Below are 508,409 nucleotides of genomic sequence, written 5' to 3' on the forward strand. Positions count from 1 at the left end.
TACCCCGACACTCAAGGCTCTAGTTTTCTACTCTATAACTCTTTAGATAATATTCCATCAAGCACCATATGCCAAGCATTTTGTTTAATGCTGGGGATGGAGTAACACAAACACTGTCCACACCCTCACAGAACTTCCACTTGAGATGGAACACAGGTGGTGAACATGCTAAGCCATTCTTTCCCTCTCCAGGCCAACACACCAAATTGGCACTTGAACATTTAGAGGCTTGAACCCTTTTTCCTCTTCATTCCAATCTTGCCAATGCCTCCCCCTCCCCATCTGCACCTCATTCAGGTTAGACTCCACCTCTGAGGTTCACAGGAAGCTCCGATTACTAATGAACCTTCCCAATCTCATTCTCCCCTCCTTTGATTTTATTGCGCAGGCTTCCCTGTGGGTGCTCTCTATTGCATACATCAGGATAGGTGGATAGGTTAGTAGCCTGTGGGCCTCAGAGGAATCAGGAGCCTTTCCCACTCCACAGAGGTGGATCCCCTAGAGCCTGATACAATGCCTTACAAATGAACATTTGTTGAAAGAATTGATGAGGATATGTATGAATATATGTGTGCATTTGGTGTTGCTGTTAGTTAGTTTATATGGATCAGTGTTGGCAAACTGTTTTCATAAAGGGCCAGACAGTAAATATGTTAGGCTTTGCATGCCAGATGGAAAAATAGGCCACAGTTATTCAACGCTACCTCTTGGTGCAAGAGAAGCCATTGGTAATATGTGCTTAAAAAATAGCATAGCCATTCAAATCAAACTTTTTAAAAAAATCAGCAGGAGGGTCACATTTGAGAATATACATATTAAACTTCTGTGTCTGTTTTCTGTCCTTCTTTTTTTCCACTCTAAGTACTCACTATATGTTTCTTGGTTGATTAATTTTATTCTCACACTAAAGCAAAATACAGTATTCACATTTTGTCCAGGAGAGAAGTTTGATGTATGTTCTTTTAAGAATTGAGACTCGGTATTAATGTTTTTGCTGTTTATACAGGGTTAGGTGTTAAGGGATGGAGAGGTCATGATGAAGTTCCAAACACAAGTGACCAGGCTAGAGTGAGAAAAACATGGAGGAGCAACTGAGGAAGGGAGCCTGCACTGTGGAAGGGGAAGGGCAGCAGATTTTGTAACAAATCAAAGATTCAATGCAACAGAATCACTTTTTCAAGTCCTAGGCCTGCCTTTGTGAAAACTAGCCAAACCACTGGGAGAAGTACTTGGTTCTAATGCAAGAAATGATGATCGAGTGATATGACACCAGATATGGTCACATTTTACTGCTTAGTAGTAAATTTTCTAGGTACTCATGACCTTTAAAAGTTCTGACTTTTGCACCAGTAGTTCTGAATTAGAGTTGCTCATTGATGTTCTGGGGACCTTTGAATTTCCTTAATGTTTGGGCTTCACCAAACATCACTGAACATCATCTGATTAAATCTGAACCCCAAGTGATTCCAGTGTATTGCCCAAGATGAAAATTGTTTTGCATCCTTAATATTCATCTGAAAAGTCAATTTATTTATACCAGTATATTAAAGGCTAGTTAGGACAATGAACAGGGTTTTGTGCAAATGCCTTTTAAAGATTAGAAATTAGTTGTTAGTTGTAATATTAATCTCAAAATTTCCTGCCAATATCAATATATCATAAATCACTAGATTAGCTCATAATCCAAAGAAAAGCACATTTAAAAAAAATCTTCTTGTGCTTAGACTTTGGGGTCATTAAATCTGAGCTCTTAGATATTTGAAAGCTCCTGTGTGTTTGTTTCTCAAAAACTTTTTGGAGTTTAACCAATCTAATCTACAGTTCTACTTTGAGGCTCTGTGGCTGTATTTATCCACCTTTGGCACTTTCTTTTGACCTGGTGGGGCCCCTTCCCCCTCATCCCTTCACTGTCCTCCTCTCACCATTGTGGAAAAGAGGCTTCAGTGCAGCTGTTGTAACCTTTACGTGGCCACAGGTCAAGGGTGCTTGGCAGGAAGGAGAAATGGATAGCCAAGACGACACTCAAAGGGAGAGAAACGTCAATCATAATATTAGGATCTGTACCGTAGCTTGAAAAGGAGTTTTTTTTTTTTATTGAAAAGATGTGGGATTTGAGAGGAAAATGCAAATAGATGTTTTCAACCTCATACTGAAAGCAGGTGGCACCACTGTGTGTATAAATAGGGAATTGTGGTCTCTTATGAATACAATTTAAAGAAAGGTAGCAAAACAACAGATAAAAATCTGTCCAGGAACCCACACCTAGAAAGAGAGGCTCCTTTCCGCAGCAAGGAGGCCCCTTTTGAAGGTCACAGTCATGTTCCGTTGTGCTGAAAGAGCACAGATTACAAGTGAGGTGAGAGTGGCAGAGCTCAGCCACTGCCTCGGCCAGTAGGGCAAAGCAGCCCCAATGGTGGGCTGGCAACTCAGCCTGGCATTGGCTGGGCTGGTGAAGGCCCTGCTGAGTACTGACTGGTTGGGGACAAAGACCAGATAATGGCAGCCCCCTCAAGCCAATCTTCTTGTGGAGTGTATGGGGCTGGAGAGTATCCCCACCAAGTCCAAATCTACCTGGAACCTCAGAATGTGACTTATTTGGAAGAAGGATCTTTGCAGGTGTAATTAGTTAAATTGAATTCATACTGGAGCAGAGTAACCTCTAATCCAGTGAGTTATGTCCTTAGATAAAGAGAAAACAGAGACATAGAGATAGACACAAAGGGAAAGTGAGGACAGACAGGCAGAGATTGGGGTGATGGAGCTCTCAGCTAAGAAATGCCAAAGATTGCAAGCAACGACCAGGAGCTAAACCAGGAAAGATTCTCCTTTAGAACTTTGATGACACCTTGACTTTGCACTTCTAGTCTCCAGATCCATGAAAAAATAAAGCTCTGTTGTTACAGACCACCCAATCTGTGGTAGTTTGTTACAACGGCTCTGGGAAATGAACATGTGTATCTGAGCAGTTGAATAAGAAAAAGTGCTGCCCTTTGCCTACCTTAACATAAAGGTTGGTGATGTCATCTGGCAGTGTAGAGGTGTCTTCAAATACTCCAGCTGAGCTCATCAGGCCATCTGGAGGTCTACAGGTCAAAGGGCATACATTTTCCTATTCTGTCCCCAATTGGGTATTGTGTTAGCTTTATATCACTATCTGAGATAATGAACTTATAGAGAGAATGTTAATTTTGGCTCACAGTTTTGGAGGTTGTAGTCCATGACTGGTTGGCCCCTTTGCTTCTGAGCCATCATGGTGGGAGTACATGGTGGACCAATTTATTCATACTATGGCCAGAAAGTAAGAGGGACTGAGAAAGAGGCTGGCCTCTCACAATTCCCTTCAAGGGAATACCTTCAAAAGACCGAGACCTCCATAGAGCTCCACTTCTTAAAGGCTCTATCATGTCCTAGTGGTGGCCATAGGCTGAGAACCAAACCTTTCTCACATGGACCTTTGGAGACCCTATTCAAACCACAGCAGGCATTGGTTATTAAAGATTTCAAAGGAGAAATCAAAAAGATTTCCTGGGTCGCTTATATTTTTGGCCTCAGGTAACACTTGGAGATATCTGGAAACATTTTTGATAGTCACAACTGGAGAGAGTAGGGGTGCTACTAGTATCAAGTGGGTAGAGGGCATGGATGCTGCTAAACCTTGCACAATGCACAGAGCAGCCCCCGACGATAAAGAATTATCCAATCTAAAAGGTTAAAAGTTGAAGAACTAACAAAGAACCACAAAACCGAGGGTCTTAAATGACCAGTGGGTTATTTTTCCTGACTCCGAGGTCCTTAAATGACCAGTGGGTTATTTTTCCTGACTCTGTGGGCTGGTTTTGCTTGGCTTACCATGCTCATTCATGCCATCGTGTTGATTTGAAGATTGGTTGGACTTGAAGGTCCAAAATGGCTTGAATGCCATGTCTGGCAGTCGATGCTGCTGTTGGCTAGGTCATCCCAGTTCTCACCGTGGGCTCTCCTCATGCAGGAGCAGGGAGCTGGCTTCCATACATGGCAGTCTTGGGCAGTGTTCCAATATAATGGAGCCCACCCCAACACCAATCCCCGCAACAGTCTCTTGGCCAAAGTAAGCCACTGGGCTAGTCCAGATTGAAGAGGTAGGAAAATAGACTCCAGCTCTTAAGAGTGGAATGGCAGAGTCACTTTGCAGCAAGGTATAACCTTTTCTATCACTATCACCTAGTTAATCTTTTAAATCACCTATCTGTAAATGTCTTTGTTCTGTTTAAACAAAACATACAAAAACCCACCATCTGTGGCTACCCCTTGCCTGTCGACTAATTTTCTTCATTTTTAATCCATTTGTTTATTAAATGAGTATTAAGAGCACTTAATGTGTTCTATCCACAATGCCATATAAAGGAATGCAAAGTCTCCAATGATCTCACAGTGCAATGGAGGAAACAGGAATGTAAAAAGAGGTGGATATTTACTAGGAACACTGTCCCCCAGACATAAGAGTTTAAGCTGGTTTTGTTATACATGGTGATATTTGTGACCGTGCTTGGATGGTGTTTACAAAGTGAAATCTGTGATTGTGGTAACATCTTGGGCTTGCTCAGTTATTCACAGCTGAGTGGGCTGACAGACCCCAGGAGCTGCGGGACATGGTGTTACATTCCTAAGACTGGTCTGGTTTGATTTGGTTGTAAGTGCTTGTCGTGTATGTGAAAGACTTTCTCCAGACTCTGGGAGAACAATTAGCCTCTTTCTATCCATGGTCACTCAAAGAAAACTAAACCTTTTGCCAGACACTGGACCAGCACAAATGGTTAGCTGTGACTGAGACCTGGGTGGGTAAGGATCAGAAATTTAGTTAAAGATGTCCCCATTTCTGGAAGAAAGGTCTCAAAACAAACATCCTCTAATGGTAGAATTGTCACCATGAACCTCTCTTACAATGGACAGGATATTATTTCCCCCATTGAGAGAAGAATCTGAAGCCAAATTGTGTGGACTTAAGTCCTAGATCTGCAAGATGCATCTTACCTGGCAAGTTATTTAACCTCTCTATGCCTGAGTTCCTCATGTGTAAAACAGGGATATTAATAGTGTCCACTTTATTGAGTTGTTGTGGAGATTAAATCAACCTAGGCAAAAAGTTTAGAATACTTAATAAATATTATTTCATGTGCTTTAAACATGTCCTCTACACAGAACTATAATTTTGGAATGGATTAAAATAGGGCAGTTTGGAGATAAGAGAGTTAGCTTAGATTGGCAGAATTTTTCCTCTCTGCTATTTTCTTCTCAGAGATAAAATGTAATTAACATTCTTGATCAGGGAATCATTGGGTAGAAATAAAGATGACTAAATCTCGCCATGTCTTGGCTAAGAGAGCAATGTCTTTCATCCAAGTCTGGAAGGCATTTTGTGAACTTTGTGTTCTGTGAGCTTAAGTAGGTGCAACAAGTCTTAAGGATGACTGATAGAATTTTCCAGCACCTGGGAGACCTCTGTGTTCCCAGCACAGGGCTGAGGGGGCTCCCATGGCATTCTTCTTGAATGAATGAAGCAGGTGTGCATCATGGTCATTGCTCACACCATGCCTAGAGCCTTGCTTGAATGATTCTGAGAGTCTGACGAGAAACTCCCATTTAGTCCCTGGGGTAATAGGTCTGTTCCAAGAATCTTCTGTCCATCATCACATTCCAATTGTGTCTTAAGTAAGTGAGTGTCTCAGAGGAGAATGTCATAGACCAGGCCATGGGGCACTTGCTCACCTTTGCCTGGAGTCAGAGATTTGGTGACTGTTCCCATCTAGAGATGGGACACATGCTGCATGACCCTCGAAATGTCCCTTCATCTACTCATTCTGAAGATGGAGTCATCCTCCCCTTAGGGAAGTTCTTGGTGCTGCTTTATAGTTAGAGTCATGGTTTGATGCTTCTGAAAACTGAAAAGATGTTTGACTTGTCCCATCTGTCCCCTGCTTTAGCTCTAGCACCTAGCACAGCACCTGTCTCCTAGTCTACATTCAGTTAAGATTTCTGGAATGAGTTAACAGTGCATCTGGTGGTTTTGCTCTGTTCTTCAGAGCCTGGGGAAGGAAGCATTCCATGCACAGCCACTTGCGCCTGGGCACATGTTTTGACTTCCTGTGGCTTTTTGATGGTGGGCCTACTAGTTTAAGGGCATTGGGAAGACATAATGATTTTTAAAAGGCCTCTTGCAGTAGCTGTAGGAGGTCACTGTGTTGCTTGCTCTTGTTATCATTTGAGCTGTAGGGCATCAAGCTTCTGTTTGTTCTGTGCTGCCCTTTTCTGTCCTTGTCACCCACCAATCCCTGGGCTGCTGCTCCAGCATGTAGAGGTTCTTCTTCCAGTTAGAGTGACTTCCTGGCCTCCTTAACCAGCCTTCTCCAATGAGGGGCTGCATCCCCCAGGCTCCGGGCAGCTTTCCCCTTTGCCTGCCAGTTGCCATTTAACCCACTCTTGCCCAGGGGGCACCAGAGCTGGTGGGAGAGGCAGAGACAGGATGCGATGGTTGCATAAGAAGACAAAAAAGGTCACAGCAGGCATTGAGGCCCTGACAAAGAACAGCAGGCAAAGAAAAGCAATTAAATGGCAGTGAGTTTCCTGCAGGCTGAAGGTCTCTGAGCCTGGTGCATGCTTATGAGCCAGCTTTTGAGAGAGAAAAATTTTCTGCTCTGGTTTTGCTCATTCCCCTGTCTGTGCCCAGAGCAACTTTTGAGAGTCACAGAGTTGCATGGGGCTGACGGAGGGCGGGGAAGACAACTTGACAGGCAATGAATAGGGAACTCAGCCCAAATGGAGCAATGAGTCAAGTAACAGCTGGTGTTTTTCTGAGAATTTAATAAATAAATAGACTTTTGTCCTTTGTAGGACTTTGGCATCACAGAGCTGGAAGTGACTCTAAGACCTTGCAGCTTGAGTTTGGACCATCAGCATCAGCATCTTCTGGGAGCTTGTTACACAGAAATCCACCTCCAACTCCAGACCTAGCCAATTGGACATTGTACTTTACCAAGATCTCCAGGGACTTATGTACATGATGAAGGAATGAGAAGCCCTGCTCTAAGGGTTATCCCTGTCCTGGTCATATATGACACCTGGGGAACTCAAGAAAATACCACATCTAGATTCCCTCTCTTGAGGAATTCTGCTGTAGTTGGTCAAATCTAGTTGGTCTAGTCCACTCTTTGGACTTCATAGGTCACTGAAGGCCCAGAGGGATAATGGAACCCACCCAAAGGAACATGGTTGATTAGAAACAGAGCTCGGCTTGGAACCCAAAGAATTCCATTAGCTGGTTCACAGCCTACCCGCACCATCCTCCACACAAAACTTACTGCTGGTCTATAGCTCAAAAGCACTTATCATAAGGACTTCCTTTAAAATGAGGATTAGTTGAGGGTCTGTCGTATTCCAGCGACCATTCTAGACCCTGCAGATACAACAGTAAACGTGAGAGTCCCTCACCTCTTCAGAGATCACACGAGAAGTCAGACTTTTAACAAACCAGCAGCTATGCCATGTGTCAGGTGACAAAGAATAAAGGAGGGTGAAGGAGGAGAAGAGTCTTAGGGAAGGAGATCTCTCTGAAGGTATCCTCTGAGCAGAAGGGGAAGGTCAGGGTGGGAGGGTGATGAGGTCATTGCCTGGAGAAAGAATGATGTCAGAGGGTAAGAACAAGGATAGAAGCCAGAGGCTGGGAACATGCCAGGCCACTGGGACTGAGTTTGTAATGCAAAGGAGGGATAGGAGGGTCAATGTGGATCTGATCATGTGTGACTTGAAGGTTATTTTGAATGAGATGAGACATGTTGTAGGGATTCTAAACAAAGAAATGATATTTTCTGGTTTAGTTTTTCTTTTTAATTAATTTGTTAGTTGTAGATGAACATAATACCTTTATTTTGTTTATTTAATTTGTTTATGCGGTGCTGGGGATCAAACCCAGTGCCTCACACATGCTAGGCAAGCACTCTACTGTTGAGCCATAATCTCAACCCCTTCTGGTTTAGTTTTAAAATACTGACTCTGGTTGCCAGGCCATGAATGTTTACAGAGGACTCAGGGGACAGCTGGGCCCCACTCCCACAAGCAGCCATTGCAGGAATTGAGATGGTGGCTCAAGCCAGGAGGGTCCTAGGAAAGGTGGCAGGAAGCAGCCAGGTTCTGATAGGAGTTGCTGGTGGACTGGATGCAGGAGGGGAGTGAAAGATGGATTCGGGGTTGTCATTTTGTCTGAGCAGTTGGTAGAATGGAATGGTAGGGGTTTTGAGACCAGAAGCAGATTTGGGCTAGATCAGGCAAAGGCTGGTTTCGAGTGTGCTGGGCTTTTGATGAATTAGCAATAATGCTTCTTCAGAATTCTATGCTATCTGGCTGTTCTAAAGCATGCTGGACCCTCTGGCAAGTGACACTTATGAAATGGGGCCCTGTGACCACCTTCTGTGGTCTAATGGTACATTCTCCTCTTGTACCCATAATGCTGGGCTTTAAATCAAACTGATTAACAATTGAATTTAGGATTTTAAAAAACTGTCACAATGGCTTAGAGATTTCTGGTACATTGTGCTAGCTAGGCCGGTGATCTGTTAAGTGCTGAAAGTGAGGGTATTTCTGGTTGCTTTTCTTTTGGAAGGGTGGGTATTGGGGATTAAACTCAGGAGCACTCGACCACTGAGTCACATCCCCAGCCCTATTTTGTATTTTATTTAGAGACAGGGTGTCACTGAGTTTTTTAGCACCTTGCAATTGCTGAGGCTGACTTTGTACTCGTGGTCCTCCTTCCTCAGCCTCTCCAGTGGCTGGGATTACAGGCATGTGCCACTGCACCCAGCCTAAATTCTCTTTTGATAAGAAGAGTCAGTCCTCTGTTAACTAAGCGTGGTGGTAGTAGTTATGCCACAGGATTGTCTTTCTTTCTAAATTCACTTTGCTCGTTTTGTGTTCAAAGTATCTGTGGTGTCTCAGCAATGCTCCCAGGAGCCCAGAGAGCTGTCAAAATGAAGTGCTTTTTGTGCCCAAGGAAAGCCAAGAAGCCACTCCCCAAACAGCCCCCAGGAAAAGATCTGATTCCCTGAGCTCAGACTTTAAGGCACAAGATCTGATATTCATTTAGCTCAGTGCCTCTGAGGTATGTGTGTGTGTGTGTGTGTGTGTGTATTTGGGAAGGGCTTGGCACTGGTATTATTAAGTAGATTTTATTTTTTAGAGCAGTTTTAGGTTCACCTCCTCTAAAACTGGACAGTAGGTCCAGAGATGATCTATATATTGCCTTTCCTCACACAGGCACAGCCTCCCTCATAAGCTGCATCAACTATCATAGTGGTACCTTTGCTAAAATTCTCAGACCTTACCTTACGACACATGTCTACCATGACAATAATGGGTAGAGTGATTTCACTACCCTGAAACTCCTTTGGTACTGGTATTTTTAAAAAGTGCGCCCCCAAATTCTAACATTCAGCCAGGGTTGAGAACTGCTGATTTCATGCTTACTGTGTGCCAGCCCCTGCTTTAAGAACTTTATAGGAATCAACTCTCTTAATCCTTATGTCATTTCCCATTGGTGTAGGTACAGCTACTGTCCAGAGCTGTTAAGTAGCTTGTCCAAGGTCACACAGTGTATGGGCTGGTGTGTATTCCCAGGCTTGCTTGTTGCTAAGTCTGTCCCTTAAACACGACACCTTACTGATTTTATGATCTGTTCAGACTTGCACTTGAGCAAGAGGAAACGGAAATCTGTCCTGCAGATTTCTCCCTCAGCCTTTCTCTGTGCCTTCTGTTCAGAAGCTTCTTCCAACACGACTCCTGTCCTCGGGGCCCTCTCCCCCTCCAGCTCTTCCTTCTGTCACTGCCATGCCAGCTCATTGCTTTGCTGACCCCCACGATGACCTGCTCATATGAGCTCTGGTACATCTGCCCGGAATGCCCTCCCCTCTTGGCCACCAGGCCAAAGTTTAATCCCTACCCACTGGGTTCAAGTTCCATGTGCTGGCTCTGTTCCCTGGAGATCCAGGCCACCCTGACCTCTCCCCTTCTAACCACCAGAAGCAGTTGCTGCCTCAACTGTGCCTTTGGAATTCAATGACACTAGGGTTTGCAAATCACGTAGTGCTCCCTGTTTGGCACCCAAAGCCTTCCATCTCAGCAACGTTGACAGCTTGCCCAGGGAAGGAGCCAAGACAGACCAATTTTGGTCCCATGGGGTGTGCCAGGCATATAGAGCTGGACATATGGGAGAATGGGGTGTTCCTGCTCAATCAGGGCCATAGGCCATATCAGATGTGGAGAGCAAGTGTTCTCTCCTCACTTGGCTCTGCACGCAGAACACAGTGAGGATCTTATAGAATCACCTTTCATCTTTCCCTGAATGGTTATTTGATCTGCTTCCCAGTGAACTGGAGCCTGAGTTCCAAAGCCCTTAGGATGGGTTAAAAAACCTTCTCCTGTCCGGGCTCTGCTGCTTCTCCTGATTCACCTGGATCACCCTCAGTTTCCCCGGCATGGCCCCAGTCTCTGCCTGTTGTTTTGGTAAAGTAAGAGTATCTCTTTTCACTGTTTCAAGTTCCTGTTTAAATAGTAAATAGCTCTACCTGTCTGCCTATTTTGCCCTCACTTTCCAAATAAAAACTGGTTATTTCCTGTAGGGCCTGGAGATTTCCTACTTTCTCTCACCTATAGGCTGTTCCTTCTGCCCGGGATGACTAGCTCCCTCCCCAACACAGGGCATAAGCCATCTTTCCTGCCACTATCACGCCATGTTTCTTAGACCTGCCTGAGCTGCTAAGTTCCCCAGGAAACCTTCCCCCACTCTCTTGCCCTCTGCCCTGAGTCCCTATAATTGGCATGATTTTCAATGGCACTTAGCTCACACTGTCCTGTATTAGAGCTATTTGTATGGACACTTCATTTCCTTATTAGATGGGAAGCTCCCGAGGAAAGGATCTAGGAACTAAGCACCTTTGTCTTCTATAGAGTGGTTAACGCAAGGTATTATACATGGTAGATATTTCCTATCATTTTTTTTTTAAGCTGGGAAACTTAAGACAAATCACATCTCTGGCCTCAGGTTCAAATCTATTTCTGTATCTGTTAGGGTCAACCAGGAAGACAAAAACAAACAACACCCGGCACATTCAAGCAGGGTTATGTAGTCGCCAAGCAAAGAACAGTGAGGTCACCCTGAGATGGGCATCAGCAGGAAGCCATCGCCCTCTGAGATAAGAGACCAAGGGAGGAGCAAGACTAGAAGTTTGGGTCACAGACCGTGAGCCAGAAGCTAGACCCCAGGTGGGCTGTTCTGTGGGACCTGGAGCCACCACGGAGGTGCAGCCGCATGTGGGAATGCTGCCTGAAGCTCACTTCTCCCTTCTTTCCACCCCACAATCTCCTGTCTCTCCTGCTTCAAGCACCATAGGACGCTGGAGGCCATGGCAGCCTGGGAGTGGTGGTCACTCAAGTGACCACCTCAAGGGGTCAGCTCTAGAGCAGAATAGTGAAGGACCCAAGTGGGTGAGAGAAAAACAGGTCCAAGCACAGCTCAGAGGTCCCTTTTAGGTGGGTCCAACTCATCTGTTGGATAAATTGCTGGATAAATGGGTCAATGATTGAGGAATCTCCTCATTTATTTCAAGAGATATCTACGAGATGGTAGAAAATATGATCCAGAAATTCTGTGTGTTTCGAGATTATAATTCCTCCATGTCTATGATAGAACTTTGGGGCTTGGGAAAAAAACAACATCAAAGTCTTGGGCTGTGGGTGTTGTTCAGTGGTATAGCTCATGTTTAGCATGGAGGATGCCCAGGACAAACCAAAACAAAGCAAAATGGATAAATACCAACAAAAAAAACTCCACCAAAGCCTTCTTATTTCTTCAGTTATCTGAATAATTTAAGATCATTGACAACATCAGTTAGGCAAGTAATAAAACAGAGTAACATCGCCTAAGAAAACATTATGACCTTAACATGGTGCTGTGACCAACCAAAGGACACAGATGTCATCGTGCAAGCGTTTCTCAACTAAGACCTCTTTCCCTTCCCTGTGGCATGGGTGTGCAAGGCTTATACAGTGGACAGCCAGATGGGAAGCTTCAGCTGCCTCTCTACCCCCATAGACCTGGCTGGTTAGGTGAAGACCCTGCAGATGTGTCTCTCTCAGATCTTGTTTTCTTTCACAGGAAAGTGGGATGCATGATAAAATGGAATGCTGGTGGCTGTGTAATACCTACAATCCAGAGGGGATTCCAAATCTTACCTCTAGCCCATAGTTCCAGCTTCTCCCATGAACCCCATCTTCGGGACACCTGGTCAAGTGGTAGTTTGAACTTGAGCAATTTTAGGATTGCTGGTAGTGGGGTTTGGGAGTGGGAAGATGGCCTTGGGGCAGACAAAAGGCAAGGCGGCAGCAGCGATAGCCAGGATAACCCCCAGTTCAAATGGGAAAACTGGTCCTGATTTTATTTTTGTTTGTGCCAGTGCAGTCACCCACCTTAATGGCCAATGAGATGTGTGAATAACGCAAGGAAAACACAGAACCTTAGGGCTGTGTGGTGATGACCACTGAAATGCAAGGATTTAAAGATATCAGTTTTGAGAAGCACATTTCTCTTTCTTACCAGAGAAAATAAAATCCTACTCTGGTTTTCCTTTTGTATTCATTACATCTATTTCCCAGCTCATTGTTTTTATATTTTTACTTGACTAGACTTGTGGATTCTTGTCCCTTTTAGTTTGTACATTTTTACCCCTTATTCCCAAAGCACAAAAATCCTGCTTAGTTGGTTGTGTCCTGAGGAACTTCCAGGATTACCTCTTCTAGAATGGATGGAAGCAGCCTCCTCTGCCCCCAATAAATCACATAGACCCATGCATTAAGCGCTGAGTCAGAATCTCTAGAGGGGGAGCCCAGACATATGTCTTCTTTCCCCTTGGCAAATAAGGAAAAACAGAGATTAAGACATCTGCCCAAGAGGACCCATCAATGGTCATACCAAATAAAACAGCCAACCCTCCAAGTGAAGGTCCATCTTCCGGGTTCCACCATTGGGTGTTATCCCATGAGAGGACTATGCATGACAGCTTCCCTTCAGAATAGCTCTTTCCAGTAAAGTTTCTCAAAGTGTGTTCCATGGACCTCTGGTGGTTCCTAAAAATCTTGGTGGGTATTCATGAGGTCCAAAACTACTATCACAAAACACTCAGGCAGTATTTGCATGATTTGCCTTTTTCACTGTGTTGACCTGTGCACTGATGATAGAAAAGCAGTGGAAGGTAAGTAGGTTGGTGCCTTTGCGCTGAATCAAGCCACACCCCCAGATGGCATTAGTGGTTATAGGTTCCTTTACCACCAGATGGCTATAGTTAAAAACAGCAAAATGTTTTACTTAATAACGTCCTTGATGCATCAGTAAAATTGGCTATTAAATCTTGAAAACAAAAGCCCTTCTAATGCGCATGTGACCAATTGGGTAGCATGCAGAGGTGCCTCTGCTGGACACAGCTGATGAGGCAGAGCGCCCGGGTCGATGCTTAAACTGCAAGCTGAACTAGCCACTTTCCTCATGGATAACAAGTCTTTCCCTGAAAGAACAATGGACAAATGATGGTTATTCAAACGTGGCTGATGTTCCCCCAAATGAACAAAGTGAGCTTAGCACTTCAAAGAAAACCAAAAATATCATCCAGTCCCTTCTCTGAACTAGTGATTTGCAGATTCCTCAAATATTCTTTCTTCCTCTTTCTCTATTTCCTCTTTCTGACATTCTTGTAACAGTGGTCCACTTCATGCTTTGAATATAGCCCTTGCTGCTCTGCCGCTCTGACTTATTTTTAAAATGGACATATTTCTTTTTCTTCTTCTCTTCCACACCCCTTCTCTAATCTCAGGGAAATTAGGATTACCTTTCTTCCCCATTTTATCCAGATTTTTCTGTCTCTTCGCACACACCCTCCACAAGAACAAAGTAAGTCACACTGCAGACTTCAGGGATGGTGCCAGAAGATCTAAGAAATGACTCTCTCTCCAATTAGCAAGTGAATTACAACTCTGGACAGGGAACACCTGGACTATAGCCTTTGAATCATCTTTTTAAAAACTCACTGTTTCCTCTGACGGGAAAATTATAGACTCTGGGACAGGAGTCCCCTGTGTTTCTCCTTTGCTAGCAAAGCAATAAATTTCTTTTTCCGTTTTCTCAAAACCTTAATCTTTATTATTGGATTGTCATGGGGCGAAGGACCAAGATTTTGGTAACATTCTCATTAATGTATGGGCCAGATATTCTTCATATTCTTCAACCCAAACACTGTATTTTGTCACATTGAATGCATGAAAAGATTTTGAAAAATACAGCTACCTTTGATTAAGCCTCATATTAAAAATATATGAAAAAATTAAAACAATGCTCCTTTAATAAAATTTTGGAAAAAATAGTTTTCAAAAGATTATTATTTATGCTGGTGTGTAATGCATTTATTTTTATTTTAATTGATTAATAAATAGTTAAAATTTTTTAAATTTTAATCTTTGATAAGATGTTGATAGATAAAAGCCACACAAACTGAGGTTCTTTAGAGTCCTCAGTTATTTTGAAGGGTACAAAAGAGACTTGATACCAAAATGCTTTCAGAACTTCTAGTTCAGACTGATTCTGGGGGTTCTGCTCATAAGAAGCCCCACCCAATACAGTAACATGAATGTCTTTTGTTTTACCAGGAAATGATTAATTTGGAGAGAACCTAGAGAACTTGAGGCAGGCTTTCTGAACATGGTGGAGAAATGATATTACATCCTTTAACCAAAAGAAAAGATAGACAAAGAGGGGACTCACTGGTTGAGGGAATTTCTTCCGGGGTGGCTTTGCATTCCTGTGAAATCACTGTGGGGCACACAGGTCTCTCTGCCAGCATCTTGCAAAGATTCTATACTCCCCCTTATCCCCTATCGTCTTAGCCATTCCCACTGAAGTCTCTTCTGTGAGTATCTTCTCCTTCCAGTGTGGACTGTACAGCTGAGCACAGAAGTGACCCACAATGCTCTCTGAGAATTTCTCACACACCTCCTTGGCTTCTCCTTAGTAATTAACAGTGATCGGCATTAGCACATCCCCTGCTCATGTTGGCCAATCGATCAAGGCAAAGCCTTGAGACAGAGACTCTTCCTTTGCACAGTGACCTCTGCATCCCACCGTTTCCTTCTCTGAACGTAGTTGTCTAACAGCACACACGACGCCAGGCATTGGAATCCGAAGTCTGCTTTTTTATTCCAGTTTTACCACTCCCCAGCTTTGTCATTTGGGGGAAGTTGCTTCACTCTTTTGAGCCTCTGTTTTGCCCACAGGGAGTAGCTCGACACTGTGTCACGGTTTAAATATGAGGTATCCCCCAAAAGCTTGTGTGTGAGACAATGCAAGAATTTTCAGAGGTGGAAAGATTAGATTGAGAGTCCTAACTCAGTCAGTGGATTAATCCACTGATATGGATTAAGTAGGTGGTGGTTATAGGCAGGTGGGGTGTAGTTGGAGGAGGTAGGTCACTGGGGATGTGTCTTTGGGATTTATATCTCCAGTAGAGCAGAGCTCTCTCTCTCTCTGCTTCCTGTGGACATGTCCTGAGCTGCTCCCCCATCCCACCCACCATGCTCTTTGCCATGATGTACTGCTTCAACTCAGACCTAGAGCTATGGCGTTGGCCGTCTGAAACCATGAGACAAAATAAACTTTTCCTCCTCTATGTTGTTCTGGTCAGGTCTTTTGGCCACAGTGACAAAAGCTGAGTAAAACCCATAGAAGTTTAACATAGAAGGCGCTCAGTAGACACTGGGATCCTTTCCCAATTTTCTCCTCCTCTTTTGTAAGCTACTTAGCGATAATTATCAAGGACGTGTCAACTGCAAAGCATAACTCAAAGGCCTTCATTTACCAGCAAGATGTTAATTATGCTTAATCGAGTTCCTTTTCCTCTTTACTTAGTATACTTAGGAGGGATTGTAAATCCCATGTCAACTAAAACACATGGGTCATAAAATTATTAATGACTAAGTCATGATAACCTCTTGTTAGTCATTAAGTTTAATATACTTAACTATTTTCTCCACATTTTTCTAAAACTCTTTTTATTGTCTCTCCTTAAGTCTCGGGAATGAATCATCTCTCTTCCTCTTGTTTCTTAATTGGCCCTTTGAGCCTCTCAGTCTTATTTTCTTTTTTTCCTTTTCTTTCCACCCAAGTCATGGGTAGGTAGCCTCGGTGTGGGTGGTTTCTGTGGCAGAGGTTGCATGGGCTAAAAGGGTCAGGAAATCTGAATTGTTTGGGATTTTCCTGTAGTCCATCTGTTCTTTTATGCTCCCTATAAACTCTTAATTAAGGGCTAAAACCCCAAGAATTAATTGACAAAGTTCCTGAAGGGAGTGACATTTGTAATATGAAACTGCAGCAAAAGTCCCTCTTCTTCATCTAATCATTTGGCTTTAACCAGGAGACCCAAGCCCAGTCAAGGAGGATGAGGATGCGGACAGCTCTGAGCACGGCCCTGGACCATGTGATCTAGAACGGCTCCAGATCTTTAAAAACGTGTGCTCAGTTCCTCGACCAGGGATTCTGATCTAAGAATCTCCAGTAGAGTGTTGGGGTGATTCTTCCGTATGTTTCTGAAGAGCCAGGGGTCGCCGGGTCCTGGCACTTCCATATTTTTGGAGAACACATTTGGTGTGAAGTTTTAGCTTTATGAAGCTCCTTCACCCTGATTTTCCCATTCAAACCTGAAGAAGATTGCAAAATGGACAGGAATAGGTACTGTTGCCTTCAGAAAGTTGTCTTAAATTTCAGAATTCTTGAGCTGTTGGCCAGGGCAGAGCCAGATATCAGCTCTGGGTCATGGCCAAGCCTGACCCACAGTGGCGTGTCTTGTTCACTCCTTTGAGCATTATTGACATTGGAACTGATCTCTGATTTCTCAAAACAAGGCCCATGTGAATAGGTACCTGGTGAATTAAAGCTTATGCGCGTGTGTGGGTCTGAGAAGGCCGAGGGCTCCCTCCGGTGAAGAACAGAAAGTATGTGGCTGAAAGAGTTTCTGTGTCTAACATTGACCCGCCCCCCCATCCTCTGAGTTAGACATCTGTGCCTGTTGTACACAGGGAATCATCAATGAAGATCTAAACATTGCTCTGAGTCCAAGTGAGACCTACAGCTCCTGCCTTCTGAAAACGCTTGTTGACTTCTGAGCCCAAATGACACATAGAGGGAAGTCAGCAATATCACAATGATGTCAAATGCAAGAGAAGCAAGAATGCAACTCACACTGATATAATGATGATGATGAGATTTCTTGGGACTGCGAAGCCTGTGAAAAGATCCTGGCAGGAAATGAGGCAGTAAAGCATGCTAGTCTCCAACTCATTGTGGCCCTATTCAATAGAGGAGCCACAGGAGCACTGTTCCTTTTGGAACAGGGAGAGCAGGCTCAGTCTGATTCAGGATTCTTTTCTTCCCTGCTGGGCCAAAGCCAAGCACCTGGCTTGATCTATGTTAGTTGGGATGACATGTGGATATAGGTTTCCAGCCAATCGGTGTCAGGCTGTGATTTAGATCTTTTAGTCATGTTAAGTTAAGGAGGAAATGGCATACACAATCCTGTTGTGGTGCTGTCTTTACACTCCTTCGGCGTGGTCTTAAAAGCAGTTACTGTTGACTATGTTCCACCACATGAGGATACTTCAGTTACTTGTGTACAATGTCTCCCTCCAGAAAGAAATATTGCTCTTTCTAATTTCTACAACACAAAACTGACTTAAAGGGGGAGAAGGAGAAACTAAATAAAACATTTCCTCTATTGATCCAAGTAATGATTGGCATTTTCAATTTAGGGTGAGATTGTGGAAAGCCGTCAGGGGAAATGCTGAACTTCCCAGGATTTCAGCACTAGGGGCAGCTGACCACAATCCCCTTCTCCAGGGATACCACAGATTTCTCTCTGAGCATGCAGTCAAAGGACAGCTATTTCCTTGCGCACCATGACGTGAAAAACATTGGCGTGCGTGTCCACACTTACCTGTGTGTTCTCTTCATCCTAGCTGTACCAAAAGCGATGCTGCCGTTTACCAAATCTCAGCTAAAAGCTCTGCGGGGATGATCTGCTGCTCTGCTACCATTGAGGTCGAGTGTCCATCAGAGAACCCACGACCCCCTCCTGACCTGGGAGATGACAAGGACACAGGGTGGAAATGTGACATACAAGAGACAAATGAGGAGAAAAGCACAAACCAAACTGATGAGAGCAAACACCTTTGTAAAGAAGGAGGAAACATCTCTGCAGGGTCTCCCACACCAGCCGATTCTTCCTCCTTCAAATTCGACCACTTATGCTCACCCCAGTTATTGGCCAATAATGATATTAGTGCATCCAGCTCTGAAAATGCTCCGGAGATTAAAGGAACAAGGCAACCTGCAGAGGCTGATGATCCAAAGAGCACAGGAGAAATTTTCCTCAATTCAAATAATACTCCTCAAAAACAAGATGTAGGTTGCCACAGAACAGAGCATTCCTTGATCTCCCAGCCAACGCATGGAGGTTTACACGGGGATGGCCCTAATGATGAGATCTTAACCTCTACTCAAAAAAACCCCAAAGCACAGAAGTACATCAGCTTCAGCCTTCCGCTCTCAGAGGCGACAGCATGCATTTACCCAGGGGACAGCGCCCCGGTCAACAAGCAACCCAGTCCCCAGGTTTCCAGCGAAGACTCCGACAGTGACTATGAACTTTGCCCAGAGATAACCCTAACCTGCACGGAGGAGTTTTCAGATGATGACCTGGAGTATCTGGAATGTTCCGATGTTATGACGGATTACACTAATGCAGTTTGGCAAAGGAGCCTGCAGGGGACTGAGCATGTTTTTTTATTAGAAAGCGATGACGAAGAGACGGAATTCAGTGAGTGTGGCCTGGGTGGGCGTGAGCATTTCCTCAGTGAAATGGGTTGTGGGCCTCGGGTGTCGGGTAACACAGGGCCTATGGATGCCACCACTGGCTTCTGTGGTGATCACTCACAACTCCAAGAAGTGGAGATTAAGAGCAGCAGAGCCTCCAGGCACGGTCCCTCATCCCTGCGAACAGGGAGAACTCTTGCTTTGGGACCTCACCAGGCTAGGACAGCTTTAGGGAGTGAACAGGGGAGATGTCCAGTCCCCACCCTGCCTGAGGCTGCTGAAAATGATTATCCAGGAATTCAAGGAGAAACCAGAGATAGCCACCAAGCAGGAGAGGAATCTGCCAGTGACAATCTGCTAACCATGGATGAAGCGGTGACAGAGACAGAGGTGAAGCCCTCATCTGGGGGGTTGGAAAAGTCAGGGATGAAACAGGGTTTGGAGATTGCGGTCGAAGAAAGAGGAGAGGAGAGGGACTTAGGCAGCAGGAAGGGCATCCGGACACCTGCCAGGGTGCAGCGACCAGGGGCGAAGGGTAAAGCCAAGAAGCTGACCCCCAAAGAAAGTGCAGCAGGAGGCACCCTCGCTTCCCCTCCCAAGGAACCCACCAGGCACCCACCAGTGTGGAGCCGTCACAGAGAGACTCCCAAAGCAGCAGCTCCTGGCGGGGATTCCCACCTCCACACAGGAGAATGTGCATTTTCACCAGAGGCAGCGCAAGACGCGAGAGCCCTTCCACCTTCAGCAGACTCTCTCCCCAAGGAAGGGGCTACAAACGTGGAAGGAGAAGGGATGCCGGAGAATAACCTGTTCACAACAAGCCAGGTTCCAGACCTGAGTGATCACCCTCAGGTAAGACCCCTCTTTTAAAAATCTACAAGGTCAACAGCGTTGTGTGTGTGTGTGTGTGTGTGTGTGTGTGTGTGTGCGCGCGCGCTTTCCTTTACTTTACAGTCACGATTGCTGTACCATAATGTAAATCAACGTAAGTCTCCCAGGACCATCGGGGTACTTGTGAATGACAGCTGCTGCTGCTAGGAAGGAAATCTGGTTTTGAAAAAGGCCCAGATAAACCCTGAGCCATCCTAATTATAGCAAAAGACTGATAGAAGTGAGAGGCACTAATGGGATTCTGGACAGCTGGAAAAAGAAATCTGATATTTTGTCTACTGCATGTGTTTTACTAGGCAATGTTCGCTATTCAAAAGTTTCTCAAGCAATGATTTGGGGCATAGGCTTTATAGGGGGAAAACCACTTCTTTGGGGAGATCTATTTTGAAATTGGTAGGTTTTGATTTTAATCAGAATTCATAGTACAAATGTAAGGATTTCATGTGTCTGATAGACTTGCAGGGTTTATTTGGTGATGCTGGAGAAAGGAGTCAAAAGTTGATTTTGCCTTTCTGGTGGGATGGTTTTGATCGGATGTTTGTATTATTTTATTAATCCACAAAGTATAAAAGATGCCAAGAAAACACACTGCCAGGAAGAAAATTCATTCTCCCCCTAATTTGGATTTAGGATGATTTTAATCTTCATTTTTAAAGAGACAAAATTACATTCATAAGAATAATTAATGTACAAAGAATGCTGTGCTGGATAGCCACTCGTATTTTACATATTAAAGACTTCCAAGTGGACTTTAGACTGGTGCTGCACGGCGGCCAAAATTTGACTTTTGTAAATAAATACCTTTAAAAAGTAATTTATCAATGATTTTGGCTATTCTTCATGTTTCCTCTCCCCCCGCCCCAGACTTGTAGTAGGAATCTGGTCTTATATTTGTAGAAGACAAAATATTACCTAATGCAAATTACTGAACTCTCTGAGAAACAACAAAAATTTATACACAGCTTTCTAAAGATCCTGTATTAAAACAGCCAGTCTACAAATCTCCAGTTCCAAGGTAGCTTTGACTGAGCCAATCTTTCTGTCTGCTGGTCAAATTAGCCAGATAAAAGCCACATTTCTACTTTTTTTTTTTCTTTTCATGCAAGCCAGCTTGATCCTATTTAGTTCTTTAAGCATGCCACTTAGCAGCACACACCAGTGACCCCAGATTCATGCCCCAGATAAGTTTACGGAGGTGGCTGGTCAAATACTAATACAAAATAAAGCAGCAGCGTTAACCTTTTCATGTCACACAGCACTCCCATTTCTGTTGATAAATTCTCTTCCTTGCTCAGCTAAGTTGCCAGTTTGCGATTGCTTGTCCATTTATAGTGTGCTTCATTGGACAAATCAGTTTTATTACTATAGGTTGGGGGAAAGATAAAGAGGCTCAAAAGGGGAAAACAGAAGAGAAAGGGCAGTTTTAGACTCATTGCTAAGGGAGGCAATATCTCTCTCCTCCAACTGTGGAAGATTTTAAGGAGCAGCAGGAAAGAACCTCCGCTATTATTCTCAGGTTGTGACTTAAACTGAATTCTGGGGTGAAGAGCACCTTTGACTAGCAGGCTTCTTTACTGGCAATACAGCTAAATAAAATGGGCCATGTATCTATGGAAGTTCTTATGGAACTCTTGCTTACACTCACACACACACTCACACACACATTCATGACTTCACATCCACCCTACTTGACCTGTGCTTTGTGGTATGACTAAAGGCAATTATCTCCAAACTGAGGACATTGCTAGTCAGAAAGCCAATCAAAGAGTTTTGCATTTTCTGCAGGCAATGAGACTGAGTCTCACCTTGTAGTGGTCAGTAGCAGGCTGACCTCTCACTCAAGGGACAGCCAGAAACTTGAATGGAAGCTGGACATTCAAGAGCAGTCCTGCACAGCCTCAAGCTAAAAAGGGATCTTGTGCCTGAAGCATTATTTTGCCTGGACCGAAGCAGGAAAATTTTGCCAGAGGACTGGCATATTTGAAAATGCAGATTCCTTTACCCATGCAAAAATGTTGAGTATTTAATTATAGGAGATGTCTGTATTTCTTTCACACTACAAAATGTGGCTAAAGTGATAGAACATGGCTAATTATCATTTCAAATGTGACACAGAAATGTGGGGTTCACTGGGAACTAAATGAAACTTTTTAGAATACTGTTCAGGAAAAAAAATATATTGGTGAATCTTCTGTAACTAAATCCAAAGACATTTTATATACTTATTCTCAAGACATTTGAGGCTTGTGAGCACCTAAAAACTTTAAATGATTAAAAATTCTGGGTTAGGGATAATATTAATAAATCTTCCCACTCTTGAGTCTTGCCTGATTCACTTACCTTGAGTTGTCTTTTTGTAGAAAGTGACCAGCAGCTTAGGTTTTTGTATCTTCATCTGCATATTGCTTTTAGCTTTCTGAGGAAAATTCCGCGTCTCTAGTTTTCTGTTTTATGAACAAGGCTATCTTGCAGAATATCTCCTGTCTAAACATTGTCTCTAGGTATCTCTTTATGTTCCCCTCTCTTTCTTTCTCTCTTTTACAACACAAGGCCATCTTGTTATGATTAATCTTGAAATAGTACTTACCCAAGCTAGGATTGGAAAGCCCCCAGTTTTTCTACATTTATGGAAGATTCCAAAGTTAATCCTAGTTTGGGAGTGGAAAACAGAGAGGGTACCCCAGGCTAACTTGAATTCTCTTCAAGGGTCACACTGCCAACTTTTCACCTTGGTTTTGAGCTCACTTTCCTGATTCAACTCAGAGGCAAGGTCTGCCAATCTGCCCATCTTAAGTTTCCTTCTCCAGTCACCCTGGGGTAAGATCATTCTCACTCTTAAATCAGAAGTGCTGTGTCTGTCCTTCTTCCCAGCTTCACCCCAGAGAGCTTTGCTTTTCTGTTTGTGGTCATGACATGGCAAACGTACAGTGTGGAAATGTTAAGAATCTCTCTGACCAGGAATCAGCCCTAAGTATAGAAGGTGAACCCCATCTGGGAGGTAATTTGCTCAGTGTAGTTTGCCATCAATAAATTCCAACCCCCTGGAATAGTGACTGCCACATAATGGCTTCTCAATCATTGAAGCCATGTAATACAAGATTAAATGCCTAGTTACTGCAATTCTAATCATCACTGATCTGAACCACCAGATAGCCTTTATTTTCCTGAACACATTCTTTGATGGCCCTCACATACAAATGCTGCTGCCAACCTCTTACTAATAGATGTACTTCCCTTGGCTCTGGGAAAGAATTGGTTTGTTCTAAACCATCCACGCTTTGAATTTCCCTTCTGGTGATTCACTTGGCATTAGTCCTGCTTTATTATCTCACAAATTGCTAATTGGACCCGGAAAGGTCTTATCACATTCATCCAGCACGCAAGACCTTCTACCATTTTCATTTTGTCTATTTCTGGGAAGCAAAGCAAGCATACAAGCTGGTACATGTAGTACATTTTCTGGTCTGGAATACCTGCCCGCCTATTTTTAGCTCAGCCCTCCTGGTCCATCGAGGCCCAAGCCCTTGAAGTTGCTTTCCTCATCCCTAACTGTGATTTCTTCCTTCAGAGAAACTCATGGCATTCTTGTTTTCATTCTTCATACAATAATCTTCCATCTCTTCTTTACAGTTTTGCTTCCTGTGGTTTTGGAAATAAGCAATTCATAAATTTTAAATTTTGCACCATTGTGAGCAATGTCATGAAATCTTGTACCATCCAGTTTTGTTGTACGTGACTCATGAATCATCCCTTTATCCACAGCATCCACATTGTATGTGCTACCCACCCAATAGTCACTTGTAGGCATCTTGGTTGTCAGATTGACTGTCACAGTATTGCAATGCTTATGTTCAAGTAACCATTATTTTACTTGAAGTACAATGGTGATACTGGAAATTGAGATAGGTTAAAGAAACGCTGTAAATTCTTCCTTTAACTGAAAATGTGAAAGTTCTCAATAATGAAAGAAAAAAACAAATCCACATGCTGAGGTTGCTTAAACCTATGGTAAGAATGAATATTCTATCTGTTAAATTGTGAAGGAGAAAGAAATTCTGTACTAGTTTTGCTATTGCACATCACGTTGCAAAAGTTATAGCTACAGTGCATGATAAATATTTAGTTATGATAGAAAAGGTATTAGATGATAAGGTTTGGTGCTACCTATGCCTTTAGGCATCCATAAAAGTCCTTGAATGTATCCCCCATGGATAAGGTGGGAGCACTGTACAGGATAGTGGCTTGAGACCTAAGTTTGTTTATTACTTACCTTCTTAACACCTGTCCTTTTTCCTCATATTAAAGATTTCTGGAGGGCTGGCTGGCTGCAAATGGTTTTAAACCTGTTTTTAATTGAAAATTTTATTGAGATAACTGTACATTTATGTGCAGTTGTAAGGAATAATTCTGAGATGGCCCAGTTTCCTCCAAGTTTGCTCAGTTTCCTCCAATGATAAAATTTTCCAGAACTGTAGTATAACATCATAACCTGGAAATGGATATTGATACAGCCTACTGATCTTATTCAGATTTCTCCAGTTTACTTGTGTGTGTGTGTGTGTGTGTGTGTGTGTGTGTTTGTGTGTGTATTAAAATCTATAGACATAGGGGCTTAGGGTGTAGCTCAGAGGTCAAGTGTGTGCTGAGCATGTACAGGCCTTAGGTTCAATCCTCAGCATGCACACACAAAATTGGTAGTATTTATCACATATAGGTTCCCATATCTACTACCAGAGGTGAGATACAGCCTCAACACCATAAAGATCTCTTGTGTTACCCTTAATAATCACATACACTTCCCTCCTACCCACCCTCTTCCCCGGCAGCCACTAATTTGTCCTCAAAATTCTAAAACTTTATCATTTCAAAAATATGATGTAAATAGAATCAGAAAGTATCTAAGCTTTGGAGAACCTTTTCCCCCCTCTACTCAGCACAATTCCCAGAAATTCATCCAAGTTATGTGTCTCCCAAGTTCATTCCTTTTATTGCTGATGTGTGTCCTGAGGCTCGTCTAATTATTCACCACATGAAGAATATTTGGGCTGATTCCAGTGTTCGCTGTTATGAATAAAACATGTGTGTACAGATTTTGTATAAACATAGGTCTTCATTTCTCTGGGACCAATACCCAGGACTGCACCCTCTGTGTTAGATGGTGGCAGCGTGTTTAGTTTTTAGAGAAATTGCTCACTCTTTTACAAGGGTGACTGTGGCCCTTCACACAGCAGCAAGGGTCAATGGTCCAATCTCTTCCATACTTGCTGGCAATTGGTATTAAGCATTATTTTTTTTTTTCCTGTAGCCATTCTGATATGTGTGTTGTAATATCTTAATGTGGTTTAATTTGCATTTCCCTAATTGCTAGTGATGTTCAACATTTTTTAATGTGCTTCTTTGTTAACTATACATATTCTTTTTTGGTTGCATTCATTTTGTAATTGAACTGTTTCTTCTTCATGGTTGAGTTTTGAGAGTTCTCTATATATTCTAGATACTAGATAAGGTCCAATTTATCAGTTTTCTGGCTTGTGCTTTAGTGTCACTAATGGCCTCCTTGGCCCTAGATCCTAATAATATTCTGTTTTTCCTATAAGTTTCTAAGCTTTATGTTCTAACAATGAGTTCTATAATTCATTTCGAGCTGGGTTTTGTAGAAGGCATGAGGTTTAGATTGAGGTTCTCCTTATGCCTCTGGATATTCAATCTTCCAATACCATTTATTGGTAAAGCTTTTACCTATTTTTAAAAAAGAACACTTAGCACATCTCCACTCACCTAGTAAGTGCTCAATAAATATGTTAAAGTCTCATTCCCTCTTTTGGTTCAGACAAAAGCTATTGACTGCTTTTCTGCCAGAGATTTTTTTTCCCAGTGGCTAGGACAACAGCAGCTCAGAGTCAAGCACTGGGATTCTAATTAGAAAAGAGGGGCCCAGATGGACCTATCAGACCAAATAGATACCCAAGCTAAATTGAACTAGGGGTCAAAGAAACCAACCAAAGAAATTTTCATTTTTAAGGGACCACGGGTGTGATTAGGAACGAAGGGACAAATCTAGGTGGGCTATTGTTCCTAGATTGCTCACATTCTGAGCATTGAAGAATTTAAACAGAAATCCAGAGGTAAAAGAAACAAAGATTCTTTGAAGTCCAAGTCTAGCAGTTCTTAAGGATACGTTTATGCCTTGAGGGTAAACATGGCTCCTAAGGTGGCCGACTGCCACCCTCGGCCAGTTCCACTAGTGACTAGTTTGCAGCTGCTTTAAGAAACAACAGAGGATTTACCTCTTTGGGGCTAATCAGGTTTGACCTGATGGGGGTACACTTTCTGTTAATCTAATTTCAACCTAGATGCTATGTAGGCAAGAAAGAATAATGACACAGCAACTTGAAAAGTGTGTGGCCATCCAGCAACAGGCAGGGGGCATAGCAGGTCTCTAGCGAATATATTTTGGGGGTGTAGGAAAATAAAAGCAGATAATTAAAACCTTCTTGCAATGCAGTTTTCATATCTGGGACAGAATAACTCAAGATTACAAATTTGTTTACATAACAAAACGTGTGGTAACCTCCTCCAAATAGCAACTATTAATCCAATGAATGTTCCAGAGAGGCCCAGTAGCCAGACCTCACTGATGATGGGAAGAGCAGAGGTCACACTGGCTCATCTCTCAGCACATGGCAGTGGAGCCTCTTGTCAGCACCACTCCAGAGCTGACAGAGGGAGTAACACAAACATTTGTTTTGTTTTTAATCACAAAGCCTGCTGCACCACTTCTGCCAAATACCAGTAACCACTCTGGGTGGACAAGATGCTTTAGTGTCCAGGCTGTCTGCGGCCACTTTACTCAGTCCATGTAAGTAATCAAAAATGAAAGTCGTTATTAATATTTGTAGATCTGCAACTCACTGTGTGTCTGGATCAGCTGGTTAGAAATGCAGACTCTAGAGTCTCGGTCCAGTTCTACTGAATCTGCATCTTAACCAAATTCTAGGAGATTCCTGTGTACACTGAAGTTCCGGAAACCATGGTCTACTGAGTATAAAATCTTTCTCAGATTGGAAAAGCCCAAGACAGTGGTCTTGTCCTTCACTGTACATGGGATCACCTGGGAGCTGCCTGAACATGCCACTCCCTCACCCCCTGCCACCACAATGCAGGGATTCCGATGTGATTAGGTCTGCACTGTGGCTTGCACGTCAAGAATTTTAAAAGCTGCTAGGTGACTCTTTATCCCTTTAAGGTGGAGGACCTTTCTGAACCAAGCTTGATAACTTCTAAACACACAAATGCCCAAGCCCTGTCCGGGAGGTCCTGATTCTGATACAGAAGTTCTAGGGTAGGGCTAGGGCATGTGCTTTTGGAAATCTCTGCATAACTCCATGTAAATTGAAACACAATCTGGACAGAGTCCAGGAGCCCAGCAGTGGAATGCAAGGGTTGTCCTGGGGGCTCTGGGCTACCCCTGCTGAGTAGGACTTCAGAGATGTAAAGGCTGTGCCTATCTTAAAAAGCTTTCTCAGGGATTCTGGAGCCCTTCCCCTGACTTCCCACAATTTTAGCCAAGGAACAAAGCATCCAATTAGTCAACACTAAACTTTTCTAACAGTGGCAAATGGTATTCTTTCCACTTAAAATGTTTCTGCCCTGTATATATTCCTGAAAGATCTCACGTTCTACAAAATCTCACACTTAACATACTAGGGCTTCTGGGGAAAATCCAAGTCTTTGCAGGTTATTTAGGAAACAGAATATTTTAAAACAAAACATCTGAGGAGCTCACTTGAGTTGCCAGGGAGGTAGCTCAGAGGGGGTAGTGGTTGCCAAGGCAGGTATTGAAAATATACAACAGAGCAAAACTGCTGCACACCCACTAGTCAGAACAAGCTGGAGGTTCTGAGGCCTTGAAAGCAGAAGTGTTTCTCTGGGCTGTCCTCGCTGCTGTTGAGGTGGGCCTGGGAGGCAGTGCAGCCTGCCCTTTGGCACCCAGGCCAGGAGTGAGCTGCTTAGGCAACGGATCCCTGGGGCAGGCTCTATTTTAAATTTTGCTGAAGTTTACACCTTGAAAGAGGCCTTGCTGCAGAGACAAAAGCTGAGTTGAAGGCTTTGTCCTTTCCTTCTCAAGATTCTAGAATGCATTCCAGCTATTTAGGCTCTCTCTGCTCAGGAGATGCTGCACACAGACCAGGGCAGCAACATGACTGCATTAGCATGTTACAGGGACCCTGTGGCAGCAAGGGGGACTGCTTTGAGGAACCACGGTTGCCTTCTGCTCAGGTGACCCAGGTTTGCTTTGAGTCCTTAGGGCAGTTTCTCAAAGTCAAGGCCTGGATTATTGGCATGGAATAACCTAAGGAGACGAAGACCTCTAAATTCACCCCAGATTTTCTGAACTTGCATTTTTCATAAGCTATCTGGGTAACAAAGCTTGGAAACCATAGGTTTAATCATGCAGACATGGAATGACTACTATAATTGGAGGCATTTATCTACAGAATCACAGGAGTATAGAACCAAGGAAGGTTAGGGCTTGACCAGCATAACTCCTTATCCTAAGAGGAAAAAACAAAAACAGGAAACAAACAAACAAACAGAAACCCCTCATGATTTGTATTCTTTGCTTTCTACTTGGCCCGCTATAAACTCAGCTTGTTCTTCACCTGTCCGCACGACTGAAATAAACACAGGCCCTGATTTATTGTAACTAATCCAAAACAGGTGTGCCATTTGCAGCTGAGTTTTATTTTGAGGAGTAGTGTAGTGACAGGAATTTGGGTGGCAGCAGGGGAAGCTGGTGGAAGGAGGGTCACTTGGCTGCAAGGGTGGGTTTTTGTGCCTGTAGCAAATCTCTTACCATGGTCTTTGGTTGAAGCAGAGTGCCAGAGATGTGCTTTTGGGGTCACTTTTTTTTTTCCATGAGTGATGATGATCTTGCATCTTTGAAATAAGCTGGAAAAATATTAAACTAACCAACTAAATGATAACGCTGGGGTAATCCAAACAGTGTGGTAGGACCCCCCCAGTATATGAATAAATAAACTGAGTAGAGAGTACAGAATCAACTCCAATATTGGAATTTGGTTTATGACAAGGGTAACCTTTCAATTTTTAGGGAAAAAACAACATCTCCAATGCTGCCACAATTAGCTATCATGTAGAGAAAATACCAGTAAATCCCAATAGACCCCAAATAACTTTAGGTGAATTTCTGGGTTAAACATAAAAAACAAAATTATAAACTCCTGGCCAAACTAATAATATTTTTATGATCTTTAACTCTAGAGAGAATGCCTTCTTGGAAATTTTTTAAAATGAAGAAAAAGGGCTGGGGATGTGGCTCAAGCGATAGCACGCTCGCCTGGCATGTGCCGGGCACTGGGTCCGATGCTCAGCACCACATAAAAATAAAAATGTTGTGTCCACTGAAAACTAAAAAATAAATATTAAAAAATTCTCTCTCTCTCTCTCTCTCTTTAAAAAAGAGAAGAAAAAAAATGCATGATTTTGATATCTAATTAAATTTTTTATATAAAAAGGAATATCAAATCAAGAGAAAGTTACACAATGGGAGAAATATGTGACAGTAACAAATGTAACAAAATTAATTTCCAAAGTATTTTGTAAGCAGATAAGAAAATACCCTAGAAAAAAATTTAAAGGTAAATAAATATGAAGTTCACAGAAGAAACAAATGGCCAGTAAACACAGAAGATGCTCAAGTTCATGAATAATTAGGAAAATGCAAATTTAAAAAATATGATAGAAAAAAATATTAAGAAATATAATAGAAAAAAGAAGGGTGATAATATCAAGTTGAGCTTTTGGGGAAATGGGGACAATGCCAGCGGGAGTGTAATTTAGCAATATCTTTTAAAAATAAGACCAGTATCACCCATGACAAAATAGTTTCATTTTTTGTACTAGGTATTGAACCCAGGGGTGCTTAACCACTGAGCACATCTCCAGCCCTTTTTTATATTTTATTTAGAGACAGAGTTTCATTACGTTGCTTAGGGCCTCGCTAAATTGCTGAGTCTGGCTTTGAAGCTCCTGCCTCAGCCTCTTGAGCCACTGAGATTACAGATGTGTGCCACTGTGCCCTGCTATTCTCAGCGTCTATTTTTAAGAGATATTCCTTTCCTCAAAGGAAGATTGTTTTAGTCAGCTTTTTCACTGCTGTGACTGGAAGATCTGACCAGGACAATTGTAGAGGAGAAGAGTTATTTGAGGGCTCACAGTTTCAGAGGTCTTAGTTCATAGAAGGCCAGCTGCATTTCTCCAGGCTCAAGGCAAGGCTGAACATCATGGCGGGAGAGTGTGGCAGAGGGCAGCAGCTCACAACGTGAACAGGGAGCAGGAAGAGAGACTCCGATGGCCAGATATAAAATATGTACCCTATAGCCACACCCCCAAAGAACCACTTCCTCCAGTCACACCTCACTTGCCTTCAGTTACCACTCAGTTAATCCCATCAGGGAAAAATTAATGGTTTAGGTTAAGGCTATAGCCCAATCATTTCTCCTCCGAACCATCTTGCATTGTGTCACACGTGAGCTTTTGGGGGACACTTTATACCCAAACCATAACAAAGAGGTCAAACACAAAGATCTCCAAGGCCTGTGAATCCTGAATTTTGTATCAGCTGTCAAAGTGAATATCAATATTAAGTGGAAGAAAATATGGCTCTCAAGACAAGGAAAGACTTTCTAAGCATAAAAGGGGAAAACGGACAAATTTGAGATGTAAGAATTTGCATAAGCCCCACCATAAGCAGAATTGAAAAACTGAAAACCAGGAAAGTGTTTGTGGTGTACAGGCAAAGAAAATGATGTAAGAAAAGGTGGTTCCCTTAACCAAAAGTGTGCAAAGGGATCAAAAGGCAATTCTCAAAAGGATGTATAGATACACTTTATCAATTCCCATCATCCTTCCTTTCATCCTTTCCTCTCTTTCTCAATTTTCTGATATTGTTTTGAAAATATTAATACAACTGATAAGACTGTGAAGAAACAGGTTTTCTCCTACACTGTTGATAGAAGTGCAAATTGCTACAACCTTTCTGGATGGCAATTGACACTGTTTACTAATATCTTCATAATGTAAATTTCAGCCCAGTTATTAACCTAGTGAGATGATCAGAGGTATAAATAGATTCATCTGAATAATGATATTCTTTTGGGGGGTGGTCCTGGGGATTGAACTCAGGGGCACTTGACAACTAAGCCGCATCCTGAACCCTATTTTGTATTTTATTTAGAGACAGAGTCTCACTGAAGCAAATCACATGTATATAAATTGTCTCTTCCTTTAAGAAAGTTCCATGGTTTTGTGGCAGAAAAATTAAGATATTTGCCTGTGGTCACACCATTTTGTCATTGGCAGTCCCTGGGTCAAATTCCTGTTCATGTTTATCAATTTAATGCCTTTACAACTAATTGTGATTCTAGAATAAGTCAATCAGTCTTGAGGTCGTTTCTTTTGTTCTTATTTAGAACAACTGACAAATATTTATAATATTAAGCAAAAAATAGTTTCTACTTTCCTCTAGTAGCTACTTTGCAATCTTCACTCTATTTTACTGAAAAAGATAGTTTATATATTACAACACTATAGCTTTTCTAAATCCTTTAAGGGACTACCCAAAAGCTAGCAAGGGGATGTTTTTTTTGTTGTTGTTGTTTGTTTGTTTGTTTTCCTATCTGAGAGGATGGCATGAACATGAACACAGAGTGTAGAGTTAGATGCTGGTTAGAGGCTCCCTGGGATCCCAAGGGCTCTAAATATGAGTTAATATTACACAGAACAGAACCAATCAATATGGGTAAAATCTCCTTTATTATCATTTTTCTAGATTTATATTCCATGAGACTATAGTATATGAGGTACCCAATCCTCACAGGTGGAAAGCAACTTAATCATGGTAAGTAAAGTGGGATGTTTGTGTCCCCTAAAAACTCATGTTGAAGCCCTAACCTCCAAGGTGTTGGTAGTAGGAGGAAGTGCCTTTGGGAGGTGATTATGGGTAGATGAGATTATGAGCACAGGGTCCCTGTAATGCAATTAGTGCCCTTATAAGAAGAGGCACCGAGAACTTAATTCCTCTTTCTTGCTTTGCCATGTGAGGACATGGTGAGAAGGTGGATGTCTGAGAGCCAAGAAGAGGATCCTCACTAAGAACTGATTAATCTAGCAACTTGATCTTGTGTTGCTCAGTCTCCAGAACTGAGAAATCAGTGTCTTTTGCTTAATTAAGCCTCTTTGTCTATGGCATTTTGTGATAGTGGCCTGAACTAAGATGTAAGGTCACACTCAGAATCCTAAGTAATTATATTCAGAATCCCAAGTCATTTGGGATTCAGTACACAAATGTAATAAACTATGAAAAGGTCCCCTTGTGGTCTCAAATATCTTTCCCATGTGCTTCTATGAACCAGAGGTTCGTGTGTTCACTGCACTTGGATGACATTTTAGTGAGGCATTTTTTCTGAAATAGAATTATTGTTTACCAAAACCAAGTAATAAGTCACAAATCCACTCAGTCCATTGTATGTATAGTCAGATCCCAAAGATGGAACCATTCTGGGAGGGCCATTTTCAGATCACCATTTCAACTTCCATACCTGGTCAGAAGTTTGCACTGATGGTGGGGAAATAAGACTTGTTATCATCTACCAAGAAATAATCATTCATTGAGTGTTTGTTCCCAGTGCTATATTAAAGCATGACATTGGCTATTTCCTGCAATTCATAGAACACAATTGTGAGCTGGTAATAGGGCTCTAAGAGGCAAAATAACTTGCCCAGGGCACATCTATTTTAAGTTGCAAAACTGGGATTCAAATTCCATAAGGAATTCAGACCACCACTGAACAAATGAAAGTTGGTAGAGATTATGACACCACTGAATTTTGACTGAGAGTAGAGTCAGAATCATTCAGGCAAAAAATTCCCATTGACTAGCTTCAACATCTGGACTATTTTTGAATTTACCTTATTGTTTCTGAGGCAGATGCTAATGATTCCCTATCCCATAGCAACGTGGTCCACCTGAGAGTTTCCAGCACCTGACAATTCCCCAATGCCTGAGAAGCTTCTTCATGTCCTGGGAGGTCACTTGGCCACACTGGACAGTGCATCTGGAAGTCAGGGAAATTCTTAAGTGTGTGTGTGTGTGTGTGTGTGTGTGTGTGTATTGGGGATGGGGCAGTTGATAGATAATATCTCAGCATGTCCTGCTCATGGAATGATTCTCATGTAAGTGCCACACAACATATAGGGTCCCCATGTGATCAGACCCCTGTTGTCCTTATAAGCAACATATTCATTCATGCAGAAAACTTGCTATTTTATCTTTCTCTATCTCACATTCCCCCTCTTTCTCCATGCTTCCCGGGATCACCTCCCAAACAAACTGAGTTCTAGTCTTGGGTTGCTTTTTTGGTGGAAACTCAGATCAAGACAACTTCCTAAGGCTTCCCATGAAGGTTGAATCTCCAAGGCTCCAGAACACTGAGGGTAATTCCTATATAAGTTTGACCTTAAAGGATTCTGGCCTAATCATGAAAGATCTCATAGCACTTTTAAGACTTAATCTCCTGCATGATCACCCTGTCCTGATTCATGCTTTCCTCTGTAGTTCTGATAAGTAGTAGTCCTCACTAAGAACCGATTAATCTAGCAACTCTTTATTTAACTGAATTTAGAAGCTTTGCTGTAAGTCACCCTGGATTGGATTGACAGTATACTGGTTTGTTCCCCTGCTAGACTATAAATTCTTTGTGGATCAACTTTTAGCTTTATTGAGCACACCTAGTACCTGACAGTGAGAAAAACTCAATAAATGTTGAGTTGAAAATCATCACGGAATCCAGTGGGTTCACATTGTAAAAGGGATTTAAACTCAGCAGTTGTGACACCAATTTTGGAAACACCATAAACAACAAACCACCAAAATAAATATCTAACTGTGTTAATTTATTTTAAACTATATAAAGGTATAAATATGGAACAGTAGTTTATAAAAGTCTTAGTGACCATTCTAGGGCATAGGTCCACAAGAATTAGGATCTGGAAAGTTAGCATATAACTAGCTCAAAAGATTGAATAAAACCCCCAACTCTAGAAAAGCAAAAATGCTAAATTCCTTTTCCTTGTGGAATTTAGGCTGCAAATCTCAACAGATTTTCCATGCCCACTTAACTGTATCCTAGGCAGAATAATGCCCCCCAAAGACATTCTCATCCTGATCTTCAGAACCTGTGAATATGTTATCACACTGAGCAAAAGAAATGGGATTAAGTTATTGACCTTGAGATGGGGAAGAGTTTGGATTATGTAGATGGGTCTGTGTAATCACAAGGGTGAAATAGGTGAAAGAGGAAGATAGAAATATTTGAAGGACTACTCTGTTGACTTTGAAATGGAGGATGAGACTATGAGACAAGGAATGCTGTCCCTCTCTAGATGAGCTGGAAAAAGAAAGGGATTCTTTTCCAAAAAGTCTCCAGAAGGAACACAGCCCTGCTCACACCTTTATTTTAGCCCAGGGAGATCAAGTTGGACTTCTGACCTCCAGAATTGTAAGGTAATAAATTCATGCACTTTTAAGCCATTAAGTTAGTGGTAATTGTTATAGCAACCATCAAGAAACTCATACGAACAGAATGGGTAGTTTGAAAACAAAGTAGACCAAAGTAGGATATCCTTCTTCAGCATCATTTCTTCAGAGCCTGTTTGTGACACAGACTTTGCAAATTTCAGTGATCTTTGGCTTGGAAAAACTGAGGTGGAAGAGAAAACACAAGAAAAATGGGAATCTACCTGAAACAGGCCAGCTTAAATAAGTTCAACATTTTGGAACCCAGGAAGACTCAGAGTAAGGCCAGAATCAAGGTCTCTAGTCAGTCCCTGTTGTCTAGGCCACTATTTAAACTGTTCCGTGTCTATAGAGTCACTTTACTGTTGTCTCAAGGAGCTCAGGGCCTGAAGATGCCTATTTGTGGGTTCCAGGAGAAAGCCACACCTGGAATCTGACCCTGGGGGAAATGGGAGGAGAAGGAGATGGTGCAAAGGAAGCAGTGATGGGAGAAGGGGACATCAGAGCAGCCTTCCACACGGGTTCCCAACCTCCACACCACTGACCTCCTGGGAGGGAATTCTTGGTTATGGACAGCTGTCCTGTGCTTTGTAGGATGCTTGGCACCACTCCCAACCAGTAGAGATCTTTTCCCTCACCCCACCCCAGTGGTGACTATCAAAAATATCTCCAAACATTGCCAAATGTCCCCTGGAGGGGAAAGAAAGTGAAAATCAACCTTTATTGATTAGCTCTGGCTAATTGGGAAAGAAAATAGCTTTTTCATTAAAATCAACTTTGTCCAACAGAAATTAATACAAGTTACATATGAAAGTTACATATTAATACAAGTTACATATGCAAGTACATCTACAAATTGTGCAACCAACACCATAATTTCATTCCAGAACATTTTCATCATTTCCCAAAGGAGCCCATACCTGTTAGGAGGTACTCCCTACTAATTAGAAGTCACCTCCAGCTCTTGGCAAACCCTGATCTACTTTCTCTGTGGATCTGCTTATTCTGGACATTTCCTATAAATGGAAACATACAGTATGTGACTTTTGTGTGTCTTATTTTTTTTTATTCTGCATTATGTCACCAAGGGTCATCATGGAGGAGCATCTAGCAATACTTGATTACTTTTTATGGATGAATAATACTATGATGTATGGATAGATCACATGTGTTTTTAGCCATGCATAAGTTGAGGGACATTTGGATTGTTTTCACTTTGTGGCTCTTAGGTATGGACTTATGTTTTCAGTTTTCTTGGGTAAATACCCAGGAACAAAATTTCTGGGTGATACTTGTGTCACCTTTGGAGGAACCATCATGTTGGTTTTCAAAGTAATTGTACCACTTTGCATTCCCATCAACAGTATATGAGGCTACATATATAATTTTACACTTTTTGGAAGCTATATTTTTGAAAAGTACCAAAATACAGGTTAAGTAAATTTTACTAATATATTGGATTAACCCGACTTAACTAAAGTATTATTTCTTTTTTTTTTTTTAAAGAGAGAGTGAGAGAGGAGAGAGAGAGAGAGAGAATTTTTAATATTTATTTTTTAGTTCTCGGCGGACACAACATCTTTGTTGGTATGTGGTGCTGAGGATCGAACCCGGGCCGCACGCATGCCAGGCAAGCGCGCTACCGCTTGAGCCACATCCCCAGCCCCCTAAAGTATTATTTCAACATGTAAACAATATATGATCATTAATAAGATACTTACATTGTTATTGTGCCTTCAAGTCTGGTGCTTGTTTTACTCTTGTGACATATCTCAGTTTGTGAGCCAACTACTCATTGGGAACATCTGATCTGTATTTAGAATTCACAAAATTAACAGTTGAAAGGGTAGATTCATATGCCCAGGTTGTTCCGAACTGATTTAAAATTTTCCCTAACAGAATTACACATTTTAAAGTTTACTGTGCATTGATTAAAATTAAATAAAATTTAAAGTTTAGTTCCTTTGTAGGCACATTTCAGTTGCTTGCTAACCACACTTAACCAGGGGCTCCTAGGTTGGCTAGGCCAGCTCTTAGTCATTTTGGTTTTCATTCTGAGTTTTTTTTTTTTTTTTATTAAAGGGGGAGGGTACTGGATTGAACTCAAGGGCACTCAACCACTGAGTCATATCCCCAGCCCTATTTTGTATTTTTTGTTTATACACAGGGTCTCACTGAGTTGCTTAGTGCCTCACTTTTGCTGGCTTTGAACTTGCGATCCTCCTGCCTCAGCCTCCTGCGCCGCTGGGATGACATGTGTGCGCTATCACACTTGGCTTCATTCTGATTTTTTTAAAAGTCCGCTGCTTTTCTCTCATGCAGCTTATCCAGTGATGAGCTGAAATTCTCTCTCTTTTTAAAAGTAGACACTATTTTTCAGAACATATTTTAGCAAAACTGAACAGGAAGTACAGAAAGTTCCTCTGCACCTCTTGCCCCCACATAGGTACAGGTACCCCCATTGTCACAATCAATCACCTTATATGACATCGCCATCACACAAAGTCCATAGTTTACATCAGGCCTTACTCTTAATGTTGTGCATGCTACGGGTCCCCACAAATGTGTTATGAGTGTATCCACCACTAGAGTCTGTAATTCTGTTCTAAACGGCTCTTTCCTATGTGCCATAGATTCCCAGCCAAGGTCTGCTGGTTTGGAACAAGTGGCAAACAGCAGAAATGATCACCTGGGAGCCCCTCTGTCCTCTCCACCCCTGCAGACCTTATTTCTAATGACCAGCTCTGGCTGAGGCAGCCCCTGCTGCCAGGGCTTAGGTGTCCCAGTTGGCATCCTGGCAGCCCTGCTGCTTGTTGGGCAGGCTCCACTGTGTCTCTTGTATCACTTTAAAAACAACATGCCACTCTGCCCCAGGGTCATCTATCAGGTTACCCTCGAGCTACAGGACAAAAGAGGACACATTCCAGTCATCTTTGAGGTCACAGGTTATTGGGCTTGGGAAATCAGATACGGAATAGCCGTGGATGAATGTGGTGGCGAAGGATGTGGTGGGGAGGGATGTGCGTGTTCTCATGGGTTTTCATCACAAGTCCAAGGGCTCATGCCTGCAGGTGAAGAAAGAGCAGAGATCTACAGCCCCGGCCCCTCAGGCTTTGGGGGATCAGATGCCTGTCCTCCTGGGAGCTTGCCTTTGTGAGGATTTGGACTCAATAGCACTCGGTGGTGGGAAGCCTGAGATCCTGAGTTTCTAACAAACACCAGGGATTTCCAGAGACTACACTTTGGGTAACAAGGGCTTAGGGCTTTCCCCCAGTGTTCAGCGTGCCCCATCCTCCCCGACCTTCCTCTGCCACACTCCGTTGCCCAGTCGCTGATCAGAGCTGACACATTCTGAGTGGAAATGTGTGCCAGGGACTGTGCTAAGCCCTCTGCTTGGGTTAACCCATTTCATTATCTCAGCCACCCTGTGAGATAAACCCTGTTCTTATCCAGGCTCTTCAGCGGGAAGCAGTGACGCCTCGCTTTGAGCAGAGTTCAACCGGCTGGAGGCCCTTGTCTCTGTCCACAATGTGGAACAGCTTTCCTAATGCCATTTTAGGCCTGTTCTGTAACTTCTTTTGGAACTAAAATAAACTCACGGATAAGTGGGCTTGCCTCTGGTGAAGGGGATGGAGTAACTGGGTGGCTGGGGTGGGAGGGACATATATTTGTCACTGTATACTATTATGCCGGATACCTTGTGGATTTTGTACTCTGTGTGTATAAATTAATGAATAGTTTTGAAAGACAGTTTGTCAAAAAGAAAAAAAAATTAGCCCGTAGCCTTCATAGTTAAAACTTAACACCAATAGCTGGGCCTTTCTCAGGCCTCCATGTTGGGCATTCAGAATGAATCACTGTGGAGATGCAGGGGAGGGGGGGCTCTTTTGGACCCTGGTGGTGCACTTTGCATCCTCTGGGAATATGCAAAACAAGGATGGCCTGCAACCTCCCACCAGATGATAAATGGTGCAGTTGCTACTTGGTTGACTAGGACTTTTCTGCAGTAGGTAGATTATAGGAGCAGTTTGCTAAGTGGATAACAATAGTAAAAATGATGGTATTCAAAAGCAGATATGAGAATTCCTTCTTTCAGACAGCTTGGCAGGAGTCTGATTGCCCAGTGTTTCTCTTCTGTGATATTCCACATTAAAAAAGAGGAGAAAATTGTATTAACCAAAAAATGGTTGGCCTTAGCCATTGTGGGCACCCAGATGTGATTCAAACTTTAGTGCCATCTTACTGATTGAAGCTAATTGCTGTGATCATAAAAATGTGAATTTTAACATGAATTCTAAAGCAATGAAGGTTAATTAATTCCAAATCCATCTAGCAAGCAGCGAATGTAATTGTGAAGAAAAGTTTACAAAAAGAGGTTCTGGCCTAACCGGTTTTTACTGAATAGATAAGCTTCCAATTTAATGAGTCATAGTTAAGAATGCCCTTATTGGAGTATAAATTGGCTTAGGGGAAGGCCAGGGCCAGTGTGACTGGAACATGGTTACATAGATGATTCTAGGAAGCTGGTAGGGCCTATGGAGTGGGGAGAAAAGCCAGCAAAGGCCAAACAAATAACGTGTTTCTGCCATATTTGAAATAGCTTTGGATATCTCTACCCAGCCCCCAGAGGAACCACTAGTCCAAATGTCTTAATTTGCTTCACACATATGGTGAAGCACGTATAACCACAGAGTCCTGTTCCTCTGATCACGCTTGTCATTCACAGAAATAGTATAGGCACATGTGCACAGTGTGTCACACAGAAGTCACTGGAATAAAACCCAGTCCTGCTCTCAGGGGCAAGTATGGCTGCAGCTCTGCCTGAGGGCCATTTTGAGTCCCATACTGCAGACTGCAGGAAACACACAGGGTATTTTTGTAGATTCTCTTCTCTTGTTCCACAGGGTATGGCAACACTGTCCTTATGCTACTCGTCTACTGAGGTCACTGCTAGGAGATGGCCATCACCCTGACCCAGGTGACCTCAGGTCTTCTGGCTCCCTGCCTTTTGCACCAGGGGCCTGATGTCCCATCTTGCAGGACACCATGCAGCCAGGCCTTCCCTTGGCTCTTGCTGCCTCCCCAGCACAAGCTTCCAGGAAGCTGGAAGGAAAGGCAACCCAGAGTTTTCCTTCTCCTTCATCCCCAGACCAGTAATCTCGTTCTTATTGGGAGAAGTCAGACTCCCTTTGTCTCTGGTAGAAACACTCCTTCCATGTCCTCTGATCATCCAACAAGCACTCATTGAACACACATTGAGCATTACGCTCCTTTCTATGCCAGGGACGCAACAATGAGCAATGCCGAATCCCAGCCCTGAGGGTGCTGGCCTTCTCGCGGAGGAGGAAGGCTGCCATGGGCACACAGGCATGTGCTGTGGCCTCAGCTAGTGATGAGCGACAGAAAGACAAAGCAGGAGGGGAAACAGTGAGGGATGCTACTCCAGGAAGAATAGCGAGCCTCTTTGAATCTCCTAACTGTTCTGAAAAGCCTCTAAGTTCCCCTCAGTTTGACCAGGAACCTGACAGTTTGGAGAGCTGCTGATTCTCCTCCAAACCCTTCCCAAGAAGAGAGGGATAACCTTCTGCTTAATAGTGACAGGGCAAGGAGAGTCAATGGGAAAAGCAACCAGAGTGTAACATCCTTCAACTACAAGGGAATGGGAAGATGGGTGGGCAGGGTCATGTCTGCAGCGGGGTCTCCCGTCTCTCTGATTCCACCAGTTCAAATGGTGGTTCCACAGGAGCCATCTTGCCCTCAAGAGGACTCACAGGAATGGCAATGGGCAGCACAAAGATTTATGGAAAGCAAGAACGTTCAGAGCTGCTGGACATAGTAATTCCACTTCTGAACCTGGCCTTTATCATTGTTTCTGAGCTCCATCTTTCACAGGACCCAAAAACTCAGGTATTGGCTTGCAAAAGCGTGAGCAAATTTGAACCTAGAGAAAGTCAAGGTTCAGAGCAGCAGGTGTGGCCTCAAACCTAAGCAAACTGCAGTCAACCCCTCAGCTGCTCCCTGGTGCACCGATTTCTTCTCTCAGTTACCTTCATCTAGAGGGGCAAGGGCTGGGGGAAACTGAGAACAAGAACAGGGAAGATGACATCTGGCTCCCATCTGACATGTGGCTCCTCCTGTGACGTCGTCTTGCCTAGATTTTTTTTCAGATCTCCTTGGACCTCAGGTTTCTGTGATGCTTTACGTTCCCAACCTCTTGGTGTGTCACTTAATAGGACTGCACCAGCGGACTCTGCCACATGCAGGCTGAGCTGGTTCCAGCAAGTCAGTGTGGCCACATCCTTCAAGTCTCTGAGCCTCTGAGAAGGGGGAGCTCAGAAAATCCTGCAGATCTGTGACTCATCCAAAGGACCAATGGAGGCTGCAGAGACACTCATCCTGGCGATCTCAGGCAGGATCCTCAAGAGAAGCAGAGGCTAGGGAGACACAGCAGGCTGCTGAGGAGAAAGCATTGCCTGTCCAGTGGTCATTGCCCACTGAGAGATGTCACTATCCCAGGGATCATGGCAGGAGGAGCAAAGTTCAGAATATGGCCTGAGGTGACAGAGTATAAAATGAACTCTGAACAGCAATGGGTGCCTAATGTCTTCCTCAGGCCCCTGCCAGCTGAGACTTGGGAGAGCAGATTTTTCTACTGTTAGGTTCTGAATTTACTTGGTACTTCCCAGCAGCACTGGCAACTGCCTTCCCCTTCTCCTGATCCTGGAACTTCGATACAAATGACTAAGTTGTACAGGGGTTCCCAAACGGCTCCAGAGATGACCACTGAGCTAATACGTTTACGACACACCTTACTACTTACTTTGTGCATCAGTCCGTCAAAGAGCTGTTTCCAGTAAACCTCTAAGAGGACTCCCTGATGTACTCCTAGTCTTCCTGGGTCTGACCAGTTGCCAAATCCTGTCATCCTAATCCTAGGAGATCTCTCGAATTAGAAATCTCCCCTCTATATGAGGTTCCGGTGGTTGCCATAAAATTACCATAAACTGGGGGACTTCAAACAAAAGAAACTTTTTGGAATCAAATTGTGGGCAGGGACTGTTCCTCTGAGAGCTCGGAAGGAGAAACCATTCCATGCTCTTAGCTTCTGGGGGTTGCTGGCGGTTCTTGGCGTGCCCTGGCGAGTAGCTGCATCGCTCCAATCTCTGCCACCAACATCCCATGGCCTTCTCCCCTCTATGCCTCTGGATTCAGATTTCCCTCTTCTTACAAAGACATCAGTCATTGAATCAGGGCCTAGTTTCATCTAGGATGACCTCATCCTAACTGGATGGTACTGCAAAACCCCCTTTCCAAATAAGGTCACATTCACACATTCACAGGTACCAGGGGTTGTCACTTGAAAAGGTCTTTTTAGAGGACACACTTCAACCCACCCTTCATTTCTTGAGCTACCACCGTAGCCCAGCCTTCATCAGTTTATCTGGACCATTGCGATAGCTTCCCTTCTAGACCACTCATAACTTTCTCTCCTCGGAGAACATCTGCTGGCTCTAAGTCTTGACCACTTCCCTGTACAGAATGTAAGTTCCAAGAAGACAGAGCCTTTGGCTGGTAATGTTCTTTCCCCAGAAGCTAGGACAAGACCTGGAACATAGAGGGCTTTTAACAAGTACTTGTCGAATAAAGGAATGGAGTAATTGATAAATGGAAATGTATAGACAGCACTTTTTTTGGGGGGCATACTTACCCCTTCTCTTCTCCCCAAATTAGAATGATTTCTCCATTGTCATGGTATTTCTATGCCAAACTTTACTGTGTAATAGAGTCCATTTGTTTACCCATCTGGGGTGTTACTCTGTGCGGTACCTGGAAACAGATGCTGGGTCTGGTTCATCTTTGAAGGCCCAGAACAAACACAGTGCCTATCAATATTTGTTGAACTAAATCTAGTTTAAGGGGCAAGACAGAAACATGAAAAGCCATATTCCCCCACCCCCTCCAATTTACTGCCACCAACGCACTTGCAGACCTGGAGAGGGGGTGAGAGGTGGGGCAGGAGGTAAACTTGCAAATTCTGTAAGTTCCCCTTTTTGCTGATGCTTGAAAAATTATCTTTCTGAGTCAGCACAGGTATTTTGATACTGCCTTGAGATTTGGGACATTTTTTTTTTTTTAAACCGATGGTTTGAAAACAAGTGCTTTCACATTTACCATTAAACTGATGGGGTTGAGTGGGAGAATAACCATTGCAAGAACCATTTACCCCTTCATCCTTTAGAGTTCTGGTTCCGGGTCTAAATCTGACAACAAGCATAAGGAACTCCCCAGTCATTGCCTCTCCAAAGCAGATGGGGACCATCCAGCTCAGGCAGGGATTGGTCTTCATAAAAACACTCTGAAGTGGCCAGCACTGATTACAGTGTCTGGAGGGCCGTGTTAGTGACAGGATGGTGACAAGAGGTAGACTCTTGCTCGTCTGAATTCTACTCTCAGGACGGGCTTTGCTTACATACAAGCAGACCTAACCTCCAGAGGAGAGCCAGGCTCCCTGTAATTGCTTTGTAGTTAGAATACCATTCTAGACCTTTCTCTTCTCAATTCCATACCACCCAATCAAGTAAGAAATCTTCACTACAGAGTGTGGCTGCCAACATGGAGAATGGTGGGGGTGGGTGGGTGGTCAGGGTATGGTAGGAAGGCTAGGAAAAGAGAGGTAGTGGGCTGAAGAGTGTCCCCTCAAAACTGATGTCCACCTAGAACCTTAAAATGTGACCTCATTTAATAATACAGTCTCAGCCTACAGTTAGCCAAGATGAGGTTATGATGGATTAGTATGGGCCCTAAAGCCAGTGAGTGGTGTCCTTATAAAAAATGGAGGGGGGGCCCACAAAGAGACCTATGGAAGGGAAATGGCCACATGAAGATGGGGACAGAGTTTGGAGTGAGACATCTACAGGTCAAGGAGTAGCCAACATTTCTGGGAGCTGCCGGAAGCTGGAAGGGGCAAGGGAAGATTTTCCCCTAGCACCTCCAGAGGGAGCAAGGCCTTGGGGACACCTTCATTGTAGACGACTAGCCTCCAAACTGAGAATAAACACGTGGCATTTTAAGTCAACCCACATCTGCAGTTATTAGTCACTGAGTGAAGTCTGAGAGAATATCAACAGTTGACCATACAGAGGGAATTATCAGAAAAAAAAAATCATTTCTGCTTCCAGGGCCCTCTTTCACTGAGATAACTTCGGGGGTGAGATGGAGGTGGTGATCGGGATGGTATAGGGAGGGAGATGATGCTGGGGTTATACTGAAAAGAAAACAGAAGAAAAGAGTTTTTTTTGTTTTTGTTTTTGTTTAAGCAGGGCAATGGTATTTAAAATTGGACTTTGTTGAGAGGGAAGTTTTCTAGATTTCCTTCCTTTTCTTCATTCCGAGAACCTTACCTCTGCATGATCATAAAAGAAGCGTGAAAGAGTGTGGGCAAGTGGGCTGTCTCTGACCCCCCAGAGATGTGCGGAGAGGAAGGAGCTGATGGACAGAGTCAGAGCCAGAGGGGCACTTGGGTCCTGACTTCATTTACCCGACAGTAAATGGTATTAGAGCAAGCTCAAGGGAGCCGTGATTCAGGAGTTTGTTTTAGGACATAGGAGCCCACCGCTACTTGGCTTACCCATGTGGGGCGGCTCAGACATCAGCTTCCAGGAGAGCAGAACAAGAGGAACTATAACCATGAAGTATTCCCTAAGGATCCCCAAGGATTGGATCAAAAGCAGTTTCATCAGAGAGAAAATTGGGTTATTCTCTGCTCATCCCCAAAATCTCCACATGTGGTGGACTGTTGAGGCATGAGGGAGGAAAAAAAATCAATTCCAGAGACAAAATAAAGGAATTGCATTTACGCACACCTCTGGGAAATAATGTGTGTGCGTGCGTGTTCAAGGCACCAGGTGCAAATATCAACTCAGTACCTTCTGTCCTTCCCAGCTTGAGCTGCCAAACTGAATCCCAGACATTTTTTTCCTCCTCTTTTCAAAGCATTTCCCCACCAACATTAGCTTCCCAGAAACTTCTTTGTGAATCACTTTTGTTTGCATTTTCAAGGGGAAATTTCCTTTTGATGGATCTCTCCAAAGGGATGCCTGAGTTTTTAATTTCATCTCCTCCGTGGTTATCTCCATATCTCATGACTCGTCTTGAAAGAATTAAAGGTGTCTTAAACTGAACCCTTCAGGTGCACATTGTAGTTTTACAACTCTGTGTCCAGGTAAATAGGACACTGCCACCTTGGTGCCCAGTGCCCTGTGAGCGTTGGTGCAGTTGTGCTAATGGGTGGGATAGGTTGGATACATTGAGACCTCAATTGTTCATGGGACTTCAGAAGTTAAGAAAGATGCTTCTGTCTACTCAAGATTTTGGCTTAGACCTACAAAAACCAGGACAACCAGACACCAAGCTATCTGTGAAAAAGAGCATTAGTTCTGTAGAAATGATATTTTTTTTTAGAGAGAGAGACACACAGAGAGACAGAGAGAGAGAGAGAGAGAGGAGAGAGAGAGAGAGAGGGAGAGAGAGAGAGAGAGAGAGAGAGAGAGAGAGAGAGAGAGAATTTTTTTAATATTTATTTTTTAGTTTTCGGCGGACACAACATCTTTGTTTGTATGTGGTGCTGAGGATCAAACCCAGGCCGCACGCATGCCAGGTGAGAGTGCTACCGCTTGAGCCACATCCCCAGCCCAAGAAATGATATATTAACCAAAGCACAGGACCCTGGGGCATTTTATCCAGGTAGAAAAACAATGTCTCAACAGAGAGAAAGACCAAGAGAAGAGCCTGCCTAAAGAGGCCAAGCCTTCCTATCTATTTGGGGTGGGGGGACATTGGACCATCATCAGTTTGGATGGATACTCACTTAATTTGACAAAATTTTGACGCACCTACTATGTGTTTGGCATCAAGTTGAACAAGACTAACCCTGTCCTTCCTCTCGTGGTTGTCAATAGGCAGGGGATTTTGTCTCCTGTTGCAGGAAGCTGCCTCTGAATTCAATCAGGTAACATTCCTGCCTGCTGGGTCCCCTGCCCTTCTGTAACCTACTGTCCAAAGGGATATTTCCTGTTGATAAAAACATCAAACCCATAGCTTTCCTCTAGACCTTCTGTAGGAGATCTGTAGGATATATCAGGCCCCCCAAACTGTGTGCTCTCCTTATCCCTTGGTAACAAACATCTGTGGCTGGCAATCTCCCTGGTATTTATGTTTACAATTCAGATTTTCCAAGTACCGAAAGCCACCATTACTGTATGCTTTGAAGCCCACGCTGAATAGGCAAAGCACTCGTGTAGTAACCGTGACAAATATTTCCTGTTTCTAAAGTTTACAAGAACTTGCTTTGTACAAGATATTATTGTCAGTGTGGTACAGTAATTGCTACTACTTTGGTTTTGATTTTGCTCACAAATCTAGAAACTGTAAAGAGAGATATTGATTTGGTAACATTCTCCTAGAACCTGAGTAAGATTTAATTTTTTCCCCTTATTATCCAGACTGAAATCTGCAGTGAGGTTTCAGTCTGTGGGAAGTAAACAATCTCTCTCATGCTCCCTCCATGTCTGCAGTTGACAGCAGGGTTCATTCTGAGGCTCAATGGGCCCCAAGGAGAGAATCTATGGGCCTACGGGGGTCTGAAGTCCCCTGAAACTCTATGCAACATACTGTGTGTAAAAGGAGAACTTCTGAGAAGAAACCATACTTTTCCTCAGCTCTTCAAAGTGATCTGCACCTCACAAAGGATTAGCAAAGTTGGGGTGCCATGGCTACTGGTCTTCCATTCTGTGGCTATGATGGTTTCCATTGATCCAGACCAGGTCTGTGAACCCCTGGAGTGCGGCAGGATCTCTTTCAGGATCCACATGCCCACAGCACTTACTACCAGCCATGAGGCTCCTAATGTGTATGGCAGGGAGAAGCAAAGAGACCAGGCAGGTGAAGGACCACGAATCCAGAGGAAGGCCCTTCCCCCACCCACGTGGCAACTCCCTTCTCCAGCCCAGGGTTTCTCCCTGGGGCCCTCAGTGGCCCTATCTTGGATCAGACACAGCTTGCTATATATCCTTTCCCTGAACGACTCTCACAGTTACTAGACGAGATTAGATCTAGAAACCTTTGCAGTCAAAGGAAAATCTGGTTCCAAATGAAGGGCGAGGCTTAAACCCCATTTCAATGTTTGTATGGTTTACATGACAGCAGGTCATGGAACACCAAAGCTGTGGAAGGCCAAGAGGTCCCCTCCAACCCTCTTAATTTACTGTGGAGGAAATATACTCAGAGATCTCATGACTTCTCCAAAGCCACTTTCCGCATAGCAGCAGATTCAAGACCAAACCCAGGTTTTCCGAGTCTCAATCCTTTTTCCATCACCTTGGTCCACTTTCACCTTGGCATACAAGTCCTGGACTCAAGATGGAGTAACACCAAATAAAACAAAGCCACAACAACAACCCAAACCACCTCAGACTCTACAGAAAGGCCAAGGTTTTCCTCTGTTTGCAAGTCTCCCAATTGTACTTGATGGAAATAAGAACTCTCTCTTTCATCTCCCAATTCACGAAAACCCAGATGCATGCAGGAAAGGGAGGGAACGACTTTTCTGATCCATTTTGCTTGAGAGTTTGCCACTAACTGAGCATCTCCTCTGTTGGAATCGGTGGTGTATGACTCTCCAACGATTCACAGGGCCCACCAGGTGTTGAGGGCTTCATATGGCTGAGCAGTCAAAACGTTAGCTCCTGCTCATGTGAGATGCACAGTGAACACAGGAAGCTCCTGGCCAAGAAGAATGCTGGGGCCCTTCCACTAGAACCACATTACAGGTGACCCACTGCACACGCGGAGCCCCTTAGCCCTCGGGAGGTTGGAATTCCGGAAACGTGTCCTGGCCCAACACATCTAATGGTATTTCCCAAACCCTAAGGCTTTCCCTGGAATTCAAGACAGGATTGTAACAACCAGTTGATGGGAGATTTCTTATCTCCCTGAACAGAATGGAATGAAGACGTGCTGTTCAAATGGCAGGAGTGCTGGGAGCCAGTGTGACCACTGGGGACTTGAGATGACTATCAAACCAGACGCAGCGCTCCACTTCATGATGTGTTATTTTAACAAAGTCTTTAAGTGAAGTTTCTTTCTGGGCAATCAGGCAACTTCTAAAAATAAACTCAAGTTCTTGAAATATTCTCGTTTGCCTTTAAGCTCTCTTTGGCGGGGGACCTGGCTGTCTATTTTTGGTTTCGCAGCCCCAGGTGGTATGGATTTGATCTATCGAATGACGGATGACCAAGTGACGCTCAGCCATGAGGGCTCAGCAGATACTTAGGAAAGGTTATCTGTGGGCGAGGCCACAGCCGCCCAGGATGACGGGGGGGACAGGGGAGGTGCTCATTTAAGGACTCCTGGAACCACAGGAGGAAATTCGTGATGTGTAGACAGAGGTGAAAAATACTGCTTTTTGGACCTTGTCCAGGAAAAGACCACTAAGAAAAGGGAGCTGGAGGAAAAACATATCCCATAGAAGGGCAGGTTGACATAGGAGGCACTGCCCAGCGGAAGCTAAGCTCCGAGTGGCTCCACAGCCCTGGCCCTGGGTGGTTGTATTTGGCCTTTAGGACCAAGGCCCTGTCCTTTGGTGATCCATCTTCTCATATTTCCTGGTTCCCCTGCCCTGACTCTACTTCAAGTTCACCTTGCCTCAGGCCCTTTTGATCCCTTGGCACCTTCACCAGGCCCCAGAGCTCCCTTCCCAGGAGCCACACCCCTTGCCCGTTATGACACTGTCCTTCCATCTAATTCCTATCAAGGGCTGCCCAGTCCCTCGGGAGGCTCCAGGATGGATCTCGCATGCCACCTTCTTCAACCCTCAGCGATGTAGTTTGTTTTCTCCATTGGGAGGATATTAGCTGTGCTTAACAAAATGACTAAATCACAGTGGACTAAAACACGGAGCCTTCGCTGCTCACAAGGAGTTTGGGCTAGGAGAGCTTGTGTTAGTCCGGCACCTGATGCTGCCCACGAAACCCCAACTTCCTTCTCTCTGCCCTGCCAGGAAGTATGTCAGCTTTTCCTTTCTTGTGCTTGTTCCCCAGGGCTGGAATAAGCCAGTTGAAGTATCAGGCATTGATTGCACTTTAAATAAAGGAAAAAGGAGGTGTTAGACAAGGCACCTATAATATCTGCATCGGTTACGGTTTTGAATGTTTCTTCCCAAATTTCATGTGTTGCAAACATAATCCCCAGATTTATTTGTTAGTGACATCTGGTGGTGGGGGTGACCCATTGGGAGGTAATTAGGCTAATGTGAGATCATGAGGGTGGGGACCCCTGATGGCATCGATGTCTTTATAAAGGAGGGAGACAGACCTGTGCCATCACATCTTGCCGTGTGATGCGCTCTGCTATGTCATGATGTGGCAGTGTCCTATTTATCTGGACACAGAGTTGTAAAACTACAATGTGCACCTGAAGGGTTCAGTTTAAGACACCTTTAATTCTTTCAAGACGAAGGATGAGATATAGAGACAACCATGGAGGAGATGAAACTAAAAACTCAGGCATCCCTTTGGATGGTGGAATCATGTTCTTGGACTCCCTAGACTCCAGAACCGTGCACCAAATAAACTTCTATCTTTATAAATTATCTGGTCTCAGATATTTCATTATAGCAACAGAAAACAGTTTACCATTTCCTCCCCTTGTATTAATTCCTCAGTTTATTCACTAAGTGATTTGATTCCCTTCTATGAACTAAGTTTGGACACTTTGAAATGAATAACAAGTGTCCCTGGCCTTAGAAATTTGAGGCCGCAGACAAATCAACTGATGACGATGTTATATGCAAGGAGGAGCATTGGAATCTTATACCCAAAGTACCTTGGAGCTCATAAATTCTGGACATACGTTCAGGGGATTCCCAGCCTTTGGTGGGTTGGGGATTGTTCTAACTTCTCTGATTAGAAAAGCTGGGTTTGGGGTTAGGGGTTTAGTTCATTGTTAGAGCACTTGCTTAGCTTGTGTAAGGCTTTGAGTTTGATCCCCAAAATTACAAAAGAGTAAAGGAAAGGAGAGGGGAGGCGGGGTTGGAAATGTCTTTGTAGCCAGCCAGATGTAGATGTGGCTCTGCTGTTGCCTGTGGGACTCCAGGGAGATTTCGAATCCCTGATCATTGGTGACTTCCAGTAACACTTCTCAACTCTATATCCATCCTTTAATATGGGTTTCATGGTAAAAGAACTCCCCTTTTCTCTTTTAAAGTGCTGAAAGGACATTGCAGGAGAAAGAGGATTCCTGTCATTTCAGCGTTACGGATGTTGATGAGAGGGATGTGGGGTCATCCCTAGAGTCTGCTCCATCCTCCAAGCCCAGAATGTGCTCCATGCATAACCTTGTAGCCTTAGCTTAGTGACAACCTTTCTGCAACCCTCTTTATTTGGAGGTTAGTGCCTGGCATGACCCTCCCACCCTGACAGCCTCCTTCCTGTACCAGCACCTGGACTCCCTCCACAGGCCCTCATGTGGACCACATGCGGCCACCAGAGGCGCTGGCCCACATGGAACTCTTGTGCCCTCCACAAATTCCACCCCCATCACACATGGTCTGAGGACTCAGCCTCTTCCTCCTCGGTGCTCAGATTTCACTGAATGCCATGCCACTGGATGGAACCACTCGGTCCCTGCCTGCATTTGGAAGGATCCTCTGTTGATGGCCCAGCAACTCCAGACAAACTCTGTCTGGATAAACCAGTGAACTTCTCTGCTATCTGGTGACCTAACCATACCTTCTCCAACTAGGACCTAACCATACCTTCTCCAACTGGGACCTAACCATATTTTCTCCAACCCATTCGAGTCTGTCCTCTATGACTCTCCCTCATGGAAGGGTACCAGAGAGTATCCTTATATTTTATAGTGCTCTTCCATCACGGTTACCACTTCTTTAGATTTTATTTCCCTTGTCATACCTCCTGTATTCCTCCATCCTGACTGGAACCAGGCTCTTCACCTTCTCAGTAAAGAGGCATTCAGCATCTTTATTTAAATTTATTTTTCAGAACCAATGAGAAAATCCTCCTAAAGCCCACAGCTCAGGGTTGTACTCATCGGGGCTGCTCAATTTCCTCTTTGCCTTAGCTGCTACTTCCTTTTCACAGAGAACAAGGAAACCAATGTCAGTGCGTACCTTCCGGGCACCAGGCAATATACCAGGCACTTGACAGGATGATGCTGACGTGCATGTGGTTAGCCTTACAGGAGGAGACAATGGGTCAGGGAGGTTAATGAGATTACCTGGGGTCCTCCATGCCATAGTGGATTAACCTGGGCTATAAACCCAGGTTGCCAGTCCTATACACCACATGTGACAGTACACCTTCCCTAGAGCCCCCAACTCTCCTTTCTACCTAAGTGAGAACAATTTTCCTATATAACAAGCCTTCCTGAGTCTCACTGGGTCTCTGCTCACTTTGTGGTGAGAGTAGCTGAGCAGGAGTGCCATTTGCTGGAGCACGTCTATCCGTCATGATTTGACTAAGAGGCCTACTCCTGTAAGAAAGGTCTGACTCACTGGAAAGGTGTGAGCCTGAGGTTTCTCTCTATGAGCTGGCTTCTGAATAAGGTGAGGCGCCTGCTCTCGGAACTGCTGCCGTAAGTCTCAGGGAGTAGGAACTGGGCTGCTAAAGGCTCCACTTTGGAAAAAATCTCATTGGTTGAAGTCAGATTTATAGGATTTCACATCAACTGTGGACTCGTCCCATGGTTTGTTGGTTGAACCTACCTCCCAAAGGCCAGCCATCTTTGTCAAGTTCACCAATGCTCCCAAGGGCTTAAAACAGTGCCCGGTGTGTTGTAGACACTCAATGTTTGTCGAATGTCTGAATTTAGACTGTCAAGGGCTCATCCTGTGTCTGGACCTGTGGGGCTTCACTAGGGTATTTTCAGGTAGGATTTTACTTTAAAAGCAAGAGTAGGAAAGAGTGAATATACCACAAGAGGAATATGACTTTTCTCAATCAAGGTTTGATATTATGATACTGTAGTGCCGTCACCAAATTTATCCTAATCAGAACTTACTCACCCTGTGTTTCTCTCTGGATGTTAGCCTCTTTTATGAATCAGCCTATTTCTCTGTTAATATACTAATCATTGATAATGAGTAGGTAAGAATAAAGGTATAATCCCAGAAAGTAGTTTTTTAAACAGAGCCCTTTGAAAAAACAATTGCCTGGTGCCTGGCAGAGAATTCTCTACCTGGCAGTGACTCTATGAATGTCTATTGGCACTGATGATACTGTGACGATAGCAAGACCCTAAAATAAAGGACTGATATAGGTGGGGCAGATTCAGGCAGAGTAAAAAGGCCTGAGAGGAGCAGCAGGGTTTTTGACTGGGTGGTCTCTGTACTCATTTCAATCCTAGGAAGCTTCCCACACTTCACTGCTTAAAATAAAAATCTACACCAAAATAGCAAAGGGAAAGAGCACTCTCTCCATGTGTTATAGGTGATCAGGTATGGAGAGGACCGTTTTGAGGACAAAGGTTGTTCATTGCTACTTTGCAAGTACTATATGTATGTCATTTGTCATTAAGCTCTTTGATACTTTAGAAAGGCCTTGTTTCTTATATCCCCCAAATTATCTTTCTTGTTTTTCCTTTTTCATGTTAATGTTGTGAGGAAGAAAAAAGGATTTAGAAATAAAATACATGCAATTTTTTTCTTTTTAGAAACACCATAATTTGAACCAGTGGTGCTTCTGGTTAGAAGTCTCTTTAAAATAGGGCTGTCACAAAGTTAGGAGCAAATGAAAGTTAAAACCTTTTCCAACATAGAGGTTTAATGGGTGACCTGGTACATGCTTTGTTCATTTATTGATTCTTTCAGCAAATACTTATTAAGCACCTACTGTGTGCTAGTCCGTGAAACGGGCCTTCGATGCTACATAAAACGGGATCCTTGTGGAGTTCATAATGAACTTCTTCTTGTTCCATTAGCAATTTTATGCCAACAAAATCTGGAGTTAAGTGAATCTCAGTGTAGCTTAAGAAGAGAAGAGGAAGGATGACCTACTGGCAGGTGGCAAGCAGCGTGGGGAGAGAGTGCTTCCTGTTGGTGGTAGGTGCAGGGATTGCTGGCCAGGCAGGAAGACCCCTGGTGTGGGAGTTATGGAAATAAGCCTCCACTCTGGGACTCCCTGCACACATAGCCTCTCAGTTCTGTCTTATCAGAGGCTGGGAGGGCATCTCCATTCTTGCCCTCTGCACATTTGCATGGGGCTCTTCAAAGCAGGAGATCTGGGGGTGGTGCAAAGATGGAGTCACTTTAATGCCAAGAATTAGCATTAATTCCCTTCTCCATGACTGGACGTAATTTTGTTTTGTTTTGAATTAGTCAATGGGCTGAATGTTTCAAGAGACAAGAATGTAGTCAGAGTTTGCAGCTTCCTTGAACAGTATCCAAAATCTACAACATTCAGATGGTACCAAGATGAGTTCAGTCCTCAGACTGGGAGAGTTCTGTCTCCTGCCCACTTCCTCTTTTCCTCCATTCCCTCCTTTCAACCCTTCCCTTTTCTCAACAAACTAGGCAGTCCTGAATCCCCTGGTTTACCAAAGGCCACAGGGCCTCTGTTTTAAGTCTGGGAGGCACGTCAGGATTTTTATAACCTTTTCAGGGGCAAAAGCTGATTGGCAGGGCTGATAGCCTATTATAACTCCATTACTTCATTAGAGGTGGGCTCAAAGGACAGGCCTCTCTCTGTTCCTTAGTAACATTATTAACTAGAAAACTGTCATATTTGGGGGACAAAGATTGGTCATTGCTATTTTACAAGTACTGTGTATTTCCTTTGTAATGGTCAAGTGAAATTCAGCTTTCTTGAAAGCAGCACACACACAGATCATGTTGTGACTTATTAGAGCAAAATCATTAACATTCAATTTATTCCCATCTCTTTTTCTCAGAGAGAGAAAGAAAAATTATTCAGTAAATGACGACTGTCAGGTAGCTTTTTGCCTCTGATGGTCAATTTGGGAAAGGGTCCTGTGGAACACAGAATTGCTTAGATTTGTATTTTGCCAGGAAGTCTCTAACAGCTAGGGCGATTTGAGGGATTACTGTTCAGATTTCAGTCACTCCAGCTCTTCTTGTCCATTATGACCATCATTGAGGATTAACACTCAGGACCGCTGTTGTGTCCTGCTGAGGCCTCTCCCAGGAACAATTCTATTAATACCACTTTTCATCTTCCCAGGGGCAAATTCAGGAAACAGCCAGGGAGAGAAGTTCTCTCCGCCAGAAGCCAGCTTTCCCAGAGTTTGCTGGGAAGGAGTCTCCATTCACCGGGACCACAACGGATTCCTTCTCCAACTTATGGGGGATCCACAAGAAAAATGCATCTTGGACCCAATACCTAGAGGAAGGGGGTCATGCTGAAGGCCCACAGCAGGAGGAAGAACCAGGCAGAGAAGGCCACCCACCTGGAGGTTCTGGGGCAGATGGAGAACATGAACAGAACACCCAAGAAGCCAAGGCTGGAAAGATGTCCCTGGCTGGGCCCTCAACACATCTCCCCTGGGATGCTGGTGCTGACTGCAAGGAGCCCGAGGGGCCGGAGCCTCTGTCTGCTGCCTCCCCGGGCTCTGCAGACACCAGCCTCCCCTTGGAGAAGGTGTGCAAGGGCTCAAGGAGCAGAGAAGCAGCATGGGTGACAGAGTGTTTTGGAGTCAGTGACCAAGGAATGTGTTGTGATACCATGGATTCTCCTGTTGGGGCACCAGCTGATAAATATTTGCCTCAAGAAATCTGCTGCATGGACTATGAGCTCCCAGAAGGTCAAAGCAAAGGATGTGATTTATGTCCTTCTGATGACAAGACACTGGCAGTTCTTCTACAAACACGAGGTTCTGAGCCTTCACAGTCTACGTGTGCAAACAGCAAGGACAGAAACACAGCTGTGTCCTCTCTTTTCATTAGTCCTCTCACCTGGAACACGTCACAGGAGGCCAGTGCAGGGGGACATCAGACTGAGGTAGAGAATTCCTCCTGCATCTTGCCCTCCGCAGCACAGGATGGCCAGGAGAGCCCAACCCCCCTCAGCTTGGGAGGGCGTGGGGAGACACATCTTCCTTCCTCGGAGGATAACCCTTTCCTGAACTTTAAGGAAGGAGGTGACCAGAGTCCCAGTGTCCAAGTCACCGCCGGCTCACCAGCCAATCATGGCTCAATCTTGAAGCTTTGGCAGGAGAAGCCAGCAGCACTGACTGCTCAAGTCGAGGGTCTTCAGGTGGCCAGGGAGACCGAGGACACATCAATGAGTGCGGTTGCCACCAAAATCCTCCCAGCCAAGTGCCGAGTTGCTTCAGTTTCTGATACCAGCCTTGCAGATGGTGCCGAGGACAGCTCACCTGAGGCAGCGGACAAAAATGTGGTTCTATTACCTTCCAACGTACAGTTGGGTCATATTTTTGGTGGTTCCACAACCGAATCTACAAAAGATTCCCCTTGCCTGGCCCTCAGTGTTCTGGAAGTTCCTGGTCATGTTCCCCCGCCTCTTGAGGGAGAGGATTTCTGTGACATTTCCCCTCTTCAGATCGATAATCAGTCTAGAGATGTGAGTCGATCCACAGACAGAGCCGACATGAGGAGCCTTGAACAGGATTTCCAAGAAAGAGGAAGTGAAACAAAGCAGAGAATCCAACTGGACAGCTCATTCTGCCAGGGTTCTCTTGCTGTAGACGATTTCCAAGAAAGTTTGCCCCCGGCTTCGGCTGCTCAAGAGGAAGCCAGCAAGGTGCTCTTGGAGGCCTGTCCAGCAAAGACCAGGGCAGAAAGAAGGTACAGCTCAGGCCCAGAGACCAGTGTCTTCATGATGGCAGAAGCGGCTGCGGAAGAAGATAGTCAGGCTCCGAGTGGTGTTCCACCTGTCTCTGAAACACCCCAGGAGCACTCTGGACTAGGGAGTTGGGAAGCAGGAGCCAAGCTGAAGATTATAACCCTAGAGGCTTCTGTTTCTGAAATTTGGCCACCTGAATACAGGGAGGCAGAAGCTGGTTCCATAGCCCCCGACAAGGCCTGGGCTCTACCTGATGCTGCTGTGTCTGAGGCAGATCTGCTGGAAACAGCCTGGGCTCATGGTCCTCAGGCTGAGGCAGGTCCAGCTCTGGTCAGCAACAAGGAAACCTGTGAAGGTAAAGCACCAGTTAGCAGGACACATGGGAGCACTCCTCCTTCCCAGGGTTTGAGCCAATCTAGACTCCTGGAGTCGTCTGTGGACCCTGTTGATGAAAAGGAATTACATCTCGCAGATGCACTATCAGAGGCCTCAGAGTCTGGCCGGAAGGAAGACGTTAACCAGGAGGAAACCCAGCTCCAGGTGGACCCTCCTGTCTTCTTCAAACAGTTTCTGACCTCCCTTAACATCCTAGAGTCCTCTGTAGATCCTCTTGAGGATGAGGCAGGCGTGGTGGAGCGCCCCAGGGCTGAGCAACCGGAACCTTCTGAATCCACACTAGGGGCCATCAGAGAGGGGAATGCATCCGCTGATGGAAACTTGGGCCAGGGAGTGGACATCTGTCCTGCCATTCTGCAAGTTCCATGTCCCCAGGACAGTGGGGAAACCATTCCAAGCAAAACCAGAATCAACCAAGACCAAGTAGACAGAGAGAGAGAAGAGGCTGAACGAAGTCAGTATAACCAGGCAGAGGTGCAAGACCAACCTGCCAGGTGGCCAGCGGAAGAAGGTGGGCAAAGAATTCCAAGTGCATGCAGGATAAGCCAAGTGCAAGAGGGCAGGGGCAGAACTTCAGGGGAGACAGAACAAGGTCAAAAGGACACAGCCAAATTTATTTCCCCCACTTCACCTCTTTCTGGTTGTCTTTCAATAACACATGCACCTGTTGGGGTTGATGCTCACAACTCCACAGTTTATGACGGACCTGAAAATGATGTTTTTGAACCCAGAAACCATCAATACGTATTTTCTGACTCAAAGGAAAGGGGAACTATGGAGAACGAGTGTGGGAAATGTGTGCCCTTCTCCAGTGATCTTACGCTGTCACCTTGCGCTTCGTCTCCCAAAGGAACCATCTCTCACTCTTCACTCAGCTCTCGGATTGAGGAACTGAAAACAGAAGAGCCTCAAATTGGGGAAACCAAACCCTCAGGCTCATCTGGCTCCCCCCAGATGACTTTGGCTTTCATTTCTGGAGAATGTGAGTCAGAGAACTCCTCTGGGTTCCTGCAGGACCTGTGGCAGAAGGGCTTCCACTTGGGCAGGGAGGACAAGGCGGGGGTGAAGAAGCCCAGCCGCGTGGCTGCCCAGGCTGGCAAATTACCAGGGACCCATCCAGCAGTGGTCACGTCGGAGGAGGTCAGGAAGCAGCAGGAGACCTCGAGCAGTGGACATTTAGCTGAGGGAGTAAAGAAGAAAATTCTGTCCAGGGTGGCAGCCCTGAGACTGAGATTGGAAGAGAAGGAAAGAAAGAACTTGAGTCTTCTTAAAAAGATCCCCAAGCTCGAAAAATCCTTATCATGCACAGACGAGAAAAAAGACCCCAAAAAGGTAGCTTGCAAAAGAGAAGGAAAAGGTGAGGCTCTGGAGCTTTTTTTTTTTTTTTCATTGTTGAAGTTTGGGTTTGTAAGATGAGGTGTGAAGTTCCTGTGTCCTCTTGAGCCCTTAGCAATTCAGGTAAGCATCCGGCAGGTGGCCATTGATGCCATGGTGTGGACAAGTGGCTTGGGATGCAGGCCTGTGGATCTCAAACTCGAAAAGGCATCAGGATCCCTGGAGGGCTTGTTACAACCCAGATTTCCTGGTTCCACACCAGAGTTCTGATGCAGTGTTCATGGGGAGGTGGGTTCAAGAATCTGTACTCCTACCAAGTTCCCAGGTGATGGGGGACGGGGCGGCACACCTGAGAAGGGCTGAGAAAGGCTGCTCTAGGTGTGTTTGATTGAGGGAGCATGATTACAATCCCTTTCTATTTAGTTATCCTTTAAAAATTATCTAAAAAGATAAACAATGTGGATAATTAGTATAATTAAAAAGAACACAGCAGGATATATAGAAAGAAGTATTCCCGTAGCATCTTGGGGACTCTCCTCTTTAATCACTGAGGTTCATTCAAAATGGCTTAACTTAACCTTGGTTTTCTTCCAAATATGAGTATAAAATTTCTTTCCAACTCACCCTCCCGCTCTCTGAACTTAACCTCCTCTAACCTCTGGTGGCTGAGTTCCAGATTCCAAGCCACTTGAACCTCAAAAGCCCTTGTAATTGCAGTTATAGAATCACTTTAGCCCCCAATTCCATTCCAGAGCCTGAAGCAGGCCTCTTTTATTTCATTTCTTCCCTTCCACACAACAGTGCAGAAGTCTGGGGGGAAAACAGTGCGGAGAGCTGGAGCACAAGTGCCCGGGAGCAGAGCTCTGGCCCGGGTGACCTGGAGGAGAAATTTGGTCCTCACTACACCTGGGTCCTCTGACCCCGAGGCCCGAGCTTTTCTTTTCTCAGATCTCATCAGACATGGTTCTGAAAAGATGGCAGAAGAAACTGCCTTCTGAAGAGAGGGGGTCTCCAACAGGTTCTTAGTGCACAGTTTGAAACATATGAAAGGGAAAGAAGCAATGCTTTAAAAAAAAAATCTCAGAAGTGGTTTCAGCCCAGAGGAAAAAAATTTATTTGGGATTCTTGTCCACAATGACTCAAGTTGCCTGTGGAAGGGAGGGTGATGCCGAGAGCCGTGCTGTGGGAGAGTTTGATCCCAGCACCGCCACCCCAAGCACCGAGGGCTGCTGACAGGGCAGGCCACATTCTCAAAGGCACAGTGCTAGCCAAGCTGGGACTAAGGGCAGTGGGCCACAGGCTCAGGGGCCTGAAGAGACCTTGGGATAGACACCAACGCTTTTCCAGGCCAGACCAACCCAATGTGGCAGTGAAGGGCCATTACCAATGCCCCCGGGGGTGATGAGGACCATGAAGAGGCAAGGGATGAGGGAGGGAGCTGTGACGCAGTGGTGGAGGGCCAGATTAGGAGCTGGGTTGCTTGGGTTCAAGTCTGGCTTTTCCCAGGAACTGGGCAGCCTGGGACAAATGCCTCAGCCTCTGGAAACCTCGCCTTCCTCACCTATCAAATGGGGGTGCTGATAATAGGACTCATCCCCACATAAAAGTGCAAAAGAACATGAAGGAAATGCCCAAGAAATAAATCCAGAACTTGGTTCAGACACAGGGTCATTGTGTCTGAGTTGATACCAACTGAGTATCAGAAGAAAGAGCGCTTCCTAAGGCACAGCCTGTCTTCTCTGAGGAACACCAGGCCTCACGGAAAGGGGAGCCATTGGGTGAGGGAGCATTCAGGGCACCCTCCCCTGAATTCTTCTTGAGTCCCAGGAGGGCTTTGCTCACTCCCAGGGCTTTGCTCACACCAGGCCCTGATCCTATGTCCCTCCCCAGCGGTGGGGGAGATGCCCGTTGGGTGGGTCTCTCCTTCTCAGGGAAAGGTAGGACAGTGCCCCCGTCCTTCCAGCTTCTGGCCCTAACTACAAACAAGCATGAGGCCATTTCTCTGAAAGAGCCCCGACCTGGCTTGGTCGACAACTGCCTGACCATTCATTTATTAAGGACATACTGTTTTATACAGTGACCCCCAATTACTTGTGATGGTTAGTGCGTGCGGCGAGTACTTATTCAATAAGAATCTTCCGTGTGCCCTGAGCCATACGAAGCAAGAAAGCCAAGGACAAGTGACGACAGGAGAGATGATTCTCTTCTGGCACTTACCACTTGGCATGGCAGATTGTATAGGCTCCCCTTCGACAACGGTCCGCCTCTTCCTTGTAACTTATTACCTTCGAGTTGTCTGTCCATCACGGATTCTGTATATGCCCAGCTTCTTTAAGAATCTACTCCACCAACACATGCTCAAAAGATTTTTAGTTTTGTCTTTCCAGGGTAAGACACAGCAATTTCCTGTTTTTTTTTTTTTTTTCTTTTTTTAATGTCACCACTAGGAAGACACCAGGCTAAGAAGTTCCCACTCTGCCTGGTGCAGAGTCTTCATCTCTGCTCAGTCTTGCCCTTCAGACCTGTGGTGACACTTTGCCCGTGTACCCACAGTCTGAAGCTCATCCTGCCCTCCCCTGGAGCAACCCAGATTCAGTGCCCCCCATCAGTGACCTGGTGGGCTAGGAGTTGGAAGTGTGCATGTGGCAGGGGGTGGGGAGGGACTTGGATGATTCTGAAAGAAAACAAAGTCTGAGTGACCTTTTCCAAGCATCCTCAGGACAGCGGAAGCCTCGGGTCCACCAGAGGACTTGTATGTGGTGTTTGCTCAACACTTGATAAACAGCCCCGCTCCTGGGCCTCCTCGGCACTCGTTTGGCTGCAGTGCTCTTCTCTCACACACAGATGATCCTTCCTGAGGACCCCAGGCTCCTTGCAGAGCCAGTTTCCTGTCTCCCAGAGCCCACCCTTCAGTTCTCTACCCACTTAAGGCCCTTCTCTCCACCCTCCCACTTTTTTCGTCTTCAACACTTATAACAGCCTTCAGAACATGTAGGTGTCCCCAGATGGCCAGGAAGATTGCCACCACGTGGAAGGGACTTCAGGAAATAGCACAGGAGGAGGTGAGTTGGTCAAGACCTGGGTCTAGCATCTGAGGCTGTGCCCTGGAACAGCCTCCGCTTGGGCAGGAGCTGCAGAGCCCAAAGAACCAAATGAGACTTGCCATCAGTAAGGACATGGTGTGTTTTCTCTCTGGATGATGACGCACTTGGCTCCAGCAATGTTGTCAGTAGTCTCAGCTACTCTCTGGTTGAGGGATTTGTTACCAACCAGCCCGTTGCCGCTTCCTGGGCACATAGTTAGCTTTAAAATATGTGTTCTTATAGCCAAGTGTCTGCGGGGGGCCTAGGAAAAATGGGAAGCTCGTTTAACACAACACTGATTCACTGGAGTGGAACAGGAGTAAACAAAGCCTCCCGAGGGATACTTTTGGCTTGCCTGTGGATCCATATAATGTTTGTAACATTTGTTCCTGAAGCTGCAGAGCACGTTTCCAATCATCTCGCACATCTGACTCTGTCCTCAGGGTGTTCTGCCGTCTATGCTGCCACCCAGTGGCTTCCCTGACTAACTACACATTTGCAGGTCAGGCTCTGCGCTCCTCACCAATAAAAACAAAAGGTGATATTTAAAGGTCTCATTCCAGCCCCTGAAATCATTTCCTTTTGGTTCCTGTTTCATTCAAGTAGACACCTCTTTTGAGAGTGAGAGAAATGTCCACATCACTCCAGTCCACAGGCCATCTTTAGCAAAGACAGCTTTGAGGAACGAGCATTTTTCAACAAATAATTTATTCTTGAATTGTCTTTTACATTTGGAGACTTAACTGCAGTTACTTGAGTAGTCCGTATTTTATTCTACTTCCTAATCTCTGGATCTAATTTTGGCCTGGATCACCTGGTAATTATTTAAAAGCATCTTTATTTAGCCCAGGTCCTATAGACTAGGTTGCTCCACCCTAAAAAAAAAATAAAAGTAAAAAAATTTTTTAAAAAAGTCTTTCAAGTTCTGTCTCACAGAGGGCACTATAGACCTCACCCAAGGAGTTTTAAGTAATGAAAAACAGGAGTTTTCCATCAGAGTGGTTTGCTCACTTTCCAACTGGCCAAACAAGCACATCACCTCTCACTCATTTTCCTCATTCATAGGTTGGGAGTGTTATTCCTGTCTCTTGGAATTGTGAGAATTAAACAAGACGCCATGGGAAAGTCTTCTGCCTGCACTGACCTACACGTCTCTCTTGTTTCTAGCTCCAGTAGTGTTGAAAAAGATCCAAGCCGAGATGTTCCCTGACCACCCTGAAAATGTGAACTTAAGCTGCCAGTTTGCAGAAGTTCACGAAGATTCTACCATCTGGTGGACAAAAGACTCAGAGTCGATAGCTCAAGTCCAGAGAAGGTGGGATATTTGATCCTGGTTGCTTTCCACAGTTGATGCACACTTATTTCCTAGTGTAGTTGTAAAAGAAAATCATAAATCATAGGAAGTGAAAAGGCAAACGGAAGATGCCCTGCCCACAGCTCCAAGAAGAGTGGGAATGGCATACAGATGCTGAACAGGGGACGTGGTGGACGATTCTCACCTGGGCTCTCACCTGGGCTCTGCCGCCCGAGAGCTCTGTGTTCTTAGGAAGTCACAGGACCTTGCCTTACAGTTTAAACTCAGGAAACATGTTAGTATTCTTGACCGAGGATCTGTGGTCTTGAGGCTAAAGAACTCTCTTCTGTGTGTCTGTGAATTTCATTAATGGGTGTTTTCTGCTTCATAAACTCTTGTTAATCTGACAAAGGTGAATAAAAAGAAGAAAAGTTCCATGAGTTTACCAAAAAGTAATAGCTACTCAGGATGACAGGCAGCCGTCTCTGAGGTGGGGAGACCAGTTAGTTTCTGGGTCCCTAGGACAGCGCAGGAGGGAAGCCCGAGGAAGAGATGAGTGAGGATTCTTGCCGTGGACACTGGTGTGAGCTGAACTTGACTCTTGGCAATTAATGCTTGTTCAGCTGAACTGATGAAATGCACGCAGCCTTCCTCTGGTGCATTCTAGACACAAATCACCTGCCTCCATGAAACCAGCATAACTCAAACAGCCTGCAGGCACCCACTGCTGCTCCAGGGGGCCCCAGGTCAGCCCTTGGGCCACCAGAGGTGTTCACAGGCCCTTCAGCTGGTTGTGTATAGATTGAAAATGGAAGAAAATCGGACGGTTTCTGTGCAGTTAAATCAGATTTGTCTTCTTGGGAACATACGTCTGGAAATTCTTTCCCAAATGCAGCTACGGAAGACGAGAGCTATGGTTTCCTTTCTATCAACATCACCTCAGAAAACCTAATTAGACTGTGATTGATCCAGTAATCACTTGGCCTAAAAGGTCACCATGACCCTGTCTGTCCTATGTATGGCTTTAAAAGATTATTATAATGGAGAAGAAGTAGACTGACTTTTAAGTCAAGGAGGTCCCCTAGAACTTTATTTAAAAAGTACTAAGCATTCATTTTAATCTTTTTTTTCCTGAAGCTGTCAGCCAAGAACAATTAACTAACACTTTCAGTGTTTTTCAATTAAACAGGCTTGCTTGGTGCTTGAATTTTCCAGATTCCTTTTCCATTTGAGGCATATTTACAAAAACCTCACCTCCCTCTAGGGAGCATATGTCAATAGTAAGGACTGAAGTCTTTTAAATTCTTAGTAGTATTTGCTTCATTTCATGTTTGCAATAGCTTAGTTGAACCCATCTGCTCTACACTAACACTTGAGAATGTTCGGAAATCATAATTCCTTTGTATATTGAGAGATCATTTACATTATCGCAGGTGGGTTTTCAAATATTAGGTAATCTCTCTCACCCCTACTTTTAGTTGAGCGTTTTCTTTTAAAAGTCCCTCCGTGAAATATCTCACTGCCTTTTTGTGTTATTCAGCTTTCCATCACTATGACAGAGCACCTGAGATAATTAACTTATGAAGAAAAAAGGTTCATGTTAGTGCACAGTTTTTGAGGTTTCAGTCCAATATTTGGCAGACCTTGTTGCTTTTGGCTTCTGGTGGGGATGCTGGGTGGCAATGTCAGAGAGCATTTGGTGGAGTAAACTGCTCACCTCATGTCTAGGAAGCAAAAGCAAAGTAGACGTGGAGGAAACCAAGAAGAAAATGGTAGCATGCTCTGCCTGTGCATGTAACAGCGAGATGTTTTGGCTGTGTGGAGGCCCTTGGCTTGAATTTCTCAATGTCTCAGGTCCTCATCTGTGAAATGAGAAGAGTAACCATCTTCCCTACGGGGTCGTTCTGAGCATGGACCTCTAAGTGCTTTAGCACAATGCCCGATACTTACCGAGCACTCAGTGTGCACTCGCTGCCACCACCTGCCACCACTCTGTTTTGTATTCAGAGCACGATGCCTGGAACTTAATGATATTGGGTAGGTGGGTGGTATTCGCTAGGAGAAGACACTATTTATAAGGACTCCCCCAAATCCAGGCATGGTGGCACACAGCTGTAGTCCCTGCTGCAAGGGAGGATTTGGCAGGACGATCACTGAAGGAGTTCAAGACCAGCCTGGGCCACACAGCAAGACTCTGTCTTTTAAGACATCACCAAAGGGAGGCGGGCCTCAGTGGTGATGTTTTATGTAAAACAAAGGACCCCTGTTGTCTGGGTTTCGGTTAGGGTATGGAGTCACCAGATTTTCCTCAAGTGCATAATTGAGGTGAATTCTGAGCAGATATGTTGTTGACAACTCCCAGTTGACAATTGTGACTCTGGGCTCTGCAGCTGAGCCTGGAAGTTGAGCCTCAGGCTGGTTTCTGTGGACTCCTCCTGCCAGTTAGCGTGAGGGGTTAAACCTAAGGGTCACGGTCCTCCACCGATAAATGGATGCTCAGATAGCCCGTCGTCGGGGTCTAGTCTAGTCCTTTCGCTGGACCGCGGCGGGGAGGGGGGGAACACAAGGGGGGATCATTACCTTGTCTCTCCTTTAGGGCACTAGGAGAAGGTGACTTGGGAATGACTAGGTCTGTGAATGTTCATGTCCCCCTTTACAGCGCAGGGGACAACTCCGCTGTTTCCTTGACCATCGTTCAAGCCAGTCAGAAGGACCAGGGTCTCTACTGCTGCTGCATCCAGAACAGCTATGGGAAAGTGGCTTCCGAGTTCCACCTCACCGCCCAAGGTAACCCGGCTCCTCAGTCTCAGGTGCAAGCCCTGGCCCCGCCTGCTCCCAAATGGACACCTGGACTGAAGCCAGTCTCTTCTTTGTCTTCTTCTAGTTCTCAAACAGCTCTCCAGTCACGGGGATATCAAAGGTAAGCCGACGTGAGCTCCCCATGACAGCTCCCAGCGAGCGTGTCCCCACAGACCCTTCCAACCCAGTGGGGGGCTCAGGAATGGCCAGAGAAACAAGGGGCGATCCAGGAGCCATTTCCATGAGATTGTAAGGGCTGTCCTCCTGTGTCCTGCTGCTGGGCTGCAAACACCCTCAGGCGCATCGTTGATGAAAGAGGGTGACCGGTAGTGATGCGGAGGCTGGGAACACCTGTTGGGGGAGTTTGCATCGGACCTTTCTCTGTCAGCGTCCACACTGGCTGGTGCTCAGCCCTGCTGGGTGGGGTTCTCCAGCCTATGACACTTACACAGCATGTTTTGTTTCTTCGATTTCCTTTTTAGACTAACTAGCTGAGCAGAGAGAGCCGAGGGCTGGAGTATCTTAATGAAAATGAAAGATGGGTTTTTGTGCCTCCTATCTGGCATCGCCACAGCCTTACAGCTGCTGCTCCTGGACACTTCTGCCACCAGAGGGCCATTCATTGAGTCTCCCACAGTTTGGTGGAATCCACATTTGTCGTGTATTCCCTCTTAGGGGAAATCACCCATCTGCCTAGGTCGACCCATTCCCACCTCTACCAGTTTCCATGGTGCAGGCGCCCTCTGCATGGCTGATTTTACTCTATCCATGTGGTCACAAATTGTGAAGCTGGTGGAGATGCCCACAATCAGCTCTTGGGAGCCAGAGCAAGGTGGCTCCGAATACCCCTCAGTGCCCCGCCCCACCACCGTGTTAATAACTCTTAGCACAGCATAGGACCCTTGATCGGCTTTAGGGAGGATATGGGTAAAACTTGGATGATTAAATTGGGTTAGCGTCTTAAAGTTGTATTGTTAGTGCTGAGTTTTAAAGCAACCAAAACACCTGAGATCTCTGTAAAAATAGGACAATTGAAGTGATCCAGGTGCACTAAGATCCAGGATCAGGATGCCCAAAGCAAGAAACTGGATCAAGGCTGGGAATGGTCTAGCAAATATTGTGATATTTATCCAAAACAATATATTTAAATGCAAGCTCTTCATAACGCCCCCCCATGCTAAATCCCTGTCTTCAGTGTGTAGTGTACTTGTGTTTTAATTTAAAATCCTTCCCTCATTTCTGCTTCACATCCCCAAAAGTCAAAATATGCAAAAGAATCCATTCCCTTCCTCCTTCTGCTCTAGAAAACAAACCGACTTTGATGAGGGCTTTGCTGTTGCAGTCAGCTTCTTAGCACTGATTGGCATTCGAATCTGACACTTGCTAGGACATCCTTGATTTTGGTTTGCATAAACTCATGTCACAAGGCTTTTACCAGTCAAGAATGAGACCCTAATGGGGACATGTCACAGACCACCAGATGGAAGTGGTGCCACTGGTAGGGCCTGTTGACTCCAGCCAGAGTCCTTGAAGACATCCCCTGCTCCCAGCTTCTGCCCCTCTGTGACAGGGTGTCCATTTTCAGTGACTCACCAGACTGGGGAGGCCATACCTGGCCTCACTTGATACTGTACCTTTATTTGGATCAGCTGAAATTTGCTTTTAATCACCTTTTTAAAAATTATTATTTAGAGAAATCTTTCACTAAATATTCATTGAATTCTCTCTGGGAGAAACAAATAACATAACATTTTGTAAGTCAGTCTCTAATTAAAAAACTAATAAAGCTAAACTCATGGGAAAGCCGGAAATGAATGATGGACCAAATTAAACACAAGAACCCAACTTAATGATGTCATTACTTTTTATTAATATATCCCTGATTTGCTCTTCCCTCCCTCTTAGCAGTCTTTGCCACAGGGGCTGCAGGTAGCCACATGGTTTCTCTGTGTGTTTAGAATTTGGATTTTGCAACTTATGGGTGTAGCGGAGAACCTCGGGGAGTTGTCTGGGTCTCCTGACACTCACAGGCACCTTCCAGCCTTTCCTGGTTCTCTCAGGGACTGCTCCCGCAGGCGCCGGAGGCAGCTGTATGGGCAGGTGAGCAGGGCAGTGGAGGGCTCTGTCTAGCCTGAGACATGAACTGCCACACTCTGGTCTTTTCTGAGACCCCCTCAGGTGCTCTGTGTTCCTGTTATCTGAGTCACCCTTCCCAGAGAAGAAACTGGTCTAAATAAGGCATGCTTCCTGCCATCTCCTGCCGCAGAAGAGGTCTGAGCTCTGAGGTGACGCCCTCAGGAACAGGGACATTTCAGGCACGGCTACAGCAGACATCCTTGGACAGGACATTGTCTCACAGTTTCTGCCAAGTTGCAGGTGCAAACCTGCTTTTTCTGCAAAGGGAGTCACATTACAGCTAAAACTCCAGCTCTTTCTCCATGGGGCTTTCCAGAGACAGAGAACAGTACTAAAAAAAAATTTTTTTTTTCTTTCATGGTTTATCCTTGTTAAGTTTCTGTTGGAACTGACAGGATTGTTAACTATACCCCATATAATACTGTACCAAAATTTATTTTTCTTCCTATTTCTAAGTATATTGTCTGGAACAACTTTTATTTTTAAATTAAATTTAATGTTTTTTTTTAATTTAATTTTTTTTTGGGGGGGGTTGTTTTAATGGAAGGAGGTTTGCAACACTGGCATCCAAGCCAGGCCTCAAGCTAGACCAGGGCTCCACCACCGAGCTGCACTCCCAGCCCAGATTTGATTCGTTCAAAAGCATAAACCTAAACTTTTTAACCTTTGAATTTTATATCTGAATTTTAGAAATCTGGGGATTTTTGAAGGAAAACAGGATGTGGCAGATATGACTCATGTTTATTGGGTTCTGGCATTAAAACACTTTCCATATTCTTTAAGTGGTCTTTGAAGCAAATTGTTAAACTGAAATTCATCATGTAACTAGAATTGAGAAGGTTTGGGTTGTATAAAAAGCAGTTCCTATCCATTTTTCACCTATAAAATGAAACTACACTCTTCACTGTAAATTAAAAGTTTTCTTCTGGTTCTGTCTCGTAAGATGCAACCTGTTACAATCTCGCCTAAGAGCTCACCTGAGAAAACACCCCACTGGAGCCCAGGACAGGTTACTCAGGAGTTGTAGGGGAAGAAAAATATTTTTATTCAACCCTCCTGAGGTCTTAGTTGGAACAGGCCCCAAAAGACAGGTCTCAGGAGAAAAACAAGGTGAAGTGTACGCTATCAGGCATGTTTTATGTCTACCTTGGAGACACCCAGGAACTGAGTCATTCCCTGAAAGGTGATTTTGAATTCCAGTTTACAGAGCATCTTCAAACAAGAAGCAGTAAATTGTTGGAGAATTGACGAGACGGAGAGAGTTCCTAGAAGTGGCTTCTTGCAGAAGGCAAATATAAATGGTGGATACAGCTAGCAAGTGAAGCTGATCAATGTAGATTGCCTGGGGCTGCTATCTCCAGACCCTCAGGGGTCCAAGGCTGTCCACAGTGCATACTCTTTATTCTCCCTGGTAGAGAAGGGTAGGTGGGATATCTTTTGTCTTTGTAAATGTATGTTTTAATTTGGGCAAATAGAGGAAGGCCAAAGGCTTTCCTGCATCTGCTTCTTAATTATCTGCAGTTCACAGTCCTTTTGCTCAAGAGGTGCATTTAAGGGTGGCCCAATCTGGTTCCCCAGCCTTCAGATGGCCTCTTTGAAATCATTTACAGCAGTTTTCTCAAGACCCTCTTCCTTCTGGCAGCCTCCAGCAATTCACCCATGTTTTCTATCTGAAAATCCCCTACCTTCCTCTTTCTTTCTGACAATAACTAGGCCTAGATATTAACCGATATTCCTTAAGCGTAGGCTCGGTTTCCTTCCAGTTTTAATAGCTAGTACCCCTCACAGGCTACTCTCGAAGCACATGATTTGAAAACATTTTGTAAAGAAGAGAAAAACATTTCTCTAAACATGCCGTGTAAAAACAAAGTGGGATTTTCACACCACCCCTGATTACTTTTATCTTTTAAAAGTATAGAAAGCTATCAGCTCTGAGAAATAGGTGTTTTTAAAAATCAAAACAATCTTGTTTCATTGAAAGCCATCTTATTTCCTCTATCAGCAAGTTAGAAGTCTGATTTGGTCATCTCTAGTTTAAAATGGAGCATCCTGATTGAATCCATTATCATCTGACGCATGTATAGAATCAACTCCAAAAAAACAGCTGCTTGGAAACTCAGGAAACAATTTGACTTTTCTTTTTACAAATAAATCCAAAATAAGTCTACTTTTTTTTCAGCTTGTCTTCAAAGAATATTCTTTTCATATTTTGTCCTATATTTTTGCCTATTTAATATATATCTCATGTGCTTTCTCAAGTGAGGCAGTATCACTCTTAAGGGGGCAAAAAATCTTCCTTTTTTGTGTATAGTACAGATATACACACGGTACATGAGTGAGTGTGTGTATGTGTGTGTGATTTGTAGTGTTAAGATTTTTGCAGGGGAATTCTTAGAAAAAATGCCCAAAAAAAGGCACCAGTCATGATAAAAGATTGATACAACACTATCGGATCTGGTCATTTGTCCTTCCTCTCTCTTCTACACTGGCACCTGACCCATCTTTTTGACTTGCTTTTAGTTATTCTGCATGGTTCTGCTTTTAATTTCCAGATCTGTCTACAGTTCTTTTTCTGGTCTCCCCAGTTTCACTCCAATTGGTCTCCTCTTGCATGTGTCCTACGGGGGTCTCCCAGGGATCCTCCTTCAGCGACACTTCCTCTCCCACAACCCTACCATCTCTCCCTTTAGCTGTGTCTCTGTGAGCAGTTAAGTGTGGTTCCTCCCTCTTGGCTCAACAGGTCAAACCTGTCCTCACCCTTACGTGGAGACACTCGTTCTCCAAGGATCAGGACTGGGAGATAATCTGTCCAACCAAACTGTGCTGTGTTTTAGGGTGCGAAGAGATTGAATTTAGCCAGCTCATCTTCAAAGAGGACTTCCTCAATGACCACTACTTTGGGGACCGCCTGCGTGGTCAGATTGCCACCGAGGAGCTGCACTTCGGGGAGGGGGTGCACCGCAAAGCCTTCCGCAGCACCGTGATGCAGGGCCTCACGCCCGTCTTCCAGCCGGGTCACGCCTGCGTGCTCAAGGTACACAACGCAGTCGCCTATGGGACCAGAAACAACGACGAGCTCATCCAAAGGAACTACAAACTGGCTGCCCAGGTGGGTCTGTCTGCCCAGAGGTGTCCCTTCAGGCAGGAGAGTGACCAAGGTAACCTGAGATGAAAATCAGACTCAGAATGAATGAGGGGGTCTCCCAAAGGCGTTTCTCTTTGGGGGGTGTAGAAAAAGCTGAATGCTGGGGGTTGCTCGGTTTGGGATGTGGATCGAGGCTGAATGCTGGGGGCCTTTTAGTCTTGGAGTAGAGATCAAAGTCCAGTGGTGGGGGGTCACTTAGTTCTTGGAAGTAATTTCTTGGTCTCTTACCAGATATTTGGGACTTCACCAATGCCTGGAAACGCCTCTCCAGTTCTGATTTGAACTATGGTCATTTCTGTCCCTAGAAGGCCCCAGGGGATTTGAATCTACTTGGGCGTGGATGATAGGGGAGGTGGAGGTTGGAAGCAATAGGATTCCCAAGGATCTCAGTGACAGATTAAATCAGCACTAAACTCTTGAGTGTTTTGTGTTATAGAGCAGGTGGGTGGGGGTGGGGGGGATGGGGGTGGGGGGGTTGTATTCAAAAGGGTCAGCATTTGTCTTATGTCCTGCTTTTCTGAGTTTGGTTCCAAATCAGCCTATAAACTATATGGAGAGATTGGCCCAAGTCTCCAGCTAAGTTCCCATCTCTCTCTGTCACCGAGCTGCAGAACTTGAGGCCAGAGGGGAGGAGAGGGGAGGGCAGGGGAGGAGTAGCTTTGACTTCTCCCCTCCCCAGCTCACCTGACCCCTGTGGTTCACTATCCACACCAGCACTGGTAAGCTGTCAGGAGGGTTGGGTCTAGCTCTTTCACAGACTGAGTGCCCTTTCAACATTTTTACCCAAAACCTAGTGGATTGAGCTTCGATGACTCTCCCGGGTCCTGTCATTCATTGAGCTTTCCATCTTGAGTATGGCCACTCATAGAAAATCCCCCAGCACACAGACTCCCACTCAGAAAAGAGGGGGAAGCGGAATGCACTTTGGTTTTCCTGAGCCAGAAGTTCTTGTCAAAGTGTCCTTATTTACTATGCAAATTACAGCTTAGAAAAGGAATTGCAGGGGGAGATCTCACAGCAAAACCAGGAGCCCCCAACCCCAGCGTTGTCTGTCATCATGACAAGGGGCCAGCCCGAGTAGTTCAGGGGTGAACTTCAGCTGGTTTAGAAGTGTGATAGTTTGGGATACCCTTGACCTTGGCCTGGGTAGTCCCTTCTTGTCTCAGAGCTCCTCTGTATGTGACCAACTCTAGGTTATGATAATTACTGCTTCAGGGACTGGAGATGTAGCTCAGGTGAAGTGTTTGACCCCCAGCATGAACAACAACAACAATAAAATTAATAAACATGTTCTTTTGATGAGTTCAGGAATCCATTGGTGTGACCTACACTGGGAAAATTGCCGGAATGGTATTACTGGGTGATACTCTGATTTCTTTAATCACTTGGATTTCCCATGTGTTTGGTGATATAGGAATGCTATGTTCAAAATACTGCCAGACACTATGCCAAGATCTACGCTGCTGAAGCACAGCCCCTGGAAGGCTTTGGAGAAGTGCCGGAGTAAGTGACTCTACCCTGCCTTGGTTGTTACCACCTTGATTTGCTGGGGACTCGGAGGGCTGGAGGGGTGAGGGTGAGAGTTATGTCAAGTGATAAGGTTGGTCTCTGTCTGTAAATCCCATGAGGATGTCTGGACTCCAGGGACACACAGAAAGAGACCTAATAAATATCCTTTAAAAATGTATGCATGGGCAGGGTGCTGTGGCACATTCCTAGAACCCCAGCAGTTGGGGGGCTGAGGCAGTAGGATCAGGAGTTCAAGGCCAGCCTCAGCAAAAGCGAGGCACTAAGCAACTCAGTGAGACCCTATCTCTAAATAAAAATACAAAATAGAGCTGGTGATGTGGCTCAGTGGTTGAGGTTGAGTGTCCCTGAGTTCAATCCCTGGTACCCTACCTCTACCTCATCCCCCCCGCCCCCCCCTCCAAATATGCATGGGTAAATAAATGACTGGCTAGATTGATTCATTCAATAAATATATCTACCACATTAAAAAGAAAATAAAAGGTATCTATTCTCATGGGTATAACATTGTCTAAATAATGAGCAAACCCAGGACACTGTCCAAATGTAATTAATCCTATGATGAAAATAAGATACGGTGATGTGACAGGGAAGAGTGGACCAGTGATCAGGCTACTGGTAACACAGTAGCCACTTCCTGGAATCCTACAGAGATAAATGACACTGATTGCTTTTATCCAGTCATTGAAGCAATATTTTTTGGCCTCAGCAAATTTGGAGGCGTCTGGAGCTTGTGTTTACTGGCCTGTGTGTCTGGGTGTGATCATATTTGCATGCTAAGTGGAAGGAGGAAGATGCAGGAAATCCTGGCTGAGCAGCCATTTATACAGCTGGCCTGGGAGGGGAAAGGAGGAGGGAGCTTGTCCAAGTGCCCCTGTTGGCACACAAACTGGTAACAATACTTTCCCTTAGGTGGTCTGTTGTTGAGCAGAACCAGTAGTGTCTCTAATGCTTTCCGCTCGTTGCCAAAAAGAAAATTTAACATACTTATTTACTACATAAGTATTTGTCAGCAAATGAAAAAATAATAATGTAATGCAAAGAAAAAAAACACAATTGCTTTTCAAAGTACATGAAAGAGAATACAAAAAGAAAAAGGAAATGGAGGCAGACCTTAATGGACCAGCCATTCTTTAATAAGCATCAGAGGGGCACGTTTTCGAGGGGAGAACGGGGGTGGGCTGCAACAAGGGCCTGGATTTTGTAGGGTTTTAGCAGGGCCAGGTCATGGGAGGAGTTTTGGTGACTCATTTGGGTAAGGCAGGGTGACAGTTAGGGAAAGTCCCCAGGGCCTACTGTCCTTATCCTTCAGCTTCTCTGTTAAATATACGGAGACAGCGATCTGGGATGAGTTCAGTTCTGTGTCACAAATCTCGCCCTGTCATCCTTCTTGTTTGTTGCCCCTCTTCCCAGTCTCTGTGTCAGGTTCCTCTTTTAGGAAGGGAGGATTGAAGCCACTAATCCTCCCCTGCAGGGGTAGACCCAGGTTTTGTGCAGCTTGCCTCTTCCCATATTCGGAGCCCTCTGGGAGAAAAGAACACAAAATTATTAAGATCAGATTGGTATAGGGACTTGGAAAGGGCCGTTGCCGGGCGTGGTGGTGGGGGCAGGGGAGGTAGGAGCTTAATGGGCTTCATCAGCAATCAGCACTGCAGTAAACTAGCCAAGACCCCAAGATAGAATATAAGTGAGGACATTTTTCTGTGAAAAACTGCTTTCCCTTCTTGCAATGGGAGGATTTGTGACCACATGAATGATGACAATATAAAGAGGAATAAGGGTCCTCAGAAGGACATCTGGGAGAGATTTCACGCTCATGGAACCTAAATCAGAGGATTTTAGAGGAAGAACACACACACACACACACACACACACACACACACACACACACACACACACACCACTCACACACAGAGCCAACATTCTTGCTTTCTCTCAAATCCCCCATGCTTAACCACAGTTGCAGCCTAGAGAGAGGCTCTGGACCCTTGGGGTGACCCCTGTGTTTAATTCCAGACAATGGAGCTTGGTCCTGGAGAAGTTCTCTTTTAGAAGCACATGGGATCTTGAAGAAAAAAAAAACAAAACAAAACGCTCCACAGTGGAGCAGCTTGCTTTTGAATTCATGAATATCAATGGCATCACATTGTCTATGCAAATGGCTCCCACTGGGCAGAGACCAGGCTAATAAAGAACCCGAATAATGCCCAACCTTTGTTTCTGTCCCTGTCCCCCCACCCTGCCAGGGCTGCATGATTAATAAGAACCCAGACAAACCCTGAACCTTTGTGCTGGGTACAGGGTCATTGGCCAGAGGGGTTCCTCAGAGCGTCCCTTGAATCCTGCAAAATTGACAAGCACAGCTGAGGAAGCCTGGGCAGCCAGGCTGATTGCAGTGAGAGGGGGCAGGGATACTGCCCCAAATGTGCCCGCTTCCATCTGGCCATTCTGTCCTCACCTGGAACACCTGAAATTTCTTTAACAAGACACACAGAACTTTCATCTTAAAATTAGAACTATTTTTTTCCTTCCCCTGGAATGATCTTGCCTTAGAATTCCTTATGGTTCTCCACTCACTTCCCACAGGTCTCTCCTCAAATGCTCTTTATTCATCAACAAGGACTTCTCTGACCCCCCTTAAATAAAATGTCACCCATTCCCACCCGCATGTCTCCTCCCCGCCGCTTTCTATTTCCACCCAACACTCAGCTGTGAGCTTTTACTTGTTTCTTGTCTGTCTCTCTCATTCAATGTAAGATCCACGAGAGCAGAACCTCTGTTTCCTTTACTGCTGCTTGTGGAAGTGTCTGGAAGAGTGTCTGACACAGAAGCTCCTGAATGAACATTTGTGGACTGAGTGGAAGGAAAGGAGGATGAACAGATGGGTGGGTGGAGGGGAGGTGGGATGGGTGGGGAGGTGGTGGATGGATAGACGGATTATAGTCCTTGACTAACACAACATTAAGGTATTAACATATGAAGACATTCATTTCTACATGAGCAATTGAAATAAAACCTAAGGAGGAATTTCTAATTCTAGAAATAAATAAAAACAGAAATGCATCTTCTTTCTCATTATGTAATAATTGGGGGATTTTTTTCTTTTTTAGTCTAAATCTAATGGATAGGGCTGGGGTGTAGCTCAGTGGTAGAGCCTTTGCCTAGTATGTGCAAGGTCCAGTTTCCATCCCCAGTACGAGAACAACCAAATCTAATGGAACCCAGAACCCGGGGGTTGATTCTGCAGCTCCTACTGCTCCACGTGGGCATAGAATGGCCCAGCAGTTTTTCTTTCCATCTGAAACTGGATGTGTGTCCATGTTCTGCTGCCTTGCAGGATCATTCCTATTTTTCTCATCCATCGGCCTGAGAACAACATCCCTTATGCAACAGTGGAAGAGGAGCTGATTGGAGAATTTGTGAAGTATTCCATCAGAGATGGAAAGGAAATAAACTTCTTGAGAAGAGAAACGGAGGCTGGTCAGAAGTGTTGTACCTTCCAGCACTGGGTGTACCAGAAAACCAGCGGCTGCCTCCTGGTCACGGACATGCAGGGTGAGGACAGTAGCTTGCCTGGCTGCAGGGACCCTGCGGGTCTGGGATGCTCCTAAGGGGGAGGAGTGAGGAAAGGAGGAAAGGGAAGGGGAAAGAGGGTCTGCTGCACACCCTGAGGCACCTTTACCCAAAGAAGGTGTTCCTAATATCTCATCAGAAACACGGTTTGACCCAGGAGCCCGAAATGGCCTGCTGAATGCGATAATAAAATTCTCTTTAATACTCATGCCAATAATGCTTTCCCACCTCAGAAGAGATTGGCTTCATTGTTATATCCTCAATAGGTGCAAACTCAGAAGTACCTATGAAAATCCAGATGCAGGAAAAGATAAATTGAGATGTGAGATTCCATTCTTAATATGTGAAAGGGCCTTACAATGCTTCAGATCTTATGTCCCCGCTGGTGAATTTAAGGCAGGCTTTCAATGTATACACACATTTTTAGGAATACCATTTCTTTAAGAAAAGGGGTTGTCATAATTAGGGTTCACCAGGAACAGAGCAAGGCAAGTACTGTCATCCCTTGGTAATACAGGGGATTGGTTCTGGGACCCCTAATGGATACCCAAGTCTGGGGATGCTTAAGCCCCTGACTTAAAATGGCATAGTGTTTGCACGTAAGCTACACATATTCTCCTGCATGTTTGAAACCATCTTTACAGTATAGTACCTGATACAATGTAAATGCTATGTAAACAGTAATTCTGTATTGTTTAGGGAATAATGACCAAACAAACAAACCCCCTTTGTACATATTCAATAGAGGTTCAGTTTTGGAGGAATATTTTCTGTTGAATTTGAAGATGAGGAAGCTACAGATGCAGAGGAAGGACCTGAAGGCCACTGTATTTGAGTACAAATAGCCTTTGAGTGGGGGGGGGCATGTCCCTGGAAACAACACAGAGGAGTGAGGAAGTGAGACTAAAGAGGGATGGACAGCTGACAGGGCACATGGATACACAGCCAGTTACTGCCGTGGGTAAGGAGCCTATGCAGAGTGCACTTCCCAGAACCACCCAGTGTTTATCCTCCAGCTCCCACTGCACCAGCTGAAGGCTGCCCTTGGTGCGGACCTAACTGTTTACACTCCTGCCTGACATTTGGGCAAGCCAAGCTGGGAAGAGTGGGCAGAGATAGTTCTTGGGCAAAGAAATGCTGGTGGTGGCACTGCCTATGGAGCCCATGGTGTTCAGAAGTGGCTAGAGTGAGAACAGGACTGTCTACGCATGTCCTTCCTGCCACTTCCTAGCTGTCAGCCTTTGGTCAAATGACTCACCTCTCTGTTTCAGTACTTTCCAGGTGAGGTTGTTGTGAGGACTGAGTGAGATACTGAAATGTTTATTGAGGCATGGCCACATAGCCAAATATTCCCTATTTTTGAAATAATTATAGATTCACAAAAATTTGCAATATATATAGATCCCCATGTACCTTTCATCTGGCTTTGTCTAATGACAACATCTAACATGACTACAGCACATTGTCTGTAGAATCAGGAGACTGCCTTTGGCACAGCATAATTAACTAGACTATAGACTTGTATGATTTCTACATATACTTAATCTTTATAATAATCTTACAAAGAAGATACCATGATCCCAATTTTGTAGATGAGAAAACTGAGGCTGGGTAGCAGTGATTTAATTGCTGCCACTCCGATAGTAAGTTGGTCCAAGATTCCAACCCATATTCTCTGACTCTGAATTGCAAGCTTTCCCATTATACCACAAATGAACAAATTTGCAAAAGATTTACTTCCCAATCTTTCCAAATGTCCTCTGATGTTAGAAGGTAGCAGCATGTACACTGTCCTTTCTCCCCCTAAGCCCACTTGGAGACTCCTTGCAGACCAACTGTGACTGCAACATTACTGTCCTGCAGATGGGCAGATATGCAAATTTATGGTGAGCCATAACGATTCAGTCTTTGAAGAGCGTTGGCTGCCACACACTCACACACCAGAAACATTGTCTTAACGGTTATTCATGCTAGTTAGACTCTGTTGGTATAGTTGTTGCCTCCCCAACCCCCCCACGAACTTTCCTCCTTCAGAGTTTATTTTGCATTAAATAGAGTTTGTCTACTGAAAAACAATGCCCTGGAGCTTCATGCACAGTTAGTTTTGCTTCTAGGCACTAGTAAACAACTATAGTGGAATATTACATCTCTCTGTAAATGATGTGTGCAGTTAAATGTGCTGGCATGGAATTTCATAATGGTGTCTACTTACTTTGCTGCTGGGAAAAAATGTTTTTATTGTCACTACCAATGTGGCATGAAATAAAACATCCATTCTCTAAGTAATATCTCCCCCTTCTTATAATTTTACTGGGACATTGGAACTAGAATTAAAGCAAACCCCAAAATCAATCATCCTCTTCTTGAACTCTTAAAAGTTATTCCATCCCTTGGTGCATTGAGTTGTTTATAGGATTGTGCTGGGGCCTGCAGGTTTGTGGGGTTAAAGTGGGTCTGTGATTTGGAACCAAGACCTGGCTCTCTGGTAAGATCATTAGGCCTTCTAAGGAGCCAGAAAGACCCAAGAACTCAAATTCTGGATAATAGACTCCTGGTGCTGCCAATTTCCTTCCTTCCAACAGAAACAACCTGTAGGTCACTATTATCCACAGCTCAGTTTAATAGCTGCACACTGGAATTTAATTCATTGTTCTCTAGTGATTGTTAATAACCTTGGTTGAATTGCTGACAAATTATTAAACCCAGAGAGAGAAGTTTCTTTTTAAAGATTATATTCTATTTTTCTAAACTGAAAATGACAGTTGGTAATTATGAGAAGCAAGGGAGAACAATTCTCCAAGTTCAAGGACCTTTTGCCAAATGACTTTAAAAATTAGACTTTTGTGCAACTTAGAGCTGTGATTTTTAAGTATACTTTCCATGAAACAAGATGGCCAAAGAGGGCTTTTGCAATTTGATATCTTAAAAAAAACCAACAGTCCCCATAATACAAGCATGTTGAGTATTCTTACATATGTTTAAGTGGTTAGCAGCTTTCAGAGAATGAGATGAATTAGTTACCAACTGTGAAAGAGGCTTTTAAAATGCTCGCTGGCACCCCCAAAGTGCCATGTCTAATTTAGCTCACAGGTGCACTCCAGAAAAGCCCGGCTCATTGCTTCTGTCTGACTAACCATTCTGAAAAGCAGCATGTCCCATGGTTTGACGTGCTTCAAGCAGACACTGCCGAATCAGAGCGTTAACCCTTCAAACTTTCCTTTCCTGGGCCTCTGGGATGGAGAACCCTAGAACTAGATTGTCATCAGATACGATCCTCAGGGTTGGCTTGGTGGGAGACGCTCGTTCCTTCTTGCACAGTCCAGGCTGGTTTCTAGGCTGCCTGGCCTTCTTGTGGCCAGGTCATCAGCTGGTGGTGGGGAGACTGGTCCTTAGAGCCTGGCCCATATAGAACCAGAGTCAGAAATGAGAGAGGAGAGGAGAAGACCCCCACCTGTCTGTCATCCAGCAAGTCAGATGCTGATAGGGTGGCATTTTGGATGCTATGCCCTGTGATAAAACTAGCTCACCTAGGTGGGGTCCATTGGGTTGGGGCAGGAGCCACCCTGGAAAGACAGGAAAAGAATGGGCACTTGGTTAGGGGGGAAATATGTTAGAAAGGCCCCGGTGCTTCTACACTCTGAGCATCAGAGAGATGTTCTCTCTTCCTGCTAGAACAGGGAGAGGTAACAGATGCAGGATGAGGTGGGGCAGAGTGAGCAAGGGGGGTGCTTCAGTCAGATATTGAGAGTCGGTGACCAAAAGGCCTGACAGAGCAACATGGAGGAGGAAAAGTCTCTTTTGGCCCAGTTTCTAAGGTTCAGTCCAGGGTCTGCTGACTCCACAGCTCTGGGCCCTGAGGGGAGGCAGAATATCCTAGCAGAAGGGCCTGGCAGAGAAAAGCAGCTCAGGACCGAACAACCAGGAGGCAGAGAGAGAGAAGCTCGGCTCAAAATATAAACCCCAGAGACATGCCCTCTATGACCTACTTCCTCCAGCCACACCCAGTTCATCTATATCAGTGGATTAATCCACTGATTAGATCTCATAATCTAATTATTTCACTTCTGAAAATTCTTGCATTGTCTCACAAACCTCGTACCTAAACCATAACAGGTGATTCTTCTGCTGCAGAAAGTCCGGCTCTTGCCCTCCTCACAGTGGAAGGCAATAGACTGTCCATTCTCCTTGCATCACTGGCTACTCTTCCAGCTGCCCCTGTTGTGTGTTTGGGATTCTACCATAAACACCTATGGCTCTCTGCTGAGCTGGTAGCTCAGGTAGCTGTTTAATAGTTTGGGGTTTGGTACCCTCCCTGCCAACCAACCACAGTTCAATGGACAGAGGTTAGGGCAAGTGCCAAAGGGGCAGACCACGGATCCCAAATGTCAGCATGCCCAGGCCACTATTTAAAAGACTGGAACCCTGGGCCTAAAGCCAATCCAGACAATCTTCAGCTGTGGATGGGAAACCATGTTCTTGGAAATGGGAACATGGTTTGGCTTTGAGCTGAGCACATGTCGCCTTGAACTTTCTCACTGTTGACTTTGACACAGCCACAGCCCACGACTGTTCCTCCTTCCATTGTGTAAGGGTTTCCACTTTCAGTGAGGAATTAGGAACCAGAAGGAAGCCCAAGTTAGAATGTTTCTGGGGAGGAGGCTCACGGAAGGACACAGACTTCAGATGCATCAGAGAGCAGCTGAGCCTCCTCCATCCCAGGGGCGAGACGAGCCAGGCAAAACTTGAGTCACAGGCACTGATGCATCAGGGGTCTGCCTTCCCCACTGCACCCCTGAGGTAGGGTGCATGTCGAAAGGCTGCCAGTCTCTGGGCCTCTGGGGGTGGAAACCAGGAGGAATTGGGTATATTTCTGCAGGAAGGGAGGTGACATAGGAGCTCTCTACCCCTTCCCTGAGTGGATCCCTGATCCTTTCTGAGTATCCCTGAGTAACTCAAACTGTCCTTGCTCTCTCTCCCCATAGGTGTAGGAATGAAGTTAACTGACGTTGGCATAGCAACACTGGCTAAAGGGTGAGTAAGATATAAAATGGAGAGCATGTCATTAACACGAGGCCTCCAAACACCTTACGGGCAAACGCTGTGAGGCTGATGTGGGCAGAGTGGATTTCTGGGCCTCACTGTGGGTGACAAATGTTCTTGGGATGAATTCAATTCACTTCCCTCACTTACATAAAATATTTATGGACTTTGTTCTCGCAGGGAAACACATTTGTTTCCTAACTTTGAAACAAACAAGAACTTTTGCAAACACATTTCTAGATTAATCACTCACAGGGATGTCATGGAGGGATATGTGCCAGTATTGTTTTGGGGGGATGTCTTTTAACTATGAGTATTCCATTTTTATACATCTAATATCTTCACTTTTAAAAGCTCCTTGAAGGAATATATACATATATAATATGTATATATGTGTGTGTATGTATGTATATATATTTTTTTGCAGTTGAGCATAGTAAATTCAATTTGTATATTTTTAATCAAGTTATTTCTCCAAAACTACTGTAGTAGTAGACACTAGGATGATTATTGCAGGAGCCAATGGCTGCCAAAGAGCTGTTGTTGATTGTGGTTTTGTTTCCCTAATTTATTTATTCATGTATTTTCTTTTTATTGGTGCATTACAATCATTCATAATAGTGAAATACAGCATTATATATTTGTACATGCACACAATATAACATTATAATTTGGTCAATTTCATTCTCTAGTATCTCTCCTTTCCTTCCTCCCCCTGTCCCCAAACCTGATCCTTTTTCTCTACTGGTTTCTCTTCTATTTTTCATGAGATTCCTTAACATTTTCCCCCTTTTTTTCTCTAGCTTCCATATGAGAGAAAACATGACCTTTGACCTTTTGAGTTTGGCTTTTTTTCACTTAACATAATGCTTTCAAGTTCCATCCATTTTCCTGCAAATGACATAATTTCATTCTTCTTTATGGCTGAGTAGAACTCCATTGAGTATATATAGTGTGTTTTCTTTATCCATATGCCACATTATCTATTTATCTATTGACAGATACCTAGGCTGGTTCCATAATGTGACTATTGTGAATTGTGTTGCTGTAAACATGGATAAGCATGTAATGCTGTAGCATAATGACTTTAATTGTTTAGGACAAATACCAAGGACTGCTATAGCTACGTTATTTGGTGATTTCATTCCTAGTTTTGGAGGAACTTCCATAGTGGTTGTACTAATTTGCAATCCCACCAACAGTGTAAACATGTTCCTTTCTAACACATCTCCTCCAGCATTTGTTATTGTTTGTGTTTTTGATGGCTGCCATTCTAACTGGAGTGAGATGAAGTTTTAGTGTAGTTTTGATTTTTAAGTCCCCAATGGCTAGATGTTGAACATCTTTTCATGTATTTGTTGGCCATTTGTATTTCTTCTTTGGAGAAGTGTCTGTTTAGTTCATTTGCCCATTTAATTTAGTGTAGTGTTGCTTTGCTCAGTTGCCGGCACAGATGATACTGCAAGAACTTTCTGCCAGTGAATCATCTAAACAACTGTCCCTTCCCTCTGCTTCACTTGACCCTTACTGAGGACCAAGCTGGCTGTTTGTGGTTCTTGGTGAGAATGAAATTCTGTTGGAGTGGCCAGTGCCTTTGACTGCTCTTTAAGACCCTCTGCAAGAAGAAGAAGAGACAAATGGGTTTTGGAGGGTCTGACCTCTGTTTTAAACATGCAGGTTTATTATTGATTAGGAATGGTGAGGCCAATGGGTAGGATGCAACTGTGGTCGAAAACTAGTTTGTTGCTCACAGTTTCCAGGAGAAGGGTGCATACTACACCATGGAGGGCCACATGTAGAAGCACAGGGGCAGTAAGGACGCAGAGGAAGTAAGGGGAGACATGGGTAAGAATCTTATTATTTTTTTTTAGATTGGACAAAGTTGGCTAAGCAGAGCTAGCTACTTTGAAAGTTTTCAATGGGCTAGGGGGCACAGGTGTTGTCCCTCATTATCTGGTACCTGTCTTGCAGTGATAAAGGCAGGTGGATGGTGCTCTGAGTGTTAAAGCTGATGGAGCAGGTGGTGGGCTTGGGCTCTGGATCAGTTGGTTTGTATATGAAAGTGCTCTGGAAAAGAGTCACTTACTATCTTCAGGGAGTGGCTAGCCCTAACAGGGGCTGTCTTTCTAGAGCTAGTAAGCATCATAAATACAAAACAATAAGATGGTGTGATGAATACACCTTGACTATGGGTACTCCCCTGGTTGGGGATGACAAGACTTTCTGCATGTTTCAGACCATCAACATCAGCAATGTGCTAACCACTATGTTAATTTTCAGCTTTCATGAAGGATGGAGAAAAGCAGAGGGATTCAAAGAAGTGGAAAGGGACCCTTCTTTCTTTTAACCTCTAGATCAGTAGGTCTGATTCATGAGTGCACAGAGCTTCTGGTTTGGCCTCAGAACCAAGATGCAGTTTGGATATTTTTCCCTGGTGAGGTTCCTTCTGAAAACCTGCTCAGTGAGGTTTTATGTTAGATTTATGTCCTGCACTCCCCCAACCCTGGCAGAGCAGACCAGAGTCCTGGCTGCCATACCCTTCAGAGAGTGTGGCCATGGCCTTGGGCTTGTAAATGGAACAAGTCTGGAGGGTTATGATGTGAAGTAGTTCCACTCTGGGCTTGGCCACCTACCTCCATTTCTCCTGGGTAACCTTGCTCTTGGCATGGAAGGTGTTTGTCTCTCCTGCTGGATGAAGAGGAATCCCAGTGTCCCCAGAACAGAATCTTGTATCTGATGTCCTTGCTTTCCATCCACTTTAGCATTGTCCTGAAATTGTTCACATTTTAAAGGCAAATTCAGTGGTACCCTATTTATGAAAGTCCCTGGTCCCCAGGGGAATTTCCCCAAAGGAGCTTTTCTTTAAATCTCCATGTTCTCTGCAGGACACGGTAGAGAACCTCATTGGCCAGACCTGGTTTGAGCCCTGGCTTCCCATCATTCCAGCTGTGTGGAATGTGACATTACTTTCTGGAAGGCACTCGTCTGCAGAATGGGGACATTCGGGCTTGCCCTCAGGGTTCTCCAGCTAATCGACATCTAGACCCTGAAGCTCAGTGTAATCTAGATAAATACTAATTTTCTGTCCCCTCTAATTCCTCAGCCTGACACCAGTGCAGGCAAATGAATACCACTATTTACAACAACTTCCTACCAAAACAAAGCAGAAAACTGTCCCAGAGTTCCCCCAACGAGGATGAACCTAAGAGCGTGATGATTTAAGACATCTTTCCAAAGCACATCAGCAGTTTCCAGGAACCCAGACCATTTGAGAGCTTCAAGTGGCACATTTTCCCCCGCTCCTAATTTAAAAAGAAACCCAAGCCTTTGGTTTTGTTCTCAGCTTTAATGTGACTTATCTGGCCTGGGACAGCTGCCCGAGACCCATTAGAAGCAGGATGACTGGAGCCCAGGGAGAAATACTGCCTGTAAAGTGTTCCTTACTGTCTTCCCACCCACGGAGAGGTCTGAGGCACCGGCAGAGATGGGGGAGGAGGGACTGCTGAAGTGTTTGAGAGCTTTGAAAGGAATATTAGATCATCTTGTCTGTTTTTCAAAAAACTTTTTAAACGTTTCAAGAAAAGTTACAATTTTTTTTTAATGCCACAGATTTCTTACTCCCCACAAAACTATCTTAGAAGCCTGTTTTTTTAAACTGATAAAAGCAGGGTACTCCTCTAGGATTGGTTGAGAGGCCCCTTGACAAGTTCCTCAGAGCTCCTGTGCTTGCAATGAAATCCGGTGGCCATGCCCATTGGCAGCACTTCCCTGGTGAAGAGGGGTAGGGCAGGTGCCCCTTATAGGGAAGAGGTAAGCAAGGAGCATCTGAGGTGAAGGGGCAGATTCCCAGTGCTGGGAGGTGAGACTTGAAGCAATTCTCCAAAGAAAGCCAAATCCATGAAATGGTCCAAAAACAGTGTCTACAGATTTGGAAAGGGTTTAAGTTCAAAGGCACTTTGAAGACAGGATGAGAAATGTCCCAGTGGGATGCCAGTGCACAGGGGAAAGACAGAGAAGAGAATGGCAGACTGCAAAGGGCTTCCAGAGAGTGCAGGAGAGGAGATGGGTGAATAAGGACCTGGCAAGCATGTCCTCGTGAGCTTAGTTTAGAAAGGGGGAGCTGCTAGTTCTGTGGAGTTCTATGGAAGGTTGGTGTGTGGCCTCTGCTGCGTGGACCCGTCACAAGTAGCAGAGTCTGTGTCAAAGAAAATATTCCCTATGTATCTGTACCACGTCTCTAGCGGACCCCCCAATAAATGCAACCTGCCTTGTTCTCTTGTTTAATGAAGTCCAAGGTTGTGATGCTATTTGGGGAGTACATAAGCTACTTATCATCTCAAAAAGAAAACAGGGACCTGCCATGACTTACTCATTTTAATTCAACTTTACTAGGTAGTATGATCCTTAAGACAGACACAGGTCGTATTTCTCCTGGGAGTGGGAGATAATGTTTGTGTCCAGAGGCACATCACCTCTATCTGACACCCTTCATCTTTTGGCAGTGTTGAGTACAAGAGTTTCAAGTGACAGAGTGTGACTGTTTTGACACCCAGCAATCCATTTTCCACCTACACCTATGATACTGACTGGACCTTTTAATGTGCTTCTGATTTGAAATTGCTCAGCCGCCTACAGTTCTTTAAGGGAAACAAGGGGAAGTTCCTGGTAACTTGAAAACCTACCCTAACCAGCCCCACACCATTTTAAAGCAACGAGGAGGCGAGCAAACACACACAGGTCAGAGGGGATTTTGCAAAACCCAGTGCTTGAGATCTGGGGAGAAGGTGGGAGAGGGACTCAGCCACCAGAGGGCAGCAGAGCCAATATTTTGTCCTCCATAGTCTCTAAACAAAACAATAACAAACAAAAACAAAAAGTGAAAAAACCCATCCAGTTTCATATTGCTGGGTTGAGTAAAACAAAGAGCACCACTCTAAGCAGAATTCTTCCCAGTCAGTAAGCAATGACCAAAAGAAGATGGACATGAATAGTCACCAAGGACGCCCCTCTGTGTGGCCACCAGCCAGCGCTTGGGACTTTCTAGCCTTGGAAGAAAAAATGGATGAAGCTTAAGGATGTGTGGCGAGTGTCAGGCGTCCCTGACATGGAAAGCACATTCAGGAGGCCTGGACAGAATCGTGAAAGACACAGGGGAGGTGACAGAGGCCCACATATCAAGGCAGGCACACCTGGGGGACAGTTGTTTTGAGAAGGCAGGCTCTACTGGCCTCTGCTTGCCCCGTTCTGGTCCTCCCAGTGATGAAAGGGAGGGAAGGTTCCGACAGAGGTTCACATTCACAGGCCAGAGTTCCACCCAGGGCCAGGCAGCCTGCTGTGAGTCCTTGAGCAGGGACTGCAAATGGTGGGGATAAAAGCCCCCCAGCTGCTTCACCCAGTCCAAGTCACCGGCATATGGGAGAGGAAGGGCCTACACTGACTTGGAGAGGGGAAGACAAGGAGTGTCATTTTCAAGGTCACACCCTTACAAAGGCTCTGGTGAGAGGGGGTGGTGCTGGGCAGACTAGTGAAAGCACTGCATGAAGGTGCCAGTTGAGGTTGCAAGAGACTCACAGATGGCTTCTTGTCATTTGACATATGGTTTCAGAGACAAAGCTGAACAGAAAGAAAGAGGGAAGACTGAGGTCTGCCCCTTGCAAACAGGCTGGGAGACAGTAGGAGGGAGCTGAGAGGAGGGCACAGGGGCAGCTGAGCAGACAGGACTGGGTGAAGACCAGAGATGTTAAAAAACAAAACAAAACATTAGAGTGCCTTTGGAACAGTCAAAGCCAAGTGCAGTGGGGCAGGGTGGGGGAGCCAGGTGACAGGGATCAAAGAGGAAGGTGCTTCTAGGAGGGGTGGACTCAATACATCTGTCACTAGAAGAAAGGGCTGGAAAAGGAGGTGGTGTGTGTGTGTGTGTGTGTGTGTAAGGGAGTCAGACACTTGCTGGAAGCAAAAGGGCAGGAGCTGTGGAGGAAAGAAGGGGACTAATGGAGTGGTCAGGGAGACTGGAGTGGTCAGTCTCCCTGAGGACTTTGGAACTTGTCAGTAAGGAAGGCTGGGCATCAGCACTGTCCAGCCAGCCACACCCTGGAAATGTGGCCTTGTCCCCCACCCTTACCCTGTCCAGGCATCAGCCAGGTGCTCTCCTGAGGGGTGCCATCTCCAGCAGTCTGTGTCTGAGGGGCTCCAGCACCCTCCTCCCTGGCCCTCCCTGGCCCTCCCTGGCCCTCGCTGTCTGTGGCCCTAGAGGCTCCCTGCTGCAGGTGGAAGGAGGGTGACCTTGGGAACCAGCACCCTGGGCTTGGAACAATGGATGACCCTCCGACTGCTTATTTGAGGGTTGTCTTCCCTCCATTGTCCCCTCCTTGGCTCTTTGCCCTCAGTTCCAGTCTCAGCTTCAGACAAGGAGTGGACTCTCTGCTTCTTGCGTATTCACAGGGACAGAACACGTGCCACCTCAAGAGTGGGCTGATGGCTGCCTTCCCCCTCCGGGGCCCTCTCTGCTCTTCTTCCTCAAGGCTCCCATCATAGAGCTCCCCTTGGGCTGGGGGTGCTTCAGCAGCAACAAGAACAGGAGCCCTGCTGTGTGCTGGGATATTCTAGGATGTTCTCGCCAGCGGGCAGGGTGCCCCTTCCTCCTTTCTCTCATGTTTCTGCAAAAGGAGGAAACTCACAGTGTTCTGCTTTTTTTCCAGCTGGGTAGCTGAGGGAAGAAAGGACCAGCGATGGTTTCCATGGAGGCAGCCCAGGCTGTGGCTTAGACTGAGGCTGAGGGAGGAGCCGTGGATGATGAGGGCAGAGAGTGGGCAGGAGCTAGCGACAGGGAGCTGTGAGCCCAGGTTTTGAGGAAGATGGAACATTCCAGCACTTGCTTGCCCTTGATCTGATTCACACTCTGGGTGACCATGGGAGAACCCACTGTCCGGATGAGGCAGGAAGCCAGGGCCAAACACTAAGAGCCTACTTGGACAGGCCAGGGAGGGATGGTGGGGCCGGAACTGGTATCTGTCTTAGTCAGCTTTTTTCACCACTGTGATTAAAACACTGAAAGAACAACATAAAGAGGCAAAGTTTATCTTGGCTCATGTTTTCAGAAGTTCAGTCTAACCAGGTGTGGCGGTGCACATCTTATACACCCAGAAGTTCAGGAAGCTAAGGCAGGAGGATGACAAGTTCAAAGCCAGCCTCAGCCACTTAGCAACTTGGTGAGACCCTGTCTCAAAATAAAAAAATAAAAAGGGCTGGGGATGTGGCTCAGTGGTTAAGTACCCCTGGGTTCAATAACTGATACAAAAAAAAAAAAAAAAAGAGAGTTCAGTCTACAGTCGACTGACCCTACAGCTCTAGGCTGGAGGTGGTGAGGCAGAACATCATGGTAGAAGGGTGTGGCAGAGGAAGGCAGCTCAAGACACAGCAATCAGGAAGCAAAGAACTCCACTCACCAGGGACAAAATATCAACTAAAAGGCAAACCCCCATGGACCTGCTTCCCCCAGCCAGACTTTTCCTGTCTACCATTACTACCCAGTTAATCCACATCAGTGGATTAATCCACTAATTAGGTCAAGGCACTTATTACTGAATCTTTTATCTATAAAAATTCTTGCATTATCTCATACATGAGCTTTTGGGGACACTTCAGATCTAAATTGTTAAAGTCCACATGGAGTTTGTGGAGATTAGTAGCTGAAGGTCACCCGTCCAAAGAGACTCTTATAACACAACTTCTCTAAAAAACACAGATGTGGTTACATTACAATGCATTTCTCACAGAATTTACATCACAGAATTTTTTTTTCAAAGCATCTGGTGGGATTCTTGCTTCTTACAACATATTTTTAGGAAGAACCAATTCACAGGGGGAAAAAAATGGCTGATTCACAAGGGTCCTCCAACCTTATCCCCCCTCAGAACGGCTGCTCCTACTGAGGGCATGCTGTGAACTGATGGTGCTGAGCCAGATGAACCCCGAATCATGGTTCTGCTGTGAAATTTTCTCAGAATCCACGAGGAAGTGTGAAAATTTGTATCTTCTTCTAGGGTCCTATAGCAGTTCATCACAGAATACTGTCATTACCAGTTGGTGTGTCTGTCTGCCTTGCAAGATGGCAGTGTCTGGGAAAGAGCCACATGGCTCAATGATCCCCTCTAGTTCCCCTATAGTGTCTGACATATAGTTAGTGCCTGTTTAATGAAGGAGTGAATCAATATACATGAAGAAATGAAAGGTATTGATGGAATTTCTGGAATTACTAGATGTTTTCAGAGTGGGAGACCTCTCTCATCTTTCTCCTTATATAAGTGACAATCTGTCCTACAATGCACAAATCCAGCTCTGGCTTTATCCTACACACACACACACACACACACACACACACACACACACACACACAATGTTAGTTAACTTTCTGTTACTATAACAAAATACCTGAGATAATCAACTCAAACAGAGGAAAACTCATTTTGGCTCAGTTTTGTAGATTTCAGGCCATGGTTGATGGCCTCTGGGCCTGTGGTGAGGCAGAATATTATGGTGGGAGTGTGTGGCAGAGAAGATGCTCACCCCCTAACAGCTGGGGAGCAAAGAGAGACAGGAAGGGATGAGGTTCCAACACCTACTTCCAGGGCTGTCCCCAATGACCTAATATCTTTCCATTAGGCCCCACCTCTTAATGGTTACACAACCTCCCAACAGTACCATGGACTAGGGGCCAAACCTATAACACATGGGATTTAGAGGGACATTCTAGACCCAAAGTATATTGTGTATGTACACACACACACACACACACACACACACACACAGATACCAAAGTTGGGCTTTGTTTTACCTAACCTGCTCCCTCAAATGGAATTCCTTGCCCTTGTAGCCATTTCCTATATATTCATTTTTTTTTCCAGAAAGGATATGAACTAAAACTGTTTTAAACAGCTTCCAGCTTGCTTCTAAAAGGGTTATTGACTTATGGGGGCCTTCTATATAGATTTTTCTTGCCTTATTTAATTTTCTGAAAGTGAGCCCTTTATGAATCCATTCAGGAACGTTGCTTTCCTTGCCATGGCCAGAATCGAGCAGCTCTGCAGCCGGCTCTCGCCCCTCCCACTCTGGCTGTGTGTGAAGGCAATCCCTTGCAGAGGGAAGCCTGGAGCAAACCAACTGGGGGAAAGCCAGCTGCACGGTCCAGTGGTGCTGTTTGTGAGTGTGCAAGTCTGAGCCATCCTTTATCAGGGTGAGAAGAGAGAAAAATCACTTTCCAGCAAGAAATGGTCTCACACAGCGTCTAACACAAAGCAAGTGTCAACACTTGGTTGAGTGAGCACAGGACTGTGGAAACAGGCACCTACCTACCTCTTCCTCAAGTGGAACATCAGTGTGACTTGATTATGTTGTCTGATGCCGGCTGCAAGTTGTGCCTGTGTCCTGCTTTAAATGTAAAGACCTTTTTCCAAGGTCAAATGGGAATGATTTGAGATCCCTCAAGACTTTGAGTAGTTTCTGTCCTTGTGACTCAAAGTGAGGCCCTGGGCCACTCTGAGCTTGTTAGCAATGCAAAACTTCAATCCGCACCCAGATGTACTGGATTCAGACCAGCATTTTAACAAGATCTCTGGGTAATCTGCACCACTCTCAGCTGGGAATACATGTATTGTTCGACTGCAGGGGTTCTGAGAGGATGGCTAGTTAAACAAGCAAACAGAGGTGGGTTAGGAAACGATGCTAATCAGAGGTTGAAGATAGTTAAACTTAGTCCAATTCAGCAGAGCTCAGGTTTCTAAAAATGGCAATATATGGGGAAAAAATTTCAAAATCCACACTCTTCAATTCATTGTATTAGATTCTTAAGTTTAAAGGCTTCACTTATTAGGAATTTATGGTCTTGCGGTTCTGGAGGGTACAAGTCTGAGAGCAAGGTGTTGGCGGGCTGGTTCCTTCTGGAGGGGTGAGGAAGAGCTGTTCCTTCCTGTTCCCAGCCTCTGATGGGTGCCCAGTCCTCAGTGCTCCTTGGCTTGTAGGCGCATCACCCCAATCTCTGCCGCACACGTCATGTGGCCTTCTCATGTGCCTCTATCCTTCCTGGTACAGACGCCAGTCTTACTGGATTGAGGGCCCTGCCTATTCCAGGATGACTTCATATGAAGCAATGACATCTGCAGCATTATTTCTAGATAAGAGCACACTCTGAGCTTCTGGGAAGTACGTGACTTTGGGGGATGCCGTTCAACCCCGTGATCTCTCCAGCAAGAAAAACAGTGTGCCTTTGAGCAGTGATGGCCTTGTAACAGAGCTGTCATGAATGTCCAGATCGGTGGTCACCTCCAGTCCCGAGGGCAGCAGATGGCATGTGTGGCGTGCAAAGTGGGCCCCAGGCAGGAGGACTGTGTTTCCCATGGCTTGGGTAGATGAGAGCTTGCCGAACTTGAACTTTGAATAAATCCGGGGTTAACTGGCCTAGAAACATGAGAACCTCACTCTGTTTTTCTCCCAGGGAAGCATGGCAATGGCTGCTGCTTTGAGAGAACAACAGGTCAAAGCAGAGGCCCAACCTCTTGGCTGAGGCAGAGATGAAGTGAAGGAGAAAGAGTCTCAATTCTGTAGAGGCTGGGAAGCAAACACCAAAACCCCAAACAAACAAATCCACAAAAGCTGTGAGACAGAAGTTTGCTGTTACCCGAGAGGCCAAATGGAAAGTCCAACATTACAAGGGGAACATACTGGCTTGGATGTAGTTTGGGTGTGTCCCCCAAAGGTTCACCTTTTTGAAAAGTGGTCTCTAGTGTGGTGGTGTTGAGAAGGTGGGATCCTTAAGAGACAGGGCCTAGGGAAGGTGATTAGGTTGTGGACGCATGGCCCTATTAATGCTGGTCTCATGGAATAAGTTAGTTCTCATGAGAGTGGGTTGTTATATAGGAAGGCCACCCCACATACTCGGCCCCTTCAAAACCCAACCATTTCTCCTTCAACTTCCCTATATTAAAATATAATGCAGCCAGGAGATCCTTAACAGGATGCCAATGCCATGTATGAATCCTCTGGCCACCAGAATCATCAACCAAATCAATCTCTTTTCTTTATAAAGTATCCAGCCTCAGGTTTTTGTTATAGCAACAGAAAACAGACTACTATAGAGAAAGAAAGAAATGTACTGAAATGGATATAAAAACCCACCCTGGGCAAAACTAAGTATCTGAGAATGAAGCTGGGATCCATTCATTTGTGTCTTGAATATTAATAGAAAAATCCTGCCCTGGACAGGAGTCCTGGGCATATAACACAATGTCCCGGGAAAGGTAATGGTCTGTGGAGGCACCACTAATTCCATGGAAAATCTAGGAAGATGCAGGGACAAGATTGGAGGAATTCCTTTTTGTCGCATGGAGCCCAGAGGGCTCCAGAGAGATTATACTCCATCTGGGACTCACAGTGAATTAGATGCTGGGAGAGGGAAGGGCTGCCTTGGCCCTTGGGCCTTACTGTACCCATATATAGTCATCTACAGTCAACCCTGAGTTGAATCTCTGCTGTCTACTATTAGCATTCTCTGAAGATCTAAGGCAAAAGTTTAAGCAGAGGAAAAGGAAGGAGCTGGATTCCTGGAAGAGATCTGTGCTTCTCTGGGCTACCCAGAAGTCATGCTCCTCTGAGCAAACTCTGCTCTTTCCAGTCCAGAGCTGGAACCATTAGATAAGGGCTCGCTTGTTACCCAGCATTAGCACCTAGTCACAAGGCAGTGCTTAAGGAGGAAGCCGTGACCTTTCTGGAAGGCCACAGCATAAAGTAGTTGCTTTGCTTTTTTGCAGAGATGAGATGTTTGAAGGTTTAAAAGCCCCAAGCAGTCCTGACATGAATGACCAGGACTTATTTTTGATGTGCTTGAACCGGGAGGCTGTCGCTGTCCATAACATTCCCAGCTTGTCTAAGATGTTTGGGAATTGGTGAGAAGCAATTAGGCCTCTGCAGAAGGGAAGAGGCTACCATGGTGTCTGACAAGCAGGCTCAGCTGGCCTCGTGTGTCCCCAGGGCGTGCTCAGGAAGAGCAGAAGGGCTGGCATTTCGACCTTTTCTGGGAATCTCCTACAGAGAAAGATAGAGATGTAAAAATGACATGCTTAGCAGGAGAATTTTCCCTACTCTGCTAGATTCAACTCCTGTCTTTGTTTGACTTTTTTTCCCCCAACAAATGAACTTGACTTATAGAGGCCACGTCATTTTTCAGAAAGAAATGGACTATGGGCTCCCCAGGGCAGAGCACGCCCTAGCAGGCAGGATTCATAGCAAGCACGTCAGGATGGAGCTGTAGCTCTAGAAAGGAAAGAGCTTTCACATATAAAGGGCAGCTTGGATGGTAGGAGAAGAGCACAGTTCCACCCCGCTTCATTCCAGCTGTGCGGACACCGACTTCTTCATACCAGCCATCGCATCTACATCGTGCCAGGGTTGCAGACTGCTTCTTACCAATTGGTGTCTGGTTCTGGTAGTTAGAAATGGCCTGAACTCTCACCCCAGCAGAGCTAGCCTTATGGTTCTGCCAGCCATGTGCTGGCACGAGGCCCCCCATGCAGAAGGGTTCTGGGTTTGGATTAATGCTCTGTTATTTTTCTCCTGGAATTTTTCATAAGTTTTGAACAGGAAATTCATCTTTTCATTTTTCCCTGGGCCCTGAAAATTATGTCAATGGCCCTGTACAAATGTTGTCAATGGCCAGGCACACCCTGTTTCTCTCCTTTCCTCTGAAAATCCCTCATTCTCCAGTCTCAACTTCAACATCCCTTCACAGGGAGATCCCAGCAGCTGCATCGCTTATAACAGTGATGATTATAAGAAGGCCAATAGCAACTGAATCTTCTCTATGTGTCATGTACTTAGCTAGGTGGATTTTTTTGTGCATTATAATTATATGTAATAGTGGGATTTATGGTTACATATTTATACATGCACACAATATAACAACACAATTTGGGTCAATATTGTTCCTCAGTATTTCCCCTCACCCTCCCTTTTCCTCTTCCCTTGGTTGTTCCTCCTCTTCCTGCTCACCCTCCTCCTCCTCTTCCTCCTCCCCCTCCCCCTCCTCCTCTCATAAGATTCCCCCACCTTTTTTTTAATTTTATTTTTTCTCTCTAGCTTCCACATAGAAGAGAAAACATATGACTTTCATTAATAACATTCAGCTTATTTAGCTTAACATAATACTCTCAAATTCCATCCATATTCCTGCAAGTGACACAATTGCATTCTTCTATATGGCTGAATAAAACTCCATTGTACATACATATTTCTTTATCTGTTCCACCACCTAGGCTGGTTCCATAGTTTGGCTCTGTGAATTGTGCTGCTAGAAACATGGGAATGTATATATCACTACAGTTTGATGACTTTATTCTTCAGGATAAATACAAGGAGTGGTGTAGATGGGTCATACGGTGGTTTCATTCTTAGTCTTTGGAGAAGTCTCTTTATTGATTTCCACAGAGGTTGTACTAATTTTCAATCCCACCAACAGTGTAAAGGTGTTCCTTTTTCTCTACATCCTCTCCAGCATTTATTATTGTCTGTGTTCTTGATGGCTGCCCTTCTAAATGGAGTGAGATGAAATCTCAGTGTAGGTTTGACTTTCATTTCCCTAATTGTTGAACATTTTTTCATATATCTGTTGGCCATTTGGATGTCTTCTTTTGAGAAGTGCCTGTTGAGTTCCCATTTAATTGCTTATTTGCCTTTTTGGTGTTAAGTTTTTTGAGATCTTTATATATTCTTGATATTAATTACCTATCAGAAGAGTAGCTAGCAAAGATTTTTCTCCCATTCTATAGGCTCCCTCTTCACATTCTTAATTGTTTCCTCTGCTGTGTAGAAGCCTTTTAATTTGATGCCCTCCCATTTGTTCATTCCCTGAGCTTTGGGGTCTTGTTGAGGCAGGCGTTGAGCTGGGTGGTTTGTATGGATTCTCTCACTTCATCCTCTCGACAACCCTACGGGCTAGGTGTTACTATTTTTTCCATTTTAAAGATGAGAGACAAGACAGCAGGAGAACATTGGAAAAACTCTTTGAACAGCCACCCTGGAGTTTGTTTTTAGACCATCCTCTGTGTGTGGAGTTGCCCTGGATCGGGTGTTGGTGGCATACCAGGGAGGAGAGGGGGCTGGCCTCTGTTCTGCCCTCGTGGGTTTGCAGTGTGGGGAGGGAGAGACATCAAGCAACTCCTCCTCTGACAAGGTCAGATTGTGCATGTCAGTGTGCTGTGAGGTGGAGGTGCTCCCTTTGGAGATCCTGCAGCTGGGAATGTGACTTGGTTTTGAGGTCAGGAAGGCTTGCTAGAGGAAGCAGAATAAGTGGAGGACTGAAGACAGGAAGGAAAGAGAAGGGAGCAGGGCCATCCCTTGCAGAGGCAATGGTCTGGGCAGAGACTCTTGGGAGATACCAGCGTGGTTACTTCCAAGACTGAGAGGAGGTCAGGGGTGGGGAGAAGTGGCCAGCCAGGGGCACTGCAGGCAGGGTTGGAGCTTTGACTTCATCTTAACAGAAGTGGAGTTTTAAGCAGGGTAACGGCATGACTCACGTGTTGTAGAGGTCACTCTGGTGGCCGTGTGCAGAATGTATCAATGGACAGGGGCCAAGTGAATGCAAGATGGGCCATGCAGGTGTATGAACAGACTTCTTCTAAGTGTTTATTTATGGGTGATGCACAATGAAGTACCAATTCCTTTGGCATTCAAGGGAGCTCATCTGTGGTGAGAGGGAAGACCATTTCAGGAAGGTGCCAGTCTTGGGCGAGGGTATGGCTGGTGTGCACATTCACTCTGGTTCAGCCATGTTCTGCTCTAAGGGAGTGTTCCTGGAGTCAGTGCATGTGGAACACAGGGATTTTCTGGTGGCTGGCAGGGAGACATGCATGGTCACTTTCCAGCTACAAAACAAGCAGCGATACTCTGCTACCCTTAGAAATTCTGTCAAGAGCCCTGGAGGTCTAAGCTTTCAACCAGCTTTCCTGATGGATCTTGTGAATCTGCAGGTGGAGAGGGAGACTTGGGGACCTGGGAACTTGTCCAAAATTTCCTTTCTAAACTGGTGAAGTGCCCTGTTTTAAAATCCATTTCCTTTCCCCACAAATTTACAGGTACAAAGGATTTAAAGGCAACTGTTCCATGACCTTCATCGATCAGTTTAAAGCACTACACCAGTGTAACAAGTACTGCAAAATGCTGGGGTTGAAATCCCTTCAAAACAACACCCAGAAACCCAAGAGGCCAAGCATCGGGAAAAGCAAAGTTCAGACAGCGGTGAAGAAGCCAGAGCCCGGGACCCCAGCAGAAAAGAAAACCTAGCACTCCTCAGTAGCAGGGGCCTCCAGCCAGCAGCACACGGGCTTGGGAGTGAAAATCACCCACACAGGAGACTCCTTGCAGAGTGTGTGGCCGTTCTTACTCCCACCAGACTCTGCCCCAAGATGCTTCTATACTGGTCAACTGCTGTCTGCCGAAATGATTTAGGGACAGATTTGTGACCAGACTCGTGGAGAGACTACATCAGTCGTCAGCGTCAAAGGCAGTCCGCTCTCTGCACACACAGCGTTGGCACCAACTTGGTGTCACGTACCTCTTTGTCTATTTGCACGTGGTTTTGTTGTCAAAGACTTGGTGCTGAGCAGGGTCCGTTCCTAGCCCCAATGCCTCCCGTCCCTGCCCTAATCGGGGTTTCCAGACATATCTAGCTGTGATGGGAACAGAATCATGAATGTCAAGTTGCTGCACCAGTGTCTACCATGCTGCTGCTGCTGCTGTGGGTGGTGGCTTCTGGAACACAAGGCCACTTCCCACCCTTGTTCACACAGCCCCAGTGACAATTTTCTGTTTTGACAAATTCATGTTTAAACAAAAAGCGTAAGCTGCATATGTCATCCTAGACACTTGTTCTTTGGAATTTGTGCCGTATTTCACATTCCCCCAGGACTTAGTCATTTAGTCATTTCCGAATAGATTTGCTGGAGCACAAAATATTCGTGTCTGTGTTTTCCCTTGTTCTTACATTGCAATTTAGGTTCCGTCACTTTCTACTCGGCTCCTTAACTGTGGTCTCCCTAAACCCGGACTGACCCACAGCGTGTTGCAGGGGAATGCAGGTGCTGATGCTGGCCTGAGCTCACAGGGATCCTGCCCTCCCTGACTGCACGGGTCTCCTTCCCTATGTATCCCTATATAACATTCTGGGAAAAGCAAAAACTGGAGGGGAACATGTGTGCAGTCCACTTACAGGGGCAGTTGGCCTTTACTAGAGAACTCTCGACTTCTTTAGCTTTAAAATACTTTCCTCAAGCTAGGGATTTTGTTAAAAAAGACAGCATAGTTGATATTTTTGTTTAAAGAGGAATTTGAGCCAGCTCAGTGGTGCATGCTTGTAATCCCAGTGGCTGGGAAGGCTGAGACAGGAGGATCATGAGTTCAAAGCCAGCCTCAGCAAAAGCGAGGCACTTAGCAACTCAGCGAGACCTTATCTCTAAATAAAATATAAAATAGAGCTGAGGATGTGGCTCAGTGGTTGAGTGCCACTGAGTTTAATCCCTAGTACCAAAAAAAGGAATTTAAAGAAGAAACACTTGTCAGTTATAGTTCATATTTTTTTCAGAAAATTTACTCATTTCCAGCTTTTCTATGAAGTGACCTTTTGCCTGCTATGCCCATAAAAATCGTATGGATGCATTTAACAGTAGAGTTCTAGAAAATTCCTTAATAGTAAACAAAAATAGCATGTTTCAGTTCTCTATCCATCCATCCATTTATCCCCTGCCTATCATCTACCAATTATCTATCTATATATGTATAACTAGAGCCTTCTTGACAGACCAGACAGTTTTTGGTAATAATTTGTAGTTCTATGTTTAAAAAATAAAATCAGCACAAGTGTCTTTTAAAAGTATGGGAAGGTATTAAATGAAGAGCAAAGTCACCCTGGCACCCTCCTCCCCCAGCTGGCTTTGAATCCTGACTTGGAGGGGACAGTTGGGGGGAAAGGATTTTCTGCTTCCAGATTTTGAGCATTTGCAGTCAGTGCACGGTGTGCTTCTCCTGGATCTGGATGTCCCTGCTCCTTTCACAGATGCATAGATTTTTTTTTCAAAGTGCCTGTATTGTTGACCATAATCTGATTTCATCTGTTTACAGACATTTGGAGGCCCAGAGACAGAAGGGGCTCTGCAGTGGGATTCGTCCCAGCCAAAGCTCTTGGGGATGGTCCTGGGTAGCTGTGTGACCATCTGTCTGCCACCCAAGCCCTTATGTCCTGAAACAAAGTTCTGTTTCCTTACACAGTGAACAGGGTGAGCATGGAATGGGCTCTCCTACACTAAAGATGGGGTTCCAGGGCCTCGTGAATGTCCATCTCCCACTGTGGTGGTTTTGGTTCAGTTTGCAACCCATCTGGTTTTAGTGGATTCTCCCACTGGTCTCCAAAAGTGTGCAGCGTTAGAAAGACTCCAAATACAATGCCTCCTCAGCCCAGCCCTGAGCTAGGAGGGCACAGTGAGTCCAGCTGGGGATTTTGTACCTTCTGATGCCTGCAGGGTGGTCACATACGTACATGTCTCAGTTTCCTGATGGGCCTGACAATGCAGCTCTGTGATGGGCAGATCACAAAAAGGAATGAAAGATTCATGAAAATGGGCCTGTGTTTTCAATGGCAGGTTTGTCACTAATTAGAATGGCAGGCACACGATGACTTCTTGCCAGTAGGCATGGTGTTCTGGAGAGGTCTAGCATTGGATGTGTGCAGGGCTGGCTTGTATTAATATTTCATGGTATCTCATTGTCCCAGCCCTTCCCAGCCGTGCTTCTGACAAGCCTCATAAAAGCAAAGGGTTTCTACAGAGTCGTATTAAAAAGAATGCCCAAATAAGTAACCATTATTTTCTAATTACAAAGCACTCTCCTTTCTAAATATACATCCTGCTTTGTGTGTGTTGGGCTTGTGTTCAACTGGAGGCAGATGGGAGGGGCTTGCACCAGCCCGGTGCCCGCTTGTTTTCTCTGTGTACGTTCTGCTCTGCTGGACCATGTGTGCCAAATGGAACAGAGCAGCCTTTCTCTGCCATTTAGATCTGCAGATGCCACTTGGGCTTAACTAGTTTAAAAAAAAAATTTAAAGAGACATAAAACCCTTTTCTGTATCCCAATACATGATTTAGTTTCCACCTCTTTGCCAAAATCCAGGCAGATCTGAAATCACTGAGAGTCTCCTTGTTCCGAGGTGATTTTTAAAAAATGAAAACCAAGACAGAAGCCAATTTCATCCATAGGATTTTGTGGGCCCAGACTTCAATTTTATGATGTGATAAGCAAATATTTATAGGTATTAATTGTGTCAATTGGTCAAATTTTTTAAATTTTGCTTTTCATGAGAGGCCCAAATAGTCTTGGGTAGATTAAATCATCTCAGAGACTTTTTTTTCCCACATCAAGAAAAGCCAGTGTTTTGGGGCTGGGGTTGTGGCTCATTGGTGGAGTGCTTGCCTCGCATGTGTAAGACACTGGGTTCAATTCTCAGCACCACATATAAATAAATGAATAAAGGTTCATTAACAACTAAAAAAATTATTTAAAAAAAAGAAAAGCCAGTGTTTCAACTTTTTATTTTTATTTTTGGTACTGTGTATTGAACCCAGGGGCACTTATCTCTGAGCCACATCCCCAGCCCTTTTTTATATTTTATTTAGAGACAGGGTCTTGCTGAGTTGCTTAAGGCCTTGCTAAGTTGCTGAGGCTGACCTTGAACTCACAGACTCCTGCCTTGGCCTCCCAAGCTACTGGGATTACAGGCATGCACCACCACACCCAGCAGTCTTTTGGCTTTCTGTTTCATGGCCCAGAAGTATCAGAAGCAATTCTGCTAGGGAGATCCCTCCTCCATCCCCCTCCATCCCTTTATCTCCCCTCTGATGATACCTGCATGGAATGGCAGGTAGTGGCTTGTGGTTTTGCTGTTGTGCGCCATCTCCAGGACTGTTTCTACTGCAGGAACAAAGTGCCACCACTCTTAGGAGACTTAGCAACTGAAATTTATGGTCTCAGTTGGGGGCTGAAGTCCTGGATAGAGGTGTGAGGGGACTCTTCTCTAGGCCTGTCTCCTGGTCTCTGTAGTCTTGTGGCCAGTGGTAGCTTAACTTGTCCTCACATGTGTTCTCCCTGCATCTGTCCCAATTTCCCATTCTATGTGGACCCCAGCCATATTGGATTAGGGTCCACCTTAACGACCTCAGCCTAACGTGGCAAAAGAGCATCTCTTCAAATAATGTTGTATTCTGAGGTACTCGGGGGGAGGCAATTCAATCCTCATCTTTTGCCTCTACATGCACTTCCAGCCAGTCTGTTCAGGCTCAGGTGTAGGTGGGAGTAAGTAGAGATGGTGTCTGCCAATCCCTTCATTGACCCTCTTTCCTGGCCTCGTGGTGGTCCTGAAGTTCCTGTTGTAGAGTTTTGGGGAAATCTCTCTTCTCTCTGCATTGCTGTAGCACACCTGCCCCACAGGCCAGCGCCTGGGCCAACACCCAGGCTGCCTTCTCCCTGTCCAGCCCTCCTGCAGAGTGACCTCAAGGGTCTCATGGAAAAATCTGTCCCGAGAGCTCTCTGCCAATAAAACTGTACCACCATCTTGCAGTCAATTCCCTGTCAGTAATAAGAGGCTGCTTTCGTTCTTAGAGTCTCCAGTGGCTTTCTGTCTCCCTCAGAGAGAAAGCCTAGCTTCCGACACAGGTCAAGGGGACCCTCCACGATCTCCCAGATACCTCCCACCTCGTCTCACTGATGCTTCGCTCAGCGCCAGCAACACTGGCCTTCACGCTCTCTTTTGAGCTTCCCAGCCTCGGCCGTGGGAGGTCTTTGCGTTTTCTGTTCCCTCTGGAATGTGCCTCTCAAATGTCTGCTCATAGGTCACTTTCTCAGCCAGTTCTTCCTGACCATCCTATTTAAGATTGCAAGCCCCTCCCCCGACTCCTCTTCTTTGTTTTGTGCCCTGTCATCGCCATGGGACATAACAAGCTTTTTTTTTTTTTTTAATTGTCTATCTCCTCCATACCACAACGGCATTTCTCTGCAAGCAAGATTTTTTTTTCTTCTTGTTTTATTCACTACTGCATCTCAATATTTAGAAGATGCCCGGCACATAGAAGACCCTTTGATATCCATTTTTCACCCATCTGTGCATGTTACCCCACCCATGCTGGTGTTCTCAGATGGAGAAGTTTGGCCTCCTCCCTTAGGAAAATGCGATGAAAATCTAGCTTCCCTGGATCCTTGGCACAGGATTATTAGACCGAAAACCTTCCTAAAGCAGGAGGGCAGCCTGAGCAATGAGACTCCAGGCCCTTCTAACACTAAACTGCTACGTGAGTTTAGAGAGTAACAATCTCTCTGAATCCCAATTGCCCCATCTGAAAAATGGGTATGTCATGATACCTATCTTGTAGGAATGTGAAAATTAATTCATGTACAGAAGAAAACTGACTTAGGGTGGCATTCCATAAATATGAATCATTATTATAACTACAAAACTTTGTATTTTTAAAATGTTTTAAAAATATTTTTTAGTTATAAATGGACACAATACCTTTATTTTATTGATTTATTTTTAAATCAAACCCAGGGCCTCGTGCATGTAAGGCAAGTGCTTTACCACTGAGCTACAACCCCCAGACCTTGTGTTTTTTAGAGAAGACCTACATGTAGAAATATCTATACTTCATTCATAATAGAGAAATGAGTTTCATAAATCATTTTACTATTCACTGGAGGAAACAGTACAATAAAACATCACTGAAAAATGATTTACAACTGTAAATTAACTGTATTTTTCACTATTGTTGTTATTTAAGAAAGTGAGAAGAAATTATGCAATGTATGGTTTATGTAATAATTTTTGTTTAAGGTTCAGTTTTCAAAAGTCCTCAGCCCACCCTGTAGAGGCCCTCTGTCAGCCCACCCCAGGGTTCTGGGCAATTGAGGTTTTGACTGTTATGCCACCGTCTTTCAAAAACTTACTTTGAAGCATCAAGTCTCTTGTTGCCTAAAACTGGTCCAGGAATTGCTGGTTGCAGACAGGTGCTGCTCTGATCCATAGGCTTTCCCGCTTCCTGTTCCTCTGTCATCTTCCATCTTTCTGAAAGTGATGAATTTTGAATAGAGCATCAGCAGAGGTGAGGGACCAGCAGAGAGAAGAAAGAAAGGGGGCCCATTAGGGGAGCTTCTCAGGTGATCCCTCAGGAAGGAATTCTCAAAAGCAAGGACACAGAGGTGTTCCACCAGGAAGGAAGGAGGAGTAGGCTAGGGTTGGCTCCAGGTAGCCTTTGCTGGCTGGCCAGGGATCTTGGCCCCTTTATGTGGGCTTCATGGGTGCTGGGGCCTGAGCTGTGGACATGGGCTGAGCTGCTGGAACCTGGAGGTGCTTGCCTTGTGGCAATCGGAGGGAGGAGCAGAGACTGGGGCCCCTTATCACCTGAGGCATCTCTGAGCCAGCAAGGCACCATCTCCAGGGGGGCTCAGAAGCACATCAGGGGAGCTAGAGCGACCCAATGCCATGGACTGAAGTTTGGATTTACCCAAGTTCATTTGCTGAGATCCTAACCCCCACGATCATGGTATTAGGAGGTGGAGCCTTTGGGAGATGATTAGGACCTAAGGGTGGAGCCCTCGTGCATGGGATTAGGGCCTCATAAAAGAGGCTCCAGAGAGACCCCTTGTATTTTCCACCACGTGAGCTTACATTGAGAAGACACCATCTACAAATCAGGACATTGCTGCCTCCATCTTGGACTTCCAGCCATAGACTTGTGTTTATAAGCCACCTAGTCCAGGATGTTTTGTTATAGCAGCCTGAGTGAACTGAGACACCCAGAGACAGAGGGAAGAAGAACAATGTGGAAAGCAAACTAGGCAGATCCATTTCAGCATCTAGAAACTTCTTTTTTGAGGCAGTTCCTACATTGACTGAGGGTGCAATGCGGGGGAAGTGGGGTGGCTGGTGGTAGGAAAGCCTTTGCAGTTCCGGTCAGGCAGATGGATTTTCAAGAGTAGGAACCAAATGTTTGCAAGTAGCCCCAGATATTTCTCAGAATCAACAGACATCAGAAAATTTGTCCCTCAGTAATTAGTTCACTTGGTACTGCCATGGCTTCCCCAGAGATGGTCTTGATTTATCACAGTTTATGTATTTATATGTCCTTCTAAAGGTGCCTCATGATATGGTCTTGAAGATCAATACAACTTTTACTGTTGTCTCCATGTCTGAGTTACAGGAAACCAATAAATCAAACCAATCCTTCACTGCCCCAGATGGAGGATTTAAATTAGATGTGGTCCTGGGCCCATAAATCATCTCCTCCCCCTCTGCCTCCCAGGGACAGGATCGAGATGAGGGAGAAGCATTCTCTGGGCCCCTTGCCCACATAGGAAGATACAGATGATCCCACTTAGCCCTGTCTTCCTGTCCCCTGTCTTGGCTGCCCCACCTCCTAGAGTCCAAATTCCCCGTACACTCATTTATGTAGCAGAGGGAGCCCCCAAAGCCTGATGGAGCAAAAGCCTCTGCTGTCAAGTCCTGTTTTAAATATCCTGGGGGAAGCAGAGGGCTGCCTGCCTAGAAAGATCCTCCCGGTGGGTGAGAATTTTGAGGTTCCACTTGCCCTCCTATCTGGGGACTCTGGGCATTATCTTTGATTCTTAGGTCAGTATTTCCTGGAGAACAATTTTTAAAAGGCAAATAGGACATTTTCCTTTGAATACTGGACAAATCCCCTTAGTTTTTGCCATTTATTTATCTATTTCTAGAAATGCCTTCTCTGGGCTCTCTCTAGATCTCTACTTGATTCCTCAGCCCATTAAGCCAGACTTCTTCAATCTTGGCTGGGCACTGGAATACTGGGGGCTTCAGAAAATACTCCTGTGAGGTCGCACCCCAGGGCTTCGGACTGAAGTGGTGGTGGGGGGGGGAACTTGAGCATTTGGGGTTTTGAGCTGACTTTTCCTCGCTTTGGTGATAGGACATGATGCAGCAGCAACTAGGGGACTGGCCCAGGTAGAGGGCTGGCTTATGTCTGAGTGGCATGTGGCTATGGACAAAGCACACAGGAGTACCATCCCAATTGCCATCAGCCTTTTACTGAGGTATGGTGGCATAAGTGGCCAGTATCACACACCCAAGGACATCTCTGAATGCTTATCTTTGGCCACGTCACCAAAGAAGCACACCACACCCTGAATCCTGGGAGAAAAAAAAACAAGCATGTATTTGCAAAATGTTCCAGGGCAGAAGCCCATACTCAAGCTTATTTTCCTTTTCAGATTCCAAGGGTGAAGCAGACCACTGGGCTTTTTTCCCACCCAGGAGGAGGGCAGGGTGGCCAGGATGGGCCTGTGAACAGGTGTCTCACTGGTGAACTTCTCTTTGATTTTGAAGACCTAAGCTTCAGCCACAACTCAGACTCCCTTGCTGCTAAGAGTAGTCAGATATCACAGTTCTCTACAGTGATATCAAACCGGAGGGTTTGGGTAGGGCCTCCCGAGGAAGAGGATAGGGCTAGGCAGGGCCATCCTTTTGTTTACTTTTTTGGTTTTCCTTTAAGTGTTTCCTTTTGGGGAGATGAGTGTGTTGTGGCCACCAGGAGCAGATTAGATGGACATCCGGAAGGAAACCTCATTGCTGAGGACACTGTATCTGCTGTCTAAGGCTCTCTACCTCCATTATTTTTTTTTTAAATCATAGCGGGGGGGAGGGGAGGGAGAGGGGGGAGCAGGGGGGGCGGGGCGGGAAGAAAGATCCATTTTTCCAGGCACCATAGAGCAGGCCTGTAATACCAGCGGCTCGGGAGGCTGAGGCAGGAGGAGTGCAAATTCAAAACCAGCCTCAACAACTTAGCAAACCTCTAAGTAACTTAGTGAGACCCTGCGCCGCAGAAATCAATCCCTGATACCAAGGGGGAAAAAGATCCTTTTATCTAAATCACTTGTCACTTGGTACGCACCTTTACCTCTGATGTACATGTTTAAGACCAAAGTTCTCCAAGCCATTCAAAGCACAGCACCTCACCTCCTTTTACTGCAGTGCTCCACCCTTGCACCAGCTTCGGGGCGTTCTTAGTGTGCTGTAGCGCTCACGTCTGGGTCCCTCGCAGGGTCTTAGGGGGCGTGGCCGGGGCGTGGCCTTTCTAGCTCCAGGCGAGTTCTAAGCATGCGGCCAGCGCTGAGGACACGCACACTTTTCCCTTCCAAAGCGGAGTAATTGGTGGATTGATCGGCTCAGTCACTCTCAATAAACACTAAAGAGAACCACAGTAAACCAGGTTTCAAATCTGAGCCTGCAGCCGAATCCCGGAAGGTTGTTCAAACGCAGGGTGCTGCCCTGGCAGAGTTTCTGATTTCAGGGGTCTGTGGTTTGCCAGATGATTTGCACTTCTACCGAGCTCCCAGGTGATGCTGGTACTGCTGGTCAGGAGCGCAGCGGTTGCGGGTGAAGTGTGTTTTCTTTAGTCCCCAGCCTCCTTCTCTGTGCCTGTTGCCTGCCCTCCCCACCGCTGGCGCCCCAGTAGGTCTTGGATTTGCTTTACTCTTCCCCTCTATGGAAAGGCGAACACAAAGATTGTTACAGCTAAGGGAATTTCAGGCAGTGGCACCCAGAAGCTCATGCGGGGCTTTCCCCTCCTCTTCCATCTGAATACCTCCCCCTGGTCTTCCAAGCCTGCACTCAGATGCCACCTCTCCAGGAGTCCTCCTTTGAGTCCCCAAGTGTATGTCCTTAAAGAGCCCCCTCTTTGCATTTGGGTACAATCTTCTAGTTTCCTGAAGACAGGGATAGATTTTATCTCTGTGTGTCTATCATGAGCACTCAGTAGGAATTTTCCTGCATGAAGGAAAGAAGGTGGCTTCAGGCAGGTTGGGCCTCTGCTCAAGGCAGGGTGAACCTGAGCCGGTCCAGCTGAAGTCAGTGCAGGCAGAGTGCCTGGTGTGTCGCTTCTTTGCTAGGTTGCCTTGGGACCTAATGACTTCCCTGCCAAGGTCAAACTGCCTGCCGCCTGTTACCCCTCTTCCTGAAGACCCTTCCTGTCACATGCTTAGGTCTCCTCCCTTTTTATATTCACCAACTTGAATCCACGGTTTCAGAAATTGACAGAAAGGAGGCACCAATGAGAGTAGGAAGAACGCAGGCAAGGCAAGGCACAGAGAGCAGAAAGCACCCCACAGACTAGACCCTGTGGACACAGGACTGTTGTCGCTTAAATTCAGAACTCCTTGGCCTTCTGAGGTTTGAGGACTCTTATGGATTAGCTGACAGCTCTGGATCCTCACCCCAGAAAAATGCATCTATGCATAAAATGTCATTGCCAGTTTCAGGGGGTTGAAGAAATCACCCTGAGTCCACCTCTGGATGGACTGCATCCCTAGGAAGAGAGAAGGGGCAGCATTTCGGGCTGGTATCTGGTATGGGATACACAGGGTAGATTTCAGAGGATCAAAGACTAGATGTTTGATAGGAAACAAGGCCAGTAGGTGACCGAGACAGCCAGTTCCATAATTGTAACAGGATGAACATTGGTAAAATGAAATACTGATTAGCAATAATACAAGCCATTGAGTAGGTACATAATCCTGGAGACATAAAAAAATTATTGACTTCACCAGCCATTCATTTATTCAGTAAATATTTGCTGCCAACCCATCACACGATTATCTCTGTTCTCTGAACTGGAAATACAGTCAGGTCCCTGTCCTCATAGGTCTGATCTGTTAGCATGGACACAGAATATAAACATACTAACAAGCGATAGGAGGTACAGGGTGCTATGATGATGGGGAAGCCTCTAAAAAGGCCACTTGGAGCCCCTAGGCATAGTGGCATATACCTGTAATCCCAGCAGCTCGAGAGGCTGAGGCAGGAGGATTGCAAGTTCAAAGCCAGCCTCAGCAACTTATTGAGGTTCTAAGCAACTTAGTGAGATCCTGTCTCAAAATAAAAAAGTAAAAAAGAGGGGATGGTTCAGTGGTTGAATGTCCCTGAGTTCAATCGCTGGTCCAGGAAAAAAAAAAAAGATAACTTTGAATTGATACATAAATGAAGAAGTATAGCATATATTTATCTAGGGTCAATTGTCCAGATAAAAGGAACAGCAATTGTAAAGGTCCTGAGGCAAGAGGGCACTTAGCATGGGTGGCAACAAGAAGATGGGTGTGGTGGAAAGTAAGGTGCAGATGAAAGGAGGGGAGGTCTTGGATCTTATTTCCAATGGGATGGGAAGCCATAGAAGGATTTTGAGCAGCAGAGTGACACAATCTTGTTTAAGTTTTAAAATGAATCAACTTACAACGGGGAAAATAAAGAAGCTCCATCCACATGCTCCTGAAGTTGTATTGTATAGTTGTGTTGTCTTGCCTTATCTGATGCCCTGTCTATTATTATATATCACTTGTCAGTATGTTTATATAGATATCTAAAACCTTCTTGGTTTTCTTTTTCCATTTTTTTTTTTAGTTGTAGAGGAACACACAATATCTTTGTTTATTAACTTGTTTTTTATGTGGTGCTGAGGATCGAACCAGTGCCTCACACATGCTAGGCAAGCGCTCTGCTACTGAGCCACAACCCCAGCCCCTTCTTGGTCTTCTTGATCAAGTATCAGCAACCTTTTTCTGTCAAGGACCAGAGAACAAATGTTTTAAACTTCACTGGACTATGTGGTCTTTGTCATAACTACTCAACCACCCAGATGACAAATCTTCCTAGTCTGCCTGAGACTGATAAGTTTTCCAAGACCTGAGACTATCAGTGCTAAACTTAAATAATCTGGGCAGACAGGGACCACTGGTAACTTCCAATAAAACATTATTTATTGACCTTCCAGTTGCAGCTGCATACAAAGACTTGGAGATTATCTCCCACTTACGTGAATGTACCAGCTACTGTATTTCCAGTCCCTCTCACTGAGCACTAACTGTGCCTGAGATTTTTCACATAAAATCTGGTGGAATGAGATTTCATATTCGACTTATAAAATATTCTTGAATTTTCACACACATCTCCCTTGCAATTGAATTTCATACAAATTTCGCATATCATGAAGTATTCTTTTATTATTTTTCAACTTTTAAAAAGTGTAATGACAATGCTTAGTTCATACAAAAGCAGATAGCAGGCCAGATTAGGCCTGCAGGCTCTCAGTCCCCAGTCCCCAGTCTCAGTGATCCCATCAGAGAAGGCATGACCACTAGAGATGATGTTCACCATGCCTGTCCTCCTTGTGCGTTCTTTCTCTGTCCTGACGCCAGGAACTTGCAGCAGTCTCTGTCCATTCTCCATCTTTCCCTCGCCTGTCATGTTCCTGCCACACCAATGTGCTTCCAGTTCCTTGGCTGGTCAAAGTCCATCCCATTCAAAAACTCCCATGTGCTATTTCCTTTGCCTGAGACGTCTTCCCCTGCCTTTCTTTCCACCTGGAGAAATACAGTGCCTTGCACATAATAGATCCTTAAAAATACTGCCCTAAGAATGAGTTACTTGAGATAACCAAAGGAAAAAGAATTGCTTCTTGCAAATAAAATATCTTACACTTTGGGGTGGTGATGTGGTGTGTCCTAAAGGACACATAGCTGTCCTTTTCTGTCTCTCCCAATCCAGCATTCTAATTGCTGAGCAAGAGACCTACTCTGAGATATATAGTTGGCTCCTGCAGAGACATGGGAGAGACTAGAAAAATCTCAGACACAGTTGTCAGTGAGAGAGACTAGAAATACAGTAGCTGGCGCCTCCAAGTATGTGGGAGACAATCTCTGACGTCTTCGTACCCAGCTGCAATGTGAAGCCAAGCAGAGAAGCAGGGCAAGATGTGCTACAGGGAAGACAAGCAACCCTAAGAAATGGGAAGGACTTTAATTAGCTCTTTACTGGGCTAAATGTGCCAGGAAAATGAAAAGGAAGAAACTAGTCATGTAGGTAGAACAAAATTAGTTCTTGTCTGTTGTATTTAATGGGTCAACAGATATTCAATAGAACAGTCACTTCCACTCTCTTCCCTCTCTGCCCCAAGCCTTTGAAAATGTACTTTACAAAAATTAAAGCCGGATTTCGTGGTCAGGGGAAGGCCTAATGCAATCCCTGTGGAATACTTAAGAGCAAACCTGAAATCCTTTAGACCCACAGCTGCTGTGACGGGCAGAGGCATAGCCTACCACTAGGGGGCAGTGTCCCAAGCAAAGTGCGGCCTAGGCTAGGCCCATGTCAGAGCTCTAGCCCTGGTTTTCCTGGTTCAAAAGAAGTTCTAGTTGAATAAGACTTTAAAGGCATTTTACCTAGGTCTTTTTAGAAATTGAAATTCTCCACGTGCAATAACACACACACATTTGCTAAGTAGAGCAATGTGCTTCTTTTAATTAAAGCTGATCTCTTTTTGTGGGTGTTTGGCTGCATTTTGAGAGGGGAAAATCCCCTTCAAATAAATTTCAGGTTCACAGTTCAATTGTTCTCTGGAGAGAAATGGCGGGCAATGCTTTGGGAACTTGAAGGTAACCCGGCCTCTTGCCAAGGTGGAAACCTCTCTTTCCTGACTTGCCGAGATCACAATGTTGACTTTCACTCGGTGGCTGCCAGAAGTACCAGAAGCATTGGAGCACTTGGCTCTTTTGCTCATTCACACCTTGGTCACCTACTACAGGGTTTCCTTCCTTAAGCCCGGAGACGCCCCTGCCTATTTTAGAGCCCCTACAGCTCCACGAAGCCATTACTCATGGCCTGTCTGAGTCCTTTGCTAGATTGGGTGATCATCTCATCTTTGAATTCTCAGTGACCAGTGACTCTGTAAGGTCTGGCACCTTGTGGGAACCTGTGGTTGAACTTGGTTGAATGAATGAGTGCGTCAGTCAGCGCCAGAGTTTGTGTCCTTGTCCTTGCCTCCTGTGCACTGTGGTTAAATACTCTAAGTGCATAAATTTGTGTCACATAAATCTTTTTTCAGATCACATGTGATACTGTTTTCTAAATTAAGATGTCATGTGCCCAGGTCCTTCAGAATCTCCAGGGGAAGCTATATTTCTGTGAGCTTTTTTTTTTGTGTGTGTACTATGGACCCTTTCCTTTTCCTTTGGAAAGCTTGGAAAGAAATTTGGATATTAAAGAGAGGACGGTGGATACCCCATCCCTCCACTCCCACACAGGCCCTGAGAGCACTCTCGTGGCCCTGGACCAGCAGCTTCATTGAGCCTGTCCTGAGGGAGAAGCAGCTGAGGGGCAGTGCAGTGTTCATTGGGATCTTGGAGTAGGCATTTTGTGACTATGGACGAGGCAGCACTGGGAGGGAACAGCCCGGGGACCTGGCTTGGTTCCTACATTATCAGCCCCGTCCCCAATATGAACAGCCAGCTCACATCCTCGCCAGCTCCTGTGGGAAATTAAAGTTCTTCACACACATAACTGAAAAGCATCCGGAGCCACCCTCTAACCTCCAGCAGATCCTGGGCTCCTCATTAGGTTGTCAAGGGGCAGAATAAAAGCAGCAAGACCACGTTACAGCATTGCCACCCCAAATAAAGGCATGCCCTTCCCTGTGACCTGGTGGCATTGAATCCACCAAAATAAACAATAGTAACAAAAGAGATCATGACATTCAAGGATCAGGGTTTCCTCATCCGGAGGGAAATGAAGGGCCTAATCCAAGTGTCTCAGCCTTCTGTGTCTCTGTGCTGGCACCTTGGGACCAGTGAAGCACAGGTGTGTTCAGGCATTTATTCAACTCCCAGATGGAGAGCAGCTCAGGTAAAGGACCCAGTCCCATTCCTTTTTGCACCCTGAAGCCCTGCACAATACCAGGCTCAGAGCAGCCACCCAACAGGTCTACTTAGTGAATGGATTATGATGCCAGAGACAGAGATCATAAACATGGACCCAGTCAGTGAATTCTAGAATATCCTAGTTTCAATTTCCTCATTAGAACAAAAAGTAAACTGGTTTCCAGTTCTAGAATACTATTATCTTCTCTGAGAATTGGAATCATGCTAAGCAAAATGAGCCAATCCCCCAAACCAAAGGCTGAATGTTCTCTCTGGTATGCAGATGCTGACTCACAATGGGCGGGTTGAGGGGAGTAGAAGTTCACCAGATTGGACAGGAGGGAGTGGTGGGGGGAAGGCAAGAGGTTGGGAATGGGAAAGACTATAACTTTCCTGTGTTCATATATGAATACACGACCAGTATAACTCCACATCACGTACAACCACAAGAATGGGACGTTCTACTCCATGTCCTGTATAACTAAAAAGAACAACAATATAAAAAAAGATAAAACTCCATTTTTTTTTTCCATTCTATCAAGTTACGAATACTGCAAACTACTGAAACCATTTTTTTAAACTGGGTTCATTTTTTAAAACTGAAAATATTTCTGATACTTAAATAAAGATAATACTGTGAAAAAAAATTATGCAAGTGGAGAATTTTATAGGTTTAAAAAAAAAAAGAGTTCAGAAGTATGTGTGGATGAACCACTGACATATGGTAACTGCCACGTAATTTCACAGAACCTCCCCTGGCGCTGGATGAAAAGTAGGGCAGGCCCTAAGTGGAAATTGTCATGTTCAAGGAACACATTGTGCTAAGATGAAATGACTCTTAGGGCCTTACCAGCATGATCCACAAAGCAAAGGCAGACTCAAGTGGTCTGTCTCCTGGAGAGGAAAACAAGTCACCGAGGCTGCCTATGCTCTGCCGCCCCCTTTCCGGTGTGAATGTAAGGCGTGCCCAAGTACGTGGACTTTTTCATCTGACAAATTTGGAGTCAATAAGTGACCCCAGGAATACTTTATTGGAAATGACTGGCTGGAAATCTCTGGGGCAGGGGAGAAGATGAAAGCTGGTCTGGACAGGATGCTCTATCGTCACAGATTTGGAGCAGCAGGATTTTTGTAAAATGTGTCTTTAAAGTGTGGATGTGGAACTTTGGCTTTCTATGTATGTTCCTTAGAGATCTACAGAAAGAACAGGCCTCCAAAGGTGAATGCAGAACTAACCCAGGCAGCCACTGTAATAAGACAGCAAAGGAGCCAAGCTAGTAGAAAAGAAAGTTTGTCCTTCTCTTCTTCCCAGTTCATATCCATCAGAGCAAAGTCTCAGGATGAGTGGAGGGAAGAGGAGTCAATAGGGCCAAGTGCTCACATTGTCCTCAAACCTGGGAACAATTTGGAGACTGAAAAGTCAGAAGCCTTCAGGGGTGTCTCAGTTGGCCAAGTCACTGAGATGTCTCTGCTCCTTCCTGACCTCAAACCACCGCATAGATGTTCCTTCTCTTTCCTCACGTTTTTCCATGACAGTGTTGGGCTTTCCCTGAATTAGGAACCCTCGAAAGGAAAGACTGTCACATGACACATCCCTCTCTTATTTAGGGTTTTCCCTCAGAGTCTGTTGACCAAGCAGGTGGGGGGTGGAGGATATCGATCCAACAGTGGTGTGATTGACCTGGTTTCTACACAGACTCAGCCATGAAGCTTGAGGTTTTGTGGAATAACCAGGTCAAGGAAGGCTACACATAAAGCTCCTAACTTTAGATGTAAGAGCCCCATGTTGAGTTGTGGTTGCATGACCAGATGGTTCCGGAGCATCCGGAGTCTCTGCCCTCTGTGGGAGGGAACCACAACTTGCCTTCTTTTCCCAGTGTTGTATAGATCAAATCAAACAGTGTGCATGAGAGTAACTTTCCTGCAATAGTAAAGCCCTCTAACAATGCTCAGTCAATTCGTAGTCTCTCCAGAAAACACACTCATACAAAGGAAAGTGTGTTAATTATTTCATGGGGGCGAGGGTCTGGGTCTCTTTTTGACAGTGTGGGCTGCATTTTTGTGGTGCTTTCTAGCAGGGAACTTGGAATCAACTTGCTCATTGGGTTTCATAGTAAATGCAATTGGAATCATTAGAAGATCCCAAACAGAATGTGAGCCAGTGAATGTCTATCATCTCTGGAAATAATGTCAGGCATATTTAATTCAAAAGTTTCTCCCGGGTCTAGGAAAGTGCTGGGCATGTGGAAGTCACTCTATACATATTTATTTGATAAATAAATGGTTGATTGAGTGAATGAATTTGTTTCTGATGGTTGATCCAATCCTGAAAATTTGATTAAACAGACTAGTTCATGTAGCCAAGTCACAGGAGGGAGGCCTTAGCCACATAGAGAAACTGCTCCTTACTCCGGATGCTTCTCAGAAAGAGAATGTGTTCCCAACCAGACCACCCAGTTGGGCCAACTCTTTCAGAAGCTGCAGGGCTTTAACATGTTCAGGTTTTCCGTGGCCACTAACATTACTGTTTATATGTAATTTTCTGATGGTAATTCATCAAAACTTAAAGAAGGACCCTGCGTACAATTTGCAATCAGCCTGGTAATTGGTTAAAATCAGTAGAAATCAAATATATTCTAGAATTTCTGAAAGGTTATTTAAGCCACGTACAAATTTATTATAAGGGTTTTTTAATGATGAAAAGGAGTCATTTACTTTAACACCCCTGTGCCTGTGGTTTGCATAACCAGATTTAACACAATTTCAGTTTTGTGCACCTCACACTTCCCAAACTATTCACTCAACTCAACAAGCATGGGTTGAATGATTACCAGGTACCTAACTTGGTGCTGGGTACACTGGGGGACTCTAATCTTTTCATTAACCCAGGAAAATAAGAAAATTCATCACTATGGTGATATTATGATATTTTGGGGTTTTGCCCTCAGTTCCTGGCTCATAATTTTGACCTACCTTGTCTCATGGCAAGTCATTAAAACCTCTTCATTCCAGGGCGTCCTGCTCCATGCTCACAGGAGGAGTTCTGCACACAGAGGCCAAGAAGAATTGGAACAGACAACCTTGCTAGGTTTCCCACCCAGTCTTGGCAAAAGAGCATCCCCTTTTTATCCAGTCACATTTTGACACGTTTGCCCATGCTTCACTCATACCTATGCAATAAAGTCTCTATAAAAACTCCAAAAGGCCAGGCCAGTGGTGCACACCTGTAATCCCAGCAACTTGAGAAGCTGAGGCAGGAGGATTGGGAGTTCAAACCCAGCCTCAGCAACTTAGTGAGGCCCTAAGCAACTTACTGAGACCCTGTCTCTGAAAAAACAAAAGGGGTCAGGGGATGAAGCTTGGTGTTTAAGTGCCCCTGGATTCAATCCTTAGTACCAAAATGAACAAATACAAAATAGTGTTTGGAGAGTTTCCAGGTAGCTGAGCACGAGGAGGTTCCTGGAGGATGACACTCTTTGGAGAGGGCACAGAGGCTCACTCATTCATACCTTGCGTTGTGCATCTTTCCCTCTATGTCCTTTATAGTCCCCTTTATGACAACTTAACAAATGTAAGTAAGCATTTCCCTGAGTCTGTGAGCCACTCAAGCAAATTAGTCGAACCCAAGGAGACTGTTGTTGGGACCTCTAATTTAAGCCCGTAGCTCAGAAGCACAAGGGAAAATGACCTAGGGCTTGCGATTGGCATCTGAAGTGGAGGGAAGGGGCTGTCTTGGGGACTGAGCCCCCGCTCTGTGGATTCTGGTGCTGTCTCCAGGTAGTCAGTGTCAGAACTGCAGTGGATTAGAGGACACCCAGTTGGTGTCACCTGCAGAATTAATTGCTTACTTGCTAGTGGGAAGAAATCCCCACACATCTGGTGCCAGAAGCCATCTGTACTGTGAGAAGACAGAGGAGAAACCAAGTCTGAGCTGGTTTTTCTTCCTCCATCATCAGAATCACCATCTATTTAACAAGGGCGGGGGAGAGGCAGCGTTCAGACACACACATGAGCCCAAGAGCACCAGACTTTATTCAGAAATTGGGAGCCCTGCTATACGACAAACCTTCTTTCCCAGACTGAACAGATGCCCAGACACTTATGGAGCGGAAGGATTGCCTAACAGTAGCTATTTAGTGTGATAATGGCGTTTGATAGTTTGGACACAAACACCATTGTCACACTCCACAGCTCTGCTAAGGAGAATCTGTCGCTTCGTCCCCACCTTCCACCACGGTCACTGCCGGCCATCAGGAATCCTCGCCAGCTCCATACAGGTGACCTGAGCAGAGGAAAGAGGCATCGTGGGTGTCCGTCAAGTTCAGCCACAGGGAGAGAGAAGGACTCGCGGAGGGAAGGGTTGTGTTCTGTGAGAGGAGAGGTAATAAAGGGTTCCTCTGCCGGTGTGCGTTCCTACCACCCAGAAAAGGCCTCCCACAGACAGGAGCAAAGACCCCCCCTTTGGAAGTGGATGGCAAATCTATTTTCATCAGTTTTCTAAGAGGACTGAGAGAAAGAATCCCCAGAGGGAGCAGATTTTAGAACACAAATACTTAGCAGAAGACCACATTATAAATGGGAATAACACTGGATGAATGGGTCCTCCCCAAAGCTCATCTGACCATATCTCCCAGTCCATCATCCGTAAATGGGATCAAAGCTGCCATCTAAGAAAATTAGGATGGCTTTTTTTGGATGGCGATATAGCACTTCGCCGTGAGCTCCTCTCCGTGGCTTCTGTTGGCTGGGGAGGCAGCCTGCTGGGCTCAGACTTTAAACCTTATTCACCACCATCATTTTCCACGACGGTGGTGGGTGGCAGCTGGGGGCCGCTAAACAAGGGGAAAAGACGGAGGAAGAGGGAAAGAGTCAAGTTTTGGTTAATAATACTCATTTTGTAGCAAGGGAGCTCTGTGAATAAATCCCTTCTGGATTCACTCAGATTTTCTGTTAAAAATGGTTTCCAACTATTATGTGAACCCCTGCCCACACTAGAGAATGAAAGGAAATAAACACATTTTACCTAATCTTTCATTTTCCCCAAATGCTGGGAGAAGGGACAGCTGAGGGTGGGCTATTTCCCCCCTCCCCCAGGATAACTGAGTGGTTAACATTTGACCAGAGCCTTGCTTTAACCATGAAACTGGCCTGGACTGAGCAATGGAAAAATGAACTTTTCTGTGTTTTTCGGTAAAAATGCCCCTGATCCCCAGGCAGACTGTGAAATCACCCTCTTCAAGCACACCGTGATTGCCACCCAGCTTCCATGGGGCTGGAGTGCTGATCCCCACCTATTTTTTCTGTTTTCCTCTCTCCTTTTTGAAGATTTACTTATGTTCCACTACATGATTGACTTCCTTCCGTTCCGGTCTGTGGCCCCAGCTTGACTTCCCAGGACACTGTCACTTGCGAGGTGGCAGGAAAGTGCCAGCTGACCCACCTCTCTTGCACCTCTCTTCCCCATGCGGTCGGCTCCACTTGACTCAGACAATGGATGCAAACCCTGGAGTTCTAACTGGCCCCGTCCCTGCCACAGGCCTTAGCACTTCATGTGATGGACTGAGTGTCCTTCCCTTTCCTTGCTACTCTTCCTAACAAGTCCACCAGCTCATTCTACTCTGTCAGCTGGAGGAATTTAGAACAGAAATCTCCACCTCCAGGTCACACCGGGGATGTTGCTGCCCTCACAACGCAGCTCTAGGAATCTCAGCTCAATTGGGAAGAGGCGAGGAGAAGCCAAGCGTTCATTAGTGGAAAGGGTCCTGCCAGGACATCCCCAGAGAAGGCCACACTGGATCAGGGCTCGGCCACTCCTCACGCCATTGGTGCATTGCCTGAGCTCACTGCTCCATGAGAGTTCTGTTTGCTCCAGGCTTTGGATAATCTGCAAATGGAAAAGAAAGGAAAAATAAACAAGGGAGGAAGAGAAAAGAAGAGGAAGTTAATGTATTGCAGTTAAAGCCTCAGCCAAATTCCTCCACTCTATTTCTCTGGTCCATAAATCCATGTCATGGAAAAAGTAAAAAATTTGTAGAAAAAATTTACCCCCAAAGTTGTCCATAGTGACTTTGTTTATAGCAGTAAAAACAACCTAAATGACTAACTAACTATAGGAGAAGGGCTATGTATTTCTGATACATCATGGTTATTTAATTGATGTTGTAGAAAAATGGTTGTTGACTTGGAAAGAAACTCAAGATTTGTTATTGAATAAAGAAGTAATTTACAAAGCAACATACACGGCATGAGCCCCTTGCTGTGAAAAGTGTATATACCCTGAAGCAAAAACATCAAATGTTAATCGCAGCTACCTTCGGGTAGAAGAATTATGGTTACACGTCTCTGCATTTATTAATTTTTGCAATTTATGTACTACTTTTGTAATGAGAAAAATAATTATAATTTTAAATTTGTTCTGGGAGAAGAATTGAACCCAGGGGTGCTCTACCACTGGCTACATCCCCAGCCCCTTTTATTTTTCATTTTGAGTCAGAGTCTTGCTACGGTGCCTAGGCTGGCCTAGCACTTTCTACCCTCCTGCCTCAGCCTCCCAAGTATCTGGGATTATAGATGTGTTCCACGGGACCTGCTTAGATTTTTTAAAACGTTAAGTCTTTTTTTTTTTTCCCCCTTCTGGATTCCCTAATAAAAATTTCTTCTTGCCAAATTCTTTTCTGGTATTTAGAAGCTGTGATCCTCCTTACTTAAATACCCTAGTCTGCCACAAACATGAAATGTTGGTGCTGCTGAGAGAGGGTCCTCAGGTTAATGCCAGGGGCTACTCTTGTTCATATATATGTATATGCATATATATGCACATATATACATATATATATTCACACAGTCTCTTATTCTGCAGATTAAATAGTTATATTTCAAATTTAACAATTGAACTTAAAGTATACTGGGTAATATCCAATAGAGGGGCTAGGAAATAGCTCAGTGGCAGAATGCTTGCCTAACATTGCACAAAGCCTTGGGCTCAAGTCCCAACACACACACACACACACACACACACACACACACACACACACACTCACACACAGTTCATAAGATGGTTGGGAAATAATAACACCTGTTTTTTCCTGTGGGGAAATATAATGCTTACGGAAAAGATGTTGTATATCAACCAGGGTGACTTATTCAAATGCCAACAGAGTTGTCCACAGCTTAGCTAAGGTCCTGCTGGATCTCAGTGTCTCAAGGCCTCTGATCTCATCCTATGAATCGCCCACTGTCTCTCTGAGTGCCTTACTTCCTGAGATCTCCTTCAGGGGGGTGGAGTGTGAGGCTATTGAAACTAAAGCTGTTCCTAATGGCTGTCTAGGAAACTAAGTGAGACTGAATCTGTAGGCATTTCTAGCTGCTGTGGTCAATTCTCAACGCAGTTTTCCCTTTGAACTGTGAGTATGAGAAACAAGCAAGACTTGGTTTCAGCAAAATTGTCACCTGTAAGTATCTGTGCACACCAAACCTCCCAGCAAGACACATTAGACTCACAAGTGCCAGAAATGCTGCAGAGCTTCTATTCTTTCTCAGGTCAGATTTCCGCTTATCTGTGCTTCAGTATTTTATTCCTGGGAGCTAAGACTATTCAAAGGCCAACCCCACAGGGACAAGAAGAGAGTGCTTTAGGGGCTGTGAATTGCCTCCTTCCTGCAAAACTTATTAGTATCACCAAAAAAAAAAAAAAGACTTCTTTAAAAAAAAATACATGGAGATGCACTTTTATTCCAAACCCACATTTACTGTCATATGAAATAGATGTGTTAAATGCATTGATCTGATTTTTTTTTAGGCTGTTATAGTCTAGGTGAAGACAAAGGAAGTCAGTATCATATTTCTGAGTCATGTCATTTTAAAAGCACGTGGAACTTTTAAAATAGAAGGTTCTTGACAACAGGGGGCAAAGCAGCATCTTCTCTTAGAAACCCAGGTAGAAGAAAAAAAAAAAAACAGGAAAATCTGGAAAGTTCCTTCTTCATGCATCTATTATGTGTTTACCACCAACCAAGGCTGGAGAGCAAATCGCTAGGTAAATTCTCCACCAAGTTGTGGACTCTTTTAAAAACAGTGGCTGAGGCTTGGGGACCAGTTTTATTTCTGTACAGGTGGCCAGCTATTTCTAGAGCCATTGAGGAAACAGTACAAGTTAGACAGACACAAAAGAAGCAGCTCCAATACCCGTACTTTAGATGTACAAGAACAATGCACAGTGGTTTTTGCCTGTGTGCTTGCCCTAAAGCACAGGAAAGGAAAGGATTCCTGGTCAAATAAACCCAAGTCACTCACACAGGTGGAATTCTGATTGAAGCCCTTGGTGTTATCGATAAATCAGATTCTTGTAATGTGGGAATTACCTGAGTGCTGTCACTCCAGGGCAGAAATGGAAGTTCACATTGCCTCTGGCCCTCCACTTATCCCTAGCCTCACCCTTCCTCTCCACAGAACTGAGAAGAATCTTCCATAAAGTCTCCAGTTTCCCCCAGGTTTTCTGAAGAAAGTGAAGAAGAGTCATGCAGAAAGTTCAAACATCGTGTGTTCGACACTTGGGGAGGCTCAGGTGATGTGTGGGTCTTTAAACACCTGAGTTAGCAGCTCACTGTCATTCCACTAAGCCCCTGGAGGGAGGCACTTACCTCATTTTGTGCTGGTCTTCTCAACCCCGGGGCCACTCCTCTGGCCAGCAGGATGGTTGGGTCCATGTTCCCTATATCTGCCGGCTGCGCAGGAGGCAGCTGTGGGCGAGAGCCCTGAGCTTCTGTGGCTTTTAGGCCTTTCCCCTCTCCCTTTATGGGATTCAGGGCTTAAAAGTAAACAGTTCTTTCTCTTTCTGATAAGTCACATTAAATGATCGATTGTGGGGGAAGGGAGGGCATGACCTTAGTCCACTAAGTCAGCATCACCTTTGGTCAAACACTGCCAGCAGGCAGGCAGGCATGGAGGCCCAAGGGGTAGAGTAGGCAGCTGCACCGGCACAGCTCATGTCCCCCTTAGAAACCTTCCCTAACTTTGTTTAGTTCTCTCCTCCCAGGACGACCCCAGTGCACTACCCTGTCTTCCCCTCAGGCTTCTAGAAGCAGAAAAGCCACCCAGGCGTATGAACCCATTAAATTAACTCTATCCTCGGCACATCCTAACTTAGAGCTCTTGACCAATATTTGGAAACCAATCTCAAGCTCCTCTCGAGCTGGCCGTTCCTGGCGGACTTGTGATCTGTTCACTGGTTCACACCAGCCATTATTTAGGAAGCTCCTCCTACTATCTCTAAGCTTGGGGCCACAAGGAGAGCGAGGCCAACTGAGCTCACAACCTGGAGTCAGGAGGGACACAAAGCGACAGCCACCGCCTGTGCAGGCTGCCTTGGTCCCAAATGAATCCTCTTGCCAGCTCTGACTTTTGACATCCCACCATTTCTTTTCCTCTTCAGGCCATGTAGGCAGTTTGCTTTCTGAAGCTTTAAAAGGAAACAGTTCCATTCCTCTTTCTAAAGAGAATAACTAAAGAGAGCGACTCCATCTGAAGCAGGTCTGGCTTTTCTGGTGAAAGCTGGTGCTGAGCGAGGAGACAGCAGCCTTGAGCAGCCGGTACCATCCCCCCACACACACTTCCTCTTAGTTGCCCTATTTCTTTCCAGGTAAAATATGCTCTGGCCCTTTCTTGCTCCTGCCTGAGAGACCATCTCAAGAAGTGAGCCCAAGGAGTTATTCTGCCTGTCAGGCCTGGTCCTGCTCCTGCTCCTGACCCTCCCTTGGGGGACCGAGTTCCTTCCCTGGGGTCATCTGACCAACTGACGTGGTGCTGCCCCCCAGCCCTAGAAAAGACAGGAGCCCACCAGTGCTGAGGGCTTGTGTGGCACATCTTGGTAAAACTCCAAAGTCCATGGTGAAATGCAGGTACCACCCTAAGGCCCTCTGGACTTCCCCAAGCCCTAGGCTCTCCAGCTTTGTCCAGTGGAGATGGCGTCTCCATGGTCTTTTTAAAGGCCACATGCCTGGCACTGCAGTGGCGAAGCTGCCTTGTATTTTCTTGCTTCTCTTGGTCACAGCAATCATATGCCTTTCAGAGTCACTGTAGGATTTTCTCCTTTAAAGTGAAACAGATTCCTGAGGGATGCCCACATGGACATGTTCTCCAAGGGCAGGACAACCTCCCCTCCTCACCAGGCTTCACCCCGAAGCTCATCTGAGGTCACTGTCCTTCACTCCTCTTGGTCTGTGATGTCTGTTGGCTGAAAGTTTCCCCTTCGTTTTGAAAACCAGGATGAAGCACATGTTCAACTCTCAGATGATTCTGTTTGAATTCCCAGCCGTGGTGCTTGCAAGGATTTTGAATTTGAGAGACAGGATAAATCTTTTCCAAACTTCTTCTGGCAAACCATACAAATCCTTCCTCGGCCATTTTTAAAAACTTTTTGTTTTTATTTTTTTTAAGAAATAAAATGGAAGATCTTCATCTGAGAGAAGATAGCTTTGAATCCCACAAGGTTGCATGCAGATCAGCTGGAAAAAATCTAAATCACTAATGTTTGTGCTCAGGTACCGGCTGCAAAAGTGGGCTTCACCAAGGGGGGCAAAACGAAACCAGGACACTTTCTACAGGCTGCAGCTGGAAGCAGGCTCCACCCTGGTAGGTGACAGACTCCTCATCTTCCCACCACGAGCTGCAGGCGTTTTGAAATTGGGTGGGTGGGTGGAGGTGATCAGGTTGAGTGAAGAATGCTACATTTTTGCCAGGAGGGGTGCTGAGGTTTGGGAAGTGGGAATCCTGAAACTCATTCAGGATTCTTTGCCATTTGGGTTTTTGCCTTTGGACAAGACACTTTATATTTCTGAGACTGGTTTCCCGTCTGTGCAGCAAAACCGAGAATACTTGCTCGTCATTTGCTCTGAAACCTCAGGTGAAACAGAGGTGGATTAGTCTTTAGTAATGAGTAGAGAAAAACAAAGATGGAAGTAGAGAAATTACAAAGGTCATGGGCTGTATTGACCAATCGGTTATGTATTCCCCTAGTAAAGAAAGAGACTGGAGGAGTCCAACCTGGTATGTGCAGGAAAAGGGCAGAGCACAGCGGGACTGGAGGATCCTCTGATATGTGACTAAGGGAACCAGAATCACTTTCAAATCAATGTCACAGTCCAGGACCCAAGTGAACAAATGTTGACAGAAACCCGTGGTTTCCTCATTGTTGTCGTACAGATCACCGCCCACTACAGGTCTTCCTCTTATGGGTGGAAACAGGCCCAGAACGCTGGTGGTATCTTGGTGGGGACAGGGGCCTGGTTGTGGGGACAAAGTGGGAGTCGTCATATGAGTGAACAGTACCCACTCTCAGGAGTCACTTGAAAATTAATTGCAGACATTATGATTTTTCTCCTCTAAACACTTTGGTACATATCCCCCAAGAATATTTTACTTAGAACCTGAGAACCATTATCAGAGCTAAGTTGATAGTGATTCCCTAGAGCAGCATCTAATATTCAGCTCATTTTCAAATTTCTCAACCATCCCCCAAATCAATACTCCTCTCTCTCTCTCTCTCTCTCTCTCTCTCTCTCTCTCTCTCTCTCTCTCTCTCTCATACATATACCACACACACATACACACTTTTAAACCTAAGATGCAGTCAAGATTCTAGATTACATTTTGTCTTTTTTTCTTCATATGCTAAATAACAAAATTAATCAGATATTCTCCACATTCTGTCAAAGGTTTGTTGCTGCCCCAGTTTCTCCAGAGATTGGCTCCTCTTCTTGGATTTCTGAGAAGAGAGGCCCAGAACGCAGGCTCTCTGACCCTTCACCTGGCCCCCCTCTCTTCAAGGCCTCCCCGGCTGGGGACGAGCAAACACTCTCAGAGGGATCTTCCATCAACACCAACAGGAACCTCCAGGGTGTCTGCACTAATTTATTCACTTAAGAGTCACTTGTTGAAGTCCAGCCTGATGTGAGCTCAAGGCAGCAACACAAACAAGCAAGCAAACATAACCACAGGAAGAGGCCTTCCTTCTTCCTTCTGGAAGCTTCCACTCAGGAAACAGACAATATACAAAATAAGGAAAAGCCTGGGCGGGGCGGGGCGGGGGGGCAGTGAGTTTTAGGGACAGACTCAATTTGAGTAGAGTGTGTGAGTAGGCAGGGCCCCACTGTGGTGAGGTTTGATCAGAGAGCAGATGAGGTAGGTTCAAGAGTAAAACATGAGGGTTGCGTGTGGCAAAGCAGTTGCCTAGCATGCCTGAGGCCCTGGGAGCCACCTCTTGTATCAGGATAAACTAAAGGTAAACCACAAGGATATGGGAGGAAAGAATCTTCCCTGGCGGATGGACCTACATGCAGACATATCCCAGAACAGTTAGGCCAGGAATGTGAGAGAGGGTCCGGGTTGTGGGGCCTTCCAGGTGTCACAGGGACTTGTACTCATGTGGCATTTCCACTTCAAAGACACTCTGACTGCACCTGCCCGCTCATCATCAGAGACCTCATCTGGAAAAAGCCAAGGCATTTCATAAGATGCCACATGAAGAAATGCTGAATTCATTCATTGCTGCACACTAGACAGCTGCTCCTGGGGTTTGGGCTAGAATTATCTCTGTTCCTAGCCTGCTCCCCGGGAGCTCATGAGTCTTCTAGGTATAATCCCAAGGTAATATAGATTTTTTTTTTTTTTTAACCAGGGGCACTTTACCACTGAGTCACGTGCCCAATCCTTTTTCATTTTTTATTTGAGATGTTTGTTTAGGGCCTCACTAAGATGCTGAGGCTGGTTTTGAACTTGTGATCTTTCTGCCTCAGTCTCCCAAGCCGCTGGGAAGTGTGCACCACCATGCCCAGCAGTAATGTAGATTTTTTAAGAGTTAAAGGAACAGAGTGACCCCCACATGCTTGACAGTCTGAAATGTACCCATCTTGGTGGTCTCTGCTATAATTTTCTGGAAAGCTGTGGCCAGCTATATGGAACAGTTCACAAGGCAACATATATTTTTTTCTTGGAGTCCTTGAAAAGGGGACTTGGTCAGAAATTTTGAGCCACTTGATCACTGTGATAATGTTCCCTCTGCCTCTCTCTTGGTCCAGTTGTTAGACTGAGAAGTTCAGGTGCCAATTCCAGGCCTGGGTTTCTCTTATGCTGTGGGGCTTGTGCATCCTTCCCTCCAAGTACCTCTCCCGGTCCTCGGCTGGATGGAGAGTTCACTAAGGAAACTGCCCATCTCTTGGTGTAGGTCACCTTCTTCCCCTTCTTCTCTTCTTGCCCTTGTCCCCATTTCCTTTACCCATTGTCTGGCACAGGGAGGCACCTATAAGCATTCGCCTCGGACCCCAGGTCCCTCTGCTTCCCTGCCCACTGACACCTTCCAACACAACTGTCCCTACTGTCTTATTTCTTCTTCACTGTCCCTTGCCCAACCCACTGAGCTACTGACTCAACCCAAGATTTGCCCTGAATTAAAACAGTATCCAGTAAAAGGATGTTTTAAACGTGAAGTTAATGTACCCGCTTTTTGTCCTCGTGGCAGCCACCTTCTGTTTCACGTCTGTTTTAGATGTGGGCAGGGATGGGGATCGGCATGTAGTTTTTTTTCTATTTTACAAACTCACAGATTCCTCCAGAATTCCTGGAGCCAAGCGCCAAACTGTTTGATCAGTGGCCTTAATATCTCACTGACTTCTTAGGCTGTGCCTTTCCTGCTTCCTCTACCCTTGTCCCAACTAGATTTCCCCCATTACCTCCTGAGCTCCAAATGTCGGGCAGCGGATTAGTGGGGTTAGGACACAATCCCAGCACAGGGGTGTTTACCCCGAGCATGGAGGCTGCTGACTGCTCACATCAGACGAGGGGCCAGGAGCCAGGGTCAGAGCGAGGAGACAGGACTTTAGAACTGCTTACTCACACTGTTTGTGGAAATAAGCACACGAATACCTCAGTGAACGGAGAGATGGGTTCCTGACAGAGCAGGGGGGTCAGAGAGAAACCCAGGGAGCACCCTGCAAAAGACCTGGTTCTGAGCTTTTCCAGGTCCTATGATGATCACTAGTATGGGACCAAGTGTTCTCAGTGAGCATGCTCAAGAGAAGAGCTTAATTCAGTCAGCCATGGAGAACCAGTGGACCCCAGCTGGTCCCTAGGGGTCAATATCAGCTAATTGTGAGCACAGGAGATTATAGGAAGCACAAGGGATTGTGGGAAGCAGAGGGGATCATGGGAGTCACAACAGATCACGTGAGGCACATGCATCAGCTCCTTGATGGTTTACTTGGTCTAGAGGAAAGGGAAGGAGGAGGCAGGCCCAAGGAGTGGGAGTAAAACCTACTGACGTAGGATGGAAATGGAGGCCAGATGGTAGTCATTTCTTCAGAGAAATGCACTGGGAGTAATGGTTAAGGTCAGGGGCACCTGGAGTTTGAATTCTGTTTCTAATGCTTCCTTGCTGTGGAGTTTGAGCCTAAATTTTCTAATCTGTAAAGTTTGGATAGTAGCACTTACCTTCCAAGACTATAGCAAGTATTAAATTATATATGTTAGGCATTACTTAATATAGCACCTGGACATGGTGGGAATACTATTCTTAGGCAGGTATCACAGAGGAAGCATTGAGAAGAGAGGCGCTCACTTGGTTGACAGAGGGACATGAAATGGTCTACCATCACAGAGACCACAGGCTGATTTCTTCAATTGCCCCAGTTCCCTCTGCAGCCAGGATGTGGGCAACTTAAATTGCAGCAAATTCCCTTCCTTCCTTTGCTTGGGGCCAATCCAGAGGGCAAATATGGGCATTGGCCTGACCCCCAAGGATTCCCCTCTGCCAGTCTCATAAGTGACCAGAGTAAGTTTCAGAGAGTAGATAAAATGCTAGTTAAGTGGTGGCACCATAGCTGCCCATTTGTACCCTTTGCTCCCACTATTCATTCCTCCTCCGGTCACTCAGAGCTGCTTTGAGCCTGAGAGGGGCAGCTGGAGAGTCCCAGGCATGTGGAGCCTTCACAGTCTCTCCCTAGCCTTTGGTTTGGCAGAATGGGAGTGGATCAGGAGCCTCACACCGTGTGTGATAATTGTGGTCTTTGGAGTTGGGCTGGACCCTCCTCCCTAGCTCTGTCCCCAGCTTTCCCTGTTCTTGCTTAAATAGCCCAGGAACAAATAAATTCACCATGTCTCAGTTAACAAAATACAATACCCCTACATCCACTTGTGAGTACGTCTTGCTTCTTGGGTTCTAGAAAGCACTTGGTTGTTGGTTTGCAAGAAAATATAAAACTGATCATTTTTCCAAGACAGAAAGAAAATTTGTTTCACTAAAATCAAATTTAGTTCTTTCTACTTCATTTTCATGACTCCCTGCATCCGAAATAACTTTTCATTTCAATGCTGAGCCACAATATAATTTTTTGAAGAATTTTTAAATAGTAAATTCAAAATGTGTTGTACCAAAATGCAGACAGAACAATCGAAGTCAACTGTGACCAGCAGTGACCGAGGGCTCTCATGTGCAAAAGTGATAGTCATGTCATGCCTGCTGCCTGGAAAAGAGCAACTGAAGATGCCATTAAACTTTAAAAGCATCCTAATTTCAGAGATATTAAAACAGGGGGAGGGAGTTTGCATTAACAGATAAAATGAAATTGTTTTATAAAAATAAGATAACTTTTGGCAACTTGTATTTTCATTCAATAGTCTTCCTCAACTATTTTTTGTCAAGCAATATCTATAGCAACATTCTTAAAAGCAATTTTAGATTCTACTTTATTTCACCAAGTTCCATTGACTGAATGTATTATTCAGCAAATCAATTATTTTTTCAGAATAATAAACAGTGAAGCAAAGATCATCTTTATGCATGAATGATTGTGCATATCTTTAGTTACTTTTGAAACAAATCAATTACATATTGCATTATTAATTTTTTAATTTGATACCAAGAGAAGTGGATAAAAGTACTCCATACTTATGAGACCTTAAGTAATCTGTTAAATTTAATTTCTGTTAAAAAATCACTGCTACAAGCTGGCTAACACCTTCTCAGACCAGGAATGTCACAAGTCTTATTGTATCAACTGAGCAACTATCTTTCCTCAACAAAAATTGCCAGATTTAGCAAATAGGAACACAGAACACTCAGTTAAATTTTAGTTTCTAATAAACAATAACAAAAATTTTAATATGCCTCATGAAATATTTGTAATATTCAAGCATATTTATACTAAAAATTATTTTTTTCTACTTAAAAAATGTTTTGCAGTAGCAGGGATTGAACCCAGAACCTCACAAATGCTAGGCAACTTACTCTACCCAGTCCATTTTTTACATTTTATTTTGAGACAGGATCTTAATAAATTGCCCCAGCTAGCCTTGAACTTGTGTTCCTCCTAACCCAGCCTCCTGAGCAGCTGGGATCACAGACGTGCTTTATTTATTCATATAAACCAGCATTGATGCTACTGAAGGTGTTTGGAGGTTCAAGATCTGCTTCCTTAAAATAATTTCCTTCCTTGTACACGCGATAATTTTAATAAAACTGTTGCATTCATCCTTAACTCACACACACACACTCTCTCTCTCTCTCTCTCTCTCTCTCTCTCTCTCTCTCTCTCTCTCTTTTTACAAGAAAGGTGATGTCAACAAGTAGGGCAGTGAGACTGGGGAAGGAACAGGAGACTCAGAGCCAGAAGACAGAGATTGGCCACCCAGCTCAGCCCTCCTGTTATCTCGGACAGAGTCTTTTATCCCCTCAACCTCTATTTTTTCTACATAAAACACTGGGAGTGATATTGTCTGACTCCCCACAGTTTGCTTTAGGTTGATTTATGTGAAAGATTTTATAAACTGCAAACCCCCAATATTATTTCTTAAAAATATGGGGGGAAGTGCCCATAATGCTGGAGCTTTCAACATGGAACTTCCCTCCCCTTACACCCCTGCTGTCTCCTCCACAGGCATCTCTGCGGTTTACCTGCTCCCTCTTCACTGCACACTCTTCACTGCACAGGTGGAGGCTGTTTCGTAGATCATCAGAGAAATCCCAGCTCTTTGGAATGGTTCAGCTGAAGGTGCTTTGCTCCAGAGGCTAAAGACATCAAGGAAGTAAATTTTCTCCAAATTTGAAAGGCAAAGACATTCTTGTTTCAAGAGCAAGATTTTAATTAGACCTGGGTGTCGGGATTTATAGGAAGTTTTCTTCAATGCAGGGTGTGGAAAGGACACTAAACAACCCAGTAGTCAATAACCCAGACAAGAATTTGGAACCAGGAAAAAAATCAATTGAATTAACCTCAAGGAAAGTAGTTTTATTCACTGAATTTGTAAACAAGAGAAAAATCCCAGTTAGATCTGTCAAGAAGATCAACTGCTGGCATTTTGTTAAACTGTGATTTCTCAAAGAGGCTGAAGGGCTGTAGATAGACACCAGACTGAGTCTTTAAGAGCCTGTAACAATTGTCTAGCCCTTTAAAAATGCACTTAAAAACATGCATACGTGTGTGTATATCTATGTATGTATGTGTGCACACACATATATTGAGGGTCACAAAAATGTATTCTTAAGCAATGCACCTGACTAAAATCAAGAATTTCAAGTCATTAGATGATGAAAATAAAATCATCGCATACAAATGGAAAAACATTAGCAACATGGAACACAATCACATTTCCTTGGTTTTCAGAACATTCATATAAACCAAGATTGAATAGTTAAAGATAAAATCCAGGAAAGGATATGAACATGGAGTTTACAGAAAAGCAAACACACAGAAACACGGTTAACGTCACTCAGAATCGAAGGAATGCTGATGAGATTTTAATTCTCAAAAAGTGAAAATTTAAAAGCTGGTCAGTATTTAGAATTGACTATGTGCGCATCCTGCCACTCTCAAATACTGCCAGAAGTGGTAATGGAATACTTTTTAAAAGACAGTTTGATAATATCTATCAAAATTAGAAAATTTGACCCAGAAATTCCATTACTGTGAATCTACTCTATGGATATAGTCGCAAAAGTATACTAAGACAGGTGCATAAGAATATTCAGTATAGCATTATTTGTAAAAGCAAAATATTGAAACCAACTAATCTGCATGTTAAATTGGTTAAATAAATAACATAAAATATAATACTGTGCAGAAAAAGTTAAAATCAACCAGGAACTGAGATAAGGATGATTTTTTTAGTGCTGGGGATTGAACCCAGGCCCATGCTCAAGAATGATTATTAATCCTGTACCTTCCAACTTCAATATTTATCAGAACACTTGGTATAAATAAAAAGAAACATGAGTACATACTTACATGCATGCATTTGTTTGCATATGTATATATTTGGTGATAAGAGCAAACTTTTTCTTTTTTCCCCTTGAAAGTACAAAGAACATAATTGGTAACAGTTCTTTGGGGGAGGGGCCAGGTTTGGAGGTGGGATGGGAGGCTTTTGCATTTGGGGTTTTACCTTTTTGTTCTGAAGTGTTTGGGAGCATGATCAGAAGCAGAGCTCCAGATCCTCAGATCCTAGCAACAGATGTGGGCAAACTTTGTCTCTCATCCCAAAGTGGGGGGCCACTGTGCAGAGAGACATCAAAGGACTAACACTTCCATACAGGCTTGTCAGAGGCTTCAGTAAAGCTGTTAAGCGCCTACAGGTGTGATCTTCACTTGGAGGTGGAGACACTCAGCAGTCCAGGGCCCAAACAGGGAGGGCATGATCCAGGAAGGGAGCTGGACAGCTCAGAGAGCTACACTGTGGACCACTGGGTGGTGGCAGAGATGATGAGGAGGCCTGACCTTGTGGTGGAGTCAGGAAAATTTCTTCCAATGGGCCTCATGTGTTCCTGGGCTTCCCTCCACTCCCAGGACTTGGGGTACACAAAGACCATGACTAATCCCATACATGGCATTAGTCTTTATCATTGACCAGCCTCTAGAATAAAACTACTGTGTTCTGAGGGAATGGATTCACCTTCCAGACACTGGTTCCATTGCTATCTCCCCTTCCCAGTATGATTCTTAGTTTTCATTAATCCTCATGGACAGATCTATCTCTAACCAAAATTGTCAATTTGGAGAACCTAAGACCCTGGACCCCTTAAAGATTCATCATCCTCTTAAGGACCTCATTGCCTGCAGGCTAACACAAGCACCTCAGAGGAGCTGCAAAGGCCTGAAAATCCTGCATGCACCAAATTTTTGAATATATGTGGATATTGTTGGGTTTGATGAAGTATATTTCAATGTTCTACTGAAGGCAATATAACTTTTGGTCACCATAAATTTCCTTAATCAATGGACCTTAAAAGTAAAACTTGCTATTAAGTGAGGACTCTGTAGACTTTTTCTTTGGACAAGGGGTCATTGTAGTCTGGGGCAAAGAGTCTGGTCTAGTGGGCTGCTGGTGTGTCATCCCGTCAACCGTTACTGTGTGCCTGCTGTGGTCAAGGCATAGTGACCTGGATAAATACTGTGGGAGACATAAGCAGGGCACTTAAAGGTTCAAGAAGACTTCCTGGAGGAAGTGGTGTCTGAGACAGGACAGGAGAGCATGAGGGAGCTAGCTGGCATGGGGAATGGGGCACACTGTGTCCTGGGAGGAGACCACGGGATGCCAGGCTGTGGCTACAGTGCGGCTGGTAGTGCTGGAGAGCAGGCCTGAGGGAGGTGGTGCACCACGTGGGGCTGCAGAGGGAAGCCAGGAGAACTCACACCCGGGCAGTGGAGCACCACTCTTGCATCTATGCGTCAGGAGGCTTGTCCTGCCTGCCACAAGCTGTGGTCAGCAGAAGGGGTTGTGGTCAAGGCAAGCTACAAAGGGCAATGGGTGCACTTCAGGCTTAATTGCAGAGGATAAAGAAGGTGTGGCAGAATCCAGGATTGGTGGTTCACACCTGTAATCCCAGTGACATGGGAGGCAGAGGCAAGAGGACCGCAAGTTCAAGATCGACACTTAACTACTTAGTGAGACCCTGACTCAAAAAAAAAAAAAAAAAAAAAAGGATGTGGGGAGCTGAGGATGTAGCTCAATGGGAGAGTGACCGGGGAAAAAAGGACAAAGACAAGGCCCAGCTTGGGAACTGGGCTGCTAGATGTGTAGCGGAGAAAAGCTGATCTTAGGTGGGAGAGAGATGGCTGAGACAAGTTGAGTTTCAGGACTTAGGGACATAATGCCAGTCCTTTTTCAGAGGTACATTTGGAAAGAGGAGCCTCAGAAGAACAGAAAGGACTGAACTTCTACAGGTGGAATTTCAGGAAAGATTTTGGTAAAATGTAGAAAGCCATTTAGAAAGCATGATTAGGAGACAAACTATAACTTGAAAAATAATAAAATACTATTCAAAGAACCATATGTTAATACTCAACACTACCAGTATATCAACCACTTAATGCCTGACATTGATTTATAAGTTATATCAGTGTAGAGGACTTTGATTTCATATACTTAAAAATATATGTCTGATAAGGACATCCCTAATATCATTAAGATGTCAAAATAATGTTACTGGGTCTGGAAAGAAGCTACTGTTGGATGGCTATTAGCCAGTTGTTGGAATTCAAGCCAAAAAGACATGCACAGCCAGAAAGTCTGATGACAACATTGCCAAGGTTATTATGAAAAATAACAGCACAGACACAACAGGGAGTTGAGGCCTGGGAAACTGTTAAATTCAGAGAACAAACTTCCTGTGAGTCAATGATTTTCAGTGGGTACACGGATTCACGCTTCAAAAATTGCTTTTCAGATTTTTGAAACATCTCTATAGGGTTCAGGCTTATGTAAAGCCATAGTGAAGATCTGGAGGAGAAAATGAACACATCCAGAAGACAGCGATAAAACTTGCGTGTCTGCTGGTAGGTTAGGTTGACACCACCAACTGAGCCTGCTTTCTACCCACAACCTCTTGATCATAGCTGTATCTACTGTGCAATTATTAATTATGTGCCTGGCATTGTGTTAGGTACCGAAGATAACATTTTCCTACTAATGTACATAATACTACAAAACAGGCTTAGTTTATATTCCCATTTTATCAGTGATTAAGTAGAAACTTGGAGAAGAGAAACTAAGTAATTTGCTCTAGGCCATAAAGAGTTGAACCTACCCTAAACTGAATTCTTTGACTCCAAGCTTATTCTGAGTTACTGCATGAGACCGCTCACTTCCTGAGATGCCTGCCATTACCCAGAGGAAAGGTTCATAAGCGGTGGTCCCCATCCGAGGCCCAACCACACTCTGACGTACGTGCTGGTGAGCTCATCATCTCCCCCGTCCCTGCTGAGGGAAATCCTCTTGGCCAGAGGCTTTGAGAAGGAGCAGAGCATCCCCAATAGACTTGCTGGGTTTCTGTAGCCCTTGGGTGCTGGCTAATGTTTGTGTTGGACTGTGGTCTAGTAGTTTGGATGATGATGAACCAGTAACGCTGCTTCTCTCTCCCAGACCCAGAGACTTGCTGTGCCAGATGCTGGGCAGTCAGTCGGTAGCACGTGTTGTTATTTTATGGTGAAAGAAAAGGCATTGAACCCAGGAGTGAACTCTGTGGCTGAAACTTCAACTGGACGGTTGGTTGCTGCAGGGGCATTGGGTCTTTCATGACCCCAGTGCTCCCTTGGGCATTCCAGGCCTGGGCCTTCCCTGGGTTTTCTTAAGACCAGACCCCGGGATAGAGAACTCCACATAAGATTTCTTAGAGTAAATCCCCTTCCTTCCAGTTCCTGGAGTTAAGTCCTCTTAACCCAGAGGAGCTTAATTTATATCAAAGGTTCCCACCCTTGCGGGGAATTCTCTAGATGTTTCTAGAAAAGGAAGTGGGATGAGGATGAGATGGGGAGTAACTGCTAATGGTAAAGGTGGGGTGGGGGTGAGATGGGGAGTAACTGCGAATGGTACAGGGTTTATTATGAGGGTGATAAGTTTTGTTGGAATTAGGTAGTGTAATGGCTGTACAAGTTTGTAAATTCACTAACATCCTCTGGATTGTGCTCTTTAAAAGAGGATATTTTATGGCACGTGAATTATAGCGAACCAAAAATTTAAAAACTAATACATCTAAAACAAAAGAAAAACAAAAATCCTGTGAGTAGTTCCTTTCATCATCATTGATCTACCTTTTCCCTCAAAAACAGAGCTATGAGAAGGTAGTTCTCTTGTGTTTCTAAGTGGAAATAGCAGCCAGTCCAAAATAATGGCTCTTGTGTACATCAAAACTCACTGTTTTGAAGAAGGAAGGAAGGAAGAAGGGAGGGGAGGAAGTGAGGGAAGGAGGGAGGGAGGCAGGGAGAGAGGAAGAAGAGGGAGGGAGAAGGAAGGGGGAGTGGGGAAGAAAGGGAAACAGGGAAGGAGAGGAGGAGGGAGGGATACGTGTAGCCACCATAGGTTGATCTTACAAATAATTGGGCCCTCTTTCAAGAACAACTGAAAAACACAAGAAATACCTTCTTTTTTTCCCCTCTCTTGCTTCAACGTTGATGTATGAAATTCCATCATTAGAAATTCATTCTTTGGAAAGGAAGCAGGTGGGAATATATGATTTTCTCTCCTATACCCATTTCTAAAATATTTAGGAACTTCTGTATTAAAACCATATCCTCCCCAATAATAATAAAAAAAATAACTAAGCAGGATTCAAGTATGTGAAATGCCACTTATCATTATTATCACTGAAGAAGTTGGACCATCTACCCAAAAAATGCAATTCTAGAAAAACAGAAGCATGCATGTTTATGTTTATATAATAATTTGGGACTGGATGGCTACAGTGGATGGTAGTGGAAATCAACTACCTCTAGGAGTAGTTACAGGCAGAAAATGGGGGGAAAGAGGAGAAATGAGAAACGACCAGTAGAGTTGACACCAAATAATCATTTCTCTATCTTTTTAGATTATTGATAGCATTAAAAAAAAAATTAAGCTGGGTGCAGTGTCATACACCTGCAATCCCAGCTGCTCAGGAGGCTGAGGCAGGAGGGTTGTGAGCTCAAAGCCAGCCTCAGCAAAAAGTGAGATGCTAAGCAACTCAGTGAGACCCTGTCTCTAAAGAAAACACAAAAGAGGGCTGGGGAGGTGGCTCAGAGTACCCCAAGTTCAATCCCCAGTACAAAAAAAAAAAATTAAGGTCAAACTGAAGAGCATTCTTCTGAACTGATCTGACTGAAGTGAATTTTGTAAATAATTATCTGCTTGGAGACCCATCTGCCCAGGGGCCTGTTGCAGAAGGCAGGGAAGAGCCTCAGTTCATCTGGGTGCGGTCAAGTTTGATATATTGGGAAATGAGAGAAGCCTTCCAGTCCCCGCCCCCCACCATAAACTGTGGTGCCCAGACTCATCAGCGGAGCTGGCGTTTGAGCTTTAAGGTGAACAAGAAACCTTTCAACCATTTGCTATAGGTAGAAGGGTCCAGATCTGAGAAATTCACCCAACCTCCTGGCGAAGTACCCTGCCCGTCAGTGGAGACTGGCCCTGGATGGCGGAGGCTGCTTTGTGAGGGCTCTTCCACCTGGTTAGCGTGGGTTTCTTGCTGGTGAAATTCAGAAACCAGCTGACACCGTCACCTCGGAGCCCTGAACTTGGGGGCTTTCTGATTCGTTACTCCGAGACGAATGTATTTAACGTCCTGTCCTCTGCCTCATTGTTTTCTTCCCCTCCCGTGACATGCCACACTGTGGGGGTACTGTCACAGCGACGAGGATGCACTGGGGAATCTCACATTTGCTAACAACTATTTCTGTCATTTCCTGCCAGGAAAACAGGCCATATCTGTCTGTCCCTCTGGGAAGGCCAACAGCACGCATGACGCAGGTCTGACACATCACGCTGCTCTCTAAGCCCCAAAGAAGTGTAGTGAACTTTGGTTAAAAAAATTGCCTGGCACTGAGCAAGATGACCAGTTTTGTTCCCAGAAAAGCTAAAAAAAAGAGTCCATCTTTTTATTGACTAGAACACTAATGGACAAAGGTCAAAGGCCATTACCTGAAGTCCCAGTCAATCAGACCACCTGTGCAGGGGATAGTGAGAGGAAGGGGCAGGCAAAGATGGAGCCCTACTTTTTCAGACCTCTTACTCTGTTTGGAGAAGCCAGTTTTCCTGCCAGGAGAGAGTGAACTAATTACTACTGGTGCCACCTGTGCCCTCTACTAGACCATCGAGAGGCCACCACTGAGCAGGACTCAGTAAACTTGGGCAGTGAACTGCCTGTGAGCATATGAGAGTCAGCCACACGTACAGCTTTGCCTTCCTGGGATGAGATGCAGAGATATTTTGGCACCAGCCCCAATGCCATCATAGATTTTTGATTCTTTCTGGTAGCTCCACCCTGGCAGGGGTGAGAAGTTGGTGAACCTGGTTTCATAGTTTCTCATACTCCTTGCATGAGAGGCCTGGCTTCCTCTTCAGAATAACCTCCAGTGCATGGCTGCACAAGTTTGTGAATTCACTAACATCCCCTGGATTGTTCTTTAAAAGGGGATATTTTATGGCATGTGAATTATAGCTCAGTAATTTAATCTTCAGTGCTTTAATCTTCTCTTCAGGGCTCAGAAGCCCCCACAGGACACCAAGCAGGGTCTGACCATCCTCTACCAGGGACCCACCTGCTTTTGCCCATTTTCAACTCTTACTAGAGCTTGAAATTGCCAGCACTATGTAAAGCTTACTAAGCTTTACATAGTGCTGGCAAGAGCATGAGGGACAGGCCTGCTCATATACTGCTGGCAGAGAGAACTTTTATAGATATTACAAGACAACTTAGTAATATCTATTAAAATTACAAATGTCCATATTTCTGGCACATAATTCCAGTTTTAGGAATTCATCCTACAAATGTGTGCAAAATTACAGTGTTTCTTATATAATAAAAGGCTGTAAACACATCAAATACCTACTAAAAAATCCTAGCCTAATAGCATAAGGTGTATTGGTAGGTTATATGTTTTGGAGACATTGAAAGAAATGTTAAATGTGTGTGGCTTTTAAGCAAATCAATTAAAATCTTAAAAGCTCTTAGAACATTCTTAAAGTTTTATTACATATAAAAAGCAGTATACTCAGGAACATGTATAATGTTCTTTCATTTCAGTAAAAACAGGAAGGAGAGTAAACTATGTCTGTATTTGCTGGAAGGACATCTGAGAAGTGCCCAGGGCAGTTGCTATGAGGAGAGAATGGGTAATCTGGGGCTTGGGAGTGGTTGGGATGCGTCTTGCTTTATGCCCTGTATATTTTTTGGTACTAGGTATTGAACCCAGGGGCACTCAAGCACTGAGCCACATCCTAGGCCCTTTTTAAAATTTTAATTAGAGACTGTGCTTTGCAGAGTTTCTTACGGTCTCACTAAGTTGCTGAGACTGGCTTTGAACTCTCGATCTTCCTGCCCCAGCCTCCCTAGCCACTGGTATTACACTGTGCCCAGCTTCACTTGACTCCCTTTTATCATTTGAACCTTGAACCATATTGGTACAATCCCAACTTAAAAAATAAAGTGAAAGAAAGCTTACCCGACTTTCTGTGGGTCCTTTTCCGTTCTGTTTTAATGCTTGGCACTGTGATAAATTAATTCCTATTCAAGGGCTAATGGGTTAGTGGGTGACACTGTCAGAGGCCTTAATCAGGGGCCTCGGGAGGTGCAGTCTCTGCACAGGGGCCCTCCCACAGACATCCCTGGATGCACACTCCACCAGCTTGCACGTGGTCAGCTGTCCTGGTTAGGGCCACTCTGTCCTGCATCGGATCTTCAGACCTTCAGACACACACCAGCCCCCCTGGCAGGGTTTAAAGCTGTGATGGAGTGAGGAGGGTCTGCCCAGCCCCTGACTGGGTCCTGGGAGGACGACTGAGCATGCACACGGAAGATAAAGTCTGACTCCTCTGCAACCCCTAAGTCAGGTTCTGGGGCCACAAGCATCAGCCATCATCGCTGACATTGCCCCAGGGAACTGCTTCTTCAGTCTTTAGTAAGAGCAAGAATCAAGCTTGGGCTTCCCTCTGGGAACATCACACTCTCCAGGACCTAGCTTCTAGGAGAGGAATGAAGAATGAAGGAAGGACGGGGATATCATGCCCACCAAAGGACTGTCCCCGTGAAGGACAGTAGGTGGTCATAGCTGATCAGCCCTAGAGAAAAGAGTCCTAGAACCTGATGAAACTTTGGACCCTGGCGCAGTGGGTGACAGTGATGATCAATGATTGGAGCCAGAAAGAGCCCAGAGCAGCCAGGGCCGAGCAGAGAGGCCTCCCCGTCCCTTGCTCTTGCATGCGGTGGCTCATATGCTAAATGGTAGATGGATTTTATAGATGGAGAAGGCTAGAAGTTAAGATGCCATTGTAGAGGATTATGAAATACATATTATGTGACTTTCATTTGAATGAGGATAATTGGCATAAAAGGCTTAACCCAGTGCCTGGCCCATAATAAATATTTAACAAACAGCAACTACATGTAGTGCTGTTTTTATTGTTATCATTTTCGTCACCTTTCATGGGCACAAGGGACTCATAGACAAAAGAACCAAGTGAGTGGTGCTCCTGGCACTCTTGGGTGCTGGTCTCCTGTTGTATCCTAGCTCTCCTGGGGAAGAACAGGCAGATCTTCTGAGGGGCTGAAAGAAATGGTTAAGTTAGTATTTATTTCATCCCCCTTAATGTTTCTATCTTATATGTGATTTTAAGTTGCACAACGTATACATAAATTTATATAACTTGTAAGTTAGTGTGTGTATATATATATATATATATATATATATTCATATGTTGGTATCTGTAGTTGGAAGAGAGACTTGAGTTCACTCAATAAATATTTATTGGGTATCTTCTATGTTTGAATCACTCTATTACATGCTGAAGACACAACAGTAAGCCAAACAGTGTCATGAATTAGAGGGTCTTTAACAATTAGCCTGCGTAATCTCTCTTTACTGTCCTTTAATGACAATTTGGGCAGATTCTGCTACTTTCTGTTATTGGAATATGTCCAGTGTTCCTAAAACTCCAGCCTCTTAGTGAATCTGAATGAGGGTCTTAAAGGGTTACTTTTAAGAATAAGAAAAGCAGGAGGAATTTAGCTTAAGCTTTTTGTAATTAGATTTGTAAAAACCTGGCATTTTCCTGATGGCATACTAGAGGGCAAAATATAAGTTTTTTTTCCAATGGGTGAAGGTATCCAGAAAGTTCAGGGGATTAGACACCATTTTCCAAGGGATTTATATAGAAGTGGGCTTGAAGGAGATATTCATTCCATCACTCATTCATCTCTCCACCCATTTACCCATCCATCAATCCAGGTATCCACCATATATCTGTCCATGCGTCCATCCATCCATCCATCTGTCCAACATTTTTGAGACCCTTGTTTGCCAGGCCCTTGCTGGGCCCTACAGAAATGTAGATGAAGAGTATAGACCGTGGTCTCAAGAGGTCCAGAGCAAGTCCCAGACTTACCCAATCTGTGCAATAAGACCTGTGATTGGAAAGAAATCTAGGAGAGTCCTGCAATACACTGAGCTCTTGAAGAGAAATATTCCATTATTTGGTGCAACTTTCAGGGAACCTGCTCCTTTCTTATGGTACAACTTCAGGAGTTCATATTTCCCTTAGAAGTAAATTCCATAACTGAAGGCTTTATCAGAAATATTTTGTTCTAAATGTAAATTATCCCTTTCAAATTCCAGCTTGTAGCATTAGAAGTCAGCACCTTCAGAGAGAAGAGGCTGACTGACCACCATGGTACCTGTCATGGGGCAGAATTCCTCTGTGAGCAAGTGGTGGTACTGCCCACCCTGGGGGTAGTGAGGTGGAACCGTTAAACCGAGGACTAAATCCTTGCGCTACCGCTCTCAAACTCAGTGATCCTGCCCAATTCACCCAACATCTCCACACCTATTTCCCCTTTTGTAGAATGGGGATGCTAATAGTACTGGGAGCAATCGGCGAGAGGATGGGTGCAGACAATGCCTTGTGGGGCTCCTTATGAGCACCTGGCATCCAGTGGCATGGATAAATTCCAGATGTCGACAGTACTGTTACTATTCATGCATTCGATTTCTGGGAATGTGGACAGGAGAAAGAATCATACCGGAGATCAGAAAACAATTGCATCAGGTGGCCCCATGCCCTCTGTACTGGCTGTGTGACATGAATGACTAAGGCAGATTTCTAAGTGAAGTTTCTTCATCTGCAAGTGGGCTGTGCTGCTGAAATACGATCGAGGTGTCTGGCAAGAGCCTTGTGCTCTAGTGCAGGAGCGGAGCCTGTGCCCGAGGCCTAGCTATGAAGGCTCTTTACCTTGCCACTTGGCCATGGCGCTATTCTTTTCTCTCTATCATTAGGCTGATAAGCCACTAGCACCCTTTATTCTAAGCTGCCTCTCATCCTCTTTAGAAGCAGGTCGCTCCTGACTAATATGCTTAATTTTGTGAAAGTATCATGCCTTTTGTCCTGTTGCTGGCCACAAGGCCCCTCTCTTTGTATGGACCAGGGCACCGGGGGGACCAGTCTTCTCTCTATTGTTGTACCCACTTTTGCTAAGTGGCTGTCAAGGCACCTCTAACTGGTTCTTTTTCTCTCCCTTCTGAGGTCATTTGGTGCCTGCTCTGGCCTATCTGGAAAGGCCTACAGTGGGAAGAAGGACCATCCTACATAGAAACTAACTACAGTTTCCTGTATGCTTTAAATTAATCTCTCAATTGTGTGTAGTACCTAATACAATGTAAATAGTTGTTATACTCTATTGATTAGGGAATAATGACCCAAAAGTCTGTACATATTTAGTACAGATGTGATACTTTAAAAAATATTTTTGAACCTGTAGATACGAATACCGAGTATATATTGTTCAGGTCGTCTTGTATCAATATGCAGAGTCTCTGTCCTCTTTTCTTGGCTGAGTAATAGGATATGATGCCAGGTGTTTCCCATCATTCTGGACTTTCAGCCAAGGGTCAAAGCTATAAACAACAGTTGTTCAGTGTTCCTATATTCTAGAGAGCTCTGACAGGCCTCCTGCACTGCCTCTGAGGACGTCAGAAGAGACCTTGGGAAACTCTTAACACATCAGTCTAGTTTCTAGCTAAACCTCCCCAATGGATCATCCCCTCCCCAGCTAAACCTCCCGAACACATCACCTGTCCCCAGCTAAACCTCCGGTGTATCATCCCTGCCCTTTGGATATATGTGGGGAGAACCCTGTGCTGGCGGAAGGCCAAGAGTCAGCTTGTTGGAGCCCAGTATGGCTGGGGAGATGTGATTCCTTTCCTCCCCAATGGCTTTCCTCCACATAGACGGATAGGAAAGACCCCAGAGGGTCCCTCCTGGGGGGCACACTAGAAGAGGTGGTGGTTTCCAGTAGGATGCTTGCTGGTCCACAGAATCGGAGAGCCCACGTGAGGACATGCCATGGGTTAGGAAGTGAGAGAGCTCTGAGACAGCTGGAGACACTTCCGGCATCCTATGTGACTAGAGAGGCTGGGTGCCCACGGGGTGCCTGGGTCAGGAGGGCAGAAGGTCTGAGAAGACAAGACAGCCTGGCCAACCCAGTTCTCTAGGACCCCAGTGGTACCAAGAGACCCACTTGAGCATCTCCCGATCTCCATGGAACGACACAGAGGGGTGAGGATGGGCAGGGCCTTGGAGTGCCTAGAGAGGGAAACGGGGACTTGTTTGCTCCATTCTGGACAAAAAGGAGACAGGATCCTTTTCTGGCAGAGATGGGGAGCTGGGTGGAGCTGAACACGACCTGACGAGAGCAACACTGCCGTCTACTCAGAGATCAGGAGGACCCCCAGACTTTCCTCGTAGGAGTAGAGACCCTGCCTCTGTCACAACCTCAGCAAATGAGAGAGGTCAGCCATCTGGCCTACGTCCCTGCCCCAAATATCAGAAGAGGGAGGAGAGACGACCAAGCCACACCATTCCTCTGCAGCTACTGGGAAGAGAAGGTTTCACTCAGTTCACTAAGAGGCTGGAGCTTTAGGAGCACTGGACATATTCCTGACAGAAAGTAGCAGAATCTGTCCAAGTTGTCATTAAAGGACAGTAAAGGGAGATTATGCAGGCTAATTGAAAGCAGTAATTTGGGAAGGAAAAAGACATTTTATGTCACATGCATGGATTGAGACTTTTCAATCAATGCTGTCCAGCTGTCACTACTCTCCATTGTAAGAAAGGACCATAATTTGTTCAAACTGCTCCTCAGATTTGTCCAGGCCTTTGCTGTTCAAAGATATTGCTACTATGCAACTTCTCATGTGGATCTGGAGCCTTATATCTGAGTTGAATCAATTTGGGGTAAACGCTTTAGGGTAGATCTGCAGAATTTTCACAGAATAAACACAGCCTCTGCCTGTTGAAAACTGTTGTCCTATCTTAAACCCAAACTGTTTCGTCAGCCAGAAGCTGTATTTCCGGTAGCAGATTGCTCTTTGTCATCAGTGATCTGGCTATCGCCACACAGGCCACAGGTAATAGCTGCCATACCCACCCTACCCTTGGCCCTGCCCAGGAAGCAGGGAAGGCAGTCCTCCCGACAAGACATTACTTCCAACCATCTCTTTCTTGTGCTTTTCATGCCTTCCTCCTCCCTCCCACTCTTTGGGGGTAGAATCCTGCGGTTGGTTGCCCTTGCAGTCAACTTCTGGCTTCTCTGACATGTTTTTTAGTAGCTCTCACCACAGAGGGATGATGATCTGTCATGGCCCAACCTGTGCTGGTGAAATAGACTAGGGGAAGAAATCCTCTGGCTTTGATATGGAACAAGGGTTTCTTAATTCACTAATTTGTCCTGGGTGACATGAATCCAAAAGTCACTGCAAAACCTGCTGCAGTTAAGCTCCTGGAAGCAAACCCCAACACATCAGTTGCTTTCCAAAGCTTGGACTAGAGCAGATAGACCCAGACTCAGCTTGGAGGGTACCTGGATGTCCTGTACCCATCACCTTCCCTGGAATGTGAAGGAGGCAGGCAACCCACCGGATGCTTCATTCTATCATCAAAACAGTTGAATCTTATTGCTGCTCCTAATAAATGAATTGATGACTTGCATCATCTGGGGCCCACTTAGTCTATCTGAACATCCAGCATGCTTGAGCTTATTGCGAAGCCACAAATATCCAGCAGCAGAGGCAGACAATTCCTGGTAACCTTTCCAAAAATCCAATTTCCAGCCATGTGTGACAAAGTGACTATTTAATAGATGCAAGTGTCGTGCTTAATATTTTTAGTCTTCCTTGTCTGTGCGTGAGTCATGGGGAATGACAGATTGCATTTTAAGGGGGAGCAAGGATCTTACCAGATCCTCTCATTTGTTCTGTGCTGGTGGTGCTCAGGGACCCTGGGGTTTTGCAGGAAGCTGTCCCATGTTTCCTGACAGCACATCTTACAGGTTTGGATCACCCCTGTCAGCAGAACTGCTGCTGGGCCCATGGTGAGTCCCTGTCTTTTTGAGGGAAAAATATTTCTCACTGAACTGGCCCCTGCCCTCTCTACTCATATCTCTCCCTGCTGTAAATTCTAGAATATTCCCAACCCATTTGTTTCTTTTGCAGATGGTGGAAGCTATTTATTTATTTGATTTTAATTTTAGTGGCTTCAGGCCTTAGAGCCTTTGCTGGGAGGCTTATGGGGGCCTCCTTTTTGCACAGGTGACAGCTGAGGATGTGTGGCAGTCATGATAGGACTCAGATACCTCTGGTCCCTTCCCTCTGCAGTCAGGAAAGCAGCTCTGAAAGCAGGAGACCACAGAGTGCTCATAGGAGCTCTTGCCATCAGTTCATCCTAGGGTCTGGCCCGTGCCTTGGCTCCTCGAAGATACTCCAAAATGGGTGAATAAAGATGGAATGGGTGATTAGGAAGATGAACAGGAAAGATGTCATCCATGTGAGGACAGATGAAAAGAAACCGAGGAGTTTGCTGGGAATAATCCAACCAAAATGGCACTGTGGGTTGGTTGGGTGAGTAGGCTCAGATTTGTACCCATATTTGCAGTGTGGGCCATTCGGAAAAGAAACCTACCCTTCTGAGTCTTAGTTTCTCATCAGTAAAGCTAGGGGTTTGGAGCAAATGATCTCCCATGTTCCCTCTCTATTTTTAAAATTCTCCAAGTAGATGGTTGCCATGCCTACCCTGGCACCTGGCCATTTTTGTCACCAAAGGCATGGTTCCAGTTCTCTCCGAATTGGCTTACACTGGAGAGCAGTTGTCTCGGAGCAAGAACTATGGGGCCATCGAAAGAAGTTGCTTGGTGACAGTTTGCCTACACCCATGGTACATTCAGTGTGAGAGGAAAAAAAAAACAACAGAATGTTCCAGAACATTTTCTGATGTTCATGATAATTCCATGTTAGGTAGACTGAGGATGGGATACACAGAAACCTGTAGCATTTTCTTTTTGAAGTGAGCTATAAGCAAACGGATGGAAACTACAGCCAAATGAGAGCCTGTAAAGTCATCACGGTTGACTTTTCCCCTGGTCCAGCTCAGGCCGGCATTGCCCAATTCTCTCCAAACACTGCAGAATGGCTGTTTATGTGGAGATAAAGAAAAGCTCTCTGTTGACTTTATTTCCAAACCCTACCTTTTGGAATTGACACAAGAAGAGGGCAGACTGCTGGCCAGGCCTGATTCCCTGGTCAGCAAGCAAACTCCAACCCCCTACCGCTGCTAGCTGGTCGTCTCCTCAAACAGAAGCTACTGAAACAGATATCAACAACTCAGATAAAACTGGAGCAACATGGGCTTTGAACCCAGGGCTAACAGGCTTATTGCAAACTGGTCATCTCTCTGTCACTTCTACCTCTGGGGGTGAAAGGCCAAAGTTTTCTCCTTCCCCTGTGAGCTGCTTGGCATAGGGTCTTGGGATGGGAAGGTTGATCCATGTGGGAGGGAACACAGGGCATAACCTGCACCTTCAGGGTGCAGCAGGACTCAGGATACAAGGCCCAGGCTTGTGGCAGTTCTTGCTTGGGCCTGATGCCTAAATCAATGCAGATGCAGCGTTTGGGTTAAAAGCCGATCTCTAAAATCAGACCCTCTGGTCTATCTCTTCCCAGCTCTGTGACCTTGGAGAAGGTTTTTATCCTCTTGGTACCTTGATTTCCTAATTTGAAAGAGGGAATAAGAATGGACCTACATAATAAAAGTTATTCTGGGGGTTAAATATGTTCATATTTCTAAAACTTAAAATATAATGCCTGGCACGTATGATTTTTCAAATAAATCAGTGTTTCTCAAACTTGAGCCTGATGATGAGAATCTTCTGGAGAACTTGTCTCTACACAGCCTGCAGGTTTCCACTCCTGGCATACTCTTGGTGAGGATCAGTGTCTATGATTCTGATGCAGATGGCCAGAACCTCCCTCCTACTGGGCAGTGGGATCCTGCTTCCCTTTTGATTGACACTCCTTGAATCCAGGGCTGCTACCTGGAAAGCTCTTCTGCTTCTTGCCCAGTTGATCTTTCAAGATTCAACTCAAATGTGTCTCCTCCATATCTTCACCAGGACCTGGATCTCTGCACAGGGGCACATGGCCTTGTCTGAGATTCCAAAATGTTTTTTTTTTTTTTTTTGTAATTGTGAAGCAGTTTCATTTAGGGCCAGAAGCTCATTTTGATGAGAAGGACCTGGCCTCAAATGACATGATGCTACTTATAATTATTATTCCACTTAGTGCACATATTCATGTGTTTGTTGTAGAAATACTAAAGGGTTTGTGGACAGGGTGCTTGCCCCAGTTTGTTGTGGATGCTACATAATGTATGGTATGTACAACATATCACTTTCCAACAATGAAATGCATTCAATCAATCAATCAATCAGCATTCCATCATTCATCTGGACCCAAGATTTTTGGATTGTGCATCTGTGGCATATTTTGTTCTGATTACTGGCTGCCTCCTCTTTGTTGCCATTAAATGAAAATCCCAAGAGCAAAGACCATTATCTAGCACAACCCTTGGCTCAAATAATGATCAGTTACTGTTTTCTGAATGAATGCTTCCTTGCAGAGGAAATGGCATCTGTCTTTCTTCCTCTCTGTCACATTCCCTATCCATGCTCCATGAACATTCGTGGCAGGATCTGTAAAATGAATTTCACATGGCTCTTTAGATCCTCTTCCTTGGAACCAGGACTGAAACTGGGATGAGCTTTCCCCAAATTTGGACAAGTTATCCAGAAGATGCTTACCAGGCTGAAGTTAGAGAAACACTGATTTATTCAACATTGTATGTGAGCAGGACCTGGGAAGAAGATGTTTCAAACAGCTATTGCACTTAAGTAGGATTTTGATAAAGAGGAAACATTTAGATAGCACTGACTTTAATAAAAGAATTTACCAAGACTGGGGAAATGAGGGGAAGATTTCACTAGGAAATCCTCTTTTTCTTCTCCTTCCCTGAGGTCAAGCTCTACTGGTACAATCATAAAAGAGGAAAGTGCTCTGCCAGATCCACCCCTGCCAGGATTGAAAAAGGCGGGAGACCACGGTGAAGACTCTAGGGCAGGAGACCATGGTGGAGGACGCGTAGGCAGCACCTACTGAGGATACGCTGAGCTTTGAGAAGAGGGAAATGGGGAGACTTAGAGTAAGAGATTAAGCTCCCATTGTATATGAGTTGCTAGACCCCAGGTCCTTGGCATGCATTATGACATGGAGCGAACAGCCACATCCTATGAAAAGAGCACTGGTTGATTATTTAGATCATCTGAGTCCAAATTTCACATGGGTGGGCATTGCTCATGTCCAGGTGCAGAGGCTGCAAACTCCAATGCCTACACAGGCCAGGCCGATAATGAGTGAAGTGGGGTGGAGTGGGGTTGCAGAGTAGTGTGGCCAGCTGGAAGCCTCGTGCCTCACTAAAGACAGAAGCCCCTAGTCAGCTCTGGGTGATGGATGTCTGGTCTTCTAATTTTAAAAGAGAAATGGGAAAACATGAAATTTAGGTGGAATTTTCCTATTTAAAAGCCCAAAGATGGCCAAATAGGTTGCAAATAATTTTGCAACCTTTGTCTGCATACATGCTGGATGCTCTTCTCTTGTGCGCTCTTTGGGAAGTCCTTTTGTGAGTTCTTAAAATGTTACCTTCCTTCTGAGCTGTGAGGACCCCAAGTGGGAGGTTGTCATTCTCAGGTGCAGCAGGGCAGGCTCACCTTGTCTTATTCACATCCTCAGTCAGCACCTGGGGTGGGAGGTGGCTAAGTCCCACCAGAAATCATTTGCCAGGTGAGCTTGCTTAGACAACCATGTGGCTCAGACGCTGGTGGCTTCTGGTGAGAGACTCTCATCTCTCAAGACCTAAACTGTTGCTGACACAAGGAACCTCAAACACTGTGTTTGAAAGGAGTGAGGCAGCATGAGAAAGGAATAGTCATTTGCTACTTTTCACGGAAAAAGGAGCATCAGCAGGAGCTGAATCTCTCCGGCCTGGTGGTGTGACTCTCAGCAGACCATTGTCTGCAGTTTCAGGGTCTTTCTCTGACTCTGCCTTGTGTCCTCGCTTGTTCTCTTACCAGAGACCCCAAATGACTTTCTTACAATCAATCAGGCCCATGTGTCAGGGTCACGAGGCACAAGAGCCTTGTTAGCCTGGCCCACGAGAGAGCACACAGGCAGGAAATAGCCAGCTGCTCAAACCACCAATCCACAGACACCGCGACCTCCCCATCCCCACCCGCCCCTCATTCCATCCACTGAAATTCAGTTTTATTGAGCATCAGAGGTCCTGAGACAGTGGCCAATCTCAGGCTGCTGTCAGTAACGAATAGGAAGGAGACAGAGACAAAAGATGGAAAGGGACCACGTGCTGAGCATCCAGAGAGGATGAAACTTTGTCTAGTGGGGAAATCAGGGACGTCCTCAAGGATGAGGTGACATTTGAGATGGACTCTGAAGCATGACTCAATTTGGAAGTGTGGGAAGCTCACTCCTTACAGAGAGAGCAAAATAAAAAGGACCGCAAGGGCTAGTTTGGGCTGCATGGGGAGACAGTTACACTTGGATGACTGTAGGAATACCCTACAGTTAGGACCTGGGAGCCTCTGAGGGATTTCTGCAGGGGAATGTGGATACTGGAGTTGGGCTAGCCTTGGAGCTGTGTGCAAACCAGACTGGAGATCAGGAGAGAGAAAGTGAGAGAGATGCACGGTCAGGGGGTCCTTGTCCTAATTTGGGCAGAAGTTGCAGAGGCATATAAGGAGGAGGAGGTACGGAAATGTAGATGAGAATACAGATGCCTGCCCCGTTACGCATGTCCCTGCTGTCCTCTATGCCCTCTCCCTTGAGTGCGTTCATCAGGCGTTTGCACCCATTATCCCACTGAACCCTCTCCTAAGGAGGTCACCAATGCTATCTGCATTGCTGGTTCCAGCGGTCACTTCTCTAGCTTTGTCTTACTGACCCACCAGGAGAGCTGACATCTCCTCGGTCGCTGGTGAACTCTCCCCACTCTCCTGGTTTTCATCCCACCTCTCCAGCCCCCCTCCTATCCTGGCTCCATCTTGTCTTCCAGGCCTTGGACCCCTCCTTCCATTTCAAAGCTTTTAATACCACCTCCGTACTTACGATGCTTTAGTCACTGCTGCCTGGACCTGTCTGTGGCCCAGGATTCCACTTTCTATTTGACTTCTTCCCACAGCTAAAAGGTGACTCCTGCCTAAAGTCTTTTTCTGCTATATTTTGTCCTTCAGCATCATCAATATTTAACATGACACACATTGGACTTATTTAGATGTTTATTATTTATCTGTCTGCACTAGAAATTATATTTCATGATGGAAGAGACCTTTGTTTTGCTTTGTTTCACATGCTATATTCCTGGCCCCTAGAAGTAAGTGCAGAGTTTGTGCTGGACGCTCAGTACATAGTTGTTGAATGAATAAAGGAGTGCATGAAGAGAAAACGCACCTTGTCGCTCTTGGAAGTTGGGAAGCAAGGCTGTGTGAAGGGTCACAGATGGAGTTCAAGTGCAGATGTCCAGAAGACACAGGGTGTGACTCCCAGAGACACAGAAATGTGGAGGAGGAGTGGTAGGAAAGGAGTGTGTATTCCAATGGGGACATTTTGAGTTTGAGTGATTTGAGGAACATCCTGTGATGGTGTCCATCAGGCTTTTGGAGATGAGAATTTGGAAGAGAGGCTGGGGCTAGAGAAAGATTTGGTCATTGTACACATGGGGGTAATACCTTAAGCCAGGAGAGGAGGGAGGGAGGGAAGAAGAGAGACAGAAAACGAGCTCATTAAGCACAACATTTTGGGAACATCTACATTTAGGGAGGAGAAAATCTGGTGGGAGTTTCATGGGGGGGTGAGAGAATAACTGGGAGAGCCATGGAAACCAAAGGCTGAGTTTCAATAAGACATGGCTGCTGATGTCTCACACCTGCGGGATGAGGAGGAGGATGAGGACCAGGGAAGGGCTGTTAAACAGATACGGAATGCGATATCTGGGAAGGGTAGAAATAAACTCCCTCTAGGGGGACATTGCACTAGTCAGACCAAGGAAGTTCTGGGAATGTACCGAAGATCTGGTGTTCTCAATGTTCAACTTGTAGGGTAGGACATCGGGCCCAAGGTCATGGGGGCCCAGAGGGTTCTTCGACCCCTGGTGGGGTGTGACCATTGCTCTCTTGGTATCGCCAACAGCAGGTATTTCCTAATGCTCTCTCAACCTCCAAAGCTAATATTTGTCCCCTACTGATCCAGTATCCAGCCTGTTATTTTTTAACTGGAGCCGGGGTTCAAAGGCCTGACTGTTGTTTAAACACTCATTACGTGGGGATGGCATGTCCCCTGATAATCCCCACTGATGAACAGGCAAGGATCCTCTACGGAAATACTGACCGTGGAGAGGGCAGGGGGCGTGAGGGGAGGGAGGGACCCAGGGGCAGAGGTCTTAGCACTGATGAGAGCCCTGACAAAAATTCAGAGGCAGCTTCCAAACTCACACTTCCTGCCATGATGATATTAAATATAAGTTAACCTATTAACAGGTCCTCTTGATAAATAGACAACATCCTGGGGCCCCAGGGCAGAATTCCTGAGAATGGAAAATTTTCAGTCTCTGGTCCCTCGAGCCCTTTAGCTCTCCTAGATGAGAAATGTTTGTGCTGACCTGGGACTATGGGCCACTTGCTTGGTGGAGGAGGCAGGGCTGGAGGGGGGAGGGCACTGTCCTGTGGGAGTCGGAGGCTGTACAGGAGCCTGCCAAGGGCTGAGGCCAGCTGTTTTTCACCTTGTGCAGTCACCCTGTGTTCACAATGGATTCAGTGAAGCTGTGCACCCCTGCCCACCCTCAAAACCTTCCCTACTCAATGTGCTGAAGCCTAAATGCCATATATTTGATCTTTATTCTTTTTGATAAGACATTCATTTTGCATTTGTTAAAATGAAAATATTTCTGGGGTCATGTGTTCAGCTTATCAGTCATTTACATCTTAGAATAAATGAGTTTTTTGGGCTCTTCCCTTGGATAGGAGGTTTGATGGAAGGGACGGTGGCTGGGCAGTGGAGTCAGTGGTTAAATGGTGCTTTTGAGCCAGACACTCTGGGTTCAGAGCACCAACCCAGGAGCCCCATAACCTCCAGAACTATATTGGTGCTAATGATGTCTACCTCATTAGGCTAATGTGAAGACTGATGAAAAGTGGTAGTGGCACCATAAGACAGTACACTCAGAAGCCCTGAAGTTTACCAAATGTCAGCAAGGTCACGATCCCAAGGGGGGAATACTACAAAGAGAGACTGAAGGCTGAAGACAAATTCATAATGGCAGAGTTTGGCTTGTTGGTCCCAATCTCCTTCCCCTTTCCTCTGGGAGCCACTAGGTATTCCCCTGCTTCCTCTGCAGTTAGGTGTGGCCAGGGGAAGGTGGGCAGGGGCTTGCCCTCCAGGCCTGGTCCTCCTACACAATCTTCTCCAGGCTCTCTTCCCTCCTCTGCTTGTGGGTTACAGAGGATCCTGTCCCAGGGAATTGTGGGGCCATCAAAGGAGGGTGCTGAGTCCCTAGATGACTGCATGGCACAGGGCATCTGTTCTGACCTACATGGGACTTTGACTAAGACACCATGATTGGGCACTGCTTGTTACAGTGTTAGCCTGCCCTCATGAACACTGGCCTTCTTCCTTGTAAAATGAGCCTGGATTTCCACCCGGAAGTCCAAGATGACCATTGTATGTAAACGATTTGAGGCTCGAACATCCTAAAAGATGACTGAGTGTATTCGAAAAATAGAGACTGTTGTGTGGCTTATGAAGCGGGATACTGTTTGAATATTAAACTGACTTTTCTCATTCCTCGTGCCCCGGGGCTTCCTGTCAATTGACTTAACAAGCGATTATTGCTTCCAGGTAGCAGAGGTGCCAACTATAATTTTAAAATTCCTTGTAATAAGTTGTGTAGCTCGGTATGAAATTCTAGAACAGGCAAATTAATATATAGGGGGAAATTTCAGAACTCCTCTGAGTGGCTGGGGTGGGGTTGACTTGGATGAGGCATGAAACAACTTCTGTGGTGATGGCAATTTGGGGTACACAGGTATGAAATTACACCTAAGATTTTGAATTTTTTTGTGAATTAAAGTGCAAGTGAAAAGTGTAGTTAATGATTTGCTTGCTGGAGTGTTGGGGAAAGTAATGATGTCTGCAATTTACTCTGCAATGCTTCAATAATTAGGAGGGGTTTAATGGTGGACTCCTGATAGCTTTGAGGAAAGGCCAGCAGAGGGGAAGGGAAGGGCGGAATCTGGGGGGTGGCACAGGAGCGCTCACTGTGCAATTCTTTCAAACTTTTCTGTTTGCAAAATTTTTAATAAAACATTGGGGGTGGGGAGCTGCTGTTGTGTTTCAAGCTGAAGGCTGACTCTCTTTAATGCCGAGGGGGAAAATGGCCTTGTATACCAGTTTTTGCTAAGGGACAAGCAATTTCTGTCCCCTCTAAAATATTCTCTTTCCACATCAAAAACAAATTTAGGTGATTCCATTACAGACTTTCTGTAAAGGCCTCAGGTTCCTGGGGAGCTCTCAGCAAAGGGAAAGGACTGGTGTGGGGAAGGGTCTGAGACCCCAAGAGTCAGCACCCTGGGCCACGGCAAGCCAAAAAATGTCTTCTACAGAATAGCCTCTGGGTGGGGTGGGAGCAGCTGCAAGCAGCAAAGACTGTGTCCCACATCCTGGTGGGAACTCTCAAAGGTGCAGGTAAGAGGCGCAGAGCAGCAGGGTCTCAGGAGACACAGAAGTGGCTGAGGAGCTTGGTGGGAGTGCTGTGGGGCCTTTCCAGGGTGCGGCTGGAGCGAGCATCCTAGACCGGACAGGGCAGTGAGGCAGCAGGAGATCCCAAGAGGACTTGCAAACCCATGCAGGAGACAGAGAGGACATTGCCCAAGGGCCTGAGGAAGAAGAAGGCAGGGATCTGTGCCAGGAGGACCCTGTGCCGGAAAGCACCTCAAAAGGAGCTTGAGCAATAAATGCCCTGAGTACTTATTTCCCAAAGGTGATTTTAAGCCTACAGAGTCAATGGCTCACTGAAAGAGAAAACTATTAGTTTTTTGTCCTCTGCCTGCATGGGAACAGGGCCCATGCATGAGGAGGCTGGCCTAGGGCTGCCATCTCAGGGCAGGCTGGTCTCAGCCTCGGGTGCAGTGCCTGCAGCCCCACATCCTGTAAGTAGCTGTCTGGGTGACTGGAAGAGCAGCACAGCAGGGCCTGGACTAGAGGACCCCCTTCTCCCCTCCCCAGCAGCTCTGTGTGCCGGCTCAGGGCCTTCTGTAAGAGGAAAGAGAAGGCTAGAGGGAGCGAGGTGGGGCTATCAGGGGGCCGAGCCTCTGATGAGACAATGTCCTGCAGACGTTTGCTGAGATCCGCCCCTGGCTGGGATGATGTGTTTCTGGAGGCTGGTTGAGGTCCTTCAAATTGTCCTGGTGCCAAGCATTGTGCCCTCTTCTCCTTCAGGAGGCTGAGGGAGGCTGCCGGGGTTGGTAAAGCCCAGGTTGCCTTGGCACCTCCTGCGGGCTCCTCGACCTTCCTTCTTCTGACAGTGCCAACTGTCAGGGGGACCCTCTCCTTCCCTGTACTTGGGTTTGGAGAAGTGCCTTCATGGTGTCTGGATGTGCATGGGGGGAGGGCAGGCTGCCCACAGTCCCCAGGACACAAATGAGAGCAAATACTAGTTTCTGGACTCAAACTGAAAACCTGGCCCTGGTCCTCTAGGACAGTCCTGGTCACATGGAGTGTTTGGGGGCAAGAGCCCTGAGGTTCAGATGGAAAATGAGGGTGTTGGAAAGGCAAAGCCGAGGCCCTCTGGGATGCTCACTCCATGAGCTCGGGACCCTGCAGCAGAGAATCTTCAACCTTTGGCTTGTTTTGGCATTTGCTCTGACCAAGCCAAGTAGGGTTGGAAAGTTAACCTCCTGGGTCTGGCAACTCTATCTAAAACTGCCAAGGAAGGGTATTGCTTAGAAATTGCCCAAACTTGCCTTCTCATCAGTTTGGCAGAGGAGCCTGGCTGGGGCACTGCCAGGGGTCCCTCGGCCAGGTCATCCGAGGCCCAGCGGCTCCAGCCACAGATCTGCCTCTCTTGCCTATGGCTCTTCATGGTATTTAGGTCCAGTCTGGTCCTTTTGGTGGTGTGCCAACTCTGGTACTGAGCGCACCTTCCAAACTTAACTTGCAAATTAAGACTTCTCCAGGAGGAAAAAAAAATCCCCCCACATTAGGGTTTGGTGAGTGAACAGAAAATCTGGGGTGCATACATGGGCACCTACTACCACCCCCAACACTGCCCCTCCATTCCACAATTCCAGCAGGGAGCTTGCAGCCAGTGCAGAGCTACAAGGGACAGGCCAGCACAACTGAAATTGGCAAGTCTAGGTTATTCCCAGTGGACCACAGGGAGTAAGTGCCATCTTGCTGGAGGCAGGGAGAATCCCTCCACTACCCTGTCACCCCTTCACCACCCTGTCACCCCTTCACCCTCCCTTACCTGTGACTTGCAGCCCACTGGGAATGTAGTCAGGGACAACTTGGGACTTGGAGGGGAAGGAGGTACTAGCAGCATGGGGAACTGGCCGGGGAAGGGGCCCTGAAAGGCACTGGGCAGGAAGTGACGGTCTGCTAGGGGCAAACTGACCTTCCCCAGTTGGGCTACAGGTCAGCCTTACAAAGTCCCCAACAGGGAAAATCTCTATTCTCACACTCCTCAGCCTGCGACCCAGTTATGGAGTCTATGATTAGTCTTCAGTAAACCCAGGCTCAATTGTCCCCTCTGCCCAATTCAAGCCCTTTAATGACTCCCCAGCTCCAGTGTTCTGGAAACCCACTGAAATGGTCTCAGAGGCAGGCAGCAGCAGCAAACAAACCACAAAGTAGCTTTTCTATTCTTACCCCAGGGACTCTTCAAACCTGGCTCTTTTGAGCCAAAAGCCTGGAGAGCTAGTTGTAGAATTTGGGGACACTCATGCTCACTGCTGACACTCACCAGGGGCTTTAACATTTTGGAAGAGCCTATATCAGAGCAGGTTAAGAGCTGCCAGCCAGGCACTGTGTCATTGAGGTAATTTATTCATTGTACTTTTTAAATTTTTAGTTGTTGATAGACTTTTATTTATTTAGAGGTGGTGCTGAGAATTGGACCCAGGGCCTCACACGTGCCAGGCAAGTGCTCCACCGCTGAGCCACAAGCCCTTATTTTACTCTTTACATTTTGCTTTAACACAGAACTGAGTTCAGAGTGCTTCTGGCCCCACACATCTCTCAGGTGTGTCTGTGTAAGCCCAGGTGGGGAGTCAGGAGCTCTGGGTACTGTTGACGGCTTTCCAGCAAGTTCCTCTGCTAAAGGAAAAGACGAGAAATCAAGGGCTCACTCCATCACATCCTGCCCAGAGTCACAGCAGGCAGTCCCCAAGGGAATGGCCAAAGGGCAGAGAGATGAGACTCAGTACTGACAAAAAGAGGAAAAATTCCCCCCAAAGAGATGATTTGAGCAGAATGACATGGTGTATGGAAACATGCCAGAGAGTTTTAAAAGGGAACTGACACAGGTATGGCTATCGCAACTTCCTGAGCACCACCGTAGCTTCGTCATTGGGTCCTATAACCCTTTTATGAGCAGAGGGTCACTTGAATAACTAGAGGGGAAACCTGGCTTTTCAGGAATGGATTCATATATGGGATATATGCTGTTATATAAAATTAGTAATGTGCCAGTTTAAAAAGATGAAATGGCAGATGGATGAGAACAATTGGGCATCCTCATTGTGCTGAAGCAGTGTGTTCTGTGCAGACTATTTCTAAAGGCGTGGAACTTTCAGTGGAGATTAAGGAAGTGAACATACCACAAGCCTGCAGGCACTTAAACCCCTCTGACACAATCAGGATGACACATTCACTAAGAAACTTGAAACCAGACAACCCATAATATTTGCTGTAGAAAATGCTCCAGCTTCCATAATTCTTTATTAAATATTTGACAAGTCTCATCACTTTTTACAATGACTTCATTTTGCCACATTACTCTTTTTGCTGTCAGGAAAACAAGCGACGGTTTCTCTTTAGCTCTCAAGAAAGAAAAGCAAAAAGGACTTGTTCTTGAACAAAACTTTTCCTGTATCAAATTCAACCTTATTTTAAAGCTACTCTGATTGTGAAAATGAGCATTATCCATAAGTTGTCTTAAAAAAAAAATCAAGGTAGTTGGTTTTGTTTGACCAAATAGTACTTGGCTTCATTTTAGGAGGTGGGTTTATAATAAAAAGTTATGAAACATTGAGAATTCATTTGGAATGCTTGAAACACTTTTCACCTTAAAAGTCAGTTTTTTTTTCCAGGTTTCATTTGATAACAGATCCTGAATTAATAAATAACAGCGAATTAACATCTTCTTCCTAGGGTTCTCTCGGCTCTGAGTTCTCAGCACACAGCTTGGAGAAAACTGCAGAAGGGACTGAGCTCTCCCTTTTGAAACCGGATTACTCGTAGAGGTGTAAAAATGCTATACAAATATATACACATATATTTGGACAGCATATGTAGGTATACAGTTATGTTACATACAGAGTAGTAAGAACAACAAAGTCACACAAAATTAACATGAAGGGAACCATGACAATCTAGGTGAAATCAGTCCGGGTACGAGGGGCAGACTGGCTTATACGGGAACACAGGCTTCTGTCGATGCAGGTGATGGTCCTGAGAAAGGCTTTCGATGCACTGGTGCCAGGTCGAGAATGCAGTACACGAAGTGATGTCATTACTCCTTACAAACATAAAACCAGCAAAGAGACATGCGCTTCAAACATGCATTGCTTTGAGGGCAACAACTTTAATACAGGAGAGATGTCAAAAGGAGTGGTTTTCCTGGAAAACTCTGTACCAACAGAAAGCTACCCCTTTTCTTAGGAATCATTACACAGGCTCACATACTAAAGCTACAGCATTTTCTCACACACTGAAAACACTCTGGGGTGGAGTGTGCGTACGCAAGTGTATATACACCATTCATTAAGGCTTATATAAATTAAAAAAAAAGTGGTCCAAAGTATATCACATTTTCTTCCCAGTTTTAAAAGCTAAAGTACTAAGTGGATTCTTTTTTAAGTTTTTGTTTTTGAACACATCTCAGTCCTGAAATTGGCAGTTTTGACGTGACTTGGGTATCCCAATGCCTGAAGGAGACAGAGGTAGTACAAGATCTGGGGGGTCAGTGGGGAGCAGGGCAGGCAGTCACCCTGCACAGCAGCACCCCTACTGGCACATCAGAAAATGACTCCAGGCAGCATCTCGCCTCCCCACAGGGCAGCACAGGGGTGCTTAGTCTGGGCGAGGAAGGGAGAGGACAGGAAGCAGACAGTACAATGGGAAGGGACTGGAGAGCTGATGAACCCAAGCTCTTTGCAGACTTCAACATTTCCGAGATGAGATACACAACAATCAGGAATATACAAGAGTCAATGATAAACAACTCCTCACTGTTAGAACAATTAGAAAGTTGCTGCACGTGACCCTGGCTTCTGAGAGTCAACTGGGATCCTGCAAGGTCAAAGAACAGGGGTACGAGTTGCCTACACCACATCGAGAGATGTAGAAAGTGGTTCAAATATTTTGCACACCACTGGGTCCTCACATGGGAAGAATAATTCATGTCAAGTTGCTTTCTCTCATCCAACATCTGAATTTAGGGACTGTTCTAAAGGGCTTTGGAAACAAAAACAAATAAGTTTGTCCCTTCCTGGTGATCTGTTAGAGGACTGGGCTGCAGAAAAGTAAAGGACAGTCCATGTTTCAGAAAAACAAGGAAAGTGCACTGAGGTCAGACACATTGAGACAAATGCCTTCCGTTGTCTGTTCCAGGGGCAGTGAGCGGAGAAGCAACACTCTCCGAAGCTAACGCTGTTTGTGGACTTCCCAAATTCATCCAAAGGCCAACCAGGGGCAGGAACAGTAACACCCAGGATCCACAGGCAGCCAAGTGACACTCAGAGCCTTCCCGAACTCTAGCACTCACTTCTCAGCCCCGACAACCACCTTCTGCAGGGAGCCAGAGAAAGGGGTTCTGGTGGTCACTGTGGCCTGGGAGCAAATGGGCAACAGAGACCGTGAAGTGCAGAGCAGTGTGGCTGGTGGGAGGAGGAGGACAGGCAGCACCAACCTCCTCCCCCAGGACAGCTGTTGAAGCAGGGAGGTCAGAGAATGACCCAGAAACCTGCTCTTCCTGCAGTGCATTCTCCACTGCTGCCTGGAGTAGGCAACAGCAGACAACAAGATCTAGGAGAGATTCGGGGCCTTTAGGCAGAGAGAAACTTCACGAATAGCTGAGGACTAGTGACTGCATTTTCATTTAACAAAAAAAATCAAACCCCAAATCCAGCAATGCTTAATTGTTAAAAATCGGAGGAGTATCAAGGGGGTAGATAAACTAAAGTGCCATTCACAATTACCATCGTTCAAATATTCTCAGGGGCATATTTCAATACTCCTTCTGTTCCTGGCTTAAAAATGACGAGAATAGTTTCTATTTTCCTATTTTCAATGCCTGGGCTAGTTTTTAAAAAATCAAAATATTCACGAAATGCACACAGTTTATGAAATGACTGAAGAATCCCAGTTTTCACAGTAGAATCAGATTTCTCCTATAATGACACGATCATTTTCAAAATTCATCCAAGGACCCTGCTCAACTCAAATGGCATTTTTTAAATTTTATTTTATTTTAATTTTTTTTAAGATTACTATAACTTTGAACTAGGAGGGCAACAAAAAAGGGACCTTTACCACTGAGACATTTGTCATGTTGGTTTTATGGGAAAATTTCCCATCAAAAGGCAAAAAAAAAAAAAAGCAACATCATTTTTTATAATTACTTAGCATGTAAGTTTTCTGGTCACTCCTAGGTATTTTAAGCCACTCTGAACAGGAGCCAGCACTGAGCTCCACAGCAATCCACCTTCTATAACTTGAGGCCTCGGTGCTTCTTCACAGCCACAGCCGCCCAGGGCATCTCACGTGCCATTCAGAGCTGCATCATTTGCATATGAGCAAATTCTTACACCAGAGCTCTTTCTTCTATTACAGAGACTTCAAAATCACATTTTGTCTTAAATATGCCTGCCAAGAGATCAAACCTCCAGTGCTCCCCCAACAAACACAAGTTAAAAGGGATGGTAGGACGACTGCACTCCCACGCCGTCTCAGACATAGTCTCTAAACATGACAGAATTCTGCAACGAGACTTAAAAGTGGAAAAGCAGCAAACTGTGCACACACCCTCAATCCTCCGCCACCCCCAGTTTAGCAGCTTGACCTCAGTGGAGCAAACTGAGTCTCTGTTAATCTAGTGTACAACAGACACGACTTGGGCGGGACACGGTACTGAAGCATGCACCAGGTGGTAGGGAACAGAACTCGGTTCCATTAAGTGTATATTAAATAAATCCTTGTAGTCGAGTAGAAGTCACAAAACAATTGGAGAGGACAGGTCGGTAGGCTCAGCTTTTCATCCGGGTTTCTATACACCAGCAGCCAGATTCACAACTGATAGACATCGCACAGGAAAGATGTGTGCAGGGAGAAGAAATCATCGTCACACTTAATGTGTATGTTAAAAAACAAAAATGGAACCAGATATGACCTCCTCGTAGTACATAAAGTGCCTTCAGAAGTGGCGCAGTTAGAGCAGGAACCGGTTACTTTGCCGCTGTTGGCAAATGCACACCCGGAGGAGACAGAACGGATCTGGCTTCCGCAGTTTCGAATCAAGCAATGCCAAGTTTCATTCAAAATGTCTCTATGACAGACAGCAAAGGGGAAAATATAATAAAATGATGACTGTACAGCAAGGAAGGGTTAAGTAATTTCTCCAATGAGAAATGATAGTCCAACCCTGCCTCAAATGTGTTATAGCACACACAATTACTTCTAAGGAATAATGGTGTGATTCCTTTCAAGTTAACACAAATGTCATGCTATGTTACAATTCTCTCAGCCTGTAGCTATTACCTAAATTTGTACAAAAGAAAGTAATATCCAGTTTATTTTCATTCTGAGTATGGAAAAATTATCATTATGCCTAATGCTATATTTGAAATTCTTTCAAAAGTACTTGTCTGTGGAAGGCTTTTGGACAAAAGTGAGCCTTCCAGTTCTAATAAAGTAGAGGGTGGGGGGTGTCAAAGTACTTCAAAAATAAAAATGTCATTAACATTAAGCTTGGTATGAAATTCAAATACAAAAAAAATATGCTCACTTTCCAAGTGCATGAGACATCTTTAATTGTAATGAAATAAAATCTGAAAATCGGTCTAAATCATTTTAAAAAGTAAACATGAGTTGTAATACTATACCTGTGGAGTGATTAATTCCATTCATTGTCATTAGAAAGTATGCAAAATATTTATTAAGGGCTTTGCCTGCAGAGGCACAACATAAATAGAACAAGTCCTCCTGAAATGTAATTAGTGTACACATCAACCAGTTGAGGATTTGTGGTGGAAGAGGTGGGAACTCAAGCTGGGACTGGGTTCCCGCATCTGAACTCGGGCAGGGCCCGGGTGGAGGCCGGGCTCAGACAGCACGTGCAGTGGTCTCTCCCCCCTGCTCTGCAAAGTCTGTTAGGCAAATGCAAAAGTGCAAGGGGAACTTGCTTGATGGACAGCCGAGTCAGAAGGCCTTAATCCACCCCTTCAAATCCCTGTGCGTTTTCCACGGCCATGAGAAGCTTCTCTCGTAAATCTTCAAAGGTTTCATATGGAGGTAAGTCAAGGCGATTAAAGCTGCAAAACGAACAAACAGTGTAGGTAGAAGGCCACCATTATCACCCTGTAGTTCCAACAGCACTTCCTAGATTTGGCTAACGGGGCAATTGGTGTTTGCACAAGGGAATGAAAAGGTTTTAGGCCCAATTCTGAGTACGAAATAAATAAATTCCAGCTATCAAACTGCCCAAACCAAACAAGCTATGTAATTACCAAGGAGAAAAACACTTTTCTAGTAGTCCATGCTCCAGGGCTGCGGATGCAGCTAGGCTGTGCCCATTTCCAATGCTATCACTTATTCTCCACTAGGCCTGAGCCAAGTGCAGGTCTATGTACAGACTCCTTGACTTTCATCACAAGCCTTCAAGGTGGGCAGAGTGACCTCCAATCTGCAGATGTGTCCTGAAGCAGTGAGGCACAGCCAAGGTGCTGTGGGTCCTACTCCTAGGAAAGCTGGGAACCCCAAAGCAGAGGCCAGGCTACTTGGGCTCCAGAACGCCAATGACAGGCTACCTCTGCTAACCAAAGGCAGACAAGCCAGTGAGGTTTGGAGAAAAGAGCTGTACTCTTTAGGACAGCCCCTACACATCAGGTGGCTTCAGTTGGGGGCGCTGCAAACCACCCTGGTGAGAATGAAGTCTTCAGACATGTGGATGGCCCCTGCAGGCATTACTGTCTACTTGTTTACAGAACTGAGTTCAAATTCTGGCTTGACCACTTGCTAGCCATGTGACCTCTGGCAAATCACCTTACTTCTTTGGATCTGTCTGCTCATCTGTGAAAAGGGGAAATGGCTCACTGGGTGTTGAGAGGGTCAGATCTGAACACACTTCAGGTGGGCCTGGAGGGCAGCAAGTGTGACCAGTGTCATGGTTCACTCAGTAGATGGTGATCCGTGTTGCTATTCATTCAATATTTACTGAATGTCTGCAGAATCAGTGTCTGTCGGGACTGCCGATGTGAATCTGTCCTGAACGTGGCCACACACCCTGGCAGCGGCTCATGATCTTTCGAGGAGGGCTAACATTCGTGGAGTCAGCCTGTTTCAGTGCTGTGCACTGAGCCCTGGCACCTCCCCCCCCCTCCCCCGTTAAGGAAGGTGGTGCTTCTCCCCTGCTTTACAGAGGAGGAACTTGAGGCACAGGGAGGTGAGGTAACCTGCCGCAGGCTGGCTCTGAAGCGCAGCCCTTGACCCACACATGGCTGCCTCTACTGTGAGGGTCCACACCGTCTGTGCTTAAAGCTGCCCCCACCCCATGCTGACCTGACTCCAAATATGAACAGAGCCGCTTTGCATGTTTTAAAAGCTAACCACTGTGTATAAATGACACATTTTTTTTTTATCCATTCATCTATTGAAGGGCATCTAGGTTGGTTCCACAATCTTGCTATCGTGAATTGTGCTGCTATGAACATCGATGTAGCAGTGTCCCTGTAGCATGCTCTTATTAGGTCTTTGGGGAATAGACCGAGAAGGGGAATAGCTGGGTCAAATGGTGGTTCCATTCCCAGCTTTCCAAGAAATCTCCATACTGCTTTCCAAATTGGCTGCACCAATTTGCAGTCCCACCAACAATGAACCAGTGTACCCTTTTCCCCACATCCTCGCCAACACTTGTTGTGTATAAATGTGTATAATGTGGCATTTATACACAATGGAGTATTACTCTGCATTAAGAAACGACAAAATCATAGAATTCGGAGGGAAATGGATGGCATTAGAGCAGATTATGCTAAGTGAAGCTAGCCAATCCTTAAAAAACAAATGCCAAATGACTTCTTTGATATAAGGGGAGTAACTAAGGACAGAGTAGGGACGAAGAGCAGGAGAAGAAGATCAACATTAATAGGGATGAGAGGGGGGAGGGAAAGGGAGAGAGAAGGGAAACTGCATGGAAAGGGATGGTGATCCTCAGGGTTATACAAAATTACATACAAGAGGAAGTGAGGGGTAAGGAAAGAATAATACAAGTGAAAGAAGTGTTTTACAGTAGAGGGGGTTGAGAGAGAAGAGGAGGGGAGGGGAGGGGGGATAGTAGAGAATAGGATAGAGAGCAGAATTCATCAGACACTAGAATGGCAATATGTAAATCAATGGAAATGTAATTGATGTAACTGATGTGATTCAGCAATCTGTATACGGGGTAAAAATGGGAGTTCATAACCCTTTTGAATCAAACTGTAAAATATATCAAATTAGATGTAATGTTTTGAACAACCAACAATAAAAAAAAAAGCTAACCACTGATCATCAGCAGCAGAAACAAACGCACCTCCATGCTGGGCTCCACTAACCCTAAGATGTTTACGAGCCCCACTCAGATTTCACAGCAGCTGGTAAACATCGAGAGTGCAACTCTGTACTTCCTAAATGGCACTTCTCAAAGGCACCAGAAAGTGCTTTCCACAGAACGTGGCTCTTTCACACCGGAGGCTCGTGGTCCAGGGTCTGCCATTCCCATAGGGTCTGAAGACCCACTCTCGAGAATCCGTGAAGATTTTTTCCTTTTAAAAGAGGCCTATATGGGATTCGAGTTTAAGAAATACTGATATATGGAGAGAGGAGGATTAAGAGCTGAGGTCTATCATGCTGCTGAGGTCTAAGCCTCAGTTTTCTTCTCTGTAAGAATGGGTCCCCATGACCCAAGTCTTTGAACTGTGACAGTTATGAGGGTCAGTCAGATCCGGTGTCTGGGACAATGCCTGGAAGGTGCTAGGTGCCAGTTACTGTTGAAGACTTGGCTTGGTCTGCCACGAGGGAGCTGGGTGACAGGAGTCAGTCCCTGTCCTCAGCAGGCTGTAGCAGGCAAGGGTGTGTGAACCAATGAGATCACGGATAGAGCAGGGGTGTCTGTGATTCCTATTAAAGAGTCATTTTAAACCTCTGAGGAGCGACTCGCACAGAACAATGAACTGAAGCCCCACGAATGTCAGACACCTGAGAGGGGCACCCGAGGACCCTTCAGAGGGCCAGCTCTGTCAGCTCTGCTCACTCTGCTGAATCAGATTTTCTGTTTGCAGTCTGTGCATTTTATGTTCTCATGGAACATGGAAGAAATGAAACATGTTCATGGCGAATGTCACAGCGGAACCACTAAGAAGTGGCCATTGAGTTCCATTCCCACCACCGGGGCCTGGCCGGAGGGAAGCCATTCAGACAGAGTACCGCAGTCCTACCTGGAGCCAGCCCCTCGTCCTCCCTGGCCTGGTGAGGGCCAGCAGGAAGAGCTGTTTGCTGGCTTTACTTTCATGACAGAGACCAGAAAAATCAGCTTTGGGAAGAGGCAGTTGGGCTCTCTTCCTCCTAGGTAACCTTTGCCCTTCCTAAGTCTACCTTTAAAAATATTTTTTCCTTAAAGTCCCATTGCCTAGGCCACATGCCACACCAACCAGGTCCTATTCTCTGCAAGCAGAAGCTTGGCATCGGTGTTTATCCTTCTTTGTGGTTCCACTGCACAGCTAAGGTCAGCGGGTTGAATCGTGGCTCCGAAATTGAAAAGAAGTTCGACAGTCAGGTACCTGACCACGGGGTCACGAGGGGCAGGGACTGAACAGGACAAGGGCTGTAACCACAGCAGTGGATATGGTGTAGTGAAGGGAGCTGGCTATTTGTAGCAGACCTGAGTTCAAATCCTGTGATTTGGGCATCTATGGACTGTGTATTCCTAACACCTTGGGGAATGATCACAGTGTATCATGAGGTTGTCATCAAGAGGAAAATTGCCTGATCCATGGACGATGTTTCTGCCCAGTAATTTACTAATTTATAATATTCACCCTTACTGGTGCTTTAGACTGGGAGTTCTGCAGTTCCTGAGGATTGGCTCTGTAGGGCTGCCTTCCAAACCAAGGCTGTCAGAATCCAGAGTGCTACCCTGGACTCTGATACTGTTAGGAATAAAAACTCTAGACTATCAAAACATGTTTCCCCAGAACAAAGGCTGAGAACCAGAACAATGACTGTTCTGGATATTCACCACTTTTAGGCTGGACTCGGCTTGCTTCAAAAAGGCCTGACAGGCAGTGACCACACTCACTTCATTCAGAGTCATATGAATGCTATGAACGGAAAAACCATTCTTTTCCATACAGAAGGAAAATACCTTTCACAGCCAATGTTTTACAGGTTCACTTACAGACCTCTTAATACTCTTCCAGCCATGATCTCAGTCAATTCTGGGGGGTCATGGGCTACTAACATAAACAGAAGGCCTTTTGAAATCAAGGCTTCTTTAGGAAATTTTAACCTAAGTTCCGAATGACCTATTTAAGGTAGAAGCAAAACCCAGCCCTGTTGACAGGCTCACAGCTGCCACACACCTAAATGGTGAAAAGTGAAATCTCTGATCCCTGGAATAGTCAGGGAGGTGGGGTCTGGAGGGGGTCCTAAGAACCTGGAGGCCTTGGCCCTTTATGTGCACACACTCTGGGCGGAATCCGACCCTGCCTTCCTGTTCTGTCGGTGTTTACTGCAGTTTATGTACTCATCATGACACTGACATTTCGCTCTGAGCTCTTTCTGGGTAGGAGGTGCAGCACTCTTCCTCTAGGCTGGCGTCACGCAGCCGAGTGTGCAGCACACTGTGGGCTGACACTCCAGCACTGGGTCACTTACCATGTGTGAGCTCTGGGCAGCTTTTCAGGACTGCCCCATTGCTCTATTGTAAACAGCTGAGGACCATTGGAACCTGGACAGGAAAGAACAAGACATGTCAGCAGGGCCTGTGGCAGCAGGACAGAGCCGCAGGGACACTCAGAGAAGAGGGAAGGCGGGAGGACAGTGGCCACTGCTGGGGCAGGGCTTGGGGTGACTCCTGTGAGACCACCTTTTGCAGGGGCACAGTACTAAATGCTGGGAGCATTGGGAGTGGCACAAGTTCATGGCACAGACTCAGCTGCACCTGCCAGATGGAACTGCCCCAGGTGCAAGTGGCATAGCAGCCCCTGCACTGGGCCCAGCAGGTAGATCTACAGCTGCTTTTGGGGAAATGAATGAATGTGAGCTTCAACATGCAGTAGGAAGAGTGATTTCTTTAAAGTGAGCACTGAGGAATTTTGCCCCCTGGAGGCGAGGCGTCCTTGAGAGGATCACCTGGTGATTCCGGAACCACATGGGTGGGTAGGGGAAACTTTGTTTTTAAAGATATACTAAAAAAACTAAAGTAGAAAAAAAGAAAAAAAAGGAAAAGAGAAAACTATGGTTCTCTTCGCAAACTGTCCCTTTCCTGAGGTAGAAGCACCTGTCTGTGTCTACGAAGGACCCTATGAAACCCTTATGAGCATGCAGACCTGACAGGGCTTCCTAGCCTTGGCAGAGGCCTCGGGGGGTGGGGGGCAGAGTGTCCTGGCCCACAGGAGACTCGGGGCTAGAACCCCACAGGAGAACTGGATCTGTGCATGGTGCTCACCATAAAGTTCGGCAAATCCATTCATGGGTACTCGGGATGTCCCTGTGACAAACTGCAGTAACCGGATCCGCTTCTCTGCATCCATCAGAAGCACAGCCTATGAACAGAGGCAGAAGGTCATCATGTCCCCATGTGACATGCAGCACATGCTGCTGGAATGCGGGCAGGCAAATTTAATCTTATTTATATTGCCATGGAAGAAGACCTAGACAGTTGACCCTGAAAACAGAGTCGGTATTTTTATTTTATTTTTATTTTTTAAATGGCTGCCACAATTCCAGCCTCTCTAATCTTAGTGACTGATCACCAGGCCTTTCTTCTTCTGCCAAGAGGCCAAAATAAATGATATAAAAAGCAAACTCTTTGATGGCATCCAGCTCAGGTTTCTGAGTTTGAGGCTTGCCAGCTCCCTCAAGGCCAATTATAAATATATAGTGTTCCAGAATGGTCCACACAAGGGGAACCCAGGTGAGGAGATAGGATTGCAGACTGCAAATTCCCCAAAGATAACATTTTATGAAAAGAAGGAAAAACAGAGGCCAAAATAGGCCTCTAAAGCCATCTGTGTGATGTTACATATCTGGATGTTGCTTGAACTGCTATTAAAAAAACATATGAGGGCTGGGTGGTGGCTCAGTGGCAGAGCGCTTGCCTTGCACATGTGAGGCACTAGGTTCGATCCTCAGCACCACATAAAAAACAAACAAAATAAAGATACCATATCCATGTATAACTAAAAAAACAGAAGTCATAGGTGACTGAGACAATCTAGGATTGGAAGATTGTTTTATCTTCTCCCCATACTTCTGCTGGTACTTGAAAAATAATAAAATAATTTCTAATGAATAACAGAAATAACTACTGATAGAAATAATGACAAATCATTTCTAATTTTTTTAAACTTTAGAAATTATAATCTCTTTAAATTTAATCAGTCTTTTTTTTGGTGGGGGGGTGGGTTTTTTTTTTTAAAGTTAGTTTTCCATCTGTCTGAACAAACCCATTTCTATTTCACTTCCTTCTTGAGCCGAACAGGTTGCAAACGTTGGCCCTAAGATAGTAAATCAATTTTCATTTGCATTTTTGGTTGAGAGATGTAAAGATCCAAATTGGAACTAGTTTAAAAAAAAAACAAAACTGAGAAAACGGTTTCTTCACAGAAAAATGGCATCTTGGACAAGTCAGCCCTGACATTGAGTTTATACCCTGAGAAAGCTCATTCGGGTTTCCACTTCTGAGGCCTAGTTTCACAGTACTCTGGAGACCACTGAACTCCTTTTCAGAATCATCTTACTCAATGGATTCCTCAAGGTTGCTTTAACAGGTGGTCAAGGAAGGACAGTGGCCTTTCATGAGGATTCAAATCTCATGCTGTGCATTACAGAAATTCTAGACAGGGCTCTTCCCTCCCTAATGGTCCAAGTCCAAGCAGACCCTAGCCTCCAGCACCAGTCGTAAAGTCAGGCCAGATGAGAGAGCCCACTGGTGAGCCCTCTGCCCCAACTCGGTGGAGCAGGGCCTGGGCCCACTGGGCTTACCTTCCAGAACCACTGAATGACAGGGTGGTTTGGGCAGTAGCCATTCTTGTAAATAGAATGCTGTCTCCAGTCGTTCACATCGACGTCACCGAGGCCGCACATGAGCAACTGTTAAGGAAATTGACCCGATGTAAGGAAGGCAGGACATGAAAGCTGAACACATCTTACACTAGAAAATTACCCTTTTGTCGCTGTAAAAAGCGAGTATGTTAGTGATTCATGAAAACCAATGAATGCAGATTCGTGTTCCAAACTTTCCCTACCACGCTGGGTCACAGAGACAGCACAGATAATGAGGGTGATTTGATTCCAACCCTCACACAAGGCCATGGCATTTCACGCAGGAATTAAGGACACCACATCAGTCACCTTCCTCCTCCCCCACACTCAAGCACAAGGATGTTTAACCACCCTGTTAGCATAGGCACATTTCCTGGCTGTCTCCTGGAGAGGTTATTCGTCTGAATACGTGAAACTCTCCTTACCCACCCCCAAATTAGTATGGATGACAGCAAGAACTCATCTTCCTCGGATTGATTAAATCAGGTGAGGTCGATTGGCCTCACCCATCCAGAGGCCCATGGAGCACAGACGTGTAATGAGGCAGGCTGTCTAAGGTTTGCTTTGCTTATCATGTATCTCTCCAGGAAAGGTTTATCAGAGACTAATGAATATGATTCTTCCTGCAGAAGGACTAGAATAAAACAGAGATCTTCACCCAAAGCCTGAAAACTGAGTTCCTAGGCCTGACTGGGCTCACACCTTGCTGGGTCCACCTGTGAGGTGACTCACTTCTCCCTGCCTCAGAGACTCCACCTGCACAATTCCAGGCTCACAGGGCATGGTGTCTATGACACCATTAATCTTGAGGTCTTCACTTTTAAGGTAGAAGTACAGAAAGCCAGTCCATTGATACGTCCTGGACAATGGCCCAGTGCCATCACCCGCTTGGCAACAGACACAACCGCCTTCCCTCCTCCCGTTTCTCTCAACAACAAAGGGCAAGATATTCCTCGGGTTTTCAAGTTGCCCTCTTTCACCTACACCAACAGCAAGAAGCTAAGAGGGACACTCATCAAAATACCATTGCCGTTTTTCCTTAGTCCACATAAATTATGTCAAGTTCAAGGAGATTTCTGTTCTACAATCTCCAGGAGATGCTCACAGCCCAGTCTGTGCTCAAGTTCCCCATTTATTACCATGGTGGAGATGGGGAGGCAGGCGGGATGCCGGACCAGCCTGGCCTTGAAAGCAGGGTGCTGCTATAAACCAGTTTCTCTCTCCTGGTGCCACGAACCCAAGCCAGCTCAGTGGGGACGTTCCACAACTGCCCGCTCATGGGCATGGGCGCTATGGTTGATGACTTTTTCTATCCATTAGTCCCGCATCAGATAATGAAGCGCAAAATAGAATTCATCTCAACTTCCTCGGTAGGTCATGACAGATTAGAGAATAGCAAAATATCATTTGTAATGAGAGATGATATTTAAAAATTATTTTACATAGAATGTTTGTAATACAAACCTCCAGCTCATTTTCATCAAAAATTTTAATCAAATCGATGGGAAGCAATTCTGTGAAACCCTGAAAGGAAAAAAAGAAAAGAAAATCACCCTAAACACCTTTTTTTTTCCTCGAAAAAGACCCGTTTTACAGAAAACATAAGCTCTTTTTGGTTGCTTAAGTAAAACTCATTCCTTATTGATGTTTCTTACGTCAGTGACAGTATCTAGTTAACCATAGTTCCCATACAAACTGCAAAGTCACAACACAAAATTTTTTCCCCAAGTCACGGAGTCTAGAAGGTTCTGGTAGTTAATATTTAAAACCCTATGATGGCATGGGACACTGCAGGCAGGTGAACTGCAAAAGCCATTTATGACACAGCCATTGTGAGCCAGGGAGTACAAGCCATGGACACACAAGAAACACATTTAAAAATAACGTGAAGGCATAGAGACTAAGCACACCCCCACCTCTGAGCAGTGGCGTGAGGCAACACCAGCCTCTCTGCTGGGAGGAAGTTGGGCTCCCAGAGGGTAGACCATGTGGTGGGGCCTGGGAATCTGTGTCCTGGGGTTTCTTATTTAAATAAAGTCTGAAATGTGCCCCTGTCAAGACTGTCCTCACATTTTATGTCCCTTGAGACCTGAAGTTTTGTGTCCTGCCCCGTGAGGACTTCCTTACTCCTGAGCAGGTACTGAGCTAGGGTTGGCTGAAGAGCTCTGCCACCAAGAGAGCCGCATCTGTTCCTGGAAATTATGTGCGGCTGGAGCTTTCTTCTATTGTCTTTTTACTAAAAAAAAATATCTTTTAGTTTTGCATGGATACAATACTTTATTTTGTTTATTTATTTTCATGTGGTGCTGAGGATTGAGCCCACATGTGTGAGGCAAGTGCTCTGCCACTGAGCCACAACCTCAGCCCTCTTCTACTGTCTTTTAAACAACTAACACTCAGATTTAAAAAAGGATTTCACTTTTGGTCAACATGAAACATCTCTTACAGACAGGAACCCCTCGGCCTCTGCTAGGGGATCTTCAGAAGGGGCCTGGTGACAACCCCAGCATTGAGCACTGGGATCTGGCAGGTGCCTGCTTCCTTCCTTCCCAGGGTAGAAGTGGGCACAGGTACCAGGTAAGACCCCACTGACAAAAATGTGCCATCCGTGTCCCTGAACAGGAGGGCATCCCCGAGGAATTTTAAGACGGGCATAAAGAAGGGCACAGCCAACGAAGGGGAACACAATGTCCCAGGAAGGAATGGCTTGATGGGGAAACCGCCCTGCACATGTTCAGCCCAAGTCCTCAAGCTACTTAGACTATGGCATCACAGTAGTAGGTAGACTCCTTGTGGGTGCCGCCTGACACTTCTAGATGATGGCTCTAGCTCAAGGGTGTAAAAAGTCTTCTTGAATCCGTTAAAGCAAATTGGAAAATCAGAGAAGCAAAGCAAGAGAACACTTAAAAAAAAAATGGCGCCACACTACTGAAGACCCTCATCCTGGAGACTGGGCAAGGTGTGGGGTGGGCAGGGTGGTCTTCCTTGGGGTGTCCCCACCCTCCCAGTGACTCAGCGCATGGTCAGCTCCAGCACACCTGCAGGAGCCCCGCCAACCTCCCTCAATCAGGACGTGAGGAGCACTCACCTCCAAGAAGGCGTTCATTTGCTTCTGGACCCTGTTCACAAATCTCCACTGGATGACTAAGCTGCAGAAGAAAAGGGCACACGCTCAGCCACCTCCCTCATGGCCAGGGCTCGCTGCTGTTTTACAATGGGGACTGTTGCTCCTTAGGCAGGGAAAGGGACAGAAACCCCTCTAACAGTGGGGCAAAAGGGGTCTGCTGTTGTGCACCCACTGTTGATTCAGGAATCTGTTCAAGAAGCACTGAGACACTCATGAGGAATATAAGATCCCACTGAGGATTTCCAAAGCATAGCCGCCCCCGCCCCCACCCCCACCCAACCTTACTTGATCAAATCAAATGTCACCGATATGTGAAGAAGGGAGAAAAGATCATGAGGGACAAGCACATAGGTATGTGTGTACCATACACACACATCCACACACCCACGTGCATACATATAGATGTGCTTTTTGTAGAGGGAGTACATTATCATGTGCACCAATCCTCTAATGCCAAAATTTGGAGGACGAACTGGAAGACTTAAAGTAACTGAAATTTATTTAAACCATTTTCCCTGTGACAGTGGTCTGGGCAGAACTGATCACAAAGCAAATCCACTCTGGATTTCATTAAAGACATTTTGTCCTCACACAGGGCTGGTAACACACAGCAATGGCCGCTGAGGAGCAGCCTGCATATCCCATGCTCAGTCACTGCTTATAAAACTGGGCTGCAGCCAGTCATCAGCCCAGAGAGCAGGGCCAGGGAGCAGTTACAGATTTCCATCGTACTTTTTTTTTTTTTTTTTTCCCAGTGAAGCTAGCTGAAACCCTGGCCGAGCCCTGGCTCTCACCACATTTGAACCCCAGGATAATTATCTGCAAAGAGTGATGCACTACACACACACACACACACACACACACACACACACACACACACACACACACACACACACACGTCACTCCCCTCAAACTTCAGGTCTTAGTGTCCTGGGCTGGAGCATTTTTAAAAAACTATTCACCATCTGTACTTTCCCAAGAAAGACAATGGTGTTACCCGCTAAAACTGTCTAAGATCAGAACAAGTATGCCAATTAATGGGGACAGGGAAGAGCTGTGGCATCTAGTTTATTAAGCAGAACAAGGTTTCAACTTGAGAGTAGAGAAGCCTGTTGTGGGATGGCTCTCTTCTCTGGGTTTCCTAGTAGAGACTGCAGCACTATTTCTTCCTAATCAGGAAGCACAGGTTTTCTTTGCAGATCATAGTTAAAGATGCTGAGACCCTCAGACCATGGTTTCAATGCAAGCCCCTTGATCAACTTCAGGTGAGAAGAATGAAGGGCACCGGCTTGTTGAAACACAGGAGTGCTATACACAAAACAAACTCAGGCCACTGCTGTGACCCACAGATGGTGGAAACTAGGGCCCCAGAACCAAATGCTGCTGCACTGACCTCATCCCTGCACCTGGCAGCCTGGAGATCCTTGGAAAAACCCAGAATGGTGTGTTTGAACCACACAGCGATACCCAAAATGACAATGTAACATACCCAACCAAAAGACCTTCTGCCTCGTACAAATGACCTAGGACTGCTTAAGAGCTGGACTTCCAAGAGAATTTAACATTATTCTACCAAATCAGAGAGACTAGGTTAAGAATATTACAAATATTAGAAGCATTTCATTATGCTTATGCATGTGAAATTCTTCCTAATCCATTCTAATTATTTTCCTAAGTTTTCATTTTAAAAAAGAAACCAAGAGAGAAAATATTTTATCTCTGGTAGTTGCTTATTTTACCTAATTAGTTCCTGCCACTGGGTTCCACTGTTGCAATTCTAAATTTTAGATGATACCCATATACTCCAAAAAAAAAAAAAAAAGATATTTGTCGTATCTCTCAACAATTACACCCTTTCTCCCTGCTCTCTCCTTGATAGCAGAGCTCACTGAAGTCACAAGACAAAAATCTCCTTTCCATATTCAACATCCCACATTCAACCCGCCCAGGTCAAAAGGAGCTCATATCGTGCAAAGTGACTAAAGACCAATTGAACACACATGAGCTGCTTTGGCAGGGGATGTCAACCAACTATGTTCTTCAATTTATTACCAGAAATATTTGTAAATATATGTATACGTACTCAATATATTCCCTTTTGTTTTCATTTGTTACCATTATCTCGGACCCATTGGGCTTCAAATCCACTTGGTATGTCTGTAATCAAAGAAAGAATGATCACCATAATGAAGTTATTTTGTGTATTAAATAATATTTTGCTATAAAAGAAAAAAATTAAAAAATATTTCCCCAAAAATGGGCTCTGTGTGTATGAGAATGTCTAATGAGGCTTTGAAACTGCTGAGACGTTACACAATTAAAGACGTTATCATTGATGGCAAATTATTTTATGGTTTTAATTATCTTTCATACATTAGCAACAATGGAGAAGAGCAACATTGTTCATCTGCTATTCATTGAGAAATTAATTATGTTGAAAAGAAAAAAGGACAGAGCGCATGTATCAAAACCAGAGATCCAAATTCTAATGCATTCCGTGTCTAGAAATTAAATTTTATAAGAAAAAAGGATGCATGGAATTTATTGCATAAAAAAAAAGGATGCATGGAATTTATTGCAAAGAGGCAAAAGACAGGGACTTTAAAATAAGAACACAGGGAAGAAAGCAGCTTGAAAAGCCAGGCTGCAGACAGTTATTTGCACTAGGACACTTCTTGCTCTCTGCCCTACGGTGCTCTCCCTCAGAGCAACCCTGGATGAGGGAACAAAGCTGTTGACATCAAGCCATCCCGTTTCTAATCGGTGTTGACCCAGCCCTGGCTTTATCTCAGTACATATGATGCAAGACCTAGCACAAGAGAGGAGAGGGAGACGCCTTTCATTTAAAAATAAAATGTTCATTCTCACTGGAGGAATTTTCAAACAAAGGAGGTGGGAAAAAACTTACCCCCACCAACTCTCCTGCTAAAAGACAGCCACAAGGATATTTCCGGGGGATCTCTTGGAGTCTCCTCCTCCACCCACCCAGCTGTATTACAGAGTCATCAAGCCTGCAGGAAGCTTTCCACAGCAGGTATCCGAGTTCTAGCCATAAGAGGGACAGGACTCCGGTGTGTACATGGACCTTTGCTCCAGCCGTCTTCCCACCCTGCCCTGCACACCCAGTCTTGTGTCCCAGTCTTTTGTCTCAATTTTCACTCCTGTTCACACGGGGGTGGCATCATCAATCGCATCCATCATTGTATTTTTTTCCTTTCCCTCTTCCTCTGGGAAGGGATCTCACTTTTCCATCACATGACTGAATTCCATTTTCTATAGTGAATTCAACTTTTGGCCTGATGCAGATTCTAACTCTGTTCATTTTCCTCAAACCCTTCCAATGGCTCCACCTCCCTTTCCTGCTGCCTTCCTCCAGCTCCTGCCCTGTGGAGGACACCATTTCTCACCTGGACAATGGTGTAGGCGTATTTCCTGGAAAACATTTCCAGATTTTTTTTTTTTTTTGAGATCTGTGGACAGTGTTCATTTATACCTTCTGTACTCGTTTTTAGTGTCATTGATTTTTCTTTTTCCTCCATTTAGTCCTCTTCTAAGGTTGCCTGCTGTTCCCTTCAGGAACGGAGGTTTTCTACCTGACCTACACCACTAACAGGTTAATAATCCAAGCCCACCACTTGATACAGGGCAGGCCTTCAGGGCAGCTCAGCTCTCCCGAGACAGACTCTTCCCCAGCTCTGGAACAGTCTAGGCAGGGAGCGTAAATAACACCCACAATCCCTGGGCTAACACTCCTTCCAGGACTCAACCTTCCCTTGCTCTGCTTACAGGGGCCCCCAGGGGGCCTCTGGAGTTGTGAATTCCAGGGTGCCACCGAATGAGAGGGTCAGCCACAGACATGGGGCACCTCTCTGCTGCCTCCTGCATGACTCAGGAACGTGCACCTCTTCTCCCAGCTCACTGCAGGCAACTCACTGAGGTCAAACCCTTTGTCTCACATTTGACTGCCCCTTAGCCCAAGCCAAAAAGGAACTCACATGCTGAAAACTGACCAACGAAGTTACATCCCTAGGAGGAGCCTGAGCTACCGAGTGTGGGGACACGGTTCTCCCTAAATGCTGGCAAAGTCCAATTGGTCCAATTCTTTTGTGAGGTAATTTGGCAGTAGGCATCAAGATTTATGTGTGTGTATGTATTTATGTAATTTTTTTTCCTAATGTGTGTTTTTTGGAATTTATATCAAAGGAGAAATTAATCAAGAATATAAATGTACATTTCAAGATTACATAGCTTGCATGATTATCCCAGGATTATATGTTCATATAGTAAATACTGATGAAGGCTAAATGCCTTCCAACAGGACATGGTTAAAAATGTATGGTACATCTAAAAAAAAAAAAAAAAAAAAAGGAAAGTGTAGCCCTTAACATGACATAGATTAATATTTACTGACATGGAAAGTTATCTGTGATACACTATGTTAAACACTATGGGCACGATACAATTTCACTTCCATAAAAATGAACAGAAACAAAACTCATCTGTGTGCTTACAGAGAATAACTTTAGAAGATACAAATCAAAATTTTCACCATGATTTTTCTTGAGATATTGGAGATAATTTATATAAATTTTAGATATTTTTATTATACAGACTTTATTTTTATAAGCTTTTTTTTTGATCAAACTAATAAAATTGTGAAAGAAAAAAGAAAACCAAGACTATTGATGCTAAATAACGTGGCAATAGTCGGTGGTGCCCATTCAGTGGCAGAGCCGATTCTGCTGGTGGCGAAGGGTGTTCACGGGTGGGCCTGGGAAGGGTGGTTTGCTGGTCTGCACCCTAAGGCACTATCCTGGAGCGAGGCCCCCAGGTCCCTGTGCAGGCTTCTCAGTTCAAATCATCAGTGGTGCCGACTCCCGACCCTTCCTGGGTCTTCATTCCTTCCCCTGTGGGGCCAATTCCTGCTGACCTCGTCCATTTCCCCACTCTCTTAAATACACACTTCCACCCTGACACTAGCGTTCTGGGCCAGCATTGTCAGTCTCTTGGATCTGAAGTCCTGAAGAACATAAGACAAAGGACACTAACACGATGCCTGGCATGTAGGAGGCGCTCAATAAGTGCTTGTAGAAAAACTCCTATTTTTTTTTTTTTTTTTTAAGTTTAGTGGCCTGATCATAAATTTCTCTCTTCCTCATAAAGACTAGAAGAACCAAGCCTGATGGTGCACACCTATAACCCCAGCTACCTGGCTGGCGGAGGCAGAAGGGTCACAAGTTTGAGGCCAGCCTAGGCAACTTGGTGAGTCTATGTTTCAAAATAAAAGTAAAAATAAAAAAATATATATAAAAAGGGTTGGGGATGTATGGTAGAGTACTTGCCTAGCAGATGCAAGCCTGAATTTGATCCCCAGCACCACAAAAAATATAAAAGATCAGAGGAAACAACAAGATGACGTGTGACCCTCATAGAAGTAGACACCCCCTTAGCTGACAGTTTGGATCCTATTGAGCTTGTTGGACTTGGGCAGAGTGAAGTCTGAGTGCTTCTAAGATTCCATCCCTGGGTGCTGAGTGCTAGACTTGGCTCCCTGCTTCTGTGTACAGCCCCGCAGGTTGCAGCCTCGGGGGCAGTCAGAGCCCACAGCCCTGCCCTGCCATCCCTGGCCAGGCCTACCTCACCCTCCCTATGCTCCCCCAGCTGACAGACACTGAGGTCTCTGTGTCACCTCCTGACTGACTTCAAATTTCCTCAGCTGCATCCGTCTGTCCCTTGACTGACCTGATATTAAGAGACCACTCCAGACTCCTGCTCTGGGTCTTCCTGGCTCTGCCGTCCCCTTCCTCCACCTCACAGTCCTCATTTTGATCTTTTCACTCGCTCCCTTTCCCCAACCCAGTGTTCTCAACATTTACTTCATCACAATCCCCACCTGGATGACTTACCTATGTCCGTGACATCCGAATACGTGGATCTAAGGCACACCTGTGCTACATGCTACAGACCCTGGGGTGGCCATGAGCCCTTGCAGCATCTGAGATGACCAATTTTCTTCCTTTTCCGATCCCCCCCACCTCGTGTGTGTGTGTGTGTGTGTGTGTGTGTGTGTGTGTGTGTGTGTGTGTTGCTGGGGACTGAGCCCAGGGCCTTGTACCTGCTAGGCTATGCAAGAACTCCACCATACATCCCCAGCCCTTTTAAAATTTTATTTTGAGACAGGGTCTTGCCTTGAACTTGCAATCCTTCTGCCTCGGTCTCCAAGGAGCAGTTGGGGCAATCACCCTGTTTAGAGAATATGCCTTCACCTAACAGGCTGGGGAGAAATTGCTGCCCCCTGCCTCCTGCCTCCTGCCCAGCTCCTTGAAGACCCATGCCCCAGAGCCTCTCCAAAGCACCACATGGATCTGCTTTGCCAGTGCACAACAAAGCATGATAACGTGTGCACGTGTGCATGTCTGAGTCCTGGGTGCATGGTTGATCTTCTTGCTTAGTGTCTGACAACCACTCAGATACCGAAAGTTCTCCAGTGGAAACACAATAGGCCCCAGAAATGAGCAGCTCCAGATTCTCATCAGCCAGAAAGAAACCTGTACAACAATGACAAACAGCTGCAGCTCTGTTACTCGGATCAACAGCTACCAGACTTCATGGTCTGACACTTCTGATTATGAAATGAGAAAGGGAACAGCTCAGAACCCGGTGGAAGGCTGACTGTGTCTCTGTTTCACCATGGCAACTGCATTCCCTCCACTCCATGGAGAACATGACTTTTCTTTTGGTATCTGCAAGGAATGGACCTCTTCATGTTAGATCAACTGCAGTGCCTGGCCACCAGTTCTGCAGAGGGTGGAAAGAGGCATGAGGCTTGGACAGATGTCTTGCCAGTGCCTGCAGTTTTGCTTCAACAACTGACGTGTGAGTGTCTACCATGTGCCAGGCACCAAGCTAATGGCAAGTGTGCCAGAGAGGCAGCACTCAGCTGCCGTCACCAAGAGGAAGTCTGGCAGAGACAGATGTCACATACATACTCAAAGAAATGCAAAGTTCACTGTGGTTCGCACCGTTAGGATGACACGAAGATCCTCTGACGTACATGGCCTGTGGTCAAGAGCTAGCTTTCCAGAGAAGGGATGTCTGCTCCGAGAGTGGGAAGGAGCATGTTCCCAGCCGAAGGAAGAGCATGAGCAAGTCCTGAGGCAGGAAGCAGCTGAGTGGGCTCCAGGCTGCCAGTGGGGCTGACCCAGAAAGTGAGAGCAGCAGGTCTGCGGTACTCCTCTGGGGGAGGAGCAGGCCACCCACGCAGGGCCTCACGGGACAAAGGGCAGACCTGGAGCTTTACCTCGAGGCACTGGGAAAGCCCTGAAGGTTTCTGGCAGGGAAACAGCAGAACGGTTTTACATTCTGGAAAGACCACTGCACCATTATGAGAAGCCAAAGTAGAGAGAGACTGGCAAAGAGTCTCTGGGAAGACAGACGCTTGGACTTGGGGGTTAGTGGTGTAGAGACAGGGAACAGATGGGAGGCATCTCTGGGAGGAGCCATGAACAGGGCTCTGTGTGGGCTGAATAGGGAAAGAGAGACCAATATCTGGCAGCTTAATTCACTCTAAATTCCTGCCCAGAATGGAAAGTAGGTACATGAACCCCTTTTCATCAGGTTAGCTCTCTGAAAGGGGAAGGCAATAATTTGACAAACTGAGCACCTGATCATCTCCTGGGTCTGTGCTGACTGCGTCTCTCTACCCTGATTCTACCCAAAGTCAAAAGACCCCACGGCATTAAAGGAGGTGGTTCAATTGTTTATAGTGAACAATTAGCATCAAGTATAATGATAAACAGAATCTCTATCTGAAGTCTACTTAAAAATACAACATCCTCTGTCTAGTTTTCACTTATTAAGTAGAAATAGTTACATCCAACTACAACTGAAGAAAGATTCCCAGCTTGTTTACTTCAACCACGGACACGGCTAACAGTTTTCTGAACTACTCTGCGTACGCGGGTTTATGTGTTTTCTCTGGAGAATACACAAAGAGGCACTCGCATGCACGTGACACACAAGATTCATTTTGTCTTTGGTGCCATCCTTTCCTTCATTTGTTAAAAACGAAGATATACAGTGATCTAGGAAAACCATCTATGTGCTACTCTTTTGCGGGACGGGTACTGGGGATTGAATCCAGGGGTGCTTGACCACTGAGTAATACCCCCAGCCCTTTTTGAGACAGGGTCTCACCAAGTTGCTGAGGCTGGTCTTGAAAACGGGCAGTTAAGACTCTTAAATAGGGACAGCTTAAACAAGAAGTGTCGTGGAGTTAGTTCACTTTCAATAATCTCCCAGGCAAAAAAAAAAATAAATCTATTTTGTTTTCCATATGGCAACCCTGAAAATGGGCTCCATGACCTAATTAATTTCAAGGCCAAAATCTCCAGTTTTGGTCCTGGAGATGGGAAATCTCTCTGGGCTTTGGTCAGGAGCAGATGACACCCGAAGTCCCTCACCCCGATCTCATTACTGGACAACAACCAAGTCCCAAGTTGACACTTTCAGGTTTCAGACAAACACACCCTCCAGGCCCCAGGACGGTGACGAAGACCCCAAGCAGGCAGCTGTGTCTTTGAAAGTGACTTTTATGATGAATCCAGCCTGATGGCCACATGGGAGCACAGCAAGAAGAACAGAAGACAAACCCAAGCCCACAAATTCCAGCAGGATAACAGAACTGCAGAGAAAAAACCCTGTGCCCTCAGCAGGTGTTTACCTCGCAGTAAAACGATCACAGGATCACTGAACACCTCAATGCTAAGACCAAGGATTGGCTTTGGAGCACAGAGAGGCTGATGCATGCCCTGGAGGCCTCTTGAATGTCTAACTTTGTAGGGAAGAGAAGGGGCCGTAACCAGGACTTGGCTTCCTGGGACAACAGGCAGGTGCTGCCACAGTGAGGTGATAATGAGCACCTGAGCTCTGGGTGGCCCTTCTTAACTGTCCAGGAAAGCAGCGATAGAGCCCATGAAAGAGAATGTTCTTTGAAAGCCAAAGGGCTCCTGGTGTTTCCCCCACGTACCTGCCCAAAGTTCTCTTCATCGATGCAGAACATGAGGTCCAGTTCAGTAGGATCATTTTCTAAGATCCACTTCAAAGAGTTGTAGTATTCACTATCCTACAGCAACGACACAGAAAGTATAGAATTAAAAACACAAACTCATCTGACTCCATTCAAGTCCTTTAAATATAACTCCATGCTCAAGAATTTACACTGTTCACTAATATGATGGTGCCTGCCCCATTCCAACCCACCCTCCCCCCTTTAATTAATTAATTATTTTCATTTTTTTAAATTGGTTGTTCACAACATTACAAAGTTCTTGACATATCATATTTCATACATTAGATTGAAGTGGGTTATGAACTCCCAATTTTACCCCAAATGTAGATTGCAGAATCACGTCGGTTACACATCCACAATTTTACATAATGCCCTATTAGTAATTATTGTATTCTTTGAGGGTTAACAGGGGTTTGTAGTTGACTCCTGTCCTCTGTGAAATGGGTAGAGGATGCCCACTGCAGAGGGCGTCAGAGCAGCTGGACGGTCCAGGTCTACAGAACTCAACATGCACAGAGCAATACACTCCCCAGCTTTTAAGTGTAAAAACAGAGGAAAATGGGCAGGACAGAGATGGTTCTAACTGAACACTGATTTTACAGATTCCATCCCTTCCTATGCTTTCATGAATCTCTGCAAGTTAATTAAAGCAAAAAGGGAGGCGACTCTGATTTCAGAAATGAGTAGGAGCGCCACGGGCCACCAGCTCTACTCTGCTCAGGCCCAGGGTCTCTACTGCTGGGGACAACCAGGCTCTGAAAAGGCCAAGATAATATGCACACTGCATCTAAAACACTGTCACCACAGAGTTCAAAATTAGACTTTAAGAGCAATTTCTATGTCCCTTGCTTCTTTTTAATACAGCAATAACACGAGGTGAGATCATAAGCAAAGGCAAAGACCACAAGGAGAAGTGAGATGGCACCTAAGGCTGTGTCCCCAGCCCAGTCTTGACAGCATGCAGCAGGGGCCAAGGCCTTCTCTCCTTTCCTACGGTGAGAGAAGCAGCAGCTGCTCAGTCCTGGTCAGCATCAAGGACATGCTCATGTACCAAGGAGTAGAGGGGACAGTCACTACACCCACCAGCAAGACTGAGGGAGGTCCATGATGTAAAAAATAAAAAAGGGGCTGGTGTTGTGGCTCAGTGGTAGAGCACATGCCTAGCATGCCAGAGGCACTGGGTTCAAGTGTCAGCATCACATATGAAAAAATATATAAAATAAAGGTCCATCGACAAGTAAAATAAATAATTGAAAGAAAAAAAAAGACTGAAGAAGGTAGAATTTCTAACTTGGGCAAAGTTTCAAATACCCCATGTGAATAAAAGATGCATCCTGATGGCCCCGTGCCTGTATTGGCACATGGACAAACACCCAGACACTCCAGAGGTAGAAAGTGGGTACAGGTAAATTGAGAGAAAAACACAAGCATGGGTATACTATGAAAACAAAGTTGGCTTTGGCTTTTGTAGAAAATCCTATCTATTCTAACATGGCCAGTTCCAGCAAGATTAGTGAGTTCAGTGCAAAGTGAAAACCCAGACCACCCTAGGGAGGCCCTCACCCTGACTCCCCCATTCTGCGTGGGCACTCATCCTCCACAGCTAGCACAACTGCATACTCTTCCTGTAGTCGCGGCCTTACACTGCCATGTTTCTGAGGTCAAGGAACAGAGGACAGGGAGGAATCTCTAGGCACTCTGCACTCGCAGGATGGAAGACAGGCTACAGTGAGGTCTCCAGATACCTCTTAAATGTAATTTGTTTGCACAAGTCCTGTGCTGGGTAAATGGGAGTAACTGGACTTTGGTGTATCTATCCTAAGTACCATGATCCCAGGAAAACTGAACAGTGATTCGCTTCTTACAAAAATCAGGGAGATTAATTAATTAATTTTGCTCCCTGTTGCTCACACTGAACAACACCCACAGCAATCACTGAGTTTAAACATGGTCTCCAACACTCATCCATAGGGCTCCATGATGGTGTGTCTACTCACCACAGATTCCATGTCATTCAGAGTTATCTGCTTTCCCAACATCATCTTGTAAAATGGTCGAATGAAGAAACCTAAAATATGGCAAAAACCGCGTTTATTTTCAAGTCCTTGAGGCTGTTGTACAACAGAGCATGAAGTAAAAGATTAACCCGTTTTCCAGTTGAATGAAACCAGGACAGAATGATCAGGAACCTTCTAGAGTAACCAAGAACCAGTAGAGGAGGACCTGGAAAGGGGGGTCCAGGGGGAAGAAGGTGGCTGTCCCAACAGGCATGGTGTAAGAGAGGGCTGAAATGGCTTCCGGAGGCCACCCACCGGTGAGCCCCAGGTCAAGCAGGAGTGTGCATGCAAATGAGGCACCTGACAGAGGAACCAACTGGGGACACGTTGGCTATTGGTCAGGGTGGAAACGCACGGTGTCCCAGGCCAGAGAAGGGGCTGGGCGGGTAGAGCTTGTGTGGGGCTGGAGGGAAGGGCTGATCCCGAGAGCAGTGAAAAGTCACTGAAGATCCAGGCAAACCCCAGGCCTTTCAGTGTGATTGCTCGGGCAGCGACCGGAGGAAACCCAAGAGGAGAGGGAGGCTGGGTCTGCACACCATTCCCTACAGTGTCGAGGACAGGGGCTTCAGGGAGGTCATGGCAGAGAGGGTGACTCTTCCACCATGTGGACATCCCCCAGCAGGAACCTCCACAAAGGAGGGAGCATCACACGCCTCCTCCAGTGGCCCTGGCCCCTTCTTGCTTCACCTGCACCCCAGTGCCTGCAGCACGGGCCCATGTGCCTCTGGCTTGGCACGGACTTAGGGCTGCAGACTCCGGGATACTTTGGTCAGGTGAAAGGACAAAGCCCAGGGCAGGGGCAGTAGACACATGTGCAGAGGATGCTCTGCTGACAGGCATTTGCCTTTTTAAGAAACTGAAGACCTGATGATCATGCACAGCTGTGGGCTCTGTGGCTGTAACTCATGTAAGCTGTGACCCACTGGCAGGGACCACTCAGCAGTGGCTCAGCTCCCTGCCTGTATGGCCTCCCTCCATTATCCCGCCACAGAGCTTTGCTCCTGGCCAACCCAAGCTCTTCTGACACAACCCCAGTGTTTGATGTTCACATGTGACAAAGCCCCAAGGTAAAGTACTCCCAGCTGGTTCGTTTCTCCTCTGAGCACTCAGTGTGCCCCACGCACCCTTGCCCTGCGCCCCTTTTGCCTACATGCTATCATTGAGATTCTTCTGCTTCTGATTTTTTTTCCTCGTTAAAATAGGAATTCACTGAAGTCAAGATCAAAATCAGTTAGCAATTAACAGTAAAAACATCATAAAATAGATCAATTATTTATTGGAATGCAATTAACATAATTCCCCTGGAAATAGCTCTCTCGACAGTAACTGAAATGTCAATCTCTAATCTTAATGTCTTTCATTTTCAAACATTTCACACTCACGTTCTTAAAAAAAATATTTCTGATGTCTCCTCACTGACGATTTCTACAGTGGCCTCTTAGGAGCACTTTTGAAATGACTTTTGAAATCTGTATAAGCCATAGCCAGGCAGGGGGTCTGACCTGTAACTTCTCTAAGGTCTTTTGAAATTCTCCTGTGGTTTACATCTCTAAATAGGATGAAGTGATTTTGTGTCATCTGTCTCAGCAGGGACTCTGGAGTTATAATATTACCTTGGAATTATTTAGTCTTTTCACGTTAAAAAAATAATTCTGGGGACAAATGGAACAATGGCAGGATATTGATGGATTAGATCATTTTAATTAACTTTTCAATTAGTTTTTCCATCTGTCACAGGATCTAGCTCTCACTAAAGAAAACTTATTCTGGCAAACATACAAAATGCATGAATACAGAATGTTCTGTGCTTCACAATTAAATTAAAAAATATTTTTTAAAGCTGTCCAGAGACACTCTGTCTTCAGTACCCAAGATGACACCAGGAAAAAGATCCCCATTATGGGTGAAATGTAAAAATTATTCACTGCATTAACGAGAAACAGCGAAGCTTTTACTTATAATCTGTGATGTGAAAGAACCTAAGAAGAAGCATCGACAGCAACGGTCCTGTTCTTACGGCTTCGAGATTTCTAAATCACTTACCATCTAAGAGTTTCCCATGAAATACCGCCAGACCAGCCACTCTTCCAATAAAAGTGAAGTAGGACAAATGATCTTCGTTACAGAGGCCCGAATTGGGATTGATCTGCAGTGTGTAGTTGTCCCTTTGGGAGAAAAAAAGAGAAGTAAGGCCCAGTCATAATTTTAAACAAGAAACCCAGGAAGCTGAATTTTTCTTTGCCATTTGTCATTCGGCTCCTGCGGTGCTCTGGCAAATGTCCCGCACCTGGTGGGAAAAGGTGTGATAGGAAGCTGGGACTCAGCATCCAGGCAGCCTCCTCTGGGCCCAGCTGCTGAGGCCTGCTCCCGTAGACACTCAAGCCAGGCACAGTGAGAGATCTTCAGAAGCTGCTGTTTGCCTACGTGGGGTCCATAATGATGTCAGCAAGCATCTGGGGAACATGAGATGGGCTGCGTGATGAAGGGGCTGAGCAGGGGCTCCTACAGCACCTGCCCTTCAGATCCTCTCCATGACAGAGGCCAACTTATTCCAGAGGCTAAGATTTTTTTCCCTGCAGGACCCAAACTTGGTTAATACAACCATCACTCTGTCCTGAAAAGCCCTCAAGAGCACCAGGCAGGACCCAAGCAACTCAACAAGGCAAGCCTCAAGATGCCTGTATGCACCCAAGGGTCCTGCTTTGATCTAATGATGAGGAGGATCAGTGTTTTTCAAACTGGACTTCATGGACAGGTTCCTCCAGGGTGCATCTTAGAGCATATGGGTGAGAGGTGAGGATCTTGCCTCCTATCCTGCCCTCCACTTCAGTGGTTTCCATCAATTACACAATGGGCTTTTTCAAGGACTCAGTAACAACCACCATCACCACTGGGCAATTCTTGGCTAGATCCACCAAGAAGGATGTACTGAGGTTGTCTTCTAAATGAGCTCCTAAGAGACAGGTGGCCTGGGAAGCATCAGCAGAAACACATGTCCTCCTAAAAGCCCAGGACCAATGCTCAATGCCTCTTGGAAAGGGCCACAACCATTCTCCTGGTAGCTGAGGTCAGCCTTCGACTTTCAAGGTTCCTCAGCCTGGAGAGAAATGGTTGGCCTTGCTAGTCGCCAACATGAGTTGAGAAAGCAATTCAATCTGTCTCAGTTTTCCATGCCTGGTAGAGACGAAATCCTAATGCAAGGGGCAGCCTGGTTCTTCCCTTTCAGGACCAGGGTAGGGTCCTTTCGCGTCCCAAGCACGAGTTCTCAGAGTCTTCATAATTTGCCTTTATAAGTGCGACTTCAGAGACTGTTCTCGTTCATGTAATGATGCTTTCTGAATTCTGACTCTGATGAATTCTCCTCTTGAAATAAAGGAACATTACAAATGAAAATTGCCTCTTGTTCCTTACCATAATTACCCAACACGTTTTCAATTTCAATTCCAGGAACCCAACAGACAAGAGAAGAATCCAACTTTAGGTGTTTATGGAGTACATTATTTCACCAGGTAGAGTGAGAGCCTGATCCAGACTTACAGGAGATGGCGGGATGAGGAGGGATGGAATTGGGCATCGATTCATTTCAAATGAGTGATTAATTGATTGTCCCAATGAGTTTAAATTCATTAAGGATAAAACCATCTCTGTGGGACCCAATTCTGAATGTACTCCATACTTACGTTGCAGAGTACTCGAAGAGACCATAGTAGGGGTTGAACATCTCCTTGGACAGCAAGAAGAACCATTCTCTGGCCACGCCCCCATAGTCTAGACCTTTCTCAGATTCAAATTCAATCCACAGTCTAGCTTTTAGGACATCGGGTCTTTTTACAGACATGATTCTCCGGTAGGACTCTTCAAATATGTTATTTCTGTGTAGTTTCATTTCAAACCTGTTTGGAATATCAGCCTACACAAAAGAAAAAAGAAGCAGCTCAGGATGATATAGTAAATATGTACCTTGCTTTCTCAGGGGGAAAAACAAAAAAAGGTCGAGTGATGGCAGGCTTCAAATAAACGTGCAGGGACAAGTGGTTCCAACTGAGATTCTCTCCTTTATGGATTCCCCCTCCCACAGACAGAATCCTCACTGTGTCAACATGGGGCACACAGGGCATCTACGTGCAGCTGAGTCAGCCATGACGCTGTAGAAGAAAACCTGCTGAGCACAAGGAAATCATCCTTGTACCCTGGACAAACAGTGTGGGCACTTCTCCAATACTAGCAAGTGAATGGCCAGCTCCATGTATGGTTTCAATCAAGGACAGGTCACCAGAACCTACAAATAATCCCCACCTGGCCAGGCTCGGACCATTTGCATATCTGATAGGGACCACAGGTGGTAAATATGATCCACGAGGCCTCCGAGTTCATTTGTCATGGGGAGTGCGACCCTGATTCTGCTTAAGTTTGGGCTGAGAGAACCACCTCCTAGAAGAATGAGGTCCAGGGCTGGCCTTGCCCTAAGAATGGGGCTGAGCAGAGCACAGCCGTGCAAATGTGAGACTGAGCCAAAGCCACCAAGTCATTTCTGATACTGGAGGACACGTGTTCTCATGTGAGCCCTGAAGAACAGAGAGTCATTTGGAAAGTAGTTATAGTGAGGCACTTGAACCACAGATGGAGTGATCCGGGACACAGTGAGGACAAGGCCTTCTGTGCTTCATCCCAGCGGATGCCCAGAACTCCAGGCATCACCTGGGAGCATGCCCAGGGAGAGGAGGACAGACCTTTCAAACCGTGTGAGCTGGGCAATCAGTGGACTCTCCTTTCCCAGTGATGTCACAACTGAAAGACTGAAACTGGAGTAGTCCCATCAGAACTAGCACAAGAGGCACAAGTGGAAGGACTTGGGGGTGATGGGTCAGTGGTAAGTAACACTGTAATTTGCAGCACCGCTGGTAAAAACCTTACAGGGTTTCTGGGTTGTGAACTGCCACTGAGAATTGCAATAAAAAAACAATTACGCTAAGCCTGCCAAGTATTATAATTATTTGTTACATAATTTATAAATGTTAGTAGTTAAAACTATACTTCTGAATTTAAAGCGAAGGACTTGAACACTTTTAAAACCTGGATGTAGATTGTCTAAAATACGACAACCATATGCAACCGTATGGGCTTCCCCAGATTTTGTGACTGCAGTCATGAATTATTTTATATCCCACAAAAGTAATTTCTATCTTTTTAGGTATTCCATAAGAAATTACCCATCAGGTGATTTGATATGTAATACTGAGTCAATTTCCACTTACCATTTCTGTTAAAAAGAAAATTCAGATTGAAGATCCAGGTGGATCAAAGTGCAGTCGAAAAGGGAAGGTAATACTTTTAGTATCCACGTAAAAGCAACAAATGGGGTGTTCTGAGTAACTCTGGCAGCTCACAGACGACCCAAACACAGCATTTTGAGAAGAGAAGATTACTCACGGGTTTCTTTAATTTCTTCCTAAAGTAGTCATATTTCTGCTTAAATTCTCTGGAGTATGGAACAGCCTGGAAGATAAATTTATAAATATAGACAATGCAAACAATTTGCTTGAAATTTATGTACACCGAGCCAACATTCAGGGAGTTTCATGAATCATAAACCTTAAATACTTACTTCCCATATTTTTCATAGCACATTTACATAATGTCGACGCAGCACATGGGAAAGTCTTAGGACTAATCGGCACAGAATGGGGCTTTCAGCCCCGAAAACATTTGTCTTTGCACTGAAGAAATCACTTCGGATGTGCTGCACAAACTAAATATGCTTTCTATGTGATTTTCATCAGACTCTAAAATATAGACATACAAATATATGTGCATATATATATTTGGGGGGTATGGGGGATTGAACTCTGGGGCACTCAACCACTGAGCCACTTCCCTAGCCCTATTTTGTATTTTATTTAGAGACAGGGTCTCACTGAGTTGCTTGGCACCTCACTTTTTCTGAGGCTGGCTTTGAACTTTCCATCCTCTTGCCTCAGCCTCTCAAGCCACTGGGATAGAAATATATTTTTCCCCTGTTAAGAGTTATTGTTCTTGATGTTTTAACATACAACTCAAAAAGACCTGTACCGGGCATTTTGAAAAAGTCTATTCATGCTTTTAAAGCCTCTGGGGGAAATACCACGGGTAGAAAGAAAAGTGAATTAACACCCTTGGTGAGGAACGCGGTGGGCAGATGGCGCTCTGGGAAGACCTCCACAGAGGAGTCACCAGCGGTGCCCCCTACTCAGGGTTCCTGGATGAGGATTTCTGAAAACCTCAAATGCCTTCTCTATGAAGCACAGGGATGGCGCCACAGGGTGGGCTAACCTCCGAGTCAGCTGAAACTATTCAAAAGTTCTGGTGTCTCTTCAGGCAGAGTAATAACATTTTTATGTACAATTTACATAGCCCTTATTTGCTCTCTGGAAAGCAGCTTAGAGGCAGAGCCTGACTAGGCTATTGAATAGGCTCCTAGTTTTTTTTAAATGAAGCAGAACGGACTGTCTTCTGCATATACACAGAGACACTAGCACCCACCTCACAAGAGGAAACTCACTGCTTTTTAACGAACAGTATAACTCTAGGAAGCAAATACTTATGCTGGTATCATTGAAGGCTAAATTAATAAAATATGCCAATTCTCAGGAAAATGTCTCCAGACTACACCCCTGAACCTTTTGTCATGCTTATTCTTGACCATAAAGAGAGAAAACAAAGAGCAAATGCTTCTGTCCTTCACCCTCCATTTCATAAGATTAAACAAATAATTCATGAAACAAAAACAAATGATCATTCCCTATGGAAAATGTTCAGGTCATTTGTTTTGAATTCAAGAGCAATGAAGACATCATACATATATACCTTAAGAACATTCTACAGAAGAGTCATACTGCCTAGGGCCTGTCCTAAGTTTTCAGGCCCATCCACTTCATTTGAGTTTTCCACTGATCAGGACAGCCGACCATACATCCCATGTGTTCTGGCAATGTTTAATCTGAGGAAATCATGTGTTTTCTCCTCGTGTGTGGATGAGGGTGGTGGTGCTGGGACTAAATGCAGGGCTTCACGCAGGTTAGGCGAGTGTCTATGCTGAGCCACGTCCTCAGCCTTCAGGTATGAATCCTGACTCTTGTCAATTACGTGGACAACCATCCATGTACAGATGAGGATACAACGTTCTTATGCTAACAAAGACATGGTTTTCTCTGCTCTACCAATACCACACTCCATCACCAATTAAAATCCATGTATCACTTTTTGGTGGTTCACTTGTTCATTTGTTCAACAGACATTTCCTGAGCCCGACTCTGTGCAAGGTGTGCAAGGCATTTTAAGTGTGAAGGGAATAATGGTACATAATGAAAAAGGTCCTTTTCCAGTTCCCAGTTAACTGGAGGCTAACAAGCTGTTGGGGCCGACAGGCAGCGAGAAATATCAGGATCAACAAATGCAGGTATCACGAGGGAGAAAAACAACCATCCATCCAAGGCAGAGTTCAGTTCTGTGTGAGGTGGTCAGGAAGGGCAGCTCTGGGGGACCTCTGAGCAAAGGGAACAGGCCAGTGACAGCGAGTACCAAATCCTGAGGAGGGAAAGCCTTTGGTTGATGCCTTCAGCTAGGACTGTGACTGAGGGGAATTAAATTGAAGATGTGACTTTCTTCCGTTCTCTAAGGACAGGCATAGACCACCTGAATTTTAGGAAGATGCTGCCACCAGCCAGTTCTGTGACATGTCCTCTCTGCTAAGGAACGTCTTCTTGGTTGAGCAGCTTCGGGCTCTTTCATTTCTAAATGTCTGATTCCCAGCAATTATTATTATTTTTTGCCCCCTTCCCAAATGTTGAAAAAAAGCTTTAATATTCATCACTGGTTACAGAAAAGCTCAATGGCATTTAAAAGGTGACAAATTTCCCAAGGAACAGATTTCAAAATGTTGGCCCCCACCGTGACATCCATTCTTGTGCTTGCCTTGTAACCAGCAGGTGCTGACTAGGTGTGGGTGGAAATAGGAAGCTGAGATATTTCTGGTCTTTGGTCTTTCTTCTTCTGGGGGATGGTGCAAGAAAGTTGAACAAACATCATTCTCCTCCAGTGCTAACTGTCCTTCCTCTCAAAGGTATTTCTCAAGATGGAAAAATCTCCTGCAAAGATTCCAACTGCATACCAGGACAGAGATGGCCATACGCAGCAGCTTCTGAAGAGAATTACGTGTATGTTTCTTGCATCAGACACACCAAATGATTTGTTCTCTCATGAAAACCTGGCATCTCATTTTCTTGCATACAATTTAACTTGTAAAACACACCTATGTGAAAAATTAACATACCTGTGAATTTAGCCCTTTGGCTCTGCTTTGAAAATGTTCTCTTCTTGGTAGTGTGAAACCTAGCCGACTGTGTAGGTCCGTTCTAAATATTTTGTGTCATTCTATTCTGGGCGATCCTGGACCAAAAAGGCTTGTGGAGGTAGATACTGGTGATGCCAGAACACCGGGGCTCTAGGCTTTGTTCTGACATTGTGGGAATTGGCAACAACACGATTAGCTTTCTGAGCTTCTAGTGAGCTGGTGATAACACCTGCCCCGAGGACATTGCTGGGGGTTCCCAATCAGCTGACAGTCCTTGAGATGGCCTTCCTTCTAGCAGCATGCATGGACAGCACTTAACGGCGCTACCGACGCATCCGTCAGAGAGAGCACATCCTAACTTCTGAGAACTGCTGTACACTGAGCCACCACAGAAAGGGTCTCTCCTCATCTGACAAATGTGTGTGAATGCTGGATCAATTCAGAGCTAAGATTCTGAAAACTTGGGGAAAAAGAGAGGGTATGGGCATCCCATAAGCAGTAGGGCTCAGAGGAACAAGGGGGCACTGGACCCAGATACACAGGTGTGTTTAGTTGTTCATCTTTTTCCCACAGGGACACACAATTTTGTCAACAGTCTATATGTTCCAGGTGCCAGAGCAGAGTTGTCTGTTTAGACCCTAACATCTTAGTGGGGAAAAGAAAAGTATCTATTGGCCAAGAGACACTGAAAGAGGCTAACCTATCTGGGACCACAAATGGGAGAAAAACCAAAAGAAACAGGCCTGTAATAAACCCATACTCCAAACCTGTTATGAGGTTCAGTTATCCTAACTGAGTGGCATGAACCCAGGCTAACACGTTGACTTTATAAAGACAGGTCAGGATTCACAAAAGCCACCTAGAAAGAAATTGAAGATGAAAACACTCCCCCCCCCATACACAAAATAAACTACCGTTAAGGAGAATATAGACAATGAGTAGGAGATTTAATGCCTCAGGACCAGATATAAGAAAATAGCCCCAAAAGACATACTAAATACGTGTTTTTAAAATGGTAAAGGAGATGAATGAATTAAAAAAGCAAAATTTAAAAGACCATTAAATAGAACTTGGAGCAAGTAAACAGTCACTGAAATAATAGATACGATGAACAGATAAAGAATAGATTCTATAAAAACTTTAAAAAAGAATTCACTGGTAGAACTAAGTCGTAATTCACAGTATGGCAGTGATAGTGCTCGCAAGAGAGAATGTGAAAGTTAAGAGACAAGAAGGACAATATGCGAGAAAACCAAAGGCCCAGTCAGCAGTTACAAAAACAGACTCGGAGCTTGGTGCGGTGGCACACACTTGGGAAGCTGAGGCAGGAGCCTCGCAAGTATAAGGTCAGCCTCAGCAACTTAGCAAGATCCCGATTCCCAGTACTGCCCCAAACAACAGATCTACCGAGGATGAAAACATACAGTATGTGAAGAAACAACAGCTGAGAATTTTCTGGAAGAGAGCAGATATGATTCCCTGTGTTGAAAAATCTTGAGCCCAAAGCAGGATAAACAGAGAGAAATCCACACATATATACATCATAGTGAAATTCAAGGACACCAAAGGCAAAGAGAAAAAATTTAAAGTCACCAGAGAACAGAGCTATTTACCCACACAGAAATGACAGGTTGACAGACTTCTTGCCATCAGTATGGAAGCCAGAAGACAAGCGAGAATGTCTCCAAAGTACTGAAGGAAACTAAATGACAATTCTTTCACCAGCTGAACTTCACCTTGAAAGAGGTCCAACCAGACATTGAGAGTGGAAGACCAAGAGGTCCCCACTCCAGCTCACTGGTGGTGCTGCTGGGCAGAGGCTCTCACCTTGAGAGCTCCATAAAACAGAGACTGCTGTCCACCCCAAGCTGTTGAGTCAATGGATCTGGAGTGGGACCTGAAAACATGCATTTCAAAAAAAGTTCCCAGAAGAGGCCTGTGCCCTGCAGACCACACACTCAGAACCACAAGTGCACTGTGCACTTCCGTGAAAACTTTGGGAAACAATGGAGACAAGAGCCAATGGCGGGCCAAGAAATTTGTTTATACTCATCACTTGGCAAGAAAGGAGGAGAAAAACTGCAACAGATAGAAAACATACACCATGCAAACACCAAGGAAGAGAGAATGTGAGTGTAATTACACAAACCAACAAAACTCACATAGCATCAATCACTGTGGAGATTTTGATACAAACCTTGAGTGGATCAGACAATCAGGAAAAAGGTAGTAAGGATCTGGATAATTTAAACATCACAACCTGGACCTAATGCACACATCAAGAACTCTACATCCAGAAAGACACTACATATTTCTTAAAAACACAAAAAGAACACTCACACAAAAACCCCCAGACCTCCATTATGTCTCAAATACCTAACAATATTCCCTTAACAATGCAAAAATACAACTGGAAATAAGAGGTGCATAGGCAAAACCCCTTTTAATCCATGCTGAAAAGGAGATGCTAAATATTTACAAAATCAAGGAGAAAAATCATACGTAAACTGCCCAATATTTAGAACTGAATAGTAGAGCCAAACATCTACCCCAAGTTGGCAAATACCTAAATACACATATACCTACTGAAAGCAGTATCACTAATAACAATAAAAAAAAAAAGCAAGCAAGTCTCCTTTATTAACAGAAAACAGAAAAAATAGATATCTTGCTTGGGAGCAAACGCACCTGAATTTATAATGCTAAATAATTTTCACTGATAATTAATAAATAAAAAGGAGTAGTGTTCTGAGTGAAGGTGGGTGACTGATAAGTGGTAAAAAAAAATAGTGAAAACTTCAACATTATCATGTGAACCATCTTCTTTCAATTGCAGACAACATTGTTTCTTGAATTTGCCTTGTTTTTAATAATGGAGAAGGGAAATACCATTCTAATAATCAATTTTAGTGTGAATATGAAAAAAGAAGCTATCAAAGCACGGCAGTGTTTTTTAGACTATAGAGAGAAAAAAGTATTTGTATTGGGGGCATTTTATAGAGGGAATAGTATCAAAATAGCTGAACAAATTCAATGAAATAATTAAAAAAAAAAAAGGTCAGAGGAGTCAGATCCAGTGGCTCATACCTGTAAATCCCAGTGACTCAGGAGGCTGAGGCAGGAGGATTGCCAGCTAGAGGTCACCCACAGCAACTAGTGAGGCTGTATTCAATTCAGAGAGACACTGTCTCAAAAAATAAAAAGGGCTGGGGGTGTGGCTTGATGTTAAAGCACCCCTGGGTTCAATCCCCAGTACCAAAACCAAAACCAAACGGCCAGAGGATGTCAGTCCTCAATGCACATTGGCCCTGCAGCATCTCTGAAGTTTTCAGATAGACATATCTTCATTTAAAATATAATTTGAACTGAATCAGATTAAAGCCACAAAGTTCGTATTCAGGCACAGCTGTGAGAAAGTGAGTGGGTCAGCAGAGTTAAAGATCCTTAACTGTCAGTTCCCCCAAGGTAGCAACCACCTCATCCAAACGCCTACAGATGTTTAAAGTTGGAAGAGATGTAAATTTATTAGTGCATATTTACTAACTGTGGCTTAAAGAAATGACAACGCTCTACAAAAGAGAGGCCTGGCTTTGCATCAGAGAAGGAGAAAGGGAGAAAATTTTAGTTATACTTTTAAACCACCCTTTTACAAAGGAGAATGAAAAACACTTCATTCTGTTACCATGAATCAAACCATATTCTTTTCCTTCACAATGAACATCCCATGAAAAGGCACACTGAGCTGGACCCCACCTGGAAACTTTGGTGAGGAAGAGGAATGTTAAACAACTCATTCACTCCTGTCCCTGGCATCACGGTAATCGGTCACGCACAAGAGATGCATATGTAGATGAAATCAAAAGCTTATACTGAAGGGTCAGAGTTCGAGAATACTGACCGGGCCAGTGATGGCTGGGTTCTGCAGTCTTGGGTCTTCCCATTGAGTAATTTTGCTATCTGAAAATGTTTAAAAAAAAAAAAATCAGCATATTAGTTCAAGTCTATTTTATGCAAAGGATGTTTTAGCAAGAACGATTTCTGGATTCTTCAAAATTTGTCCAGTGCCTTACATGGTGTCCCCCCCAAGGGTAATGACTTATTATTTTAGGGTTAGAAGGTAACTATGTGGAAATTCCTCACATACTGTTTAGTTAAAAATACTCAATTGAAAAGGCACAACTAAAATGAAACCATCTTTCTGCATTGTTTTTGGCAAGCAATCTGCCGAAATTTCAATTATAAACCCCTGTTCTTTCAAGGATTTATAACTTGATCTTGATTTTCATTTAATTAAAAAAAGGCATAAAAAGTTTTAGTTCCCCGGAAGGTTAACACACACACACACGATTTTTTTTTTCCTCATTTCAAATAGTGTTTTATTTGCTTATGGTATTGAAAAACTGCTTTCAATTAGGAATCCTGCATTGAACAAATATAATCCATTACATGCGTCACTCACACGCACACAAAAACCAAAGCAGCTAAGGCAGTCCAAAAAATGAGTATTAGATGCAGCCCAGGAAGATTCCAGAGGAAGGTTCCCTTTTGGCCACATTGACAGAGTGGTTTTCTTTTTTCCAAACAAATCTACATTACCTTCAGCACTGCTTTTCTAGGGGACTGAACACAGCAGCTGGGATTTGTTACTGTGCCTAATTAAAGACTTGAGGAATTCCTGGTGTATGCTGCAGGGAAGGGGAGGATTGAGGAAGATGGGTCCTATAAGTTGGTCAAAGGTGGGTGGCAGTGATGTGGAACCCTGTGTGCACCTACCCTGAGGCAGGACTACTCCCAATGCACTCAGTTGTAACAAGTGTACCAGGAATTTCTAAAAGTCTGATGTTATTTTAATAAAAGCAGAGGTAAAGTTTTTTTTTTTTTTTTTTTTTTTTTAAAGAAAAGCTCCCAGAGCTCACGACTATTTTAGAATCCTTATTTTGCTTTCACGCTGGCATAAAATTTGCATGAAGAGTCTAAATGGTTTTAGAAGAAAAAGGCATTTTTGTGTCCCCTGCCTTGAAAACAGAAGACTTTGGAAAGTAAAAGTTGCTATTGTGATGGAAAACAAAAGAAAACCAAATACAGCATACAGCAGAGTTGGTGCTTTAAAACATCAAGTTGGATTTTAACTGTTTCGACTAGACTATCATAAAATCAAAAATAAATTGGCTATTGCCAATATAGGAGGATTACCAGAACCGCCTGCCATACCTGAGCGGCAAGCTCCATCCTCGGCATTACACCCAACCTCCCCCCGGGGGGCCTCTGCTCCACTCTGCCCAAACAGAACAGATCAGCACTCCTCACCCCAAACTGCCACATAACCCTATACTCCTGAAGAGCAGGTTTGCAGTCCCGTCTGTGGTTCAAACCAGGAACCTGGCCACATCCCCACCCCTACCTCCTGTCTCTTTAAGAATTCCTGCTGGGGTGTTCCTCCTCCTCCTCCTCCCCCACCCCTTCTATTCTCTTGGCTCCCCTGAGCATGGTCTTACTTTCCCAGTTCAAGTCTTCCTCTACTGCTCTGCCAAAAGAGCTTTCCAAAGAACATATCTGACCACTGTCACCTCTGGAAAAGCCCTCTGAAACTCCCCATCACCTGCAGAATGAGCCTCAGTCCACACACCTGGCAGACTTGAGCTGGGTGTCACACTGGTCTCCTCTGTGCACAGCAGGTGGGAGAAGCTGCACTTCTCTGAACACAGCACACCTGCCCATAGCCACACCCCCAGAACTGCTGCTCTTCCCCAAGCCTGCCAGGCTCAGTCCCATGCCAAGGGAGGAAGCAGTCTGAAAGGGAACTGTTCCCTCTGGCCCTCTCCAGCTCTCTCCACCTGCACTCAAACAGCAACTGCTCTAGACCCTCATCAGTACACCTAAGACATGCCCTGGACATGCACCCCTGGAGGGCAGGGGCTAGGTTATTCATCTCTGAGGCCCCCTCTCCACCACTGAACAGAGGTCCAGCATGTAAGAGGGGATTCATGTGTGATCTCTGTAATGACTGAACGAAGCTGGTGGTGAAAACAAACCAAGTTCCCATGTGGTTATGATAAATACCAATTTGCGGCTAAGTGTGGTCAATATAGGAACAAAGGGTTCAGTTCTCCAAGCTTTTGTTTAAAAGAACTTTTGAGTCTAAACTTGCTTTTTACCTTTGAGACATTAAATTCCAAATGAAAGGATAGAAAGGAAACAGAACGGTGAAAAACGCAGCCAATTTAGCTACTTACTAACTGGTTTGGTAAGACTATTGGCAAGTGAGAACAAAACAGGAATCACTGGAATTTTCTTTTCTAACTTTTGCATTTAAGATACCTTGGCCAATTCTTCTGGTCCTGAGAATATCCTCCCAAGAGGGCTAGAGGTTCCATTCCAGATGTTAGGAACTATTTATTTGATAAGTTATCAATCAAATGAACCAAGGGGTCTAAACTGAAGACCAGTACTGAGCATTCATTGCTTCTGAAATTTAGTCCTTTGTTGAATATTGTGAATCTGGAAAATGTCTAAGTTCAAGAAAAGTTTATAAAGCAGAAAAAAAATTTAAATGACCTAATTATTTAAAGGACAAGTGCATTCATGTTCTACTCAATCCAGCTCTGCAGGAAGACAGGATGTCTCTGAACAACTTCTAAGACGACTGCTTTCACTGTAAAACAACTTATGTAAGGACCTTATTTCTGTCCTGCAGGCATTATACCACTAACCAAATTTTGTTAGAAAACTGGAAAGAGAGGCTTCATTATGAGGGTAAAGAAATTCCTAAATGTTAACTAAACCCAGCTTGGGAGAATTCCTACCAACTGGATAAGGCCTCTGAAAAAAGCAGGGGTTCTGTATTCTCACAGGCTAGATTTTGGTAGAAAAGCAAATGACACCGAACTGTTTTAACGTCATGTTCCTCCCTTGAATCATGTTCCATTAAGTGAATCTTAGCAAATTATGGAGCATTGTCAGAAATGTGGCATGAAAAGTTAACAGGATTCTTTTAAACTCATCTTTTTCTTAAATGGTTTTTGGTCACCTAAGTTTAGCTCTAAGAGCAACTTTTAGTATATTGTGCAGAGGCAAAATACATTTTAATATCCAAGTCCCTGAACACAAGTATGTTAGGATAGCTCAGATCCACCAGGCTCTGAGCAGGGTCTGAACCACATCACTCAATTCCCAGAAGTGAAGTGGAGCCTCTCTTGGAGTGACAAGGAACACCCGAGAGGAGCACTGGAGGAAGTAGCAGATAGGTCACCAGTAAGGAGCAGCCAGGCAGGTGCGGCCAGCCACACGCATGCCCATGGATGGCAACTTCCTGAGACCTTCACCTTGAACCTTCCACAAACCTGACTTCAAGTCACCACTGATTAAGCACCTGAATATACAAGGCCCAAGTATGCCACTGGGAAAATAGGCTGTGGTTTTGTTTCTAAGGTACATGAGCATGGCCCTTTGTGGTAGTGCTATTCCTGCTTCCAACTCCTGGGGGTGCTTAGGAACATTCTCTTAAGCTCTTTCCAGGTCACCTAAGCCAGGACATTTCTTAATGTGTGAAATGCTCTCTGTGGGTCACAGAGCAAGGCTGTTACCACTTTAGTCCTAGTTTTAATAAAATGTTCAATATTTCTTTGAAAATTGAAATTATAATGCATAAAAAACTTAAAAGGTAACTGCTTTTTGTTTTTAATAGGAGAGATGTGACCACTTCCCTGCTTTAGCGAATTCTTAGAATTATAAATAAATGTTGTGTCGAGGGGAAAATTGGGGTATGCACATACATTTTAAAACATTTCTTGTAGTAAATTTATGATCCCTGTGAAAATCTGCAAAGTATGCAATTCAGTATGTTTTTCCTGATCAAAGACTGAAGAACTAACCTATGTGTGTGCTGAAATATGATTTAAACCCAAAGGTAGCTTACCCCTCTAAATACAGGTAAGACGACTTTCTAAATTGAGGGGCCCTTTCTTAATTCAATTTCTAACCCCTCAAACCCTCGTCCCTGAAAACAAAGTCCTGCATGTAATGCACTCAGTGCCCTAGTAACATCTGCGAGAGGTACGAGGCTAGTCAGAGTGTGACAGGTCCTACATGTATGAGGATTCCTCATGACCACACTTCTCAGCAAGTAGCTCAACCATGCACCTTTGCTTTCTGATGAAAACCTGGCACAGCAGATGGGGTTGCAGCTCAGTGGTGGAGCGCTTGCCTAACACATGTGAAGCACTGGGTTTGATCCTTAGCACCACACACAGAAAGTTAATGAAGTGTTTTGTCTATTTACAACTAAAGGAAAAACCAAACCTGCCACAGACTTCCTGTTTACGAGTTACATGAAATCAGAACCCTCACATACTCCTAAATTGCATACATGACTTGAACCTGAGATCTATTTGAAGTCCTTTTTTAAAATACCTTTTTTCAGAAAGTATAAGGGCTTTATCAATATGATCTCAAGAAAAACATGTCACCTCAAAATAAATAAGTACCCCACTGGCGAAAAGCAAACATTTATTAGTGTAACTTTTAGTTGAAATGAGAAACCACACACTTATCCATAAGTGCTGAAGCAAGTGTCTTCAGCCAATCTACAATTTCGAGAAGACAGCTGCACATGTATTAGTGTGGTGGGAGCGGGGGAAACATGCCGCGAATAGAAAATAAGGTCAGAAAAGGCATCTTGCCATGGGCCTCTGAAGGCAGGGTTTAGAGAACTTAGATGCAGCTAAAAGCACTGTTCATACACACATTTGTTTTGACTAAATCAGCTTCTAATCTTATTTTCTATTTCCAGAGTGTATTTATTAAAAGCGCAAATGTCAAGGGATCATCAACCAAAAAGAAAATTTTTTAATTAAAAAAAAAAGTTAATGGGGACAAGATCAATTTGGGTGAAAGCTTGAGGAGCTACTTTGAAGCAAACTTGGGGTGAAGGCACAGTACCGTACGAGGGCACTGAGTCTCGGGGGTCATTCTCTCCACATAACACCTGGCTGTCTGGACAAAGCAAAACGACAAAGCTTTCACTATCACATTTGAATTACCCTCCCCCCTCCCCTTCCCCAGCAACACCTGTGCGCCCACGGCAGCCCTGACTTACTATGATCAATGTAAAACGTCCGTCCATCCAGGTGAATTCTTTCTTCCCAACCAGGCTAACATCCAGGGAAGGGCAGGGGGGCGGGGAGAGAACACAAACATCAATCAGCGGCTCCAAATTCAGAGGCAACATTGGAAAACTATAGAACCCTTTCTTACCCTTCTCTTCTTGGGTACATCTTAACACGGAGAATAAATTAATTATAAACATTTCAGGTAAACTCCTGACCTCTAGCAATATGCCCATGTTCAACCATCTCAGATTCCTTGGTTGGGGGGTAGGTGGAAGGGGAGGAAATCTTGAAAACTCTAAGGGGAAGCATCAGCATGCCATGGGAGAGTTGGGCTGGAAGAGCTCATTTGGTTAAACAAATACTGAGTACTACAGGGAGGGAGAGGGAGGGCTAATATAAACCCATTAGACACGGTGACTTCATTCATGTTATTAAGAGGCTGTGTCCTCTGCTGTGAACTCTCCTTATTCAAACTCAGGAGCTAAACGATTTGGATACTGTTTAAGATGAGGCTGGTAAGTGCTCATCCTTCCATCTGTCCCGATTTCCCATCTGAAACTCTGGAATCCAACAGATTCTGACAATGTACCTTGCAAACATTCTCCAGCCTCTTTGTCTCTGAACCCAGGAACCAAGTAGACGTGAACAGGGAGGGATATTGATAGTACTGAGAACAGACTGAATGCTAACTTTTGTAGCTTCAAACTTTGCCCCATCAGGTAGCGGGAAGGTTCTTAATGCTTGGAAAACAGTAGTGAAGAAAAATCCCCTTTAAGAGAAAACAGTCTTAGCCTCCGAGCCTGCCCCGCTTCCAAGCTTTGTCAGGGCAGGCTGCTGGGGAGGATGCATGGGAAAGACTCACTCGGATTCCCATCTGGACCAAAGAACCCCACTCCCTCAAAGAGAACTTAAAAAAAAATTAGACCTGTGAACAGCCACCAACAAGGGAGAAAAATCTTGAAGTATCTGTAGGTTAAATGACACAAACTTCCCGAGATGGCTTCTGCCTTTTCCTCTCACACCATTTCATTTTATTCCCCATTAGCTAAAACAGAAATATGGGGGGAACTCACGGGCTGCTACGTTGTAAAATAAATGCCTGCTGCCTAAACCGTCACCTGTACTGAATGCTTCCTGCATACCTTAGTTTACAGTCTATCTGCCACTAGTGGCTGGCAATTCAGAAACTTCTTTCCCAAGTACTGAACACAGACCTGGAATGCACTAATAGAAACCCACCAAACACCCAATCCTATTCAGAAATGCAGGCCGATGGGACCCAGCGTGTATGGAGAAGGGGATGCTCTCAGGACCTCTCTTCCTCTACACCCGGTGGATGAATGAGGAAGAGGCTCAGACTGTTCCATGAGACTCCAATGTACTTACAGGAAGAGGGCCCAGGTCGTTGGGGTTTAACGATGCCTTTGACCGCATGTGTACTGGGAACTTCAGGCGTGGATCTTCCTGCAGGAAAAATGTAAAGGGTGGGCAGTGTCAAGAGGGACTCCCTGGTGTGGTTACCAGCTCTCCTTGTCTTGAATTGGGCATTCCAAATCGACCAGGTTGCCTGTGCGTGGGCCACGGAAGGATCCCAGCTCTCTGCTCTGCACAGGAAGCCTGGCTGACCAGCTCCCACATGAGATTCTACTCTTCCTCCTTGTGCTTGGTGAAAGGAGAGGAAGAACACTTCAATAAAAGGTTCACTATATCCCAAGACTTTGAGAAGCCGAGGGGGAAGGCTGGCAGCAGTGATTCACCTTGGAAACCAGAGTGGAGGGAGCCAATGGTGACATGTCGCCACTTCAGAGAGGGAGGAGGACAAGGGCTGTGGATGTCCCTGTGGACCCTGACGTGGGAGGAACAGCAGTCCTGTGGGCCTGGCACCCTCCACTCCTTCCTGAGCTGTATAGATTCCGAATCTGGTCTGATGGGAAGTCCTGTGGCTATTCCAGAGACAGCCCGTTTCATCGGGTGAAGTCACAGGCCCCTCGCTTTGGAACTTTACCCAGATTCCCAACTGAGTTCTCCTGATTGGATTCTCATTCATGCTTTGGTATAAAAGCTTACAAGAGATTTTTCTTAAGGGATATGTTTCATGAGATACCACAGAAAAGAAATGTAGACCCTAAAACTTGAGCCTTGATCTACAAAGAATAGCGAGATGCACCATGTTGTAGCACCCCTGGTTGGGAGGCTGGTGCAGGGTCTATTGTTTCTTGAAGTGAGGAAACTGAGTGTTAGAACACTGACTTGCCCAAATATTATGCCTGGCATCTGGGAACTGCCTGATCAAAAGACGATGCATGCATAGACCACTTAAAATGTGATGTAACTCCGAGAATCCATGTCTTTTTTGGTGGGGAGGGTGGTACTGGGGATTGAACCCAGGGGTTCTTTATAACTGAGTTTCATCTCCAGCTATTCGTATTTTATTTTGAGATAGGGTCTTTCTAGGTTGCTGAAGCTAACCTCAAACTTGGGATCTTCCCACCTCAAGCCTCCGAAGTCACTGGGATTAATGAATGCGCCACCATGCTCAACTAAGGATCCATGTCTTTAAACTCAGACGATTAGAAAACGAGTGCTAAAACCCAGAATAATGCAGTGTCAATCAGAATAACATTATCAGCTCAGGATTAAAAATCAAATTTCTGAGACATCTGACATTAGATTCATTCAATTTTATCAAAGCATTTGCTGCTGTCAAATTATTAAAAAGGTTTTCTGCTTCAACAGTTTTCTGAGCCAACAATAAGTTATATTATCCCAGGATTGTAACCAAATGACAGATTTGGGAACTGGTAAAAATCAAGAGTTCACAAAAATTATAAAAAATTATAAAATTATATAAAATTATACAAAAATTATAGCTTTCTGTCAGCTATAGCAAACTTCTAATTGAGGAACCAATCTTTTAATGATTTATTTGTAATGAATGCTGACCCTGAATCATATATATATTTAAAGACTAAGAAATGACACAAAACCCACTATTCTACAGCATACTGGAATGCATGCAGAATAAACATATATACCAAACAGATGTGGGATTTAGAAGGTCCAAGAAGCTGGTAATCTGGTAAAATTATATGACTGGTTAATTGCAGACAGAGGAAAAACTTAAAGCATAGGACTCCACCAAAGCTGCCCAACCAGGTAAAGTCACAGCTTCCAAGAACTCTTGGGTGCCCATGTAGCCAATGACCATGCCAGGTGTGGAGCCAGACTCTTACACACAGGAGGTAGGGCTTCTGCATGCTGTACCAAGGCCAGTCACACCTTCCAAACACATGAAGTCAAGTGTGCAAGACAACTGGCTGGTGGTTTAGAGAAAAGGAGAAAGAAGCCGAGATTAAAGCAAATTCCAGTTGATGGGGGGATTGGAGTGGAGCAAGAAGTGTAATATAAGCTTAGTTTCACAGTCTGCTAAACTGGCCTCGCATGGAAACCCAGACTTCTTGGGACGTGAGGGCCAGAGGGGTCATATTATTTCCCCAATAATCAAAATAATGGTAGTAGCTGCCAATGATCAAATCCTGAGGCTGTCTGGAGATCATCACAAAGCTGCTCTCCCACCGAGGCCTGGGGTCAGTAGGGACAGCTTCAGGGATGATAGGAAGGTGGAAGGCTAATGAGGTCTTGAATGATAAGAATACAAATGAATCAAATATGCAGACACGAGCTGTTCATCCCTCTCCTTGGTAGTCAGGGATCTCTTTCATGTGTGAATTGTTTCTTCAATTCAATTGAAAGTGTTTTTAAATGGAATGCAAAGGTTCAGCATCTTCTCTTAAATCAGGGTTTCCCCAAGTCTTAAAAATATCAGAGATGGGAGTCCTGGTTAGTTAAAAAAAAAAAAAAAAAAACAGCTGTGTTTTTCCTTCTTTCCTTCCTGGAAGAGACCATGCCTAGGCTACAATCAATTTTATTTGTTTGAACTTGGGAAGAAAACAAAGCTGAAACTTAACTAAGGTGTAATCTTTCTGGTGCTTTGTGCCGTGAGAGGCATGGACATCCTTTTGTACTTAGACACTCTTTGAGCTGTTCCCTTAGCAGAGAACACCAGGTGAGGCCTCCTGGGCTGCCATCCGCCACTTAACGGCTTCTAGGACGCACTCCTTGCTACCTGACCCAGGTGGAGACAAGGCTATTCTTTCCTGTATTTTCTTTGTTTCTTTTTAAAATAGTTACGCATATTCCAAATGGACTGCCAGCAGGCTACCTTCATCATTCGTGTCTAGGAATGGCTGTTATAAAACACCCGAGGTGCACACAGGGAAGCCCTGGCCTGGATCTTCTGCTGCTTCTGGTTAGCACCAGAATCCGAAGTTCCCGGGCTAAAGGGGGGAGGAGTACTATTTTCATTATTATCAACTATCCTACCAGATTTTTTTCCTTCTCCCATCCTAATGGTCAAATCTAAGGAGGGCTGCACTGTCCTCCTATTTATTCTTTCAGAAAGTAAACAAACCAAATTTTAAGTCAGAAAATCATCTTTACTGAACCCTGCCCCTCTGTCCTTTGTTAAAATAGACAGGACACTCCGAGTGCGTCTTCTATACTGAGACTCTGTCTGTTCTTTGTTTAGAGATAATCAGCCGGGTCAGCACACCTGGGTTTACGGAAGAAGGTGTCCCCTTAAGGATTTTGAACAGCAGCATCTGTGACAAAGTGTTGTTCTAGCAAGTTAAAATTTTAAATGAGTAAATTTGTCAATAACAGTTATCTGGGTAAAAAGGGGCAACTGGAAAGTAAAACTGGGTTTCATTCAGCAATGGTGGCAGCAATAAATAAGGATAGTACTATTTAAAATAAAATATGCCCAGCTGCAATTACACTGCAGTTGTGGCGTGAAAGGCTGTGAAAAGGTTAGGGGATTTGATTACTAAGCTAGTTCAAATTACTAAAATCATAGCTTATGTTGGCAAGTCACAGTGGCTCCAAACACGGATCCATCTGCTTTTATAATATTTACCCCCCCCCCCCCCATTCTGGAGCTCCGATTTCTGGCCAAGGATTTGAAATTATAGAAGCACTATAGGAAATGGGAACAGCAGCAGATAGCCAGGGTTCTGTGTCAATGACAAAAAAGACCCAAATCCAATCTTCACTAGTCTGTTTTCCAAAGAGCTGCCTGTCTCTTATGCTCATCTGGCCCACAAACCTGTAATACTATCTTCAGACTAAAAGGTGAGTCAAACAAAACTCTGTGTCATTATATGCCTTAGACGCAGTTATCAGTTTACCAAATGAATGTCATCAGATCTCAATGATAAGTGCTCTTGGCAGGTGAGCAAATTCCCTGACTGCAAAACAGCAAGAGCTGTAAGAGCGGCTCTCACTGAAGACTGTTTGGAAATGTGTGGGGCATTTTTAGTTATCAGTATTTCGGGGGTGGGTGATGGCAGCTATTAGCTCTCAGTGTCAGGAGCCAAGGATGTTAGACATCTCACAGCAGAAGGCCCAGGCCTGCCTCGGTGCCAAGAATGCCCTCACAGGGACATACTGCACCACTCTGCATGACTGTAGGGAGCGCCCTCAAGACCAGTCCTTAGGACTGGATTAACATCACACCACACACCAAGTACAAACGACAGTCCAGGTCACCTTGGTCGACGCCTTTTCCTTAACGTTATACTCCTGCTCTCTCAACTGGACACAATGGTGTCGACCACTAGGGAAAGGAATCCAAAGCAGATCCAAGGCCGAAGAGCTGGAACCACAGACAATCTCCAAACTCAACCAGCTTTCACACAACGCCAGTCCTAAGCAAGTGCACAAACGATGCAAGGACCAAGGGAGTCTGAGAAGGGACTCTACTCAGATGACCAGGGGCAGGGGGCAGGAGGTAATACGCACCTCCTGCAGCATCAAAACCCAGAGAGGAAAGAAAACATTTCAGTTGACTTAGAGGTCTACAGATTATAAAGTAGAAAAACACCAGCCAAGCCTAAGAAGAACCACAGCCTGCCTTGAAAAAGCCACCACGGATTCGGCAAAAGAAATGAAGTGACAGAGGAATATGAAGATGTGCACATTCACATTGGCATACTATGTCACTCAAGTTCTTTCTCACAAATGATAACACGGTAAGAAAAATCGATTATGACAAAACGTTTACTGAAGAGAGTGATCAGATTTACAACCAAGTCATTCAATGCAGGAGATGCAAAATACTGATGTGACATAAACACTAAAAACTAAAGCGATAGGACAGGAAAGGTGGGGTAATGTCAATAAAGTTTCAAAAGAAATCTGACAAAGAAAAAGTATTTTTAAATAATTTGTAGGAGGTGTGATGAAGTACAAAAAAAAAACAAAAAAACACACCCTAGCAATATGGAACACATTTATTCCAAATGTGGCCACATCTCCAACTATACTGGCCATGTCCCCAGTGTGCTGTGAGGACAGGCAGGCCAACCCGACAGCAATACCCTGCAGCTGGCATCTGCGCCCAGACCCTCTCTGCCCGCCAGCCCCGACCTGCAGCACAGACGTGGGCCAGGAGACCCTCGGGAGACATCCTTTGGAGTCTGGGAAACTCCCAGGAGTGCCGAGCAGAGAATCAATGCCAGACCTCAGACCTCACGATGAACACGGAGCCCAAGAAAAGCAGAGCCTTACCCATGTCGTAGTCTTTGTGTTATGGTCAATGAAGAAGGGCCGGCCGTTGGGAGCTATCCTCATTTCCCAGCCCGGTGGCAGGAAGCTCTGTGTGACTTTGTGTTGTGGTTTGGGGGAGTTGTAAGGTGATGGCTGTGGGGACTGTGGATTGGAAAGGGTATCTTTCACAGCCCGGCGTATGGGTGAATCCTTGGCACCCTAAGGAATAATAATGAGCATTAGAACTCTCGACCGTGCGCCATTCCAGTGCGTCAGTGGGCCAAATGCGCCCGGGGCTTGCAGAATGCTCCTCCTTGGACACGGACAAGGGGGAAGCTCCTGGAAACCCTGTTTCTTCATTTACTTTTAAATCCACCTAACTTTATACTTTTCTTTACACTTTTTTTTTTTTAAATTGTTGGTTCAACACACAACAATATTAAATACTCATAACCATCATTCTTTAGCAACCACTTGGTAAGGTTCAAAAATACTCTTTTCTATTAAGCCTTATGGATGGAGAATTTACAGAGAATGGAGAAAAACATGCCCCTGCTCTCAACGAGCTCACAGTCTAACCAAAGAACAGATTGGCAGATTTTAAAGCACAGAAGAAAAACCTTCGCCAACGGAGATAATCGCCTGGAATGACAGAGTTAGTTGTTAGCCATGTTTGCGTCAGAGCCCGGAAGAGCTGTCACCCTTTCCCACCTAGCAGCAGCCCGACCCAGAGAAAGAAGAAACCAACCCAGGGTCAAGTTTAGAACCTCAAACGTTTCCTCTCTGGCTTTTCTAACTGACATTTGTGACATCCAGGGATGGCACTCAACAACACAAACAGGAGAGCGCAAAGCAGATGTCCAGCAATGACTCAGAGGGCAGATATGCATCAGAGACACGAACGCCCATCCCACGAGACCCCCTACAGTCAAAGGAGAAAATGATCAAAGCAACAGCTATGTTTCGAAACTCAATACAAGCACTGGTACTTGAGAGAGTTATTATGCAGTTCTAATGCGGTAACAGGCAATAAGGAGCAAAACACAACAAGAATGGAAGAAGTTCTGAGAAGAGGGGCCACATCCAGCACAAGTGACCACGCACGGCGTCAGCCAGATGAGGATGAGGACCGTGCCAGGCCTGGATGTTAACGGGGTGAGACGGAGAAGCATGTGGGGAGGCTACACAAGGACACCCCCGGGACACACGACTCATCAGGAGGAGGCTGCAAAACTGAAGTCCGCGTTAAGAGAGAAGAGAGATGAGGAGAAGCCACAGGACAGAGGTGACCCCAGTTAGACGAGGGAGCCTTCTCACCTCCAGTGGGGCAGATAAAGTTACAGTCGGCGAACTGAGGCTACGAGGCCGGCGGATCTGAGGCTCGATTAGGTGGTTGTTACTGTTTGTGGCTGATCCGGAGGCACCATCTTCTGCAAGCTATTTTGGAGGCAAAAACAAGTTAGCTTCATATGAGGATCTCCCTTCGTGTGACTAGAAGCATGAACCCCAACAACAGCACACAGCAATAATAAGAGGGTTGGCCTAGTTCAAGCATGAGGAAATAATTAAACATAATAATGGGGGAAAGGATGGGGAAACACATTCAAGGGGAGTAAAATGAATCACTGGCCCCCATAAAAAACTAGCCTCAGAAGAAGGGGGCGCAGGGGAGGGCTGCAACAGGCTGATTTTGAAAATACCTTTCATGTTACATTTAAAAAATATATGCAAGGGCAGAGTGATTTGAGGACCAAAGTCTTCCTTAGGCAAATGCTATACTGAAGTAATTAAAGTAATGCATGTCTTTTCTGAGACCATTTATTTTTTTTTTGTAAACAATGTCTTCAGAGCAACACATAAACATCGGGAGAGGACGTGGGTGATGTGTGTCCTGTGTTACGGCCTGGGCCTGCGTTTAGGTTGGATGGCGATCTTCATACCTGCATGATTGGTCGCGTCCAAGTTGTGGTTCGATTGTTATGATTGACATAGTATGTGCGTCCCTTAGCATCTTTTCTTTCTTCCCAGCCTGAAGGTAGGCCCGGCGTGGTATGTACATAGGCCACTGATGGCTGTTTGTGCAAGAAATCGTTATTATTTAACAACTAGCATTTGTATTCTGATCAGTTTTAATAAAGTAACACACAATCAGATAATTCTACTTTCGGGACAAGGTAAGTTAATTTTATTTGCACAGAAAACATTCCAAAGAGTGTCTGAAAGACGACGATAGCTTTTTTAAGGGCTTCAAATCCACTGTGAGAGGAACCCCACACAGCTGGGTGAAGGGGCTCCACATTCTCACAGACTCAACTTTCTGACCCTGAGGTCTAACCTGTTGCTAGGGTGACTATTAGGAAAGAGAAAGACACTATAATCTGTTCTGGTTACCAAACTTCACTGTCACACCGTGTAGAGATGAAAGGCACCCAAGCTACTCAACACTATGGACACTCCTGCTCCACACAAGTGGCACGGGGTGCTCCTCTAGTGCAGTCCTGGGTTCTTCCAGCTTCTGGGGCCCTGTACATGACAGCATCTGGGGCAGAATAAAAATCCAATACAGAGACCCTCATGGATGCTCAGATTCCCATGGTGACAGCTAAGGAACACAGGTACATCTGCATGACTCAGCTGGGGAGGTCCTCTGTCACCAGACAGAAGAATCCCAAGGAGCCTCATAAACCAAGGCCACTCCTACGCAGTACACCGATAAGGAATGTGTCCCTTTAACTGGCCAATGAACAAACTAGATTGCAGAAAGAGACTTCTGTTTCTAAGAAGCAGTCCAAGAAAGGCAGTCTGGATGCAGGAACACCAGATGAGCAAGGATGGGTCAGGGACTCATGAGGTCATTGGATGTATGGGGCGAGAGCCGTCCTGGGAAGGGCACATCCTAGACTAGCACCTGTAGACCAGTGCTCGGAAACAGGAGGGCAGCCAGGGCCCCAGGCTCCTGGGAGAAGGAACCAGGGCCAACAACTAGAAGTGACCTGTTCTGCAAGGCTGCTGCTGCCCTGGGTGTTACCTTTCCTAGTTAGGGTAGCTTCTTTGAGCTTCCAGGTGTCTCACAAGATGCTCCTCTTTTTTAATGAGGTTGAGGATGCAGATCTGTTGGCCCTACACCTTCCCGTCTTTATACCACCATTTCTGTTCACTACTAACAACCTGAGTAGGCAAAGGAGGTCATAGTCACAGGGCCCCTCAGCGGACCCCAGAAAAATACAAGTAAGTCCTCTGCAGGTACTCAGGGCTGCATCTGAAGGGGCTCTGGAGGCCACTTCATAGGCTTAACAGCACACTCCGGAGAAAAAGCAACTGCACAATTAACTGGGAAGCAACAGACTCAGTAGTTACTGCTGACCCAGCAAGGTAAGATTATTATCCTGCTAAAAATATAGCGACCATTTCCTTTTTTTTTTTTTTTTTTTTAAGGTAAATCCTAAAGGTGTCATAAAATAGTTCCAAGATGACCACAACATCCTGGATCCAGGTGGGGAGGAGATTCGACAGGAGTAGTAGAAACCTCAACTTGCAGACTTAAGTCCTTTCACGACTAGTCAGATTAACCCACAGCCTGGGCAGAGCTGCCTGCTCTTCCTTCTCCAGCTGGACACTAACACAAGGCACTAGTTCTAGGCTACCTTTATTTGAGGCAATGATAAAAACCTACCCTACCCTTAGCAGTCAATCAGTATTTTTGACAGAGTGCATGCTACCTTATTCTGATTTACAGTGATTTATATATTCAAAATGCCTCTGACTAAATGAAATACTAAGTGGAGTATGTTCTTTTGTCCTTCCTTGCCGTATTACCTTTTTTTCAGTACTGGGGATTGAACCCAGGGGGCTTACCACTGAGCTCCACCCTAGTCCTTTTTATTTTATTTTCTAAAACTTTTGAGACTGGATCTAAGTTGCTGAGGGCCTAACTGAGGCTGGTCTCAAAACTGGGATCCTCCCTGCCTCAGCCTCCTGAGTCACCGGGATTACCTGCTGTGTTACTTTTTGTGGGGAGGCAATTCTGCTCTCAGAAAACTCAGTTCCAGAAATCTTCAGATTACTAGAACAATTGAGTGTCCCTGGAAACCATATTTATGAGTTGACTGATAAATTGCAAAAACTTGGCTGTGCTGTGGGTAATCTCAGAACTGAAATCTAAGCTGTTCGAATTTCCAGGGACTAGGTCATTTTCACCGATAGCGCAATTAACAGTACTAACCAGCTTATGGAAAACTGCACAGTAGTCGAGAGAACACTGAATTTGATTAAAATGTCCATTGTACCTTCTATTGAGAATTGAACTGGTGATCTGCAATTTAGTGGCATTTATGTGAGAGGGTGTTATTAAAATGTTTCTTTACTGTGTCCTCTCCAAATGAGCATGTGGAACAGTCTGTGCTGAGGAGTCCATCTGTGACTCAAAACACTGCCTGGATGCACATAGCTAGCCCAGCCTTGGGGCCATCCAGACTTCTTCTACTGCCGTGTGCATATAGCATGCTCCAGACCACCTCGGGAAACAAGGTGGGTTATCAAAAATACAACAACAACCCCCCCCCAACCTGTGGCTCAGGATATTTACCATCTCACAGCTTTTTACTTGTAGACTGGATTTATCACTGTGTTGTATGATGCCAAACATCCACCAACTCCTGCTTTACAACAGCTCTGTTTCTTTCATGAAAATGATGAACTCGATCATGTTTTAAACTGAACAAGTATCAATATGGTTTTGTAAATAACCGCTTTGATACTGACCACCACAGATTCTCCAAGACTGGCTCGAATCCTGCCAGAGCAGTGTGTTAGTGTAATTTTAGAATCTGCACAGCGAAGATCAAAGGACCGTGTTATTCCTCTCCTGGTATCTCAAAGGGAGGGCTCTGGCTTAGCCAGTCAGAAAGTGACACCAGTGTGCGTTCACTCGCCACAAATCAAAGGACTATGGTTGCTTAGTGAGAATCAGGGCCTTGTTGTTATACTATAGGAATAAATGCACTCTAAGGAAAGCCAGATATACCAGGATGGTTATTCCACACAGTATATGAGCCTAAATACCCTTCAGTGTGGAAAATTTATACAAAGTGAGCTACACTCACATCACTGAATATTAAGTGATTGTTAACATATCCAGGAGGATGACCATAAGTAAAAAAGAACCAATTTGTTGAGCATTATGTATATGACAATTTACTTTTCTAAAAGAAACAGCATGTGTGTGTACATGGGAAAGCCCACAGAAGGAGCAAGGTAGCCCACTCCGGGGAGCTCCAGCCTGGGCACACACTTCAGTGTAGGACAATGTGCAGAGGGGTAGGAAAGAGGGTCCATGAGGCAGAAACCATGTGAGGAGACAACTGGGGAACAGGACATCCAGGGCAGACAGAACAAAGGTTGGTGGGGTGGAAGGGAAGTGGTGGGGTTGGATCGGGAAGGTTCCTTCCAAGTTTCTGGAGGTATGGAGAAAGCACAGCATGAATGACACGTGGAGGGATCATTTTGCTCAAGTCTTCTTAAAAAATCAATACCCAACCCAAACCCATATTTTAATTCATGGATGAGGAAAAGGAGAACACAGGCAAGTAGTCAGATGGAATCTCATTCAGATGGATCACCTTGTCCTGCCAGGGGACTCTGATCACGGAGCCTGGTACTACACTAATCCAGTTTATTCTGCCATTTATGATCATCAGCTGGCACAACATGCCAAGACAAAAACAGGTTGCAAGGCCAATAAAATGCAAAAATGGATGACACACTGACCATGCCGAGTGAGGTACTAAAATCATCTCATGGAATGATCTGTTTACCTCTAGCTCCACTACTCCCACAGACATTGCCAGCATACAGTGGAACTAAGCAAGTTCATATAGAATTCTTTGAAGCCTCCTAGAGCCTAAGCCTGGATCACCCAATGCATGACTTTCATCGAAGCCAATGCAGCTCAATATTGTCAATCATGCTGTTACTGAATGTCAATTTGATTTTCTCTTGTACAACGTTGAGCACTTGAATCTAACAATATACCTAAATCACTTTTGTAAATTATCAACATCCTTGAGAAAATCAGCTATTTTATACGTAAAGTTATTCAACACTAATGAGCAGTTACAGCAAAAACAATACAGGTGAAACAATAAGGCAAATTCTTCAAGTAGCTACTGCATCTCAAAGCACAAACTCAATGCTAATCTGACTTTAAGGATCAAGTAGAGCGACAATTAGAATACCCAAAGTAAAGTTACCCCCAAACATGAATAGCATAAGATATTCAAAATAACGAATAAGAAGAATAGTAGGTAATTGGCTTCAAGTAGCACCAAATTTTCTAGATCGTTTAAACATCTTAACTCATTAAGTCCCAAGTTTTTCATTCTGTGAACATAATAATTATTTCCAAGTTACCATAAACAGTATATTTGTTGCTCAAGTTAAGTCTTTACAGGCGGGATAAAATGGGAATGCTCCCTGCCTGGGAATTGTATGAACCTGTTCATTCTCCTGTGAGTCAAGTCTCTGGGGCATAGAAACACTAGCTCATGATGGAAGCACAGAAAGTCTGGCCCCCTGTTAAAAACAAACAAAAATGTGATATGGGAAATGCAGAGAATGTAGCCCAGTGCACAATCAGGACACACATGTCCAAACTCATGCATTTCCTATGGCTTCTCTGATTATCTTCCAATGAAATTACTTTAACCCAGCATTCCAACAAGCAAAAGCTCATCAGGAGTACAAACACTAGAAGGCAAAACTATACTTGAAATAGTCAAATTAAACACACTTAACCAAAGCTTGATGGTATTCCCAATACAGTTATTGGGACCAAAAGTCATTCCACTTTCCCCAAAAAGGGAAAGTTCAAAATAAAACAAAACAAAACAACAACAACAACAAAAAAAAAACATGTGCATCTCTGTAGCACAATGGAGCTGATCTTATTTGTTAAAAAGTGACAGCATATTCAACATTAATCAAAATATGAAACCGCCCCGTCAGACCTCTGCAATTAATGTCTGATAAAGTGTGTCATTACCGTCGGCTCCTCACCACCCGAGACTGTGGACGACCGTGCTCTCCTAGTTGGGGTATTGGGCTGTTAAATGATAATTGACATCAGTGAAGTGCACTCAGGGGATGACCCATTGCAGAGTGAGCTGGGGATTATGGCTGCGACAGCGTTGGAAGGCAGGTGACAAGAGAGCAGAATCCCTGACACCAGCTTGGGCCAAATGAAGCTGAGCAGTCGCTGACCACCAGCAGCCAGAGGACCCCCCCCCCTTGCTGCCCAGGGAGGCTCAGGCTGGAGCCCTGGTCTGGTGAACAAGGCCAACCTCAACAAAGTATGAGATGGCTAAGAAAGGGAAAATGGAAGCCAGTCTGCTTCGCCCTCACTGTCCAGGACTGAGCAGATTCCTAAATCTGCTGCCCTCAACACTCCGGTGGAGGCCACTGGTGATCAGTGAGTTCACAGCACAAGCAGGAGGAACCACCAATCTCCAGGAAAGTGAGCTCTTTGGCAAATTAAAGTAACATTGATTTTGAAAAGGAGAGAAAGAGCCATTAATTCACCAAGGAAAATCACAGGATGGTCAGGCTGATTTTCATCACAGCTGATTGTTCTCTTTTGGGGACCCATACCGAACCCCTCCCGCAAAGATGCTCTCATCAAGCTTGTTATAAACCAGTCAACTCTCTGTGACTCACAACTGAATCAATTATCTTGACTAATATACTTATTAGTTCATTTTTTAAACATAAAAACTAAAACCTAGGCCAAAATATCCTTTGAAGCCAAGTAAAAATGGACACGATTGGGAAGACACCAATTTCAAAAACTTTAAATGTGCTTCTTTCCCCCCCCCTCCTCGAATTCATACATAATGAAGTATGTCAGAAAATAATCAGATGTGGGGCAATAAGAAAAAAGTCAAGGTCAAAATGCCAAATCAAAAGTGTCAAACTGCATAATATTTTCACCTCCAAAACAGGGAAGAAGTTTGCATAAAATCCCTCATTTGTAATGTGTATGCCCCACACTTCCCAAGGCAGTGCCGACCTGTCTTCCAATTGGAATATTTAATTGTTACATACCCTGGATGTTGCTAACCCTCTGCCACCTCCGTTTGCTGATAGTTACTAAACTGTGGGGCAGTGAGCACAAACTATTGCCAATTCTCTGCCTTTAAAGAGAGAGCAGGTGTCTTTGTGGAGTTTAGAGTTGAGGCCACAGGGATGCAAAGAAGCATGTGACTACCCAGAAGAGTTCTTCCTGTTTTAAGGGGTTGGTGAGTTGGCAGGGTACCGCTCACTGAAGACAGCGATGGTCATTCCACAAAGTGGAGGGAATCATGAACATCCCAAGTACTTTCCATCAAGGAAGCACATCAGAATTGGTGTAAACTGGGGTGAAAACCAAAGCATCGAAGTTTTCAGCATTTTGTTGACCTGGGTGGCAATACCAAGTCTGTGTGTTGGAGACCCACCCTCTCCTTGGGCAATTTTCGAGGCAAGTTTCAATTGTCACATGTGACATGGTGAATGGATCTGCACAGGAAAAACTCTTTCTTAGGAGCCAAGATTTCAAATCAAAGCCCCAAAGCCAGTTGGTGACTGGAAATAAGCATGGGTTACCGGTGGTAGGTGGGCCTGCTCTGCAACCGCGTCGGTGACACTGCAGGACCGCAGCCTGGAGGAGGGCTCTCTCTGCTGGAGGGGAGAGAAAGACAGGGAGTGTCAAAAGGCATTCCCTAGAAAGGAGCTTCACTGGTTAAAAAAAAAAAAAAATTTCTATCACTCAACCCTATGCATGAATGAAAAGAAACATCTCTTTGCAGCCAGAGTGATCCCTTAGGGAGTGAAGTCAGCCTGTTTCAAATCCCCGTGTTTTCAGTGGACTGGGATTTTCAATGTCCTTAGAATTAGTAGCCAAAGCGAGAGAGGGAGAGACTAAGCCTACTGGGAAGGAAGCCCAACTGACCCCTGCCACACTCCCAATCTGTAACCAGCAGTAAGAAGTCAGCTTGGGATGCAGCTCTTTGAGACTTCTCATGTCACAGGCCTAGAGGAAAAAGGACGAAGGAACAGAGATAGAAGGCTACTGGACATTCACTGACTCTCACAGGTGACCAAGAATCGGTTGGACTCTCTGTCCCCAGGAACTCAGAATTCACCTTGTCCTCCTCCTCCTGAAGGATGAGGTACTTATCATTTTAGCTTCCGAGTTCAAGTCGTACAGAACAGAAAGGAAGGAAAACAGTGGGGCTCGTCTAAAACCAACCTGGTGTGCCATGTAGAATGTTCCTCTCATTCTATGTGGTTAAACAAAGCCTGATAGATCTGCATGGAGAGGGGAGCAGATCACAGATGGAAAACAAGGGTCTCTCTTGGGGCAGATTTAGCCACCATACAAGTCTGTGACATGCACATATTTTTAACATTTTACAATGACAAGTAACATAAGATAATGTCTAAGAAAAATTTTGTAGCTTTCCCACACTGACTCGTGTGGAGAAGTTGCTTTTTAAAAAATATTTATTATTAGAGCATTATAGTTATAGAAAGTAGTTGAGTTCATCCAGACAAAAAAAAATCACACATGCATGCAATTCAATTTTAGTTCATCTTCCCCCCATTCTCCATGTCTCCTTCCTCTGCTGGTCTTATTTTCGCTCATCTATTTATTTTTGTTTAGCTCTTTCTACTTATAAAAGTGGAATTCCCTCTGATGTATTTATATGTGCACATTATTTTTAAAATATTCACTCAGCATTTTCTCCCCTTCCCTGATCCTCCTCTCGCCCTCTCAATTTCCTTCTTCTACACTACTCATCTTCCCTACAGCTTTACGATATCCGATCCTCCCTCTTTTCTTTCCTTTATCTTACTTTAGCTTCCACACATGAGAGAAAACATATTATCTGTGAATTTTTAAGTCTGGCTTACTTCACTTAGCATGTTCTCCATTCCCATCCATTCACCAGCAAATGCCATAATTTCATTTATAGCCGAGTAAAATGCCATGGTGTATACATACTGCAATTTCTTAATCCATTCATCTGTTGACATATCTAGGTTGATTCCATAAAGGAGTCACTCTTGAATAAATGTTCATGCTACTGTCCTTGACTACAGAGTGACCCTGAGAGGCAAAACCAGAGAAGTGTTCCCTAGACATTCTAACACTTACCAAAATTCTGAAAACACAAAAATACAGCACTTGGATCTGAAAGATATGTGTGCATGCTTATTTTTGCTTATAGAACAATTACATGCAAGAGCTCGCTATGCAAATAACTAGAAATGCCAATTTATTATTGAGTAAAACTGACTTTTTCACTTATTTCACTAAAGGTATACAATTGCTATGGTTTCAGCAATTCCTTTTTTCATAGGTATTAAGTACGTGACTTCATGGCTTGTTTCCATAGCAACAGCTTCACCAATTCAAATATCCCACATATACAACCTCTTTTCCTGTTCACTTAGTACTAAATTTTCATCTCGGTGGTATTCCTCTTTCTGAAAAACACTCATAGAATTTTAATGTGAAACCATATTAACAAGTAATCCCAGCAACTCATGTTAACAGTGACCCACTATGTCTTTTGAAATGAAAACACCCTGCCAAAGGAGTGAAAAATCTTATGAATGCTTGCTAGGCTTTTGTATTTATGGAGTCCTCTCCTTATATTCAGTATGCTCATGATAGTGACTGTTCCTAGGACGTCACTTTCAGTGGAGAGCCTGCCATATTCCTGTAGCGCACCTTCCAGTTCAGTTTCTTGAGAACCACTGGGTTTGGGTTTGATCTTAATTCGACACACATGCCAGGATTATCTACAGGCTTTCTCTGCAGTTTTGTCTTGTCAAATGCAAAGCTCTCCAGCCATATTCACTTCTTCTGAAATGGTCTCCTTTGCTTTTCCCTGGGGATCAGCCCTCTCTGAAGCTTCTAGAAAGCATTTCTCTGATGGTTGAGAACCTCAGCTCAAAGGCTACCTGGATGCCAGTGTCACCTGACACACCCTTTCTTAAGGACTCATGCTCTGGGATTTAGGAGGCGACTTCTATTCCCATTCAAACCTTGTCAGGGATGGGCCACTTAACTCGAATGCCCGTATCTGTGAAGTGGGAATTATAAACTTCTGAGCTATGGCTTCAGATATTCAGATCAGGAGGCCCAAAGCCTTTTTCTATCATCACCATGAAATAATCACCACCATAGAAAAAAAAAAACACCTTGATGACGAAGGCACTATTTTTATGAGCTTTTGGGCTGGGAAAGAAATTCTACAAGGTTACAGGTCGCAGTCCGGCTGTGGGAAAATAACCTGGGTGGGGGGGCAAGCAACTTGTGTACATTGATACAGCAGGAGTGGGAGCCGTTTATTTTAGGACAAGAGGGGTATATATACATCACACACAGTTTATCTTAATTAACATAAACTAGATACAGCAGTCAACCAATCAGGACTCTCCACACTTAATGGCTCACTGGCGTTACTTCACAAACCACTCCCTCTGGCAAAATGCCAGGCGCCATCTGGACTTGTTTACAGACCCTAACAGTTTCAGCTGGTAATTACAGAATTCATGGAACCTTAACCTTTTTTTTTTTTTTAAACAAATCAAGAAAAAGAGCTGGTGATGCATAGCTGTTCTCCAAATCAAAAAAGATTCTCACCTGCCTGGGCTAATTTTAATATAATCTTGCTTCTTGGGAAGAAGAAACTTTGGAAAATGTCAAGAGATAACTGGAAGTTGGAAGACCCTTGGTGTCATTTACATACAAGATTCTCCTGAAGCAACAATGAAGAATATTGCTCAAGACCTCTACTTACAATCAGAGAACTGAACTGTTCCCCATTGGAGTCTGGAGTGATCTGAAGCCTTCTGCTCAGTTCCTCTGACAGCTCCTGAGGGCTGGTTCGAGACACTGGGGAGGAGGGCGGTGGGGGCAGAGCCAGGCCAAGCGAGTCTCCAGCCATGTTCACTTCTTCTGAAATGGTCTCCCAAGGCTTTCAAGGAATGAGACACTGGGGTAAATGCTAGGAACTGGGGATTGTCCTGTCCCCAATGAAAACACACGCTAACCATGGGGATAGCTATAATTAACATGTGGTCAACATTTAACACGAGGCACACAAACTTCACGATCATTATGAGGAAGAAATGACTCCTGTCCCAATTAACAGATGAGCAAATTGAGGCATGGACAGCAACTCTCGAGGTATAAGAGCTAGTGAGTGGCATGGCCACCAAGATGTGACCAGGATGCCTGGTGCAGGGGCGGTGCTTGCACACCTCTAGGGCACCAGCCAGCGCTCTGAGCTGCAGCTTCTTGACAGCCTTTGTTAAATGTACTTGGGCTATAATAATCTTCTCAGGAGTGCACCAATGATTTCCTTGGGTTTCTTTTACTCTAACTGCTGAGGATTCATAATGAAAACAGCACAGATCCTACAAGCTGTAATTAAACACTGGAATAAAGCAACTTCTAGTGAATTTATTTTAAAATCATTAATTTGCTTTTCTAATTGTGATCACTGCAACAGTTTGTGAATGGTCTTCTTTCCAATTCAATGTCTAAAAGGAATATATTTCTAGCAAGGGAACAGAGCTGTTAAGACAGCATGGAAGTCAAGATTATTGTTTGACGCACTACAACCATTAAAAGAGAAGATTATAAACATTTCTATTGACCCAAATTTGTATATATTTTTTTTTTTTGGTCATAAATCTCTTTCAAGATGTCAAAACAACTCAGTAAAAACTTGTCTGTGAGTCGTGAACAAGTAATAGGGCTTGTTCAACTGTTCAAACATGATAACCTGATGTCATTTAGTAAGATATGGTTAGACTCTGGGGGAAAAACAAATTACCAAGTGAAAATATCTTCAGATTTTCATACTAGAAGTGTTATTCCCTTTTGTGATGATACAGAGTCACATGTGCTTGTCAAACACGGCTTTTACAAGCCCTTGCTAAATTAATTAACACCAGATGGCAACCCATTCGCTGTGCGAATCATCTTTACATCCTAGACAAGAGTCACTGAGAAGGCATCACGACAGGTCCTCCTACCTCAGGGGTCTCTCCGCCTTCCGAGGCCTCGGGCTCCAAATCCTCGCTGATGTGCCTCCGAGAGCGGAAGCGTCGGTGTGCGGCCTCCTGGTTGATCTGCCTGATGTTATTGTCCGACTCCGAGGACACGTCCCTAAGAGTGGGGTGGGGGTGCAAGAAGGGGAGAGGTATTTAGAACAGCCCTCCGACAGTCTAACTTCAGGGCAGCACGCCAGGACACCAGTGACACCCACTGACACGGCTGCTCGCCAGAGAACTCTTCCATCTTATCCTGGGAAGAAAGCAGGGCAAGGTCCCTTCCAATCAAGTGCATGCTGCCTGTAGTGTAGCGGTCACAATGTTTAGGGCATCTTTCAGATACATACAGTCATCCCTTGGTATCCATGAGGGACTGGTTCCAGGATCCCCTCCCCTTCCCAAGGAAACCAAAGTCACAAATGCTCAAGCCTCTCATAGAAAATGGCACAGTACTTGCATAAAACCCACCATGGGCTCCCACACACTGTTATTGCTAGATTATTTATAATACCTAATACAATGTAAATGCCATGAAAATAGATGTTATCTTCCTTGTTTAAGGAATGACAATAAGAAAAAAAAAATACAGGCATGGTATTTTTTTCCACGTAATTTTCATCTGGGGGAAACCATCAAGACAGCACTGATGATACCTCAAAATGTACTTTAGTATTTAAGAACAGGAATCAAAGTCCCCCAACCCATGTGGCACACGAGGCATCTGCAAGGAGGTGAGAGGCAAGCTCACACATGCAGCTCATCGGAATAAAATCTTCAAGGAGTCCAGCAATGACAAAGCAGCTACTTCGGTCATCAGCAATTGACCCAAGATAACTGACAGCATAAACTCATGGCTGCAACTGGACAAAAGAACTGCTGACCCAGCAGCTGCTTTCTATCTTATTCTGACAAAATCTCAAGAGTCCTAACACCACATCCTGCATCCTTCCAACCTACTTCAAAAATCTGAATAAACACCAGGAACCAACTTCCCAAGTCCACTGGGATTTAAAGAATACTGAAACATCTTTTTTGGGGATAGTGGGAGGGGTCACATAAGGTTCCCAGTTCAAGATTTGAATACACTGATGAAATCTTGAAAACATTTTTGCCGCATATTACAGGTATCGGTCCTTTGGGGAGGAAAAACTCCTCAGAGGCTTTCAGGGTAGAAATTTAAATTCTACAATGCTTTTCAGAGGAAACTCTTGGCACACTTTCAATAAGATTTGATATTACATTAACAAAAATTATGTTGCAAGTTGATATTACAGATTAAATGAAATATAATATTAAGAGCCCAATTATAGATTCTTTCTAAAACAAAGGTTTTAAAGTTTCTAGTACAGTCTCAAACTAATTTATTACTTATCCCAAAAGGTGCCTGCTGAGCCCCCGAGATAGGGACTAGTCTGCAATTAGCAGCTGTTGGCAAGTAAGTGGATGACTTTTCAACACGGACTTCCTCAACAGCTGAGCATTTCCAATGGACATCTTTACACTATTAGTTTTCCTGGTCAAGGGGCAAGTGTGCAGGTTAGTGTGCTAACATTTAATCTACATTTAAATCATAATTCCTTATCATTAGTGTCTGGATTAATGTTTTATTGTATTTGTATGCCCAATACACAAATGTTTGGTACCCTTAACTAAATACCTTCTTTGCCCATTGTACAGTTATATTACATATAACTAAGTAAAACAGTACACTTCATAGAGATCTTCAGAAAACATTATTATGATCATAGAGGGAATTATTAAAGTCAAAGGATATTAATAAACTTATGAAAGCATGAAAACGGAATTATGAAAAATGACACTTGGCTACATTAGCAAACAACGCTGTAGTGTGATTTTATGTAGTTGTCATTTTTAGATGACATCCAATTTTTAAACACACAATGGCTGAAATATAATCAATAGACAACAGAAAAATTTGGAAGGAAAATGATCAGAATACATTCATAAAGTGTATGAACAATTTCAGTAGTAAGGCAAAGGAACAGTACACATCCTCTTCCACTTTTTGAGGATGTAAGCAATTTCTCTTTAGGACAAGCAGCATCACTTGAAAATATTTCATATCCAAGAGTTCTATCAAAATTTTAAATCTTCCTTGAAATGCCAGTTGTAGTCACAACAAGGGTATAACCTGTTCATGCTGCTAAGTGTCTGTCCCTAAACAAGGTGCGTTGTGCATGCTGGGCTCTTACAGGGACTTAGAGAGGTGGAGAAGACTAAAGATTTAATGTTACTATGTCTGTATCTTCCTTCAGAAATATATGAAAATCTACTGTGCCAGATTTTTTTTTTAAAAAAGAGATGCATTTACAATCAATTATGTCAATTTTCCTTATCCAACAAGCTCAAATAATCAGTAATCAGTGTGAAGTAGAAATAATTAAATAGCAAAAGAAACAAGATAACTCTGAATTTGAAATTCCACCCAGGGGCTTTCATGGTCTTAAGTAGTAATGGGGAAATGTTCACACGTGGGAGGCCGCTGTTTTAATTAAGCGAGTGAGCGAGGGGCTGGTGAAACCGAGACTAGAAGTTGAGAGCGCAGGACCACTTACGATTATTTCTGAGAAATTAACCACTTAAGTCCCAAGTTTTCAGTTCTGCAAATATTTCAATGGACACAGATGTATTAAAATAGGTCCATATTTGTTGCTCTAAGTTTATGTAGGTTCCATAACTGGGATGATGGGACAAAAGGGAAAATGGAAAAATGACTTTCCTGGGGGAAAGAAGAGGAGGCTACTTCAGTCTTCCTTGGGTCATTGCTTTTCATACACATTCTTCACTGACTTTGGGGGAACATGGCAAGAGAGAGCATGGGTCCACCTGCCTTGAAATCAAGCTTAGGGCCAACCACAGATGACAGATCACTTCATCCTTGGTACAGTAGTGACTGCAGGGATGACCCGAAGCAGTGACTGCACCTCCACTCACTTCCAGAAGTGGCCCCTGTTGGACAGTGGTCCATTGAGAACGTATTTTGCTGCAGTCCAGAAGTAGAGCAGCACAAGGCTACTGAGGACCTGGACAGAAGAGGAAGGCCGGTCGGTTGAGACCGTGCAGTGGCCCAGGAAGGGCATGCCCCAGGCTCTTGGTCCTTGCTTTAGTTTGGGAGATGGGCTTCTACCCACAGGACCCAAAATAGGAGAAGGCAACGGTCACAGGCCACTGAAAGAACCAGGTCTGTGTCTGCGGGTGGCGAGAGAGCGGGCGATGAAGAACCCCGTGGGAATGTCCCAAGGGCAGCAGGGAGTCAATGACAGAACTCAAACCTGTTCAAAGGGGGCTTGTAGCAGGTGGGCAACACTGGTCACTGAGGTGGTCACCACTTGGCTTGGCACAAACTACCACTGTCTGACCTCTTGACTCGGATACTTCCTAACGGCAGCCCTTTCCCTCTGATGGTGATGCAGCATTCTGTGAAAACTGGGTTATTTTTGAACTAAATCAATTCTCAAAAGATAATTCTGGGGGTCCAAGTTCTTTGGATCGGATCTAACAAAATTGAGGGAAAAGAACCCCAATCCATAGAAGTGCAGAGGAGATGAAAGGTCTCTGTCAAGGAGACTGACATCCCCCTGACTTGTCTCGCTTTCTAGAAGCCGAGCCATCTGGAAAGGAAGGCATCCTTGTGTCCCACCAAGTTCTGCTGCTGTCCTTCCTGACTCAGCCCCTCCCCCTGGTACTGATGCCTCACTGACAGGGACAACCATGTCCCAGTTTCTCCTGAAACCAGGCTGGAACCTGAACTCATGCCAAGAGCTGCATTTCTCCCCGCTGCTTCTGGCTTAGTGACGAGAGCCAGCATTACGTGAGGTGCACCCTCTGGTTTGCTTTGGTTCTCTGGGACACACTGTCCTCAAAGGTGGTACCGTTTTTAACCAAGTTACTGAGGTTCAACTGACCCACAGAATCTGTACTTATTTAATGGACACGTGGTGAGGAGTTTGGAGATGGAATGCAGAGGAAACACTCCCAAGTGTCTTCTCAGGAATTCCCTCATTAGAGCTTCATAATTCTGTGAGGTCAAGAAAGTAGCAAGTGTCCCCGTTTATCTCAAAACCGCAGACTTCAATCTGCAAGGTACTGATGAACAGAGATGAAGACCTTTCCATCTATCTGTTAGCTACTTCTTCCTTTGTGATTTGGTCCCTTTATTGTTATTGGTCCCTCTTCCACAAGGTCACGTGGTACTCTGGCCATCTTAGCAATGCCATCTTTTCAGGTTCTGGTTTCTTGTGCTGTCTGGGGCAAGTGGAGGAAGGTGCTTCATTAGGGTATAGTTCCTACTTCCCATCACTAGACGCAGCCAAGCCCAAGAGGGGTCCATGGTCAATTTTACTACAAACACCGAAAATAGCCAAATGACTTATCATACTTTTAATAGCTAAGATTTTTAATGAGAGGGAATATGGGAATAAATAAAATTATGAGCAAATAAATAGTATCAACTAAATCATGTCCATTTGTATTTCTATGGGAAAAAAAGATAGCCAAGAAGAGTTCAGCATTACCCCAATGTCTTGATAGTTATGCTGTTCTGGGAACAATGAGCTAATGGGCAGTCCAAAGTGACCAAGGACAAATGATACTCATGAGAACCCACTTGGAGGCTCAGGGAGGATCAGGTATTCATTGCTCCAGATTCTGTAAGCTTTACTCCCAAATTAAGTAAAACCTAAACCGGCCAAATTGGTCACCTTCTCCACTTTAGTCACATGCAGAGTACCTCTGCGCTCTCTCAGAAAGGTTTAGAAGAACACTTCTCAGTATACCGCTACCACCACCTATCTAAAAAGTATCACTAGCAAATTTCTTTCAGAATATGGGTTGAAGAGAAAATGTTCTCAGCTAGTATTCCTGCCTTCATTGCATATTGAGAATTATACAATAATTGATAACTACCCACTCGTCTTGATTGCTAGGAAGCTCGTAAGTTCTAGAATAATTTTGTTTTCCTTAGTACTTTGGTTTTGCTCTTTCTTATGTACCACTAGATTTACATCTTGCTGTGCATTACCATTTAACAACAACCTGCTTCAAAACCTTTTATAGTAGTTGAGGTTTAACTAGGATTCATTTGCTTTTATGAAAAAAAAAATGTTGAGGGAATAAAACATCACCTTGGCTCACTGCATCCCTGAAGCTGGTGAATGATTAGAATAAATAATTATTAATTCTGACTTTCCAAATCTCTAATGCATTTCTAATCATATAAAGGGGATAATATATACATTTTCCAAAAATGCAAAAAAAAAAGCTTTTCAGAGGGTTTCCAAATCAAATAATTTAAAGGAATAAAAATTAAAAAATTCAAAGGAAAACAGAAAACTGCAAAGCCCGTTTGCTTGTTTTGCATTCTGGGTCAGTCAGGAGAGTATGCTAAAGGAGAGGGAAGCAATACAATCATTAAACATACAATAACTCCTGGAAAAACAGATGTCAGGATTGAATATAAAGAATACGTGTGAAGCAAACCAGCTCATACTGAAGCGCAAGACATCAGGTGACAGTGTCTTCCCTCCTGACCCACGTTCGCTGGCTCTCAAGTCCCCACCTCTGTGAGGAGCCACTTGCTTGACTGACACATGGTTTATTTCCCAGCCTTGTCCCAGAGTCACCCTATTCACACCTAATCTGCAGGGGTGACCGAGTGCCCCCACCCTGTGTGGTACTCACATTAGGCTGGGGCGGTGCCACTGCGTGGTCCGGTTGTTGTGATTGACATAGTAAGTACGTCCCAGGTTGTCCACCTTCTCTTCCCACCCTGGGGGCAAAGGGGGAGGGGGAAGCTCCTCCTGGTGCTGGGAAGCCGAGTCGTTGGAGTCGACAACTTCCCACCCATGCTGTGGAACAAAATTCAATGAAGATTATGAGGTTATTTCTTCAGACGGTGGGGAAGAGCCAGTGTTCTGTGACCTCCTGCCTTGCTCTGCCATGCCCTGGTTCTTGCAATGGCTTCATGTATCACATTTGGATGAATTTCAAAAAAACAAAAAATTAAAAAATAAATGTTAAGTCTCAAAATCTTTTGAGCAGTGGTCTGACTCATGCTGCCCGCCAAGAGGACTCCACTGCAGGGAGCCACACAGGTTGGGATACGCAGTCTGGGAAGTCACTTAAGTCACATTATACCCCTGTCATGTTTCCTGTTTGTTATTCTGACCTGAAGAACAGGGCTGTAGGAAGCCCATGACCATGGGCCGTGTTACAGCTGACATCCACTGGACACCTCCTGAGGGTAAAGGTGAGCCATAAACCCAAAGTTATCACAGAAAGCATGCCCCGGGGGATCGGAAAGCCCAGGGCTCTGATGGTCCCTGGAGGATGGCCCCGAGGCCAGCACGGAGAGGGAGGGAAGCCTCTGCCCTGGTCAGCTCTAATCCCAGGAGCCAGAAGAAGTCTAGAAGGGCTGCTGCAGCCTCCTCAGGCTCTGGACACAAACAGGCTTCGTGGTACCAGGGTGAGAGTGACATTTTCACCACGCATACTTTAGGCATTAAGTATTGCTTTCCTAACATCCCCTAGTAAAGTCACTGGAAAATTAAGTAATTCACTGGTTACTGCAGTTGGAAGGCGAGAAGAGTGTAAAAAAATTCCTTGGATTTGAAATAAAAATCTGTTGCTGCGCTGACGAAACATCAGCCTCCACCGTGGCCTGCCACCCACTGCAGTCCTCTCCACGTGTGGGAGCTGCGAAGCCAGCAGCCAGCGCCACCTGCGAACACGGCTTGGTACTGGTAGGGGGTTGGTCAGCGTGCCCACAACACATTATTCACGAATCGTGTATATGTGACAGCTGCAAACAGATGTGGAGACAGCCTCCGAGAGGCCTGTTCAATGGGCACTTGCAGAACAATGAGAGTGTGTCCAAGGAAACAGCACTGTCTGAGGCGTGTGAAGAGAAGGCACAAGGGGACCCCTGGCACAGGTATGTGACCAGAAAGCTGAGAGGCCACGATGCCAGGAGGGCAAAAAAGTAAATTGCTCTGGACAACTAATTTCAAAATGGTATTTCCAGAGGAGAGCTCTTCTAATGCAGGCTATCACCTGTGGGTCAAATGAATAAGAAATGGAGAGACACCTTCCGAGTCACCTTAGCCCCCTCTGAGGCAGCTTCAGGTACAACAAGGAATTTAGGGAGAGCCGAGAGCCCAAAGCAACAGCCGCCCTGGCGAGTGAGGGGAGTCTTGGGGCAGAGGGCTGTCCACAGAGTATTCTACACCGTCTAAGGACCCACTGTCCAGTTAGTGTCGTAGGAGAAAAAAAGCTCAACTTTACTAAAATACACTGGTAGACCACCACAAATGTATCTGGGGACATTAAGTGTTCTCATATTTAACTTCATAAACTTCTCTCCTCTTTCAATGACAAAGCCTCGCAGTGGAATGTCAGGGCACTGAGCCAGGAAGGCAGGCCAGGGCCTGCGGCTCCCTGCATACCTCCATGTCGTCCGTCTGCTCACTGTTCTCGTCATCTTGACCTCCGTTCTTCGGCATGTAGGCCATTTTCAGCCGCAAAAATCCCTTCACTCGCGATTTATGACTGCGTAAAGGGAGAAAATTGGTCATAAAGGATATGGCTTGCTTATGTCCTTCCTGCTTACAGGGACTGCTGAAATTGTCCCAAGAAACCAGTGCCTGAAGCCAGCAGGACAGCACCCCGCCACATCCACCCCAAACCTCACCTTCTTGGGCGGAGAAGAAAATCCTTAAATGTATAGGGTCGCTCCATGGTTGGATCTTCTGTCTGTGAGAAGAAAAAGTAAGTTAGGCTTCCATGCTCCTGACAGTTTTGTGTTTTGGAGACAGAAGTCTGGGTTCTAGAGAATACGTTTTCATACTTTAGAACATGGCCAAGGTGAAAGGAAGCTGGTTCCTCCATTGGTACTAGATGATTGATTAAGCATTTGATAGGACACACGAGGTTTTGTCTACTTAAGATCCACTAGATGTCACTATCCACATTGGGTTTTAGGAGGCAACCCCTGCCACAGACAAATGACAAAATTATAGCCGTTGCTGCCAAGTGTAATTTCTAACTGCAGGGTGCGGCCACAATCTCAGGGAGTGGATCAGCTTCAGAGAACCAAGGGTCACTGGTGTCTTATTTTCCCTTGTGACTCAAGAAATCTAAATGTAGAGGCCTCAAGACCTAATTTTTGAAGGCAACTTTATTTCTTGCATTAAAACATCATGTCATTAGCCTAAGAGAATTGACAGATTTATCTCCAGCACAGAAACCAACGAGTGCTACCATCTGATCCTCTCCTGGGACTTACTTTTCAAAGCTAGGAGCTTTAAAACGAGATGAAATCTGTTCATATGAAAAGAAGTCAGTATTCACTTTATTGTACGAAGTTGTCTGTCCTAATGAAGCAGGACATTGGGAAACATAAGTGTTACTATTATTTTAAAAGATTTTAAAATACATTTCTAGTTGGAGATGGACACAACACCTTTGTTTATTTTATGTGGTGCTGAGGATTGAACCCAGTGCCTCACACGTGCTAGGCAAGCGCTCTGCCACTGAGATACAGCCCTAGCCCTGCTAATTATTTAAAAAAATACTACACTTCTAAAACCTCAAATATCTAGACCCTTCAATTAAATGCAATTTAAAATACTTTTATAGCAAGAGACAAACCAGAGTACAATGATTTAGTATACAAAGGATGTGTATGTGCAAACTATTATATTTGAAATGGTATTAGCTGACGTCATTCCTTGCTTTAACCTCTCAATATCTTCCTATTTGTCTCGTAATAAAATTAAAATTCCCTCCTATGACCTACAAGGTATATAACTGGGTTTTTAATTACCTTTATCCTCATTATGAACCAGTCTTCCTGACCACTCCTCATACTCCAACCATCCTGGCCTCATCTGTCATCTGTGCCAATCACATCTAATCCTGCTGTAGTAGGACCCAGCCCCTGGCAGGTCTTTCTGCTGGACAGCTGACTCCAGATGGCCTGGCTGTCTCCATCTGCCACCTCACCCCCAGAGCCCTCATCTTAAACTGTCACTATGGAGCCTACCTCGTCTTCCTCTATTGTTCCGCTCTCCTTTATCTTCCCCTATCGCTATCTGAAATTATCCTGTACTCGTTTATTGACGAGTTTATCATCCACCTCTTCTAGGATGTAAGCCCATGAGATCAGAGACTTGAATGTGCTCACCCTGGATTGCTGGTGCCAAGAGCATTGCTTGGAGCTCAGCAGGCAGAGATATAAGTCCATTTGCTCTATCAAAACCACTGAGGCCCTGAAATTCTAGTGTATCATTGATCAAAGTCAATTATATTCTCTAGTCTGTTCTTAGTTAAGATAGTAAATCGAAATCAGACATTTTGGGAACATTTTCTACCAAAAAAAAAAAAAGTTAAATATACATTACCCATAATGGAACATTCAGTAATCAAGAATTCTACTTCTGGTATTCCTTCATTTTTTCATTTATTCAAGCAACAAACACTTCTAGAGCAGTGATGGGTGGCTATGACACAGTCCTGGCCTGGGGGTTCAGCTGCATGGGCGGGGCCGTCACAGTGCACGGGGCTCTGTGGCTCCACACATCCACTGACATGGGGCCGCTACAATCTCTAAGACTTAGGGTGGAGGGAAAAGACTGGCTCTGACTTGGAGATGGAAATGGTTTTGGGGTGAGTGGGCAGGTTGTGGCAGGTGGAGAAGTGGGAGGAAGAACAGCACAACCTCGGGGAACCCACAGCATGAGCACAGCTTACAGGATCTTAGCACAAGGACCCGGGAATAGAGGAGAGAGCAAGGGAGTGAGCGGGGAAGAGCAGCACTCAGCAGACTCAGAAGTGAATCTGTGCACACACCATGTAGTTCAAACACCAGCACCTCACAGATCGAGCGGTCTGTGCCCTGGCTTTGTGTGGCCCAGAGGGTCCTTACCTCTCTGTGCTCCAATGTCCTCATCTACAAAATGAATCAGGGACTGGATCTTAAGAGAGTTGTTGGGAAGGTTAAGTTGGTTAGTTGTAGTGGCTTACCACAGTCCTAAGGTGCCTACCACACCTAACAAGCTTGGCGATCATTGCCATGAGTCAGTTCTACATTTTCATGTCACAGGAGTATCGCCAACTCAATGCTGGGCAACAGGAGGCAGGGCACTAAAGATGAAAATGAAATTCTCCAGCCTGAACAGGATGGTAACCATGTAGATAACTACATGCATTTATCCAGGTCACAACCTGCTCATGCTCCCTGGAGAGAGCCAGGTGGGGATCCCAGGAGGGTACCAAGGATGCTCCTAGTGAGAAGCCATCACAAATAGATGCAAATTCAAAAGAATATACCCTGCTGTCATCCTAAAGAGGACAGTTGCTTTAGCAAAAAGTACAGTCACTATGACACATGGTGAGATAAATTATTTTTGCAGGCAAATGGACAGGGGGAGGGTCTCCTAGGTCTTCAAACTCAAAATCTGCCTGCAACCACCAGAAGCTCCCAAGCTTCAGGCTACTCCTGTCCCCCACACCCTTGACTGTGCCTAGGCACACTGATGCTGGGGTGGGGTCCAGTACTATGAACAACCTGCCAATTGTTGGACAGGTAATCTCTCTCCCTGGTCTTAAGTTTCCTCATCTGGAAAATATACTTGGGAATACACAAATACCCTTCAACTCCCTCTACATTCCATGACACTGGATTCTGCACACAAGAGAAGGATCAGTTGCCACGAGCTGTAAATAGAAAAGGGGTGAAAGAATGTTGACCACCTTGGCCACCCTCAAGTACTAAGCAGCAGCTAGGGCAGCACCCTGAAAATGCTTTTTACTTTGGGAAGAGCTAAAGGTCAGAAGTTAGCCATAGCTGCACCAAGCAGCACTTGACTGAGGTGGGAGACGGGAACATTCTAACAAGAGCACTCTGCCCCCGGGCACTGCCCACAGAGGTAGGGTTTTTTGCTGGGGTCTCTAAAGGCAAGGGAGCTACAACTAAGCAAGAAGAAAAAGCTCAGAAGCACAGTGAGAAAACCCCATCAGAATTTCATTCTGTTGTTAATACAAGCCCCAGAGTTATTTTTATCCCTAAATAATTGGTAGATACGACTAATCAAATACTCTATGAACTTTTAAGTAATTATGCACTGAATTTAGCAAACAAATGTGAAAGCGCAGTTTAAAACAATCAACAAACACGTACAGTTACAGCTATCTAGGTTTGCTCGGGTGCCCAGAGTAGGAAACAAGAGATACTGCGTTTAAGCTGCAGGCGACAGGACCTGCAGGCACAGCCTTCCATTTCTGCTGCTGCCAGCATCTCCTAGGTAACACGCATGTCATCCCAGCCACCAATGCCTCTGCTTAGGAGCACTGGACCAGCTCTGGGGCTCTGTCACAGAGCTGGATGGAAACTTGGTCTCATCTGTGCATGCACCCTCGTTCTATGGAAAGCACCCTCATTCTAGGAAGACATACTATCTTGGTTAAGGTTAATAGGCAACTCGCCCATCTCCCACATAGCAGTCAATAAAGCCTGCAGAGCCCTCTTCTAAACCTGACCTTTGGAGACTTCTTAGAGTAAGTCTTCAGGTTTCCTTAATTCTCTGACCTACATAAAGGGTCAGCCTACCAATCCTATTTGCCCTCCCCTGGCTCCCCCTTCTTTCACTCCTCGCCTTGATATGAAATAAAACGGAAAAGAGGTATTAAAGATGAGCCGTTAATCTGGAATAAAGCAAGGGAAACAGAGGTGAATCCTACTTCCTATCTACTTTTCCCACAAATAATACAAGAGGATTGAGTCTCACAACCACACATGAAAGTGAACCACAATTCCAAAATTTTCTTCCTGCATCTGGAAGTATCTGGTAAGAACCAAGCATTGGGGAATCCATGATCGGAGGGGGAAAAGGCAGCTGAGAACAGAGGCAGTGTGTTTCTACCATGTGGAACCCAGGCTTCCACTACCTCCCTGCCCACCTCTTGGTTCCCAGCTCCCTCCTCCCCGTCTTCTGGCAGAGTGGCAACTTGGACTTGCACCGATGGCTCACAGGCCCAGCAGGACCCTTAATTAACCCAGGTACCCAGCTCCTGGCAGTGGGCTGTGGAGGAGCACGTGGGTCAGCGCCACAAGGCTGAAGAGCCTGTTCGCCTGTAGCCTCCACCCAGGAGCTGCTGTTAGGTGAGCCCAGCAAGGGAGGCTAAGCAAACCCTCTGGTCTGCCTGGGAGGCATCTCTAGGACAGGAAATTCATGACTGCACAAGGGGACGCTGAAAGAGCCACGCCTCAGAACCTGAAAGTGAGTTTTTACATTGTAAACACCAATATCCACTGGCAACCACAGCGACAGGCCTCTAGATTAACAAGGAAGAGTTCGTCAACCACCATCAGTTATGTGGCTCCAAGATGTCCTTTTCCAAATCACATGCGAAACATGAAATAGAATACTCAAATTATCAAAAACAATTTCCTAACAATCATGAGAGTCTACCCCCAATCCACTTTCCTGGTTTAGATGAGGGATGTCACTGAGGGCTGGCAACATCTGCAAGCAGAAAGAAGCAAGCAAGGCAGAGACAAGCAGCTTGGGAGGTTGAGGCAGGAGGATCACAACTTCAAAGCCAGCCTCAGCAGAAAGGCGCTAAGCAACTCAGTGAAGCCCTCTAAAATACAAAATAGGGCTGGGGTATGGCTCAGTGGTTGAGTGCTCCCGAGTTCAATCCCTGGCACCCCCTTCCCCCTCAAAAAAGAGAAGGGCTTACAATTTCTTGGGCAACAAGACAAGGCCTCGTTCCAGGCTTGAAATGCCTTAAAATAAATAAGTGAATAACACGTCAGCATGAAGGAACAGGCAGTAATACAGATCTGGAAAACATCCAAAATGCAAAGCCCTTTCTTATCTAAGTTAAATATATTTAGTGTGGTACATATGTAGAATTGGAGAGAGAGAGCCTCAGGTGAGGGAGAAGAAATGAAAACTCCCACCTGTGGTGCCCCGGTAGTGAGAACTCTCATCTGAGGAAAGAAGAATCTAGAATCAGGCACTTTTGACCTCCGTCAGGGATCTCGGGTTTGATTTTCCCATGTGCCATTCCATGTGGCAGCCCACTTGCCACGTATGGCTCCTGAAGCTTAAATCTTGATTAAAATGAAGGAGAATTATAAATTCAGCTCCCAGGCACAGCCACATTTCTAATGCTGAACTCGCAGGTGTGGCTCCTGTAATGGAGGCACCTGGCCACACCACAGAGGAACTTGTTTCACTGAACCATCTTCAAAAACTATGTCCCCTACATGGATATTTGTTGAAAGAGTGAATTCTCCAGCAGAGAGTGGGGCCATATCAAGTCAATCCATAGTCCTACACCCAGGTTCCTTACCCCCTGAAAAGGCTGAGGTGAGCTGGCAGGGGCCACTGGACCACCACGTCCTTGTTTCCAATAGTTTCCTTCTGGACTGCTAAGACAGCTGGAGCACTTTTTTAGATTAATATTTTCTTTTATCCAAACCTTGGTCCTTTTGACAAATATTGAATCTATGGGTCATAGATGATCTTTTTTGACAATGCTTATGGAGCCACCAAGAAGAGAGCAGACATTATTCATCCCTAAAACAGACTCCAATGCTAGTTTCCATGTTACACACTCACACCAGAGCATTATCAGATTCAATTAATGACACTCTGCAATTTTTCCCTAAGTATGCTTCACGTATGATCAAATACGTACAGGAAAGCACCTCAAATCCTGGGACCAGAAGCCTTGCCCTTTCAGAATATGCTACTTGGGATCCATGACCACAAGGAAGATAAAGAACGTAACCTGAGTCCTCTCTTGTGGTCTTTGTGGTTCATTCCCCTGAATGGAGTTGGCTCAAAAAGCTAGTCACCCTGGAGTATGGGGAGGATGGAGGTCGGCGGCAGGCTGCTCTTCGGGCACATGCATAACTAGGAGGATCCATCATCATTCCATGCACATAGCTCATGTTGGAGTACACATCCACTCCAGGGGCTCACTGTCCCACCCTCTTTAACCTGGTTTCAATTCTCCCCTGAGCCTCACACGGCTTTCTTTGAAAGCTCACACTAAGAATGCTGTAAGCCCCCAACGGGTCAACACTAGCTAAGACACACAGCAGGTGGGCAATGCAGAGACTCCGGGAAATGAACATCAGGGGAGACCCACCATTCGGAATCCCAAGGTGAAGTCTATTCCCTTTGCTGACTTGGTCTCTTGAAGAGAAACATTCTTCTGTTCTCTGGAAGCTATGCCCCAACCTTTCAAAACCAACCACCAGCGAATCACTCAAACAGGGCTTAATGGCACATGGTTACATATTTAACTTATGCCTCTTATAAGCATCTTAGCAAGGGTGAGGTTTGTTACTTTAGGGAAAGGGCACTTGGGGGTACCCAAAGAACCAACCAAACACCATGTTTAAAATCATGACAAGATTATAGCTTCATCTGAAGAGTGTGAGTAGAAACCCAGAGATGCAGGAATGCAGAGTCTTTCCTCACAACACACGAGACATTCATATCCTCTCAATGTGAGCCAATGAAAATAATTATACATATATATATTTTTATTTTTGATGACTTAGGAATTGGTCTCACGGAGAAACCTCCCTCCTCCCCTCTCACACACACACCCCTTCCTGAGGCACCTTGGAGCTTCAGGTTTTTAAGTAGAAACAAAAAATATTGCAATGCTATCACTTCTGCTCCCGTCCTCGGGGAGGGAAGGCATTTGAACCCTTTCTCCCATAATAGGTTCCGTGAGTGAGCAAGAGTCAACTGCTTGCTAGCACATTCCTTCCCAACATCTCCTCACAGCTTCCTCAGGAAGATCCAGCCTTGGCATTTGACGTACAGGAACGGCCCCAGTCTGCACACAGCGGGAGGCTTGCGCTAGGTGGGTTAAGTCATTATAGTTTATGGACTATTTATGCTACGAGCTCAAAGCACTGAGAAAACACAGCACCCTTGTAAGGCAGAAATATTTGACTCTCTTCTCACAGCTCCTACTTATGTTACTTTGTGCTGCCCAGGGAAAGAAGGCCAGGAGGAGATGGAACCATCTGGAAAGCTGAAGTCGAATATGGAATATCTACCTCCACCAGGTCTGATCCCACACTGTATCTACTGCCTCGGGGGTTGCAGGCGACACCCCCAAAAGCAGTTATAGCCACAGCCTCAACTGTTTTGCCAATCTGAGCACAGAGGAAAGCCAGTGGCCGCACATGTGGTAGCGCGGTGCACTTTCTAACGCTAAGGCAGGGTTTCCAGGGGTCAGGCTGCTCAGAATCTCTTCTGTCTCCATGCCGACTAAGAAAGCTGTAAGCCCAACTGGGTAAACACAGCTAAGACACACAGCAGGTAGACTTCCAGACTCAGAGAAATGAATAGCAGCAGAGACCAAAGGGTGGATCTGGGAGCAAAGATACCAAGTAACAGGAAGAGGGGCTTGACATAAGGAGATGTCCCTTCTGTGAGGCACAAAGGTAGAGGAGTTAAAGAGCAGAAGAGAGTTGGAGCTGGGGAGGCTGACCCGAGTGCTCATGTGACTCAGACACACGGGATCTTACAACTAAGAGAGTCTCTGTCCATCCCGTCACAGGGCCCGCCTTCTAACCAGGAAGAGGGCGCGGCTGTGGCCTCTCAGTGGTGGCGAGGGATGCCACTCTGCAACACACCAGCTGGAAGCAATTAGGAGCCTCTACCCTCAGCATGCAACACAGACACGTAGCTGTCCTTACCGGAAGGTGATTAAGGGGCACGTCCACCTGGCCCAGGAAGTCGTCTCGTGTCTGTAAAGAAGAGAGCAAGCGGTTAATGCTGCCAGTTATTCAATGAATGTCAGTAAAACATTCTTAAAAAAAAAGTTTCATTGTAAAAAGAGACAGAGGTTCAGAGCCTGACTCTGAATTCGGTGGGGACTGAAGGCAGAGGGCCAAGGTGAGGCATAGAGAGCAGTCACCAGGAGACCCGAGAGCAGAAAACACTGTGCATCTCGTCTTCGGCTGTCTGAGACATTGGTTGGCATTTACTACCAAACAGGATGTTAAGGAATCATCTGTCAGGGTTGTGAGCTTGTGGGCACTCAGGGGCATGAACATGGAAGGCCACTGAGCGGCTGGGAGTAGAGCTGGGCCCATTTTAAAAGGAAGGTAGTACAGAGATGCTGGGAACATTTTAACAACTATTAATTTATCCTGCACTATAAACCCAGGGCTTCCTGAGAACTGAGTGTCTAGGGAAAGAGTACATAGCTTAGTTATGAATAAATCTTATGAACCACAGATCCTAAAAGATGAACGCCATTTCAATCCATTAAGTACACTGCTTGAAAATGTGGGGATCAAGTCCTATAATTTTTGAACATGCCAAACCCCTCCCTCTCTCATCCACCACACGGCATGCTCATTCCCGACTTACAGGGGACCCAGGTAGAATTCATTAGGAGATACACGCTGGACCTCTTTCAGGCTCTGGGAGTGACCTGGGAAGTCATAACTCAGGTTCATGAGTCTCTGGCCTGGACTACAGGGCATCTCACAGCTGTGTCCACACCAGGTCTCACATTACAAGGTTTACAGAGTGGCCTCTGGTGTTCAGATGACCAGAGGTGCAAATCAGAACAGGACTCCTGCCACTCATAGAAATATGTAGCATACTGAAACATACACTCAAAATGCATAAAAGCTGGAGAGTTCCTCACATGTCATCAAACCCATTCCACAGCTAGTTGAGGAAAAGCCAAAGGAGAGCCCAGCTTGCCTCACTCTGAATCCCGGGTCCTTACTTTCACTCTGCTGATTTACTCAGAAATATTCTAATTTGCAGAAACTACTTTCCAACTCTACTTGAAAACAACATTCTCTTCTTTCACTTAGTGGAGCAGTAGGTAAATATAAACAAGATCTTTTGAAATGATTTGCTCCAGGCTTAAGAATTTCCTTTTAGATAGTTAAAAAAAATTTTGATTAACTGGGAAGCCCATCTCTGTCTGCTCTAAACGATGCATGAAGGATAATGAGAAATCAAAGTCAGAGCTGATGGGGTGCTCCTGAAGAATGAGATGAGCTCCTGAGCTCTTTCAGAACTTTTCTCAGTTCTCTCTGCCTCAACCCACCATGGGGAGGCCTCCTCTAACAGAAGACTACAAGGGAGGCGCCCATCAGTTCCTTACATTTTACCGAGAGCAGCAGTCAGCAGAAAGCCTGGAAAACAACAGCTTTGCTCCCCAGGGACTCAGGCCAGGGTTAGTCCTCCGTTGGGCTGGTTTCATTATAGTTTTAAAACTGGTATAAATGTCAGTACCATCATACAAGAAATGGAAATTTGTTGCCTATTGGCCATAAGTTGTGTGTCTACCTAATATGAGCGACGGGTACTGTCACCACCCCACCAATCCTCCTCTTCCTCCCCTAGTCACTGCTGATGTAGGAAGTCACAGAATGTGACTGATCATCAGAAGACAGTATCATTAAAGCTACTCATGAGTCATGAGCCTAAGTGCATTTTTTCCCCCCGAAGTGCGTTTCAGCAAAAATTCACAAAACATCTAGGTGCCATGTTGCTTTACTAGGGAGATGTCTGGGTTCTAAACTGATAACGTGAGTTAAGCTCTGCCAGACACCTAAAAAGAGGAGGCCGACACTGATGGTGCAGCAGCAAACCCTGCCAGAGTGCTCACCCTACTCAAAGCTCCGTGCCAAAGCTGTGGCGCATCCTGGAGCAGCCCAGGAGGCAGGCACCATTATCTCACCCGTTTTATAGACAGGAAAGCTCAATGGTGAGTGACCTGCCAAGTTCCCGACAGGCTGGCTCCCAGGTTGCTCTTAACCCACACTCTGCCCATCTCAGTGAGTGGCAAGAGAGCAAGGCGAGTACTGGCCCTGGGCTTCTCCCCGAATGCTGGCTTTCAAGGGTGAGGAAGGGGAACTCGGATGACAGTAGTCTCCTGCAACTTTAGGAGGTTCCATTACAGATTTCTGGGTATATGGTCTCTCACTCCACCAGCTCCTTTTCTCCAATGAAACAGTTTGCCGAATTCCCTGAGGTTCTGTGAGGCTGGGAAACCCGCTCCTGCCTTATTAAATTTCCTTGTCACATTGGAAAAACAATTTCTAACACAGTCAGAGATAAAGGAACCTCCCCACCAAAGGGAGGAGAAGGCTGTTATTTACATCAAAGAAGATGGAAATAAAATTAGTTTATTTAAGAAATAATTATTATTTATTAAATTATTATTTTTTTAAAATAAAACAGGAAATCAAGGCCCAAATAATGCCGGCTCAAAATGAATGGGGTTAAAGCAACATTCCACCATTCAATGGAAGATGCATTTGGCCAAGAGGCATAGGTTTCAAAACATCCTTTTGCTGCCAAAACTGGAGAAAGTTTAGGAAATAAAGTGTTTAGGCTAAAGGCATGACGTGAATTCTTACAAACGGCTTCAACACTGCAGAAGAGCTGTCGTGGGATGAGGGAGGACGAGCAGCTCTCCTGGAGGACTTGTCATGAGAAGATGTGCAGGAGTGTGGCAGCAGGATCAGCTGTCAGGGATGGCATGACAGGCAGAGGGTTCTGACTGGGGCTCTGAAGAGACAACATCTAAGGCCCTCACAACTGTCTTAGGATGTCACTTACCAGAGTGTGACGTTTTATACCAATGTTATAAAAAACAGATAAATTTTTAGTCGTTAGTATTATAAAATTGTTTCCAAACATCATGTTAACTATGAGAAGCTACAAATTAACTTGTGAAGTGAATACTGGCATTTCTTGTGGCGATTTTAAAGTGATAAGACACTGAATTTCAGCCTCCACTACCTGCCATCCTGTCCTCCAGGGTGAAAACACTGCAGGCTAGTAACACAATTATACAGGTTCCCTTCTGCTGAGCCATCGGATTACTTTTCCAATTTAATGACCATGTCCAGTGGCGCTCCTGACATGTGTCACGTAAGGTGAAACAAAAATCCATGTTCCATTAATGAAAAAGTGAAACACACACACACAAATCAAACAGTGTCTCTTGGAGTTTGCTCACTACACACTGATGGACTATGTGAAGGCCCCCTCCTCCCCACTTCAAAACCAATGATTCTCTTAAGTCAGAAGGAAGGACAGCAGGGTGTGCACGTCATGCAGAGGTGTGCTGCCGCTGTATGTGAAGGCCAGAGGCCCTGGGACCAGGACTAGCACCACAGTTCCCAGGTAGCTCCTGGGCTCTTCCCCAGACTCCCCAGCGAGCACTAGTCAGAGCCACCAGCTGTGAAGTGGACACCAGGCTTATCTGTCCTCACACCTCACATGTGACCCAACTTCTCAACACACCCATCAGAAGGACCACAGAGTCTCTGATCTTTGGGTCAGAGCTGGGCTTGAAGGATGGAAGGCCAAAGTCATCACACACCAGGACTTCATTACCCGGATCCTTCCAGCACAGGCCATGGCAACAGCAGCAAGGCCAGGCATGGTGTGAACTTCCCACTGAAGCCAAGAAGTAGGGAAGGGGGCTGTGGAGGGAGAAAAGTACCAGCCACTAGGATGGTGGCCCACAATCACACTGGGGCTGCAGGGCTCCTTAGGCAAAGCGTATCAAAAAGTATGGGCAATTCTTGGGGAAAATGACCCATGAAGTACTACAGCTATGGATCAAGGCAGTGTTGGGGTTCTTTTTCCCCCCTCCTGTACCAGGGATTGAACCCAGTGGCATTTTACCACTGAGTCACATCCCTATCCCATTTTTTATTTTGGGACAGGGTCTTGCTATGCTGCTAGGGTTGTCCTTGAACTTGCGATCCTCCTACCTCAGCCTCCTGAATTGCAGGGATTACAGGCATGAGCCACCATACCTAGTGGGGAACTGTTTTTGAAGCTGTAAGCTGCAACCCCACAAGTGTTTTACAAAAAAGTATTTTTTTCTTTTTACTGTTGTTGGCCCTGGGTTCCATTCCCTTGTGCATGCTAGGCTAGCACTCAGCCACAGAGCTATATCCCCAGCCCCTATTTTTAAAAATAAAGTATAAAAGAACAGAAAAATATCAATGCCTTAACATGAAATACAAGTACTATTTTGAAAACCTTATTTCAGTTACACACATACAAAAATGTGTGTGCTAAGAACTGATCCAGAATGAATCTTTTTTTGTGTGTCCTATCATCAAAACAATCTGAGGGCCACTCAGCTACAAAAAAATAAAAACCACCTAGAACAACCGATTGCCTAAAGTTTTACCCTGGAAATCACACAGTGACTTGCTAGATTAGAATTTCTTAAGAAAAATGGAAGAAAACTACACAGAATTTACAACATAATCTACAGAATCAGCATTTAGAGTAACGACAGTATAGTTCCTTTTCTTTAATGTCACACATCAAGGTAGACATCACAATTGCCTCTGACACAAAGCCAGAATCATGGCACCTGCCTTCCTGCCCAGCTCCAGTGCTCAAGACCACCTCTGCCTGCAGCCTCCTCCTGCAGCACAGGGCTCTGCAGGCGGGGCACAGGTACGTTTTTGGATTGACTTAGGAAGCGTGTGCATTCTGAATTATCTAAGCCATGACGGCTTAAGTAACTTTCACAGAAGACTTAAACCAAAGGCTAAAAATACATTGTCTCTTTAGCAGTTGTGGCATGGGAAGTACCTAAGTGGCACAGACGATTCCTCCTAGACCCTCATCCCTCAGTAAAGTGAGACCAGCATTCTCATCACAGACAAAAGGAAAGAGAACCCTCGTCTGTCTCTCCCTCTGCTCAACAGGCAGACACAATGGCCTCCATCAAGGAGGCTGCGGAGAGGAAGCCTCCACCATACAAGTCCCAGATTCACCCCTGGGGCCTCGGGTTTCAAGATAAACTGCTGTGAAATACGTCATCAGTTACTGTCAAATGATAATCCTGTTACATTCCACTAAAACTAAAGAAAAGTGCCACAATGAAATATTCTCTGAATGCTCATGCACTTACCAAAACTGACTTCACAGACCCCAGAACACAAGGCCAAGCAAGTCTCAGGTTTGTTTTTTTTTGTTGTTGTTGTTTGTTTTTAAATCCACATGGGTAGACATTTCATTATGGCTTTCACACTACCATCTCCCCTGCCATTGAGTCTTGAAAGGAAGGATTGAAATCTGCCATTCACTAAAACACTGCGGTGTGTCCTGGAGACAGTGATTCTTATTTATATCAACAAACAAGACTCCCATGTCAACAAAACCTCAGGACACTCACAGGACTTTTACAAGTCCCAGGAGCACCATGCCAGGCGTGCAGGCAGAACTTCTCTGGGCTGCCTGCGTCTGCTGTCAAGAAGACCATCTACTTTAAGAGAAGCTTTTTTAGGGGAAATTCAGAAGATAAAAACAGAAGGTCCAGGGAGATAGAGCAAGGTCTAACTGTTCTGGCAGAGAAGGGAGCAGTCCTGCAATCGCGGTCTGGCTCTGGTCTGGGGCCCAACCAGGCACGTAAACTGTGTTGAGAGAAGGTTTTCTTAGGTGGGCTCAAATGCGTCCCTGTTGCTCCAGGTGTCCAGCTATGAGGGATACAATGTGCCCGATGGGTCCCCTCTCTGGGTGGGTGGAAGTAGCTCTAGAATAAGCTCTAGAACACTCAGTCCCCACCCTTGAACTCCAAATATAAGCATGTTTCCATTGGTAGGGTCAACAGATGGCAGGAATGATACTTTTTTTTTTTTTTTTTTTTTGCAAACAGAAGCATTTGATAATCAGAATTTAATACCCAGTAAACTCGAGGGGTGTGAATGCTGAGTAAGAATTCTGGGAACTAGACTCAAAACCTCAAGAGACCTGCAGAGCTCAGAATCTCCTTAGCTCCTGCAGGGAGGGGCCAGCCACAGTGAGACTACACTTAGCACATCTTACTCTGGACAATCTATTTCCATGGCTCAGTGGCCACAGCCGGCAAGGGTCTTGCACTTCTGGGTAGAGCAGCCCCACCACACAAGCCTTGGATACCGACACTGGCATGAGCAGAATGCTGCAGGAATCTCCAGGGGGAAGTATCTCATTCAGCCCGAGGTCATGGTTGGGATGACTTTAGAGAGAATGTAAAGGGCATGCTGAAGGGCAGATGGGGTGGGTGGGTGGGTGGGGTGAGGAAGGAACTGCAGAAGCATCAGGCTCAAACCATGAGTGCAGAGGAGGCCTGTGGCATGGAAGTCAGGCCACTGGGAGGAAACAGAGCAGTGGGGGGTGGGGAGAAGTGGAAGCTGGATCCTAAGGGTCCCATGTGGCTCACTTACATGAAAAGACAAAAGATTTTAAAGTAGGTAACAGTTTGGATATGAGGTATTGCCATGTGTGTGACAATGAGAGAATGTTCAGAGGTGAAATGATTATGAAAGCTGAAACCTAATCAGTGGATTAATCCACTAGAATGGATTAAATGGAGGTTGGGGCTAGAGGAAGTAGATCATTGGGGGTATGCCTCTGGGGGTTATATTTTGTCCCTGGTGAGCGGGGCTCTCTGCTTCCTGGCCGTCTTGTCCTAAGCTGCTTTCCTCTGCCACACCTCAGACCCAGTGCTACGGAGTTGGCTGACCGTGGACTGAACCTCTCAAACCATGAGCCAAAATAAACTTTTCCTCTTCGAAGCTATTCTTGCCGAGTCTTTGGGTCACGGTGACGCCAAGCTGACTAATGCGACTGGTAAGGACTGCATTTTAGGAGGGTCGCCTGCTTGGGGGTGCCCACGTTGAGGAGTCACCATGAAGGTCTGGCTCCTCAGGAAGAGGAAGGCATGGCACCCACCCAGAAGAGTGCACTCCTGAGCCCTCCTGTCAACAGGGCAAAGGGTGTCAGCAAGGTCCTGGGCCCAGTGCCATCAGTAATCCTCAGCCACCAAAGTCCCTGACTTGCTATTGATGTAAAGCAAATATGAAGGCCACAGAAGAATAAGTGCAAATAAGGGGACAGTGGGATCAGACTGCTGCCCTCTCCAGGCAGCAGGGTATCAGGAGCCCACACGGTCTGTCACCTACACTGTCACCTACACGTTCATCACCTTTGCTTCCTTCCCTGTCCGGTGGGAGGCGTCCTCCTCTCCAGCCCAGACATGCTTGGTTACAGACAACCGATGGCAAGCTACAGCTGTGTTATCTTTTCAAGGAAAGACGAGGTCACTGCTTGTCACCCTTCAAGGTTCTGGGGCAGGACCTGGTGTCACAATTATCTGCACAAAATCTCCAGGGCAAAGGCCACCGAAAGCTTCTTATAAAGCTAGTGTATTTGTAAAAAAATAACGCAAATGTGAAAAAGATCCAAAAAACCCCTGAAGCACAATGTCATTCTCTTACCGCCTCCTGGTGAAAATTAAATTTGATGAATAAACTAAAAAGATTTTAATGAACATAATTTGCTAAAAAATAAGCATTCTCATACATTCTATTTGTTACAAAGCAAACGAATCCGAGACTGAATTTGGAAGTTTATTTAAATGGAAACGTGTCACTGGGTTCATTTAGTGACCCGATACTGTTTAATTCTGTGCTTCTGTCTTTTGGTACAATTTGTCTTAATTTCTCAAGATTGCAGGAAAACTTTCTCAGGATAAGTGCCTCATTTCTTCTCTGGAGAAGTTTTTAGAATTAGATTTTCTACAAGTCATTTTAATAATAGATGTATGAAGAAAATATTCTTCTATCGTCTCTGAACTGGACCAAAGTATAGATGTCCATAACCTGAAGTAGCAACAGACACCCTTAGTCAATGTAGTGTTGGGGAACAAACTGGATGAAGGGGAAAAGTGAACCGAAGTTTCCCACGGACTCGAGGTCATTTTTATTCTTTGACTTCATTCCCAAGCTTGATGCTAAAAGCTCTTCCTCAGGGCGTGGGAGGCTAGCAGTCCACCTCGCTGCCTGGCTGGCCAACCACGTGCAAGTGCGGAATCCCACAAGGCAGCAGACAGACCACAGGGTGATGTCAACAAACTTCATTCTTGGACGTTTAATGACCGAAGACTCTGAACTCGTGTCATCCAGTTTATGCAAGGACACTGACCTTTCCTAAAGGCTCCATTAAAACAGCCTCATACTATGAGCTGGGGGATCCTTCCAAGTTTCCTCTCTAAACTGGCCATGTTTTGGCTGAAATCATATCGCTGGCCAGTGACTCCATCAAAGTTTGCTGGGGAAAAGCTCCAGCTAAACTCTGGGGAGAACCTCGGGACTGAAGAATGACAAGCTCACATGCAGTTTCCTACTCTGTGCCAGGCGCTGTCGGAAGGTTAAGGAACCTGCCCGAGAGCAGGCAGGTGGCAGCCTGCTGCGCCTGCCAGGGGCTGCAGCACCCACACTCACCATCATCGAGAGGGGACAGCTGTAACTTCAAGTACCAATGCCTTCATGCAAACCGCGAACAGCTCCCACTCCTCAGGAAATTCTAGCTTGCTCTGCTGCAGTGCCTGGTGCACACCCACTGGGGTCACACTCACCAATGCTGCCAGCTCCAAAGGAACGTGATCTGAGCAGTGTTTGCACGTGCATATTCTTGCATGGGCCCTTTTCCCCTTGCTTATATTTTAATAGAAAAAATGAAATGAGTAAGGTATAGCTTGAAAAATAAATGGAACTGAATAGTTTTTATTCTTTTATGCTACCCAACCCCCTTCCCTCACCTCAATGTCTTAAAAAAATTTTTTTTGTAGTTGTAGATGGACAGAATGCCTGTATTTTGTTTTTATTTTTATGTGGTGCGAGGATCGAAACCAGTGCCTCACTCATGTTAGGCAAGTGCTCTGCCGCTGAGCCCGAGCCCCAGCCCCAGCCCATTACCTCAATACCTTTTAAAGCCTTGTTCTTCCTACTGGTGCACGCACATGCTGGGGAGGTACAAGACTTCCTGGGCACCCGGGCATAGACAATTCCAAACAAATCATCCTCTAAATCAGTCCACACATTCTTTTCCTTGTACCTGACCTGAGTAATAACAGTTCTGGGCTCTGGGGCCTGTCCTTTCCTGCCTCCCCTTTCTGAAATACAATCTCCCCTTCTCAGGCCTGTCAAAGAAGGGTTGTTTTTGTTTTTATCCTTACTGAATCTTACCACAGTCTGTTTTACTGGATATAAAAGCCTCTGGAGTCAAAAATGCATGGTTAAAAAATGCCTGGCTCTTGTGAGTACACACAGAACTGAGGACAAGGGGGAGATCCCACCCAACTCCACCAAGGTGACAGGCTTCTGGGATGACGGTATCTTGCATATTTTACCACCCTCCCATCCAGCCGATCTTTTCATTTGGCTTAAAAGATGATGTCAAATATTTTTCTGGCAGAAAATAAGCCTAATATGGATGATGGTTTTAACAATGACCAAGTTTATTAATTCAATTGATGGTAGGTATTTTCCATTAAAATGAATTGTATCTGCAACCACAAGACTAAATTATCTATTGTACTGGAAGCTTTATAAATTAAAGCACACGAGTAACATTCATCATACTTGAAATTACCTCTTTTGCAACTACTGGACTAATAACCTATTGAACAAATGATAAATGACAGGTGTCAACTTAAAAAATGTTTGAGAAGGTTTAAATACATTCTTTAGGTCTACAGAAAGATTTTGAAGATGTCTAAAAGCATAAAATCCATTGCAAAGTTATTAGCCCATTAACTAGATACTTAGTAAATTTTGAATGAAACTTTTTAATTATTTAAAACTTCTTCCTCCTAAGGCAGGAAGAGAAGGGGAAGGAAAAAAATTCTCTTTTCTGCGTATAATGTTGGTGAGAAATCCTGGAGAGGAGATCCTCAAAGCTTTGGGAAAAACAGAGTGTGTATCTTAATTTCACTTCAAAGGAATTTTGGAGTTTAACAGGTGCCAGTTTAGGTACAGAGTATGGGACACCTTCTATACCTTGAAATCAAGGACTCAATGGGCAGGAGAGAAGTCCAGGTCTTCTTCTAGTCTCTCTAGGACAGAATAACACTTGCAGGTCCATGAGCACGTGAGGACTCAGGGTGACAAGGACCAGAGGCTCTCAGCCTGGCAGGGCCTAGAATCACCGGCAAAGTTCTCAAACCAGTGTACATTCCTCACCTCGGACAATTACATTTCTGGTCAAAGAGTTCAGATACTGATGTGCTTCAAAAGCTCATCAGCTGGGACTGATAAGCATGAGGTCCACCCCTCAGTTTTCCCTGTCTATAAAAGAGAAACTGTAATCATCTGTGAAACTGGGGGAGTTTATACGATTAGCAAACTGATATTCAATAGGAATCTCTAACAGAATAAAATAGTTCCTCCCTTCCCCCTCACGCCTCCGCTCTTCTCCCAAATGAGAAATAGCTGGACCCATTTACACATGCGGGTAAAAATAACTGCTGGGCCCGGAATGTGGATGGCATGGGGGAGGGGTGCATTTTTGGCTGCCCCTGTGTGGAACCCTAACCCTCTGGCCCGATAGGGCCAGGATATTAATAGGAATAGGACTCACAGGTGCACAGACAAAGCATAAGGATTTCACTGGTTGTGGCCAAGGGAGAGCTTCCCGCCACTCTAGTACTGGAACTACAAAAAGCAAATGTCATCTCAAAATGGAATCAGAGGATGTGACCCTTTGGAAAGACCTCAAAAGTCACTCGATGCAACACACATCTGAGATCTGCATCTCTATCCTTATCTCTCAAGTGGCTGCTCACCCCGTCAGTCCTAAAGCATCAGTCCTGGGCAGCAGGAGGTGGGGGGTTTTGGATGCATACACATCTCATCTAAAATGCTACATGTACCTAAAGGTAGCTGAATAATCAAAGGCAAGTTTCTTCACCACCACTCAAGGTCATTCTCTCTCCTCCCAGAGTGAGGATAAAGCAACTTCACCTTGCATAGGAATGGATTAAATGGAACAAGCAGATTGAAGAAATGTTGTTTCTCACCAGGGTTTCTGGAAGTAAGCATCATTAACATTTTGGAGAGGATGATTCTTCACTGTGAGGGTGCTGCACTGTACTTTGTCAGATGTTTGGAAGCATCTTTGGTCTTTGACTACTAGATGCCATAGAAGCTCTTAACCCCTAGTTATGACAGTCAAAAACATCTCCAGGTAGTGTCAAATGCCCTGTAGGGCGGGGGTGACAAAAATCTGGGCCAGCTGAGAACCACTGCCCAGTCCCACTTTCCTCCCTCCCTCCTGCTCAGGAAGGTGCTTGCTCATCTTTGGGCAATTCTATGTAAATATCCTAGTGATCTGTTGTTTGCTCTTCGGTAACTCACATTCTCTTGAAGCACCAGAGAAGAAGGACGAAGAATGTATGTTTCCATGACTAGCAAGGGTCAGGCTAGGACTCAAACCCAGTCTTTCCGACTCTAGCACTTAAGAGTCATTCGTTTGTGGTATGTTATTTCTTGGGAACTAATCTCTCTGCCATGGGACAGGCTGGCTTAATTACTTATTTGAAGAAAGTCATGTGCTTACCCTTCAGCCCCTAGAGTACTTTAAGAAAAATCTGCAAAGCTCCACATGCCAGACTATTTACTAATTAATGGGCAAAACAGAGTGCGACATACTTCACTAGGTGGCTGCCAGGGATCCCCGAGAGGCTGAGACCCATGGCTGAGCTCTGTGCCTGACTGAGTTGTGCTTAAAAAATCAACAGCAAAAGCAGTTTCTAAAACATGGAATCACTTATGTGTAGGGCTATAATTAAGAGCACACAGTGGGGCTGCTGTCTAAGCCAGGAAGGCTCAGGAACCTGGGAGTGGTAATGCAAGTTTACTTTAGATGAAAGTCAGAGGAGAAAACGTTCCCAGCACTCTCTTCAAAGTCATTTAAGAAGTCTTCAACAATCAAACCACCCAAGACAATTAGAACTAGGATACTAGGCACCAAATTCACTCTTCATGTCTCAAAACATAAGACAAACCTGAAAAGGAAAGTTCACTCACTCACTTGTGACACTGTCCACAAATCATCAGGGACTACAAGTCAAGTAGATGCCCATGCTTGCAAGAGTAGACTTGCAGGCAGCCACGGGGGAAAACCCTCCTGGATGAGGCCTGTGAGCAGGGCTGATACGAAGCACTTGCTTGAACTCTGCAGCCGGATGCCTTTCTTGCCTCTCCTAGATAGCCAGCCCTGAAACCTGTATCCACTGTGTGGTCTGCCCTGCACCAATGACTAAAAGACCAGAGAGGAGAGGGAAGTGCCACCTCCAAGAAGAGCAGAGTCTAGATGCATGGGTTCTACACCACAGGCACAGGGAAGAGCCCTGGAAGGCCTGGGACATGCTCGAGTTCAGGAACTAACTAATGGATGACTCGGGGCACCAATCTTCCCTGGACCAAGTTTCTCATCTGGAAAGTGGGCTAAAGACCACCTGCCCTTCCCATGCTTGTGCTTCAGATGCCTGTGTATATATAAGACTCATCCAAGCTACTACTGAGTGTTATAACAGTCTACAGTAGGGACTGTTTTAAATGCACTGTTGGGAAATAGGAGGAGCCATGAGTTCCAGCCAAGACCGGGCAACTGGAAACACGCCGCTATTTTCAGTAATACCATGGGTCAGTGAGTCTGGTCTCCAATCAAAGAGCTCCTCTGGTGTTGCTGAGAGATCAGCACATACAGTTTGAGAAAACCTGTTCTAACCTGCGGGGGGAAATATGTGAAAGGGATTTCAAAAAATGAAATGGGCTGTTACAAAGTTAATTATTCCTTAAAAATAAATGAAGCAATGACATGTAATACAAGGACCGAGATGCAAGATTATAGGTCTAAATCTAAGATGGGGACACTCTCGGAATGTTACAAATGCCTCTTATTTATTTTCTTTAAAAGATGACCTGGCTGAAGGCAATCACCAATTTATGAACAAACCACATTCTAAAGTCCATTTATGGGCTGGGCATGGTGGTGTATGTCTGTAATCCTAATGGCTGGGGAGGCTGAGGCAGGAGGATTGCAAGTTCAAAGCCAGCACTGACACCTTAGTAAGGCCCTAAGCCAAGTTAGTGAGAAATAAATAGGGCTGGGATGTGTCTCAGTGGCCAAGTCCTCTGGGTTCAGTCCCTGGTACCAAAAAAAAAAAAAAAAGGTCTATTTACATAAATGCTAGTTGTTTGGAACATGAAACCTATAAATCTGAAGAAAATTATATCATAAATCAATGGTAATCCTTAGACTAGACTACAAAGGCTGTTAAATCTACAAGGACCTAGGACATCAAGCAGGACTAACCCTGGAACTTCAATTACACTCTCAATCCATGCTGAGATTTTTAACAAATACTCCCCCATCAGCTGGGGCAACCAAGGGCCTTATGAGCCCTTGTCACCCCTCCAAGTACACACTAGTGGGTACTTCTGTGGGACACCTGCAGAAAACCACAGGACATGGGGCAATGACTGACAGCCAAGGCAAGTCACCAATGAACTGGGCTTGAAGCCAGGACAAAGTTTCTGGGTCATGTTAATATTAATGAAAATTCTGCATTCAACGCCACAATACTTAGATGGCCGATTTTAAAAGAAGATTTATAATCTTTCCAGAAGAACTTTGAGAACAAAGGCTTCAAGAATACTCATCTTGTTTTTATTATCCCGATTCACAGACACCGTCTTGAAAAAAAAGAATAGGCGGACCCAGTACGGAGGCACCGGCAGAGCAGCTCGGTTGCTCTCTCCTCGACCTGGAGCAAGCTGCCCTGGCTCCCTGAGCAGCTCCAACGTGGGAATGGTGGGGTGTGATCCAGTGCATTATCCTGAACCATGAAAACAGTGTGTACAAAACAGCACCAAGCCTTGAACACAGCAGACGCTGAGAGCTAAGTTACATTGTTATGCTACAGGGGACCCCCTGGAAAGGCCTCCCAGAGTGACTGCAGGCTGCCCTTGGGAGGGCTCGGTGTATTCCAGGCCAGAACCCTGCAGACAATTCCCACAGGGTTCCTAACCTTCAAATTGACCAACACAGATGGATTTCAGTCAAGTTCAACTTCTAATGAGCACAGTTAGGGTTTGAACACGAGGGGGAAGGAAGTCAGTGAACATCAGTGGCCCAGGGTTCAAATACTCTGAATTAAACAGATATATTTGAATACTTAAGTTTTAAATTGCTATTTTTTTTTATCTATCTTGTCACTTAAGCTTTTTTTTCCCCATAGTTTAACAGGAAGAATACTGCAGGAGCTAGAGAACCTAGATCCCCGTGCATGGAACTCAGCACCCCAGTATTTCCATTGTGAGATAGGGAGGGGGGAAGATGAGAATTAATTCTAAGGTCCTTAATATGTATACAGTTCTCCAAGCTTCACAGACAAACTTTGCTATAATCATCACTTTTCCTTGCCCTTAGTGTCAATTTTGGAAAAAATATTAAGTTACATATTTCTGCAAGTCCAGCAACTTTCGCCTACTTTGGATATGGACTGGTGGTAAAACCTAGCAAGGCCGGCGGAGCTGCTGGGGAGCAAGCCTGGCCCTCTGGGCTGTGCACCATCATCCAGAACCCTGGGCACCTCTCAGAGCCCAGCAGATATGAGAGCTCAGTCCGTCCAGAACAGAGTTGGCCCTTCTGACTGCCATGTCCAAAGGCACACCATGCACAGACTCTGCAGACAGAGCAGACCGAGGGCTGAGAAGGCAGCACAGGGGGGCAGCAATGTGGTCTGACTTCAGCCAACTGCAGCCCTGCCTCTTGCGAGACTTGATGCAGTGGCTCAACTTCTTTGAGTTTCCTCATTTGCCAAATGGGGACAATGACGACAACATTGAGAGTGGCTGGTACCTAGAGGTCACACACCCACATACAGTTCTTCAGGGTGCAAAATGCTACAGAAACTTCCATTTAGCTATGGGTAGTAACCCTACTGTTTGCATAACACTTAATTCTAAGCTATAAATCAACAATGACAATTATGATATCCGAGGGACTCACTTAAAGTGGAATGTGCCTCACTTACTCCTCATGAAGGCCAGTAATTACTCCCATCTCAGGGAGATGCTACCCCCACGTTACAGAAAACAAAAGCACAGAAAGGCTAAGTGACTTGTCCAAGGTCGCACAGCTGTGAGCAGTGGAGCCAAGATCTGAGCTCTTATTGCCACCCATGTCACACACTTGGCTGTTGCTACTCAAAGTAAAATCCCAACTATTTTTTTCCTGGATAAAAAAAAATCTTACCCCAGGTGCTAGCACATCTTTGACCATTCCTTGGGGACAGTCTTTGGGTCACCTGGCAGATCATAAGCCATTTAAGTACACTTTGAGACTAAATTACAAATTTAGCTATACTTTAGATGGCATTTTGAGAAATACTAAATATGACCAACCATGAGATTCAAATCTTAGGAAAATCTGAAAGCCTCTGCTCTCCACTACCCTATCCTGATTCTTCTCCCAAAGGGGCCAGGGTGGAGGAGAAGGTGCTTATTTATCTATGAAACAGATTATAGCTATTCCAGGACTTTACCTACAAAAGCTGTCTAGGTATGGCTACATGGATGCTGCCCTCCTTCAGAAAATAATTTAAGGCATTTCAAAACCGCCGTGATGACAACTAGCCGCAGAGTCAAGTTTTCAAACAGAAACCAAAATACACCCAATCCCCACAAAGGTAATGAAAAAAGATTTTGATTCAGTACACACCATATTTTTCTTTGTAAGCATCAATCTTTAAAAAAAAATCTTGGTGTCTAGCAGCCAAGAAATACATTAACGCTATTCATTTCCATCAAGCCCTGTCTTCATGCCTCTCCCCTTGCAAAGGGGACTGAAAACATGACGTGGACAAAGGGCTGACGTGGCACCTTTGCAAACTGCTTTTCATGCAGGATGCACACGTGAGGGAACAATTACAGCTGTGTAGGTGCAATCCTCTTTTTCACCCTTAAAATTAAGGTCTGAATTTTAATAAAATAAAATTATTAACTGCAAAATTTTATTATTAAAACAAGACCACACTGTGTTCAAACACAGGCCTTCCTCAACCTCATTACCCAGATGGGTGTGTGTATACACATTTGTGTTATAGTTTAGAAACAAAGATGTACACACACTCAAGTGGTTTGTAAAGATAACATTTAGAATGCAACTGTCACCAGTGTAATGGCCAAGTAATCCTCAGTCATGCTATGAATCGCAGTCATGTTCTGAATCCTTATTAGCTACAGTCAGCAAGTAACCCATTTACTTTATTTTGATTTTTACTGGAAGAAATATGCTATTCTGCAATTTGAGAAGTCAAAGAGTCAAAAATCCAGGGAGACGTTGAAGTATATAATGCGATTTAGAAGCTAGGTTTATATTGAAGGTGAAATGGTATCTCAAGAAATGTTTAATTCGCCATCTTGACCTAGTTGGACGAGACTCTACATGACAATGATTACAGAGGATGGTTTGCTAAAGAGCCAGTAAACTCACCCACCCCACTTCTTTAATTTTAAAAAAGGGGAGAAAGGAGAAAACTTCCACAAACTTGAATTCTGCCATCCATACCTTGCATGCATTATTTCAATTAGTTGTCCCAAGAAGCCTGCAATAGACAGAATCCATTATTAACTCCATTTTAAAGATCAGAAAACTGTGGTTGAGAAAAGGAACTTGCTCTAGTCTTATACTGAGTGTTGCCAAACACGTAGTGCAAAAAGCCAGGATTCCGCCCTAGGTGTGGCTTGTGTTTCTATATTGTCCCTGCAGGTTAACAATCACCAGGATCCCAGAGATAAGGTGAACATGAGGCATCCCTGGAAAACTGCATTACCACCTAGAGAAATTCAGGTTCCTTTAAAATACGTAAAGAGAAAAATTATTTTTCTCTTTGAAATAATATACCTTAGTTTATGCTAAGAAATGTGACAGAGCAAGCCAGCATAAACCCAAATGGCCACACAAGAGGCAGTGCGGGGCCTCAGCAGACAGCGTGGTCTCCTCCAACGCTTCCACTCACGCTCTAGCACTGGCCGAGGGGGCTTTAACCACACTGGCTAGCAGAGGCAGCATCCTCCAATTGTTTCCCTTCAAGATTTTGAACTGCTCTTTCACTGGAGAAAGAGGAACTAAAACCAGAAAGTACCTCCTGTCAAAGTACCTCCCAAAGAATGAGCAGAGAAAGACACACCAGAGAGGCTCCTGGAAAAACCACTGACCAGAAAACAGAGCGGGCTGGATGTGACCATCTCCTAAACTGCCGCCTGTCAAATGTTCTGTCACATGGAGCTGCGTGGCCAAGAAAATAGGCTCCAGGATTGGGACCCTCGCTGCAGGTCCACCTGCTGGCTCTCAGGATCTGATGGAACCTGTCCCTCATGACTCATCTCACACGTTCCGTTTTCCAGAAAAACCACAAGTGACCCGGGGCACGCAGTTTGTGTCTCTATCTTCCCACAGGGCTTAGCACCAGCACATGGTATGTTTTCGATAGGTATGCAAGGTATCCTCAGATAAAATGGCCCCTGTGGGTCAGATCGGGACTCTCTGGCTCTCTCCCCTATTCAGCACATCAAGTAATTGCCAATTGACATGGCAGACTGAATAATGGCCTGCAAGGATATCAGCTCCTCGTGCCCAGAACCTGCAAGTGTTAGTTGACATGGAAAAACGTCTTTGTGAGAGCCATTAAACTAAAGACGCTGAGACGGGGAGATTTTCCTGGGTTATCTGGGGGGCCCTAAATGCAATCACAAGTGATGAGAGGCAGAGGGAGATTTAACAGAAGAGGCGGTGATGTGACCACTGCACAGGGACAGGAGTGACGTGGCCATAGGGTAAAGAAATGCCAGTAGCCCAGGGCCCGAAGAAGCGGGGCATAGATTCTTCCCAGGCCTCTGAAGCAGGAAGGTCCTGCTGATGTTCAGCTTTCAGCCTAGCGACAGTGACAATGAAATGGCTGCCAGCACTGGGAGAAATGAATAACTCATTTAAGCCAAGTTAGTAGCAATTTGTTACAGAAGCCCCAAGAAACTTGCATATAGGGGAAGACCAATCCAAAAGCCCAGGTTGGGAGGAAAAGAATTGAACGACGAGGTGACAGGTATCACCCTTGGATCAATCAGGAAGCTTCTGGAGGACGGAACTGCGTGGGGCAATCCAGGCTAATCCAAACGCCTGCCTGCAACACAGTGCCTTAAGGTTCCACAGAGATCTGTTCTGGCACCACCAGAGATAAAAATGCCACTCACGGGTGACACGCAAATCCTGCAGGAGAGATCAGAGTATCTGAAGGTCTGACCCCAGATTTCTTCCAACTGACAATGGCCACAGTGGCACACACACAAGAGATCCCCTTTCTTCTGCCCAGAGCCCCTTGGCTTGTCTTACACCTCACAGTAGGTGCTGCAAAAACAAAGTTGGCAAATAAAGTGGAGTACATCCCCACGTACCAAGACGGACTCCTCTGTCAGGTTGAGGACCCCATTATGAAAGCCTGAAATTTAAATGCTCTAAGACCTCAAAATAAAATGGCACTGACATGACCCCACAAGTGCAAAATTCCACACCTGAGCTCAAGTGACAGGCTGCAGTCAAAACACAGGTGCACTGAAAATATGCATCAAATTACCTTCAGGCTATACATGCATAAGGTATATATGAAACATAAATAAACTTCATGTTCAGACCTGGGTCCCATTCCCAAGATACCTCATTATGTATATGTAAACATTCCACACCCCCGTCCCCCCCCCAAAAAAAACCCAAATTTGAAACATTTATAGTCCCAAGTATTTTGGATAATGAACTAACTGTATTTTCCTCTCATAAAACTTGAAGGATTCAAAGAGACTACAACTATCTGTTGGAAATTTCCTCTAAAAAACTCTCTCCTGCTTTTACTTACTTGCCACAAGTATCCTGGTGCAACTGTAGGTGATGATATACCTACTTATGCAGAAGTATGGCACACTTATCTTGCCCCACAAACTGTACATAAGCTATAAAAGCAACACTACCACACCCCCAACATGATACTGAGCTCATTAGGTTGTACTTTCTGAATCTATGCAATCAACCATGTGTTGTAAGCACTCCAGCACTTAAATTTCATTTGAATTACTATTTGCTAAAGTTCACCGCCGTTGTATTCACAATTGCCAAAACTTGGAAGCAACCAAGATGTCCTTCAGCAGGTAAATGGCTAAATAAGAAGAAATGCTATATCCAGGCAACACAGTAGTATTCTGTGCAAGAAAGAAATGAGAGCGCAAGCCCTGGACAGACGAGTGAACTTAAACTCCTATTGCCAAGTGACAGAAGCCCATTTGAAAAGGTGGCAGACAGCATGATTCAGCCATACAGCTTTCTGGAAGAGGCAAACTATGGAGATAGTATCAAGACCGTTGGCTGCCAGGGCAGGTGGGGTGGAAGGAATGAACTGGTAGAGCTCAGAGGCCTTCGAGGCAGTAAAATTATTCCCCACATTGATATAGTAATGGATGTGTGTCATTATACATTTGTCCAAACCTACAGGATGCACAACATCATGAGCGACCTCTGATGTGAACTACGGACGTTGGGTGGTAATGATCGGTGTCAATGCAGGTTTGTCAAGTGTAACAAATGTACCATGCCTGTGGCGGTGCTGATGAAGGGGGAGGCTAGGCATGTGTGTGAAGACGTGTATATGTGAAATTTCTATACCTTCTGTTCCATTCTGTTGTGAACCCAATAAAGCTCCCCACAAATTGAGGCTATTAAAAGAATAAACTCCATTTCTACTGGCCCTCCGAATAGTTGAAGGTTTTATTGTGGCTGCTATATGATAGCCACTGTTTTATTACTGCCCAAATAATGGACACCACTTGTTAAAATTTACAATGTAAAAAAAAAAAAACAGTTGAAATGATCTTTAATCTCAAAACATGAACAGAAAAAAATAGTCAACCCAGTCTGGAGGTTTAACTGAATACAAAACGATGAGAACATCCCAGAAAAACAAGTATGGAAACTACATGTTTACTCTTGCTAGTTTTTTTGAAAGCACATGGGTATCTGTTCACTTCAAAACTGCCATGTTTTTATTTAGCCACTTCCTAAGCAATCCATGCTAACAGCTGCTTGGTTAAAAAATAAGACACTGAACATTGAATTTGGACTAGTCAGTCAAAGTGTTTCTTTCCCACCCCAGAGGCAACTTTACTAAAAAACAAACAAAAAACCACAAAGGACATCAGTCAACACCAAACCAAATTCAAGCACCTTGATAAGCCCCACAGTGGGTTATGAAGACCTTGGCATTTATCTTGCTATCTAAATCAAGTCAGAAACAGTACCAGAAGGTGATGGGAAGGGAGTCTTCCAGTTTATTTTGGAGAAAGCAGCAAGCAGAAGAATGTGTGGTACATGTTTACATGAAAATTATCACCCTCAGATTTTCCATGTGCAAATATGCAAAGCTGGTACAAAGGTTAGAGCAAAGGGTGTTCACTGCACTGACGAGACAGGACAAACTTCCTGGTATAAAAATTCCTCACTCTGGTAAACAGGACACTGTATACTTTTGTACCAGAAAATATGAGCCCAAAATTAGAGGTTTTGCAAAGACCAGGTTATGTTAAATTAAGACTTTAACAAAAGTAAAAGGCACTTTATTATTGGAGTACTCCGCACATGGGCAGTGTATTCTTAGGAAGCTGGAGCTTCATTGTGTAGAACCCGGTAATTAAAGTTACTGTGCCTTGGGGCTGGGGTTGTGGCTCAGTGGTAGAGCACTGCCTAGCATGCGTGAGGCACTGGGTTCAATCCTCAGCACCACATATAAATAAATAAAATAAAGGTCCATTGACAACTAAAATATATTTTTTAAAAAGTCATTGTGCCTTCCTTCTTACAACACTGATGTGGAAGCACATGACAATTATCCCATACGTAACCAGTGACATATTCCAAAGGGGGACTTACTGCTATTTTCACAGATAAGCTGTTGTGTAAATTAAAAAAAAAAATGAGACTCTTGAATTATACTGATACTGAATTTACCAAGAATAAAAGCCATATCCCATTTGCAGCTTCATAAAATATTTTAAGTAACATGATCCAACAGTTAATGAAGAATCCAAGGATATAATTATCCTTCCAATTGAAAAAAAAAGTCAACGCATGGCACATATCAGATAATCACTAATCAATCTTGCCCTAATTTTTCCTGTATTGTTTGACAAGTTGTTGTGAACCTCAATCTCAATCTCAAACTCCTGGTCTATATATGATAAAACCCAGGAAAATGATCTCAAAGGAAAATATTACTTTAGGTACATCCTATCCCAAAAGCAAGTTCAAAACTCAGTAAGCTAATCTCATAAAAGGCAGCAAAAATTACATGGTTGTCCATTCATGTGTCTTTAAGAGACTTTAAGACACTTTTTGGATCAAAAGATTTCACCTTCCATATTATGTTCAATTTAACACCAGTCATTTATTAAGGACACTTATGTAATCTAAGCATCCAAAGAATATCAACATTGGGGGTTCACAATCTATACACTTTTTTGTACAAAAAGATGATACGTAATAAACTAACAATTAGCAGCAATTTCCTGACATGTAAAGCCTTATACAAGACTATAAGGGGAAGAGAAAATGCATAAAACCCCTGGCCCCATAGGAGTTCAGAGAAAAGGATGTAAGAGGAGCCATTTTTAGAAATATCTATAAAACAGAAGGTAAATATGAGCCATGAGCAAGGTGATAAGATACTATGTGAGAGTAGAGGGGGAGACATGCCCGGGTGGGGGCAGGCAGGCGGCCGGCCGCCTGGCAGAGCCAGCAGAGCTGCTGCCAGGGCCAAGAATCAGGAGAGCCAAGGGGGAAACTTTGGCCCTGGGTGGGACCACCTGATGGGGGGAGAGGAGTGGGGGGCCTCAGAGGCAGTGTGGGGAGGCACCTGTGGCTCAGGAAAGTCACTTGGGGTTGGCTCTTCTAGATGCTCTGGCAGCCACTCGACTGAGAGGGCACATGGGGTTCAATGTTCTGTGCACTCATCGTCAAAGCCCACACTGGTCCTTCCCGGGAGTCCTGCTAAGCACCGTGGCTGTGAGTTCATGGGTGTGTCCTTTGCAGACAGAAAGGGAGAACCTCTCACAGATACGGACGGAGCTATGTTCTTCAACGCTGCTTTGCCCATGTGCCGGTTTCAGGCAATTAACAGCCCCCTTGCTTCTGCAATCTAGTTTATTATACTGGTTACACCCCAGGTAAGTGACCATAAATTTCTGAATAAGCCAAAGTGTTTGGGAGAGCTGAGAGGGAAAAAGGGGAAAATAAACCTATTTTTTTCCTTGGCGACTATAAGCTGCTGGCAAATGTTCACTATAATATCCCTGGGGAAAATCTCTTAAGAAAAACAAAACCCGGTTTCATGTATCAACAGTTAGAGGGGACTTTTTGTCCTTAGTTTCACCTAAGGGTACCCCACTTTTAAAACTTGATACAACAAATTAGCTCGTTAACAAACACAAAACGAAGATTAGCATGAAAACCTTATAGCACATGCACCGTGTGCCCGTGAGATGGTACAGTGGGAAAATCAGCCAGACTCAGTTCTCAGGACTCAGAAAACAGCCAACTGACATGAAATTAGACAAATTAAATTAGTACATTTAAAACTGCATCGAATGCTGGATTCGCCACACCGGATTAGTCATATTTTAACATTAAAATGTTGTACACCAATTCACAGTTCTCTCTCTCTCCCAGGGTCAGAGAAGATGGGCTTTTCAGCTTCCTCGTGGTCAGGCAAGGGCCTGTTCCTTGCTGTGGCAGATGCACTCTGACGTGACAAGTACTATCCCCAAGGTGAGGCTGACAAAAGCTCTGGGACAGCCTTCTGCCATCCTGGATCCCTGTTGTGACCAGAAGAACCTGAAACCTGCAGGTCCACGTTGGCATTTAATTTAGTGTCGGTGAGAAATGACCCTGTGGTATCAAGCCACTCAGATTTCAAGTACCCTAACATGCCTATCCCAGAGGGACTATCCCAGTGACTATCCCAGAGGGTTTCTCAGTGGACAACCCAAGGAAACCACCACCCTTGTGGGCAGAAGACAAGTCTCTGTGGGACAGAAAGGTCTATGACCACCTTAACAAATGGTCCTTCATCACAATCTGTCTACTATCTCAGTCCGCATTCCTGCAGGAATAACCCCCTGCTTTGATGTCACACTGGAGAATATATTTTCTCAAAGTTGTAGAAAACACTGCAGGGATTCTTTTCTCACACGCCATTTCTAATAATGTTACTTTGCATTAGCGTAAGTGATCACCTCTCTCCTGGCTTGGTCACCCCTGTGCCTATGCTCCGGCGTGACCGTGAACCTTTTACCCTGAGAACTAGTTCACATTTGCCCAGAGGGACAGTTCATCAGCAGTAACAGCACATGGTGCAGAGGGCAGGGAGTATAATTATTTAATCTTGCATCTTTGAAGGCTAGTCAAGTGGTGGCTTTGGATCCGTTTTAGACTGTCTAGTCAAACAATCAATGTGGACCTATTTTTCCAACAAATACTTGATGCTAATAAGATTAGCAAAAGAAATCTGGTTGCTGTATTTCCCTATTGAACTTCCTGATTACTAAACCATGTGATAAATGTTTGGTGCATTAGTCACTTCTTTCATTTGTTCACTTACTCATTTGATCATTCAACAAATAATTTATTAAATTCCTGTTTTGTGCCAAGCCATGTATAGACTCTGAGCATGGAAAGTCGAAAACTAACTCATTTTTAGTAATGATACTTGCTTTTAATAAGATGTGTCTGGTCACTGGACAGTTGGTAGTTATAGACATTTTAACAGTAAAAGTATACAAATGTTACTATGTTAACTTCTTTTGTTGCAATACAAAAATGCAGGGTGCTCTACCACTGAGCTACATCCCCATCCCTTTGAATTTTTTTATTTATCTAAGCTAACAAAAAAAACTTGCGGTCCTCCTGCCTCAGCCTCTGGAGCAGCCTGGATGACAACCTGTAGCTGTGTGTGCTACAGGCCATGTGTCCATCTTACTATGTCACTTCTAATTGTTACCTGGGAACTTGATGGATAAGAAATGAAGCTCCTGAAAGTCACCTCAATTCGTCTTATTAAGGACATTATGGTCTACACTGCCATCGGGGCAATGACATTAACCTAAGGCAGAGTTTGAAAACTCATCAAGAGCTTCATGGATGTTCAGACTCAGGCACATAGATGTCGAGGGATTGTACAACCAATAATCCTAAAATATGGATACTCTACAGAACATACACTCTGTCCTTGGACACTACAGACCCCAGGAAACATTCAGAGGGGAGGCAGCGTCAAGCAGAGGCTTCCTTCCTCCCTGCACTATGGCCACCAGCAGCTGCTGCAGCTGGAGGGGCCCCAAGAGCACGCATGGTGGCCTCCTTGACACCTCCACAGGCTGGCTCTGCAGGCTATGTACAGGACATGCCACTGCCTTTAACCTTGAGCGCTAGAAAAAGCAGAGACCAGTGGTAGAAATATTTAAAAGTCAATAAATGGAATGCTTTGGCTGGCTGGCTCTCACCTGCTTTCTTCCCTCAAGACAGACTTGGCATTCTTATAGGCTGTGTCCCTCAGGAGGCACCCAGCTGCTCCCAGAGCTGTAATTCCCTGTGACAAAAAGCCACCTACCTTCCTCCTACCTGCCCCTCTACCTCTCTCTAGGTAAAGTCCTGGGAAATGCAATGGAGTGTTCAGTTATTATAGCAGAAACCTCGAGTCTCAGCTCATCTAGGCACAAATCACTTGTAAACACAGTTTGTTATCAAAGTTACTTGTGAATCTGTTCAGTACTAATTTAGTACTGCTGTCATCCTAACACCACATGATTTATTCATGTTTACAAATGAGCCAGTAAATAGGCAAGATTAATTTAGTAGCAATAAAAATGTTTTAACAGAATAAAATATTAAACAATGTTATAACTGTGCTTAAACTCAGGCCTTTCCTTTCATCTACTCACATATATTTTTTACTTCTAATTTCTAACTGGAGGGGGATAAAAACCATTAGGTGTTTGAACCACTTAGTGGTTTTTTTTTTTTTTTTTTTTTTTTTTTTTTGAAACAAGCTCAGAGTAGCTACTTTACCACAGAGAATGGTGTATACAGTGAATGCTCCAGGCTGAAAATACATCTTCAACTAGCATCTCAATACAACAAAAACCCTCAATGGTGCTATTTAGACACATTTGGTTTGCATTTATTACAGGGTTTGGAAAGTAAAGTCAGTATTAATCAAATTTTTTCCCTTTCATTTTGTAAACAGCAAGCCAAATATGCTCTTGGTAGTTAGCACAGCACATTATAGAACAGTTAAATCACTCATCTTTCTTTTCACACAGAAAAAAATTCAGTCATAAAACTATAAAAATCATGTTAGCATCTATCTATTTCCTGTTCAAAGTCTTACATAAACTGTCAGTAATCTCTGAAGTTCATTTCTTTCATAATTTTATTTTACAAGAAATTTTATAGGTTTTTTTTTTTAAACCAGGAAACTACTTGCAGTTATTCAAGTTTCTACTTGATGCATAAACAAAAACATCCTATAATTAAAAATAAGAAAGAGCAGAATCTGGCCCTTCAGCAGATGTCTTCTTTCTCTTCATGATGGATATATTTGTGCTCTCTTGTTTATGATGCCTTAACATATATAATTTTGTCCAATGAACCTTGAAATTTGAAGTAACATGAGCATTGTCTACAGCCTATTAAATTTTTCTCAAAATCTGTAGAGGAGCAGCAAAATTTCAGTGAGAACTACTGGGTGGGCAAATTAGTCAGGCATGAATTAGCAAAGTTCTACTATAATTTGATTTAAAGCTTATTTCCTTGTAGGATTCAAGATCATGCTCAGCTGTAAATGAATCTGAAATATGAACTGTGTGCATGATTATCATTATTGTATTTTCCTTATTTGTTTTCTTTAACGGTTCTAGGAGAATCTGCCCTGCCCTCTGTGATAGAGCAAGCGAGCTCTGCTCTTTGCTTACTCATTGTTCCTCTAAGCAAAACCCACGGGCATGCGCACACCCGAAACTTATGAAAGGACATTGACCTGAATTCAAACCCCAACACAATGATTCAATTGTCTACTGAGCCTGGTGCTTTCTTTGACAAAACATATGATGCATAAGGAAGCAGAGGGAAATACGCACCACAAAACCTCTTGAAGACCTTGGATTGCAAAAATAACTACATACAAAAGATTTTCAGATAGTCTGAGAACATGAAAAGAATGTATGAATAAGGGGATGGATTCTATAAAATAATGTCAGAACTTGATTACTGTATCCAATTCGTAATTCCACATTGTTCATAAACGTCTTGTAGAAGTATATTCAAAATCATAGGGTCAAAATGTCACCTCGTGGCCTATTTGTCCACTCTAGGATGCTCTAAATCCACTGGTGTACATAGGCAGGAAGGTACATCCTCTAGTGCATTTTACACAAACTGACTACAGCTTTGTATTTTAAACACAATCACTGAGTGACACTTTGTCCTCTATTTGTCTGAAGTCAAGCATGCAGTTGTCTGAATTCTTTGGCAGTGGGCAAACAGATATAAATGAACTGGAATTTCATGCAGCATGGAGAGCTGCCTTTTTGATCATATAGACCTTTATTAAGCTCCGTAGCATTTGTACAGGATAAAGTTAAACAAGGGCAAAGTTAAACTTGAACAATGTCAAATTATACGAGTCTAGCAAAAAAGTTAAAGAATCGTTTTAAAATAGCTCTGAATTTCTCAAATATCATCAGCACACTAAATTCCTTTTGTGTAAATGTTAGCCTGTAGTTGTTAATTCTGGACAAAGAGGTTATATAATTATGGTCAAAGAACAATAAAATGTTCTTATATATCATTGGCCCTCTGGAAAAACCTCTACTGGCCACCATATATGGCCCTTGAATCCTGAAAACTTCCAAATGCAGGTTATGCACACGAGGAGGCTTGGAGAGGATAGTGTCGACTTCAGTTCTGCAGACCGGTACCAGCCCAGTTCTTGGTGGTGCTCTGTACACAACTGCTCATCCAAGCCCCAGGGCTCCATGAGTGCTGCTGTGTGCCATAGATCAGCTGCCAATCTGACATTTCGAGCTGCTGGGATTATCAATGTTTATGAAACTTTCAGTTGGTTGGGACTTACTCTGACACATACTGATGCAGTCTGTTTTCCAGTAGGAGCCATTTTATAACCAAGTATGGTTTACTATTTCCATAGGTTGCTGCCATTATTTAAAACAACATCCACTGTCAGAAAGTTATAACTAAAAAACAGCTTATCAGAATGGGAAAAAAAAGTTGTATTTCCTATGAAGTGTTTAAAAACGCACTTTATGTAACACTCATCTTTCAGAAAATGTCAGATTTTGCAGATGTTAAGTTAATATCTTGAATTGGTACCTTTATCAGTACATTGATAGAAACTGAGTGTAGAAACTGAGGACTGGGGCGGCAATCACTGAAACCACAGAAATATGGCACTGTACTTCCACTGGCAAGTATGCAGTCAATATTTGTAGTGCTCCTTTATACTGAATTATAACAAAAATTCAGAATTGGCTATGTTCAGGTTTTAACAAATAACACTTTTACTTTGCTACTCTAGACCTACTATACTCACAGTGGTCGACTATCTATAAACTGACATTGTCTACGTGAGAATGTATTTACATGCAGAACACTGCAATATTTCTGAAATGCATATAAATAAGAACTTAAGGTATGGAAATTGTGTGTAGCTACTTAAAAATAGGTTCAATTCTTTTCATAGGTGAGCATACTGAACCTTAATACACAATATTCTATTGATTGTAAAAGCAAGATAACAGCTTATCAAACATGTTTGAATAAGATTCATAGGGGGCTAGGGTTGTGACTCAGTGTTAGAGTGCTTGCCTAGCAACTGTGAGGAACAGTGTTCAATCCTCAGCGCCACACAAAATATAAAGTTGTTATTATGTCCATCTATAATTAAAAATATTTTTAAAAAACCAAGATTCATAGATCAGATGGGTGCAGTGGTGCACACCTATAATCCTAGTGAGTCAGGAAGTTGGAGCAGGAGGATCACAAGTTCAAAGCCAGTCTCAGCAACTTAGTGAGGCCCTGAGCAACTCAGTGAGACCCTGTCTCAAAATATAAAAAGGAAGGGCGGGCTGGAGCTGGGGCTCAGTGGCTAAGAGCCTCTGGGTTCAATCTCCAGTACCAAATTTAAAAAGATTCACAGAATAAAGGGTTGAAATTAAGAAAAACTGACCAGAAACTCAGTTCATCTAAGGTTTGCATTAATTTCAACATTCCATTTCCACAAAATAGCTTCATCAAAAGTACCTGCGTCTTAGAATCAGCATTCGGAAAAAGAACAGGTTTCAATATCTGTGTTCTAGGAGCAAGAATATCAGTTTTAACTTCTGCACTAATCTCGAATTTTTCCTGGATAGGAGTTAGAAACAGCCAGTTTGAGTGAGAGAGAGCTGACCATTCATTTCATAGAGCTGATAGAAAAAAATCGATGGTAGCAGATGCCCGTCTGAATTTAGTAAAGTGTCCCAGTGGAAGACAAATCTAAAAGTAAGTTTATAAACTTTGCACAGTGTATTTTTGTGTATGTTCCAAAAAGTTCCTACAGACAGAATAGGGAACATCATCTAGTCAAGGAAATACAGCAACCCTGACCTTCCTAAAATAATAGGAACACTAAATGCTAATTTCTACAACACAGCAAAGTTTAGGCATTCACGGAAAAACTGAAATACAAAAGGTCATTTTTTTTTTTCCTGGAACTGACAAAAAACAATAAGGGTTGAATTTTCCTGTTAAGTACCTTAGGGCATATTTAATACATTGACTCAGTCAACAAATATTTATTGTATTACCTTCAACAAAAAACTATGTAGCAAGTGACTTAATTCGGAATGAGTAAAAATGAAACAACAAAAAGGTGAGAAACAACCAATATATTATTCAGAAAATTACTAGGTATCTTCAGATACACTTTCCACTTACAGGCTTAACTTTTTTAAAAAAATGTGGGTAACACATAATTATAACAGAAAAAAATGACCCAAGAGAGAAATTTGAAGTTCACCAAATGGCTCTCCTAAGTCTTAATACAATAATGTGATCACACCATTATTAAGGAGATTTATAGGGGCAACAAATAAGATGGAAAAAACCAATAAGCACTATTAAGAATTGTTATGAAATTAAGATAAACTTGAACAAACATCATGTATCTTAGAGTTCAATTATCCAAGATAGCAAGAGAGTAGGAACTGACCTAAGTTAAAAAAAAAAAAAAATTCAGCTAAATAGAAATGAATTCAAAAAGCCTCTCCTAAAAACCATCCTTAGGAATTCTTCATAAGAACCACAAAATAATCAAAGGAAAGTTACTTATGGGCATTCGATGCATCCACAGACCATCTGTATGAAGCTATTATATCTCAAAGACATTTCTATATATAAGCAAGAATTATAGGAGAACTTTGTTATTATCAGACCCTAAGGAAACTTCCAGAGACTTAAAAGGAAAGAAATAATAAATCAGTATAAACTCAAATATCCAAACCTGACTATCAGGGTAACTCTAAATCACTGATAATATGCTATACTCTTTATTATATTTTAATAGACCTTTTCTGTATTATGTAAGAGGGTTGAGACTGGATTTGAGAGCAATATTCACTGTCATCAAGGCAAAACATTCATAGGATACATTCTCACATGTTGTTTTTCAAAACAGGAGTGTAATATTTGCAGCCTTAGCTTTGACAGTGGAAAAATTGAAAGTCTGGCGATTTATTTTCAAAATATAGTATTCAGCCTAAATTGGATCCAACTGTACGTATTTTAACTGTAGTAGCCCTTCCCTTTTGCCTGCCCTAATTCTAAAAAAATTAGCCAATTGCCTAGAATTTCCAATTGTCCAGTCAGGGCCATGGGCAGCACTGTGTTAGGTATAGAAACAGGCAGACTGTCCACCCAAGTGTGCTTGCTAGTCAGGTTCTGGTAGCACCCACTTCTGGCAGGAGTGAAGGTTTGCCTTGCCCACCCACTTTTGAGCACAAGTTTGATTTCTGCAGCACCTCATTATTTTTAATAACAGAGTTCCAAAAATAAAGATAAGCTTATTTTTACAAATAGTGTGTATATTTCTTGAGTGCAAGGGCCACTTTTTCAACTTAATCACAAACATTTCAAAGAGCCAGGCACATCTTTTAACAAAGATGTTAAAAAACATTTAATTAAACCTAGCTGCGAACTGCTAATGACCTCTTCTGTGCAAAAAAACAATGTGTCACTCAAAGCAGAAATATACTGTGCCCAAAATGGTCCTTCAAATTGAACACGTTTTATATTCTATTCTCATTATATTGCCATCCAATGCACAAAACTTTCGGAACAAAACCAGCACTTCAAGCAGATGAAGCCCTGGTACTAGCACCATTGCTGTGTCATGAGTACTATAGCAAAACACTTTACCTGTGAACATGCACAATGCTCCCTGGGGCTGGCCACTTAGAAACAGAGATGGATCCACTACCTGCTTAGACGATAGAATCAGAGTAAAACCGGAAACTTGAATCAGCTATCTACCCAAGTGGTCATGTGGATACAGAGAAAAAAAACAAATTCCCTGTTCATCCTCTAGAGATAATAGATGTGATGTCAGAGGTAATAATCTGAGCTCTCCTTAAGCCAAGAGGATGGATTCCCGGAGGTCAGTAGTGGACACACCTGGTGGCAATCTTGATGCTGTACAAACAGAAAACAGGTGAGGACTCTCTCCATATTAAATTCCAAATAATACCATATATCTTAAGGAAAGGCTGCAACAGTGTAAGAATGGCAAATTGTTTATTTCTCAAAGCAAACAGATTTTGGAATTAAACTCTGTTTACCACGTTTCCCGACCCTAAGTGACCATGTCAAAATTTCCCAATTAAGTCAGTGAAAAAATGAGAAAGGGTCTATCAATAATCCTCTGGCTGAGTTTGTGTGTTGAAAGCCACCTAACCACAGACCAATTTGCAGATCAATTTTCACGTTAGCTGTCAAGAGAAACTATCAAAGAGGATCCCAGATTACAATGAAACAGCCCACTGATTCTTGCAGCACTCATTCTGCCACTTCAAATCTGAAACTGAATCTTTAAATCAATTCTGCAACACCACAACCCAGGGATGCTTTGCAATTAAGTTTCAAAGGCAACATAATGATGTTTGCCTACAATCCTCCCTTTCAAACAGTTCAATTTCTGTTATTAGCACCCTTTAGCGAAAGATGAACCAACTGTTAGCATCTATTTCTCCCCAATCAGAAATTCTTTTTTCAAAAAGGGTATTCTTGCTAAACATTTTTTTTTTTAACATTTTTTTTCATGTGGTGCTGAGGATCGAACCCAGCGCCTCCCAAGTGCTAGGCGAGTGCTATACCACTGAGCCACAACCCCAGCTCCCACATTCACTTCTTTGATGGTTATAAAGAGTGGAAAGGAAGTAGCCAATGAGGCAGCACAGGATTTCAGGACAGACCAGCATCTACAATGATAACTAGATTTTACTAAATTTCATAAAGACATTCATGTTAATGGTTATGCAAAAATAATCAGTTACTACTTGCCTTTGAAAAAGGCCTTGTAAAAATACACAAATACCCACAAAAGCTAAGACATCATTGGAAGATATGTAGAATTTTTTAAAAAAATTTATGACAGCAGAATGTATTGCAATTTTTATTACACACATAGAGCATAATTTTTCATATCTTTGGTTGTATACAAAGTATATTTACACCAATTTGTGTCTTCATACATGTACTTTGGAGGTGTGTAGAATTCTACAACTTTGAAATTTTAAATTTCACAGCACTTCCAAACTAGGGATGAAATGTTATCAAGAATATATTAGAGGACTGGGGATGTGGCTCAGAGGTAGAGCTTGCCTAGTATGCACAAGGCACTGGGTTCAATCCTCAGCACCATATAAAGATGTGTGTCCACCTATAACTAAAAATAAATATTTAAAAAAAATACAGTAGATTCACAAGGATTTTTCATACTTCAAAACACATCTTTGTACATTATCTCACTGGTAAGTTAGCTTCTCTGAGACTCTTTGGGTTTGTGTACCCAGTTAAGGAAACCATGCAAACAAAATTCGGATTTTATAAGCAATAGGGAAATGTTTCATTTGGGGAAAAAAGGGATATGCTTAAATAACTATTTAGCATCTCCTCCAATAGCTGTGATCAGTTAAGAAATCCTCTCCTTAGCTGGCGTGGTAGTATAATGCCAGTAATTCCTACAACTTGGTGGGCTGAGGCTGGAGGATCCCAAGTTTGAGATTAGTCTCAGCAACTTAGTGAGACCCAGTCTCAAGATAAAAAATACAAAGGGCTGGGGAAATAGAGCACCCCTGCATTCATTTCCCAGTTTAAAAGAGAAATAGAGGAGGAACCGGGGGAGGAAAAGAAAAAGGAGAGAAGTCCCCTCTTCAGACATCTACTCAGAATTAAATTATGCAGTTCCTGATAGAGCATTCTCTCATCTATAATGGCACGATAGGTTTGCAATTAAACAAAATATGTAGAATATCCATACATATAGGTTTATCAAAACAGTGTATAAGCTTCTTTTATATAAAAAGCTTTTCAAAGAAATTAAGTATTTGGCAAACTACTTTTACTGAAAACACAAAATGATAGCTTAAAAAAAACTGGACATTGTCACTCTGCAATGCGGAGACTGCAGTGAGGATACAGTGAGGACACTGTCAGTCTGCAGTGAAGCTCCCCATGTTTCCATAATTCTCCCTCCCCGACTGCTGATAGCATCTCCTGTCTCCAAAGCTGTTGATCCCATGAAAATGTCTATATTGCAACAGTAAAGATGGGTTGCTCTTATTGCTACCAAGTCTCTCCTTCTTCCTCTTGCTATGAATGAGTTTCTGCTAACACATTTCATTCTTCAGGAGAAACATTTGCTAAAACTACTTCCAAGAAGAAGAAGAAAAGAAAACAAGAGTACTCAGACAGAATTTTACTGCAATCAGCTTGTCCGGGATTCACCAAACTTTCCCCAGGTTGCCCTGGTTTCAATTTCCCAATGGCTCTGCTTGCCAGGCTCAGGGAGAACAATAAGTAAAGTGGTTCACATATCAGTTTGCTGAGACTGTTGTTAAAAACAAAAGAAAATTGTACCAGAGTGGGCAGAAAGACACAGAACAAAATCCAAGGGCTACCGCGAGAGGTTTTAAAACACTGCACTCCACACTAAAGTGAATGTATTCTCGCCATTTCCATTGGAGTGTGCCATAAGTATGAAGTCAGTCTTTTTTTTTATTTTTTATTTTTGGTTTTGTGGTACCGAGGCACTAAACCACCGAGCCACATCCTCACCCTTTTCTTTTTTTATATATCAGATAGGGTCTCACTGAATTGCTTAAGGGTCTCCCTAAATGGCAGAGGCTGGCTTCGAACTTTCCATCCTCCTGCCTCAGCTTCCTGAGCTTCTGAGATTACAGGTAGGTGCCACCATGCCCGGCTCAAAATCATTAATTTTTGATTAATCTTTGACTCCATTCCACTCTATCTGAAAAATGCCACTCAGGCAGAGAATGAACAGTGATTATTTGGGGGTGATGGATGAGAATTTTGGTTGTCTTCCTTCTTAGCTTTTCTACAATGAACATATAAATCACGGTTGAACACAGTAATAAATGCCATACTTATAAACAATTTACAAAGAGCAATTCAGAGAGTGAGCCCTTGCTCCTACTTCCCCTCTACCCTGCTCCACTCACCCTACTCTCTGCTGCTGTAACTTCCCAGTAGAGGTGCAGGGCAGCTTCCTGGAAAGGCTCCAGTCACTCCAGACAAGTGATAACCAAGTGCTGAAACCCGCTTCTTCACCCTCCTAAACCCCTCCCACCTCCCCCTGCAGTGCCCATCAACTTTTCTTTATTGAAATCGACCCCTTACTCTGAACCCGGCTCCCGTTCCTCCCAGCCATCCCTGCCCAGTCCCCTCTTCACCACACATGAAGGTGAAAAAAGAAAATCACATTGTAAAAACAGGAAATGGCAGTTGGGGAAATCGTCCAACTTTTAAAATAATGTCCACAGAATCAACTAGCACAGTGTGAATTATAAATTGGATGGTCTGCTGACCATGCCTGCTTCAAGCATGGAAGATGCCAGAATCCTGCCAAGAATACCTAGCCTGGCTTAGAGACAAAAAACAAAACAAAAACCAAAACCAAAAACAAACAAAAACCTCAAAGAACATTTCTTTCCACTCAAAATCTGTATATTTTATAACTAAATATATAATCCAATCTGCCTGTCTTAAGCAGACTCTAAACAGAGGCCTGAAATATTTACTATATGACCCTTAACAGAAAAGAATTTACTGACTTTGGAGCTCAGGGTTAGATGTGAAACAGATTACCAGAGGAGAAAAGGCCTCTTCTGAACTTTGTGGCCTGAGATTTGAGTTTATCAAAGAACTAGATGGGATTATGGACATTCTTCAATATTGGTTTAAAAATCAGAGAAAAAGGAATCTTTGATACTTTTCAGTGACACTTAATGTGAAAGTAACTGAGCCAGGGAGAAAATGCTTCTGAGGTTTCCAGTTTTTATAAGGCATTGTGCAGTGTGTATCCTATCTTAGAAACATCTGAGGTGTGCATAAAAATGGAATATTTTTGACCACACCCTGGCCAGCCCCAACCAGTTAAGATATTCAACAACTCAGAAGTAGGTAAGAATCAGAATAATATACCAAAGGACTTAAAACACATTTTCCTCCAAATAGCATATACAAAATCTTAAAATATATAAACATACACGGTCTTAGGCTATTTTGTCACTATATATTTTATTTTGCATTTAAAGTAAACAGTGACTATGTTTATAGTTGTGAAGGTTAAAAATAATAAAAATAAAATTCAGGTCAGTATCTGCAGAATCCTGGAAGCAGGCTTGGGAGCAATGTTTGAAGCCACAGGTTTTAATTGCCCCATTAAGACTGCAAAGCAGGAGAGACAGGAAGGTGACCCATGAGCCAGCTGTCACGGGATAGCAGGCAGCCCCGGTGGGAGGGGGCTGTCACCGATAAGTCAACATCTACCGCATTAACCAGATGCCAGGTGGATAACCTTCTTGTCACTGCTCCCAGGCCCCTTCGAACCTACTGAACACTCCCCCATCCCAGAATATACCATCCAACTAGGCACCTTCCCTCTTGCCTCTAAGAGCCCCTCACCTGACACTCAGACCAGAGCCTGTCTTTCTCTCTCGGGGATTTTCCTAGGATACCCTTCTCTGTTTTAGTCATTGCTTATGTTTCCACCAGGGTTTACTGGTTTGTTTCTCCTCTGTTAAATCAAAGCTCCCAGGGCCAAGGGCCCAGAGAAGCCAAGTCCAATGTGAGACATCTTCAACTGCCAGGACGTCTTCATCCCTCACGCCTTTCTGGACCTGCCACTCAGTCTCCCTGCTGTCCTGGCTGCACAAGGCCAAGGCCAGCACAGACAACCTGGAGCCCAGCACTGAGATGAGAAATGGCCTCCTCACAGCACTGCCATCATGGTCCCTCCACCAGAATGCCTTAACACAACTGCATCCACGGAGAACCAACCCATCCAACAATGAAGATACCCAGGCCTTAGTGCGCATGGTTCAGATTGAAGACCATCATGATATCCTGTGGCCTTGTTTACTTAGGCTTAAATCCTCCTCAGGTCAGTCCTGTATGTGACCTGGGGGGTAGGGGTAAATATCAACTGCTTCTAGTAAGCATTTTATCATTAATAACATTCCAATACCATCAATCACACTTGGTAAAACACATTAGCATTTTCATCGATCTTAAAGTCACCTCATTTATTCCTTACAGAACACTGCAAGCATTGTCGTCTTACAAGTAAGGAAGTAGATTCAAAAAGTCAAGTGACCACACAACACGGAAAATGTCAGAAGAAAATGGCCCTTAAACCAAGAGTTTTGTTTCTTCACTGCACTACAGTAGGCTGGTCTGTCTTTCCCTCTCCTCCCACTTTTTTTTTTTGGTGTGTGTTTTGTGAGCTGCTCTCCCAGTCAGCAAGCAGGCTGTTTTTAAAACTCATACAAAAATAAAAGCAGTACTATTTTTTTCTTGTTATTACGTTGCAAAAGACTACTCAATAAAACATTAGGTTTATAAAGTGTCAAAAGTATCCAAAGATTTAAGCTATTTCTGCTGGCACTAGTCCACACAGGAGGAAAAAGACACTGTACCTGAGCTTCCTGCAGATCCACCTAGAACCAGCACCTGCCGCTGTTCGCCTTCACTGCCTGAAGGCAGCTCTACTGTGCAGCCAGGGCTGGGTGTTTTCCTGCCTCATCCATTCCATCCTTCTCCAAAGGCAGTGCCTCTGACCCACAGGTGCCTCTGACCCACAAGACTCCAGGTAACAGGTGCAGCATGGCCCCAGGCTGTTCTGGTGGCCTTGTGGAATGGCTGGTCATGGGTAGTACCCCCGCATGGAGGAAAGGCCAGAGCACCTGGAGGAGTAGACTAAGCAGCTGGAGTATTCACTGCAGAGCACATCACACCCCTGCATCCTCAGGATACATCACCTGGTCTTTGTGGGTTTCCAAATTACTCGAAAAATGTGTAACTCTATGCTTGTCAGAAAAAAAAAATTGGGTGGGGAGGTAGTTTATGGGATAAATGTAGGTGATCAATCACTTGATATGAAAAAAAAAATCTATTAATGTAAGTATGCTTGCTACGACTTGGTACACAAGTACAGACTGCTTAATAGCAAGTTTAGTTAAATCAGATACTACGTGAATCAAATTATTAGTACCTACAGATAAAAAAAGTATTGCCAAACACATGGCCCACAGGAAACAATCTCTTGCCTGGTCTTTGAGAGGGGAGAAAAATAAGACTAGCAACCTAAGCTAAAGCATTCTTTACCACTGGGAAGAAATCCTTCCCCATCCACTGATCACCATCCATTTATTAGATCAAATTAACAGAGGACTAGACCTTGGAGCAGGCCTAAACCAAGAACTCATTTGCAACTTCTAAGAATATGATGAATAAAAAATTAATATATCTTTATTTAAGTTGAAACATTTTATTCCTGATAACACCCACTCTTTGGACTCACTTAGGCCAGTGCAGCTGTTTCTCAGCTGTCTCAGCCAAGTGTACCCTTGAGCTATTCCGCCTGCCCATCCTGTGCGTGGCTCCCCTCCTCCAGCTTCCGGGAAAACAGCTGTGCAGGCGCTCCACACCCCACGCTCCAGGGCTCACCTACAGGTGTGGGCTCTGTTGAGAGCAGGCAGAGTCAAAATCCCTCAGGATGGAATGTTAAGGACACTGACTCTTTTGATTAACTGCCACTAACCAACCGCCCCCAAATCTAATGTGCTTAAAATAGCAACAGCTATTTACTATCTCTCACCAGTGGGCAGGTGGGTGGTCTCTTGGGTGACAGCAGTTACACAGAGACCAGGCTGCAAGACCCAAGATGGTGACCCTCACCTGTCTGACGTGTTGGTGGAGATGGTTGGAACACTGGAACTTCTCTTTCTGTGTCTGACCTGAGCTGCTTTATGTGGCAGCTGCCTCCCCAAAGTAAGCATTTCCAAAGGCAGGAAATGGAAGCTGCCAGACCTTTTAAAAACCAAGCATAAACCCAGCCCCGAATCCCTTCCACTGCAGTCACAGGCCAGCCTGGACAGGGGAAGGGGAGACAAAAGAAGGACGGAGGGGAAAAACCGTGTGGCCTCTTTTCTCTGCTGTACTTTCTTCCCATCTTTAATGCATGGATTCCAACTCTAACCATGGTCTTAAGGCCAGAAAAAAAAAAAAAAATCATACAGCCTTAAGATTTTGGTCTGAAACAAACAAATGCACACGGTTAGAGCTCACAGAATGGCTAAGTCCATCTGCCCAGCCTATTATACAGGATCCAATCTGCAACAGCAGATTGTCAATGGCCACACAGGGTCTATATGGTGGGCATAACATTGGTGTCCAAAAAAGGAACAACAAGAAAACAACAAAAGAACTTCAACTCCTGTGCTAAATAATTCAAAAGTGAAGATGGACCCTAAGGAGTGTAAAGAGATTTTTAGGGCCTCACATGCTGCACTTCCTGAGACCTCACCTGATAGAGGCAAGTCACATGGCTCAGACTTTGAAGGGGAAACAGAAAGCAGTCTCCTAGCTGTCATTTGAGAGAGACAGCAATGAGAGGAAGAGACTCTAAAATGCCAAAGGAGGGATTAGATTCTAGCCTTTGTTTTTCCCCTGGAAACATGAATGTTTCATATACTTTTAAGGTTCCTAAGGCCCACCCCGCCCCGCCCCAAGCTTCAGAGAAGTCAATTCACACAAATTTCCTATCAAGGCACCACACGTTATTCACCATCATGCAGGTGGACGTGTTCTCCAGCAAGAACAATCCTGGTGCCCCCGTTCACTCCCTCGGATGATCCCTTTCCGCTCCTCCGACATGCCCGTCTCCCCAGCAGTGACCTGGGGGTGTCCTCACATCTGCCCTTCACAGGATGGGTCAGGGCCACCCCTTCTCACCCAGGAGGCCTGAGCCTGCAAGTGGGGCCTGAGAGGGACATTTCCTTACCATCCTCCCCCAGAGAGGCCTCCCTGTGACTTCCTCCACCTCAGCTTCCTGTTGACTTCCTAGGCACAAGGCTGAAAATATGCATGTGGTTATTCCACTTATCAGCATCTGTGTTATTCATGAAAACAACAACAAGGCTCTAAGCCCCATCAGGACCAGGGCCCCAGCTGTCTCATTTACCTGCACCTCCAGAACCACGCACAGTGCCTGGGATGGAAGAGGAATTCAGCCGTGTCAGCTGACTGACTCCTGCCTACAAAGCAGCAAGGGCAGGAGGAACACTGCTCTTTCTAGACTTAACGTTTATTCTTTTAGTTGAGAGTAGTGTGTGTGTGTGTGTGTGTGTGTGTGTGTGTGTGTGTGTGTGTGTGTGTGTGTGTGTATGGTGGGGGCACTCAATTAGATACGAATTCCCTCCTTCAATACCACTGAATAGCTATTACCTACTCTTTTGTGTTAGTAATATTTATATTTACTGTTTAATCAGAAAATTCATTACTAGTAAAGATTTGTTTCTAGAATCTTCCTAACCAATAAACCTAAATATTGTAAACTCTACATGAAATAAATCTGGAAAGAAAAATTTTCCATGATTCTGCGGAACACTTTGACTCTTTGAGAAGTATTTAAAAGTCTAATATGTGGAAAAAAATTTTTTTCATTTTTTCAGAAAAACCAAATTCATCTCCTTATACCAGGGATGATGTCCAATCCATAACAGACTCCTGTCCCATGTCTGGAAGTTGTAATTTGCTGACAATCTCATTTCAAGCACATCCAAAATTAGCAGCTAATTCTCTACATAGGCTTTACTATTAGACTCCCGAAATTCAGTGATTAGAAAGAAGCACATTTAGCGTTAAGTTGGGAAAACATACAAATTGAAAAATGAGATGTACATTTTAATAAAATTATTAGCACTTCACAAACAAGATAATCATCAATGAGGGAAACTACTTAATTCCTATACTTTGATCCTATGTCACAGCAAAGTGTACAGCTGGTATGTATAGTAAGAAAACCAGTGATAAGCCAACCCTCAATCACCCTCAAGTCTTGGTTTATAATTTCATAACTTATACAGACCTAAATTTTCTTGGAAAAGGTTACTAGTTATCAGTTACTTAAAACAATCCTCAAATTTTTCCCCTAATTTCACCCAAAAGGATAACGTTTAAATTTTAAATTTTAAACTTGGGTTTAATGGTAATAATTTTTAATAAAATCTTTTTGAGAAATGTATTCAGAGAAAAGGTAGTCATTACCAAAAGTGATCTTGGTTTGAAGGGGAATAAACCACTAAAGCCTTCAAACTTCTTTAACTTAAAGTCATAAAAATCAAAGTTGCTGATGCCTGGTAGTCAAGAGAATCATAAAATCTTTTTTAAGAACACTTTTTATTGATTTTTTTCATGGCTCTGCCTTAACAGTACAATAGAAAATTCACTAACCCTGTATGGGTAAGGGCGAAATCCAGATGATGATAAAAAATTATAAACTAAAAAATGTGTCTTCTGGTAGATACTCAATGGGAGACTTACTATGTATCAGATCCCCGAAGAACTTTAAGCTTCTCTTTTAGAGAAAGCCCAGAACCAGCTAGTATTTACTAAGTACCAATGTGTGCCAGGTACTATGCTAAGCAGTTGGCATACGTTATGCCATTGAATTCTTAGATCCAATCTTATAATAATCTGAGTCTAGAAACGCTTCAAAAGGACAAAGGAGCGTAAGTCAGTACAGAGAGATGGGGAAGGAAGACAAGGCAGATCATTAAGTACTTCACTCAAGAAGGTAACTACCAAGCCCTTGGCCCCTGACTTTATAAGCAATGTTAACACCTTCTGAGTCCTTAACAGAAGAAAAGCAGCAGGGGAGGGAGGGAGGGAGGGGGTCTCTGATGACCAAGAAAAATGAGAAGATGACCATCAGCAGCACACATCCCAAGGATCACAGGGGTCTGAGAAGGTCATTGTAGAAGCAAGACCCGCCCCCCACCTCACCAGGCCCCACAGCAAGATCACAGTCCTTGTTTACATGAGGAATGACTAGTGCTCACAACAGACCACAGCTACGAGGGTGACGGTGACTCAGAAGACTGTTGGATGTGCTTGGGATGTTCTACTTATGAAGGCATGAAAGAGCAACTGAACGATGTGAACTATTGGCCAATCTGAAAGACAAGCTGTCCCTGGGCAGTCCACCTGCAGACAACTCAACATGACCTAGATTTGGCTCTACTTAACAAACCCCATGAGGGTGTGGCAGGAAGAACTATGGTTCGGGCATCAGGCCACCTGAGGTCCAAGCTCTGCGGCCATCTTCCTGTGTGCCCCTGGACCAGTGACCATACTATAGTCTAAAAAGTGACCCAGGGACCCTTCTTTGTCCTTTTCATTTTTAATATTCTTCTTTAAATACTATAAGAAATTACCTCTTGACCCTTCTCTGAAATTCATGACAATCTGACAAGTGGCCACCTCTTTCAAGAAGTGGAGTTTTCAAAAGCCACAAAAATGCACTCAGCTAATATTTGCAGCAGGAAGATATTTTAGTTACTTGGAGAAAAGGTATTTGCACACAAGCTGTAACAGGATAGACCGGTCTTGCCACAGCTAGAACTGGAATCTCACTTTTACTGATTTCTTGCAGTTTGAAACGGAGGAGAAAATTAATCCTTTCATTTCTATGCTATTTTGGGACATAAGCTCTTTTATTTATGTTTTGCAAATAACTCAACTGGAACACTCTGTTGCTCTGAATGCATTGAATGCATAGGTATTGTCCAAGCTCACCTGAATGGAAATTTATTTTGTGGACCACTGAGCCACAAAATAAACAGCTCATTTTTTTAAGAGGCAGCAAGAGGTACTACTTCAGGTGTGGTACAGGAGGATCTCAGTCTCTTAATGCTCTTCTCTGCCTAAGACCTTGGTGTGCCCGTGAGCTGGAAGGACTGCTCCGCTCCTCTCATGGAAACCCTCCTGCAGCCCAACTCTACAAAATGTAGAGTTGGTGGTGATGAAGGAGGCACAAGACTATCCTCCAGAATCAGTATCTGCACCAACAGTTTCACTCAAAAGATTCTTAGGTTGTTAGTGGCATCAACTTCTTAAGCTAGTCATTCTCAGCCCTGATGCATATCAGTGTCACCCAGGGACCCTCCTGGTGGCATGCACCCTCACCCCTCCACCATCAATAAATCCACTCTGTCTCTGAGAGCTTTCATCATGGCTGGACAATCAAAATCAGTAAAATTACTTTTATCCATTTTACACTCCTTGTTAGATTCTATTTCACTAACAGATCAACCTGTTAATTGACAGAAATATCAATAAATTAACATGAAAAAGTCTGACTACCAGTGACTTGCAGGGCACAAGGTTAATACTTAATCCTTTCTGCTCCATCAAACCATTTAAACACCATTCTGAATGCAGGGTGGGGGAACCAAAAAGCCCTTCAATACTCTGAAATATGTACATGGGCCTGCCATCTTGAGAGTTTTTAAGCAATGCCTTATTAAACCTGGATCTGTATTCTATAGGTATCTCACTACTGCTGCCTCCCAAACACACTGCCTCCCACTCTCCCTCCCCGCTTCTTCCCCCCTTCCTCACTTTAGCCAAATCTTCCTGCATCTGTTGTGCCTGGCCACACACACCAACATTCCAGCACATGTCACCTGGCCACTGACAGAAGATTGCAACATAACAGGCCAAAAAAGAAACCTGTTCAAAAGGCAAAACAATTTTTGGAGAGGTTCCTGTGAGCGAGGGAAGATCCCTTGAGCTGAAGGTTCGGGTATGGTATGGGAGGATCTCAGTCTCTTAATGCTCTTCTCTGCCCAAGACCTTGGTGTGCCCCTGAGCTGGAAGGACCACTCCCCTCCCTCATGGAAACCCTCTTGCAGCCCAAATGCAGAACCTCTGCACAAGCCTCATTTCTTCAGTTCAAGGAAATCTGAGGAAAACCTGTCTGTAGCCACTGTATGACGCCTACAGAACTTCAATCCAGAGGGTGATGTCTGCTCCTCTCCTTTGTTTAAATCTATATTACAAGGAAAATCTTCAGCAGCTGAGACAAAGGAGCACCTGTTTCCTTAGCAGTGACTTAAGATTCCCTTGCCCACCTCTATTCATGTCTCCTCTATAACTGAGGTTGTGTGCATGTGCTCATCCTCACATCCTCTGCCAATCCAGAAAACGCATGACAAACCAGGAGACAAAACCCAATGACCCCACCATCTGAGGAAAACATGCAAAAACCTTGCCCTCGGGAAACACCCCCAAAAAGGTCTGCCCCTCTCAGGGTGAAGCTTGCAGGATAAATGAGCTTTTTTAAAAGCTGTGGATCTGCTTTGTAGCCCACACATTATTCATCAATGGACAATATGTCTTATAATAAATGCAATCTGCAAATCAGAAGCAGACTCTCTGGTACAAAGCTACAAAAATACATCCACCCACGTCCTGGCATGACACAAGCAGCAGAAAGCATCTTGAAATAACCCTTCCTTAGGGAGCACAAAAGCTTCCCATTTTCTAGGCATCGCAACATGAAAAAGACAGGCTAAGAGCTAAGGTGCGAGAACTGCAAATTATCCCTGGCATCCAGGGGGGATGTGTGTGTGAGTGTGCATGCATAGCACAGACCAGGGACCAGGCTCTGCCACCCCTGAGGCAACATGACCTAGTACAATAGCCTCTCCAGCTGGCTCCCAGCTCCTCCTGAGTTGCCTTCCCCGTCAGTATGGGGGCCAGTGTGGTCTGTCCTTCCTCTGCTCAAACCCCTCCTGTTCCCTTCTGCCCCACACCACTCCACAAGGGCCTTTCTGACCTGGACATCCCAGGACCATTTCTCCTCCAGAGCTGCACCTCTGTTCCTGTCCACCCAACTCCAGCTCATTGCCATTCCTCCTACTCTAGGCACAGGAAAGTGCAAGACCTTCCCACTCACCCATCCCTCAGGCAGGCATGATCTCCTTCCTCCTGGCCATCCTCTCGGCCTGCCCATATCACCTAAGGGAGGCCATCTGTGGCTCTCCCACATACGCCCCAACCTGGCCCACTCCACAGCCCCCCAACCCCATTCATTCTCTAACTCTCTTCCTCGTCTCACAGTAATTCTCACAACTTATTCTGTTCACCTGCCTCCCTGTTACCAGAATGTAAGCTACCAGAAGGCAGGTTTCTTCTATTCACTGCTGTGTACCCAGAATGGGGCAAGGGACCCGGCAGGCAGTTGGGAGCTCAGCAAATTCCTTTAGCGACTCTTTATACATCATCTATGGAGCTGTCTGATGGATCTCCAGAGGGCCACCCAGGGAAGTTCCACCCATTTGTTCAAGCAGCCAAAAAAAAAAAGTTCCCTCTATGAGAAAGGAGGAGTTTCCCCCTGTGCTGGGGATGGACCCCAGGGCCTTGTGCATGCTAAACAAGGGCTCTACCATTGAGCTACACCCCCAGCTCAACAGGGGATTTTTAGGCAAGGTTTAAATAAATATTATGATCGCATGAGTCAGAATCACATGACCATGTTCTTCACCCAGACACCCCAATACACAGGCACTGGGAGAGATCATCACCTCCAACCACCCAGGTTCTCTGCTCCTTTCTGAGGACATGGGCATTAGGGGGGATCTACCTTTACTTCATTGCCCGAGCTCTGCAGAGGGCTGCTGTTCAATACAGAGGTACTAGCGAGCGAGGGAAGGGCCCCAATTCAGATTTCTCTCTCACTTAAAACCACACATACATACAACACAACCTTCTTTCAAAAAGCATACCCCTCCTTAGTGCTTGATGAGAAAAGACCCTAAGCTTTTTACTCTCCTAGATCAAGGTATTTTTCTAGATTAAGCAACTATGTGCTGCTTGTTTCTTTCTAGGTCCCCTTTTCCAAGCTTTTTCAGTAAAGTCTGGCTTCTGGAGAGTCACAGAAAGACCTCCACTGGCTTATGGCTAAGTCAGAGTCCTTGCTGCAGTGTAACCTGGGCACTCCCCAGTTGGCCAGTATTGTTTTCTGGTTTTCCTGTTCTTGGGTTAGATCAGGGCTCTCTGGGCCCAGCAAACCACTTGAGTTAACAGCTCGTTTGTGCATAGCTCCCGTTTTCCCACAAAATAACCTGCTTCTTGGGGATACGAATGAGACCCACACCCCCCAAAGTCTAGTTACCCCCTTCCAAAGTTTAAAATGTCCAACATCTCTCTGCCATGAAACAGCTAACCTCTTTTTCAGAGGTCATCTTAATGATGATTAATGATAACTCCTTGGGAACTTTCTCAGTTATATTTTCTCAAGTTATTCTAGCATTATACCATCAGGCCATGGGCCTTCATTCAAAGAATATGAGTCTCTTATGGTTCTTGATTTTAAAATGAAACGTGGCAACATTTTAAAAAAATTAAGCTCCAGGATTAAGTGGCAATATAAATGCAGGAGATTAATTCCTGACAATTACAATATTTTAAATAATTATATAAACTTCAGAGAAGCATATTCTTGTGATAGTAGGGTTTTTGTAAGTAAAAACAATGTGACACATCAAATACCAGTCGACCTATTCCATATATGTCTGAGCTGAAATGAGAATTTCAAGTTTTAAAATTCTAGGTGACATACATTGAAGGAAAGACTGAAAGGGCACTCATTTTTCAAAAGGTGTCACGGCTGAGACCTGGATGTTACTGCACAATCATCAAGCCAATGTAATAGCAGCTGTACTTTGAAAAAGATTTCTCTCCATCCATCTACTTTATGGAAAGCAAATCTACATTAAAAGCAGAGAATAAACATCTTAATAAAGGCTTCTGCCTAGATTTGTAACTTTGTTCACTTCATTTCAAAACTCAGGAGTTTTAGAACCTATAATTGACCTTAAATGTTTTTTTAATTTTTATTATTGGTTGTTCAAAACATTACATAGTTCTTGACATATTTCATACATTTAATTCAAGTGGGTTATGAACTCCCATTTTTACCCCGTATACAGATTGCAGAATCACATCAGTTACACATTTACTGTTTTACATATTGCCATACTAGTGTCTGATGTGTTCTGCTGCCTTTCCTATCCTCTACTATCCCCCTTCCCCATCCCTCCCATCTTCTCTTTCTACCCCATCTACTGTAATTCATTTCTCCCCCTTGTTTTTTCCCCTTTCCCCTCACTTCCTCTTATATGTAATTTTGTATAACAATGAGGGTCTCCTTCCATTTCCATGCAATTTCCCTTCTCTCCCCCTTTCCCTCCCACCTCTCGTCCCTGTTTAATGTTAATCTTCATGAGAAGATTGACCTTAAATGATTAAAAATCCTTCTGAAGTCACATCCATGAATACTGCCACTAGCAACTTCAGTATACTATTTTCATTCTCTAATTGTACATTTTCATTATGTTTGTTTTTGTAACATAAAAGGTGCAAAAGGTGCAAGTTAGAGCTGGTTTTTTCTGCCTCCATTGTTATCCTTGTGTTCCTGACACACATGTATTTCCTAGAACAGGAATGAGAAAGTCAGAAGCGTGGGGAAGCTCAGCATTTTTATAGTATTTACTAGAACTTTTAATACATAGGTAAGAATTCACTGGCAAAAATATGCATATAGAATTATCGGTACCAAAAGATATACTATATGAGAAATTCAGTAATATTGAGAAAAACAACTCTTGTTTTCCTTTTTCATAGTTCAGAAGTCTAATATTTTTATATGGCTTATCCTGTCCAACTTTTCTTTGTGATTTCCTTTTCTGCTTCTAATGTTAGGATTTTACCATCCTTCAATTTTAACTTCTTATTCTATGATCATGGCACATTTTAAATAAAATTTTTTAAATTTTAACCATGAACTTAATTTGACGCTTGGCGAGGTGTTTTGTTGTTGTTCAATCTAAATGCATATTCTTTAAATATATGAACTCTAAATAGTTAAGATAACATTTCCCACATCCTAATGCAGGGCAAGATCAGTATTTTCTTATATGTCATTTACAAACAAGAAGAACTGCAGGAAGTATTTAAAATATTCATTTCTTTAGTTCTTCAGGATAAATTCTCCACTGCACATATAAACAGAGAACTGTCGACCCTACAAAGGAAAGCTTGCTCATTTCTGTTCGATTTATGCTCCTACAGTACCATATTGCAATCAAGGTGACAGTTATCTGCTACACCATCCGATGGCAGGAACTGAGTGCTGGTATTTCTTGCTGCTCAACCCAGCCCAGGCAGGCATGTAGAGATCATCTCTGAAGAGGGTGCCGGCAAGAAAGAAATTCACCTAAGACTGCAACCAGCAGATGAAAAGCAGAGGGGTGTTCTTGCCAAAAGCTACACCCAAAAATTCATCATGCGACATTTCACAGTACAAAATGATTTCATGATACCTGTTAATCACGAACAAGGCAATTCTTGGGCAAACACAGTCACCCCATCTCTGGCAGTCACTTCTACTTTCAGTTCTCCATCAGGGCTTCTCTTATTGACCCCACTGAGACAAATCTGGTTCTCTCTCAGGATGCAGTTCCAAACTCCATGACCTCACTCCTGCCTCTCTGGCCAGTGTGAAAGCAGTCTGTCACTCCCTGCCTGTTGGGTGTCAGGCTCGCTTAGAGCCTGCTCCCAGGAACAAAGGCTTTCTCTGGATGGACCTCACAAATTCAGCTGTCCTATCTGTGAGCCTGAAAGCTCCAAACCAGGTTCCCAAATGTCTATCTCCACTATCAAGAAGGTCATCACTTCACATGCAGCAGTTATTAAAATTATTGGATACTTGAGGCAAAAATAATATCCCCTATGTTGCCAAAGTTATGCCCTCATATTCTTTCATGTTCAAAATTAAAGGATCTGGACTACATAATAAGTCAAAGCAACTCAACACTCTATTTTATGAAATTAAAATAAAAAACGACTCCTGCACACATTAGCTGAAGAAAACTGCCATCCTATGGGATGGAAAGCAGGCATACCTTTTGCTAATGTAATTTCAATGCAGGGTGCAAGCACAAGGCATCCTGAGCCTTGGCATCTGGGCTCCCCAATATACCATGCTGATGGGTATATTCGGCATTGGATCAGCATTTTTAAAAAACAATTTCTATTAATAAAAGAGGTTAAGTCACTTTCAATATTGAAACTAAATCAAAATGTTTGTAGCTATGTCACAATTTGGTATATCTTTAATCAAGTGTAAAGCACAATCAATAAGGTTATATCAGATACACTTAAACTATTTTAACTCAAAGGAAAGTTGATACCAAAGAATCCCAGAGCATTCTGTTAGTTTACTATATTCAACTGGGGACCACATTCCTTAAGAAAGCCAGGGGATAAGTCAGTTCTGCAATGAAACTCTTAGCCTGGGAAATACTCCCACGTTTGGGGGCTCAGGATGTAGCTCTGTGGTGGAGTGCTTGCCTAGCACGTATGAGGGCTCTGGGTTTGATCCTCAGCACCATATAAGAATAAATAAAGGTCCATAGAAATCTTAAAATATTTTAAAAATATAAGTATTGCCTCCATCTGCAACTAAAACAATAGAAACCAACAAAAACCTCCCAGGTTTGAAGTTGTAGAAGGAGTTTAGAAAGTACCTTTCTATATTTCTACTCCATCTCAACTTTTCTATTCAACTCAATTGTAAAAATCTGGACCAAAGTCATTTGTTTCCTCCTTATCAAGAGGTAAATGCCTGGTCCTGCATTTTAAAAGAATACGAGAAAAACCTCTCAAGGCCTATGATTATGAACCTTTAAAAGAAGTCTTTCAAGGAAACAAATCAATTATGACATATGGGTCACTAATTATGTTTTAAGAGTACAATTCTTGACTGACCTATAGAAAGGGACTTCAAATCTATCAGGAACTATTCGAATCATCAAGGACTTTCAAGCTGACTGAGACCCTGGCCAACCTGACCTCCCAGAAAGAGGTAGACAAGATGATGAAGGATGCCCCGGGGCTGGCAACAGGGGCCTCAAAGTTACTACATGAGGAAGTAAAAGCCACTGGACTCACTGTAATCCATAAAAACTGGCCGTGTACTCTAGAGACCTGGGAAAGGCAGAACTTCCTGGGAAATTTTTGGTCTCTTGCTACCTGGCAGAGTTTTGTCAATTCTCCCGAGTACATGGCATAATAATCAACATTAACAGACATGGAGAATGGTTTCAAAGAACTAGGTAGGCTGGGCAGGCACTGAAGGAACTGATATAAAGTAACTGAATTCAAAATGTAGCACAACTGTCAAAACCCAGGAAAGCAGGGCTCCTTCTTCCTTCCAGCTTCTGATACCTTCATTTCACGGCCTTCATGGAAAGTTCTGAACACTTGATTCAGAAGTGTCAGAACAGACTATGCTGCTCAAATGAGCCATGTATAAAAAGCAGGCTTCTTGAAATTTAATCTACTCCCCTCCTCCATCCTGAAAACTGAACTTCCTGTTATAATATGGTGATCCTAGGGACACTCAGACTCGGGACAACACGACAACAGCCAGGCCATCAGGGACTTACTTTCAGGCCCACTCACAACAGGCCACTTGTCACACTTATTTACTTATCCTCCTTTGTATCCTAGGCTGCCCAAGTAGGCCACAGCAGAATAACCATGAGATGATTATTTTTTAAAGGAAATTCCACTGAGAATATTATGCATTCATGCTACACAGAGTCAAGATTGTTTCTAAAAACCTTTCCATACTCTCCTTTGGTCCAGAAACTCAAATATTTTAGCTAATATTTTCTCCCCTCCATCCTTTTAGTCCTATTCAATTTCTCAATCTGGAGAGGAATATACATAGCAGGTGGGCTCTGTTTTATAGAGGATAAGGAATAAATGCTCTGCTGCTTGGTGAGAATTAGAAGAACTAGAAGATGGCAGATACGATAAAAAAAAAAAAAAAAAAAAAAGCTCTGAATAATCACCAGCTAATTCTGGATTGGGTTTTCCCAAGCTTCTTTTGACATTTGCAAAAGAAACAGATATTCTGGTACCCATGCACTGAATCAACAGTTTCAACACCATCAATGAATTTTATTTTTTCCCTTTTGCAAATGTCTTGGTGGTGTAATTAAGAGTTAAAAGGGAAAAAAAAGTCTTCAGGCTAATTTCTCTTACCAATAATAATATGCAATTATTTTTATTTAAAAGTCTGCTTGATCATTTGAAGTTGGCACAAATAGCATTACCACTTGGATTAGGCTCGATTACACAAGAATATCCATCAACTTCAGAAACATTCAACACTTATAAAGTTTTAAAATGATTTTGGCACAGAATAAATTCCTTCTGGTCTTGTTAACTATTATGTAGGAACAGAAAATTTCTTACTGATATGTATTATAAAATTGGAAATTTCAATGACCAAGAACTCTGCCTCCAGGTGTGGCCAAAGCAGCTGTGACATTTATGAAAGCCCTTTGGAAGGATCTAATAAAGCATATTCCCCACATATCTTCCTTGTGTTTAAGTCATATGATGTAAAAATTTCATACAGAAAACAAACCTAAATCACTGGAAATACAGCAAAATAACATGGTAAATCTATGTAGGAAATGCAGTTTAAATGTTTTTCAGGTTTCAAAAAATTAGTATTGCAAATATTATCAATGGTCCTCTTCTACGAAGCATAGCTCACAAGTCAATTCTTTTCAAGGACATCACCACCACAGGGCAATGTCAAGGACAAAGATGAATGACCAGAGGGTGGCAGAAAAGACAAAGCTGGTTATTAAAGTTAATTCATAAATGCATGCTGTCCTTGTGTTTAATGCCATAAGGATCAAAAACTGTTCAAGCCAACCTGATTAACTTGGTAGGGTAAGGACTTGTACGCTTAGCTCATGACCAGGTGCTGCTGCTATAGATGCTGCCTCATTCAGACCTAACTAAGCCTGGCTAGCAACCCAGGAGCTGGGTTTGTTTGGTTGGTTTTTGGTGAAGGAACCCTGAAAACTGGACATTTTGTTCTCATTAGACTGAAAAGGGAGTAGCTACCCAAGGACCCAAAGCCAGTAATTGGTCAAAGCTGCTTTTTGGGTCCCCAAAATCATCTCTTCCATTAGATCAGTGGTGCATGGTATCAAAATGAGTTACCTCCAAACTTTTCAGCAAAAAGTCACATTCCAAGAAGCATTAAAACTGCTTGTTGAAGCCATGCTTTTTTAAATCATGCAAATATGTGTGTGCATTATATAAACATGTGTCTACTACACGTACATGTGTCTATTATATATAGATGTATAGCATATGCATGCATTGTTATACATATATTATACATGAGTATCTTTCATACATATATTAGACATGCATGTGCATTATACATGCACATGTGCATCATACATATGTGTGCCTATTATGTCTATTATGCATACATGTGAGTATTATTCATTCACAGGTGTAATCATACATGTAGGTGTGCATTGCATGCATGTATTAAGCATACACACATGTACATTATCTATTACATAAATGTATCTATGATACATATGTATCAGTCACATATGTCTATCATGCATACATGTGTTTATTACACATTCACATGTGTGCATTACATGTGTATATATGATTATAAATGTGTATATTATGCAAAGGCATGTATATTTTCTGAAACACTCAAACTAAAATTCCCTCCAAATAAAAACAGCTTACCATGTCATAATTTATGTACATACACACACACACACACACACACACACACACACACACACTCACTCACATAACCCATTCACTAGATAGAATTTATTCTCCAAAACATATGCCCACTGAGGATACTGGAAAGCTCAGAGCACCTGGAAGGGAAGGAATGGAGAGGACACTGCCTTCCTATTAGTGTGGGAAGTAGGTGTGATAATTCTTGGTTTTACCCTGTGGGTCCTCCTTCTCCATTTACCTTGAAAACACTTGTGTCAGCCACAAATTGTGACAGTATGTAAAACTTTTCAATTAACTAGTGTAATACACAGTAGACCTTTAAACACTTGATAATATTAATGGAATTAGAAAACTGGCTCCCCAGGCTTGTAAAATGCAAAGCTTAGCAGTTATTATGCACAGGACAGTATCCAAAGGGGGCACACATGCTATTAAAGGTTGACCCAGCTTCTTTAGAATAACTAAGGCAGTTAAGAGGTTTATAGTCAAACAAAATAATCCAAGAACTCATTTAAGACAACTAAGTTATTTGTTAAATGACTAGGAATAACATCATGCATTGAACAGGTATTTTAAGACTTCTGAATTATTTTAGCTGATTATCACTGATGACTGGAAGAACCAATTCAGCTTTACTGATGGTGGCTGACCTGGTAGAAATCTATAATCACACAGGTTGCCCTGTATTTTTTCTAAGAATCTAGCTGGTTCAGTTTTTGGAGTCATGTTGCATCTTAGATTTAGTCATGGCAGAATGTCTAAAAGGCAAAGACAGATAAAAGCACATAGCCACTTAATCTTGTAGTAAGATCTAAGGCGCAACTTATGAAATTTGAACACATTTGTAAAAGGAATCCTGAAAGGTTATTCCCAAATCAAAAAAGATTTCCCATATCATTCCAAAACCAGATTGTAATGGATTTTAGATGATGTTTCATGCAAATTTAATAATGAAATGCCCTTCTGATCCAGCAGCAGATATTTGAAACGCCGAAAAGGTCTGGTGGCAGCCAGACTGCAGACGCCCAAGTGAATGTTTTCCTTCGAGATAAATAAGGCCATGGCAGCTGCTGCCTGTGCCTAACAGCCCTGGGTCCATACGAATCAGGCAGAGTTGCTGAATGGAACAGATAGTTTTATTACCAGTTTTGATTTATAAAAAAAAAAAAAAAAAAAAAAAGCTTTGCTAAAGAGAAAACCAGCTTACCTTGTCATAATTTATGTACATGGGTGTGTGTGTGTGTATATGCACACACACAACCCATTCACTAGACAGAATTTATTCTCCAAAACCACCTCTTTATTCCAGAAATTATATTTGTAACTTTGTAGAAATTTGCTTTCCACAGCATAGTCCTTCCATATTAGAAAAAAAACTTGTAAGATAACAGTTTTTGGTATATTTAATTTGTAATTACATTAGGAACTCCACCCCAAATGAGATTTAAAAAAGAGGTTCACCCCCCCAGTTACTGGGCATTGACTATTAACCAGAGTGTCCTATCCACTGAGCTATATCCCTAGATATTTATTAATTTTTTAAAATTTTGGGATAGGGTCTCACTAAGTTGATAAGATAATGAGGCTGGCCTCTAACTTGCTATCCCCCTGCCTCAGAATCCCAAGTAGCTGGAATTGCCAGTGTATGCCTCCAAGCCCTACACCAAATGAGATTTTAATCATAAATGCACTTGTCTTCAACATCTGAACTGCAAAGTAATTTAAGTGTTCAGTAATATAACTGAACATTCAATCTTGATGTAGTAGGTGGTCTAAGTTCAATATGGAATTGTGCTGAACAAAAGGTCTACAACTATTATGATAATTTCTTGGGGCGGGTTACAAGCTGCTATCCTATCAAAACTCTTTTGCAATTTGTATCGTTGTATAATAGGTGTCATGAGTTCAGACCAAAATAAAGTTATTTCCTTAAAATTGGTTTGAGGTAACAAAAGAAAGTACTTATGTAATGAGAAGAAAAAATGCATTTGCATTTAGCATCTGATTATACCTTCAAAATGTGAGAAACAATGTTGAAGCAATGATAAAGTTCACTTAAGTCGCAACAAACATTTCTGAACAAAAGCAGTTTAGAACCAAATAATTCTAGAGTAATATCAGCCCCTTACTTTGAAAGACAATTCACAGATGTAAATAAAGTCCTGTAGACATTTCATCATCACACCCACAACTAGTAATCACATGGAGTTCAGGAAAAAAAAAAAATAGCCAATTCAAAATATAAGGTGCTTGTTCTTTAAGAAAACCCTTGATGGCTAGTGATTACCAGTAAAAAGAAAACCTGATTAAAGTTTTCATCCTGCTCTCAAACTCTGAAAGCTGCAGAGTCACAGTATGCTGGAGGAGTTGGCAGCTGTCTTTCTGTGTTCCATTTCACTGAAAGGGAGCTAGAGAGAACAGGCACAGCAGAGCCAGAATCTCCCGCAAAGTGTTTGTGTGCACAGCTGGAGGGCACTTACCAGACTGTACACAGCATCCTTGGCTTGGGCACTCCAGTGGGCAGTGTTAAGTTGCACTGCCATGCAACCTGACCATTAATGAGTCCCTGTCACACCTTCCCCTAACCTTGGTCCATTAGCCAATATGCTTCAAAAACACATCTTTCACTGTTCCCAAAGTGACACTACTCTTGCTCTGTATTACCTAATGAGACAAAAATCAAGACAATTATGTAACAAGGACTTGTCACGATCCTCTACAGCAAAAAAGGCCATTAGGAAGAACCAAACTTTATGTACACTTAATCATTAAAAGGAAAAACTGGAGTCTTTTATAATATCCTCTCATTTTTATCAGAACTGATTGTTTTGTTATAAAGTGTTGTCCCTGGCTGTATTAGCAAATGGCTTTAAAAATGCTTTCCAACATCAACATGTTCTGACACTGACTTTTTTGGTTTTGGACAATCTAATTTTAAGTAATAATTTTTTTAAAAGGCTTTTATTCAGAAGGAAAAATGAGAGAGAGAGAGAGAGAGAGAGAGAGAGAGAGAGAGAGAGAGAGAGAGAAAAGCGTTTTTCTTAGATTTCTAAAACAGAGCTCTTTAACTTTGAGGACCTAGAGCAAAGATATTTTATAAAAGGCTAACTAGTATTCATGGATCTCTACCAAACACTAGATCGCAAATCATCATTCCAGAATGGGGCCAAACGTTGGGTTCCACAGGCTAGAAACAGGGAAACTCCCAGAACACAGGATGAAGTTTATTTTAATTATGCCGCAGAAAAACTGAGTAGGAAACTTCCTTTCTGAATGACGTGCACACTTAAACACGGACTTACCAGGGCACTGGCTCCTGGAGAAGCAGGGCTCTTGGTGTTCTCCTCCTCGGGATTCTGGGGATCCTCATCAGGTCCCCGAGTAACAAGAATTCGGAAATGCTGCTGCCCTGCGTTTTGATCTTGCCTGATCTTAAACGTGCACCCTTGACCCTGTGGAGCCCTCTCCATGGAATTCGTCCTACGAATCTCTGGAGCCATCCTGCCAGCCCGAGGTGGCGCCTCTGGGGCTCCTCCATCTTCTGTAGGGCTCCCCCGCCCTGCTCGGGGCTGGGTAGGGTAAGAAGTGCTCCTCTCTAGCCGAATTCGGGGATACCTCACCAACCTGTCGCCCTTTGTGCCGGTGAAGCCAAAATTGAAGTCCCCGCCCAGTCCTGGAGCACCTGGTTGGGGCTGCTGCAACTGGAAGACAAAGCACCGTTTCCCAGAGCTTCCAGAAGCATCTGGAACATGCTGCAAGGACCAACGCCTGGGTTCAGGCGCAGCCGGGCCTGCCTGGCCGTCGGGGCCAAAAGGCAGCAGCCGCACCTGGCGCACATCTGCACTGGAGGCTCGGTGCTGGATGCGAAGGCCGGGGGTGGCCTCCTCGGTGCTGTTGGCTGGACCAGGGCATCGCATGCGGCGGCCACATGTGCCATTGACCTGGGGCCCCGGGTCTCGGGCTGCCCTTGGAGGGGAGCTCCCGGGGGTGTCCCCTGGTGAGGGTTCCCGAGAGCTGCTCTGAGACGAGACTCTTGTGGCCAAGGCGGTGGTGACCTGGTCCCCGAAGTCGGAGGCAGTGCTTGGGGGTCGGTCATCAGGGCCTTCCGGTGGCCCGCACCCGTCCGTGGCACCATCAGCGGCCTTGCGCTGCAGGGAGATCTGCACCGATGAGCTGCGGGTGGGGCGGGCGTCAATGCCCGTGAGCAGCTGCGGGATGAACATGGACGTGCTGCGCTTGAGTGCGCCCACGCCTTCTTGTAGGCCACTGCCACTGTCCTCCGGTCCGTTCTGGGCGAAAGGGTGCGGGCCGCTCCTCCGCGGGAGGGTGTGGAATGCCATGAAAAAGTCGTCTTCTCTCTCCTGGTCTAGGATCTCTGACTCGGGGGCTGTGTTGCTGCGACTAGAGCCAAAATGAAACCGCAGCCGATGGGCCATGGTGACCAGGGGGGCCGGGAGGGAGAGGACGAGCGGCAACAACAAGCCCGGCACTGCCAGAAGTCAAAAACCAACGACACCAACTCCAAGAAAAAGTGTCCCATCTGCCAAACTGTTAGCACTGCCGCACCAAGAGCGACAGATAGCAGAAATAGCCCAAGTGGCAAGCGGCATTCCAGGCATGATTGGATAAGAGCAAAAAGCTCTCATCTACACTGTGACAGAGGGTAGGATGGCCAGAACCACATGACCGCGCTCTCCCCCTCCAATGCCAGCTTGTGGACTCTCTGCAGTTTCCCCCCTCTCCCTCTCATTTTTTTTTTTTTTTAAACAGCAAGAGCCTGAAACAGCACCTTCCCAGCTGCTGCTGTCCCGTCAGAAAGCAGTGGCCCAGCGGGGAGCAGCGCAGCTTACTGAGGCAGCAAACACACCTCGAACTGTGCTGCTGTAAATCTGCCCGCATCACATTCATGGGACATTTCTTTCCCAACTGCTCAGAGCCCTGGGACTCTCTAACGGGTGCTAGGGATCCGGCACTCAACACAAGCACACACTGGTAAGTCCCCACCTCCCCACCACAGCAAATAATGACAAGTACAGCTTAGCTGCATGGGGAGGGGGTAGTTCCCAAGCATCAGAGGTTATGTTTCTGTTATTTATGATATCACTACACTACCATGATGGAATGCAAACTAATAAAAGGTACTTTAAATACGATTACACACCCCACAGAATTAGTGTCCCTTTAGTGGGAAATAATTAGACCATGATCTACAAGTAACAAAATAGCTTCGTGGGGTACAATTTACTACACAGCCAGCTGTGCATCTGGGCTGCCTCTTGCTACTATGAACATTTTTCATTTAAAAGGGGCACATGTGCCTCTCACATGTAATAGGATCCACACATACAGAAGTACCAGAGCAAAAGAACTCAGCTGAAGAAAATATTCTCTTATATGCCAGATAGGTGAACCCCTTCACACCCATACAGAAAAAACATCAGGGAAAATTGAAGGCGGGTATGCATGTGGTTTTCTATAGTAATTTAACTTAAAATACCATACAGAAAAAAAAATGCTGCTTGGAGCTGACTCTTTTCCAGTAGGAAGTCAGCAATATTACCCCAGTTGGGATTCAAACAAGGAATCTTGCTATCTGCAGTAAGCCAAAAAGGACCTAAGAAATAAAAGGGCACATTCAAAAAACTGTCATTGGGTTTGTTGTTAGTCTGGTTAGTCTTGTAGTTATTCTGTGTTTCAAACTTAGTATTTTCTATGATTCAGAAACATTAGAGGTTTATTTAGGAGGGGGTTAAAAAAATTAAAAAGAAGGGGAAAATGCCAAACTGCAATGAATGACAAAGTTTATTTTAAAATCTGCAAAGCATAGCTTTGTCAACAGTTCTAGAGTCAAGGGTATGGAGGATTAACCCTGCATTTACACACATCTAAACCCGTTTTCTAAAAGCATGAGTTTTAAATACCAAAAAATCATCTCTCTGTGGGAATGGAAGCTAGGTTTGTTTAATGCTAGAATTTCCAAGTACTACTAGAGTCACACATTATCTTCACTGGATTAATAGCCAACAAAGAAAAAAAGCCACCACCACCAACCAGCATTCTTTGCATAGTAACAACACTGCAGACAGCCTGGGGCAAAGCTAAGTATTAATATTATAAAACACGTTTGTGCAGATCAAGTTTGTATTCACACCAGATTTTTTAAAAGCTTTGCATTCAAAGCCTTTTTTGGTTTAAAAGTATAGTTTCTGATCCGTGGCAAGGTCATCTCAACTACAGTCATTATTTTAGATCATGGAAATGGAAAACTTTTTTAAACAGTGAATTTCTCTCAGAAGAATATTCAATGATAAACTAAAACACATCAAACAAGAAGCATTTTTTTCTTTAAATTTGACCCTTTCTCGATATTAGGAGTTATTTTACTCAATAAAACAGAGAATAAGGATTATTGTGTGGAGGCCTCCATGTCTACAGTGAGTTATGCTATATGACACTAAATACTGCCCCATCCCTACAGTCCTGGCTGGATGAAAGGTGGATAGGCAAGAATTGCACCCTCAGCAGAATACCTTCACACAAATAACAAAAGGGATTTAGTTACTTGATGCTACCGATTATCACCCCAAGGCACAAAACATCCAGGGAAATGCATAGCCCCCCCAGATCCCATATTTTTAATAGGAAAAATACTAGGATGGTAGAATGGAATTTCTTAGTTTTCTATTTTGGAGAATACTACCAAGCATATTGGATTAAATAACATTCCCTAATTCTACACCAAAGGGCAAAAATTCTGGGTATTCCTCAGCACCAGGTTGAGGCAGAAGAGAAAGGGGGTTGAACCCTGGCATGTCCCCTGACTGATACACTTAATTCTATAAAGGTTCTAGACCAGTGACCTCTTATCTATCAGGACAGGGAGTTGCATAATGTGTTTTAAGGCTCCTCCTGATGATACTTTATTAACATGAAGATTTTCTCAATTTTGGAGTTTCAGTTGAATTCTGCAGAAACAAGGGTTTATAAGAACATTTCTTATAACTAGTGAATGTGCATAAGTTTCAGAGAAGGTAAATTTGAGTATAACCGAGTTTTAATATCACTTCTGAAGTACTGAAAAGTCTTACACATAACACAATAGTGTTTGGTGTCACAGTGGGAACACGGTTATGGGTACTTGATTCTAATTAGCTAAGAAAGCAAAATGCCTTAAGATTTGTTAAATCTTAAAGCATCATATTTGTTTTTAAAGCAATTTTGAAAATAAAATCTTAGTTATAGCCCATATCTCTTATATCAACCTGCATATAAAATGCAAGTTTGTATCAGTTATATGCCTCAGGTGTGTATCTACTGGTTTTTTATTTTTGGGGGGGTGGTGGTGTTGGAAATGGAATCCAGGAGCCTGTGCAAGTTAGTCAAGCACTCTATCACTGAGCTGCACTCAGCCCTTATTTTTGATCTTTTAAAGGTACTTTCTAAGGATCTCTCTTGAGAAAGTACAACTTTTAAAACAGCTTAATTATTACTAAGTATAGATTTACTTTCTTCTATATAGTTAACCAGATTTTCATTTCCTCTGAGAATCACCATAGATAAGCTACTGAAGGCATCACAGTAATTACATTTAAGGTCCCCACAAAGTTTGCTTACATGCCTGATGGCCTCTTTACAAATTTGCCTACCATTCTGTATGCCCCAATCCAAAACACAAGCATTTAGGCTGAGCCTATCATCAGTAATTTGCATTAATAACAACTGCAATAAAAATATACATATATTCAAGTAAATTTTCTGTCCTAGCAACACACAAATGTTTGCTGAAATTAAAAACATTAAGAGTAGGACAAAAATAGTCTTCTCTTTCAGCATGAAAACTATTGGAAGTACAACCCAAAGACAGAGTTTGGAAGATGCTACTCTAAAAATTCAGTGTTTAAGAAATGAAGCAAAATTCAATAATGAGGAATTACTCACCAATCTGTTTTCGTCAAAGACTTCAAACAGGAGCCTGTGATTAGAAGGGTTTACCTACAAGGAACACAAACAGTACTTCAGATATAAGCAGAAATCACTGGAAGGATGAAATAAGGGACAGCAAGAATAGGATAAAGCTTTAGAATGCATCCAACTGAAATGTATTAACAAACAAGTAACCTACTTTTCTGGAAATTCTGTCTGCTAAATAAAATTTTCTGGTATTGATTTTTCTATATAATATCAGAAAAAGGCAAAGGTCCTTAGCTATTTTTCTAGAATAAGAAAGTATAATTCTGAACAACTTTACGGAGTTCTTAATCTGCTGGACAAAAGCTTCCCATGCCAATAGATTAAAGTCCCTGCCTGAGGGAACCTCTTAGACCTGGTGGTGGTGATGATTAAAATAATGAAGAAAACAGTAAGAGCAGTTATTTACCATTGTGGGCTTAGTTTTTAAGTACCATCTCCTTGTTAAGTATCAACTATACCTAGTCTCATTCAATCTTCACAGCAATCCTATGACATGTAACTATCACCTCTACTTCATGCATGAGAAGCTGAGATCATGCAGGTGGAGTAACTTGCCCAAGAGCCCAGGGACAGCATATGAGGCAACCAGGATTTGGAACCAGGTCTGGCCTGCTGTTGTTCAGGGCCTGGGCTGTGAACCATCAGTGACAACCAGAAAGAAAATGCCCCTGCTTCCAGCAAGCTGGGGCCAATGTCAGAGCTACTAGGCTTTTAATGATATTTTTTGCCTTTCTCTTTTTACCGAAACCTAACCAGAACAGCCCATATGTCATCATTCAGATTCAGGTATCCTTTACTAACTACCAAATGGTGAGAAATGGTGCCAGCAGTTCTCGTTTGTGCTATCTCATGTCAGGGGAACATTCTACCCATAAGGACTTCTCTCTCCTACGTGAGGAACAAGGCCCCCAGGGAGAGTGAGAATGCTTAGTGGCTTTTCCAGGGTCAGAAAAGCTGTAAACAATAAAGCCAGAGATATAATCCAGGTCTACTGTTAGGAGGCCCTGGCCGCTTCCTGACAGAGAATGGAATGAAATTACATTTGATCACATAAGCACAGTGAGCTCCACTTGTGTTTTTGGCCCGTTGGTTGGCCCGTAGCCTCCATGACAGAGCAAACAAATGGCTGGTGGGTTTGCATCTGCTCAGAAGCTTTGGGAAGCAAAGTGCTAGTTACCAGTGAATGAATTCACAGGCCACAGCAGGAGCTGGGTACATAGGTGGCAACAAAGATTTGCAGAGGGACTAAACAATGATCTTGAAAGCAAATAAGCAAAAACACTAACAAAAATAGATTTTAAATGAATTTTTTAGCCAAGAATCACTGAAAAAAGTTTTGATTCTCTATCACTCACATAAATGATTTAAATATAAGTAGTATGAATATTTGGAGTTTCACAAGAAGGAAGCTGTATTTGAGAGTTAACTAAGGGCAAATAACACCTCACAGTCCCCAATAGCTGTTCAGTCCTTCACAGAGTAATTTAAAATACATCTGGTGGAGGCTGAACACAGGATCTACCAAGTATTAAAATATCAGTGCCATATTTCAGCTCTGAACATAACAGAAAACAGATGCAGGATACAGTAATCCAAGTTTGGAGCACAGAAAATCCTACCTCAACTGAAAGAAAGAAGGCAGGACAATTATGTGGGTCTAATGGCAATATAGTTCTTTGAGAATCTGCATTAATTAGAAGATCTAATCTGGTGTATTTTTGCAAGTGTCTATTAATACCATAGATATATAGATATTTTAAAAACTTTCATTTTAAGGAGAAAAATACTTCAATAGCTGAGCAGTTTAATATTTCCAAAATTTTGGCAACAAAAAAACCCAGCAACAACCAGGAAAACTCACTAAGTAGAAATCTCAGTTAATACAGAAATCAGTCATTTCTACATATAGCTGTTCTAGATATTAAATAGAAAAGATTGGGGGAAATTTTACCTTATTTTGTGGCATATAAATTCCAGAAGTAATTTTACAGTACTCACGTAAATACATATACTAAATATCTGAATCACAGAAAATTTCCTTCCTAACTTTAGGAATGTAATTTAAAAAAAAATTAATTTGAGGTGTTGGGGATTAAACCCAGAGCCTTCATGTATGTTAGGCAAATGCTCTAGCACTGAGCTATAGTAAAAGCCCCATAATTGGCATCGTTTAATGCTTCTATGTTTCTACTCCTGTTTAACTATAAAATAATTCATAACCCATGTCACATAGGAATAAACCATTGTTTAAAATTACATTTGATCTTACTTTTTAAAGAAAAGTTTATAGAGTTGCAACAATAAAATATGGCATTTGGATAACTTTTTTTTTTTATTTCTCCAAACATCTTCGGATGAAACAGTCCAGATTTTGTGACCACTATTCACTCTTGCAAAATTTAAGACATTAGGTGGTTACTCAAACATTTCTCATATTAAAAGGAATTTCTCATTAAAAATATTACAGTTTTCCCTCAATATTTATTATGATGTATCAATCTAGGTATCAATAACAAGTTAGTACCAAAAAAGAAACTTACTCTAAAATAAAATTCTTCATTCCACTTTGGGTTCAGCGTCTGGAAGAGAAATAATTTTTTAATATATTTTACAGTCTTGGAAACTAACAGTTAACTAGCACAATACAGGCTTCATATTTGTCTAAATATCTTTCTTAATAAATATTTTTTAAATGGCAATAAAAACAAAATTTAGTCAATTACTTGAGACTATTCTACAAACTAAAATATGAGGGAGTATACCTATGAAACCAATGATTCATAGATATGAAACCATATTGCATGCTATCACCACGAGGAACAGTATGGGACTCAAAAGAGCCATTGGCATGAAAATATAAAATTTCCTTTCAAGAAATTAGCATTAATATAATTATTCTATCAAGAAAGAAATGATCTTTATTGACACCCCTCCTAAAAAGCTATTTTGGAGTGCAATAAAACAGGTTGGGGAAGTCTGAATTCTTTACATATAAATTTGACATCAGAACAACATTTTATAAAGAATATCAATGATGATTAGACTTTATAATACACAAACTGCTGGTTATAATGAAAAGGATGCTCCCCCAAAAAACAAATAACCAGGTTAAAAATATTTACCTACTTACCCTTCTGTCTTCCTCCCTCCCTCCCTCCGACCTTCTAGTTATCTCTTTATGTGCATATCTCATAAAAGCATGACAAAGATACTTTTGCCCTCGGTATGAATGAGACAGACTGCCCAGCATCCTAAGATAAAGCACCTTCTATGAAGGAACACACACCTATGTGCATGTGTGGTTTGCACAGGTTTAATATTCATGAGCATCTCTTAAAAATTATGAATAGGGGGAGGAGGAGAGGAGGGAAGAGGATGTACCTGGGACCGAAATGGAGCAAATTAAATTCTATGAATGTATGATTATGTCAAAATGAATCAAATTATTAATGTATAACTATAAAATAAAAACATTTTAAAACATTATGTATAATAATTTGAAACTGAAATTTCACTACCTCATCCTCAGCTACAGATATTTTTAAAATAATATTTGCCTTCATCCACCTATTTCCTTTAACAGAAGCAAAAATAAAATAGTACAGTGCACCATAAAAATACAAAACTCTAAACTGGCATTAAAAAAAAAAAAATCAGTATTTTTTTTCCTCCATCTGCAACTCCACAGTCAACCCAATTCTAAATAATGGGGATCCATACTTTTGGATTTGAATGGAGCAGGGGTGGATGTGGGCTGGGGAGGAAGCGGCAGCAGCAGCTGGGCCCAGGGCGCAGCGTCCAGGAGGGAGCGCACGGGTGGGGGCAGGCACAGAAGCAAACAAGCCAAGAGCAACACAGGGCCACCAGGAAACCGAGGAGACCAAAGACAAGGGCAGTTTTTCCGCTCAGGCACAGCACGAAGCACAGACATACTAACCAGGCTGCCGGGATCGGAGCTGCGCCCTCCACCGTGCACAAGGAGGGGGAGGACCTCCCCTGGGCAGGAAACATTGCAGTGTCCCCAGCCGCCGCCCTGGGTCCTGGGCTCTGCGTCCAGCAGGTGACCAGGGCCCCCGCTGCCTTCCCTGAAAGGTGCCCCTGCTCACTGCTGAAGAACAAGTGACAGCGCCTAACACAGGGAACAATGGCCTCCGTCCTTCGCAGGCATCCTCCCACTAATCAAAATACCGGCTTCTGTTTGCAAAACAGATTTTAATGCCGGTCTCAATGCCAGGTGAAGGGCACCCTGCATTACTGTTCCCTGCTCAGAATGACCTGGCCGGAGATCCACAGCGTTAGTGTTTTTAAAGCACGATGCTGCCCAAGAAGTGTGTGGAATCAAGAGTTAAACATCTGGCCACCCCCGCAAGGCAGGGAGGAAACGGGAATAGTAACCTACGACTAAATCTAAAACGGAGCAAACTCATTTTTGACAGAAAACGTTCATCTTCCATAAAGCCCTCAAATAGGAGGTAAATATTTGCATATATTTTACATATGCATCCAAAAATATGGGGACAGGCAATTTTAACTATGGAAACAAATGTGTGATGACTATACATAAAAATAAACTTGTACACATATGAATAAAACTACATGTATATTTTAAAGTTTTCAAGTAGTGAAGTATTTTGCTTTCTTTGATAATAGTTGTTTCAGGCTAAACCATTCCTTTTGTGCCAGTTACATAAATAATTCCATTTCATTAAGCATATTCTTGGCAAGAAAAAAAATTACCAATTGTAATGACTTGTTTTCAGAATGTTGTTTCTGCAGACATTTAACTAAAAATCAAAATTGGTATCTTGGGTTAATAAAGAAAAGTTTTTGTCTATGCAGAATTTTAGATTTAATACTGGTAGATGTTTAAAATAAAAACAGTGCCATCTTAACCTTAAAATATAAACTTGACAACAGTCAAAAATACATCATTCCATTGGGTTAAATTATAACTTAAATGAATTTTTAAAAAGGATGGGCAACCTACCTTTTTAATTGTTTTTGTCTGCACCAAGGCGAGTTCTCTATTCTCATCTGCTACGTACAATGAAAGTTTCACATATGGATCACTGCAAGAAAATATTTCAGATTTAATAGGATTATACTTTTCATTTTAAAAAAGTAGTCAAACTGAATGAAAATGTAAAGATCATTTAATGTTCCAGTTTGTATTGATTTCATAAACTAAGCCACAACATTTTAACATACCTATAATATGCTCAGTAAACTTTTTTTTTTTTTTTTTAAATCAACCAGAGCCAATCATATTTATTTCACAGACAAAAAGAAATTGACATTCTAACTTTAAAGATGATCTTCCCTACAATGAATTAAAATTAACTTACCTGTCATTTTTTTCTAGACACATATTCTGAAAAGAGTATAAAAAGATTTTCTAAGAGGCATACAAAATGTGTTCACCATAGTAAAATCTAGCTAGAAAATTCAGTTTATATCTTATTCATCTTATTTTTCCCTGTGGGAAGTTTTTCTTTTAGTGAAGGCAGATTCAATAGGTATTCACTTAAATAAGACTTTCCATTTTATAGGTAACACAAAACAGAAACCTAAAACTAAAGCAAAAGGTCAAGAGATTACCCAAAATTAGATTTGAGAAAAGTCTACGTTAAAACTCAGGCTGCCTGACTACAAGTCCCAGAATTCTTTGTACAGATCACAAAAATTCTTTCCCTGAGAAGTTGAAATCTTCTAGCAAGATGTGTACTGGAAGAATTTATGGAAGAATGTGGACTATCTACTAAGAGTCTAAGTGTATTAATACTCCCTAATATTGCTAACTCAGGGATAGCTCAGATGTAGTCACTTAAAAAAATGGAGTCCTTGTGGAAAATCATGAAAAGGACTTCTATATACTCATTTCCCCAATTTTACTTATCTAATTATAATTAGATAGTTAGGGGTATAGCTCGGTGATACAGCATTTACTCTAGAGCATTCATGAGGCCTGGATTCAATTCCCAGTATCAGAAAAATAAATCAAACAATTATCTATAACTGGAAATTCTTTCAACCCATCATGTTAGCTTCATACCAATTTGGGAGTTATCCTTTAGAGCTATACCATAACAATTAACCTTTATTTTGCAACTTCCAGAATGTTTCCAAAGATTACATAGAGTACTCTAAAATGCTAAGACTATATTAATTTGTATTTGCTATCAGAAATAAATATGCCATGAAATCTTTTATAAATATTGGTAATACTAAGATTATAATCAATATACAAAAATAAAAAAAGATCACAGCACAGAGGAAAATATTGCTACTACATGAATAGAGATATTAGTCAATCTTGCCTTTGGTCCATAAATTATAGACCTTGATTTGGTTAAAGAACATGTAACTAGTGGTACCCGCTGATCCTCGTCTGGACATTTAGAGTCAGGAAAAACACAAGTTCAGACCTAACCTAGGTCCCAGGCCCTAGCTTCTTCCTCATGGGAACCAGTGGTCTGAGGTGTGAGAAAAAGTTACCGTCTAGGTGAATGACGCTCAGGTGTCAACACATCACAACCTGGCGGTTAAAATAAAGACTTGGGACCCATGCCCAAATTTTAGTTCAGTTGGTTTGTGGTAGGACCCTAGAATTTGCATTTCCAGCAAGTTCCCAGCAATGCTGAGGCACCTGGTCTAGCAACCACACTTGGGGAATCACTGTTCTGTGTGGCATTTGTAAAAAGTATTTTGTCGCTACAGAAATAAAGTTTTCTATTTCTAGCCAAATTACTGCTAAAAACACCCCAAAGCCTGATTATTTCCATTACCTCAAGAACAGGCTTCCAGGACACTGAATGTGCACACTTGTGCACACAGAAACACACAATCTTGCATTACAGGGACTACCATTAACTGCTGTCCTGTCTAGTTTTTATGTCCCTCAGCTTTCATGATTGCTGGCTACTATATAACTGCAATAAAAAGCTAAGCCTTCACTTATCCACATTCTTCTACGTCACTTATTTACCTCAGTTTTTATTCCCTGAATAGCTGACAGTAAGTGACATATGCAGTTGGGGGTTGTGGGGAGGGTCTGAGTGTGGGACAGTGTCTTCTAGCTGTAGTGAGGAAGACAGAGCTGAGCACATCGTGTCTCCAGTGCTCATCCAGGTAGGCACTAGTGTGTGAAAACCCTGTCAAAGATCAACCAGAAACTCCGGGAAGGGAATTCAGCCTGGCCAGGGAACCACGGGCCAAGGTGCTGACTGAAGGTCAGTAGGGTGTGAGCTCCAGGGGAAGGGAAGACAGTGAGTGGCTGGGACCACCCTCAGGAAACAGAAAGGGGACAAGCTAGGACTTCACCACTTTTGACTTCACACTATTTATGAATGAGATGGGAAGGACAATTCCTAATTCACAGGGTTATCACAAGAATCAAAGAAAATGATGTACAATCACTACCCAGCACAGCTCCACCATACAGCTACAGATGCTCCATCAATGCCAGCCATTATACTTGGTATTCTCTTCTTTCCTAAGAAATTTGAGATTCTTTGCTTTTTTCCTCTTTACTCCCTACTTCTGTTACAATTACTAATGACTTCACATGATTTACTACATAGCACAAGCTGGGAGCCAGCCAACCACAGCTCCCTAAGTATTTCATGCTTCCTTCTAATTCAGAGCATGTGTGAGCACCCAGGGGATCAGGGTGGGGATGTCCAAAGTCACTCCTGCACCTGGTCGCTGTCCTGGGACTGGTATTTAGTACAGCTCAGGCTAGAGTTAACATGACTCTTTGTGAGGGGAAAAAAAAAAGCTAAATGCTTTGCAGGACTTTGGATGGGAGGAGAAATTCTGTTCTGCAAACTTTAAGCATTACATTGTTCCTTCCAACCTTTCCAAGGAGACGGCAAACTGGTACTAGCCTTCAAACCACCTCCTATTTACTGAGTGCCTATTACATGCAGGTGAGGGGATAAGCACCCCAAATAGACAGAAGACACTGTCCTTGCCACATCTGAATGGAACACAGAGAAACAAAATGGCCACTGGGACAGAGTGTGCCAAGAGTCCAGGAACATAAGTCAGCAGAGCCATCCCTCAACTCATGCCAGTGTCACCTGGAATCTGGGCACCTGGCCTCACCCTAGACCTGGGAATCTGCACTGACCAATATCCAGGTGATTTCTCTGCCTCCATCCATCTGGGCACCACTGCCAAAGAGAAGTTCTCTGCCCGTTTCTCTTTACTCCCTACTTCTGTGACAATTACTGATTTGACTTCACATGATTTACCACAGAGTATAGGGGTGAAGGCCAAGATCAGGGTGAGGGGATTCTAAGTGAAGGATTCAGTGGTTAAGGTCAAGGTTGAGCTGGAATTCTGAACCTTAAAATATCCATCTGGTTGCAGTGTGAAGGACTGAGGAAGAACAGGCCGTGTGGGTTCGAATCTCAACCAGTCAGCCACCCCACTGGAAGTAAAAACCCATCTCCCCTGTGTATAGCTGTATGACTGCGGGAAACTCTCATAGTTTCTTGTGCCTCAGTTTTACCATTTACATAATGGGGATGATAATAACAGTTCCCTTATAGGGAGGCTGTTGAGAAGACTAAAATAAACGTTAGCAGTCATTTTCATCTTCACCATTATGAAATTGTTGAGATGCAGAAGACTCATGGTCAGGTTCATTACAAGGAGATAAAACAGCAGGCAGGGAGATAAGCAAGATGGCTCCTGCTCCAAAGATGAAAAAACACTCCAAGGAGGTACTGAGGATTTTCACCCAAAGAAAGGCTCAGGAGCTCACGCAAATGTGGACCCAGTAGAACAGAATATAGGTAGGCAGGCTAGGAGGAGGGAAGTCCACTTATCCCCAAGTGTAGGGTCTCTTGACAAGTTATGTTATTATACAAGGGCGCCTAGTCACCTCAGACCATTGGCTCTAAGTCCATGATGGTGGCTTTGTTTGTGAATTTGAAAGGCATATCAAAGAACGAAGGTCTGAGCTGTCAGTGAATCCTAATGATTGAGCGCTATTTCAACTAGCCCCCAAAAGCGCCAATTCATACTGGCCTCCAAAAGCCAACGTCTGCTTGAGCAGACCACAAAATGCACCCATAGGACCTCAGGTGCCTCAGTACTCCTCAGCAAGTGTACAAAACTGAAAAGAAATACTTGGGGAATTCAAGCTGTCCCTCCCAAACAAGATACCTCATCTATACACAAAAGATGACATTTGTGGATGGGGGTTAAAATGGTGACGAAACGATCAGAGAGAGATGAGATGCAACACAAGGGACTGCATGAAATCAGTGGCTGAAGGACAGATGCCCTTCCCCTAAATGAAATAGCAAGAAACCTAGCAGATGTCAAGATAATCAGCAAACATTTCCTACTGCCTACTCTCTCATAAGAAGCCACCAAGAAATCTTATTCAGAAATCCATTCCGATCTTGCAAAACTTCAAAGAACTTTTTAAACCGTCATTTCTTTCATTCTCCACATGGAGCCCAAACTTGAAAATTCTGAGCCTCTGATCCAGTCAGTCCTACAAAGGCCTGCAGGTCCACACTGACGTCAAGGGAATTTACAGAGTTTAAGAAATGGAAACCTTATTTGGGGGTCACATTCCACCTGCATCACTGCTGAGCAAATATACTACGGACGATGTCATTTCTCAGCCTTTCTGTGTCTGCCCTGTTGCTCAACCTTCTGGGACACACTGAAGGAGGACAGTAAGTGTGATTTGTCACTAATGGCTTGACCATTGGACTTGCTGAAGTGCTCTAGATTCTTCTTGTTCTTTACTCATTTTTATCAGAATAAATAGTCTTTGCTGAGATCCACATATTTTCAGGGGGACAGAGCAGTGAGTAGAGGGCAGGAATTGCTTCCAGTGAGCCCCATGCTGAGGTGGATCCCGTTCAGACTGCAGCCAGGCTGGAAGGACACTGCCTTATCAATGGTAAGATAAGGTATCTACTGCAAAATCCCTAGAAAGGCATACTTATAGACAGCTGATCAGCAGAATCACAGTGAGAAAGATCTGCCTTCTGCAGAAGCCTCAGACCATGCATTCTTCCCTAGAAAGGCAGGGCTCCACATGGCACCAGGCACCTGTAGGAAGGTTGTGTCTTTGTTCCCTATTAGCAAAGAGCAAAGAGCTAACGGACACAGCACCCGATCACACAGCATCATAGATCAAATTTATTGCGACTACCTGACACACTAAGAGTTACTCAACTCAGAGAAAGTTTCACTGCAAAACCTATTTTGTTAAGTGAAAACTTGTTTGTTGAAGGTTTCCTCATTTTTACTATTACCATCAGTGTTACATAAATTGCTTAGATCCTCATTAAAAAAAAAAAAACCCACATAAGACACTTCCAAGTAACGTAAAAAGAATACATAGGAAGTGTGAGAAGAAATAAAACACAAAAATTCATGGAATAATACCAAGTCTGAAGTTTGTTTCTAACTAATTATCTGAGATTGAAAAAGGTATCACATTCTAGGTGAGGCAGACATTTTAATACTCTACTGGAAAGACAAATGGTAAGTTTCCTGGAAAGTAAGATGACAGAAATATCAAGAACATTCCAAGAGTTGATGGATGCCCTTTGATTCATCAAAAGTATTCCTAAGGACTAACCAGAAAGAAGTAATGAGAGATGTGAGTAAATATTTATCTGCAAAAAAATATTCAGTACAGCATCCTATGGTAATAGTAAAAATTAGAAGCAAATTTCCAGTTCAATAGAGAAGTGATTATATAAATTATAGTACATTTATGTGCTCGAATATTATAAGTCATTAAATATTTTAAAGAATAATTCTAAATGAAATAATCAGGGTATAATATTAAAGAATAAGCAGAATCTAAAAACGTGACTAAACAAGGCACAGTGGAACACCTCTAATCTTAGCAACTTGCAAAGCCTGTTGCAGGAGGATTCCAAGTTCAAGGCCACCCTCAGCAACTTATCAAGGCCCTGTCTCAAGATTTTTTTAAAGTGCTGGGGATGTAGCTCAGGGGTAAAGTATTCCACTGAGTCCAATTACTAGTATTGCAAAAAATGAAAAAAAATAAAAATGAGACTAATTAAAATATATATGTATGAAAGTAACTCAGAAAAAAATTTTAATAGCCATTCTCTCTAAATGAGAAGTTTATGAATCATGTTTATTTTATTCTATATAGTTCCTATTAAAAAAATATATTCTACTGTGAGTAGGTACTTTCTACTTTTATGAGTACAAAAAAATTATGCGATTACCAATAACAGTTACACACATGCTTCAGCTACAGTTTACTCTTCAATGAGGTATTGCCCTGTGAGTTCACGGCCAGCTGACACCTCAATAACAAGCCCCAAAGAGCTTCACATATGTTTTCTACTCAGAAAACTGTCTTAAATAGACAACATTTGAGATTTTGAAAGAATATGCTATAATCCCAGCCCTCAAAACTAGCTGAAAGGCATGAAGAGTTTGGAAATATATCCTTCATCACCATTACTGAGAATGAGCCATTTACTCTAAAATACGTTCGATTTTTCAACAAATACAAGAGAGTAAGATTATAGTCAAATGCATTCTTAGATTGGTTCTAAGTAGATATAAAGGGCATTAAAACTTTGTCTTAGGCATCATCTGTGAAGTTGCTGAAAAGTACTCTTGGGTATTTTAATTGGGATTTTGTTGTCTGGAGAACCAGTGGTAGACACATATCCTAAAACCTCCCTCAAGTCTGGAGGTCTCTAGCCAGGATGACTCCTCCCTGTGACCCCTTGCCATTTACAACCAGCCACTCGGGGGGCCCCTGCTGTCTGAGATACACATACACGCAGCTCTCATTCTATCTTGTAGATAGGTGGCTCCTGAAAATATTAATGCCAAAAGAGTTTGTAAGGAGAAAACAATGTTGGTTCAAGGCCAGTGTTCTCTTCTGGTAGTATCCATATTGTCCAGAAGGAGTCACTGAAGGGAAAGTTTCACCTGTAAACTACTGAAATACCCAGACTGCTACCAAACACAAAGACAGCCTATGACTCATCTTCCCCAAACGCGGGATGTCTTTCTTTTTATGCTATTAACACGTTAACAGAGAGCAATAAGACCATAAGAAGAAACAAACTTCCGTTTCTGGAAACTTGATTCACAATTGATCCAACTGCTTAAAAAGTCACTGAGCATTCATTATGGGGGACTTTGGCAGACCCCAAGGCAGAGCAGAGGAGTAAAAGTAAATAGATGCAGACCCTGACCTCAAAGAGGCTGCCTACCCACCCTCCAGAGAAGTTGAAGTCAGATGTGAGAGAGTTTGAAAGCAGATTCCACCTTTGAGAAAGCTGGTGTTCTTTCTTGCCCATATGTGCACTCTAGGAAGCTCATGATAGTGTGTATTCTAAGATGATTTGAAATGCAGAAAAAAACACCTTTATGAGCTCTGGTAATAACCTCCAGGATCATTTATCAAGTACCTTTTGGGTGCCTAAAAGCATTGGGCTCGGTGCCTTATGTACATACCACCTCTAATTTCCTACAACAACCCCAGAAAGAAGAATACTAGTATCCTCATTTCACAGGTGAGGAGAAAAGATTGTATGGCAAGATTCTGAAACTCATTCTGCCTCCCAAACCCATAATGTGTCCAGAAGTACAACTAGCTGCACTGTGCTGTCCTCCATGGTGCCATTTAAGAGAGCCAAAAACTACAAACAGCTCAAAATTCAAAAATAAAGACTAGCTTAGGAAAGAATACAAAGAAACACATGTGACTTACATATGTACTCAATATACATACCTACATGTGTAAAATGCTATGTAGCTATTAAAATGATAATAACCACCATCACCTGCATTTTGCTGAAAGATTAACATTCTATTTAATCACGACTATGGAAGCAAACTATTGCATCATAGAAAAACAAACCATACAGTAGTGCATCACTGCACCAAATAGATCATAATGGTTTTTTCTTCCTTTCATCTCTATTTTCCAAGTGACATAGATGTGTCACAATCTGCAATGGTAAGAGTGAAAGGTGGTACAGCTAGTCTCCATGTGGTCCCAAACAAATGGGATCAATTAGAAAATTTAAAGTTAAAAATATCCTATGTGGGGAGGAAAAGAGGAATACTGGGGATCAAAATGAACCCCAACGTTATATGTAACTAATGTGCTAATAATTAAAATAAAAATAAACAAATGTAATAAGTTAAAAAATCCTATATGCTTCAATAAAATAGGTGGGGGAAAAGAAATTTCCAACATCAGTATCAATTTCTGATTTAACAACTTCCTTTTTAAGTAGGACAAGATGTCTCAAAGAAATTTTCTGCATGCAAATATACTAAATGAAGTAAAAAGGAACCGTTCTAATTTTCTTAATTTCTATGCCAAATATCTTGTTGGTGCAATAGCTCTCATAATCAAAGTAACGGCAAGGATCCATCTATGGGTCTTGTGCTAAGGAAGTAATGTTTAATTACTGCATCGATGCCTGGCATCCTCTCTATAATCCCTTTAGGGAGTTCCAAGACACACTCTATCGAAGACCTCAAAAGCACTACCTCCATGCATATTGAAGGATAAGGAGCAATTAAAACCTATTTACTTGTGAGAGAAATTACCAAACATCCAAATGATTAGACAAGACCTTGCCATAAAGGATATCGTCTACAAATAATTCCAAAAGGCATGAAAACGTGCAAACCCACAAGCCACATGCAAACATACAGGGAGTATTCAACAACCTGGGAGTGTTTAGAAACTTTAGAGGAAGCCAATTGAACATACAAAAATAATCTACGTCCAGAGAGCAAGATACGGAATTCTCAGATTAGAAGTTGTTCAACTAAGTTAAAATTACTGCCATCATCACTACTTGAGTAGTACAGTGCAACTGTTTATCATACAATATACAATAAGCACTATAGAAACCCTCAGCCAAACGAGAATACTGCATCAAGCATCATCTCCCTCCAAAGAGAAGAGCCAGATCCTCTCCTTACTTTCCTCCAGGCCCACTCACCAGAGAAACCTGGAGGTTGATATGGGCCAGAGTCCAACAGCTCCTATGGATCCTAAAGTGCTGTGAGTTGCTAAATCACCCCTGCAGAAGTTCCTTGAAAACTAGTCCAATTTTACCATTTGAGCAATATTTTGTAGTGTGGCAGAACTAGGAACTTTGCCGTCTGTTGATTATCTAGGCCTGGGAAGGCAGCCTACACTGGGCACATGAAGTTGTCACATAAGAAGGCTGTATCAGAGGATTGCTGATCCTACAAGAAACTGAAGTGAGATTGATCATGGTAGAACTCCAATATTCCCTACCAATTCCCCTCACCCCAGATCTTCCTCAGTCTTTTTCCGCCCACCTACTGAGGGCTTCATTCCTCCTCTCCCTTGGCATAGCTATCCCTGGGTGGTGCTTGCTCCCGAGAAAGGTGAGCTCAGGACAGTTGGGATTGGCAAGCCCTCTGCTGCATGTGCACAGGGAGGCCGAAAAGGTGGACACCTGGGTGCTCCACACAGCAGGTAACCAAGGAGAGGGCAGAAGGCTGGGGAGAAGGAATGCCTGGAGCAGAAGATTTCCAACCGAGCAAGTGTTACAATTGCCTTGATCAGTCCACAGACTGCTGGGCCTTGATCCCCAAGTTTCCAATTCAGAACCTCAGTTTGCTTGCCTGAGCACCCTGCTGTGGGGACCACTGCGACTCCATCTTTTCCTTTCCTCCTTTGGGTTCCAGCATAAGGAGTTCATTCAACTCCACACTGAGGACGGAAGGATGGGAAGGGGATGGAGACAACTGATATTTCTAGTGGATACCAAGGACTTTGCCTCTCTGGGGGGCTAACTGGGGCCACTTGACACCACACCCACATGCTAGGGTCACAAGGAGGACAACCTGCAAGGCCTACCTGCAATTATAACTTACCAGCCGGCAGCACTTTGTGTTTACTTCAGTGGGGGTGGAGGTGGAAGGGAAAGAGCAAAGTCAAGTCTTGCCTACTTTAAAAAAAACAAAAAAAACAAAAAAACCACATCTTTTGTCTAATGCCAGAACAGTTTCAAGTACTTTGTCACAATAGGAACCTGTCAGGAATTTAGTCCTAAAAGAAATAAGACAAAGACAAAAAATTCCGAGATACGATCCTGTCAGTCCATCTATTTGTTCTATGGAGAGTCTGCTGGAATTCCGAGTTATCAGACCTGCTCGTCCACTTCCCTCGTGGTTAGAAAAAGTCAAGCCAACTAGAACTTCATAAAGCAAAAGTCCCAAAGATACATTCTTGATTATGTTATATATTTATTTTATAGAGTGGCTCCATCCATCCCCAGTCTATAAAGCAAGTAGTCTAACACACAAACCCAGACGCAGAGATGCACTCAACTCAAGTTGAGAACAGACTCCCAAACACACTGTTCTCTTATAATCCTGAAAGTCAGTTCCTTGGCTAACCTCACCTGGGTTCTCATGATCTGAGAAAATAACACTGGACAGGCAGAGGAATGCTGAACTTGATGCCAAAGTGGAGCTCACACTGAGCTGCGTCAAACAGAAAAGAGGGCAGGTTCTCAAGTGCAGAACTACTTGGGGAATTCAGCCTTTATTAACTGAACAGGGAGAAAAGGATAGTTTTAATTAATTCTGGAAGTCATCCCTTCCCAGGGCACAGCTTGCTTTTTACTTGTAACCAATATGACTGTGTCCCTATGGAAAGGGGGAATCTGGGCACAGAACAGACATGCACAGGAGGAAGACGACTTGCAGACAGGCGAGAAGATACCCTCTGACTGGAGTAGCCCATCTAACAAGCCAAGGAACATCGGATGTTGCCAGCCAGCACCAGAAGAGCAAGGAAGGAGTTTCCCTAGATCTCAGAGACAGCATGGCCCTGCCGACACCTTGATCTTAGATATTTAGGGCTGTCAGACAGTGAATTTCTGCTCTAAGCCACTTAGCCTGGTGCTTTGCCCTAGTAAAGTTAATACTCCAGTAAAGCCAGCCTTTACGAAAAACCTGTGGGGCCAAATGCGTATACAAAGCTGAGTTTTCTTCATTTTAGCAAGATGGCTTAATGATTATCCCAATTATTACACACCATCCCCAGCAGGGCTGGGGCAGGACCCATAACCAAATGTTAATATCCAGGCAATCATATGCATGAAGACCAAAATCAAGTGCTATACCTAGAGCCCAGAAATACTTTCAGGTCTGTTCACATCAGGTTTTGCTCTTAAATGAGTTTAAGAAACCCACAAAGACGTTTTTCAGTTTCCAGGGCTTTTTGGCCTTTGGAACTACAAATAAGGGACTGTGAACATGTACAAAGTCACAGAACACTTGAAAGCGCTTCTAATGCCAAGATGCCAATCACACTCGGCCTGTTATCAAAAACACAAGACCGTCTGCGAAATCCAGAATTCCTCAGAGACAAAAGTACTCCCTCAACTCTTGGAAAAATTATTTTCAAAATTATTATTATTATTATTATTATTTTTTTTTTTTTTTTTTTTTTTTTAGAAATTTTATCTTCAAGTCTTTGAAACATACAAACCATCAAACCCTTGAACTTTCCATTACTTGGAGTGTTTTACCATATTTCCACAAGACTTCTTATAATGGAATTTTAAAACAGGCTCAAACAATCGTGCTTCCCAATATTACAAGCAACAGAAAGAGAGCTAGATTATGACAATGTCCCATATCCCAATGTAAGAGCCGAGTGTCACAGGACAGTTTTCTAGGTATGCAGATAAATATATAATAGGAACTCACATTTGAAACCCCCAGGGCCCACGTGCTACCGAGGGAGAAGTTTAGAGAAGAAATGAAGCCCTCATCAGCACTGAAAATCTTGGTTGACTTGCCCCACAGCATGAACACCAAAGCTGAACCCTACATCTGACACATCAAAAGCGGATAGATACTCTGCATCGTGTACAGCCAGAGAAATGAGAAGTTGTGCTCCAGTTGTGTACAATGAGTTGAAATGCATTCTGCTGTTGTGTATAACCAATTAGAACAGTTTTTTTAAAAAAGGATGGACATCTGGATCTCAGTGGTTTAGTCTGATGAAATCTATCAGAAATATGAAGGCATCAGTTTTTAAAATCCTCTCTTAAACTACAATTAGGTAAGACTGTAGGTGAGGGGAAGCTATAGGGCTTCTTTCTCTAGAACCTAGTGTAGGATCCAGAATCACAAGTATAAGGCATCGTTCCTACATACTCACACCCGCCTATGGGTATATGTTTGAGAACTTTACACTATCCAATGACTGTTTTATGGATCTGTTTCTCCCTGTTTCCAAGACCCTGAAGAAGAGTTAAATAATTATGCGATAAAAGCACAGAATCAAAAGAATTGACAAGGAACAAACTGCTCCTCTCTGCCCTATCAGCTGTGGATTTCTGACCTCTATTACATTCACTAAACACAAGGTCCTTCTTTTACTTCTGCTGTATGCTTTAGAATTTCTATTAGATAGTTAAATGGAGCATCCAATTTACACCACTTGCCAGTAACAGTCACATCTGTGGTTCTCCAATTACGTCCATCTACTGTCTTCAGAGTGCTTGGACCCGGTGTATCCTCAGTCACTGATACACCCCTGTTCTTAGCTTTCACTCCTTACCTGTGGAGCACCTTTCTCTCCTAGGCTCCAGGCAGCCGGCACCTCCTCCTGATCATTTCCCAGAACCAACCAACCCGTAATAACCAGTTTCTCCATTCTCTGAATTCTTGCAGGCGTGACAGCTAGGTCACTCCTTTCCATTGACTCATGTGCCTTCCTGTATTGTTTGTTCCTTTTCAAGTGTGTAAATCTTAATTCTCTTAAACTAGCTGCAAGTCACTTAAGGCCACTAATTAAGACTTGGGTTTGTTTAAATTTTCCATGGAGCCTGGTTCAAAATGGGTCCTGGTACAAAGTGGGTCCTCCATAAACAGTTCTTGGTTGCCTGGCTTCTTGCCAGTCATTATGACAGGTTAACTTCTTCCCAGGACTACACATCTGGAGACATTGTCTTTCCCAAGTGGTCAAAATGCGGAATTCTTAGCATTATTATATTTATCTCATATCTGATAGTGAGTAACCAGATACAGAATCTATTTTTCCATGTGAATCTCATTTTCTTGAACTTGCGTCATTTCCTTCACTTTTCCACAAACTATAGGGTTGTTTCCCATAGTGTCATGAGTTATAAGATCAAAGAAAACAATAAAATTGGGATGGGGGGGGCTACAACAAACTTTATGTCAACAATATTAATACCAAAAACTAAAATCATGGGCCTCTTTCATTGACCATTTTAACTGAATTATGGAGGGATATACTCCTTTGGAAGGGGACCTTACCTATTCAAATCTAAAAGACACAAGAAATACTAATGTTTAAAGACAAATTTAGGGAGACAATAATAAAAGTTAATTGCAGAATCCTTTGTTAGATCGTTGATGGTCACTTACACACTGCATAGAAGTTCACATTAAAAAATGGATTCCTAACTCATTATGTACCATTTACACACTTTTATTAGAGTTGCTTAAGCTCAGACGATGGCCGATTGTCGATCCAACCCCCAAAAGATTTCTTTACAAAATAAAGATGGTGAGTCTCAGTCCAGATGTGAATGTTACTCAAACACCAAACTCTTACCTGGCTCTTCATAAAGGCAAAACATTATAATTAACCTCAAATTTCTACACAGCTGCATACAATGAGCTACTAGTAAATGCTGACTTTAGTTATATTGAGCATTTATCGCTTACGGAAACAACAAACCTTGTCAGAGATAAGCACTCCCATCCCACCGGGGCATTGTGAGCACAAGTGTTAGAGTACTGCAGGTAACATGGAATACAGACATTCCCATTCTGCAAGGTAACGCTGGGGGCTGTACAGAAGCAGCAGTCTGAGACCTCAGGAATCAGTGTTTTGGCAGCATGCCTCCTTCTAAGTGAGCACAGAACCTTAACTGGACACTTAAAGGTAAGAAATAGGATCTGCAGGGAAGACTGCATTCTAGCCAAATTCTATTAACTGCTCGTAAGATTTATACTCTATGTGCCCTGCAGTCTATCAATTTGAGCAAACTCTAAAAGGTAAGTAGGTCCTGTGGAGACCTACTGTAAAGATGTTCCACAACAGCAGGATAGCGTTCTTCCAGCATTTCAATGTGCATGGTAATCACCTAGGGATCTGGTTAAACTGTAGGCTGGGTCTGCAGGTATGAAGTGAGCCCCGGTGATGTGCATCTCCAACAGCTCCCAGGTGATGCCATGGTCATTGGCAAGGGTGAGGCGGCACTCAAGGAGATCCCATACGGCTCACTGGGGAAGGAGGGGAAGGTGTGGGAGAGAGCAGGCTCTCATAAGGAGCTCAGACTTGAGAACTACAGAGTCGCATGTGGAAGCTCCCCAAGGCTTCATTTTTGGCATCTTTTCACTCTGGAGCTATTCCTGGCTGAGCTCACATGGTCCCCACTTCCCTACCCCCAGGACGCCCCCTTCTCTGTGACTATTAACTACTAACTGCTGCCCAAGTCTGGCCTCCAGCTGGGACCTCAGGCTTGAACACCAGGAAGACCCACGAGGGTCCCTCCTGACCTCCCAACCTCTCCAATTAAGCTCTTAAGGATGAAACGCAGCATGAGCCCCAGCCCTTCCTTTTCCACATCTTATTAAAGCAGATGATTATTAGCCCAAATTTCCAAAACCAACCATGAAGGACTCATCCTCTGCATCGTTTCTTTGTAACCTACAGCATAAAGTCCAAACTGTTGTACCAGACGTGGATCGTCAGTCTGGCACTGCCTGCCTGCTCATGCCATCTTCCATGCGTCTTATCCATTTAGCCAAGTGGATTGACTTTAGTTTTCAGAGCCCACCATGAAATGGTGTGCTTGAAATGCCCTGCCTGCATCTGACCTGCACAGGACCTTACTCAAGACAAGCTCACCTGCCTCTAGAAGATTTCCTACCCCGCAGCCCCACTCCTACGGCCAAAAGCCTGTCAGTATAGCAGTCATCTACTTATGAGTCCTTTCCTGCCACTGGTCTAGAAGCTCCTTGCAAGTAGGGCCATGCCTTGGTCACACAATGGACCTACAACAAATAATTGCTTTATAGGCATGCCAATGGCCCTAGGGCAGATTAGGTATATGGGGCATGGTGGGGTGTGGGTGGGTGGGGTAAATCTTGAGCTTAGCAGATGCTGGAAGATGCCATTGTTTATATAAGATGTACAGATTTCATATTCTGGTCCATGGTCATCTACCTTATTTTAAGGCATAATACTGCTAATAGGAGTAAGAAGAATAGATTTACGGAAGCCTCACTTGCGATTTCTGTTTTTCCCCTGTATGTCACAACTGAAAGAAATCCAATAGCCACAGAGAAGCTGAAAGTGAAGGGTAATCTGCTCTTGGGGAGTTTGAACGAGGAGGCAATTAATACAGGATTAAAGCTAAGTAAAACCACAGTGGAACATGTAACTACAGCATGCCGAACACTGACAACCAGAATAGCAATTAGGTAGGAAAAGCCACAATGGGTAAAAAGACTCACTACGCCAATGAATGGCAATGAAGAGAGTCACAAAGCTACTCCCCTGTGGACAGACCTCTTTCTCCAACAGAGGCAACGGGCCAAACTCCAGTCCTCAGAAGAAGCAGGCAGGAAAGTCAGACTATGACTTTCACGTGAGAGCCACCCAGCCAATCCCATTAGACCAATACATAACGGCGGGGTGAGGTGACCTGTAGATGGCTCTCCACCTGCATAGCAATGACAACTCAGAACAAACCACAGGCCCAGATCAGGGTCACGAAGGCCTTGAGGACACCTGCAGGAGAGCGGCATGGAGACTCCCCTCCCTGACCTCCCTGGAGCTCAGAGTCTGCTTTCCTCTCCTTTCCCTTCACTCAACACACTCACCAGCACCCACTTCATTCCCATCAGGCACTGCAGGTCTAGGCATGGGGGAGAGGGAAAAGCTCCATGAGAGGGGGTTACAGCCAAGCAAGAGGGGGCAGGCAGCGAACAGTACAGAATAGAATTGTAAAGCACACAGGGTTAACGACAGGACCAATACTAAAGAGAAGCCCGCTAGCGAGGAGGACCGAGGCTGGCGAACACAGGACAACGCTGGCTACAAGTGACCTTTCCGATTTTGTGAAATCTGTTCTTTGGGGCAGTACCTCGAAGGAAATAGGACATTGCTCACTGGGGGCGGGGGGGGGGGGCGGAGGGGAGATCCTAACAAACATGCATCAGTTACCCCTTTGATAAAGACAGGGTGCTTCCCTTTAATGGCTGGCTTGGTTGCTTCGACTTAGGGCAATGTGGCAATGTAATGGAAGGCACACCTTTAGGAGTAAGACACACAGGCCTGTTGCTCAGCTATGCCATTTGCAACTCCAAATAACCAGACACCACGGTATGAATCAGCTCTTCTAACCGAACAGGGGTGAGGCATGTGTGCGCTTAGAGGCAGGTTCCTCCACTTTAGCCAGCCTTCGATGAGCTGCTGGTACCGTTAGTACTGCTTAGACTTAGGCCACAGTCCCTGTCCTCAAGCACAGCACACAAGCTCATGCCCTTATCACCTGAGAAACTCAGAAAAGGTTCACCTTCTGCTCCACAGTGCTGCCTGCAGAGGCTCAGGAGACCATGCAACGTGTGCCTCCGCACCCACTTGAACCCACTCCTCCCTTGGCCTCATTTCTCTTACTGCAAAGTAACAATTCACTGGGATTGGTTTGATAAGCTGGATTTTGACTTGAAAATAAAAGAAAAAAAAAAATCAAAGCTCCAATATTGGTGGACACTTAATCTAACACAACTCCGTTTGGCAAATGACAAGGCTGGGAGATGAGGGGTCCTGTGGCCCTCAGTGGTAAGGACAGAAGTTTGATCCTTTACCTCTTTATCTACACTGTCACTGTCACACCTCGAATAGGGCAGAATGATTAATTTACTCTGGGGCTATCCTACAGACGTGGATGATCTAGTTTCAATATTGATTAGATGACACTGGAGCCTCTGTGGTGAAGGAAAACTTTCTTTTGCAGGAAATATTCTGCTCTAAGACCAATGGCCACTTAGTCTTCTAGGCACAATAGTGAACAGCACTCTTCGGGAATGATGTTTTAAAGGATCGCATACAGTAAGTTTTCTTACCTTTGACCTAGTGTCAGTCACAATTCACTCTTTCATCAAAACCAACCATACTGGACAATGGTAGCAGCTGCCATGCAGTATGGCATGTCCTGTAAAAGCTCACCTACCCATATAATGGTCATTTCCTTCCCGATTTCTTTATGGCTCCTAGCGTTATCTCTAAGTGGACATGGTTATTATGATTACTCAGACCCATCAGGTGACACTCCCTGCAGCCAGAGAGGCAAGAGGCCACAGGTGGTTGTGCAGGTCTCTGGCTCAGGCCTCAAGGAGCACTTGGCCTCCACTGTGTGTCCCTGGTCTCCTGAGCACCATGCTGAGCGGCCCCTGTGGGGCTCAGTACATATTTATTGAATAAATGAATGAGTGTCACCTCGAGATTGGGAGCCCACTGAGCCTCTAACTGCTGCATTCCCAATCTGGAGCTTCCAATTGCTTTTTATTTTGTTCTCTGCTCACATTTTTCCCTAAAGCAGCAGCAAAGCCCCAAGTAGAAGGCTAGGAGCCCAATAAAAAGGCAACTTAGGGCTAGGGCTGTAGCTCAGTGGCAGAGCACTTGCCTGGCACATGAGAGGTACTGGGTTGGACCCGTAGCACCACATAAAATTAAAAAAAAAATAAAGGCATACTGTACAACTACCAAAAAAAAAAAAAGGCACCTTAACTGACTTGGGTTAGACCCATGGTTAGGCAACTGCAGGCAGCTAGCGGGGAGGCTACCTGCTCAGGGCAGGTGAAGAGCTGGTAGCCGCCTGCCCAGGGAGGGGTGAGGGTTTGCCACCCACTCTGCTCCGTGGAACCTCACTGTGGAGCTGGCGGGGTTTTCCCGGGTTGGGTAATTGCTAAACTAAGGTGCTGGCTTTGTCATCAGAACTTTCAGTCCTGTGTCATGCTCAAAAAAATCAAACTGTAATGACAGTATCCCTACAAACGATGAATTTACCACCCCCCTGGGACTCGCAGTTCCACACGGTGACAGGGCCCTGACTGTCTTCTCATTCTCTTCCCTCCACCCCTCGTGCAGACACTCATTTCCTTCAGCTTTCATAATCTTTGTAGCTGTTAAGCTCTTTTGTCTCACCCAGAAACAGAGTTGCCCTTGCACGGCAGGAGGAAAAGCACTCTGCCTGCATTAGGGACTTCCATCAATAAACAAAGAATCCAAAAGAAACAGCCTGGGTGATGTGGCCCACGTCTGTGATCCCAGCTACATGGGAAGACACAAAGTTCCAGCCCAGCCAGGGCAACTTAGTGAAACTGTCTCAAAATAAAGTTTTTAAAAAGAGACGGGGCTGTCGCTCAACAGTACGGCATGCGGAAGGCCCTACGTTCAACACCCAGGACTGCAAAAGGAAAAAGGAAACAGGAGAGCAGGGGAGGGCCTTTTTTCAAACCAGTTCAACAAAATTGGTGGACCTATTTTCCTAGTCTAACTATTCTCAATTGCTTTTAATAAACCTCAAAATCGTCCTGGTGCTATAACTGTTAATGCACATATTTTTAAATAAAAAAATACAAAATTAATCAAGTACAAAGATGAAAAAACAACCAACCTTAAAAGTTTCTTATCTCAACAAAAACTGACAAGTCGAAGGGAAAAGAAGCACTCCTCAGCACCTAGCCCAAGAGATCACCAACAAATGTTTTTAGCCAGGAGACAAAACATTTTCAAGCAATGAGCAAGGCAAGTGACTTAAGCCCCTATTCAGTGAGTTAAAGAGTTATACAAATATAACACCAGGTAGGACAGTGTCCAAAAACACAAATTTCTTTCAGATAGATTATTCCCTGATTAACCTCAGATCCCAACAGGCCCCTGAGAAGCTCAACAGGATAGGATAATAGTGAATCAACAGTGAAATATGAATCAACAGTGAAATGCCTTGGGGTTTGCCATGCTGTTTCCCTTAATGACACTGGGCTTCCCTGGAGTCTCAGGCTCATCTTCTTGGCATGGTAGGTCTTGGTCAAACTCTTCAACATCGTGAACTGAGCTGATGGTGCAGGGATTTGAACCTAACAAAGACTCCCAAAGACCACACCCTCAGGATGCTCAGCAGCCTCTGCCCAAGAATCTACGCCCACGTGCCCTCTGACAGGGTGACAGTTTCCAGTCCTGACCTTGATCAGGGGAAGCCGTTTATAACCACGTGTGGTCCTCCAGGCTGCCACTGGCCACATGACTAGGTGTGGGGTGATCAAGACAGCGGTGCTTTATTACGTGATTCTATTAAACCCCATTGACTCCACTTGACTATAGAGTCTGTTTCCACTTGGTCTGAAGTCCCACTGTTAACTACCTCTGTGAAGTGGCAAGGTCTCAGGAGTCATGTGGTTTTCCAGAAATTTCCATGTATTCTTCGATTCTCTGGAAGAAAATCGATCCTTTGTTTTGGGAGCTGGACTTTTAACCTTCCTCAGTGACAACTACTAGGGTGAATCAACAGCTCACATATGTCTGCCTCAGCTGAGAGAGGACAGCTCATGATTACCTGACTAGATCCCATGACCACTGGGGCTGATTCAGATTTGATGACCACAGCAGGCGAGGAGGGACTATTTAAAAGTTCCATATCCCAGGGGTTGGATAGGAGTGGGAATCCAAGTTACCTCTGTTTTCAGGAGAGGAGTGGTGGTCATCAGGGCTGACCCCTAAGTCCTGCCTGGTGGCTGGGACAGCACCTGGGAGCTGCCTGCCTGCTTGCCCACTGCTCACCTGCCCTCCTCTGCACTGAGAAAAACCAGGCTGGGCACAAAAGCAGCACAAATATTTACTGTAGGTGAGGGTGTGCAAGGACCCTACTCAGGATTCTGAGCCACTGGGAACACAGTCCAAAGAGACTCTGAAAACAGCTGTCATCGGCCCAGAGCTGAATGGTCTCGGGCACCGCTGGGGTCCCACGTGAGGTCTCGGCTGCCCGGCCACTTCAGGCCCACCTGTAGGAAGGAGTCCTCCAAGTAACTAGCACCTTACGTCATCACCAGCCTGACACACACATAGAAGGTAAGATTTTCATGGAGGCCGAGAAAGCCCCAGGAAGTGCAAACTAATGAAATATCACTGTCTGGAGTGAAAGCGCCCTGCCACCCTCACAGCCCTCCGAACCACAAAAGCTTTCTGCTCTGCTAAGTGCCTCCAAGATGTCAGAAAGTACTTCCCGCCTTGCCAACCACTCTGGAATTTAACATTCATTCAAGTAGAGAAATTCCCATCACCAGACTCTGCTGCTTTTGTGTCTCTTTGTTATATACAGCACTTCCCAGTGACAGGAGAATGCCCTGAATACGCCGTTTTAAATCACATTTAGTTGCAATATGCAACTCCAAAAAACCTTTATAAATTAAAAAAGCCAAACGCTCAGTGATAAAGCTTAAGAAAGCTGTAACAGCCACAGCTGACAATTGCTACTACTTCCTTTTTCCTGTCTAGTAAAAAGCATTTTTTTCTTACTTTATGACTTCTCAGATTCCCATGAGAAGTTCATCTTGTCCTCACAAACATTTAAAAAGTGCTTTAAATTCCCTCTTCTTTTATGTACTGTGGTTATTTAATTTCATTTGATTGGCAGAATCTAATTCAAATTCGAGTAGACAATGTGCTTTTCAACGTGAAATAAAGTATTTTTTGAGAGAATAACTCAGATTTGACTATAGGCTTTGATATTTCACATTGTTGTTACATTTCCATTGTTTTAGAATTCCAGCAATCTTAATTAACATTTGACAACATTGGGAATACTTTGTTGAAAGTTATCTGGCGTGTTAATATGCAGGTGTGGCCCACGTTCAGGTTTATTTCGGTCTTTGGCAACATACACATATACACTAACTAGTGAACTAACAGTTTATGAATCACCGTCAAATGAGACAGTAAAAAAACAAAAGTCACGTGTTGATCATAAAGTATATGAGCATGTGTGAGTAATTATACTCTGACATAGGAAATGACAGTAAAACCTAATGGAAAAATTCAGTTGTGTAGGTTCCGGGCTTTCATTATTGTTCTCAGAAAAATAATAAATGCTTTAGTACATATCATGTAACTCAAATACTAGAGGAAAAAAGATTTCTATCACTACCTTCCAAAGTTCAGATCTACCATAAATCATTCTCCAAGCAAACCATTTCATGACCTAAGATGGTATTTCATTTGACGCCGAGTACAACTAGTGTCTCCCTCTTCCCAGTGAGATTTCCAAATCAGAAATACTCAGAATCAAGACCTAACACAGAACAAAGAAAAACACAACTGTTGCCTCCCAAACCAGTGATTTCTAAGTCAGAGAGCAATACTCACAGCGCTTAAATGGTATTTGTTTTTCATTAATTTCAAAAAGATAATAAAAGTATCCTTTGGTGAATTAAGAATAAAGATAGATAAAAATCATAGATTACATCACAATTCTTTTCAAGTTTGTCTATCATCCTTTCTACACAACACAAGGAGAGCAAAACTGGTCAACTACATCTGACCCCAAACACCAAAATTTATAGTATAAATACTTGTTACGTGTTAGAATAATGCTGTTGATGTAAAATTAGTATTACAAGATGATCAAATTCCATGCCAATAAATGCTAGGCATCCACATAATGAACACACAGGTATCTTTCTTCTTACCTCTAATTTTCTTCAAGGTTCACAAAAAACAAAGTGTCCTGCAAGTGTGCGCTGGGCTGGACCAGCGTTGCTGGAAATGTTCCCGAGTGATTGATCGGAGGCTCCCTTGCCCAGTCCTCTGCCTTTTCTGTTACCAAGTGGCGTCCACACTCACCTCTGCAGGTACTTGGGGAACACCGGCAAGTTCCAACACAATTGAGAAGGAATGCCGCACGCTTGCTGCTTATACTGATGATTCACGTCAGTGACGGCTAGAAAGAGGTGCTTGTTGGTGGACAGGGGAGTTGAGTCAGGCTCCGCCCCCCACATAAGGATTACGTAACCTCACCCAGCCCAGCCATTAGGCGGACTCCTCACCCAGTGCCCTAATGCTATGTTACCTGCAGCTCTTTCCCAGCATCTCTTCTCCAAATGACAGTCTAGATGGGTAGAAGGTGGACCCAGGGGTTACCCCCAGGCAAGGGCAGCCAGAAGAGGTCACACGGTTTGGTGAAGGACAGTAAGTTTGCCTGAGCTGTTCGGCTGGTTTTAAAGCTGTCTCCATTTTCTGGGGTGAGCCCTTTACCTTTCTCAGCTAACTTGGTTTATAACCTGTGCCTGCAGGGAGGTCCCACCCCAGGTAAGCTGGAGGTTACCACTTCCCAGCCCTCATAAAGCTCGAAGTCTTGAAGGGGAAAACAAGGCAGGAACAGGAAGAGCTACAATCCTAACTGGGACAGAAGAGAACCTGCTGGGGAGGGTTGCTGTCATGTAGGAGATAGCCCCACCCTGCAAATCCACAATCCCCGTTTGCAGGTTCTCAGCCAGGCAGAGGGTGATCGAGGGTCCTGAAGGAAGCCAGAGCTCAGCCTGCCACTCCGAGGGGCTTTGTCCTCACCGATCGTACAGTTCGGCAACCTGACCACCCTGACCGAACTCCCACGAGCGGGTCAAAGTCTCCTACCCTGGTTTGTGGCTGGTATCATGTGGCTCCCCCTTCCTCTCGCCTGAAGTCACACCCCACTTTTGACCCAGCAGCTCTCTCCCCAGCAGATACGGCTGACTGAGATAGGAAGTGTCCCCGCTTGACCAAAAAGCCACCTTCTTGCCTGCACTCAACATTTGGTGGCGTGCGCGCCCTGAAGTGTTCCCAGCACATCGACTGAGAAGCCCTGCAAACAACTTTCAAGTTCCCATCAGTGCTCACCGCTGGCTGGCAGTGGTGGGAAAGCAAACAGCCCTGGGAGCCAGCAAGTCCTTGTGGCTGGGAGGATCACGGAAGGCCCTGTAGAGCAGGCAGGCACCAGGTACAGTTAGAGAGCCACACCCTCACAGGGACAGACTGGCACTGCCGCATTCTCAGTCCAATTCTCAAAACAAGACAAACACCTCCAGATTTCAGTTACCAGCACATGAGGACACACCAGTGCCTAACAATAAATTTAAGAGTAGGAACGCCATCTTCTTTGATTCTATCTAAAAACCATAAAATTAGGCTGCTGCATTTCAGATTTGCATACTAGCTGGAAGGTTAAGCCACAATGCACTGCAAGAAAACAGACCTCAACAAGTTGGGTATGTTTTCGAATAATTTGCCTACTCCCTTGGAGAAAAAAAAAAAAAAAAGCACCCCAACTTCCCATTAAACGGTCTCCAATTGTGATGGGCTAAGCTGGATGCCTCCAAAATTCACCTGCTAAAGTCTCAGTCCCAGTAGTTCAGACTGACTATAGCTAGAGACAAGATGCTTTAAAGAGGTGATTACAATAAGATCAGAAGGGTGGGTTCTAATCCAGTGGGGCTATGTCTTTTATAAAAGGGAAATCAGGTAGGTAGAGGGAAGACTGGCAGGAGATGATCGTCTACAAGCCAAAGAGAGAGGCATTGGAAGAACATGACCCTTCTGTCACCTTGACCTCAGTATTCTCAAGTTTCTAGAACCTTGAGGAAAAAAAACATTATGGTGTTGAAACCACTCAGTTTGTTATTTTGTTATGGCAGCCTTCACAAACTAATAATACTAGTTAGACGACTGCTCCATTCCAAGTGTTAATATGAACAATGAAGACAATTCAGATTTCCAATTAACAACCATTCTCACATAACCAAACTCTACTTTGGTATGCTCATGCTCTTCTGTCTGGGGAGACTCTGCTTTGAAATACTCAGAGAAACCTCATTTTGGAAAAAGGGAAGGTTGGTGGGGTGAGGGGAGGCTACATTTGACCTTTCCAACTCCAATTCTGCCCCCTGCATTGTAGTCAAATTTAGTGCAACAGTGGTTTACACCCACTTCTCTGCACCAACGTCATTCTCCTCACCCACAGCACCTGGCTTCTGCTGATTAAGATGCAATCGAGGCTAGTCAATGACAGTCTTAGCACTAAACGAGGGAACATTACCAGTGAAGGGAATGTTAGATGTCCTTAGTGCAATTCCTTTCGTCTAGGGCACAACCCCAACAGCGTCGTGAGCCACTGGTAGTAGGGTGGATTCAAGCCCAGCAGTGACCATCCTGGGCTACTACCCCTGCCCCACCACTCTCTAATTAGTTCAGCCCAAAACCATCCTAGCAGCCTGATCTACCATCCCCAAGCATAATCTGCCACTATTCAGGCTACAGTGCAGACAGACAAGAAAGCAGACAGCCAGGGAGCAGGCTAAAGCTACAGAGTACGTCTCAGTGGGTTTTCTTAACCACACACTACTGACACGTGGGGCTGGGCAATTCTCACGGGGGGTCGGGGGCATCCTGTGCCTTATAGGGTGTTTAACAACATCCATGCCCCTATCCGGTGAGCCTCAGTTCTCCCTAGGTGTGTGGTACAACCAAAAACCTGTCCAGATATTGCCAAGTGTGTCCTGGGAGGCAAAACTTTCCCCAGTTGAGAACCACTGGTTTTAAAGGACAGAACCTAGTGCAGAGTCCGGGAGTGGAAGGACTCCGGAGAAGAGGCTGGGAGCAGCTTCTGAGCTGATAGGAAGAAGGAAAGACAAGTGCTACAGACAGGTGCAAATCAGAGGAAGGGAAGGGCGATTTATTGTTATTTCTGTACTGATGCTTGTTGCTATATTCTCTCTCAAAGACGATGATGAGGTCATAGATTGAGTGAAGAGCTTAGGGAGTAAGTATATAAAGTCTGGAGCAAGCAGTGAGAAAGGGAGCAGAGCTGGGCTAAGTCAAGCAATGCCAAGAGGTAGGCAGGACTGAGTGGCCTGGGAAGGCTCCCCCAGCAAAGTGGAAGCACTGGGTAGGAAATTGGAGGGGTGTCTGGATGAGTAGACTTGAGCTCCTGACAGTGCACAGATACAAGGACGTCACAAATGTGCTGGTGTTTCCAAGGTGTTTGTGGTTAGTGGAGGTGCAGGCAATGCAGAGCAGAAAACCAGGAGACTTGCTAGTAACCTACTGCAGTCAAGTCAGATGCCCCAGGAGGCATCAATGAGGATAGCAAGTCTACAATCTAAAGGGGGACATACTCTCGTGCCCTTTGACTTCATAGTTCCCACCCACTGAATCTTTCCTAAGGAAATAATCAAGGATACAAGTAATAGGAACTAAGAAGTTCATTATAAAAGTCAAGCCCCAAGACTAAGCAACCTTAATGTTCAAAGAGAAAATAAATTCGACATCTATAAAATCCATGTCCTCAGTATTTTAAAACATGAAAAACAAAGTAAAAATATGAAAGCTATAGAACTATCCAAACTATCCTAAAAATCTCCAATTTTTAGAAAACTCTTATATGCTTACATGTACACTAAAAAAAAACCAAAAACAAAAAAACACCAACACTTGTGAACCCAAATCTCTATTTCCAAGGTTAAAAAAAAAAAAAAATCAGGGGCTGGGGTTGTAGCTTAGTACTTTCTGTGTGAAGCACTAGGTTGGATTCTCAGCACTGCATGTAAATAAAGATCCATAAACACCTTTAAAAAACCAGATCAAATGGAAATTCATCAAGGAGTTTTGGAGAAGGCAGTAAAACAGAAGGAATGGTTGGAGACAAAAGAGGGGGATGGGAAGCATCAGGGGCCAAAGAGAGGCTGAAGAGGCACCTGCCAAGATAAGAAAAGCTTCTGTGTTTGATGCACAGGAAGGTGCTGTTGTCTGAAGAGACACTTCAACTGCACAATCTGGGCAAACTGCAGTTAACCCAGGGCGTGGAGGAAATAGCAGCCTTGGTCATCATTCCCCAGAATCCTTACTGACCAGGGGAGACCACAGAAAGGACTTACCTAAATGGCCCGAATGGGGCCTATCTTCCAGAAGTCTCCTGGAAGAGACGTGGTGTTCTGGGTATATCTCTTGGGACAAGGGGTGGTGTTCCTATAATTCTGTATTATTCACGATTAAATGTACATGCTTGGAGGACTCCTAACATTTTGACATGTTAGTATAATTTGCTCAACACTGTTTATTTAGCTAGGAAGCCTAGATGGTCTGCAGGGTAGGGTTTCATGAAGAATCACAATGGGCCACACTAGAACAGTGTGTTCCAAGGAAAAGGAGGGAAAGTATGCTTAAAAAGACAATTAAGATTTAGGTAACATAATCACATGGAATAAGAAAAACATGAACACTGACTTCAGTCAAAATGAGATCTTTTATTAAGCTCATAAAATTTGAATCTCATTGTAGTGTTACAATGATAGTTCAGTTTTTGTATTTTGTTGGCTTGTATTTTTAATGTTAAAAGGATTTTTCAATTAGTGAGATCTTGAAATTTTTCCCTAAACACTAGTATAAATTGACCCATAATCTGCAGCATTCAAAAATCATGCTTTAAAAATAGGAAGCTATCATAAAGTGTTTATCATAAAGTATTGGCTAAAAAGCATCAAAACACTGGGGCACAACGACAAATTCACAAACTATTTCCATACATTTCCTACACACACGGGAAATAAGGAAGAAGATAAAACAAAATGGCAGTCAATGATCTATCTCTAGTTAGTTGGACTTATAGATGGCGCCTTTATATTTTGTCTTTACATTTTTGTTATAATAAAAATTATTTTAAAAGTGTAAAAAAGATTGCATTTTTTTTTAATAAGTAGCCAAATGAAAAGAATCCAAATGCTTGAAGGAAAAACCAAGTTTCTCTGCTCGAAACCAGCTACAGTAGAAGAGAAACTAGGACACTCAGAGGGGGAGGAATAAAATTGAACAAAACAAGGATGACATGGCACAGGCAAAAATCTTTATGTAACACAGGCAAGGTTCGGCAATCCTAACACCGAGTCTTGAATTCTCTCCCAAGGTCTTAAAACAGACCCTAATTTGTTTAGCCTTTTCCTCTACTGCCTTACTAGAAAGGCTAATGTGTGGTTTACCTGCTCACAGGTTCATAGGATCAAGTCCCTAGAGACTATCACAACATCTGAAAAGCAAATGGTTTCACTGAGAAGGGAAGAGGTCTCTTGAATCTTCAAACACCATTCAGTAAACAAGACTGCACTTGCTCTGCTCACAGCAGGATACCCAAAGACTTGTACCCTTGCTGTATTTATAAGGCTGCAGGTTATAGACAATTCCTAATTTAGGAAATGATGATGCTCCCTAATGTTCAACTGGGGCAGGGGCAGTTCCCTAGGATTCTGAACCCACGGTTGCAGGAAAGAAGCACGTCCATCTTCGTGGTACCTTTGGTTCCTTAGGCTGTAAGGACCAGCCAAATGCAAAGGACTCCCAAATGGCCACTCAAGAGTGGCCAGTCCTTTGAGTTCCATTCTCACGTACCATTGTCTCCTTTGCCTCTCTACTTGGAGGTCCAAGAGGCATCTGGGACCTAACCTGAGCTTGGGTTCTGCCTCTACACCATTTCCCAGCCAACCAGTCCCACCTAGGTGGTCACCAGTCCCACCTAGGTGGTCACCAGTCCCACCTAGGTGGTCACCAGTCCCACCTAGGTGGTCACCAGTCCCACCTAGGTGGTCACCAGTCCCACCTAGGTGGTCACCAGTCAGCCAGCCTTTCAAGCTGAAATTTCTTCAGTTCTGCTTTTTCTTTCTTTCTTACACATTCAGCCCATCAGCAGGCCAAAAGGACTCCTCTCCAGCCTGGATGTCACCACCCTGGGTGTTCAAAACATGGTCTCCCACTCAGGCTACAGCAAACCACAGGCTACAGTAAACCACAGCATGCCACGCCCCTTGGCTGAAGGTTTCCAGCCCACTTGCCACAACCAATAGAAAACATGCAAATTCCCCACATTTGCCCAGGGAGCCCTCTCCTGCCTGCTCCTCCCACCAGGGCTTCAATCTACTCAAGTCTCTCAAGTGCAGTTCAACCTTTCTCCTGAATGCACCTGCCCATATCTTCAGGCTGGCGCTCTTTTCTGATGGGAGCTCAATGAGTCTTTATGCTGATGGGAACATAAATTGGCACCACATTTTAGGAAAGCTAATTGTTAATATGGCCCCAACATATTTAAATCCCAATATTCCTTGATTTAGTAATCCCATTTCCAGGGAGGTAGCATTAAGAACAAAATCTAATTTTTTTTTTTGCATGAAGATATTCACAGCATCTTATCTTACATGAAAAATTAGAAAAGTAAACAGAATAGACATGATTAAAGAAGATAATGAACATTCAAAACAGACTTATTTATAACATTGCAATAAGAGATGAAAATAGGCTATTTTATGATGCTAATTACACAGGAAAAACACACTCTCCCAAAAGACAAAAGAATAATGTTAAAATATTAAGAGTGATTGGTGTTCTTTCTGTTGCTGATAGTTTTTTTTCCCTCTGCAGACTTAAGAAATGTGTAAGTCTTACAATTAGAGAGGAAACCCCCTTATCTCTAGCTGGAGCAATGCTATAGATCATTCTGAGCTCTCCAAGTCACCACAGAAAAGCAGTTAAAATTAAAAGCGTCTACCCAAGAGTATACACATACATCAAATGAGAAAAGCATCTGAAACATGACAGTTGAGTGAAATTCAGCATTTACAAGAACCTCTTAGGAATACAGTGCAAAGCTAACACTCCAAAGGAAAAATGGACAGAAAGACGCAAAGGAGCTCTTCATAAAGGAGAAAATGCAAATATACGAAGAGATGCTTTGACCTCACTTATAAAGACATAAATGACATCTTTTCCCTTCCATACTAGCAAAGACTAAAAAGACTGATAAAGCAGGGTGATGCTGACCAGGCACTGGTTGACACCAGAGGCAGCAAGTTCCCAGTATCTGACTACACTGTCAACATTTGGGTGCCTTCATCCTGGAATCAACTGTACAAATTTATCTTCAGCAATACTCACAAAGACCTATCTATAAACATCATGAAGCTTTGAAACACGATGGGTGTCAGATGGCATCGTAGGTATATGACCTGGGGAAACCACTGAAGATACCCTAGATCATCGAGAGGGACCCACAGACAGGGACTCCCAATAACACAGGAAGGATTTTAATTAATAGGCTCAGAAAAACTGGTCAAAATGTCAGGTCAAAATAAAAACAGGGATAAGAAAAAAGAACTCGGGGCCTAAGAGAAGGAGCCAAGATTTTTAACCTCAAACCACAGCATTCTGAAGCTTCCTCCACAGGCTCCCCCCAACCCCCCCCCCCAAAAAAAAAGAAGGCTGTGGTTAACACTTGTCACAGGTGCACAGCAGCTGCTTGCTGACTGAAGGAGGGGGCAGGTTGCTCCTATCAACCATGACAACCTCCACAACATTTTCATCTTTTCCTCATGCTCTGCTCACACAAGTATACATGAGGCTTATACAGGGGTCTGTGTCCTTGATTTTCACAAACTGTGTCCACTTTGCTTCTCATTCATCAAGTTCCTATAGGAACCTCTCCCAAACCAACTCTGACATAACTAATTCTCTGCTGGATGACTGCTTTTCCTATTACCCTGTGCAAATATTCCATAAGTCAGTCATTTTCCAACTAAGATGAGCATTCATATTTTCAGAATTTTGCAACTAACACAGTACAATAAACTTTCTCCTCTCCAGGACTTTGTGCACACTTTCACTTGTAAAGGACAGGTCCCTGGGACAAAGGTTACTGAGAAGAAAGGTATATTTCCTTTATTGTAATATACACTACCATCTGCTTTCCAAATAAAAAATACATTCAAGGGCCGGGGTTGTGGCTCAGTGGTAGAGCACTTGCCTAGCATGTGAGGCACTGGGTTTAATTCTCAGCACCTCATATAAGCAAATAAAAGTACCATCAATAACTAATAAAAATATTAAAAAATATTAAAAATCTATCCAAATGTCAAACCCTGCTTAAGAAGTTCTTCTTCCACCCAAGATTATACACATGGTTTCCTATGTTTTCTTATAAATTGTGAAATGCTTGTTTACATTAGATTTTTGAAGATGCTGGGATTTATTTCTGATGAGAATATAGGAGATTTGTTATTCCTGCCACGCCCCTCCTTTGGAGATGATTCCACCTGCACCATTCATTAGACCCAACATTCTCTTAACAGTATGGAACTAGGTCATTTTTGAACACAATAACTCTTACTCAGTGAGATGCAGTCTTGGATTACCCAAGAATTACTTCTATGACCCTATATCAATACCACATTGATGTGATCATGAAAACTCCCTTAGCATATTGATCACTTGTGAGCCAAGCAAGTCTCTGTTCTCCCTGGCTCTTCTCTACATTATGCATTTCAACTTCATACAGACAGTATTATACATAAACCTCAGGATTATTTTATTCAACTTAAAACAAACACCATTTTGAAAATTCTAACTGATATTGCAACATTTTGGAATAAGCATATTCATTGATTCTACGTTTTCATTCCTCTAGGTTTTATTTTGTTTCCTTCACTAAGAAGAATACAGATATTAGTTCAGCTTCTTCCTAGGTTTTCTGGTGCCACCATGAAAGGAATGCTTAACTTCCATTTCCAGGTGCTTGTCTTTGAAGGAGATAAAAGATAAATTCTCAAGATTAATATTTTATCCAGCTACCCTGACAAACTATTGATTCTATAATTTTTTCATGGAAAGGCTCTTGGGATTTCTAGCAATATGAACATTTTATTGAATCTCAAGGCAACATTAAATAACTGTAAAAAAAAAAGACATCCTTGTTGAATTCCTAATTTTAATTAAAGCGGTTTTGGAGTTTTACCTTTTATCAACTATCTGCTGTCCGAGTGCACACATGTGTGCACAGGTGCACCATGTGTGTACTTTTTTGGTTTACTTTTGCTATTCTGCCCTTTCAGTTTGTAGTTACTATATGAGGAATGAGTGATAAACTCTATAAAATTTATTCCAGCTTCTGTTGGCCTGGTAACACACCTTTTTCCTGCAATATGTTGGTACAACAATGAATGAAAGGGTAAGGGTATCTATTAGGTAATCACTACAGTACTGGAAAAAACGATTGTAGTGTGCTGGCCTTTTGATGCACTAGATATAATGTGTGTTAATAAATTATTTTGAATTTGTGTTTTCTTGCATGAAAATTTTATCTGGTTTTTAAGTCAAAAAATTTTGCTAGTGCTATAAAATGGACTGGGAAACTTGTTTATAAGTCTTAGGACAATATCATTAACACTGAAATTTTGTTCTTTAAAGATTCAACACAGTTTAAAAATAGAGTTCTGGACTCTCTCTCAATGTTAATTTTCAATCCCCTTTTCTCTGTCTCCCCTATAGAAACTGGCTATTCAACTTTGCCATGCAATTCTTGAATTGATTTTGGCAATTTGTATTTTACTAAGAAATCAACCCTAGGTTCTCAACTGTTAGCCAGGCTGTGTGTAACAGCCTTTCTGACAAAGTCTTCCAGTTCCTCCTGTGTCCCCTTTCTCATTCCCATGATGACTTCTGTTCTCCATTTTCCTTAGGATGAGAGGAGCTTAACATTGGTCCCTTGAAACAGTCAGGTACTGGATTCATTCAACCTTTCCGTCTATTTTCTATTTTAACTTTTATCTTTATTAATTCCTCCATTGTAGTTTTTTCTTTCATTTTTCTATTTGGTCTGTTTTCTAAATTCTTATTCTTTTATGCTTCATCTTCTTTAACACTGCAGAGAGCTTTCCTTGTAGGTAACAATGTTCTAGAATATTCAGTATTTTTACAAAGAATGAGAGAAAAATACCTAAAGTAAAAATTTTAAGAGCCACAATACAAATAATCCATGGAACCAGTATGCTAGTTGGCATCCTCTGAGCAGGTAGTAATAAGCCAGTGGAAGGAAAAGGAGGACTTGTCTCCATCTCCTGAGCACAGGCCAGGTATAAGCAAAGTGATCCCCTCCCTATCACAGGGACAGATTTGACCCCACGGTGGGAAGAGTAATTGGGTTCACATACAGGTTTTATACACACACACACACACACACACACACACACACACACACACTCCTGCAGCCAATATACATTTAGCCTGGCATTTAAACTTCTATCAGTAATCAGGACAACGTTTCCAAGTTAAGCCACCACAAGACCCCAGAGGAACAAAGACCCAGTGTTAGGTCACAATAGGGAGCTTACTGTCAGGCCTCGAATGTGGTCTGATCCACAGGACAGGCATTTCCAGCAGAGGTGGATACATAGCTTTCAGGTAGTCACCAACCATTCAGTACCTACTACTTTCCCAGGTTCACCAGTGTCCTCTGTAAGAAGAAACCTCGTCAACGTGACAGCTTCCAGCAGCAACTCTCAAAAACAGATGCTGTAGGGACCAAGAAGATCTGTACGTCCCAGGGTGGAGTGGGAGGCTCTGACCCAATTAGAAGGCTGTCTGAGGCCAGAAGCAAAGCTGCTCAGCTCTTTCCTTAATCCTCACTACAGGGGATTTTGAGACTTAAAAGGTCCCAACCTGGCCTGGGGCACTTAAAAATGACACTCAAATAAAATCATATTCATTTATGCTCTACTAATTCAGACTTATTTTTATGATCTGGAAAGAGTTGGGCTCACATTTCCATTTTTAGACCCTATGACAACAGGCTGAGAAGGAGGTTCAACCTACTTATGGGAACACATTTTAGAAGCTCTGACTCATGTGTATACAAGTAACATGCTAATAATCTGCTGGTTCAAGAAAACACTTCTATTTGGGTTGCTAGCATTAGACTTTGTAAAATCTAAAGCCCAAGGGGAGATTTTAATATGTTCTATATTTATTTTTTCTTACTTTGTTCCTGAATATTTTCCCTAGTGATCCCAATAAGTGAAACGTTACCATTAAACCCCCATTATAACAGGAACTCCTTGGTTCCCCACTAAGGAAATTATACATTTCTTCCCTTTAGGATATGTGCACTTTTTTGGACATAATTCTATCTTATGTGAACAACAACAAAAAAATACTAAACTACATCCTACTGAAGCCGTCTATGGCCCCTGATTGCCAGCCACATGTGAGAATACAGATGCAAGTCAGGGGCCCCAAGAACATCACTAGAGATTCACATCACTGTTGGTAATAGTAAGTCACAAATGTTTAAAAAGTGGAAAAGGGAACAGGATTCAAGGCTATCAAGTCTCTCAGAACCCCTCAGCTGGTTCTGCACACAACTAGCAACCTAAATGCCACTGTATCTTCCTATTGAACTAAAAATAACAATCCCAACAATGCTCCCCTCCTTATGTGTTCATATACACATAACCCTACCTGCCTGACCCATTCTGCTTGAAAACAATAACTCCAGCACTGACAGACATTCAAGGCCCCGCACTGGCTATGACTAAGCACTGTTTCCAATTTTGCAAGAAAATCCTTCTAAACAAGGTAATTGGTTGACTAGTAGTTTTCTTTCCTGTAGCACTCTGGTTTTAACCTGCAAAAATTTATAGAATAATTCCTATTTTCTAAAGTTCAATGACAGTCAACTATCTGTTCCGATTAGGAAATTATCTGTCTAGACCAGTTGGAATTTCCAGCTATTCTCATCTTCCTTTGAAGTACTTTCCACTTCCGCTGGAAATGTCTCCTCCTGCTTCCATGCTGAACAAGTAAGTGTGTCCTAAAGCTTAGAGAAGGGAGCAGATAGCAGAACTAAAGTGTGCTTTCACAATGCCAAGTACAGGCGGGGAGACACACACTTCAAGGGGCTTGTACACAGGCAGAACGGGAGGACCAAGTACCTTCCATACTCTTCTCACGATAGTACTGTGGGTGGTATGCCACGAGGCCCTAAAGAGGTGTCCCAGGGGAAATGTAATTGGTTCCTACTTGCAGTATTTGCCAAATGAGATCAAGAGGCAGTATACCTCCATGCCTCCCTTAAATATCCACATTACCCATCCTGTAATTTTGCTACCTGTCACTTGTGTAGCATATTTATCCCCTTCACCCTTCTCTCCCCATACTCTTTCCATTTTTATGTTATTTCTCCCACAGGTGTTAAGCTATGAGGCCAGATTTCTATGCATAGGTTAAGTTACAATAGTGTCAGCAAAGACTAATTTATCTGTGAGGAAGTACACTGACCTCCGGCACCTTGTATCTCAGGCCAGAAACTAGCATCTCAGTGCAAACACAGCTTCACCAACATGGTCAACTGGCTGCATTTGATTGGAAAATTTGGTGTCATCTTCAAACTGACTCCATGTTGCTGAACCAAGACATATTCATACTGGAATGGCTCCTCTGCCCAGTCCTTAGGGGAGCATCTTCCATCCATTAAGAGGAGTAAAGGAACTAAAAAGCCTTCATCCTGAAGGTGGTATCCGATCTGGGTCCCGATAGGTAAGCAAGGTACCTCTGTGCACAAAGGGAGAGAACGGGGAGCTGGGACACCAGGATTTCACAGCAGGGACAGCAGCACAGAGGGAGGGAGGAGCAGAGGTCAGGCAGGGAACACAGGCGGCTTGGCTTGGCTGGGATAAAGGAGGCAGAAGTGGTGTGAAGGGAACTGGGTTGGACCGGAATACTCAGGTATTTAGAATATTCTACCTGAACACCAGGACAAGAACAGGAGGGAGCTTTTTCTCGCTTTCTTCATTTCTGGTGGTTTCTCCCATTTCTCTCCAAGTCTTCAACTAATGACTAATGGGTAGCCCTGAAACTTCAAGATTCTACTTCCTACGTGTGTTCTATTCTTATTCTACACCAATTAACATAACCATCATTTCCCTCTCCCGATTGACACACTCTATAGTCCCCATCAGCAGCTTCTCTCTCCACACCCTCCCTCTCTATATCCCTCTGGTCAAAATAACCCAAGCTGCTTATGATTATAAAACAAACTCCAATATTTTTACCAAAAACATTTCTTCTAAGTATAACTTCCATGATTTTGAGAAAGGGCAAATATTTTTGCCAGGTGACTCTTTACCTTCTTTCATCTGCCATTCCTTTGACCATTTGTGAACATAACAGATTGCCAAAGGCTGGACCGACCACTCACACTCCCAAGTACAGCATCTAAGCCGTTCAAGTACTAGCTGGCTGGTGACCATGAACCCCCAGTAGTAAAGGGACAAATGACTGCAACAGCAGGAAAAGCATACAGTAGGTTTTAATAAAGAGGATACTTGTAATTGATGCTATGTGCCTTCTATCTTTGGTAGACCTTAGACCATCTTGAGGTTATAATTTTTTTTTCAATAAGTTCAACACAAACGACTGGATCTACTATCTACTGGATATTTGCATCTAATATGCATTCTTCTCAATTACTGGTATGATGCCAAGTTCCTCTTTTCCCTATATTTTTAACCTATTTGCTTTTCTTTCTTCATCACACTCTGTCCAGTTTGAGTGCTTCATTTCACATAGCATTTGACCTCCAGTGCTTTTTAGAGCACTTTCTTGCTTCCTAACCTTTTACATGTGACCCTCAAACGCACAATGCTCACCAGGTTTTTTTTTTTATGTAGTGAACATTTAATGCTATGAAAATTACACAAATCCTAAAACTAATCTGTTAAAGCTTGGAGACATACACAATTTCCATACCTCATGATCTGTCACCTACTGGCATGAGGACAAAAATCTGTAAAATGACAAAAATGACATGCAACCCCCCCAAAATTTCTGATCATTCACGTGGCTGGAGTGCTCAGCTGAAGATGCTGCCCAGTGGAAACCAAGGTTTCTATTAGACTCTAAGCATCCAGAAGTCGAGGCACTGATTTTGATCCTTTTTGTATTCCACACAACCTGTCACATAGGCACCATAAGCAAAATACTTACTATAAATAAATGTACCACCAGTGGCTATTATGTAAGTGTATTGATGCCTATAGAGTCACATGCAGATATACCATGACAAATCTTGTGATGAAGCCAACGAGGCTTTTAAATTCATAAAGCATCTTGATTATAAGTTGTTTTCTGAAACTGGTTATTTTTTGTGGTTAAAAGCAATGGCTTTTTCACAGTTTTGTTTGTTTGAAGTGGGTTCACTTAAACCAGACTAATAAGATTAACTGGGACAAATTTTAAAATACTGAAAAAGTTTCTTTATGCTCTTATAAACTGTGGTACATAGTTGTTATTTTTCAAACGTTACAAGTTTTTAGGGTCTGATTCACTAATCTTCTCAGACAGTCTGGCAAGACTTAATTTATCTGAGAGATCAACTACCAACTGGAGAATTTCATTTAATTATATAAAAAGTAAGGAATTTGCACAATGTTTTTACCATAGTTATTTTCACATTTACTAATTTGGGTGCAGCTAACAGTTAAGAAAAAAAGATCATCTGTTTCTTAGTATAAAAAGCTGTCTTCAAACAAAACAACAGCAAAACCCTCTTATTCCTGTACACTTACCAACACCACATATTATTTTGCTAACATCTTTTGTATAGTCTACTAAACCTCATCAGTTCACCTGTATATTTAGATTGTTGCCACTTTCCAGAAATTGACCTTCCAAAGTTGAAACTTAAGAGATTGGAGATACTAAATCTAACAGTAAAGGATTTTTATTATGGCAATATTTTACTACTTGAAATCTCTTCAGCTGCCAACTCAGTTTGTGAATAAGAAGTAATTTGCACTTAAATTTGTGGTTAAGTGCATATTGAGGCCTAATATTACCAATGATCAACACTGATAGCAGTCAAGCAAAGATGCAACACTAGCAACACTCACATGGTGGTATAGAGACAGACAAGTGAGCACTCTACAAATCTCATCAATATGAGAAAACATACAATTAACTCCAGCTGTCCCCCAGTATCCATGAGTAATTGGCTATAGACCCCCCCCAATACACACCAAAATACGAGAATGCTCCAAATCCTTACAACCTATATATAACCTCCATTAGGTTTAAATCATCTCTAGATTATGTGTAGTGACCAATACAATGTAGGTGGTATATAAATAGTTGCTATATACTGTATCGCTTAAGGAATAATGACAAAAAAATTTGTTAGTACACAATTTTTTCACATATTTTTTATTATCCTTATTAACATGCTCACTGGTTATCTGTACATATTAGTGTGTTTCACTAACATTCTCTTACGTGCATTTATTGTGCACTGATCACCACATCTTTTCAATTTCAGGCTGGTTGAATTCACAATTGGTTAAATCTGTGGATGCAGAACGGATAGATATGGAGGGCTGAAGTAAACACAAATCAACACAAAGGAAGTCATGAAATGAATAAAGCTAGGGCACTTGCCAAACAAGAGAAGTATGACATGTCAGATAAAGGGAGGAGGATGACGGCCTGTGCTGAGCAGATGAATCAGGAAGGGAAGGCAGCATTGCCTGCAAAGACCAATCCTGAAGCCCTGCCATGGGGACGGCGGGGAGGGCAGGGACAGGCAGCTAGTGGGGTGCATCAGAAGGGAGGAACCTATTTGTTGGAAGGGAGCCTGCACCATCCACACTTACACACCCTGTTGTGGTCGCACATGAAGGAGGCCATCTGACCAGAACCTCTCCAACTTGACTGTGCATGAGCCACCTGAAAATCCAGCTAAATAGCAGATGCTGACCCAGTACATCTGGGGCAAGGCCTGACATCTGGCTTATCTAACAAGCTCCCAGGAGACGCTGCTAGTCTGTGGACCATACTTTGAGTAGTGCTGCCCTACATGATGTTCTAGCCAAGGCAGGCAGAAAGGAGAGTTTAACCAAAAATACACACCTGCTGGGGGCAGGGCGGGAGACCTGGGCTCTCGACTCTCCTGACATTTCCTGGGATGTGCAAAAGAAGGATGAGCCCATCCATAAGGTTCTTTTCTAGTTTTCAAAACTTAGGCAGGTAAAATAGTTTATGACCTGAAGAGCTGCCTACTGGAATTCTAGACAAAAATATAAAATGACATATGCTCAAGGCTACTTTTTACAAAACACAGGACACGACTCGGAATAACCCAGTAAGGGACGGATGTACTTTACTGCATTCACATGACGTCATAAGCCATCCTAAGTCAAAGGGAAATGGAAATGTTGGATGGAACGACTTTAAGAAGTCGCACTTCAATATGCCTGTTACCCCATGTGATGAGAAAGCGAGTTCTCTCACAAAGACACCACTTGACGTTGGTTTAAGTTCACACACTGTCTCGATCATGCCAAGCTTGTGTGTCATTAAATCAGACCAACAAATACATGTGTGGGGTCTGAAACTTACCCAATACTTCTCTAGGTACTAGTGGACCCAAAGTCTAAGACTTTATTCCATTCCCATAGTTTTTAAATCTAAGGAGTAGAGCAGTAAACATGTAAAAAAAGATAACCTTGAAGATTTCAAAGAGCAAAGAAAGAAGACAATAAAAGGTGTCAGAAATAAGTGCATGCTTAAACCTAAAAGAATTAAACAGGCAAAACAACCTTAAGAAGTGAAAGGAGAGGGAAGTCATATCAGAGCAGATCAGAGGAGGAAAGTTAACCTTTCTGAACCAGTTGCTTTCTCCAAAAGATATGACTAAATTAAGTGATGCCTCCCCCTTTCTAGAATCCCACAATTCCTTCTCACTTTAGCCTCAACCACATGGCAAGGGAAGCAGCAGACCTGTCCCTATTCCTCCCCGTCATAGAGATGAGCAACTCAGCCCAGGCTTGTCCTGGCCACAGAGGACCCTAGGACACCAGGCTCACAGCCAGGAGCCTCTCCTGTCCCACATGCAAAGGTTGCCTTCTTTCTGCAGCTGATGCTAGAAAACCATCTAGCTAGGGCTGGGGAGGCAGTTCAGTGGAGAGCACTTGCCTAGCATGCACTAAGCTCTGGTTCCATCCCCAGCATTGCAAAGAAGATAAAGAAAACTATCAAATAACTATGCCACTGAACTATTTAGCTATGTTAAAATAAGGCACTCTGCCAATAATTTGAACTTGAGAGATTTTGTTACTCTAAAGTTGTATCATTCACATGCTCTACTAACTCATTAATTCAACCAGGCTCAAAAGAGCAGGATTTTTTTTTTTTTTTTTTTTGGCAGGAGGGGGAGAACACTTCTATTTCCTAAAGATACGCTTCTCAGAGATTTCATATTTTCCATGGGATTTTTTTTTATTGTGTACATTATTCAAAGCCAAGTTTCTCAATCTGATTCCTGAGGTTGGGCTGAGTCCCGCGGTGTGGTGGCCACCCTCCTGTGCACTGGAGTAGAACAGCTCTGTAGGCCTCTGCCTCCCAGGTGCCAGCAGCACCCACGTGCCCACCTCCCACCATTGCCTTCACCTCCAAATTTGACAACCAAAAATGTCTCCAGATGTTGCCAAGATCTCCTGTGGAGGCGAGGTGTGCCTGGAGAACTTCCACTGGCTGAGAACCCTGCCTTTAAGGAATTCGTGATAAATAGTGAGATTTCAATGTGGATTAAGTGACTAAAAACTTTAGTTAAACCATATAAGCCAGTATTTGTTTCAGAAAGGAAGACCAAAGAAGCAAATTTCTGAATCTTTTGGTTCAAGACCAAAGAACCTCAACTATTATGAATCAGTGCTTTTAAAAAACAAATATATAGATTTAATAACTCCCTAGAAACAAAGTATTCAGATTAGAGATCATTCTTAAATCTATCCTTTTGGATTCCAAAATAAACATCAGATCCTATATCCAACAGCCAAAATCAACCAAGCATGAGGCAGAACTTGGTCAGGGAAAGAGGCCAAAGTGGACAACTCCTGACCACTGTGTGCCATGCACCCCACCACATGTTGTCTCAGAGGACCACACTGCCCAAGGATCATTTTGCCACATGTAATTAAAACAGGTCCCATTCTCTAAAAGAAAATTAAGGTCAGGGAAAGGGGAAAGATGTACTGGGAAGAATATGTAATGAATGCTTTAGACTCACGTTTCCCTGATCCTTACACGTGTCTCCCCTTCTTTTGGGGGCGGGAGTAGAGAGGAATACTTAAACAGTTAAGCAAGGTAAGCTCTCAAGGGAAATCTGAGTATCACAAATTGGTGCCATCCAACTTTTTAAAAACTGGTTTTAAAAGTGGTCCCTTAAAAAAAAATCAGAGACGCTTCTTGTTTTTGTGGCTATAGAAGCTATTTCTCCTCTTGGGTAGCAATGTGAGCTTGCAAAAAAAAAAAAAAAAAAAATCACCCTCACTACATATTTAGGTCAGAAGAAAAAAGCCAACTCCACCTACCCTGCAAGCTGCAAGGCCATCCAGATAGCTCTTCTATTTTTGGAGGGATGCCAACGGGTATCCTAGCAGAAAAGTGAAGAGGGCAGATGGTTGCCAAGGTGGCTGCAAGAGACCCAGGCAGTCGCCACCTGCAGCTGGGAGACTCAGTCACCCAACACCTCCACCTGGAGAGAATGGGCAGCCGAGGCCTCCCAAGGGCAGGCTCACCACAAGCTCTATGGTTGTCAGGGGCTCCAAACTACAGGTCCATCTTCCACCTATTGGCAGGCTCTGCAGTTGCTAACTTCTGCTGGGCATCTTTCGTTCCACCTCATCTGTCTCAGCCCAAATTCCACCAGAGGGAGAAGGCATATAAATAGAGAACTGGCTGTGCCCAGTTCCCACAAATGGGCAGGGAAGAACTTCCCCGTGGGAGGATCATGAACTGCAACCTGTGCAGTACTAACCAAGCTCACTGCAAATCCAGACCTGGAATAATCTCCATTCAAGATCATTAACTAGGTCCTCTGGCTTCCTGGCAAGAGGTGAGAGTTCACAAGTCAAAAAAATGTTGCCAGACACATAGTCTGGGTCATTTTAGGAGAAATGGCAAAGCAGGAGCAGAAGCAAGTGGGGGTGCCTTGGGCATGGAGAGGGGCACCTTCCTCTCTTCCATGACTGCCTTGTGTTTATTTTCTGTTCTTTCCGTTTCCCTATAAGGTTTAACTATTACCTCATGTGCAAAGCAATTTCTACTAAGAAGTTATAAACATGTAAGGTTTGGGGACTTCTCTCACCAATTTCCCGTTTCTCAGTGGAAACATCTTTTGAAGAGACGGTCTAGGCTCTACAATTTCAAATCACACACAAGAAGAATGCCATGTCCCTCCTCCACGAACTGTCCCTGCTGTTTCTCCCATATCCAGGGACCCAAGACTGCACAATTCTCAAGCAAAACAAGAAGTCACCATCAAGCCAACAGGGTCAGAAGTTCAATTTCACACATTACCAACGGCCACGGTTTTGAAGGTTTCTGACAAATGTTCTTTCTGACATGCTTCAAGTTGCTGCCCAAGCTTGGGCCGCCGCCTCCTCCTCCTCTTGCCCTCTCCTCCTCCTCCACACTCACGAATTCCAGGCCAGCTCCTGTCTCATCCTTTGTCTAAAGCAGCCTGAGAGTTTCTCATTGTTTATAGAATTGCCCCCAAACTGCAAGCATTGCTCTGGTTTTCCTTTCAGCATTACATAATTCAATTTTCCTCAAATTATATATTTGCCATAGAGCATTATTTGTGACTGAAGCTAAAAAAGAAAATAAAAGGAAGGGAGAGTCTCACTGTCCTGACTAGTGGGATTAATATCACATGGAAAAATGGAAAGGCTGTCGATTCCAGGAAATACATTTCTACCTGTTTCTTAATGACATTTAACATGTGTCCTCCTTAAAGAGAATATACATAACAGATGGTTTTCTCTTAAAAAGGAAAAAAAAGTTTAATGTTTGGAGGCTGAGAATATGAGAGATTGTGAGTGATGAACCATCAGGCACTTAGTTTTCCATTTCTCAAAGCTCCTAACTGAATTTCTCTCTCCATATAAGAGCAAAATGGTTAAATCTGAGAACACACGTGGAAACTAAAGTTAGGAGTCATGTGACTCATTGCCAAGTATTTCCTGTAAAGGTATAAAGCAAATGAGGAAGATTTTGTACCCCAGGAGGCAAGTCTGAAACAATGACGGGGTACACCTGTCCCACTGTGACCTAGATGGTTCCATTAACTGATTTTAAATTGAATCAAGCACATAATGGAGACTAAAAAGAAAAAATTTAAATAAAAGATCTGTCCTCATTTCACCTGGAGTTTTATACTAAATTTCTGAACTGTGTGTGACAGACCCCTTCACTGTGTCTATTTTTGACATTTTCAGGAACACAGCAATGACAAATGCAGTAATTTATTCATACAGGAGCAGGGAGGCACCAAGGCATCATCTGTATAATTTTTTGTGCACTACCCTGAAAAGAAAAGGTTTCAGACAAGATGACAGAGGTTAATCAGGAAATTTTTTTCACTGTATACCTTTGGCTTTTTGAAGCATGCAAAAAAAAAAAATGTTCAGTGGACAATGAAGGGACAAAAGGCAAGTTCAAAGAATCTCCCATATTCTGGCACATTTAGGTTAGAGCTAATAGATCCGTGAAACGGAGAATATTCTCTTGGTACTGTTGGCACAGATGGAGTCAGCAAGAAGGAAAATGGACCCTTTGGTGCACTTACCAGACTCCAGGCAAGAAGACCTCCTTTAAAGGGGAGAAGGAGAGGCAGGCTGGTCTTAGATGCAGATGGTTGGTCTGTTTCCCCTAACAATGGCAAGAGCAGAGCGGAATCCTGGTCTCACCAGTTCCCCGGACAGGTAATCAACAGCCTGGAGCAGGCGAGGGAGGTGCTCCAGGGGGAGGGCTCTGAGCAGCTACCGCCCAGGTAGGGCTGCTGCAGCCACCCACCCGGCCCTGACAAGCTGTGCTGGGCCAGCTCTGCCGAAGCCTGTCTGAGCTGGAAGCTGCTGCTGGTGCCTGCCTCTCTCAAATCAGGAGCAAATTTAAATGTGGGGAAGACAGAAACGCTCATCAGAGGCAGCCCAGCCAATGACTATAGGAGGAACTTGGTGGATTCAAGAGAAACACACACACACAAAAATTCAAACCCCAGCCCTACAACACTGCCCCCATAGCAAAACCCCACCATGAGAGTTAACAGCCAACTTACAGTGAGAAGTATGCATGGGTAGCTAGGCCAACAAGACCTTGACCATCCAGAATGTCCCTTTCTGAAAAGGAATGTTTCCCAAATATTCTCAAATATTTATTCAATGTTAGAAAACAAAATATTCAAGGGAGTAAGGAAAATCCTCTGGATACTTCTGTTTAAATAATTTCTTATTGTTCCCACAAATATGGAATAAGCTTATATTTTCACCAAAACTATCTTTAGGGACATCTCCACTAACTTACTAGCCTGGTGTGAGGAAGGCAGGTCACAGAAGTCTCAAGACTGACATTCCCAATCAATGTGCCTTTGCCCCTCTGGACTTACTCTTCAGGAGCTTTATGGCTCTAAATTACTGTCCTAAGTCAACCAATGATTACTCCTTCCCCCTTCCCTCTGTTTAAAAGGGGCTGGAGATATAGCTTACTGGTAGAGCGCTTGTCTAGCATGAGTAAGACCCAGTCAATCCCCAGGACTAATCGATCAATCAAGTCAATAACTCAATAACTGATATAATGTATATCCAACATAAAATATGTTTCTACCCGCTTTTAACCAATGTCTCCAACAGATTATGAAGACCAGCTCTGGAATCATTTGTGCATATAACAGCCAGAGAGCCAGATCCCATGACCCCTCAAGCCCAAATCCTTCCTGGGACACCCAGATGCAGCTCAAGGTGGAGGTGGCTTCGCTCCCAAAGTTCTGTGTAAATTCCCATTTTCAAGGCCAAGAACACACTCACTTTAATGAGCCAAGTGTGTGGAGGAAGAGAAGTGACAACTGAGCCAGCCAACAGGTCTTTTCTTGAATGCTTCCTTTTTAAAGGCAATTATCTCTTATAATGGGGATTCACAGATGATTTATAAGACCACTCTTTAATAAGGACAAGAGGACGAGCTACCCATTCAACACTATACCTATAGAGTTACCTTCCATGGGAAGGGGAGATGTCGAGTCCCACCTGGGTCAAGAAGCCACCATCACCATCTGGTGGTAGCTCTTGCACATTGCAGACAGGAGCCCTGCATCTGATTCCTGTTTTACCACAGTGACTTTCCGGTGGCTGCTCAAGGATGAACCTTCACTCTTTCCCATTAGATTTTTTTTTCCCCCAACTCTATTTCCCTCCCCCAGACTTATAAAAAATTCTGCTCCTCACTACCCCGTCGTTTTCCCACCTAACACCTGGGGGTATGGGCACAAAGAATGAAACTCCCAGGACATCTGGAGAGAGATGCAGCAAGGAGCCAGGATGTCCCCCCCAAATGGAGTAGTCAAGAGCTGATACTACTGACCACCACCAGACAGGCGTCCCCACCAAGCACGGCGAGGCGGTCAGGAAGTATCAAAGAGCTTTGGAGCTGGGTCTGCCAAGGAAGGACTTGGGTAGGTTCAGGAAAGCTGTTCCATGCAGTGGGAATAGGGAATGTGCTGGAAATCAGATCAGGAATAATGAGCCACCAGTCAGGTGACATTTGAAGCAATAGTTCTTAACCACTTCTCTCCTCCCAAGCCTTCATCCATCCTTGGTGAAAATAATGGGTTCAGGAGGCTCTGAAGAGCCGGTGCCAATCTGAGGGGGAAATTACCAGAGGAAGTGAAGATCATGGAAAAAGAATTAGAAAATTCATATTTAAGGGGGGCCCACTGGGATGATCTCTTAATTGATACTAGTAATTTCTAAGAAAATACCAGAGGGAAGACAAGAAGTACATGTTTTGTAAGCAGCTGTAAAAAGGCCTGGGTGGCACAGCTATGAATCTTCCTATACGTGGTGGCAGAAAGGGATGGTACTGAGGAAGACAGGAATGATTGGAACTTTATGCCACAGCAAAGGTCCTTTTACCCACACTACCTCAATGCATTATCTGCAATACTATAAAATTAGGTCTCATTGATATTTAATTTTATACTAGAATAATTTAAGAGATAAGTTTGAGTACCTCAGTCTTCCAATCAGGTATATAATCTCACAAAATATCCAAGAAATATCTATAAAATAGCTTGTATCAAATAGTTTGCACATCTGACCCCCCCCCCCACACACACACACACACACTCACGCGCGCCTTGTTCTCTTCTTAGCCTCTACATTTTAAAAACCTTTGCAATCATCACAAGTGCATAGTCAGGGTCAAACAGGCTGCAGTGTTATGTTAGATCACGACAATATCCAACTTAAACTCTTTAGAATAATCAGAAATGAAGGTACCAGGCAGGAAGAACATGCTAGACTTTTTTTTTTTTTAATCCCCCCCCCCTTTTTTTTTTTTTTTTTTTTTAAGAAATGTGTGGTCTGTGTTCAGGGACCAAGCTAAGCTCACATTACCAAGTGATGATAAATATTCCTAGAGGCCCAGAAGTCTCCTCCACATTCCTACAAGTATGGCACCTTCCAACATGAAGGGAGGACTGTTTGCATCCATGGAGGACAGAGACGAGTCCCTGTGGGCCCCATCACCACCAACCCAGCAGAAAGCCATGAATGATGCTGTGTACAAACCATGGAGACATTGAAAAGATGTCAAGGTAACCCATTAATAAACATTAAAGGGAGTGGGAAACTGTCAGAGGGCTGATATGAATCACTCAATCAGATAAGCCCCAAATCAGGACTCCTGAGAACTAACCCTAATGATGCCCTTAACTACTTTCTTTTTGACTTAACACAATTTAACATCTTAACCTTTCCAAAATCAGCAAGCCTATCTATCTTAAGGAACTTCCCTGCCATCGTCTCCTCTTGCTAAATTAATGGTGCACTTGACAATCAACAGTACCAGAGAAGCAACAAACCATTTGTGATCCTGAACAATGGATTTGATCTCTTGGTTTTAGAATGCCTGTATGTTATAGTGACATACTTTGCCCTGCCATTTTATGTTCCAGTTTCATGCATTTAGGAATCCAGGCTTGAAACTCCTGTTATCTCACTCCTCAAGTATTTACCAGGCTCCTCCTAGATCTGCCAACCACTGTGTGGGTACTGCATTTTTTGGATGGAAGGCCTTGTCAGGGCTTGCCTCTCACCATCCATTCTGGTCTCAACTTCTCTGAAGTCTTCAATGACTGTCATCTGTGCATACGATTCAGCACTTTGACCATACAAGTTCCAGCTTAATGCGATTTTTCTGTAATGAACCTGATCTTACCAACAAAAGTTTACTCTGTTATAGAAAAGTCAAAATCTTCCTTAGTAAATTAGCACTTACACTGGAGCCAGCCTTCAGCCAATCAGGCCCAGGAACTCAACTACTAAGTCCAAATACATACAAATAGCTTCTGAATTCTGAAACAGACACCAAAGCCAGTTGAGCTTAGAGCATCACTTATTCAACACAAATCTGAAGACACATCATTATTTAGCTTCCCATTACAAAGAGGTGGCTTCTGATTTTCAATAGAGTATGCCAAGTAATATTATGGCCTCTCAATAAAAACTCAAATACATCATGGCAGGGGAAACCCACTATTCATTGATACCAATGTATTTAAATATCTGAGGCATTATAGTCATCAATGATCCATCCAGAAGTCAGTTGGTCATTAAAAGCTCTGCTCACCACTGTTAATTCTACTGAAAGGTAGGAGAGGGATTTAAATCATAGGAGTAAAAGGTCAGATGTGAGAAGAAATTACAGGTTTCACTCAAATAAGATTATGTGTTTCTTACAAGATGGGATCAAACCACAAACCAATCTGCAACTTACCTTTGTGTTATGTCACGAAATGTTTCATTATCATTAAATATTTAACTGAAAAAATCATTTTAATGGCTTTATATTTTCTACTATATCATAATTCTCATTTAGGTAATTTTAACTTCTGATGTTTCATCCTTACAACTATTTCTTTGGATACATGAACTTCCCTTGGATATATATACATACACATTCTCCACTATTTCCATAAAATGTGGTCCCTTGAAGTGTTTGCTAGGTCAACAGAATGCATATTTTTCTTTCTATATATTTGGTAACAAACATGCATTTTGAAAAGTTGAAAAAACGGCAAATACTCCTACCACCCTAATGTAATGTTAGCATTTTGTTGTGTATCCTACTGATCTTTTCAACCTATGTATACAGGTTGAATGTTTCTTATACAAAATGATTAAGACCATTATCATTTTGGAATATTTGCATATACTTGATATAGCTTGGGTATGGGGTCCAAGTTTAAAAACAAAAGCTCATTTATGTTTTACATACCCCTTATACACATAACCTGAAGGTAGTTTTATACAATTATTTTTAGTGCACCTGTGTTTTGACTAACCTGTTACATAAGGTTAAGTCTGGAATTTTCCATCGTAGTGGTATGTCAGTACTTGGAAGGTTTCAGATTTTGGAGCATCTCGTATTTTCAGATTAGGGATGTTCAGCCAATACCTTTCCTTAAAGGAATATCTGGTTTGGTTTTATTGGAGTTTGAATTTTTGTTCTAGAGAATATCACGTATTTCATTTACCTAGTTTTATTCAAAGAAAAGACAAAAGACACTTGACTTTTGGTGTAAGACAATATGGAGGAAGGAAGAGATGAAGTAAGGACCTGAGAAAGGTGAGAAGTGGAGGGAAAGGCAGAGAGACAGTGGTAGGCAGCTGTCCTTTAGAATGCCATCTTTGAGAGCTTGCGACCTTTAAAACCACACAACTGCCATTAGTTACAACCCACGGGCTCATGTAAAGAAAAGAACCATAGCACTGGCCAAAGAGGAAACTACCCCAGACTGACCTGGTATGGTCAAGGCCCAAGTCAACACCTAAACCCCGTTTCATGCAGTCATTGACTTTGATGACTGCTAATTCCTTACTCCAGGAACTATCAGATGTGCTCACTCAACTTGGACAACCAACAGTAGAGCTCAAAGTTCAAACCAGTCTAGCTGAACAGGTTAAAAACGCCCCAGAGTTTTAAGAACGACCAGTTCATTCCCTAGGTTCATTTCTCTCTAGGATCATTGTTTGGAAGATATTTTCTTCTCCTGCTTGTATTGTTTCGACTCCTCTCATGTAAAGGTTATTACCTGTGGTTTGGGGTTTGGATCAGAATGAGAGGAGAAACATCCCCGGAGCATCCTAGGTGGTAGGGTTCAGGTAGGGAGCAAACGAGATAGTGCTGAACTTTAAAGACAAAGGGCCCGTTGCCTTGCAAACAGCAGGCTCAGAGCAGAGAGAGAAAGGCAGCAAAAAAAAAAAAAAAAAATTGATGTGGGCTTTAGAAAGTCTAAAAATAGGCACTTGAGGCAGAATGCTTTCTCTAGAGAACAATTTTAAAGATTTCCAGGAGGTGTCAGCTCTCACGACACATCAGAGGAGGACAAAGGCTTTGCTGGCTGGGGGGGGTTGCAAAGCCCGGTGAGCTGCCTTTACTTCCCTGGTGCCCTGGACAGGTGAAAGAAACCTCTTTTGTTTCATCCTGCAGCAGTCTGACAAAGGGGCCTCCAGGAGAAGGTCAAGGCTGGGTTTCAGATTCAGGAGAGCAGTGCTGAATAGAGCGCCAGAAAATAGCTTCTGTCTTGCCACATCAATAGTCGAGAGCAGCAGGCTGTGCAATGTTTTTATTAGAAAGACAAAGAATTCACCACTTGCAAAGAGGAATAAATACTGAGCTCGTGTGAAGAGAGCCATACCATCATATACAGCGTAAGTGTGCATCTGTTTAACTTCCATCATTCAAAAATACAAGATGCAAACAGGCAGGTGAGTGCGACTCCCTGCCACCAAGGTGACGTCACTGAAAAGTTCAAGACCAGAGTAGGCAGCCAGGGGCCCCAGTCTTGTCCAACCACCTCCTGTAACTCAGGCCCTGGGGGTAACGAGCAGCCTCTCTTATCCACAGCTGCAGAATGGGGCTCACTAGCAGGCTCCTGAGCCATGTCCCACTCCAGGTCAACTGAATCCATGGATGCATTTTTTTTTTAAGGAGTTCCCCAATGTGGAGCCAGGCTGGAAAACCACTGGTTCTAAGGACATGGGAGCTCCCCATCCACATCTGAACTTGTACCTCTGCTGTGCACAGAAGTCTAGAGCTGCCATCGTATACAGAGAACTTGGCTGAGAAGAAACCAGTACAGAGAAGGAGGGGAAAGGCGTCTAAAGAGGGGATTTGGCTTTCTAAATGGTGTTTCTAATCTTTTTTGACAGTGGCCGCCAGGGAATGCACATCCTGGTCCTTCAGTGTGCACGCGTGCATGTGTACCTGTCAGATAAACGGACGGGCTCTGGAGAACTGGGTCTGAGAGGGTGTGCATTTGTCAATTTTGATGAACCTTTCCAAACTGCTACAGGCTGTACCTGCTACACACCCTCCAACGATTGTTTAGGGGTAGCCATTTCCTCACACCCACATCAACAGAGAGTGCCGTTAAATGTTTAATTTTGACAATTTGTTGAGAATGGTATTTCACGGGTGCTTTAATTGCTTTTCCCTTTTTATTGTAAGTGAGGCTATCTCAACACGTACACCTGCCTTGGTATTCCTTTTTCTTTGAACTGCCTATGCCCATTCTCAAGGATCGTTGTTCATTTAGGTTACTGATCTTAATTTGTAGATGGCTACATATTAAGAAAATTAGCTCTTCTATGATAGAAACTGGCAGCATTTCCCTACTCTTTAATTTTGGCTATGCAAAAATGCTTAAGAAGTTTAAAACTTACAAAATTAAAACAAAAACTGAACAGTTAAAACAAAGTTAAAAATGTTGGCCTTTTTCCTCGAGTCTGGTCATTTGTACCTTCTGAATTTTATGTTGTAAAGCTACTTTAAACTTTTAAAAGCTTAAGTTTGGTGAGCATCGCTAGTCTCACAGTGTTTGATGTGGAAAAGCTATCAACTCTTTTGAAGTCTGGTTCCAGCCACTTGGTGAACCACAGATTCTGCTTCATAGCTGAGGGCGTGAGCCTCTTGGGGCCAAGGTATAGTGTGGCGCACTGCATGACCAGGGCACAGTTAAGGCCTCCCTCTCACCACGGGGGCATGTGCAGGGGCTTGCATTCCTTGGTCAGCCGCACGTTCGCGCTGCCCCTCTAAGACAAGGATGAGGACCACAACTCAGTCTGTACACTCCTGGTGCTAACTCACCTGAAAACCAACATAGCCTAAATTCCCCTCCCTTGCCAGGTAAGGGCTCCACCATAGGAGAAGAGGGAGCAGAGTACAGGGAATACCACCTTTTTGAACCCTCAAACCAAGTCTCCAAGAACAAACATTTTGGAACACACTGTATAAACTTTAGAAATTTTAAGCACGGACTCAGACCCTCTGAGAAACTTCTGTAAACTTCAAATTCATGCCCAATAAGGCTTCCGACATGATCCGGCAGCATCTCCAGCAAGATCTCCATATGCAAAACCATGCCAAGCAGGCTGCCGGCAGGAAACCAACACCAGGGGAGAAGGGGACAGCATCTCCAGCCTTAGGGCCTGTACTCGAGACACGAGTGCGCAAAGCAATGATTTCTATGAAAATGGCAGGAGCAAGGTGAGTCGGTTCCACCAGGTCACTCTCCCCCAAGTCTCTCCAATCAGAACATTAAGTCCTTAAGGTGATGAAGCAAAAGGCCACTTCTTTTAGATAGTGTTTCTTCTTTTATATCTTTTTCCCTGTAACTCTTGACACCAAAGGTTAAGATAAGCAAAATAGTCTACAAAGAGAGAAGGCAGAAGTGAAAGTGATTCAAAATTGGTACCTAAAATTAATTGCTCCCTGAATTTTTTATTCTAATTTGTTATGCTTGACAGCAGAATGCATTACAATTTATATTATACATATAGAGCACAAATTTTCACCTCTGGTGGTACGTGAAGTCACACCACTCATGTCTTTATACATATATCTAGGGTAATAATGTCCATCTCACTACACCATCTTCCCTAACCCCGTGCCCCTCCCTACCCCTCGGCTCTATCTAGAGTTCATCTAATCCACCCACGCTCCTCCCCCCAACCACATTTTGAATCAGCATCCTTAAATCAGAGAAGACATTTGGCATTTGTTTTGGGGGGGATTGGCTCACTTCACCTAGCATTATATTCTCCAAATCCATCCATTTACCTGTAAATGCCATTACTTTATTTTCTTAATGCTAAGTAGTATTCCATTGTGTGTGTATATATATCCATTTTCGTTATCCATTCACCAACAAAAGGGCATCTAGGTTGGTTCCATAGTCTAGCTGTTGTGAATTGTGCGGCTATAAACACTGATGTGGCTGTGTCCCTGTAGTATGCCGATTTTAAGTCCTTTGGATATAGACCGAGGAGTGGGATAGCTGAGCCAAATGGTGGTTCCATTCCCTGTCTTCCAAGGAATCTCCACACTGCTTTGCATATTGGTTGCACCAATTTGCAGTCCCACCAGCAATGTATGTGTGCGCCTTTTCCCCCACATCCTCGCCAACACTTGTTTGTATTCTTAGTATCTACCATTCTTACTGAAGTGAGATAAAATCTTACAGAAATGCAAATGAAAACTACTCTAATTGGTAGAGATATTGAACATTTTTTCATATAGTAGTTGATTGATTGTATATCATCTTCTGAGAAGTGTCTGTTCAGTTCCTTGGCCCATTTATTGCCTGGGTTATTTTTTTTTGGGGGGGGGGTTTGGTTAAAATTTTTGTGTGTATGCACGAACTTAAAGTGAACCAAATGTAATTTGGGTAAATTGGCTCTGAGAAGCAATCTGAAATGATACCTACAAGTACACAAAAGAGTGAGCTGTACAGAACAGGCCCAGGAGTGCAGTGTGGGGCTCTGAAGCAAACACTCATCAACTAAGACAGGAGGAGCTCTAGTCTCAGGTGAGCAAGGAACAGGTGAAAAGCCATGGCCAGGCCCAGGGTATGGTGTCATCCTGCCCAGCCAGCTAGCACACTGCAGGATGACTTCCACTGAGACAAATGCAGTAAGTTCTGGCCTACGTGCCACTCTCCAGCCACATGGAGGGTTTGTTTTTGCCTTTATGAAGACAAAGTTTATTTTCATCAGAAATCCAGCCAAGTGTTTGCACCAAGGGTAGCAGCATGAGATAGGCCACTTCCACCTGGAGTAGCATTCCTCAGTGGCAACTCAGGGCCAGAAGGAAGCTATCTCTGCCAGGCCTCCCTAGGCAAGGGACAGGCCTGAGGGCATGCGAGGCATACCTTCCAAGGCAGCTCCCTCTGCAGTGGGCCAAAGACTTAGAGGACAAAGGGAGTGCTCTGAGCAAGCGGGTGTCCCCTTCCAATACACTGCTGCATGCAGGGCACCAGCCATTATAAAGGCTAAAACACATCTAGAATATCAAGGCACGAACTGAAAGTGTGCAGCTGCAACTTCCTCTAATCAAATCAACTACAAGGATGCTCTGGAGCCAAGTCCCAGTGGTCCAGGATCACAAGAGCGACCATCTGCCCTTCAAGACAGTGGCTTCTGAACGTTCTCCAATATTATGGGCACAGAAAAGGCTAAAACAGACAGACGCGGGCTAGGAGCTGGAGACGTTTCCACAGCAAACTGCTATGACAAACGACAAGTGAACAAGTGTGATCCACACCCCTCCCACACACGCGATCTGGGGGCATGGCTTGCCTTGATTTATTTGCGCTGCCTTCAAAGAATTCCTAAGACTGGTTGATTTATTTAAAAAAAGTCTATTTCTCATAGTTCTGGAGGCCAGAAGTCCAAGATCAGGGCATGTCATTTGGTGTCCGAATGGGGGCTGCATCTTTGGAGAGGATAGACCCTGTCCGTATGAGGAAAGAGGCAGAAGGGCAAGAGAAGCAAACTCCTCCCCCCAGTCCTCTTGTCCCATGCATGAGGGACGAGTCCTCATGGACCACTTGCCTTTTAAAGTCTCCACCAATTAACACTATCCTATTGGCCACACTTGAATTTGGAGGCCACAAGCTCCAACCATGGCAACACTCACAGGGTCTAGTCAGGAAGGAGGCGGGGGCTATTCACTTCCTCATAGGCACCTCCTGAGGATCTCACAGCAGCATGCATCACTTTGCTTTTATGTTGTATAAATCAGTAAGTTTCAGAGTTTCCCCCACCGGCTGTTCCCGTCATGCTGCAAGACTTCTGTGCTGCCCTGACGCTGCTGTCTCTTTTGTGGATGAAAGAACAGAACAAGGCCTCCTGCTTCAAGGGTGTTTTCTTTAACATGTATGTTCTTACTGTGTCAGTGCAACACTGGGCCCTACCTGTCGTATTTGGGACCCCAGAGACAGCAGGACCACTAGCCGCCGTGTTACTAGGCACTCTCTCTTAGTTGACTCTTAAGGAAGCCTCAGATTGACCACAAACGCCCAGGAGCATAAAGTCAAGCACCAAGGAGGGAAAGGGCAGAAAAAGGCAGGCTTCAGGGACACCCCATGGTACTGTGGCCCACACAGGTGGCCATGACACTTCCCCCACTCCCAGACTCCCGACCACCTCTCTGCCCGCTTCTCCCTCTCTCCAGCCACCAGGATTAAGGAAACCATTCCCTGTAAGTCGCACTGCTCTTCCCAGCTGAGACAGTTCCAGGACTTCTGCTCTGGAAGCTGGCTTTCCTCAGGGTTGGCGTCTAAAGGAAATGAGCAAGACGACCTTAGTATTGATCTAGTGTCCTCGCATCAGGACTGTCATGTGAAAACATTCCTTCATGAGAACTAATAAAGTATTTAAAAAAAAAAAAAAAATCAATGCCTATGTTACTGTAGACAGCTGTATGAATTGTCCTACCAGCCTTGAGAAAAAATCTTCATGTCTGCAAAAGGAGATACAGTATCTTTATTCTAACATCACCTCAATCTGCCACTCCCCTTCCTAAGTGTTGGTCAATTTCCATCCCACTGAAGACTTGCCTGGCTTTCCACTTAGTAACTGCCAAAAGCAAAACTGCAGACATTAGAAGATAGCAAAGGATATCCCTGCAAAATAAGGAGATGAATCACCCAAACCATTTTCCTCGGTGTGTGTTTTAAGCACCCCTTCTCTGTTCCTAATTCTTAGCTACAACATAGCCACTTCAGCAATCTGTGCAAGATTTCATCCACCAAGAAATGGACTCTTCCCCTGCCTGCAGAAGTTTTTTAAGAAAAAGAAACTCAAGCATATCAGGCAGAAACAGCCATACTTGCATTAAAAATATAAAATCTTTTTTAAAAAATTGCTATCATTCTTTGAGGTTAATGTCAATGTGAAGAGTAATACTGTCTATGTACATTATTGCAAAGTGAGCTACAAGATGAATATAGAAAAAACTCTTAGAGCCCTTCCTAACATCTTCTGGGCCTCTTATGTCATAGGCAGCTCAGTTTCTCTACAATTCTGAAAACACCTATAAACTCAGGTAGAACCATATACAAATGAATTTTTTTTATTCCCAAACCAAAATTGAAATTCTTTTGAGATGACCCACACCTGTTCCCATAAACAGTACAGGTATAAGCAAACCACATAACTATTATTTTTCTGAATTTGGGGTTGTAACTGTGGTAGCGTGCTGGACTCAAGATACTGGGTTCAATCCTCAGCACCACATAAAAAACTGAGTAAAATAAAGGTGTTATGTCCATCTACAACTAAAAAAATATATTTGTAAAAGAATGTCAGAGGGCTAGGGTTGTGACTCAGTGGTGGAATGCTTGCCTGGCATGTGTAGGACACTGGGTTCAATTCTCAACACCACATATAAAGATCCACTGACAACTAAAAATTATTTTTAAAAATGAACGTCAGTTTGAAAATTCCTTTCTTAGAGAAACCTAGCACAGTGTTGAAGTTCTGAGCCATAAAAGTTTAAATAAAAAAAAAAAAAAACATTCTAGTTCATTCCATCAATGGGACCATATTGGGATATAAAGGTCTTCTCATTTGAAGAATTTTGTTTCTTTTCAAGATTTATTCCCTTTTGGAGAGTGGCATCTCATTTTGATGAGTCTACAAATTCAGCAAATTGTTTGGCAGAGGAAAGAAAGGGAAAAAGAGATAATATTCAATGCTGTGTATCCTTTAAAACCAACCAGGTCAAAAGTAAAAATTGCTTTAATAACTCTCCACTTTGTGTGCCACTATGGATAATGACCTAAACACCTGCAAAAACAAACAGGATTTGAATTAATACTGTCCTTGAAGAAAGAACTCCAATGATTAGATTTGGAGACAATTTTAACTGTCTGGAATAAAAAGGCACCTGCTGATCCGGCCACCAGGGGGCGCTCTAACTCCAAAACACCTGAGTGGAGCCCAAGCAGGTAGAGCCACTCAGTCCTCATGGGCAGAGGCTTCAGAAGTTCTGCCTCTAGTGAAATCTGTGGGCAGAGGGGCTAAACATGGAGCTTTCCTTCAAAAGAGAAGGATTTTTCCTAACTTTAAAGTAGGAAGGAGCTAAAAATGAAGTGATGCAAACCCATAGAGAAATTGATATTTAAAATTATAACTTGAGTATTTTAAAGAATTGAGGGATTTAAAGATATCTAGAGAATAATAAAGAGAAAAATAAGGGATCGATATATGCGTGCACGCACACACACACGCATATATAAAATCACTTGGAGACAGCACCACAGGAAGGAACCTACCGAGGTGACCACAACCAAGGATCTGGAAGAATGAACACTAGTTTGCCATGCACATGCAAGGAATGAGAGGGGCGATGGTGGCCATGGACGTGTGCCCTTAGGCCAATGTGGGACTACTCCAGTGCAGAGAAAAATCTCAACATGTGTCCTAAGCACCACCATAGAGACCTGCATGGGCTGAGGGGTCAAAGGTCAGGGCCTGTATGTCTAGGGAAGTGCACATGGAGACCCGAGAAATGGGCTTGACAGGACGAGAGTAAGTCTGTCCTGCAAAGGGAGAGGGTGATGTTACAGGCCCTGCAAGGCACTGGGGAAGGACAGCCCAGTTTCTCAAAGGACCGAGTGGGCTGCTCTGCTCAGAGCTCAAGGCAAGGACTGCACTGGAGGACTTCACAGAGGGCTGTGTCAACACTAATCCATGGCCATAGACCATCACCAGAGGATCAGCCAGAGGCAGAAAATGGTCTCCATTTGTGAGAGAAACCCATGCTCATGTGGCAGAAGAAAAAAAGAGCCAAAGACAACTCCCAGTTCCCCAGAGTGGATGCCTGAATGAACAGATCATTAAGAAAAAAGAAAAACAAAGCTGGGCTCAGTGGTACATCCTGTAATCCCAGTGGCTCTGGAGGCTAAGGCAAGAGGATCATGAGTTCAAAGCCAACCTTAGCAACTTATCAAGGCCCTGTCTCTAAAATACAAAACAGGGCTGGGGATATGGCTCAGTGGTCGAGTGCCCCCAGTTCAATCCCCACCACCCACCTCCCCTACAAAGAAAAAAAAAACTATTAGAAATTTTGACATTCCAGGCCAAGAAACTGTATAAGGACAAATGCTTCTAAATTATGTGGCTCTACCGGTGGTTCACATCTCATTTCCAGAACAAGATAGTCTGGTACATATTTAAATAACAAGAAAACATGAAGTCACACTATGGGGAGCCAGTAAACCACGCTCCAGAGAAGGAATGTACAGTTTTGTCATCCAGACTCACTAGATAACATTGAAGATCATTTCAACCAACTTTAAAGTCACTGTTCTCAAAGAACCTCCAAATCAGTACAAGAGGGCAAGTTCTGATATATCACATGACCAATGCTATCACTTCCAGACTGAGAGGAGGGGAGGGAAGCTATCCCAGTCACTTTAAACAGTCACTTTAAACAGTCACTTTAAACATGGTATTTCTTCCAACTTCTTCTCTACTTTCGTACCATGAATGCCTAATTTCCAGCATCTAGAAATAACAGTGACTTGAAATGATAATCAGTTCTGTGAAAGGGGAAGCACAATAATGTCCCTACACCAACAAGGACAAACAAAAAACCACCCTTGAGGTATCCCCATTGCTCCTTCCTCTCTGCATGCCAGGGAAATATCTGCACACACTAAGAGTCAAGGGGTATTTTTATAGTTTGTGTTGATATTATACAGCAGGAATGCCAATTCTTTTAATAATTTACTGAGGAGTTACACATTGTAGATTCCTTATTAAACATTATTTGCACAAAGGTCATAAGCCTAGGAAATATTCAAGAGGAAAAACAGGCAACATTTTAATGGCAATACACTAATTTATGTATCTGCGTCTGCTTGTATGCATACAAATTCAACTTTATTTATCATTCATGCATTTTATGTGCAAAGCAGTGAAAATAATTATACTTTTTTCTAAGACAAAACATTTTACAGTTGCATTCATTTGTAAACCTTAAAATTCACAGTGCATATCCAAAAGTTTCATAAGCAACATTTTAAGCTTGCTGCCCTTGAACAGAAAATAAATAAAAGTAAAAGACTACTGCAATATCTAGGAATTCCACTTCCCCAGGCCAAAAAAAAAAAAAAAAGTCAATACTGGCAGAATTACTGTTTGTCATTGGCCAATCAGCAGCTCTGTGAGAGAGCTGAATTTGGAAGTCTTGACTACATACTATTGACACTTCCAATTCTAAACATACCTGTGGTAGAAAGTCAGTGCCTTGTACTCTCAGGGGCTGGCACATGGTCACATCCATTTGTTTTGTTTGGGGCTCAAAACAATACTCCAAAGTGAGGGCCTCAGAGGCCAGGTGTCTCCCTGCCTTGAGTCCTTCACCTCTCATTCTCCCTCCAGGCAGGGCACAGAAATGAGAATTCCTCTTCCCCAAGGCAAACACAGAAATCAGAGCCCTCTCCCCAGAGCCAGCCATAAAACCTGAAGACATTCTCATCTCCCCACCCCGCCTGCCTTTCTGTGCAACAACTGGCCATAAAGAAACGAAGACCTCATCCCAGAGGGGTCCTGTCTCACACTCGAAAGAAAAGATGCTGCCACAGAAGGGCCATGAAGGATCTGGACAGGCCTGGGTTCCTGCTGTCCATTTCTGGGGGCTCGGACCCTCTTGGTCCAGCACATTCTACCCGGCCAACCCTGTGCTGTTGAACCTGAGCACAACACGGCAGCTCACCCCGGGCCTTGGGTCTTCACCCTGAAGGCTCTCGTGTCTCACCTACGATCAGTTCCTCTCAGCAGGTTCAATTCAAACTATCGAGAGCAAGTTTGAACTTCCCTACAGTTCATATGTTGTCCGGGCTGCTTGTGTGTCATGGTGGAGCGCATAAAAAATCTCACAAAGCCTCGGTTATTTGTCTGACCCTTTGTAGGGGGTGGAAAAAAAAATGAAAAGTTCACTGGCCTCCGATTCAGATACAGCCCTTCAGAAACATTTTATTTACCACTTAAAAACCTGACTTTTCACATTATTATAAGCCTAAAAAAGTTGTTATCCTCCTGACCCTTCCCCCAAATGTAAACAATAGCTTTATGAAGTCTATGACAATGTTTCTTAGAGGAGTCCCTAATCCAACATATAAGAGGTGTAGCTGAGAATGACATTGTGGAATGCCACCGATGTGTTCTCCAAATGGATTCTAGATTGTGCACTTCCCAAAGCATGCCTCTCGAATGTAGCAGGATGTTTTTGCCTTCAACTATGCAGGTGCACAGCATGCCCAAAGTCACATTCTGAGACCCCCCCCCCCCCGAGGCCTCACGCTGGGAATGGGTGCAAGCCAAGGTGGCCCTTCCAGACTTTGGGAGGGGAGGGGGCAGCAGCCCTCTGCCTCCCACAGCAGAGCCACCCTCTATCACAGCACCTTGTGCCCGTGCCGTGTTCCTGCAGGCTTGGGGGCTAGCTCCATATTTGTAAAAATAAATGTTTCCTCCTCGTCTTACACATTCCAAATGCTTTCACTTCTGACTCATCTCAACCTGTCTACTCTGCCCTTCCTCACACTTGAGCTGCTCCTTGTGGTCCTTCCTAACCCCCAAAAGGGAAACACAGGAGGGCACGCAAATAAGGGTGATGGCACAGGGTCACAAGGTGGCAGCTGAACAGTAAACGCAAGGAGGGAAGGGGGGCAGGCAGCTGGGGGAAAGGGGTTAAGTGAACCAAGCATGCTGGAGTGTGTCAGGGAGGGGAACCCAGCTCCAACTGTGCCACCCCCAGAAGTCCTTCTCCACTCCTCTCGCTATCCTGGGTAGTGAGGTCAAGGCCCAGCTATGCAGCCACTCGGGAATTTCTCCATATTCTCTGGCTCTCCTCTGACCAAGGTCAGTGAAATTTATCAAGCCCCTACTATGTGTCAAGTACTCTCATCTTCCGGAAAGAAGATTCTTGGTGCAGACTATGGGGAAAAAGAAGAGCGAGAGATGCACCATGTTCCTTCTATTCTCAAACCATTCGTTGGGGCAAAGCCTCCTTCGTGACGCTGTGTGGTTGTGCATCAGGAGGCAACAGAGGGGAAACAGTTCTGATGGAGGGGTTCTCCCCAACCCAACACCAAGAGCTGCCTCCCCTCCGACAAACCCCAATGTATGAGGAAATCTTTAAAAACCGGTCGCACGTATTCTCTGCATTCCCAGCTACTGCCCACTGGCCACTGCCTGGTGTTTCCCGATTCAAGATCGTCAAGAGGACTCACTGTCCTGGCATTGGCTACAGTGCAGCAAGCCTTGGAGTCCAACACAGCTGGGGACACGCTGCCCTGTGCACTGACCCATCTGCCACCCTCAAATGCTTCCCTCAGGAACCTGGTGGGCTGGGTGGGGTGAAAGCTGAGACAGACAATATAGAAGGAAGCTGCTTATACTCGCATGTTTAAAGGCCAGGGGGTAAACAAACGTAAACAACTGCATGGCTGTTATGGAGCTAGGTTTTTTAAATTTATATTTGGGGGAAAGGGCTAATATCTTTTTGTGTCATTTTGGTATTCTGCAGTGGGGACAACAGAGCAGTCTGAGGTGGGTTCCCTGGGGCTCTCATGTGAGTCACTCACCGTACGGGTTATTTGGAACAGGGATTTTAAGACAAACACGTTTTGGCCCAGAGGCTATTAGTGTTGGTTGGTGTTGTGATTCTCAGCAATGCCCTAGACAGCTCAGCTGCTCAAACAGGCCTCTGGAGAGAGGGGGAAACTTGGCAAGGGCCACAGATCACCAACAGGGCTCTGCATCGTGCAAGGTGCTCTGCCATGGGGGAGGAAAAGAAGTCGGCTCTAATTGCTAAAGAAGATCTTGTACAGGGCACAAAACCAAATGCAGGCCCATCCCTCAAGGGACCCCCTGGCCTGAGGGAAGCTGGCTGCATGTAAGACAGGAGCTATGGGGCCCTCGGTGACCCCAGGGGCTCAGTTCCACCCGATTCCAGCACTTATCCACCCCCACGCCCACATCCAGCTTCCAGCCCGTGTGTCTGCATCAGCAAGATTCTCCCGAAACCTGAAATACAGATGTTTAATACAGAATCTCCCAAACTGTTGGCTCAGGGTTTCGGCTGCTGCTGCTCCACTGTCCAAATAAACCCATCAGTAGATTCTTTCTAATCCACAGGGACCGAGGCTCTGTACACTCCAGCCTGAGCACTGTCCCAAAAGTGTTTATGGTTGAGAGAAGGAACTTCAAAACACAACCTTGAGGTTTTCCCAGGAGAAGATTTACTTTTTTTTTTTTTTAAAGCAAAGGAAAATAACGATTTCTAAACCTTTAGGAGAAAAAAATAAAATTTACATGTAGGGATTGGGGGTGAAGCTCAGTGGTACAGCACTGGCCTAGCATGTGTGAGGCTCCGGATTCAAGCCCCAGGACTACCATAATTAACTAATTGATTAATTCCAATTTACATGTTTATAATGTGAATACATCTCTTCACCAATTACTTGCTGGTCATCTGGGGGAAAATATCTGTAATTTGACACTGGTGGAATCAGACCACCCCCAGGTTAACCAGAGATCAACCTCTGCACCACTGATAACGGCATCACTGGGCACCGAGTCCTTCCAGGTGCACACACTATCACTCATCCTGCCAGCGTTTAAATTGCATTTGATCCAACTTTTAGATGCAAGGTCTAATAAGCAGGAAACACATGGGAAAGAAGAACACATTGATTCATTAACTGATGATATTATCAGGAAACGATCGAATTTGGAAAGTAACACAACCTTCCTCAGCCATTTCAAAGAGGGGAAAGGAGAAAAACCATTCTAGGCTAAGACTCTGAACAGACCTACCAATTAAGTGCAAAACATGATTCTTAGCTGAATTTCAACAGTTCAGATACAAGAGGCATTTTAGCAACATTTGGGAGAACACAGATAACATATCTGGTAATACTGTCCACCAGGCAATTATTTTTAATTTTATGAAAACAGTCCTCTAGTTATATAGAAATAAGTTGGGGGGGGTATTTATTTATTGTTAAGTGGACTGAAGTATTTAGGGACTAATTACCATGATGTGTACAATTCACTTTTGAATACCTAGGGGGATAACTGATGAAGCTAACAGCAGAATTGTACCACCTGGAATCTAGATAAAGCAAACCATTGTCAGCTGGCCACAGACTAGCATCATGTAGCATTGAGGCCCCTTTACTCTCAGTCACTAGGAGACGCAAGGTTTTTTTTTTTTTTTTTTTTTTGGGCCATCTTCCCAATGCCTTCAATGTGTGTTTTAAATTTCAAATTCCCTGGGAGCTGCCAAAAGAATGGATGGCAACTCAAACAGGTATAACATGATGCTCAGGCCTCATCACATGAAATGAGCTATGGAACAAATGTCCTGCAATGCTTTCCAGGAGGGCAAGGAGTTCTGCAGTGGGTCTGCCTTATCCACCACTGCTACATGTTAAGGAGTGGCTTTAGTCTTAAATGCATCTTTTATAACCTCAAATGAAAACCGATCGTCACCGAGGGAAAAAAAGATGGAGAAGGTTACACTAAAATTGCAATAAAATGACCTATCCTGTCCCTCCTTACATCTAGAGCAGAAAGCTGAACATCTAGAAATAAAAGACACCGAGAGATACCCTAAGTTTAGAAGAAAATCTTTCAGATCTTACTTGACAAAATATCTATTATAATGATTTATAGTATTTCCAGTTTAAAAAGCTTGGTCAGATATCAAATACAGTGGCCAGTTTCCTTGAATCTGTTCACAAGAAAAGGACCATATCATCCATCTCGGTTTTAAGGGGAACCTGATGGTCATCTGGTCCAATGACCAACCAATGCCTGAACTCGCCTTCCAGGAGGAACTCCAGCCTATCACTGGAGAAAGCATGACATCAAACCCATGTAAGTCTGGACTTAATTTGTTCCCCACTTCTGACAGCTTTGTCTGACCTTGGGCCAATGACAACCTCTCAATTTCCTCACCCAAATAGAGACAATTAGTACCTCGTCATAAAGTTCAGACAGGATCTGATGACATCACACTGGGTTCCAGCACGTGGCCTGCCAACTGTGAGCACTCAATAACATTCTGTAAATAACATTTGTGAGGGGCCAAGGCTTTTGGTTCAGCTCACAGTTCTCCAGTCTAGTGGTGGTAGAGGGGGAACATCTTATTCTTTCTCACCTCAGTTTCCCTATCTGCAAAATGGGAAGAATAGCACTTAATGCATAGGGGAGATCAAGTTAGCTCCTACCTAAGTAGCTCAGACCACATCTCTCCCTGAAACCCCAAGTTACAACACTCCAAGAACCATAGCACATACACCCAATCTCAAAAATGGCATCAAGAAACCCCGATCACAAGTTCCTGAGAACATGCATTTTGTCAGGAAGCACAACAAGGCCTGAGAAACATGCAGGCCAATATGGAAGGCCACGTCCCTGCCCAGGCTATGGAGGGCCCCATCAAGCCCAGGGTGGTTAAGCCCAAGATCCCAAAGGATGTCGACCGTGAGCTCAGTCAACCGTGGACCTCATCCACCCCGGGTAGGAGTGTGTGCTTGGCCCACCTTGCCAAGGTCTCAGGCTCTGCTCAGGCCTGGCTAGACAGTCCCCACAAGGCACTCGGGCAAGTGGCCTGTGGATCCCCACCTGCAACTCCTGATGAGGTTTCGGGCACTTTAGCCCCATTCCTGGAACTGCCCTGGTGCTCACCCTGGTCAGCTGGTGCTGATGCTTCTTTGTGGGATGGCAGGCAGCCAAGAGGACCTTCAGCACCAGTGTCCTGATCCCTGGGTGCAGGGCTCTGACCTTCCATCCCCAGCCCAGCTTGGTCACATGACCCCAGTAGAAGACTCTGGAATTTAGCACAGTGAGTATGCTCCTTCAGGGTATGAGACTGCAATTTTACACAAGTATTAGCAGCAGATGGAGACCTTTCCTGCCTGCCACCCCCCGAGTGCCCAGGGTTCTTCGCTCGGGTGCTTCCCTTCATCTCTCGGCACTCGCCTTCGTGGGAGGCCCGGGAAGGCCTCCTCTGCAGGTCCACACAGAGCCCCATGACAATCAGAAAGAGCACCTCCCCTACATGCCTGGGGGACAAGAGGGACAAGTCCACAGCACCTCAGGAGGAGGTCGGCAGCTGGGCCACAGCACACCCTGACCACATTCCACTGAGTGAGCCTCTGGGCCTACAAACAGTAACAAGGCAGGGACTAGGAGGAGACCTGTGGAACCACCGCAGCCCAAGTGGCAGCCACTGTTCTGTTCTCAGCCGGGGTCACGGGTCAGGGGACCTCAGCAAGTATACTGCCACAAGAACTGGCCCTGGCGAGATGAGCGAGTAGCTGCCAGAACGCACATGTGCAGATTTCAGACGGAGGGGGGAAAACAGCTAAGGAAAGAAGAGGCAACTTCACATTTAGAGAATGGTGAGTTTTCATGACAAGAGTAGGACAGGAAGGAAAGAAGAGGGGCCAGCACCCACTTCTTGTACCCTTGGTGATTACTTCTTGAGGACCCACTAAGTGCCGGGAAGATAAAAAGTAAGAATGATGCAATTCTGGCCACCAGGAGCTAATGATCTACTTTAGGAACAACTATAAAACAATTATAAGAAATTAGTATAGGGGCTGGGGATGTGGCTCAAGTGGTAGCGCACTCGCCTGGCATGAGTGTGGCCCGGGTTCGATCCTTAGCACCACATACAAAGATGTTGTGTCTGCTGAAAACTAAAAAATATTAAAAAGATTCTCTCAAAAAAAAAAAAAAGAAAAAAGAAATTAGTATAAACAAATCAAGTCCACGAAGAACTATGCCCAGTGCTGCCCAGGAATTATGGGTACCACAAAGACAGGAAGTAACCTGCTAGAGACCAGGAGGAGACTTGAATGCTCAAGGAGAGGACTGGCCAGCTGGGCACTGAAGGCCAAGGCATCAAAGGCGCCACCGTGACCTGGCCCAGGTATGAGGATGGTCTTGGGTATAGAACAGCTGGAGCAAAATTTCAGGGGAAAGGAGGCTGTGTGGGGGCCTGCAGTGCTCCTGTGCAGTGGGATCTACCTCCCTTTTGGTGATTAACAGCACTTTAGTCTGTTCTTTTAAAGGGTTTAATTTTCCCTTGCTCAGCATCGTTTCAAAAACTTTTTGGGAAAAAAAAAAAAAATGTCTTTTCATGGCTTGAAGTCAAGACTGGAAGACTGATCCAGAGTCACCAGAACCTCAACTTACACTTTACTCCCTAACACCCACCCAACGTGGCATTTCTTCCAGATCCCAGTTTAGATGTATGACCATAACGACTGCCCTTTCTCAACCTCTAGGTGCGGCCAAAGGGGACCGTCCTTCACCACCACTGCTGCCCTCCGAGTGTGCCAACTCCACCGTTCAGGCAGGGCTGCAACTCGACTATCAGGTCTCCTCTGAACAAAGGTGCCTTTAATCAAGTCGGACTTTGCTGGAGGGAAGGTGGAAGATGATCCGGCATCTTAAGCACGGGACTGGGGCCCAGAGAGACAAAAATAAAAGCTCTTCAGACACAGGCCTCTCAAGGGAGGACCAGTCACCTCAGCTGAGGGGCCCCCAGCACCCCACACACTCCCACCCCAGATGGGCCTCCGGCAGCTCCCCACCACCACCCTGGAAGGGCAAGTAGCCATGAAATGCTCCATCCTCCCCAGCTGCCCCCGTCAATCAAATTCAACCATCATACTCTGGCCCTACCTCAGACCAAGGGACCAAATGACCTCCCTTGGAGACACAAAAGGAGCCCAGAGGCTGCAGAGCCAGGCCTCCACCACATCCAGGGTCCCGACAACACTGCCCACGAGCACACACCCCCCCCTCCTCCTCTCCACCCCCCTTCTGCCAGGGCAGGCAAAGGTACCCAGAGACACACAAGGGGGACAGAATACTTGGGGGCAGGCTGGGGTGAGGGGAGACTTGCTGGTCTGACACCGTGGATGGCAGAAACACTACAGGACCTCCTTCGCTGGTGACCACCAACTCAGAACACCTCAGAACCCCCGTCAACTGGAGTTACTTTGGGTTCCTTCCCGAGTCTCACGTGCCTGTCTGAGGAAAGGGTCGTTCCCTGTTCCACAGAGTGCACTATGACATGGGTGGTTTTAAAGGCTTTACCAGAGGCAGCATTAAGGTCATCAGGCCAAATAAAAGGTAATAGCTGGTGCCACCCCTGTGACCCCAGAGTGAGTGCCAACATGGCACTAACCCATGCTGTCACCAACCCCTCCGATTTAGCTCACTCATCAGCCAACAGGTCCTTTAAGAACAGCAGCACTTAAAAGTCGGCTGACACCCGAGAGAGGAGGAGAGGGAAGGAGGAAGGCAGGCAGAGAGGTGTGGGTTTCCTCTCACTAACCTCAGAAAAGGAGGGACACAAAGAGGGTTCAGTTTCTGGCTCACTTTCTGCCAATGGATGCATGAGGCCAAAACACGATTTGTCTTTCGAATTAACATTGTGGAGGATAGCTCTTTTTTCACCCTATCCCTGAAAAACCCGGAGAATCAAACTTCAAGGCTGAAACTTGCTCAACTCTAAGATTCTGAGCCTCATTCCCCTACGATTTCAACCTCACACCTTCGCAGTAGGCAGAGAAATCCAATCTGAATCAATTTTGTTTTTGAAGAAGTTTGGATAAAAATGCAAAAGAAAATTAATCAACTTTTAAAGACATCAAGATTATCTAAATCCAACTTCTTTCAAATAATTAACTTTACTGGAAAGAGTGAAAGCAATAGGCTTTTGGGGGAGGGGAGTACTGGGGATTGAATTCAGAGGCACTTAACTACAGAGCCACATCCCACCCCCTTTTCTATGTTTTATTTAGAGACAGGATCTAAGTTGCTTAGGGCCTAAGTTGCTGAGGCTGGTTTGAAACTCACGATGCTACTGCCTCAGCCTCCCTCACTACTGGAATTCTGGGCGTGCGCCACCAGTAACAGGCATTTTTAACCTAACAGCACAACTACTAGTAATCGTGTAAATGTTTGAAAAAAAAAAAAATTTAAGTTTTTGCTCTAGTTCTTGGTGCTCTGTTAAGAGGTGAAAGACAGAAAAATGTGAGATGTCTGTGTCCAGTACATTTTTAATTTAGCAAGAGAGACCAGCCAAAAAAAAAAAAAGTTAGAAAGCCACCAGATATACACCTGTGAATCCTAAACCCTAGTGCCCACAGCAGACTGAGAATCCCAGGAAATGGCATTTCACTTCAGGGGCGAGGAGTGGCCCGAAACCAGTAGGAAGCGCTGCTCTACGTGGGAAGAGTGGAAGCAGGGACTCTCCTGCCTCCGTCCCACTCTGGCCTGCCTGTGCCTAAGAGTGACTTCACTGTCCCATGGGAAGGGCCCTCCAGGGAGCTGCTGTCAGTGTCAAGCCTACACTCAAGACGGGAGGTCCCCTGTGACACCTCCCCAAGAGCTAACCCTCCACTTGTCACCTGAGGCACACACAGGCACAGGGGTATTTTAAGAATTTTACCAACATTGTTTCAATTGTATTTCTTCATAATTTCTCTAGGTGTCATTCTAGTAACTTACAAATTCTTTAACAGACAAAAACTAAATGGCAGATCAGACAGTAGAGGTGTGACCACTGGTGGCGTGGACTTCTGTTGGGGCATGTGGGGATGACAGACAGAAAGGGGCCTCCTTACTCCAAGGCTCCTGCATCAGGTGGAGGCCCTATAACCAGCAGTCACCAAGGGCCGCAGCATAGGGGCCAACAGGAAGAAACCAGGAACCCGATGAGACTCTTCAGCAGCCACCTGCCCTGAGAAACCCACGATGAGCCAGACCACTGCCACAGACCGACCAGAGCCCTGGGCAGGGACAGGCAGGTTGTTCTGGTCAGTCTTCCAGCACCCTGGCTTGCGTGACCTGGGCAAAGAGCTCCTGAACTTGAGCTCCGTCAATCATAAAATGGGAAGGCAGGGTGAGACCATCTCTGATGTCCTCCTGGGTCTAAAGCTCAAATGATCTGTTGTCCCAAACCCAGTTCATTCCTACTTTCAAGTGGCTTCACCCTCACCTGGCCACCAGTGCACTAACTGGAGGCCACACATCATAGAGTCCAGCAGGACAAAAGGGTGGATTTAAAGTATGTGAATATTACATATAGAACTGGGGGGCAGAGGTGGTGGTCAAACAACCGGAAAGCTACGGCTGTTGCCCCTGGTAAATAGCACAGTCATCACCAAATCTCTTCCCTTGAACTATACACATCAAGGATACCCAGTTCTCACAGGAACAAAATGACACTTTCATGTTTCCCAAAGCTAGGAGGAAAAAAATACAGCCATCCCTTAGCATCCCTGGGGGACTTGTTCCAGGACCCCTCATGGCAGATGCTCAAATCCCTGATATAAAATGGTGTGGTATTTGCATATAACCTATGCACATGCTCCTGTCTACTTGAACTCATCATTAACTCAGATTATTTATAATACCCATAGCAAGTGCTGTTAAATAGTTATACCATATTATTTAGGGAATAATGATGTGGTCAGTACTGACATAATTGATTTTGCACAAATATGTTTGGCTGGAGGTTGGCTGAATCCACGGATGTTACTGTGGATGTCGAGAGCCACTGTATTAAAATAAGCAGTCACATTTCTAAACTCTCTCCTCAGGGCAAAAATTTCCACAGCCATAGACTCTAACTTCCTCATGTAATGGGCCCACCCAGAGGAGGAGTCTTCTAACTGCCCTTGGGATGCACAGTTAGATCCCTGTGCAAATGTGGCCCTGGGCCAGATCCAACAGCACTAGGCAACCTGTCACCCTCTACTGGTGGCCCCTGGGGGGAAAAAAATCCCTCCAGGTGGTTCTGACATACATCCAAATTAGAAAAGTACTTGCCGCGCTCTACAGAAGCCCACCCAAACAAATCAATCACACGTACCTGGCTCCAAAGATATCCTTTTTGGCGAGATCAATTCCAGAAACAACTTTTACTCTGAGAATACGGGATTCTCCCTGTTGGAGAGAGAAAAAAATAAAGTTAAAAAAAAAACCCTGATCTTCGATGTACTGCGCTTTTGCACCCAACTTTCAAGGCCGTGACTTCTGCCTAGTGCAGCACTGGCACAGAGAATGGGGCGCCTGGAGCAGACGCCACTCTTCCTTACAGCGAGGTCCAGAACGAAGTGCAGCAACTCCAAGACGCCAGGGCTCCAGAGATGGAGACAGCCAGCAAGTGAAGCCCACGTTTCGTTCCAAGAGGTCACTAACGTCAACTATTCCTGCCTTTGAGGAAGCGCTTCCCCGTTGTACCAGAACAGAACCACAGACATGGAACTACCTACATAAAAGTCCAAGAACAACCCGGTAACAAATGTAATAAGTCTGTTAAGTGTGGCGTGGGATAAAGGACTGAAAGTTTTCTATGGTAAAAAAAATTCTCTCAAAAATCACTGCTTTTCAAATTTTCAAAATATTTGGTGTCAGCAAGCAAAAGCAGTCCCTTTGTTTCAATAAAACTACATAAAAAGCATCATCCCGAATAGCAACTGTCCCAGACCATCTCAGAAGCCAGAAGAGTGTTGGTTCACCCATTTGTTAGTCCACTCTTTATTACTATTTCCTTGCAGCTCCTATACACTGGCATTGAAATTGACCTTGAAATAAAAAATACATATCTGTTCCTGGGCCTATCAGAGGTGACAAGCAGACCAACAATATAGGACTCTAATATCGTGATGGCCTAGGAGGAGGTGGGTGATGAAAGTCCAAAGTAAATCTCGTTTCCAGTTTGGATCACTAACTGTTAACATCAATTTTAGCAGAGCTCCAAGTCCAAGGTGCTTATGAGACAATCAGATGGCAAAATAGATAAATGGGAAAAAACACCTGGTCATGCTAGAGACTTCCACCAGAGTAGAACTGGTAGATGGTAGTTCTAGCCAAGTCTGCAAAAGAAACGAGATTTACAAAAAAAAAAAAAAAATGCTAGAGAAGGATCCTTGGAAACACAAGTGCTGATCATCAAGAGAAGTATCAGCAATTCAGATGTCTAATACGTTTAGTCAAGACCTAGGTGAGGAAAAGAAAAATTATATAATTTGAAGGTAATAATTATCAAGCAATGTTGAAGATTAAAGGCAGGGCAAAAATAAAACAAGGAGAGAACAGGACGCAAGGCTTTTGCCAATCAGCTACAGATCATGCATCAACGGGAGCATGTGCAGTCATTTATGCTCCGGGATTCAACCATCCACCCAACCATCTGCAGACACAAAGCTGCCCATGAACAAATGTGTGGGCAGTACAAATGATTTAAAACGACACTCTCAACTCATCTGTGCTTTTCCCAATCCCCCCTTCTACCCTTGTGTGGATTCAAGTTTGACAGGCCCCATGAAAGGATTAAGAGATGCAAAGCAAAACCAGACAAGTCAGGGACAACTGAAACACAGCCCTACCATAGCACGACCGTGTATCCACAGGCTTACAAAAATGCCACAGGGTTAAAGTGCTGATCCCCTGGTTCCTTTAAGCACTGACATTTCTTGCTCTGTACACACACAGGCCAGAGGTCACCGATCTCTCATCAGCATGGGATGTGAAGCACATGGAGGTGCTTAACATTTTCTGTTTCTCAGATGTCAATCATGATCCTCCCACAGTGGTTCAGATCAATGGCTGGCACAGTCCAAGTACTATTTTATATACGGGTCAAAATTGGGCAGCACATCTGTGTGGAGTTTTTTTTGCACAGCTGGGGTGTGTCAGTGGCCTCCTACTACCCACAGCATTGACAGCCACAGGTGGATGGTTAAGAGGAAACGCTGGTCTGCCAGGCAAAGGGATTTGGATTTGACTTGAGAAACAAAATCAATGAAATGAAAAGGATGACGGGAAATTTCCAGAGAAAAACAAGCCTAATTACAAATACTCCAGCCAGCAACCTCCTAGACACTGTGTGCAGGAGTGGGTGGGGACCGTTAAGGAGGTGATGGGTCTGAGCCCACCCAAGCCTCCCTGTCCCACCTCCCTGTCCCATGCTGGCTGAAGGAGCAGATGCTTGAGCTGGCAGCAGGAAGGAGAAATGGGCCTTGAAGAGGAGCAGCTAAGAGACCTGAGAAGTAGCAACTCCTGCTGTGGCCACTGCAGTTACAGCCCTGGTTCTTCCTGAACAGCACAGCCTTGCATTTATGACTGACCCGAGAGGACTTGGAAAGGGCAGTATGTAGGACGGAAAGCAAGGTACAGTTGGTTCCACACCACACTGCCCCTTTCTTGCAATTTGCAGAAATCCTAGGTGGCGTGTTGAACTTTCCTCAGATTTGGTCCAGGACTCAACCAAACCTGGCCTGAATTTGAAGGAATACATGCAGCTGACCCCCCGATTCCCCAAGTTCACACTGATGTTGGGTGGCCTTACTGGGACAGGGCAGATCCAGCCCTGGTTCTTCCTGCAGGCAGTCACATAACATTTACACGAATAGGTGAAGAAATAGAAATTAAAGTGAAGGAATAACTAGAATTTTTCTAAGATAAATCAATTCATTTGTTTACTATAAGAAAAAACTGTGACCCTAGACTCTAAGATGTAAGGGCACAGCAATGACAAAGACGGACACCTCTCACCTCCACTCCCAGCAGAAACCTACAAGGGCTCCCAACTATGTGGGGCTTGGGAGCCAGCAGTCTTCTCAAAGGGCAAATGGCCACACACACCAAATACCTTATAATGTCACACATACCCACCCCTTCCATAAATAAAACCTCATTTAGAAATCAATCCCAAGAAGCACAGATAGTAGCAAAAAACCCAACAAAACGACTAGAAAGAGAACACTCACCAAAGCACCTTCATAACTGAAAAAGCACCTAAAAGCTCCTCTATCCTAAGGGCTCATTCCCTGCAAAGGGGCATAACACTGTCACCGAAAACGTGCAAGAACCCATGGCAACATTCCTCTATCCCACAAGTAACTACTGACACCGTATCTGGGGACAGAAATGTAAATCAGACCGAGCTCCTGCTCAGAGTCCACCACATGATGCAAAACCAAGCACACAAGATGGCAGCTGGTGGCCCAAGCGCTTGGAGACCACAAGGCAGCTAGTGGCGGCACCTGAGCAGAAGAGGCAGGAAACTCAGGACGATGTGACAAGAAAGGTCTCCCATGAGGACTCAAGCCGAGACCTTAGGCAGCAGAGTGATGAGATGGGACAGGAGGCTCGGGTGGGCTGACGCAGGCCTGGCCCAGCATCCCAGGGAGAGGCCAGTGAGGAGGCACCCAGTGGGTGAAGGACAGCGGAGGAGCCGAGAGCAGACGGGCAGCCCCGGGGGTAGGTGGACACCATTCCAACCATCGTGGGGAAAGTTTTCAGGCCTGGGGGCGATACAGTCTGACAAGTACCGCTGTGGCTGGGCGGGAAATGGGCTACAGGGAAGGACAGCAGCAGGCGGAAGAGCTGGGCAGAGACCCCGCAGCTTCTGAGGGGTGCAGACAGGGAGGACCAGACTCAGCCTGCAACAACAGGTTCAAAATAAAGCGTCTAGTTTAAAATTCTGATTTACAGCCAAAGTACAAGAAGCTGCGTCCCCTTTGCACTTGGACGCAGCTGGACTCTGTTTCCCAGCTTCCTTGCAGCTAAGGGAAGTCCTTTGGGGACTAAAATGACAGGCTTTTCCACTGGCCATAAGCCAGTTAAAGTCAATATCTTCTGTCTCAGCCCAACCCCTCTGCTCAGTGGAGAAGGTACTCAAAAGGGGGGACCTCAGGAAGCCAGTAGAGCAGAGCACCGACACCCCAAAATGACCTACCACCCTCTGAGGGCATGAGCTGGCAGCAGACTTCTAGTCAGTCCCGCCTGAAACCAAAGGTTGCCGTCATCTCTAAGTCAAAGGTCTGGAAAGGATAATGGTAATAGTGGTGGCCTCTGAATAATGATAATTTACTTTTGTTTATTTGCAGTGTTTCCTTCTGAAACATCAGAATTTTTGTTTAAAAACTAAACTTTCAGCTGGAGTTGTTTTTAGGGGACAAAATGTGCTTTCCTAGCATGCATGAGGCCTCTGGGTTCAATCTTCAGCACCAAAAATAAACTTTCATAGGAACCTAAGAAAAATAAAAATTTTGGATCATCCAGGCTTACCGCAATAAGCATTTCTGTCATGAGAAAATTCAACCTGCAAGTTATTTTTATGGCCAACTCAAAGGTATAGAGTTGCATGTTTGAAAGATGCTGAATAGCTGATTTATATAATCTACAGGCAACAGCTGGGAAGTGAAGAGAAGAGAGCATTTATTGAGTACTTACTGTTTACAAGTAGCTGTTGCAGGAAGTTTCATTCCTGTCTGAAGTCCACAGAGTGTGTCACTCTAAAAAGTTTTTATACACACAGCAAAGATCGTTTACTCAAAATGACAAGCGTAAATACAGATAAGCAGCAAAGGTCACTTGGTAAGGAAACACATGACAAGGTGTGTGACTAATTTATCACAAGCAGTGAGCCCCATGCTGAGCCACTGAACTTTCTGGAGCATTTAATTACTTTCATAAAATCTATGCACGATATTTTGATCCCCGTTTATGACTCCAGTAGAATCAAATATTTAATTAAGGTGGCTTGGCTTGGACAATAAAAATATTATTCTTAGGCTGGCTGTACAAATCAGAAGGAGCAGGCAGAGAAGAGGCTAGGCCAAGCCCAGTGGCTGTGTCTCTTCCGGTTAGTGACCTATTGTTTTGCACTGCTGTTATGTAACAGGATTGGTTCTGTGCACTTGAAATGTGCTTTTCTTTACCAATAAGTTTTCTAGTGTTTTTATCAATAGAGGCAGACAAGATAAGGTGCCCAAGCCACACACGACACAGCATACTAATAAATAAGGTGTGCGTGTAGAAACGGGCGGGACTCTAGTTCATCTGTGCGACAGGCATCTGGAACCCCAGCAGCCCTGCTCCTTATAGTGGGCAAAAGATTCCCACACCCAACCACAAAGCCTCTGTGATATATCATCATCAAAATGGTCCTGATGGTCAATCTCTTTCAAGTTTAAACTCAAACACTGAGATTTGCTGCTTCTTCTCCGACTCTGGAACTTACGTTTTCATCTTTTCCTACAATGGCAGCTACTCTCCCCCAAAAGAAGGGGATATCAGGATGGGGAAATCATGTTCTTCCACCACAGGGAGCCACCGTGACCCCTGGTTGTACATACACCAGCTGTCTTCCTGGACATGAAGTCCTAAGTCCCCGGGGATCTCAGTATCTTGGCCACTCCCCTCTAAATTTATGTTTTTACCTTGTATATTCTAAACACCTGCATACTCATAGTAAATACTACTTTCAGAAGTATTTTGTTGGACCACAGAAATATGTAAATGGTGTGTGTGCTGCCCATGTAACTTTGTTTTAAGTTAATAAGGTAACATATGGAAAGTGCCCACTACAAAGAAGGTACCCTTATTCTTCCCATTCTAGGCATTCTCACCCCAACCCCAAGACAGGATCCTGTTACACACACACACACACACACACACACACACACACACACACACACACACACACGTACATTTGGGTTTGTTTTTGGAATTGGGGATTGAGCCCAGGGACGCTTTAACCACCGAGTCACATCCCCAGCCCTTTTTATTTTTTATTTAGACTCAGGGCCTTGCTAAATTGCTGAGGCTGGCTTTGAGCTTCCAATCGTTCTGTTCAACCTCCCAAGCAGCTGGGATTATACCTGGCTTCATGGGTTTTTTTTTAAGACTTTGTTTTTAGAGCAGTTTTAGGTTCATGGCAAAAGTGAGTGGGCAGCACAGATTTCCCATGTGCTTCTTGCCCCAAAAAACACAGCGCCCCCCAGCTCGATGTCCTTCCCAGTGGCGCACTTGTCACCAGTAACGGGCCCACACGTCAACACATCAGAATCAGGTACAGTGCATGCGCATGTTCAGATTCACTGTTGGTGTTGTGCTTTCTATGGGTTTGTACAAATGTATCATGATACGTATTCGTCACTGTAGTATCATACATAAAATTCTCTGCCTAAGTCAAAACAAAAAACCTATACTGCCCTATCCCCTATCCACACTCCCATCATCTCCAAATCTTACCAGACCCACCCACCCCATCTTCTCGACCCCATCCTGCCCTCAAAACCTGTTCCACTCTTCACTCTTAGTGGGCTTCCCAGCCCTCCACTGCTGCCTCTCTCCGATAATCTCTCCTGGTCCTCCAATTTGACCATCTGGTACCAGTTCAACAAAAATGCCCCAGTAACATACAGGGAGCACCCGAAAGAGGAATCACTCCCTGCCCTCGGGGCTTACAACAAGCACCACTGGCACCTCTTAAAGCCTGTGGAGGAGAGGCTTAAGGTACCTGTGCCGAGAACAAAGGAGGAGGGGGAAAATGACAGAGCCCAGGACCAGGACAGCACGTCCAGATGGTGACGATGAAACTAAGGCAACTCCAGAAAATCTAGGATACATGACATTCAAAAGCATGAAATTTTTGGGAAAAATATCCAGGAAAAATTAGAGTGTAGCTAAGAAATTTACATTTGCCATTAACATAACTCCAAATCTGTCCCCTTCTCTATTCCAGGGCTTCAATTTATGTTATCACTAATGGCAGGATGGTTCAACCCCAGCTAGCATAATCTCATTTGTCCATTCTTTCAAAAACTGAGCATCTGTTAAGTGCCAGACTTTGTGTAACTGTTGTTTATTTGAAGCAGCTTCTCTCCATCCTAGTTTACTTGCTACCATGAGCCCAATCTTCTTAAAATGTCCCCTCTCCAATGCTCCAGTGGAGCCTCCCAATGAACTAATGGATTACATTAAAACTTCTTGACTTGGCACTGAGAACTCATCACCACAGGCTCTACTTGCTGCCTACAAGAACTACCTGTGCAAGTCACGAGGACCCAATGCTTTTCTTCCTGGTACCTGCATTCAACACCTATATATCCCCAGGGGTCTGCTCCTGTCTAAGCAGTGATTCCACCACCCAAAGCACCTGTTTCTTTCTGAAAGCAGTACAGCAATAATGAGCCAATGAGACAGAGGGCAGGCCCACAGGAACTCACCTTCCACATACAGAGAACAACACTCCTGCAGGTGGCACCTGCCACATCCAGCAAAGCTGTATACTGGAGGCTTGATCCCAGCTTGGTGTTACTGGAGGTGGTAGAAATTTTAAGAGGTAGGGCCTAGTGGGGAGGTCTTAGGTCATTGGGAGTGTAGACTCAATGGGGATAATGGGACCCCAGCCCACCCCTTCCTCTCCTTTTACTTCCCAGCCATGAGGGGAATGGCTCAACTCTGCTGGTGCTCCCACCAGGAGTATTGTGCTGCCACAGGCCCAAAGCAATGGGGCCATTGGCCGTGAATTAAAACCTCCAAGACAGTGAACCAAAATAAATCTCTTTATAACTAAATTATCTTAGGTATTTCATTGCAGTAATAAAAGGCAGACTGATGAAAACACATACAAGTAACTGAAATATGACAGAAAAAAATTGGTAACAGTGATGGATGATGTTCTACAGGAGCCCCCAAGAGGAAAAAATTACTGTACATGGGCAGGATGGGGAGAGGGAAATAGGCTGGAAAGTTAGGGAAACCCCAGAGTTAAATGTTTGAGCAGGGTCTAAGAATGAGGAAGTGGGAGGAGCAAACTTCCAGACAAAAAGAACAAGTGGACACACTGGGAGGGGCGGGCGTGCAGGAGAAGCAGTGTCATCCTGCAGGTGGTGCGGGGCAGACCTCAGCAGATCAGCCACAGGAGCAGAGGGCAGGCTGAAGGGGATGAGCCCAGAGAGGACAGGGACAGGAATTCTGCAGTCTGCTGTGCACCCGGCAGGGTCCTGGGATGGAGGACAGGACTAGCTCCCGAGTCACTCTGGGAAAACAGCAGGGCAAACTGGCCTGAACGGCAGAGAAAGGGAACCCACTGAAGCCTGATGCGCTTAGCTGCTAGGAAGTGAGGGAAGAAGATCAAATGCTGGGCTAAGGGAAATCAAGAACCTGGGCTTCCTGAATTTGAAATCTTTCCAGCGGGCAGGTAGAGATGTGCAAGAAGCAGTGAGAAGTCAAACTGGAGCTCATGAGAATCTGAAATGGAAACCCGTATGGGAGGTGGCACCATGCCCAGACACTCCTTTTATGCCCACACTTGATAGACCAATGGCACCTTTCCCCCACCTCATAGATAAGACTTATTTCCTCAACTAGCCTCTAAGGCTGCTCTGCCCAGTCAGAGAAACACGAGGCTGTTTCCCTTTGATTAAAAGTAAAATTAACATCAGCCAAGTGCTCAACAGCCACACATGCCTAGTGGATGCAGAATTGGACAGCACAGGTACATCCACAATCCAGAAAGATCTACTGAAGCCATGCTGCTAAGGGCACTAACTCAATGCAAGAACACAGCAGGAATGTGAACAGCCTCTTGTAAAAGGAAGGAAGGTAGAAGAGGAAGCCAAAAAGGGAGCAAGAGAAGACTCTCTACACTTAACCCAGTGATGACTTAAAGCACATCAGAAGAGCTGCCCTGAGGAATTCAGCTACATCTTCTAGGGTCAAGATGTCCCCTGCATTATTAAAGACTGGCATGTCAATTAGTGCCTGTAACTTAGTAGCTGTAAAGTCTAGTTATTCAAATACTGTGTGGCGCAGTACAGTCTTCCTGCGCCTGGACATCTTTAAAACCACATTATGAACACGGGAAGAGTGGCGAAGGTGGCTTAACAGTGTGGAACAAAAATCAAGGACTTTCTGATGAGTCCAGCACAAGCCAAAACCCTAACAAGTTTGCTAAATCTCAAAGTATTCAGAGAAAGTATGCAGGAAGCAAGGGAAGAGGCAAAAATCCCCAGCCAGGGCTCCTGGTCCCTTTAAGAGAACTGCAGACATTCTGGAAAGTACTCAGAGGGGGAAGTGCCCCTAAGAAAACAGAACTGAAACTCAAGTCCACTGAGAACAGCCACCGCTGGGACCCTGTGCAGGGGGACCCACCAGAGCCACAGGGTGTGAGAAGCCAGCTGCACGATGATGGGAGGAAGGTGGCCTTTTAACAGCTACATGTGCCCAGAAAGGGGCTGGCTGGCTGGCCTGCCACAGTCACACCCACCTCCTCCAGGAAGGCAGCTGGCGGTGGGAGACAGATTCCAGCAGAGCTGCACTGGATTACCCCCAAGATGTCAGTCGATCCCAGTGCCAGGTCTGTAGGACTTGCACTCAGTCACCAGATCCATTCTGACCCATGCCTTGAAAGTGCTCATGCGACAATCCTCCCTGTGAGAGGCAACACTGGATGCCTTTGTTGCTTGCTTTTGAGTAGAGCGCAGCCGAAGCACTCCACACCCCATTTCACGGATAACCTACCTCCAGGGAGAAGAGATGGATGCACACGTGGGCTCAGGGGCAACAGGAGGTTGAGGAGTTAGGAGCAGGTGGTGGCTGGGCTCAGTCTCACCTCAAGAAACATGCTCCTATCTCCATGACCCAGATACTGACTAAGTTCTTCCACATGTGGACAGGTTTTTGGAGTGGCTCTCAATTAGGAACATTAAGTCTTCTCATGCCAAGATTCCACAGTAGTTCAGCGATTATGGGGCAGAGAGGAGGCTGTCACTGAGCAGGGGCCACGAAATGAATGAGCTGGCAAGTGTTCCCACACAAAGGACATGGTCACTCTCTTCCGCTAATTAAAAATTCTCATTTTACCAGAATAGTTGGTCATACTCCCTGTACCAGGGCTTCAAAGAATCCATTTATCAAGGGTTCTTTTGTTCTGAACTTCTAATCACAAGACAGGAAACATTTTTAAATTCCTCCAAGATCACTAAGATGAGAATTATCTTGTGTTTACAGTTCTAAAAATGGCCATGATAAACAATGGCACTTTGTTGAAAGCCAAAAACCATAGCTCAAAAATCTAAAATTCTAGATTTTTCATGGCAGACGTAAGTCTGACCTCTAGCAATAGAGTGAGGACTGGGTTTTGGACAGAACATGCAGCTTGAATAAAAGGAAGTGGAGAGTCTAGGCTCTCAATGGCCCAGTAAGAATGCCAGGGAGAAGTCTGTGGCCTCAGAGCTGGGACTCCCCAAGGAGGATCAGAAAGACGCACGGCCCAGGTCAGCATGCCTAGGGCCCCCAGCATCGCAGTGCAGACACACATGAACAATGCTCCTAAGAGGCTCAGACAAATGTCAAGCTATAGATTTCACAGGGAAATTGGCCTATATATGGATGTGAAGACCCTGGACCAATGACTAGCATCTTCACTCTAGGCAAGCTGAACCATGAGGCAGGCTGCCCGGAGAGCCTGTGCTCAGAACCAAGGCTTAGCCTGAGGACACCAACACACAGGGACACCCCTGCCTGGCCTCACTGGCAATTTCTCTCCATCACCATGGGGTATGATAAAACCAAGGACCATCCAGTCCTTCAGGGTCTCTGAGCTGTGGTTCTCCTGTCTTCTAGTGTCCCCTCATGCCACCACTGAGTATCAGTGCAGACAGGCTGCCACCTGTAAATTACAGACTGGTCAGGCCTCTGCCAATGCCACCTCTTTGCTCTATCTGCTCAGACCACCTGCCCTGGAAGTGTCAGCTTCACTACTACAGTTTTTGAAGTCTTTTCAGGGCTCTAGGCCAGGTAAGTCCTTCTACATAACCTCCACGGTACCCTATAGCTCTCCTGCTCCTGTTCTCACTGCTCTTTAAACTAGTTGTCCTGCTCAAACAGGAAACTTGGAAGTCAGGGGCTGCACAGCAGCTCACAGAAAGGGACAAGGGTCACGGGGGATGTGCAACCATTCAGCCAGAGTACCACAGAAACACCCTCACCTCACTCAACACAGTCCTCCCAAACATGGCCGGAGTGAAAAAAATGACATCCATCTAAGCAGATCAGGAAAGAGGACCATTATTTAGCCTATGAGCTTTTGGAAAAGGAGAATTAGGTATACCCAAGGTTTGCTAAGAATATGATTTGCAGAACACTTATGTCCTTGTCTGGTAGGGCTAGTAGCTCCAGGATATGCAGGTCACATCTTACACGCAGACTTCAGCCAGCCGGCTGGCAACACCAAACACCACACTCGTTTTTCCAGATGAGATGATCCTAAGCCAATAGTAAAGCTAGTTGGGACTCAGTTGTTCCCAGGCACCAACTCCTATCCGAAGTATAATCATTAGGAAACTCCAGGGAGGTTCCAGGGGCTACGTCATAGGGCTCTATGATTAGATCCATCCTGTGCAATGCTCCGAGCCAGAAAAACTTGGATGAGGATTTTGATGGCAGGCTAATCCAATTTGTGGCCGATATACACAACTGGATAAGATGTCAGATGACCAAATCAGAATCCAGAAAGATCTCATCAGACCAGGTAACCGGCCAAAAGGCACAGGATGGGAGTACTGTAGTGTGTGCACTTGGCTGCCCCATCAGTGGAGTATCAACAGTATCAAGGCAGTGGGGGGAATTTTAGGGACATATTTTAATCTCAAGTTCAATATGACTGAGCAATAAGATAGCATAAATCACTTGCATTATTAAGATTCCACGGCCAGGGATGTTATCATTCCCTGCCTTGGGTCAGCATGATGTTCAAACCCAAGGGGCATGATTAAGAAGGGAGACTGCTGTTTTGCACCCTCCCCCCCCCCTTTTTTTTTTTAAGTAAACAGGATAGAATCCATTTGATGCAGCACTAAGAAAACGTAAGAATGTTATTTTGTATGTTCAGACTTGAAATCCCAAGACGGACTGTCACATGAATTGAAAGAGAATGTTCTGCAAGGTATGCCAATCTTTACATTAAAAAAGGGCATGTGTGCACAAATATTTGCTTGCAAGTACATAATGTAAACTTCACCGGGACACAAGAATCTTGGGAACCCTGGCTGATTCTGGGGACGAGTACTGATTGATGGGGACAGGAGTGGCTGGGAAACAATGAGACTTTCACTACACAGCTTTCTTTATATTCTTAGACATTAAAACCATCTGGATATATTAACGACTCAATAAATAAAAGTGTTTTTTTTTTTACTTATTTATATGAGTAGCCAGGATAGATAATAAGCAAAAAATAGAAGTCACATGAAGAATGCTAAGGGAATGCTTAACCTGGTTTAAAAAAAAAAAAAAAAAAAAAAAAGATTCTTCCAGCAGGAAGGGGCTGGGGTGGCAGCAGAACCAAAGTCAAAGTGAATTCCTATGTTGAGGCCATCGGGGGAGCAGGGAAGATCCCAAGCTAGAAGGGAAGGTTGCAGGGAAGCAGATGTGCCTCATTAAGGGGAGGAAACTTCTGGTCCTTACCCCAGGGCCAGCAGGGAGCAGGTGGCCTCCAGAGGCAGAGAGCTAGCCAGTTCTCAGTGGTCAGAGCACAGGCAGCAGCCTGCCAGAAATATCAACAGGGGAGAAAAATGAACCAGATGGGCCCATGTCCCCTCCCAACTTGGAGATGCTGTGATTTAAAGACCTGCCCAGGAGAAGTCAAAAACTCAAAGAGAAATTGTGTAAGAACCATGCACAAGAAATATGCATGCATGTGGCGTCTCTAACACAAAGCCCAGGAATAATAATTACACCCCCATTTACTTAGCGGTGAAAACAAAAGATTATTCACAAATCGGAATGCTTCCTACTTGCAACTCATTTTAAACAATCACAAATGCAACACCAGAAGAAATGAAATATGAGCATCTGTCGACAGCAATCGGGGATATCTATTTATTGCTGTTTTTATTCCAAAAACGATTTACAGTGCCTAACCCACTCCACAGGAGATGTTTAAAATTCCTCTTAGAAGAATTCCTCTTAGGAAGAACACCAACATTTCTGCTATCATGAGTGGTTTTCAGAATAGTTTTAAGATATAAAAACCCAAAGGGAAGGACTACATAAGAAAGCAAGAAGTTGCTGGCTCAAGGGGTGGCTGGAGCCCTGCTCGAGTCCTGCAGGCTGGATAAAACACAGGAAACCAGATTCACCAGCTGGGAAGAGCACAAAGACAAGCTGCCGCCAGAAGAGGTGCGCAGAGGATGAACTGTCTCACCAAAAACACTGAGAAGCCACAAGGCCCAGTGTCACAGACCTTGGACACCACAAGCTTCAGCCCACAGTCAGCAGATTCAACTGTCCTGGATGACAGTCCTGCATGGCCACGGGCTCCCAAGGCCAGTCCAGCTTTGAGCCCAGCCCCATTCCTCACTTCCCTTCTGTCACCTCTGACTAAAAACGAGCAGCTAACTGCACATGAGAGGTGGGCACCTCTAATTCATCAAGTAAGTGCCTCACGTTAGACAAACCATTCATGGTCAAAAGCTTCATATTTGGTGGAGACAAACATGCTAGATGTACTGGTTTCATGGTGGGAAGAATCACACTCGCACAGCTGCACACCTTAAAATGTGCAAAGGTCCACAATCAGATGGAGGAGGGCTGGCTGCAGCTCAGCCCGTCTCGCAGCAATGCCATTTTATCACAAAGAAAAACTCATCAACAACTATTCTATAAGAAATGACTCTGAAAAGCTCTATTCCCTAGAATATCTGGAACTTGCCTTGTGTTCCAAAGCATGCATTTTTAAAGAGCAAATTAGAAATTTATCAAATCATTATTTCTGGTTCCCTCATATACTACCTAAGACTAAAGGATTTCAGCCGAGTCCTAACCTGGAGTTGTTAATTTAATGAAAAAAAAGAAAATCAGAATCAAGTTATCTAGCTTTTTTCCGAACCATAAGATAATCACTAGCACTGTGTGCATGTGTATGGCCTCAAAAGAGATGCAGAACTAAGAAATACCAAAACGAAAAACAACAAATATTGGGTTCCTTGTAACAGCAATTATCCATGTTTCACGAAGTTCCTGGACTTGCTTTTCCTTTCAATCTTAAATCAAGCTCCCTGGGCCACACAAACATCAGCCCCTTCCCAACTCCAACATAAAGCTCTCCAACCACAGCTCTGGGGCATATCTGAACCTTTTTACAAAGTTTCTGTTGTTCTTTAGATTCACCTACAAAGAGCCTATTGCATTTAAAAGGGTGGTTTAAAAAAAAAAAAAAAAAAAAAAATCAAATGAGAGGTTGTGGAAAGACATGAAGGAATGCTTCACCCCAGGACAAGTCTCAAGCTGTAGTCACTCTGGTAACTGAGCTTGGGACCAGGTGTCAGGCACTGAAGCCAGGTCCCTCCACAATGAGGCCTGTTTACCGAACTCCCCACCCCCGAATCCCCAAACATACTGAAGAAGTATCCCCAGTCACATGGATGGCTGTCAAAAGCCACAGAAGGCCGATACCCATTCCTAGGATTTCCAGCAGTGGCCAATGCAAGAATCTGTGGCAGAAGATGTGCTAAGATGCCCCAGGAGCGATGCAGAACAGTCTTGGAGTACCAATTTTCTGAAAATCTAGATCCGTGGTTCTCAGAGCGTGGGACCCCCGACTACCAGCGTCAAGCCAGTGACTTGCTGGAAATGCAACTTTTTCAGGCCCTGCCCCAGACCTCTAAAATCAGAATCCCTGGGGCCAATCTGCGTCTTTTGGCCTCCAGGTGATTCTGCAGTACTAATAAACTATGAGAAACAATGCTCTATTAAAATAAAGGAAGAAGTATTATGGAGCATGACAGGCCATCTGCACGCATATTTAAGATTTCACATTTGAACTGGGCTGCGCTGGACTCTTCTGCAAGATAAGGCTTACTCCCTTCTCCCCAGGGAAAAGGGATGGAATGCTGGGAAGCACAAACAAACTTGCAAATTCAGACAACTCCCAGATCTGTTTCCATCCCACCCCTGCCCCTCCCCAGCATCCCAGCCCTGAATATCCAACTCTGACAGCCAGCAATGCCAGGAAGAGCACGCTGGGTCTAACAAACCACCAAGCGACTCCCCATGTTCCTCATTCCTCTCGATCCACAGCCTTGCTGCTCCTCAGTGATTCTGGTCAAGAACTAGTCTGTGTGAAAACTCACCATGATGTCAGCAGGTTACTTTAGCATGATGGGAACAGGGGACATTTTAACTGAGTATAATTTTCTATCATGTCTTGAGTTATTTTTGTTTTTCCAAATGCCACGGAATACATTTTTTTATTTTTTAGTTTTCGGCGGACACAAGTTCTTTTGTTTGTATGTGGTGCTGAGGATCGAACCCAGGCCGCACGCATGCCAGGCAAGCATGCTACCACTTGAGCCACATCCCCAGCCCAACTACACTTTCATAATAAGAAATTAAATTGCTTTCATGGGGAAGTAGAACTTTATCTCACCCAATTTTTACCAAATCTCAGTGATTCTGCCGATCTTATGGTAAGTATTATTTGTTACTCCATTTCAAATATATGAATAATACACTCATCTTGTTCCCCCGACTGCTGCAGTAATCACAGTTCCTTCAGGTCTTGACCGATGAAGACACTTAGTCCTGGTCACCAATCTCGCCTTTCCCTTGAGAACCAGTCTTCTTTTTGCTAACTCCAAAGATCATTGCTAAATCCAGTCAAATAAATGACAATAGGTACCTGCCCCCAGGTGTCCAGCACTACTTGAGCCACCAGCAAGCCTTCTCCAGGTACCTTGCACGGGTGCACACACTCAACCACACACACTGCACGGAGTCTGCTCACTAATCTACTTAGCACACAGCCTCAGCTTTTGGGACCATGCTGTGACACAAGGCTATGGCGACTTCTGCGTTTCCACCCTGCCTCTGAACTCTCAGCCCCCTACTTCACAAACATTATCTATGATGAACCAGAAATTTAAGTTTCAAACTGACTACCACCACTCATCCAGACCTCTTGAAGCCCACCATGATGCATGATGAAGAGTAATGAGGTGGAAATGCCCCAAACATAAGAGAATGCTCTGGATCTTTCCTTCAGTGCTGTCCAAAGATAAGGCAGAGGGAGAGAAGGAGCTGGATGAGGCTGGCCAGCAAGCATAGTACAACCTTCCAGGGATCTCCCTGTAGTCCCACTCAGGGTGCCCTGCAAGACCCATCAGCAGGCAAATGTTTAAGAACCATGTGAGAAGAGCACCTACGGAACGCGTGTTTGGCAAAGGAGGGACTCCCAAAAGTCAGGGCTGTCAGCCACCAGATGCTAACAGGAAAGTGATGAAATCCCCTGAAGAGGTCTTTTGAAAATAGGTTAGATTCCAATCTCTACCTGGCAGAGATGGTGCTTGAAATCCCAGTGGAATCAAAGTTCAAATCTGCTTCCAGGAAGAAATACCAAGGATTTCCACTAATTCACCTGGGGTGGCGGTAGGGGGTCATTCAGAACACCCCACCACAGGAGCATGCCCTCCTCCATGGAAAATGGTACCCTGGCTGCCAGCCAGCCACGGCCACGGAACAACTGAGTCCACCCTGAGACCACTCGCTGCAGCTCAGAGGGGCAGGGTTATCTGAAGGAGCACTCGACGCCCTCTCTCAAAATGTACTAGTCCTTGCCTACGCCTTGGCAAGTAATTTGGAAGCAATCCAGCTACCCAAGACCTAAAATGCTTCTTGTCAAACCAAGTCACAGAGCTTTTAATTTTCTCCTTTTAAGCACTAGGAACAAAAGTTGCAAACCACACAAGCTGCAATGTACCAAAAGCAGGAGGGTTGATGACCAGGCCAGCAGGGCAAATGGATGAGCCGATTCTAGTACTTAAAGATTCAAATCTGTCCTTGGCAGGATTCAGAAGTCTTCACTGTTGGGCTAATTCTATTGAAATCTTCACCAAGTTCTTTCAGTGGGCAAATAATGAAATATCATAAAACCTAGATTTAAAAAAAAAAAAAAATACAACTCTTTTCCAAAAGTGGCCCAAACCATTCTTAGCATTCGATACCAGAAAGGAGCCTCTCACCCAGACTAACAACTTAGAACCCCCAACAACCTACTATAGTGACACTCCAGTTCCCACTGCATACCTAGAGAAGCAGACGCCCACCTCTCGCCCCTTTCAGGAGGCAAAAAAAAAATTCACAACTTTCATGGTGCTCATGCACTTTTAAATGTACTAATTTTCACAATTTATTTCCCAAAGTGCCATCTCCATTTAGAATATTTATCAGGTACTTTTAGACTTGTTCCTAAATAATAACATTAACAACTCTGAGGTTTGTACAAGATTTTGCAAAAGAGAAAAACGAAAAAGTAAACTAAGTCACCTATGTTCAAGAATCTTGAGGTACAACTGGAGGTGTGGCTCAGTGGTACAGCACTTGCCCAGCATGCCTGAAGCCCTGGGTTCCATCCCCTGTGCTGCCCCCAAAAAGAATCTCAAGTGTTATAAACTATGATGACATGGATGGATTCAGGGTTTGAAAAGGCTGCAGAGGAAGGTTAACCATTCTCCATCAGGAATATTCTCACCCATAGCAGTAGTTTCTTAAAGGTGAGATGTCTCATTGAGGAGGACACACTACTTGCTAATGGTAGAAGACTCTGGAACACTCAAGGGCATTGGCTAGCTCTGAAGAGTATGCAAACCCTTGGCCGTGACCACATAGTTTTGCTCTGGTGGGTGGCAAGGGCAAAGGAGAGGAATCTTAACTCGTCTCTCAGGACAGTTCACAAGAGTTGCTCCTCTCTGGAAAAGTCCTTCTCTGCTGTCTGATGCCACAGCACAGGTGCCTAAAGAAACACCAATGTGTGGACTCAGAGGTCAGCAGTCACCTCTTCAGGTGAATTAGGCCCAGAAAACTAAGATAACATCAGCTGTCCACATCCTTCCACCTTGGGTAAATATTTGGAGGTACATACTATCTTAAAGGAACCCTCGGTAACACTTCATCCCCTGTGCAAACATTTTCTCTCTGCCACTTTCAGCTTATGAAAACATGGTTGGCTGTGAGCTTCTCAGAGGAAAAAAAAAAGGATCTGGGATGTTCCCATCAAGACAAATGCAATCGGCTCCTGCGAGTGCGAGGCCAGTCATTCAGCCAAGTCACATTTCAGGTCTCACCAACTACTTAGAGCAGTCAAATAATGGAAACTGAAGACATGAAAAACACGGGTTCGTGCCAAGAAAGAGTCAGTCTCTACATTGGTTCATTCTCACAAAAAGCTTCAAGTTAAGTTGCAGCAACTGGCTGCATTGTGTCCACTCAAAATGTGTTTGTTGCAGCCGTAATCCTCAGTCCCTCAGAATGTGACTACATTTGGAGAAAGGACCTTTAAAGAAGAGGATTAAGTTAAAGTGAGGCCATGTGGTAGTCCTAATCCAACCCAAACAAAATCCTTATCAGAGGAAATGTGGACCCAGAGAGGGGCACCAGGGCCACGGGTGGGCACAAAGTAAAGCACGCAAGGACCAGGGAAAAGGTAGCCATCTTCCACGGAGGCCCCAGAGAAGTGACCCACCTAGCACCTTGGTCTCAGGCCTCTGGCCTCCAGCTCTGTATTGATGTTGTATAAGCCACCAGTGTGCAGTCTTACAACAGCCCTGCCTCAGAGAAAATAGGATTACGGTGACCAATTAATTAAGCATGACCACAGTATAAAAGATAACACAAGCAAAGCATCCTCTAGATGGGCCACTACAGGGAGGAAAGCAGGGGGAACTCCCAGGTCCTATCCTTCCCTGGGCACAAGCTTGACCAGTCCCAGCCCTTCTGTGGGGCACAGCTGAACACAGCGAGGTCCTGCAGGTTGCAGAGGACAGTGAGAAAGGCTGGCAGAGAAGAAAAAGCTCAGCAAAGAAGCACCACAGCCATCAAGAGGGCATTCTTCCAACTCCCAAATGGGAACAGAATGAGAAAACTAGACAAAAGGCAAGAAGAACCCCAAAATACCTAACGAGCAAATTTGCACATAAAAATTTGATCTAGCCTCATCACAATATTCAAGTCAAAATCACATGCACTTTAATGCCTCAAATTAGCAAAAATTAAGAAAATTTTAACACTTCCTGACATTTATGCAAAATTGAGCACATTTAAGAGCGATGGTATTAATAACTATCATAATTCTCATACAGGAATAGGCTTAGGAAGAGATTTAAGAATCTTCCAAGCTCAAATGGCTACAAGAGGCAGAGGCAAGACACAACTCGGATCTTTCTAGACAGTGCATCTCAACACTAACCCTCCACAGGAAAACATGGCACTACCTAGAGACATTTTTTTACTGTCACAATGGGGATGATGTGCTACTGGCATCCAGTGGGCAAAAGTAGTCAGCAACACAGTGAACATGCCACCAGGCACAGCCCCCTGTAATAGAAAACATCCCAATCCAAATCATTAGCAGCACCTCACCATGGGAAAACCCTGTGCAGAATCCAAGCCGACAAAAAGCCCTCTTGCAATCTTTCTCTTGTTTTCAAATAATTCTAATTTTAACTCAGAAAAGTGTCTTAGTCCTCAGGCTCCTGCACCATCATGAGCTCACACCTGCAAGGGCTTAGCCCGGCTCACCCAAGCATCCTCCTGGGCCCTGCCTCCTACCACACCCCCCAGCAGTTCTCCTGCCCACATCTGCTCACCACAATCTCTCAGGACTAACACAGAATCTGAGGGCCCAGGGCAAAATGAGTATTGAACATATGTGCAGTAGTTATTAAGAATCCACGATGTGGAGAGCACAGCTTTAGACCCAACACTGGGACCTTCAGAACATGGCACCCGTGACCGAACAGGTCACCAGCCCACAAAACCCACGCTTAGCCCTTCCTGCCCCCAGCCTCCTGCACAAACTCTTTGTTCTTCAACATCTCCCATCATTTCCTTGGCAAGATGGAAGCTAGGCTCTGCACAGAGGACAGGCCCAGGGAGGTGCTTCCCAGGACCATGGCTGAATCCTATGCTGGAACCTTCCATCACTCCATGTCAGGAAGAGTTCTCCTTGCCACATTGCCTACAGGCCCTTCAGCACCGCAGCTCAAGGGATAGGGAAGCTGAGTCACTATATCCCTCTCTGACCCGAAGCCTGCATCATCTTAGACAATGTCAAGGTCCATATCCACACAGCACCCTTGGTCCAGAAATGACCAAGCATTTCCACCTACCCCATGCCCACACCCACAGTGCCATGCTGGAATTGGGCACCTCTTACTGCTTCATCTCTCAACACCTCACTCCGGTGTCCCCTCCACTGCTCCCGGGCCTCCCCTGTTCCCTTTCCCGAGGATGAACACACCAAGTAACCAAGGAGACTAAGGCAACCTGAACAAGCCAGTAACCGGCTGTTGATCACAAAGCAGAACTGGTTCCAGGGGAATCTATGAAAAATTCTCTCAAGTTCGCTAATGAATGCAAATTAAGAAATAGTATGTTTATATATTTTCAAACCATCTGATTGTCAGAGAATAACAACAACAACATCACTCAGAACTGGTGACAAAGTTAGAGTCAGATACTCTGTTAGGAGGAGACTAAAAATTGATATAGCATTTCTAACAGGCAGTGTGGGAAATACACAGTCTTGAGTAGTAGAGATGCTGATGCACACAGACCACTTTTAAAACCTACTTGACAGATCTCAGGCAAGTGAGCAGAGATGTATCCATAACAATATCCATCAAGGGAGAAAAGAATTCCCAAGACGTCCATCTAATAGGATTGGTAAAAATCAGGTCTAGTACTTAACATATCTATCCTAATTACTAGGCACTGTCAGCTAGATGAAGTGCCAGTACTTTGACATTTTATCTTTTTCATCCTCACAACTTGGGCAACATTTTCTTCTTTTACAAAATCTACCAAGTCATTAAATGAGGTGCTCAGCTGGCATCCGAAGACAGGCAGTCCAGCTCCAGAATTTGATCTGTCAAGCAAAATGATGCATAACTATATGTATTGATATGCTAATGCCCATGATTTACAATCCACAGTAAAATATAAGGTATATTAGAGCATGGTACAGTTTGATTCCAGATGCAATTATTTAGGAGAACACATGGCCTGATTACTTATTTATTGTCTTCTCAACCCCAAGTCTACCCTTTCCTGATCTGGCCTGTGACTCTGGGACTAGGACCTTGAACCACATTTTCCCAACTCCTTTTTTAGTTGGCTTCCTGCTAAGGGTTGAGCAACCTCCTCTCAGAAGCCCAGGATGCTTCAGAGAATAATAAAGACTCAAAGGGAAAGTTTAAAAAAAAAAAAAAAAAAGTGCTGCTCTCCACATATAATCATACTTATAAAACAGTATTTGTAGTAGAGTGTTTTGTTTTGGTTCAAGAGACAGAAACAAGAGATCTGAGACACCATTACAACAAAATACTAACCAAAGTGCCTGCTATTTCTATCTAAATAGAAAGCAATGGCTTAACAGTACCTAAAATTACATTTTGGGTAGCTGTCAGGCCACAGGGAAAATGCCTATTTCTATACAGTATTAACCAAGTTCTTTATTTTCTTAGATGTGAGAACCTAGTACTTTGTGGCCTAGTGAAACTGATATATGCCAAATCCTAGCAGTGGCCCTTGGTCCCTCTCTTCTTCCTTGGACAGCTGTAGAAACCCTTTGGTCCTCCTTTTACACTGCCAAGTCTTTACAGGCACCAAGCAGAAAAGGTTAATTCTACTTCCTATTGCCATAGTCCACTCTGCATTCCATCCATAGTCTAAGTCTCTGAACACAGAATAGGACAGGGCAGATGGAGGGGGCAGATCATGGAGTTCCTAGGACATGAACCCCCTGCTGTAAGCTGGTTCTCCTATTAGGATACTTTGCTGTCTTTGTAAACAGACTGCATGGCTTTTGACACACACCTAGACTTGAAGATCTGAAAAGCCTGTCCAGAGCCCGAAACAAGCAAACCAAATAGCCCCCTTCGCAAGTATACTCATGTGAATTACAGAAATTTCTGGTAATACCGTAGACACCATGGCTGTTATGTCCTAAGCCTTTTGGAAGAACAAGCAGAGCAGCTGAAATAAGCCTAAGTCAAATGACATCATGCAAGATCAAGAGCTGTGTGAACCCTGGGCTCATTAAGTCCAGCTACCTGATTAGTGATATAATGTATATCTGTCCCTTGTATGTGTACAGGAGGGCTACTAGGAGGGGCAACTAACGCTTATAAAGTAGCCAAGGCAATGCTGGTGGTCCCCTCTAAGTCACAACCTGCAGCCAGTGCCTGTGGTCCCCCCTAAGTCACAACCTATAGCCAGGAGATGCTAACCAGGCCCGTGTCTCCTCCTGCATGCTGCCTTGTCTAACAGAGAGGTTTCAATACCAGCCCAGTCGCAGGCTTAGGTCTCCCATCAAGACTGCCAGCATCCAGAGACATGACTTGGTAATCAAACATCTGAGAAACATTCTTCGAGTTAAAAAAAAAAAAATTCAGAAAGAGAAAAGAGATCTTTGACAGCAAACTTCAGGCTCCTTTCATTGCCACGTGGGATGGGAAATTAAATTCTCCTTTCCGTAGTCTTCAAGATCTGGGCCTAAGTGTTCCTTAAATATCGACATTAAAATAAAAAGTGGAAAGATCTTTCCCTGAACACACAATCGTTGTTAAGCCAGTAATGAGGAATATATTAAAGGCGGTTTCTACAAAACACAGCACAAGGTGTTAAGATTCCAAAAACTTCTTTCACACAGCGTAACTTTCAAGCTGCTATTCAGGTTTGGAACATGTGTGAGCTCACGTGTGCCAAAATGTCACAGGAATCTCTGAACACGAGCTCCCTAAACACCAATTAGAAGATACGAGATTCTCTTTCTAAAAACTAAAGAAAATGACACTGCATTAAATCAGAATTTATAATTAGGACATTCAAATTCAATTAGACATTTTGTAAGGGAAAGAAAAAGACAAAGACTCACAGGCACCTGCTCCATAGCATTTATCTGAACTAGACCGTGACAATAACCTCCTCCTGGTGATCACAGGGCAGGTGGTCCCGCTTTCACAGTCCCGCGAGCTTCAGACTTGGGTTTGGAATGTAAGAACTGAGCAGGGTTTGCCACCCACAGACATGGACTCCAAGATCACTTTATGTTTCATTTGAAATGTGACAATTGGGGACAGGTCAGAGAAATTATTCAAATATTCATGTTAGCTACATTCAGTCTAAATGGTTGATTTATATAGATTATTTATGTGTACACACATTTTTACTCATTCTCTGTGCACATCTGCACATCACTCATCACAAAACACATTTATTATTCGTAACACTAACCTCAAGGGGTAAATAGAACTTCATAGAATTACAATTATTTGTACCACAATCAAGTCTTGCTTTCAGATTCAGAGAAGAAATGAACAGACCAGAGTCAGCTTAGCTGTTTGAAAAAAGGAAATTGCTTTTCAAAGAAGGGGTCAATAATTCATCTTGTTTCCATTCTACCCCTAATATGTTAGCACACGTTGCTTTTATCGTGTAACTCAAGATGCCTTTTTAAAAATCCCATCCCATCAAATCCTACTGACCTCTCCATGACAATACTGAACAGGCTTCCTGTATTCTCTACTTTGAATAATTTGCTTTGTTTCTCCCAAAGCCTCCCTATTGAGAGACAATAAATGACACTTTAAAATACTCTTCCACATCCCCTGTAAGGTGACAGCCCCATCAGCAGGGGAAGGAGAGACATCTCCAGTCTTGCTAAGGAACCCCCACCCTTTACTAATTAATGAACCAACACGGCGGTCCCGAGCCCTGTCCTGCAGTGTGTCTGCCGAGGCACATCTTCCCACCAACCTGTGAGGGAAGCGAGACCACCATCCTCGCAGGCTTGAGGAAACAGGCTCAGGGAAGTGAACCAAGGGCCGAAGAGCCACAAGCAATGGGGAGCCAGGCCTCAACCACAGAGGTGTGGACCTGCAGCAGGTACCCCTTTCCCCATGGCCCCCATCAAAGCCATGTCACCACAGTATTGGAGCACAGAATGAAATCCTGGATATGTCCTCTGAGGCCTCCAAGAACCTCAGAAAAATAAGCAGCAACTCAGAGCAAAGGGCATTGCACCCATTTTTTTCCTCCGGTGGAGATGAGAAAGTGGCTAAGACCAGCACAAAGGTCTAATTCAATAGATCTGTGCGACAAAAAAGGAAGGATTACATGAAGAAGTCCCTGTTCCTCAGAAAAACCCCGAGAACATACTGCTAGGGATGGCAAGAAAGGCTTCACTCAAAAATGGACAGAAGAATCCATTATTACCATTTAAAGGAACCAATCTGATGGGATTTTTTTTTTTTTAAATCACAGGCAAAACTAATCCACGTTTTTAAAAATATGTTATGGGAATATATTGTGCATTTCCTCATGCTGATGGCCCTTCATGGGTCTGACACTAGGCTTTTACATGCCTCAGGAATGATGATTGTCATCAAGCAGCAAATTTGCTGGGCAAGACTTGAGCAGTTCCTTGAGCTGGGGTTTGCAATGGAATCCCCTGGCGCGCATCTGCCCGGCGGCGACAAGACTGCATGCTTCACGTACTCTGCAGCTGGGCATGGCCCTTCAGTGCCCCCGTCTCTCACCAGGATGACCCGCACAGCCTCCCAGCTGCGACTCTGCCTTTGCCCTGCCCTCAGCCAAAGGGTACTGAACCAATATTCACTGGCAATGCTGTAAAATAATCAACCGGCTCACACCACACTCCACGGAAAACTCCAAGACCAGGGTTTTAACAGCCCCCACCCCACCTGCATAACTTGCCGGCCTGGCCTTGCTCCACCCCTGCCCCACCACACTCTTCAGCTACAGCCTTGCTCTGCCTTGGGAGGGGGCACTCTGCCAGGGTTTCATAAGCTTTCCCCTTTGGAATGTAGCAAGGAGACAGATGTGTGGGCACAGCTGTTCTGAAGCTGGTTCTTCAGGCACAGCCGTCTCCAGTCACTGTGGCAGAGCTGCTATCTATCAAGTCATAGACCAGAGGCATCCGTGACCCTTCATCTGTCCCTAACCATCACCACGGGTCTCACTTATGTTTTCTTCAGTGTTTGGTTCTTCTTAACACACATTAAGTGAATTTTTCTGATTACAAAATTGATAGAATGGGTAATCTTGAGTACATCAGGTATTCTCACCATGTCATTAAAACCAAGTGTCAGTAGAATACGTTCCCGAAAATATACAAGAGGATGCTGACACAAATGTATTTGAGGGTCTCTAGTGCAGTATGGGGCAGGCAATAAGGACTTCTATTATGGCCAAAGTATTCTTTTCCCCATTCCTTAGAATATATGCAGCAGGCAGACAAAAACAAAGGATCTCTCAACTTTCAAAAGTAATACAAGTTTTAGCTGCATTGTTAAGTGGCCAAGTATATTAAGTGAACAAAAATAAGGATGAGAACTTTAGCTTTATAGGCTGCCAGGTCACAAGAAGGCAGACCTAGAACAGAATGCCTGGAGAAGGAGCGGACAGTGGCCTCGGGGCTGAGAACTGGTCACTGCCTGTGAAATGGGCCAGTGTGGTCCTCACTGGATTAGTGGCATAAGGGGCATCCTGTTGTCAGCCTCATGACACCTCATCCCAACTGACAGGGAGTGAGAGTTTGTGTCCACCTGTCATAAGCGTGCCGTGTCATTAACATAGACCCAAGCACGTTTGTCTTTCCACAATGTCACAATTTATTGACTAACACACACCCAAGCTATGACACTTACATCCGTGGCAGCTCACGGGGTACCTGTGGGCCACCTAGTAGTCCTAAGCAAACACGAGTTCTTTTACCCCAGTCTTGATCTCTAACGTCTACATCACTCAAGGCACACGTCACACTTCATACAATTTTACATACAATATCCATGTGTTATAGGAAGGCTAAGGAGGGGTCAGGGCAACAACAGGGGTTCAGGAGGCCAAGCCGAGAGCAAAGGAAGAGACAGATAGGAACAGAGTCACTGTAGGTGGTTCAATAAGATTAGGAACCAGGGAAACCAAAGTACCAGGGAACAGAGCTGTCAAAGCACAGAACTTATTCTAGGCCAAAGTCCGGGCGATGGCCATTTCTAGTGTCCGCCTGGGATATCAGCTTGGAGCGGGACTTGTGTGATCAGAGGCAGGAGAAACCACACTCTGCTGAAGTCCAGGAACAGATTTAAAGGCAAGGCTCCCGATAAGTGACTAGGTGATGGGGTCGCCCCTCCTTTTATGGGTCTCAAGTGAGGGGATTGCATCCCCTGGTGATCTGGTGCGTTCACCGAGCTCATGGGCCTGGTTTTCCCCCAAAGAGTCTGATACACTATGCTCCCGATTAATTTGATTTCACGGGTGGTCATTCTTTTGTTGTAGACGGACACAAAACCTTTATTTTTTTGTGGTGGCGAGGATAAAATCCAGTGTCTCACACGTGCTAGGCAATCGCTCTGTCACTGAGCTACAAGCCAAGCCCTGGTCATTCTTATTAGCATGATTAATTTATTGGTTTGTGCCTTATGGTTGTGCCAGGCAGATGGTGTTAATTGTGCACACCAAGTGTGGAATCGTTCCCCCTCAGCAATTAACCTCAAAATGGAGCAGCTGATGGAAAAATGGAGCCACAAAGATTTAGGCACAGCCTGAGAACTGCTGTTCTCTGCATCCTGGAGTAACTCAGAGGGCACGGCCTGCTCTCCACAATACCCCAAATTCCTGTTGAAATCCTAACCCACAAAGTGGTGGTATCAGGAGGTGAAGGTGAGCAGGTTATAAGGTGGACCCTCTGAAGGGGATTACTGCCCTTTTGAGGGGACATGGATAGAGCCTGCTTTTGCTATTAAGATAGTTAGCTGCGAACCAGAAGCCATGTCCCCCAGAGACACCAATCTCCCAGCACCTTGAACTTGGACTTCCCAGCCTCCAATCAGGAAAATTTTTTTTGTGAAGCCACCCAGCTCCATCTACTGTACCAGTACTGTGGGCTAAGACACTGTCCCCTGGTTAAGGAGAGATGCATAAAGGTGTTTATTTCCCTCATTATTTAGTAAGTCATAAAAAAAAGGTAAGATGGCCTGTTTTAAGATTACATAAATAACAAAGCATCAGGTGTGCATCTGTGAACATGCCCAATGGGGGAGTGGGGGAGAAGGAAAGAAAAGTGCCGGCAATGCTACCCAGCACCCCTCTGAGTGGCCGCCCAGCCCAGTGTTTGTCACAGTGCAAGTCACTCAGCCTGTGGTTAGGATCCACAAAATTGATGTCATATTTACTTAATGAGATAAAAGTAGATTAGAAGGGAGTAAACAAGCACCACTCATCTACCAACTAACACCAACCAAGGAGGAGCTATTGGGCTCAGAAAGCAATACCCCTAAATGAGGGTCTTGGAGGCCAAGTGTCCTTCACTCCTCACTCTCCCTCCAGGCAGGGCACAGAAATGAGGACTCCCCTTCCCCAAGGCAAACAGAAACCAGAGCCCTCTCCCCAAAGCCAGCCATAAAGATATTCATAAATACTCATCTTCCCCCTGCCTTTCTGGGCAACAACCAGCCATAAAGAAAGTAAGACCCTCATCCCAGAGGGGTCCTGCCCCACACTCAAGAGATGCTGCCACTGAGGGGCCACGAAGGAGCTGGACAGACAGGCCTGGGTTCCCCGCTGTCCGTTTCCATGAGCTCAGACCCTCTTGGTCTACGCGGCCAACCCTGTGCTGTTGAACCTGAGCACAGACATGGACAGCTCACCCCGGCCCTCTGGGTCTTCCCTCTATATGACCAAGTGCGTCCGTCATGCTTCCTCCTGCTGACCTGCCTCTTGTTATCACGACATCAGCCAAGACCCTCTTTAATGGGCAGGGACAGAATCACCCCTTTTCTGTTCCTCAGAGCATTAGACTCCAGTATTACGAGGTCAAGGGAGTTCTCAGCATGGGGCAGGAAAGCCCAGGATGGCCACAAGCTGCCAGGGGCAACTGTCCCAACCAGACCACCACAGAAGCCCCGGGGAAGACTCCTCACTAACACAGGCCCACGCAGCATCTAGAGGTGCGCAGGACTCGGAGGACACGAGACAACGGGGGTGAGCTGGGAGCAGGAAGAGAAGCAGCTGGGCAGGAAAAGTAACCGTGGCATCTGTCCCACCTAGCCCTGTGCCAAGAGCGTTCACAAAGGCGTCACAGGCAAACACGGAAAACCCACCTAAGCCACACTGCAGGGGGACCACGCTGGATGTGGGAGGGTCTGGCCTGTGTGGACGAGAGAACTAATCCCGAGTTCTAAAAAAACAGAAGTCAATGAGAGGGTTAAGTGGCAACAAAGTCATGTTTTGGAGATTTGTAGGTAAAAGCTAAAAACACAGAAGTGGCTTCCTCTGAGAAATGGGGAATAGAGACTTAAGGTTGAGTTTCCTCCTCCCTTTTCCTTTCTCAAATGGAAACTTATCCTGGTCTTTAAGGCCTTTCCCAGCTACCAAACTACTCCCCCCCCACCATGCCCCCTCCTCCTCTTCACGGATCTAGGGTCCTCGCCCTCCCTCCAGCAACTTCCTGGAAGTCAGGCCTGCAAGGATCGAGCTCCATCCCGAGGCCCCTCAGATGCACTGGGCCTGTCACCTGGTGGTGGTTGTCCAATTTCCTATAAGGAGTGAAGCCACAGAAGTCACGTGGCCCGTAAGTCACACAGGATGCGTTTCCTTCGCAGGGTACCAGAGCACAGCTCCCAGCTTTGAGGGGAACTCCACCCCCAAAGTGGGACTTTCATGTCACTCCAGGGGCTGCTTGCTGCTGTCTGAAAGGCAACTGTTGCTCCAACGCACTTAATGGTGTTCCTGCCCGATGACCTGTTGCCCCTCAATTCAACATAAGTATGAGGTGAAAGCTCAAAATAAAATATACAAGAGAAATCCTTTCAATGTTTTTATAAAATATAAACTTCGATTTTTCCTCTCTGAATTAGGAAAATTGCCTGCAACACTGATGGGGCCACTTGTGGAAGAACATGTTCAGTTTGGGGTTGTATACCTTGAAGGAGTCAACAAACCACAAAACCTGCTCACCAGAAAGTTACAAAGCAGTGCTGGGTCTAGAATAGCCTCTCTTGGTCCCAAATCTCAATGCCCGACTTCCTTGGCATTCCTAGGCCTTTCTGGAACTCCCCCCCACACCTGACACCTGACGAGTTTTACTTCAATCTCTTCCTGGATCATCCTTTCTCTTACTACTGCAACAGTGCTGAAGGTCTTCCTTTTGTGAACATCCACTGCAAGCAGAGTCAGTAATTCCCAGAGTCCTGCCTATTTGTTATCCTATTTCCTGCATATCAAACAAAAGTAACTTTAAGATAGAGAACCCCACTGCAACCTCTTTGTGTCGTTTGTGCATCACCCAAACCCATTTCCAATCTTGGGGGTCCAGAGTACTTAGTAAGTGAATAAGTATTTGCCAGGGCACTAAGTAAATGAGTGTTTGCCAGAGCACTTAGTAAATGAACCAATCTCCAAGCAAATAGACAATTTGTAATTGAAAAACTATCTGAAGCTAAATTCAGAAAATAATATTTCAACCCATGTGGGCTTCTCCCCAGTGGCAGGAAATGCAGGGGGACTCTTACTTGAAATGCCCCTTTCCCTGCTCAGGTAGAACAAATAATCCTCCCTGAAGTACTTTGCCAGCCAATTAGATGTATGAAACTACATCCCAAAGAGCCAAAATTGTTATTAATGTCTACAATAACACATGAAATGCCCTCAGCATGAGAATTAGTTATTTTCCTGCTTTACCTTTAAAAAAAAACAGAATTTCAAACCGAGTTTACATGTTTAGTGGATCACTTTGATTCCTTAGTAGAAGCAGAGATTCACTTAGTTTGCAGTGGCGGTACCTGCATTCAGCCACAGGGGGGAGAAAGCGTTCAGCTTCCTGGTCAACCTCACTAGGGGTACCCACAATGAGCTGAAGAGAAGCCAGTCCTTTTTCGGGGACTGCTGCAGTGACTGTCCAAATGACCTGGACCTCCCTGCGGGAGACACTTTTGTTCTTTCCGTGCCCCAGCTGGCATTGGCTTTCCCCTCCTTAAACATGTGACCCAAAGACAAACAAAGCAACCCCCAAATCAACGGGTGATGAATATTCCAGTCCACGCACTAGGAATACCAATGAAAAGCACTTTGTGGATGTGTTCATTCCACAAGAAAAGCCAAAAAACAGTGGGGAATTTACTAGAAAGAGGTTGTCTGTGGCCAAGTGTGCCAAAGGTTAGTGTTTGTCAAATGCCCAAGACCACAACTTGGAATTCCAGCCGACACTATCAGGGCTTCTAGAAAGGCTCTTTGCAAGGTCAGATAGCCTCCACCTCTTCCATGGACTGTAAACTCAGACTGAAGAGCTAACCAGACCAGGGACATGGCACAAATGCAAGGCGGCCTTGGCCCTCGGAAGGGACGAAAAACACTCAACTACAGCGTGGAGTCGTATTCCCCAGAGGAGAGAGACAGCTGCTAAGCTACAGCAGGAGATGGAGGCACTAGATCCCTGGATGCTGGGCGAACGTGTGACACCGTTGACCCTTCTCACCCAAATCCCGTTGGCTAGGCATTCCCTTCATCTGGTCTTCACCCCACACTGGTCCAGGGCTCCCTCAGGCTGGGCATCCTCTTGGGAGCAAAAGCAGACAAGTTAGGAGGCCAGGCCTTGTCTGCAAGCAGGCAAATACAGAAGAGGGTGACTCTCAAAAAAAAAAGTGAACCCTGTGTTGAGGATTTAGAGGGCACAGCAGCCCTAGAGTAAAGAAAAGTGGGGAGAGGATAGAAATAAGTCGATTTTTCACTTAGGAGATAGAGTTCTTTAATTAACCAGCCAAGTTAAGAACACAAAGCCCACTTTTTGGTTCTGGCATCCTCACCCCTCAGCAGGGGTGGGAGGGCTCAGGCCTACCTGTGGAGCCTGGGGATTCCAGGAGAGCTCAGTCTCCCCCTGGGGCATTCAGAACAAGGACTAGCCCAGCACACGCACATGTGGACTTCTCCCCAGAGCCATAGGGCAGCGTGGTGCCCAAGGCAGGATAGGGGTAAAGCCGTCTTTGATGCATTGTGTTAGTACAGTAAGAAAAGATGACAATTTAGGAGCTTTGCTCCTTATTCAGATATTTATGTATCCTCCTCCCAGCCCTGCCTCCCAAAACACTGGAGAATGTAAAGAGCTTAGAAACCCAGATCAAAGGATTTGGTTTCAAGTCCTATCCCAGGACTCAATCTGGCACAGTAACTGAATGAGTCCACATACCTCTGAGCCTCAACCCCATCTATAGAGGGAGGTGCTGCTCACCTCCTAGGGCAAGGTTCAACAGGGCGACAGAGAACCCCCTGTTAATTCTGGAGCTGCGCAAACAGGAAGAAGTGGAAACAGCCAGCAGCAGCATTTCAGGAGCAAACTCTTAATTATCTCTTCTCAATTTTCAGATGTAAAACAGCAACATTTATTTAAGTATTAAAGAACACAAGAATCCATTAGGGTCAAAACACAAGCTCTCCCCAACAAACCGGAAAAGGTCCCCCAAGCACAGCTGTTACCCAGCAGCTTCCACCTGCTCACCCGAGAAAGGCTTCCTCAGCACCTTCCTGGGGAGGTGACAGGTCAGTTAACCTGCCAAGACCATACTGGGACAGTTTACTGTACCTTGCAACAGAGGCTTCAAAAGTAAAGACCCCTCAGTGCCCCGTTATGTGGCATCCAACAGCACCACTTAGCTTTTCCACGGTACTACATGCAGGTTGAACTCAGCCCTGCAAAAGGATTCCGTCACTTCAATACAACATCCTCCGCATCCATTCCTATATGGCAGGACACTTAGTGACCACAGTGAGGTCATCATAAGTTTCACTGGTCTTCCTTCACCAATCCCCTCTCCTGTGGCTGGCCCCAAAAACCAAACACCACTTCAAAAACCTGCAATTTACTTTCAGTTTTTTTCCCCTTTTGGTAGAGCATTGTGCATGGTAGGCAGGTGCTCCACCTCTGAACAGACCCAGCCCCAACTTTCAAGTGCTGTGATGATACAGGTAAAGTATCCCTTATCCAAAACGCATGGGACTAGTGTCTGGAAGTTTTTGGACTTGGGAATTTTTACACATACACAATGAGGTATCTTGGGAGTGAGACCCAAGTCTAAACAAAAATTCATTTTATGTTCAAATAAACCTTATACACATAGACCAAAGATAATTTTATACAATATTTTGAATAATTTTGTGCATAAAATAGTTTCATGGTATGGCATCCCCCCCACTTTGTGGTGTCATCTCAGCACTCAAAACATCAGTGTTTGGAGCATTTGGGATTCTACAATTTCAGATTAGTGATGCTCAACAGGATGTTGCTAAAAGGTGAAGGCTCTTTTTTTTGTTTGGGTATTGGGGATTGAACCCAGGTGCACTTTACTACTGAATGACATGCCCAGACCTTTTGATTTTTCATTTTGAAACAGGGCCTTCTTGCTAAGTTGCATTAGGGCCTTGCTAAGTTGCTGAAGCTGGTCTCTAATTTTCAATCCTCCCGCCTCGGCCTGCCAAGTTGCTGGGATTACAGGCATGTGCCGCCGTGCCCAGCCAAGACCGTTTTTTGAAAACCACTAAACATTACTCAATTGCACTTAGAGGAACTACATCTTTGCCAGATAGAGTATAGTGTTATCCTTAAACTCCAGAAAATACAATAGCAGGTTCCCAAAGTTTAAGATACATTATATAGGCAAACAGGACTTAGAAACAGTCCATCCTGGTTCTGTCGTTTTCACGGAGGACATTAACCCTGGTGCTTCTTGAACTGCACAGGCTGAATTCCTGTGTCAAACAACAGGAAACGGAAGCTCAAGGAGCACAACCTAGCAAACAGCTTCGTGCCTGTGTTGCACCACCAGCAGTTCTGCCAACACAACCAACTGTACCACATTGGAGCCACAGATGGACCGAAGAGTCCTGGACTGACTGGGTTCCAAGATCCATGTCCAAGTTCATCTGCAGCAAATCTTAGAAGAGTTCATCAAGGACGCCTTTTACATGTAGTTGAATGAAGTCATTTGCTGATCACCACCTCCAGCGAGGTTTCCAATTCTTCCCCAGCTCAGAAGGGCCAGAAAGATGGAACAAGGCTGGGTGCTCTGTTCTAGTGGAGCGGAAGAGGGCCCCATGAGGGGAGGTGGCAGGAGGGTTCATAGTGGGCTTCTGCACTGCCATCCGATCCCAAGCTGTGCTCAAGTTTCAGGGCAGGCCACACACTGAAGCCAAATGCAGAGGACTTTGCTACGGGGCCTGAATCCACTGCCCTGTTCTCCTGTCATCACTGAGAACTGTCGAGAACAAAGCACGGCGAGCGGCTTCAGCCACGGCTGGTCTTCGGTTACACTCTCCTGTAACAAGGCACAACCAACCAGCCAGGCCACTTTTGGAGGGCCTTCTCTATCAGCAATCTGGGCTGAACCAACAACATGTATAAATGTTCAATAACATGATAAAGCACAACGTTATTTTTTTTTTAAAGTCTCACATGCGTCATCTGGATTTTTGACTGTTTTGAAAACAAATGCTGGTCAGTCCCCCACCAAGCCCCCTCTTCTCCCAATAGGAGAAGCCTGTTATACATGCGTGACAGGCGCTTCATAGCTTGGAACTAACCACACTGTATTTGACGTACTCAGCAGAGCAGTTACTGTAGGTAGGAAATCATTAACCGTACAGTGGGAGCGCTCGCAGATCCAGAGGCCACGCTCAGCCAGGAGAAACAAAAGCCACCACGCTGCCCTCCAAGTCCCAGGGAGGCTTCGTCTCACGCTCTGGGCATTTCAATGTGCTGCGAGACATGGCACACACAGCAGGAAGGGGCTTTGAAAATCCCAACACATGGAACAGCCAGAGCGAGTCCCTCCACACCTGCCACCAACCCCAAAGGGAAGAGGCAGGAGCCAACGCGCCCTCTCTTGTTAAAGCAGTCCCCCGAGAAAGCAAGCTTCCAATGGGAGAGGGGAAGGAAGGGGATTTCGGTGGCATTTCATGGTTTAAGAGTATGGATTCGGCCCCTTTGGGATGTCAACCTCACATTGCCAAGATACCTATTATCTACTCAGAAGCCCCAACACGGGCAGCTGGACATAGCAGCTCTTATCCAGCCCCATCAAAGCCACTGCAGAGCGAGGGTTCTTACACCTATTCAATTTGGGATAATAATTTTACAACCAGCCACAGCAACAGATGTTGAGATGAATACGTGAGGCTGGGGTCTGGTTATCTCATCTGGGTAACCACCGGGGGATTCAGAAGTGACAACTAGTCACCCCAGTCATGTGGGTAGGAACAGACGGTATGAGATTGGAAAGGGGGGTAAGAAAGCAGGTGGTGTAGGGGGCAGATCCGCTCTCCCCAGGTCACTCTGTGCTGTGAAGGCACACCTGGGGGGTGGGGTCTGAAGGGGACAGCGTTTTGAAAGAAATCTTTAAAAGAAATATTCTGAGGCCAACTACCATGCCATTTGTAAGGATTCAGAAGAAAGGACGGCATAATAATGCAGGGGAAAGAAGTCGCTGCAGGAGTGATACGAGACAGTGGGAGAAGACACTGAGGGAGGCGGGGATGGCCCGAGGCCCAGTGGCAAAGCTTCCAGCTCCCGCTGCTGCAGGGAGAGGCGGCCGGAAGAGCTGGAGGTAAGCAGAGGAGGACACCAGACTGCCTGATGGCTCCTTTCCTCCAGGGAGACAAAACGCAAAGTCGGCTAGGAAGGGGCAGAAGCTTGGGAGAACCGACAGGAGAGCGGAAGGTGTGAAACAGTGTTCTTGGAATGGGCGAAATTAATGGAAAGGCGTCATGAGATGCTGACAGGGTGATGAGCACGCGTCTGGGGTAAATGGTCATGAATGTGACATGAGCCAAGGAGGCAGAGTGTGAAACAACGAGGAAAATCAGTGTCAGACGGGAGTGCAACCAGGGTTGGGGTCTCTTCAGGGAGTCCTGGTGGTTTGGTTGTTTGTAAGAGGGGACCATGAAGTCTAAGCTGCAGAGAAAAGTCCAGACCCTTGAGGCCATGTGAGGGGAGTGAACAGTCAAGCCTGTTGATTGACAAAGTGCTTAATTTTCATTTCCAAGAGAGCATCAGAGAGGAAAGCTGGGAATGAAAGATCACGAACAGGAGGCTTCAGATCAAGGTCCTAACCGAGGACTCCAAGACCAAAGGAGGGTCACTGAGATGAGGCATAGGATGTTGCAGGGGCTGGAGAGGTCCAGCACAAAGATACCAGGTCCCAGGTGAAGCATCAGTGCACACTGAGGCTTCCACAGGCAGTGAGCTGGACAGGGAGGAGGCCATGCTTGGACAAGAGCCAGTGACCAGGAGACAGTGACAGCAACAAGGAGGCACAAAAGAGTGGGACAGCTGATGGCATAAGGTTCAAAGGGAGTTGAGGTTTTAAAGGAGGGGGTAAGACAGGGGAGTTGCAAATGAAAGTGTGGGAGTAGGGGAGGGAGGGAATGCAGACACTACAAGGGAAGTGACAGGCAGCAGCCAGCCTGGTTTCCAGAGAGCTAGGTGAGGGAACATCCAGGAGACAGGATGTAGGGACTCTGCCAATGACAAAGAGGGCACAGGGGAAAGAATGGGACAGCCATTGCAAACAGCCACTGTCATGGTGGGTATTATTTTAAAACTGTCTTGACAGCCAAAGATAAATAAGTGCACCCTCACCAATTCTGCAGGACCTAGGCACGCTCGATTGTGAAAACTTGCAGCAAATTCTCTTTTGCAAACGGCAAGCTGAGATGTACAGGTAACAGCGACTCCTGAGTGAACCAAGTTGTGTTTAGACACTTGTCAGGAACTGGAGATAGCCTAGCCTGTCATCAGCTTGTTGGCACAGAACCATCACTTTCACTGCAGCCCGGGCAGGACGGCAGCTCTAACCACAGCCAGCCACCACTAGAGGGCGACACAGCCCCCGAAACTTGATTCCCAGGACCTGGCTTAAGTAAAACGAAGCTCTCAGGGGCAGCAGACCTGGGCTGAAATTTCTTTCAAACTCAAACTCTTATCTTAAAAAAAAAAAAATGAACTAATTCTACTAAAGTATAGACATTTATATTTGTATGGATATTCAGATAAGGTCTCAAACTCTACTCCAAACAGGTAAGAATGACTAATCTCTGGGGAAAATAAGGTAAGGGAGAGATGGGACAACTCCCCCAAATGGTGTAATTTCACTTTCTGACCTCTCTCATTTTCCAAGAACACCTTTCATGTACTGGTATCATTTTAAAATAACTTTAGATAATACAATACATAGGCAAAAACACGACTGAGCAAAACTTCAGGAAGTAGCACAAGATGCGACTCACGACAGACCTCCAGACAGCAGCATTCAGAAGGACATGAAATCCACCTTGTCTAACTCTGTATATTGTCCCCGAGACCACACAAGATTAATTTACTCCAAGAACAGGGCAAAACTAAGGTGACGATTCTCATCCAGGACCCTTATCTGGCGGGGGACCCTTTCTCTCTGGGAGCAGCAGCATGCAATGCTTAGTCATCAACCCCCCTCCTGTCCATCACCATTCTCTTCACTCTTAAGAGATCGCCTACCTGAAACCGCATGTCGTCCTCAGGTTAAATTCAGTTTCAACAAATACCTGTTTCTGATTTCATCTCTTGACAGAAAACATCATAACCACCAATCAGCAAACAAACTCCAAAAACCTTCCTATCTTCAAGTCAGCTGCAGTTTACCAAGACAGCCCTAGCAAGATCCGACCACCCAAGTACAAAGGGATTCAAACGAAGGGTGGTGGTTTACCTCTACTGGATTGAGGAAAACCTTCCTGCAGCTCACAGTAGGCAAGGGCACTTTTCAAGGGGTAGACACCTGATGAATACTCACTACAGCTGGGCAATGTTCCAAGAGTATTGTATATAGCTATCTTATTTCAGTCTGAGAAACTGCCTCCCCCAGCCCCCACACACACACACCCTACCGCTCCCACAGTAACCTCATTACAGATCGGAGAAGAATGGAGTCAGGATTCAAACTCAGATCTGCCTAACCCACACCTCCTCCAGCCACCGTCCTAGGGCGGTTCAGATCAAAAGGCCCCGTCTTTACTCTGCTCAGGCTTGACATTATCCTTTGGGTTGTCCAATCCAGCTGACATCAAAGCAGGCAGAAGGTGGTTGGTGGGCTTAGAGTCCTAAAGAGGGAGGGAGGGAGGGAGGGAGGGAGGGGAATGCAGAGATGGGAGGGGCAGAACTTAGCAGGGAGGATTCCTCATGGAATCAAGTGGTGGAAGGAAGATCTGTCCAGATCAATTAAGACGACTGCCAAGTGGCCCGCTTGATAGATTTGGTGACACTCAGCAGGAAGATGAGATTATGGGGGGCTTGGGGAGGAGGACAGACCTTGGTTCTAACTCTGGCTGCTCCCTAGAACCACTTAGGTGGCTTTTAAACAAACCCACAACAGACGATGAAATCAGGATCTCTGGGTATGAGCCAACGTGGTAGCTTCCAACCTCCCCCAGGTAATTCTAATGTGCAGGAGACCTTGAGAACCACTGGGCCAAACCCACAGTTAGGTGGACTGGACAGAACCTCAGGGCCAGGGCTGGGCTATAGACTCTCGATCTTTCAGCCAAAGTCAGAAGCATTCCCTTGTGATATTCACCAGCATTTTCACCAGCTTGATTGTGAAAACTTACAGCAAATTCTCTCTTGCAAATGGCAAGCTGAGATGTAAAGGTAACAGTGACTCCAGATCACCTTGGGCACCCCAGCCTACGCAGGGTTCTCTGATCCCCTGATTTGCTGTCCTGGGTGGCCTTGGTGTACACCAAGGGCACCCAGGACAGCAAATCAGGGGATCAAGGCCACCCAGGACAGCAAATCAGGGAATCAGAGGTTGGAAGCATGTGGCATGGATGCAAAGGTACTGCAACAGCAGCTTATAAAGGACTCCAGGGTAAATATGGGGGTAAGGGATTTCAGAATTGCACCTGCCAGTGTGGGAGATTCCGGAGAGGCTAAGAGTAGGTTGAGGGCAGAAAGGAAATTCGGCCTGGCCTGTATCCCCTTCTCAACAAAAGGGGTATCCAGGTATCCACCCTGTTCCTCTACCTCCCCCTTGGTTCCAGCACTGGGGAAAGATGAGCAGGCAACTGGAGACCTGCCAAGCCCTCCAAAGAGCTCATGATGCCCTTGCCCCATGAGACCCACTGGAGCAGAAGGGGACAGTGCAGGCCACAAAGAGGAGATGCAGGGTGAGGTCAGAATGAAAGCCTGTGGAACCTAGGAGCTTCGAGGGGAAGCATTTCCAATAGCGACAGGAGCTTGAACTGAAGAAAAGGCACTAGCATTGGATTTCCTGCAATGACAAGTGACAAAGAAGTCAGGAAGCCCATCCCCAGGGACATCAAAGGGATGCAGATGCGGAGATATGGCCCCAGGACGATGGCAGCAGGTGTAGCTGAGGTTAGGACCCTAAGGAACCATGCGTAGGCTGGGGTGCCCAAGGCGATCTGGAATCGGCATGGAATGTGCTATTAGCTCCCTGGGACAGTGGGACCCGTGGGGCCTTCACTGACAAGACAAAGGGAGAGGGTTCTTGAATGACAGTTATCTTAGGTAGAAGTGGCAGCAACTTCCTCAGTTGGGAAGTGAAGAAATCAGACTGGCATCCCTTTAGCTCCAACAGCCGAAGGCTTGGGAAGTGTTTTGGATACGTTGTCAAATATTGGATGCAAAAGTTCCTGAAGTGGAGAGTGAGCAAGCCTAGCAAGGGACAGAACAGTTCTTTTAAAAAAAAAAAAATCCTAAATCAATTTGCTTTTGTAAAAAGTTTTCACATACTAACAAAGCAAAACTTCTAATACCAGGACATGAGATTTCAAAAAAAAAAAATAAGAAAAGCCACATGTTCACTTCACCAGTTCGATTTTCATTTCCAGGTCACAAATTCTGCATCAGCCTCATGTCACATGCATCATGAGGCACTTGAAAAGCAGCCGTTAGCAGGCACACAATGTTAACCAAATGCAGCAGAACACGCAAGAGCACCGTACACACTGATAACAATATGTTCCGAACGAATCTGTTCAGGAACACAGATGTGAATTCCAAGTTCCAAAGCTCATTGGAACTTTCTCTAATTCTGTGCGTCAGGGACTATTTCATGAATGAAAAGGGAAGTAGAGTGAGCTAGTTCAATAATCTAGGGGAGACCAAGGATCAGGGCTGCACATCCTCAGGTGTCAAGAACATTCCTTCTGCTGGACTGTCATTCACACACACTCTACATTTGGAGTAGCAGTTGTTTAAAAAAAAGAAATGAGAAAGACTTGAATGTAGCAGAGGCAGCTGCCACCCAGAGGTTCAGAACGGCTTTAGGAGGAGGAAGGGAAATGTTCACATACATCCTAGGAAAGGAGGCAGGGGACCCCGAGCCATGTTGGCATGGTTTCGGATTCTCCCAGGGAAACACTTTCAAAGGCACCTGCAAGGTAATGAGCAGGATTTTTCATTTGTACAGAGCGGTCTCCTTAGGTTATAATTTTACCTTTTCTACTACAATATGGCTCCCCAGTAAGCGGCAAAAAAATGGCTGCTGCCCCATAAATAATCATAAACATGCAGGGTCGATGCAGCTAACTTCCATACTCAAAACTGTACTCAAGTCAAATTCAAACCTAATAAAAAATGAATTGCATATTACCTTGAACATAAATTATTCTAGATGGTAATAAGGACGAGCTGTTTTTCCTGCTCCAGGGCCACTGAGCCTGGATATATTCCTACATACTTAATAATACATGTGCCGATTTAAATTAGTGTCTGGTGTCTTAAGCTGAAATGTATCTGGAAAAAAAACAAAGTGCTCAGGAAAGAGGTGGTTCTGCAAATGCTTTGGACTAGGAAATTCTAAGTTTTAAAATTCTCAGGTCATGCCTTAAATGTTTCCTGAGCCTTTCCTCCTCCTGGGTGTGGGGGCTGGGCAGTGCTGCTTTCCCACGCCCCGAGATTCCTGTCCAGATGAAAAGCTCCAGCCAGCAAACTCTTCCTGCCTCCCCCACTCGCTCCCTCCACTCAAGGCAAGAGCAGCCTTGGCATAAGTTTAGACGCAGAATCAGCTGTGCCAAGCCAAGACCCCTCCTCTTGCTCTACTTCATCCTCTACATGAAAATGGGTCCAAGGACACTGCTTGGCAAGGCCACCTAGTGCCACCCTAGTACTTACCAGCGTGGCATAAGGAGTTAAATTTACCTTGCTCTGCATTCTGAAGTCCACTGGGTTGACCATGCAAGCCAATGGTGGCTTCTAATCCACAGTGAGAGTCTCTCCCAGAGGCAGTTTTAAAATGCAGACTCCAGAGGCCCAGGCCCCTACATTCTGCTGCAACAGATCTAGAGAGGACTCAGAAATCTGACCAGGGACAACTATAGCTAAACCAAAACCACACTTCAAGAAAGCAGGAAAAAATTCATGGCTCTCTATGCTGCTGCGCTTAAAAAAAAAAAAAAAAAAAACAAAAAACACAAAAAAAAACACACACACACAATAAATCTGATTTTTCATTTCCATAAAATGAAGTGATTTTATGATCCATGTGGTAACTCACAGGAAATAAACAGGACAAGACAACCCCAAGTAAGAAATGCAATTCCAAGTGTATGGTCTCAAGTGGGAATCAGAACCCAACAACCAGTTGGTCACTGTGTTCAGCCAGAATGTCAGTCTCAGTTACGGCTGCCCAGAGAGCACTCTGAGCCATCAGCGTGGTCTTTGTTGGGCACAGCAACTGCTGAGCAAGGACACTGGACTTTGGGTGAAAATTTGACACTACGGAGCAAGATCAAGTTATCCGAAGAGCATCAGATCTAAACCTACATTCCTCCTCCAGCAACCCTCATCTCCAACCCAAACTTACATTCTGCCGAAGTCGTACTGGTGCTAGGGCCTACCATGTGGACACATCACGCTAATTTCTCAAAGCTATTAGGGAGAAAGAATCCTATTCCAAGACCTAAAACATCAAGCTTGCGCCAAAGGTGAAGTTAAAACTCACCCGTGCTATACTAAAATTCATGAAGTTTCCCGTCTATCAACCCACTGGGCTCATGTCCTCATCGTCCCTACCACACTGTTGTACAGCACACCCACAACACACTGTCCCTCTGTGGAAGCAGTTATCTAAGTGGAACAAGGCAAGTGCACATCATTCTTTCAAAGATCCTAGAAATCCCAACTCCCCTTTGGACTCTGCTCACAGCCTCTACCCCACCCAAGTGTTGCCATGTTACTGTCCAGAATTTCTCATTAACTTCTACAATTATGACAAGCTTTTAAATTCATCTTGGGAGTAGTGGACTCCTAGGTGTCCCTCTTAGTATTTTAATATCCTGCAGTAATGAGGAAAACACAAGCTAATCCTCCTGCTTCCCGACCCAAACCTGCGGTCACGTTAGGTTACATGACAAGGGGAAGGCAGGCTGCAGCTGGGTCAAAGCTGCTGATCAGCTGATCATCCTGGACTGTCCTGATGGGCATGGGGGAACCTCAAAGCCCCCGCAGTGGAGGGCAGGCAGGAGGAAGGGGGTCAAAGGAGCAAGTGGCTGGAGAGCAGCTGCCCTGCTGCCTCTGCAGCTGCAGGACGGGTCAGGAAAGCAGGGCCTCCAGGAGCTGCCGGAGGAACACAGTCCAGTGAACTGGAGCCCTTCTGTGCCGTTTTCAACCCCTACACTGTGGTCGCTTGTTAGCAGCCATAGGAACCCAGGTTTGATGCCACAGAGTGTCTGTGGTTCCTTTCTCCATGAGCCAGTGACTTTTGCTAGTCAAATGTCAAAAGCTCAGGCTGGATTTTTATCAAATAAGGGGAAAAAGTTTTAAAAAGTCTCCCAAATGATTCCCATGGAGAAAAAAAAAAAATACCTTCACCCTATGAATGCTGCCTTACAGCCGACTGTCACTAGAGGTGACATCGTTGCTTCCATCGGAGATAATGACCCGATGAAATTCGTAAAAAAAAAAAAAAAAAAAAAAAAAGACATTTTCTAATGCAGTTGAATTTTCATTATGAAAACGTCAAACAGTTGTTTAAGCCCTACAAGCTCAATATGATTTCTGCCTCGTCTTTGCCAGTGGCTGTTTGTATTTTTAAAAAAAAACAGGACACTGAAGAGACAACTCCCAACCACTTGAGCAAGCAGAGGTGCAAGCAGCTGGCAGGAGAGTGCAGAGCCCGGTTCCACGTCACAACTGCAGCTCCCATGTCCACTGGGTTCTGGAGGTGATCCTCGAGACCTGTCTCCGCTTGTAATCGTCTCCCTGAACCCACTTTGCCACCACCTCCTCTGCCAAAATGCCTCCAGATCTCTCACTGCACCCTGAATGACATCCAAGTTGCTGGCTGGTCCTCCAGCCCTGGGGCTCTGGCTGTCCGGAGCTTCCTCTCTGTCCAGGGCTCCGGGCTGCAGCCACACAGCCTGCATTTCAGTCCCCAGCCTGAGGGGCCTCCCTGCTGCAGAAGCCCATCCAGCTGTCACAGGGCCTTCCCTGGCAAGCTCCTCCCCTCCACTGGGTTTTCCTGACCAAAGAGAAAGTAAAACCAACTAGGGAGCCTCTCTGGCCCCCAGTCCCTTCCTTCCACAGCCCTGGTGCAGTCTGCACCCACATCTGCATTTGTCCCCAGCTAGACCACACACTCCACCAAGGCAGGGAACCTTCTGCTCTGTCACCACTCAACACCAAGCAGGCATGAAGCACTGACTGGCAACTCAATCAGGCATGTGACAGAACATGTGACACCAGAGGGGTCAGCACTGCTCCCTTCTTTAGGGATCGCCTTAGCTAGCGTGGGCTCCTTAACTACTGCACACAGGGTGGCTTAGGACCAATTGCCATGAGGCTGAGAAGGCAAGACCAAGACACCTGGAGACTGTTGCAGTGAGAGCCAGCTTCCTGGTTCATAGCTAGACATCTGGGCCCCCTTGTTCATAGCTGGGCCCCCTTGTGAGGGCAGGGTGAACCAGCCCTCGGGAGTCTCTTTCATGAGGGCACTAATCCCAAGAAGGGCTTTGCCCTCATGACCTGCTAACTTCCCAGAAGTTCCCAGTTCTGTCCCGTTGGGGGTTGGGCTTTCAACATGGGTTTTGGGGAGAGACCGTCTATGGCAGAAGCCAAATGATACCAGGACAGTGACTCTCCGACAGACAAGAGCACATGTCTCCTCAGCCATAGGAAGAAGGAAACTACGGCATTTGCTGGTAATGGATGAAACTGGAAAACTTCTGCTAAGTGAAATAAGCCAGGCTCAAAGTCCAGGGTGGAACGTTCTCTCTCATATGCAGAAGCTAGAGCAAAATAGGGGGGAAAGGAGGGATGGGGGAGTACCCTGACAATGGAAGGGCAATCAGTGGAGCAGAGGAAGAGAACTGATGGGAGGGAGGAGGGTTGGGAAAGGGAGGAAAGGTGGGATGGAACTGACAAAATCATGCTGTGTACACATAAATACACTACTGTGAATTCACCTTCATATCCATCCATAAAGAACCAATTTTAAAAGAATAAATACACAGGAGGAAGACCAGTAGAGGAAGGGGAACAGGAAGAGGGAGAAGAGGAGAGAAAACAGCAGCACAGAAATGGAGAAAGTTATATTCCATGCATGTATCATTATGTCAAAATGAACTCCACTATTATGTACAACTCTAATGCAATAATAAAAACATTTTTAAAGTAAAATTTAAAATTTTTAAAGAATACACAAGAGATAATTCAAATTCCTTATTAAAAAAAAAATTTAGGAGCTGGGGATATAGCTCAGTAGAGTGCTTGCCCCACATGCAAAAGGCCCTGGGTTCAATCCCAGCACCACAAGAAAGAAAAAGTGTATAAAAAAAAAAAAAAAAGAATTTGTCAGGGAAAACAATTTTATAAGCCAAATTTTTTTAAACACTGAACAATAGTGAGCTTGAAGAGTGGTGTACTTTCAGAAATATCAGATCAGTCTGTATGCTTTCAGTTGTCACATACACTATTATATAAGAGCCTTAATAAAAGCAAAATGAAAATGGTTGGGGGTGGAGGGAAATGCCCATCAGTGAGGATGCAGAGAATCCAGAACCATCACTGGTTGCTGATGCAAATGTAAAATGGTACAGACACTTTGGAAACAGTCTGGCAGGTCCTCCAACAGTTAAACAGAATTGTCAGGTCATGTGCTAACTCCAAGTATAAACCCAAGCAAAATGAAAACAAAAAAAGTCATGTAAGAATGTACATGAGGGCTGGGGTTATGGCTCAGCAGAAGAATGCTCACCTAGCATGAGTGAGGCTCTGGGTTCGATCCTCAGTACCACATAAAAATAAAGGTATTGTGTCCAACTACAACCAAAAGTTATTTTAAAAAGAATGCACATAAATACATCCACATCAGCACTGTCCTTAACAGTAAAAAAATAAAAGCCACCCAAATTTCCCCACCAACTGACAAAGGCATAAGCAAAACCCTATGTGTCCACGTGGCTTACCATCTTCAGAAACCATACAGTTTTATATAGCATTGTGTTCCAAGTCATGGAATACTGTTCAACCAGTAAAAAGGAATGAAGTACTGAGACATGGTACCACATGGAGAACCCCTGAAAACATTACACTAACCGAGAGAAGCCGGCCACCAAGGAGCCCACACTGCATGATGAGATTTATCTGAAATGACCAGAACAGGCCAATCTAGAGACACACAAAGCAGACTGGAGGATGCTGAGGGATGAGGACAGGGGCATCTGGGAGAGCTGGGGAGTGATGGATGTGTGACACAGGGTTCCTTTGGGGGAATCATGAAAATATTGCAAGATTATCATGATGGCTGCATGACACTGAGCACAGTGAAGCCACTGAACTGTAAACAGGTGACCAGATGCTATGTGAGTTACATTTATTTTTTTTTAATAAAAAGTATATACTTTTCTCATATTCAAGTCATTAAAAAAAAACCTATAGCAAAAGGATAATGGTGGCACAAGAAACACTGTTGGTACCAGCTCTAAGTATCAACTTGTGCACGTGTACACACACGCAAACATGCATATCAACAAAAAGATATGTTCAAAATCAACTTATGGTTTAGCAAAAGCACATGGACAAGCCTCAGCCTCAGGAGGGGCTGGGTTGTGCTAGAAAATACTGCCCAGATCTCAACACCACCTTCATAACCTAGAAGGTTCCTTTCCGAGTGTCAGTCCATCGTGGGTAGGCTTGGCACATCCCTCCCTCGGGGACTCGGGTAACAGCACAGCTACCCTCTGTACGCCAGGTGCCTCGGCTGGGTGAGAAAAACTCTGGGACTCCAAAGACCTGATGCGCTCAAAATCACCAGGACTCTCATCAATTCACAAGACAGTCCAAGCCGGTCACCTGAGCACACACAAGCTCCGTGGAGCACAAGGAGTCCTCCCACCTCTTCTGGGGATACGTAGTCCAAAGGTTTGGGAACAATCTTGACGGCTCCCCTAGATGCCAAGTCTCAAGTCCCATTCTCCAGGGCCAAGCCCCTGACAAGGAGCATGTACTCATTTCCTCTTCTTTCACTCCCACGAGACAGACCCTGTGGCTGTCCAGCTACCTAGGAAAGGACATGCTCAATCCCTCAGGCATCTCACCCTGCCCATCCCTCCCCTGGCCTCCAAGGAATGGCACTGACAGGGACACCCAAGCTACCCACCCAGGACCCTCCCCCATCCTGTCCTCGGTCACCTTCACACCAGCCATCTCAGCAGCTCTGCAGTCCTTCCCCGCCCGGGGCTCCTTCAGCTACAGGCCAAGTTCAGGACCCCAGGCTTAGCAAGACCACAAGAGTCCAAGATTCTCTCCCATCTTCTCCCAGTCGCCCTCCACACTGCCGTCAGTTGACCCTCCTGAACCATAAATATCATTGCAAAGCTCCCCAGCCTCAGAGCGCCCGGTCATCTGTCTCCCTTATAAACTCAGGCTGGCCTTCCTCCACCGGAGCTCCATGTCATACAGATACCCAAAATGTGACTTTCCAACCATGCCACATACTCTACCTGCTCTGAACTTCTGCACATGCCATCAGGGCTATGTGACACAGACCTTCACTCTTCCGTGGGTGACAAAGTGGAAGCGCAGGCAGGACTCTTGAGCACACCTAGGTGGCAGCACTCCTCATGCCTCCTCGGGCCTTCGGACCTAGCCTGGAAGCTGGCTGGGCACAGGGCCCTGCACTAATCCCGGAATGGCCCACTGACTGTTCTCAGGCTTTTGATGAATGAATGGATTCAAAGTTCTTTGTCATTTGTTTTCCTCTATTCTTTAAAAAAAATCTTTTTAAAGTGCCACAATTGTCCTACATTATATCCTCCTCTAACCTTCTGCATCCATGGAGAGCACTGCTATCACCACAGGGGACAGACCCGGTGCTAGAACCTTCCAATGCAGGGCTGCATGCAAGTCAAGGAGATATGTGGAACCATCCACTTTTCACGAGACACACCATCATACGGTAAACATGACCAAGCTAATAAAAGACAAAGCCAGGATTTAGATCTGATAGTCTTAAATCTTAATCCAATCTCTACTACAGAGCGCCTTGCTCATTTAAACAGTACGAACAGAGCCAGGTGCTGTGGCAAACACCCATGATTCCAGCAACTCCTGAAGTTGAGGCCTGAGCATCTTAAATTGGGGATCAGTCTGGGCAACAGACTGCATCTTGACATTTTTTAAAAAATTAGGATTAGGGCTGTAGCTCAGTGGAGTGCACCCCTGGGTTCAATCACCAGCATGGAAAACACAATTGTACAACAGCCCCAGAAGGAGCTCTATTTTGTGGTGCTAGGATTGAGCCCAGGATCTCACACACAATAAGTAGATACTATACCACTGAGCTATACCCCCTGGGGCTGCGGCACCATATTTGCTCGATGAATAACTCAAATGACTACTGAAATAAAATACTAATTTCTCAGCCTAATATTTAGCACCCAGTCAGTTAACTGTGTGCCCTCTAACCCAAGCTCTAACCCAATCAATATGCCTGTTGATCCCACCGTGGATGGCTAACCCCAGACTATTCTGGGGACTTACCACTCCAACTTTCCCCCTTGTCCATGACTCCTTTGAAAACCATTTCCAAGCATCACCTTAACTAAATCTCTACCTCCAGCTCCCATCCATGTGATTTAGGTAGCCACCTTTGGTTTTGATACGAATCCTCTCCCGTCATTCGTTGGCTGAACTGTGTCCCTGATAAGTTCACACACTGAAGTCCCAACCCCCAGTTCCTCAGAATGTGACTGCATTTGGAGAGTGGTCCATAAAAAAGTAGTTCAAGCGAGGTGATTAGAGTGGGCCCTAATCCAATGACAGTGTCCTTATAAGAGGAGGAAGCTTAGAAGCACAGAGGGAAGGCCACGTGAAGACACAGGCCATCTGCAAGCCAAGGAGAGGGGCATTGGAAGAACGCAACCCTTGAACACTCCAATCCTGGACTCCCCGCCTCCTGGACTGCAAGAAAACATGTCTATTGCCGTGGCCACCCAGCTGGAGGGTTAGATATATTTTCCAGTCATTTTCCTGCCTTCTCAGACTGGATTTAGTGGTCAAGTTCAGACCACAGATAAATTAGGCTTCTAACAATGCTATGCTGGAATTGAGGTCAGATCTAAAAGGCAAGGGGTTGGTTAAACAAGGGACCTCCGCAACCCGGAATACGTTCCTCCCAGTCTGGACACAGGCTCGCAATCCGAAAGCTGATCTGGATAATGTCCCGGGATCCCAGATCACCTATGCAGCAGGGACATCTCCATACAGGTGTTGTGCCTAGATGAGGCCACCCGATACCTGGATCGGGCTTCGGGTGAAGGACACCAAAAGGAAAAAGTCCAGCCCTGAGCTCCTTCCTACCTAGGCTGGGTTGCACCTTGGCTATAAAACACTATCTCTTTTCAGAGGCTTTGGGGGGGGGGGGCACTTGTTTTTCCTGTGAATTGAGGGAACTATACTCCCCCTACCCACTTTGCTGATAGAGGAGTTAATGGAAGTGGATGTTGGAGTATGAAGCTCCTTTAGGCACAAAAATAATTTTAGATTAAGGAAGTTTATAGCTAGAAGAGAGAGAACACCGAGAAGGGAAATATAGTAAGACAGACTTGGAAGTGGACCTGAATTGGGCTTAGAAGGAGCATCTCACTCAGCCTGGCCCAGCTGTTTCTCTGAGTGACGTCCTCCTGGGGCCTGTGAATGGCTGAACTTACAGCCAGGCTCTTGCAATCTGCGCCTTCTCAGTACAGTTTTTGTTCTGCTGGTCTAATTTGCATTTGGTGTCTGGAGTGCCTGGTCAGGGAAAGAGCCCCTTCTTTGTTTTGGGTAATGAGAGCTGCAGTTTCCAATAAGTATTTCTAGCTTTAGCCTGTGTCAAGTGTCATTTGAATAACAAGGGACTGGTGCACATCAGAGCTGGTCCTGCCTGAGCCTCGGTTTGCAAATTAGATTTTTGCATACCCCCCCAATTGGTAGATTAGAGTGACATCAGGAGAAAAAGAACTGTATTCACAGATGGAAATTTGTTACCTATTCTGTGCATTTATTCTAGGATGGACAGATCCTTTTAAACCCTCTTCGGACAGTTAGTTGGCCTTCCTGGATTCCTGTATAGAAATGTGCTCTGTGAACCAGGAGGAAGAGTCAGTATGGAGTTCTCTCCCCACAATCCATTTATTTGTATCATGCTAGGTGCTTCCTGGAAAGTGGATGACTTATTCATGATGAAATGAATGTATTTTTTAAAGATTTAAAGCAAGTGGTTAACAACCATTTATTAAGCGCCTAGTGTTGGTCTGGTTACCAGGAAGCTTTGGCGCCAAGAGAAAATGTGTTGGGACCCTTTGGGTTTTATTTTTTTAATTTTTTTTTTTTTTTTTAGCATATTGACTTAACTCCTACCTTATTTTTATCCTTCATCATAAGCAGTCTGATTATTTTGTAAACCAAGCAAAATATAAAAGCAAGCAACAGGAATGAAATATTTCCCATCTTGAGGGGTTTTCCTACATTATGTGTGTGACTGGGTCTGGCCACTAAGTAGTCCCTGTCGATCACTTACACTGCTTCCTAAACCTCAAAACCAAAGGTCCATTCCTCCCTCCTGAAAGGTCGGATTCTTCAACTCTTTCAACGCAGGTTGAATGGCTCTTATCCAAAATGTTTGTGTCCAAAGTGTTCCAGACTTCAGAGACTTTGGAATGTTGGAGTATTTGCCTCGTTTTTACCAGGTGAACATCCCTTATCCAAAAATGTGATTTGTAAAAATGCTCTAAGATCTGAGCAGGATGCTCAACCCATATAAGAAATAACCAATTAAGTGGGTCTCTTGAGGACAATATGCACTTTGCTCCCTGTTGGTATGCCATGTGGTAGCCTTGTTTAACATACAGCAAATCTCTAACCCAGGTCTGTCCTACCGTCCACTGGTGAAGCATCATGCCCCCACTTTAATAGAGAACACTAAAGAAAGGTGCCAGGCACACCTGGAGTCCCAATGACCCGGGAGGCTGAAGACAAAAGGATCAGGAACTTGAGGCCAGCCTTAGCAACTGAGGCCTAGGTAACAGACCCCATCTCTAAAGAAAAAAAAATTAAAAAAGGGTTGGGGATGTGGCTCAGTTGTAAAGCACCCCTGGGTTCAATATGTAGCACCAAAAAAAAAAGTGCTAGCTGGGACAGACACTTAACAAATGTCAGACACATGAGAAACCAGGCCTGATTATTTTTCCATTCAAGATAAATTCAGTGCATTAAACACGTGCCAGACGCCCGTCAAAGGCACTGTGCTCGATGCCTCGAGGGAACTTGAGATGAATATTATAGGTGTTGGCCTCATGTATCCCTCCTAAAGTGATGGGGTTAGTAAAGTTAAAGCAACCAAAATCTGGACAAAAACATGTACCAGATATTCAAAGACAATCACAATTTCAAGTGTTTGCAAATAAGTTCATTTGATTCTATTTCATGTGTCCCAATTTGACTCTGGGGTGGGGGGGAGACACAACTATCATAAAGGTGGCAAAACTTGTCATGGCAACTAATAAGATGACCTGGCACTCGAGGAGAGCATCTATCTGCTCACACCGTGGCTGGGATTCACTGACTCTTATGAGATGTGAAAGGAGCATCCTGATGCCCTGCCCGTAAGGAAACAGACACAGCCTCTGCAAAGTTAAAAGCAACTTCCTGATCATTGCTTTTCTGCATCTGGTATTTCTTCACGCCGAGAATAAAAACTTCCTCATGCTGAAGACAGACACCAAGATTAAGACAGCCCTAGTCTCTGCAAGCAGTCAGCTACGCACACACACGTGCACCACCTGGCTTTTGTCTCCAGAACTTGTAACTGCTTCTTTAGGACCAACAGAGAATCTAGCCGCTTTTCCCCAGGTTGACCAATGTGCAGAACTTCATCCTTTTTTCCATCATTTGCCTATTTCTTATCAGTGGGGACCCAGGCAGGCTTCCTGGCCTGGCTGCTTCAAGAAAACCGAAGTTCAGGAATGAAGCAATTCAATACACTTTTTTCCCCAGACGTGGTAGGTACAGAGTGAGGATGCTGAGTCACTCATCTCTCCCCCTCTAGCCTCCACAGGGAATCTAGAATGAGATCACTCAGGGAAGTGATGGTGATGATCATCATCATAATGGAGACTAACAGTCATGCAGCTTGACTATACTTCTGAACTCCATACCTATTGTACAGATGAGAAAACAGGCACAGACAGGTCATACAACTGGAAAGTAGCAAAACAGCACCCGGGCTCAGAAACCCAGGCTCCTAAGCACTCAGGACAACGTCACTCTATTTGTGTGTTCAGTCCCTGATCCTAAAGACTGGAAGCCAAGTGTATTCAGGAAATGCCAGGAAACAGCATGAAAAGGGGGTTCAGAGGAGCCTTACTGGACCTTGTAAGCCCTGGAGTCTGTCATCGGGCAACATGGGGCCTCCAGGGACCAATCAGAGTGACTGGGTGGGGCTGAGCATCCCTAGAGCTATGTGTGCTCCACGCACAAGGATGCATGTCTTCATGTCCCTGCTTCAGTCCCTCCCACTGCAGGCTGGCATGGTGGTGTCTGACCCCCATCCTGTCCCTTGCTACTGGCTGTCCTGACCCAGAGGAGAGATCTCCTTTCATTCTATTCAAGGCGTCTGCTCAGCCTTGACCTTAAACATGAACTCCCTCCCTTACAGCTCAACACCATTCTTCATCACTGTTCAAAATTGTTTAAAACCCTAGAAAAATAAGCTACTCTCCACAATAGTTTTTTTAACGCCACTAAGTGCTTTTATACCTGAAACCACTTATCTCTTCCCTTCATTTGCATATCTGATTCCAGTGTGTGTCTAATCAGAAGTTAAGGTCCTTGGGCTCAATTAACTTTAAAACCTCAGATAAAGTATCACACACTCTGACTCACTGCAATAGATAAAGAGCTGAGGATTCCTGCCATTGGGTCACAAACAGCTGAGAAGGCAACAGGAGCTCGCTCTGACCTTTCGTTTCTGATGTCCTTCGTCAATTATAAGCCATACATTTTGCCTGCTGCCCTATGGTTCAACTAGACGTGTTGAAGTCTTCTGTTCATTCCACTGGGAAACAAAGCTCCCACCTGGAATGGCCCCTGCAGCCACACGAGGACAGCACTGGCCAGCCAGGGCCAAGATTCAGATTCAGGGCTCAATTGCCATCTCCGTGTTCTTAGCAGCACTGGGTGAGGAGCTAGCACCAAAATGTTGTGTTGAACAGTAATTTTACAACGGTCTCATTTCTTTCCCATCAGAATAAAAAGCCACAGAGCTAATGCATTGTGTCATAATTCTTGAGAACAACAAAAAAAAGTCCTAATGCATTCATTTTCCTTTTTCTTTTTGTAATTTAAGGACGAATTCCAAGTACTTTGCTTCTTCAGATGCCATGGTTTGATCTGAAGTTTTATGAAGCACTGGCTCTAATGCTCAGGTTAAGACCTTAAATGACAAATGTGAAATCTGTAGAGAAGAAAATTTCCCAAGTTTATTACTGCCACCTGCTATTCTTCCATGTGTCAGTTTACCACAATGCTCAAGATTTTGCAAGGCTAAAAGAACTCCCATTCCAAAAAGCTGCATCCCATGATTTACAGGCCTGAAGTACAGATCAATTGTATTTTTCCATTGTAAAGGAAAAACCCATACTGCAAGGGAAAGCAGAGAGCTGGTTTCCGAACTCACTCATGTTCCTTGTTTTAAACCAAGCTCACAAGGTGGGTCTACAGCCTGGGGTTCAGTGTTAGATAAGGATGGTCACAGAATGACGAGTCCTCATGTCACCCTGAAAAGTGATCCAATACCCAAAGATTTTCCGATTTCAGAAGAATGCTTATCGACTATAAAGCAGCCTGGCAGTGATAAAAATACAAGTAAAAAGCAGGCAGGAGTCATATGCTAATTTAGGTTCTACCAAGGAGCTGTCAGGAGAAAGAAGGGAGCTCACCAACAGGATCCTCAAAACGTAAACACCAGCATTCCCAAACCTACAGCCTAAAGCTCTTGGTCCAGGAGTGTAAAGCTTTCTGGCACAATTTAAAGTATGTGGGCACTTTTTTTTTTTATGCTCACACAAAAATCCTGGGCAATCAGAATAAAAAAAATAGAACTATGGAAATAATTTGAGGGAACGAGAGGAGATGCTCAAGCTAATAGTGTCAGCCAATGTCCAGGACCCCAGCAGGCGAAGGTGAAGGGCTCCACTCCTGGGAGGCACTCTAGTCCCTCTCTCCTGCTCAGGCGGCTCTACCTCCCACTGTCCCTTTCTGTCTCGAGCACATCCGACCTATCATTAATGTGAGGGTGGTTCAGCTCTCCCCAGAACCCATCCTTCCCACCTGTGCTTGTTCTGCTGGCTCCACCTGCAATCTCCTTCAAATCCTTACACACCCAGGGCCACCCTCACCCACAACACAGCCTCCAACACAGCCCTGCAGAAGGGATGGACACACCTTCCCTCCTGGGCAGCATGGCCCAGACTGCCTTGCACAAGCCAGGGGAGGAAGGATTAGAGACTGTGTGCGTGCGTACACACGAGAGCAAACTGATTGGGAGAACGTGAGCAAGTACACAAGGGTGAGCCAACACTGAGGGGCACAGTGGGCATGCCTTCCGCGTGGTGCCCTCCTGCAGGACTAACCACCATCCATGTCCTTTATAGCTTTCCAGAGCCAACATCTGACCCTCCATAAGAATTGAATAGATGTGTCCCTCCTTGCCCACTTCCAGGGCCCTGGTGCAAGCATGGAGCTCAGTACTGTAGAAAGCCAAGGAGTGCCATCAAAGTGGGTGGGAGAAAAGAGGAGAATGAAGGGACCCTGGCAATCGCCTCTGACAGCCATCTCTGGAAGGACACTAACGTCTGTGCAGCTTGCATTCAATGTCATTCCAACTCAGAAACACTGCTAGGTGCTAGTGATACGGCCAGGACACCAGGGCTTTCATCTCCAGACCCACAGGTTGTAAACGGGGCTCTCCCTTTTGTTTTACAAAGTGTTCCTTCTAACTTTTCAGGAGGAGATTGAAGCAACAAAGGCGCGAGACTAAGTATTTCTACATTTCTTCCATGTAATTCCAACACACCTGCCCTCAACCAGCCCAGCAGCTGGCTTCCTTGGACCCTCAGGCACAGCCCCTTCCCGTGTTGCCTTGCACCCAGCAAGCCTTCTGCTGGCGCTCCCCTGGGCAGAGTAGTGAAGGAACCTCCAGCTCTGCAGGGATGGACTGAGTCCAGGGCAGCACCAAGGGCTCTGCAGTGTGATCAAGAATGAGACCGCCACCAGGTGAGCGAGCAAACAAGGATGGGCCCAAGAACAGGAAGAGGACAGCACAGTCTGGTACAAGAACGCCCAGGGGGCAGCCCACGAGAAGGGCTTTGCAAGCTGCACCAGGGAACTAGTCCCCGATTGTGTAGGCACTGGACAGTGACATGTCCATCTGTGCTGTCCCTGCCACTGCTGGAAGATGGGGGAGGGGAGAAGGATCCTGGCCCCAAGAAATCTTACCCTAGGGCCTGCCTCAATCTCCTGGGAGGCACATGCGAGGTAAGCGTAGGACGGCTGCTTCTGGATCAAGTCCACATGCCAGCATGTCCTAATATTTATTGAGCATGAACAATTTTTAAAGAATGTCCCCAATTGTACAACAGATACTGTAATTCCTCAATTTTAACTTACATTAGATCTTTTACATCACTCTTCCCCCACCCATCCAAAAAAAAAAAAAAAAAAAGAAGGCGGCAATTCCCTTAGTACATTGAACAAGATGTTTGGAGAGTCGACATTCTCTTTCTTCAGTAAAAGTTGTGCAAGGCATGGCCTCTGCATTATGTTGTCAGACAACCCATGAGCACCTGCCACCAAATGTATGGGAAAATTCCTCGAGCAAACTTCTCACCACAAAAAGTGGACACCCATAAGCTCTGGTGCCTTCGATCCAGCCTCACTTTGAGTAGAGTGGGAGACTTAAAAAAAAAAAAAAAACCTACTAGGGGTAAATAGTTTGCTATTCCTGCTTTTCAAGAAAAACTTGCTGAACTGTAATCCCAGCTAGCCTAAGGAAAAAAGATAGCTCTGAAATATCATTACCAACCAACTTTGAGTAGGAAACAGTAAGAGTGAGTGCTGAACACGTCTTACACTTTTTTACGCAAGTCTTGCTGTTATTCAAAATACCTGTGCAATTAATACTTGTATGAAGAGCACATTAGATGTCAAGAAGTTTTTTTTAAAAAGTGATTCAGCAAAATCCATTCATACTCCCCAGAACTTAAAATCTGTAAAAAGAACTATCACCATTTCATTGAAATGCCTTTGCACGAGTGACACATTACTACAGAGTAAAGACTGTCTACAAACCACTGAGACTATGCAAAAGAGGAAATACACAATACATAAACCTTTTTCTTCAGTACTTGGGTTTTTTGTTTTGCTTTTGTTTTTCCAAACCTGTGAATCTTAAATTCCACATAAACTGAAATTTTGGCCATTTGCACTGCATCTTAATTATTATGGCTTTTGTTTTTAAATCAGCTCTTCTAGACCAAGTTTCTACTTGTCTTCTCCTGCCCACTTGCAGCCGAGCAGTGCTGTGCACAGTCAGTACAGATGGCAATTCCAACTAGCATTCATTTATTCCCCACAGTTTAGCAACATTCCTCGTAAAAACCTCTGTACCGCCCATATCAGAGTCTCATGAGCAATCCCCCGCTTCCTGTTTCTCACCTACCTGTTCTGCACTTGTGATCTGTGCTGTGCCCCTTGGGTGCCCCGGGGCTTGGCATTTGGTGCCCCACCAAACCCACTCCACCCTCAGTTCCAGGAGAGTTGCTCAGCCATCTTCCCTGCATATAAGCCTCACCACAACCCCCGCCTTACATAGATCTGAATCAAATATTTTATCAACCTTATGAACAGAGGTTGAGAAAGAGACATCTAGCCCATATGACTACATTTTTTTTTTTTTTATCTCCCATGTCAATCGTGTCCCTGAACTAGTATCCATAAGATGATACCTCGACCTGAAAGGAGGATGCTAGTGACAAGTCAGGACACTCCCCAACTCCTGCCCCAGGGCACCTCACCTTTTACCTGCATCTTAACTCAGTTCCGTAGGGGGCTTGTTTATCATGCTTTGAGCCAACACAATGCTACAAAGAACACCTAATGTGGAATGACAGGAGGATTTCTGACTAGTTCCAGAGATGAACATGGGACATCCCATGCCTGCATCCAGAAAGCCAGAATTTAGGGATGGTCATGGAGCAGCTTGGCTCCCAGGTCTTCCAAAAACAAAAAATCAGACCTCAGTAGTCTGTAGTTGCCGAAGGAGCTTCTACAGTCTTGGGCAACATGAACACTACTGCACATGCATTTCCATGACGACAAAAATCTCATGCCATAGTGCATTAGCAGACCACAGCAGGGCAGTGGAGAAGGCAGATTCTGGAGACACTTATAGATAAAAACAACGCTGGTTTCCCCATTTACCAGCTGCATGAATACTGTCAGATTCTGTAACCTCTCCACAACTTAAATATCTCATGTGCAAGATGGGGAGACAAGTGAATAGTTACCCTCTAGGCCAAAGAGAAGATTGAATAAGTCCAGGCAAAGCCCTGAGCAGTGGTGCCCAGCTCAGAGGAAGCCTTCCACCAAGGAAAGGAGGGTCAGCCGTCTGTTATTGTGCCAGCAGCCACATACTGGCACCAACCACATGCCAGGTCCAGTGGGGAGTCCACACCTTCAATCACGAATGAGATGGGGTCCAAGGAGGCTCCATAATTGGGCCTTGAACAGTTGGGGAAGACATAAATGGGACGTGAAAGTCCTGAAGGGCACTGCAGGGACACAGGCTCCCCTGGTTCTCGTTTAGTTCTAGGGTGGAAAAAGGTGATTGGGGAAAATGTACAAGACAACAGATTTCACCTCAAAAAAGGAAAACCATTTTCACCAATGCCGCTCCCCCCAGGGCAGAGCAAGGAAGTACAGGGTTCCCGTGAGCAGAGTCTCAACCAGCAGCCAAAAAAAATAAGTCCCTCACTAGAGGGCCACCTGCTTGGACACTGCACCAGGATACCTTAAGGCTATCACCCAAGCTGGGAGATATGGAGATAGGATATTTAAAGAATGTTGAAAATCAGGTCACTAGAGTGGGCCCTGCTCCAACATGACTGGTGTCATTTTAAAAGGGATCAAGACCCAGACACACAGAGACAACCACTGCTATCAGACAGTACATTTTTGAAATGGCAAACCTCTATGAAAAATGGTTCTACACAAAGAACAAGCAACAAAGGCCAAGATCTCATCTGCCATAAAATGAATCAGGAGTGCTGTCTGGACACGTTTCCACGCTGGGAAAAGGGCAATGGACCCAAGGAAACAGAAGGAACCAACCAAAGCCCAGGGGCCCACATGCAATGCAAACACAAAACACCGAGGGACCTCTGCCAGCCATGCGGGACAGATCTCGTGACCCAGCAGCAAGGACCTGCACCAACCTCCCCCCCACACACTCCTGTAACAACTTACTACACAGCACAATCTTCTCTGGCTGCGAAACTACTCAGTTTCAACAAATCCACATGAAGAGCAGGATCAAAGACCGCCAGGAGGAGGAGGAATGAAAGCTGATGCCGAGCAAGAATGACGACCAGTGGCACAGCCCCAGAAACACTCAAAATGCCACAGGCATGTCCTAGAGGCTCGCCCATTACAGACCGAATCGTGCACACCCCCCAAATTCATAGGGAGTCCTATTCCCTAGTACCTTTCAGTGTAGCTGCATCTGGAGATACATTTTACGGTAGAATGCATTTTGACAGGTAGTACAAAAAATGGAGCCCAACTTCCCATTCCTCTGGCTGTGCATGGGCAGAGGCACTCCACTAGTGTAACCAGACATGTAGGTAGGTTAATGATGTCTTTCCCTCCCATCCCTAGAACTCCACCTCTCCCTCACTCCCCGCTACACAAACCAAAGTTCCTTCATTCTTCCCCATCTCCCTGCCCCATTATAGATCAGCAACCGCTGATCAGAGACAACATTCAGCTTTTGGTCACTAACGTGGGCCCTGCTCTACCATGACTGGTGTCATTATAAAAGGGATTAAGACCCAGACACAGAGATGACCACAGGAACACAGGGAGATGACAGCCATCCATGACCCAAAGAGACACACAGAAGAAACCAGCCCTGGTGACACCTCGATCTCACAGTTCAAGACTCCAGAACTATAAGGAAATAAACACCTACCACTTAGGCCGCCGGGTCTGTGGCTCTGTTACAACAGCCCTGGTGGACCCACATGCTCTGAGACCTTACTCTCGAAGGCTACACCATTTCAGCCACCTTCTACCTGTCTGAGGTGCACAGGAAGCCATTTGAATCTGGGGCCTCCTAAGACTCAAGGGTGGCTTCAAATCTTCCATCACGCCATCTCATTCACTGCCGACAACCTCTTCCAAAAGCCTTCTCCAAAATCAACACCTCACACTAGCGACGTTTTATCCAGTCTTTTTTCTTCCTCTATGAACTGCGGAATTATGCAGTTTGAATGAAACAGAAGGCAATATATACGAGTTAGGTTTTCTCAGAGGTCAAGACTTTCACAGACTAGAGCGGAGGTTGTAGTATTTTCTGGTTACTAGGTTGCAAGCTGTACAAGACTGGGGAACCTTACCTATCTGTCCATTGCCCGATTCGCGGTGCCTGGAACAGCATCTGGCAAGCAAGTAGAGTTCAACAAACATTCGTGGAACTCAATACCACCTGGCTTTTGGTCCCACAAACGAATATCTTATAGCAATACATAAAAATAAAGGAGAATAAATATGCCAGCCACAGGTCAACACGATTACCACAATGAACCACAGATGTCACTCTCTGCCTCCTCACACAGGGCAACAATGTAAACCCACATTTGTTGGTTACCAATGGGGTAACACATACACTTAGTAGTAAAATAAGGTCCTCAGCAGCATTTATACAAAACCTAATCATGAAATTTGTATCATCCTTTTAGAAGCACCTGTTAATAAAAGCAAAGTACATACATACAGTATTAAGCTGTACTTCTCTCCCAGAGAGAACTATTGCATAAGAGGCTTTATATATTTGGGCAAAATGGCTTAAAAAAAAAAAATAGCAATCATAGTTTAATCTAAAAATCAGACACTGCCTGGACTGCCTGTCCCTAAGACAAGCCATTCTCACAGGTTTTACAACACAGGGGTATGCCATAATTGGCTGGGAGATGTATCACTGTATTTTATACAAACTGTTGGCCTTCATGGCGGCCCCTAATAATTCATGCTACTGGCTAATAACTGATTTTATCATGGCACATCATATGCATGTATTGAATTAACATTGTAGCCCATAATTATGTACATATATAATTAAAAGAAATAAGTTCTTTAATTTTTTTTTTTCTTTGAGACCATCTCCCTATGTTGTCCAGGCTGGTCTCAAACTCAAATTCAAGTGATCCTCCCATCTCAGACTCCCAAATGGCTGGGCCTATAGGCATGCATCACCACATCTGTCTCAATTTTTTTTCCCCCCAAAAAACAAAGAACTCTGGAAAAGAAAAAGAAAAAAAAAAAAAAAAAAAATCAAGGCAGTGCCTTACGGAATCATTCAGACAGATTTCTAAGATGTAAGGAGGGCCTTATTCTCTAGCAGTCTCAGCAAGAGTTCAATGTACAGAATGGCTTTTGTCTTGAAAAGCTCTCTGGGTGTGGCTTTTATCTAATAAAGTCAACCCCAATAAAAGACATAGGATACCCACATTTTTAAATGAATTATACTAGAAGAACCTAATTGGTTTGAGCTGAAAGGCACAAGGACAGAAATATGAAATTCTCTTGGTAAGCAGACAGATATCCACTCAGCTAGATACAGGGTAATGTTCATCAAAAGATGAATCCTTGATATAATGCTTATTGTTTTAAAAGACTAAATTTTGAGGTTAGTAGTCAGGCAGCCTTAGATAATATATTATTACACCGTTTCCCCAAAACAGTGAAGAATTCAAGGTTATCCCTCAAATTGCCTTGGATTTTAAAATGCTTTTTCTTAGAAAAACAGTCAAGAAATCCAACTTACAAGTAAGTCAATTCAGAGCCCTGGTTATATACATTTCATCAGAATAATTAGTAAAAAGGTCAATTAGGAACTTAGGAGTTCTCCCATGACATTTTTAGGGAATACATTCAATCATTCAGAAAATGTGAGAAGGCGCACTATAAAAACATTTCTCTCACCCTGACCCCACTCCTGCCAGTCTTGCCTGCCTGCCACATACCCCACAAGGAAACTGCTCTTGCTGGTATCCTGGGAACATGTCTAAAGTTTCTTGTGGATACTCCACTGTGCACCTTGGAAGCTGCGTGGCAGCTGGCCAGCCACCATTCAAGGCACTGGTTTTTTTTTTGGTATTTTTTTTTGTTTGTTTTGTTTTGTTTTTTTTTTTAAGTTGTAGATGGACACAACACCTTTATTTTTATGTGGTGCCCGGGATTGAACCCAGTGCCCCACGCATGCCAGGCAAGCGCTCCACCACTGAGCCACAACCCCAGCCCTCAAGGCACTATTTCTTGACAATGACCTGGACAACGGATGTCCTACAGAGCCCAATAAAACTCAAGTCAAATGTTTTAAAGGATTACAACTCAATAAAATGTATAAAATTCAACTACTTGAACTTCAGTATCTAAAAGCAAAGTTTTCCCAAACCCTGGAGTATACCCCCATATTTCTAATGGTCATAAATGTAGTAAAACTCCAAATAATAGTTAGCAGGAATCCCAAGCATCCATTGGTGTGGACAATTGGCTGTGCCCTGCTCCTAGTGACTCCATGATTAATAGTCAGCGATTTCCAAGGATGTGCCTAACAGTTACTCCATTTTATAAAGTACTGGTTTCCCCCCAAGTTACTCCGTGTTAAGTGTAAGTGCCGAGATCGGCAGATGGTGGTTACAAGGTCATTTTAACACAATCAGAAGATGCAAATTGAAACTGTGCTAGTAAATGATGACCCCTGTGAACTTACAGTATTAAATCGGTAGTACCGGGCCCATGAGTTTACCCAAGTGAAGCAACTCCTCAACAGACAGGTGGAGCACCCCACAAATGATTGCAGCAACACCCACTGAGCTATCATGAGACCATCCAGTGAGCACCTCATAAGTTCAACAGGCAACAAACCTTCAACTCTCTTCCACAGGCCCAGCTCAGCTCATCTCCCCACTTGATGTGGCTCAACTTCAAAACTGCCTGCCGGACCCTGGCCTAGGACAAGTTCCATGTTCTAACAGCTCCGTGCCCTGATCAGATTCTTCTGGTTCATAATCTTATCTGACCATCTGCAGTGACCCCTTCTGCATTCATAACTGCACTCTGCCTTTGCTCTCTGCACAGACTCCTGGACCCTCTTGGCCACCAGAACCCTTTCTTGGCCTTTCTGTAACCTGTGTGTCATTGTGTAAGAAGTGATGTGAGACTTGAGTGTTAGATAATATCAAGATTGGAAGAAGCTGTGATTGCCTGGTTTATGACCACCAGGTGATCCATGCGTACCTAATGAATTGCCAATGAAAATGATACTTTATAAATGTTCTGTAAATTCTGACGTTATGGAAAGAAATGTATTTGGGCTCTGTTAATTACATAACTTGATGAAAGTTGGACAAGCAACCAAGTAAAATCTTAAAAACTGGACAATCTGAATGAACACCAATGATTAACAAATTGTCTTCTCCAACCCCTAGGGTCAGGTTTCTAGAAACTAAGGATAATCTGTGGTTAATCAGTGAAATTGAAAAAAAAAAATCCCCTTTAAAGGGAAAACAAAGGACTGGCTACAAAGATTCAGGTTGGAAGAAAACTACAAAGGCCGTTTTACTTTAAAAATAAAGACAGCAAATCACACAGTATCAATGCTTTACATATCTTGCCAACAAGAGAACCTAGTTTTCAAATTTCCCTATTTCATGATTCTGGACTTACAAATGTCTAGCTTCATTATAGCTGTGACATCATCTCCGACTCCCCTGCTCCGAGCCTCGGGTTCACCCTCCTCCGAGGTCTCCCACTCGTTTACTTGCCATTTGCCCCAACATCTCGCACACTCATCCCCCCTCCTTCCAGTCTCATGTGTACCTCAGAGCACCAGAGGTCACCGACTATCCTGAGGTGTTTCCACAATGCACCCCCCATAGAGCAGAGGACCAAGTCCATGCACGCTGCCATCTGGTGCACTTCCTACCTCTGCCAACCTGTGGCGTGTACACCTCCCCTCCCTGCGTCAGTTCCTCATGCAACCAGATACCCACGGTCAAGGACTGACTGTCACTTTAAAAAAAAAACAAAAAAAAACAAAACAAAAAAAACACTGAAGCCCTAACCTCCTGTACTTCAAATGTGACCATATTGAGAAATTGGAACTTTAAAGAAGAGACTATAATGTGGTCATTGAGGTGGGCCCTAATCCAATCTGACCAGTGTCCTTATGAAGGAAAAATTGTGGACACAGACACCACGGATGTGCATGCACAAAAGACCACTCGAGGACACAGGGAGAAGGTGGCCATCTGCAAACCCAGGAAAGAGACCCAAGAAACCAACCCTGCTGGCACCTTGCTCTTGAACTCCTAGCCTCCAGAACTAAGAAAATTTCTGTGGTTTAAACCACCCAGTTTGCTATGTAAGTCCTAAACTAATAAATCCACCCCACCTTTCTTTTGTAATACTAAATTTTTTAAATAGCTTTGAGACAAAATTAATACACAAGACACTTCACCCATTTAAAATGTAGAAGTCTAATTTTTTTTTAGTATGTCCACAATTGTGCAACTATCCTAACAATCCAACTTTAGTAGATATCACCTGAGGAAAAAAGAAAAGAAACTCAGCATTTATTTCCTCTTTCTGCCCCAACCTTGAACCTCCTCCACTCCCTTGTCTATGGAATGGATTGGCCCATCACAGACAGTTCACACGTAAAGTTTAATCACTCACCACACGGCCCTTTGCAACTGGCTTCTTCACCATGATGTTGGTGAGGTCCATCTACAGTATAACAATACCATTACTTCATTCTTTTTTATGGTCAAGTAGTATTTCCATGTATAGGTATACCACACTATCCATCCATTCACCAGCTGAAGGTCATTTGGACATTTCTACCTGGATTTAAAGCCCTATTTCCATCCCAAAGCATAAGAGAGACTCCTCCAATCTCAAACCCACAGTGAGACCACACAAATCATTAAGATCAATACCTGGTGCTAAATTATTACCCAAAAAGCATCCAGTTTTACCTTAATATAAACCACTGCAGCACTTCTGCACATGCCACTAACTGCACCCTTCTTTATGATCAGTTTTTAAGTTCATTCAAATGATAATTACTGAGCCTCTACTAATATTGCTAGATCTACATAGTCAATTAATACACCTTTATCCTTGTACAACTTAAGATTTTTAAGATTTCTACTTAGTTCAAGTTCCTATACATTATGCTTTTTGACTCCTTAAGAGAAACTGACACCAAAAAACATTTTTAAAAGATTTTGAATAAGAATGCTTCCTGTGCCCTGATTAGTAATAGGGGGAAAAAAAAAAATCAGAACTAGTCAGAGTTCAAGAGTATGTATCAGACAAGCAATTAAGACAACATCCACAAAGTGAAATATTTTGCCTTCATGTTTCCTAAAGTTTTTTTTAAAACAGCGATTTTATAAATTTTAAAGGCAGTACAAAATCTGCAAATAGTACCATCCCAATGTGTTAATTCTCCCTAGAAAACAAAAAAATGATCAAGTTGTATGTTTCGTCCCAAGTTACAGTAATTTTCTGCACCATTCCTTTATAAAAAAGAAATCCTTTTGTCACTCTAAAATATAATAAATAGTCCTGTCAAATGTAATGAGAGATTATTAGATTAGGGAGTTATATTAACTTTAAGCAAGGTACTTTTCAGGAATTCTATGCAAAACACATTTGTCATAGAGAAACCACCCAGCCACACCAGACAATTTAGTGGAAATCAGCCAAATCAATTTTTTTCTACAAAACTTAATGTAAGTGCGGTGACGCAGGGACAAGGGCTCAACTGCACACACAGGTCCAGGAGCCGAGCGGGAAAACAACAAAGGTTGCGCCTCAACATCGGAGTAGGTAACCACATGAACCTGTGTATTGTGCTTTGTTTAGCTGTAATGAACTCAAGCACCCTTTTGTGCAAATAATAAAGCCCCTGCTCATAAAGTGAATTGTGTTCTAAAAATCTCTAAAACTTAGGATACATCTTCCCAAGCACAAGTCAGTTTCCAAAACTAGTCTACTCAAAGTCACTAAGTTTTTACTCATTGAAAGGAGCCGAGAACAGGGCTATGGTGGTAGTAGTTATCACAGGGCAGTTCTAAGACCCGGGCAACTCTCTGGAACTCTGATGCTTAAGGATTTGGGTGGCTCGCGTTTCTCCGACTAGGGACCCCGGTCATCTGCAATCTCCCAACGCTACCTCTCTGCAAGCCTTTTTCTTCATAGCTTGGGAGGTCGCTCCATGGAACGGCTGACCCTCTTCCTGGCAGTGTGGAGGTGAGGGTCGGGGAAGGGGACAGTCATCCCAGGTCTACACCAGCAGGGCAAGCCTGCCCCTGGAGTAACTTTGTCCCATCAGACAAGTTCACTCACCTGGGACAGCCTCTGAACTCTAGCATTCACCACTGGTAAATGATTGCTTTCTTTTCTTTAGCTTTGTTAAAGGCCACTCCCCAGGTAGAACGGCCAGGAGTGGCTACACCTGTTGGCACGTGGGATACATTCCTAAGAGCAGCAGGTACAGCAATCAAGAACTCCCTCCCGGGCAACAGCCGGTTTCTCACGATGGCTCTCCTTCCATACATCAACAAGCTGCAGCTGGTGACTAGGTAACTCGCCAGGGCTGAGCAACACTGTGTGGGGTGGTGGGAGGAGATAGGACCGCACCACAGGCAATCCCACTTTACCGCCTCTACCAAACCACAAGCTTCAAGGTCCCAAATACTATGAGAGCCCCAAACCCCAGAGGCTATGAGGTCAAACTTGAAGCTTTTAGTCAAACTAAAACCTGAGGAAGATACTGCTCATAAGGAACAGCTGGCGCGCACTGGAGTCAGAGGCACAGGACCCGTCCAGGAGGTTCCCCAAAGGGGCTCCTTCAGGGCCACTGCACGCCATCCCCTCACCCCTCCTCAGGGACCACCCTCATTGTCCCCCTTCTCCCTCACCACTGACACATCCCTCCAGCGTTCCTGGGCTCATCCCACAACCAGTTTAAAAAGGAAAACACAAACAAAACTTTGCAATGCCCCCCCCAAATACCTCCTGCAGTTCCTCATGCTCCCCGTCACCCCTCACCCCGAGGCCTGGGGTGCGCCCACTCCAAAGCCCCCGACCCAGGCGGCCTTCTCAAAGGCCTGAGGCAGGGAAGTGGCCAGGTAGAGGCCGACAGCCCCATCCCAGGGGGGCCTGCCCCTTCCCAGCTACAACTGGATCAAGTCCAACTTCTGAGCCTCAATTTCCTCACCTACAGATGGGAATGGCAGTACCTGCATTACCCGATTTTAAAAATTATTTTTTTTAACTTGTGAACAGAGCCTGAAACAGAAGTGCTCAGCATTTGTTAAATAAGTGAACAAGTGTGTGTACAATGCTATCACCACGCCCTTCACTAAGACCATCCCGTTTCCAGAAGCCGCTCCTCCTGCAGCGCCACACCAGAAGCAGGGAATGCCAAAGATGGACACTCAGGATCGTCCCAGGGTCTTTCATCATAGATTTGAAGAAAGGAAGGAAATTAAAACCAGACATTAATTAACTTGCCCAAGGTTACATGATCATTAACGCCCAGGGCCCAGCCAAGATCCCCAAGGAGATGACTTCGTCCACGTGACCTGGGGCACAGCCAGCAGGTTACCGGCTCCAGAGTTACAGGTGTCCACCTTCCAGGCCCCACAGGTACCGAGGCCTGGGCGGGTGGCCACACCCAGCCCCAAGTGCTTCCTCCACCCAGAAGTGAAAGAACACCTTCCAGACGCGCACTGCACACCGCCACCCCACTCGCCCCAGCTCATCTTCCAACAGCCACACGCAGCGAGGTCAAGTGAGCAGACCCGCCCAGAGACTAAGCCCCAACCCACCCAACCCACTCCAGCAATCGTTTTTCCTTACCACCGTGTGGTTCCACCAGGAGCCTGAAGTCAACCTGGCAGGAGTGGCCGGGCCAACGTGGCCCTTTCACCTCTGTTCTCTTCCCTGGAGCGGAGAAAATCCTGCTGCCCACCGGCCCCCGCTCTTCTCATTTCTGCCCTCTTTCTGTTCCGCTCTGTCTTGTTTTACTTAAATCCAGTAAAACAAACGTTAAGGAGTCAGAGCATTAACTAGAAAGCCATCCTGATCAGAAGACCGAGAAGCCAGTCACCACGGCAGCACGTTAGATGTTGTGAAGACTGGCCACCGGTCTGCGGAGACTGCCGGAGTCTTATACTTAGAACAATTATGGAGAAGCACGCCCTCACGCCCTCCCTGCCCACTCATCAACACAGCTTTATGCAAAAGAGCTGTGCTCACATTAATTACTGCAATTCCAAAGCACTGTTTTCTAATTTTCTGTTATAAGCTACTTTAAGTTGTTTTCAAAGAAACCAATGAGATGAGCAAGACCACCTTCACAGATGAACTTACTCGGTGTGTTGGCACTGACCTTCTAACAAGGTTTTGAAAACCAGTTTACTTTAAATTGGGGACTTCTGGAGCATAGTTCTGTTTGGGGCAGGAACCAGGTAGATACTGACAGGAGGATCTCTTAAAAGTTCCATCCAGCTCTTAAAACTTCATTTCATGTGATTTTTCCTCTTAAACAACTTTTTGTAAGCAAATACGATTCTCAGCCTTGATATTGACACTTCTTTAGGTCCATGTAACTCCTGACTAGAGGGGGCAGTCTGGCATACTATGGGATTGTCAGGGGAGCAGACATGCCTCTGAAGATGGGTCCCCCAGGAGTTTCAGAGAAGGTGGGACCCAACTCGGGACCGGCATGGTTCTTGGCATACCTGACAAAAAGTAATTCCGAGCACCCCAAAGGCACAGCCAGGTTTATTTAGGAAAGAAGATACATGTTCAAGGGAAAATGGGGTGATCAAAAGAGAGACGACTTTGAGATAAGGCAAGGAGAATGCAGACCCTCCCCAGTAGGAGTGACAGCGTGTGGTGTCAATATTTACGGAGGACCGGGGCTAGGGGTGAAGCTGCCCAACTTCCTGCCAGTTTTCCCTGCATGCTGGCCTGCCGTTATGAGTAACCAGTAGTTGCAATTGTTCCTGGAAGCTTTTTGCATGTCAAGAGTTCATGGGTGTTTCCCTTAAAACTCCAAATCCCTGTCTCGGGATGTTCAGCAGCATTCCTGGCCTCTAATTACTCCTGCTCCCAGGTGTGACAAACTGAAATGTTCCCTGTGTTGCCCAATGTTCCTGGTCAGAAAATTGCCCCCAGCTGGAAACCGTGGTTTAAAGCAAATGATTCCAGGGAAAGGAAAAATGGAGCACCGTGGTCAAGACAAGGGCAATTTCTGAGCAGTGGGTTTTATGTGAGGGTTGGCCATGACGTAATCCAGAAGAACTCCTGTGGGCAGGGGACCCCAAACCAACTCCTCATGAAAAGTACCTGGGAGCTTTTCAAAGCCCCACTCAGAAAGCTCCATGACAATCCTTTGAATTTCATCTTGAAAACAGAGTTCCTGGAAGAGCTCCATAAGCAGATACGACCGAGCTGCAGTTAATGACTCCCACACTTGGTGTTTAGGATTAAAGTGTACTGATGTCTGTCGTGTACTTTGAAATGCATCCAAAAAGGAGATGGATGGGGGGTGGGGGGTGAGGGGGGTGTAAATACAGGATAAAGCAAGTACAGTAAGATATCTATGGTTGAATCCAAGCAGGGGGTGGGTGCAGGTGCTCACTCTGCTTTCTGTCTCCAGACCTCAAATTTTTCATAATACAACACTGGGAGGGAGCAGGGAACAGCTATAATCCCAGCAGCTTGGAAGGCTGAAGCAGAAGGATTCCAAGTTTGAGGCCAGCCTGGGCAATTTAGCCAGACTCTATCTCAAAATCAAAAGGGCTGGGGATGGAGGTTGGCGGTACAGCACCCTGGGTTCAGTCTGCAGTATGACTAAAATCGTAAACAAAAAAAACCTGCGCAGGGAGCGGGGGCATTTCTGATGATCAACAGGATTTGGCAAGTGCTGAAATAACAGGGTTCCACCTTCTACACCAGCTGAAAGCCACAGGTCATCTCACTTCTCACCCATTATGTAATCACCCACAGGTGACTAAAGAAATTCAAGAAAACGGAGCCAAACCTCAACAAGGATTCAAAAACAGCCTGCTGCCCTTTCTCGCACTGCAGCTCTGCTACCTCTTGCCCCACAGCCTAACATTCCATTAAAATAAAGCGAAGCTTATCACTTTGCCTAATTTTGTTTAGTTTAGCTTTTCTCATTACAGTCTAAAGACTTCCTCATTAGGCTACTGAATCTCCTTTTATCCTTTATTGCACCCAATTTTAGAAAGGAAGGTGTCCTGCTATGTATCATGAATAAAGTCACAGGTTTGTTCATTTTGTGACATTTGCTGCCACCTCTGTCTCCCCACATTACAGTTTATCCAACTCAAGTTACTTACACCCTGTCACAGGCTGGCTTAGTCCCAAAATAGACCATCTTCAGTGTGCATGTTTGTGGTCTTCTCAACTTGGCCAAAAATCTGACCACAAAAAAGAAAAAAAAAGACAAGTAACATTTCTACTGAACCCTGTTTCAAGCAATCAAGGGAAATGCTTTCTTTATCTAGTTCACTGTTTACCAAATGGTGTGATCATTTCTCTTGATGTCAGCAATGGTCATTTTCCAGTGCTTTGGGCCAACCTAATGATTACTTTGTGCCACTAAACCAGGGGAAAGTAACAAAATACATGATCTCTACTCCACAGAAAACAATGTCCTCACTTCCTGGAGTCTCACACTTTCCACTTTGCTTTTGCTCTCTAGTACAGGAAGTCCCTGCTATTATGCTGTTCTCCGGCCCTAAACCTCCCTCCCAAAACATGATGTGTAAGAGAAATCCGTAAGAGAAATATTTAAGGGGTTAGGGGTACAGCTCAGCTAGGTAGAATATATGCATCACATACACCATGTGCTGGATTTAATCCTTAGCACAAAGGAGGACGTTACGGTTTGGATCTTTAATGTATTCTGAAAAGCTCTAGTGTAATGCTAGCGTGTTCAGGGGTGGAATGATTAGATTCTGAGAGTTGTAACTTCACTGGTGGATCAATCCGTTTGAAAGATTAATAATGTGAAAGGACTACTTGGTGGGAACTATACACAGGTGGGGTGTGGCTAGAAGCAAGAGATCAGTGGGGGCATGCCCCTGGACTATATCTTCTCCCTGGCTTCTCCCCTGCCCCGTGTGTGTGTGTGTGTGTGTGTGTGTGTGTGTGTGTGTGTGTGTGTCCCAGCTGCCATAAGATGAGCAGCTGTTTCCACTGCACCATGAGGTTCCGCCTCATCACTAGCACAAAGCAATGGAGTAAATCAACCATGGACTGAGACCACTGAAACTGTGAGCCCCGAATAAGCTCTTCCTTCTTGTCAGGTATTTTGATCACAGCAACTAAAGGCTGACTAGCAGAGAGAAGCAGCAGCAACATTTGAGATATACGCAGGGTTTTTATTATTGGCCTTAATAACTGCTGTCCATCCAGCTGTTCTCTAGGGGCGCATAGAGAGGTACCTCTCCCCCACTGCCACCTGCCCCACAGGCTCTATCATGCCTTCTCCATATTTCCCACCATCCTTTACCCATTGGCCTGTTCACAGCCAGCACTGTGCCTGCGTGCCACAGAACCCTCTCTTCCATTTCCCAGCCACGTGGGATCCATGTCCACGTCCTGGTGCACCACCATTCCTTTCTCTCCAGTTTACTCAGAAGAAATGAGAATCTGTTTCCTTTACAGATTTCTTTACAAATGATCCTTGCCTACTTCTGAATCAATTACTCAATTTCTATGTCTCACACCACCTATTAAGCAGGGCTTTTTTATATACTCAAATTGGCCAAGCTCATCTCTCTAAGACTTTTTTTCCTTGTTGTGTTACTTTAAAATTGCTTTTTAAGCCAGGATTACTCATGCCTGTAGTCCCATCTGAGGCAAGAGGATTGCATCAGTCCAGGGGTTCAGAGTCAGCCTGGGCAACAGTGATGACCCGCCTCAAATAAATAAATACATAAATATTAATAGACAGACTTCAGTATATTTATTAGCAGGTATTTATTAGTATATACATCTCTTACTATATATATTTCTGAGCATTTTGGAAGATGAGAGAAAAATGCAAGGGTACAGGGAATAGTGAGAATAGGTGGAAATGATCGCCACACCTGGCACCGGTGGAAAGCTGAGCTTGTGTACTGCACAGGGTGCACTGAGGGCCCTCTGGCTCACGCTGCCCTCTTCACTAACACCATCCTTTCTGGAATGCTGGAATGCTTCTAATGCTGCTCTCTCAGCGCAATGATAGAGAAGCAGACCTGGCCAGCAGCAGTTGTGCAGACAGGGAAAACCAAGTGTAGACTTTAGAATTCTACACAAAGTACCAAAGGCCTCAAGTCTGCACAAGCCATATCTTTCACCTTGATCAACTATTTTACTGTCTTGCTAGCATCTGGATGTGGTCTTAACTGTATATTTTTTTTTAAGTAGCAGTTTTATTGAGATCTAATTCCTAATTTCTATTAAAGTGTAAAACTCATTGATTTTTAATATATTTGCAAAGCTGTGCTCTACCACCATTAGCTAAATCCAGGAAAGTCTTATCAAGACCCAAAGAAATTCCATACCTATTACAGTCCAGCTCCAGTAAATGCTAACCTATTTTCTCTCTTTATGAGTTTGCCTATTCTGGACAATTCAAATAAATGTGTAGCCTTTTGTATCTGGCTCCTTTCACCTACCATGATGTTTTCAAGGTTCATGCAGGTTGTGGCATTTATCTGAACTTCATTCTTTAATGGCTGAATGATATTCCATCGTAATGGACAGAACAATCACACCTTGTTTTATCAGTTCATGTCCCAGCACCTTTATCAAAGAACAACTATAATTCTATTCCACTGCTCCTTACAGCTATCCTTACTACACTGACTTGAGAGCTTTGTAGTAAATTTTAAATTTTTAAAAATAAAGGTGAGTCTTCCAATTTTGTCCTTCATTTTCAAGATTATTTTGAATATTCTGTATTTCCATCTGAGTTGTAAGATCACCTTATTAATTTCTGCCAAAAAAAAAAAAACTAGGAATTTATAGGTATCAAATGATTTTGTAAATGAGATTAGGGAGTACTGTCTTCTTAATATAAGATTCTAATCCATGTAGATGGAATGTCTTTTCATTCATTTAGGTCTTCTTTATTTTCCTCAACAATGTTTTCTGGAGTTTGTGAACAAGTAATGCACTCCTTTTGTTAATTCCTAAGTATTTTACTCTTTGGTATAATATACATGGAATTAATTTCATTTCTTACTTTTTTCATTGTTCTTGTATCTTGCCACCTTTCCAAACTCAATTTGTTATTTCAGTTGTGGGTTTTTGTGGCTGCCTTATGATTTAGCAAAAAAACGCCATTTTAGAGGTAATAAAAAACAGGTTTTAATAATTGTGTTCATCACACTGTTAGCACCTGCTGAGAAGGGCACACAAAACTAGTCATACCTTCTGATAAACTAGTCTAGAGCAGAGTGTGCAACAGGGACTCACAGGAAAGCACACTCTTTGAAAAGAATTAAAGCCCCACAGACCCGGCTTTGGGGATAGTATACCCCTATCCATTCAAGGTCAAGGTCATCCACCTTGCTGATATCTCTCGGTTTCTCCCCTGTCTCCAGCAGAGCAATTCCCAGTCAGTGGATAACACCTCACAGGAGACAATTAGAAGAATCTGTTCACTTTTACCTCTGAGTGACCCCACATGATATTCATCATATTCTCTTTCCTCATCGTGTTCTCTCACTGTGCACAGAACAATTGTTTTCCCATCTGCTGAGAGTAAAAACAAAGCCTAATTGAGAAGAGGGTTAGAAATGTTTCTGTTCTTTGTGTCTGTGCCTTCTGAAGCCCTGTTGCAAAACAGTGCAGGCCCGGTCTGTCTTCAGGAAGCTCACCTCCCCCTAGTGCCCAATTCCCCACCTCGACAGACTGCTGTCACCGCCAGATGCCACCTGATACCCTCTATTCCTTGCCTCACCCCCCACCCCACCCCCGCATCATGCTGTGTGGCATTCCTTCCTTCAGCTCACTGGGCTCAGACTGTACATCAGAAAAGACCATCTCTCTGGCAGCTAAGAGAGCACAGTCCCTACAGAGAGACTCCTCTCACTTCCCAGTGCAGACTTCCACTTCCTAACTGACAGACCCAAGTGCCTGGGAACGAGAGGGGGACCCCACAGGCTCCCTGTCAGGTATGCTAGTTCCAGGTAACCCAGAAGTGCCCTTGCCGGCCTTGCGTGGCCCTGACTCGCCCCACCCCAGCACTGGCTTTCACCAGGAAATGTCAATTCAATCATCCCATGGGGCCCTCTCAACAAGACAAGCAGAAGGGTGTCAGAGGGCTGAGTGGGGAGAGCAGGATACCGCACCGATTCTTTTTCACTTTTATTGGTTTATATTAGTTATCTATAACAGTAGCATTCACTTTGACATGATTTTCAATGCATGGAATATAATTTGCTCTAATTTAGTCCCCAGTATTTATTTCCTTCCCCTCCCCATCTCCCTTCCCTGTTTACTCTACTCTACTGACCTTTCTGCTATTTACTTAGGTTTTTTTTAAATTATTGTCTTGTGGATGTATATAATGACGAGAGTCACTGTAGTATATTTATATTTCATATATATATATATTACACAGAGTTATATATAGAGAAAACTATATATACATTTATATATATATATGAAAGTTAGATCTGATTCATTCTGTTGATTTCCCCTTATTCTGTCCCTCACCCTCCACCTCCTTCCTCTATGCCATTTATCTTTCTTCTGTTTTGACTACATCATTTCTTTCACCTTTACTCTTCAACACCTGAGATCACCACCATATCAGACACATAAACACAGCGACAAAGCTAGATCCAAACATTTCTCAGTACCATATGTGAATCTGGACTTTTATCTGCACCTGTCACATTGGTCAGCTTTTCAGCACTATAATGAAATCCCTGAGACAGGCTAACTTTATAAAAAGAGATTTACTTAGTTCATTTTGGAAGCTGATAGTCCAAACAGCAAGGCACAGACTCTGGCAAGGACACCAAGGCAAATGGTGGGAGTGGGTATGGGAATAGGAGATGGCATCTTCAAACAAGAAGCCAGACCTGGGTGGTGCTGGGCTGACGCTTTTACAATAATCCTCCCTCTAGAAATGACCAGGATGCCATGAGAAATACCTTAATCCTTTTCAAGGCTGTGATTCCTAATCCCGGTGGCCCAAGAGCTCCCGATCGGTCCCACCTCTTAAAGATTGCACCTCCCAACCTCTCCATGCTGAGGACCACGCTTCCAACACAGGGACTGTTGGGGAACAAATGCCCTTGTTTTAATACAGGACTAAACATTGCTTAACCCATCACAACCATCAACCAGGGAGGTATTTCTCCATGTCAGTTTGCTACATTTTATCATACTTCTCATTGGCCCTACTGTTGCTATTTCTTGGCCCAAAATCAAAACACATTTAAGTTCAGTTTAAGACTCTGTAACTTAAAATGTTTAAATTGGTAAGCATATTTAAAAATTTTTTGAGGATGACAAGTTCTGAATTACACCACAGGAATGCATGAGGAGACCTAAGTTTATAATCCTCACCAAAACAAAACCCAGCCCTGAACAAGCTGGAAGCATTCAATGAGAACTAACTCTCTCTCCCCTACCCACTCTTTTAACCAGTTATTTAATTTTCTGGTGCCCAGAAATCAATGGCAAAAGTAAAAAAAAAAAAAAAAAACTAAACTAACTTTTATGAAAATCGAGGCCTTAAAAAAAGGGCTTATGCAAAAAATGTCACAGATACAACGATAAAGAGACAAGAAAATGAAGTGTCCACGGAGGAGAAAAAAGAAAATGTGTACATATTGCTACTGTGTAGAAATTCAACAATGATTTCTGCCATTTCACTTTTGTTACAGTGGAGTAAGATGTACCAAGTTTCTAACACACATCATCATCATCATCATCATCAAATCAATAAATGGGCAAAGGCACTTCACGAAAGAAATAACGAATAGTCAACAAATATAAGAAAAATTGTTCAACTTCTCTAGCAATTAGAGAAATGCAAATTAGAACTACACTGAGATTCCATCTCACTCCAGTCTGAATGGCAATTATCAAGGATACAAATAAAAATAAATGTACACTCACACATTGCTAGTGGGACTGCAAATTGGTATAATCACTCTGGAAAGCAGTATAGAGATTCCTCAGAAAACTTAGAATGGATCCACCATTTGACCCAGTTATCCCACTCCTTGGTTTATACCCAAAAGGACTTAAAAACCAGCATACTACAATGACACAGCACATGAATGTTTATTGCAGCTCGATTCACTATAGCTAAGCTATGGCACCTGCCTAGAAGCCCTTCAATCGATGAATAGATAAAGAAGTTGTGGTATATATACACAATGGAATACTAAAGAAGAATGAAATTATGGCATTTGCCAGTGAATGAACAGAACTGGAGAATATCGTGCTAAGTGAAATAAGCTAATCCCCAAAACCAAAGGCTGAATGTTTTCTCTGATATGCAGATGCTAATTCACAATAGGAGAGGGGGCGAGAATACAAATTCAGTGGATTAGACAAAGGGAAAGGAAAGGATAGAAACAGGAAAGGCAATAGAATGAATCAGACATAACTTTCCTATGTTCACATATGAGTACACCACCAGGGAAACTCCACATCATGTACAACCACAAGAATGGGAATCTAATTAGAATAAGTTACAGACCATATATGTGTAAAATGTCAAAGTATACTCTACTGTCATGTATATCAAAAAAGAACAAATTTTAAAATGGAAAAAAAAGTGGGGAGGAGGCTGGAGTTGTGGCTCAGTGGTAGAGCACTCACCTAGCACATGTGAGGCACTGGGTTTGATCCTCAGCACCACATAAAAACAAATAAATAAAGTTACTGTGCTCCTCTAAAACTATATATGTATAAAAAAAACTTTAAAAAATATTTTTAAAAAGATGTTGAAAGTTTATTCCCTAATACTAACTCTACAAGATGTGAATATCAAAGAATGTGACTACTTCTTCTTAAATGTTCTTTAAACACTAAAGACTTTGATGTACCTTTATAACCTTGGAACTCGAAACACTCATTTCAACAATAAGTCATCACTCAGCACCTTCTTGGCCCTTCTCTACCAGATTGGTCTCCACTGAATCCCAGATCCTTTCACAGACAACACTAAGAGGAGTGGGCACCTGTGCCAGCCCAGGAGATAAATTTAACTTCTAGAAACAGCTTTAAAGCCAACTACAGGTACGTGTTCAACATGGATAAGGTCCTTTGTAATGAGCTAATATTGTAAGGTCACAAGACTGATATGGCAGTAACCTGGCTGAGAAGGCAGTTTTGACAAAGTAAGGAATACAAAGAAATACACTGAGTCACCCCATTAAGAGTAAATGCAGGGCTTCCTAAGAAACCACCTGAATGGCAATGCTTATTTGAATGTGGCTATGTCCATTGTATTTCTCACAAAAACAAATAGGTCCTTATTTTGTTGTCATTCCTAGTAAGAAAAAAAAAGGAATTTTTAAAAAAAAGGAAAAAATATGAACACAAAACAGGAAACCAGTGCAACTCAAAGTGGGGTGGTTGAGACTCAGGGACACGCTAAGCAGGGAGCGGTGATCAGAGCTCCAACTAGACAGGCACTCCCGAGAAATGACAATTGATTTTTGTTTGCCTTGGGGGGTGGGGGGAGCAAAAGCATTTACCACTTGGGAAATCAGCAAGGTCATCTGATAGTGAAAATGGAAAAAGAGGGCTGTTAACAAATGGGTAGATGAGCAACTAAATGAATTATGTCTATTTATGAGAGGAATTTTCAAAACAACTATCTTTAAAAGTGAAGCCAAGAACAAACAACAGATGCACAAGACAATCTCATTGGAGATACGTCACTAGGACCAGGCGATGATCACCCATAATCTGACGAACCACAGCTGTGTAATGGTACCTGCACCATCCAAGGGTCTCACTACCAGTAAGATTCCCTCCCGGTTGGATATGGCTTTCTTAAGTGCAAAGACCACGTCTGGCACAGGAAGGCTGAAGCAATAAGGATCTTTATATATTAACACAGAAGTTCCTCAACTTCTGGGCTCCATCCAAATAACCTCACTGTATAGTAAAAAATACCATAAGTAAAAAATGCATTTAATACACGTAACTACCAAACATCATAGTTCAGCCTAGCCTACCTTGAAGGTGCTTACAATACTTCCATTAGCCAAAGTGGGGCAAAAATCATCCAACATAAGGTCTTTTTAATAATAAAGTACTGATATCGCATTGAATACTAAAATTGAGAAAGAGATGTATGGATATATGGGGTAATTTTCATACCAGTGTAAGATCAAAAACTAATAAGTCAAATCAGGGACCACCAGTATAAACACAAGCACTATATGTAATTTGGTGTTCCTCCATAATTTCTGGGGCTTCAACCAGCCCTGGTGGTGATGATCAAGATGGCAGCAGTACTTCTGCTATGTCTCGGGCTAATATGACTTTAAGTCAATGACATCTTCATGCTCCAGCATTCAATACAACAGAGATCTGAATAAAAGAAATAAAACCACTTTACACAGCATGTGAGAGGTCACAAAGGAAAAGCTGTCGTAGCAGGCAGTATTTCCTAAGCATAGATGATATAGGTAATTGTTTCTGTTTGTCTGTTTATATGTTTATTTGCAGCACCAGAGATTGAACCCAGGGGTACTTTACCACTGAGCTACATTCCAGCCCTTTTTTATTTTTGAGACAAGTCCTTGCTAAGTTGCTGAGGCTGGCTTTGAATTTGAGATTCTCCTGACTCAGCCTCCAAAGTTACTGGGATTATAGGTGTGCGCCACTGCACTCAGCTTGATATTATAGTTTTAATAATACACTATCACCTGTTACATTAAAATCATATAGTTAATTTAAATTGTCTGCACTTGAGATTTTAGATTTCTAATGAATTTGTGCATTAGCTTGTGGTATTTTAGTGATAGCTTTGGTGGGATACAAGCTGTAAACATGTTTATTACTCCTTTTATGTTTAGATATATTAGAAGAAACATTGTAATAAATGTAATTTAAGGTACCCATATCCCTCACTGATGCTTACTCTCTAAAGGGGATCTACCTTATTCAAGCTTAAAGATATACTGAACTCTACCACATCGCCTGCTGTCTTCCCACTGCAGAAAAGGAAATTCAGGACTCACTGTTCTTCCCAAGGAAAGCAATGTTAGAATAAAACATTCCTTGTGGGCTGGGGTGCAGCTCAGTGATAGAACACTAGCCTAGCATGCATGAGGTCCAGAGTTCGAGTCCCTCTAGTGCCAAAACAATTGGGCAACAATATTCATTCCTCAGTGGAAATTTTTGGAGTCGGGAGAAAATAAGCAAAACCAGTTCAGTACTAATATTCACATTATTATAATAAACAATTTTTATGGTGATTCTTCAATATTATGCTAAATTTAGGAGTGTTCCTTTATTTGTACCCTTTAATTTGTCAAATTTTCCTTTCATGATACACATGGGAATCTAAACAAGGAACTGGAAAAGAAGAAACCAGGTTGAACTTCAACCCTGCAGCATAATCTAGGCTAGCCACCAGTGGCCCTGACATAGCAACAAACCAAGCAGGTTTAAGTTATTCTCCACTTTTTTGGTCTTACTTTGTGAACAATTTAAAACTGAACTCCCTATAGGTCCTTCCAGCCATAATGCCTGGAGCCCTATTTGCTTACCAAAATCCATGACCCCCTTGCCTGAACTGCAGTGTTCCCACCTTCAATACGACTGCTCCGATGGGTGAAATAGGCAAACATCACCCTCACCAGACAGTCCCAATTGCCTATGTGCCCCCCAGCCAAAAAAAAAAAAAAATGAGAGTAGGGACAAATGTAAAAGCATTTTTTTAAAAACCCAGAGAAATCACTCCCACAAAAGTTACTAAGTCTCCATCAAGCAGCCTCATACAGAGAACCATGGGAAGACATTAAAACACAGACATAACCTGATATCAAGATCAGTGCAACCTTGAGAACTCTGTCCTTAAAGCGCCAGTATGATGGGTCGCCAAGGAAGGCATCTAACAAATCCATAATCCTGCCAGAACTGGGTGGTAACTATTAGTACAGGGTGGCCGCTGAAGGACCTACCAAGCCCTAGCTCCAGCCTGAGCTACCCAAAGCCCTCCAGTCATTGAGAAGATACTCTAACTCATTCTCAGAAAGGCTCCTCACCTCAGGCAAATCAAGATACTCTTAATAGCTCAACCACTTCTAAATCCAGAGGGGACTCCCATATGACCTTACGAATTCTCCTTTCCATCTTATCCCTTCTCAAAGGACAGTCATCAGTGTGAAAGCCTGTAACAGTTCACATCCACAGGAAATAAGCTGAGCTCTATGTTACAGCTTTCATATTTTAAAATGCCTTATCATAGAAGGATTTTTAAAGGAAAAGATAGTAAATGTTCCCATATTTATATCTGCAGGGAGAACCCAACACCTAAATGATGATATAGTCCTTTGAAATACCCGCTGCCAAGTCCTTCAGAATTGGAAAATTCGATCCACTGCAGAGCTGACTATAAATAGCCACCTTCCTTCCTGCCTGCCATTTCAGTCTAGAGCCACCACCACTGAAAAGCACCCTACAAGCCCACCTGCATCTTCCTTCGCATAGCTGTGAGTAATAAAGGAGCAGGGAGAAGAGGCCACACCTGGATAAGGACATACAAGGACCCAGGTTCAAGGTCTGCTTCTAGCACTAACTAGGTAGCTTTAGCCAAGTAACCCATCCAAAGCCTCAGTGTGCTGATCAGGACACATGGTGTGATCTCACATGATCAGCTTATGGGTTAATTAGATAACCACGAGGAACTGATATCAACGTACTGAGGGGCATTTCTCAATGCCAGACAGTTATCGTGGAGGCTGTAAGATCAGCAGCAACCCTGGCCTCCACCTACCAGATGCTGGAAGCACCTCCCAGGTTGTGACAATGGAAAATGTCTCCAAGCATTGACAGAAAGCTCCTGGGGATAAGGACGGTGTCAAAACAGCCCTGAGCTTAGAACCACTGCTCTAGGTATTTAGTAGACACCCGTTTCTTCCCTCCTACCCACGCAGTCTTCTGAAGCAAGAAACCTGGAGGATTATTCTTTTTACCTCACCTAATTAAGAGGTAACCAAATTCCATGGGATTTCCTCCTAAATACCTCCTGCTCTAATCCCCTTGCTCATTTCCACTGTCATCACCACCAGGATGCTGGGACAGCTCCAGGACCTCGTGGGGTTGTCCCCCTCAAATCCATTCTCCCCAGTGCCGTATGGCGAGATCCCTTCATTCATTCATTCACCAACCTGAACCTCCCACAGGCCGAGCGAGCGCTCTACCACTGAACTCTACCACTGAACCACATCCCCAGCTCCCACGTGACCTTGACAAAAGTCTAGATCTCGACAGGTTTCTCAAAGGCTCTCAAGCATTGAAGTCCTTGATAAGTCCACAGGCTATTCACATCCACCTGCTTCTTCCCCTGACTTCCCAGTCGGGCACCCCAGGCCTCAGCTGAGTGGAGCACTATTTGCTTGCCAAAAGCTCACTCTAAAAAAAAAAAAAAAAAAAAAAAATCCCAGACCCTCCCCAGCATCATGGTGACACTCATGGTCCTAGAGCCAGGCTGTCTTGGTTCAAGTCCAGGTCCTGCTACATACTAGCTCTAGGCAACTCTTTGTGCCTCAGTTTCCCCATCTACAGAGTGGAGTAAACAGAACCGGCTTTAAAACACTATCATGAAAATTTATGTTCATTTTTTGGAATTTATTTTAACTGATAAATAGAATCACATGTTATTGTGTGCACATTTTGAAATATGTATATGCTGTGGAATGGCTAAATCAAGCTAATTAGCAGAGGTATACCTCACATACTCATTACTTTGAGGTGAGAACCCTTTAAAATTTACTTGCTCAAGAATACAATACATTGACAACTGCATCTGTCATGCTGCAGGACAGATGAGTCTGTTCTGTAACATGTTTACATCATTTACTATGGCACAAGATGGGCTCTAGGGGGAGACGTCTCAGTTTTCTAGTGTGCTGTGCTTGTTAACACTTGGGCAGTGTGAACACTGCCCTCTTGGTGGGGCAGCATGAATCCTGAGGTCTGAAAAGAAATGTCAGTTCCAAGCAGCTGACCCGGTATCAGCAACGGCAGTTTCAACCATTTCTTTGCCCTTTTAAGAAGGTGATGAAACTATCAGAAGTGAATTTGTGCCCCTTTGCTGATGCTTCTCTTGGGGCTGGAGAGATGGAAAGTTTTCCCACTTACAATTCTGCAAAAAAAGAATAGTTAAGAGTAAAATCCTAAGTAATGGTATAGAGAAGAAGAGGAGGGGTAATCCATAGCATTCAAAAGAATCTTTTAAAGGGTATTTCATTTTGACCAACTGATCTCATGAGATGGTCTGTGATCTCTGCTTGGAGAAAACATTCTGGGGGCGTGACGCTGAGCTTGGGATGGGGCGCCTGCATCTTATCTGTCTGAGCCAGGCACGTCCGCAGAGGGTGGGTAAGTGCCATCAGGGAAGGAATAGAAGAACTTAGCTGCAAGGTGCTTTTGAGTCTGGAGCATGAAGATGGGTGCAGAGACAGGGTGTCGACTTGATCTCTGAGACAAGTTTTAAGTGAAAATATGCTAGCAGCTGCAATTCTGGAAGCCCCGCTGTCCTTGTTCCCTGACCAGTGTCCAGGCCTGGCTTCCAAAGGTCACTCACTCAATTCCCTTTGTGTTTCAGTTCACTGGAATCATTTGCTGTTGCTTGCAATTAAGAACCTGACAACAGCCAGGCACAGTGTCACATGCCTGTAATTCCAGTGACTCGGGTGGCTGAGGCAGGAGGACTGCAAGTTCAAGGCCAGCCTCAGCAACTTAGCAAGGCCCTTAGCAACTCAGTGAGACTCTGCCTCTAAATAAAATATATAAAAAGGGCTGGGGATGTTGCTCAGCGGTTAAGCACCTCTGGGTTCAATCTTTGGTGCCAAAAACAAAACAAAAAAAGAACCCAATAACAGGACAGGGGGCGCAGCTCAGTGTCAAAGTGCTCCCCAGTACAGGCAAGGCCCTAACACTGCCAAAAAAGAAAAAAAAAAAGAACCCTATAACCAATCTCTTGTCAAAAAGAAAGGGTACTACAAATAAAACTGGACTGGCTAGCAATGGGGAGTTACTGGTTGATGAGTAAGATATTTGGGGGTTATAAAATGAAGCCATCTGTGGGTGAACAGGGGTGATGGCTGCACAGCAATATGAATGCACTTACAGCCCCTGAACTGTAGGCTGAAGCAAGGTTAGGAGAGTCAGTTTTATGTATTTCATATGTAGTTTATATGTTATATGTATTTTACCCCAATTTAAAACTTATTTTAGAAATTAGAATAGTTGGGTGGAGGGTACCCTGAGTCTACAATCACAGTCCAGGGAAGATGGTCATTCTCTGAATGCAGAGTGAAAGCAGAGTGGCTTAAATTTCCCCTGTTGTCTCCTGGACCCAAACCTTTTCATGCAAAACTATTTCAAAGTTGCCTTAAGGCGGAAGTAATGAGGATGAGGAGTGGACAGAGATCTGAGGCTAACACCCCAAAATTCCCACAGCCAGAGACTTTCTCTAGATAAGGTCATTGGCTATGGTTCCACTCCTTGGAATGAACTGGAAGCAAACAAACCCAGAACCCAAGTTTTCACAGAAATAGTTTTGTCAAAAAGTCCCAGCTCGGGTGACATCAATCTAAGGCTATTGAGCCCGAGACAATCAATCCTAAAGCTCCTAGCTCAGGTCAAGCAGGATCCAAGAAAAGGGAACTCTGCCAGTGTCCTTCCCATCCAGGTCAACAAAGGAAGATGGTACACCAGAAGCCTCCCAGCGACAAGGCCAGCACTCCTGGCTCTTCCTTTTTGGCCAGCTACCCACTGTAATTCTCCTGTTTTCACCTCCTCCAAACAGGTTTGCTACAAAAACTCCTTTCAGGTATAAGAAAATTACAGCATATCCCCAGCAACCCTTGTAATACCGATATGGGTATCCAGGTTGGCTGGGGGGGGAGGGGCATATGATGTCCTGAAGTCAAGGGCACACTGGGAGGGAATAACTATCCCAGCAGCAGACCACATAGGTCATCACAGCAGACCAGACCAGCTCAGGGAGGGAGCAACCAAGGTCATCCCACTCCCTCCTTGCCACAGCTGGTTGAGGGGCAAGCAGAGCTAAACCTCAGTGGGCCAGCAGGACACAGGAAACACATCTTGGGGGAGTCTGGGAATTAAAAGTCCTTGAACCTAAGAGAAAGCCACAGGAAGCCATTCTCTTTCCTCTATAAGTAGTAAAGAACATAAAGTAAAAACGTATGCCTGATTGCCAATGGGAAAGAGCCAGGCTGCAGGTGGTAAAGCAGAGAAAAGTACAAGCTCCCTTCTTGATGGCATCACTGAGCTGGCACACCTTCCCACTGTCTAGGTGGATGCTCCCTAATTGACCCATCATAGCTGAACAAGAGAGTCCCCATAAAAACTATCAATAATCTTTCATAATACCTGGGCAAATGGAGATGGGCCAACTCAAGTCCCACAGTTGTAAGGTATAGCAAATATAAACTGTAACTAGCAAGGGGTGAGCATGAAGTGAATGCAAGGAACCCATCAACATGGGAAACACATAAACTATAAGATGCATCCTTATTGCAGAGGTATTAAAAAGCCAAGGCAGGGCTATGATCTCTCTAATCAAGAAAAGGCTCAGATTAGAAGTAACAAGGTATTTGTCAACTCCACCCTTCTGTTTGGGAAGGGACACACTCTAGGTCACATTCAAGACTTAAAGGACATTACAAGTCAGCAAACAGACAAAATAGGTATATGGGGAGTGGGGGAATAGCTCAGTGGCAGATCACTCACGGGCATGCTCAAGGCCTTGGGTTCAATGCCCAGTGCACCCCCTCCCCCACCAATAAAGAAAGGATAATAGAGCTTTGGCCACTTAAATATTTGTAATTGGCCACTTAAATCTATGCATAACTATCATTCTGATATCTAAAACTATTCACCAAGAGTGGTGGCACACACCTGTAGTCCCATCTACTCAGGAGACTGAGGCAGAAGAAACACTTCGATCCATAAGTTCAAGGCCAGCTTGGACATCGAGACCAAATTGAAGTATTAAATAGAGTGATAAATTCAGGGTTTTGATCTCTAACCCAAAACCCATGAAAACAAGAAAAAGAAGGATAGATTTGAGTTTGATGACAAGTCATAGTTTTCAGAGAACTCAAAAAATTCAGGAAACACAAACACTACTAAAATTGCTTTTATGCAGCTATCATGCACAAATATGAAAATACAAATATTAAGTGTTCATAGTTAGAAAAATAAAACATCTATTTTATAAGATGCATGCAAAAAAATCCAATTTTATTATTATTTTTTTAAAATGCTCATTCCTTTATCTATCCCACTGTCTCCCAATTTTGTGGGAAAGTCCTAACAGGCCAGTTCAATGACACTGGTTCCAATGAACACAAAGCTCAAGGCCACCCCTGATAAACATGTTAAACTAAACCAACTTGGTATAAACATTTGTACCAAACGAATGCTCTAATTTTTACCTGAATGTTGAAGTACATGTATTTGGGGAGGGAGGGGCAGGCGGAGTGTCTTTCTACCTTATTTTTATTTACTTAGTTATTTTATTAAGCATTATTTTAATTGTACATGTTCATAAGATGCAGTGTGATAACTTGACACACACAACATGCAATGATCAAATCAGGGTAGTTAAAGTCTCCATCTCCTTAAACATTTTTAAAATTTCTAATTAATATGTAATAATTACACATATTTATGAGGTTCAGTGTGAATTTTAATACAGGTGCACGATGTGTACTGATCAAATCAGGGTCAGTAACATCTCCATCTCTTCAGTATTACTTTCTGTTTGAAGCCTTTGAGCTCTTCTATCCAGTTATTCATAAAATATACCCTGGGTTATTGTGATTATAATTACCCCACTGTTCTACCTTACTTTTAAATTTATAGTAAGAAAAAAAAAGCTTATTACATGTAAGCAAGAAAAAAAGACAATAAAAAATTACCTGTAATCCTTTTGCTCAAAGATAACCACCATTTGCATTCTGGGATATACTCCTAGACTTTTTTTGTATGTGTAAACACTTTTAACCACAATAGGATTCTATAGCACCACTGTTTTGTAAACCGCAGTCTCTACATACCATACCACTGACATCTTGTCAGTAAATATTCTTCAACATGTCCCCTCCCCACCCCCCTCTCCCATGACTGTACCCGGTAGCCTTCTCCATCTTACTTCTCATAGAAAAGGAGCAAAAGCTCAGACTCCCACTTAAAGTGTCATCTTTCACTAATAATAGTCAATGAAAACCAAGACCTCAACTCCAAGGCAGGCGTAGCCTGCAGGGCACACACCACTTTCTCAAGAATCAGCTTAAACATACCCAGAGCTGATGATCAGCCTAGATTGTTCAGCTCCCTCTCCATGCAGCTCAGCCCAAGAGCCACATTCCTGCACCCTGTGGCTTTTAGGAAGAGAGGGACACAGATGGCCAGACCAAGTTCACAATCAACTTACCAACTGTAATCATGGTTGTATCCACGTATTACACAATGTGTGGAGCACAGAAATCAGAGGAGGACTAAAGAAAGCAATGTGATTTTCAGTTTAAACCCCGAGCTCTTCCCTTCCCAAACCACAATGGGCTGAGGAAGTCAGCATCATGACGAAACCAAAGCCAACTCACTTATTAAATGAGAGGGGGAAATGGAGAGCAGAAACAAAGGCAGAGGGTTTTTAAAAGACTGTTGGTTCTGCAGGCAGTAAGGCTGGTTAGAGATCTGAGTCATGCCCGAGTATGCACAACCTTGAATCCAGTGGGACACACACACGTTTTATTCATTACTAAACAGTTAATATGGAGGAGGGTAGGAAGGGAGTCTGGATTTGATCACTGCACCCTGTGTTCAAACAGCACACTGAACCCTATTAATATGTACAATTAATATATGTTAATCAAAAATAAAATATTAAAACAGAAGTTGCCACTGAGTGCTCACTAAACAAAGTGATTCTCTAAATAAAGGAGGCTGGCTTTCATTTTTGTAAAAAAAAAAAAAAAAAAAAAATTTCTTCCAAAACTTGAAAAACAAAGACACAGAGGTAAATCAAGCTAATCCACCTAATATACACATCCTGAATCTCTTAGAAAAAATAACAAAAAGCTTTTTATCACTTTCATTACCTGTGGTCCAAAGCCTGTCCTCACTGGACTTCTCACATTGGTGGTTATCTACCACTCACGTGCTAAAACCTAAACATAAAACTGTATCACGAGGTCAGTCTAATAAATTGTTTAACTTTGTATTTCACTCATTCAGAACAGACATACAACTGGAGCAACTCGTGTGACCCATTAGGTAGGAGTGTACTGGCCACTGTTCTAAACTCTATTACAACAATCTCAATGTTTTACCCTCAAGAGGAAGCCCAGCTTTACAATACACTTTTAAAACATATTATGGGGGGGGGGGGCTGTACCTCAGAGGTAGAGCACTTGCCTAGTGAGTATGAGGCATTGGGTTCAATTTTCAGCACCACATAAATAAAATAAAGGTATTATTTTGTGTCCATCTACAACTAAAAAAAAAAATTTTAAAAGAATTATAGTCAGGTGTGATGTTGCTCACCTGTAATCCCAGTTAGTGAGACAGAGGTAGGAAGGTTACAAGTTCAAGGCCAGCCTTGGTAAATTAGTAAGGCCCTGTCTCAAAACTAAAAATTAAATTATAAACATGATCAAACATCACACCCAAATACAAAGAGAGGGCTGGCCTTGAGCTAGGCTGGAAGTGGGAAATGTAACTAGAATATGAAAACTGTGCTACCACAGGCAAGACCCACAGTCAGGGCCCAGCCCAGGACCTTGTCACTGCAGGTCTCCTCAAGACAGGGTGCGTGGTCTCTACCTGGTAGACAGGAGGTAGAAACATGCCAGAGCCATCAACACTTCACTTCAGCAGACCTGGAAACTGTGGACCCTAAGAGCCCTGACCAAGTGACAAGTGACGGGATGTCACCCAAACCAGAAGCAAGGCAGTTCATAGCTTCTTGCACCAAAAGAAAACTCACCTTTGAATGGCCCTGTTCTCTGGGTGAATTAGAGGTATAAGAATACAAAATCTCTTGGCCCGCCTGCCAAGAAGTCACCAAACACTGAATTTGATGACAGTCGGGGAATCTGAGAGCCTTGACATTAAACTCAGTGAGTTCTGAATCAATACAGGACTCTGTGGAGTCAGGAACAAAAAGTCCACTGAAGTGTCAAATTTAAGCGAGTTACCCCAGATACACTTCGGGTATACAGTTCTTCCCACCTCAAGGCCTCACAGGGACAGGCCATGAGGACCACTTGGGTTCTGAACAAAACATTACACTCTAATGAGATTTGAGATATGCAAGACGTAAGTGGCCCGGGTCGTTACACCACCAAGCTCTCTGCTAAGACACAAGCCACAATCCTGGTCAGGTATCAAGAATCTCTCCAACATGCAATTAGCAATCATGAATTGCTTCTCAAAGTCAATGACAGTAAGTTATGGAAAGGTCCACCCGACAGAACTAGAAGTATTCAGAAGTCCTTACATGTCCGAGAAGAAAGGACTGTGACAGCATCCAACCCTCTGTGTGCTTGGATGCTGCTGGGACTTCCTTCCCCAAATCCAAATGCATGTTCCTGGCTCCTAAAGCTGCATAAGACCTGGAGAAGAGGAATCCTGGAAACCTGGAAAATTGATGGTTCCTGATACTGCCCACTGAGAAACACCACTGTGGGTGTTTTCATTAAATAATTGATTCTTTAAGTTTATGGGAAAATGCTGTTTTGTAAGTCTAGACATTTTGTTCACATTTCTAAATCATGCTCTCATTTCCATATTCCACCAACAAGAATCAAGCAAACTGACATTAACACTAGTCAACAGTACAAATATTGCCACCTATAGTCAGAAAATGAAATATATTTATTTATACTGTGACCTGGAAGAGAAACAATATAAAAACAGAAAGTAACATTTTGTTATACTTTCCATGCCCTTCATTAAGTCTAAGACTGGAATACTTATGATCCTGACAGGTGACAGCACATGTACATTACTTTGATCCTTCACAAGGACTTTCCAAAGATAAACTTGTGGTTTGCTTTATTGCTAGTTAACAAATATCTCAAAGCCTGGCTCAGCAGCACAAGCCTGACTCCCTGATACTCAGGAAGCTGAGGCAAGAGGATCACTTTATTCCAGAAGTTCAGGACTAAACTGAACAACATAGACAAAACCTCATCTCTTAAAATAAAATTAAATTTAAAAAAAAAAAGTAAGACAAACTCATTCAAACACTTGCAACATAAAAAGTTTAAAAACTCTTAAGTTAGGCTTAGGGTTTTTTTTGTGTTGTTGTTTTGTTTTTGTTTTGTTTTATCCTGATGCTACACAAAATTCAAGGATAACCAAAAAACAACCTGTTTAATAAGAAGATTTCAGTTCAAAAATTTTTAATGAACTATGCTCTCTTTCTAGCCTATATAGCCATGTTTTTTCTGATGCCATGTTAAATAACTACACAAGGAAGAGAGGTGGTTAAATTAGCAATGAACAAAGTTTCTTCTACTCAAATCAATGCAGAAAGTAATTTAGCTAGAATTATGTATTACTGCAATGTTACATTCTTGAACTATGTATTGTTGCAATGTTACATTCTTGAACTATATATGTGTTGCAATGTTACATTCTAAAACCATTAGTCATTTTTAAGCAATGTTATTGAGATGTAATTCATATCTAATACATTTCATCCATTTAAAATATAAAACTCAGTGGCTTTTGGCATATTCACGGGGATTTCTCCCCAAGATTATTCATCCTTCTCCTGAATAAATATATCTCAAGCATACTGAGGGTCCCCAGAATCCCAAAACAAACTTTCTCAAGTAAGCTTCCCAGGGAGGAGAGAACCTACTGCACTGGATAAAAGTCCAGGTATCCACATGACTTCCCTAAATTGTGTTCTGCATGGTAAAGAAGTTGCAATCATCCAAAGATTCCCAGTTGGCCACTGTCTTCACCTCTTTAAACAAATTTATTTTTATTCCTTCAGTTAAGGAAACTGGTTTTTCAGTAATGAAATAATTCAAACATTCTGATTTAATAAAACTGAAAATAATATAAACAAAAATATCAAAATGTATAAATTTCACAGATACTACCTCCTTGATGTGAATTCAAATTAATGAGTGTTAAATTTAAAGCAATGTATAATACCTGCCAGTTTCAAATACTGCTTTGGGCTAGAGGTACAGCTCTGTGGCAGAATGCTTGCCTGGTATGCATGAAGCCCTGGTTTCAATCCCCAGCATTTCAAAAACAAACAGCTACTTGTAAATGTCACCATAAAACCTAGCCCTTTTTAGATATTCTTAAAACATTAGCAATCATGGCATCGACTCCGAGAGTGGTGGCCCAGGTCCTGGGTATACTGCACCTCACAGAGCATGCCAAGCCAGACACAGCCTGTGGAGTTGGCAGGACTGGCAAGAATTACCTCCCTTGAGAAAACTGCCTCTCAGCGTCCACCTTCAGGTGCAAATAATATCTATACTGTGATCTCCAAAAGCAGTCTTGTCCTGACCATTTTGCAGCTCAAAGATGACACTGAGGAATTGTGAAATAGTCTCTTAAAACCAAAGAAGGCACTTTTTAAAAATTAACAATTATTCTTAAGATGTCTTCTCTGCGAATGTTCATATAAAAGCATTTCCCTCTATCCCTTTCTCAGACACAGAAAGAAAACCAACTTAAAGGGTGACTTAAAAGTGTTGGATTGGCTAGAACAAATTTAAAAGTTAAAATAACTTAAATATAAAATAAAATAAGCAAAAAAAAATAGTGTTGGATTGGGGGTGGGGGTGTAGCTCAGTGATAGAGGTCCTGGGTTCACACTTCAACATTCAAAAAAACAAGTTGAATGATTGGGGCTACAGCATAGGGTCATCCCAGGTTCCTAATTACTATAATTTATCCATTCTAAAACATCATTGTTTTCATATTTTAACATCTCTGAAAAAAAACATGCATTATAAAATTGACAGCATGTAATCTGACAGCATTTTTTCTTAGTGGTACATAAAATAATGGTGCATCTTAAAATTGATGGCACCTTAAAAGAAATATGGTGAAAGAAATGTCTATGCCAAAGGTCAACCTTAAATATTTTTTATGAAGTTCATAATCACATACAAATCAGCAAAGAGATACCTTAAAACAATCAGGAGCAATGGATACTGTCCCAACTACACACACCACCACATCCCAAGGGCCATCATTCAAAGCTACTAATTGTTGCCAGGTGAGAAAGTGGCTCCTCCAGTGAAGCTAGATTTTTCCTGAACATTTCCAAGTTTTAACACACTTGGACATTAAGCAAGATTCCTAGTCAAATCTGACCCAGGAGCATCAGTTTGCAACCGTTAATGTTTGTATGTGTTTTACATCATCATGAATAATCTAGCTACAAAGACCTTTCAAGATGCTTGGAAGAAAGGAAAGACCATTCAGCATGTTTTTAAAAAAAAAAAAAATGGCTTTGGAATCAACAGGACTGGTCTCATAAATTTTTTTGCTGTGTGTCCTTATGCAGTTCACTTATACTTTCTGAACTCTCATTTAGCATCTGTAAACCCAGGATTTTTAATGAAGTTTAAATGAGATAGTATGCATAAGGCTTAGTGTGGAACTTGTTGGAGAGGAGTCATCCAGAACAACGGTCAATCAAAGTCCCATTCCAAGTCAGCCCGTCCTTCGTTCATATGCCATTTGCCTCATTCTTGCACCCCCCAAATTTACATGCCATCTAATATTATGAAGAAGGCTGCCATTCAAATTCTAATTTTTCATCCCCCAGTAGACAATTTTTTTCAATAAAAGATACCCTTCAAGATGTAATAAAAGATTTCAGAAAGTTAACAGTATCATTCATGAGAAAACTATGCCCAAATGAGCTACAGATGTCCAACAATAAATAGAAAGTAGAAAAAAGACCTCGAAGGCCCCAAGCCAGATGCAGAAACTAGTCCAAACTGCTCCTATTCCAAATCTAATCCTCAACCATGAATAAGAAGTTTTGTTCAATGGCTAATCCCTCCAACACCAAAACTCATCTGATGGTGATTTCAAATTTGGTTCCCCAAACTAATGTGATTGAAATCCAAGTGAATGTGAATAACTCACCAGAGGAAGGTCACCCAGAAACACACTACAAAAATTAAACCACACATACATTCACATAAGCAAAGTCTACATCTTAATCCTTTTCATTCTACAAATGAGATAGACCTAGCTGATGAATAATACCCACCACCCTGCTTTGGTACCCTCCCCTAACTCATGTTCTAGGTTAATACTATGCCTCACTAAAGTACAGAGAACAGTCTTTATACAATGGTAAATAATTACATAAATAATTACTCTAAATACATAACACTTTCCATCAACCTCAAATAAAGTAACAAATTTACTTATAAGAAATCTGCTAGGTGCGGGTGCCTATGTTTCTAAGAGATTTATAAGTTTGCTCTTCTCTACAGCAACCAAAAATACCTTCATGTGTGATGTTCTGCAGCACACTAAGTCTGCAGACTGCAGGGCACACATATTTAACACACCTCAGAAAACCCACCCTGCTGTTTGTTTTAGCAGGCATTCTACTTTCAGAGACTGTCAAAATCTTCCATTTGTTTTCTTACCTAGACTATTTCAGGGAGACAATACTAGCTGTGAACAGATAACAATTTGTTGTTAGTATTCTATGAAGGCATTCCCGGCTTCTCAGGAAGGCAACCTGACAGCATGAAAACTCCCATAAAAACCAAGTATTACAGATATGTGAAATTATCAAAATAGCCCAGGCTTATTTTTTCACTAGTAGGAAAAGGCTAAAAAAAGAGAGAATGATGAGACTTGTCTTGTGTAATATAATGTGTGTAGAACTAAACAGTACCAGCAATAACTAATAAAAGGTGTCTTCATCACCTCTTGCTATTACCTGTATGGTCCCCAACACCCTCTGGCAACAGGCAGGAGTGAGCCAGTCATAGGGAGCCCACCCCGACTCAGATTCTGTTCCTATGTCTCCCTCACTCTCACACTTCTCACCAGTTCAGATCAGCATTGACTCATCAGAGACAAGAGTGGCAAGGTGCACTCTAGGTAGAATCTGACACCACTGCCAATGTAAACAAAGCACTAACAACAATAACATAAATGTGATTTGTTTATCCAGTTGCATTTCCCAAAACATTCTTAAAATATTTTATCAGGGAGCTTTTAAAAATGATGTTATTAAAAATGTTTTTAAAAACCTGAGATGAAACACTGCTGTCCACATCCCCCTCCACACCTTAACCCAAGCAGCTCTTTGTTCAGGAATGTCCATACCTCTGCACCTCTAAGAGCTCCCGGGCTGCCCTCTACTGATCCTCATTAAATGAAGAAGTGGAGGATGCAAGGGAAAGGAGAGGATCCAGGAGGGAGGAGAACCCCTGGGTAAACAAAACAATGCTACTTTCGCCCATCTCTAGGGAAAAATGCAAAGAGAAAAAAAAAAGGAAAGTATTTTACTCAAGCAAAACATGGCAAAATGACAAAAGGTGCTCATTTTTTTTTTTATAAACACCACAGCAAGCCTAGCTTAGCACCGTTGGAGAAAAGTCACCCCCTACAAACCCTCCCCACCCCCAAGATACCCATTGCATTGCACACTTACACACACACACACACACACACACACACACACACACACACAGAGGCAGGGTAGGAAAGCTGCTGAGAGCGAAACCATAGAAGCCATAGCGTGAGCCCGTCTGAGATAATAGCCTCTCTTTAAACCCCACCCCCATCACCAGAGAAAAGGGAGCCTCAGAAAGAAAGAAGGGAGGAGAAGAAAAGAGAAATCGAGAAAGCCTGAATTTCCAGGCATCAACTTTTCACGAAATGCACAACCAGGATAGGAAATACCTCCCTGCTGAGTAATGCTTCAAGGGTTGTAAATTCACCTCTCGAAAGGGGAGCCAGACCTGGGCGCGCACCCCGCCAGATGGCAAACCACTCCTACCTGCTCCATCCAGTCTGCCTGTCACGCCGCGCCCGAGACAGGCCTCCCACCCCCCTTTTTGGCAGAGCAACACACCAATAAGAGCCGAGCGTAGCTGGTTGAGAGAGGGCTGAGCAGTGATTTAGCAGGATTGTTTCAAAAGGGGGAGTGGGAAACCGGAGGAGAGAGTGAGGGTAAAAAACAAAGCCCTTTCCAATGAAACCAACCGTTTGGGGGCGTGGCTTATTTCATTCGCTTTATTAATAAAAGAGATCAATGGAGCGTTCCTCTCTCCACCCACCCCGGAGGTGCCGGGCTTTAAATCCTCGGGGTTGGGGGAGGGGGGGTTGGCAGGACTGCAGGCTTCCTCCAAGTTTCTAGCAGCACCTGCCACCTTCGATGGGCCCTCCACCAAAAAAGAGGCTCCGAAATGCACAATCCAGGTTTCAGACTTTGCAAGACAGAGGAACGGCCACACGCAGCTCCCGGCGTCTCCCCCACTACCACCAGGGTCAGCACACACACGCTTCTGATAGCCTGCAGACAGGATCCTTAGAAAGTTCCAGGGGGAACGATCAGGGTCCTCCGCAGCCCCTGATCCCCCGCACCTCGCGGGTCTCCTGCCGCGACCCAGACGTGACACGCATCATGGACTCCGGGCTGCAGGGACGAGAGGCGGAAAGTTGCCCAACAGCCTCAGGAGACAAGGCTCAGGGAGGAAGGGGACCCGCGGGGCAAAGAGGCACAAGCGCCTTCAGCCCATCCCAAAAGCGGGGAGAGGCGGAGTGAACCCGTGTTCCAAGGACGTCGGGCCGCTTTATTTACAAACAATGCGCTCGGCTGGGGGGAAAAGGACCCAAGCCCCTCTCCCCCGACCCTGCTCCCGGGCGCTCCAGTTTCTGGGGCCCCGCTGCAGGCGCGGGAGACATGCAGCCCAGGGGTAGCCCCGATCCCTCCCCTGACCGCGCGGGGCGGAACTCCCCGGGGAGTCCCGGGCGGGAGGGGGTGCCGCTCACCTCGTCTTCGGAAAGTCCGTAGACCGGCTCCCCGAGCCCGGTCGCCATGGAGCCGGCGCCCCGCGCGGGGTCCGAGACGATCCGGGGCTGCTGGGCTGCGGCGCGGGCCGCCTGGTCTTCCTCTGCCTCCAAAGCCAGGCGGTCCGGCACCCGGCCCAACGCGCGTCCCGCTGGGGAAGCGGTCCGGCGCCTGCAGGTGAGGGTGCCCGAGCGCGCAGCCTCTGCCGCGGCCGGCGCCGCTTCCTCCCGGAAGGCTGCGGGACGTGCGGACAGGCGGCTCCCGAGAGCGCGCCGAGCGGCGGGCGGCAGCCCCGGCGCCTCTCCCTGCGCGCGGCGGCCGCCGGGCTTCCCCTCCCCGCGGCCCGCACCTCCCTCCTCCGGCCCTCCCCGCTCGCCGGCCGCTCTCCGCCCCTCTCCGAGCTGGCTCTGCGATCCGGGCGACCCGGCTCGTCTGCCCCCCGCCCCCCGCTCCCACTCTCCCCGCCCCCTCCTCCGCCTCCTCCCACCCGGAGCCTCGAGGGGACCCTCCCCGCTCGCCGGGGCGGGCACACGCGCCCCCCAAGCCAATCACCGGCCGAGCTGGGGGGCGGGCCGCCGGCCGAGGGGGTGGTGGAGTTCTGCCCCACGCCCACCCCACCCCCGGCAGCTGCTGGCGTCCGGGGGTCACCCGGCCGCGGGGCGGGGGATCAGGGGCGTGCCCAGGCGGGCTTGGCCTACCCAGCCGACCCTCCCTTGCCCGGCTTCCCTCCGCTTTGGGGAGGGGGCTGAATGGACCTTTGGGAGCGAAGATTTTTTTGAACAACATAAGCTCCCTGTCCGTTTAATTCTACGGGTGGTCTTTTTACCTAGAACCCTGAGCTCGCGGTAGTTGTTAAAAGAGGGGGAAAGGATGTTTCCAGACCCCTTTAAATTCTTGGTAGCCCCAGCAAGCCGGGTTTGACTACATTGTCAACTCCGGGATACGATCTGCCTGGCCTGGCTGCCAGCCGGGGAGAGGCTGCCCCGGTGTGGCCGCGAGTCGCCATTGCCCTTGTCAACGTTACAGGGAACAAAACCAACGCGGCGCCGGCTTAGTACACACCCACCCACTCCAAAACAGCGCGGTTCTTTGAATAAAAGGCAGCTCTTTTTTAAGCGCAACGTGAAATATCAAACTCAAGTTTAAGGTTATCCTTTGAATATGCAAACGATTGAGACGTCTTATTAGCCACCATAGGAGTCTTCCCACATCCCAGCTACAGTTTCTCTAGCAAGCAGTTCATTTAATCCTTCAGATTCATAAGAATGCAAGAGACTAAATAAGCGAGAGAAATTCGTCATTCGACTTTTTCAGAAAGCCGTTAAATTTAATGTTCAGTGCAGTTGTGAGTTCAAAAAGAAAACAGACGACGCAGAACATGTCATTTGCCTTTGAAAAGAAAACATCAAAATGCCTATTGGGTCTTATCAAGGTGCATTTAGGACTTTCATTCACGGAAGTTAAGAGAGAATTCACATAGTTTAAAGAATCATCTTGCTTGTCTCCAAATACATTGCCAAGTATGTGCTGTTCGCCCGGCAGATCAAAGGAGGGGGGAACACTCATCCTAACTTAAGCTTTCCTTGGATTCCCTGAGACATGACTGTGGCTTAAAAGGTGTGCCATGTAATGGATTTCCTTTCACGGCTCAGCCTCATACAGTCAGCATCCTACTCAGAAACCTTCTACAGACATTTTGAGCCATTAAGTCCATAGTGCTTAGATGCCACTGAGGGTGCGGGGGCGGGGGGATCTTCATGCGGAGCATTTCAAAAACAGATCTCTGTTCACTCCACACCAAAGCTTTTTAACCTTTCAAACCTAGATTCCTTTTCTTTTGATAAACAAAAGCGTGTGTGCGCGCACACACACACACACATAAATTCTAAGATACCTTTTACCTTGCCTATGACCCTATAAATGAGAGTCAGTGCTTCTCCACCCTCACCAACCAGGACTCTGTCAAAATTGTAAGTATATATTATGGGAGGGGGAGTAATAGATTCTTACATTTTTCTGGTGGAAGATTACAGTTTGAAACTAGGTAGAAAATCTTGGAGGTGCACAGGTACAGCCTGATTCTTTGGGTGAGGATGTATCTTCTGGGAACTTTAGAAGGCTGTCATTCTTCCTTCCCCCATCCTTCACCTGCCCCCACTCCCTCTGATCCAACAACCTGTACCCACCTGAAGTCTGGAGTCATGTCCCTGGCTTTCATGGAAGGATGGTTATTAGAAACTGCATAAGAAACTTGCCATATATCACTTACTGTGAAGTGTTTATAAAATGTTGATCTATCACATCATTCAACATCCTCGGTAAGAAGACTCAAACAAGACATGTCTTTCAGACTTAAGAGGGAAAGCTTGCTTTCTCTCAAGGAACTAGTAAGCTTTTCCCATGTAGATGACACAATTGTTTCTACTTATTATGTTTTCCTATTTACTTTGGCTACCAGGAAACTTTGGGTCAATTTTATGGACATAAGCCATAAAAGATCCCATAAAAAAATCAATCCCCTTTGTAATTATGCATCAACTTTCCCCCTCTGTAGTGACTCTGTACCTTGGATACACATTGGAGCCATCTGCAGAGCTTTAAAATTGACTAAATGCCCAGTTGCCAGCACAAAAGACATGATTTAAGGTTCAGGGTAGGAAAGAAGACATCAGTAGTTTCAATAGCATCCCCAGTGATGCTAATATACATTCAAGGCTGACACCAGCAGCCTAGGCCAGTAATTCCCAAACCCTTTTTGTTGTTGTTGTTGTTGTAATTAGTTATACATGACAGCAGAATGCATTTTGATTTATTTTACACAAATGGATCACAACTTTTCATTTCTCTGATTGTACTCGATGTAGAGTCACACCATATGTGCAGTCATACATGTACCTAGAGTAATGATGTCCATCTCATTCCACTGTCTTTCCTGCCCCTAGGTCTCCTTCCCATCCCTCCCTCCCCTTTGCCCAAAGTTTAATTCCAAAACTTTGCTGCACACAAAATACCTGGGGAATCTTTCTTATTTATTTATTTAAGCCTTTTGATCCTTTATTACTAAAAAAAAAAAAAAAAAAAAAAAAAAGCTTTTTTTTAGCTTTCTAACTCTGTGCTTGTGCTTTCAACACTTTCTCAAGGATTTTCTGCTCTTCAGTAAGAAAGGCAAACATGATTCTGTCACATACACATTGAGTACACATGGACCCACCATAGGCTCTGGTATTTTTTAAAATTGTTTTGTTTTTTTTTTAAACAATCTCATAAAAACTTTGGGTCTCATCATATAAATAAAAATAGTCAGCCAGCAGATTTGGGTGCTTCCCAACCTTCCTGGTGTAAAGGTGAGCAGTTCTATTACTGGGGGCTTGGGACAGCCTAATTTTGTTAGATATTATAAGGAAAGCTTATATGTGAAGTGCTAGACCATTATGAGTGCCTCTAGACACCATCCTTGAAAAGAAAAAAGCACCTGGAGATCTTTGAAGACTGCTCATTTGCCTCCCACCCTCAGGCACTCTGATGTAATTAGTAATGGGTACCATGGGCATCAGTTGTTTTAATAGCACAAAGCCCTGGGTTCAATCCCCAGCACTCCCCCACTCACACACACACAGGTCCCCTGATGATTCAAATGCACAGCAAAATTTAGGGACCTCTAGACTGGAGTTAGATTCTTATTTATATATTTTTCATGATCCTGATTTTTTATTGCTTTATTTTTTCAATTTAGGGGAAATTATGTATTATAAATATACTCAAATTCTTTGTGTAATAGGTAGGATATGAACAAATATACTTAATGTGAAGTATTCATTGGGGTTTGGGGGTATTTTTTTGTGCCTCTTCATATTCAGGGGCACAAACAGGAGAGGGGTATCTTGGGACAAAATGCAAGAAATACACCTGTGTAGATTTAGCAAAGCAATGCTAATCAGAAAAATGTCACAGTCCCAATTTCCATTCTCAGTATGAGGGAACCCCTGATACAGAAAAGCAGGTACCCGGACATTGTCAAGAAACTTTTAATTGCAAAGAGGCTTTGTCCAGTACCAGAGGACAAACCTAGGGCCTCATGCATGCCAGGTAAGCATGTGACCACTGAGTTGCATGCCCAGCCCTTTTTATTTTTGAGATTAAAGTCTCACTGAATTGCCCAGACGTGTCCAATTCTTGGTGAGATTCTATTGCCTCAGTTTCCTGAGTAGCTGGGATCATAGGTATGCACCACAAGGATTGGCTCATCAATTTTATCCACCACCTACCACTCTGAAATCTCAGATAATAATCTAATTTCTTTGAGGGGTGGGGGTAGAATTATTCGGCACTTTTATCCAAAGCAATCAGTTTCCTCCAATCAGTTTCACATCCATCTGACAATTAAATAGAACCATAATTTGTAGGTTCTCTGCTAGAATTTGTTGCGTTTTGTTCCCTTTGGAGGCTGCCTTTACATTTTAGATTTGATACTGTGGGTGTTTGGTAAATGCTCTTCACTGGGATCATCAGAAATGAAAAATTAGCAGAAATAGTTTTAAAGTACAATGGGTAATCAGAAATAGGGGACTTTGGAATCCTAAGCCTCTTCTCAAATTATTGAGTTGTCTTAGCAAGATCATGTGTATCATAATCACATCTGGGAAGAACCTAAAGAAGAATGATACATAACTCCACATGTTTATGTAATTTTCTCTTCAGTTTGCGATGACGTGTTGTGTTCTATGAAAAGAAAGCCCAGGAAGCAGACAGGTTGGAGGTGGCCACGCACTTGTAGAAACTAATGTCATCTTGGAACTTACAACATTTCTTGACACAGAGAAATCTAAAGATTTGGGGTACTCATGATTAAAGAAATAAAAGCATGCTTCAGAGTTTTGACTATACACAGGTGGGTAACAAAGAATGACTTGTAAACAGCCAAAATTTTTGCATAAAAATAGCTAAGCATTTTAGGGCTGGGACTGGAGCTTAGTGGTACAACGCCTAATTGGCACACAGGAGACATTTGGTTTAATCCTCAGCACCACATAAAAATAAAATAAAGGTATTGTGTCCACCTATAGCTAAAAAAAAAATACATATTTTTTTAAAAATAGCTAAGCATTTTAATACATTTTGAACACTTATGAGCTGCTATGCATATGGTTCTCATAATATAATATTATCTGAAATATAGACATTTGATTCCTGTTTTTTTCCAGTCTGACAAATTATCTGCCTTTTAACTGGTTGTAACAGAAATTCACTGTTTTTAAATCATTATCACTTCTAAAATATCTAGATCTGTTGCCACATTTTTACTATTTTTTCCCCTGTTCTTTTAATGAGTCTCATTAGTGAGTAATACTGGTGTTTTGGGGTTTTTTTAATTGCATTTATTTTCATGATTGGCGCACGCGCACACACACACATTATAGATGGACACAATATCTTAGTTTTGTTTATTTGTTTTCATGTACTGCCGAGGATCACACCCAGTGCCTCACGTGTAAAGGCAAGCACTATTCCACGAGCCACAACCCCAGTCCGATTGGCATTTTAATCAGTGAATTTCTATTCCTTTACTAGATTACACTTGACATTTTACATGTGTGCCTGAGGTAACAAAATTTCATATTTTAATCCCCTATCTGAAGAAGTTTGAAACATTGTCTTCAATCATTAACTCTTTACATGGTATTGATATATAGGTTTTGTTTTGGGTTTTTTTGTTTTGTTTTGTTTTGTTTGTCCAGTACGAGGGATGGAGCACAGAGCAAGGGTTCTACCACTGAGCTACACCCCAGCCCATCTGTTCTTTTGTAAACCACCACTTTAGATATCACTATTATATTATGCTTTTTAAACCTTTACCAATATGATTTTCAGGTTTTTTTTTTTCCCTTGTTGCTTCTTAGATAATCCTTTAGGATCTTTTTTCTTTTTCTTTTTCCAGAGAGAGAGCCTTTTAAACTCCTTTTGTAAAGAATCATTGGTAAGAGGCTGGGGTTGTGGCTCAGGGGTACAGCACTTGCCTAGCATGTGTGACGCACTAGGTTTGAGCCCTGGCAGCACATAAAAATAAAATAGAGTTCATCTACAAGTAAAAAAAAATTTAAAAAAAGGAATCATTGATAATAAACTTTGTTCATCTGAAAACTTCTACTTTCCTCCATTGTAGATGGTGAAATTACATAAGAGAAGAATTAAAGCCTCTGTGGAATGTGACAGGTCACAGATCAATAATCTTAATGTGACTGATACAATTCAATTTATTTGGGGAAGTTCTGGGGGACAGGAAAATCCTTAAGAAACAAATAGTCTTATCCAGAGTCTCTGTTGTTGTCTTGTTTGCTCTCAGCACTCTGGGGATGTCCTTCTTCTGGTCTAGCTGCCATAGTTGATGGTGGATGGTCAGCTTTTTGTCGAAGGATTGTTGATCCATAAGCCGTTTGCCTTTTCCTGAGCTGCTTTTGGTTCTTGGTGTTCTAACCTTTTTATAATTTGTCTATACCTGGCTTTATTTTTCTTTATTCTGCTCACTGTACTTGACACTTTCTCTACCAGTGGATTTAAATCTTTGATCATTTCTGAAAAATGCTCAGATATTTTATCTTCAAATATTCTCCTTCTCCCTTCTCTCCATTCTCCCCTTCTGGGACTCCAGTTAATCATGTCAGGTCTTCTCATTCTACTCCTCCTATCTCTTTTCTTGCTTCACATATTCTACCTCTTCATCTGTACATGTTACATTTCAAGTGATTTCTTTAAATTTCTCTCCAATTTTGCTAAATAACTGTTTTATTGAGTCTAATTTTTTATTTAACCCATCAACTGAGTTTTTTTTAATTTGACAATTGTATTTAAAAGTTTTTATGTAGTTATTTTTTCGAATCAGCCTTATCATTTTGTTGTTTGTTTTCTTGGGGTGCCAAACCAGACTTGACAGTTTCTTATTTTGTGTTTACAAATCTTATTCCAGTAATGTTTTATAGCTGATTATATTTTGCTAATTCTAAATATCTAGAGTTCAGGGTATGCCTTTCATTGTTTCTGTTGACTCTCACACATAGGGACTTCATTCCATGTGTGTTTACTGGGAACTTACTTGGTTGTCATTTGATTTATTGAATCCTAGTCAATAGGAAGCCAAAGTGGATCTGTGTTTGTTTTTGCTAAGAACCAAGGGACACTACCACTATGGGGCTACTCTAGCCCCCGATGACAGTCTCAATACAGAAGCCTCACTCAGGCTCAGTCAGTAGGGAAGGGCCTGTCTCCCCTCAGCTGCAGTGCTGGTCTACTTTCACTTGCTGCTTGCTGTGCCAGTCTGTGGTTGAGCTAACTCTTTCAGGGTGGAGGGGTATGACAGGCTGTGCTGTTCAGCTGATATTTACTCCCACCTCAGGAAAAGTTTCTCCCCAGCCATTGTATATTTGACCCTGGAACTTACATGTAACTCACAAGCGATTGCATGAGCAGAAATGGCTGTGTGGCCGGTTCACACAAAGATCCTGAAGCTTCTGCCACCCCTCTGGAGCTCCTATACCACGAGAATGTCACATCTGAGATAATGGTTGTTCCTTCAGCCTTAATAAGGAAATGCTTGAAACAGACCTGAATCTGACTTGTCTCCTAGAGCTGCCAATGTATAATGGAAACTGGAAGTAAATCCCTATGGTTGTAATGATTTTTATTACAAATCACTATTTTTATTACAAATCACTATATGGAGTGATTTTTTTTAACCTGCTCCCAGCCTAGCAATACATTTAAATAGGATACTTTGGAAGCTCTATTGATCTCCTTTACAAAGGAAGCACTTGAGATTTAACACAGTCAAGGGTTTTCTTGTTTTTTTGTTTTTGTTTTGTTTTGTTGTTGCTTAAAATTTGCTCTTTAATAATACCTCTACATTCTTATTCATTCCCACTAACTCATTTAGTAATTCCCCAGAAATCACAAAATTGTTAGTCTCATATGGCCACTGTAACAAATTATCACAAACTCAGGGACTTTAAACAATAGAAATTAACCTGGTGTGGTGGCATACACTTGTACTCCAAGTAAGACGAGAGGCACAGGTAGGAGGGAGACAAGGTCTAGACCAGTCTAGGCAACTTAGTGAGACCTTGTCTCAAAATTTAAAAAGGGCTGAAGATATAACTCAGTGGCAGAGCACTTAACTGGGATGCATAATGATCTGGGTTCAATATCCAGTAGTGGGAAAAAAAGGGAGAGAGAGGGAGAGAGAGAGACACAGAGAGAAAGAGAGAGAGAGAGAGAGAGAGAGAGAGGAAGAAGAAGGAGGAGGAAGAGGGAGAAGAAGAAGAAGAAGAGGAGGAGGAGGTGGAGGAGGAGAAATGTTACTTGTAGTTCTGGAGGCCAGAAGTTCTAAATCAGCATCACTAGGCCCAAACCAAAGTGATGTGTCCTCCGTGGCAGCTGCAAGGAAGAATCAGTGTTCTTGACTTTTCGACTTCTGGGGCTGAATACCTTTCATTCCTTGGCCCATGGCCTCTCCCTTCATTTTCAAAGCCAACAACTTCTTCAAATTCCCTTCCACAAAGGCCATTATATCACCTGCCCTCTATTCCCAGTCAAACACTTGCCTCTCTTTAATAAGGACACTTGTCATGACATCTAGGATCCACCCAGATAATCTGGGATGACCTCTCCATCGACAGACCCAACTTAATCACATCTGCTGAATTCTTTTTTTTTTTTTTAATTTTTTAGTTATACATGGACACAATATTTTTATTTTGTTATTTATTTATATGTAGGGCTGAGGATCGAACCCAGGGCCTCATATGTATGAGGCAAGCGCTCAGCCACTGAGCCCCAGCCCCAGCCCTCTGCTGAATTCTTCAAGGGCGAATTCACAGGTTCCTGGGATTAGAAACTGGATGTCTTTGGAGGCTGTTATTCAGCTGCCACACAAGTGTGATGCTAGAAGTCTTTGCTTTTCTGGATACCACAAATGCTCTAGGATTTGAGTCTGAAAATTTTTTGGTATGAAAAAGGAATGACTGGCGTTTTTCTATTTCCTTTGCATTTTCACTTTCCAGAAGCAAAATAAATGATGCCCTTCAACTCTGTGGTAGAAATTCTAGATCAGCTGCTCTAATTAACAATCTTAATGAGTTCATTGATTATTTGTTTTAAAATAATAACTCCATTATTAACTTGAAAAAGATGTCTATTTAATCTAAAAGGTAAAAAAAATGTGTTTTCATTCTAGAACTTTTCATTATTCTACTAATAAAATTTAAAGGTAAGCATCTGAAGGATTCCCTATGCATTATTATTGCATCAAAATCAGGAAGACCAGGACAAAGTTATTAAAGAACTCAACTCACAGTGCCAAAGAAGCCATTGGTGGTGGGAAAGGACTTCCTGCTGTAGGCTGGGAGAAGAGTCAAGGAAGGAGCATTGGGTCTGTTTATTCCCCAGAATATAAATATTCTAGAAGAGAAAGAGCATTGACATGCTGGGAGTCCTGCATTACCATGAGAGGCTTCACCATTTATAAGTTATTGCCCAAAACAAACCAAAGCAACCCTGCATCTAACGGGGGAGGAGACAATTTCTCTCCAAGGTTTTTCATCCCTATTCTCAAATGCAGCCCTTTGTTCTCACTGTCACCCACCACCACCACCCAGCCCTCCCTCACTACTCTTACTCCTTTTAGAGTGGAATATTCTGGTTCTATGGGCCATTCTTTCAGTATCAGTGATTATGCCCAGTGGGAACCCGAACACCCATGATTACTTATAGACTCTAGCTTCTGTTCACCGGCGTCTTTCTGAATATATTTCTCTTGTGAATGTTCCACGGTTCTATCAAGTCAGTACCATGGATGGAGCAGCTGATTTGCCTTTCCAAGGAGGGCAAACCTTGAAAGGACAGGATTAAACTAAAGGAGAGAAAATTAGCCAAAGGTTTGACAACACAGCCTATTAGCAAAATCCCAGGGAAAGAAGACTTTGACACATCGATCCCTCTGGAGGGGAATTGGTCTGCATCTACCAAACTACTCTAGTATTTACTCACTAATCCACCAATCCCACTTCTAAGACTATCTGCACTGGAAAATATCAAGTGACATGTGCATTTCAAACATCAAAAGATTGGAAGCAACCCCACATGTCCATCAAGAGAAAAGTGGCTGAATCAATTATTGGTACATCCACCTAGTAGAGAAATGAATGAGGATGCTCTCCCCGGATATGGAGTAACCTCAAGGATATATTAAGTTAAACAGGACAAGAAACAAATCAGAATGCAGAACCATGTGTATCCTAGGATTTTGTTTGTATGCAAAGGGGGAAACGGGGGTTCAAGTCTATAAGTACCAATATTATCAGGCTGTCTCTTGGCTCTGGACATCTCTGCTTGGCTTCTTCTAGGGTCTGACTCTTTAATATTGGAAGTGCCGCCCAAGCCATTCATCCTCCCTGCATAAGGAGAGTTGGGTTTTGTCAGTTAGACCTTAATAAAGTTTAGGAGGTGTCTATCAAACAAGGAAGGTTCAGCCTGAGTCACAGGTCCCTTCCTGTGCAATGGGGAGAAGAAGGCAAGGTAGGGTAGCTGACAGTCCCAATAGCACTATATGGCACGAGGAAGGGAAAGGTCCCCAAGTGAAATAGAGTGTCAAACACACAGGACAAGAGATGCCCACTATAGGTTCTAAGAATGAAACAATAAAAAAGATGACCTCCTTTGTCCAGACTTGAAAATTCTACACAGAATATGTGAGAGAGATTATGAGCCTTCTTCTCTTGGGGTATCAGATGTAAGCAGCTATCAACATTTCTTAAAAGTTCTTATCCATAGCAATGTTTTGAATTAATTGGGGAGATTACATGATAATGGGCTCCTGTTTTTTCCATTTCACCTACTAGATTTTTTTAAAATTAAATTTTATCATGCATATTTAAGTTATATAACATGATGTTAGAAGATGGATATACACAATAAAATGGTTTCTATAGTGAAGCAAATTAACATATCCATCGCGACATGTAATTACCTATTTTTTCCCCTGTAGCAAGAGTAGCTCAGGTAGCAAAATTCTGCATACAACAGGCTATTATTAATGATAGTCCTCGTGTGGTACATTCGATCTTTTCACTTATTCATCGTACATAATTCACTGTTTCATACCCTTTGACCTACCACTCCCCATTTCCTCCTCCCCCACCTAAATGTTTAAGGGAGTCTGAAGTCTAGACTCAACCAAGCAGGGGCTCAGTGTGTGTATCCTGAATTGAAAGGGAGATAAACACATCAGGGGCCAAGACTCCCTTCTGTACTAGGATCAAGCAGCTTTCGGTGTTCTGTTTCCCAGCCTCTGCTTCCTGGTGTGAATGCCCTGACACTCCCTGGGGCCCGCTGTAATGGAGAGCTGCTGGGGAACGGCAGTGTTGCTTATTGGAAAGAACTAATGACCTCAGAAGCACTTTGGGACAAACAGAACTACTTTGACTCCAATGAGTCTTGTACATGCAAACCACCTACCCTATCTTAGCATTTGCAAAGACTGGCAAAAAGCATTCAAATGAAAGCCAAATTTCTGGGCATGGAAAGAAATGGCTAAGAAAACTCACATTCTCCGGAGACTCCTGACTGTTCATGTTCAGCACAAAGACTTTAAGACCAACCGCTGTTATGGATTTTACAAAAAAAAAAAAAAAAATAACAAAAAAACAAAATAAACAAATGAAACCAAACCAAAAAAAAAAAAAAAAAAAAAACCTCTGATTTTTCTCCTCTCTTTCCCTTTCTCCTAAACCCAAGCTAGAGGAATCATCATTTCTCCTGGTTTAAACAGTGCCCAAGAAATGGCCTTGTCACTTTTTGATAGGTTATTCCTGGCCCTGCTAGCTAATGGCCACTTACTCTGCATGGTCCTCTGGATCTGTTCTGTGAGGCCTCACCTCCAGTTAATATGGAGCAAACAAATCCCCTCTGCTTTTAGGATAATGGAAATTTCTCATAATCTTGTAAACTCAAATCCTTTTTAAAAACTCAGAAATCTTCTGTTATTTTATAGCATTGATTACTGTTAGAACTGCAGCACATTAAAAATACATTTTCTTCCTTCAATTTTAAATTTCTCATTAAAGCTTGCATTTAATACTGTAAAGCACTTCTTTGGCACCCTGTGATCTGCCCGTTGCCCTTCGTACTGCCACCCACAGATCCTCCTCCTTCCCACATGCACGAACTGAGCCAAGAATGGTACCTGTTTCACCATGATTCTGTCCACCCCAACACCTGGAATATAATGAACATATACTAAGACGGGGCCCATCGCCCAGCCCCCTGACTTCTCAGGTCCTCGACATCTTTATTTCTAAGGACATCCTCTTCTCTCCATGTATTCTAGACAATACTCCAACCTGTTCCACCTCCAGATTCAGTGATTCAAATAGTGTGCCTATGATCATCAGCTCCTCATCCTGCAACCAGGTCCCATCTGCTCTTTGACACCATCAAGAGCACTGCCCCTACCCAACTCTGACCTCTTGGTCTTAACTCCATCCCTCTCCTTATCTAGCTGAAATTCCACAGCCTCAACATTTCAGTTCCTCTCTGACAATTGACTCCTGACCCACTTTTCCCCCTGTCCTTTGCTGTTTCTGCTTTATCCAAGCCTCAGTCTGAGTAGCTGAGAATTATTAAGGCAAAGAGAAGAACCCAGCACTTTCCACCCACAGGGAATGCAGTCATCAGCCTCAGCCAGACCCTCCTATTCCTGGCCTCATTCCCTCTCACTCTCAGTGGCAATTTTGCTTCCCAATTCTAGGAGAAAACAGAATCCAACAGGCTGCTGGTCTTCATCCACACCGCTGACCTACTACTGCTCCTTGTACTATTAGATACAGGCCATTGCTGGGAAGCCTGGACTCCCTTCCCACCAGTTATCCCCTTTCTTACCCTCTGGGCCCTTTCCATCAATGTTTAAATTATCTTCCAACAAGAGAAAAAGAAAGAAAGCTAAAGCCCTCTCTAGACTCCACATTCCCTTCTAATTACCACCTGATGTCACCTCTCTGCACAGTACAGTGTCTCCACATGCTGTCTCCACCGTCTCACCACCACTCATACCCTTACTCCTCCAATACAGTTCTCACCCCAACACACCACTGTCATTTCTTTCATTAACTTCAACAAAGACATGCATGTCACTTAAGCAGGTGGATACTTCTTTCATCTTTTTTTTTTTTTTTTTTTTGTAATGGCATCCACCGCAGAGATCTTTCTTTCTTTGGAAACTTTCTGCTATATTTCCTGGGCTCTCTGACACCGCAGTTGCCTGGTTTCCCTTGTTAACTTTCAGGCTTCTCCTATGCAGTTTCCATTACAGCCTATGAGTTCAAAGGACCTCATTGCTAGGCCCTTTTCTCTTTCCATCTTTTATGATGTCTCCTGTCATCTTCTCTCCTGTGTCTTTAGTTTCTATCTCTTCATCAGAGATTATGAGATATCCATCTCTGTCCCAGACCTCCGTTCTGAGCCTCAAGTCTGTGTGTCTATAAATATCCAACAGACCACATAATCACTCCTGGACAGCCCAAATTCAGCAGGCTGTCAGTTGAACACATCATCTCCCTCCGCTCTTCCATCCCCATGATAAACTCCAGACAGTACCCGTAGTATGATCAGAGACATGAGGTCTGAGTGAGAAGCTACGTGAGGGAACTCTAAGGCAGAAATGTTGAGAAATCATTCAAGAACAAAGTAAGAGATTTCAAGCAAATCTGCAACTCTTGCTCAGCCTTCTCCATTATTCCCTCTCAAGCTAAGTCCCTCTTGACTGAGAGAGTATCAACCCAACCTCATTCTCCATCCAATTTAGATGGGGCTGACTCTATCCACTGAAGATAAACACCTAGCCCAAGCTTGGTCAGTCAGAGTGCCAGAGCCCCAGATACAGTGATTGGCTCAGGAATGGTCATATAGCCCAAAAGGGTCAACAAGATCTAAATGCTGTATTTTTCTGAAATTATGGTTTAAATGACTTGGTTTTCCATGAGGGATTATAAGACAATGCAATAGGTGGTAAATCTAAAGTTACTGGGGCCATCTTTGCTGCATATGGGAATGACCCACCTAAGAAGACAATATCAGATGATAGGATCCAGTGTGCATTTTAGGAAGATTACTCTGGCTGGGGTGGAGCTCAGTGGTGGAGCATATGCTTGGCACGAGCAAAGCCCTGAGTTAGATTCCCAACACCCCCAAAGGGAGGGCAGGGGAGGGGGAGAGAGAAAGAAGGAAAGGAGGAAAAGAGGAAGAAAGAAAGGATACTCTGACCACAGAGTAATTGTTATGATCTGAAATTTTCTTCTTCTTTTTAGTACTGGGGCTTAAAACGAGAGGTGCTCTCCTACTGAGCTACATCCTACCTTTTTTTTTATCTTTTATTTTGAGACAGTTTAACTGGGAGGCTGGCCTCGAACTTGTGATTCTCCCACCTCAACCTCTGTTGGAATTCTGGGTGTGTGCCCTCCACCTGGCTTATGGTTTAAATTTTAAGTGTTCCTCCAAGGCCATGTGTTGAAGGCTTGGTCACCAACCTGTGGCACTACTGGGAGAAGGCAGTTAGGTCATTGGGGCATGCCCTTGAAGGCCACCATGAGTGAGCAGCTTTGTTCTACCACAGGCTTCCTGCTATGACGTTCTGCCTCACAACAGGCCCAGAAACAAGGGAGCCAGCAGGTTATGGACTGAAACTATGAGCCAGAATCGGCCTTTTCTCCTTCTGAGTTCACTTTCTCAGGCACTCTGTCACTGCAGTGGAAAGCCAAACAACACGGTAATCCACAGGTCATTGTAGTAACCCAGGTGAGGAATTTGAACCGAGATAGTGGTAGTGAGAGCAGAAAAATGAGGATATATCTGAAAGGTGATCTGAGTGATAAGAACAGAAAACAGGTTCTGAGAGTAGAGGAAAAGGGATTGTTGAAGATGGCTCCCCATTTTCTGGGTGGCTGACCGAGCAGACCATTAGGCCATTCTAGAGAGAGAGAGAGAGAACCTGGAAGGAGGAGTGGGCTAGCAGCAGCAGTCTGAGGGTGGCATGGTGAATGACAGGGGAACTCTGGATGGGATGAGTTTGAATGTTTGAGAAATCAGGTTGGAAGATGCCTCATGAAGGAAAGTGAAAAGGAGTGGCCGAAAAGTTAAAAGAAAAACCATGAACGGCTGGCATCAGAGATGTGGGGTAAGGAGAACTAACTTGTTAAACTTAGTTGTTGAAAAGAGAGTGCAGGGGGTGGAGTTAAAAGAGCGCGGAGTTAAATCCACGTTCTGTTTTTTGACTGAAGCATCATCGGATTTTATCCTTGGAATGCTCAAAGATTTGAACATGCCCCCCAAAGTTTATGTGTTGGAAACTAAGTTGCCATTGCAAGAATGTGGAGAGGAGGGAGCTTTAAGAGGTGACAAACAGATAAATGTTGTTGTGACAGTGATTTGTCCCCTCTTCCATGTGATGACTCCTGCCATGCTATGACACAGCAAGAAGGCCCTCACCAGAGGGGGCCCCTCCCAGCTTCCAGCTCATGAGTCAAATAAGTTTCTATGATTTGCAAATGACCTAGTCTGGGGCATTCTATCTTGAAGCATAAGACAGAGTAACAGCATGCGTTCCAGGAGGACAGGGACTCTGTGGGTCATGTGTGTTTCCTACTATAGCCCCAGCTTGGAGCCTTTGCCCCATACTTGTAATACCTCTTAGATAGTTATTCAACGAATGGATGTTCCATCAGAAACTAATACAGACAAATGCCACTGTGGAATTGTAATCTAATTTGCAAAACGATGATAAGGAGGTTCCAAATGGCATTGCCCCAACAGTGTTCAGGCCTGAAGATCTCTGTCATCCTTGTCTGCTTCAGGGCATCATGCCTCACCCACCCCCACCTCCTTTCCCAGTTGATACAAGGCCCTGCAGGACAAATACCTCTTGTATGACTCAAATATGCTCATTTGGAAGAGAAAAATGTCTCTCTCATGTTGATATTTCCTCCAGGATGCATTTCCCATTGCAGTAAAGAAAATGAGTACATTCACATAGCCGAACCCTTCTTCACGATCCCAGGCTGCTATGTGAATGAATTAGTTGGTACGGCTGAAGGCTAAACTGTGTTTATAAACTCCAGATACTCAGTAGATTTTAGGATTGTGCTTAATAATGCACACTCAACCACATTCCCCCAAATCTGATAGCTACATCGTGTAAAAGCTTGATATAGATGTGTTTTTCTGTAAGGCTAACCCTTGAAAAAAGGTGAATCTAAGACTAGGGGTATATAGTGAGAGAGCACTTGCCCAGCATGTGTGGGACCTAGGTTCCATCCCCAGCACTGACAAAAGTCTACAGCCTGGAAAAAAAATAGAAGATCAGCTTAAATTTTTAAGAGCTTATAAAAATCATCCATACACACGAGCAACAAGTTTAGTCTGGTCATTAAATTCCTGAACACCAAAGTTAGAGAACCACCTCTGAAGCTTAAAATTTTTTAGGCTTTACACCGTAGACAGAAGGTTATGAAAGTTAGCACCAGGAGTTATAGAACCTCAGAATAAAAATAAAGTCAAGGAAATGTTTAGTTAAGTCAGCAGGCAACAGATTTGGTGAGAGTTCTCAGCATTTGTCATTAGGAAAGACACCGACTGGGTCCCTTAGTGTGTTGGGAATGTCACTTCCAGCCCTTTCACCTCTTGAGGTGGACACCACAGGCATGATTGTGGTGTTCCATGACATGGCCACTCGTGCTGCTGTCAGAATAGTGGCTTATTTGCCAGCAGTCTGACCTAGTATGACGAGCTGTTTGTTCTTATCCTTCAACTCCAGCATTATCAAAGGAACTATATGAGTGATTTATCATGTTATTAATGCCCCTGGTTTAAACAAACCATCCATCCCTCCCTCTCTTCCTCTCTCTCTCTCTCTCTCTCTCTCTCTCTCTCTCTCTCTCTCAATAAATACTTCCCCTTTCATCCTTCGCTCCTGGACCTCTAAACCAGCTGTAAGTGCACGCGTGCCCGTGAGCCAGCACCAACATGCAGCTTTCCTCCCCAAATAGTAGGAAAATTCAGGGAGCAGCTGATGGATTTTCTAGACTCCTAGTCTCAAAGCCCATCTTGCAACTTCCACACTCCCAGGATGGCATCCACTTCCAGGATAGTTTTGGAAATCCTAAACAAAACTCATTTCTTGGGTTTTCTAGTTTTGCAAAAAAAGAAACCAACCACACAGAGCTAGGATCTGGGAAGAACGCCACATCAAAATGAAATTAAACAACAGCATTCGGAGGAAGCCTGGGTCCAGGCACCCGTTAAGATATACCCTTCAATCCCCCTTTTCTGATCTGCAGAGGATATAAAACATTCCTGCTCCAAGCCGAATTTTGTAACTGCTTTTACACCCCACTGGGTTTAAACAAATTCCTGGAATGTGATGCGGGGCTCCTCTATTGAGGGAATTAAGGAGAATGTTTCTAGTGTGAATATAAATCATACATCAGGCAGGTCCCCCAGCCAGAATGAAATGAATGGCTGTATCAGTTAACAAAATCATTTGATTAAATAAGAGGCAAGCAACAGACCTGAACTGCCTAGAAAACACAGCCAGTTCCCAGTGTTGGAGGGAAGCAGACCCTGAGAGATACCATGGTTTTCATTCTTTGTCAGTGGGACTTCATTTCTATTAGCTGATCAAGATAAATAAGACTTTGGCACAATAAGCCACAATGGACTTAGTGTATGTGTTTTGGAAGGAGGGAAAGCTCTAAGCCAGTTCGGAGGAGCAGCCATTGTCCGGGAGCACAGTGAGGCTCAGGAGAGTCCTTTCACTCTGTCTTCCCTTTCCTGGGGAGTGGACTTTGGCAAGGCTGTAATTGAGCCTGTTAGAAACCTTACTCCCAATCATCAAAGACTTCCCTGGGCCTCAGCTAATCTGCTTGTTTATGGCCTGTTCTGATGCAGGCAACTGGAGGACAGAGGGAACTGAAACATTTCCATGACAACAGTGTTTTATTAAGAGAAGAAAATGCTAGAATTCTTTTTATGACCAGACTGTTCTGAAATGAATAATTGGCCAAAAAAAAAAAAGGTCATCCAATAGTTTTCCTTCTTTCTTTCCTTTTTTTTTTTTTAAACCCAAATGATGGTTCAATGATTAGTTAAAATTGAAGACTGATATCCAAGACTCTCGGATCCTAATTAAATATATAATTTAATTACGTTATCTCCCATTCTCCCAGCAGGGAATAAAGATCATCATAATAATGTCATGTAGGGGTAGTTTCTAAGATTAATTAGCTCATGTTTGTAAAGTGGGTTTTGAGGTAGTAAAATAATATAAAATTTTATAATGTCGTTATCAGTTTTGTTTAAAAAACCAATCGAATGTACTTTTCCCCCCAATTATGCATGAAATTTATGGGCTTTGGTTTCCACTTCTAAAATTTAGTAGCTACAAGGTCCTGAATCATACTTTAAGAAACACACACACACACACACACACAAAAAAAAAAAAAAAAAAACCCTGCAGTCACAAAGACATAATACACAATGATCCTTCCCAGGAAATGACCAGAATTCCAGCTCTGACTCCATTTCTTTCTTCCGCTCCCATTCTTCACTATTTAAAACATGAGACTACATTTGCAATTATAAATTCTTCAGCACAGCTCCCAAATTTGACCTTCTGGTTAATTAAATATTGAAATAAACAGAGAGACATCATATAACATATTTAGAATATTAGTTTTCTCAAAATGAGAATTCAGTAAAGATATCACAATTAGCAATTATATTGAAGACATTATTCTTTATATTGATAATTTGGAAAGTACTCTTAAGGGTCATAATTCAAATTAGTCATCTACACATTCTATTAAGGATTCTTGATAATGAATGCATAATTAAAGAAAATTCATTTTTAAATTTTTTTTGGTAAATATTTTTATTTATCTAAAGACCAAATAAAAAAAATCTATGCATGGTAATTTAATATTTTTTTAATCAAATAATGGCAGCCTCAATTACACTATTGAGTTGGTATACTCTTTTCAGATAAGATACTGAGGCCCAGAGAAGGTAAGCCACATAGCCAAGAGTAGGGTCCAGGCAAGTGTGAATCAATGCTGCCTCTGTGAGGCCCTCACCGTGAGGTGTTCTGGTCTCTGTGACCATGTTCAGCACTGAGGCAGTAGGTGTTAGAGGGAGGGAACCATCTCGGGGACAATCCCACCAAGACCATTTCAGTGCCGAGAGCTCTCCTGTTCTCCAAGCCTGGGTTTGTCTACTCAGGATATGACACTTGCTGTCCTTTGGGTTCCTCGACAGGATGGCTCTTCCCTAATTGATGTGAATCTATCATCCAGACCCCCAACCCCCACCATCACGGCTCCCCTACCTAAGGTCCCGTGATCACCAGCAACAACAAAAGGAAATTCCAGCTCTCCCTTGAGTTCCCAGGCCCCCTCACAGCCCAGGATCCAGACTTGGCCTCTGTCCCCTTTGGTTTTTGCCTGCCCCAGCCCCTCAGTCTTCCCACAGTCTAAGAGATAGAGACCCCAGAGACACCCCCTGCACCCAGTCACCAAATCCCTATTCTCTGATTCCCAGTTGCCTCATTTCAGTTGAAGTCTTTTCCTATTGTAAGAATGTAAGATTTAAGGGCTATTTATTTATTGTGATACCAGGGTTTCAACCTGGGACTTCATGAACGCTAGGCAAGGACTCTAACACTGAACCTGAACTACATCTCCAGCCTCTAGAAGAAGAAGAAGAAGAAGAAGAAGAAGAAGAAGAAGAAGAAGAAGAAGAAGAAGAAGAAGAAGAAGAAGAAGAAGAAGAAGAAGAAGAAGAAGAAGAAGAAGAGGAGGAAGAGGAAGAGGAAGAGGAAGAGGAAGAAGAAGAAGGAGGAGGGGGAGGGGGGAGGGGGGGAGGGGGGGGAAGAAGAAGAAGAAGAAGAAGAAGAAGAATCTTTTGAACAGAGTCTCACTAAATTGCCGAGGCTGGCCTCAAATTTGCAATTCTCCTGCCCTGGCCTCACAGGTAGCTGAGATGATAGGTGTGTGCCCCTAGGTGTCCTTTATATTAGACCAAGGAAAAGGAGATGTGATCTTCTCAAAGGTGTCTATTGTACTATGATACTTGAACAGTGGTTAATCTAAACTTTAAATAAATCTTCATTTTGGGGGTCTTGGTTTTCCCATCTGTAAACTGAGGTTAGTAACACCTCTCCCACCATCAGCTAGAAATATACTTTGCCAGCTGGGCACAGTGGTGCATATCTGTAATTCCAGGGACTTAAGAGACTAAGGCAGGAGGACTGCAAGTTTGAGGCCAGTCGGCTACTTAGCAATACCCCATCTTGGAGAAAAAAAAAATGTCTGTGTTTGTGTGTGTGTGTGTGTGTGTGTGTGTGTGTGTGTACTTATTTATTTATTTGGCTGGGAATGTAACTCAGAGGTAGAGTACCCTTGGGCAAAATCCCCAGTAACATACACACAGAAACACACTTTGCCAAACCCAGGTGCTATTAAGATATATTCCACAATAAAAGAGGCTAGATCAACGGTTGGCAGTTCTCAGACTTGGCAGCATGTCACAAGAACCTGGAAAAACAAAAACATACCCACATCAGACCCTACCTCTAGAATGCTGATTTAACTCCATTAGGGTTCAGGCCTGGGCATCCAAGCGTTTTTAAATTCCCTAGGTGATTCTGATGGGCAGTCAGAGTGAAAAATGCTTTCCTCCATTAATTTCCAGGACACTTAGTTCTCATGTGGTTTGAACATGATGATCCTTCCATTTAAATCAGCATTTTTTTAAAGTATGCAAATAAACAGATGCATGTTTCTCCTCCCTTCAGCTGTGATTGACAGCACGTTGGCAGTTACTATGGCTGCCACAGGCTGGCTGAGAGTGCACAGGAGCATTGTTCCAGTAGAAATAAAATGTGTTTTCATTTATTTTTTGGTTTTGTTGCAGTGTATTTCCATTCACCTAACCTTCACATCCAACCTCAATGTAGGGGAGTGTTACCCATTTTATCCCATTGTTCCTCCTCCTGGCTTTAGACATGAGATAGAAATGCTGGCCTGAAATGCACCCGAGGACCAGACTCACTTCCATAACAGCCTGCACTAGGCACCCTGATGTCCTTTCCACAGTGACAGGTGCTAATACATAGTGATGGCGACATTTGAACTTATGACAAACCAGGTCAGCATGAGTGACAATCAACCAAGAGTGTAAGGCTTTCCAGAGGCTTATGCACAAGACAGCCACAGAATTTCCAACCCGCACTTAGAGTAACTTGGATTTCATTCCCCAGATTCCTGGTTGCAAATATTCCCAGCCTAAGAGACAGATTCCTTTCCTGGTAATCCTCAGAACACTTCATTCCTTTGTTCTGGTGACTTTTATAAATGTTTACAATCCATTTTACTAAATATAAATCAAATGGCAAAACCTGAGGAGCCCTACGCTCTTCCTGTAACTCTGTGTACATGGGCTCCAGTTAAGAGCTGAAGTAACACCCTGCAGAATGAAAACCGTGATAGTGAGGTGCCTTTTACTGGTTTACATCTAAGCACCAGGTCACACAGTTTCCAAAATAAGAAAAGCTAAAACACTGACATACTTTGCCTTTCTAGATGGTCCCTCGCCCCTATTTGGTTTTGGCCTTTGCATTCTGAAAGTGGATCCCCACCCCCATCCCCCCAAAAAAAGCAGAGAGAGAGCATTTGTGGAGCTCTTACCACATACTAAGCACTGTACTAAGTCCTTTGTAAGCCTGTTCTTATTCAATCTTTACTACAAACCCACAGGTAGGTACTATTATAGTCCCCGTTTACAGAAAAGGAAACAAACAAAAAGAAACAAAGGTATCTTTACACCTAGCTCAATTTCCACTTTTGTGGATTGGAGTTATCTATTAAGACTTCTCACCAATGGAGTCCATGTGCTGTTTGTAGTCCCTTAAAAATGTAGAAATACATATTTTTTTTTTTTTGTTCAACAAATGTCTGGTAAGTTCCTAACATGGACTGGTCACATGCTAACAGCCAAGGACTGGAGTTGATAGGTCAGACACGACCCCTGCTTACTAGAGAGTGCAGTCCAATGGGGAGACAGCAGCTCCATGTCAGATACAGAAATCACTCCTTACATTCAGCTGTGACCAAAAGCCAGGAGGAGAGGTGGAGTGAGAAGCAAGAGCAGCTGGCAGTCATGAGGGGGCTAATTGTAGGTTGAAAGTGGGCTTGGCCCCCAGTAAGCGCCTACTGGGGGCCAGGTGTTGTTCCAAGCCCTTTACTTCTGTTCTTTTGTATGTTTCACACTGGTTCTTTGAACTAGTCATCATTCCTGTTTCCATTTTATAGAAGAACAAACTAAGCAGAGGGTAAGTAAGTTGCCCAAGGTCAAACCCTGATTAGAGTTTAGCTGCCTGGGCTGAAGCCAGCTAGTGGTGCTCACAGGCCTTCCTGCTGAAAGCAACTTTAAAAAGCCTGGATCAAACATGTACTTAAAAACAAAACATAAACACTTCTTGAAAGCCTTTAAGAGCTGACATGATAGCCAGGCATGATGGCACACCCCAGCTACCGGGAGACTGAGACAGGAGGACCGCAAGCTCAAAGCCAGCCTGGGCAACTCAGGAGGACCCTGCCTCAAAATAAAAAATAAAAAGGGCTGGGGATTTAGCTCAGTGGAAGAGCACCCCTGGGTTCAATCTCCAGCACTGGAGGAAAAAAAAGAAACAAAAAAAGAAAGAAAAGGAGAGGAGAAGACAGATAAGAGAAAGAATGGATTTGAAAGTAAAGAATTATTAGGCCAAAATCTAAAGGTAGAAAACTCGGAACATAAGAACCTTAAGGGTGCCTCTCCATTGAGGGTGTTTTCAGAACTTGAACTTTAGTCATCAAGGCTTTGGGGGAGGGGCACAAAAGATAGAGCCCGGAGCTTGCTCCAGTAAGGAGTCTAATAGGAGATCTTCAACATATAGTTAGGATGCTGAAGGGCCACACCCTTAATGTCTAGGGATGAACCAGGAAAAAAAAAAAAAAATACAAACCTCGATCCCCAGGGAAATGTCCTGGGATCTGAGTAGAGAAGAGCAGTTAAACTCCTGGCACAGAGAAGCCATGATGAAATAAAAAGGCCACTGTGGACATGCAGCCCAAACTCACAACAGAAGTTCAGATCAGTCCAGAAAACCTCATGCTGTAAACTTGTTTTAAAGTGTCCCAGACTGCTAACACCTCAGGAAGCTGACAGAGCAAATATAATTATCAGAGAACCTCACTTAGGCCTCAAGAAAGTCCCTCAAATAAATTCTTAAGGAAAATGCATAGCTCACAGGAAGGAAGGAGTGAGTGAACTTTCAGACACACCAGATATTAAGAGTGAGAGAGAACAAATATAAAAATGGGGCAGGTAGAATCACAAAATTTTGGCTATTGAATTATCCAAAATTATTTATTCATTTATGTAGACATTCTCAGGATTGAACTCAGAGGTAGCACTGAACCACATCCCCAGCTCTTTTATATTTTTTTATTTTGAGACAAGTCCTTCCTAAGTTGCTGAGGCTGGCTTTGAACTGGTGATCCTCCGAAGCTGCTGGGATTATAGGTGTGTGCCCCTCTGCCTGGCAAACACTGTTTTTAAAAATACTAAGATTACAAGATCAAAAACAAATCAACAAATAGGCAAGCTGGAAAACATCATCAATGAATAGGAAAAAAACAAACAACAAGACAGAGCAATTTAAAATTAGAACTCAGGCAAATAAGGAATTCCGTGATTGAAATAACAAAGCGATGGGTGTATTAAAATTGTATTAGGCATGACTAATGAAAGAATTAGTGCTCTGGATGACAGACCTGGAGAAATTGCACAGAATGCAGCACAGAGAGAGAGAGAGAGAGAGAGAGAGAGAGAGAGAGAGAGATTAAAAATGTAAATTTCTCAAACACAGAAAAGGGAGCTGGAGGCATCGTTCAGTGGCAGAGTGTGTGTGCTTAGCAAGGTCCTGGGGTTTAATCCCCAGCCCTGCAAAATAACAACAAAACCCAGAATTTACAAGGCTCACATTTGTCGAATAAGAGTTCCAGAACAGAGAAGAGCCTATTTAAGGGACTAAAATATGCAACCTAAAATTTACCTTGAGATCAATAACAAACCATTGAAAGAACTTAAGTAGAGCATCGATGAGGATTTTTACAAAAAACTGTGCAGTCTAGTCACCCCTCAAAGCTACCTGTTGAGGGGACAAAGGGACTGGAATGCAGCCTTGTGCTAGTAGTAGCCATGTGCCTGGTGAGGGGTTGTATCTGCTTGGAGGAAAGGGAACATTTTCCTAACTCCCCGGAGACACCACATAGCTGGTGACAGCATTGGCCATGTCATAATGGGTTTTAAGTTTTGCTCTTTAGATATAGATAAAGAATGGCTTTTCTCCAAAATAGTGATATCAGATGAGTGTTTCATCTTTGCTACCAAAGGTCAGATTTCCATGTGCAGCTGAAAGGTCACACAACTAAGAAACCAAGAGCACACACCTGGGCTAACTTGTGTCACACGAGACTGATTATGGCCAATTTAGTCCTCAATCTGGACTCAGCCTTCCGCAGAGTCTGGCTATTATCTTCCTTCATAGTCATTTTCTTGCTTTTCTCATATTTCCTGAATACATTTTGGGGTGGAAAAGGGAATTTCATCTTCTTTTTCATTATATAATACAATGGGCTCATGGCTCTGTGTTCTGAAGCACATAGCTATTCTCTTTAACTAAAAAGATAGTCACTGTTCAGGACTGTGTATTATCTGAAATCTCTAATCAAAAGAGCAATTCCATCTTCCATCAGCTGACCCATTCTAGTTGAGTTATAGTGAATAGGGGTGGTGGCTGACTAATAGCTCAACTTGAAATATTATGAAAGATGGGCAATTAAAGTTGAGATCATTGTTTGTATGGGGTGCTGAGGATTGAACCCGGGCCGCATGCATGCCAGGCGAGCGTGCTACCGCTTGAGCTACATCCCCAGCCCAAGTTGAGATCGTTTACAACCTGCAGAATAAGAGTTAGTGGTAGAAAATGAAAACATTTATATAGTGCTCATTATACTGAAGGGAAACAAGTCTGGAAGTTGGAGGCCACTCTGGCTAAAATCTAGATAAGGAAAATGTACCCTCTGTAGCTGAACTTGAAACTAGCAGGGATGGAGTTAAATCTATAGTCGTGAGTCTTGGGGAAGGAACTTGAGAAATGTCTCCTGAGCTAGGCTGACTGGATGAAACCAACTTACCCCAAATACCAAAATTATCTGGGAATTCTCCTGCAAAAGACTAAGGTGGGAAGCGGAGGGCAGTGGTGGGCAGCCCCAGCTCATAAAACATTTGCAAAGCAAAGAACCACTGTCAGGAAATGAAGGCTCCTTATTTGCAGCAAATCAGGACATACAGCATCTTCTGGAAACTGCAGGGAAGGGAGATGTTTCTACTGAAGAAGGGAGGGTAAATTGAATTAATTACATAGCACCATTAGTACTAATTAAAGATGTGCAATGCTTCATTGGTATTTTCTTATTTAGTATGCTCTCAGCTGCTAATTTTCCTTCAGTGAACACAGAAAATATTAATAAAAGCTTTCATAGAGTCACTTCAAACTTTGGAATCTGATTCTCTTCTTACCATGTATTTGAAAGTATTTAACTTCCCAACTTTCCTTTTCTGGGAAATTCTCAATTTTATCCTTTTAGTCGGGTGACATCTTATTGCATTTACATTTAAAAAAATTTTTAGTTGTAGTTGGACACAATACCTTTATTTTATTTATTATATTTTTATGTGGTGCTGAGGATCGAATCCAGTGGCCCGTATGTGCTAGGCGAGTGCTCTACCCCCTGAGCCACAACCCCAGTCCTTGCATTTACATTTTTAAAGAAGAGCTTTTTAAATCTGTCACTAAGATATTTCTGAGCAGGGATATCTTACTTTGATCTGCTACCCCACTGTCCCAGGAACAACAAAGATCTGAGTTGGACCTGTAATTCTTAGGTTCTTTGCCAATGTCAGAGAAAAAATAATGAATAAGACAAAATCTTTCTTTGAGAAGATGTAGCATGGAAAGTAATAGACTAATAAGGCACATAATTCAATGTAGTAAGTAGTCAAGTAGATGATTATACAATGCATGATTGTAGCACAGTGAAAATATTTTATTCATTTTAAAGTATCTATTAAGTATAGACTGTGGAATTCTATGTTAGGCACTGAGATAGACGAAAGAAAAAAAATCTTGCACACTTTCTTTATGTAGGATTGGCAGCAAAGTTGAGAATAAAGGTTTTTTGATGATTTTCAAAACACCTCCTGATACAGGTTCCACTTCCTAGGGCCTGTAGAAGAATATTGGCACTGAGAAAAGAATGACATCTGCCAATACTCAGCCCAAAGGGGTCTCTTTCCAAGGAGCTGGGATGGATTGAGTCAGGCAGCTTATTCTCTAATATACCAGTGCATTGCAAGGACACGTGGCCAAATTAGGTTCATTTTTATCAGAGGTTACTAGCCGGTCTTTTGGCAAATGTTTAACCAACAGGTTTGCATTTTACCAGTGGTATGGTTACCATAATCTCTCCTTGCTGTCAGATTTGTGGATCAGAGGTCAACAGTTGCTTTGAGACTAGCTATTGATTTATTAAGTTAAATACTTCTTAGTTCTTGCCAAACATAGATGGCATTTCTCATCGGGAACAACTGGTATGAGGTAGTTGCTACCTGCAGAAAGGAATTCTTCTAAGCCCTATTATACAATAGAATGGTAACAACAATGTGTATTGCTGGCATCTGATTTCATTTGACACCAAGATTAATTGTCTTTCAAAGAATATGTTGACGTTGCCGCTATATTAGTCAGTGTTTACTTTGGAATCAATAACAAGAATCAAAACTCTAAAGGTGGAGCCCAAAGCCTGCAGATTAAAGAAGCTTCAGACAGAGAGGAACTAAAGCAGCATAATGGGCAAGCAGAAAATCACACCTTGCCTTTTAGAGGCAATCATTGTGCTTTTGGAACCTGAGTCAGGACTCCTGGTGGAGCCAACACTGGCCTGACTCTCGGGATTATCTCAAAAGGGAAGTTAGAAAACGGCTGCCCAGTTCAATGAATTGTGCAATGCAGACAATTTTTCCCAGAGATGGGAAGTCAATGGGAGTAGCATTTGTGATTCACACTTGTATTAATAGCTTTCATTAAGCATACCAAATGTGTGGTATGCATTGTCACTCAACTCTTCACACCAACTGTCCTACACATTTTGGAATGAAAAAAATCTCTCTGCCAGGAGCTCATTGCAGCAGCTTGTTCAACCAGAGCCTCAGGTGAATTTCCAAGAACCATGCAAGGAACGGAAGAACTCTGAGTTTGCTGGGCCTCCCATTTGGCTCCATAAGCCTTACCCTGCCCATTGTCTTGATGAATAGAAAAAAATGCTGTTTTACTGGCATGCAAGTCTACTGGAGAGCTTAGGAAAAGAAAGATTTGATTCAGTAGGTTCAGTGTGTACCCAAGATTTTGCATTTTTAAGAAGCTCCTGAGGATGCAATACTTGTGGGTCATGCCCAGCTACCCACAATCAGGTGCTCTACATTGTTCTTGCCAGTCAGTATTGTTATTGTCAGCATCCCCTTCCATCATTGTGCACAGCTTTTGAACTGGTCGTGATGGCATATCAAGTATGAAATCTGCTGACAGTTCTTGCATTCTGAAATAAGACAAAGGAGATCCACATGGAGACCGTATTCTCAGGGAAATTTAAAATGATCTTTAGACCATTTCCCTCTTAATGTCATTTCTACTACTACCAAGTCATGTACCAGGACTAAAGATGAAAGTGTGGCAGATAAAAGCACAACACTGTGCTGGTGCATGTACTCAGAAGTTAGGGGAAGTTGTGGACAAGATCCTTTAAATGTATTTTGGGTCAACACTAGATGTGTTTTGCAGTACAGCAGAAGAAACTGTTTCCCAGGACTTGGAATTCCTGGATTCCAGCGTCTCTGTCTCTTCACTGTAGCCTGGTAAGCTGAAGCCCTACCCTCTAGGCCTTGTGTCCCAGACCCTTGAAGGGAATGCTTGGAAGAGATGAGCTGGAAGGCCTCTTAAATTTTTCAGAAGTGTCGGCCAGGCGTGGTGGCGCATGCCTGTAATCCCAGTGGCTCAGGAGGTTAACGCAGGAGGATCACAAGATCAAAGCCAGCCTCAGCAAAAGCAAGGTGCCAAGCAACTCAATGAGACCCTGTCTCTAAATAACCCTGCAAAACAGGGCTGTGGATGTGGCTCAGTGGAAGTGCCCCTAAATTCAATCCCCAGGATAAAAATAAATTTTTTTTCTAAAGCTTCATGGTTGGTAATGATCAATATCTTTTTATCTAGATTTGTCTACCAAAAGTGATGAAAAAAATTTCCAAAGAAAACTATTTTGCCATTTGAATAGCCAGGGAGACTTTAATGAAAAAGGCAGGAAACATAATCCAGTTATCTGCTTCTCTCAGCTTGCTTGTTGTTATAACAGAAAGAATCATGGGTTAGGGGACAATAGACATGCTGTGTGATATCAGTCAAATTAATGCATCTCTTTGAGTCTCAATTTCATACTGGGCAAAATGCTGGGATTGATGCTTTACATACATTCTGGTATTAATGATTCACATAACATATGGAAATAATTACAAAATTCTTGAAGTTTTTTATTAGTCCCCCATCATTCCCCATGATAAAGGGAGCAGGACCCTAACCACAACTCTATCCTCAAGGATGGAGCAAAGGCTTGTCAAACAAAGACCTGTCTTTTATTCTAGCCGTCCCTCCATGTCCTTTGGATAGTCCGTGCAATGAGTGAATGAGTGAAGGAGATATTGTCACCACAGGGTGTTTGAGAAACAGACACACTGAAGTCAGTGCTGCCCGACTTCTGGGGAGCTGTAACCAGGTCTCCAGGGGACAGTGCAGGAGCCGCTGGACACAGGAGCAGTGAAAAGCATTTTCATTCCCTGAGCTTATTACTATTATTTTTTCCCCACTCAGTATTGGATCTTGGGGGCACTCTAGCATTGAACTATGTCCCCAGCCCTTTTTATTGGTACCTGGGATTGAAACCAGAGAGATTTAACCATTAAGCCTAATGTCCCTAGCCCCTTTTTAATTTATTTTCTTCCTTCCTTCCTTCCTTCCTTCCTTCCTTCCTTCCTTCCTTTCTCTCTCTCTCTCTCTCTCTCTCTCTCTCTCTCTCTCTCTCTCTCTCTCTCTCTCTCTTTCTTTCTTTCTTTTTTGAGACAGGGTCTCACTAAGTTGCTTAGGGACTTCCTAAATTGCTGAGGTTGGCTTTGAACTTGCAATCCTCCTGCCTCAGTCTCCTAAACCTTTGGGATTACAGGTCTGTGCCACCATGTCTGGCTCTTAGTCCTTTTTATTTATTTATTTTTTGAGACAGGGTCTCTCTAAGTTGCCCAGTCTGGTCTCCAGTTGGTGATCTTTCTGCCTCACCCCACCCCCTCCAGTAACTGGGATTACGGGCATGAGCCACCATGCTTGCAGCCCCAGACTATTAAAGTGCTCAGATTACCCTGAAAACAAGATGAGTCAGGAATGTGTGTTATTATCAAAACCATGATGGTGCTGTCAACCCTGGGAGGAAGAAAATGAGCAGTTTTGGGATCCTCTTTAGTTTTCATTTCAATCCCTAATGCTACATTTTAATGTGAATTGGGAATTGGGCTTAATCAGAAGTGTTTCCACAGGGAACAAAGTTTGTGAAATTAGAACTCATAAGTAGCTGCTTAGCTTAGTTTTAAGATAAAAATTCAGTCTTGTAGGAGCCTATGATCAATTGGGAATTGTGGGTAGAAATAATTAATAGAATCGTAGATATTAAAAAAGGAAGGATTCTCATCAATTAATCCTGCCCTTTGTTTTCTGTTCTTCTCAAAGACAAACTTGACATGTGGAGAAGGGAAAAGAAAATTTATCACATGAGTATGGGCAGCCACTGTCATCAGACTTCAGGCTGGCTGGGAGGAGGGATGGAGTTAGTCCCTAACCACACACTCTGTCCTGAAGGATGGAGCAAAGCCTTGTCAAACAAAGACTTGTTGACAAAGGGATGTCCATCTCTAGCTCAGCATTTATTAAGGATGCATATTCCAAAGCCTCTTCATAAATACATTCACACTTTCTCCTTGAAGGACCTGGGGAAGGGTCAGAAATTTGCATTTCTTTTGTTAGGGATTTGCATTTTTTAACCAACCTGCCTAGGTGATCTGTAGACACTTTCATGTTTAAGAATCAAGATTTGAACTTTAAGTCATTCTGACTTTCATCTGAATAAATTTCAGTTTCTTTTATTACCCCAGATTGTATGTTTTTGAGGGGAATTCCCCACCCATGAGGAAATTCACCCCCGCCCCCAAATAAGGGAAACCAATGATTAAACACAAGAGGGTATTTTGCAATGATTCTGGGGAGAAGTGGATTTGGAAAAAAAAAATAATGCAAATGGGAATAAAGGACACAATGAGGAAATCTATCAAAGCTCTTGATACAAAGCTCATTCTAAAATTTAAAAAAATTTAGAAGACGGCTCAGAATCAATGCATCCCTTTTAACATATTTCTGTACAACAAGGAAATGAACTTGTTCTTCAAGTCATCTCATCAGTTCAACTCCTCAAACTAGAGATTACTTCCACTCGGGATGAGGTGAAGGAGCGAGGTCCTAGGAGACTTTTCCAAGACCAGATCTTCCCATGAGCCCTCCCAGTGTCCTGTGACCACAACCACACTCCTCTGCACGTGAGTCTTCTCTTTCGGTTCCACCCACTGTGGAGATAGATTCTTAAGTGAAAGAAATTTCTCTGAACACCCAGCTGCCTCCTCAAAGTCACACTGTGCTTCCTGATGCAGAGGGCTGTTGTGACAGCAGAGTTGGTAAACAGACACCTTTTCCAGTGAGACTTTCCAAGGATTGACAGTAATTTGCACATTGGGGCCTCGAGGGAATTGAGGAATTCATAAATCTCATAAGAATGAGCTGAGTCCCTCCCTTGGGACTAGCACTAAGCAAGGAAATAAAAACACAAATGCAAGTCTCTATTTTCTAAAAGTTTATCATCTCATCAGGGACTAAAACAGACACAAAGTAGAAAGCAACCCCATGTCTTGTAAACTATGCTAACGTGAGTATCATTGATTGAACAAACTTCTGCATAGCGACGACCAATCCTCATCTCAACATCAGCTCAGATGACCAATCCTGGTTTTTAAAATGGTTTCTTCTGGATTGTATTAGGAATTCCTCACCCCCCATTTATCTGCCTGGTGCCATATCTTGATAAGCAAATCTGAGACTGGGGGAGAGGAAGTAAATGTATTTGGCATGTGGAAATTATATGAATTGTTATGGCCCAGAAGACAAACAATGGAAGATTTTCTTCTCCAAAATAACACCAATAGCCTCCTGTTCCCATATGCTTTCCTTCTTATGTGATAGATTACTCTTTATGCGGAGAGGTGGGGTCTATATTCTGCCCTCTGAATGTGGGCAGGAGCTGAGGATGACATCCAGCTGACAACCAGCCCAAGCACAGCCTTTTAGCCTCACAATACAAAGAGATGAACTCTGACAAACAGCCGAATCAACTTAGAAGCAGATTTCCCACAGTTGAGTCTCCAGATGAGAGTGCAGCCTAGCCAACACCTAAATTGCAGCCCTGTGAGACCCCACGGAACACCTAATTAAGCCACATGACTGAAACTTGACCCACAGAATCTGTGGCATAAATGTGCACTCTTTAAATCACTAAATTTGCAGAAATTTGCTGTGTAGCCGTAGAAAAAAAGCCCAGATATCTGGCTGCCTTGGAATTTCCATGCTGGGAGGGCCACAGTCCAGGGACCCCCATTGCTCCACCCCCAGTTGTTTGAGTCTTCCAAACATCCACTGCTATGCAGGTAAGTGAGCCTTTGAGATTCTCAGACAATGCTGAGCAGATCAGACAAAGACAACTGTCTCCACTGAGCCAGGTCCACATTGTAGAATCATGATCAAAATTAGTACTTGAAGCCACTAAATTCTGGGGTAGTTTGTTATGCAGCCATAGTAACTGAAACAGGTTATATGTCATTTGCCCAATATGCTCTTCCTTACTGTGACCTCCCTTCTCTGGTATGTTTTCAATAACCTTTGATGATCTCTAACAGCCCCTTGGCACTAATCACTTGGCAGGTCTTGCTTTCTGGCTTCTGGACATGGTTACCTGCTAAACTAGCCTGTGTGCCCCAAACCTTGTATGTTCTTCCCACTTTGATCCAGCAGAACCACTCTCAGAATAGTAAAATGTAGACAGTCACATGACTCTCAGCCTTCCCTTTTTATATATTTATCATAATGTGTTTACATGTGTCTACACACCTGTCAGCCCCATCAGACCATGAGTTCCTTCAGGTCAGGGCCTTTATAGTTTTGGGTCTAACTCAGGATATAAATGACCAATCTGTTGAAAGAAAGTACAACCCAGGACTAAACCACATGGCCCAAATTACAAATGCTGTCAAAGAAAGAGGGTGGGAAAGCTTGGAAGCCTTCATAGAAGAAGAGAAACTTGACCTTCTTATTAAAGTGGGATTTGTTGAATTTGGGTGAAAGGAGAAGAGCTAGGAAGGCATTTTGAAATGGAAGAACAGTGGGAAAAAATTATACAAGGGTGTGAGGGGGAGAAGACTGGCATTTTAAGGACCTCAGAGGGCCGCTCTAAGCAGAAGTAGCAGTGATAGTTTGTTATTTTTCTGACTTTACGTGGCCTCTGGCTTCCACAAATACTTGTTTATCTACTTTGCTCCAATTCTGTGATCTAGATATGTTTTACACTGAGTACTCAATTTTTTAATTAGTTAAAACAATGAATTATTATGTGGATTCTTTATTAATCTGTATTACTCAGTTTGCATACTTATTCCATATCTATCCATACTAGGCGAAATTCCAATGAAATTTCTATTCACTTCCAGGTAATTAATTTTACATATGAAGTAAGATTTACAAATTGTTAAGTCAGAACATTTAGATTTTTTTCAGCATTGCAAAGATCTGTGAATAAAATGAAATACAATGGCTGAAGGCTCCCCACACCTCCTGGGATTTACTTATTTATTTATTTTTATTAAATTATTTATTTATTCTAATTTGTTATACACGATGGCAGAATACAACTCATTTCAGATTACACATATAGAGCACAAGTTTTCAAGTCACTGATTGTACACAATGTATGTCCACACCATTCGTGTCTTCATACATGTACTTAGGGTAATGATGTCTAACTCATTCCACCATCTTTTCTACCCCTTTGCCCCGTCCCTTCCCCTCCCTCCCCTTTGCCCTATCTGAAGTTCCTCCGTTTCTTTCATGCTCTCCACCCCGATCCCCCATCACCATTATGAGTCAGCATCCTCATATCAAAGAAAATATTTGGCCTTTGGTTTTTGGGGATTGGCTTACTTCACTTAGCATGATATTCTCCAACTCCATTCATTTATTTGCAAATGCCATGATTTTATTCTCTTTTAATGCGGAGTAATGTTCCATTGTGTATATATACCAAAGTTTCCCTATCCATCCATCTACTGAAGGCCATCTGGGTTGGTTCCACAATTTAGCTATTGTGAACTGTGCTGCTATAAACATCGATATGGCTGTGTCCCTGTAGTATGCTGTTTTTAAGTTCTTTGAGTATAAACAGAGGAGAGGGATAGCTGGGTCAAATAGTGGTTCCATTCCAAGTTGCCAAGAAATCTCCACACTGCTTTCCACTTTGGCTGCACGGATTTGTAGTCCCACCAGCAATGTATGAGTGTGCCTTTTCCCCACATCCTCGCCAACATTTATTGTTGTTTGTACTCTTGAGAGCTGCCACATTCTGACTGGAGTGAGATGAAATCTTAGTGTAATTTTGATTTGCATTTCTCTAATTGCTAGAGATGTTGAACAAATGCCATGATTTTATTCTCTTTTAATGCTGAGTTTAAAGCTTATGTAATCCTAGATATTAGGATGTTAAAAATCAAAACCTCACCAGAATTCGTTGAGGTAGAGCAAGACTAGCAAATGTGTGTGTGAACTTGGAAAGTCTGAGTTGCCTGGTTGTCATGGCAACGAGTACACGGTAACTCACATTGGAGGCTTTCCAAGAAGTACAAGGGAAGCAAGTCCACCATCAAGGAATGTAGACGAGTTCAGCTCAGTAGCAAAGCAAAACCTCTAACAGGCACCATGATGCCTGACAGGCCTCGTCATATGGGGACAGGAAATTTTTCACCTGAGGGAGGAACCTGGCATGGAGCAGAAGGACCTGTGTCACATTCCTGAGTCACAGACATAGGTGCTTAAATCAGGATGGCCTCTTCTCAGTCAAGGGAGTCTAAGTGACGCTCTGGATATGACCCCAAAGCTCAGTGGCTTAAAGCCACACAGATTATTTGCGGCTCAGGTTGCTCATCTGTCACAGGCCGTTTGAAGGGCTCCATTCTGCTTTATCCTTACATAAGGACACCGGCTGGGGACGTTTCATCCTTGTGTTTACCATCTCGCACTGTTTTTTAGTTTTTGCCTAGAAGTGCCACACATCACTTGTAGTGACGTTACATCGGCGAAAGCAAGAAACAAGGCCACACCAATGTCAAGAAATGCAAATTCTATCATGTCTGGAGGAAGGATTTGCAAAACTGGATGAACAGCCCCAGGGGCCGGTGCGCCAGCATTACCTGCTCCAGCATTCTGGACATGTTGGCACTCTCGACATTGGGGCCAGATGCTTCTTTGTTGTGGGTATTGCAGGATGCTTGTCCCTGACATCTATTCACTAGATGCCAGTAGCGTCCCCTTCCCAAACTGTGGCAACCAAAACTGTCTCCAGACGTTGCAAAGGTCCCCTGGAGACAAAGGGCAAAAATGACCCAGCTGAGAGTTCCTGGCTTAGAGTTATGCACATCAGGGCCCATTCTTTCTAGGTTCTGGAGTTAGACTGCTGCGACCTGAGGTCATTGTGTGAACTTGATAGTGGCCTAACCTTTCTGGGACTGCGACTTTCTACATTATGACAGTATTGGTGGTATGTCTCTCATGACATTGTTTCAGAGATTGAAGGAGGCAACAGGACATTTGTAAAGTGCTTAGGACAGGACCTGGCATACAATAAAACATACAAAAATAAACTTCAGACAAAACATACCTTCTCTCTGAAAGTGGCCTGGGGGCTGCAGCCCTAGCTCTAGTTTCAGATTTTTGTTTTATGACACCTTAATATACTATTTAAACAAGCGAATCATCAGTGTTTTATATTAATTACACATGATGGACCTTTAGTATTATATGGATTATGCTGGCTAAGAATAACCCAGTTTAATCTATAGGGTTGAAACAAAGAGGAATCGGGGTGACTAATGAGAGTGACTCAATAGACTTATATTTAATATACTTTGCTTCTGCCCTTTTCTTTCATGTGGTATTTATGGAAAATATTTTTAGTGAGCAAGAATTCAAAGTCTATTTCTTTCTTTTTCTCTTTTTTTTTTCTTTCATTTGAATGCTTGGTCAGAGCAGAGTGCTAATGAGGATTAGATCAAATGTGTCTGACCCTTATTAACCCAGAACCTGAAATAGCCTGCTGCCCCAGACATGCCAATCATGGCCACCATGGGGCAAGTCAGGGGCTACCAAGGAGGCTGGGGACCCCTGGCAATCAGCTCAAAGATCTTGCTTTATAACTTTCATGCTGCCTCAATGTAATTCTGCAAATTTTTGTTCAAAGTCCATGTGTTTGGGTGGCCCTGGTTAGTGACAAACACAGGGCTGACCGATAGTAGCTGTTCAATAAATGTTTGTGCAATTAAAGGGACTGTGCTTTGCAATCAAACCACTTTTGAAGGGAGGTGGAGGAAAGAAAGTTGGTTTACCATCTGGTTCACCATGAGGAACAAATGTATCTATTTTTTCTGCCTCTTAAGACCTCACAAAAATTACAGTAAAGGAACTTAAAAAAAAAAAGACACAAACCCACAGGAACACAGAACACAGGAGAAGATGGAATAGCAAACACATTTTGGAAATTGGAGAATGGGCTAGTAAAGGGGGTTAGCAGGGCCAAAAATGTTGAATTCTAAGCTGGCACTGGGTAAAATATGAACCCAAACTTGTATAAAACACAGAATAAATGACCTAAAGACTCCAAAATTGGTGGCTGCAGGAACCTTAAAAATGGAAAGTTAAAAAGAAAGCTAATGAAACTGGGCCTGGTGGCACACGCCTGTAACTCCAGTGGCTCAGGAAGCTGAGGTAGTAGAATTCCAAGTCCGAGGCCAGCCTCAGCAACTTAGTGAGGCCCTAAGCAACTCTGTAAGACCCTGTCTCTAAATAAAATACAAAAAGGGGCTGGGGATGTGGCTCAGTAGTTAATCATCCCTGAGTTCAATCCCCAGCAAAAAAAAAGAAAAGAAAAAAGACATTGTTAATGAAAAAAGGCTTGCTCTGAAAGTCTGTTTAAAAACCAGTAGGATCCCTAGATCATCCCTTACAATTCCCTCACCTTAGCAGAAGGGTCAAGGTTTTTCCTTGAAAATAGTTTCTATGTTAAGTTGACAAGTGTGAAACAAGTGCATACCGAATGTCAAATCCTCTTTCTCTTTCTTCTCTGGGATAGTAGAAGGATAGCAGCAAGGCCAACACCTTTCTGGTAAGAGACTGGAAGAATTTTCCAGGTAAGGAGGAAATACCCCCAAACACAGGTAAGATCAGGTTTATCCACTAAGTGGTCCAGGCAGTTCTTTTCACATTAAAGTCAATTGTTGACAGATCTCAGGCACCTACCCAAAGCCATCTAAGAACATTTTATTCCTCAGATCTTTTATAAAGGTTGACAACTAAGAATTATTGGCTGCCAAGGAAAGCTTCAAACAAGACAGAGACCAAAGAAGATAAATAGAAAAAATGCAACTTGTAGGAAATAGAAACAATGTGGATAGAAGAAAACTGAAAAAAAAATTATCAAATGTTCTTAGAGAGGTAAGATATTGCAATCATTAACCAAGAACAGAATGTTATAAAAAGAGAGTACTTTGGGGCCAAAAATACCTGTTAGAAATTTACAATATGAGGACATAAATTTTAAATTTCAATAGAAGAGTTAGAAAAGTAGCTGAAAATTTTCCAAGGAAGCAGAGTTTTAAAAAAAAAAAAGATGGAAAGAGAGAAAAAATAAGACAATTAGAAAATAAGTATAGGATATCCATAATCTAAATAGTAGAAATCCTAGGGAAAAAAGAATAAATCACTGGAGATGTAGCTCAGTGGTAGAGCACTTGCCTAGCAGATACAAAGCTTTGAGTTCGATCCGGGCACCGCCTCCCTCCCTGTCTCACACACACAAAGAAAGATGTCATTAATAAAAAATAAAATAATATGAGAAAATTATTTCTATTTGCAGAGACAGGCAAAATAGACTGGTGAAACAGAATAGAAAGCAGAAGGAATTCAGCTCTACCGACACCTCGACTTTGACCCAGTGAAACTGATTGGATTTCTGATCTCCAGAACTATAAGAGAATAAATTGTGTTGCTTTAAAACACTAAGTCCATGATAATTTGTTACTCTGCCAATAAGGGCTGTGGATCGTGTGTGGCTTATGTGAATTGTGTTCTACTCAGGTTCCTGTTGAAGACCTAACTCCCGGTATCCCTGAACGTGACTGTCATGGCAGAAGAGTTGTCCCCAAGAAGGGCCTGAGGAGTTCCCAGAGAGAAGGGGGAACTCAGAATCAGAAGGGTCCTTGGCTTACAAGGCAGGAAAGAATTTCAGCATGAGCCAATCAGGGCATAGACAGAGGTTCATTTAGGAAAGTGGGTACACATTTAAGGGAGAATGAGGGCCATCTGCAGAGAGACACTTTTTTTGTGGGGGGAGGGTTCCTAGTTCTTCTTTTCTTTTTTTGATACTGGGGGTTGAAGCCAGGGTGCCTTACCCTGGTCAATCTCAGGATCCTTAGGCTGATATGGGTGTCCTTATTGGATCAATAGATAATGCTGGGAAGTCCCCTGAACTATAGGTTCCTTGAGATATCATCTCTCTCTTTCCTTTGTTCATTGTGTGTGGGTGTGTGTGCGTGTGGGGGGGGGTTAATTAACAATGCAGAGGTAGAGTTACAGATTTTCTGGGAATTTGGGAATAACAGGCCTGGAAGGGACTGGCTTGGGGCGTGACAGGCCTGGAAAAGTATGTGGAGCTTCTGAATCTTATTTCCTTGTGCTTCCTATAGGTTACCTTTCCACCTCTCTGTGCATCCTCTGTCCTACCTCATGACTATATTTGGAGATAAGGCCCTTCCAGAGGTAATTAAGGTCAAATGAGGTCCTATAGCTGGGACCCAACCCACGTGACTGGTGTCCTTATAAAAAGAGGAGGAGATTAAGGACACAGACTGTGCATTCACGTAGGAAAGACTGCAGAGGACACACTGCGAAGGCGGCTTTGAGCATGACTTGGAGAGAGGCTGAGAAGGAACTGGCGCCTGCTGACACCTTGATGTTGGACTTCCAGCCTCTGGAGAAGATGAATTTCTGTTGCTTAAGTCCCTAGTGTGTGCATTCTGTGATGGCCCCAGAATAAACGATGCAGGTTGCTCTAAGCAGACTGGCCCTGCCCTCGGGCTGCAGGCTGAATACACTAGCATTTTACGTGCTCTTCTGCATCAATTTGTTGTCCTTATCCAAACAAAACCACAAGGGTCCAGCAGTGCCAGGCTCCCCAGGCTCAGGCTTGGGCCACCCTCGATGACATGTTTTTTATGTTCTTCCGTTTCCCTTGCTTGGCTCTGACTCAACCCTGTGGTCTGGAGCTCAGGAGGTCACACGGTCACCCAGCCTGTGATGGGCACCTCCCAGGTGCTCTGCCTTGTTAAAGAACAGGTTCCTCCTGGGCTCTGCTTTTGCTGGCTCAGCTTGGGCTTGGGCTTCTCCACCATTTTGTCTGCATCAGCCCCAAAGAAGCTGGGTCTTTTCCCTCCAAAGCCCTTGAATTATGAAGAATCCCGATTTTATGAATGAGCTTTCAAAATACTCTGTTCTATCTTCAGCCTCCCTCAGGACAAATTCCAATTCCAGGCTGGGTGTGTAGCTCAGTGGTACAGGGTCGGTGAGAGGCTAGGGGTTCTATCCCCAGCACTGCAGAGAAAAAACACAAACGAAACCCAACATTTCCACTGCAGACCCCTGTCTGGCACTTCCATGGTGCTGCTTCCAGGCCTTCCAGCTTCTCCTTGAACAAACTTTGCTCCTGGCTTTGGATTCTTCTCCTGATGTCGTTTGTAGCTTCACACCTCTTCTGTCCCCTTGCTTTTACCCAAATCTTTAATTTTGTATTGAATCTGTCACTCTCCCTGCATCTTTCCTTCCTTCTTGAAATGCTGATCTTCAGCTCTGGGGAAGGTGCGTCATTCTGGTCCATCTCCGTTAAACTCCCCCAGTAATCAGGATGGTACCAGAGTGAATCAATGGGTTAAGTTGTTCCTGACACTTTCAGGTCTGTTTTGCACTGTTTCTGTTTTGCTCACTCCCCAAATAATTAACCCACAAAGCCGACCTTGTCCGAAAAGAGGAAAGAGGGAAAACATTAAAGATCTCCATACCTCCTAGTCAGGTTCACAGGAACCAGGAGTGCCTGGGACACTTGATGACTTAGGGACAGCATTAAAACCGCATCAAGAGAACTGACTACAGCCAGACTCCAGGAGCCTTCCTGTGTCCACTTGGACCTGGCTAAAATTAGATTCCCAGAAACCCCATGTAAATTTTTGTGCCTGTGACCACTGGTAAGACAAGATTGGGGTAAATGTTTTCCATCCTCCAACTTGTTGCCAATAAAGCTCTTTCTTGACTTGTCACTCTGTCTCTGGAGTGATTGGCTTCATTGGGTGGTAGCAGAATTGGAACTTTCATGGTTACATGGCTTAAAAAAATGAAGATACTCTATTATCTCATCTAATGAGAAGTCTGGAGGAATCTAGGGCAGAGTTGGAGTAGCAGCCCAGTGATGACATTAAGGAATGGCTACTTTTCATATGTTTTTTCCTCTCCTATCTTTCAAGTATTGGTTTTTCATTTTTGTTTTTCAAGATCCCATGGTTATAGGATGGCTGCTATAGTTGCAGATGTTGCAACAGCATTCCCAACAGAATCGTGGACAAGGGGCAAGAATGAACAGCTAAAGAACACTTCTTCGGATGCCTTTCTTCTTTCATCTGTAAAGGAAAGAATTTTACAGGACTCGGTCCCATTATATCTTATTGGCCAGAACTTGATCATATGACTACCTCTAGCTGCAAGGGAGGCTAGGTAAATGAGGATCTTGTTTTTTCAGCTTCTCTACAGGATGTCACTCAAGTACAAAGAAGTCAGAAGTGGCCAGTTGACTATGTGTATCATAACTCTCGACTCTCAAAAAGCCCTTAAGTCACAAAAATTCTTTACTTGACTCAAAATCTTCAAGGGAGTTAAAGGTGTCAGAAGGTTGGGAGTGGCATCACCCTGACTCCTCTTCTCATTTACTTTGTTCAGGTCCCGCATCATCTTTATCTGCTTAGAGGTCCCTGGTGGTTGGTACTTTTCTAGGAACTCAAGGCTGTGCCTGTGCTCAGAGATGCCTGCAGGACTGGACTGGAGATCAGTGTCTCCAGGGCTTGGGCTATTTACCAGCAGAGCTCTGTAGGAATCTGTGAGGAGACGCTGGGGGTGTTCTGGAAGCCTCCCATCCTGAAACGTAAACAGAGCCAGTCTCATTCCAAATAGAAGTGGCCTCCAGGGTCCCATATTACTTAGGATCCACTCTGCATTAGGTAGATTAGAGCAACTATACCCAAGAGGAGAGAGCGCAGGCTCATGTGGTGACGTGGGCCGACAGCAGTGTTTGGTAGGAAGGCTCTAGAGTCAAAGGCAAGTATTAAACAACCTCAGTAAGCTTTGAGAGAAGGAAGGAAGGACATTCAGAGCTGCTGGTCCAAAGATGGCCCCATCCATCCTCAGACCCCTTAGTATTTGAGAGTGAAGGGTGAAGAGTGGTAATAAAAGTGTCTGAGGATGGTGTCGGCGAGTCACACGGGTCGGTCACTTTTCCAGTTGGAGGACCAGACTCGTGTGGGATGATACTTGCATGTTCTCTTGCATGTTTGCTCTCTCTCTCTCTCTCTCTCTCTCTCTCTCTCTCTCTCTCTCTCTCTCCCTGCACCCCGAACCTACCAGAAGAGCATGTTCTTTGATAGCAGAACTAGACTGAATGGATCAGAAGCAAAGATTATGGGTCCATTGATGGAGCAGGAAAATGGCCCCCTCCCTCATCACCTCCTGAGACCCCTGCCTTCCTCAGCTGCCCCAAACACTGCCTGAGGTTATGCACGTGCCCTGGCTTCCCAGCCTCCCGTCCTGCCACTCAATCGCCTCTTTCTCTCTCCAGTAGTTGGAGTTGAACCCAGGGATGCTCTACCACTGAGCTACAACCCCAGCCCTTTTAATTTCTCATATTTTGAGACAAGCCCTTGCTAAGTTGCCCAGGTTGGCCTTGAACTTGCAACCCTCCCACCTCAGCCTTGTGAGTTGCTGGATGTACAGCGTATGCCACGCACCTTGCTCACTTACCTCTTGTCTAAAGCTTCTCCTCTCGGGTCTGCTATCAGGCCCTGATGCCTCTCCCCATTCTTTCCTACTCTGCTGGAGCTTCTACGGCTCCTCTTGGAAAAACTCCCCATTTTTCAAGGCCTCATTCAACTGTCGCCTCTGGGGCGAAGCCTCCTGAGCCTCATCCTGCAGAATGAGCTTCTCTGGTGCCCTGTGTGCATCACCTGTGTGCAACTGGACTGAGTGCTGCACTATTTGTGGGCAGGCACATCTTTATAGGAGACCATGAACCCCCTTGGGGTCACAGGCTGAAATTTTGTCATGTTGAAAACAGTGCTTACCTTGAAAGTACCCAGCACAGATCTAGTGGACGAAGACATAAATAACTCTATGTCAGAAAACCCATGCTGGAATCTGATTACACTGGAGTTCGATCAATATTTTAAAAGCAAGTTGAAATGGGAGTATTCTCATATACTCCATCACAAAACAAACATTTTGACAAAGAAAAACAATGTTAAAGGACTTATTCTACATTATATCAAAAGTTACCCTAAAGTCACATTGATTAAGACTGTGTAGCATTTCTGTAAAGGTGAATAAATCAATCAGTGAAAATAAACCTTTACTATTATGGTGTTTATGGTCAGTTGATTTTTGACAAAAGCCTCAAAATACTTCCATGGAATTTCTTTTCAGCAAATGCCACAATTGTTTATATAAATGCCAGCAACAAAATAGTGAATTTTAGACCCTTACCTCTATCACACACACACAAGTAGGCTCATGGGCCTACATTAAAAATACAAAACTGGCTGGGCATGGTGGCATACGCCTGTAATCCCAGTGGTTTTGGAGCCTGAGGCAGGAGAATGGCGAGTTCAAAACCAGCCTCAGCAATTTAATGAGGCTCTGTCTCTAAATAAAATACAAAAATAGGGCTGGGGATGTGGTTCAGTGGTCAAATGCCCCCTGAGTTCAATCCCTAGTTCCAAAAAATAGAAAAAGCACAAAACTTCCAGAAGATGGCTAGGGATGTAGCTCAGTGGCACAGCACTTAACTGCCATCACACGAGGTCCTGGAAGCCCCAGCACTGCAAAAATATCAAAACAAATTTCTAAAAACAAACATAGGGGGAAATCTTTGTGACTTTGCTTTAGGAAAAGAGTCACCATAACATTAAAGGTTTATTACTACAACACTAAAAGCATGATCCATAAAAGAAAAAAAAAATGGTAAATTAACATTTTTTATATTAAAATTTGTTGTGTTTTAAAAGATACTATGTATCTGGGTGTGGAAATGCACACCTGAGGCAGGAGGATCACAAGTTCAAGTCCAGCCTGGGCAACTTAGGAAAACCCTGTATCAAAATATAAAATAAAAAGAGCTGGGGATGTGGGTCAGTGGTAGAGTACCCTGGGTTCAATTCCCAGGATCCCCAGTACAGGAAAAAAAAAAAAAAGGTGGTGTTGACCTTGCCCCCAAGGTCACACAAGGAGAAGGCAGGAGGGAAGCATTACTGGTTGGATATCTCCATCCACGCAGATAACCACAGACTCTTCTCTCTTCTCAGTCCTGATGACACCTCACTCTTGCCATTGGGGGTTGGGAATGGAGAGGAAGCAGAAACACTGGCGTAGTCATCTTCACTCTCTGCTACGCCCCGGAACAGCTGGGAGGACTGAAGACATGCCTAGGGAGGGCTCCTGTGGGAGCAGGTAGCCCAAAATGGGTCGGGGAGGAAGGACAGCTGGGGCTTCCATAATTCTAAATCTAGTTCTCTTTCTGCTATAACATGCTTCCCTCAAGGAGTTACTTAAAATAGCAACTGCAGAGTCAAAGCGTGGAGTCAGAAGACAATCCTACAGTATCTGCTGGCCTGAAGGGAGATGATTTTAACAGCCCCGAGAGCCAACCCCAGTCACAAGCAGAATATCTTGCAGGAGGATTTCAGGTCTCCATCCAAAGTGATTCCTTAGACACTGTCTTAATCAGCACCAGCTGCTGTAGCAGTGCCACAGACCGGATGACTTAAGTAGAGAACCTTTATTTCCCATAGTTCTGGAGGCCGGAAGTCTGAGATCAGGATGTCAGTGTGGACAGATTCTTGGACTCCTGTTCACAGATGAATGCCTTCTTGGATCTTCACAGGGCAGAGAGCAGAGAGGGAAAGTAAGCCTCCTCATAAGAGAATATATCTCACTCTCCTCCCGAAGGCCCATGTCCAAACACTGTCTCACTGTAAGTAGGACATCAACACATGAATTTTGGGGGGAGGGGTGGATCTCAGACTATAGCACAAATCCTCCTGAATAATGAGGACAAAGAGATGATCCTGGAGTCTTCTAGAAAGAAACAAGCAAATTATTTATATATTCAAAAAATCAATTTGGTTCCAGATGATTTTATCTACAATACTGGATAGTAGAGGTCAAGAGTGCAGTACCCCCTAGCCTTCAACCTTGAAGCTAGAAATAAGTATCCAGTCAGATTGTCAACCAAATGTGGGTTGAAGAAATGACATTTTCAGACATTTCAAGACCAAGAAAGTTTACCTGACAGGCATCCCTTTGGGGAAAAAAAATTGGAAGTATAATAAAAGATTCAGTTTTATATTGAGGCTTTAAATTTTATGTTTCCAGTGGTATAGGCTTACCGGAATCACTGCTCCTTCTCTGTGGATAAAATCCCACTTACTTTTTCAAGTAGTAATATTTATATTTCTTAATTTTATTATCATCCTTTATTTTATTTTATCTCATTCTGATATTGTTAATGTGGCTTATTGGCTCTTGAATTTCAAATATCATAGGGTATTTGTACTTACTGAAAAGACATTAGGAATCTTTATATTATAAAAGTAATGGTGAAAGTAGCAAAAGCCAGGAGGTAGGAGAGGGAGATGGGGTGGGGATAGTGGGAATGGTACAGAATGGGGAGAAATACAGTTTACCATTGAAAGATCAAGACGCAGAAGTTTAATTCTGTTATTTATAGGGCTCAAGTTGTGAGGGACTGAATACACAAACAATGTCCATACTGTACATACAGCTAGAACTGTGACCCACAATCTGCAACAACCTTTCCAGGAAACCCACCCTGTTCTCTATAATGGACAGCGTAGAGGCCTTCTAGTGTAAGTCAGGCCTGTAGGAAGCCGGATTTCTATCTCTAGTGACAATCCAGAGAGCTAAACAATGCCCTCAGCAATGATCAACCCCAAATGTCCAGGACTTGAGTGATAATGGACCAGCTTCCCTAAGTTTTGTCCCTGCTTCCAACCTAACATCAACCAGAGGAAACAAAACAGGTACCACTAATTAATCACACAGGATGCCCCCGTCTAGCCAGCCCAGTCAGAGCTTCCCCAGGCCAGCAGCTTCCACAGACCACAGCCAAAGCCTTCCCTTCCTTCCACTACAGAGTTCTCCCACTCCCTTGCTTGCCTTTGCGTTTCTGCCAAGATCCTGATGGTAGGTGGCTGACTCCCTTGCTATAGCAAGCTCAGAATATATAGCCTTTGCTTTTCACATTTGGTGGGTCTTCACTGATTTCTACAGTTGACTCATAAAAGGACCAAAAGATAAAAATATAATAAACAAAAATTTAAGAAAAGAAAGATGATCCAGCTTCCCAATTTCCATGGTGAAAAGTCAATAGATACTATTTAAAGAGACAAATCAAGAAAGAGGATGGATCATGCTATTTACAGCTAGGAGAGTGCTTCCTTATGGTCTGGAGAAAGAAAAATGGTCACAAGTAGCCCTTCCTGTCCCATCTTGCCCTGGCAGTGAGCTGGGATATGGAAAGGGACTGGGCATATTTTCCTTTCACTTCAGAGCCTTCTACAATGTTTGTACTTTTGTTTTCACATCAACTCATTACATTTGTAACTAAATCCATTTCTGGATAGTTGCCTTTTATTTCTTTGGATAAGCATCCTGCTTTTAAAACGTAGCTGGATCTTGGGAGGCCGAGTGCTTGGTACTGACCTTAAAGCAAAGACCCAGGTGATGGAGAAACCATCATGCACAGAATGAGCAGCCCCCAGGTGCTGAGGGGGCCAGGGAGAGACGTGGTAATGGGGAATGGTAGAACAGGCCATAGTCAAGGAAGTGATCAGGAGGGACATTCAGATGTCCCAACGTTCTTGCTCCACACCTTTCCTGAGGATGTTGGCTACCTAATCCAGCAACAGATGCGGAGGGTCAGACCCACAGTGGATTGGAGTAAAGGGGGGTGTGGTGGTGATCTGCAGAGTCAAGGTTAAAAAACAAAAACAAAAGCAAAAAAGCCCAAAATTTAACTCCAGGCAGCAAAACAAATTCATCTGAAATTCTCCGTTCATGTTTTCTAAGGAAAACATTAATTCACTTTCACTGAAGGTCTAAAATAAAACTGTCTGTTCTGCTTTATGCTTTTAAAAATTCTGATTATTTAAATGTCTGATTCTTTTCCTCCTCTATCACTTGTGGGGGTGGGAGGGATGATGAATCTGGAGTAAAGGCTGATGTGCTCCTCGCAGCTAAGCTCCGAGGACATAATTGAGCTGGTGCTGCTGGCTGAGAAGCCGGAGGTCACGGAGGCTGCTGTTTTATTTAAGAAGCCATACAGCTTGCTCTTGTCCATTAGCTCAAAGAAAGAACCAGGTGGGGGCCATTGTTGTCTTGGAACACCCACTAAGTGGCTGACTGCCACAGTTCACCAGGAGCATTGTGGAAAGCACCAAGTAAATAGACAGAAGGAAGGTCCCTGCCCTCCAAATGGAGCAAATGGTTGGCACCAACTCAAAACCAAGACTTTATTTTTAGCAGTGGGTATAGAGCTGTCAAGGATCAGTCACTTCTGGCCTTTAGGATTTTTAAACTAGCTTCTTCGTTGGGGTGTAGCTCAGTGATGGAGTGTTTGTGAGCACATAGCCCCGGGTTCTATTCTCAGCACTGAGAGGGGAAGGGATTCATACCACTGTTCATTCACCCTCTAAGCCTCTGCCTGTCAGGACACACCAAAGCCCTTAGAACAAACAATTCACTGCCTGCTCTAACTCCATGGCTTTGTGGTCCCCTCCAGGATTTCATGAGACTTGGCCTGTTGGTGTTGGACATGCCTGCTATTGTGTTTTTTTGTTTGTTTGGTACTAGGGATTGACCCTAGGGGTGCTTAACACTGAGCCACACCCTCAACCCTTCTTATATTTTATTTAGAGACAAGGCCTGTCTGCGTTGCTTAGTGCCTTGATAAGTTGCTGAGGTTGGCTTTGAACTGGTGATCCTCCTGCCTCAGCCTCCCGAGCTGCTGGGATTACAGGCGTGCACCAACCACTGCACCGGGCCCTGCTATTATCTTTTTCAACTCTTACCTAGAAATCTATTGTAAAGAGGGTACGAAGAGACTGGAGCAGGCCATGGGAGGCTTGCTTGAGGTTTCGTTGCCAACTCATTGGATCTTCAATAAATCAGCTTTCCTTTGCCTCACTGATAAAATTCTACCAAGATTTCCTAGTCTCCTTCACTCGCCGTCCCTAGGAGCTTTTCTAGGGCACTTTATGACTTGCAATGGTGTATCACAGATGTCATAGAAGTCTAAGATCCAAGGGGTGCAGAGAACATTATAAAAATACACAAGCAAAATTAAGGATAAGTGCCACATGGAAGCTTATGTTCTTGCCTCTTTGGTGTGATCTGGGGACTCCGTGGACAATTATTGGTCTTTCCTGCCCAGCATTAATCCATTTGATTACCTTGTCTTTCTGTATTACTATTTCCCACTCTTTTTCCGACAATTGGAATCCTTAGCAAATTTAACAGAGTTTCTGATGGTTCTAAGTCAAAGGCAATGCCAAACCTGGCTTCTTTGAAAGGCAAGCAAGAAAGCCAACAGCTAACAGGACTGAAATAGAACTTGGGAGGTTGTTGGCAGCCTTTAAAAGACCTGTTTATTTTTTACTACTTATTCTTTTTTAAAATTACAAATATGTATGCACTTCATACCATATAGATCAGCCTGACTCAGGATATTGCTGTAACAGTTTTAAAAGCCAAGATCTATTCCAGGAAGGCGAATGCCTGCCCCTTGCCTGTGTCCAGCCTAGCTTAGTCTTGAATCAGCACTTCACATGAGTGGCTTTGATTGGCAGGACCTAAATGCCACAAGGAAACCTGGCTTCACCTGTGGTTTTCTGCTTTCTGGCCTCCACTGTACCAAAGGACAAGCCGATGAGGGGATGGATGAGTCTTATCATGGTGACCCACAGCTCTGCCACGTCCTCTCGGGGCAGAAACTCACAGATGAATATGGCGTTAAGCTGCCAGTGAGGCGGCCTCAGTCCCGCTCAGGTGGTTGCTCTAGAATGTGTTATCATGTTCCCACGTCAAATGCGCTCTCCACAGGTCAAACGCTTGGGGCACACCAGCTGCCACAGGGAGCGGCTCTACCAGCAAGGGGGGACATCTGGGATCTGAGTTGTGAATGTCAGGGACACGGAGTATCGTAAAGGCTGCTGGAGGAGATTGCTGCTGAGAAAGGTGCCTAGCTGGAGCATAGGAAGATGGTGCCCCCATCCCAGGCCCAAGTCTGTGAGTGTGGCTGAGCAGCAGTGCAGCTCAATGGAGGCTGCGTGGTGGTGAAGAGCTACCAGGTTCAAAGCCCTGCTCTGACACTTACTATTTGTGGGTCATGTTAAACTAAGCCTTAACTTTCCCAGTGAGAAATGTGGAGATTATTGTGCCTACCTGCTAAGGTCAATACAAGGTTCAACATTGATCATAATGGGAAGACTCGGTCCAGCGTCGGCCCTATTAGCAATAATATGGTCATTACAAGGAAGAGTGGACAGCAGCAGGTGATGCTGGAGTCACTCAGTGGCAGGTGTGGTAGGCAGTCAGTCCATTTAAGTACGAGACACAAAGCCCAGCATTCCAGAGGGGACACTGGTAGAAGCAGGGTGTCTGGAGCCCAGGAAACATAGGCCTTCTGTCCTCAGTTAGAGATAAAACTGATGCTTCTACCAGGGGCAATAGTGGAGGTGAAGTTCACAAACAAAAAAAGTTTGTTACCACAGGTCAAGCCAGGGACCCTGCCTGGACTCCTGAATGGCCAGATTCAGCCACCCACCTTCATTAAGAAATAGGTAAATGACAGAAGAAGCAGAATGTGAATTTAATATAGTTTGATCAAACTGGAGAAAACATTGAGATTGCTTCTCTGCTGTCCTACAGAAGCAGTTATAATTTACAGGAGCAAATGCAGGTGATGTGCACATACAGATTTAGCAGCTCTGTGCTTACAGAGAATATGTCAATTTTAGCCCTCTTGGCCTCTGTTCTCAGCATGAGGAAGTTTTTGTTCTCAGCATGAGGAAGTTCAGGAACTCTCTGTTTCAAAATAACAAAACCATGGATGGTACACTTAGATTTTCAGAAATAATGCAAGTCTTCCTCAAGAGCCCCACTCACCAGGTGACAAAAATTAATAACTTTCTGCCTAATCTGGTAATTCCCTTCTCTTCACCCCACCCCCTATCAGTCAGGGCTCTCCAGGGAGACAGTCCCTAGAAGATATGTATAGATAGGCACAGAAGGGGGGATTATCGGGGAATTGGCTCACAATCCCATGGTGGCTAAGCCCATCATGGGCTGCCTACAAGCTAGAGACCCTGGGATGCTGGTGGCATGGCTCAGTCCAAATCAGAAGCTGGGAAACTGATGAAGTAACTTTGAGTTTGAGTAATGAGAACCCAGGGGACTGCTGGCTTAGGTCCTGTCTGAGTGAGCCCCAGTTCTGGGAGTGAAACCAAAGGCCTGGTTGGATGGTGCCACCCACATGGAAGGCAGGTCTTCCTCACCTGGCCCACTGGAAATGCCCTCACAGACACGCCCCAAATTATGTATTTCCAAGTTTTTAGATATTCTTTAATCCCTTCAACACCTAAAATTCACCAGCACCCCTGCCTTCTCTTCCATGTTGGTACTCTTGGGATAATAAAGCCTTGAGATGCTGGGAAATAGGGGTAGGTTTGTTACGACACCTTCTGGCTCCTCTGGTCTCTGCAGGGGTGCTACCTGGTTGCTGCTGGTCTTGCTGCCATCGCAGCTCTGGCGACAGGCATCTGCCTTCTAGATTTGATGGAGTCTGGTTGCTTGACTCCTAGGCTCCAGCCCAGCACAACTTCTGCTTTTCCTTCTGCTGTGAATCTGGCTGAACTTGTGCTGCGTTCTCCATCTGCCATGGACGGGATCACCTCGCCCTGTGCCACAGGAAGGCCTGGAGAGCGCCCATTGACCTATCCCAGAGGCCTCTCCAGCCAGCACAAGGTTCTCCATCTTCCATCTGCATATATCTTTGGTAAAGAGAAGAATTCTTTAGTTACTGGGATAATAATTCCATAATTAATTTTCCTTGAAAAACAAAAACAAAAACAAAATTTGCTGGAGTGTTCACTTTGAGGGAGCTGCCCAGAGTGTGGAGGGAAGCAGCTTAGAGCCATGAGCAGGGAGAGGAGAGAGAGATACAAAGCTGCCATCCACCTATCCTCCAGGGGACAGGGAGAGAAAATGGGAATCCTCCATCTGCCTTTCCTTCTGCCTTTGTACTCCTCTTTATCTTCACGAATTCCTCTGGGGTGCAAAGGACAGGCTTTTGCCTTTCCCTGGTGGTCCCCAAGGCACCACCTCTAACCTAAACCAGTGCAGGTGACCAGGCTCCTGATAGTCTCCTGGGAGGAGATAAAAGGAAACATAAATTCGATTTCTCAACCACCCGGCTTGTGACACTGTCTTTGGGCAAAATCCTGTTTTAACTACCAGAAGCAGAGCATGGCTTCCCCCATTCTCCCGCTGTGTTGTAAGGCCCAGCCCCCTTCCTCACCTCCCCCCATAAGGACACCCACAGGCCGATGGGAGAAGACCATGAATGTGAGAATACAAATGAGGAGAACCCCATCAGATTTTACAAAATCGTCAGCGTTATGAGCTCGGGTCAGCCCTGAGATGGGACGAGATAAGCGGGGTGCTTGGAGGGCTGTGGTGG

At 44.1% G+C, this 508,409-nt stretch overlaps 3 protein-coding genes and 1 long non-coding RNA gene across 21 annotated transcripts; 2 read left to right on the forward strand and 2 right to left on the reverse strand.

Moving 5' to 3' along the window:
• Positions 1-19,291: 19,291 nt before the first annotated feature.
• Positions 19,292-95,576, forward strand: Alpk2 (alpha kinase 2). The gene is made up of 10 exons (XM_005323027.5): positions 19,292-19,780; positions 53,672-57,005; positions 61,234-61,381; positions 64,020-64,147; positions 64,245-64,280; positions 69,130-69,404; positions 70,855-70,943; positions 74,305-74,522; positions 79,523-79,571; positions 94,700-95,576. Exons 1-10 carry the CDS (start codon positions 19,292-19,294, stop codon positions 94,905-94,907), a joined length of 4,974 nt encoding a protein of 1,657 aa, XP_005323084.2. The 3' UTR covers positions 94,908-95,576.
• An 11,082-nt stretch (positions 95,577-106,658) lies between these two features.
• Positions 106,659-118,149, reverse strand: LOC120885411 (uncharacterized). Of its 5 annotated transcripts, XR_013429541.1 has the most exons (5): positions 118,013-118,149; positions 115,028-115,257; positions 113,222-114,205; positions 112,347-112,416; positions 106,659-107,045 (listed from the first exon to the last, which is right to left on the reverse strand). XR_013429541.1 is itself a non-coding variant. In XM_078029960.1 (3 exons), the coding sequence occupies exons 1-3, from the start codon at positions 118,076-118,078 to the stop codon at positions 114,154-114,156; spliced, it is 348 nt and encodes a 115-aa protein (XP_077886086.1). In that variant the 5' UTR covers positions 118,079-118,149; the 3' UTR covers positions 106,659-114,153. The 5 variants fall into 5 exon arrangements, 1 of the variants encoding a protein (XP_077886086.1); XR_013429540.1 differs by having other exon boundaries at positions 106,659-113,338; positions 113,440-114,205; XR_013429538.1 differs by having other exon boundaries at positions 106,659-112,416.
• A 39,024-nt stretch (positions 118,150-157,173) lies between these two features.
• On the reverse strand, positions 157,174-458,023 carry Nedd4l (NEDD4 like E3 ubiquitin protein ligase). Of its 14 annotated transcripts, XM_078029961.1 has the most exons (32): positions 457,626-458,023; positions 364,455-364,528; positions 296,205-296,286; positions 293,758-293,796; positions 291,185-291,238; positions 231,724-231,774; positions 223,678-223,739; positions 223,433-223,535; positions 221,670-221,836; positions 215,952-216,084; positions 214,709-214,885; positions 211,500-211,574; positions 209,902-209,961; positions 204,803-204,934; positions 204,180-204,299; positions 202,884-203,081; positions 197,643-197,720; positions 196,244-196,298; positions 196,087-196,140; positions 191,048-191,106; positions 184,251-184,316; positions 182,501-182,730; positions 180,864-180,985; positions 178,761-178,831; positions 176,722-176,817; positions 169,777-169,850; positions 167,655-167,715; positions 166,031-166,090; positions 164,507-164,614; positions 162,969-163,065; positions 162,176-162,248; positions 157,174-157,578 (listed from the first exon to the last, which is right to left on the reverse strand). In XM_078029961.1, exons 1-32 carry the CDS (start codon positions 457,671-457,673, stop codon positions 157,476-157,478), a joined length of 2,982 nt encoding a protein of 993 aa, XP_077886087.1. In that variant the 5' UTR covers positions 457,674-458,023; the 3' UTR covers positions 157,174-157,475. The 14 variants fall into 14 exon arrangements, 13 of the variants coding, with proteins under 13 accessions (XP_077886087.1, XP_077886088.1, XP_040128569.1 ...); XM_078029962.1 differs by lacking the exon at positions 196,087-196,140 and having other exon boundaries at positions 457,626-458,022; XM_040272635.2 differs by lacking the exons at positions 364,455-364,528; positions 457,626-458,023 and adding an exon at positions 338,770-338,790.
• On the forward strand, positions 428,743-432,499 carry LOC144369779 (uncharacterized). The gene is made up of 2 exons (XR_013429543.1): positions 428,743-428,911; positions 429,618-432,499. It is a non-coding gene; the product is annotated as an uncharacterized LOC144369779 (long non-coding RNA).
• Positions 458,024-508,409: the final 50,386 nt, after the last annotated feature.

Source organism: Ictidomys tridecemlineatus, chromosome 13 (assembly GCF_052094955.1).
Source record: "Ictidomys tridecemlineatus isolate mIctTri1 chromosome 13, mIctTri1.hap1, whole genome shotgun sequence".
NCBI classification, from domain to species: domain Eukaryota; kingdom Metazoa; phylum Chordata; class Mammalia; order Rodentia; family Sciuridae; genus Ictidomys; species Ictidomys tridecemlineatus.

Coding starts and splice junctions, on each gene's coding strand:
- Alpk2 (XM_005323027.5), top strand. CDS start 19,292: ATGGATGAAGCGGTGACAGAGACAGAGGTGAAGCCCTCATCTGGGGGG. Junction 69,405..70,854: donor ACTACAAACTGGCTGCCCAG/GTGGGTCTGTCT, acceptor TTGGTGATATAG/GAATGCTATGTTCAAAATAC. Junction 74,523..79,522: donor CCTGGTCACGGACATGCAGG/GTGAGGACAGTA, acceptor CTCTCCCCATAG/GTGTAGGAATGAAGTTAACT.
- LOC120885411 (XM_078029960.1), bottom strand. CDS start 118,078: ATGGACCCAACCATCCTGCTGGCCAGAGGAGTGGCCCCGGGGTTGAGA. Junction 115,258..118,012: donor GAAGACCAGCACAAAATGAG/GTAAGTGCCTCC, acceptor TTCCATTTGCAG/ATTATCCAAAGCCTGGAGCA. Junction 114,206..115,027: donor ATCCCCGGTGTGACCTGGAG/GTGGAGATTTCT, acceptor CCCCTTGTTTAG/CGGCCCCCAGCTGCCACCCA.
- Nedd4l (XM_040272594.2), bottom strand. CDS start 287,682: ATGGCCCATCGGCTGCGGTTTCATTTTGGCTCTAGTCGCAGCAACACA. Junction 231,775..286,548: donor CTCCAGGAGCCAGTGCCCTG/GTAAGTCCGTGT, acceptor TCTTCTTTACAG/ACACGAGACGACTTCCTGGG. Junction 211,575..214,708: donor AACAGTTCAGTTCTCTGATT/GTAAGTAGAGGT, acceptor TCTCCCCTCCAG/CAGAGAGAGCCCTCCTCCAG.